We start from the raw sequence: 568,880 nt of genomic DNA, 5'->3' as shown, positions 1-568,880 counted from the left end.
ACTGAATGAAACAATTGAGTGAGCGTGCCTTACTTGGGTTGGGCAGGGGTGATTCTGCTTCTAGACAGCTACAGGAGATGATAAAATCTAAATAAGAGTTGAGGTCCAGTTAAGGAAGCACTGATCCCGCTCTTTCTATCAGGGGTCCACACAACAGGACGCTCAGGGGATCTCTTGGGAGAATGGGATGAAAATATTAGAACTTTTCATTATATTTGTTTTCATCTCATTATTGTAAATGTCTGTTTCACATTAATATAAAGAAGTACATGTATATTGTTTACAGATGAATAAAACACATATTGGGGATACTTGTTGAAATATTTTGATTGATAGAAAGTCAGATAAAAACCGTTTTAAAGCCATTGCTGTAGATCAGAGAGTCTCCATTGTCATCATGCATCCAAACCAGCAAGGAGCCATTTTCCAATAGTTCCGCTTGAACCTGTGCCATTGAAACTCCATAGATTTGGGGCAACAGTCAATTCATAAAACTTATCAGGTGATTGTGATAAAAGCCTCTGGTGAAGAACCATTGCTTTTATATCAAGAGTCCCAAATCTGGCTTCTCATCATAATCACGTGGGACACTTAAAAACAAACCAACGAATAATAACAAAGAAAAAAAATCTTCCCTAAATATTTTGCTGATTTGCTAGGTTTGGGAACCACTGCGATAGAGCCAGAACTCTACTAAATGGGCTTCATTGGTTTTAGTCTCTTTGCCAACAGAGATCATCACCATCTTTATCTCCATCCTTATCTTCCAAGATTTGGGGATGGGAGAACTTCTGAAACAACCCCAAATGAAACACTCAAAAAAAGTAAGACAATACGAATGATAGCACTTCCAGGGACTGCTTACTGCACTACGGGATAGGATCCTGCTGTCACCTGATAACTGTTGGCACTCTCCAAGGCTGTAACCATTCTGTGGAAAGATGTGGTCACTCTCAGACACTATTTCCCAGACGTTTTGAAGAGGTTTGATTGAATAAGATGCAGAGGCATATATATTTTCCTATGATATATGTGCCCAAGTTAAAAATATACCTATAGGAGAAATTTCAAGAACTGTGAGCCTCCAGAGACCTGGGGAGAGTGAGAAGTCAGGCCATGCAACGTCTTGAAGGCCATACATGCTACTGAGTTTGGACTTCATGCTTCCAGAGATGCGTCTCCTCTAAAGGATTTTGTTCAGTTTTATTGAGGATAATTGACAAATAAAAATTGTATATATTTAAGGTGTACAACTTGATGTTTCAATATACATATACACTATGAAATGATCACCACAATCAAGCTAATTAACATCCATCCCCTTACATAGTTACCACTTCTTTTTTCTGTTTTTGTCTCTGCCATTTCTTTACCATACTTCCTGTTAAGCCCACTGTCTGTTCTTCCCTGAAGCTTATGCTTCTGTTTTTGCATATTCCATTCCCACTGTTGCATATTCCATTCCCACTGTTGGTATGCCTTAACTCTAGCCTCCTCCACCATGTAACAGTGTACTTTTTAAAGGCAAGTCAACTCAAACATCACCTTATCCTTGAAGGCTTCTCTCGCTCCCCAAGCAGTGCTCTCTCTTTCATGTGTCACACTTTGTGTAGATATCAACATAACAGCCATCACACTCTATTATTTGCTACTTGTTTCTCTCCTCCGTTGGATTGAGAGCTCTCTGGGGGCAGGGAGTTGGTTTTTGTATATTGACTTCTAAAAATGGCTATGAAGTAAACGAATGAAAAGAAGAATGAGGCAATTACTCTTTATACGTTGAATACCATTACATTTAGGCTGGCACCAATGTTCAAAGGTTGAGGAAAGAACTAAAGGGAAACCGAGGAAAGACATAAAGGGAAACCAAGGATGAGAAAGAAAAACATGTTCAGCAGAATAGAACAGGATAGTTAAGAACCACACTGGCCAAGTCAGGGTGGACTTAAAGGAGAAAGACAGACCATGGTTGGCCAAGTTAAGAGAAGAACTGAGTTCAAAATCACTTCGGAAAGGTTCAAAGGTGGGTCATGGGATCAGGTAAAAAGCAGAATCAGAAAGGCCAGAGTGGGCTTCCCTGGTGGCACAGTGGTTGGGAGTCCGCCTGCCGATGCAGGGGACACGGGTTCGTGCCCCGGTCTGGGAAGATCCCACATGCCGCGGAGCGGCTGGGCCCGTGAGCCATGGCCACTGAGCCTGTGCGTCCGGAGCCTGTGCTCCGCAGCGGGAGAGGCCACAGCAGTGAGAGGCTCGCGTACCGCAAAAAAAAAAAAAAAAAAAAAAAAAAAAAAAAGAAAGGCCAGAGTACTATTCAAAGAACTAGTGCTGGATCCGCTGAGGGTCAGTTAACCAAGTGGGAGGCCACACAGCCAATAACATGGGATGGTGGCATCTGGTCAGGGCAGTGACGGCCCCAGGGAGAACTCTGATGAGTCCCTGCTTCAAGGAAGGTCACTGTAATCCCTTTGCTCCCAATACCTAGAGCTACAGAGGACAGTTCTCTGTCCTCTCTCCATCATGGCTGGATCTCAAAGGCAGTGTCTGCAATTAACATGCCCCCCAAACGAGAACCTTTTACTTTCCCCCCACTGAATACAGCTCTCATTTTAAAATAACTTGACTTTGAATTGGTGTACCTTTCCCGTCTCTTACCACCTTGATATTGTAAATTTCTTCGTTCAACATACAGAACCATCAGGCACTGTTTCGAAAGGAAACCATACCGATCGCCTTCTACACTTGTACTAAGGTGACTCTATACATTACCTTGCTGACTCACCACAACGACCCAGTGAGGCAGGGGTTATTGAATATTATCCCCACTTAAGACAGTAGGATAATGAAGCCTGGAAAGATGAAGATGAAGCACAGGAAGTTCATATGCCAAATTTTTGCATTAAGTAAGTGGTGAGGGTGGGATTCAAATTGACCCAAAGCACCCATCTGAAGCTAAATCCCATCCTCTTTCTACTGTATCATTCTCTCTCCTCTCTGGTCTTTATAGAGGAAATGGCCCAAATAAGATATCAAGATCTTGGTATAGGATGACAGGCCTGATTCAGAAGCCCACTCATCAAGGGCAAGCATCAAGAAATGGAAAAGAAGAAAGAAGAGAACGCCAGTGTGCAAAGCGAAGGCAAGAGAAGGCTGGGGCGCTAGACGGTTCGCACATGCAAACACCCTGCGGACAGGGGTGCTCCGTGGGAAGGATCAACTCCCTAAGTGGTAAGTTTTAACTCTCCTACATGTCACTACTAGTTGAAAAGTCAGGTCGAGCCTTGTATGCCTAACTCTCAACGACCCTAAGATCGTTGAATCAGGGGCGGTGACTTAAGAAAACAAAAACGGTGATAGGTCAGAGCTGGCAGAAGAGAGGAGCTCAAGTCTATGAGACTTCACGTCCAGAGAAAACAAAGGGCTGGAGGGAGAACCAAGGGAAGCCACAGTGGAGCAGAAAGGATAGCCAGCGTGGTTTAGAAGGCAGTTCCGGCACCTGTGACCACAGTACCCACTCCCAGGAGGCAGTATGAAACAGCAGAGATCGGTCACTTCTGCCCAACGGTCAGGAGTTTGCTTACTTTGCTCAGCCATTAGAAGTCAAGGGCTCTCTCACACCCTGGACTGAATTCTCTCTGGCAACTGAGAAATAGACAGTTCTAGCTTAAAGTTTTGACTTTCTGCACTCCCCACCCTTATCCTCTTGCTGAGCTAATGGCATGTGTGAGGGCTGTCCTTATGTACCTGAACTCCTACTTCTGGTTTTCCCCATGGCTTCCCACGCCTTACGTAGCAGCCCAGAGTAGGCTAAAGGCTGCGGGACTATTGAGGGCTTAACTCCTTGGAGTGCTATAGCCAAAGCAGCGCATTCTTTGAATACAGAGCTGCTTCGGGACCCTATTGGAAAGGAAACCATTCTGCCTTAATGACATCCTACGCTAAAGCCCCCTTCCAAGTACTCTTAGGCCTACGCAGCTGGGATCAGCGCAGCAGCCAATGGGCACAGTAATGTGGAAATGGTCTCCCCGAATCGCTGTTTGGGCTTATAGATCATGGCAGTCCTAAGAGCAAAACAGCCAGAAAGCCCGTTAAGAGTCTACTTGACTGGAGTAACGAGTGAGGCTGCGGGCTGATCTAAGTGAAATGAACATACCAGAAATCTCTGTCCCCTACGTGAGGGATTCTTATTCTGTGTGTGTGTGTGTGTGTGTGTGTCTGCAGTGTAGAATATCTTGGCATTCTTTGAAGTCTACAGAGAGGCATAAAGATTGACCCACTCAGGAAAAAAAAAAAAAAGATTGACCCACTCAGCCTTGGACTCAGAGACCAAGAGAACACAAGGTTTCCCTGAAAATATCAGAAAAAAGATATATATATAGGCGTGAGAAAACACACAGGCCTGAGACATAGGCTTAGATACTTACGTACAAACACACACAAGTCCTGGGGAGAATGCAAGAGGAACACACACCTTGGGAGACATGAACTCAGATAATGCATGGAGGAAAGACCTGGACATGCTGTTTTAGAGATGCACGTTCCTAGGCCCTAAGAGACGCCCTCTTAGGGAGTCAGAGGGAGGAAGGAGAAGAGGGAGGGGCCGGCGCAGGGAGAAAGGCGGAGAGGGAGCAGGATACACCCTTCCTCATAAAGGGAGAGACAGGTAGCCGTCAAGGCAGAGAAATTAACATGGAGGCCTGATGATGCCCACGCAAATACAGACGGACACAGAAACTCAGAAGTTCAGAGACACAGACTGGCCAAGAGATGAACATCAACAGGGGAAAGATCGGCATGGGTCCGGCTCAGGTAAAGACCTGAAGAAACACTGGGGAGAAGAAACACCCAGGCAGGTGTGAGAGACCTAGCCGGGCCCAGGAGAGGCCCCGCTCTCCGCTCTCCCAGTCCCACGCCCTCGGGTGGCCCCCGCCGGCCGCTGTCCCGCCAGCCCCGGGCTCCCCTCCCGGCCCGGCCGGCACTTCCCAGCTCTGACGCGGGCGCTCCCTTCACACCAATGAGGCTGCGGCGCGGAGGGGCCCCGGCCCTCCTCCAGGAAGGTGTGTCCCTGGTTTCCTCACCTGAAACTTCCGAAGAGAACCAGATCCCTCCCTCCCGGCCGGGCGGGGCGGCTGGGCGGCCGGGGCCTGCGCTGGGGACTGCCGGCCGGCGCCGGGGACCCGAGGGGACTCGGGCCAGGACAGCATGTGACACTTCCCAGGTGGGTGCCCTCCTCCCCCGCAGCTCCCGTCTCCGGGCGGGCGGCTGTCGAGCCCCGGCGGAGGTCAGGGAGTGGCGGGAAGCGCCGGAATCTAGGCCTTCACCTTGGGGCCAGCCCCGGCTGGGTCCGGGGACGACGCAGGCTCCGGAAAGGGGGGGCTGGGCAGATAGGCAGAGCTCGGGGTGTAGGACCGAGTACCTTGGTCTGGAAGAGGCGGGAAGCTGGACGAAAGGTTCTTGCCTGGAAAAATTTGCTTCCGGCCTGGTCTCCGCCTTGCAAATGGGCACCCTGCCCCTAGGTGTTCCGCGGACCGGTAATGAGAGCTCTTTCTTCTAAGTCTAGGCCCTGGGGAAAGCTAACCCCTATAATAAGGAATAACTGAGATTCCCTTTGTGGACCTACTCCGTCCCTGGAGATGTTTTGTTGTCTCCTGTTTTCTTAACCAGGCCTGGGCCTTCCTTCCCTTATTTTCCTATGAGTTCGCATACAGTGTATGTCTAAGTACATAGCTCTTCCCTGTTAGCCGAGGTGCTTTAACCTGTAAACAACCGCTCCTGCCCTGTCCTCCACCCGGTTTCCCCACGTACGGGGAGTGCTTCCAAAGCTTCGTGTTGATCACAACATTGCATTCAGAACTTGGGGAAGTGGGAAGAGAGCTATTCAGAGTTGGGGTGCTAGAGCACCCTTCTGAGGTCTAGTATTGACCATTATTCATGACCTCCCTCCAGCAAGACTGTCCTAGGCGAGCCCATCCCGGTGGGTGCCCCTGGATTCTCAGATCTCAGCCCCTGCTCTCCTTCCTGGATCTGGGATTCCCAAGACTGAATTGCCCTCCTGTCTCCCAAGGAGTGAGGAGTGAACTCTGGCTGGGACTCTTGACAGACAAGGGAGGGAGAGTGACTTTCTTTTGTAGCTTCTTCCCCATTTGCTCCCGCACTGCAGTCCTGGGTCTTGCATCCTTGGCTACCCCAGAAATCTCAGCTCCTGGCTAAACAGCTCCTAATGTGGCCCTTTGTTCAGACTTCCTGGTTTATCTACACCTGGGCCCCGGCAAAATGGGGGTCATTTGTTAACCAATCTGTGGGCCTGAAACTGGAGCCATGTCCGTTGAGGGGATTCTTGGGGGGCTGGGGAGGGGAAAGGATGTGGGGTGTCAATTCTGAGTGAGACTGTCCAGCAGTGGGAAGGTCTGTCATTGTCTTGGTGGGAAAGAGAGAGAAGTCAGGAGGTGGGGGAAGGAATCCCTCTTATCAAAAGGATACAGTGATTCTAAATATAGTCAAGAGTCTTTATAGATTAGGGGTCCCTAGAGCGTATGGCTGTCCACAACGTGGTCTCTCTGGGGTTGCCTGCGGCTGCACTAAGCGCGGTGTGTGTGGGATAGACAGGAACATGTCATCCATGGTGTCTGGTGTGGTCAGTCACTATGTGGTGTGACAAGAACAGGATCAGTGTTACTCAAGTGTCACTCAAGTGGTGTAAACCCAAACAGATGATTTACAGAATCTGGTGTAGACAGGGGTGAGTCACTCACCATGTCTGTGGAGTAAACAGGAGCTGGTCATGTGTAGTGTCTACAAGGTGGACCAGAACAAGGTGACCGTCAGGGTCTATGTTAAGGACACAGACAGGTCACTCACACTCACACTCACATCTGTGTGGGTGGCACCAGGGCCACAGTTGGGCTTGTGGGGTATATTTCAGCATTGCCACTAGGGATGGTCTGTGTGAACCCATCAGGGCTACAAGGCAGTGGATGATGTGATATTTTCAGACATTAGGGGTAGATAGAGGTGTTTATTACAGCTTTCACTTGGATGATGGGGCTTTCCGAAAATGGGTAGAACACAGGTCTTAGCAGTTAGCGGTCCAGAAAGCTACTCTTATTTTGATGTCTTTGTAGCACTGAGGGCAATAATGTGAAACAGTGAATGGTGGCATCCATCTATGTGGTGATCTTATGTTTGAAATCAAAATGAGAACATTTCTTTCGATTTGGTGGGTATTTTCCTAAAATAGCATATAGGTGATAGAGTGTAAATGCAGAAGTATTGTAACCTCAGGAGTATCTCAGTGATTTGTGGTGTAAGTCAGAATGTTTGAAACTGACACTGCTAGACAATCCAGGAAGCATGGTCCTCAAAAGTACACATGGCACTTGACACTGGATTGAAGAAGAAGCAGTGCAATGGGGGTGGGAGATAAGGAGGAGGGATATCTTGGAAATACGAACTGATGTCTGGTGACTGGAAATGGACAAGAGCTAAGGTACTGGGGGCTCTAAGGGGACTATTGAATTCTGTCACACGCTGTGTCAATGGGGTGACTTGGAGCTTTGTCTTGAAAGAAGTCGCATGTGAACAGGGGCAGCAGATGCAAAAATGACCCTGGTCTGGAGGGAGGCCAGATCACCATGGTGCCATGCTCTGTCTTTGCCTGTGCTCAGGTAAAAATGATTATTCACCCCCAGTGCAGAAGGCGATGAGGAAGTGACTCTTACATAGTGGGAAGTGCAAAACAAATCTCTCTCCTGCTGCCCTTACGTGAGCAAAACCATGTTTTACGGATTTCCTTTAGCTTTGTCACGTTCTAGACTCGTAATGCTTGATTGTCATAGGATTATAGGACGGGACCAAGTGCAGGGACGTGGGGGCTGAGCCGGTGACCACCAGTATTTCCAAAAGGGTAAAGATAATGCTAGAAGTAGTGTCAGTGGGGTTGCAGGAGACAGACACGCATTGTGTCACTAGAGTGGAACTGAAGATGTTCGTGTAGCACATGCTGTCTGTAGATGTAACCTGAATATAGCAGAAATACGCTTGTGTGTTTAGAGGCTGCTCGTTTTGAGGACATGAGAGTGTCTGTGAGTATAGGGCCGGGACAGTACACGTGCCAGGGAGGGGAGGCTACAGGTTTAATCACAAGGTCTCCTTAGGCAGGTGGGAGCCAAGTTTCAGAAAGTGTTTACGGTGAGCAAGTATATTATTTAACATGTGGCTGGGAAAACAGGGTCACGCCACAGCAGCATCGTCTGTAGTGATGATAGTGTTTTGTACTTAGGGCTGGATGTAGGGGCCACATCACACACTGTGTCAATTAACTGGAAAAAGACGTAAAAGCCCTTCTACACATTCCGCTTGTGTTAGGGCCCTTTACCCCATAGAGATGGGTATCTGTGTCTATGTGGTGACCAGGAGCTTGTCACGTACTACAGCTGCAGGGTGGCTAGGGAAGTACCCATGTGGTGATGTCATGCTCTCCTGCGTAGAACCTGCAAGAGTGGTTTATCTTTATTTTATTTATTTATTTGTATTTATTTTGGCTGTGTTGGGTCTTCCGTGCTGCGCACAGGCTTTCTCCAGTTGCGGTGAGCAGGGGCCACCCTTTGCTGCGGTGCACAGGCTTCTCATTGCAGGGGCTACTCTTGTTGTGGAGCACGGGCTCTAGGTGTGTAGGCTTCAGTAGTTGCGGCATGTGGGCTTCAGTAGTTGTGGCACGTGAGCTCAGTAGTTGTGGCTCCTGGGCTGTAGAGGCCAGGCTCAGCAGTTGCTCTGCAGCACATGGGATCCTCCTGGACCAAGGCTCAAACCCATGTCCCCTGTACTGGCAGGCGGACTCCCAACTACTGCACCACCAGGGAAGTCCCTGCAAGGGTGGTTTAGTGTGTGTGTGTATGTATGTATGTTTATGCAAGTGTGTATGCAGGCATTTGGGGCAGTGGGTTTCTGCTTTAAGCCTAGACCAGACAGGAAAGGTGTGAGTCCAGGTGCAGCTGTGAGTTCTATAAGCCCCCAGGGTCTTCTCTGTACTAGTGACCGGCCAGCTTTCTAACAGCTGGACTTCTGGTTGCTTATGGTAGACCGAAGTGAGAAGGCCCTGGTTTGAGTTCACCTGTACATTTGCTTAGGAAACTTGAGCAAGTGTGTAGGTTATCTGAGTTCAGTTTCCTCATCTGTAAATTAGGCGAAGTTTTCTATGTGTCTCTAAAAGTCCTTCCAGCTCAGAAATCCTGTATTTCTCTCCTACACTTTCTCTCTTTCTCTCTCTCCAACAATACTTACAATCCCTGACATTTCTATTACCATCAGTGTTAACAATGCACTTTTAAATTTTTTACGTTGTCGTGTTTAATCTTTATTAGAAGCCCTTGGAAAGTGAGTGTATTATCCCCTTTCTAAAGGTAAGAAAATGAATATTCAAGTAAATTACATGATTTCTACAACGGTGTGAAAATTATCAGGATGCAAGAAAAAGTAGAACTAAAAGTTGGACAACACTCTTTTAACTCTGTTCTTCCTTTCTTCATTTATCCATGCAGTGAATCTTTGTTGAGGGGCAGGTAAGCCCCAGGCAGAGGGAATTGAGCAGTTAAATATGGCAGTGTCTGTGTTCTCGTGAAGTTCGTGGTTTAACCTAGAAAACAGACACTAAATTTGTAACTACAAGTGCAATGAGTTTGAGAAGAAGTAAAGGGTCCTCTGAGCAGGAGAGTAGGATTCCAAGTAGAGAAGCAGCACATGTGAAGGCCTACAGGTGAGAGAGGGAGGTGCGCCGAGGGGACTGAAAACCGACAGGTGTTGACAGGTGATGAGTCTGCTGGAGAGGAAGGCGGAGGCCAGGTTGTGGAGGGCATGTAACCCACAATGGATGTTTGGGTTTCATCCCAACGGCAGCAGGAGGCTACTGAAGAATTGACTTTTAAGGATCACTCAGGTGCTGGCGCGAGAATGCCTTGGAAATAGGGGAAGAGAAGCCGTGTGGAGGCCAGCGGCCAGCTGTGCCCCACGTGCAGTGGCCCGGGTACGAAAGGGCAGCAGGGTGGACCAGGCTGTAGCAGCGGAGACGGAGAGAAGTGGACAGACTTGAGGGATACTCAGGAGGCGGGGTCCATAGGACTTGGTGACTGATTAGATATGGGGAATGCGGGCCAGGAGGGAAATAAGAATTTTATTCTGTGATGGAAAAATATTTATTGAGTGCTTAGTATGGGCCAGGTATTGTGTATTAGCTGTAGACAGTTGAGCAAGACAGATATCGTTCTTGATCTCGTGAAGCTTACCGCCTCTTCTTTGAGATAGATGGTAAATCAAAATACGCACGTAACTATATAATTATAATTGTATAAATGCTACAAAGGAGAAGTAAAGAGAACTCTGGTTGATAAGTGCTACAAAGAGGAGCACAGTAACCCAGGTAGAGGATTGGGGAACACTTAAGGGGTTACATCAGGAAAATGTCTCACAAATAACAAGAAAGAGTACTTCTAATGTCAATTTTGCATCCAGTGTAGTGTCATGCTGGCAAGAACCACCAAAATAAGCATCCCTAGAGTCTTGTTTGGAGTTAACAAGTTAAGGTTGTAGGAGAGATGGGCAGAGTGGTGCTACTGAAGCCCAGCTAGAGGTAGGTGAGATGCGAGGATGTGAAGACTGCAGATGTGAAGAATTCCACTTACACACTGGAAAGACGAGAAAGACATGAACATGCTTAAATTCTGGTGGGATGCTTCCATCAAAGAAGGTGAAGGTATGAAAGAATGAGATGATCCATGGCATCAGGTCCTGAAAAGGCAGGCTAAAGAAGATGGCACTCAGAGAGGAGGGATGCTTTTGCATTGTCAGAGGGGGAAGGTGGACACGGTGAAGTGCGGGTCTCTCTGAATTGCAAGAAACTGAAGCAGTTCCTCTCCGCTGGTTTGTAAATTCTTTGCAAGGTGAGAAAGAGAGGTGGAAGGTCAGTAACGTGGGCAGTGATGAGAAGAGTTCACATGGTTGGTGGAGAGAAGGGGAGAGTAAGATAGTGAGGGGTACACAGTTTGATGGCCCTCATTGAAGTAGGTACCCATTGTATCTGCTCTGGTTCTCATCTAGTAAGTCTAGTTATCATTCCACTTTCCAACAGCTGCCTCTGTAACTGAAAAACAATTTTTTTGTTAATTAGTTACAGGCTCTGCCAGACACTGTGGAAAATAAGATGAGTGAAATCCAGACCCTCTGTAAAGGAGATTACACGACGCTGTAGTACCTCAGATGCTGGCCGTAATGGCCAGACCTGTTTTTTTTTTTTTTTTTTTTGCGGTATGCGGGCCTCTCACTGTTGTGGCCTCTCCCGTTGCGGAGCACAGGCTCCGGACGCGCAGGCTCAGCGGCCATGGCTCAGGGACCCAGCCGCTCCGCGGCATGTGGGATCTTCCCGGACTGGAGCACGAACCCGTGTCCCCTGCATCGGCAGGCGGACTCTCAACCACTGCGCCACCAGGGAAGCCCCAGACCTGTTTTAATCCCCTCTGCAGCTTAGGTGGAGGATCCCCCTCCGGATGCTGCTTCTCTGGACTCTTAGATCTAGGGTGTGTCACTCACAGTGTCTGGGAGTTATATGGAACTGAGTCACTCTTGGTGCCCAGAGAGTAGACGGGGAGACACTGCGACATAATACAATCTAGAGGGTAATGACCACTGGGAATGCTTGGTACCCTTTGACAACGGTCTTGTGCCCTAATGTAATTGTTTATCATCTGTCTCTCCCACGAGGCTGCAGGCTCCACGAGGACACAGTCTTTGTTTGCCTTGTTCACTACTGAGAGGGTCACTTGGTAAATATTTATTAGAGGAATAAATCAGTGACAAGTTTTATACAGGCTATTGCTTATTTTGTGAAGTACTTTTTGTCTCAAAGAATGACAGTAAGTGGCACCACAGAAATCATCACACACTTGTTCTTTATGGTCTGTCCCTCTGATAAATAAAAGCAGAAGAGGGGATGGAAAGTTTGTCTCTTATTCCTCTTTAGGATTCAGCCCTGATGGAAGCTGAGGGGCCCCAACACGGAGCGGCGACCCCCATTCCTGCCAGAGTGGAATTCAGTATTATCCTGGCAGCTCCCATGAGAAGCAGGCAGACCCCTGCCTTGGAAGCTGAAGCTGAAGAGGGCGAGGATCCACCCTATCAGGGGGCAGAGAGACACGGACTCTTGGAGACCCAGCAGAGACGTGTCAGGGATGTGAATGATTGTGCAACTGAGGACATGACCTCTTTTCCCATCGAAGCCTCTGCAGATGTGGAGACCGACCAGGAAAGCCTGATGGCTGAGGCCTGTGAATCTCCAGAGCATCAGGAGGCAGGGCCCCAGTGCCCAGCGGATAGACAGGCGAGGCCGCCAGCTCCGCCAGAGCTCTGGGCCTGCCCCGGCCAGGGTGGATATCTAGACACGGCCTCAATATCCGAACTGGGTAGCAGCGTGGAGGTGGAATTTAAACCAGAGCTCACTTCTTTGATATTGGAAACCGGACAAGCCGAAGGAGAGGAGGAAACTTCCCCAGACGCCTCTGCCCAGACCAGATGTGGGCCTTGCTGTGAAGAGTACCCTGCGGAGACCAACCAGCCACAGGACTCAGAAAGTGGACCTACCAGGCGGGAAAGTCCAGAGAGAGAAGGGGCCGCGTGTCTCCAGAAGGCCGAGGAGCTGGAGAGACGAGGACTTCAGGGGGAGGGAACTCTGCGGGAGGATGTTTGCTCTGATGGGCTTTCCGGGGAGCAGATGGGAGAGCAGGTTAGCGGAACAGAGGAAGAACAGAGACAAAACCAGCGGCGGATTCAAGACGATGTGATGCTTGCAGAACGAGGAGAAAGCAAGGGCCATAGTGGGGAACTGGGAGGTCTGAGTTCTGGTGAGTGGCACTGGAGGTCTCACGGCCACAGGGATCTAGAACAAGGGGAACAGGAGAGCGGGGAGCTGACGGGGCCAGAGGAGAGGAAGGTGGATGCTCAGTACGAGGAGAATGAAAGCTTAGCGGGGAAATCAGTGAAAGTCGCTGGGAAGCAAGAAGATCAGGGTCTACAGGGGAAAGCGATGCCAGTAGAGGGGCAGGAGGAGAAGGCAGGGTCGAGCGAGGACGTGGGCAGTGGGTGTGGGGACACCCTGGGGGCAGGGGGAGAAGAGAGGCACACAGAGGAAGGAGGAGAGCGTGATGTTCTTGCCACACTGGCTCTGGTAGCCCCTGAGGTCTCTTCTCCCCATGACTTGCTTCCAGATGCCTGTTGTCCCACAGCCAGGATCCCCGGGACTCAGACAGAGCCTAGGGCTGAGGAACCGTCCCCTGTAGCTCTGACTCCTGCCCTGGAGCTAGTAGGATGGTCCCAGCAGCTCATTTCTTTACCTCATTCCTTTCCTGCCGCGGAGTCGCCTGACCGAGAAACAGCTCAGTACAACCAGCGAGTGGGCTCTGAGCTGGAGAAGGGGACAGCATCCAGCCGGGGAGAAGAGGGGGTCTCTGTGACCCCTCCAAGGACAGCGGCGTCAGCCCCTCCCAGCCCTCCTGAAGTCTCCCCCGGCATGACTGCCTCATCCTCTGCGGGCCCCCAAGTCGCCTTCTCCAGGAGGGAGCCCTGGGTTGCTGCATGTTCTCCAGAAACGTCCGGAGCCTCTCGACCCACCGACAGCCCATCTCCCTGTGGGGCTTCTGAGAGCTCTGCAGCTGCCCTCCACGGCTTCCCCTCAGCAGGCCAGGCCAGCCCTCAGGGTCCCCCAGGCAACCACACTGGGGTGGCCCAGCACCGGCGGGGCCACTCCTTCCCGGGCTCTCACGGGACAGAACCGACTCCGGACCTGGCGGGAGTATCACTCTCCTTCTCCCACTCAGAGTTGCCCCAGAGACGCCCCAAAGCTGCCATCTATGGCTCTGTGATCCCAAGAAGGGGCAGGAAAGGCGGAAGGGACTGTGCCATCATTCCCGGATCCTCAAGTTCACTACCCGCTCCAGGGCAGGACTCTCAAGAATTGGCCTCAAACCCAGCAAGGCCTGGCAGCCCCCAAAGCAGTCGGCCGTGGGCCTCCACACATCCCTCGGCGTTTGCCCCAGGATCTCCTGCCCATGGCCCTTCCCCACCCACTGTCTCCGTAGATGAGAGGACCCGTGAGCCTCCACCCCCTCCTGCCCCAGAGAAGAGGCGCGTCCGCTCTATGGTGGAGGGAGACGGCCATCGCTCTGTCGTGGTCCCCACGCAGAGACGGTATAGCCATCCTCCCCTGGCCCTAGGTTTAGGGCTGCACGGCCACCCCAAAGGCCCACTGCCCCGAGTTCCTGACCCCCTTGTGGCAAGGCAGCACCGACCCCTGCCCTCTACCCCGGACACCCCCGACCATACTCAGACCTCTTTCTCTCCCAAGAAAAGATACAACAAGCCATTACCCCCAACTCCCGATTTGTCTCAGCCACACCCTTCTCCTGTTTCTTCTTCGAGGAGCTCCAGGATCTACAGGCCTCTCCCCCTGATCCCTGTTGTGAACCCTCCTACTGAACCACCACCGTTACCCCCAAAGTCCAGGGAGAGGAGCAGGCTCACCCAGGGGGGACTCGGAGATTCAGGGGGTCAGGCCAGGACCAGGCCAGTTTGTCAAGAGTGGACCATCTCCCCTCCCCATTCTGCGGGACGTGTCTCCTGGCCTCCGGCCACGGGCAGATCGACAGACTCTTCGCCTCCCGCCAGTAGGAGTAAGAGTGAAGTGCCCCCTGGCATGGCTTTCAGTAACATGACAGCTCTTGTAAGTCCCGCTTTCCTGACCACCCCCTGGACTCTGGAGGTCCAGGGACCCACCTCGGAAGAGCCTGAGGTCCCTGCCAGAAGATCTTTCAGAAGGATCTTCCCCCAGGAAGGAGCCAATGGCCTGAGGAGGTCGGATCTAGGCCGAACAAGGCAGCCAGAGAAGCCCAGCCATCCCCATCTGGAGAAGGCGTCCAGCTGGCCTCACAGACGGGACTCAGGGAGACCAGCGGAGGGCAGCAGTGGACAGGTGGGGGTCCCTAGTGAGGGGTCGAGTAAGCACAAGGACTGGCACCGGCAGGGCCTGCGCAGACCCTCCATCCTACCCGAGGGCCCTTCAGGTGAGTGAGGGGCAAGGACCGCGGTGACATTCGTGTCAGGCCGAGCTCTCTCCAGCCCTTCCTTCCTCACCCGCCTCCTGTCCCCCAGCCTCCTGCTGGCTTCGCTCACCCACCTACACAGCCCCAATGCAGAGGAAAGTCCTTGAGACCCTCTCTGAGCTCACGGCGCTGCCCTTTCTTCTCCTTCCCCTCTGTCTCCATCCATCACCCAACCATGGTGTGCTTTTATTGTGTATCTCTTTTCCCCAAGATTGTTCTGAACCTCCCCCCGCCCCACTCCGCCTCTACTTTCCAGTTACAGAGACCTGCTTGATGTCCTTCCAGTAGAAGAGAAGGCATCTTCTACTTGTCCAGTTCATGTTCTGACACAAGGGGCGGGGACAGACCTGGTACTGTTGTCCTCAGATGCTTTCGACTTCGGCACTGTCCTCTCTCACAGGTTCCCAGTTGAGCCCTTTTACCCACCTACCACCCCCCCACGCCCCACACCGATGCCTGCATCTCCCACTCTAGATCTTATGTTCTTTGGCTCTCTCTGAATGCCCCTTCTGAAGTCCCAGTTACTTTACCCATTTCCATTTTCCGACACAGGAGGTCCAGCCGTGGAAAAATCCCCTAGCCTTTCAGATGCCATTGTTTTTCGGTGAGTCACCCTCTGTCCTAATGGATACGGTTTTACCCTTTTTTCTTAGGATACTGAGATTTTCGTTAGTTGACAAAGGTTCTGGGACCCTGTCTTTTCCAGGGTTAAGGAGGGGAAGAGACAGACCCCAGGTTTCCAGGGTGTAGGGAGACTTTTTATCTATCTGCTTCCGTCAACTCAGTCCAAATCTCCCATCCCTATATAGGCCATGTGGCCCCATGAACTGAACCCCACCCCCGTAAAAAAAAGCTTGACATCCAAAGAAGCTTCAAACTACCCAAAAGTGGGTCAGGCTACAACTTGCCTCTCCAGGGGATTTGGCCCTGACATTCAGTGGTTAGAGGCTGTCTTATCCGTAGTCACCTGGGGCTTCTCCATGTCTGAAGGCCAGCAAGCACCACGGAGCCCTTCTTGACTCCACAGGGAGAAAAAGCCAAAGGAGGTGATGGGAGGCTTTTCAAGACGTTGCTCCAAGCTCATCAATTCCTGTGAGTACCTTGAAACAGAACTGTGGACCCACATGAGTGTTCTGCCCAAGACTGGAGAGGGGTTCCTGGCTATCAGCCGTGGGGCGGGGATATCTGTAGGGAGAGAGAGATGCCAGGAGAGCCAGAAGCTTGGTGGCTTCTGTTTGTGTGCCTCAACTCCGCAGCCCCCTAATTCTCTCCCTCTGCCGTGCTTCTTCACCCCTGCAGCTCAGCTGCTTTACCAGGAGTACAGCGATGTGTTTCTGAACAAGGAGATCCAGAGCCAGCAGCGGCTGGACAGCCTGACAGAGGCACCGGGGCCCGCCTCCCCCCAGCAGCCCCGAAAGGCCTTGGTGTCCTCGGAGTCCTACCTGAAACGCCTCTCCATGGCCTCCAGCGGCTCCCTCTGGCAGGAAATCCCCGTGGTGCGTAACAGCACTGTGCTGCTCTCCATGACCCACGAAGACCAAAAACTCCAGGAGGTACCGAGCAGGGCGAGGTGGGGCAGGGGAAGGGGCTACGGGAGGGGAAGCAAGGCGCTCTCGTCCTTGTCTCCTACTCCCCTTCGCCACCACGAGCGGGCTGTCCCTACCACGTACTCCCCCCACACACGTGCACCCCGTGACAGTGAGTCATCCCCCTTGAATTGCTTTCTGAATGTCACCGCGCTCCCTCCTCTCTACCTCCTCATGCCATTGCTCATTAACTCCTCCCTGTTATTGGTTTGAGCTCGTACAAAGTGACCATGCCCCTGAGTTTGTTGGGAGGAGTGTGGAGTTAATCTAGTTAATCTAGTTAGTCTAGCTTCAGGCTAGACGATAATTTCCTTCTTCAACCAGGGTTTCAGTCTGCACCAAAGTTTTCCTCTTCAACCAAGGAGCATGCAGGGGCTTTTTGTTGGGTCCCTCGAAGAGTGGCCCTTGCAGCTGTCCTGTGATTTTGGTCTTCTAGAGGCTTTTGAATGACCATCAGTCTCTGCTTGGTCCTTACTTCCAACAGCAAGACCATAGGAAAGGCTGTTGGTCTGACGTTAAGTTACTACCATTAATATGTTTTACGTGGAGAGCTTATCTTAATAATCAATCTGAAATATGGGTTAAAACCTTTCTTCCTGGGAAGACAATAGGGCACAATGGAAAGGCATTATGGAGCAATGTTTAAGTATTTATTTTAGGTTCTGGCTTAAATAACCTGGTTGGGAAGCCCACTTTAATATTTGCTAGCTATTTAACTTTGGCCAAATTACTTGATCTTTCTAAGTTTCTGTTTCCTCATTTGTAAAACTGGGTTGCAAAGAGCTACTGGGAGAATCAAAAAAAAAGGTAAGTTCCTGTTCACAGCAGTACTATTTATAATAGCCAAGACATGGAAGCAACCTAACTGTCCATCAACAGATGAATGGCTAAAGAAGATGTGGTATATGTATACAAACAGACTCACCGACATAGAAAACAAATTTATGGTTGCCCGGGGTGGGAGGGAGGATAAATTAGGAGCTCGTGATTAACAGATGCATATTACTATATATAAAATAGATAAACAACAAGGACCTACTGTATAGTACAGGGAACTATATTCAATATCTTGTAATAACCTATAATGGAAAAGAATCTGTAAAAGAATATATATATATATATGTGTGTGTGTATGCGTATATATGTGTATATACCTGTATGTGCATGTATATATATATATGTACAACTAAATCACTGCTGTACACTTGAAATGCTGTAAATCAACTACACTTCAATTAAAAAAAATTTTAAAAAAGATAAGTTCCTAGTACATAGTAATCAATCAAAAAATGTCTACCACTTTATTTTTTTTTACTGAAGTATAATTGATTTACAATACTATATTAGTTTCAGATGTGGAACATAGTGGTTCAATATTTTTGGATTTTTTATTTAAAGTTATTATAAAATAATGGCTATATTTCCTTGTACTGTACAGTGTATCCTGGTTACTTATTTATTTTATACATAGTAGTTTGTACCTCTTAATCCCATACCCCTGTCTTGCCCCTCCCCTCTTCTCTGTCCCCACTGGTGACCCTAGTTTGTTCTTATATCTGCGAGTCTGTTTCTGTTTTGTTATATACATTTGTTTGTTTTATTTTTAGATTCCACATACAAGTGATAACATAGAATATTTGTCTTTCTCTTTCTGACTTATTTCACTAAGCATAATACTCTCTAGGTCCATCCATGTTGTTGAAAATGGCATAATTTCATTATTTTTGTGGCCAAGTAACATTCCAGTGTGTGTATATATATATATATGTATATACCACATCTTCTTTATCCATTCGTCTGTTGATGGATGCTTAGGTTGCTTCAATATCTTGGCTCTTGTAAATAATGCTTCAGTATCTTGGCTCTCGTAAATAATGCTGGTATGAACGTTGGGGTGCATGAGTCTTTTTGAATTAGTGTTTTCATTTTCTTTGATATATACCCAGGGGTGGAATTCCTGAATCATATGGAAGTTCTATTTTTATTTTTTTGAGGAACTGCCATACTGTTTTCCATAGTGGCTACACTAATTTATAATCCCACCAATGGTGTACTAGGGTTCCCTTTTCTTTCTCCACATCCTTGCCAGTATTTGTTATTTGTAGACCTTTGATGATAGCCATTTTGCCAGGTGTGAGGTGATATCTTATTATAGTTTCGATTTCCATATCTCTGATGATTAGCAATGTTGAGCATTTTTTCATGTGCCTGTTTGCTATCTTTATATCTTCTTTGGAAAAATGTCTATTCAGTTCTTCTGTCCATTTTTTAATCAGGTTGTTTGCTTTTTTGATATTGAGTTTTATGAGCTGTTTATATACTTTAGGTATTAAACCATTATCAGTCATATCATTTGCAATAGGTTGTCTTTTTGTCAGTGGTTTCTTTTGCTATGCAAAATCTTTTAAGTTTAATTAAGTCCCATTTTTAAAAGTTTTGCCTTTATTTATTTTGCCTTAGGAGATGGATCAAAAAAAATACTGCTACAGTTTATGTCAAAGAGTGTTCCGCCTATGTTTTCTAGGAGTTTTATGGTTTCTGGTCTTACATTTAGGCCTTTAAGTCATTTTGAGTTGATATTTAATGCAATCCCTATCAAAATACCCATTATATTTTTCATAGAACTAGAACAAATAACCCTAACATTTATACAGAACCACAAAAGACCCCAAATTGCAAAGGAATCTTGAGGAAAAAAAACAAAGCTGGAGGTATCATGCTCCCTATTTCAGACTATACTACGAAGTTACACTAATCAAAATGGTATGGTATTGGCACAAAAACAGACACATAGATCAATGTAACAGAGTAGAGAGCCCAGAAATAAACGCACAAACTTATGGTCCATTAATCTGTGACACAGGAGGAAAGCATATACAATGGAGAAAAGATAGTCTCTTCATAAGTGTGGGAAAACTGGACAGCTACTTGTAAAATAATGAGATTAGAACATTTCCTAACACTGTATACAAAACATTTACTACTTTCATTTCAAATCAGGCTGACCTGGGTTTAAATCCTGGATCACCATTTACTAGCTGTGTAACATTAAGCAAGGTATATAACTTCACTAAATCTCAGTTTACTCATCTAAAAATCAAGGATAATAATGACTACTTTTCAGGGTTGCTGTGTGGTTTAAATGAAACAACACCTATTTAGCTTTTAGCATGGTATCTGGTATATAGTTTGATACACACATTAGTGCCATATCCTCCCTCTTTCAGAAGTGGGAAGGAGTAAAATTTTGGCCGTAAGGACTTATGGATAAACAGTGCTTTTACCAAGCCAAACAGGTATACATTTTTAGGTTTTTTGAAGCTCACACTTGGGGGCCTTGTGCTGACCTCAACTTTTAAAGCATATGGAAGATATTTAGAAAATCACTGGTCTGCCCATATTTATGGACCAAACAGTGGGCAGATGATTTGAACCCTAGCTCTCTTTCACCAACTCCAGAATTCAAGGAAGTCCACCAGGGCTCCTAGGCCAGCCCTGGTCTCACACTTCTGAGAAGAAAAGCCTCTATACTTATACACATATGTTCCTTTCCTGAATTAGCACTTCTGGGAAAAAGTGCTTCACTGACTCCATTTCTTTTGACTGTCATAACATCTTTGTGAGGAGGGCGTCACTATATCTATACAGATAAGAAAACTGAGGTTCAGAGAGGGTACATGAGCCACCCAAAGTGATATACTCAGTGAATGTTAGAGCCGGGACGCCAATGAACCTTCAGTGTCCTGGTTCAGTGTTGTCGTGTGTGAGCGGCCTCCAGCCGTGTCATTAGTTATCCAAGTCACCACCACGGTGTGTGTGTGTGTGTTCTTTCTCTTTCCTGTCCATGCATCTGTCTTGAAGCTGCATACTTGAATGAAGAATAGAGAGCAGGGCTGTGAGTCACTGTGTCTCCTGCTGGAACTTCCCAATAACTGGGCTGTTTCCATTAAACCACAATTGCGCCATCTCCTTCTCAAACATCCTGCTTCCTTCCATTGCTCCTCAAACCTCAAATTACCTTCATCCCCTAAATCTGTTCCTCTTCCAGTGTTCTCTAGTTCAGTAAGGAACTCTGTCACTCACCCAGTTAAACTCAAAAACTGAGGCATTAGCTTTGACTCTTCCTGTTCTTTCAGCCCCTATTTCTAGCAAATAAACAAGCCCTTCCAAATCTCTCTCCTATATAATTATGAAATTGACTTACCTCTCCCCATCCCCATGGCTATTTAGACTTTCGTCTCTCCTCTGGAATTACTGTGACGCTTCCCTAACATGGCTCTCTTGCCCCCCTCTAATCTTTTCTTCATACTGTGCTCAGAAATATCTTTATACAGTAGGAAACAAATTAGATCAAGTTAGTCCCATACATAAAGCCTCTTTTCATTTCCCCACTGTCTTAAGTCTAAGCTATTTTACCTTCTTTACATAATCCTCCAGACCTCCTCTCTGCCTCTCCAGCTTCATCTCCGACCACTACTTTGGTACCCTTGGTTCCAAGGATACTCAGTTTATTTGAGTTTCTTGAAAGCATCTTTTTCTCTTCCACCTTTGAGGGTTTGCACATGTTTTTCCCTCAGCTTCAAAGGTTCTTTCTCTCTCCTCCCTGATATCGGGTTGGACTCTGGTGTTGACTGTGAGCTCTAAAAGGATCCGTCTTGTTAACCGCTCTACCCCTGAAATATTACACAGTGGCTAACATACGCCAGGGATTCAATAAATGTTTTTAATTAGTCTTCCTCCTCCCTAATCTCCAAGGCCAAATTTGAGCTGATTGTGTCAGAGGCCTCCTACCTGCGCAGTCTACATATAGCCGTGGATCATTTCCAACATTCAGAGCAGCTCCGGGCCACCCTTTCCAACCAGCATCATCAATGGCTCTTCTCTCGTTTACAGGATGTGCGTGACGTCAGCACCATGTGAGTTTCCCCTTCTCCCAAATACCACTCACTCAGCCTCACTCTCTTTAGTCTGTAAACCTCTCATTGGCTTTTTCCTTTTTCAGAACCCTCTCATTGCTCCCTCCATGATTCCCAGCGGCTACAGGGATAGAGAGAGCAAAGAGAGGAGAATGTGAGTGGGTGGTTGGGAACAGTAATGGGTAAACGAATGAGAAAGGCTTCCCGGGTTGAGGTTTTGCGTGTGCTGTGGGCATGCAGAGCATTGGAGATGACGTGGGAAACATCTGAAGATCAGAAAACCAGAACAGGATGAAAAGAAGAACAAGAAATGGGATATTAGGACCAGAGAGTTAGATCAGAGGCAAATGAACGGCAGCCTCGGAGAGAACTCTAGTGCATGGCAAGCAACACAGAGCTAAGGACAGTCAATAGAAGTTATTGACTAATGGAGGGAAGAAGTAACAAGCTCAAGCTATAGCAGGGGTCAGCCGACTCCTCACTTGAGACCCACAAGTCTGATGAGACTTGTTTTAATCCTGTACAGGTTCCTTTCAGACCTGGAAGAGAACTTTGAGGGCAACATCTTCACCTTCCAAGTGTGTGATGTGGTTCTGAGCCATGCCCCCAACTTCCGCCGGGTCTACCTGCCTTATGTCACCAACCAGACCTACCAGGAACGCACCTTCCAAAGTCTGCTGTGAGACCTGATCCCCATCCCATCCCCACGTGGGCCCTGCAGTGACCTTGCACCAGACCCCCAATACCCAGCCCAGAGGGCTACCCCGAGAGCACATGTTCTTGTGCCTTCTCTGTGATCTCAAGCCCCACCCCGCTTCCAGATCAGACGCCCTCAGCCATCACATCTGGAGCTCCTGTACATTGGACCCCACCATTCTTTCCCGACCTACAGGCGTTCCACCGAGCCCCCACTCCCCACGCCTTCACTGTGCCCCACAATACTCACCAACCCCCCCTCACCCAAGGCTCCCTGCCCACACAGGACTAGCAACAGCAGTTTCCGAGAGGTCCTGGAGAAGCTGGAGAGTGACCCCATCTGCCAACGCCTTTCCCTCAAGTCCTTTCTCATTCTGCCCTTCCAGCGCATCACCCGTCTGAAGCTGCTGCTCCAGGTAGAGCAGATCCCACCTCAGCCCACCCCCTTAATCCAAAGGACTATCCTTTCTCCTGCCACTCTCCCACCCCCTGTGGACAGTGTGAGCAGTCTCCCGTATCACCACCCCCACTCTCCTTTCTCAGAAATATTTGCTGCTAAACTTTTGTTCCTGAACTTCTCCATTCACCCACCCTCAATCGCCTCTTCCTGTTTGCCCATCCCTTCTTTCCATCTGGCTCCCGCCTACGGTTTGTTCTGTAGAACATTCTGAAGAGAACACAGCCTGGCTCCTCGGAGGAAGCAGAGGCCACGAAGGCACACCACGCCCTGGAGGAGGTAGGCAGCTACCACCGCTACTCGGACCCCGGGATTGCCCTTCACAGAGAGCTCTTCCCCTGCCCCGGCCCGTGACTCCAGAAAGTACAGGCCCCTCAGCTACCTCACTGCACCTGCCAAACCTCCAAGCATTCACACCCCACAGCCTCAAGGACACTCCATGCCAAGGGACTATGCTCTCCTACCACAATCCCCAGATTAAATCTTACTTTCACGCGGCCCAGGAATGTTCTGTCAGGTCTCTACAAAGTATACCACAGTCCTAGAGCTTCAGCGTCTTGCTGTATTGGCTCCCTTCCAGGCTGGTGCAAAGACTAGAGCTAATCACAGCCAGTTTCCAGATTTCTTGCAGGGGACACAAAGCCAAAGCCTCTAACAGGGATCTCTTCCTCTCTCTTCACCCTGCTGAACACGCAGCTGATCCGAGACTGCAATAATAACGTCCAGCGGATGCGACGGACGGAGGAGCTGATCTACCTGAGCCAGAAGATCGAGTTTGAGTGCAGAGTAAGTGAGTCCCTTGGGTCCCCACCCTGCCGGGAAGCAGATCCCACAGGTCACCTTCTATCACAGAACCATCTTGCTCACGGTATCCCAGTCTCTAACCTGATCTCTGCACACCTTCTGTTCTGCCCTGTTTCTGGGTTACCCAAATGCCTACTTCAGTCTCCACGATATATTGTTAAGTGGGAAAGGGGAAATGCAGCCCTCTGTGTGTTATATAGTATCTTACCTTTGGTGGAAAAGTAGGGTAAAAATCTGTATATGCATTTGCTTGTGTATACAGAAAGAAACTCTGGAAAGATACATAAGAAATAAAGGACAGTGGTTACCTGAGGGGGAGAGGGTGCCTTTGGAACTGGGCAGATGAGAGAGAACTTATCAACGTAAGGCTTTATAAAGATACATTTTTGGTACTTGAAGTATTCAATATTTTATTACGTCTCCGTCTAGTCTAACCAAAGCAGTATAAAATTGAATCCAAATATAGAGCCAAAATCTCTCATCCAAATACAAATTTAAAATAGACATTCCACGTTCAGATTTCAACTCAGAACAGATACCATCCTTACCTCCCAAGAAGAGAGGGAAAATCCCTTATCTACGTACTAATCATTGTTCAATACCCTTATCACTACCCAAACTCCAGCTCTAGGCAGAGCCCACCTGCTTCTCTTTATTCTCATCCGCACATCTGATTCCGACTGCTACTCTCCTGTCTCTGGTTATAATTGAAAAAGGACGTCAGAACCACCCTAAACTTTTAACATCTAAGAGACATATCATACTGTTCTCTGCTTTGTTTGTTCACATGCCCCAGTCAGGTGTGCCCATCTCTTCTTCAGTTCCAGCTTCTAGGGCTGAGCTTTCTCATGTAGTCACTCTCATGGGATGGACCGTAGGCACCTTCCATTTGCCTGAGCTGGGGACATGGGAGCCACGCCGCAGTAGACAGTGGTAGTTAGACGGTTCCGAGAGAAACAGAGTTTAAGCGGATGGGTCACGAGCAAGGAGGAAGATGTGAAAGAGGTGATTGTCAGGGGCGGGACTTATGAGGAGGAGGCATGGTGAGGGGGGCAGGCCCGGGAGAAAGCCTCGTGCTTGTCCCGTCTGTGACACCGTCTTCTTTCTCTTCCCTGCTCTGTAGATATTCCCGCTCATTTCACAGTCACGCTGGCTGGTGAAGAGCGGGGAGCTGACGGCCCTGGAGTTCAGTGTCTCCCCAGGGCTGCGGAGGAAGCTGAGCGCACGCCCAGTCCACCTGCACCTCTTCAATGACTGTCTGCTGCTGTCTCGGCCCCGAGAGTCAGTGACTGGAATGGGAGGCCAGAGCACAAGGGGGAAATGGGAGGAGGCAGGAGGGAAGCACTAAAGGGCCAGGGAAGGGTCGTGTGCCTATAGAGGAACGCTTCTCAGTGGCTCACCCCATGGAGGCCAGGTCATGACCCAGAGAGGAGGAAAACGGTCCAAAGCGAAAAAGGGGATCCCACCGAATTATATCCCGAGATCGCCTGGCAGGACCTGGACCATGTTATAGACACAGAGCAAAACGCAGCAAATTAGCTTATCACATTTTCAGATCAGTCTGTTTGTGCTTTCTCTGGGCTGGGCTCGGCCTACTAGCCTAACATCGATACTTAGCCACTTCTTTTGTCCTGAGGGCCTTAGAAACTTTATATTGGCTCTGTTTCTTCATCTCTTTGAAGCGGTAAAGCATCCGTTGCACTGGATATGTGCTTTGCCAAGCCATTGACAACTCTCTCTTGGGAGCAAGTTGACACCATCTTCTGGTTTTTATGAGAATTTGCAGGCCGCAGATGCTAAGGCCAGGGATTTTGAATTGGCAAAAGATATGAGGGTGGAGGAAGCATGGTAACCCTAGAGTCAGGCTGAAAAGCCTTGTATTTTGCAGGGGTAGCCGCTTCCTGGTATTTGACCACGCTCCCTTCTCCTCCGTCCGAGGGGAAAAGTGTGAAATGAAGCTGCATGGACCTCACAAAAACCTCTTCCGACTCTTCCTGCGGGACAACGCACAGGGCTCCCAGGCTGAGTTCCTCTTCCGCACCGAGACTCAGTGAGATGGGGCTGGGCAGGGGATCTGGAGGGAAGGGAGGGAGGACAGCCCAGCAAGGAAGTGGGACCAAGGCAGAAAATGTGTCCAGAAAACAGCCACAGTACCGCTTAGTCCATTCTGGACTGGGGAGCATATCTAGAGCATACTAAACCCAGACTCCTAGAGCTAATAAATGACTTACAGGAGACTGGGTGGGAGAAGGTGTAAAGTCGCCGTCACTACCAAGCCTTAGCGTCTATTATGCTAAGAAGAGCAAAGTCTGTGTAATTGGATTACTGACGTCCACAGTTGAAAGTGTATAAGCCAGACATTCCTCAGTGCCCAAGGCTGGTGGGGCATAGATGTGATAAGACATGAAAAAGGTAAGCACTGGGGTGCCTTCAGCTTTCTTTGCTCCCACCTTCTAACCCAGTCCTCTGCTGAGCAGAAATCCATAGCGTTGAGAATTTTGATTTGCTCATCTTTTTAATATTAATAATAATAACATACATCCACACATATAAACACTGTGAAGAGTATTAAAAATAATACCTATAAAATCTGGTACACAGTATCTACCTTAATGAACAATTGTAGCTATTATTGCTGTTATAAAAGATATAAGAAATCTCTCCTTTAAAAAGTTTGACGAGATACTTAATGGTCTGAACATCCTCATGTTGTAGACACTTTGCATTTTTGTCCCTTAGAAGACACTTCAGGGTAGGATCAATAATACCTGCCCTCAGGCTTCCCTGGTGGCGCAGTGGTTGGGAGTCCGCCTGCCGATGCAGGGGACACGGGTTCGTGCCCCGGTCCGGGAAGATCCCACATGCCGCGGAGCGGCTGGGCCCGTGAGCCATGGCCGCTGAGCCTGCGCGTCCGGAGCCTGTGCTCCGCAACGGGAGAGGCCACAGCAGTGAGAGGCCCACGTACCACAAAAACAAAAAACAAAAAAAAAACCTGCCCTCACTTATGGAACAGAGGGGCTGGTACAGGTGCAAAACGTCACCTAAGTCAAGTAATCAGATACACACTCGTGTTCTTTGTGTAGCACTTTGGGCAGCATCTTCCTGGAACGGTAATAGTGTCAGCTCTCAATTACTCCAGGATGTTTGGAAGCAGAGGTGAAGGTAATACAAAAACCTTCAGATAATTACAAAATTAGGCTTGGATTATATTACATGACCAAAACAATAGTAGGTATATCTCCCTGATCTAATCATGATTACAGAATAATTTTCATCTCTGAGATATTTGATTGAAGGAAGGTAGGCAGAAGAGTGTCAAAAAGGATGCAAAGCGATAGCGGGAATCTCAACCGAGATGAACACTTTGCTTGGTACGCTTCCCAAAATGGAAAATCTACATGTGCATAATTGACAGCTGACTTTATGCCCCTACTTGAAAGATACGAGATGCCATTAAGAAGATAAGCTTGGAAAGAGAGGCGGAAAGATAAAGGATGATAAGACACATGAACATATAGTTCATGATCCTGTCAAATTTCCATCCAAGGGGAGTCCCATTGACTTTTGTCCTGGATATCACTGAACTAGACAACTTTTTGAACTAGACAAGTCCTTCCCACGGTCCCTTCCCTTCCCTGTCATTGGCCCCTGTCCTATACCCCGCCCCCCTCAGAGCTGCAGTTGAAGCAATGACCCTGCTTTGTTTTCTAGAAGTGAAAAGCTTCGCTGGGTCTCAGCCTTGGCCATGCCAAGAGAGGAGTTGGACCTTCTGGAGTGTTACGGTGAGTGAAGGTCTAAGGGGGAGAGAAAAATGGGGGGGTCAGAAGTCTCCTTTAGATGCAGGAGTTTAGGACGCTGGGTAGTAACTCAGGTAGGCTTCTATTTATTACTTTTGTCCAGAATTTCAGAGTGGAGGGCTGGTCACTGGAGCTTAAACACCTGAGATGCATCTGCTTCAAGTTGCTCATCACCATGGCAGTGCCTCCGCCCCAGCACCATACATTCCTTGCCTTGGGCAATAGTTTGCTCTTTTAAAATATCTGTAGATTAGATAGATATTTAGATTTTACTGACTTGAAGTTCTTGGGGAAATAGGGGGAGAGCGTCCATCTGGAGTAGGGGTTGGGGAGGATAGCAACACAGTAGATTTGTCCTGAGCACAACCCCTCCTGTACAGGATGACCTGAGACACTGCCCCTACCCCAGGCTTCCAGGTACTCATGGGCAACCACAGGCACACACATTAGGAAGTGTCTGCATTCATGCTAAGAATGGACTTCTCGGTCTCATGTAAGCCCCACAGTTGTCCTCCAGCAAGGATCCTCTAATTCATATCCGAGAGGAACTGAATTCAAAGGAACACTGAGCCTTTAGTGACTCAAAAGAACAAACAAATACAAGGAACTTTGTAAAAGGAAGTAGGAGAACCAGGCTGTAAATGGAGTTCTGCTCAGTGTTCAATCCATCTGCTGGGCTTCAGTTCCCCAGTAGGTAAGGAAGGCAAGATAATTCTTCCTCCTTTACTGTGATCTTGTGAATGGCATATATGGATGAGCTTTGGAAATACAAGTACAGATAACAATACAGTGTTCTATTTATTTTCTAAGAGAGCCAGTGCAGTGTGGTAGAGCAGAAAGAGCCATAAACCCATGTACGATAGAAGGCTGTGGGTCAGGCGTACTCTGGGGCATCTTATTTGGAGCTTCAAAACTGTGGAAATTTCTCCTCGCTCACGAAGATATAGACATACAAAAAATCCAGAATTTCCTTGATCAACTCAGTCATTTATAGATGAGGAAGGGTGTTCAGTGCCTTGCTTAGATCATACCTCGAACCCCACTGGATAAGTCTCTTCTAGTCCCACATCTTGTACCATGAAGAGAATGAAGAATGAGTCACAGACTCAGAATTTGCAAATTAGTTGGAGAGGCAGAACACAAACATGAAACAGTTAGGTGGTGAAAGATAAACGGTTTGCCATAGACAGTCAGGTTTTTTTGGTTTTGGTTTTGGTTTTTGCGGGTACGCGGGCCTCTCACCGCTGTGGCCTCTCCCGTTGAGGAGCACAGACTCCGGACTCGCAGGCTCAGCAGCCATGGCTCATGGGCCCAGCCGCTCCGCGGCACATGGGATCCTCCCGGACCGGGTCACGAACCCACGTCCCCTGCATCAGCGGGCGGACTCTCAACCACTGTGCCACCAGGGAAGCCTGACAGTCAGTTTCAAAGGAGTTTAGAATCTGTTGAGGACAATCAGGGAAGGTTTCAGTGGGAAGATGGGTCTTTAGCAGAATATCAATTATTTGTAATAATGAGTCACCAAAAGGTGGTCACAACCTATTTCTCCATCTTTGCTGGGGAAATAGAATTTCTGATTCATTTCAAGTCTGGCATTTCTATTTCCTTATCAACCATTTTGTTCCCTGGTAGAATATGAAGACTTTTCCAATTGTCTTTCTTGTGCGTAACTTTCAACAGCCCAAACTTTCTATCTCCCGAGTCCTCCCAAGCTCCCCCTGCAAGTCCTTTCTCATGTTCTAGTCGCCTGCCTTTCCTAACCTTTGTCACACTCTCTCCCAAAGAGTCCCCACAAGTACAGTGCCTTCGAGCCTACAAACCCCGAGAGAATGATGAGTTGGCACTAGAGAAGGCAGACGTGGTGATGGTGACTCAGCAAAGCAGTGATGGTAAGAGGGAGAATCCACGAGGAGCAGGCTGGGCATTGAAGGTGGGACACTATGGGTGGATGTCTTCATTTCCTAAGGCTGCTCTAACAAAGTAGCACAAGTTGGGTGGCTTAAAACAATAGAAATGTATTCTCTCATAGTTCTGGAGACTAGACGTCCAAAATCAAAGTGTTGGCAGGGCCGTGCTCCCTCTGAAGACCCTAGGGGAAGGTCCTTCCTTGCTTCTTCCAGCTTCTGGTGGCCCCAGCTTCCTTGGCTTGTGGCAGCGTCACTCCGAGCTCTCTCTCTTCCTTCTGTGTGTGTGTGTGTATGTGTCCAAATTTCCTTCTTTTCATAAAGATACCAATTATATTGGATTAATGGCACACTCTACTCAAGTATGACCTCATCTTAACTTTACCAGTTACATCTGCAACAACCTTATTCCCAAATAAGACCACATTCTGAGTTACTTGGGCTTAGAACTTCAGCATGTATTTGGGGAGAATACAATGCAACGGGTAAGAGTGGAGAAGGCTCAGGAACAGGCAGCTGTGGACTGTGCCAGACCTACAGCAGCCAGGGTGAGTGCACGGGGCGGCTGGATTTCCCAGACTGCGGCCTCTCCGGTCCTATCAGCCTTACAGTTCAGAAGAATTTCTGGGAAGGAGGTCTGGGGGAAATTACTGTGGGTCTTTTCCAGGTAATTCTTCTTCCCACCCACCCTGTGCCCATAGGCTGGCTGGAGGGCGTGAGACTCTCCGATGGGGAGCAAGGCTGGTTCCCTGTACAGCAAGTGGAGTTCATTTCCAACCCAGAGGTCCGTGCACGGAACCTGAAGGAAGCCCACCGAGTCAAGACTGCCAAACTACAGCTGGTGGAACAGCAGACCTAGCTGTTTTCTGGGAGGAATCCCCTGAGCTGAAGGACAAGATGTTCCTGCACAGGGCTGGCCCCAGAATCTGGCCACAGAGGCCTTCTGTGCACCAGGAACTAGACCTCCTGAAACCCAAGGACGACACCGAGCTGCCAGTCGCTAGTCCCAGGCCTCCATTTTTTGTGCTTTGTGCTTGGTGGGGGGATTTTCAGGGACTTTGCACTGGAGTCTGGGAACCTTTTCTCATAGGAAAAGGGACCAATGGGGCCTAAGCCAACGAACTTTACTTCTACTACCCTGCAGTACTTAAACGTTCTCTGCTTCCAGAGTACCAATTCCAGTGACCAGAGTTTCCATCACGGCCGTGTGTTAAAGAGAATCTGACCTCAGCCCACTGGAGGGAGCTGTTTAAGGGGGATGAACACATCAGTTGGGAGGGTTAACCTGGTGACCTTTTAAGGTATCTTCCAACCCTAGAGATATCCCATAATTGTCAGGGCGAGGTCAGTGCCTGCGTCTCTGGGATCCATCGGTGGCTATGTGAGGGTGATCCTCTCTCACTCTAATAAACTTGGCACTTCTCCGAGTGTTTTCTCCCCAGACCCCGGAACAAGGTTCAGAACGTGGAATCCTATGAGGATTCCAGCCTATTTGATTTAGGTGTCATGAAGGACCACGGTGGTGCCTGGGTTATGGTAGTAGTCGACTCTCTTTGACTCCTCAGAGTTTGGGCGCTTTTTCTGCTTGTTATGGCCTCAGAGGTTGTATAAGGAATTAAAATGAGTTGATGGGTGATGAATACCCCATTCAAACCTTCTTTTTTACTGAACCCACAAGTTAAGGTCTAAGCTAGTTTAGGTGGATTTGGAAATCCTACTCTGACCATTCATGAGTTTATATTTTGACTTGAGTTGTTGTGAAGGTATCATTACCTCTGTTTCATCCTCTTTGTGAGAAGCAGCATGGGGTAGAATCCTAGAATCCTAGACTCTAGGAAAGAGTCTGAGAATCCAAGTCACGAGACCTAAACTCCAGTCACCGCCCGGCCACGATGCAGCTTGTCCACGTCTCAGTTTCCTTCAATGTAAAATTCAAGATCGAACCAATTAGCCTCCAGACTCCCATCCAACTCTATGATGTATGATTCTCTGTCTCCCCTCAGGTTGCCTTTCTCAGTTGAAGAACATCACCCTTTACCTTTTTTTCTCATATTGAGCCCTCATACAGCAGTGGTAGCGTCATCTTTTAAGTGGGCTCACTGTGGTTCTTCCCTGGACATTCCACCACTCTGGTTTATCTTTAGGGGGCCTCGAAAGTAGCATTGCATTGCAGCTTTGTACAAAGGTAAGAATAATATGGTAAACTTTGTCCCATACCCAATTAATGATGATATGACATAGTAGTACCACTTCTGATAAGACATTTTGTTTTTAATCCATTCTCAAATGTAAGTTAGCTTGCTTAATCCTTAGAAAAGTTATCACTATAGTAATTAAGTTTGGGTTAATATTAATTTATCCTAAACAGGCTGACACTGCTAAAAAAAAATCGAAAATAGGGATGACTTCAGAGAAGTTCGATGGAGATTTTTCACTCTTTTCATAAAGCTAGCTTTTCATTATTAATATGTGATATATTAGTATGTATGTATTATAAGTAAACTAACAGATTCTTTCTTAATAGCAATAACAGTAATTAGAATCCAAATTTTTTGTTCACACCAGTATTTGAACACTGGCCATATGGCTCAAACAGAGTCATATCCAACCTTATATTTTCCAGGCGTACTCTCCCTTGTTTTCCCAGAGAGGTAACATATCAACGTCTGAATGATACACATGTAAAAGAATGTTTTTAGTTGAATGACTGCTTCCTTGCTTGAAGTTGCTAAGACTTTCTGAGCACCTTCACAGCTGACTTCTATAAGACCGAAACTGTCTTTAGGAATTTAATATATATTTGTTTAATCAGGTTATTCTCACCTAATCTGGGAAATTAAGAGACAATTGGCTTCAACTTGTCTTTAGATCCTTGGTTTTAAAAACAAACAACAGCTTAGGTATGAGTAATCTTTCCTGAACTGAATTACTAATTTTTTTATACTTTAGGTTTCAGAAAGTTGGGCACAGTTCTACTTATTGTCCCTTCCTTCTTCAGATTTCCAGAATTTAACTCAATTTTTTCTTTAATCCTGCTTGGCATCAGTGTGTTAGAAACTTAGCAATTTCTTATGAGAAATTCTGAAAACAACCATTAACTAATACTTTTGGACAGACTGTATTTGAGGCATATATGAATATACAGTATTTTGTTGGGTTTTTTTGAGCTAAACCAGGTAGGAATAATGTCTTCAGGAGACATAAACCACAGTCCTTTTCATTGGTCCTTTGCTGAATTGTAACAAGCTTGGAGCTTAAAATCCTATAGATATATGCTGAATCACTTCCTTTGGGCCCTTGACCACATTGAATTTCCTTCTGTCACTTTTACCTACTCACAACTTAGAGTGCTACTTTGTAAAGTTTATTTTCACCATCAACTTTTCCCTTAGAGTTAACTGTGATCTTAAGATTTTTGTGCAGTAGTTGCTCTGTCAGTCATTTATAATGACTTTAATAAGATCAGCTTGCATGTTAGTATCCGGAAGGCTCACAGTTGGAGATGTGGTTATTCTCCCTAATTTTGTTTTCTCTTAAACAACTTCTATATCCGCGACACGAGGATTTTGGTCCTAGGATGACTGATTTTTTTTTTTTTTTTTAATTAGCCTTTGGGATAGAAGTTGTTTAAACGTCTTTGAAAATGTAAAGAAATTACGTTCACTGGCTCTCCTTCTTTTACACACATATTTATCCCCCTGAAATAAACCCAATATCCTTTTGGACCCCATGTTGCTCTACCCATAATTGTCTGCGTGCTTTAAGGTATTTAGTGCCCTTATCATAACCTCTTCTCGTTAATGAGGTCAAATTAGAAATGCAATATTTTGGTAGGGTAGCCCTTTATAGACACGACCGTTCCTCACCCACCTACCCCGAGACACATCACTGAGACTTGTGCGTGTTTGTACATGGTTTTCCAAACCTCTGCGTAAATACCTCTTGGTGGTGGTGACTGCCCTATCACTCACACAGTTCAGTTACCTTAGAGCCGCATTTGCTGTTAACATGACTCAGGAGCTGCGAGATTACAGCAGCTCAAAGCCTGTTGTTCAGTGCAATCTTCTAACTCTGCAATCAGGTGTGCCAGGGGGCCAAAGGTTACAAGCAAATGAGCTAAAGGGAAACAGGTACCAGACTTAGTCATGATTCAAATAGACTGAGAACATTCTCTATACTTAATGGCTTTTGACGGATTTCTTCCAACGCACCCGTTTTCAATGACAATTACGGAGTGGAAATTTCACTGTCCTCTTCCTTGGAAGAGGAAGAAGCAAAGCATGCCTTCAGTCTGCAGAATTCTCAGGGAAGGTCCCCTAAGCGAGGCTACGGCACAAAGAAGACTCGGGGAGTACAGGTGAGTGGGAGCTTGTGAAGGAAAGGAGCTGTGTTGGTGTGAGCTGTAAGCTTTTTCCAAGCTGGTGAGGGAGCTCAGAGGGAGTGACTACAGATCCGGGCTGCTTGGTGCATGAGTCACGGCCCGGAGGGCTAGAGCCTGCTGCAGGGAGGGGCCTGAGCCTGGCCCGCAGAATTCCCCAGGAGCACCAATGGGCAGAAAGATATTCTCCTGGCAGTTTACCTGAGCGATTCAGAGAGGCAGTTGTCTGTGAACAATGCAAATGGAAAGCCAGGAGTAGAGCAGGAGCTGCGTCAGTCTGCACTGAGTGAGATGGAGGTTCTGAATCTGCTCACAGGCCACAGGGCTCCAGGGAGAAAGCTCGGACTCTGCTGGGAAAAGTGGCTGAGGGCGACTGACCGTGGGAGACCATGGGAGAGTCCACGAGAGTCACAAATCCAGCAAGAGACTTCAGCCATCACAGAAGCAGTCTCAGGGAGAAAAGGAAAATGCAGAAGGAAAAGAGGGAGGGATCCGTGGGTGAGGCTCATCCAGCCAGTTCTAGAGCGTTTCCTTATTGAGGTCAACCCCGTGGGACTGAGACAGTCATCCACTGTTGGAGTGGAAAGAGCCCTAAAGATCTTTGTGTCTAACCCCTTCACTGTCACAGTGGAGCCTGGTGAGGGGACATGATTTGCAGGCCACTCGCCGGTGAGTTGTAAACTGCAAATCAGAACTGCCTGCCCTTTACCTCTAGGATGTAAGCACGTGATCTGCTGAGTGTGTGCTGCTCACAAAGGGCTGAGGGTGACTTGCCATAAAATGCAAAGATTGAGTAAACAGAACATGTGGAGGCAGATGATTTCTGAAAAAGTGAGAGGAGCTGGTGGTCAGACTTGTGGAATGATTAAGAGGCAGGTTTTAGTGATTGGATTGAGCTTGGCCAGGCAACAGACTGGAAAGAAAGATAAGGAGTGGTTTTTGCAGCCATTCGTCATCCTTACACAGCAGGGCCCTAAGAACTGGAGAGTCTCAGGAGTGCGTGCGTGCGTGCATGTGTGTGTGTGTGTATCTGTGTGTTCAGCTTTATGGGAGGAAAGGACAAGAGGATCTTTAATAGAAGTTGGAATCTATGCAGAGAGACTGGGCTTCCTCCTTGAAATCAAATGATACTGGCATTAACAAATAAAAGGGGGAAAAAAGATGAAAGAGTTTCCAGCTGGAAATCAAAGAAAATGATGTATAAAATATTTTTCAAACATTTGACAGTTGAGTCCTTTGGATTGATTCTGGGGAGACATTTTAGTTCACTGGGTATGAAAATGTACCTGATTTCACTGATCCAAATAACAAAGAGTTATAGTAAGTGGCAGAAAAGTCAAACCAAAATGAATAATGGGCAGGAAGGTAAAATAAAGAAGTGGGCAAATTGGGACACTTGGGAAGATTCAATGCTTGTTGTGGCTCGGAGGGGGGCTCTGAATAACAGATTGCACCCCTGGTGGCTACAGGAATATGGATTGGGACAAGGGTGCCAAGCTGGAGAGAAGGGTGCCCTGGATAGAATTAGACGGAAAGGATGACACAGCAGCAGTGGGGCGAAAGTACGCCAGAAAGGACCGTGGAATCTGTGTGGTTGGAAATTCCACTCTCAGACAATAAAACTGCATGGATGAATGTACCTGAGGCAACTTGACCAGAGTAATGAGACTAAGAAACAACATGTGAAAGCTACACGTGGAGATGCAGAAGCTATAAGGCTGAGGCAGAAGCCAGCTCCGTATTTTATAAATCATTCTCCTAGATGCCTGGGCTCTATAACCTGAGGTCAGTTTGACATTCTCTCCTTCCTACCCAGAGAGTCACATTCTGTTGTTTTCCTCCTAGCATCACTCTTGTTCCCCTACCACCATTTTAGTCTCAACACCTCATTCGGGGACACTGGTATGATGTCCCCACTGGTCTCTGTACTGCCAGTCTTTTCACCTGCATCTTTTAGGAAGAGTGCATTATAACGATCTCAGATTTGACTGTATTCTCTTTACCCCACTCATTAGCTACCAGGTAGTAAGCCTGGACCCACCCTAGCCATCCAGCCTCACCTCCCTCTTCTCACGTGGCCCCTTGTAGACACTTTACTCCCCTCCAGGCCTGTTCCTTTCATGCATTCCGATTCCCTTTCCATCTTTGGGAGATGCAGCTTCCTCTTCCCTTTTACCAGTGTTCTCTTCTCCCTCTTAACGTCTCACAACGATGTCCCTCCTTCTTTTTTAAATCAAACAGTACTGAGTGTTGAAGTTATTTAAGCACAGACTGAGGGTCTCTGGAGGGATTTTATTCTAAATCTAATCTAGATCACACCGATTGTTTTATCACACTGACCCCCCTCCTTCTGACCTTCTTTCTTATCTCCCTCTAAAGCAAAACACTTTGCTTCTTGAAGTTGGCACCTCCTGACATACTTGACATCCTGTCCAAAATTTATTTATTTTGCAACTTCGGGCAAATTTGTAAACCTCTCTTGCACCTCAGATTTCCATCTGTCAAATGAATAATACCTTATAGGGTTGTTGTGAAATGAAATTCCCTATTAAAGAGCTAGATACACAATAAATGCTAAGTAAATGGTTATCACCATCATTAATATTTTGTCTGAGGACCAATTTCTGAGTAAAGTAAGTAAGCTATTTCAGTGCCTCCTCTGGTCTCATAAAACATACACAAAACTGGCTATCACTGATAGCCTCTTACCTATTAGGAATCTTGCAGCTTTTTACGTGATATATTGACATCCAGGAAGCAAGACTCCTCTATCTGCATTTGGTGAAGTGGAAAATAAACTCAAAAGACCTCTCGGTTAAGGCATCCTTGGGAAATCATTGAAACCTCATAAATTCGGATAATGAGACCTCACGTGCACAATTATGTGTCCAACCTCCTCTCCAGGCCTACTGACCCAACTGGACTTTTGGTCTTTCCCCATCCAGCACCTCTTCCAGCTCTCTCCACCTCTGCTCAGCCATTCCTTACCAATCTCAATGCCGCCTTTTCTTTTGCCTCACACTTCTTTCCTTTGTTGGTGTTTCCCTGAGTCCATCCTAAGACCACTTCCTTTGTTCTACATGCTCTCTGTCTGAGCCATCTTGTATGGTCTCTTGACCTCAACTAGCATCTTCTATGCTGAAGAAGCCCAGTAGTAACCTCTGGTCCTAACCTCTCTCACAGACCCTAGCTCCATATTTGTCTCCCTAGACATGTCCACCCAGACGAACACGGGAACTAAAGCCTCAACACACACAAACTAAACGGCCTCCCTTTCCCCATATCTGTTCTGTCCCCGTTATTTCCTTTCTCAATTAACAGCATTTTAAAATTACCGACGTCTTTGTCTACTTCCCTTACTCTTTGATTCCTTTCAGCTAGTTTTTTCTCAGTGATTCTGATTCTTAAATATTTCTCAGATCTGACCCTCTTCATTCTTTACTTTTCTCTAGCCTCTCATCACCTCTCACGTAGACTAACTCAATAGCCTTGTCTGGTCTCCCTGCATCTCCTCTCTAAGCCCTCCAATCTTGTGCTCCATTTGTCTTTCTGAAACCTGAATTTGGGCAAGTCATATGCTTGAGTGAAAAATGCCAGTTCCTCTCTAATCACCCAAAGAATACAGCTCGAGCATCTTAGCGTGGAATATGGGGCCTTTCCCTCTGTTCCTTACTGGCCTCAGTGATGACAGTCCCTCCATTGGCCTCTCTACGTACAAATCCAGCCACTCCGACCTTCTCCCTAATCATCTTTCCAGTCTCAATGGCCTTCCACTCACTATGCCTTTTGCCTGAAATACCCTTTCCTCCCTTCTCTGCTTATCCAAATTCTACTCTCCTTTATGAGTAATGCCCTGGACTCCGAAGCTTTCTTAGCGCCAGTAGACATGGCTGCCGCAACTTTTAGACGTATGTCACACCTTGTTCTCATGGCTGGTCCTGCACACCATCACCCTCCTGCAGTGTAACTGGTCATTTGTGTTGTCTGACTCCCCAGCAAGACTGTGAGTTCCCTGAAGCCTGGAAGGACATTTTATCTTTTTGAGAAAGAAAGTGTTCACCCAGTGCTGTTGCTGCCTGTAAATCCCCACTGAATGATGGAAGGAGTGTCTGCTTTCATTTCTCAGGACTTTGTTACAAAACTCAAATGAGAGGGTATTTTTGAAAGAACATTATAAACTAAACTACAAATATAAGAACCCTAAATAACCCAGACTTTCCCTGGGCCCTAAAATGACACCACTTCTGGGTGAATGAAGGAGATTCTTCACTTCCCGGAAATCAGACTTATTCTTAATCAAGACCATTTAAGACTTGGAGTGGAATCAACAAAAGCCAGATTGTCTTTTGCAGCCTGTTTTTCTGTGTTCTGTCAGCGCAAATGACGTTAAAATATGCATTTCAAAATACATTCTAACGGACTATCTCAGAAATACATAAGTAACTAATTAATAATGTGGCTAACAGGAACAGAAAATATAATAGGACTCCAACAGATTTTAGAGCGTTTTTTTAGACAAGTGTGGAGCCTGAATAATGGCAGGAGGGAGGAAAATACTAAATGAACAGGACTGTTCAGAGCCTGAAATGCAAGAAAGTTGAGTAGAGATGCAGAGCCCAATCCCTGGCTCCTGGACAATCTATTTGAAGTGCGAAGCTATGGTGGATGTAGCTGTCCCCAGCCAAGTGCTCAACTAGGGCTACCGAAGTTAGCAAATTAAAATACAGGGCACCCCCATACTGCAGGAAGCATACTTATACTAAAGACATTATTTGTTGTTTATCTGCAGTTCAGATTTAACCGAACACTCTATATTTTATCTGGCAAACTAAGCAGCAACCCAAGGGACTTTAATATCTTTGAACCTGATCTCAGTGGCTCTAGGGCGTTTGAGAGAAAGAATTATTATGGGCTTTCTTATTGTAAACAACCAGAATACTTTAAGGCCACAGTTAAAGTGGTGGTGGACCGCCATCTAGTGAAAAAATTGTGAGAGTGCAAGCTTAAGTTGGAGGCGTAGAAGGGGTTTTTTCTGGAGTCTGCATGGAAGGATTCTACTCCCGCCAACGGCACACTGTTGCACTGTGGGAGGGTGATCACATCAAGAGGATGGGGACTGTGGGGAGGGGGCGCGGGGGGAGGGTGATGTAGGAGGAGTGCTGAAATGTGCGTGCCCTGTGATTTAAGGAGAGAAGTCGCCTGACCATGGCCCTCCAGCACGCAACGTCTGCTCCCTCACTCCCACCAAATCCAAAACAAAAGCTATAGCTAACTCTAGCCCAAGATCCTTCCAAATGGGGTTGGCTCAGAGGCATGTGGAACTGTGACATTCTGCGGGTGTAATCCCAGGTGATTATTATGAGCAATGGAAGAAGTCATCCAAAAGGTAACACTGTGTCTACAAGCTCAGATTTTAAAAGGGCTGAAAAGATGTACAAGTTAAAAGGAGGCACATCCTGGAATTTCAAGGGTAATATCTCAAGGTGTGGAGCCCAGAAACTCAGTGCTGCAAAACATGCTAAAGACCAATACTAACCGTAAGGCTGGCAATGATAATAATAAAACCAAACTTGGAACAGGAAGAGCAGGGAAAAGATAAATGTACTTCTCAAGGAGCACATTATAACGTCAACATATAATACCGAGAACATATGACTCTTAGTTTAGTCTGTGCTCTCCAGAAAGGACAACATTCTAGAAATTAAAAGCGTTGGGCGAAAAAACACAGGATGGTCTCAAAACCCAAACGGGAGTCTTATAGCTGATTTATATTTAATTATAGATTATATTTAATTCTATATTTCTTCCAGAGCAGAACAGGAGAGGATCTCTAAGATTTAAAAGATTTTCTCTAAGATTTAAAAGAGGCAATTGTCCTAATTTTCAAAGAGATGATTTGTAGAAACTAAAGGAGAATAAATTTAATGTAAAATTCTCATAAATAAACCATTGAAAGATGGTTTGTGAACATTTAGATTAAAATGATCATAAAAGACAGTAGGTGTTCCTTATGAATGAGCCATGCCAAACTAGTCTTATTTATTATGTTGTTAGGTTTCCAAGAACATTAAATTATTAGAGTGCTATAAAGAGAATATGTTTTGATTTTAGTGAGTCATACAGCAAAGATTTTTTTTTTTTTTTTTTTCTCAAAATCCTTTTCCAAAATCCTGTAAACGGCAAAGGATGGCCCTGGATGATAATATAGTGAAGGAGGATTTTAGCTAGTTTAACTCTCTACTCAAAAAAGTGCCCATTAATATTTTCAAGGAGTCACGTCAAAATGTTCTGTACTTGCTTGTATCCTGTTTACTAATTTTGAATGACTTGGTCATAAAATTCATAAAACATACTGAATAAACTTACAGGGAGAAAAAAATTGCAAAACTATGGCTAATCTCCAAAGGAGATTAACTAAGGACTCCAAACCATCTTAACAGTGTCAATAATGGGTTAAAATAAACCAAATGAAACTAAACAAGCAACATAAATGTTTGTACATTTAGATTCAAAATGTCAATTCTACAAATACAAAATGAGAGAGAATGGCTTTAAAACAGCTTCTATTAAAATGACCTAGGGGGTCATAGTTGACAAAAAGTTTGTCTTGGATCAAGAATATGAACTGGCTAAAAAAATAAATAAAGGCCAATTTCTCTCCAGACAACATTAACTGAAGAGAAGTTGGTGATGGAGGTGAACAGTCATACTGCACAGTGCAGTTGACGAGAACTCCAAGTAAGGTTCAGTTCTGGCTCCATTCTTTTGTTTTTTTAATCATATTGGAGTATGGTTGATTTACAATGTTGTGTTAGTTTTAGGTGTACAGCTACGTGATTCAGTTATACATATATCCATTCTTTTTCATATTCATTTCCCATATAGGTTATTACAGAATACTGAGTAGAGTTCCCTGTGCTGTACAGTAGGTCCTTGTTGATTACCTATTTTATATATAGTAATGTGCATACATTAATCCCAAACTCCTACTTTATCACTCCCCCCATCTTTCCCCTTTCATAACCATGTTTGTTTTTAAAGTCTGTGAGTCTGTTTTGTAAATGAGTTCACTTGTATCATTTTTTTTTAGATTCCACCTGTAAGTTATATCATATATTTGTCTTTCTCTGTCTGACTTACTTTCTCTGTCTGACTTACTTCTCTTAGTAATCTCTCGGTCCATCCATGTCACTGCAAATAGCATTATTTCATTCCTTTTTATGGCTGAGTAATATTCCACTGTATATATGTACTACATCTTTATCCATTCCTCTGTTGATGGATGTCTAGGTTGCTTCCATATCTTGGCTATTGTAAATAGTGCTGCAGTGAACGCTGGGGTGCATGTATCTTTTCGCATTATGGTTTTCTCCAGATATACGCCCAGGAGTGGGATTGCTAGAACCTCCATGCTGTTCTCCATAGTGGCTGTATCAATTTGCATTCCCACCAACAGTGCAAGAGGGTTCCCTTTTCTCCACACCCTTTCCAGCATTTATTGTTTGTAGACTTTTTAATGATGGCCATTCTGACTGGTGAAAGGTGATACCTCATTGTAGTTTTGGTTTGCATTTCTCTAATAATTAGTGATGTTGAGCATCTTTTCATGTACTTTTTGGTCACCTGTAAGTCTTCTTTGGAGAAATGTCTATTTAGATCCTCTGCCCTTTTTTTTTTTTAACAACTTTATTGGAGTATAATTGCTTTACAATGGTGTGTTTCTGCTTTATAACAAAGTGAATCAGCTCTACGTACACATATATCCTCATGTCCCCTCCCTCTTGCATCTCCCTCCCACCCTCCCTATCCCACCCCTCTAGGTAGTCACAAAGCACCGAGCTGATCTCCCTGTGCTATGCAGCTGCTTCCCACTATCTATCGGTTTTACATTTGGAAGTGTATATATGTCCATGCCACTCTCTCACTTTGTCTCTGCTTACCCTTGCCCCTCCCCGTGTCCTCAAGTCCATTCTCTAGTAGGTCTGCATCCTTATTCCCATCCTGCCCCTAAGTTCTTCATGACTTTTTTTTTTAGATTTCATATATATGTGTTAGCATACAGTATTTGTTTTTCTGACTTACTTCACTCTGCATGACAGGCTCTAGGTCTATCCATCTCACTACAAATAACTCAATTTTGTTTCTTTTTATGGCTGAGTAATATTCCATTGTATATATGTGCCACATCTTCTTTATCCATTCATCTGTTGATGGACACTTAGGTTGCTTCCATGTCCTGGCTATTGTAAATAGAGCTGCAGTGAACGTTGTGGTACCTGAGTTTTTGAATTATGGTTTTCTCAGGGTATATGCCCAGTAGTGGGATTGCCGAGTCGTATGGTAGCTCTATTTTTAGTTTTTTAAGGAACCTCCATACTGTTCTCCATAGTGGCTGTATCAATTTACATTCCCACTGCCCATTTTCTGATTGGCTTGTTTGTTTTTTTGATATAGAGCTGTATGAGCTGTTTGTATGTTCTAGAGATTAGCCCCTTGTCTGTTGCTTTGTTTGCAAATATTTTCTCCCATTCTGTGTGTTGCCTTTTCGTTTTGTTTACGGTTTCCTTTGCTGTGCAGAAGCTTTTGAGTTTAATTAGGTTCCATTTTATTTTTGTTTTTATTTTCATCACTCTAGGAGGTGGGTTCAAAAAGATATTGCTTTTTATGTCAGTGTTCTGCCTGTTTTCCTCTAAGAGTTTTACAGTATTCGGCCTTACATTTAGGTCTTAAATCCACTTTGAGTTTATTTTTTTTAATTTATTTATTTGGCTGCATTGGGTCTTTGCTGCGGCATGCAGGATCTCTTTTGCACAGCACGAGCTTCTCTCTAGTTGTGGCACGTGGGCTCCAGAGCACAGGGGCTCAGTAGCTGTGGCACTCGGGCCCTCTAGTTGTGTGGCGCACAGGCTCTAGAGCACGTGGGCTTAGTTGCCCCATCGCATGTGGGATCTTAGTTCCCTGACCAGGAATCAAACCCATGTCCCCTGCATTGGAAGTTAGATTCTTAACCACTGGACCACCAGGGAAGTCCCCATTTTGAGTTTATTTTTGTGTATGGTGTTAGGGAGTGTTCAAATTTCATTCTTTTACACGTAGCTGTCCAGTGTTCCCTGTACCACTTATTGAAGAGACTGTCTTTTCTCCATTGTATATTCTTGCCTCCTTTGTCATACGTTAATTGACTATAGGAGCATGAGTTTATCTGAGTTTTCGATCCTGTCCCATTGGCACCACTCTTAAAAGGAACATCCACAAACTCATATTCATTTGAAGAGAGGAATTTAAGGTGGTAAAGAGACTGGGCCACTCGAGGCCAGGGCTCTGAGGAATGACATACGGTCCTCAGATTTTGTGATATTAGGTTTATTCTTTGTAGCACGTGGAAAGCAAAACTCGTATCAGTTAAACAATATTGACTTCCTCCTAGTAGAAGAGTGAACTTGATAATAATTAAAGCTTTCAAACATTCTGTAGGCTCTTGCGTAAAGGAGCTAGCCGTCCCCTCCTTTGCAGCCCCCCCTAGAAAATCAAGACTGAATGATCCTCCATCAGTGGTGGTATAGAGATCATTCCTGCATTTGCCAGGTGGTTGGACTTGTCAGCTTAGGAGTCTATGCTTCTAAGAAGTTTTCACCATTTTCTGTTTGCTTGGTCTATCATTCATTCTCAATGAACTTACTTTGTTTTCAGTATACTATTAGATTGCCTAACACTTTAAATCTAATTGTTGCATATAAGCACAGATCTTAAAGCCCTTCACCCTTACATTCTTGGCTTTAGGTATCTACTGTTTTGCTATGCATACCAGGCATTACTTATCGGAGTGGCAGGAACCTAAATCAGTTAGGATCTGAGGAGAAAATATCCAGCCTCCTTGTAGGGCTTTGAAAACAGCAGTATGCCGTGGTGACTGATGGCAAGAGAGGAGGAACAGCACGGAACTGAACAGTTGTTGTTTTTACCCCTTACATAGAAGAATCTTTGCCCCTTACGTCTGTTTTTAGGCTGCTCATTTCATGGGCGTCATGAGACAAGATGTGAAAACAAAAGAGAGATGTATATTTTAAAAGACCTAGCTACATCACAATATAAGACACTATTTCAGTGTATATGTTGCAATCCCTAAATTAAGGCTACTAGGATCCTTGTGTGGCTGTAGAATACTAGTGCAAAGTTACTAAATACTGTTGGTCTTTAAAACCCCACACAGATACCCGGACATGCGTTTGTGTAGCTAAGACACGTCTCCATTTCTAAATACTTTTCCTTTTCAGTTCTCATGAGCCATGACGCTAGAACTAGTACGATGGATTTAAGTTAATAATTGCTTGTAATACATGTTTAAAAAAAAAATTGTGTATTTTCCAATGATCGTAGCATTGGAGGTCCAGGATGGCACCCGCTGTACACTCGTCAAATGCACAGTGAGGTGGTCCGAGAGGAAGACCAGACCAGCCATGGCCCCTCATTCCCTCCCCCGCCCCCCCCCCACTCCAGAAAAAAAGACCACTGGAAATATTAGTTCACAATTCTAGAGGCTTAACCTAAATAGCCTGGCGCTTCTCTTGGTAATCCTATCCCTGCAGGGGCTCAGCTTTGCTCAAGCTCGGTTCTGGGTTTGGGGCTAGAACATGGTTTAATGGCAGGAGCAAAGACGCAGTCCAAGAGGCCCAATTCCTCCCCCAGCAGGAGACAGGAGGATGCCAGCCTCCACGGGATCCTGCCCCATGGCGGGGACGTCACGTGGGCCGCCCGGGACACAGCTGGTCAGCCGAGTGGAAAGCAGTGACGAGCACGGCGCTCTTCACTGGCGTGAGAGGGGAGACGCGTCATTACAGAGAGAAACCCAAGGGCAGACTAGTTTACTGCTTACAGCGGGCACCGTGGCTCATCTGTGTAGCGAGGCAAGAAAACAAACGGATACAAACTTCGGAGGTGACACAGGCCACCCTCTTTCTTCAGGGCCACCATCCAGAGGTGTGGGGAAAAGGGCAGGGCCAGGCCTCTTCCTTCCCAAATCAGTGTCCAGAAAGATGAGTCCACAAAGGGGGAAATGCCCTACTTCCACCCCCATCCACAGACTCCAGTCTTTCCTAACACTTCACCCGCCGTCTACTCTGGGGCATCCCGACCCTCCCCAGCAGGGGGGCCTCTTCACTCCTCGGCCCCAGCACTAGGGGCCATGGCTGGTCTGGTCTTCCTCTCGGCCCTCCTCGGGGGCTGAGGGCAGCTCCACAGCGGCGGCGGGCAGCTCCTCTTGGGCCTTGCTGAGTAGGGGCTCCGCGCCGGGCCTGGTCCCTTCAGGAAGCCGGGCGAGGCCTGGAGAAGACTGCCTGCTCGAAGCCTGAGCACAAGGGGCTGCAAACAGATCCAGGAAGTAGCCGTCCCCTCCCGGGGGGCCCCCCAGAGCTGGTGGACAGAAGGAACTGGGGAAGGGCAGGTCTGGCAAGCAGGGGTCATTCCAGGGGACTGTACCTGTGGGATCAGAGAGCAAAACAAAGAGTAAGTAGGATGACGGGTACCGACCACGTTCAAAGTGTTCTGTGACACAGTCCCCTCCCTGCTCCACAGAAACACGAGTTAGGACCCTGGAGCGCGTCTCCCCTCAGGACCAGGCAGGCTCCTGTCTCGAGGTCCTATGTCTGGGTAACAGTGACACGAAGTGGACCGTGGGTCAGGCCGAGTGCGTGCCCTCTCGCGCAGGCAGGAGACTGGGAACCAGCATCTTTCTTCCCCTTCTGCTGGAACTGAGTCCTCCTATGATGGTCACTTCCCGGATTTCAGGGTCCAGGTGGCCCATCAGATACGCACATCAGCTCCCACCTATCTCGTGCCAAGTATTCCACGCCTGTGGTTCCTAATCTTCAGCAAGCCCTCTAAGATATGGGAATATGATCCCCGTTTCAGAATCCAGGAACCTCAGGAGAGCCCAGAGCTGAGCTGGACTTCAAACTTTGCGTTTCCTCACTCCAAAGCTCTCTTGCTGAGTCTTACTCTGCTCTGAAACCTCCGAGAAACTGGAGGAAGGAGAGCTTCATAAGGACAATCGGGCTTTCTTTAAGTAACAGTGATTCACTCACCCCATGCCTTCCCTCCAGCTCACGAGGCTCTCTCCCTTCTCACCGTCCTCAGTCACCAAAGGTCCCTTTCTGTTCCAGCCCCGACTCACCCATGTTCCCAGCGGGTGGCTGCAGCAGGATCTGCCCTGATGGAGGGCCCGGGAAGTAGCCCTGGGATGTGCCCCCGCTGGGGCCATAGGACAATGCAGACAGAGAGTCTTCCAGCAGTGGAGGGGTCAGGGAGCTGGGCATGTGGAAGGGGAAGGGGTGCAGGTATGGAAACTGGGGCTGGGGGTGTTGGAAAAGCTGGCTCTGTGGAGCCTGGGAGAACTGGAACGGTCCTGGCTGGCTGCTGGGTTGATATTCCTGGGGTTCCAGCTCCTCCAAGTACGAGCAGGCGGGGGGTGGCGTGACGCTGAGAGAGACAGAGGAGCATTTTTTTTTTTTTTTGTGGTACGCGGGCCTCTCACTGCCGTGGCCTCTCCCGTTGCGGAGCACAGGCTCCAGACGCGCAGGCTCAGCGGCCATGGCTCACGGGCCCAGCCGCTCCGCGGCACGTGGGATCTTCCCGGACCGGGGCACGAACCCGTGTCCCCTGCATCGGCAGGCAGACTCCCAACCACTGCGCCACCAGGGAAGCCCCCAGAGGAGTATTTTGTGCGGCTCGGGGGGCGGCCCCATCCCTACCGCGCAGCGAGGCTCCCATCCCCCATCCCCACGACCCCAGACCTGCCGCCTCCCGTTCTTTCTCCTGCTCTAGCTTCTCATCCTCGTTCCTGCGCTACTGCTGTGATGTCCTAGATCCTTCGCACCCCAATCCACTTACCCTTTTAATCCTCACCACGTTTACTACTCCTTGCCTCTCTCAGTCACCCTCCCCGCTCCCAAGCTCCATCTATCTTTCCTCCTCCCGTACCTCCCCCAGGATAAGTCAGGTACCACCGCCATTAGGTTGCGTACCTTGTCCCCCACGACCCACAAGGGCCATCCTTGCGGCTGCTCTCGTTGCCTGGGGTATCCAGCAGCAAAGACATCAGCTGGGAGGTGTGCACGGGGCCGAGGGGGAAAGGAAGGTTGGCTCTTCGGACAGGTGGGGGGCTGAAGAGTGGTGGGGTCACTTCCACCCTCTGGGCACCCTCACTCTGTTGGGTCGGGGCCAGAGTCTGGTCAGATGTCAGCAGCATGGGGGGCTCTAGGAACAGAGGTCAAAGGGGGGTTGTAAGAGTATGAAAGTGGGGGGCAGCCTTGGCAGCGCTGGGTGTGGTCCAAGTGCACAAAGCCCGGGTCCCCCTGAACGAAACCGTGGGGAGCTCCGGCCACTCCCAGGTCTTTCAAGAAACAGCCCTTTGACTCTGCTGTCTTCTGCGCCGCTGTATTCCCCAGACAACCCTCGGAAGGTGGTCAGCTCACCTGGAAGGGGATCCAGCGGGGACTCCTGAGCAAAGGTCCCAGGCTCCCGGTCCGCGGGCACAGCAGGTGGCGGTCCGGCTGCAGAACTAGAGGGAGACGAGTGAAGACTGTAGCTCGGGCAGTCCCTGGATTCAGACTGGGGCTTCAGTGTAGGGAAAGGGACCCAGATTTCCAAACTGTGCCTCCTACAAGGCACTGGGCAACTTCCCAACCTCATGCAGTCAAAATCCCTCTATTAGCCAACAACTCCCTATGCCCAGCCTTCCAGTCCCTTCTCCCCCTAGAGCCCAGGATCCCAGCTTAGCCCCCAGTTCCTGCCCATGGGGATGGGCCAGGAAGAGGAGGAAGTCTTACCTGCACTGGCTGCTGGTAGGGCTGAGGGCAGGGCCAGCAGTAGCGTCCGTGCTCTCCTTCCCAGTCATTTTCTCCACTTTTCGCCACTTTGCCCGGCGATTCTGGAACCACACCTGTAGGGGAGAGACACCCGAAGAGCTTGAGAAACAGGGTAGAGCCTGAGGCTCAGTCCTGCTGTCCCATGATGTCTCCGTGACTGCAGATCACTGCAGCGCTCAGACTGACAGGGAAAGGTTCATCGAGATGGCCTCTGAGGTACTTTCCTCTTCTCATATTCTAAGGCTGTGGCAGCGCGGAAACAGGCAAGAACACAGCCCCATCTGAGGCCTCACCCCAGCCCCTGTCCGGGAGGTGCTGAGTACTTGTTTGGCTCTCCCAGAGGGCCGGCACGTGGGTTCTCCTCCACCCCGAGACCGAGGGCCAGTGCCCTTACCATGATGCGTTGGGGGGTGACTCCCACCGTCTGGGCAATCTCCCGGCGCTTATCGCTGTCCGGATAGTGGTCTTCTTGGAAGAGCTTTTCTAGCTCCTCCAGCTGGTCTGGAAGAAGAAAACACTGGCTTGAGGATGAACACCAGTGATGCGGAAGCAGAGGAGAAAAACAGTTGCCCTCCAGAGGGGACCGCTGTCCCCAACCCGAGGGCCTCCCCAGAGCCCTCCGACTAAGCTCCCCATTGGGCTGGGGCCTCCTGTCTCTCAGGCTTTGTGGCAGGGAACTGTGTGGTGTTTACTTTCCTGCCCCTTCTACCCTGGGCCCAATTTCATATTCTGATGAGAAAACCCAACCTTTCCCTCTGAGGTCAGAGGTTATGGCCTGCACAGGTCAAGAGAGGACCCGGCCAAGGTGATGTACAAACAAACCACACTCCTCTCTCCTGGGGCTGCTGCATGCTCTGTTGTGCCCAGCTTTCCCAGAGATGAGGCCAGGTCCCCTAGGTTTCCGCTCGCCTTCAGGGACTTACCCGAGCGGTACAGAGTCCGCGTCTTTTTCCGGCCTTGGCAGGTCACATCCGGCGACTTCTGCTGGTCTGTGTTTTGGCTGTTCTGGGCCAACGTGCTAAGGAGGTTGGCCAGATGGCAGGAGCCCCGGCCTGACCCACAAGGCACTGGGTTGTACGTGGCCCGGGCTGGGTTAGCGACACTGGGAGATGCCGTGGAGTCCAGACCCACAGCGTTAGGCTTTTTCTGCTTACCGGCGGCTGGAGAGTAGGGCCTCTTCCCCAGCTTCCCCTCTCTCACCGGAAGAGGATGCCCTTCCCCCTGAGGCTGGGGTCTAGGCGCGCCCAGGGCTCTGTCTTTGCGGAGAGCCCCCGAGCCCTGGCGCTGGCAGGCTCTCCCAGCACCAGCCCCAGCTACTTCTCCAGGGGCCTCTGATGGCTGCTTCTCCCCGGGAGCAGCGCAGGAGAGGGGCACGTCCTCACTTGGGGCTTCCCGAGTGTGGGGGGCTGAACTCTGCAGGGGTTCCTCCTCCTCTAGCCTGGCAGCCGGGGGCTTGTCTCCGCCCTCCTGACCTGTGGAGAGCCAGCACCCGCTGACCTTAGCTCAGGAGAAGGAACAGCCTGGACCAGGAGGGCGTGCTGCTTCCTGGTCTGCAACGGGTGTTCTGTTTGATCTGAAGCTTTAATTTGTCCACTTATCAAATGGGGTAATCATTCCAGGCGTACCTTCCTAACTCTGCTACTGTGAGGGTCAAATTAGATTGTCCCACAGCTTGGAAATGCAAAAGCAAATAGATGCAGCCACGAGGAGCCTGAGCTCGCGTACCTAGACAGTAGGCGTGCAATCCTAATTTGGGGGGAACTTACTCTCTGTGAGTTCCCTGTTTTCTCCCCGAGACCTGGAATGTGAGTTTGAGGGACAGGCATCTATTCAGGGGTTTCTAGGGGGCAAATGTTGGAGTGGACTCTGGGAAGAGAGAGAGGAATCGATGGAGACTGTGCTGTTTCTCAGACTGGATCTCGTTCCTGCGGCAGACACAGGCATCAGTGCTCAGAGCAGGGACGCGGCGGGACTGAGTGGTCTCCAGGAGCCCAGGCAAGAACATCAAAGGAGCTAACAGGAATGTCCACCCTGACCTCTCACAGAACTCACTGTGTCCTCGGCCACCCTCCTCTCCCTCATGCACACCCCCGTCCCCTCCCTGCAAAGCAGAACCTCACTCAGGGGCCTCGGGCCCAGGTGAGCACCCTCCTTTTACAGGTAAGGAAGAGTGACCTGGCTGGCACTCATCCTCCAAGCTTGTCTGTCCTTCTCTGAGCTATGACTGATTCATCAGGAGTTTACCATGTCCCAGGCATTGTGCTAGGCACCTTTCAAAGATTAGTCCAGCATGCATTTAATCCTTGTGAGGAAGGCATATTTATAGCTCATTCTAATATGGAGAAATGTGGATGACAAAGTTGAGTGGTTTGCCCAAGCTCACACAGCGCCGTGCTCTTGACCACTAGACAGAGTCCTTCCTGGGGTCACCAACCCCGCCCCCATTCCCCTCCCAACTTACTCATAACCTCCAGATACCAAACCGTCTCAGCTCAAGGAGCTGCTTTATCATTTCTAACTAAATTGGAACATTTTTAAGACGATGCTCACTACTAAGAGCGAGTTTTTTTTTTTTTTAATGAAAGTTGCATGAGATAGGCTGTCTTAAGGAATGACTTTCTAACAATGTGTAAGAAAGCTGTAGGTCATGGGCTAAGGCGCTTGCGTTGTCAGATTGTTTCCTAGGGTACAAGCTAGTGAAGGGGGTTTGCAGGCCTTTATGGCGGCACGAAGTGCTGAGGCTGGATGGTGAAATGGGGAAGGAGGGACACACCGGTTTTACAGCATTTTAGGGGTGCTCGTAGCCTAGCAAACCCGGTACACAGTAGGTGCTCAATAAATGCGACGTATCCGGGTGATAGGCCCCGGTAAGAAAGGTGATGGGTGTGGGAACCTAGAGCAGAAGAATCACGGCCCTGCTTTTCTTCCCTTCATCCGAACGCCAAGGATGGGGGGCGCGGCGTGGTGGGCTCCCTGGCCCCCCGCCCCGTCCAGCCCCTCTCAACTCCCCTCCAACCCCTACCCTCGGCCTGCCGCTGGGCTCCAGCCCCTCAGGACCCCGCGCACTCACCCCGCGGCTCCGGGCCGCGCTCCGAGCTGAGCTCCATTGCCTGGACTCCAGCACGCGGCCGCCGGACTGCTTTTGCGCGCCGCCTAATGAAGCCTCGCGCTCGGGCAGGTGTGCGGAGCTGCGAGGCCCGGGGGCGTGGGGGGCCCGCGCCCTCACCCCGCCGCCGGCGAGGCCCACTCGGGAGGGCGGTGCCTGGGGCAGCTGCGGGCTGCCGAGGCCCGGGGGCCACGCCGCTTCCCGCCCCCGCCGAGGCCCAAGCCGGGGCAGGTGCGGGCTCTGCTGCGGCCCCTCCCCGGTGGGTGGGGGCTGCACGCGGGGCGTGGGCGAGAGCCCGCCTACTGGGTCGCGGTCCGGAGGCTCGCCCTAGACGGCCAGGGCGTTCGGCTGGGGGAGGGTGGCCGGCTCCCTGGCCCGGACTTGGCAATGGGCTTGGTGGCGCCTTTGGCCTTGGAGACAGAGTCCTTCCTGTGGAAGGCGACTTGGGGAGCCACTTATCAAGGGAGCTCCAAACCCTTAACAAGGGTTCCCTGTCTCCCAGCTGCATCATTGAGGTTTCCCCAAGCCTCAGGATTAATGAGCCCCCAAGACCCCGTGCTGATTGGAAGGTTCGTAGAGCACGGAGCTGTCCTCGAGGATGAAAGCGAGCTGGAAGAACCCAGGCTGCAGGGTGAAGCGGACACCTCTTGAATGGGACGCAGTTGTACGCGCACGGGAGGCCGCAGGTAAGCCGGGAGAAAGCACTAGCTCGTCAAAGTTTTGTGTCATGTTTCCACCCACTTGATATCAGTTTTTCTGGCCGAGAATGAAGGAGCGTCGCATAAGGGAGATCTTCACAGGTGTGATCTTTACGACTCCCAGTTCCTGGAATGTTTCTTGTCTGCTTTATAACATAATTTCAGGATTTAAAATCCTCATGGCCTCTTCCTTCCATCTGCCCTTGAGTGGGAGGCGCTGGCCAGATTGAACCAGGTGCTTGGTGCTGGAGGTTTGGGGGTGGGGGGGGGGTGGTCAGAATAGAAATCAGGTGTTTTGCTTTTAGGATTTAAAAGACTGGACACCACGTGTTTTCCTGCTGTAATCACCTATTGGTAAGTTTCCCTGTGCCTTAAATGCCTTTCAGGGGCTTGGCCTACACACATGAACTTTGAAGATATTACGAGTTCTTTCTGAAATACGAAAATTATAAGCGAGTTAACTCCTTGACAACATGACCAAAATTCCAGGCACCTGGTGTTTCATTCTGACTCCTATAAGACGAATATCCTTTAATAAATGAGGGGTTTAAAAATAGGGCCCAGTTTCAGCTAGAAAGGAAGCATTCTAGGCCATGTGAGCGAGGAATGGGAGGCAGTGAAGTCGCTTCCTTTGTGGAACATTTGGTGGTGACATGGCGGTAAATGGAATGCAATAGTCTGCTTGATTAAACATTTACAGGACACCTACCGTGTGCTGGGCACTGTGAGCGGGTCACTTCCTGCCTGCACAAGCTTACTGGCAGAGAGGGGGTTAGAACGGTGACACAAGTAAATGGACAGTATCCATACAAGGAGGTCGGTGGTGAGATAGAAGGATGCATAGAGGAGCAGGAAGCTCTGCTGGACTCTGATTGGGGGTGGGGCAGGAAAGGCCTTCTTGGAGAGGGTGACACGTGAGCTTTGAGCTGAAGTTTAAGGGAGAGGCATTCTTACCATGTCACAGCCCTGCTTAAACCCTGAAGTGGCCCTTGCCTGCCTGTGTGATAAAAACCAACCTCCCTAACCAGGAGAGGAGGCTTCTGAGATCTGGCTCTTTCCTCTGAAGCCTCAGCTCGCCTGCTTCCCACACCCAAGTATTCCAGTTTTAATGTCTCTTTTGACCTAGTGTTTTTCAAGGAGTGTTGACACCCTGGATCAGAATTTCCTAGGGAATTTGTTTAAGATGTGGCTTGCTGGGCTTCCCTGGTGGCGCGGCGGTTGGGAGTCCGCCTGCCGATGCAGGGGACACGGGTTCGTGCAGAAACAAAGTCAACTAAAACCATCCCCGGGGATGGAAATAGGGCAAGTGGATGGTGGGGGACTTTGTCGGGGAAGGAGATGACCTGTTGTCCTTTACTGAGATGTCTGCTGCAGTGAAAGCGGGTCACAATTAATTTCTGAATAGGTTATCCTATCTCATTAAATTAAGAATAAATCATCCTTCCCTGCCATCACTTATGTTGTATTTCCTCTTGCCGTCTCTTTGCCCTCTGCCTGGGTGAAGGTCAGAAAAGCAAAGACTCAAATCACCCATAGACTGGATACCACCCTTACATAAAACTTTGAAAGATACAGAGTCTGACTGTATAAAAGGGTTTGCTCTGAGACTTAAGGAATTGAAGATGTTGGCATTTTCTAAACACATAAATAATTGAATTTGTTGGGCCTGGGCTCTGACATTAAAGAAATCGAAGCTTTCCTTCTCTTTGTTTCTCTCTTTCTTTCCTCCCTTGATATTCTTGCCTTGTTGCCTCCCTTGATATTCTTGCCTTGTCTTGATATTCTTGCCTTGTTGTTTTGTGTGTGTGTGTGTGTTTTTTTTTTACAAATGATATCGTTTTCTTTATTTACATGAAAATTCGATTTAGTGGCTGCAAGTGAATTTGGTCTAAGAAGGCTTGGGATAGTGTCTTGACGTGTTCGGTTGAAAAGGGATTGTACTTATGATATATGCTGTGGAGAGTGCTATCTTTCAGATAGGGGAGGGGGGCTGCTCTTTATTGGGAGGACAAAAAGGTACTGTTTTAGGGGTACTTGGAAATATTTATTTCTAAGACTTGGTACATGGCATCTTTGTGATCTTAAGGCATGTTCATATACCAACCTTGTTTAGAGGGAAGGATTATTTGGGGGGGGGGCAGTGCGTGGAGGGGAGGAGGTTGTCCTTAGTTTTCAGAGCCAAACTATAAACCACCACTTCCACCCTCTTAGCAAGCGCCATTTATTCCAACATCTTTTTCTTCTCATGGATAGAATGACAACAAAGAGGAACAGGTCTGATGCTACTAAAGGGTATAATTAATCTTTTGTTTTTCCCATTGTATGTAGAGTTAACCAACCGTACAATTATTTTAAGCAAGTGAAATAGATTCTTTGTCCTTCCTCCCTCCCTCTCTATAATGAGAAAAATAACCAGTAGAAGGTGGTTGACTGAGAAAATTTTTCAAAGCAGAGACACAGGGTAATTCATTCTTGTCCTACATGCCACTCCTGGGAGTAGGCAGCAAGAGGTCATTGGAAATCCTGGGACCAGAGGCAAGAATACGGTTGTGAAAAGGCAGAAATCTGAACGGGCCCTGGGTTGGGAGATCACAGTCCCAGTAAACACGGGAGGTAAAGGCCCCAGGAAACAACCAGGAGGCGAAGCTCCATCCAGGGCAGGGGAGGGCAAAGGGAAACCGGAGCTCATCACAGGTTCGGGGACCAGGACGTCCTGAGTCCGAAGGAGGCCCTTGGCCGGATGATCAGATAAACGCCGTGGGCTCACCATGACAGAGAGGAGGGTGCCAGTGACGGGGGAGACACTGGGAGTTGCCGAAGTCTCTGCAGAGCTGCTTCCTTTGGAAACCCCGGGAAAGGCTGGTTGGAGGTGACGGGCATTGAGAACACCTGGCTAGAGCATAAACTGCCCTGGCGGGGAGAAAACAGGTTCTGGCATGAGTGAGCCTGAGCACGTCTAATCCCCGTGCCCCAGACTCGCAAGACTTTATGCATCTGACAAGAATAGTGGCCGTGTCTAAGCAACCTGGTTGCTGCTGCTAGTTTTTAATGAGGCTGTCCTCCTAATAAATCACTATTGCTTGTGTGTTCTGTAATTTACAAGGCACGTTCCCTTGCATTCTAATCCCCTCCTGATGTACCCATGTTTTGGAGACAGACTGTCTTCTTTCTGCTCTGTTCTGATCTTCTCCAGGATTGCAAAGCTGTAATGCTAACTATAGCCTGGCATTCAAGAGCCGCTCCAAACCCAGCCCCGGCCTTCCCTCATTCTGCATCTGTGGCTGCTGTCCTTCCCTTCTCCTCTCACCGCACTCACAGACCTTCGTCTAGTCTCCTCGTGGTGTCCTCTCGTTCCAATCTTGTGGGCCTCTCTCAGAACGGCCCCCGCCTTCTCATGCCTCGGGACCACAGAGCACATCGTTTTATAGGCCTGGAACATCGTCCCTTCCCTTTTATTTCTGTTAAAGTCTTACTCACACTTGAAAGCCCAACCCAAATAATCTCTTGCCTGTGAAGACTATCTTAGCTTTCCACGGCCAGGAGGAACTGCTCCTTCCTTCCTCCCACTGTGCCGTGCTCACCTTGATATTACATCACCTAACACAGGCTGACCTGATGAGAGCTCTGTATGTTCTCCACCGGTGGTGAGCTCTTACATGTGTTAACATACATCTGTTCACGCCAGGCACTTTCTACTTGCTCTACGGATATCAACTCACTGAATGCTCACGACAACCCTCTAAGGTTCTATGGTTAGCCCCATTTTATCGAAGAAGGAGCTGTGACACAGGGAGCTTAAGTGCTTTGCCACAGATCACACAGCTGCTAGGTGGCACACCCAAGATCTGAACCCGGTTGGTCTGGTTCCCGGCCATACTCCTAACCACTAGGCTTTCCCGTTTATGTCATTTATATTTGCATCAAGATCCTCCAGGGGACTGAACGTCACTATGATGACGTAGTGTGAGTGGGTTTCGTGTGTGGTAATTGCAGTCAGTGTTGCTCCTGTTGTGGTCATCCATTTACAGTGCTTGGTGTCAGTCTGTTTATCTCTTGTAAAAATAAAATACATTGTGTGTGTGTGTGTGTGTGTGTGAAAAAAGGTACAAAGTTTCAGTTATACAGGATAAGTTCTGGAGATCTAATGTACAGCCGGTGCCTGGAGCTAACAGTATGTATTGTATATATAAAATTGGCTACAGGGTAGATCTTATATCAAGTGTTCTTATCCCACACACAATAATTATGATAAAGGGGTGCGAGGGAACTTTGGGAGGTGATGGAAATGTTAACGGCCTTGATGATAGTGATGGTTTCATGGTCATGCATTTATCCCCAAACTCATAGAGTTGTATACGTTCCATACATGTGATGTTTCAAATGTCAGTCAGAACTCAACAAAGTAGTTTTAAAAAGTAAAAAAAAAAAAGATCCTCCAGGGCTTGGCATGGTGGTTTGCACGTGGGGATCAATGATTGTTCGTTGACCAGAAGTTGATCACCATTGCCAGGAATTAGAGGGCAGCGTGGGGAGGTGGCTATGGCTATGGCTGTACAAGGGAGCAACAGTGATGGAGCCGTTCTGAGCCTTGACCGTGGGGGTGATCGCGTGAGTCTACACGTAAGATAAAATTGCATAGGACTAAACAGAGTTGACCCTTGAACAACACGGGTTTGAACCGCACAGGTCCACGTATGTGCAGATTTTTAAAAATAGTAAATACCATAGAACCGCATGATCCGTAGTTGGTTGAATCCGCAGAGGTGAAATCTCAGATAGGGAAGAGCCACGGATACAGAGGCCGACTGTAAGTTATACGTGGATTTTCGACTGTGCAGAGGGCTGGTGAAATCTCAGATAGGGAAGAGCCACGGATACAGAGGCCGACTGTAAGTTATACGTGGATTTTCGACTGTGCAGAGGGCTGGTGCCTCGACCTCTGCGTTGTTCAAGGGTCAAGTGTATATACGTGTACACACACGAGTGTGTGTAAAACTGGTGAAATCTGAATAAGGTCTGTGGATTGTGCCGATGTCAGTTTCCTGGTGTGATACAAGATGTTTCCACTGGGGGAAGCAGATACGAGATCGCTCTGTATGATTTCTTAACACTTCATGTGAAACTACAATTATCTCAAAAGTAAAAAACATATGTGTACATAATACACGTACATATATACATAGACGTGTATATATATATATATATATATATATATATATATAAATCCCAGTGTTTTGACCACAAGTTTAGTTTTCCTGGATTCAGTTAAGTGTAATTGACAGAAATAAGATTTCATGTAGAGTAGCACTCTTAACCTTTTGTTGACGGTGATTTTAAAACATTTAGATTTAAATTATATCTATTTCTTTAAGCGGGCTGTTGACAGGGAAGCAGAAGAATTTATGTCTAATTTGTTTTAAAAGTAAAATAACTCTGTCTCTTAATAGGAATGCAAATTTATCAGGAAAATATTGGTAAATGGTAGAAATGATTAGAAAAGAAAACAGTACAATTTTCCATCAAACAGTATCAGTTGTAGACAGTTTGGTACCCTTCCTTACAGTATTTCTGCCATTACCGTGTTTCATATATGTTCTACATGATTGTAATTAATTATATATATATAATTTTGAGCATTCCTCCCTGCAGGACGTACTGTGAAAAGCAGAGTCCTTAATTTTTTTTCCATCTTAGGAACTTATTGCGTGACCATACTGTAATTTAACTGTCCTCCACCAGTTGGCAAAAACTTTTAATTTGAAGGTCTACATTTTTTTTTAATTAAAAAGCAAACTTGAAATAAAGCTTCTAATTCTTTTTTTTTTTTCTTCTTACAGACTTTAAAAAAAAAAAATCTCTTCCAGTTGGTGATTGATCCGACCTGTGGTTTTTTGTAGTCCCAAACCCATGAGGAGCCAGAGAGTTGTTTATTGCACAGAAATAGGCGGCCAGGGTGGCAGGTGTACGATTAAAGTGCTTCATCAAGGAGGGGCCTAAGCTAGATGGGCCAACCGGGCAGGTCTAGTGAGAGTTAGAAGATCCCCAGAACCAGGTGTTTGTCCTCCTTTGCTGGCCTGGGGCTACACCTCTGCCAGTGGCTTGACAGGCTTTTCTGATGTTCAGGTGGAGGGTCGTGGCTCCCAGGAGAAAGTGCTCTGCCAGGAGCCCTCATCGTGCAGGAAGAGAGCTCTGCTTTCTGGCCAGGGTGTGGTCCTGACCGTTCTATTAGTGCTTTTAGGCCATGGACTCATGTCCTTGTGGGCTTTGAAGCCTTTGAGCCTGTGCGTCTCGTACCCTGTGACCCAGGTACCATCCCCCTCCAGGTCCAGTGAATAGTGTGAAAGGTGGGGCCGTGTCGTGGTCAGCAGGCTCCTCTGTGCTTTGGGGCACCAAACTTTAAAGTCCACCCACATTAGAGTGACAGTTCCAGCTCTTTGGAATTGAAGATGAGCTGCCCTTGTCTTGAAATGCCTCCTTTCTCCTGATATCAGTCAAGGGCAAGATCAGTAGTACAGGGAAGAAGCTAGCAGCAACTTCCTTTGCATGCAGGAGGGGATGGTGAAATATAAGCCATGCGTTTAAATGGGGCAGAGAGATGAAATGATAGAAGACTAGATTGATTAACCGAGAAATAATTAGGCTGGTAAAACCTGTCATGCAGCTTGCTGGAAAGACAAAGGAGCAACCGTATGGGCTGCTAGACCCAGTCTTCAGCTTGCAAAAGACTTTTTTTTGGTTTTTTTTTTTTTTGCAGTACGCGGGCCTCTCACTGCTGTGGCCTCTCCCGCTGCGGAGCACAGGCTCAGCGGCCATGGCTCACGGACCCAGCCGCTCCGTGGCACGTGGGATCCTCCCGGACCGGGGCACGAACCCGCGTCCCCTGTATCGGCAGGCAGACTCTCAACCACTGCGCCACCAGGGAAGCCCTGCACAAGGCTTTTGATTGTCTCTGTCTTATAACTGGGGTGCTGTGTGCATTATTAAATTTACCCAAGGAAGTGTGGGCCTTGCCTGGGCCACCTCGATTCGGTCAGGCTGTCACTCAGAGCAGTCCCCAGGAGAGGGAGGAAAAAGCAACAGAGGTGGGGAAAGCCATATTTGGAATTAGAGATGCACCAGGCAATATTAGATCCATGTTCTTTAGTTGGGAGATATAATTTCTGATCTGAACTCTCAGAGATGCTGCTCCAAGGCCCAGTTGGTTTGGGCTCATGAGCAAAGGTAAGCACTGATGGCTTTCAGAGATTTTAAACTTAACCTCATTCTCAAACTGAACTTCTGATTCCCACCCCAAAACTTGTAACACCCCCAGGCCTCCCTCTTTTTGTTTCAGCCACCCAGTTGGAATCATCCTTGATTCTGCACTCTCCCTCACAGCTTACATATAAGGTGCCAGAATATTCCAGCCAGTTCAACCTCCGAAACACATCTCAAATCCTTTAACTTCCCTCGGTCATCACCACTCTGGCCCAAGCCCCTCTCCTCTCCTGCCTGTTCTTTAGTGACCGCTTCCTAAACTTCTCGCCCTGTTTCCACTCCTGTCCCATTATAATCCGTTCTCCACAGGCTGGCTAGGGAGACAGTTTTAAAATGGAAATTGTCATGTGTGTCACCCTGCTGTTAACATGCTTTAATGACTGTCCATTGTACTTAGAGGAAAATGAAAACATCTTACCGTAGCCCTGCATGATCTGGTTCCACCATTTCTGCTTCATCTCAGGTGACTGTTCTTGTCCTTCAAGCATCTTAAACATATTCCGTTCTTCTGCCTCAGGGTCTTTACATATGCTATTCCTGTGCCCGGAACCTCTCTCTCTCGGTGGTTCTTATGGCTAGCTCCTACCCAGCTCTTGGTTTAAGTGTTATTTCTCAAGGAGGAGTCCTCTGGCCACATTTTCTACTTAACACCCGCCTCCTAATATTTTCTCTTTGTTTTTATTACTACTCTTAACACAACAGGTACTTATATTTTCATTTACAGACTGTCTCCTCTACTATATGTTAAGCTCCATGGGTACTGAAACTACAGTGGTTTGTTTCACCAATATATACCTGTGTATACAGATCTGGCAAAGTGGCTGCCTTATACATGTTAACTATTTGGCTGATGAATGAATGAATAGACATATGGATGTTTTAGCTGGAAGGGGGAAGAAAAGGATTATCAGATTCATGGCACAAATTACAGTTTCTGGTAATTCATAACCTGATGTCTAACAGGATTTGATAAGGCTGTTAAGTTGGAATGCTTCCTGAAAGTGTTGACCGTTTTTTTTTTCTTTTAATAAAGGGGTAATATAGTATCACCCCCTGTTTTTGTTTTGTTTGTTTATTTATTTATTAATTATTTTTTGGCTGTGCTGTGTCTTTGTTGCTGTGTGTGGGCTTCTCACTGCGGTGGCTTCTCTTGGTGCAGAGCACGGGCTCTAGGCACACAGGCTTCAGTAGTTGTGGCTCGTGGGCTCTAGAGCACAGGCTCAGTAGTTGTGGCTCACGGGCTTAGTTGCTCCGTGGCATGTGGGATCTTCCCGGACCAGGGCTCGAACCCGTGTCCCCTGCATTGGCAGGCGGATTCTTAACCACTGCGCCACCAGGGAAGTCCCAGTGTTGACCGTTTTGAGAACCGAGGAAGCCAGAAGCCAGGGATAAAATGTAGCATTTTAGTGCTTGCTGTAAAGAACACAGTGAAACTTGGCATGCCTCTTTGGTAAAGTCCATATTCAGCAGAGGCCATGACTTTTCAGAGGAAAAGCGTGACTTTTCAGAGCTGCAGCTTTTTAGGGCTGGTGCAGGCTTCAGAGATGAGCACAAACAACCTTATATTTAGAGCGGGTTTCTTGTAGACAGCATATAGGTGGATCTTGGATTTTTTAATCCAATATGAGTCTCTGCCTTAAATTGTTTAAGTGTTCAGACCACTCACACATAATATATCATGATTATTGATATGGTTGGGTTTCAATCTATCCTCTTGCCACTGTTTTCTATTCATCACCTATGTTCTTGGTTCCTCTTTTCCTCTTTTTATGCCTTATTTTTGAGTAATCGGGTATTTTTATGATTCAGTTTTATCTCATTTGTTGGCTTATGAACAATAACATTGATTTATAATGTTTATTGACTTTTTTAGTGATTGCTTTAGGACTTTTGGGATACATGTCTAATTTATCACAATTTACCTTCAAGTGACATCATACCATTTCACGAAAATATAAGAATCTTAAAACAGTTTATTTCGGTTTTCCTTCCCATTCTTTGTACCCTTCTACATGTTATAAAACCCATGATACACTGTTATTATTTTTGCTTTCAACAATTATTTCTTAAAAAAATATTTAAAATAAAAAAATAGTATTTTATATTTACTTACATATTCACCATTAGTAAGCATTCATTCCTTTGGAAATAAGAGATTTCCATCTGGTATCATTTTCCATGTTAAAGGAATTCCTTTTACATTTCTTGTGGTAAAAATCTGGTAATGGAGTTTTCAGCATTCATATGTCTGAGTAGTCATTATTTTCCTTTTATTTTTGAAAGCTGGATATATAGACTTTTAGGCTGACAGTTTTTCTTCCTTTTGGTGCTTTAAAGATGTGGGTCCACTATCTTTTGTCCTTCATTTTTCCTGAAGAGAAGCCTGCTATCATTCTTAACTTTGTTTCTCTGTACCTGTATCTTTAGCTGATTTTAAGATTTTTCTCTTGATCACTGGTTTTAAGCAGATTGACTATCATGTACCTTAGTGTAGTTATTTTAATGTGTTTTGTGCTTGGGGTTCCTATAGCTTCTTGGATTTGTGTGTTCATAGCTTCCATCAAATTGGGAGATTTTTCGTCCATTATTTCTTCAAATATTTTTTCCATCTCCCCTTTTTTCTCTTCCCTTCTTTGGGGACTCAAATTATACTTAGCCTTTTGAAACTGTCTTATGGTTCATTGATGCTTTATTATGCTGCTTTTCTTTTTTAACAGGCTTTTTCTTCTCTGTGTGTCATTTAGGAGAGTTTCTATTGCTGTGTCTTAAAGTTTTCTAGTCTTCTTCAGTGTCTGTAGTTAATTCCATTCAGTTTATTTGTCATCTAAGACATTGATTTCTTTTCATTTATAGTACTGTAATTTCACTTGGGTCTCATTTATATCCTCCACGTCTTTACTTATCACACACATATTTTTCTTTACCTTCTTGAATATATGGAATATAATTACATCACTATTTGAATGTTCTTGTCTACTATTTTTGGGTCTGTTTCTATCAAGATGCTTTCGTCCTAATTATGAGTCATATTTTCCTGCTTCTTTGCATGTCCTGAAATGTTGTTATTCAATGTCAGACATTCTACCTTGTTGTGTATATGTAGGTGATGTGCATATAGATAGATATATCTATATCTGTATCTCCTATATATACAACAAGGTGTGTATGTATGCATGTATATATGGATATGTGTGTGTGTATATATATACTGTTGAGCCTTGCTCTGTGTTCTGTTACTTGGAAGCACATTAATCCTTTAAAGACTGACTTCTAAGTTGTGTTACCTAGAACCAGAGAAGCCTTCATTCTGGCGCTGTTTCCCTATTCCTGAGGCAACATCCTTCTGGGTACTCTACTCAGTGCATCATGTATTGCAAGGTTCTTCCACTCTGGCTGTAGGAATACAGACCATCCCTGGCACTGTGTGAACTTCAGTGATTATTTTGCCTTTTCATTGGTTCTTTTCCCAACTAGGGTAGTTTCTCCACACACGTGCAGCGACCAGTACTCAGCTGAAGATTTGAGGGGAACCCCCTGAAGTCTCTTCTGCAGTGTTCTCCTCTCAATGCAGCTCTCTTCTCTCTGTGTAGTGCTTCCTTTCCAGCACTCCATCCTGTGAATGCCAGCCACCTTAGTCTCCCTGAATTCTCAGTTCTGTATCCTCAACCCTGCCCTGCAACCTGGAAATTTCCTCCAGACAGTATGCTGGGGTTATTGTAGGGCTCAGCTCATTTGTTTCTCTTTTCTCAGGAATGACTTCTGCATTGGCTGTTGTCCAATGTCTGACAATAACTGTTTCCTAGATTTTGTATACTTTTTACTTGTTTAAGATGGTAGGGTAAATGTGATGGTGTTTGTTACTCCATATTGGCTGGAAGTGCCCACAAACTACTTGATAAATTTCAGTTAGCGCTCCCCTGCCTACAGGATAAAGTTCAAACTCCTTAGTTTAACATTCTCAGTCCTTTATAAGCTGACCTCATGACAACCCCAATCCCCAGCCCACCCACTTTCAGTAAATCAAAACAATTTGCCAAATCTTGGTCGTGTCCAAACTTTTTGATTCTCAGGAACATTGCACAGTGCTCTTCTCTCCACCTAGCAAGACCTTCTTCCCGTGCATCCCCCATCTAGCCAAACTCTACTTGTTCTTTAAGACCCAACTCAATTATGAATTCCTCTGTTAAATGTTTCCATGCCTCAGTGTTTGTTGCTACTGCTGTGTTCCCACAGCACTCAGGCTATACCTCTGTTGTGCACTTAGGACTGTTCTATGGAGATCCTTAGTTAGGCTTCTACACCTGACTGAGGTCTCCTAATCTTCTTAAGGGTAATAACCTCTACGTTTTATTTACATTTTCATCCCTCAGCCTAGCCCAGGACCCATCTTGTAGTAGATCCTTGGCAAATGTTTGCGTAATGAATGAATGTCCTGTCACAGTGTATACTCTTGCTTTCTGCAGGTAGTATTGACTTGCCCACTTGAAGAACTTGGAAATTATAAATAAGAAAACCAGAATAAAACTTGCACTAGAATAGCTGCCATCATCTACCAGGTGTTCCATACTGTGCTTATCAGTGAGGGTGCTGGGCAGGTGCTGTTCCCTTCCAGGATATCATCCCACCATTAAAGCAGTTCATAGCCAAGAGTTTTTTCTCTCTTCTTAACAGATGGTGCAGTTCTGTGGCTGATTTCTGTAAGAAGTAAGTGCAGGAAAAGTTAATCCTTGGGAGTTCTTGGAGTTAATGTAATCATTGTCAAAGCATCAGCTTCAACTCTCAGAGATGATTGGAATCAGGATACTTCTGGGCTGACTGAAGGCCAGGATCTTAGAGACTTCTGACTGAGATAGCCCCTGAATTGCCCTGGACATGTGCAGTCAGGATAATGCATATTGGAGATTCAAGATTCTTGACTGTTCTTGAAAGCTGACAATTTAGAAAACAGCAAGCATTTTGGAAGCCTGTCTCCATAATCAAGATGGGGAAGGGCAATCAAGTGTGTCACCAAATAAAACAAAGTCCACCAGAACGATAAAGGAAAAAAAAAATCCTAAGTTTATTTACTTGCTTGCCAGACAAGAGAAGAAACAGCACTGAAAAAATTCACTAAATAATTACCTTGGGGGGTGGTGGGAGCAGGGATCAAGGAGCTTTATCTGCTAGAATGAGGGCCTCATGGTTGAAATGATTGAAAACTACTTCCTCTCTGAATGGCACAGAATGACTCCATAAGTCTATACATGATTGACTAAAACAAGTCCATTTGTCAGAAAAGTGTCTGTGGCTTGATCCCATGGGGGGCTGCCATACCACATTACTCAAAATTCTAAGTCCTTTATCAGCTTGGTTTGGATAATGATTTGCTGAAAGTTTGTGGTGGTTTAATGATATCACCTGGTTGGAAACAGTTTTGGTGAATCCCAGCTTTCAGTTTTGATCTCTGCTAGGCGTGTGTAGCTGTAAGTGGAAGATTTTCTTTTGTAGGTGTGATAATGTGATTTTTCCCATGAAGAAGTTTGGAAGAACACACCTGATTTAGCTTAGAGAAGGGTACAGCGTGGGCTTTGTATTGGTAGGAGAAGATTAACGATGTTACACACCTAGGACTTCTAACAAATAAACTTCATCAAATGCTGAAGCAAAGACTTTGGAGAAGGGAAGGGTTGGTTTTTCTTAGCTTGATAAATTCACCTACGTCTCAGTCTTTTCATGTAAAGCAGAGGTAACAGTATCAGTCTCATATCAGTTAATGGGAAGATTAAGTGAGATGATGTATGTAAACCAAGTCCCACAGTCGCCTACCTGCTCCTTATGTGATAAGCAGTAAATAGCTGATGGCTTTCTTGCCCTGCAAACTCTCACCCACATGCACCCTCATATATGGAGCCTCAGCTGTCCCTCCATCCACCCTGGACTCCTGGTCTCCTTCTGAGCATGCCCTTCCCATATTTGCCCCCTTCCCCTTTTCCATGTTTATCCCCTTTTATTTCTCCCTTCTCCTTTCAGTACTCAAAATACCATTTGCAGGTCCAAAAGCTGAACTTTATCCATACCCTTCATTAAGTTAGGCATAACTTCAGTACAGAATTCTTCTTTGTTATAAGATTCTAAAGGCTTAGTGTTGGAAATTGAGCTGCTTTGCGGAAGGCAAATAGTCAAATGCAACTACAAAGGGATTTTAGATTTGGGAACGCCGGAGAACCAGCATCTTAGATGCCCAGAACCAGTAGGTATGTCTCCCTTTATCCCTCATCCCAAATACAGAGCCCTATATAGCCTATAGCATAATCCTAATTTTCCTCAAACGGCAAAGACCTTCTGTGACTAGGCTAGAACACCCTGAAATATTTGACAGTCATTGAGTGAGGCTGGGTGATCTGTCATTCTTTGTGATCACAGGAGAAAATGGGCAAGGTGTGGGGATTCTAGGAGACAGAGGAATTAGTGGGATTATAAACTAACAGACGCCCAAGTTCCTATAGAACAAGGTGGAGAACTGGGTACCTTGTTATATCAAAAGAAATTATATGTGTTTGAAAATTTAGGAGACTCCTGGATTACTGGCCCTAAAACCTGAGAGGAGCTCTCAACTTTCTCTACCATCGCCCTACCATATCTAGTTTGAAGCTTTCTCTTTGTTATTGGAAGAATTTTTCTAGAGGGGTGACACAAGTGCATGGTAGGTAGTCACTTAGAATGACCACTGTGTTATTTTGCAGCTTTTTAAGGCAAGTTTGAGACTCTAATGTTGTTTGTAGGTAAAGGGCCATCCATGAAAGATGTGGACAGTGCGAATCTTGAAACCAAATCTGGCCTCTGTACCCCGATACTGAATTAAATCTCGGAGACAGTTTTGGGTGGAATAGAAAAGAATAGCTTTATTGCTTTGCCAGGCAAAGGGGGGCACGGCAGGCCAATGCCCTCAAAACTGTGTGTCCCAACCTGGAGGGGGTCATGGGGAGTTTTCTAGTGATGGTTCAAAGAGGGCGTGATCAGCTCGTGGACATTCTTCTGATCGGCTCCTGGTGAGGTAATTGGGAGTCAGCATCATCAACCTTCCGGTTCCAGCTAGTCTGGGGTCTGTGTGCTTGTGGGCGGCATGCAGTTAACTTCTCCCACCTGGTCGGGTTTCAGTATCTGCAAAACAGCTCAAAGATACTGTTATGTGTATCCCTTGAGGGGAAACCAGGACCCTGCCCTGAGGCTGTACTATTGTTTCTTGACTGTTCCTTGCTTGTTTCCACATCCCCTCCCTTCCCTGATTAGCAACTGTTTGAACCTGCACCTCGGAGCTCAGGGAAGCTCATGCAGGTTGAATGAAGCCTATTTCCTATAATCAAGAAATGGGGGACACAGACACAGAAAGGCTTTTATGCCCAGGGGACCCACAGGGTCCTGCTCTGTTTCAATCTTATCAAAGGGGAAAAAGAAGATTGCAAGGTAGATGTGACAGATTAGGATAGGATCAGTTATGCTGCTGTATTTTAAAAAGGACCCTGAAATTCCAGTGATTGGAAACAACAAGACTTATTTGTTACTCAGATTACATGTCCAGCATTAGTCGGCGGGGCATCTGCTCTATATACTCAGGGACCCAAGTTGACCATTGTATAGACCCATTGTCTGGAAACTACATCCTGTTTCTCAGAACTGCCCGCAGGGGAAGTGAGGGACTTTCAACTGTCATCTTGGAATCGACTCCCATCCCTTCTGCTTATATTTTGTTACCTGGAACCAGTCGTGTGGCCCTGATTAATTGCAAGGGCACTGGGAAATGTGTGAGAAGCTGGAATATGGGGAGAGCATGACTGTCTCTGTCTTAGACTGTTCTTCTCTCACCAAATATCTATGTGCTTCCTTCCTCCCAGTTTCTAGAGACAATCTAAAAGTTCTATTTGATCAATGCCTCTGGCACCAATTCCAGGATCCCTGAGCGCTGTTCACCAGTCACAGCATCAGGTTAGGTCATGGCCCCTCGTGGTCTTGTCAACTGAAAAAAAAAAAGAAAAATTCACAACCTGAAAGTTGAGAATTATGTTTTATTTGGCAGGAATTTTTAGGACTTCAAGCCCAGGAGGCAGCATCTCAAGCAACCCTGAGAGAACTGCTCCAAGGAGGTGAGGGGGGAGCCAGGATATGTAGAAGTTTTGCGACGAAGGGCAGGTAGTCTCAACGACAAAAGATTATTGTTAATGAAAGAAAACCAGATATCCCAAGTTAAGGCATTTAGCGCTTTTCTATGTATGGGAAGATGCAAGAGTCTGGGCTCCCTGAAATCATTCCTTTGATATGTACCTCAGCTATCTGGGGCCCGTATCCTGTGTTTTCATATCCTGAGCTTCCTCAGGGCTCACTGTGGGGAGTGACTGCAGTCTGGTGGCTGCTAGATGACAGGTATTCTTTCCTTCCTGAGTCCCCTCAGGGCTCACCAGCTCACCGTCAGGTGGTGGCTGCGATAGCTGATGACTGTGACATCCTTTTACGGCAGGAAATATTCCATTTCTCAGTCTGGAGATACAAGAGGTAAGAAGACAGGTTACCTGCTGCCCACAGACTAGTACATGAAGGTAGAACACCAACAGGTTAAGTGCAATAAACACTCACCTTCTATAAGGTCATGAATGGGGGTTCCGTATAGTCACTCTTCTTTATGGCCTCCTCCTCTCACCAATAAGAAGGGCCTTTTCTTCCACTTTCTGGACTTTCCCTGGTATCTGAGAGGGGTCTTACATTTCTAAATATAGGCTCTCTCACGACTTAATTAGTCCAGTTCTTCCAGTTTCTCTAGGAACTCCTACCCACCTATTTGTATCGTTAAGTCTCCCCACTACCCCCAACTGATTTCTTCCCTTCTACTTGAATGAATTTCATTTCTCTGTGTATGAAGCACTTCTGTGTACAAAGCAGGATGCTCAGGTTGTAGAGTAACAGATGAAGAAGACTTGATGCTCAGTGGTGCTCATAATCTCATGGAAGTAGGTAGGAGAGAGGTAGTGCAAGATAACTTTTCGAGATACTAATTGGCACAGGCATGCCTTGGAGGTATTGCAGGCTCGATTCCAGACCCTTGCGGTAAAGTGAATATCACAATAAAGCGAGTCGCATGAATTGTTTGGTTTCCCAGTGCATCTAAGAGTTATGTTGGGACTTCCCTGGTGGCGCAGTGGTTAAGAATCTGCCTGCCAGTGCAGGGGACACGGGTTCGATCCCTGGTCTGGGAAGATCCCACATGCCGCAGAGCAACTAAGCCCGCGTGCCCCAACGACTGAGCCCACGTGCCACAATTACTGAAGCCTGCACACTCTAGGGCCAGCGTGCCGCAACTAATGAGCCCGCATGCTGCAACTACTGAAGCCTGCGTGCCTAGAGCCTGTGCTCCGCAACAAGAGAAGCCATTGCGATGAGAAGCCCGCGCACTGCAACGAAGAGTAGCCCCCGCTCGCTCGCCGCAACTAGAGAAACCCCATGCACAGCAATGAAGACCCAATGCAGCCAAAAATTTTAAAAAATGAAAAAAGTAAATTAAAAAAAAATCCGTAGATTCCTGCTAAAAAAAATAAAGTTTTGTTTACACTATACTGTAGTATATTAAGTGTGCAATAGCATTACGTATTTTAAAAATGTACACACCTTAATTTAAAAACTATTGGTTAAAAAAAATGCTAGCCATCATCTGAGCCTTCAGTGAGTCGTAATCTTTTTGCCGGTGGAGGGTCTTGCTCGATGTTCATGGCTGCTGGCTGATCAGGGTGGTGGCTGCTGAAACTTGGGTGGCTGTGGCCATTTCTTAAAGTAAGACAGCCATGAAGTTTGCCACAGCGACTGACTCTTCCTTTTGTGAACGATATCTCTGTAGTGCTGTTCGATAGCATTTTACCCACAGTAGAGCTTCTTGCAGAATTGGAGTCAATCCTCGCAAACCCTTTCTTCAGTAAACTCTGTCCTAATTTCCGTGGTATTGCTTATTCCTCAATCCTTATCTTAAGCAATCCTTTGACCCTTTGCTCTCTGAGCATGCCTTCTCTGTCTCATATCTTTGTATTTCTTTCTTTCCAGTATCCGGAGGAAGTTATCATAGGTTCTGTTTTTGTCCTTTAGTGTTCTCCAAATCTTATAAACTTAGGCAGAAAAGGAATTTATTGAAAAAGATATGAGTAGTTCATAGCTTCAGGGCTGGGGTGAGGCTGCAATGTCATACGTCGAAAAATGACTCAGCAGAAGTCAAGTTCCCACCCGAAGAAGAGTCTGGAATGGGTATCACCATGGGCACCTTGACACTACGGAGGTCAGTGCTGTGAATTATTTATTCAATCTTTCTTGCATCTTTGAGACTCTCCTTTAAGACTCAAAGTCCTCGGTAGAAGCACCTAAATGACGTGGTCTTGATACATCCTCACACTCCAGCCACTGACGGGTAGAGGCGGGAATAGCTGGTTTCTCGGTTCTGATAGTGAGAAGTAGAGCCCTCCTTCCCCCAAAATCCACACAGTAAGCGTTCTTCCAAAAGAGGAAGGTATCTGGACATTGACTATATAAAGAAACTTGCCCTCTGAGTGTTATTATCTGCCTATATTTTATTAGGAAATTCAGATTCATCCTAGATCTGTAACTCTAGCCCTGACCTTTTTTTCCTTTTGAATCCTGTCTTTATGGTTGCATTCAGAGCCTTCCTTTTGGGTGCTCCGTGGTCCTCCGAACTTATAAAGGCTGACCACACCATCTTTCTTCCCTTCCCATACTATGTATTCCTTCAAGAATCACTTGGAAAACCAGTTAAAAATGCAGATTTCCTTGATTCACTTCCCCTCCCCCACACTTCTGATTTTGTGCTTCTGGGCCAAGGAGTCTTCCGGTTTTAGCAGGTGGCCCAGGTGATTTTGCTCCTTGTAATGGCTATTCTCTGAGAAACAGGGTTCTCATCAGTTACAAACTCTGGCCAACTTTTTTCTCTGCCATCTCTCTCAAATCTTTCTTTTCCTCAAAGCGATATGCCTTCGCTATTGTGAACAGTATTTTCAAGGCCATTTTTTACCTTATTGGCTTTGTTATCCATGTGTCTCACCATCGCTGGTGTAGAACTTACCGTAGGCGTCTCTGCGGTGGTCACATCAGGCAGGTAGAGGGAAACTGTCTTCTGTTTTCCACTGCCCCTGGAGATTCGGCTGTACTTCCAGAAGTGGGGTTGTGTGTGGTTGCTCTGGGTGATACAGTAGTAGCTACTCAGCAACCCCACGTGCTTTCACCAAGGCCCACCCGCACAGTCATGCCACGAGTCAGATGAGTTGTCAAGGTGACCTTCTGACTCCTGCTGGGGAGATGTTCTACAAACTGCGTGCTGAACGTGACCTGCAGTGAACATTACTCCCTTGTGTGGGGACATTAGGTCAGGACCTTATGAGTTCCCTGAGATGTCCTGCTTTTCAAACTTCACGTTGTATTCAAAGCTTTGTTTTGTTCCATGATGCTATTCCTAGGAAATAATTGTGAGAATTTTTCTGGTTTTCCCCGCCCTGCCACCAATAGTACAGCTTTACTTCCTCTCTTTCTGGTCAGTAAGGGAAAGAATCCGGTTAGAACCCGGTTAGAATAAGGAGGCTGCCTCCCCCTGCATGGACAGTTTTTTATTAAGAGCATTCAACAATGTTCGTTTATCTTATACTTTATATATTGATGTGGTTTTATGTCTTTTCTCACCTTGACATCTTTTTGGTAGATTTTCATTTAAAAGTTGAAGAGGGAGGTCTCCTTTCCTTGATTCTTTGACCTCTGAGCTGGAGGGTGGTTGTAGTAAATCATTAGAGGCAAGGAGTTGAGGAAGTACCATCTATTCTGGGCGCACGCTACATCGTGCATTTGACCTTAGATTTAGAATAATGCTAAACACCAGGCGAGAAGCATCGTGGTCTCCCTTCCTGACCTGGAGTAAGGAACGAGCATCGTCCTGTGTAGCCGGTGAGAACCCGCACGGCTCACTGCTCCCTTGTTTCTGTACGTTACGAAAACACCACGCCTCCAGAGAGTCCGCCTGCCGATGCAGGGGACGCGGGTTCGTGCCCCGGTCCGGGAGGATCCCACGTGCCGCGGAGCAGCTGGGCCCTTGAGCCACGGCCGCTGAGACTGCGCATCCGGAGCCTGTGCTCCACAACGGGAGAGGCTGCAGCAGTGAGAGGCCCGCGTACCGCAAAAAAAACACAAAAAAACACCACGCCTCCTGATCCAATCGGGAGACTAGTAGTGCAGCCAAGAGCTGAGTGCACAGGCTGAGTAAATACCGAAACTTACCTTGAGTGTTTCCAGTTTACTTCATGACCGTGGCGGGCATACGGATGGAGCGTCACACATTCTGGTGTGTAAGAAATAGCGCACTTCTTATGTTCTCTCAGTCATTCTCTTTTTGATGCTAAACATCTGTCTCTCTAGGCTGCCAAGAAATTCAACCTGTCATTCTACAGGCTCCTCCCGGGTTCTGGGCCTGATACAGTGGGGACCACCTGGCTTTCTGTCGTCCGTCCCTCTAGGTCATCAGTGGGGCATCTCTTGTCCTTGTCTACAACATCCCCTCAGGCCCGAGTGCTCCCCGCGGGGGGGGGGGGGGGTAGGGAATCTCTGGCAGAGTGGGTCAGGGCTCCTGTCTCTGTAGAGGCAGCATGCTGTCCTCTCTGAGGCGTCGCTTCTTGCTCCTCCCATGGTCCACCGCTCAGCCCAGGGACAGCCCTTTCTGTCACAGATGAAGTGCCTTCCTCTTGTCTGCTTCTCCAACACACTCCACTGCCCCCCTCAAACCTTGTTTTTGTTTGTTTGTTTTGTTTTGGCCACACCAGGGCTTTCGGGATCTTAGTTCCCTGACCAGGGATTGAACCTGGGACACGGCAGTGAAAGCGCCGAGTCCTAACCTCTGGATGGCCAGGAAACTCCAGGGAACCTGTTCTTTTTTTTTTTTTAGAAGGACATCAGCTCAGCTTTCATTAATTAATTAATTAATTTATTTTTGGCTGTGTTGGGTCTTCGTTTCTGTGCGAGGGCTTTCTCTAGTTGTGGCGAGCGGGGGCCACTCTTCATCACAGCGCAGGGGCCTCTCACTATCGCGGCCTCTCTTGTTGCGGAGCACAGGCTCCAGACGCGCAGGCTCAGTAGCTGTGGCTCACGGGCCCAGCCGCTCTGCGGCATGTGGGATCTTCCCAGACCAGGGCTCAAACCCGTGTCCCATGCATTGGCAGGCAGATTCTCAACCACTGCACCACCAGGGAAGCCTCAAAACTTGTTCTTAAACTGAACTGTTAGCAACCAAAATTTTACTTTTCCTTTCCTTGAGAACAGGGAGGACAGAGGCTCAGAAAGTGAGGGGAAATTTTGCATCCCATCCTTCTAGTGTAGCAGAAAAATATATAGAGAAGTCTGAGATTAGAAGTCTCCTATAATGGCGCCAGCAATCTGTTAGTTCCTACTATGTATAGCATTCACTACCTTCCTTCTTCTCACGAACTGGCTCTGGCTCTTTCTGAGACGCTCTGCTGAGCGCTGAAGGCGTGTTGTAGTACTTGCCAACATCAGCCAGGGTTCTGTGGTGCAGCCAACCAAAACCCATTCTTGCCATAAGCAAAAAGGGTCTGGAGGCATCAGGAAAGCTCCCCCCTCCCCCTCCCCCAGAAAAGAAAGAAAGAAATGTTGTGGAGTTAGGCAGATAAGTGAGTGGTAAGAATAAATGGTAAGAGGAGATTGAAGAAACAAGGAAGGGCCAAGCACTGGAGAAGGAGAAAGAAAACGCAAATGACTAATGTAGTCTCTGCCCAGGAAGGACTTTACAGCTTGGTGGGGAAGTGGACTGCCCTGCACATAATGTGAGAAAATGACTGAAGTGAGGCAGGGCTTAGTTACAGCCCTGCTTGGAAGCAGCCAGCCTCAGTGTTCCCAGAAGGAAAGCTGGTTTTGAGCGCCGTGTAGCTTTTAAGGGTTAACGCTTTTTTTTTTTTTTAATTTTATTTATTTATTTTTGGCTGTGTTGGGTCTTTGTTGCTGTGTGCAGGCTTTCTCTAGGTGTGGTGAGCAGGGGCTACTCTTGGTTGCGGTGCGCGGGCTTCTCACTGCAGTGGCCTCTCTCGTTGCAGAGCGCGGGCTCCAGGCGCGCGGGCTTCAGTAGTTGTGGCACGTCGGGCTCTAGAGCACAGGCTCTGTAGCTGTGGCGCACGGACTTAGTCGCTCCACCGCATGTGGGATCCTCCCGGACCAGGGCCCGAACCAGCGTCCCCTGCATCGGCAGGCAGACTCCCAACCACTGCACCACCAGGGAAGCCCAAGGGTTAACGCTTTTAAGTGGCAGAGTTGATGATCAGGTCCTTCTGGACGAGGGCCAAGAGAACAGGCTGTCTTGCGCTATGACTAGAGCATCCCCAATGGAGAGGCGGCTGTAAAGTCCTCTTCCTGCAGCCTTGCTTTGTCGGTGGGAAAATGTCATACCTGACTTTGGAAGGAACCGTCAGAAACCATGTCATTTACATTGTTGATATTGAACATCTTGCAGAGAAGGCCATTTCCATGGGGCCCAGCCCAAGTGAACAGACACAAGCATGTCCATATGCCATGCTACTTACTTTTCGTTGATCCAGGGCAGTTATATTGACACACATTTTAGTTACCGGAAACTAAAGGAAATTCTCCAGTAGGTACATTTCAGAATTGAACAGATAGGTAAGATGCACGTGCCATTAGTCAGTGGTACGTTTGGATGCCTGGGAAAGTATTCTGAAATAGTTTGGTGGCCTTAGGGGAATTAAATGAATATAACTACATGAATATATTAACTGTGTCTGTGGCATGTATGTAGAGTCCTGTCTCTCTGCAAATAGGATTACTCGTTAATCAAATAAGCCTCTAGCACCAGAGTCAATGTCTTCTAGGGTTCTTTCCAGCTCTGAGCTTGTGCGAGTGTATACCTAGCTCTGCAGAACAATTTTGAGGCCAGAATTATTAGGGGTCTTGCTGCCAGATGGAGCTAGAGTAGGATCCTAACAAGTCCAGCCCAGGTGGGAAAACTCCTAGAAGCCACCCACTTGTAGAACGGATCGTGAGGAGCGCATTCGACCAGGAAAGAATCCCCATTTCCCTCTATCAGACGACAGCCCTGTAGGCAAAGAACATGTATGTAAAGGTAAAACAGAAAATCAGGCAAGGTCAATTTTAACGATGCCAGGTACCTGATAGCTTTTCCTTAAGTCGACTTCTTCCAGTGTCTAAAAGGACCACACAAGCCAAGGGAGAATAATCCATCTGCCTTTGGGCTCTGGAACCATCAAGGACATAAGAAACATCTTAACATTGTGGAATGATGAATGTAATAATATATTGCATCAAATTTATACCCCTTCCCAAATTTCTTTAGCTTCATTTTCCCAGGTCGCTGGCTGCTTGGTTCATGAGAACCACTGTCCCCTCGCTAACACCACTGTCCACTTCGTTCTCCCCCAAGGTGAAGGCTGAGTTCTATGGGTCTCGTCAAGTCAGGCATGGGCACCAATGCAGCCCTTATCCTGGGAGAGGCCAAGGCAGACTTCAGTGAAGTGCCTGGGATCCAGCTTCCCTGGTAGCTGCCCAGAAAGCCCGGTGACAGATCTAGTGGAAGTGCTAGGGGTAGGGACTGGGCTGTAGGACATAGCTTGTGCAAAAGCCTTGAGACAGCAAAGAGAGTTCAGAGAACTGGAAGGTGGCAGGGTGGCTGGGGCGCGGCGAGCAGACAGGAGAGGAAGGCAGAGGACATATGACACAGGGCCTTGCAGGATGACCTGGGACCTTCGCCTGAGGGCAGCGGTAAGCCATGCGTAGAAGAGTTACACCAGCAGGGTTGCCTTTTAAGGTCACTCTGGCTGCAGTGTAGAGATGTGACTGGAGGAAGACAGAACTTGGGAAAGAGAGACAAGTGAGGAGGTGTTTGGTGGAACAGAGGCTGGCGCTGACAGTGACACCAGGTGGTGGCAGATGACCTGCAGGCAGGTGACCAGAGATCTGCTTCTGGCTGTGCCTCTATAGCTCTGGGTGAGTTAATTTCAGCCTCCTGATGCTTCGTGTTCTCATCTGTGTGCTGGAGTTCCAACTACCTGATCCCTGGTCTTACCCTGAAATGAAATAAGGTCACATGAGCATACTTGCTAAATAATAGATGCTTCAGAAGTGCGATTTGGGTGTGAGGTATGAAGAAGGAGTGACCTCCCATGATTAGCCCAGCTGTCCTGCCAGTTAAGCACGGTCCCTACAACATCCTTCCCAATGGAAGCCCCGGCTTTCCTCATGTTGAGTAACACAGGTGACTTCCCTGGACCTATGGAGGCTCATCTTTAAATATGATCTCCACTGGGTTAAGGATGGAAGCAGAGCTATTGCTGGTAATAGACATGTCAACACCAAATGGCTGGCAGACCACTTGAAACAGCAACGTAGAGATGTGCCACTAGCACGCTGTGCAGGGCATGAATTAAACACAGGCCAGTGAACACTGCCATTAACAGTCCTGGAGTGATGCTGTGTTCCTACAGTAAAAACAGGTGATGGATTTGAAATGCGGTTTGAACGTAAGCATTTGGGTGAGGTTATTTCATAGTTGACTAATGTGGCAAACCGTTTTTAAGGGTGCTAATTAAACATTGCCCAAGGTTATCAATTTGCTACCAGAACTGCAAAAAAAAAAAAAAAAAGGCATGGAAGGGTTTCAGTCCAGCTAATTACTGAATAAAGCATAAGACTTGATGACCGCGTCAGGGGAATTTTTAAAATGGCGATAATTTTATTTGGAGCATGTCTTTTTGTTTAGAGGAGGAGTTATCTATCGAAAGACTAAAATGACATATAGTGTCTTATGTGGCTTATTTTGTTCATCATTAATTACATCTAGTGTCATCAGGGCAAACTCTCTTTTACATACTGGACTGAGGAACCTTGGGGTTCTGTTTCCTAGTCTCTTGATTGTCTGGGATGGCACTGAAGCCTGAAAGCACATGGTTATCATGTCTGTTTCAGTCATCAGAGTCTGATGGTTTCGTTAGAGCATTTAACATGCCATGAGAGTGGCTGGTGCAATTCTTCTTGATGCTTTTCCATTTTCTTTTGAAGGTTATATGAAGTTGTTGTCTCCAGGAAATCTGCAGAATTAGAATGTAAGCTTCAAGGGGACAGGCGCCATGCTTGTCTTCTTCCCTGCTCAATTTCCAGTGCATGGCATGCGGCAGATTCTCAAATAAGCACTTGTTAACCATAGGAATCCACTATGGGCCAGGGGTTGCTCTAGGGGCTTGGGACATATCAGTAAATAAAGCAAAGATCTCTGCCCTTTTGGAGATTGCATTCTAGCGGGAAGAAGAGATAACATAATAAATAAGTAAATTATGTGGCATGCTAGAAAGTGATAAATTCTTTGGAGAAAAATTAAAGCAAAGTAAGGGAATTGAAAGTGCCAGAGTTGGGGTGAGGTGGAGTTGGGTAGTTGGGCCTGTTTCTTTATTAAAAAGCATGCTCCACATAGACCTTGTTGAGCAGATGAGATCTGAGAAATGATTTGAAAATGGCAAGGGCAGCAGCCTAGTGGATTCTGGGGGAGAAGCGTTCCAAACAGAACGGCTAGAGCAAACACCCTAAGGAAGGAGTATGAGTGGGTGTATTTCAGGAATAGCAAGGAGGCTCGTGAAGCTTGAACAGAACGAGCAGCGGGCTTATAAGGTTTTCCTAAGCCACAGAAGGGTTTTGAGTAGAGAAATGCCATGATTAGACATGGCAGCTGTGCTGAGACTAGTTGGGGAGGGGGAGAGAGAAAGTAGAAATAGGGACCATTGCGGGGGTGATTGCAGTGATTCAGAAGAGAGATAATAGTGGCTCGGACCAGGGTAAGAGTGGCAAAGGAGGGTGAGAAGTGGCCAGATTCTAAATGCATTTTGAAAGTAGAGCTAGAAATTGTGAGAGAATGAGGAGACAAAATGACTTAAGGATCTGGGCTTGAACAACTGGAAGGATGGGGTTGCTGTCATTGAGATGGGAAGGTAGTATGTGGAGCAGGCTTTTGAGAGAACAGCACTGGTTCAGTGGTGGATGTGTTGAGTGTGAAAAGTCTTTTAGATATCGGAGTGGGGATGTTGGGTAGACGATTCGATATGTGAGTTTCCGTGCAGATGTTGTCTGAAGTCATAAGTACTAGATGAGATCACTAAGAGTGAGCAGACATGGTGGAAAAGCAAATAGGGAGTAATGTCTTTGATCCTTTGTATTCCTGTGGTGCTTGTCGTAACTTCTCCTTTTTTATTTCTGATTTTATTGATTTGGCCCCTCTCTTTTTTCCCCCTGATGAGTCTGGTTAAAGGTTTATCAACTTTGTTTATATTTTCAAAGAACTGGTTTTTAGTTTTATTGCTTTCTGTTATTTTAAGTCTCTATTTCATTTATTTCTGTTCTGACTTTATTATTTCTTTTCTTCTGCTAACTTTGGGTCTTGTTTGTTCTTCTTCTAGTTCCTTCAAGTGTCAGGTTAGGTTTTTATTTGCTATTTTTCTTGTTTCCTGAGGTAAGCTTGTATCACCAAAAGTTTGCCTCTTAGAACTGCTTTTGCTATAGTCCACAGATTTTGGGTTGTTGTGTTTTTGTTTTCATTTGTCGCCAGGAATTTTTTATTTCCTCTTTGATCTCTTCAGTGACCCAGTGGTTGCTTAGTAGCCTGTTGTTTATCTTCCACTTGTTTGTGGTTTTTGCTATTTTTTTTTTCTTGTAGTTGATTTCTAGTCTGATAGCATTGTGGTCAGAAAACATGCTTGATATGATTTCAGTCTTCTTGAATGTACTGAGACTTGTTTTGTGGCCTAGCATGTGATCTATCCTGGAGAACAGTTTGTGTGCACTTGAAAAGAATGTGCATTCTGCTGCTTTGGGGTGGAATGTCCCATATCTATTGTCCATCTCGTCTAATGTGTCATATAAGGCCAGTGTTTCCTTACTGATTTTCTGGGTGATCTGTCCATTGATGTAGGTGGGGTGTTAATATTGTGTTCCTGTCAATTTCTCCCTTTATAACTGTTAATATTTGCTTTATGTATTTAGGTGCTCGTATATTGGGTGCATATATATTTAAAATTGTTATATCTTCTTGGATTGATCCCTTTATCATTTTCAAAAATCCTTCTTTGTCTCTTGTTACAGTCTTTGGTTTAAAGTCTATTTTGTCTGATATAAGTATTGCTATTCCAGCTTTCTTTTCATGTCTATATTCATGGAATATCTTTTTCCAACCTCTTACTTTCAGTCTCTGTGTGTCTTTAGATCTGAAATGAGTCTCTTGTAGATAGCATATATATGGGTCTTATTTTTGTATCCATTCAGGCCTCTGTGTCTTTTGATTGGAGCATTTAGTTTCCTTAAAGTAATTATTGATAGGTATGTACTTGCCATTTTGTTCATTGTTTTGGTGTTGTTTTTGTGGCTCTGTTTTATTCCTTTTTTCTTCTTTTGCTCTTTTGTGATATGACTGTTTTTAGTATTATGTTTAGATTCCTTTCTCTTTCGTGTGTGTATCTATTATAGATTTTTGGTTTGTGGTTACCATGCTACTTATTTTCTTAAGAAATATAGAAAAAGATAGAAGTAGAGAGAAGAAAAAGTTACCTACAGTTTCATTATTCAAAGCTAACCGTGGTAAAAATTTAAATATTTCTCTTCCAGTATTGTCTAATATTTACATAAATTGTGATCAAAACGTTTATACGCATTGTGTCCTTTTTGCTCTTGACATTACCCTATTACTAAAAGCTTCGCACAAATGTCTTTTTTTTTTTAACTGGATACATAAACATCCATCTTTTACTGCTATGTTAACTGTTGTGTTAATATTTGAAGGTAATGCTCACTAGCATTACAAATGGCTTAGAAAGGGAAGCAAACGTTCCTCTTTTTCCTCTCTTCTTTTTTCCCCATCTCCTTCATCCGAGGGGAATGTCCCATTTTTCCTGTATTTTTTCAGTCTTTCTTTGTCTCCATCCCCATGAATCTTTCCTTTTTTCCTTCTCTCTCTTCCCCATTTCTCTTTCTCCTGTTCCTCTCTCTCTCATCCCATTCATTTCATGATAATGTATGCCTGTGATGGCATCATTGTACTTGTGTCTGCCATGCAGTAGGCACTCAAATTTGTGTTTAAGGACAGCAGTGTGCCAATTTGGAATATCCCATTTAACTGGATTTTCCGCTTTATTGAAAGTTAACTCATTGTTATAATGAAACGGCACAGGGTTAGTCTCCTGCCTGGGACTTTGGAACTCTCGTTGAACCAGGGAAACTCATTTTTTTTTTTTTTGAGTTTGGGAACAGACCTTGTTTTTTTTTTTGTTTTTTTTTTTAAACATCTTTATTGGGGTATAATTGCTTTACAATGGTGTGTTAGTTTCTGCTTTATAACAAAGTGAATCAGCTATACATATACATATGTTCCCATATGTCTTCCCTCTTGCGTCTCCCTCCCTCCCATTCTCCCCATCCCACCCTTCCAGGCTGTCACAAAGCACCGAGCTAATATCCCTGTGCCTTGCGGCTGCTTCCCCCCAGCTATCTACCTTACTACGTTTGTTAGTGTGTATATGTCCATGACTCTCTCTCGCCCTGTCAAAACTCACCCCTCCCCCTCCCCATACCCTCAAGTCCGTTCTCCAGTAGGTCTGCGTCTTTATTCCTATCTTACCCCTAGGTTCTCCATGACATTTTTTCCCCTTAAATTCCATATATATGTGTTAGCATACGGTATTTGTCTTTTTCTTTCTGACTTACTTCACTCTGTATGACAGACTCTAGGTCTATCCATCTCATTACAAATAGCTCAATTTCATTTCTTTTTAAGGCTGAGTAATATTCCATTGTGTATATGTGCCACATCTTCTTTATCCATTCATCCGATGATGGGCGCTTAGGTTGTTTCCATGTCCTGGCTATTGTAAATAGAGCTGCAATGAACATTTTGGTACCTGACTCTTTTTGAATTTTGGTTTTCTCAGGGTATATGCCAGGTAGTGGGATTGCTGGGTCATATGGTAATTCTATTTGTAGTTTTTTAAGGAACCTCCATACTGTTCTCCACAGTGGCTGAACCAATTCACATTCCCACCAGCAGTGCAAGAGTGTCCCCTTTTCTCCACACCCTCTCCAGCATTTATTGTTTCTAGATTTTTTGATGATGGCCATTCTGACTGGTGTGAGATGATATCTCATTGTAGTTTTGATTTGCATTTCTCTAATGATTAATGATGTTGAGCATTCTTTCATGTGTTTGTTGGCATTCTGTATATCTTCTTTGGAGAAATGTCTATTTAGGTCTTCTGCCCATTTTTGGATGGGGTTGTTTGTTTTTTTGTTATTGAGCTGCATGAGCTGCTTGTAAATTTTGGAGATTAATCCTTTGTCAGTTGCTTCATTTGCAAATGTTTTCTCCCATTCTGAGGGTTGTCTTTTGGTCTTGGTTATGGTTTCCTTTGCTGTGCAAAAGCTTTGAAGTTTCATTAGGTCCCATTTGTTTATTTTTGTTTTTATTTCCATTACTCTAGGAGGTGGGTCAGAAAGGATCTTGCTGTGATTTATGTCATAGAGTGTTCTTCCTATGTGTTCTTCTAAGAGTTTGATAGTTTCTGGCCTTACATTTAGGTCTTTAATCCATTTTGAGCTTATTTTTGTGTATGGTGTTAGGGAGTGATCTAATCTCATACTTTTACATGTACCTGTCCAGTTTTCCCAGCACCATTTATTGAAGAGGCTGTCCTTTCTCCACTGTACATTCTTGCCTCCTTTATCAAAGATAAGGTGTCCATATGTGCGTGGGTTTATCTCTGGGCTTTCTATCCTGTTCCACTGATCTATCTTTCTGTTTTTGTGCCAGTACCATACTGTCTTGATTACTGTTGCTTTGTAATATAGTCTGAAGTCAGGGAGCCTTATTCCTCCAGCTCCTTTTTTCGTTCTCAAGATTGCTTTGGCTATTCGAGGTCTTTTGTGTTTCCATACAAATTGCGAAATTTTTTGTTCTAGTTCTGTGAAAAACGCCAGTGGTAGTTTGATAGGGATTGCATTGAATCTGTAGATTGCTTTGGGTAGTAGAGTCATTTTCACAATGTTGATTCTTCCCATCCAAGAACATGGTATATCTCTCCATCTATTTGTATCATCTTTAATTTCTTTCATCAGTGTCTTATAATTTTCTGCATACAGGTCTTTCGTATCCTTAGGTAGGTTTATTCCTAGATATTTTATTCTTTTTGTTGCAATGGTAAATGGGAGTGTTTTCTTGATTTCACTTTCAGATTTTTCATCATTAGTATATAGGAATGCCAGAGATTTCTGTGCATTAACTTTGTATCCTGCTACTTTACCAAATTCATTGATTAGCTCTAGTAGTTTTCTGGTAGCATCTTTAGGATTCTCTATGTATAGTATCATGTCATCTGCAAACAGTGACAGCTTTACTTCTTCTTTTCCGATGTGGATTCCTTTTATTTCCTTTTCTTCTCTGATTGCTGTGGCTAAAACTTCCAAAACTATGTTGAATAAGAGTGGTGAGAGTGGGCAACCTTGTCTTGTTCCTGATCTTAGTGGAAATGCTTTCAGTTTTTCACCATTGAGGATGATGTTTGCTGTGGGCTTGTCATATATGGCTTTTATTATGTTTAGGAAAGTTCCCTCTATGCCTACTTTCTGGAGGGTTTTTATCATAAATGGGTGTTGAATTTTGTCGAAAGCTTTCTCTGCATCTATTGAGATGATCATATGGTTTTTCTCCTTCAATTTGTTAATATGGTTTATCACATTGATAGATTTGCGTATATTGAAGAATCCTTGCATTCCTGGAATAAACCCCACTTGATCATGGTGTATGATCCTTTTAATGTGCTGTTGGATTCTGTTTGCTAGTATTTTGTTGAGGATTTTTGCATCTATGTTCATCAGTGATATTGGCCTGTAGTTTTCTTTCTTTGTGACATCCTTGTCTGGTTTTGGTATCAAGGTGATGGTGGCTTCGTAGAAGGAATTTGGGAGTGTTCCTCCCTCTGCTATATTTTGGAAGAGTTTGAGAAGGATAGGTGTTAGCTCTTCTCTAAACGTTTGATAGAATTCACCTGTGAAGCCATCTGGTCCTGGGCTTTTGTTTGTTGGAAGGTTTTTAATCACAGTTTCAATTTCAGTGCTTGTGATTGGTCTGTTCATATTTTCTATTTCTTCCTGATTCAGTCTTGGCAGGTTGTGCATTTCTAAGAATTTGTCCATTTCTTCCAGATTGTCCATTTTATTGGCATAGAGTTGCTTGTAGTAATCTCTCATGATTTTTTTTATTTCTGCAGTGTCAGTTGTTACTTCTCCTTTTTCATTTCTAATTCTATTGATTTGAGTCTTCTCCCTTTTTTTCTTGATGAGTCTGGCTAGTGGTTTATCTATTTTGTTTATCTTCTCAAAGAACCAGCTTTTAGTTTTATTGATCTTTGCTATTGTTTCCTTCATTTCTTTTTCATTTATTTCTGATCTGATTTTTATGATTTCTTTCCTTCTGCTAGCTTTGGGGTTTTTTTGTTCTTCTTTCTCTAATTGCTTGAGGTGCAAGGTTAGGTTGTTTATTCGAGATGTTTCCTGCTTCTTAAGGTGGGCTTGTATTGCTATAAACTTCCCCCTTAGAACTGCTTTTGCTGCATCCCATAGGTTTTGGGTCGTTGTGTCTCCATTGTCATTTGTTTCTAGGTATTTTTTTATTTCGTCTTTGATTTCTTCAGTGATCACTTCATTATTAAGTAGTGTATTGTTTAGCCTCCATGTGTTTGTATTTTTTAAAGATCTTTTCCTGTAATTGATATCTAGTCTCATGGCGTTGTGGTCGGAAAAGATACTTGATACAATTTCAGTTTTCTTAAATTTACCAAGGCTTGATTTGTGACCCAAGATATGATCTATCCTGGAGAATGTTCCATGAGCACTTGAGAAAAATGTGTATTCTGTTGTTTTTGGATGGAGTGTCCTATAAATATCAATTAAGTCCATCTTGTTTAATGTATCATTTAAAGCTTGTGTTTCCTTATTTATTTTCATTTTGGATGATCTGTCCATGGGTGAAAGTGGGGTGTTAAAGTCCCCTACTATGAATGTGTTACTGTTGATCTCCCCTTTTATGGTTGTTAGTATTTGCCTTATGTATTGAGGTGCTCCTATGTTGGGTGCATAAATATTTACAATTGTTATATCTTCTTCTTGGATCGATCCCTTGATCATTATGTAGTGTCCTTCTTTGTCCCTTTTAATAGTCCTTATTTTAAAGTCTATTTTGTCTGATATGAGAATTGCTACTCCAGCTTTCTTTTGGTTTCCATTTGCATGGAATATCTTTTTCCATCCCCTTACTTTCAGTCTGTATGTGTCTCTAGTTCTGAAGTGGGTCTCTTGTAGACAGCATATATAAGGGTCTTGTTTTTGTATCCATTCAGCCAATCTGTGTCTTTTGGTGGGAGCATTTAGTCCATTTACATTTAAGGTAATTATCGATATGTATGTTCCTATTTCCATTTTATATATTGTTTTGGGTTCGCTACTATAGGTCATTTCCTTCTCTTGTGTTTCGTGTCTAGAGAAGTTCCTTTAGCATTTGTTGTAAAGCTGGTTTGGTGGTGCTGAACTCTCTCAGCTTTTGCTTGTCTGTAAAGGTTTTAATTTCTCCATCAAATCTGAATGAGATCCTTGCTGGGTAGAGTAGTCTTGGTTGCAGGCTATTCTCCTTCAGCACTTTCAGTATGTCCTGCCACTCCCTTCTGGCTTGTAGGGTTTCTGCTGAGAGATCAGCTGTTAACCTTATGGGGATTCCCTTGTGTGTTATTTGTTGTTTTTCCCTTGCTGCTTTTAATATGCTTTCTTTGTATTTAATTTTTGACAGTTTGATTAATATGTGTCTTGGCGTGTTTCTCCTTGTATTTATCCTGTATGGGACCCTCTGTGCTTCCTGGACTTGATTAACTATTTCCTTTCCCATATTAGGGAAGTTTTCAACTATAATCTCTTCAAATATTTTCTCAGTCCCTTTCTTTCTTTCTTCTTCTTCTGGAACCCCTATAATTCGAATGTTGGTGCGTTTCATGTTGTCCCAGAGGTCTCTGAGACTGTCCTCAGTTCTTTTCATTCTTTTTTCTTTATTCTGCTCTGCAGTAGTTATTTCCACTACTTTATCTTCCAGGTCACTTATCCGTTCTTCTGCCTCAGTTATTCTGCTATTGATCCTATCTAGAGTGATTTTAATTTCATTTATTGCATTGTTCATCGTTGCTTGTTTCATCTTTAGTTCTTGTAGGTCCTTGTTAGCTGTTTCTTGCATTTTGTCTATTCTACTTCCAAGATTTCGGATCATCCTTACTATCATTATTCTGAATTCTTTTTCAGGTAGATTGCCTATTTCCTCTTCATTTGTTAGGTCTGGTGGGTTTTTATCTTGCTCCTTCATCTGCTGTGTGTTTTTCTGTCTTCTCATTTTGCTTATCTTACTGTGTTTGGGGTCTCCTTTTTGCAGGCTGCACTTTCGTAGTTCCCGTTGTTTTTGATGTCTGTCTCCAGTGGCTAAGGTTGTTTCAGTGGGTTGTGTAGGCTTCCTGGTGGAGGGGACTAGTGCCTGTGTTGTGCTGGATGAGGCTGGATCTTGTCTCTCTAGTGGGCAGGTTCACGTCTGGTGGTGTGTTTTGGGGTGTCTGTGGCCTTATTATGATTTTAGGCAGCCTCTCTGCTAATGGGTGGGGTTGTGTTCCTGTTTTGCTAGTTGTTTGGCATAGGTTGTCCAGCACTGTGGCTTGCTGGTCGTTGAGTGAAGCTGGGTGCTGGTGTTAAGATGGAGGTCTCTGGGATATTTCCACCGTTTAATATTATGTGGAGCTGGGAGGTCTCTTGTTGACCAGTGTCCTGAAGTTGGCTCTCCTACCTCAGAGGCAGAGCCCTGACTCCTGGCTGGAGCACCAAGAGCCTTTCATCCACACAGCTCAGAATAAAAGGGAGAAAAAGTAGGGAGAATTAGTAGAAGTATGAGTAAAGAAAGAAGGAAAGGAGGAAAGGAAGGAAGGAAGAAAGAAGCAAAGAAGGAAAGAAAGGAGGGAGGGAGGGAGGAAGGAAGGAAGGAGGGAAAGAAGGAAAAAAGACAGAAAGAAAGATGATACAGTAAAAATAAAATAAAGTATAATATAGTTATTGAATTAAAAAATATTTAGAGGGCTTCCCTGGTGGCGCAGTGGTTGGGAGTCCGCCTGCCGATGCAGGGGACACGGGTTCGTGCCCCGGTCTGGGAGGATCCCGCATGCCGCGGAGCGGCTGGGCCCGTGAGCCATGGCCGCTGAGCCTGCGCGTCCGGAGCCTGTCCTCCGCAACGGGAGAGGCCGCAACAGTGAGAGGCCCGCGTAACGCATTAAAAAAAAAAAAAAAAAAAAAAAAAAAAAAAAAAAAAATTTAGAAAAAAAAAAAAAAAAAGGGACGGATAGAACCTTAGGACAAATGTTGGAAGCAAAGCTATACAGAGAAAATCTTACACAGAAGCATACACATACACCTTCACAAAAAGAGGTAAAGGGGAGCAGCATAAATCCTGCTCCCTGAGACCACCTCCTCAATTTGGGGTGATTCGTTGTCTAAAGGAGGGAAGGAAGGAAGGAAAGAAAGAAAGAACGAAGGTAAAGTATAATAAAGTTATTACAATTAAACTTAATTATTAAGAAAAAGAATTAAAAAAAAAAAGTCATGGACGGATAGAGCCCTAGGACAAATGGTGGAAGCAAGAGTATACAGACAGGATCTCACACAGAAGCATACACGTACACATTCACAAAAAGAGGAAAAGGGAAAAAAATCATAGGTCTCGCTCCTAAATTCCACCTCTTCAATTTGGGATCATTCCTTGTCTATTCAGGTATTCCACAGATGCAGGGTATATCAAGTTGATTGTGGAGCTTTAATCCGCTGCTTCTGTGGCTGCTGGGAGAGATTTCCCTTTCTCTTCTTTGTTCTCACAGCTCACAGGAGCTCAGCTTTGGATTTGGCCCTGCCTCTGCGTGTAGGTCGCTGGAGGGCGTCTGTTTTTTCGCTCAGACAGGACGGGGTTAAAGGAGCCGCTGATTCGGGGCCTCCGGCTCACTCAGGCCGGGGGTTGGGGGATGGGGGTAGGAGGGGCACTGCGTGCGGGGCCGGCCTGCGGCGGCAGAGGCAGCGTGACGTTGCGGCAGAGGCCGGCGTGACGTTGCACCAGCCTGAGACCCGCCGTGCGTACTCCCGGGGAAGTTGTCCCTGGATCCCGGGAACCTGGCAGTGGCGGGCTGCACAGGCTCCGCGGAAGAGGGGTGTGGAGAGTGACCTGTGCTCACACACAGGCCCCTTGGTGGCGGCAGCAGCAGCCTTAGCGTCTCCCGCCCGTCTCTGGGGTCCGCGGTTTTAGCCGCGGCTCGCGCCCGTCTCGGGGGCTCGCGCCCTCAGCCGCGGCTCGCGCCCGTCTCGGGGGTTCGCGCTTTTAGCCGCGGCTCGCGCCCGTCTCTGGAGTTCCTTTAAGCAGCGCTCTTAAACCCCTCTCCTCGCGCACCAGGAAACAAAGAGGGAAGAAAAAGTCTCTTGCCTCTTCGGCCGGTGCAGGCTTTTCCCCGAACTCCCTCCCGGCTAGTCGTGGTGCACTAACCCCTTCAGGCTATGTTCAAGCCGCCAACCCTAGTCCTCTCCCTGAGCTCCGTCCAAAACCAAAACCCGAGCCTCAGCTCGCAGCCCCGCCCGCCCCGGCGGGTGAGCAGACAAGCCACTCGGGCTGGTGAGTGCCGGTCGGCACCGATCGTCTGTGCAGGTATCTCCCCGCTTTGCCCTCCACACCCGTCGCTGTGCACCACTCCGCGGTCCCGAAACTCCCCCCTCTGCCTCCCGCAGTCTCCGCCCGCGGAGGGGCTTCCTAGTGTGTGGAAACTTTTCCTCCTTCACAGCTCCCTCCCACTGGTGCAGGTGCCGTCCTTATTCTTTTGTCTCTGTTTTTTCTTTTGCCCTACCCAGTTACGTGGGGAGTTTCTTGCCTTTTGGGAGGTCTGAGGTCTTCTGCCAGCCTTCAGTAGGAGTTCTGTAGGAGTTGTTCCACGTGTGGATGTATTTCTGGTGTATCCGTGGGGAGGAAGGCGATCTCCGCGTCTTACTCTTCCGCCATCTTCCTACAGTCGGGAAACTCATTTTTATCTACATTCTTTCATCTGCATTCTTACAGAGGTCAAACCCTTCACCAGCCATAAATTTCCAACCTAGAAACCTGACTAGCAGATGCAATAGCAGTGAATTTTCAATGAGGCCATAAGAATACATTTGTAGGACTTCCCTATTGGCGCAGTGGTTAAGAATCTGCCTGCCAATGCAGGGAACATGGGTTCGAGCCCTGGTCCGCAAAGATCCCACATGCCACGGAGCAACTAAGCCCATGAGCCACAACTACTAAGCCTGCAGTCTAGAGTCTGCAAGCCACAACTACTGAGCCCACATGCCACAACTACTGAAGCCTGTGTGCCTAGAGCCCATGCTCCACAACAAAAGAAGCCACCGCAATGAGAAGCCCGTGCATCGCAACAAAGAGTAGCCCCTGCTCGCCGCAACTAGAGAAAGCCCACGTGCAGCAATGAAGACCCAATGCAGCCAAAAATAAATTAATTAAAAAAAATACATTTGTAAAAAATACAAAGTTAAAATTGCTTATGATGCTTTTAGCTAAGCAGCATACATGTAGAAAGCAGCATATTCTTGCCCTCAATTTTCATATAGGTATAAAATCTTGGATTCCTGGGGAGTTATTCAACATAGAATCTTGGAAATTAATTTAGAGGCCAGATCCCACAACTGTTAGTCCGGCCTTGCATTGTCCACCAGGGAGCTTGTGGCATCACGAGGGAGTGAGTCCATGCTGTGACTTCTGGAGGGCAGAATTGTTAGGGGATTCCTTTTTACGTTAAGATGAAATGTGCCTCCTTGAAATCTACAGAAGGTCCTGTATGTGGAATGCGTTGAGTAGGCAAGAATACGAGTGGAAACTTAAGTAACTCGGGGCTCCTGTAACTCCTAATTCTTTGTAGTCAATCCATTCATCCTATCTTCTTGAATCTGATTTTTGTGCTGTGGAGCTTCAGCTCCTATAAATTATACATCTACCCAAGAGAGAGGTGAAAAAGTCTTAGGGCAACTTGTGCAAAGCTATTTGTTCCTGAATATAGGAATAAATCACCATAGCATCTATGTGACTAACACCATTTATATATTTATATGGATACACAATTACTAGCAACGTCTAATCTAGAGAAGAAATTATAAAAGTGATTTGCATAGCCATGTCTTATAATTTAGAGTAAAATTTTCTTTTTGTGGAAAACTTACTGTCTTCCTAAAAAATCTCTATCCTGCTTCCATTTGGCCTTGAAAAGAATATATTGACTTCCTCACGATTTAATATGTGACTTTTTCTCATGAAACTCATTGTTGGTGCCACTGGCATACAGATATTCAAACTGACCATGTTGCTCAATTCCTTGCAATGGAATTGAATAAAAACTTGGATTAAAAGGTCAACTTTAAACTATGCATAATAGATTCACTGAGTAAAAGCTATTCCAACAACTTTCTGTACCGTTTCTCCCCATCTCATTATTCATGTAGGTGTCCCTGAATTTAAAGGAGTGCAAATAAAAGAGAAGAATGTGTAGACAGACTGTTGGGGCCTAGAACATTTTTTTCATGAATAGAGAATGAAACATAGATAGAAAAGTATTCTTCTTAAATTAATGAAGTTGATATAGTCAAGAGAGAATTGATGGACAATTAACATTTCTGATAGGACAAAAAGGTAAAACCTCTTTATTATTGTAAAAAATCTCTTATTCTATGGGGTTCATATATTTGGTCCCATGGCCATAGTATTGAAAGCCTATTTTTGAGATGATTATTTTTAATAACCGGTTTTATAATCGATACTAAAATTATTGGGGTTACCCAGCAGGGAGTGTTGGGACAAAGCATGGGGATTTCTAAAAGGGCCAGGTGAGCAGAATGTCTTAATATTACATAGAATGCTTTTTCGTGCATTCTACAAACATTTTCTGAGTTACTACTTGTGTTAATAAGAGGAACATAAAGGCAAGTTTTTTGATAAGATAGGGGTTTTTTGATAAAAAGCTAATTCTTTTGTGGCATTAATAATTTTTTACAAGTTAGTTAACAGTGCTATTTATTTATTTAAACATCATTATTGGAGTATAATTGCTTTACAATGGTGTGTTAGTTTCTGCTTTATGACAAAGTGAATCAGTTATACATCTACATATGTTCCCATATCTCTTCCCTCTTGCGTATCCCTGCCTCCCACCCTCCCGATCCCACCCCTCTAAGTGGTCACAAAGCACCGAGCTGATCTCCCTGTGCTATGCGGCTGCTTCCCACTAGCTATCTATTTTACGTTTGGTAGTATATGTATGTCCATGCCACTCTCTCACTTTGTCCCAGCTTACCCTCCCCCACCGATATCCTCAAGTCCATTCTCTAGTAAGTCTGCGTCTTTATTCCATCTTGTCCCTAGGTTTTTCATGAACTTTTTTCCCCCTAGATTCCATATATATGTGTTAGAATACGGTATTTGTTTTTCTCTTTCTGACTTCCTTCACTCTGTATGACAGACTCTAGGTCCATCACCCTCACTGTAAATAACTCAGTTTCGTTTCTTTTTATGGCTAATATTCCATTGTATATGTGTGCCACATCTTCTTTATCCATTCATCTGTTTATGGACACTTAGGTTGCTTCCATGTCCTGGCTATTGTAAATAGAGCTGCAATGAACATTTTGGTACATGACTCGTTTTGAATTATGGTTTTCTCAGGGTATATGCCCAGTAGTTGGATTGCTGGGTCATATGGAAGTTCTATTTTTAGTTTTTTTAAGGAACCCCCCCTCCATACTGTTCTCCATAGTGGCTGTATCAATTTACATTCCCACAAACAGTGCAAGACGGTTCCCTTTTCTCCACACCCTCTCCAGCATTTATTGTTTGTTGATTTTTTGATGATGGCGATTCTGACTGATGTGAGATGATACCTCATTGTAGTTTGGATTTGCATTTCTGTAATGATTAATGTTGAGCATTCTTTCATGTGTTTGTTGGCAATCTGTATATCTTCTTTGGAGAAATGTCTGTTTACGTCTTCTGCCCAATTTTGGATTGGGTTGTTTGTTTTTTTGATACTAAGCTGCATGAGCTGCTTGTAAATTGCAGCTTTAAAGGAGATTTAATCTCCTGTAAAGGAGATTAATCCTTTGTCAGTCGCTTCATTTGCAAATATTTTCTCCCATTCTAAGGGTTGTCTTTCGGTGTTGTTTATGGTTTCCTTTGCTGTGCAAAAGCTTTTAAGTTTTATTAGGTCCCGTTTGTTTATTTTTGTTTTTATTTCCATTTCTCTAGGAGGTGGGTCAAAAAGGATCTTGCTGTGATTTATGTCATAGAGTGTTCTGCCTATGTTTTCCTCTAAGAGTTTGATAGTGTCTGGCCTTATATTTAGGTTTTTAATCCATTTTGAGTTTATTTTTCTGTATGGTGTCAGGGAGTGTTCTAATTTCATACTTTTACATGTAGCTGTCCAGTTTTCCCAGCACCACTTATTGAAGAGGCTGCCATTTCTCCACTGTATATTCTTGCCTCCTTTATCAAAGATAAGGTGACCATATGTGCGTGGGTTTATCTCTGGGCTTTCTATCCAGTTCCATTGATCTATATTTCTATTTTTGTGCCAGTACCATACTGTCTTGATCACTGTAGCTTTGTAGTATAGTCTGAAGTCAGGGAGCCTGATTCCTCCAGCTCCGTTTTTCTTTCTCAAGATTGCTTTGGCTATTCAGGGTCTTTTGTGTTTCCATACAAATTGTGAAATTTTTGTTCTAGTTCTGTGAAAAATGCCAGTGGTAGTTTGATAGGGACTGCATTGAATCTGTAGATTGCTTTGGGTAGTATAGTCATTTTCACAATGTTGATTCTTCCAATCCAAGAACATGGTATATCGCTCCATCTATTTGTATCATCTTCAGTTTCTTTCATCAGTATCTTGTAATTTTCTGCATACAGGTCTTTTATCTCCTTAGGTAGGTTTATTCCTAGATATTTTATTCTTTTTGTTGCAATGGTAAGTGGGAGTGTTTTCTTAATTTCACTTTCAGATTGTTCATCATTAGTGTATAGGAATGCTAGACATTTCTGTGCATTAATTTTGTATCCTGCTACTTTACTAAATTCATTGATTAGCTCTAGTAGTTTTCTGGTAGCATCTTTAGGATTCCCTATGTATAGTATCATGTCATCTGCAAACAGTGACAGCTTTACTTCTTCTTTTCCAATTTGGATTCCTTTTATTTCTCTTTCTTCTTTGATTGCTGTGGCTAAAACTTCCAAAACTATGTTGAATAATAGTGGTGAGAGTGGGAAACCTTGTCTTGTTCCCCATCTTAGTGGAAATGGTTTCAGTTTTTCACCATTGAGAACGATGTTGGCTGTGGGTTTGTCATATATGGCCTTTATTATGTTAAGGAAAGTTCCCTCTGTGCTTACTTTCTGGAGGGTTATTATCATAAATGGGTGTTGAATTTTGTCAAAAGCTTTCTCTGCATCGATTGGGATGATCATATGGTTTTTCTCCTTCAATTTGTTAATATGGTGTATCACATTGATTGATTTGCGTATATTGAAGAATCCTTGCATTTCTGGGATAAACCCCACTTAATCATGGTGTATGATTCTTTTAATGTGCTGTTGGATTCTGTTTGCTAGTATTTGGTTGAGGATTTTTGCATCTATGTTCATCAGTGATATTGGCCTATAGTTTTCTTTCTTTGTGACATCTTTGTCTGGTTTTGGTGTCAGGGCGATGGTGGCCTCGTAGAATGAGTTTGGGAGTGTTCCTTACCCTGCTATATTTTGGATGAGTTTGAGAAGGATGGGTGTTAGCTCTTCTCTAAATGTTTGATAGAATTAGCCTGTGAAGTCATCTGGTCCTGGGCTTTTGTTTGTTGGAAGATTTTTAATCCCAGTTTCAATTTTAGTGCTTGTGATTGGTCTGTTTATATTTTCTATTTGTTCCTGGTTCAGTCTCAGAAGGTTGTGCATTTTAAGAATTTGTCCATTTTTCTCCAGGTTGTCCATTTTATTGGCATAGAGTTGCTTGTAGTAATCTCTCATGATCCTTTGTATTTCTGCAGTGTCAGTTGTTACTTCTCCTTTTTCATTTCTAATTCTATTGATTTGAGTCTTCTCCCTTTTTTTCCTGATCAGTCTGGCTAATGGTTTATCAATTTTGTTTATCTTCTCAAAGAACCAGCTTTTAGTTTTATTGATCATTGCTATCATTTCCTTCATTTCTTTTTCATTTATTTCTGATCTGATCTTTATGATTTCTTTCCTTCTGCTAACTTCGGGGTTTTTTGGTTCTTTCTCTAATTGCTTTAGGTGTAAGGTTAGGTTGTTCATTTGAGATGTTTCTTGTTTCTAGAGGTAGGATTGTATTGCTATAAACTTCCCTCTTAGAACTGCTTTTGCTGCATCCCAAAGGTTTTGGGTCGTCATGTTTTCATTGTTATTTGTTTCTAGGTATTTTTGGATTTCCTCTTTGATTTATTCAGTGATCTCTTGGTTATTAAGTAGTGTATTGTTTAGCCTCCACATGCTTGTATTTTTTACAGATTTTTTCCTGTAATTGATATCTAGTCTCATAGCGTTGTGGTCGGAAAAGATACTTAATATGATTTCAATTTTCTTAAATTTACCAAGACTTGATTTGTGACCCAAGATATGATCTATCCTGCAGAATGTTCCATGAGCACTTGAGAAGAAAGTGTATTCTGTTTTTTTTGGATGGAATGTCCTATAAATATCAATTAAGTCCATCTTGTTTAATGTATCATTTAAAGCTTGTGTTTCCTTATTTATTTTCATTTTGGATATCTGTCCATTAGTGAAAGTGGGGTATTAAAGTCCCCTACTATGATTGTGTTACTACCGTCGATTTCCCCTTTTATGGCTGTTAGTATTTGCCTTATGTATCAAGGTGCTCCTATGTTGGGTACATAAATATTTACAATTGTTATATCTTCTTCTTGGATCGATTCCTTGATCATTATGTAGTGTCCTTCTTTGTCTCTTGTAATAGTCTTTATTTTAAAGTCTATTTTGTCTGATATGAGAATTGCTACTACAGATTTCTTTTGATTTCCATTTGCATGGAATATCTTTTTCCATCCCCTCACATTCAGTCTGTATGTGTCCCTATGTGTGAAGTGGGTCTCTTGTAGACAGTATATATACGGGTCTTGTTTTTGGACCCATTCAGCCAGTCTATGTCTTTTGGTGGGAGCATTTAATCCATTTACATTTAAGGTAATTATCGACATGTATGTTCCTATTCCCATTTTCTTAATTGTTTAGGGTATGTTATTGTAGGTCTTTTCCTTCTCTTGTGTTTCCTGCCTAGAGAAGTTCCTTTAGCATTTGTTGTAAAGCTGGTTTGGTGGTGCTGAATTCTCTTAGCTTTTGCTTGTCTGTAAAGGTTTTAATTTCTCCATCAAATCTGAATAAGATCTTTGCTGAGTTAGAGTAATCTTGGTTGTAGGTTTTTCTTCTTCATCACTTTAAATATGTTCTGCGACTGCCTTCTGGCTTGCAGAGTTTCTGCTGAAAGATCAGCTGTTAACCTTATGGGGATTCCCTTGTGTGTTATTTGTTGTTTTTCCCTTGCTGCTTTTAATATTTTTTCTTTGTATTTAATTTTTGATAGTTTGATTAATATGTGTCTTGGCATGTTTCTCCTTGGATTTATCTTGTATGGGACTCTCTGTGCTTCCTGGACTTGATTAACTATTTCCTTTCCCATATTAGGGATGTTTTCAACTATAATCTCTTCAAATATTTTCTCAGTCCCTTTCTTTTTCTCTTCTTCTTCTGGGACCCCTATAATTCGAATGTTGGTGCATTTAATGTTGTCCCAGAGGTCTCTGAGACTGTCCTCAGTTCTTTTCATTCTTTTTTCTTTATTCTGCTCTGCAGTAGTTATTTCCACTATTTTATCTTCCAGGTTACTTATCCATTCTTCTGCCTCAGTTATTCTGCTATTGATCCCATCTAGAGTGTTTTTAATTTCATTTATTGTGTTGTTCATCATTGTTTGTTGGCTCTTTAGTTCTTCTAGGTCCTTGTTAAGTGTTTCGTGTATTTTCTCTATTCTGTTTCCAAGATTTTGGATCATCTTTACTATCATTATTCTGAATTCTTTTTCAGGTATACTGCTAATTTCCTCCTCATTTGTTAGGTCTGGTGGGCTTTTACCTTGCTCCTTCATCTGCTGTGTGTTTTTATGTCTTCTCGTTTTGCTTAACTTACTGTGTTTGGAGTCTCCTTTTTGCAGGCTACAGGTTCGTAGTTCCCGTTGTTTTTGGTGTCTGCCCCCAGTGGCTAAGGTTGGTTCAGTGGGTTGTGTAGGCTTCCTGGTGGAGGGGACTAGTTCCTGTGTTCTGGTGGATGAGGCTGGATCTTGTCTTTCTGGTGGGCAGGTCCACATCTGGTGGTGTGTTTTGGGGTGTCTGTGACCTTATATTGATTTTAGGCCACCTCTCTGCTAATGGATGGGGTTGTGTTCCTGTCTTGCTAGTTGTTTGGCATAGGGCGTCCAGCACTGTAGCTTGCTGGTCGTTGAGTGAAGCTGGGTCTTGGCATTGAGATGGAGATCTCTGGGAGATTTTTGCCATTTGATATTACGTGGATCTGGGAGGTCTCTTGTTGACCAGTGTCCTGAAGTTGGCTCTCCCACGTCAGAGGCACAGCCCAGACGCCTGGCTGGAGCACCAAGAGCCTTTCATCCACATGGCTCAGAATAAAAGGGAGAAAAAATAAAAGTAAATAAATAAAATAAAATAAAATAAAGTAAAATAAAGTTATTAAAATAAAAAATAATTATGAAGAAAAAAAATTTATAAATTAAAAAAAAAAAACCAAAACGGACAGACAGAACCCTAGGACAAATTGTAAAAGCAAAGCTATACAGACAAAATCACACAGAGAAGCATACGCATACACACTCACAAAAAGAGAAAAAGGGAAGAAATTTGCATATATCTTTGCTCCAAAAGTCTACCTCCTCAATTTGGGATGATTTGTTGTCTATTCATGTGTTCCACAGATGCAGGTACATCAAGTTGATTGTGGAGCTTTAATCCGCTGCTTCTGAGGCTGCTGGGAGAGATTTCCCTTTCTCTTCTTTGTTCGCACAGCTCCCGGGGTTCAGCTTTGGATTTGGCCCAGCCTCTGCGTGTAGGTCGTCTGAGGGCGTCTGTTCTTCGCTCAGACAGGACGGGGTTAAAGGAGCAGCTGATTCGGGGGCTCCGGCTCACTCAGGCCGGGGGGAGGGAGGGGCACGGATGCGGGGTGAGCCTGCGGCGGCAGAGGCCGGCGTGACGTTGCACCAGCCTGAGGTGCGCCGTGTGTTCTCCCAGGGGAGTTGTTCCTGGATCCTGGGACCCTGGCAGTGGCGGGCTGCACAGGCTTCCGGAAGGGGGGTGTAGATAGTGACCTGTGCTCGCACACAGGCTTCTTGGTGGCGGCAACAGTAGCCTTAGCGTCTCATGCCCGTCTCTGGGGTCCGCGCTGTTAGCCGCGGCTCGCGCCCGTCTCTGGAGCTCCTTTAAGCAGCGCTCTTAATCCCCTCTCCTCGCGCACCAGGAAACAAAGAGGGAAGAAAAAGTCTCTTGCCTCCTCTGCAGGTCCAGACCTTTCCCCAGACTCCCTCCCGGCTAGCCGTGGCGCACTAACCCCCTGCAGGCTGTGTTCACGGCGCCAACCCCAGTCCTCTCCCTGCGATCCGACCGATGCCCGAGCCTCAGCTCGCAGCCCCGCCCGCCCCGGCGGGTGAGCAGACAAGCCTCTCGGGCTGGTGAGTGCCGGTCGGCCCTGATCCTCTGTGCGGGAATCTCTCCACTTTGCCCTCTGCACCCCTGTGGCTGGGCTCTCCTCCGCGGCTCCGAAGCTCCCCCTCCGCCACCCGCAGTCTCCGCCCATGAAGGGGCTTCCTAGTGTGTGCAAACCTTTCCTCCTTCACGGCTCCCTCCCACTGGTGCAGGTCCCGTCCCTATGCTTTTGTCACTGTTTATTCTTTTTTCTTTTGCCCTACCCAGGTACGTGGGGAGTTTCTTGCCTTTTGGGAGGTCTGAGGTCTTTTGCCAGCGTTCAGTAGGTGTTCTGTAGGAGTTGTTCCACGTGTAGATGCATTTCTGATGTATCTGTGGGGAAGAAGGCGATCTCCGCGTCTTACTCTTCTGCCATCTTGAAGCTCCCCAATCAACAGTGCTATTTATTAATAGAGAACGCTGAATCAAAGTCACAAGTAATGAGATTTTGTGTGGGTAATGCTGTTAGAGATAACATACCTTTTTTTTTTTTTATGGTTTTAGACTCTCCAGGCTAATTTCATATCCATGTTAAAGGTTTAATTTGTGGAACAAGTAGATGTAGACACAAGCAAAGGAAATAGCAGAATTGCATGCCATGGTCTCGAAGTATTTGAAAATAACATATATTGTTATCTGTAGTCTATTTCAACAAATGACAGCCAAGGGCATTCCTTGAACCATCGGTGTTAGAAATAGCTGCAGCTACACGATTTCCAACTCTGAAAAATTTCTTTGTTACCTCGTTTTTCCTTTTTTGTCCTGGCAGTTCAGGCCAATTGCAAGTGTTCTTCACATTTATTTTGACCTTGATTCTTTAAAAAAAAAAAAAAAAATTATTTATTTATTTATGGCTGAGTTGGGTCTTTGTTGCTGCATGTGGGCTTTCTCTAGTTGTGGCAAGCGGGGGCTACTCTTCGTTGTGGTGTGCGGGCTTCTCATTGCAGTGGCTTCTCTTGTTGCGGAGCACAGGCTCTAGGCACGCAGGCTTCAGTAGTTGCAACGTGTGGGCTCATTAGTTGTGGCACGCTGGCCCTAGAGTGTGCAGGCTTCAGTAGTTGTGGCACATGGGCTCAGTAGTTGTGGCATGTGGGCTTAGTTGCTTTGCGGCATGTGGAATCTTCCCAGACCAGGTATCGAACCCGTGTCCCCTGCATTGGCAGGCGGATTCTTAACCACTGCCCCACCAGGGAAGTCCCGGATCTTGATTATTTTAACCAGTTTCCCAAACCTTCATCATAATTTGCCCATGGCTCTCATTTTCCCTTCTCTGTCCATATCAAGCAGCTTCAAATTCCTTGATCTTTTGACTTCCTTTGTGTTACTGGCTGTATTTTGTCTTGGATGATGTGTTTAAGCCCAGCTTTGGCACTGTGAACATTATTTCCTTCTTCAGATATGTGAGAGAGCAAGTTTATAACCAGGTCTGCCCAGTCTAGAATTAGGCACTTATCTTTAGGACTGAGGAAACCGTTCAAGAGAAACTTTAGCATCTAATTAAATTTTGGATAGTTAGGGATCAAGGAAGGAAAAGAATGACAGTTTTTAGGGGCTAGGGAAGTCATGCAGTATGTTCCTGGGGCCTGGGTCCAAGTGGGGAGGTTAGTTAAGGCACCACACAAATATTTTTTGCACCCCTGCTGCAGGCAAGGCCCTATTCTAAGACAGAAAATATAGCAGATAACAAGGAACACAAAGTCCAAACGCAAACTCTCAAGGACTTTATATTCCAGCAGAGGATTCATAGTGTTAAGCAACTAAGCACAGAATTAATTATGCCATTCGGGTGGGAGTCTGCTCAGTTCCTGCAGAATTGTATACTCCTAACTTCCCATGTTTATCGTTCAGAAACATAACTGGCTATTAAATATTCACTAGTCTTTAGGGCTTAAAGGTATGTTTAAAAGAAATAAATAATTAAGCTATGATTTATAATCTTAGTCTTATCCATTCCTTTTACAGTGGGTTAAAAACCCTTTTCAGCCTTTGGACGAACACCGGATTATAATGTGAGATTTCTTGGTTCTCAGGGACCAGCTATAGGTCTATTAGGGAAAATTTCTTATTTCTTAGCAATGGATAATCTCAGCTCCTTGCTGATGTTTTTCAAGTTGTTTGCAGAGATGGCCTTAGGTTTTCTTTTTCGTTTGCTATGTACTGTACAAAGCCCTTGCTTTCAGTGGTAAATTAAGTACATAGGGAACAAGTCCTTGAATATGTTTACTTATCCATTACCTGTGACGAAGAATGGTGTCGCCATGACTTGTCTCCCAGGTTGTAACTGTAGCTGTTGTGTGCACAGTGCTGAGATCGCAGATTAGCTCTGAGCCCCCGGGGGCGCCAGGGCAATGCAGAATAACTGATCGTGGCTGCGTGCAGAATTGTTCTGAAATGACACTCAGACCGGGGCTCATCAGAAAAGAAAACTGTGATTGATAAGTGGAATCTGCAGTGGGCAAGGAAGGGCGAACGTGTACTGTATGAGCCAGGAGTTTTCTATTCCATATATATTGACACCCTGGGAATGGCTTGACCTTGTGGCTTCAGTTTTAATCTTCCCCAGGTATGGGGATCATTTATTCTATTTTGAGTAGAATGCTTTAGACACAATTTAAATAATCTAGCTCTCCTCCCCATTCCTAATGAAGTTAAATTGATTTTCTTATTCCCCAATAGGATCACATTCAGCCTGCTGTCATTGGTGGGTTATTCCTCTTAGCCCACATATGAGAATAAAAACTATTATTAAGTGGTGAAGATACAGTGGTAAACTATATCATATTGTCCTAAACTTAGGAAAGACAAGTATGCCTAATGCAGAACCGTTACACACACACACACTCACACACACACACACACACGCACAGTTAAAAAAAAATCCCTTTATGCATTTTACTTTACCCTTTTCTGTATTTTTTTCAATCTAGAATAGACTCCTGGGTGTTTTTCAATTTAGAGTAAAATTATTAGGGTACACTGTGTGTGTGTGTGTGTGTGTGTGTGTGTGTGTAGAATAGATTACAAGACAAATTGTATTTCTTGTGGGTCATGGTCAATATAGTTTGAAAGTCACAGTTCAGACCATACTCCTTTTATAATCCCAGAGCCTTAGGGGAGAGAAGAGTAGTTTCTTGCCGCTTATGGACTGCGCGTATAGCATCAGTCTCAATCACACCAAATCCACGTGCTGCTTTACTTTGGTTGTTCAAGTAAAGCTTTGGAGGCATGAATTTGGGGCAGGAGTAGTAAGCAAGGTCCGCTTAAAATGCTTTCCACACATACGAAACCCTGAGCGGTTACCTTTATGAAGGCCCAGGCTGTCATGGCCCCCTTCTCCATGCTCTGACCGACCCCTGAACTAGTGAAACGGCCCTAGGTCCCATCCCAAGTGAAAACTGCTCTATGTCTGCTTAGCAAAAGTTAAGGAATGAAGATGTATTATTCTGCCTGACCTGTGTCTGGGAGCGTGGTCCACCTCCAGTTCCTCGGACAGCACACGAAACTTACTACATTTCATAGTCACTTGTGACTCCGACCAGGGTTTCCATAGCTGCAGCCATTTCCCAGCTGCCTGAAGAGTGATCACAGCTTATCTTCACTACTCAGTGACTTAGGCAGCCAGATGCCATTTTGGGGTGACCATCACTAGATTCATAAAAGCTATAAATCCGACCCATGAAGAGGAGAGACAGACCACGGTCAGAAGGGCCAAGGAGCACAGGCCACTTTCCCGGCACAGCCCAGCTTCCCGTTTCTCTTCTGGCTGCAAGTGGGAGGTCAGGATCCAGATTGAACATGGGGGCGGCAAGAGGGGCTGCCTGGGGAGGCCCAGAAAGTTCACTGGGGGCCCCTGAGGTCCATCGTCAGACTCCTCATGTTAGTATAAAAGTAAGTGGTTCCTTGTTTAAATGATGTGGTGAGGAAGCACAAAAAGAGGATTCCCTGGTGGCGCAGTGGTTGAGAGTCCGCCTGCCGATGCAGGGGACACGGGTTCATGCCCCGGTCCAGGAAGATCCCACATGCTGCGGAGCGGCTGGGCCCGTGAGCCATGGCCGCTGAGCCTGCGCGTCCGGAGCCTGTGCTCTGCAATGGGAGAGGCCACAACAGTGAGAGGCCCGCGTACCGCAAAAAAGAAAAAAAAAAAGAGGAAAATTGCACTTAGGTAGTTTTAAGGGCTAGAAAGGGGTCAAATACCTAGTTGTTCAGAAGCCTGGCAGGATTGGGAGAGGAGCCCTATACTTGAGGGGAAGGGCTTCCACCAGCCTCCAGTGGGTGGTCTGGGATGAATCTCAGTGCTTTTGTTCCCCCCTCAACTTCAGCAAACTATTCTTCTTGTCAAGTATCTGCTTATTAACACTGGTAAAATTTTCAGGGTACATAGGGCATGACTCTTTTGCAGTAAAATCTTAAAACAGTGGATATATTTTCAGATTCCGTATGTTGTGAATGCATTTTTAGTAATGAACAGGTAACAGCTGAGCCTGAAACTGTAAGTGAACCAGAACTCAGTATCAGGTACTGGGAGGGCCCTTTCCCAGTGTCCTTCCTCTTTCTGGCTTCTTCTGGCGCAGGCAGTGGCTGAGGCAGTGGCTTGGAGGTCTTATGTTATATTTTCCCGTTGGAGGTTCTGAGTTAAATGAGCCAGCTTAGGCGCTAGTGCTTGACTGAGCTTTCTTCTATTTTTTTTAAAATTTATTTTATTTAAATTGAAGTATAGTTTATTTACAATGTTTCAGGTGTACAGCAAAGTGATTCAATTTTATATATATGTATCTATTCTTTTCCATTATAGGTTATTACAAGGTATTGAATCTAGTGCCCTGTGCTCTACAGTAGGTCCTTGTTGTTTACCTATTTTATATGTAGTAGTGCATCTGTTAACCCCAAATTCCCAATTTATCCCTCCCCCACCCCTTCCCCTTTGGTAACATAAGTTTGTCTCTAGCTCCTGCCTTCTTTACAGTTGTCTCTGCTGTGGGTGGGAGGAGACAGTAGGGGGACAGAAGCTCTGGGCTCTGCATCTGTGCTAAGAGGCAGAAGGGCCTAGAACCGGGCCTTCCACTGTAGTACTGACTGTACGATGTGCGACTCTCAGCTGTGCTCTGAGCCCTTCTCTTACTCTTCCCCAGGGTTCTTCCTCCACCAGTTTTCTTCACTTTCTCTACCACGGAAGCGCCTTCCCTCTGTTGGCTCTTTTTTCTCCAGCATGTAACAATCTTTGAAAGCAATCTACCTGTCCTTCCTTTCTAAGCCCGACAAGGTAAACAGGTGCTACCTATAATCCCTATTTTATAGATGGGGCAATGGGTCCAGAGAGATTAAGTGTAAACATGTGGCACATGTGCTCTAGAAAGTTAACTTCCATGGAGGTTAGAGAAAGTGTTGACAACAACACTGGGTTGCCTCCCCAAAATCAGAGGCGTGAAGAACTATACCTATTAATCATCTTTTGAGCAAATTTTTTTTTTTGTACAGAAACACTGATTAGGAAAGACTGGTCATTATAAAATACAGGTGAGAAAATGGATTGTTTTCTTAAAAACTGACCACAGGCACATGGATAACTAAATATTTTTATTTGACATCTGGAATCAATTTCACATATATTTGCATAAATTATGAATAATTATCTCTAATGATTGACTATGCACAACTGCATGCTAGTTCACCTGATCCCACTTTCACTCTCCACTTACAATGCAACCGTCACTGTGTTGTAGCACCAGAAAGAGGAGAGCTGCTGGTCCCTTTCCTTAGGGCAACGCTGGCTTTGCGCTATGTAAAGCTGCTGGGCAGGTTCTACCTGTTTTAAATTTTAATAATCAGGCCAATCATTTTAAAATTTATTATGAAAAGATAATACCAAAAACCATTAAGGCCAGAATAAAATGGTGCAGTTCTAGCATCCCAAGCTAGAAGGAATTCTTTTTTCAGTGAAAGGGAATACATATAATACAGAAAGAGCTAATATTATTAGACAGAAGTAGCCTTTGGTGTCAAGCAATTAGGGATGAACAGGAGGAGGGTTATGTGCTGGACAGCACGGCGCCTCAACAGAGCCTTCTCAGATTCAAACCTAAAAACAGTTTTCTAGGGCTTCCCTGGTGGCGCAGTGGTTGAGTCCGCCTGCCGATGCGGGGGATGCGCGTTCGTGCCCCGGTCCAGGAGGATCCCACATGCCGCGGAGCGGCTGGGCCCGTGAGCCGTGGCCGCTGCGCCTGCGCGTCCGGAGCCTGTGCTCCGCAGCGGGAGAGGCCGCAGCAGTGAGAGGCCCGCGTACCGCAAAAATAAAAACCAACAGTTTTCTAGGATACATGGAATGATTAATAACATAAGAATAGAGTGGAATAATCCACATTAGTTTTCCAACTGAGTGTAATTTACCTTCTTAAGAAATAATGATTTCCCCCCGTCATTGTACAATTGAGATCTGTCATTCATAATGTTACCTGGATGATCTAAACATTAACATATTTAAAACTAGCAGGCTTCTCAGGGACAGGTTTAGATTCCTGCCAACCAAGGTGAACTGTTCTTGTGGAGCATGAAGTTGTTGGCAAATGAGGTCAGAGGCACAGCTGCGGAGGTCAGTCATGGGTGCTTTTGACGGCCATGGTCCAGAGAAGGGGATGGTCTGTTTCCACAGTCACAACACCAGATCCATCGTAGGTATTGGAAGTGCTGACCAGTGTTCCGAAACTCATCCTATGATTTGCTGTAAGAAAATAAGAAAATAAGTTTGGTGAGAGCCAAGCTCCCTCCAGTGGAGAATGGCTTTGTCAAGAGTTACCAAAAAGCAATTAAGCACACACTTTGATAGATGATCTGTAAAATGTGGGATAGGTTAACTTAATACCTGCCCTGCAAACAGATTGTACGTTTTTTTTCTCCTGTGCTTATACAGTTAGGCCCCCACCAGCCATCTGCTTCATACCTAGGAGTGTACATATGTCAGTCCCAATCTCTGGCGGGGAATGGGGAGTTAGTGTTTAATGGGGGCAGTGTTTCAGTTTAGGAGAAAAATTCAGTAGATGGGTGATGGTGAGAGTTGCACAGCAGTACGAATGTACATAGAGCCACTGAACTGTACAGTTAAATACGGTTAAAACAGTATGTTTTTTTTTTTTTTTTGTGGTACGTGGGCCTTTCACCGCTGTGGCCTCTCCCATTGCAGAGCACAGGCTCCGGATGCGCAGGCTCAGCGGCCATGGCTCACGGGCCCAGCCGCTCCGCGGCATGTGGGATTTTCCCGGACCGGGGCATGAACCCGTGTCCCCTGCATCGGCAGGCGGACTCTCAACCACTGCGCCACCAGGGAAGCCCAAAACAGTATGTTTTATATTATGTGACTTTTACCACAATAAAAAATTTTTTTAAAAATATGGGATAGGTGAAATATATGATATGAGATTCTAAACCTGAAAGTTTCTATAGCTTGTTATAACCAGTCTTGCTGGAGTTGGTTATTGGTTATTTACCAGTTTGGGATATATGTCACTCTCAATACTAAATTTCATTAAATTTTTTTTTTTTCTTTACCAGTTGTAAAACCAAAACCCATTTCTGTAATAGGTTACTTCCTTGCCTGGGTGCAATTTTAATTTTTCTTGATGATTCCGAATTACCTTTTTTTTTTTTTTTTTGGCGGTACGTGGGCCTCTCACTGTTGTGGCCTCTCCCGTTGCGGAGCACAGGCTCTGGATGCGCAGGCTCAGCGGCCATGGCTCACGGGCCCAGCCGCTCCGCGGCATGTGGGATCCTCCCGGACCGGGGCACGAACCCGTGTCCCCTGCATCGGCAGGCGGACTCTCAACCACTGCGCCACCAGGGAAGCCTCAGAATTAACATTTTTATATTTGACTAAGCTCTATAAAAATACAGTTTTAGTTTTAATTATAAATGATATGGGGCAGAAAGCTAATTACTTAAAAAAAAAAGCATAGGATTTTGGTCATTTTTTCTCATAGAGAAAAGCCAAAGTGAACAAGGCTTGCTTTCTGTAAAATTAATCAGAACCCGGAGGTCAAAAAGCAGACTTCCAAATGTGTAATCTTGAGCATGCCACTTAAACTCAGCATATAATGAGGGCACAAGATGAGATAATCCTTTAAATTACTTAATTATGAAAATAAAGGCTTTGGAGTTAAGGTATATTATTAGAATTTATATATTTATAAATTACATAATTACATATAAATTACATTTATATATATATATATATATATATATATATTTCCTATCAAGTTCGTTGAAGTTAATGCCTGGGCATCCATTGATAACCTCACTTCCCTTTGCTTATAAAAGAGTAGTTCACGGTATCAACATGACTTGAAACCATGACTGTCCTACAAACATTCCTTGATAATCAGTACCGATTTCTTCGCTAAGAAATTAGAAAGAGAAAAGTAAACAAATGTTATGGAGAGAAATAAACAAATGTCAGAGTCAGAAAAGGCCCCTTTTCCTTCAAACAAAGTTCAACTATGAAGTTACACAGCTTTGGAGTAAATAATTCAATTATAATGGTCACTTCCCGCTAGAGGGAGCCTGTTATCTTTCTGAGGAAATCTTGAAAAGGCAATTTAAAAATTCAGAAGTAGTATTATAGGATAATATAACATCAGTAATTCACACAGGTTACTTATTAAAACTCAAACTATTTCTTTACTAATTACTAACGTGATTAGTAAACTGTCAACACGTTTACTAATGCAAACATGAATTTATAAAGTAAAACTACAGGAATACAAGAGTGAACCTCGTGTGACTGTTGCCCTAACAGGTAACTCAGTGCAAGAAGCTTTCGCCTCTCAGTAATCTGGAGCTTTTCTGAGATGATGTTTCTGAATGATATTTATGATAAGCACATACATTTACAAATCCAGACACTATTACATAGATAGTGAGTCTGTCAAGGAAAGAAGCCTTGCTCTCCTGAAGGGTGACCGTGCCTGGAATCCGGGTGCACCAGATCCCTACTGACATCCATCCCAGGCCCAGGGTTCCCAACAGCCCTCTGAGGAAGGGCTGGGGAACAGTTTACACATTTCATATCATTTATTCAGAAGGGCAATTTAGGGTGCTTCAGCGGACCAGCTGTACAGTGGAAACCCCCCAGTGAAGCACCAGGTGCACACAACCCACCTGAACGTGAAACAACGTGTTTAAGATTCTGGCAGCTAATTAAGTTAAAATCCTGTTTTTTACCTGGGCTCAAAGGACATTGAGTGCAAAATTATTTCTCTAGTTTGTAGTTGCATGTAAATTCCTTTCTGATTTTCTGAAGGTAGACTATGGATTTTGGATTATCCTAGGTAGAAAACTATATTATATATATTGGCTTTTCTAAGACATTGTTGCATCCTAATTAATTCTTAAATGGAAAAAGAAGTGAAATAGCTTTATTAGGGTATGAGAAGGTACAGTTTTTACTTTGCATGAAATATATAAGGCCATTATTATCCAGGCTTATAAATCATGTTTTCTTTGTATTTTGTAACGTTAAAAGAACCAGTTATTAAACATTTCTTAGTTGGCTTTGGGCTGCTGTAACAAAATGCCATAGGCTGGGTTGCTTAAATAGCAGACATTATTGCTCACAGTTCAGGAGCTTGGGAAGTCCTAGATCACGGTGCCAACATGGTTGAGTTCTGGTAAGAACTGTCTTCCTGGCTGGTTTTCAGACAGCTGCCTTCTTGCTGTATCCTCATATGGCGGAGAGATCTCCTGCCTCTTCCTCTTTTTATAAGGGCACTAATCCATCATGAGGGTCCCACCCTCATGATCTAATCCAACCCTAATTATCTCCCAAAGGCCCCACCTCCAAATACCATCACATTGGGGGTTATGGCTTCAATATGTGAATTTGGGGGGACTCAAATACTCAGTCCATAATAATAGTTACAATTAATTAAAGGTTACAGTGAAATTCATTTGATTATCTCCAACTTTATGGAAAGTAGAATAAAAATGATAGAAAAAAAAGATGAATAAACTGAAACACAAAATCATGAAATTCTATTGACTATGTCACTGCAATTATTTTGGAGTATGTTTTCTCCAAAGAATCATGCTTTTGGACAAAATTTTCAAAAGTCTTCCTTAGAAGAAAATCTTTTTTTTAAAGAAAATATTTGGAATTAATACTGAACTCCCCTCTCCCCAGATGTTTGAGGGTCAATCATGAAATAAAATACATGAGACTGACAGAGAGATAACTTCCTGCAGATAGCAATACAACAATTACTTCCTTTTATTATTTTTTCTTCCAGTTTTATTGAGAGATAATTGGCTTATAATAACACTGTATAAACTTAAGGTGTATGGCAAAATGACTTGACATATGTATATATTGTGAAATGATTATCAAAATAAGTTTAGTTAACATCCATCACCTTATATAATTACATCAGTAATTATAAGTAATTTTTCCTTGTGAGAAGTAATTTTTATAATTTTATAAAAATTTTTTATAAATTTATAAATTATAAGCAATTTTTATAATTTTATAAATTATAAGTAATTTTTCCTTGTGAGAACTTTGGTGTCTACTCTTTTACCAACTTTCAAATATACAGTACAGCCTTGGCAATGATACTTGTCATGTTGAACATTACACAGCCAGTACTTAAATTTATCTTAAAACTGGAAGTTGATATCTTTTGACCCCCTTCACCTCATTCTCTCCACCCTCTGCCTCTGGTAACCACAAATCTGATCCTTTTTGCTATAAATTTGAGTTTTTTAGCTACCACATATAAGTGAGATGGTACAGTATGTGTCTTTCTCTGTGTGACATTTCATTTAGCATAATGCCCTCAAGGTCCATTCATATTGTTGCAAATAGCAGGGTTTCCTTTTTATGGCTGAACAGTATTCCACTGTATCTACACCACATCTTTATCTATTCATCTGTCAGTGGAAACTTAGGTTGTTTCCATGTCTTGGCTATTGTAAGTAATGCTGTAATGAACATGAACGTGGGAGTGCAGTTATCTTTTTGACATAGTTATTTTGTTTCCTTTGGATATATACCCAGAAGTGGGATTGCTGGTAATATGGTAGTTTTATGTTTAAGTTCTTTGAGAAACCTCCATACTGTTTTCCATAGTGGCTGTACCAATTTACATTCCCACCAACAGTGCACAAAGGTTCCCTTCTCTCCATATCCTCTCCAGAACTTGTTCTCTTGTCTTTTTGATGACAGCCAACCTAATAGGTATGAGGTCATAACTTATTGCGGTTTTGATTTGATTTCCCTGACTAGTGTTGTTATCTACCCTTTTCATGTACCTATTGGCCATCTGTATGTCTTCTTGGAAAAATGTCTATTCAGATCCTTTGGCCATTTTTAACTTATTTTTTTTTCTTTTGAGTTGTGTGAGTTCTTTATATATTTTGAATATTAACCCCTTCTCAGATATGATTTGCAAATATCTTATCACATTGCTTAGGTTGTCTTTTCATTTTGTTATTGTTTCTTTTCCTGTGCAGAAGCTTTTTAGTTTGGTGTAGTCCTACTTGTTTATTTTTTATTTTGTTGCTCGTGCTTTAGTCTTTTGTGCTTTGGTCTTTTGCCAAGACCCATGTCAAGAAGCTTTATTCCTGTGTTTTCTTCCAGGAGTTTTATGGTTTCAGGTCTTATGTTTAATTTCTTAATCCATTTTGAGTTAATTTTTGGGAGTGATGTAAAATAGGGATCTAGTTTTACTCTTTTACATGTGACTATCCAATTTCCCAGCACCATTTATTAAAAGGACTGTCTTTTCTCCATCGAGTATTCTTGGCTCTCTTTTCATGTTAGCTCACTGTATGTGTTGGTTCTCAATTTCTGGGTTCTCAATTCTGTCGTATTGGTTTATGTTTCTGTTTTTATGCCAGTACTGTAATGCTTTTATTATTATATCTTTATAATATAGTTTGAATTCAGGAAGTGTGATGCCTCCAGCTTTGTTCTTTCTCAGGATTGCTTTGGCTGTTCAGGGTCTTTTGTAGTTTCATATGAATTTTAGGATTTCTCTTTCTTCTGTAAGAAGTGCCATTGGAATCTTGATGGGGATTGCAGTGAATCTATAGGTGGCTTTGGGTGGTATAGATATTTTAACAATATTAATTCTTCCAATCCATGAGCATGGAATATCTTTCCATTTATTTTAATCTTCAATTTCTTTCATCAATGTATTATAGTTTTCAGTGTAGAGATCTTTCATCTCCTTGGTTAAATTTATTCCTAAGTATTTTATTGTTCTCGATGATACTGTAAATGAGATTATTTTTCAGATAACTCATTCTTAGTGTCTAGAAATACTTTTGATTTTTGTATGTTGAATTCTGTATCTTACAACTTTACTGAATTCATTGATCTAACAGTTTTGTTTTTTTTTTTGGTTCAGTGTTTAGGCTTTTCTATACATAAAATCATGTCATCTACAAACAGAGATAATTTTGGGTCTTCCTTTTCAATTTGGAAGGCTTTTCTTTCTTTTTGTTGCCTGCTTTCTCTGGCTTGGACTTCCAGTGCCATGTTGAATAGAAGTGGTGAGAGTGGACATCCTTGTCCTGTTGGAAAAGCCTTCAGTCTTTCACCATTGAGTATGATGTTAGCTGTGGGCTTGATATATATAGCCTTACTTTACTGTATTGAGGTGCATTCCTTTTCTATAGCTAGTTTGTTGAGAGTTTTTATCATGAACAGATGTTAAATTACGTCAAATGCTTTTTCTGCATCTATTGAGATGATCATACAATTTTTATCTTTCATTCTATTAATGTAATATATCACATTTATTGATTTGCATATATTGAACCATCCTTGCATCCCAGGGATGAATCCTACTTGGTCATGGTGTATGATCCTTTTAATGTGCTGCTGAATTAGGTTTGCTGTTTTGTTGAGAATTTTTGCATCTATATTCATCAGGGATATTGGCCTGTGGTTTTCTTTTCTTGTAATGTCCTATTTGACTTTGATATCAGGGTAATACTAGCCTTGTAAAATGAGTTTGGAAGTGTTCTCTCCTCTTCAGTATTTCTGGATATTTTGAGAAGGACTGCTGTTAATTCTTCATTAAATGTTTGGTAAAATTTACCAGTGAAGACATCTAGTCCTGGACTTTTTTTGGGAGATTTTTGATTAACCTACTAGTAATTGGTCTGTTCGGATTTTCTAGTTCTTCCTAATTCAGTCATGATAGGTTCTAGGTTTCTAGTAATTTATCCACTTTTTCTATGTGTTGGTATGTAGTTGGTCACTGAAGACTCTTATGAACCTTTGTATTTCTATATTATCAGTTGTAAAGTCCCCTCTTTCATTTTAAATTTTGTTAATTTGAGATCTCTCTCTTCCCCTTGGTTAGTCTCAATAAAGATTTCTCTGTTTTGTTTACCTTTTCAAAGAGCCAGCCCTTAGTTTTATTCAGTTTTCTCTATTTCTTTCCTGGTCTCTATTTATTTATGGTCTAAACTTTATTTCCTTTTTTGGCCAACTTTGGGCTTAGTTTGTTCTTCATCTTCTAGATACTTGAGGTGTAAAAGTTCGGTTGTTTATTTGAGATCTATTTCTTGAGGTACACATTTATAGATATGAACTTCCCTCTGAGACCTGCTTTTGCTGCATCCCATAAGTTTGTATGTTTTGTTCCCATTTTCATTTGTCTCAAGATACTTTAAAATTTCTCATTTAATTTCATCTTAGATCGATCTACTGGTTGTTCAGGATAGTACTGTTTAATTTCCATGTATTCATGAGTTATCCAGTTTTACTCCTTTTACCAATTTCTAGTTTCATACCATTGTGGTCAGAGGAGATATTAGGTATGATTTTAGTCTTGGTTAATTTGCTAAGACTTGTTTTGTGGCCTAATGCATGATCTATGCTAGAAAATGTTCTGTGTGCATTTGAGAAGAATGTGTATCCTGCTGTTGTCAGACAAAGTATTCTGTATATGTCTGTTACAACTTAGTCAACAGTGTTGTTCAAATCCATTGTTTCCTTATTGATTTTCTGTCTGAATGATCTATTGGTTATTGAATGTGGGGTATTAAAGTCCCCAACTATTTGTTGTTTATTTGTTTATTTCTCCTTATAATTCTGTTAATGTTTGCTTTATATAGTTAGGTGCTCTGATGTTGGGTGGGTGCATAAATATTTACAATTGGTGTATCTTTTTGAAGGATTGACCCCTTTATTGTTATATAGTGAAGTTCTTTCTCTTTCTGTCATTTTTAGCTTAATAAGTGATATGAGTATAGCTACCTTTGTTTTTTCTTCGTTATCATTTGCTTGAAATATCTTTCTCCATCCTTTCAGTCTCAGTCTGTGTCTTTGAAGCTAAAGTGAGTCTCCTGTAGGCAGTATATTGTTTGATATTGTTTTTAAGTCATTCGTCCAATTTTGTATCTTTGATTGGAGAATTTTATCCATTATGCTTAAAGTAATTATTGATGGATAAGGATTTACTATTGCCATTTTCTTACTTGTTTTGCTGACTGTTTTGTAGCTCGGTTGTTCCTTGCTTCTTATTCTGCTGTCTTCTTTTGTGTTGATGACTTTTTTTGTATTGGTATACTTTCACTTGATCCTGATCTTTTCTGTAATAGGTTTTTCCTCTGTGGTTACCATGAGCCTTATATAAACTATCTTATATTTATAATATCCTATTTTAAGCTGACGACAACTTAACTTCAATAGCATCTCTAAAATTACAATTTACTTCTCCCCCATCACGTTACAATTTACATATTTTTTATATTATGTATACAGTAACAGACTATTGAAGTTATGGGTTTTTCTTAATACATTTTAAAACTTTTAAACTAGAGTTGTAAGAGAATTATGCACCACTATTGCCATATTAAATAACTTTGATTATTTACCAATACCAGGAAGTCTTATACCTGTGTTCATCTGATGTTATCATGTAAATTAGCATCACTTTATTCTGCTTGAAGAACTCCCTTTAGCATTTCTTGTAAGGAGGCCTAGTGGTGATAAACTCAATCAGCTTTCATTTGTTCAGGCACTTATTTATCTCCCCTTCATTTCTGAAGGACAGGTTTGCCAGGTATAGTATTATTGTTGACAGATTTTTTTTTTTTTTTGCGGTACGCGGGCCTCTCACTGTTGTGGCCTCTCCCATTGCGGAGCAAAGGCTCTGGACGTGCAGGCTCAGCGGCCATGGCTCACAGGCCTAGCTGCTCCATGGCATGTGGGATCTTCCTGGACCGGGGCATGAACCTGCGTCCCCTGCATCGGCAGGCGGACTCTCAACCACTGCGCCACCAGGGAAGCCAGACAGATTTTTTTCTTTCAATATTTTGAATATATTACCCATTCTCTCCTGGCCTGAAATTCTCTTTCTGTCTTTGACTTTTGGAACTATTTGGTTTAATCTATTTGGGGTCCTTTGGGCTTTGGGCCTCATGGATTTGTATGTCCATTTCTTTTCTCATTTTCAGCCGTTATTTGCTTTATATACACTTTCTGTCCCTTTCTCTTTCTCCTTCTGGGGTACCCATAATGCAGATATTGTTTCTTCTGATGGTGTCCTATAAGTTCCATAGGCTTTCTTCACTCTTTTTCATTCTTTTTTTCCTCTGACTGGATAAATTCAAATACCCTGTCACTGATTCTTTCTCTGTCACTGATTCTTTCTTCTGCATGGTCAATTCTGATTTTGAAGCTCTCTATTGAACTTTACAGTTCAGTCATTGTATTCTTTAGCTCTAGGACTTCTGTTTGGTTTATTTTTGATGGTTTCTATTTTTTTTCTTCATCTCGTTTTGTTCATGCAGTTTTTTCCCCCGAATTTTGTTATCTGTCTGTCTTGTAGTTCACTAAACTTCTTTTAAGAGGATTATTCTGAATTCATTGAAGTTCATAAATTTCTATTTCTTTAGTGTCAATTATTGGCATTTTATTAGTTTCCATTGGTGGTGGTGTTTACCTGATTTTTCCTGATCCTTGATTTCTTACATTGGTATCTGCACATTTGAGTAAACAGTCTCTTCTTCTAGACTTTACAGGTGTGCCTTGGCAGAGACAGTCCTTCACCAGTCAGCTCAGCTTGGGGTTCTGGACATGTGAGCTGACAGACTCCTTGGGCAGGGGGAGCCTGCTATTAGGGTCTTCTTTGTGGGCAAGGCCACTGCCTGAGCTCTGAGGTTGTGGGGTATGTGTTGTGGCTGAAAACAGTTGGATAGGACTGCTGGCTTGGTTCTTTGCCCAAGTGAGGCTGTTGGATGGGGCTCTGTAGTTGCCTGGGTTCTCTGGTCAGGTTTCCTGGATGGTCAGACTCGGTACTATATTTAGCAGTAGTTAGGGCTATGATGTAGCTTCCCTGCTTGACCAGGGCAGCAGAATGGACCCCATGGCCAGCACAGCCCATTGTTTAAGGACCCAGATCAGGCAGGATTGTGTGCCAAATTCTCTGGCCACGCAGAGTTGCTGGTTTTGCAGTGCAAATGGTGAGAACCACTGGTTGTGCTCTCTGCTCAGGTATCACTGTAAGTGGGGCTGTAGGATGGGCTATGCCAGCGGTCCCCAACCTTTTTGGCACTGGGGACCGGTTTTGTGGACGACAATTTTTCCATGGACCGGGGTGGGAGGTGGGGGGATGGTTCAGGCGGTACTGCAAGGGGGAGCGAAGGGGAGCAGCAGATGAAGCTTTACTCCTAGCCTGCTGCTCACCACCTGCTGTGCGGCCCAGCTCCTAATAGGCCACAGACCGATACTGGTCTGTGGCCCAGGGGTTGGGGACCCCTGGGCTACCGTTTCCCATGTGCCTGGTTAGGTTTCCTGGTTGGGCATGCTGAAGGCTGTATTTAACAGTGGGTAGGGCTATGAATTAGTTTCCCTGCCTGGGCGGAGCCACCAGACAGGCTCTGCAGATGGGCAGGGCCACTGGCCAGGCTCTCCATTCAAGTGCTGCTGTAACTGTGGTTGCAGGATGAGCTACACAGATTCCCAGGAGCTCTGGTTAGGTTTCCTGGTCGGTAGGGCTGGAGGCGGTATTCAGCAATGGGTGGGGCTATGAATTAGCTTTCCTGTCCAGATGGAGTGGCAGAACAGGCTCCATGGCTGGCAAGGGCTCACTGTCTGGAGTCCTGAATCAGGCAGATCTGTGCCCTGCCAAGTTCCCTGGTCAGAATGGACCACAATCTTGGCTCTGCAGATGAGCAGAGCTGCTGGTTGGGACTTCTACTTGGGCACCACTGGGAGGAGGAACAGGGCCACAGTCCGAGCACTCGTTGCTATAAATCCCTTCCCCCTTCTCTGTCACAGTCACGTCCCCAAGTCCCCTTAGATGCCCATAAGGCAAGACCTGAGAAGGCATCCTGAGAAATGACCCATGATGCTGGAGGAGCCGGGTGTCCACCTGGACTTTCTTTTCCCCCGGAGGAACTGCAGGCCTGGGGAGCCAGCCTGGGGGAGGAGTGATGTGGTCAGGGTGCAGCTGCTCCTCTTAACTTTTCTAATGTGGTCCTACCTCATTCTCTGTGATACAGGGGGTGCCTTCAGCCTCACCCCTGTATTCTAGGATTTTCACAATGGTGTCTTGTCTATAGATAGTTATTAGCTGGTCTTCTTGTGAAGGGGACTGAGGTTGGGAATGACCTATGTTTCCATCTTGATGATGTCACTCCTTCACAAATTAACTTTTTCATTTCTACTCCAGAGGACTCATCCAAAACTTTGGCTAGCTGAACATTTACTTTCAATTCAACATTTAGAACCTATCTAGATTCAGATTTTTTCCATTTTTATTTGCAGAGAGTACAGCAGAGCTAAACATATTTGTTCTGGGACAACCAGTCACTCGGATCAAGCCCTGTTTTTAACTATAGACAAACATAAAAGTGATAGCCATGTGTAAGACTATAAGCAATCTGTGATGAACATAACCTAAAATTGCTTGCTCTGTTTGAATATAAATGTTGTGTCTTATCTATTTGCTTCAAAGACATGATCATCAGTTGTTTTAAGGACAGTTGTAGTCTAATGATAGAATATTGGCTGGTGAGGATGGGTTAAGTTCCTCTTCCAGTGAAATTTAATGTGAATTACATTAGGGAACACAGAGGCATAGTCTGACTCTGAGCTTTTCATATTTTAGAGAAACAGAACTTAAAAATATGAAGAACATGAAAACTGCTTTTATAATTTTCATCCAGTATTTTCTTTCCCAAAGGAAAGGTTGAGAATTAGGCACTTAATATTCTGTTGTTTTCAGTGATGTCCTATAGCTTTTCTCCAAAGCTGGAAAGACTGAAGACTGCAAAGCAGAGGCTGGCAAATTGGTAGAATTCAAGTATTCAGCTCTTTTCCTGTCAGTTGGAGGGAGGTAGGGCCATTTGTCCTGGCTTCCTACCTTACCTCTGCAAGCTGGTTTAGTGGGCTGTGCTCTTTTGAACTGGTTGACAGAGTGTAAAGGAGTACTTTGGAGGCCTCTGATGCTCTCAAGCATTAGAAAGCAAGAGCAGGAAGCATTTGTTCCCTCTGCACCTGTGTGATTGCTCTGCTCAGGTGTTTTTTTTACAGAGGAGGCATCTTGCTGTCAAAAACTATGAACCCCGTCATGACGAGGTTAATAAGTCAGACCTAGGTTCAAACCTTGGCTTTACCACTCTCTAGCTATATGAACTCAGTTATTTAACCTTCTGACTTCAGTTTCCTCATATGCAAAATGTGGATAATAATGTCTGCTTCACAGAGAAGTTGTATGGATTATATAGTCAAAATTCTAACACACAGTAAGTATTCAAGGAATTTCCATCCCTTTTGCTTTCTTCTGTTATTTTGTCAATAAAGTAGATCAGATTTTCCTCTCCTACCTGAAGAGTCTTTTAAAATGAAAAAAGAGAGATGTCATGATTTGAACAATAAGCAAATGCCTTAATTCAAGTGACTAGTTTATAGCCAGCTGAGAGACAGAATGAGATAAACTTTTCCAGGCTAGGTTATGTGTGATGCTTAAAATCATTTCAGGTGTCATCTGCATACATGTACAAACTCATTTGTCTGACAGATATTTATGAAGGTTATACCCTGTGCTGGCATTAAGGATACAAACGTGAGTGTGTCTGCTTTCAAAGACTTCACATTTTAGTAAAAGGTGAAGACGTATATATAGTCCAATTCAGTGGATAGGATGGAAGCAGGAGGCAGGAGCTAATGAGGATGGAGCGGGAATGGGCTATATATTCTAGTGGAATGGGGAGGAATCCCCCAGAGGCCTGGCTTCCCAAGAATCTGTGGATTGACACTGGTTATCTGATAAAAATAAATTATTTAAAAGGTAATGCAAATGTATCTAAAAATCAACAAAACTGAGAGAGTAAAAGAGAAGGGAGTGAACAAACTTGGTCTGGGAGATGCTACTCAAAGAGGTGGTATTTGGGATGGAGTAATTCTCATTCATTCAAGACATTATCTGAGCACTTACAGTGTTCAAGGCACAGCGGGCTTTTATCTGTAGTTTACAGATGAGGAAAATGAAGCTCAGAGAGGTTAAATCCACAGGCTATGATGATCATAAAAGTTGTTAGACACATGTTACTATGGGAGGTTAAAGCAATACTTTGAAGAGCTCTAAAAAGAGGATTGATGGTAGTCTGTTTCCCTGAAGTATAGAACTGTCAACAGCCTGACAGAGTAGGGTAAGTGGATGACTTAGGGAGACCGATAAAACCACTCTAAGACTTAAAGTAGTACTGTTTCTACCACACAGATACATGTTTAATAAACCTATTATGATGAATCCCAAGGTTCCCTACCATCCTGGAATATAAGGTTAAGTTCTAGGAGTTAATTAGACTTACTGGACATCATTAACTACTTCAACATAATGGAACCACTGTATGCTCTACATCCATCAGTTATTCTCTGAGGATGCTGAGCCTCATTGGAGTAATGGCTATACATTAAGAAAATGTGACTCAGATTTTGTTAGCATTAAAGCAAACCATACTACCTCTAAAATCAGTTCACTGTGACTGGTCTTTACAATTTTAATTTTTTGAACTAGAGATCTTAAAAATGTCTGTATGTATATACGTGAGACAAACTTTCTATTTAAAAATTGCTAATTTACACTTTAAAATAGGAACTCCTGGCAGGATTATTACTATTAAAATTGTATCCTATAAAACAGCATTTAGACTTATAGTGGTTCTTGAAACTTTTAAAAAATTAAATTGCTATATTACATTTTCATTTTCTTAAAGGCAGAAAGTCAAACTATTTCTAGTTTAGAGGTGTAGAGTACGTGCAGCATCTACTCTCTTAGCAAGTTTCAAATATTCAATTCAGTATTATTAACTATAGTCATCATGCTGTATATCACATCCCCATGACTTATTTATTTTATAACTGGAAGTTTGTACCTTGTGATCACCTTTATTCATTTCTTCCACCCTCTCACCCCCCACTTCTGGCAATCACCAGTATGTTCTTTGTATCTACGAGACTGGTTTTTAGTGTATTTTTTACATTCCACATATATATCAGATCATCCTGTGTTTGTCTTTCTCTGTCTGACTTACTTCACTTAGCATAATGCTCTCAGAGTCCGTCCATGTTGCTGCAGATGGCAAGGTTTCCTTCTTTTTTATGGCCAATAATATTCCTGTGTGGGTGTGCGTATTTATAAAATCTCACATTTTCTTTATCCATTCATCCACTGATGGACACTTAAAGATCTTAAAGTTGTTTCCATGTCTTGGCTATTGTAAATAATACTGCAGTGAACATGGGGGCACAGATATCCTTTCAAGTTAGCATTTTCGTTTCCTTTGAATAAATATCCAGAAGGGGGATTTCTGGGTTAGATAGAAGTTCTGTTTTCAATTTTTTGAGGAACCTCCCTACTGTTCACCATGGCTGCACCAATTTACATTCCCACCAACAGTGCACGAGGGTTCCCTTCTCTCTACAGCCTTCACAACACTTGTTATTTTGTCTTTTTGATAATAGCCACGCTAACAGATGTGAGGTGAATATAACTCACTATGGTTTTGATTTGCATTTCCCTGATGATTAGTGAGGTTGAGCACATTTTCATGTACCAGTTGTCCATCTGTATGTGTCTCATATGGAAAAAAAGTCTATTCAGATCATCTGCCCATTAAAAAAAATTTTTTTTTGCTATTGTATGAGTGCTTTATATATTTTGAATATTAATTCCTTATCTGATATATTGGCAAATATTTTCTCCCTTTTAGTACGTTGATTTTCAATTTTGTTGATGGTTTCCTTCGCAGAAGATGGCTTCCTTTCCTGCATAGAGGCTTTTTAGTTCAATGTAGTCCCACTTATTACTTTTTTGCTTTTGTTGCCTTTCCTTTTGGGGTCAAATCAAAACAAATCACTGCAGAGTGGATGGCAAGGAGCTTTTTCTGTATGTTTTCTTCTAGGAGTTTTATGGTTCAGGTCTTACGTTAAAATCTTTAATCCATTTTCAGTTCAGTTTCGTGTATGGTATAAGATAGAGGTCTAGTTTCCTTCTTTTTGCATGTGGACATCTAGTTTTCCCAACACCATTTGTTGAAGAGATTGCCCTTTCTCCATTGTATATTTTTGTCTTTTTTGTTGAAAATTAATTGACCATATATGCATGGGTTTATTTCTGGGCTGTTTGGTTCCACTTGACCTATGTATCTTCTTTTATTTGAAATATAGTTTACAATTGGGAAGCATGATTCCTCCAGCTTTGTTCTTTTTTTCTTAAGCACTTTTATTGGAGTAAAATTGCTTTATATTGCTCTGTTAGTTGCTGCTGTATAACAAAGTGAATCAGCTATACATAAACATATATCCCCATATCCCCTCCCTCTTGTGCCTCCCTCCCACCTTCCCTATCCCACCCCTCTAGGTGGTCACAAAGCACAGAGCTGATCTCCCTGTGCTATGCGGCAGCTTCCCACTAGCTATCTATTTAACATTTGGTAGTGTATAGATGTCCACGCCACTCTCTCACTTCGTCTCAGCTTACCCTTCCCCCTCCCCATGTCCTCAAGTCCATTCTCTACGTCTGCGTCTTTATTCCTGTCCTGCCCCTAGGTTCTTCAGAAACTTTTTTTTTCAGATTCCATATATATGTGTTAGCATATGGTATTTGTTTTTCTCTTTCTAACTTACTTCACTCTGTATGACAGACACTAGGTCCATCCACCTCACCACAAATAACTCAATTTTGTTTCTTTTTATGGCTGAGTAATATTTCATTGTATATATGTGCCACATCTTCTTTATCCATTCATCTGTTAATGGACACTTAGGTTGCTTCTCCGGGCTATTGTAAATAGTGCTGCAATGAATGTTTTGGTGCATGACTCTTTTTGAATTATGGTTTTCTCGGGGTATATGCCCAGTAGTGGGATTGCTGGGTCGTATGGTAGTTCTATTTGTAGTTTTTTAAGGAACCTCCATACTGTTCTCCATAGTGGCTGTATCAATTTACATTCTCACCAACAGAGCAAGAGGGTTCCCTTTTCTCCACACCCTCTCCAGCATTTATTGTTTGTAGATTTTTTGATGATGGCCACTCTGACCACTGTGAGGTGATACCTCATTGTAGTTTTGATTTGCATTTCTCTCATGATTACTGATGTTGAGCATCCTTTCGTGTGTTTGTTGGCAATCTGTATATCTTCTTTGGAGAAATGTCTATTTAGGTCTCCTGCCCATTTCTGGATTGGGTTGTTTGTTTTTTTGATACTAAGCTGCATGAGCTGCTTGTATATTTTGGAGATTAGTCCTTTGTCAGTTGCTTCATTTGCAAATATTTTCTCCCATTCTGAGGACTGTCTTTCCGTCTTCTTTATGGTTTCCTTTGCTGTGCAAAAGCTTTTAAGTTTCATTAGGTCCCATTTGTTTATCTTTGTTTTTATCTCCATTTCTCTAGGAGGTGGGTCAAAAAGGATCTTGCTGTGATTTCACAGAGCATTCTGCCTCTTTTCCTCTAAGGGTTTTATAGTGTCTGGCCTTACATTTAAGTCTTTAATCCATTTTGAGCTTACTTTAGTGTATGCTGTTCGGGAGTGTTCTAATTTCATTCTTTTACATGTAGCTGTCCAGTTTTCCCAGCACCACTTGAAGAGGCTGGCTTTTCTCCATTGTATATTCTTGCCTCCTTTATCAAAGATAAGGTGACCATATGTGCATGGGTTTATCTCTGGGCTTTCTATCCTGTTCCGTTGATCTATCTTTCTGTTTCTGTGCCCGTACCATACTGTCTTGATTACTGTAGCTTCGTAGTATTGTCTGAAGTCCGGGAGCCTGATTCGTCTAGCTCCATTTGTCTTTCTCAAGATTGCTTTGGCTATTTGGGGTCTTTTGTGTTCCCATACAAATTGTGAAATTTTTTTGTTCTAGTTCTGTGAAAAATGCCATTGGTAGTTTGATAGGGATTACATTGAATCTGCTGATTGCTTTCAGTAGTATAGGCATTTTCACAATGTTGATTCTTCCAATCCAAGAACATGGTATATCTCTCCATCTGTCGGTATCATCTTTAATTTCTTTCATCAGTGTCTTATAGTTTTCTGCATACAGGTCTTTTGTCTACTTAGGTAGATTTATTCCTAGGTATTTTATTCTTTTTGTTGCAATGGTAAATGGGAGTGTTTCCTTAATTTCTTTCAGATTTTTCATCATTAGTGTATAGGAATGCAAGAGATTTCTGTGCATTAATTTTGCATCCTGCTACTTTACCAAATTCATTGATTAGCTCTAGTAGTTTTCTGGTGGCATCTTTAGGATTCTGTATGTATAGTATCATGTTATCGGCAAACAGTGACAGCTTTACCTCTTTTCCAATTTGGATTCTTTTTCTTTCTTTTTCGTCTCTGATTGCTGTGGCTAAAACTTCCAAAACTATGTTCAATAATAGTGGTGAGAATGGGAAACCTTGTCTTGTTCCTGATCTTAGTGGAAATGGCTTCAGTTTTTCACCATTGAGAATGATGTTGGCTGTGGGTTTGTCATATATGGCCTTTATTATGTTAAGTACCCTCTATGCCTACTTTCTGGAGAGTTTTTATCATTAATGGTTGTTGAATTTTGTCGAAAGCTTTTTCTGCATCTATTGAGATGATCATATGGTTTTTATTCAATTTGTTACTATGGGGTATCACATTAATGATTTGCATACATTGAAGAATCCTTGCATTCCTGGGATAAACCCCACTTTATCATGGTGTATTATCCTTCTAATGTGCTGCTAGATTCTGTTTGCTAATATTTTGTTGAGGATTTTTGCATCTATGTTCATCAGTGATATTGGCCTGTAGTTTTCTTTCTTTGTGACATCTTTGTCTGGTTTTGGTATCAGGGTGATGGTGGTCTCGTAGAATGTGTTTGGGAGTGTTCCTCCCCCTGCCATGTTTTGAAGAGTTTGAGAAGTATAGGTGTTAGCTCTTCTCTAAATGTTTTATAGATTTTGCCTGTGAAGACATCTGGTCCTGGGCTGTTCTTTGTTGGAAGATTTTAAATCACAGTTTCAATTTCAGTGCTCGTGATTGGTCTGTTTATATTTTGTTTCTTCCTGGTTTAGTCTCAGAAGGTTGTGCATTTTAAGAATTTGTCCATTTTTCTCCAGGTTGTCCATTTTATTGGCATAGAGTTGCTTGTAGTAATCTCTCATGATCCTTTGTATTTCTGCAGTGTCAGTTGTTGCTTCTCCTTTTTCATTTCTAATTCTGTTCATTTGAGTCTTCCCCCATTTTTTCCTGATCAGTCTGGCTAATGGTTTATCAATTTTGTTTATCTTCAAATAACCAGCTTTTAATTTTATTGATCTTTGCTATTGTGTCCTTCATTTCTTTTTATTTCTGATCTGATCATTATGGTTTCTTTCCTCCTGCTAACTGTGTGGTTTTTTGTTCTTCTTTCTCTAATTGCTTTAGGTGTAAGGTTAGGTTGTTTATTTGAGATGTTTCTTATTTCTTGAGGTAGGATTGTATTGCTATAAACTTCCCCCTTAGAACTGCTTTTGCTTCATCCCATAGGTTTTGGGTCATTGTGTTTTCATTGTTGTTTGTTTCTAGGTATTTTTGATTTCTTCTTTGATTTCTTCAGTGGTCTCTTGGTTATTTACTAGTGTGTTGTTTAGCCTCCATGTGTTTGTATTTTTTACAGTTTTTTTTCCTGTAACTGATATCTAGTCTTACAGTGTTGTGGTCAGAAAAGATACTTGATATGATTTCAAGTTTCTAAAATTTACCAAGGCTTGATTTGTGACCTAAGATATGGTCTATCCTGGAGAATGCTCCATGAGCACTTGAGAAGAAGGTGTATTTTGCTTTTTTTGGATGGAATGTCCTATAAATATCAACGAAGTCCATCTTGTTTAATGTGTCATTTAAAGCTTGTGTTTCCTTATTTATTTTCATTTTGGATGATCAATCTGTCCACTGGTGAAAGTGGGGTGGTAAAGTCCCCTACTATGATCGTGTTACTGTCGATTTCCCCTTTATGGCTGTTATCATTTGCCTTTTGTATTAAGGTGCTCCTATGTTGGGAGCATAAATATTTACAATTGTTGTATCTTCTTCTTGGATCGATCCCTTGATCATTATGTAGTGTCCTTCTTTGTCTCTTGTAATAGTCTTTATTTTAAAGTCTATTTTGTCTGATATGAGAATTGCCACTCCAGCTTTCTTCTGATTTACATTTGCATGGAATATCTTTTTCCATCCCCTCACTTTCAGTCTGTATGTGTCTGTAGGTTTGAAATGGGTCTCTTGTAGACAGCATAGACACAGGTCGTGTTTTGGGATCCATTCAGCCAGTCTATGTCTTTTGGTTGGAGCATTTCATCCATTTACATGTAAGGTAATTATCGATATGTATGCTCCTATTACCATTTCCTTAATTGTTTTGTGTTTGTATTTGTAGGTCTTTTCCTTCTCTTGTGTTTCCTGCCTAGAAAAGTTCCTTTAGCATTTGTTGTAAAGCAGGTTTGGTGGTGCTGAATTCTCTTAGCATTTGCCTGTCTGTAAAGGTTTTAATTTCTCCATCGAATTTGAATGAGATCCTTGCTGGGTAGAGTAATCTTGGTTGTAGGTTTTCCCCTTTCATCACTTTAAATATGTCCTGCCACTCCCTTCTGGCTTGCAGAGTTTCTGCTGAAAGATCAGCTGTTAACCTTATGGGGATTCCCTTGTATGTTATTTGTTGCTTTTCCCTTGCTGCTTTTAATATTTTTCTTTGTATTTAATTTTTGATAGTTTGATTAATATGTGTCTTGGCATGTTTCTCCTTGGATTCATCCTGTATGGAACTCTCTGTGCTTCTTGGACTTGGGTGACTATTTTTTTTCCTGTATTAGTGAAGTTTTCAAGTATAATCTCTTCAAGTATTTTCTCAATCCCTTTCTTCTTCTTCTGGGAACCCTGTAATTTGAATGTTGGTGCATTTAATGTTGTCCCAGAGGTCTCTGAGACTGTCCTCAATTCTTTTCATTCTTTTTTCTTTATTCTGCTCTGCAATAGTTATTTCCACTATTTTATCTTCCAGGTCACTTATCCGTTCTTCTGCCTCAGTTATTCTGCTATTGATTCCTTCTAGAGTATGTTTAATTTCACTTATTGTGTTGGTCATCATTGTTTGTTTGCTCTTTAGTTCTTTTAGGTCCTTTTTAAACGTTTCTTGTATCTTCACCATTCTATTTCCAAGATTTTGGATCCTCTTACTATCATTACTATGAATACTTTTTCAGGTAGGCTGCCTATTTCCTCTTCATTTGTTTGGTCTGGTGGGTTTTTACCTTGCTCCTTCATCTGCTGTGTGTTTCTCTGTCTTCTCATTTTGCCTGCCTTACTGTGTTTCACAGGCTGCAGGTTTGTAGTTCCTGTTGTTTTTGGTGTGTGCCCCCAATGGGTAAGGTTGGTTCAGTGGGTTGTGTTGGCTTCCTGGTGGAGGGGACTGGTGCCTGTGTTCTGGTGGGCAGGACTGCGTCCGGTAGTGTGTTTTGGGGTGTCTGTGACCTTATGATTTTAGGTAGCCTCTCTGCTAATGGGTGGGGCTGTGTTCCTGTCCTGCTAGTTGTTTGGCATGGGGTGTCTAGCACTGGAGCTTGCTGGTCATTGAAGTGGAGCTGGGTCTTGGCATTGAGATGGAGATCTCTGGGAGAATTCTTGCTGATTGATATTATGAGGGGCTGGGAGGTCTGTGGTGGAGCAATGTCCTCAACTTGGCTCTCCCACGTCAGAGGCTCATGTCTGACACCCCAGCGGAGCAGCAAGACCCTGTCAGCCACACAGCTCAGAAGAAAAGGGAGAAGAGAAAAAAAGAAAGAAGGAAAAAATAAAGTTATTAAAATAAAAAATTAAAAAATTAAAAATAAAAAGAATAGAGCAACCAAACCAATACACAGATCCACCAATAATAACAAGCACTAAAAAGTATACTAAAAAATATCAGACAGAACCGTAGGACAGATGGTAAAAGTGAACCTATACAGACAAAATCACACAAAGAAGCATACACATACACACTCACAAAAAGAGAAAAAGTTAATAATATATAGAGATATAAAAAAATAAGAGAGCAACCAAAGCAATAAACAAATCTACCAATGATAATAAGCTCTAAATACTAAACTAAGATAAACATAAAACTAGAAACAAATTAGACACAAAGCGAACCCCAAGTCTACAGCTGCTCCCAAAGTCCACTGCCTCAGTTTTGGGATGATTTGTTGTCTGTTTAGGTATTCCACAGATGCAGGTACATCAAGTTGACTGTGGAGATTTAATCCGGTGCTCCTGAGGCTGCTGGGAGAGATTTCCCTTTCTCTTCTTTGTTCTCACAGCTCCCGGGGCTCAGCTGTCGATTTGGACCTGCCTCTGCGTGTAGGTCACCTGAGGGCGATTGTTTTTCACCCAGACAGGACGGGGTTAAAGGAGCAGCTGATTAGGGGGCTCTCAGGCCTGGGGGGAGGGAGGGGTACAGAATGCAGGGCGAGCCTGCCACAGCAGAGGCCAGCGTGATGTTGCAGCAGTCTGAGGCATGCTGTGTGTTTTCCCAGGGAAGTTGTCCCTGGATCATGGGACCCTGGCAGTGGCGGGCTGCACAGGCTCCTGGGAAGAGAGGTGTGGATAGTGACCTGTGCTTGCACACAGGATTCTTGGTGGCTGCAGCAGCACTGTTAGTGTTTCATGCCCATCTCTGGTATCTGCACTGATAGCCACGGCTCACACCCATCTCTGGAGCTCGTTTAGGCAGTGCTCTGAATCCCCTCTCCTTGTGCACCCTGAAACAATGGTCTCTTGCCTCTTTGGCAGTTCCAGACTTTTTCCCAGACTCCTTCCTGGCTAGCTGTGGCGCACTGGCCCCCTTCAGGCTGTGTTCATGCAGCCAGTCCTCTCCCTGGGGTCTGACGTCCAAAGCCAGAGCCTCAGCTCCCAGCCCCCATCTGCCCCAGTGGGTAAGCAAACAAGCCTCTCAGGCTGGTGAGTGCTGGTTGGCTCCTATCTTCTGTGCAAGAATCTCTCTGCTTTGCCCTCTGCACCCCTGTTGCTGTGCTCTCCTCCATGGCTCTGAAGCTTCCCCCTCCGCCACCTGCAGTCTCTGCCCGAGAAGGGGCTTCCTAGTGTGTGGAAACTTTTCCCCTTCACAGCTCCCTCCTAGAGGTGCAGGTCCCATCTCTATTCTTTTGTCTCTGTTTTTCCTTTTTTCTTTTGCACTACCCAGGTACGTGGGGAGTTTTTTGCCTTTTGGGAAGCCTGAGGTCCTCTGCCAGCATTCAGTAGGTGTTCTGTAGGAGTTGTTCCACATATAGATGCATTTCTGATGTATTTGTGGGGAGGAAGGTGATCTCCGCGTCTTATTGCTCTGCCATCTTGAAGGTCCTCCCCCAGCTTTGTTCCTAAGATTGCTTTGGCAATTCAAGGTCTTTTGTGGTTCCATACAAATTTTATGATTGTTTGTTCTATGTTTGTGAAAAATGCCACTGGAATTTTGATAGAAAATTCATTGCATTCCCTGAGTAGTATGAACATTTTAACAATATTCTTCCAATCCATGTGTGTGGAATATCATCTTTTGATTTATTTTAGTCTTCAATTTCTTTTAACAATGTCTTATAGTCTTCAGTGTAGAGATCTTTCACCTCCTTGTTTAAATTTATTTCTAGGTATTTAATGTTTTATGAAACTGTAAATGAGATTTTCTTAATTCCTCTTTCTGATAATTCATTATTAGTACATGGAAGCAGAACAAATTTTTTATATTGATTTTTGTATCCTACAACTTTACTGAATTCATTTATTAGTTCTAACACTTTTTTGGTGAAGTCTTAGGGTTTTCTCCATGTAATAATCATGTCATCTGCAAATAGTAACAGTTTTACTTTTTCCTTTCCAACTTGGATGCCTTTTTTTTTCTTGCTTAATTAATTGTTCTGGCTAGGACTTCCAACACTATGTTGAATAAAAGTGCTGAGAGTGAGCCATTTTATATTAATTTAATCCAATATACCTAAAATATTATCATTTTAACATGTCTTATCGAGATGTTTTACTTTTTCATACTAAGTCTTTGAAATCTGGTATGTATATATACTTGCAGCATATCTTAATTTGGACAAGTCACATTTTAAGTGTTGAAGAGCAATAAGTAGCTAATGGTTACTGTATTGATTACACAGTACAGATTCTAGGTTACTGAGGTGGGAACTATATTTAAGATTCAATTGTCTGTTTCTCCAGAGGAACATTATTTAATTATACAGATACTGATTTTCATTTCACCTGCAGATATGGAGTGATAGAGTCTCATGTTATAAAGGTACTATTACATTTAAAGTAAGCATATCAAATCCATTTGAAATGATTTCCCCTTATTATAGGAATGGATCAAGAAACACTCAGATACTTAACATGTGCTCAGCAGTGAGAGAGACTGAGTCCTCTGCCCTTCAAGTTGAAAGTTTAAAAATATGTAGCAAAACTGTAGAAAAAAATCCTGAAACTGCAAAATTTAAACAAACCTAACATAAAATTACGAATAGGGTATATATTATCAATACATCCTGTAATGAATATAATGACTCCTTCCTGGACATGTAGCAGATAGTCCTTTAATTGTACTCCTTACCCCAAATCGTCACCTCTCCTTCCCACTCCTCTAAATGTCTTGTCTGATCATGTCTCTCTCATGTGAAAGAATTACTCATGGACTCCAGTTGCCTATAACCTCCCTGCCTCCCACCCTAAACATCATGGCCTGACATTAAGGCCCTTCATCATCTAGCTCCTCCCCTATAACCTACTTGCCAGCCACCCCATGCTACTTGCTATTCCCTTAATAAACCTAAATGTAAGACCAGATACTACAAAACTCTTAGAGGAAAACATAGGCAGAACACTCTTGACATAAATCACAGCAATACCTTTTTGGATACACCTCCTAGAGTAATGAAAATAAAAACAAAAATAAACAGTTTTATTTATGGGACCTAATTAAACTTAAAAGCTTTTGCACAGCAAAGGAAACCGTAAACAGGACGAAAAGACAACCCACAGAATGGCAGAAAATATTTGCAAACGAAGTGACTGACAAGGGGTTAATCTCCAAAATACAGAAACAGCTCAATATCAAAACAACCAACCAACCCAATCAAAAAATGGGCAGAAGATCTAAATAGACATTTCTCCAAAGAAGACATACAGATAGCCAAAAAGCACATGAGAAGATGCTCCACATCACTAGAGAAATGCAAATCAAAATTATAATGAGGTATCACCTCACACCAGTCAGAATGGCCATCATCAAAAAGTCTACAAACAATAAATGCTGGAGAGGATGTGGAGAAAAGGGAACCCTCCTACACTGTTACCACTATGGAGAACAGTACAGAGGAGGTTCCTTAAAAAACTAAAAATAGAACTACAATATGATCCAGCAATCCCACTCCTGGGCATATATCTGGAGGTAACCATAATTTGAAAAGATACATGCACCCTAATGATCACAGCAGCACTATTTACAATAGCCAAGACATGGAAGCAACCTAAATGTCCATCGACAGAAGAATGGATAAAAAAGATGTGGTACATAAATACAATGGAGTATTACTCAGCCATAAAAAAGAACAAAATAATGTCATTTGCAGGGACACGGATGGACCTAGAGATCATCATACTAAGTGAAGTAAAACAAAGACAGATATCATATGACATCACTTATACATAGAATCTAAAAAGATGATACAGATGAACTTATCTACAAAACAGAAACAGACTCACAGACTCTGAAAACAAACTTATGGTTACCAAAGGGAAAGGTTGGGGGAGGGATAAATTAGGAGTTTCGGATTAACATATACACACTACTGTATATAAGATAGATAATCAACAAGGACCTACTGTATAGCACAGGGAACTCGCCACAATACTCTGTAGTAACCTATATGGGAAAAGAATCTGAAAAAGAATGGATATATGTATAACTGAATCACTTTGCTGTACCCCTGAAACTAATATTGTAAATCAACTATATCCCAATGTAAAATTATCTGAAGAGACTATTAAAATACTTTTTTCAACTAAAAAAAAAAAAAAAGATCAGGAACTTCCTATCCCCGTGAAAAGTTTTGCTGTCTCCCCTCCTTTTGGAACTTACCCAGTCTTTTCTATGCTTGTTGTGTCCTTCAAGGCTAAAGTCAAATATCATCTTCTAGTTTGTGCATCTCTCTTTGATTCTATATCTCACTATAGGCTGAATTAATAATTCTTTTCCATTTATAAGTGGCTTGATTGCTTCCTTAGAATATACTTTGTATTAAAAGTTGGCCATTTAGACGCCTCTTCTATGGCAGGCAAAGTACAGGGTGAGTCTGAAACACCTTGTTCCAGAAAACAAAAGAGTGCTCAGAAAAATTTAGGGCACTTTGAGATAGAGAAGAATACTGAGAGTGATGCAAATAACACATTCAGTGATAAACAGAATCCCCAAAGGCATGTGGAGAGAGGAAAATCTCTTCTTTACGGAAGACTGCCAACTACTAAAGGAATGAGCAACAGAATAAGAATATCAGCAAGGCACCATTTTGCAGCTTCCAGTGTAATAACTGGTTCAGGCCAGGAACATCAGTGGCTGCTAAAGCCACAGGGTGAAATGTTGGGGAGCAGGGTATTTACAGTCTCCAACTAAAGTCCATGTAGTACTTTTAATTAAAATAATAATATCATCTTAACCAAATGATCGAGCTTAGCGTCACCAGTAAAAGGACAAACTGACATTATGTGCCTTCTGATATGATGAAGGGATGAATACAGCATCATTTATTGTAATAATTTTTGCCAAAAAGGCTTAAGCTGAATATAATCACGGGGAAACTGTCAGACCAATGCAGAATGGGAAGCGCTTGACAAGTCAGCAGGCCTGAGCTATTCAAAAGCGTCAGTGTCAAGGAAGACTGAAAAGAGATTTTCTGGATTAAAAGAGGCTAAGCGGACAACTAAAAACAATGCATGGTTTTTTTAGTAGATTTTAAAAAAGTTATAAAGAGCATTACAGGTAAAACTAAGGAATATGAATACAGACTGCATAACGCTGTTCTATCAGTGTTATTTTCTTGGAATAGATAATAGCACTGTAGTTTTGTAGGAAAAATATCTTTTCTTTTAGGAGGTACAAACTGAAGAACTTCAGGGGTTAAATATCATGTATTCAGCATAGTCTCAACTGGTTCAGAAAGCTAAATACACACACAGAGAAAAGGAAATATAGAAGAATGTTAACAGCTAATAAATCTGGGTGAAAAGAGTATAGATTTTGCTGTATTATTAAAATTTTCTGTAGGTTTGAAATGTTTCAACATTAAAATTCAATATTAAAATTTGGACAAAAATTTAGGAAATAGGCTAAGAACTTGTGGACGGAAAGTGTTTTTGTCTTGTTCACCTTGATTCCCCCCAAACTGAAGTGATGCCGTTATCATGCGTAAAGTAGACAGCTAGTGGGAACATGCTATAAAGCACAGGAAGCTCAGCTCGGTGCTCTGTGACGACCTAGATGGGGGTGGAAGGGAGGTCTAAGTGGGAGGGGATACAGGTATACATAGAGCTGATTCACGTCACTGTACAGCAGAAACTAACACAACACTGTAAAGCAATTATATGCCAAGAAAAAAAAAAGGAAAGCAAGAAATGCTCACTGATTTGAAGCGCATTAAAATAAATCCTAATTGAAAAAAATGCATGCCAAATTTAGGAGAAGTCACCTAGCCAGTGATATCTGCATCACAGCTTCTTGGAAGAGCCTAAGAGAGATGCAGAGGGCTCAGCCTGGTATGTGGGAAAGAGTCCTTCCTTTGTCAACTTATTGAAGCTCACCAAGGGTAACCTCTACTTACACTTATTGATGCAGGGGGACCTGAAAATTAACCCAAATTATGTACCAGAACGTCTCAGTGCCTGGGAAAATGATAAGAGGAGACTTATTCATTGTTATGCAGGCTCTGATAACAAGCCCTCAGCTTTGCTTTCTTTTAGGACATTATCTCTCAAAATCCTGATCTGCCAAAGACTCCTCCCAAGGTGAGCACTCACTGGTCACCTCTCTATCTTGACAACTAATCCTTTCTTGAACTCAGGTGTCTAAGGAAGGGCTCTTATAATTCTGTTTGAAAGTGGCTGCATTTATCTTCATCTCTCACAAGTCACACATTCTCCTTGCCCTTGGATCAGGGCTGGCAGTCATTAGAAGGCTTCTGATGTTCAATTATTCTTCCATCTTCACATTTCCTGTGCTATGACTCAGCCTGCTGTCCAGAAAACAATCAATCAGACCAAGAAAACGCTGCTGCTTGGAGGAATCAAAGCTAATTTGGCCAGTTGGAAAACATCTCCCAGCAATAGCACTCTCAAATGTTCAGGCTTCTCCAAAGCAAACAAAATTTGTTATTATTTTTCTTTGTTAGAAAGAAAATGTGTTATATCATTAGCACTAAATTCTACTCCCAGGCCCCATGTTGCAGTTAAAGAGTCCATCAGAGTTGTTTTTAGGGAAAATCCAAAAAAAACCAAAAACACAAAAAACTTACTGGGTTTATGAAATAAAAAGGGCAGTCCAAATCCATAAAATGTGACCTATTTACATTCATTATTAGTGGCAAAATGAATGATCTGTGTAGAACTGGCCAAAAATTTTCATTGTGAAAAGTCTGTATCAGATTTAAATGTACATGCAAAGAGGGGGATGCTAATCTGTCCAAAGGCTGCTCTGAGTTGATTTACTTTGCTCTGTTTCCTTCACCTCCTGGGGCCCTGCCTTGCCACCTGTGGACACTGGCATGCCCTAAAAACATTCACACAAGTGGGAGAATGATGGCTATATATGGCAGAAACCATCCCAATCTGTTGCTGACTGGCTGTAGAACACTGGGCAAGCCATCTTGTGCCGCTGGCCTCAGTGCCAACCCTGAGAACAGGGTTGAATTTTCCACTATAATATGCTATGGCTTTTGCTGAAAGTTCCTTAGGTGACCTCAGCATCTATGTGCAAAGTGCCAATAATACCTGTCCACAGTTATCTCTAATGCAGCTGTTGTAAAGGTGAATGAGTTAATGTCTGTCTGTGCAGGGCTTTGACTTCTCCATGCAAGTACTGAAAATCTGTTGTATTATTATCATCATTTCATCTGCACGGAGGAAGCTTTAAAGTGGCATTTGCTTCTATCCTTCAAATGTCAACAGAGATTATTATAAGTACATCAAACAAATGGAAATGGCGCAGAAAGTGAAGAAAGAAAATATGTGAGGTAGCAAAGTATAATTACTTAACCTCAATCTCAAACCTGCAGGTGATAGCCACACAATCCATGTTCTTTTAGAATTTACCAGTCAAGCCAGATAACCCCCAACAGACAGACAAATAAAAAAAGCCATACAAACATTATGCTCAGAAAGAGGCATAAACATATTGGGAGAACTGTTACAGGACGCTGCACCTCTTCCTATGTATGACTTGAGAAAGAGGGACGAGATTAGAAGATTGAAATGTGTTGGGTTGGAAAAAGATGGTGGCACCCCCAAAAACTGCTTTGAAGGACGTAACTCACTTGTATAAGATTTGATTAAACCAGTCTATGAGCCAGCCTATTTTATACCTCATGTATAAGCTGATCTGACATCTGTAACAACTAGGATATATGTTGTTATGATTGGTGAAGACGTCTATTAACCTTATCAATAACCATATGGATTTCAACTAGCTACAGTATGTTATGTGTAGGATGTGGATTAAAGCTGTCACCTTGGGTATAGATGGAAGTGGCGAAAGTGTGGAAATCATAAAGGCAAAGACACATTTTGGCTTGTGACATCAGAGAGGGCAAGTTCCGAGGCATCCACGCAAATAAAGCCAGGCGGCTCTAAAAGGGGTTGAAGGCCTGGTAAGTCTGCTTTACAATCCACCGTTACTGCTCTGGGATGCCACGTCAGACAAAAATGCTTTCTGATTTAGTTAAAAGTAAGTTTCTTACAATGTTTTAATGCCAAGCTAATAGTGTATGTTACTTAAGTTTGATAAATATGATAGTCATTAAAAATGAAGACTGCAGCAATATAGAAAAATTTCCTAACAGACATGTAAGAGAAAAAGTCGCATTTCAAACTATATACATTGATCACAACTGGGAAAATACGTGCATGCATGTAAATTAAAATTTTCTTGTTACATTTTTTAAAATAATAAATGGGAAAAAAAAAGAATGGCATGGATTTTCATATAACCCATGTGAAGAAGGAATGCCCCCTTAGAGGGACGAACAGAACCACTGTGGAGAAAGGTTTACAAATTCTGAACACAAGGTGCCCCTATTATGTTACACTGAGGGTATTTTTGAAAACACCTATAATATCACATATATTTACACATACCCTCACTCCGACACCCACACCAGTATGTGAAAAAAAACTATTTCCACCACCTAGGCAGGTTAGAAACATCCCCGCATATACTGATAAATCTCAGGAATGAAGAGTAGCTGCCATTAGAAGTTGCTTCTCTATATGTGGCTGGGGAAGACCTAGTTAAATTAATCCAAGGACTCTGAGTCTTTGAGTTTACAAAAGCTCCTGAAGTTCTGAAAGATATGCCATGTAAATCCCTCCAAGATTCTGGCTCAATCTTTTTTTTTTTTTAATTAATTGGAGTATAATTGCTTTACAATGGTGTGTCAGTTTCTGCTTTATAACAAAGTGAATCAGTTATACATCTACATATGTTCCCATATCTCTTCCCTCTTGCGTCTCCCTCCCTCCCACCCTCCCTATCCCACCCCTCTAGGTGGTCACAAAGCACGGAGCTGATCTCCCTGTGCTATGCGGCTGCTTCCCACTAGCTATCTATTTTACGTTTGGTAGTGCATATATGTCCATGCCTCTCTCTCGCTTTGTCACAGCTTACCCTTCCCCCTCCCCATATCCTCAAGTCCATTCTCTCGTAGGTCTGCGTCTTTATTCCTGTCTTACCCCTAGGTTCTTCATGACATTTTTTTTTTTCTTAAATTCCATATACATGTGTTAGCATACGGTATTTGTCTTTCTCTTTCTGACTTACTTCACTCTGTATGACAGACTCTAGGTCTATCCACCTCATTACAAATAGCTTTAGTCAGACCAACTGCTCCCCTGAGGGGACACCTTGCTGATGAAATACCCACTTCTCTCTCGAAGGCATCTTCCCTGCTGCCCAGGGCCTTGCATGGTAACCTGCTTTCCTCTTTGGCTCTACCACCTGTTCCCCTCTGGATTAGATGTCAACTCCAGTTTCTCCAGACCTCCCCTCCCACCCTGTCCCCTGCTTTTACCTACCAGGGACATCAATACAACTGGACTTCTGACACCTCTCAGCCTGAACCTCTGTGAGACTCTTGAAAATGAAATCCCAGTGGTCACAGTGGCTTTTCACTGCCTTGTTGAAAAATATTTACAAAACAGAAATAGCAGATGAGTGTTTACCATCAAAACAAAGTTCATTCAATTATGGGGCTATTTTTAGAACAGAATTTCATTTAGTGAAAGTCTGACCACTGTCTTTTAGGAAAACAGCATTTAACTCAAATGCTTTATTATTAACAGAAATGATTTGTTATAGCAAAGGTAATAAAACACTGTTTTAAGACTCTGTCCATAAATGTATAAATATATATGCTTGCTCCTAATATATTTCATCATGACCTATTTCCATTTTTAATTTCCCCTCACTGATATACAGTGATAATATTTCATATTAGAAACAGTGGGCATCTTACCATATCACTATTCTAATAAGTCTGAAAATATTAGCCATTCTTAAAAGCAAGCTACTTTAATTCACAATATATTCCCTCCTACTTTAGTTATAATAATCCATTTTTCAATATTCATACCATGGATCCTTTACTGCTGACAGCTTTTACTTTTCTCTTTTCTTGATGAACCTTCTCTGCATTAACTATTTGCATACAGAGTTGCATATTATATTATACCAAGCTCAAATATAAAACTTTCTATTTAGCATTTACTATATTACTGGAGTGGTGGCATGTACTTTCTACCTCACACATTAAATATGCAAATGTCTTTTTCTCCCCATCAGGTATGTGACTTGGTCTAACTTCTTTTATCAAAGAATTTCTAATCTGGAAGGGACCTTATCTATGATCTAGCTCAGTGGTTTGACAAAGATAAAAAATGGAGCTGCTCCTACTTTGACCAGTTAGGATACTAGGCTCAGAGCTCTGTCCATTTGGCTTTACCCCCACTCCCAAACTAAGGTGGCCTTACAGAAACTGCTAGGAGTCAGAGCTTCAGAGAATGTAGTCCGAGAACCACTGGTCTAATATCCAATCCCTTCAAGTCAAGACTGGGAAGCCAATTCAAGATACCTCGTTGACCTAAGGTACGCCCAGCACCAGAATCCAAGTCTACTGACTTCCAGCTTGGTGTGCTTTCTGCTTTCACACAGTCAAACTCTGGGACCAACACATTGATGGGCTCCCCAGGACCATTTTCAGATTGGCTGATAAAGTTAAATGATTTTTGAGCTACATAGTGAATATTTAAGTTGCCTGAAATGTAGCGATGTTACCTAAATGTTTCTAAAGCCCAGTCACAAAAGAGAAAAAAGTGATTCTTGTAGACTGACCAATGTTGTAGGTTTCAGGCCAGCAGCAAAACTGAGTCAGCAGTTTCTCATCCTTTATCTTCAAAGAAGCCACAGAGCAGGGAAGCAGAGCATAAAGGGCTTAACCTAAGAACTTTTTACTGCATTTTCTTATTTAGATGATGCACTAATTCCCTCATAAAACACTGTCTATAGGAGTGTTTCTCTTATTGTCAGTGTTAGCCACTGTTTAATAAAGTAGTACTAACAGTCTAGACAAAGGAGAAAGAACTTGAGCCAACAGGCTTAGCTGCTCGGACATGGTTCAATACTGGGCTTTTTAGTAAAAACATTTTGCTATATCTATAGAAAACGCATTAGATAAAAATTAAAGTGAAATTCAGCGAATCTACATTCACTTTTAATATGGAAAGATTATTTCATGGTATAGAAGAAAGACTTAAATGACAGAGGCTTTATTTGTAATTCTAGAGAAATTGATCTCTATCATTAGAGAACATGAAAAAAAAATCATTTGAAATGAATGGCTATATTTGCAACTTTCAGAATGAAAATTAATGTTTCAAAATATCTGACATCAATTTTACCCAAATCAGATGATTATAACATTTTTATAAAAAAATATTTGGAGGGAGGGATGGAGAATGGCAAATTTTTTGTTATGTTGAAAAAAAAATCATTCCTTAAAAACTGAGCTATACAGTTCTTACAAGCTAAAGTTACATCAAAGCTGCAGGTTCAGAAGTGATACTTATTTGGCATGATATGGGCAGATTTACAGCTTTCTAATCTATTTGGTAAAAACAGTCATTACTAAAATTGAACTTATTTTTAAAAACTGTTAAATCACAAGTATATACATACAGAAGTAGCTTGAGAATGTCTTTTCTGTATTAGCAATTAAGAAGTAAACAATCCCATACGTTCCCCGCAAGCATCTAGGCTGACAGAGTGAAGATCCATGGCTTCCCCCGTTCCTCCGACGACACATGGCATCTAGTCGGTGAGAGGGTTCACGGGGAGGCACCTCTGGTTCTGGCGCTCGTTGTGCCTTGCTGATGAGCAGGGTCTAAGCTACACATTTTGGTCCCATCAGGAGTGGATGAAGCATGCCAAACCACCCTCTTGATGGTTACAACTCTGACTTCTCACTTTTCTACTCTTAATCAGACATTTTTTCAAGAAACAATCTGGGGCAGTTAATATCTCTTTCCATATTCTTCATCTCAGTCATCTGGAAAAAAAATGTATTTGATCTGGGCTCCTTTGGACCTCACTCATGAATGCTCACTACAATGCCTGTGATGTCCTCTGATTACTGGCAGATCCCTTGCTGCAGGGATGATGGACACAGTTGTGATGTCTCTCTTCTCTACACTGAGTAGTAGAGCTTTGCCAGGGAGTGACTACAGATCGGCTTCTCCTTGGGCACTTGCGGCCACCTGATGGATCTGGAATAACATCTGTCTCTGATCTGGCCTTGTGGGGGGTTCACTTCTGAGCAGTGGCCGGGAAGCCTCCTGTGTCAGTTACATTCTACTAGTGCTACAGTGTCCCATTTTCTATGTATTGATGGACATGGCAGTGATTGATGTCTGTTTCCTTTCTTCAGAATCAAAGGGGCATTTCCTACAGTATGCACTGCAGGACTGTGGGTTGGGGCCAAGTCATGGTGGGCCTGAATCTGCTAAAACCTCTCTATTCTGGCCCTTATTCCACAGAAGTCTTATCCTTCCAAATAAGCCCAGAGATACAAACAACCCATCCGAGTCCCCGTTTCCCTGTCAAGGGATGAAGAAACCATCTTGGCAGATTGTTTTTCCTTCTAAACATCTTGGGCCTAGGGATGAGCATCCTCTAGATCTGGGCGTGACTGTCGGCATCTGGACACACATCTGCCTCTGATGGGCACCCTGGTGAACTCCTTCCAGGCGCGCCCTCCTAGGCATTCTGCCTGAGACAGTGATTGATCTCTTCTTGATTCAGGATTTAAATGTGCTTCAACATTCTAAATAAATGCTACTTTGTTGACTACAACTGCTATTTGGTAGTTCTTTTTCTCCCTATGCTGCCCTAATATTTAAAATTTTTAAATCAAAAAGGAATAGATTTTTAAAAATTTTGCCACAAATACCAAGTGCTTTTTTAAACAGTAGTTAGTCCTATATGGAATGTGCAATGCAAGAATGGTGGTGCGTTTTAGCATTAACGTAGCTTATGTAAATGATTTTATACATCATGGGAAAAAGCCTGTAAAATCAAAGTAAAAGTTATCTTTAAAATAAAAGGCTCATATATTAATCATATTGAACTTTAAGTTCATGACCCTCAAACGCGGAGGTTTAATGCACCATGAAGTTAATATACTGGTACAATTATATACTGGTATAATATGATGTCTGCAGGCAAAGACATTAAATTTTTAACAGTGCAATTGACTGCATGTAGTTCAACCTTCAAACATGACGCTTGTGAAAAATTGCAAAAGACATGCTCCTGGTATGTGATATATGTTACTGGTTTCTGAAATGCTAAGATAAAAGGATCTACTACCTGTTTTGATTTAGCCAAAACCCAGTGTGCGAAAGGATTTACACAGCCTCAAAAACAGCTAAGAGGCCATTGTAGGAAATACAAAAATAGCAGACCATCTTCTGGTCTAAGTTTCTCCCATATGGCTAATTCATGACATTTGGAGTTAAAGAGATAATTACAATGGGAAAGAAAAAAAATGCACCTTAAAGGCCTTTTTATAAAAAAAAGTATAGTAAATTTCTATTGGGTTGACTTGCTATTTTAGGATACCTGAAATCTCGGTCTCTTTGTGTACCCATGATTTTTTTTTTTTTTTTTGCGGTATGCGGGCCTCTCACTGCTGTGGCCTCTCCCGTTGCGGAGCAAAGGCTCTGGACACGCAGGCTCAGCGGCCATGGCTCACGGGACCAGCCGCTCTGCGGCATGTGGGATCTTCCCGGACCGGGGCACGAACCCGTGTCCCCTGCATCGGCAGGCGGACTCTCAACCACTGCGCCACCAGGGAAGCCCCGCATGACTTTTTTTTAACATTTTAAAAAAATATGAAGAAGGGCAGTTACTGTAATCTACAAAGACATTCATATGCTTTATAAGACTAATTCTTAGGGGTAGGGTGGGGAGTTGTATGTATAGTTTGAAAAAAATATTCTTAAAATTGCAGTGTATTATTTACTTATTTTTTTAAATTCCTTTGTTTTTTTTTGGCACACAGTGTGGTATGTGGGATCTTAGTTCCCCAACCAGGGATTGAACCCGTGCCTCCTGCAATGGAAGCCTGGAGTCTTAACCACTGGACCACCAGGGAAGTCCCCTTAATCTCTTTTTAAGTGCAAAATTTATTGTGAAAATTCAGACATTAAGGGTGATATTTTAATGTTTATTAAAATGAGTCATGAATTTTAAAAAGGTAAGAAACACCGGAATAAGCAGGCATTCAATAAGAATGTTGAAAGGGGCTACCCCAATCCATGATTTGTTGCGGTAATGGACTTACTGTGTTCTATAGCTGAAGACTCTGACATTATAACACATCCTGACAGGGGTCCTAGCTGGAAAAAAGGGTTCAGTATATGTGCAAATGGAGAGCCTTGGTGCTATGAAAAAAGAACTTTATGAAAATGAGGTGAGGAAAGCTATAATTATGCTTAAGCACTGTTCTCAATTTGTAGAAGATAGTCTGCCTGTTCAACAAACTCCAGTAAAAACAAGGAATCCCTAACTGTTTACATTATACAAAAGTACTAATATTAAAAATATTATTTCTGAAGTTCACTCACTACTCAGAATCATGTAAGCCCGGGGGAGACCAGGTTTGTTTTGCTCTGCATCGTACTGTACACTTAGCAGAGTACTGGGTCTAGAGTGGGCTTCCTATAAATATTTATTGAATGAATAAATGAATATCTGAATAAAACAACCAACACAAAGACTAAGAATGACTTTGGTACCCATGACAATAAGTATCTGACCTGGAACTGGGTGTCTGCTCTACCAACATCCACCCAGGCTGTGGGTCTAGGTGTCAGGTAATTCATCCAGAAAGCCAAGACACAGACCACCCCACACTACACTTTGATATTGATTCTCCCTGAGCTCTCAAATCAAGGATCTTTTACTGACTTCTTTTCCTAGAACTCAGAATTTCCTTACATGGTTATTACAATGGAAGCATACTAACCCCAGATGTTCCAGAACTTATTTAATATTGCTTCCAGGTCACCTGACAGGTGAGTCCAGAAGCACCAGGGGGAAAGAAGAACTTGCGTCAGTGGCCAGAACCCTGTTCCCATTTTTTCCCTTTTCATCCTTTGAGATCATTAGCAACTTCAGATTACCTTTGATCCATAAAATACCACACATCCATGGACAGAACTTTGAGAAATGTTGTGTTTCTGATAATAAGTGTTTTGTTAAGCTTTTCACTTCAGCACAACATTTATGTAGAAGTCATGACTCTTCCTGGCTGGTATCAAGGTGTTTCCTTCATTAGATGCAAAAAACACTTTCTCTATGGCTCAGTGGTTTTACTACTGGAGGGAAACATCCCATTAAATTTTTCCGTCAGGCAGTAAGGAGAAGAGAGATTCATTATGTGAAGAGAGGCAAGGTAAAGGTTTACTATATAATCAGTCAATGGTAATACACCCTTGTTTCTCTAAGCAGGGAAACTGCTCCCTGCGTACCTTATGGGAACAAGGAAATTTCTGTAATAGTAACAATAACCCTAAAAGTATGAGTATTCTGATATAGCATTAATCATGACTTTTATCATGCCTTATGGTTATACAGTTATAAGTTTAAGCTCTCCTTAAGCTCTCTTAAGCCTGAATAGCCAGTATGAATAATGGATATTCACAATAGGTTTATTATGGTTTTATACAGCTCTGTGGAGTAATTCATGGAAGGTTTGGGTTAACATCCTGCATTATTTGAACTCTCTGATTCTAGATTTGAAAGACAAATGTGCAACATGCTTGATGATGGGCAGTTCTTAGATCAATGAAAATGAGGACACTGGACTGGAAATCAAGTCTCGGGTAGCTGAGACAGCCCTCACCCTGCCTGGGATCCCAGTTCCAGTCTTGCTAGGTGATGTCTTAAGTCTGTACGTTCTGAGACATCTGGCCTGCTGCTCCACTTCCACAGCTTGCAAGTGGGGTTACCTTATGCAAGGTGCAAAACAATGAAGCAATTTTTAAAAAAACTTCTCCTTTACAGTGCAGCTTGAATTTCCATTTTAGTTCCTGAAGTGTATTCCTACAAATGTCCTTATGCCCATTCCATCATTGACTATTTCCTGGGTCTCTTCTGTCTCCTGAGTTCTATATTCTCTTAACTGAAGGAATAATAGATTCCAAGCAAAAGGCCATTTTAAGTTTCATAGTGATAAACTGGTGAGAGACTGAATATACAGACAGACAATGGCCAGACCACATGTAAAATAGAATCTCTGACGCACCACCTGCAGAAACCTGCCCAGGAAACCAAACTCTTATATACAATAGCCAGCCCAGGAAGCCAGCCTGCTATAAGGCAGACTTGTAGGAAGTCAGACGGCTATATCTGTTAACAATCCAGGAAGCCAAACAGTAACTTCATAACAATTGACCCTAAGTGGCTGGGACTTGACTAATAACTGACAGATTCCCTAATTTTTGCCCCTGTTTCCTACTTTAAGACCAGCCAAAGAAATCCAAATGTTGGAGGACAGAGGGAATGAAAAATGCCTAGCAAACTGAGAAGGTATCTTGAGACCAAAAAATGAGGCAGGCAGCTCCATATAATTGATGGATCAGTTTACTATAAGGTGACTTACAGGGTGGGATCAGGCAGACGACAATCCAGAAGCACTCAAAGCTGCACCCTCACCACCAAGGGGCCATTGGGACAGTTTTATAGTTAACCTAGGGTATGGCGGTATGATCTTGGAAAGAGGAAGTGCATTTCTAAGTCAAGATTTATGAATGGGTCACTAGTTTTGTGGGCGCCAGGAATAAGTCAGCGAAGGTCTTCATTGTTGGGAGGCTAACAGAGCATAGAGGCCACCTGGACTTAATCATCATTAAACAATATCTATTAACTACAGGGACTTCCCTCATGGTCCAGTGGGTAAGACTCTGCGCTCCCAATGCAGGGGGCCTGGGTTTGATCCCTGGTTGAGGAACTAGATCCTGCATACCGCAATGAAGAAGCCCGCATGCTGCAACTAAAAAAGATCCCGTGTGCCACAACTAAGACCTGGCATAGCCTGAATAAATAAATAAATAAATAAATATTTTTAAAAAAATTGGTAGCAACATATTCAATAAATGTTTAAAAAAACCAATACCTATTAACTACAAAGCCCTTGACAAACAGAGACATGATTTACTGCAAAGTACGGTCTTAGGGAGGGTCCGTGGAAGGACAGGAGGAACTCTCTGGGCCCAAGATGGCAACAGTTACGCTAACAGTCATACACCAAATATCCTCTAACCAATTACATAGGAGGACCCACTGCTAGTTAGCCTGCCTGCAGCCTCTCCAGACCAACAGACTCCAATCAGCGTAACCTCAAGTCTTCCACTTTGCACTATAAAGTTTTCCTACTCCCCGGCCTGTGACTTACAGTCACTCTGTAAGTGACTATAAATAGTCTTTTTTGTTCTCATTTGGTTGGCATTCATTTGTTTCCAGAATGAGACTAAAAATGGACACAGAGAAAGCACTCAGCTTCAACTAGGTCTTCTGCTGAAGCAATCTATCTTTGTTTTCTTGGTCAATTATTTTGAAGTTCTTGATAGCTACTATTCAAAAACTTCCACATATCTAAAACCTCCTACACTTCTTCTTACCTTATACGTATCCACTCTGAGCATATGACTCTACCCCAACTTCTTGGGGAAAACAAGCCCAAGAAAAACTGCCTCAGCATCTTCTCAGCATTCACTCCCAACAGCTATAGTTTGACCCACTCAATTCTCCCTTCCTCTGGTTACGATAGAAAAGGAAACAGCTCTTCTTTCCGATGCTCTGGATCCTACTGTCTCCAGCTTACGCACAGCTTTGACCTACCGATTACTCAGTACTCCCCCCGTTTCTTCAGACTCTTCACATCTCTTTCTGTCTGTCTATGAGCACTGAGATGTATTCAAGGCTCTATCATCTTAAACTCTCTCATCCCCTCCCTGACTCCAAGCCCCTTTCAGCTCTCAATCTGACTCTCTTACCCACGTTAGAGTACAGACATTAGGATTCCTTATCTACTCTTCAATTTCCATTCATTCCACACCCAGCTGCAATGGAGGTTCCACCTCTGTTATTTCACTGAAACTGTACCAAGATCACCAATGACCGTCTTTCCAAAAACCATGTGTATTCTCAGTGCCTAGTATTGTGACTGACATGTGGAAGAAACTCCTCTTTCTTGATTTCTTAACTTTAAAAATAGTTCTGCGTTGTCGCACTGTGAATTGGCTATCGCTTTACCTGAATTAACTTATACAAATCCCCATTACAACCGGGTGAAGTAGGTAGTGTTACTATTATTCCTGCTTTGGAGATTAGGGCTCACAGAGGTTAAATCTCACACACATCTGATTTACCCCAAGATCCATCCTTGCCTCTTCCCTCTGAAATAACAACAGGAATCGACAGGAAAAATACCCTGAAACACCCGGAATCCTGCTCATTTCCTAAATAAGAGCTCAATAGATGTTGAGTATTATTCTTTCTCTAGCACCTAAACCCATGCCATACACATGGAATATACTCCATAAATTCTGACTAACTGAATGTGCCCAGAGAGGTCAGAACAGTCAAGCTTAAATAATTATTTTTGCTGAGAGCTGTGGCCCGTGGGGCCTTTAAAGGCAAGGAAGGCATTCTTCTTGGACCAGGAGGCCTCCAGGGGCCTTTACCTGGTCACACTGATCTTACCAAAGAATAGGAAAAAAAATGTTTTCATTTTTCCTTTCTCTACAATACGCACTTACTCATCTCTAAAAAGGCAAATTTATGAATGGTGTTATTTGGTAATCACAGTCATCTTCCTGAGAAAAGGATTTACCTTTATCTCATTATGGCAAATATTAGTTTGTAGGTGTGAAGTGAAGGGGAGAGGAGTTTTTTTCCCTTTTATGTACATGTATAAATACTGAAATTCATAAGACTTAACTTTGAAAATATGCTACCATAGGAAGATAAAGTGTAATTAGAGTTGAACAAAACCAAAGTGGAAATGAGAGTATCGATTTACTGATTTACCATCTTGCCTTCCCTCCCACTGGAATCAATTTACAGTGGAGAGAAAAGATAAAGACAGCGGGAGGAACAAGGGGGTTGTTAACACAAATTATAAGGAAAGGCACTCCCCTCAAATTTGAGGAACTGAGCCAAGGGAGAAAATTAGAGGGGGAAACTGTATTGATATGTACCGTAACCGTACTCACGTAACTGTCTGAGCTCCTCAAGAATCTCTACTCAAATAAAAGCACTGGTGTCTACTTGCCTTTCTGCCTAACTATTGTTAAATGCTTAGGAAAAGTCCCCAGAAGATAGTTACCAGTTTGCCAAGAGGTCCCAGGAGGAACTGCTTGCCAACTGTGAGATGTTTTTTCCTTAGTTTAAGAGCAAGGAGATATGACAGGATCCATGCTGTTATAGACACTGTGTAACTTTTAATGATGCTGCCCTTACGGAAAGAAAATTATACCAAGAAAAAGAAAAGGAGACAGGAGGAAACAAACAGTTCACTAGCTGCCGACATTAAACAAAGGATGGGTTTCTGGCTCAAAATGCAATACAGGTAAAAAATTGGGAAGAAATGTATAAATTATTTAGAGGAGAGGAGTTAAATGTGGAAGGGAAAGGGGAAAACATCACGAGATAAACTGCCCAAAGCAGGAAACGTGGCTGGATGTGATATCTTTTGGAGCCATACTGAGGTCCTGAGGTTATTCTGAAATTGTCAGGAAAGCTAGCTAGGAGCACTCCTAATGGCTTACATGCTGTATACTAATAGCAAACAAACAAACAAAACCCATCCCAAACAAAAGGATTCTACGTTTTATCATAACAGACTAAATATTACTACTTTATAATCGTAACTCTGAGGATGGACTCACCACTGGAAAATATAAATGGAAGGGTTTCCTTTATTCGAGCAAATACTTTAAAAGATGGGGACATAGAAAAGCTATTTCAGAAACGATATGAGAGATCATAAAATCAAAAAGTGCTAAATTCAGTAACAAAAAGGGGCTTCAAAGCTATATTTGGAGCAAAGGAAAAAAGGAGTTGATCTCTGAGAAGATGATGTAGCATCAATGACTCAGCTTTTCTTGGGCTTTCGTATTCTCCATGAGGGAAGACAGTCTTGTGTGTTGTACAAAGGAAACTGAGCTCAGGGCATGGGATGATGTTAAGGTTCTGTTTGCTGGACTCAGATCGTTGAAAAGGATCGTTCAATCACGCTTGAGCGATGCCTTACTTTTCAGAGACTATCCTTTTACTTTTGCATATTGTCAAGAATGACATGGTGAAATGTGGGCTAAAGGATTATACAGACAGATGAATTGAGAGATGGTAAGTACCTTCCCCAAAGAGGACTGATGAGCGGCTCTCTGGAAAGGCCTTCAATAATGCAAGATTCTGTCCCTGGAACTGTCCCCATCCAAGTTTCTATCATCCTCTTGGAATAAAATCTGTAAGGTTAAACTGATCTGTGGGTGACAGAATACCGGGAGAGAGAAACTAAGGAAAGAAACAAGATTCACAACGATCCTGAAAAGTTAAAGTTATGAACCAAAAGCAATGGGAGAACTATGTATTTTAAAAGGGTAAATTTTACAGTATGCGAATTAAGTCTTACAAAAGCTGTTATGTAAACAAATGAACAAAGGAAAGCAACTGCAGGATATTTTACTAGAAAATGTAAAGCCTCATATTTGAGTTAAAAAATTATACGTTCTGGATGGGAAAAGCTTAATTGCTGATAGTCTTTTGGTTTGAACAGACTATGAGCTCAATTATTAGCCAACAGCATGGTCTACTGGAGTCTTAGCTTCCTGAGCACCAGACTTACCCTTAAATCCTCAGCACCTAACGTAATGTGTGCACAGAGTAGATGCATAGTAAATACTTGTTAAATAAATATGCTGCTTAAAAACAACACAACAACAACAAAAAGAGCCAAAAACCTAATGCAACTTTAAGTTACAAAAGCTTAAATGTGGAGTTTCTTTTCTAATTAAGAAATCTAACATAGAAAAAAGACTGAAATAAACCCCAAAATGTTCACCATGGTTTTCTCAGGATTAGTAGATTATGGGGAAGTTGTGATGATCTTATTTCATATTTTTGTCTATTTTTCTTGTGTTCTGCTTTTGCAGAATGGGAAAAAAACATCCCTGCTGTCCATGCCCCCACCAGGGTTGTCTGAATGACACTGATGATTCTGGTCTGAATGCTTGTGTTGCCCCGAAATCCATAAGTTGAGATCCTAACCCCCAAGGTGTCAGTATTAGGAGGTGAGGTCTTTGGCAAGTGATGAGGTCATGAGGGTGGAGGCCTCATGAATGGGATGAGTGCCCTTATAAAAGAGGCCCCAGAGAGCTCCCTGGCCCCTTCTGCCATGTGAGGACACAGAGAGAAGAAGGAAGTCTATGAACCAGACACAGAATCTGCTGGAACCTTGATTTGGACTTCCCAGCCTCCAGAATTGTGAGAAGTAAATGTTTGTTGTTTATAAGCCATCCAGTCTGTGATATTTTGTTATAGCAGCCCAGACAGACTGACACTGAGTATGCTAAAATACTGATCCTCTTAAAAAATTGTATATCCCACTTTGTATTATTTTCTTATAATTTTATGCATAATAACATGCATATTTTTTCTCCCCCTAAACTGTAGACACCTTGACTGCAGAAATGAGATTTTATTAGCATTGTACAGAGCCTGATGGTAAGAACAGCAAGTTTAACCAACGCTGTATAACTGAACTAGGGCAGAGTATAGAATTTTATCCACACGGCTACTCTTACTTCATCCTACTTTGATATACTGTCTCTAAGAAAAGTACTTGACTCAAAATAAATTGGAAAAACAACGTTTAACCCTATGACTTAAACTTGAGGCCAGAGGCCAGTTCTGGAAGTCTCCTCTTTTTTCTTACTGGTACTGAGGAAAAGACGTTCTCTCAGAGCATTGACTTTTCTTTCCGTGCATGTGCTCGGTTATTTATCTGACGTTACCCTCTTGGTCCTGATGGAGGAATGTCACCTCTGAGTGTAAATCCTCCTGCACAGGAGGATTTCACCTCTCAATCAATTACAAGAGGCACTAAAGCAATAAAACAGAGAAGATAAACAAAGTTCACCTGCTTAGGTGGTGCACTTGTCACAAGACAGTGCAAGAAAACAGCCTTTTAAGGTCATCATTTCTGGACAAATCTAGAAGGGAATTGGCTGTTTATCTTCTACAGTTATGGGGCATTTCTGGGCCAAGACTCCCCAGACAAAGTATATTCCCTGGGGCCTCGGGAATCAGTATCGGTAAGAGATTGTGTTTCTATTTCTGGTCATAAAAGAGACCCAGACGTTAGCAATGGCCATCTGTAGCCTTGAATTACCCTGTTTAAGTTGTAGGCTTATCTGGAAGGGCATTAAAAATAATCACAAAATAATGCAAACCCACAACCAAGCAAACAGTCCTATATCACTTTCCAAGCCACATTTCATCTCTCTTATTTTTCCATTTTTTAAGATCTGCAGCCAGAAGAGCTTTAATGGGAGGTGGAGAGGTGAATTCTATGCGAAGTGAAGCAAGCCTCTATCATCTTGGTATCACTTGGTATCACTCTCAGAAATATTCTAGCTAAATAAGTTTGATAGTGTGTGGCCATGTGCACAAGCTGGTTTAGATTATCTTGACAAGCCTAGTTAGTCTTGGAGATGTGACGGCTACACCTACTGTATCTGTTCCTTAGGTTAAGACTTTTGATGCATGAGTTGCTTAAAAAATTTCACTTTAAGACTCTATAAACTTACGTAGATTATCTTACTACCTATAGCAGAGGCTTTCTTGGGTACAAAACTTGGTACAATTTTGCAGGAATTTTCAGCTAGAGCCGTCTGTCCCTTGACATGGGCGTGGCCATGTGACTCTTCAGGCCAATGATATGTGAACAGAGAGGACAGTGCACCAGGTCGGAACACAGGCCTTGGAAGGCTTTGCAGGTCTCTGCTTGCTGTCTTGAGTGTCTGGCACTGTGCTGAGAAGAATATGCTAGCTCTAAATCCAGAGAGACGTAAGGAGCACGGCCATCCAGGTGCCGCACGAATCCATTTTAAGAGGCAGAGCAGTGACACACCAGGTGTTACGAAACGAGCCGTCTTAGATTAGCCAAATCCTACCTGAACTGCAACTGCATGAGCAAGGTATGTGGCTATAGTTTTAAACCACTGAGTTTTGAGTATGAAACACAGCTCATGGATACAGTGGCAAAAACGGATTCTTAGAACTTGCAAGACTTTTTATTTTAATGTAAATTTTATGTATCATTTTTTTCCCCCCTGTTATACTAGTCATGACACTTACATATAGAACTTAACCCATTGCCTTTCATACTGTTTTTAGTATGTATGTATTTTCCTATACTTTGGAATCAATCTTTCCATCTTCAGGGCATTTTTTACTTTTGTTGGACACCTAAACTCATTTAAATAACGGTCTCTTTCTCTAACGTTTCTTTCAACCTGTTGACTTTGGAGGGCAAAGGAGACATTAATAATAATAATGTCATCCTCATTCTTACTTTTGTTTAATGTTACCCAAACCGGGTTATGACAGTTTAGGGACTAGCTCTAGAACTCGCTGTGCTTTTCTTTTTTCTTGTAATAGAAGTTTATACATCAGAATGCATGAATGAAAAATGCAAAGTTAGAAACGGATCCCACGAAGTGCTCTGGACACTCTGACAGCTGCAATTTATCAACATAAATCACCGCACTTAGCTGCAAAGCCTTTGTCATAGGGAGGTGGGGCACTTCCTAAATTGCCCACTGCCCTATTTAATAATAATCTGAGTTTTCACAATCCATGTATCCCATAATAAAAGATACCTCAATGCATACAGAGATGGAAAAATTCAGACTTTCTGTATATCCCTGGGAGCACCCACATGCTACGCTATTCATCTTTTCCCCCTTCTGTCTAAATGTGGTGAGAGATTATTTGGGCAAGAAAATGTGGGCAGGAGAGGATGCTTAGCAGTAAACACGTGCGCCTGTCCTCTGTCTCATTTTCCTTTTAATCAAAGAAAAAGACATGACAGAATTCACTGTCAGCCTCTTTTTGGTGTCTTCCGACAGCATTAGGTAAGGAGAACCCTTTTATCTCTCGCATCACACTAACAAATTGATTTTAAAGCGCATACACTTAACATGTTTTCCTAAAGGCATTATCATTCAGTAAACAGTATGGCTAAGTGTCTTTAAACTCCTTTAGATACTTTAAGCACTAATTTTTCTCATTTTAAACAAAGTATCAATTTGCCTTTTAGAGATATTTGAGATATGCTACCACACAAATGCAAAGTTTCATGCACATTCATCAAAATCTAGGTTTGTGGATGTAGTTGAATTCTGGTGGACTTTTCAAATAAAGTGGGTGGGCTGACACCTAGTTCCAGATCCACTTAAGTCAAAAGCCCAAGCTCTCTCGCTGTACCATGCTGCCCCTAAAAAAGTACCTGCCCGTGTAACCCACTTCTAGAAAGCCAGTTTGAAGATTGCTATCCATAATGCCAAACTTCTGAGCTGGTTTCTTCCTGGATTGCAAGAATAGAAACTTCTGGTTTAGGGACTGTAACAGAGGCTCATGAAGAATGAAGAATTTACATAGCTACTACTCTTTCTGCCACGACCCAAATAGGCTTGTAGAGACAAGACCAATGATATTTACAGTCAATTTATTTCAGAGTACTTGCAATTTCATGAGCTGTCAATAGATGTCCTGCCGTCCCCAGCTTTAGTAGAGCAGGCCAGCAATAAGGTCACCTGTAGTACAGGAATGATAGCTGCCCAGAGATATCCACCTCCTAATTCCTAGAACCTGTGACTACACATTACCTGGAGATTGAGGTTTTAAGGCTGTGGCTGGAATTAAGTTTTCCAATTAGCTCACTTTAAAATAGGGAGTGCACCCTGGATTATCCAGGTGAGCCCAATGTAATCAGAAGGGCCCCGTAAAAGTGGAAAAGGGAGGTAGAGTTGGAGGTCAGAGTGATGAAATGTGTGGGAGACTTGGTCCAACTCTGCTGGCTTCAAAGATGGAGGAAGGGAGCCCAAAGCTGAGGAATGTGGTGCCTCTAGAAGCTGGAAGGGCCACAGAGTCTCCCCTAGAGCCTCCAGGAGGAAACACTGGTCAGCTAACACCTGGATTCTAGCCCGGTGAGACCCATTTCACTCTTCTGAACTACAGAACTGTACAATGATAAATTTGTGTTGTTTTAAACCACCAAGTTGGTGGCAATTTTGTTACAGCAGCTAAAGGGAACTAATAATTCATCTCATTAGTGAGGCAGGTTACGACCTAAATTATGACTCTCTAAAAGCTGTCTATCTAGATTATGCATAACTGAGAGACAACAAGAATTTAAAATGTAAAATAACATCTTATTTCAGTAAAAATAGCTTTATAAAAGAACAGAAACCAAAGAAAAAATAGATAAACTGGACTTCATCAAAATTAAACACTTTTATGCATCAAAGGGCAGTATCAAGAACATGAAAAGACAACCCCGAGGAAAAGAAAATATCAATATATCATATATATTTCCAAATCATATATCTGATAAGGGTCTAGTATCCAGAATATAGAAAGAATTCTTACAGCTCAACAATAAAAAAGATAAAATAACATAATTGTTAAAAGGGCAAAGAATTTGAATAGGCATTTCTCCAAAGAAGATATACAACTGCCTTATAAGCATATGAAAAGATGCTCACCATCATTAATCATCGGGGAAATGCAAATCAAAACCACCAGATACCATCACAGACATAGAGAACAGACTTGGGGGTTGGCAAGGGAGAGGATGGGGCGGGGGAAGGATGGATTGGGAGTTTGGGATTAGCAGATGCGAACTATTATATATAGAATGGATAAACAACAAGGTCCTACTGTATAGCACAGGGAGTTAGATTCAATATCCTGTGATAAACCGTAATGGAAAAGAATATAAAAAATAACGTATATATATGTATAACTGAATCACATTGCTGTACAGCAGAAATTAACACAACATTGTAAATCAACTATACGTCAATTAAAAAAACCCACGTGATACCAATTCACACTCATTATGATGGCTATTTTTTAAAAAAAGAAAATAACAGATATTGATGAAGATATGGAAAAAATGGAACCCTTATACGTTGCTGACAGGAATGTAAAGTAGTACAGCCAGTGAAGAAGATAGTTTGGCAGTTCCTCAAAAAGTTAAACAGAGAGTTACCACATGACCTAGCAAACTCCACTCCTAGGTATATGTTTTGAGTCAAGAGGACTCAAGGTACATGCTCACGGACTTCCCTGGTGGCGCAGTGGTTAAGAATCCACCTGCCATTGCAGGGGACACAGGTTTGATCCCTGGTCCGGGAAGATCCCACATGCCATGGAGCAACTAAGCCCGTGAGCCACAACTACTGAGCCTGCACTCTAGAGCCCACGAGCCACAACTACTGAGCCCACGTGCCACAACTACTGAAGTCTGCGCTCCTCAACAAGAAAAGCCACCACAGTGAGAAGCCCGCGTACTGCAACAAAGAGTAGCCCCTGCTCGCCACAACTAGAGAAAGCCAGCGCACAGCAATGAAGACCTAACACAGCCAAAAATAAAGATAAATTTTAAAATAATTTTATAAAATTTTAAAAAAGTAATTGAGATTGATCTTAAAAAAAACAAAGATATATGCTCACACAAAAACTTGTACATGGATGTTCATAGCAGCATTATTCATGATATGCAAAAAAGTAAAAACAACCTGAATGTCCATGCACTGATAAATGGATAAACAATACGCGGTATATCCATGTGATAGAATGTTATTTAGCCACAAAAAAGAATAGGGTACTGTTATACACTACCATATGATTGGACCTTTTATGCTAAGTGAAAGAAGCCAGACACAAAAGGCTACATATGGTATGACTCCATGTATACGAAATGTCCAGAACAGGCAAATCTACAGAAACATAAAGTAGATTAGTGGCTGCCACAGAAAAAGAGAGTGAGGAATTGGAACTGATGGCAATCGATACAAAGTTTCTTTTTGGAGTGATGCAAATGTTCTGGAAACAAGTGATAGTAATGGTTGTACAACACAGTGGCTATACTAAAAACCACTGAATTATATACTTTAATGTGGTACATTTTATGTTATATAAATTGTATCTCAATTTAAAAAAAGAAAAAGAATAGAACCCATCCCCCTAACACACATTTAGAGCTTAGTCCTAAATATCTAGGTCATGACCATGACCTCATCACATTACTAAGTTGAAATGATGTCACTTGCTACTTGACTTAATCTTGGTTTTTCTGTGCACTTCAAGACCCCCCAGTGCAGCCCTTGATCTTATTATGAACCCAACTCTAATAAGAATAAAAACACTGTCTCACCATTTTTAATTCCTTCTATCGAAATCTGCCATTCTGAAGCACTTTCTCCGTTTTTGGAAGTCACAGTTTGTGTACTTGAGCTTTCTCTTGTTCTTACATCGTCATCTCATTGACAAGAGGCTCCCTTGATCCTATTCTGCCCCTTATGCTTTATCAATTTCAAATTCCCTCAACAGATTCATCCTTAAGTATCTACACGAGTATCTGTCTACCAGTTTAGAAGTTAGATGCTGTTTCTGGTCCTTTAGCGATTACTTTAGAAATTACAGCATGCTTATCCTAACACAAAGCCTAATATTCCTCAATACTTTTACCCTCATTCCAGACAAAACAAGAATCTCAGGATACTGCAATTCCATTTAACCATCCCAACTTAATATGCGTATATGTTATGGCTGTTGTGTATTTTAATCTTGTATGTTTTACCTTCAATTTTTAAAAACTTTTATTGTGAAGTAATTATAGATGTACAGGAGGTTGTAAAGAAATGTACAGAGAATTTCCATGCACAGATAATTCTATTAGGAATATCTACATAATACCCAATCTATAGTGATAAAAATATAATAGTTTATTTTAATTTTGTCTATATTAAAAGTAATGTAGAGAGGACAGCCCTCTGCTTTGCTGTCAAAAAAAATTTTAAAGGTCAAACAACACAGGTTGTAATAAGCATATAGCATTTTATTACATTGTGCTAGTAAGTCCAAGGGTCTATGGAGAAAAACCTGGCTAATATATTTATCATCTTTTTATGCTTCTTCCAATCAAAGAGGATTCATGTTTCTACTTCATAAAGAGACATAAAACTTTCTCATCAGGTCATTGTCAAGTTATCTTTAAAACGTAAGAGCTATTCTCTACCTCTTAACCAAAGAAAAGTCACATGTGCAGTAGAATACAGAGGAAAAGAACTAGCTGAGCACAAAACCACACGCCTTCTTTCCTTCCCCCAGAAATGCAAAGATCAGAACTCTAAGCGAGAATACAGGAATGCACATTCTGATTTTTTTAGAGATGCAAGGATGTGCAGATAATGAAAAAGACCTCATTTTCTTTCCTGCATATATCAGCATATTTGGGAACGTGTATATAAAAATGTTAGAAATACAAACGGGAGCAGTTTTCAAAATTGAAACTATAATAATAACCCTTGATGGTTTTGACTTACATTTTCTCTGCTGTTCAATGATATTTTCCTAATTACTTGAGAACTAATAGTCTTTTTTTTTTTGACTTGTAAATGTGTTATTGTCATGAACTCAATGACCAACACCATTTTTCCTCCCTGATATGGAGTTATCTCCTTATCACTCAGGATACATGGCAGTCTAAAGGTTTGAGAGTTTTTCACTGCATTTACTGGAAAGTACTGTGCTATTTAGCACTTACTTGCATTTATTGTGCTGTCTTACATATGGCAGGTGCTAAAACAATCATGACTAGTTTCAGATGTGTTGACTTGGTCTCCCAGCATGATTCTAAGTGCCTTGGAGGCAGCATCAGCATCACCTGGGATCCTGTTAGAAAAGCAGAATCCCAGGCCTCACCCCAGACCTAAAGAATGAGAATCTGGGGCTTCCCTGGTGGTGCAGTGGTTAAGAATCCACGTACCAATGCAGGGGACGTGGGTTCGAGCCCTGGTCCGGGAAGATCCCACATGCCGCGGAGCAACTAAGCCCGTGAGCCACAACGACTGAGCCTGCGCTCTAGAGCCCGTGAGCCACAACGACTGAGCCTGCGTGCCACAACTACTGAAGCCCGGGTGCCTAGAGCCCGTGCTCTGCAACAAGAGAAGCCATCCAATGAGAAGCCCGTGCACCGCAATGAAGAGTAGCCCCGGCTCACTGCAACTAGAGAAAAGCCCGCGCACAGTATCAAAGGCCCAACGCAGCCAAAAATAAAAATTTATTTAAAAAAAAATCAGAATCTGCATTTAACAAAACACGTTAAAATGTGAGAAGTACTGATTTAGGTCGTTCTTTTAAAAATTAACCCATCCATTTCACATGCCATTAGTCTCTCTTCCGTCACCATTTCCTTTCCTTCCTTCTTGAAACAACCCAGGGTTCATCATTAAAAACAAAAACGAAAACAAAAATAGAACCACATTTCTCTCCATGCCCTCAGTGACTGATTCCTCTTCTACTGATTAGACTCTTCTAATTGGGTTTCTTTGGTTACCACATTCCTGGAATGAATTCTATGCCCCTGCTCCCTTTACTTTTAATTTTCTTATTTCCTTCTTAAAACTCTGAAACTTGACTTTCACTCCTGTGTAGTTCATACAAAGCACTAAAAAAAATGTGGACGGTTAACTTTAGTAAGCTTAGGTCCACTTTTAAAACATGCATTTTTCCTTTTGCCAACTATAAATTGGCACTTGCCATCTGCCTCTACAAGGATTAAATCGCAAGCTGCTGTGACCACTGACCTTCAACACACCCTAAACGGAGTTCAAGGTGGAGATCAGAAATGAGGCACTCTGTACTCTGGGAAAAACTAGAAGAACAGGCTTTCCGATATTTAGATATTTTCAGGAAAAGATTTTTTGAGCCCAATTCTGGCATCTCCTCATATCTAGAAACGCACTAAAATCCTTCACGGTGACGACTGCTCCTTGTGACTAGTAGCAACTTTCTGCAAAAACGTGTGCTTGATGGCACGTACTCCCCCTTCACCAAAATCACATCTACGCTGACCTCCCCCACTACCTCTTTGGAGCAGTTTCTCAGGGCTATCTGAGGTGCTGTCTCCCGGGCTATAGACGTCATTTTGCCCCACATAAAACTTAACTCACAGCTCTCACGTTGTGCATTTTTTTTCAGTTCACACTATACTGTTGGAAAATGAATGATCTTAGCAGCATTCGGTGCCTGATGACTTTCGTGTGCCCGCTCTCATCCTGCGTCTACTCAAGATCCTCTACAGCCGTGGCCTGTTAGGCACTGGGCCGCACAGCAGGAGGTGAGCGGCGAGCCCCCGTGCCCCCGCCCCCCCCCGCATCCGTAGAAAAACTGTCTTCCATGAAACCAGTCCCTGGTGCCAAAAAGGTTGAGGACCACCGATCTGCAGATCTGCGCTCCTGCTTATTAGCTGAATGGATCGGCCGAATTTACTGAATACCTCCTGCGGCAACGTCCCAACCCTGAACAACAGAAATTTTACATCTCTAGAGAAATAACCCATTAATATACACAAAGAACTCATGAAAATGAAAAAAAATGAGGCCTAGTAATTCAAGTTTATCTATTCTAAGATTTGGTTCCTGAAACTTTCAGTTTCCTGAATCCTTGAATGCAGAGGTTTATCTGTAGTTTTGTGATAGACGTGAAGAAAAAAAACAAAGCTGTCAGTGGAAGCCATGGGATTTGTCACCATCAAGTGTTAAAAAAAGCTGACACTGTTGAAGAACCAACAAAACCAAACCAAATTCTCCTCTTAATCCCAATGACTCTCTTTCCTTTATTCTTCCTTTTTTTATTGTGGTGAAACACTTAACATGAGATCTACCCTCTTAAGAAATTTGTAAGTGCACAACACAGTTTTGTAGAGCATATCTCTACTTACTCATCTTGTATAACTGAAATGCTGTACCCTCTGAACGGCATTTCATTCGACAAGGTTTGAAGGTTGAGATGCTCTGAAATTCACCGGGTACCACAACGCACTCCCCTTCTAGGGATTTCGAGCAACTACTCACTAGTGACTGGATGTTATTCATCAGGTAAGCCTTTGATGGAGAAAAATGAAGAGCATAAAAGAAGAGAACCACAGTGAAACTGGGGGTGTGCTGAAAGGCTAACGTGCTCTCCAGATAGATCACCCACTTCATATAGATACCCGAGCAGCCACACGATCTGTTTACCTGATGCGTACAGAAAGAACTGTCACACTTCACCTTTGGAAATGGACCATTACACCTGGTGACAGATTATGAATTGTGGAGTATGGCCGGCACCTGGCACAAAGAAGAGTTCATAAATCAGACTCAAAACAAAAATACCTGATAAAATCCTTGAGTTCTTTGAGGGATTGAGAAGGATATATAAGGACAGAATCAGTTAAACCCACATGTGTATGTATGTGTGTGTGTGTGTGTTATGTGATGGGGGAGAGAGTACTGATTATCCATAGGCCACTGTTAAGGTTCTACAAAGAAGTATTTTTGTTATCTTTTGGTTGGTCACGGAGTTTTGCTTCATCATGGAATGGGGTGGGAGTTGGGGGTCAAGGTAGAGAGTGGCTGGGAGGAAGTTTTTGGTCTTGAAAAGGAAACTGGCTTGGGCCTTCGATAGGAAGAGAGAAGCGATCAAATCTCTCAACAAAAAAATATAAACAGCTGATTCTCGAGGGTCAGTGTTTATTTTACAAAAGATCTGAAAAACAGGCCCATAACTTTATAGCTCTGGAAAAGAGCTGCAACTTGACAGTTAATACTAAGCAAATTTCTAAGTGGATGAGAATAAGTTAAAAAAAGATTTTACAAGTATGTGAAAATAGCACCCCCAAATGGCAAGTAAAATAAAATGTTGACACACAAATGCCCTTAAAGAAAAATAACCTAAACCACTTAAAAGAAGATGGGCTTAGAATATGTTTGGTGATGCTGAAACAGTGACTTTTAAAATTATTATCTGAGACTCTTCTCCAAAAGCCAGCAGTGTTGATAATCCTCTAGAAAGGCACTAATAATCCACAAAAGGCAGTGTTCTACTGTTATGTCATCCACTTGCAACTCATGCTGCTTTGACGTAGGAGCTTTTTTTTGCGGTACGCGGGCCTCTCACTGTTGTGGCCTCTTCCACTGCGGAGCGCAGGCTCCGGACGCGCAGGCTCAGCAGCCATGGCTCACGGGCCCAGCCGCTCCGCGGCATGTGGGATCTTCCTGGACCGGGGCACGAACCCATGTCCCCTGCATCAGCAGGCGGACTCTCAACCACTGTGCCACCAGGGAAGCCCTAAGATAACTTTAAGAAATATGAAACAATTAGTGATAAATCTGACAAAAAATTTAGTTTTTAAACTAAAAACTAGACGACATTGCTGAGAAAAATTAAATAAGACCTAAAGAAATGGAGAGATACCCTGTGTTCTTAGACCAGAAGATTCAATATTGTTAAAAAGATCTAAGTTAGAGGATTTATACCATCTGATGCTGAGACTTATTATAAAGCTTCAGTAACCTAAACATTGTGGTAGTAGATTAATAGATAGATCAATGGAACAGAATGTAAAGACCAGAAAGAGATCCACACATATGTATAATTAATTTCAACAAAGATTTCAAGGCGATTCACTGGGGAAAGGAAAAAATCTCCTACAACTGGTGTTGGAACCATAGGATAGCCATTTGGAAAAATATAAACATCAAGCCTTAACTCATCATTTACCAAAATTAATTTGAGATGGATCATGGATTTAAATGTAAGAGCAAACACTAAGAAACTTACAGAAGAAAACACAAGAAAATATTTTAGTGACCTTGGGTTAGAAAGATTTCTTAAAGCACAAAAAGCATGAATTATAAAAACTTTAAAAGATCAATAAATTGGATTTCATTAAAACTTTTGCTCTTCAAAAGAGACTTAAGAGGGCTTCCCTGGTGGCACACTGGGAAAAATATTTGCAAAACATATGTCCAAAAAAAGACTTGTATCTAGAATATATAAAGAATTCATATAACTCACGAATATCAAGAGACTCTCTTGGGCACTGAAAGATATTTAGCAGCCTCCCAATCTCTACCCAACGGATGCCAACAGGATCCATATTAATGACAACCAACAATGTCTCAAGACATTGCTAATGATCCCATGGGAAGCAAAACTGCCCCAGATGAGAACCATTGATTTGAGTAACACTTTACCAAAGAAGACACATGATGACAAATAAACCTATATAGTCTATGAATACCAACTAAAAACTACTGAAAACAATTGGAGTGTTTGATAAAGTTACATACTACACAAATATGAACAAGACAGAAAATATGAAAATACAATGAAAGATTTTACACTAACTGCAACAAAAATATTGTAGATATGAGTTTAAGAACAAGTTTACTAAACTTGTATGAAGGAAGCTGTAAAATTTTACTGACGGGGCATGAAAGAAGATGTGAATAAATGCATATGTGTCTGAAGAACAAATCGAAACTATAAAAAATTCCTCTAATTTAAGTTATAAATTCAGTGAAATTGCAATAAAAATAAGATTTTCTTTTAGGAACATGATAAAACAATTCTGAATCACATTGAAAGCATAAACAGAATACCAAGGAAAATATGTGGGGAGAATAATAATATAAACTTAAGCTATACTGGTTACAAACAGTATAGGGATAAGAAAAATGCATAGAAAAACCACAGAAATTGATCATATGTATCTGGATATTGCATGTTTGACAAAGGCAGTGTTTTCAATCAATAAGCACATAATGAACTGATGAATGAACTATAAGCAAACCATCCAGCAATTTGGGGGAGAAAACTAGGTTGATTCCCTACTTACATTATCCCCCTTTTCTCCCCCCTCATGTTAAAGTATATAAATCAGTGACTCTGGGTACCGTACATTCTTGATGTTGTACAACCAGATGGTTGGTAGTTATCCTCAAATAAATGTCAAATGATCCACATCAAAATTTTAAATGTGAACAAAAAAAAAGAAAAAGATAATAAAATAATTGGACAATTTTATAGTTTTGACAGGAGGAAAGTGAAGACATAAAAAACTATTAAATCTGAGTGCCTAAAAATTAAACAGTGTTAGCTGAATTTATACATATCTACGTGTATAAATTTCAAAAACAAAATGCTCATTAGTAAAAGGAAGTCCAAATATTACACTATAAAATTTGCTCTTATTAACAAAAGGAATTTAAAATACAGAGAGTAATAAAACATATTGTTTATAGAAACATATGCAGGCATTCAAAACTACACAAAAGTTTTAGAAGACTATAAAACAAACTTTTGTCACTCAGGAAGATAAACGAGGTCTGAAGTGTTAGTCTGGAAGGCTGGCTTTTCTTTTAACACATTAAATGTTTTATTTCTTTAGTTTAAAAAAAAGGCTTGGAAACAAAAACAAAAAAATGCTAATTCTGGATGGTAGAAATGTAAGAATTATATTTTTCTATATTATGCATTTCAAAAAAATTTTCAAAATAATTCAAAATGTTTTGAAGTGAAATAAATAAGCACTTTTATGTATAATGGCAGAAGACAAACTACAAATAAATGCACTATACATGTAAGTCCAATAGCTCTAATAGAAAAAAATGTGTTCACACAACCTAGATGAACAATCCAACAGAAAAGACGAGTAGACAATTCAAAAAAAAAAACCTTACAATTCCTGTAATTGTAAGAAAAAATGCTCTATTTCCCTAATAATTAAGTAATAATTTCCCTAATAATTAAAATGACAAATTTCCCCATTAGACTGGCAGGAATATTCATTTTGGCAAATGTGTAAATATATACAGCCCGTGATACAACCATCTCACTTCTGGACACTGGGTCCTCTTGACTATTCACACATGTACACGTACAAGGGTTTTGGCTGCAACACTGTAATTTAAAAACCAGATATAATCCTCATATACATAAAATTGCGACTGATTTAATAAGTCATGGCAGCTCTATACAACGTGATGCTACAAACGCATTAACCAAATTATTTGGATCTCTATTTATAAAGTAAGGCAATATATTTAATAATACATAAAATGTGTTTTTAAGTGAAAAAAGCAAATATAGAAGAGTATGCTTATTAACTTTTTTTTGTTAAAAATATACATAGTGAGAGTAAAAAGGCATAAGATTCTAGGAAAATAAATATCAAACTTTTGAAAGCAGTTACCTATGGCAGCTAGATTGTGATGGGACTTCTATTTCTTATGTTTCATAGGTGTGCACTGTTTTATTACTTGGGCAAAACAGTTTTTGCAAAGAATAATGTTTTCTAATGTTGATTGTAAATTTTATTTTTGTAGGAGCTCATAATCAAAGATATGGACTGTAAGTGGCAAGGGGAACCTGAATCAAATTTCTGAAGATTTTATTTAAAAGGGGAAGAAAGTAATAGAGTAGTTGTGCTATATTTTATTCCAGATGCAGATAACTTGTGATAATTACTAATAGTGGAAATAAAAGCAGTGTTGCCTTAAGTTCCAGACTGCCTTCCTAAGTATAAGTAACTGTAAGGAAATTCTTAAAAATTCTATACCTTTCTACCTGAATACAGTATTTGAAATATTTATATATATGCAAAGTAGGTCATATTTCATCCAAGTTGTCATCAATTCATCTAGTCCTTGACATGACATATAATTTTTAATGATGTGCAAAAAATTCTGTAAGTATCTATCCAAAGTTGCTTAAGTATTAATAAGACCAAAAGTTATAATGACACACTAAATATAACCAAAACTGAGGGCAATATTCCCCCCTTTTCTGTCACAAAATAGATAACTTTTGCTCTCAAAAACAATATAGGCAGCAAGAATTTTCTGACATCTTTTGATAAGAAAAGTACCACTGCCAACCTCAACAAATTCCCAAGACAGCGTAGTTACCAGCTCTGAAATAAATCATTTTATCCATGCAAAGGCTTAGTCAGTCTTCGATACATAGTAGAAGGTTTGTCACCTTACTCTCTGTGTCTTGAGAGATTGAAGTATCTGTAATCTCAACTAAAACAGTTGCTAAGTCCAAGATCAGAATCATCCCTGATGTCTGTCATCTCTAGTGGAGTTTCCAAAGTGGTCTTTTGGTCCATTCTACTTACGGTTAATTCAATAAAGGATGAGGGAATTATTCCACTAATTAGGATCTGTTAATTTACTAAGAAATGCACTGTACTTCCCACAAAATATACAAACTGAGTTTATACTGCAGATTTCTTATATGACTGCCTTCCTATGAGGATAAAGACCGTTGTCATAGTTGGTATTTAAGAGGTAACAACTCAAGAAGAGTATGCATTCAACTAAGGACATGGTTCATTTTAGGTGGCCTTTGAAGGAATAATTTAACACCATCTACAATTTTATAATGACGGGAAGAGTGTACTTTGTCCTTTGAGTGGGAGAAAGTCTGCAGAACTGTTAAAAAAAAATTTGGACTCATATACAGGAGACACCTTATTTTGTTCTGCATTTCTATTATACAAACAGTATTTTGGAAAGGCTGGAAAATAAGAAAAGTTACCCATAATCTTATTACTCTAATTAAATATATGTCCTCACTTTGTGTTTATGTATGTATGTGATTATTTTGTTTTGCACAGTTCAGTCATAGCATATGCGTTTTTATATTTAGTCTTTAGATTTATTTTCCAAATGAAAAACTGTTTCTCAATAGCAACTTTCTTCGTCAGGCGAAAAGTAGCCATTTCAAGAGGGATGGGAAAGAAAATTTTTAGAATCTAATCAGGGGGTTATAAATGCAGTTTTCTATTCTTTTGAGGATATTCTGGAATCTCAGCAGAGGGATAGATCTTCTCCATTTCCTTCCCTATTCTGCTCTCATTACGTGACTCTGAGTCTACTCCATGGTGCCATATTCCTGCTGGAATGCTTATAGCCTCAAATATATTTGGTAGGTACTTGCATGTTACTTTTATCATTCATTTCATCTTTACTGTAACTGCGGTGATTTTCCCTTTTACAATTCTAATTTTACTTTTCCTGTGCTTTCTCCTTTTTGTTTTTCATGGTCCACTGTCTAGTGGTTTCTTGCTTTCTATTTTTAAGAACCGGTTTTTTGGACTGCTTAACAATTTTGTGATTTTTAAAAATTTCTCCTTTGATCATTTTCATTTTCTTCATTTGATTTCCTTAGGCATACTCTGTTGTTCCATTTGTAGCTTCTTGAGTTAAAACCAGATTCATTTCTTTTTTAGAATGCAAGTATTAAAAGCTACATATTTTCCTGAGCAAACTTTATTCTAGGATATACAGGGATTTTTTTAATTCTTAAAATGCATTATGAATTCCTTTTGATTCAGGAGTTGCTTAAGAGTAAAATTTTACTTTCCAGAATGTGTTCTTATCAATCTGTGAATTATTATAATTTTCAGTTTTACTGCACTGGGTCAGAATGTGGAATTTTTATTTTATGGTAGAAATTTAATTTTTTTGGTCACTTAACAGTCAATTTTGTATATTTCTAAGGTGATTTGAAAATTGTTCTGTCATATAATTTTATTCATGTGTATATATTTCACATATACACCACATAAATATATATATTTATGTATGCAAATGCTTTCAGGTATTTCACCTCTTTTTGTTTGTTTTCTCGATCTGTCATGGGCTGATTGAGGTTAATTAAAGGCTATAATCACTATTGTGTTTCTGTCAGTTTCTTCTTTCATTTTCCTGTAATTTATGCTTTATGGATTTTGGTGCAATAGTGTTTGGGTATATACTTATAGCCTCATTGTTCCCTTTAATAGTATAAATTCCTCATTCATATCTCTGTTGACATAGTTTACCTTGAATCCAGCTTTGTCTAATAAAAATCTCAATAGCAGCTTTATGCTTGTTAGTACTTTTAACTTTGTTTACATTTAACTTTTCTGGGTCGCTTTGCTTTAAATGGATCTCTTGTAGTTATTTGGCATGTAGATTTTTTTTAAACTCAACCTTTTTTTAAAATTAGTTTTGCTTACTCATATGTTTGGTTTCCGTTCTTATTTTTGGCTTGAAGTTAGAAATCATACAACATACATTCTTATACACAAAAATGTCTGTCCAGCCTCTAGATTGAAAATCCCTGGACAGTCCACATTTATTAACTTCTGAATCCTTTACAAGTCCCAGAGCTGTGTATAAGGATTGGACCTAAAGTATATTTGTTAACTGACTTGAACTGAAATGTCAGAATGAGTGAATCTCCAGTGGTAGAGTTTGGAAAGCAATGGACAATCCAGTGGTGATAACTTTGGGACAGGTGTCTTGCTGGCCTCCCTCAAAGCACAACATCTCCATCGCTACATCCCTCAACAGCATGTACCTGCTATTTCTGTAGCTGGCAGAGACTAATCAGACAGACACACCTTTGGTCAATAAGAAATAAAGCACACAGTCCCTTCCTCTTCAGCCACTTTGCCGTTACTACCAATCAATCTAGAGGCAGTTCCAAGTTGGAATGAGATTTTTAACTGCCCCACTTGCTTCCCCTAGATCAATGTGATAGCTGCAAACAGCAATAAAAGGATAATTCAAACACGTTTAAAATTCAAAGGAACACAGACATCGCTTAGGCCTGGAAAAGAACTGCATCAGAGTAACTGCATTCCTTCCTTTTCTTGTTCCATTTAAGCCTCCTGTTATCTCTGCATCCCTCCCACAGCCATTCTTCGTTTACTTTAAATTTTAAGTTGGTCTTCCTAAACATCCCTGGAGAGACATATTTCTGAAGTCTCTAAAGCAGACTTTGAAAGAATGGGATTGCAGTCGTTGGACTAGGCTCGAGTAGAGACTTGAAAACACTTTTTAGAGTGACCCTAAGGGTCTGTTGGCTCACCTGTTCCACTCACAGTAAAAAGAGCATCGCGAGGGTCCTGAAGGGGATGGAGACGTGGGGGGAAATGCGAGTTCGTTTGTTTTGTAGGAAAATGATTATATTTTTCAAAAGACATGTATGCTTAGAAGCTATTTTATTAAGCAATATATTATGGTTCTAGATACAAGCAGGAAAAACAGCTAGATACAAACCCAAATGCTAAGACGGGGACAGTCTGTGCTGAATGAACACTGACTAGGTAACCAGAATAGAGCTACAAGAATGAAAATTCATGGTCCTTGGTATTCGGGAATATTTTTGCACATTTCAGGAAGAGAGCCCACTGGCCTAAGGAAGGGAAATTCCCCTCCTCTCTGCTTCCTTTGCTATTGAGGAGGACTGACTTTGAAAGGGCATTAACTGTGGTCTCCATGACCACTGGTCACCATCTTAACTACTTTTCAAGATTCTTATGGGTAATTTCTTCACAACAGATTAAATGATATTGTTTTCTGAAACAGATATCAAATCAATCAAGGTTTGCATGCTCTTTTATGAAGTTAATAAGCTAAAACAAAAATTAAAAGAATGGTAGTGGCAGGGGAAAGATGTATCAGGTGTCTGAAAAAAGAGAGATATGCAGAGGTATTCTTCACTCCACGTTTTGAGTGGTTTTACTAGCAACAAGTTGAGAAGAAGACAGAAAATGTCCTTTATTTCTAGAACCTAGTTAGGGTATGAAGTTTGCTCTAATAGCTATGAAACAAAGATTGAAAAGAAATAGAGCAAAATGGAACTCTAGTATGACATACATATATATGGGATGGAAACGAAAGAAATTCAAACCGAGATAAATGAACATTTTTTCTTAGTGTCAAAACAAAATAGCATTTGGTTTCCAATTTATTTGTATACTTTGGGTTTCTATATTCTTTATCATTCTTCCCAAGTTAAATTTCCAAACTTTGCAAAGTAACTGTCAGGTCATTCACTGTAGATGACGGACGGGTGAGGAGAGCCTCGGTACCCGAGAACCCCTGCACCTATATTGAAACTGCTGATCAAGCTACAGTCTCATTTGTCAGAGTTGTCACATTCTGACGGAACTGACATTCTGATTCAAGAGATAAGAGAAACGTACCCCCAGTCTTTTCTTCATACTTCAAGTTAAAGGGGAAAAAAAGCAAATAAGCTTGAAAAAAAGCAAATAAGCTTAAAAAAAAGCATGAGTAGACATCTGACAAAGATTCATGTCTTTGAGTAATAAGTGGGTGATTTAAAATATCCACTCAGATTATTAGGCTGTTTATGTCAATCGGCTCAATGTCCTCCTTCTTCCCTTTACTTGTATAAAACATACTGAAAGCCATGGATCTAATTCAAGTCCGTAGGGCTTTACACCTGGCTTTCATGGCTTGGAGACTCATCAGTTTTATACTTTAGTCCTACCTACGTACATAGTAACCCTGCATGGAATGCCCCACCCTGCCTTAATTACCAATGTTCCTAAACAAACTTCCTTTCATTCTGTGGTGGAAGACCTGGAGCAGAATACAAATCCCAGGGTTACAGATCTGGGCTGCCACCAGTCTGATCAAAAACAGCTGTCTGGTGGTGAGTTATATATGCTGTGTGAATTCCATCAGAGTTTAAATTAGGGGATGGATTTAGGAATAAATGGCTCAAGTGGCATAATGAAAATTGCGACTGGTAGGAAAATGTGCTGAACAAATTTGTAGGTTCAATTGAACAACTACTCAACAGTCTTCCACATTTGGGACCCAAGTCCGTAAATCCTGGGGGTTTTGATGTTAAAACAAAACAAAACAAAAACAGTACCATCTATTCTCCATGTCATTTGCAGTCTGGACAGAAACTGCTTATTATCCCCTGATATCCATTTTTTTCCTTCTTCTAGAATAACAGAACCACTGATTTTTACCTGGGTACATGGCTCCTGAGAATTGAGATAACATTTCTTAGGCTCCCTTGCAGCTAAGTATGTCCATGAGGCAAAGTTCTGGCTAAAAAGATACTTGCTGAGGTTTTATAGCAACGTAAGGGAATTTTCCTTAAAAAGACAGCTGATGCTTTTGTTCCTTGATTTCTATGCAGCTACCTGGAACACTTAACAGGGTAGAGCTCCAGCTGCCCCCTGTGACCAGGAGAATGAAAGCCCCACCCAGGGACAGTGGACTGGCAAGGTGCAGGACGTCAGTGTGTGGGACAACTGTGTGAAATGTAACCAGCAGATCCTGTATTGAGAGTCAAGAGTTAATTTTATACCCCAAATCAACCTAAGATTTCTTTTTATTATCAATGATATTTAAAAATGAAAAGTTTGCAACCCAACTCTTCAACTGCTAGATGATGGTGCATCTTAAAAAGGGTGAGATTTAGAATGAAACTCAGCATTTTTCTGCATCTTATTAATGCCCCCCACCACCATATCCACCTGGGGATACTTGTGTTCTCAGTCAGTCAGAACCTTCCCAAGATTCCCTGGAACCCAATGTAAGATGTCCTGACTAGCCTCATAGCAAGAGGCTGCCTAGTCTCCCACTAGTCCCTTGCATCTCAAAAGAGTAAGCTATGGTTTGTAAAATATATAATGATTTTTTTTCAATAATTCAACAAGTCTGAATGCAGCAGAGGCCTGCCACATTGGTACTTGATGACTTGTAGTCTTTTTACAATATGGCAGCTAGAATATTTCTTGTGAAGTATGTTCCTTTGCTTAAAACCTTCTAATGCAGCTCTTTCTGAACAACTGAAAAAGCAACAACTCTTCTTCGATCCCCAGGAGAAGTGAGATCAGAGGGCAAACTGCTGCTCCTGAACCAGAGAGACCAACAGGTGAATACAGAGAAAGTAAGTAAGCCCAGGCCTGGCTGAGGACAGTGGCTGAACTGCGTGTGGGTCTGAGCTCAGAGGGAAGCAGGAGGGAAGCCTTGTAGGGCTTGGTAGATGAGCGTGTTCTGTTCTCAGAGCAATGGGGAACCATCTAAAGGTTTAAACAGGGAGTGATATATGATTTACACTCAAAAAAGAGTACTGAGACAGAGGTGTAATTGTACCTCCAAAATCCTTCCTGAATATTCCCTCATCTCCAATTTTAATACTCTTGCCCGTTGAGTCTCTCACCTCATTCCATCTACGTATCAGTCTCCCTGCCTTCAGTTCTATGCCTTCAAATACATCCTTTACAAAACTGCCAGACTGAACTACCCAAACTAGCCTGTCACTCTCCTTAAATGTCTGATGGATACCCATCATGTGAGATGAAGTCCAAGCCCATTAACCAGCTTATCAGGGTCCTTTATGGCATGGCCTCGATGGGTTTAATACCCATTCCTCACTATGTTGTGTCTTGCACTTTTTTGTTTTAGTGATAGCAAACTGCCATTAGATCCCTGCACCTCCCCCCTTCCTGTTCCCACCTCCGTGTCTGTATTCCTGGGTGTTGATCTGCCAGAATGTCCTCCTTTTTCAGGCCAACTCATTAAAAAATTTGTTTTTAAAAATCCTTTGTCCCTGTGCTTTTACCAGCACCACCACAATCCAGAATTCACTGGACCGTGTTTCTATTTAATGCCTTTATCTGTTGATGAATTTCCCTGAAGATACTCAGAGAAAGATGGCTAGCAGCCAGGAGGCTTTCAGTAACGTTGGATGGAGATTCTGGATGAAGATAGCTGCGTGAATGAGTGGGATAATGTTGATCAAGAGCTGAGCCAGCAACAGGGCACCATCTTTAGCAGACGGTGAAGCTAACCAGGCCATCATTCATATGCGTTCTCCTTCCCCCCCCACCCCCCCCCCCCCCCCCCCCCCCCCCGTCTGGTAGCAAACTCTTGCCCCTTCTATCATGTGCGCACACTTTGCACTGGACACTCTGCTGGTAGGCCTTGGAAACAGATGAAAAAATCCTGGATCTGTCTCCAGGAGACTTGGAATCTAGTAGAGGAGATGGAGCAGATTTATAAGAGAATAAGCAACTATACAAATGTGTAGAATGAAGTGATAAATGAGATTATGGATAGGAAGAGCTGAAGTCTCGAACTGAAAAGGAAGTCTCACCTCATTTATCTCTAGGAACAGAAGGCTGGAGAAAAATTTTGCATTACTAATAAGCCTTCATTACTTTTCCAAAATATCCTGCAGCACACCTACTAATGCATTATGAAATCCTCATGGATAATCACTCTAATGTCACATCTCAAAATATGTGAACAAAGGGTACTTTTCAAGTTCTTCTGCGCACCTCACTTGTTATGTTACCTCTAAGAGATGACAGATACCTAGTTAGCTACATTTATAGATCTGATGTACCATAAATCTTATTACTTTTTTCAGTAATCTTGCCTAACTGCTGATGAATGTCTAAATCCATTTTTTTATTACTTAAATTATGTTTAAGTGGATTCTAATATCATGGCATGTCTATGTTCAAAGCATTTTAAAGTTTGAGAACATGATTTTTATGGAAATTATTTTAGAAATGTACAACAGTAAAATCCATTCAAATTGGATCTTATACATAAGACAATGGACATTGGAGAGCTATCCTAATAGCTTTGTCATTACCTGTTTCAGTACTTAGTTTTCCAGAAATCTACAAATATCCAATTTATAAGCACTTAAGACAGAAGAGATTGTCTTTCCCTCCCAAATAAGTAATTAAAAAAAAAATCCAAGTTCTAAGAAACACTAATTTAAATATCGTTCATTTCTATAAGCCTAACTAGACAAGTGATGATGTATGACTGATCTCTAGACACCACAGTCACTTGGAAGAGACATGATCTTGTACATACATGACGAACGCAGTATGTAGTAAGATTCTATGTTATGTATTCCAGAAAATATGCAAGAAGAAGTACATACAGGAGAAATCACTGCCCTGCTCTGGGAAGGCCTCACAACTCAGGTTGAGTTGAGCTGAGCCTTAAAAAGTTGGGTAAGAAGAAAAGGTAAAAAAGGGAAAGAAAGAGGGAGGTAAGAAAGAGAGAAAATGAGCATTCCTGGCAGGAGGAAGAATACATAAATATATGGAAAGCTAGAATGAGCTTGCTGGCGACGGAGCAACCGCCTCCTCCTTCGCTTAAAATATCCTGAAACCTAACTATCATATTACTCAGGCTAAAGACAGGCCTGTCGTAGACACCAGTGAAGGCAATTTTTATGCTACCTCATATATAAAAGTACTGAGGAGTGGAGAGTCCAGCCTCCTTTGTAGGTAGGCACTGATCTGAGTGTGGGACTGGGAAAGGGGAGGAGATATTGACCTGAAAATAGCCCTTTTCAGCCTTGACCAAGTTTTCAAGCTACTTGAGGATGCAAAGAGCAGCTAATCATTTTAGCTGAAGAACAAAAGAAATTCAGTTGAATCCATTCAGGATGGCTTGACAGTACATTTTGTGCCCTGCACCCTGCATGCAGACCTCATTCCTCAATTTAGTGGGTTTAGTTAAAATTATAAAATTGCAAGGGCTCAATATCAGTGTAACGCCCACAAAGTTTTTATGGGTCCGTTAACACAGTCCAACAGCCAGGCTGCCAATAGGCGACCTAGGCTTCCTTTGACGAGAGGTACTTTGCTTGCTTCCCCTGGTCTTTATTCCTGGTTACACTGAAGTATGCAATGTAAGCCTCGCTCGAATTTTATCCTTTAGTAACGAAGCCATTTTGCTATCAACTAGGTGTTACATTATTTGAATATTTCTTTTCAAACTAAAATAGTGTAACAGGAGAAGTTTAAGAGCTTAAGGTCCTTAAATTATGTTATGTACAGTAGAAAGTATATAAGCACTTTAATGACATGACAAGAAGCGAGCAGAAGTCACTTCAGTATTTGTCCAGTGAGGTACGATTCTGAGTCAACGCACACACACGCACACGCATGCACACGATTGTGAAAGGAGAGTCATGAGAGATTTTCAAACAGAGGCAGAAAGAAAGGTCATTCACTTCCTGTCACTGACCATCTTCAGTGCTTTTAGTGTTGTTTATGATTCTAAAAAGATGTCCTGGGTAAAGTGAATACGTAGCTGCTTCAAGTCTAATTGCAATCGTGAAAAGAACCTGATGTAGAAACCACAAAGATGAAGCCTGGTACCGAAAACAAACATGAATAAAACCATGAACAGAGTAAAGGAAGGTGACTGGGGAGGGGTGTGGGCAGGAGGGAGATGAATGGAGGTGCAGAGCAGCTTTGCCTAAGTGTGCATCTTGTGTGGCTACAGAAATAAAAAGAGAATATGCTTAGAGCCAAAATCCCAGGAATTTGCAGCCCAAAGGATATGTTTCTTTGCTGATCTGAAGAAATGTGGCATGTGATTGCCCCCATATGCTCTCTGCGTTACAATATTCTACACTCTCCCACCCCTCCTTAAACATGTGATATGGGGGAGAGAGAACGTTTATTGTGCATTTTAAGGAAATAGGAACAGGGGCAGGCAGATATTTTTGACAGTGTTAGAGAATTTGTGGGTGATTATGTTATAATCACCCTCAGTGTTTCTGTGTTAATCTGATTTTGAACTGTTCATGGGTGGTGGCTGCTGTACTCTGTGATTAGATAAATGGATGCAAATAGCAATTGGAACTGGTGAATGATTGATGATAGCGTTCTGCATGTGTCATTCCGCACCCTGGGAAGCAGCCTCTGGCCTCCCAGAAATGTAACTGTAACCAGAGGTGATGATTAGTCTAAAATGTAGGCTCAAGTTTCTTTTCTTGGAGGTTCTGGGGTGGTAGTGGGGGGATATGGCACGTCCTGGGAAGATGGGGCAGTTTTTTCTGGCCTCTGTCTTTCCAAGGTTTCATAATTCTTTGTGTCAGATCATTGCTAATAAGAGGGCCAGAGAAGAGTGTAGGATCCCAGCGTGGGATTCTGGAAAATACAGCAAGTACTGCATTGCTGATTTCTCAGTTAAAAATGCCTGGTACTAGAAAGGTAGACAGCCCTGGGGGAGGATGTGCAGCCTATACCTCTGGATATGTAGCCTTAAGAATCACTGGCTTACATTAGAAAAGAATATTTTAGTGGTACTGCATTTCCTAAAGTTTGGAACAGATTAAATAAATTACCTAATGCTAGTCAAGTAAAATGGTAATTCTTGGCAGCATTCCAAAGGCAGATGTGTGTGTGTGTGTGTGTGTGTGTGTGTGTGTGTGTGTGTGTGTGTGTGTGTTGGGGAGGCCAGAGAGCATGTTTATTGAGTATATTTGACTTCCTGAAGCAAAGACATGAGCGATATCATCTATCTATCCATCTATCTATCTGTCTATCTGTCTTAGGGTGGAAAAAACAGAAGCATAAATAGGAAAAAAAAAAAAGGCTTCTAACATGCAAACTGTACATCATAAGTTTCATAAACAGTACGTGAGACTTTCTCTTTTTCCTTTCTGAATCCAAAGAACTTAATCCTATGTATTTGGCCCATTCTTTTGAACTTTAGTCCTACCCCAAAGATTCTAGCTGAAGTGAGGCTGTCAAGAAGACAAACATGAACTGATGAAAAATCATTTCAAATTTAGAATGCTGAGAAACTGATTTACGAAATGAGGCGTACTGGGGCCTTACTGAACACTTAGCACTGTGTTCTCTGCTGGTTCCTGGTGTTTGGGCAGGAGAAGGAAGGAAATAGGAGTTGGGAGGGTCAGCATGATAGAGCAGAATGGAGCTGGAATCAGAGGACCTGGTTCTACTCACATCTCCCACCTGATCAAATGATATGACCTTGATGAACCCCATATGTCTTGATTTTCTAATGCTTTATGTAACATTTATATGCTACTTTGTGAAATATATGTAAAATTCTCTAAAATTAAGTAACATTCATGTATTCAGGGAATCTTTATTTACATATGTCTAGACCCTTTTGGTCTAAATTTTTGTAAAAGTTAGGAAGTGCTCTAAACCATAAGCTAAATAATAATAAATCAACTAAAATTTTCTCTATTTTCCTTATGACAAAGAATACATCGTATCAGAAACAACTTTATATTAGGAAATAATTGATGGGGGCAATAATAAAAGAGTAACTTTTCATTTGGGGTTCAATTCAATTTCGACCTCTTCTTTATGCCTGAAGTTCTGAAATTTTAGTGTGCTTCCGGATCCTCTAAATTTTTTTTATAAAATAAAGATTTCCAGACCCCAACCTATATGGTCTTTTAAAAGTACCTCAGGATTGGACTTCCCTGGTGGCACACTGGTCAAGAATCTGCCTTCCAGTGCAGGGAATGCGGGTTCGAGCCCTGGTCCGGGAAGATCCCACATGCCGCGGAGCAACTAAGCCCGTGAGCCACAACTACTGAGCCTGCGCTCTAGAGCCTGTGAGCCACAACTACTGAGCCCGTGTGCCACACCAGTGAAGCTTGTGTGCCTAGAGCCTGTGCTCCGCCACAAGAGAAGCCACCACAATGAGAAGCCTGCGCACCGCAACGAAGAGTAGCCCCCTCTCGCCGCAACTAGAGAAAGCCCGCGTGTAGCAACGAAGACCCAACGCAGCCAAAATTAAAATAAATTAATTTAAAAAGAACATGCCATACTTTATTTAAAAAAAAAAAAAAGTACCTCAGGAAATTATGGGAGGGGGGCGAAAAAGAGGGTCTTACGTTTCCTACATTTCTTGAGTTCTACCAAAACTAAAAAATGGTATTTGGGAAAAATGCCTAAATTTTATAGTGCCTCATAGTTCACAGTACTTCACCATCCACTATCTCATTTAAACAGAAAGATAGGAAGAAGGTATTGGCACCCTCTTATTAAAAGCAAGACCCTAAGCTTCCAGGAGAGTAACTGACTTTCCATATTTGTTCCTCTTACTAGCAAAACATAGTGATATTTACTCATCACATACAAATATGTGAGCACCTACTTTTGTGCATGCACTGTTCTAGGTTCTTAGGAAAAAGCAGTAAATAAAATAAAAATGTCTCCCTCCTGGTGATTATGTTCTGGCAGGGAGAGACAGATATAAGCCATAGACGTGATAAATAAGTAAATCATGATCTAATATTAAGTGCAATACAGTCTATTCAAAGTAACCAGAAACTTTAATACTACATCTTACAAAGATTATCAGATGGATTTTTGAAACAAATGAATGGGCTTTCCAATTAATTCAATAAAAACACAACACTCCATTACCTTAGGAGTCTAACTAATAGAGGCTTAAGTACTATAACAGCATTTTGCAAACATACAACTATTTTTTTTTTTAATGTAGCAACAAAGTCTTATTGTGTGTACACAGTGAACTTGAAACACATAACACATCTTACTTCCCCTGTGGCTACATTACTTGAAGCACAATCTCCATTATTCCATATATCCTGTAGATGGCACTGCAGGTCCAACAATGATCCTTTGCTCATCACCTTGCTGTCACTGTCAGGCACAACTAAGTATCACCTTGGGTGCTATGAAAGCCACATTCACTCTAAAAGCAGAACTCACTTTGCAATGGCAGGACACAACTCTAATTTGTAATATCATTAAAACTTTCCTTATAAAGTAATAGGTCCCACAGAGGATGAACTGCTGAAATAATTCCGTTTATGCTGCTGTGTCTTTTTTAGTTTATTGCCAGGTATAATGGCAACAAACTAAAAAAGTCTATTCCTGAAGTGGACAGATGATTCACTGATAAACCGACACATAATAAATCATTCCTGTGACTCAACCCAAATAATGCTTACTTTGGCATTTGAATTTCACTTCCTAACCCAGGAAGTTAAATAATTTTCTGCAGGGAGGTAGAATTAATGTCCGCTGAAGGTAAAGGATGACGGTTAAAGACAGAGACACAGAGAAGCATCATACAGCAGTCAGACCATGCTGTCCAGGAGGGCGAGTCTGTCATCTTGAGCTGAAGCAAGGAACTGCTGCTGTGAGTCAGTTCAAGTATTTAAGAAGTAGAAAGGTCAAGGCTTCTGGTCCTGAAACTCAAGACTTTTATTTTGTTTCATATTGACTGACTGACTGAGTAACCTTTTAGCCAGAGTCACTAATGGCTAAAGTGATAGAACTGTAGAAGGAGGGGCAAAATAGTTGAGACTACGCCGTAGGATCAGACCACTATCTTTTCCTGTGCGCTTGAATTACACTTGGGTTTTCTGGCTCAAGTACTAGGCTAGAGAACAAGTCACAGTTGATCAGATGTCCAGCAAGCATGTTTCATTAGACTGGCCTTTCTTTACAGGCATATCCTAAAACGTGGGAGGATGGCAAGTTCGGCAGTTAATCATCATGGCCGTTCAAGTGTCAAGATACAGCTTCGATGGAGGAGATTGTCTTCAATTAGACTGCTAAAAGGACACAGCTCCCCTCTGGTCCCTAGCCTCTTGGCTGGCTGTGCTCTGTACTAGAGGAGATACCTGGCCGAGCTCTCCTGGTTGCTGACGAGTACTAGGTCACCTGTGCCATCGAAGTTAGGCGATCTCCCTTGCCCTCTGTCTGAGCCAGTTACTTTATGGAGCTGATAGGGCAGACATGAGGTGCTCTCTTTTTATCCCTTCCTTGGAGCTTGTTGCTTCAAGCAGTCACTCACCCTTCCTGTCCATGGGGTCAACTGAACCTTAGTGACAGAAATAAAGAGTGAGGAATAATACAGAGACAGATGTTTCAGGTCCAGAAGCAGTGAGGGTGCTAGAATGATGAGAAAGCACAATGACAATCTGGACACAGAGAGAGAGGATGTAATCTATCAGCCCAGATCCACAATTCCTCACGCGGACCGCAATGATTTTATTTTTCAATTATCTAGGAGTTGAGGTATTGAAAGGAATCCAACAAGGACCCTGGGGCTCTCAGAATCCTGGCGGGGCAACAGCCTGGATCAGAAAACCAACAAATAACCTGTCAAAGCAATGACATTACTCTTCTTCCCTATATCCTAGGCTTTACTGAACAGCTAAGAGGTTTCTTTTAAAGAATTCCCCAATTTTGCTATAAGGCCAGTGTATCATTTGACATAATGATTTCAGTTACTCTAATATCACACGTGACATATTTTAATTGACAAAAATTTTAAAGTACAACTTTTTAGTGATTCCTTGATTCAACACCGATTATTCTGTGCATTCACAGCTAGCAGTTACAGTGCGGGGAGCTGTCCAAGAGAGAATTCTGTCCTTCTGCCCTCCAGCTAAAGAGAGCACTGCAGGCTACTGACCCAAATAAACTTAGACCTCAAACATATCAGCTATTTTTTCCTCCATCCCTGTCTTTCCTTGGCAAATATTTGTCTTCATGCTTTAAAGGATTCTGTTGATCCAAACTGTGACAAAATTCTCAGAAAAAAAAAAAAAAACGTAACTGTAGGATATATAACGTTATGTGGAAAAAACTATAATCTGAATGAGAAAAGGGAAAAAAGTAAAGTAAATCACCGTATAGATTCTAATTTAAAAAGGAACATCCTTAATATGACAGCATAGTGAACTTACTGGAACTAAATATTCATGATTTAAAAAGTCACAACACACCAAAATTGATGGCAGGGGATAAAGGAATGTATGGACATTTTTGGAGGTGGAGTTTTACCACTAAACAAGTTATTTGTTTTTTGAAATGAGAATCAGCTGATGGCACATAATCTACTTTTAGTTGTTTCCAAGAAAACAAATGAACATGTTTAATTACTCTGGATGGATGCATAATTGCCCGCACATGCAATCACAGAGAAGAACTAGTCTACTTGTCTAAATAATAATTCAGTGATAGGCATGTAAATCAATCTTTTCCTTTTCCTTCCTTCCTCTTTCTGTCCTTTTTTTCTCCCTTTCCCTTTCTTTCCTACTCCCTCCCTTTCTTCTTTCTTTCCCCCCACCTCTATGTATGTACACATGTATATGTATGTATGCATGTGTTCTAGGGCTGTGAGTCCCTCCCCAGACACTAATCATTTTGTTCTGTTATGGCTATAAGGAAGGCATTACATATGACAGGCCCTCTAGCTAAAAGCAGTTGTCTGGGCTACTAAAGAAACAGTAGGTGCTCCATATGAGGAATAGGTTTTTAACCACTACTACTAATTATCATAAACAGACGTTCCCTTTCTACAGAATCTTCCCATTTTCAGTCCTGTGTTGTAAATACTATCCAAAATAATGCTTTTCCAAGCTTGAGGTTTTGTTGCTTTTCAAATCACAAGGTGAAAAGCTAGGCATTAGAAAACTTATGTACAATGGACAGGACCACCTAGACTGGTTTTCAATGACCCATTGAGAATTCTTAGGGAATTACTCTGTGTGTGTGTGTGTGTGTGTGTGTGTGTGTGTGTGTGTGTGTGTGTGTGTGTGTGTTTCGTAAAATAATATAAAGAACAATCGTTTAAAGACTCCCAGCAGGGACTCCCAGCATGGCATGCAGAGCTTCCCCATCCAGGGATCAAACCCGCGCCCCTGCAGTGGAAGCGGGGAGTCTTAACCACTGGACCGCCAGGGAAGTCCGAGGCATCCCCTATTTTTAAGCTCCTGAGGTCTCCTGGTCAATGTAGCTATCCCAGACTCCACATCCCCAAGCCCCCTCCATCCCAAGCCCTGACCTCACCCTCTGGACCCTCCTGTCCGGCATCTCTGTGAGCTGTGCCTCCATCTCTGCCCTGAGGTGGGGGGCTCCTTGCTGGACCCCAGACTCCAGCCCCCAGGCATGCACAGCTGTAGGTGGAACACTGTGGCCTCATATGAATCCTACCCCCCAGCTTCTGGTTTGCAGGGATACATTTTATCCTCTCTGGGCCTCAGTTTGCTCATCTGGAAAAGGGGGCTGCTCTTGGTAATGGTACCCATGGCGGTTATTACTCTGGGCTAGCTGCTTTATTCACTTGACCTTGTGTCTGATGCTCACAACTGCACTGCAAAGTAGGGGATGAGAACCTGCAGTGGACCAGGCAGAATTGACTCCAGGCTTCTGCCCTGGGCTCCCCCTGCCTGGAACACCTCCCTGCCCCTAGCCATCTCCCTGAGGAGATGTGATCCTTCTGTGATCCAGGTCTCAGCTCAAATGTCACCTCCTCAGAGGCCTGACCAAAATCTCTCTATAGCAGCCTGTGCATTCAGAGATCCTGGTGCAAGATTATTTTTATTTTAGGTAGCGGGGTAGGAGGTGATATATGAGTGGTCAGCACCTGGGTTCTGGAGTCAGTCATCCAGAGAACACTCCCAGCTCTAATGCTCAAACATTTTGTGATCCCGGGCAGCAAAGTTGCTATCTCTATACCTCAGCTTCCCCACCTGTAAAATGGTACTTGACACTTGGATTACGTGAGACAATTCAAAGAAAGCACTCTAAAGAGTTTCTGACATATAAAGGAGCACTCAGTATTCACTTGGCATTATTACCTATTATTTCTTGTAGAAAAAATAAAGCAGAGCCCACAGTAAAGTTAGAAATATATACACAGTGTTACGAATATATTTTTAGTAACTTAAAAAAAATTGTATGTGGTAAATCACTATATGTGACAGAATTTGTATTATACATAAATAAAAACAGTTGTTTATCTAGCTTTATGGTTTAAGGTTCTAGGCAAAATTTTGGTTGAGCAAAGGGTTCTACAGTTTAAGAAAATATTTAAAATCCTGTGTTAACCTAATTTATCCTTATTGCATAGATTTAAAACACATCATTAGAAACATTTAGGGGCAGTGGAATTTTCTCATCTGAGGCCTCTCTGATTAGTATGTTAATTTGATGGATTCCTACTATAAATAAGGATAAAGATATATGGCTAAGATATTGGCATTCCAGTGGTTTACAAAGCATTCTGCTTGGTACTGTACTTAGGATACTTGGCTAATAGTGACAATGACACTGCTAAGACTGTTTTTGGTCACAGACTTTAACTGAATCAAAACCACTGAGAACATGATAGGACTCTACTAGCACAATGCTAAACCTGACCCTGAATCTTCAGAAACTTCACAAGTTTTGGATGTTCAGGAAAAAACTGATATTCAGTTCTGGTGGAAATATCCCATTTCAGCTGCCCATTAGGATCTCAAAGAAGACAGAGTATAATTTGTTATTGTTATTACATTGGCCAGTCATTGGAAACATGTTAACAATGTACAAATTAGAGCCTCTAACTCTAAAATAATTATCAGCCAATTTCAGAGTTGTTAACATGATTAAAGTTATGAACCTGACACCCTCACAAATCAAATTTTGATTAGATAATACTATCTGCTTACAGGTACATCGTTCAAATTTCTTAAAGGCTTTTTAGTACCAAAACTTTGATAAAAATTTTCAATAATGTACGCAGAGCTAGGGAGAGGGAGTAAATGATTGATGGCTTTTTCCTTACAATGCTTATTAAAGGTCCTGATTTGGTTGGACTCCAACTGTTTGGGCTCAGAATGAGGAATTCTAGTTATGATGATGGCTCATGTGCACTGATTAGAGAAACATCTCACAGAGCTACTAAAAAAGCAAGCTAATCACCAGAAACACGGTAGTGATAGAACAGCATTTCATACTTGAAAGCTCTTGAAGATTCTGCCTTTCAATTTATTATAAGACATATGCTCTTAAAGAAGCATCAATGGACAGTTAGTACCTATACATAAATACATATCCAAATATATTCATTATATATTTGATTTGATTTTTGATTATTTGATTTCTACCTACAAGTATAATCCATCTATCAACAGCAGCGCGTGGTGCGAAACACGGTACAGTGGGTGTGGGGTTGTGGATATGTAATCGTGATGATTTTCTAACGTCTCAAGAACTTCATTTGCAGTACATGTGGCCCTTTAAGCTGCATCGCTTTGTTTTAAACAAATGAATAGTAGGTTACCTGGTTGAGTCAGAACAACAGGGCAGAATAAATTATAGAAACAGACATGTGTCACAATTCACAAGAAGAGACACTTCGAATTTTGTGTTTGTTGTAAAGAACCAAGTGATCCCACAAACTCTGTCACTGAAGAAGAGAATTTCCTCTTTCATAAGCAGACATGAAGTTGAATTTGGAATTTTAAAGGTCAAGGGTACCTATTGAAAAAGATAGTACAGTTGACCCTTGAACAACCTGGGGGTTAATCCACCTATGATTTATAGTCGGTCCTCTGCATCAGTGGTTCTTGCTCATCCTTGGATTCAAGCGACCACAGAGTGTATAGTACTGTGGCATTCACTACTGAAAAACACGTGTATATCAGTGGATCTGGGCAGTTCAAACCTGCGTTGTTCAAGGGTCAATTGTAATATATTTAATATAGGCATCTTCTTTTCTAAAGAGTCACTCAAAAGATCTTATCCCTTTAGAATGAGTGACAAATGCTTCTTTTGAGTGTTTATTCAAATAATTAACATAAGGTTCTAGTTTCATACATGGTTTGGTTTTTTTTTTAAGTTATTTACTGTATCTTTCTGTAATCCAGTCCATACGATTCCATGAATTGTTGTTAAACACAAAAGTGATCATTTTCCTCCTCTGTTTAAATTCTTTCCCACTTATTTACAAAACAGAAATAGAGTCATAGATGTAGAAAACAAATTTATGGTTGCCAAGAGGGAAAGGTGGGGGGGAAGGGATAAATTGGGAGATTGGGATTGACATATACACACTACTGTATATAAAATAGATAACTAATAAGAACCTACTGTATAGCACAGGGAACTCTACTCAATACTCTGTAATGACCTATATGGGAAAAGAATCTAAAAAAGAGAAGATATATATATATATGTGTGTGTGTGTATATGTGTGTATATATATGTATATCTATGTATATGTATATATGTATGTATAGCTGATTCACATTGCTGTGAATGTAACACAACATTGTAAATTAACTATACTCCAATAAAATTTTTTTTTAATAAAATAAAATCTTCCCCTACTGCCTACAGAATAAATCCAGACTTCCTCTCCTAGTACACGATCTGATCCCACCTAAATTTCCAACATCATCTCTCATCTTTCCACCACCTCTATGCGTACTCCAGCTACATAAAATACTTCCTGACCTATCATGACAAAGCCTTGCAAATGCTGTACCATCATCCTGGAATGTACTGTTTTTTTTTTATAGTTGCTCCAAAAGATTTCAAAGATTATTTGCAATTGTAACATATCAGAGCTTCCCAAGAGAACAGATTAGCATACAAATAATGAGCCTTTGGCATCAAAGGAAATATTCAACTACAGGGATATATGCACTTATTCATAAGTTACAAATTATTTAAACCCTGGGTTAAGAAGTATGTGTTTTTCCAAACTTAAAAAATAAACAGTAACAAAGTATCTGACTTTATCCTATTCATAGTCCCAGGGCAAAATAGAAATTACTATAGTAACAGAAACTCACAGAAATACATGGGCATCCTAACAGACTTAGAATAGGTTTAATATTTTTCCATGTTCAAAAAATCAGGTTGATGTATTTCATATCCCTACTCTCCTGGTTTTATGGTTCTCGGCAATTCTTTTGATTATTTTTGTTCTCAGGCAGGGCTGCCAAATCCTTGGCTAAGCTTCATCCATTCCATAGCCGGGTGTCCTCAGTTCGAGCTCCTGCTCTGCTGCCAAGCTCTCCCTCACTGCCTTGGCATCAAAAATGAGCCGCTGCCATACAAGAAAGCTACCCTGACAACCAGCGTGTGCAGGGCACGTAGTAATTTCCTTAAATCCTTCTCCTTTAAAAGATCAGATGGAACACGTCATCGAACATTACAGGCCTTTAGTTGACAGTTTGCTTCCGCTTCTGACATCTCTCCTCCTCTTTCTGGCCCCTTTTCCTTTATTTATTCAGTTATACAACTGTAAAGTTTAAGTATGCAAGGACATAAAATGCTGGGATTTTCGTGTCTGTGGTTCCCAGAATGAAAATTAAAACATCTGGTGAGATCTGGAAATAACTGAGTAATAATGCTGATAAATATACTAAATCTACCCTATAGTCTACAAATGAGCATACTGATTCTTAGAACTTAAATTGCCATGCCACACAGTGTCAGACAAGTTGATAAAATCTTTGCACATATTTTAGCAGAAAGGTAGGCAAGTTTCAAACTTTTAAGAAGTTGCTGCAAAATTATGTCAGCCTCTCCAAAGCTCTTTTCTAACGATTTAATCATAATCACTTCTCATTCCCTCCAGGATCCATCTATCCTTTGATAAACTTGCTATCCACTTTTCCAAATCAATGAAACCGATCTGAACTTTGACTGGAATTTGCTGTTTTATAATCTAAATTACTTTGAAAACAACTTACTAAGGCAAAAGATTCTGGGATCTGTTCTCATCCAAGGTAAAAGGCACAAAACAAGGCATTATTAATACTTCCGAACACACATAACTAAGGAAATCATTCAGCACCATTTCAGGTTATTCCCCCACTTAGGAGGTTCATGCATGTTTAAATGAATTAATTTATTTTCTGCAATTTGCTCTGAGACCTTAAGTGGCCGCATCTGCTGTTGCTTATTTCAGTATTCTGTGCCCTTGTTCTCTGAGCCACCAGCTTACAGCTTGAGTGCTCCAGGTGTATTTATGCTCCCAAAGTATTTTAAATTACCCATTAGGAAATCCAGTTTCCTATTTATAAGACTCAGAAGTGATTCTCCACTGTTAACTTTTTTCTTAAGGATATAGGCCTATATTCACAGTTGAATGTTTGGTACTATATTTATTATTGGCCCTGTGACAGTCAATATTTTAGAAGGTCATTAATATTCGAATCAAAGATAGTCACTTAAGATAGGCCATTCTTGGGTTCTCTTGGGGTTGACATTTGGGGAACCCATAAAATCCATCACCATAATAAAACCACTACTTATTACGCTCTGTGCCAAGCACGGTATATGCTATCTTGCTTAATTCTTTTGATAGTCCTATGATGTGGTTTTCATTTTCTCTATCATTAACTCAGTTTTAGAGATGAGAAAGTGCTGGCTTAGAGAAGTAAATCACAAGGTCACACACCTAGTAAACAGCAGAATTTCTTTCAAGTTTCACACTGATTCACGAATGTCTAAGGCATGGGGTTGTGTTTTAGAGGGTATAGGAATGATTAGGACCCAGTTTCTGCCTCTATTTCTGATCTAGGTAGGGGAAGGAACCTAAGGCAATTATACAGATCTTACAATCCAAGGCTGGAATGCCTTGAAGAGACACTCCCAAATGCTTTGAAGATTCAGAGAAATGAAAGATAGCATCTGGTTGGAGGTATACATCTTCAAAGGGCAACAGTTGCTTTAAAGGAGCCTAGAAAATAAGGAGGGATTCAGAAAATGGAAGCTGTGGATTTCAGAGCATCAATAAATGGCCCATGCTAGGGCACTGGCCTTGAACTATGAGTGACTGACAATAATGAGCCGAAGAATATGAAGGATTTGGTTTTCCTGTGGATTGAGAGCCTACCATCCAGCGCTTGACTCCACAGATTCTGGACACAGCAGAACTGGATCACGGTGATAAACAGGGTTCCTTGAAGACTTCTGTTTTATGGGATCTCTCAAACACCTTAGCTAGACAGACTGTTAAACAGAAAGAAGATCTCCCTTGGCAAATATTACCATTTCTGATTCATCTCAAATACTGTCTCTGGTTCCATCCTAGTGCTGCCTCTTCTACATCCTCTATGCTTTGGTCCAAAACAGTCTGGGACCAGGCAGGGCACTGTACCCACCTCCACCCCAGCCTCCTGCTCTACGTTAGTGGCCGCTGTCCCTAATTCTTTCTAAGGGAATTAACTGTAGCCACTTTCAATGATGCAGATGGAACGCGACGTTCAGAGGCCTAATGAGGCTAATCCTTCTTTCCCGATTTAATTCTGGCATCTACCACGTGACGCCATCCTGTAGAGAGTTTACATTCAGCAACTAGTTGCTCAGTGCTCACTGTGCAGGAACCACTCTAAGTACTCAAGATAAAGCAAAGAACTAGACAGGCAATGTCCTTGCTCTCATGAAGCTTAACTTTTACTGAGGGGAAGAGAGCTAGCAATAATTTAATAAGAGTCGAACAGTAATGACTGCAATGAAGAAGGTAAAACAGGGCAATGTGCTTTGTTGGGAGGAGAGGGCGTGGGTACTATTTCAGATCTGCTTACGAGAAACAGTCTCCATGAAGAAGTAACATCTTAGCTGAGACTCGAATGATACAATGTGGGAGATCCATCGAAAGATAGGAAGACATGAAGAAAAGTATTCTGGGCAGAGAAAAAAACAAGTACAAAGAGCCTAAGGCAGGAACCAAAAGGGCAGCGTGACTACAGCCAGGGAGTGAGGGGAGAGTGGTACCAGTGGCTGGAGAGGCAGGAGGAGGCCAGAGCCTAGAGCAGGACCTCGGCACAGACAGGAATGGGGCTTTTATTTGAAATATGAAGGAAAGTCATTAAAGGGTTCCAAATGCTGGGAGACGCAGTTTTATTTTGGCTTTAAAATGATTGCTCTGGTCACTTTGTGAAGGATGATTTAATGAGGTGATGGAGTAGAAGCCCACTGCAGATTCTAGGAGAGATAAGAAGACGGCCTGCCAAACATGGGCCGGAGACCTAAACAGACACTTCTCCAAAGAAGATATACAGATTGCCAACAAACACGTGAAAGGATGCTCAACATCATTAATCATCAGAGAAATGCAAATCAAAACTACAATGAGGTATCACCTCACACCAGTCAGAAAGTCCATCATCAAAAAATCTACAAACAATAAATGCTGGAGAAGGTGTGGAGAAAAGGGAACCCTCTTGCACTGTTGGTGGGACTGTAAAGTGATACAGCCACTATGGAGAACAGTATGGAGGTTCCTTAAAAAACTAAAAATAGAACTACCATATGACCCAGCAATCCCACTACTGGGCATATACCCTGAGAAAACCATAATTCAAAAAGAGTCATGTACTACAATGTTCATTGCAGCTCTATTTACAATAGCCAGGACATGGAAGCAACCTAAGTGTCCATCGACAGATGAATGGATAAAGAAGATGTGGCACATATATACAATGGAATATTACTCAGACATAAAAAGAAATGAAACTGAGTTATTTGTAGTGAGGTGGATGGACCTAGAGTCTGTCATACAGAGTGAAGTAAGTCAGAAAGAGAAAAACAAATACCATATGCTAACACATATATATGGAATCTAAAAAAAGAAATGGTGATGAAGAACCTAGGGGCAGGACAGGAATAAAGATGCAGACGTAGAGAATGGACTTGAGGACATGGGGAGGGGGAAGGGTAAGCTGGGACGAAGTGAGAGAGTGGCATGGACATATATACACTACCAAATGTAAAAGAGATAACTAGTGGGACGCAGCCACATAGCACAGGGAGATCAGCTCAGTGTTTTGTGTCCACCTAGGGGGGTGGGAATAGGGAGATGCAAGAGGGAGGAGATATGGGGAGATATATATATATATGGGGATATATATATATGTGTGTGTGTGTATATATATATATATATGTACAGCTGATTCACTTTGTTATAAAGCAGAAACTAACATACCATTGTAAAGCAATTATATTCCAATAAAGATGTTAAAGAAAAAGAAGATGGCCTGGACTTGGATCATGAAAGAGTAGACATGGAGAAAGGAAGAAGTCATCTAAGGTTCTTGGTTTGTGCAACTGTGTCTGTGTTGGTTTACTGACATGGGGAAAACAGAAAGAACAGGTGGAGCAAAACCCAAACATTTTGCTGTGGTCATGTTATCTTACATAAGGTTCTTAGACATTCATTCAACAAAGGTTTACTCAACAACACCTCTGTACCAGACACTCTTCTCTGCAGGAGGGACAACTTCTAAACAAAAGACATGAAGTTTCTATGCTCTAGAGCAGCTTATGTTCCCAGAATTCCAGGGCAAGTGAAGAAAATCAGAGAGGTAAGGGGTGGAGCTATACATGAGAGAAGCAATGGCATGTAGATGTATTTAAAGTTATAGGCTGTGATAAGATCATTTAGGGACAGTTTATAGAGAGAAGGAACTCAGGACCAGACCAAGCAAAGGACAAGCATTTTCTTAATAAGAAATGAAGAGGGCAAAATAAATCTATTCACGTCTGGGTAACAATTTGTCATTAATTTGTTTGGCTTTATTGACAGACATAGCAAAGTAACCTCCCCACCACTGCCCACTGAATTCTTAGACTATTTAGGGGCAAGTTCAATAAGGTTATTGATGTACTAGTCTCATTTTCTTCTTCTATTCCTACCTTCTTTATTAAAATTGTATTCATGGGTAAAGTTAAACAGAAAACACAGTTAACTGTAAAGTTTCAACTACAAAACTCTAAATAATTTGTGATTGCCACAACAATGGGCCGTAAATGAGTAACAGTGCTGCATACATCACGAGGCACCCACAGGTGAGGGTGAAGGTACATACAATTTCCATAACCCTGACTCTAATCATCCACAGGTTACTTTTCAGTCCAAGGAAGCGCACTGAACTGCCAGTGAGAGACAGTATTTTAAGAGTGACCTTAAATCTGCTTTAATGAATTTTTAAAAAAATCAACCAAAATTATGAGTACTTATACTTAGTTACAGATTACTTGTGGCATAATTTATAACTGATGGAGACCATGTGGCACTTGAGAATTACTGCCCCAGGCAACTTGCCAGTAATCAGTGGCCCCGATCTACTTTGTCCACTATTTCCCACTAGAATTCTTCTAGGGAAACGTTCAGAATTGAAGACTCCTTTATATTCAACAGTTGGTCCTTGCTGTGGTCTAAAGTTTATTCAAAAGTTATTATTATTTTTTTTAACACACTCACTCCTGTTGATAGGTATTTTACGCTTTCTAAATCCTAACTTTATCCCTGTGCCTTATCCACCGATGCTGTGGCTAACTTACTGATAAAGATTCATGCCACTTATGATCAATGAGAGCCTTCATCCATAAGCGTCTTCACCTTAAAACCTAACTCAACATCTCTCAGTTCTAGTTCCGAAGGTGGAGCTAAGCATAGTCTCTCTAAAGCCTCCCACTGCTGCGGCCCTTCCCCTCTTCAGCCGGCATTTCCCCATTTCTCCCACCTCTCCTGGGTCTCGAGTTTCTTGCCTCCTTTTGACGTTCAACATAAATAGACTTCTTTTTACACCTTGGACATAAGGGTCTCCTTGATAACAAAACTCCATACCTATATTGTTTCTTGTATCACTGATCTTCTTTTTTTTTTTTTTTTTGCGTTACGCGGGCCTCTCACTGTTGTGGCCTCTCCCCTTTTGGCCTCTCCCGTTGCGGAGCACAGGCTCTGGACGCGCAGGCTCAGTGGCCATGGCTCACGGGCCCAGCCGCTCCGCGGCATGTGGGATCTTCCCGGACCGGGGCACGAACCCGTGTCCCCTGCATCGGCAGGCGGACTCTCAACCACTGCGCCACCGGGGAAGCCCTGATCAACTTCTTTTAAAAAGCTTAATAAATCTGCTGCCATTGTGCTCTCAACATGCATTTAACTCTTCTCTAACCACCTTGAAAAACAGAAATCTGGCCCTGCCTGTACTATGCTACTACTTTTCTGCATTTTCAGGAGTGACCAAAATATTTCCTCAGTGAAATCCAACCATTTTGACTCTGTTTTGCATATGATCCTACTCACTGGATAAACTGTATCATCCTTTCCTCTTCCTGCCTTACTCACTCTTCCCTGTCATTGTTTTTCAGGATCCACTATTTCTTACCAACATGTAAATACAACTATTTCCCAAGGCTAAGTAACCACTTCCTTATTCACTTCTCATTGATAACGGTGGAAGAATGTATATAACATGGATATGAAAAAGAAGGACCAATTTGATAAGGAATCCTGTTATTTATCAAGTCATTTGAACACCTAGTGTTAAAACTGTTACTAAATAGGATGGGAAGGAAAACTTAAAGGGCTCATAAACTAGAGAAATTAATAATCTAGCTAATTGGATAAAGATACAAAGTGACTGGAACAAACCCAATTTTTACATTTATATAATACTGTAAGAGTGCCCTCTAGGACACAGTAGAATAAACCAAACTAGGGCTTTCCTGTTTTTCTTCTTTCTGCACAGCAAATATTAGAAGTTTCATGAATTAAGACACAGTAAGAGAACCAATTCCATTTTCTTTTCTTTTTATAATGATACTTGCCCTCACATTATAGTTTTCCACCATCTTCAACATCTATAAGAGGGGAATCTAAAAATGAAATGCTTTAGACCTTGCCTCATATTAAGAGCAGTAAACAAATGGGTCAGAGAAAAGCATCTAGGGGAGCAATGAATTCACTGGACACTCCAAATCCTCAACATGGTGAGATTTCTACATATTCACTCCTGCACTGCCCACTCCCTAGACAGGCACCTCTCTCTCTCTCTCTCTCTCTCTCTCACACACACACACACACACTCATACTAAAATGTTAGTTACCATCTTTGGTAACTAACATTCATATTCTAAATGGCATCACTTTAAACCATATCAACTTTTGGCAGGGTTTACACCCTTAAAATTTTCACCCTTAAAATTGAACTTAGCCCTCATTATTCTAATTGTTTTAAAGGTTTACAATATAGAACTCTTGCTTCGGCATCTTTTACCATAATGCAATTGACTGTGTCCCATTACAGAATTCATGGGGGTAACATGCACTTGCTCATTTTAAAAAGGTTGCTAATTACACAAAAACATGCAAGGCTCTATCCCAGAGGACGAGGAGGAAACACAGATGACAGCACCAAATCCTTGAGGCAAATGCATTCTAATAAAAGGAATAAAAAATCTGCACAGAGAATGACACTAATAGGTAAACATACTGAAGAGAGGTGCACAGCACACTTTAGGAATTCAAAGTTAAGAAAGAAAAATCACACTTAATTAGGAAAGCTTCGTGAAGGATGTGATTTGAAATGGCTCGTGAAGATTTTAGTGGGGGGTAAGGGAGAGGAAGATATTCAAGGGAGAACATATTCTGAGAATACTAGGGGTTGGGGACATGTTTTAAGGGGGAAATGGCATGTATGTTGGATCTCAAGTGCTTTTCACAGGTATTCAGGAGGAGAGAACAAAATAGTCTAATTCTGCTATTGAGAATAAAGAAGAAAGACTTAATGAAAAAGATTGAGATCATTTAGTTCAAAGTCACACATTTTAAAGGAAAGAAAATGAAACCTCATGGCAGGTGAGAGTAGCGCTCATAATTACATCAAAATTGCAGCAGCAGTGGGTCAGGATGAGAGGGAGGCCGGCACCTCTGCCTTCCTTCACTTTGTCCAACAAGCACAAGCCAGATACCCACCGCCCTTGGTAATGTATCCTTCTAGAACGGGGGAGGCTTCTTTATTTAATTTGCCTGTTAGTTAGTAATGTGCCATGCAAGGTATAGGAAATAAAACTTTATCTACTTTATCTGTAGAATATCAGCCTTTGGTGGGATTCAGGTCAACTGAAAACACCTCAGGTTTGAACATGTATTTTTCTTAATTATATGTCAGATTTAAATTGCCCAGAACCTGTTTCTCTCTCCTGGCAGACTTAACACTGATATACTGCAAATAAATAATTTTTTTCGATGGTTAAAGATAAAAATTGGTTATCAATTGTAGCTGGTAAAATCAGAAAGCCTTCTTGCTTTGATAATGTTTTCTAAGCATGTTCTTAAGACACACACACACACACACACACACACACACACACACACACACACGAAAAGCCAGATTTAGGAACAGTTGAGAGACGAGTTGTTAATCTGCAATTAAATGTGGTCTAGAAAACAGATGAGTGAAAAAGGCCGATATGATTTCTCCAAAGTGAAACCTTGCAAATAAATTGAGAGGCGGCCAAAGTATGACATTGGCAATGGGGCAAGCAGGAGATCACAACTACTAATAAATCATTATCAGAAAATGTTGTATTCCTGCAGCCAGAGCATCCATTCTTTCTCAGAGTAAATGAGGAATAATCATCGTCATCTCCCATTTCTAGCCTCACTGTGAACTTCTGAAGAGTGAGAACCTTCAGCAAGAGATGATAGACTGTAACGACGACACAGGACGTCCTCCTTTGCAACGTTCAAAGCCACTTCCATACGGTGGACCACATCGCACGAAATCTATGCGAAGAGGGGCTGCACAGCAACCCCAGACAGAAGTCTCCTGAGTCTGGTCCTCTTGCTGCTTCCCACGGGGACTTTAATTGCCATCACATAGGGAATTAAGGGGGAGAGAGGTGTCTCCTTGAACATTAAGCTCCTGGCATTTATGATCTAGACCCGCTTATTTCTCTGTGGCTTCAGAAGCCACAGTTCCACACTGAAACCTCTGACATCATCTAGCAACCCTCTTGGTATAGATGAAGGATCTGTATGACGTCCTGGGGCCATATAATTCATTCGTTTCACAGTCAGGGCTTGAACCCTACTGTCATCTTTCCTCCACATTATTAACTGAAGTAAATAGCTGTATAAATGTTTTTTGCTACGTTTCAAGGGAAACTCAAGGTACAAATTACACAGAGAGAAGAAGGTAAGTTACATGTCATACAATAATCTCCAGAGAGTTACTTTGTCAAACGGTTTAAAGCATTGAGTTGTTTCCTTTTTTGGCTGTTTTATAATCTCAAAACCAGGAGAAGCCCTCTACCCTCTCTTGCTAGTTCCCAAATACACCTCTTAAGCTTGAGAACTTTCTCTCTATGTAACCTGCACTGTAACAAAAACACATTATGCAAATACTTCTTCTCTACAAGCTTTACTTGGGGTCCACAGACATGTTTCAAAGCGCCTTTATGCAGATGCTTCTAATTTAGTCTGCATTTTGGGCATTTCCCCAGTGTGATCTGCCCTTCTTTTAATTTAAGCCTAGTGTTCTCTAAATATTTTCAGCTTTTTCACAATCTGGCTTCCAAGCAATCTACAGGACACAGGGGCAGCTCACAGCTGAGAAACCTGCCTGCCATCTAAACCTCCTGCAGCCAAACCATCTTGCCCTTTTATCATTGCTCTTTCCTTTTCATCAAAAATCCTGCTTTAACCATTTATCCCCCTTTGTGAATGCTAAGTAAATATTTTTTTTTCCCCTTGAGTCCTTACCACAAATACTTGAGAACCGCGATGAATGACATTTGGTTTATAATCACCCCAGACATCACACATCACGGTGAGCATAAGTTACACTTAATTTACACACTCTTCAAATCTGCATGGGTTCTGATTTGTGGCTCACAGAGTGGAAAGGAATGTCTTAGGTAGGGCTCATATCATGAGTTTAATTGCCAAGGTGTTAATTCTCTGTCTCCTTTGTCTTAGAACCTGCCCAATGTCTGGGAAAATTCTATTTTCATTTAGAAAAAGGATGTTGAGATAGCTTACTTCACCAAGTCGAAAGCTTTTAAAAATAGATAGGTAAATAACCAGTGATGGATCCACTTTCTGTGCATGGAGGACTGAGTTAGGAGACATGAACTTGGACAATTCATTTAACATTCTGGGTCTCAGTTTCCTCATCTGTAAAATGAGGATAATAACACTCTGCATTCATAAAAGAGTTGATGTTATACCTGAATAAGAATGAGTGTAGAGAAAAGATAGGTAGAAGAAAGTATATTCAAAACACACAATATGATTATATGGACCCAGAAGAAAATTATGCCCAGTGAGCTGTTCCCATAGTAAAAGTTTATTCATCTGAACCCCTTGATTCTTTCTCTACAATTCATGTAATGAGCAAAAGTTATTGCTTTCTTGTCTCAATATATTAGCTGGATGGTTGAATGCACAGAGCTCACATCTGAATCAGCACAAAAGTGAAGCCTGGAGGAGGGGAAATAGAAAGGGACTCGAGCTTATACCAAAGTCATTCTCATCAGTCAACCTGCCCACATAAATACTAGGAAATCAACTCATTTCAACAACTTGGGAGGCATGTCTGAGTTATAATAGTGTTCTTGAATGCAGGTCAATGAAAAATTGGTCTGCTCACACATTCCCATTTGTCATATTCCCTACAAATGCATGTTAACTGTTTTCACATTTAAATGCCTAGACTCAACCATAACAAATGTGTGTTGTCAGGTTGTTGGGAGTTTTCTAAAAACAAAACAGGATGATTATGGCAAACAGTAAATTACTGTTGGTTTCTTGTGCTCTAGCAGAATCACAAAAGGGTAAGGACTTAAGAAAAATCATTCATATCTGCTTCAAATCCTATAACATAGAAAACAGAATTGGAGCTGAGTTAACGAAATATACAGTATTTAATACAAATTTGTTGTAGGCTGTATGTCATTAGTCTTGTATGTCTGGAAACTGTAATGTTTGCTAACAGAATAATTTTTGAAAATCCTGCAGAATAACATAGTCTAAAAAAACCAATCTTGTTCCTCTGTATTTTTCTCCCCAGAGAAATAATATCTACTGCTTATCAAGCTCCCCCTTACCCATCTTTGCCTTTTTCATAAAAGTTGGGTCCTCAAGTTCCCCATGATTGTCATTTTGTGCGATTATTCCTCAGTGTTAATATTCAGAACTTATCAAAAGCGGCAGTTCTGTGTTCTAGGACCCCAGACTGATCAAATCTATGTATATAATAAGAAAACCCACACTTGTACCATATTGTAGTGCAAGTATATGTGTGCGGCATTGGTGTTTGTGTGTGTGGAAGGGGCAGGAATAAAAGAGCAGATAAGTAGTCAATCAGTAGTCTGCTGGTGCATGCGTGCTCAGCAAATTAATGATACATATCTGATCGATTGTTAAGGACCCGTAGAGTCCTGAGACTCAAATAATATGGAACTAAGAAAGCAATACAAGAGTCAAATTTTCTGCCTTTTGTTTTTCACCATCTTAATCACACATCAGATTGCTGCCTGTTATTGGTAGAAACTATCAGTTTCTCATTAAAATGCAGCCTCAAAGGCTAAAAAAGAGAAGCAATCAAAAAAGGAGAGAAAGAAGGAATATGTCTAATAAAAGCCCGATTACAAACTCACGGCTGACCAGATGCAAACCTTCTGACTTCCTTCACGGCTCCCAGGGATCAGAATATACACTGGACTAAACTTGACCACAATCCTTGGAGAACAGAAACCAGAGTGAATGGAAATTGTCTCTCTCACCCCTCTTTGTGGACACCAAATAAATCATGCTCACGCAATATTATGTGTCTATTTTGTCTTGAGTCTTTACCACATGTTATCTGAGGCCACGATGAATAACACTGAGATTCGGTTTCTCAAGGACATGTAAACAGTCTTCATACATTACTTTTCAGAGTAACTGTAAAGATTCAGTGATGTAATAACCGTATTCAATATGTATTATTCCAGGAAATTATTGAACTTATTGATTACAGACTTAAATGACAGCCTCAATAATGGCATCCCCAAAATGTCCACATTATAATCCTCAGAACCTGTAAATAAGTTACTTGCATGGCAGGAGGGATTTTTCAGATGTGATTAAATTAAAAAGCATGAGCTAGGATTCTCCTGGATTACCCAGGGTAGTCACAACGTCCTTAAAAGAGGGTGGCTCAGAGTCTGAGTCAGAGAAAGAGAGGTGACAATAGAAGCAGAGGTCAGAGAAAGAGAGATCTGATGATGCTACACTGATGGCCTTGACAATGAAGGAAGGAATGAGTCAAGAAATGTGGGCAGCCTCTGGAGGCTGAAATGGTAAGAAAAGGATTCTCCACCCTAGCCTCCAGGAGGACTGCAGCTCTGTCAATACCTGGATTTTAGTCTCATAAGACCCATTCGGGACTTCAACCTCCAGAACTGTAGATGATGAGCTTGTTTTAGGCCTCTAGTTTGTGGTAATTTGTTATAGCAGCAATTTGGAACTGATACAGCTGAAAACTTGTATCATGAAAATTTTAACAAATATGGTTATATTTTTCAATCTACCTATCAAACATCACACATTTTACACTTACTTACCTATCTTTATATATATTTGCATCTATTATCAAATATCAAAGTTTTCTACACTGCTAGTAGTGAAGGAGCCTAGGAGGAAAAAGCCCTGTGTTGGGATAGAGACATCTGTGTTCCAGGCTAGCGCTGGCCCTACAACACCATGTGATTTGTGGAAGTCACTTTTAGATCTTCATTATTTCATTTGAAAATCACAGGTCAAGACAAACGGTGATGTGCCTTTCAACATTCTGATACTATCAATATAATTATCCTAGATTCTAAGTCAAGGAAATAACATTCATAGAGTCCGGACTATACATCATAGAAATTGTCATTTGCTGGCACTTACTATCAAGGATACATTAAAAAATCAAGATGTGGTATCAACAATAAAGGTTTCTTTTTTAATATATTCCATTAATCAAGAATGTAATGCTCTGTTATTTCCATAACATAGTCGAAAATATAAGAAATCACTAAAAACAGAACTACCATATGATCCAGCAATCCCACTCCTGGGCATATATCTGAAGGAAATCATAATTCGAAAGGATACATGCACCCCAATGTTCATTGCAGCACTATTTACAATAGCCAGGACATGGAAGCAACCTAAATGTCCATTGACGGAGGAATGGATAAAGAAGATGTGGTACATATATATAATGGAATATTACTCAGCCATAAAAAAGAACTAAATAATACCATTTTCAGCGACATGGATGGACCTAGAGATTGTCATACCAAGTGAAGTCACACAAAGACATATAATATGCTATCACTTATACGTGAAATCTAAAAAAATGGTACAAATGAACGTATTTACAAAACAGAAATTGAGTCACAGGTGTAGAAAACAAACTTATGGTTACTGAGGGGGAAGGTGGGGTAGGGATAAATTGGGAGATTGGGACTGACATATACACACTACTATATATAAAATAGATAGCTAATAAGAACCTACTGTATAGCACAGGGAATTCTACTCAATACTCTGTAATGACCTATATGGGAACAGAATCTAAAGAAGAGTGGATATATGTATATGTATAACTGACTCACTTTGCTGTACAGCAGAAACTAATACAACACTATAAATCAACTATACTCCAATTAAAAAAAAAAACACTTAATACAGCCTAGAGCAATGAACTCAGTATGCACTGTTACACTTTAAATCTTACAAAATATTTGAAAATATTCAGGGCCCTACCAATAGAAATGTAAGGCTTCCTTGAGAAACCTTCGTGAAAATATTTATCTGTAATTACCATCCTAATTTATTTAGACATATATAAATAAATGTAATATTCTAGGTACAGATATTACGAAAAATAAATCTTTCACACATTTAAATTTACATAAATTTGTGAGGGAACTTATTATTCCTCAGGTTTGAAAGATCCTTAGAGAAAAGTTATTACTGGAGAAAAATCAATATTGGAATTTATAGCTAGCACTTTCTATTTATAAATAAAAATGACCTATGGAAACATTAATGACTTTTCTGAATTAATAATATAAAGCAGTGAAGATGCAAAGCCATTGATGGCTAATTAAACACAGAAGGGGGAAAGGCTGCTCCTTGTCTTTATCCAAGAGAAGGAGATAATTGCTTTTTAAAGGAACACTTAGAGATTATTCAATAGAATTTCCTGTAAATGAAACTGCTTCCCCAGCAGGCTGGGCTTGTTTAAATGTTCAGTGACCTAAACTTCCTCCTTAGAAGGGCCAGCCAGCCCCTGTTATGTATTCATTAGATACGAGCTGGCCCTACAGGTCTCATTCTCTCCTCCCTCCTGTCTCTAGCAGCAAGCAAACAAATAAAGGAGGGCAAAAGGCACAAGGCGCCACCTATCTTTGGGTCAGAACACACGTCAGGTGTCTCCCGCAACCAGAGTTTCCTCTATGCTATGTCCTCCCCAAATCTGCATCCTGTCTGCTAGACCTACTTCACTGGTGTTTCACTCTTGCTGCCTTGGTTGACTTCCCTGGAGGGTCCCTCCTGAATGCCTGGACTTTAAGAGCAGATGTCAGTACCACCCTGATTAGAAAACCAGTCAAAGACATCACAAGAAAAAAACTCTGCAAAACAATATATCTTAGGAACGTGGACGCAAAAATCCTCAAAAATATACTAGGGGCTTCCCTGGTGGTGCAGTGGTTGAGAGTCCGTCTGCCGATGCAGGGGACACAAGTTCATGCCCTGATCCAGGAGGATCCTGCATGCCGCGGAGCGGCTGGGCCCATGAGCCACGGCCGCTGAGCCTGCGCTTCCGGAGCCCGTGCTCCACGGAGGGAGAGGCTGCAGCAGTGAGAGGCACGCGTACCGCAAAAAAAAAAAAAAAAAAAAAAAAAAAACTAAGAAACTGAATCCAGCAACATAGAGAAAGAATTATACATCATGACCAAGTGGAACTTATCCGAGGGATTTAAGTTTGATTTAATATCGGAAATTCAATTAATGTAATATATTATTATATCAACAGGATTTTTTTTAAAAAATCACATGATCATCTCAATAGACCAAAAAAAAAAAAAAAGCAAAGTCCAAAACCCTTCCATGGTAAAACCACTCAACAAACTAGGAATAGAATAGAATTTCCTCAATCTGATCAAGGACATCTGTGAAAAACCAACAGCTAACATCATAGTTCATGGAAAAAACACTGGATGCTTTCTTTCTGTGATCAAGAACAGAACAATTTTATAATACGTGAATTATATTTCAATAACACTGCTTTAAAAATGTCATTTCCTTCCAGCTTAGTTTACTAGTACTGGAATCAACTTTTGCCTTCTAGAAGAGCGTATTGGTCTGATTTCTTTTGCTTAAAAGGTTCAGTCATGGCCATGATCCTTTATAGATACAGAGTGCACAGTTCAAGTACAGCCCTTTGTGAGACCTTTTCCGGGATACAAATATGGAAGTGACATCATTAGACCTCTGTCCCAGAGCTCCCTCTGACCTACTGCATACAACCGGAAGTGGTATTTTGCAATAACACTTTACAGTTTTTTTTTTTAAAGATTGCAACAGCTTGTGATCCTTTAAATACCATAGGTGATTACAATTTTTTTTTTAATTTTTAAAGGGTAAAATAATGACTCAAACAAATATAAAATGAACACATCAAAGATTTCAATTAAGTCATTAATTAATTAGAAAACTATTCTGATGGAAAACACTGGTTCAAAGGAGACTACAAAGGACAGACCTATTTAGACAACAAGGAGTGCTGAAATGGATTTGCTAATGGATGGAAAATTGGCCATTTATATAGGGTGATAATCCATGGAGTTTTCACAGAACAAAAGTTCAACTGACTTATATGAACAGGAATCATATACAGTATGATCTACCCTTTATCAGTTAACTTCTAATTCCACAACATTGCAAAATAATCAAAGACGATGAAAAGCTAGGTATCCTATAGAATCATATAACCTTTCAAGGGCCTCTAGGCCAGGCCAAACAATCCACTGAAAGACACACAGGTATCTTTTTGCCCATTTCAGAGGCTTCTGCAATTTTTCACAACAGGTTTAAGAGTGGTATGTCTGTGCATATAGTTTGATTCGTAAATTTCTATTCTATTTGATCTACCATATTTTATCAGTTTTAACATATATTTTCCCCACATCTCTGCAATTATAATTAGTAGCATTTATTTCTCAGTGTACACAAAATAATAATGCATCTTACAACTGATGACATCTTGGCTACGATGGAATACACTCATTTCACCAAACTGTGAACTTGAGAAAATGGTCCTGGGGAGGGAAACTTTAGCTAACATCTTCCTTGGGGCAAAAAAAAAATTAATTTTTTAAAAGCCATCCTTATTATCATCAACTTTGATCCTTGAAGCATGTGTTTTATGTAAAAATTGTAACAATCTCTTCAACTCAAAGAGGGTCACTGATTATCAAAAGAATGAAGACACAAAAGATATTGTCCTCGAATCAAAGAGGAAATGTTGACATCACAGTTTCAGAATGCTTTTTTTCAAGGGCTGGACTAGAAAAGCAATAACTAAAATAATAATAAAGACATTTAGAAACATGAAACATCTCACACATTCGTGGCGTGAGCTCACAAAGGTTATACCCTAAGTGTGTATAGCTATTGTTGAACCATGACAACTGACTAGAATCACCTTGTGAGGCATAATGGAGTGAGAATTAAGAGTTTCTCAGTGAAACTGCATTAATAACAACTGTAGTAGTAGTTGTTGTTGTTGTTTAATAGATGCTTGAACTGTTCCCTTGTTAGGCTGGCACTTAAAAATCCTCACAGTGGTGGATGCACCTACAGTCTGTCATACAGTGACTTACAGTGAAGTAAGTCAGAAAGAGAAAAACAAATACCATATGCTAACACATATATATGGAATCTGAAAAAACAAAAAAAAAATGGTTATGAAGAACCTAGGGGCAGGACGGGAATAAAGACGCACACCTACTAGAGAATGGACTTGAGGACACGGGGAGGGGGAAGGGTAAGCTGGGACGAAGTGAGAGAGTGGCATGGACTTATATATACTACCAAATGTAAAATAGATAGCTAGTGGGAAGCAGCTGCATAGCACAGGGAGATCAGCTTGGTGCTTTGTGACAACCTAGAGGGGTGGGATAGGAAGGGAGGGAGGGAGATGCAAGAGGGAGGGGTATGGGAATATATGTATATGTATAGCTGATTCACTTTGTTATACAGCAGAAACTAACACACTATTGTAAAGCAACTACACTCCAATAAAGATGTATAAATAAATAGATAGGAAAAAAAAAACTCACAGAGAACTCCTACAGAAAATCTTGGTACCTGTATACACTATTACAAAGCATTTCAATAGAGATGAAAAATCTTTTCAAACTGTTTTCTCAGAATTTTTTTTCTTTCAGAACTCTTTCACTTGGGCTAGATTTGAGTCTCTTTCAGTCAATGCTACAAAATTATTTCACTCTGTCATTTATATCTATACTTCTTTAAAAAAACACAAAAAAAGGAAAAATGAAGAACAATGAATGCATAATTTCAAACTCAATTTGAGTGTTATAAAGCAGAGGCCTGGGCAAATGGAGGGCAACACCATTTAATATTTTTCTTAGGCAAAAGTGTAGAGAAGTTAAAAGTTCTGTCCCTCAGGATTTTTATTTTTCTTCCAAATTACTTTTAATTTCCTACCATTATTGTCCTCTTTCCTATCTCCTTTGCTTTCTTTCCCGTCTACAGTTAACTTCCTCTTGTATTTTTCTCTTTATCCCAAATTCATTTTAGTGATTTTTTTAAAACATCAACTTATTTTATATGGAAGGTCTTTCATTTACTAGTTAGAAACAGGAAAAATAGCATTGAAGACCTGAATTCAAATTTTGAGTGTATCAATCCCTTAATGATATGAATTTGGGCAAATCACTAACTAGGCCTTTGAACTACCATGCCCTTGTCTGAAAAATGGGGATATCTGAAAAATTTTCAGAATCAATGAACACCAATTATCAGAGCTAAGGAAAACCAACTAGAACAAGAGAGAAGTTACACTTAAACATACTGTAGTAAATCTGTAGAACATCAAAGAAAAACATAAGGTCTAAAGAGTTGATAGAGTTAAAGACAGATGATAAACAAATATGAATTAGTCTGATTGTGGATTCATCGACAGCAACAACAGAAATCCAGAAGAGTATGGCTGGAAGAAAGTTAAAAGAGTTTTTATTATATATGTGGCTAAAGTGTTCATCAAGATGGCAGACAGAAAAGGCATTTTTTTGAAAGAAGAGCAGACTCCTACTCATTCTTTCTTTCCTCACTGACAGGACCTCGGTTTTATTTGGGGTGACTATGTCCTTAGATTAAAAAATTTCATGTCCCAGACTTCTTTGCTGCTAGGGTGGTATTTGATAGTTCTAGCCACTGAGGCAAAAGATTAGATGCAGGAAGGATTTCTGGAAATGTTGGGAATCCCTGATGCCTTGTTTTCCTGCAATATGTGCTGTGCCCTACTTCCTCTCTTCTGTTTTTTCCCACCTGATGCCGAACGGGGAACATAGTGGCTGGAGTTGCAACAGAGACATCTTATGTTCTGAGGCAAAGGCTGAGGAAACCATAGAAACCTTGCCCTGTAACTACTTAACTCTATACTTTGTTACATGAAGGGGGAAAGGGGGGCAGTTTTTAAAGCTACTATTTCAGTTACTCATAACTGAACACAATCCTATTTGTTACAGATGAAGAAGAAAGAAAACTTGATTACTAACAAAAATGTGGCTCTATAGAAAACCCAAGTCACTTTTTTAGAAACAATGAAAGTATTCAGAAATATATTAATATAATATACTGAAGTCACTTGTATGTGTATATAGCACCAATGAACTCAGAAAATATCATTTTTATTTATTTTTTGGCCGCACCACGCAGAATGTTATTAGTTCCCCGACCAGGGATTGAACCCATGCCCCCTGAATTGGAAGCACAGAGTCTTAACCACTGGACCAGCAGGGAAGTCCTGTAATTTTTAAAGGTGTAGTTACAATGGCAGCACAAAATACAAGGTTTCTACAGACAACTCTTATGTAAGAAGTACAGAATCTTTTAGACAAATTTTTTTAATTATCAAAAGCAATTAAAAAGTTCTAATTAAATGGAGAGATACAATATGTTTATGGATGGGAAGACTCAGTTTCATGCAGGAATTCTCTTCCCCAATTGTTCTGGTCTCCCCAAAATAATCTGTAAATTAAATGTAATCCCAATAAAAATTACGATTAAATTGTATGTGTGACACTTGTCACGCTAATGCTAAAGTTTACAAAGAAGAGAAAAAAGCCAGGAATAGCCATGAAAATTTCGAAGAACAAGGTTGGTAGACTCAACACATTTCAATATTTATTATAAAGCTATGTTAATTAAGGCAGTATGGTATCAGTACAGGAAGAAGAATGTAAGTCAAAGGAAGAGACTAGAGATCAAAGAAACATACCCATGAATATGAAAACTTATGGTATATCACAAATCACTGGAAAAAGGATGATAAATGATGCTAGGGCAGTTGGTTATCAGTAAGGAAAAAAAAATTAGATCCCTAACTCATATCATACACAAAAATCAATTTCAGGTGAAAGGAGAAATCTAAAAAAAAATCCCCCTCAAAACTAAACTGTGAGAACATCTTTACAACCACAGGGGATAGAAAGACGATTTACGACACAGAAATTACAAATCTGAAAGAAAAAGACTGATAAATTTGACTACCTTTAACTTAATAACCTCTCTGTGTACAAAAATGGCATAAACAAATGGCAAAGGCAATGTATAGCCAGGAGGAAGATCATTAGTGTCTGAAGAGCTTCTAAGAATTAGTAAGAAAGAAACAAACAGTCCAAGGGCTAAAAGGGCAGAAGAAAGTAGCAATTCACAGAAGAGGAAACCCACATGGCTAATAACTACAAAAAGATGCTTTCCCTCACCAGCAATCAGAGACCACAATGAAATATCATTGACACTCAGCAGACTGGCAAAAATGATTAAATCTGACAATACCGAGAACAGGGTAAGGACGTGAAGCGTGGGAACGCCTGTGTACTCCTGAGCCGAGTGTACACTGGCATTTCCACTCTCAGAGCTATATGGCAGGTCTAGTAAAGATGAGCATGCCATTGCCTATGATGCAGCTCTTTTAGTCCCATGTGTACACAGCCTAGGGAAACTCTAGTGCCAGACACACACCACAGACTGTTCACAGTATACTGCTATGAATTAAAGTATTATAATAGAGGTAGTTTCAACAAAATTAGTAAAGATACACTTCTGGATGGTGGTACCGCCACAGGCACTTGTTTTAAACACAGACCATGATGGGAGATACCACAAATTGAAACAGGTGAATCAGACTACTTTCTGATTCATATCAGAAAGTGGCATCATATTTTAGTGTGGGTACAGACAGGGAGAATACCAGCCTCCAGACCACCTGAGGAAGATTTTGATTCATTTCCTTATGAGGAATTGCTTATTCTCCTTGACCCAGGATGTGAGCAACTCCTAAGTTACTACTATATCTCCTTTCTCCTCCTCTGGGTCCAGCCCTGTCCAGCCACTTTGTAGGAGTGACAGACAAACTGACATCGAGCTCTGCTTTCATAATGACACTGAGTAAAGCAGGACCCTCTCTGTGAAAAAGATCTATCCACGTCTCTCCAAGCCAACATGGTGTCATTTCACAGTTATTTTTATGGCTTTTTAATGAGGCAATATTACCTATCAGAAGACCCCATTCATTAGCACTTTTACCACATACCACTGATGAAACACTTGCGTCTCAACTCTGTTGCTTTTCATACCCTGTGAAGTTCCTATTTCTTATTTTCACAGAGTTGTAGAGAAAAAAGTATCTACTTCAAAAGTTGAAGCAATCTGTAAATATATAGGTAAGTAATAGTGTAGAGCATTTCGGCAGGACTGAAACATTATCACAGACAAGAAGATTAAAAGCTCCATCATGCCCAAGGCCCCTTCCTGGACTAAATGTTATTATTCAGATACTGTATGATATCACTTATATGTAGAATTAAAAAATACAACCAACTAGTCAATATAACAAAAAAGAAGCAGATTCGCAGATATAGAGAGCAAACTAGTGGTTATGGGTGGAGGGTGGGCAATATAGGGGGAGGGGAGTGGGAGGTGCAAACTACTGGGTGTACGATCGGGATGTACTACACAACATGGGGAATATAGCTAGTGTTTTGTAATAACTGTAAATGGATATAACCTTTAAAAATTGTATAAAACATTTTTATAAGTTTCAATTAGAAAAAAAAAAAGAATTAGGATGTGCATTTTGGTGTGGAAGGCAGGGGTTCTGAGGATGTTCTAACGAGCACAGAAGAATCTCTTGTATCCTCCAACTCTTGCCTGTTCTGTAAGATAAAGGAAGCTATACGGTCAACCCTCCTGTTCACTTTGCACAGTGCCCAGCGTGTCTTGGCGTTGGCCCTGGAAAGTGAGGTCACTACCAGATCCGGAAGGAAACTCAACATTGTCTAGACTGGGTCCTTGGAAAGACTGGGAGCTCCAGACAGTAAAACAACCGTTTTAGGCTGGAAATGTTTTCAAATAAAGCTTCTGATGGGAGCTCATGTCAGTTTCAGCTAACCGCTTCAAAGCCTGTCACACAGATTTCTATGCACTGGAGGAGATCTGTTCTCACCGTCCTTTCAAATTCTGATGAGATTGCCAGACATTTGCTTCAAAATATCTCTAGTTCTTTTCCTAATTGTTTCAGCAATGGCTCATAGAAAGGCCTTTTAAAATATCTTTTAATCTTCAATGTATTTATTTCTTGAAATATTTCCTTGTAGGAACCTCAAAGTTTTACATGTTATAGAGGAATGACATGGTTCCATATTTTACTTTTTACAACCTTAGAGGTATTGGTCAATCATGAAATAATCCCTTTGACATTAGTCAAAGCCCTCTGATTAAATTACTGTTATTCTTAGAGACTAGGGATGATTCATTTCATAATGCCTGATGGTTTCTTTTGGAATTTATTTCATGAACAGATCCACCTCATTTTTTGTTCTTTTCAAACCAGACAGTTTTAGTATGACTAGTACCGAAGTACAGTACTGAATACAGTTCATAAGTACTGAAGAACACTTTAACATTTAGTAAGAACAGTTAATCTTATAAAATCTCAGGTGTTTGATTATAAAATAACTCTATTTTAGTAAGAATAGCTACTTCTCTGGAAAAGTAAAGTAGGTTTCAGGCGTATGGAATCGCGAAGAAGGGTGGGCAAAGAGTGCTTAAATACGACACTGGAAGTATGATCCATAAAAGAAAAAATTAGACTTCATCAAATTTAAATTAGATTAACTTAATACACTTAGTTAATTAAATTTCAGAAAATAAAAAGATATGCCAAAGACTCTGAGAAAATATTTTCAAATCATATATCTGATATAGGACTTTTATCCAGAATACATAAGGGAATCTTACAACTCAACGTAAAAAAAAGAGATAACCCAATTAAAATATATGCAAAAGATCTAAATAGACATTACTCCAAAGAAAATATACGAGTGGCCCATAAGCACATGAAAATACATTCAACATCATTAGTCATCAGGAAAAAGCAGGTAAAAACCACAATGAGATAACACTTCATACTCACTAGGATGGGAATAATAATACTAACAACAACAAGTGTTGGTGAAGATATGGAGAAACCGGAACCTTCACACATCACTGGTAGGAATATAAAATTGGTACAGCTGCTTTGGAAAATAGTCTGACAGTTCCTTGAAAGGTTAAACATAGAGTTCCCATATGACCTAGCAATTCCACTTCTAATTATTTATCAAGAGAAATTTTTAAAAAAAGAAAGAAAGAAAACCTCCCTTTGTGCAAGGGTTTTACTTACTGATGTTCCACTTTAGGCCTGTTGTCGTAACCTGATTGCATGGCTGTCCAACAGGAATGAGGCCACACCAATCACCTTCCATTCCGGTATCGACATGCAATTTGTGCTTTCCCTGAGGTAGAGAAGGAAGGCTCATTAAGATGGGGAAGGGAAAGGAAGGCCCATTAATGCTCACTGAAGACCTGGCCATACGCACCAGGTACCATCCTAGGAACTTCACATGGTTTATCACACTTAATCCTAACAACATACTTATGTAGTACGTACTGAATTATCCTAGGAACTTTCACCTGACTTAATCCTAGCAACAGTTTTACAAGGTAGTTTATTGTTAATTATTACCTTTATATATCAGAAAATTGAAGTTTGCAGAGATTAAATGTGTCCAGGACCACACAGGTAGCAAGGGGCAGAATCAGAATTCCTACCTATACCTGCCACTTCCAAGATTCCACGTGCTAAAGATATAGCACTAAGTGATACAGAATTCTAGGCTCTTAATCAAACACTTGCTTGAGTGTAAATACAACATTGCTTCCTCAGTAAAATCTCTGCTTTTTATCTGAGAACTGGGCTTCTAACGTTGAGAATTCAGTGTAAACCCTACTAATGGTTAGCCTCTTTCCTATACCCACAGCTGCTCTAGGAGATGCTCAGTGGGGCGTACCTCTACCAGGAAATAGAGTATCTGCCCTGAGAAATGAGTATGCTTCTTCTATTCTGATTATGAAAACTGATATAATCTGTTTTCAATTTTTCAGTTTATAAGAAGGTTAAAGTTAAATGTAATGCTCAATCAAGGCCACAAGCTTTGCTTTTAAATAAAATACTTGGAAATGCCTCTCCTACAAAGTAATGCTTTTCCATTCCTACCCTATTCATTATCCTCAGGGTATACAGTCTTTGTAGAAAGATACCTCAAGTTCTTACGGGAAAATGTCAAGACATGCATGCATTCAATAATAGAGTAAAAAAGGTATTTTTCATAATTCAAATAACTCTGAAGGAATAAGCTCCAAAAGATATTCTTCATTTTAATAAAATATTGCTTTAAAGTGTATTTAATATATGACATATTACCAAACTAAGGTATCTAGGTCTCCTTGTACAGTCATTTTACTTTTATTGCAACTATGCCTTTTGTGCTGTATATTGTAAGTTTCTGAGAACTTATTCTACTGTATCCAGGTCTCAACATGCAAGCAGGATTTGTCTTTTGTCAAAAGACATTTACTGCCTGTACAATTCATATACATATATTTCCATCTGAACATTCAATCAGAGGGCACAAATTCAATTAGAAGGGCTTAAATACATTCAAACACAAGGAAGTTTTTTTTTTTTTTTCGTTGCGGAGCACAGGCTCCGGACGCGCAGGCTCAGCGGCCATGGCTCATGGGCCCAGCCACTCCGCGGCATGTGGGATCTTCCTGGACCGGGGCATGAACCCGTGTCCCCTGCATCTGCAGGCGGACTCTCAACCACTGTGCCACCAGGGAAGCCCACAAGGAAGATTTTTAAAGAAAATTTAAAATACATTTGAACTTGGTGTCCATCATTGGAAGAAAGGTAGGCAACACTTGTAGATATACACCAAGCAATGGATTAGATGCACACAGAGAAATGTGGATGGATAGAAAACATAGTACACATAGTAGGAAACAGAATCGTGATAAATGACAGAACCTATCTATGTAAATTAAAATAAATGCAAACACAATAAGGCACTTTTTCTACTAACAAAATTAAAAATGTATATTCATATATACACACACACTAACATGTTTGCGTAATGGGAAATGATATAGGGACAAAAGGGAAGCAATGGATCAATCAACCAATGAGGATTCTTGCCTGGACCAGAGATGGTAATGTGCTATGAACTAATGGGTACTACTGACCCAACACTGAAATCTCATAAAAATAAAATAACAAATACATACTTTAGATATGAAGTGATACAAGATTTAGAAATTCTTAAGACTCTTCTGAAGGAAAAAAAGAGAAAATATTCTAATAATTCAGTAATTATTAGTAATTACTAATTACTAAAAACAGTAATTCAAGAAAGGAATAATTGGGAGACAGCCATGGGAAAAACTCAGGAGCGAAATAAAAACATCTCATTCTTGAATAATGATCTTTGGTGTTTTTCTTTTAGTGTAATTTAGAGCAAAGGCATATAAACCATATTATAATTACAGAAATTTTCTACATATTTCAGTGTAAAAGTAATGCTATAATTGTCAGAAGGCACAAGTAAGGAAAAGAGTAGAAGAAAGTGCAGTGGTCTTTATTTTCTCATCATTTTACATCATATGGGAATCAGGAAATAGAGCCTAAAGTTGCAGATTTTTTTTTAAGGGGGATTTAAAAATTGCTCCTGTCCTGAGTTATTGGTAATGTGGGTAACATGCCTAAGCGCCAGCAGCGGGACTGAGGAATGGGATCTGAAACAGCTCTGTTCTTCATCCTGCCCTATACTCATTCAGGAACTTCCAAGCCAGTGTTACAGACAAGTTATTCACCCAACTGTATACAATGATGCTTGTGTGGGAACCGAAGGATGAACAAGCGCCAACTCACGACGGGAGGGCAAAGAGGCTCGCAGGCCAAGGGCGCACCGCAGAAGCCACAAGGAGGATCACTTGAGGCATCGGGGTGGGGTGGGGGATGGGTGGAGCACGGGAGATTTTTAGGGCAGGAGAGCTGTTCTATGTGACACCGTGATGGTGAATACGTGACATGATGCATCTGTCAAAACCACAGATGTACCACACACCAGGAGTGAACTCTAATGTAAATTAGGGACTTTCCTTAATAATGTGTCAATATTGGTTCACTGTTCGTAACAAAGGTACCACACTAATGCAAGATAATAGGGGAAACTGCTAGCAGGAGAGGGGGTATATGGGAACCCTCCATGTCATCTGCTAAATTTTCAGTAAATGTAAAACTGCTCTAAGCATAAAGAGTATTGTTATTTTTTAAAAGTCTCTCAATGACCTTTCACTTTCTCATCCCTTCAGTGGGACTAACAGCAATGTGCTGGTGCGTTTAACACCTAGGCCAGCAGATGAGCGGCGCCACACATGGGGAAACGTGCAGCCAGTTCTGAGCAGCCTTTACAACCTTGTTCTGCTTTTTTTTTTTTTTTTTTTGCGGTACGCGGGCCTCTCACTGTTGTGGCCTCCCCCGTTGCGGAGCACAGGCTCCAGACGCGCAGGCTCAGCGGCCATGGCTCATGGGCCCAGCTGCTCCGCGGCATGTAGGATCTTCCCGGACCGGGGCACGAACCCGCGTCCCCTGCATCGGCAGGTGGACTCTCAAGCACTGTGCCACCAGGGAAGCCCCTTGTTCTGCTTTTTTTCCCCCTAATAAAATAAGGTTTTTTAATTTTAAGATACGAGCCACCTTTATTTCTTTCTTTAGAATCTTTTCCCTAAGTTGATTAACATTGATAGCTTGCCACATGAGTTTTGGGTTTTATTTCTCCCTACTACCTTCCGTTATAGAAATAATTCTTTCTGAAGATACAGATGCTAAATACAATACAAATTATCATCCAGAGATGCCAAACGTAACACTTTAACAACTTTGGAAAGCAGTAACAAAGCCTCTTTTCTCATCAAAGGAGTTCATGAGAGAGGGTATTGCAGAAATTCTGATTTCCTTAGAACAGCTTTGGCTTCAGCAGTGAAGGGATAGGAATGATGGTGATTTTTCACAGTGGCGGATCCCAGCCAGATGAGGGCTGTACCGCCAGGGTCCCCATCAGAAAGCACAGCGTATCAGAGGAGTTGCAGGTGACCCGTAGTCTTCTGGGCTCTGGGACCAAGAAGGGCAGGGATGCACTCCTGGACCAGATGGCTCCACCTCTGTCTCTGGAAATGGTGTTCTCTGACAATGAGACCTGTGACTTCTTCATTTCTCATCAAAGGGGACTCGTGTCCTTGGGTTGTCTTATTTTCAATCTGTTAGGGTTAATTCCTATCTTCTAATTGAAGACTTTCCTCCCTCTGTTTGTGGCCTGCTTAATGGTTTGGTAGTGGTCAGCTGAACACATTACCATGTTTGGTGCTCTGGCTAACTACAGTAAAGAATGATAAAGGAAATAAGGAATGATTTCTCAACTCGTGCATATTAACTCCCTAGGAAGATTCTTCAACTTGTATCATATAATGCCAAGGCAACAGCACAAACACATGTTAAGCTTTATGATCCCGGGGTGGGAGGGTGCTGTTAAAAACCCCACTGGGGGGCTTCCCTGGTGGCGCAGCGGTTGAGAGTCCGCCTGCCAATGTGGGGAACATGGGTTCGTGCCCCGGTCCGGGAAGATACCACGTGCCGCAGAGCGGCTGGGCCCATGAGCCACGGCCGCTGAGCCTGCACGTCCGGAGCCTGTGCTCTGCAACGGGAGAGGCCACAACAGTGAGAGGCCCGCGTACCGCAAAAAAAAAAAAACCCAAAAAACAAAAAAAACCCACTGGTTTAAATGACACAATGGTAAGCTTTCTCTTCTAGCCTTGCTATGTATTCATTGCCTTCCTCATTATTTTAAGATTTAACAGACTTTGAAAATTTCATTCTGGGACCTAGAAAGTCCCAGATAGGTATTTGCCTACAATCAAACAATGAACAGTTTTTCCTCTCATTCCAAAAAGGTGTTTAGCCACAAGTGAATGGTCTTTGTGTTTATAAATATACAAAATTTAGCTTTGTATGGTTAACAGAGAGCAATACTATGCTTTTCTCCTGTATCCTCAAGTCTATGTGACATGTTTACAGTGGACAACAAAAGGAATTTTTGTTCATCCCTCAGATTTCTCAATTCATAATATACACTAGCCTATATGGGATTTGACACAGGCAGGCATGCAGCCTGACAGTAAAGAACTTCCCTAAAGATTTATGCCATTACTGGAGACCACAGGCACGTGAACTAATCACTGACTTCCATCTACTCTCATGAATCACTGCACAGCTTCCTATTCTGTCACCTGTTCTGATCTAAGATGACTCTTCGAAGTCAAAGTCAGTTCTATATAGTAGAGATGGAACAAAAATAAATCATAGACAGTTTGGTTTTCCAATCATGGTTATTTTTAACATATTAACAACCTCAATAAGGGATGAAATTGTAATTCAGTAAAGGCAACAAAGATGGCGCTTGGCACCTATGCTGGAAGTCATACTTATGAGCATGTAAAGGACAGGCAGCATCACAGTCACTGTCCCTAGGCTGTAATGCCAAGCTAGAGCAAAACATACACAAGTGGACACCTAATGAAGGGCTAAGAAATCACTGTCCCTTTGATTGTATTTTACCTCCTCTTTGAAAATGACAAGGACATGACCGAGAGAAATGATAAAGTTCACCCTAGATTTTGCTTCTGCAAAAATTCCAAGCATTGAGGCATCTGAATCCTGTTTACATCTCTAAATCTTTAAATCCAATAACGATGCTAAGTTTTAGGCTACGTTATCTTAGTGTGGCGCTCACAAAATACAGAGAAATTTCACAAGATCATTCACAAAGCAACTGAACACAGGAAGACCACAAATGTCCTTTCTACTTAGTGCAAAAGCTTCAAGGAGCAGATACCGATACTCGTTTATAAAGCGGATAACCATTCATCAAATTGCTGTTAATGCTACACTTAAACCCCATGGCTAATTGCAGCTAAAATTTCTGGCAAACGGTTAGACCCAGTATGAATGGAATACTGCTGTACACTGATTAAATACAAGGCTAACCTATGCTACCTAATCTTTTGTTAGTTTGTCCAGGTACTTTAAAAAGTCATCAGCTAACACCACGGGAATTTAAATAGCCCCCTGGAAAGAACAGTGGAAGAAGTCAACGGAAGGATCTAGCTTATATTTACTAGGAGAAGAGGTTACCTCTCCCACACAAAGATAGACTTTTGTGCTGGTACATTTCATACTGCGACTACCCACATGACTGAAAGTAGTAACAAGAGAAATGGTCTTTTCAGTGAATTTATAGTTGTAAAATCTCAGAGCTAGAGGACGCGTATATTGACTTTTATTCTGTTCCACAAACATAGAATTCAAAACTCAAGCGTGTTGGTTTAATATATATTTCTTTATCATTGATTGATTGATTGCATTTCCTTTTGAAAAAGCATTACTTCCTTATCTATAGAGAGCTTTTAGAGTTTCCAATCATGTCAGAACCACATTTTCCAAAGTGTATCCCACAGAACACTACTCGCGGGGTCTGGTTAAGATTAGAACAATAGCTTCTTGGAGTCCCCTCTTGGAAGTCACAACACACACCAGCATCCTAGGTGTTCTAGGTAGTCTTTTTTTTTTTTAATTTACTTATTGATTTTGGGTTGCACTGGGTCTTCGCTGCTGCGTGCAGGCTTTCTCTAGTTGCATCGAGCGGGGGCTACTCTTCGTTGTGATGTGCAGTCTTTTCATCGCGGTGGCTTCTCTTGTTGCAGAACACGGGCTCTAGACACACAGGCTCAGTAGTTGTGGCTCGCGGGCTCTAAAGCGCAGGCTCAGTAGTTGTGGCGCATGGTCTTAGTTGCTCTGCGGCATGTGGGATCTTCCCGGACCAGGGAATCGAACTCATGTCCTCTACATTGGCAGGCGGATTCTTAACCAGTGAGCCACCAAGGAAGTCCCTCTAGGTAGTCTTGAAGCAAAAAACTCTGTTTACCTGAGCGAGTGTTTCCCAAACTTACTTAACTACAGGTCCTCCTCCTGCCCCTTAAAATAACACCTCACAATTACCTGTGGAATTTGCATTTCATGAAATCCACCTAGGAAAATACTGATTTGGAATAGAGATTCTGCACACAGCACCTGAAACTATGATTTTTGGTTGCATATTTCCACAGCCAGAACATTTCAGTGATATGTTTTGAAATTAATAACCTCCATCTTATTTTTGTTTTGGAAATTATTTAGTCACCTGAGGCTGAAATCATGTGTATATTGACAAAAGGTAGGCTTATTTTTTTGATTAAACGGTTAATGACAATACTGGGTGCATGTATATCCAAAAGAAAACCTTCTGAATGCCTGTTAAGCTAGTTTATTTAAAAGTCAAAGATATTTAAGAAATACCCACTATTATTAGAGACAGTAAAATAGTATGATTGGCTAATTTCCTCCTTAACTCCCAACACTAAACTATTTCAAATTAAAACAGATGCAATCGATGTTTATCCTTTCTACCCTAGCACCTCGGTATTGATGATTTTCTTACAATGTATCCTATCCTGTCTCTAAGCCTTCCTTTTATTCCAGTCAGAGAAAATCATCTGGTGAGTGCCCTCACACTAAATTGTCAGAAACCTACTCTTTGCTCCTCCAAAACATATGGACATTTTAAACGATGCCTTCTAAAGACAATACTTATCCCAGAAGCAAGCATTTCTAACAGTGGAGACAGGACAGGTTACACGAAAGATAGATTTTGAGTCAAAGAGTGATCACAGAGTTTTCAAATAACTTCAGATAAATGTTACTCTACTTAATGTATGGTGTGATCAGGAGGCCCACAATCCCTGTCTATTCTTAGGCTATTTCTCCATCCTTAACCAAGAGCAGCTTCAAAGCAAAGGTCAAACTACCTTCTTTTCAAAGCTCCCTCTGTTATTCCAGTTAACATAGATCACACTGGCTTCTAACAGCTACAGTCTTTATTTATACCACAAAATAGAGCATTTTGTTACTGTCCTGTACCTCTCAAATGGGTGCATGTTATATCCTTAAAAAGAATAAAATTTCTTTGAAGGCAAAACCCTGGCCTTTCACTTGTCGGATTTATAGCACAGGGGGAAGAACGTACTAAGTGTCTAACAAATATCTGACTAATGGTTTAGAACAAAAGGAAAAAGTATCAATAAAAAGGTGTCAATATGCTTAGAAAAATCTTTGTCAAAATTAAAGTAGATGAGAGAGGGCCCAGTTGAACTGAAAGGTCTCCATATAGACACCAAGACAGAATTCTCTGTGTGGATAAGGTCTGCTTAATTGGACACTACGATAAACCACACACAACCAACAATTATGAATACCCCGTCAACAGTATTCAAAATATACTTCAAGGTGTATACAGAGTACACATTTTATGTTTATATGTAAAATGGGCATGACAGTACTACCTCACTGGGTTATTCTGAGGACTAAATGAGAACATGTATAAGGTGCCACGAACAGGGCTTCAAACATTCCTATTATAAACGTTGATTTACTTACCCCTCTCCCTCTATCAAGTCCTCCAAGTTTAACTTGAACACAAGTTTTCTTTCCACTCTTCTCTGCTTTTTATTTTATAAAACCCTAGTCACTTTGGCCCAGTAATTTTTAAAGAAAAAAAAAGTGATTAGACCTCATAAGACTAATATGAAATATAGCGGGAAAGGAGAAAGAGAAAAAAATTTATGTAAACATTTTTATGTTTAACTTTCATAAGACATTAAGATATTTTAAAGACAAGAATCATATCTCCATTTGCTATACAGAAGCTCTAGCTTTCAGTAAACTACTTTTTAAAAATGCTTCCCTATTCTGAAATAGTCCTTCTTTATAGGAGCACACCTCCCCAACTCTGTTCACCAATTTTAGAAAACTCCAAAGAACTCCTTCTAAGGTCTCATATCTGCTCACCATATCCAAAATATAATGCTTCAAGTTAATTTCTGGAATTCTCGATTTGAACTGAGCCTAGTACTAAGGTGACCCAAGATTCTCTTTCTTCAATGCAAGCAAATAGTTTAAATAAAATTCAGTTCAGACTCTAAAGCCACTGAACTTGTTTCTCAAATGTTCTCATAGTTGGTAAAGAGTTGATGGGAATGTCGGCACTGCAAGATGTATTTCAACTTTCCTCCTTGTATCCTTAGCTACTTCGACTCTCCTTCTATAAAAGAGCTTTATGCAGGGTCTCCTACGACAGACAGACAGCTTCCCACAATTACTCCAAGTATTGTACATTCTCCTCCACTGGACCCCTCCCTTTTGTCAGATTCATCACCCCTCCCCGCCCCCATACTTCTTTCTGCTATAGCAGAGGCTGCAAGTCATTAAGACTGGTAGGGGAGTGAAGGGTAATTGTCAGGTGGTCTGACAGTGGATAGATGTACTGGGCGATCCTATTCATTATCCTATTCAAATACACTCCAGGAAGCATGTCTGCTTGCTGAGATGCAGTATGGCTGATGTTCAGCATGTTTAACTGAGCTATGTGTCTACTTCTGTTTTGTTTTGTTTTCCACTTATGCTCATAATGCTCATGGGATGTTGTTAGTGCTCCTGAAGACGGGGAAAGAAAAAGACAACTCTGCATGCATTTAATTATTTCAAACCCCAGCTCAACTATCAAACTTTATATTCTGGAAGAAATAATTGAAAAAGTTCCAGTTAAAGAAAAAGAGAGAGAAGTAAGGTAACAATTTTTGAGTATCTGCTCTGACCTAATATTCTTCTGGGCACCATAATTCCCATAACAACCTGGAGTGGTAAAGTTACTACTGAAATAGAGACTGTGGACTCAGTACAGTCATTAAGTTGCTCAAGACCACTCAACTAGTAACTAGCAGACGTGGGATCTAAACCCAAGCATGCTGTGATTTTAACATCTACTTCATTTTACTATATCATCATGTTTTTCCAGGCTTCTATCTTCAAAGGCCACTCAGACCATTTCATTCCTTTGCTTTTCTTCCCATTCTTGCTTTCTGTTCCCTATACTCAATCAGCAAGTTAAGCGTTGGCATGATCTTGTCCAAAGTTTATCCTAAATAATAAATACTTGTGCAGTAAGTGAATTAAGTGAATGAACAACTATGTTCCTTGACCTCAGCTACCTCTCTTCAACGTTTCTCAGTCTACTTACATGTCCTCATTCCTTTAATTGTCCTCTGCTAATGACTGTCTATAAGGAGGGTGCTGACTAGGATGTGTGCGACACTCATTCCTGTTTTCAAAACACACTTTTTTTTTTTTTCCAAAAACACACTTATTGGGTCTTCAAGAAGTTCACAAAGAATGGTTAAAGCAAAATCAATGAGTGGGCTAAGATAAAAAAAATTAACACAGAAAAGTTTTTTTTTTTTTTTTTAAAGATTTGAGTATTTTTAGTCAGGAACAGATAGGACAGTTTTGCTTCTCCCCCAGATCCTATAAAATATGAATTAGAAGCAGTATCACCTCTTTGATGAAAGCACTTCTTCTCCAAAGCCCTCCATGAACACACAGCCCAGGCTACTTGCATACCCTCAAGGAGAGAAACTACAGCTCATCACTTTTTGTATCTATAAAACACTGTACCATCTTGGACACACAGTTGGAATACAACAAATATTTATCGAAAGGGGGGTACTGAGCTTAGCTGTTTCATGTAACTACTTTCAAACTCCAATTCATGTGCCAACTACCACCTTGCTAACCCAGTTCTTTGTTCCTCTTTACGTTAAAACTCCTAGAAAGGGTTGTCTAAATTCACTGTTCCAATTCTCTTACATTCATTCCAATTAAGCCTTTGCTTAATTAACCTCTTTTCCAAATCAGCTTTCACCAAGACAACCCATGACCTCCAAACTGCTAAACCAAGTGGTCAATTATTAGTTCCCATCTGGCTTGACCTATCAGTAGAATTTGCAGTGGGTTATTACACCTCCTTGATATACTGTCTTTGCTTTGCTTCCAGAACACCACAATCTCCTGGTTTTCCTCTTCACCCACAATTTCCTTTGCTGGCTCCCCCTCTTCACTCCAAATCCTAAACCTGAACTGCCTCAGGGCTCAGTCCCTTGGTCTCGGCTAGATCCTCCTCTCTAATCGACCCATATTTATGTCCTTTGTGAGCTCAGTCATGTAGATATTGGCAAATCCAAATTTGTATCTCTAGTCTAGACTTCCCTCTCTAACTCCGGTCCTGAACATACAACTGCCTATTTGATACATCCTCATCTTTTATCTCAAACCCACCCCATACACAGCTTTTGATCTGAGTGGATATCTACTACATCCTTCCAGCTACTCAGGTGGAAAGTTTTTTTTTTTTTTTCTTTTTTCATACCCCCGAGGAAATCCCATTTACTCTATCTTCTAAATATATCCAGATCCCTATCACTTCTCACAATTTCTTTCACTACTAACTTATCCAAGTCACCATGACAAGATCTCCCCTTGTCTCACCAGAGTCAACTCAGCTGCCAAAGAGACTATCATACCGTGAAGTAGGTCAGAAGGAGAAAAACAAATATCGTATATTAACGCATATATGTGGGATCTGGAAAAATGGTACAGGTGAACCGGTTTGCAAGGCAGAAATAGAGACACAGACGTAGAGAACAAATGTATGGACACCAGGGGGAGAAAGGGTGGGGGATGAATTGGGAGATTGGGATTGACATATAGACACTAACTAATATGAGCCTGTGCGTCCGGAGCCTGTGCTCCGCAATGGGAGAGGCCACAACAGTGAGAGGCTTGTGTACAGCAAAAAAAAAAAAAAAAAAAAAAGGTGGAAGAGACTGTCATACAGTGAAGTAGGTCAGAAAGAGAAAAACAAATATCGTATATTAACGCATATATGTGGGATCTGGAAAAATAGTACAGACGAACCGGTTTGCAAGGCAGAAATAGAGACACAGACGTAGAGAACAAATGTACGGACACCAGGGGGAGAAGAGGGGGGATGAATTGGGAGATTGGGATTGACATATAGACACTAACTAATATGCATAAATAGATAACTAATGAGAACCTGCTGTATAAGCACAGGGAACTCTGCTTCACTTCCCTGTACAGCAGAAATTAACATAACATTGTAAAACAACCTAAAATACCCAAATTAAAAAAAAAAAAAAGTTAAGTCAGACCTACCCGTCTCCATACTGACTGTACCCTCTCAAGAGAAATACTCCTAGCTTTCTGAAAGCTTTCCATTTCCCCCTTCTGGCCCCTGGGGACTCTGGCTAGGCTTTAGATTCTGTCCATGGAGTGAGTCTGAGGGAAATGCTGTCATTATTAACGCATCCTTGTTCTGAGTCAGCCTGTTCTACGTACAGCGTTGTGGTTAAAGGCACAAGGGCTAAAGAAAGACTTCTGGATTTGAATCTTTTCACCATGTTTGTGTTTCGTTTTCCTCATCTATCAAACCAGAATGAAAGGGCTGTTGTGAGGATTAAATGACTTGATATGTGAGGTACTTAGAGTAGTGCCTGCCACAGAATAAATGCTCTAAACATTCCCTACTATTATTCTTATCATACAAAAGGACTTCAATGGGCAACAAAACAATGCCTTACTTTTTTTTTTTTTTGCAAGCTTTTCTTTATTCTCTGAACTTCAAACTGGCTTATTTTCATGCAATGCATTACTTTTAATTTTAGACAATTTACCTGTCTCTCATTTTTCATGTCAAGAACATTAGGATAATTTTGTCTTCTGAAAGCAATCTGAAAAGTACCCCATAATATGCTATGTATTGGCACTATGTTGAAATAAATACACCTTTCAAGTTATACAGATCACAGTCTTAATGGCCACAGTAATCTTATATTGGTACCTCTTACATATGAAGTTAAGAGTCTTTAACATCAGAAAAGTAAAAGTACTGATTTTGGGAGGGGCAGTTTTTGATGTCTTGAGGTAAAATTATGGTAAGACTTCTGAGAGAATACCATGCTTTAATGCAGCTTAGCTTTACAGCTCTGTGCTGTAAAGGAGACTATTATCATGGAGCCACAATTAAGCAACTAGATGTGATGCACTGGGTTTGGAGTAACAACTGATACGACAGCAGTCTATGTTTGTCACAAATCAAGTGTGTTGCAGGACGATCATGGTCACGTTCACCTCACCACTGAACCACCTAGTCTTTTACCCTCTCATCTTCCTACAAGTATATGTGCTCATGTGAGTCTAATGCTCTTTTGCCGTATTTCTCTGTGGTGGTCAGACTCCGAGATGGCACCCAATGAACGTTGCCTCCTGGAATTTAGGTCCTCGCCTAGTGACTCCCCACGCTGAATAGGACTAACCTATGTGTGCCAGTCAGCCCTTATGGAGAGGAATGGAGCTGCTCCCTGCCCCCCACCAGGGCCGCCGTCACCATTACCACCACCCATGAGCCACCTGGGAACCATATGACGGATGCTGGGACAACTGAACTTCATGACACCCCAAGCTTGAAGCATCCAGAAAAGTCCAAATTCTGGATCTGCAGAGAAATTCTGAGACATAATAAATGTTTATTGTTGTTTTATGACACCAAGTTTTGTGGTGACTTGTTACACAGCCATAGGTGACTACCATCTCCGTCTCTTTCTAGATGCCTTTGTCTGCATTGCTGTACCTTTCTATCCCCACTGCTTTTCTTCCTCATTTCTTGTGCCCTTTCTGCTTCTTTAAGTGTCCCTAAAAGAGACAACAGGTGTATGTTTGTGTGTGCATACATATATATGTACTATATATATATATATATATATGTATGTATATATTCACTTTTGTTCAAAAGAATACATGGAACCCTCTTAAAAAGTGGAAGTATGAAAAAGTTTTTCTTTGTTTCTAAAGGAAAACAACCAGCTTTTCTTTGCCCCCTTCTCTGTGGGTTATCTGGACCAATTTTTCCCTCATCTCTATTCTTTCCTGAATTGTCAGCTTGGAAAGGTAAGGGTGAAGTTAGAGGAAAAAGATTCTACGACAATCAATAAATTGCATCTTAATGGAATTAAGATACATAACAAAGTCATGAAAACACAGCATCTTATGCTTAACCACGCTACACGTATCTAAATTCTGTATGTAATTATATACTGTATGTAGTTTATTTTAAAAGACTATATTAAGCAAGAATGAGCCATATTTCATGATGATTTTGGCATAAGGGGAGGGAAACCGTTAAAAATATTGTGCATTAACTACCTCAATTCCTATCCAAAAGTCGCTTATTTAATTTCATGTAAATAAATGATAAAATGTGACCAAACAGTTATTTTTAACTTGGATACTATAAAGTTTCCAAAACTGGATCCTCTAATTCTAGACATATTTCAGGAGCAACAACCAAGAGCTGCTACCTGTGTTCTCTCCCTTATATCTTCTCCTCTTCTAATTTTTTTTATACAATAAAAAATTTCGGTTTAGTTCTGCTGGTACCAATTTATGGTATCCTAGAAACTCCACAATGATGGAAAAGAGCAGGTACTCACAGCAAAGCAGAATTGCCAACATATTTATGGTCCTGTCATTTGACAGGGAAGGTCAAAGCTTCTGAGAATTTATTCATAACCCTGTACCAGCTTTCAATTCTTTGAAAATTGCTCCTTGATACCCAGCTTCCCTGAAATCGCAGAGTGGCAGCCAATCTCTTAAGGCATAAATCAGATCCTAAATAACTGATAGCACTTTTTTTCCTCTAGACTCGGACAAGAAAAGCACTGCATTTTCATTGTAGAACGTGGACACTTAGGAAAAACAGTGCACCAAGGATGTGTTTAAGGTTTAATTTCTGAAGTCATCTGTAAGAAAACAGTCTTTGTTTGGTATTATAAAAAATAAAGGTCCTGCTCTTGAATGTCACTGTCATTTTTATATCCTCTCCTCTTTCATTCTCCAAATCCAAATTCAATACTATCATGGACTTAGTGACTGTCTATCATGATTAATCCTGTCATGACTTTGTCATTCTGTACTTAAAATGTGCAAAATGTGTGATTTGGGCATACTATAGTAGAGGCCAATGACAAGTGAAATAAGTGTGTGTGTATATATATATATATATATATATGTATATGTGTGTGTGGGTATATATATATACCCACACACACACACACATACACACACATGCAACTAGCTACTTAGAAAAATGAGTAAAATTAAAGGGAGATATATAACAACAAAAACAGGCAGGACAAAATATTTTGAATTTTTTTCTATAGGATGTCAGTAATTTTTTGTTGCAGGGAACCTTAGGAACCAGGCTGTGGGAGGCCTTTATTCTACTAATTAGTAACATTATTTTTAAAATATTTGGCATTTAACATCTCAGTCATGGTAGTTGTCCATTTCTTCTATGATATATTGATATACCTGGTGAAGGGTCCAAAAAAAAAAAGAAAAACACCATACCATGTGAAAAATAGTTGAAAACTCAGGATCTTCAATCAGCAGGCATGGTTTTCAATCAAAGAGTTATCTCTACGTATCAATGAAAATAATTGTTGCCTTTCCATTTAGTAGTTTATGTTAATAAAAATTAATATGATCCAATTAAGGGCCATTCAGATGACTGTCTTCTTTACTTATTTATTTTTTTGCGGTACGTGGGCCTCTCACTGTTGCGGCCTCTCCTGTTGCGGAGCACAGGCTCTGGACGCGCAGGCTCAGCGGCCATGGCTCACGGGCCCAGCCGCTCCGCGGCATGTGGGATCTTCCTGGACCGGGGCACGAACCCGTGTCCCCTGCATCGGCAGGCGGAATCTCAACCACTGCGCCACCAGAGAAGCCCCAGATGACTGTTTTGTAAGAGAAGACTGGCATTCAATCCCAGTCGCTCTATTTTAGCTTGTACTTAGCATTGTGTTGGCAACAACAGTGCTAAGGGAGTTGGCAACTCACAGAGATTCTACTGTGGTGAGAATCAGCAGGGACTCTGGGGTCTGACTACCTGGAATCGATAGCTGTCCTGCCACTTACTGGCCCTGTGACTTTGGACAATTTTATTAATCTCTCTACATCTCAATTTCCTCATTTGCAAAACTGAGGTAATGATATTATCTGACATCAGAGAGTTGTCGCCAAGGTGAAATTAAGTAGTACACATAAAATGCTCAGATCTGAGTGCATGGCACATAGCTTTTAATAAATCTTACCTATTCCATTCTCATTACTTTATCATGGCGAATGAAAAAATGACCGAGGTAGGTTTAATGTGTGAATTTTGCATTTGTGTGACGAAAGGGGTTCTGCTGTTCATCTTTAATTATTCTCTGATTTTTTCAGATAAGCTAATGGAGAAAACAAAAGACAGAAGACAGGTGACAACAACCACACAGTGCTCTTCTATGAAATACATTCATCTAACTTCTACACTACCCCTGTCCAGCCCAATCCCCATGCTAAGGCCAGTCTACACAACAGTCTTATGTCACTTTCCCCATATCTCAAGGCTGCTGTGAAAACACAAACCAAATAAGTGGGTAGAGAGCCTACTGCATGAAAGAAAAGCCCATAAAACCCAATCATTACATGTCTTAAAAAATGCCATAATTTTACTGCCTTCTTTTACATCCTAGCACTGCTATAAATTCACAGCGATGCTCTGTTTGGACAGATTATCCTAGCAGCAGTCAAAATCTGAACCCTTATCTTCTGACTCTAATTTGAACACCGAATCTGGTATGAGAAGCTACTGGAAAAATGTCATTTTATGGCAATTTTTAATTCTCAATGAATTTTTAAATATTACTAACATAAGTAACACTTTTATACCTGCTACTTCTTAGATACTGAAGAATAAATATTTTTTTAAAAACTTCCCAGGGCTTCCCTGGTGGCACAGTGGTTGAGAGTCCGCCTGCCGATGCGGGGGGACACGGGTTCGTGCCCCGGTCCGGGAAGATCCCACATGCCGCGGAGCGGCTGGGCCCGTGAGCCATGGCCGCTGAGCCTGCACGTCCGGAGCCTGTGCTCCGCAACGGGAGAGGCCACAACAGTGAGAGGCCCGCGTACCGCAAAAAACAAAAGAACAAAAAAACCCAAAACTTCCCAGTCCTTTCTCTCCTAACCTACTTATATACTCAAATAGAATAAATTTTTAATAATCAGGATAATTCTGCTATATGAGAAGCCCGCATGATATCACAGAAGGCAGTGTAGAGTGCACAAAATTAAGGTAAATACAATACTTATGACCTCAGAGAAATCTCATTCTGCAGGCCCACTTGAATATGATGAAGGTCTCCTCACCTGCCCTTGGTGATTAGATGCATTAAGAAAGCACACCATGTCTGATACATTGTCTGGTGTTTCTCACGGAATAGGAAACTTTTAGATTAGTCCAGTTTTAAAATAAGGGGTGATGTAAAAGCTAACAACACTACAAAGTTAGTAGTGATGGGTGAAAAATGTGAAAGAACTATGGCAAAACAGAACGTAAAGCTCTGGACATCTGGGTGCTCAGAGTTCTAGCAGTGCCGGGACAAACTGCTAAAATTGATACATGTCAAGATTTAACATTTCTGGGCTTCCCAGGTGGCGCACCGGTTAAGAATCCACCTGCCTATGCAGGGGTTCAGGGATTCGAACCCTGGTCCGGGAAGATCACACATGCCATGGAGCAACTAAGCCCGTGTGCCACAACTACTGAGCCGGTGCTCTAGAGCCCTCGAGCCACAACTACTGAGCACGTGCCACAACTACTGAAGCCACTGCAATGAAAAGCCCGCTCGCCGAAACTAAAGAAAGCCTGCGCACAGCAACGAAGACCCAACACAGCCATAAATAAACAAGTAAACAAACAAATAAATAAATAAAATTTAAAAGAAATTAAAAAAAAAGATTTACCACTTCAGGGCTAAAGTCGAGGTTATGGTAAGTCTTCTAAGCACTTAAAACTTAAATGAATATGGAGTGGATAGTGAGATTTTTTTTTCCCCTCTAAAATGTAAGCCTGATGAATGATGCTTGAAAGTACCACCAGTCATTTTTATGAGTGCCCAGCATGGCGATATAGGAACATTTTTTTCTGTACTTAAAGAAAGATTTTCTTTGTTTTGTCTTCATAAGGATGGTCACATCCCTTGTTGGAAGAAATATCACCTCTATAAACTTAAATAGCTAAGATACTATCCTTTCTTCCTAAATTATAAAAGCCAACTATGAATATATTTTAAGATATAAAAACATGGATCTGATCCTTCTCAAACTCATCTAAAATATAGCAGAGGGAGGAACACTCCCAAACTCATTCTACGAGGCCACCATCACCCTGATACCAAAGCCAGACAAAGATGCCACAAAGAAAGAAAACTACAGGCCAATATCGCTGATGAACATAGATGCAAAAACCCTCAACAAAATACTACCAAACAGAATCCAACAGCACATTAAAATGATCATACACCATGATCAAGTGGGGTTTATCCCACGAATGCAAGGATTCTTCAATATATGCAATCAATCAATGTGATACACCATATTAACAAATTGAAGGAGAAAAACCATATGATCATCTCAATAGATGCAGTAAAAGCTTTTGACAAAATTCAACACCGATTTATAATAAGAACCCTCCAGAAAGTAGGCATAGAGGGAACTTACCTCAATATAATAAAGGCCATATATGACAAACACACAGCCAACATCATCCTCAATGTTGAAAAACTGAAACCATTTCCACTAAGATCAGGAACAAGATAAGGTTTCCCACTCTCACCACTATTATTCAACATTGTTTTGGAAGTTTTAGCCACAGCAATCAGAGAAGAAAAAGAAATAAAAGGAATCCAAATCGGGAAAGAATAAGTAAAGCTGACACTGTTTGCAGATGACATGATAATATACAAGGAGAATCCTAAAGATGCTACCAGAAAACTACTAGAGATAATCAATGAATTTGGTAAAGTAGCAGGATACAAAATTAATGCACAGAAATCTCTTGCATTCCTATACACTAATGATGAAAAATCTGAAAGTGAAATTAAGGAAACACTCTCATTAACCATTGCAACAAAAAGAATAAAATACCGAGGAATAAACCTACCTTAGGAGACAAAAGACCTGTATGCAGAAAACTATAAGACACTGATGAAAGAAATTAAAGATGATACAAACAGATGGAGAGATAGACCATGTTCCTGCATTGGCAGAATCAACATTATGAAAATGCCTATATTACCCAAAGCAATCTACAGATTCAATGCAATCCCTATCAAACTACCAATGGCATTTTTCGCAGAACTGGAACAAAAAATTTCACAATTTGTATGGAAACACAAGAGACCCCGAATAGCCAAAGCAATCTTGAGAATGGAAAATGGAGCTGGAGGAATCAGGCTCCCTGACTTCAGACTATACTACAAAGCTACAGTAATCAAGAGAATATGGTACTGGCACAAAAAACAGAAATATAGATCAATGGAACAGGATAGAAAGCCCAGAGATAAACCCACACACCTATGGTCACCTTATTTTTGATAAAGGAAGCAAGAATATACAATGGAGAAAAGACAGCCCCTTCAATAAGTGGTGCTGGGAAAACTGGACAGTTACATGTAAAAGAATGAAATTAGAACAATTCCTAACACCATACAGAAAAATAAACTCAAAATGGATTAAAGACCAAAATGTAAGGCCAGACACTATAAAACTCTCAGAGGAAAACACAGGAAGAACACTCTGATATAAATCACAGCAAGATCGTTTTTGACCCACCTCCTAGAGAAATGGAAATAAAAACAAAAATAAACAAATGGGATCTAATGAAACTTAAACGCTTTTGCACAGCAAAGGAAACCATAAACAAGATGGAAAGACAACCCTCAGAATGGGAGAAAATATTTGCAAACGAAGCAACTGACAAAGGATTAATCTCCAAAATATACAAGCAGCTCATGCAGCTTACTATCAAAAAAACAAACACCCCTATCCAAAAATGGGCAGAAGACCTAAGTAGACATTTCTCCAAAGAAGATATACAGATTGGCAACAAACACATGAAAGGATGCTCAACATCACTAATCATCAGAGAAATGCAAACCAAAACTACAATGAGGTATCACCTCACACCAGTCAGAAGGACCATCATCAAAAAATCTACAAACAATACATGCTGGAGAGGGTGTGGAGAAAAGTGAACCCTATTGCACTGTTGGTGGGAATATAAATTGATACTGCCACTATGGAGAACAGTATGAAGGTTCCTTAAAAAACTAAAAATAGAACTACCATACGACCCAGCAATCCCACTACTGGGCATATACCCTGAGAAAACCATAATTCAGAAAGATTCATGGGGCTTCCCTGGTGGCGCAGTGGTTGAGAGTCCGCCTGCCGACGCAGGGGACACAGGTCCGTGCCCCAGTCTGGGAAGATCCCACATGCCGCAGAGCGGCTGGGCCTGTGAGCCATGACCGCTGAGCCTGCGCGTCCGGAGCCTGTGCTCTGCAACGGGATAGGCCACAACAGTGAGAGTCCCGCGTACCACAAAAAAAAGAGTCATGAACCACAATGTTCACTGCAGCACTATTTACAACAGCCAGGACATGGAAGCAACCTAAATGTCCATCGACAGATGAATGGATAAAGAAGATGTGGCACATATATACAATGGAATATTACTCAGGCATAAAAAGAAATGAAATTGAGTTATTTGTAGTGAGGTGGATGGACCTAGAGTCTGTCATACAGAGTGAAGTAAGTCAGAAAGAGAAAAACAAATACCGTATGCTAACACATATATATGGAATCTTAAAAAAACAGAAAAAATGGTTCTGAAGAACCTGGGTGCAGGACAGGAATAAAGACACAGACATAGAGAATGGATTTGAGGAGAATGCGAGGGGGAAGGGTAAGTTGGTACGAAGTGAGAGAGTAGCTTGACATATATACACTACCAGATGTAAAATATGTAGCTAGTGGGACGCAGCTGCATTGCATGAGGATATCTGCTTGGTGCTCTGTGACCACCTAGAGCTGCTTGGTGCTCTGTGACCACCTAGAGAGGTGGTATAGGGAGAGTGGGAGGGAGACACAAGAGGGAGGGGATATGGGGATATGTGTATATAGCTGATTCACAGTTATACAGCAGAAACTAACACAACATTGTAAAGCAATTATACTCCAATAAAGATGTTAAAAAAATAAAAGATTCACATATGCGCACCCATGGGTATTTCCTTCTTAAGGAAGATGGTCCTGAAACTATAATATTCAATACTTGATAACTGAATCCCATGAACATATAGATTTACATCAAAACTATCTATTTTCACATTCAATTTAAACATGAGTCACCTTGAGTTATTTTTTAGAATCTAAATGTGAAATGGGGAAATATTATCATTTATAAGGTGTATAGTAAACGTTCTATGAAATATGTTCAGAGTCCTTGAAACAAGCTAGAACTGCACATTTCCTTGGGTAACCATGACTCTGCAAAGATTCAGTGTGTTGGATAAGAAAAAAATGAAATTATGATCAAAGTTACATATGTAGCCAAAAAAACCCCACTATGATACAATTTAAAGTACCTTCAATTCCAATTTCTTAAATAAAAATTTTCTTAGTAACTTTAAACAACAAAGCTCTAAGTTTTAAAATGTAAATGAAAAAAGAAAAGAATATCTTCAAGGAACAATAAAAACAATTTAGAATATTAACAAAATCTCATGTTTATTCCAGACTCAAATATCCAACTGCCTATTCAAGATTCCTACTTGAAGGTTCAATGAGCATCTCTAACTTAAGGCAACCAAGGTGAACTCCTATTCCTACCCCTAGTTTTCAGTCTATCCTATTCCTCTCCCTGTTTTCAGCATGTCAGTAATTGGTACCACTATCGACCAAGCCAAAAACTAAACTGATTATTCTATTCAATAAAGGACATCATGAACAAAGCTAGTAGACACATGATGTAATGAGAAAAGATGTATTGTAATGTTCAAAGCTGACAGGGGATTTATCTTTAAAATATAAAAGGAATACTTGCAAATCAGCAATAAAAATTTGACAGTATCCCCAACAGAAAAATGAGTAAAGCAAGCAAGTATATGAAGAGATGCTCAGACTTGTTAGTAATTATAGAAATACAAATGAACACGATGAGATATCACTTGATTCCTATATACTTTATACCCAGATTTGGATAATGTGAAATATTGGTGGGGATATGGGGATGATTTTTAAAGCACACACACACACACAACTTCCCCACACACTGCTGGTTTGATAAAACTGTTCTAGAGAGCAATCAGGCAATAGTTAAATAGGATAAACAAATATCCTATGATCTTGTAATTCTTTTCCAAGCTCTCTCTCTCTATATATACATGTCAAAGAAAAGCTCACACAGTTCTGTAAGGGAATATATGTGAGGCTGTGCATTGCAAAATTATTTGTGGTGATGTAGTTTTGTAGGGGTGCAGGGAGATGCAGGGTTTAGAAGCAGTTTGGTGTCCAGCACTCAGAGTGGATTGGCAAATATACGAGATATACAACACTTCGTGCTATGCAAAGGAAAAGAATCGATGTATACACAGCAACACAGATAGATCTTAAAAACATAATGCTGAGTAAAAAAGGTAAGAAAAAAGGTGGAGGAAGCTTAAAAGCACATTGCTAAGCAAAACAAGCCAGTCTAAAAAGATTACATATTGTGTGATTCCAATTATATGCCACCCAGGAAGAGGGAAAACTATAGAGACAGTACAAAGATGACTGGTTCCTGGGGTCCAGGGGAAGGTGGGGAGTGTGATGAATAGGTGAAGCTCAGGGGATTGTTAGGGTGGCAAAGGTGTACTGTACTGTACTGCATGCATGGTATTGTAAAGGTGGGTACATGACAGTATGGGTTTGTCAAGACCTGTAGAACTTCACAACACTAAGAATGAACTTTATCATACACAAATTGAAAAAATCATTTAGGAGGATCGGGGATTCTGGGACAAAATGCAGAATGTGACAACAGAACCTAACTATATTACCAACGTATGGAATAGCCTCAATAGAGGGAGTAGGAAAAGGGTGCTGACCTTAAGTACTCTGGAAATGAATAGAGTCTGTAAAACTAAAGGCAAAAGGAGCTACATAGAAGTACTGGCCTCTAGCCGATAAAGTTGTTTCCTACAGGGGTACAAGTTATTAACTCTAACACTGCTATTCATGTATAATGGAATTAAATAATTAACTAAATGGATGGTAGATGGTGAGATCCAGGTCTGTCACTGCTGAAGTGAGGGGTTACAAACAAGCAGGAGAAATAAGCTAAAACGATCCATGTGATGATGGATTATAGTTGGAAATATCAGTAAGAACTCATGTTTAAACTTAATATATATGCAGACAGTTACATACAGAAGTATGTATAAATATGGGTATATATACACAGGTTAAAATACACATCTATACTTCTTTGCTTAGAGGGTCTAAAAAATGACACCCCGGTAGCAGTAAGCACACCTAGCATCCAGATCTTGGTTTCTAAAGCCATTCTGCAAAAAAAAGAGAAACAGAACTCTGTAGAAAAATAGATGATTCTAAGACTAGGGCAGGAAATATACAAGATGAGCTTGGAATGCCTTCTAGTAGAAAGAAAGGAAGCATGTGTGTGCAGACGTCTATGCACTCACACACTCTTAGGGGCTCTGTCAAAGGAGCACAGGAACCAAGTGAAGGAGTTTCCAATGGCCAACACTGAAACAATCTGAACAACCAAATAAAGCAGAATTAGAATACAAATCAAAGTATAAAATAAATATTCATGAGCCCAATCTGATAAAAAAATTACCGAATAAATTTTTAAATGGGGAAAAAGAGAGAAATCTCCCACAAAGAATTCCAAATAAATTGTGTAACTACTCCACCCTAATGGAGGGACAGTCTAACTCCCCACTCCTTCCTGTGGGCTGCACACTGTGACTTCCTTCAGAGTACAGATGGAAGGGGGCGTACATGAACCTTAGGGTAGGAAAAAACAGACACACAATATTTTAGCCAGGTGATCAAGGTTAACAAAAACAGTCATAAATCACGTTAACAGTAGGCATCCTTGGTATAATGTGATAAAAATGGCACTTTAACCCTGTGCTCTTCCTCTCTAAAACACATAATCTGGTCTATTCATGAGAAAAACATCAGACAAATTCCAGCAGAGAGCCATGCTGCAATATGTCTGACTAAGATTCCTCAAAACTGTCAAGGTCAACAGAAACAAGGAAAGTCGGAGAAAAAACAAGAAAACCTCAAAGAAAAGCATGAGGAAATACAACATCTAAATATAACATGGGATCCAAGAACAGAAAAAGGATATTGGGTTAAAAAGTAATGACATATGAATAGACTATAGACTTTAGTTAACAATAATGAATCAATTTTTGGTTCATTAATTGTAACAAATGTACATTATTAGTAGGTTAATAATGGGAGAACCGTGTTCAGTGGACGGGGGTATATATCGGAACTTTCTGTACTATTTGTTCAATCTAATCTGTAAGTCTAAAACTTCTAAGATATAAGCCTATTTAAAAAAATAAGTTATATAAAGAATAAGAAAAAGGTAAAAACAGTATCATTTATGTATGCAAAGCATAAGTGCATACATACACCCTTCCTAAAATAATAATAAAGAAAAAGAGAAAAGTATATGCAACTCATATTATAGACAATATGTAAAGAGCTTTTAACAATATAGAAAGAAAAAAAAAAGGCCAACAACTTTATAGAAAATATGGGCAGTCCAGAGAAAAGAAATGTGAAGAGGTTTTAAAGATATAAAAATATGCTCAATCTCATTTTTAATAAGAGAAATGCAAATTTAAACTACTCTGGGATATTACTTCTCATCTATTCAGATGAGTAGGCTGAGGGGAAATAGGTACTCTTACAATTGCATTTTACACTCTTATGGGGGAGCATTTAGAAGAAACTTTGACCCAGTAATCACACTTCCAGGGATCTATCCAAAAGATACACTGGCAACATACAAAGAGATACATGCAAAAGATTATTCAATCACATCACTGTAGTACTGGCTTAAAGAAAACGAAAACATCAATGGAGTATATAAGAAAGGCTAGAAATAGATCCACATGTACATGGATAACTATTTTTGACAAAGCTGCAAAGGCAATACAGTGGGGCAAGAATAGCCTTTATGACAAATGGTGCTGAAACAACTGGATATCCATATGCAAATAAATGAACGCCAATCCATACCCCACATGGTGTACAAAAATTAAAGCAAAATGGATCACAGATCTAAATGTAAAACCTATAACTATCAATATAAAGCTTCTAAGAGGAAACATAAAAGGAAATCTTTGTAACCTTAGGTTAGATAAAATTTCTTAGATAAAACACCACAAGCATGATCCATAACAGAAGAGATGAATAGACGAGGCTTCATCAAAATTTTAAAGCTCTGCTCATCAAAAGATATTGTTTCCCTGTAGTACTGAGTTTGAATGGAAAGCATAAGTATGAACTCATGTTATCTTAAAAAAAAATCCTAGCTTTGTCTATTGAATCAACTTAGTAGCTACAAGCACTCCCCTTAGTGGTCTCTATATTATGGTCTCTGTATTAGCTTATAGTCTCTATATTATTTCTTACTAAAGAGCCCACTGTAGAAATTCTAAGACTCAGCCAGGAAGTGTACAAGATGAATCCAGGAACATGCTACAGAAACAGAAAGCACGTTATCAAAGACTACTGGATTTATGTCAAGCAGATTCAGGAGCCAAACTGAATATGCTCCCACTGTCCAAAGACAGGACACTTTGAGTAGCAATAAAGATAATAACTATAATGGACTGATTATACCTATCAAATATGATTATAATCATGAACTTAAGGAAAAATACTGATTAATATTGAAGAATGCTAGGGAAGCAACTCGTTATTCTGAAAAATAGTAAATAAAAGAAAAAAGAATTAAGTGTGTATCCTGCCTTCCTTTAAAAACTGTTCTACAAGATAACCTAGTAGCTGATCTGAGGGAAGCTGCTCTTTAAGGAGGTGTTCCAGGCAATAAATAAAGTAGCAATTGTAGAATAGTTTAGTATTACCATTGAGCAACCACTATGGAGGTGAATGATGATTATCAATGGCTAGAACATTATAATAAAGAGACAACCAAATGTTATGATGCAATGTCACCTATTTCAGAAGCATCCCCCCAATTTTTTAATTGTTCTGATCACAGCTCTAGAATTAACTACAAATTACAAAAACACAAAGGAAAAGAGAAAGTATTTAATGATAACTTGCCATGCCATGAACCCAGACTGTGGAAAATTCCATGGAACAAATGACAGTTTCCTCAACAAAAATGTTGAGGGGTGAGGGGTAGAATAACAGGAAGAAGGAGAAGAAAAAGAAAAATAGAGAAGGAGACTTACTGATGAAAAGAGACAACAAAAATATTAACCAATTGCAATGCACGGACCTTGTTTGGATCCCTAATCATGTAACAAACCGTAAAAAAAACTTAAAATAACAGAGCGTATGTAAAAATTGTATTTTATCATATTAAGTAATTATTTTTAACTTTAGTCACTTTAGGTATGGTTTTTAGGAATTGCTTTCTTTTAGAGACACATATAAAATATTTTTTAATGGTCATAAAACAATACACATTTTTGTAAAGCACAAACAAAAAGGTAAATTATAATATATTTGGATGGTTTCCTATATGATGAATAGGGAGTCGCAGGCGAAAATGGGATTTGAACCAACAAACCCAAATCAACAATGAAACAAACTGACCAACGAAGATAATGTGCCAGGAATAAGGAGTATGATGAACTCCACCCTTTCCACTTGATTCCCAAAGGAAAGAAACCAAACAAAAGCAAAACAAAATAAAACAAGAAGCAACTCATATACAAGGCCTTATATGTTTTAATTTGCGTGAATATCCTGTGCCGTATCATTCCCAAGTTACAGATGAAGAAACTGGGACTCAAGAGCGTCCCCAGGAGCCAGGCTGTACAAACTAGAGTCAAGACCCAAACCTCCCAGTCAGAACCAGAAGGCCCTCGACAACACCTAAATCTGCACTGAATAACTGACACTTTTCAGACCTAATAAGCCATAGGATTATAGACATCACCTTGCTTCTTCATACATTCAGTTAACTATTCTATGATGAACTATGATATATGTTCTCCTTCTAGTTCCCTTTTTAATGGTTCTGAATGTCTTCCTTTCTTTGAGTATAACTCCTCTCCAAAAGAGCCTGGTTATAATAAACTTCTATTTTGGATATAAATGCAATTTTTCAGGAAAAGAAAGCATCACAGATAAAAGGAATAGAGGATGAGATTTGTAGCATTAATTTACTTTTTTAATGTTGCACATCAACATTTTTATGCTAAGTAGTAAGTTAGAATTTGGTTCGTAAAATTGTTTTAAATGAAGTATGTGTTCAGGAGAAGGTGATTTTAGAGAATTATGTACTATTTGGCTTTGGAAATGAAATTCTTTACTGCAGCCTACTGGATGATACACGTATTAAGTGTTGCTGCTAATAATCTTGTATCCATATTTAATGCTATTCACAATCGTGTAATGAATGTGGCTGCAAGGGCAGAAATCTTTCTATCTAAGAGGTAAGTTCAATGAACAGAACATAAGATCTGCATACTGACCTGTATCTACGGCCAATAAGCCTAGGCTTCGAGCATTGAAAAAGGCCTCACTTTGTCTTTCTCAGGGAGCGTTATAATGCAGTTAACTAGGAGTACAGAGCAGTACATGTGCAGCCAGAGTGCCTGGGTACATCCCATCTCTGCATCCTACTGGCTGCAAGCAACACCTTGAGCTTCATCTGAGAAATAGGGAGAAAAATAATTTCTTCATCCTGGCACATGTTGAGATTCAGTATTAGCCACTATCATAATTTTCACCATTACTGAAGAACTTGGCTACCCCTCATTTGATAATTTCTGTTAATAACTCAATGTGAAAGTCCTATCTAATAGTACAGCCAGGCCCTGTCCATACTAACTGGTAAGATAACAAGGTATACCAGTATTTGTCTGACCAGGCTTTCTACTGTTCTCCCAAATAAACAGCTCGGCTTCTTTACTGCACAGCTTTGCTCATGTACCTCCGTTCTCTGTCTTCTAACCTCTTCAACTTTTAGTGACCCTTACTCATCTGTCTACTTTTGAGACCCAGCTTAGACATGACCTTTTTCTTCCCACACCTGTCTGTGGTACATTACGTGCTGCTTCTCTACGCTTCCATAATAGTCTGTATGTATTTGTAATATTGCACTTCTTTTATCTTATTGAAATAATGATCTAAATAGATTTAGCAAAGCTTTTCTGAGAATAACTTATTCATCTTCAATCTAGCAATATACCTGATACAAATAAGTTCTTGTTAATATGTTGGTTGAATGAATACATGAAGAAAACTGTCCAAGTCCCTTTATCTTTCTTAATGCTTGCTCTGTTCCTGGAAATATTTTATATGTGAAATATGCTCAGAAAAAAATATTAAGCTCTATTCATAGCTTTTCAATTACTATTATCAAAATTTCAAAGAGTGCCCATTTCTTAATAGGCTAGCTTCACCCAGGAGAGAAAATAAATCCTTTCCCACTATCCCTTGAGCAGCATTTTTGAACATTAAACTTGAGTGATAAAATAAGACCAATGTTCCATATTCTGTGCCTTTTACCTTGAGGGCTTCTGGTAGGAGTGAAACTGGCTTCCTATCATCAGACAATTGGAAAGGCCAATGTGTATGCAATTAATCAATTCTGAGGCTCCTCTATCAACACGACTTTTTCCAAAAAAGAAAGACTCTGGTTCATTATCATTACTATCTCAGCTATAATAGAATATTCTTCTTCCTTGATAAAGGAAACTGATAATGTCCATTCACTTCTTTCTATTTAAAAACTTATCTACACTCTACAAAGGTAGCAGTGAACCCTGATTCTCTGTTAGAGAAGAATTATGTGGTCTGTACATGTTACGCTTGCTTAATGAGTGTACCTCTTAAAATTGCTTCTTCTACACTGGATGACATCACACTAAGCTCATGAATCATGTAATGGGAAAGAGAATTACGGAAGGGAGAGACCTAAAGGGTCGTTAGACATGGATTTGGAACGTGGCTTTATCGTTAAATGGAAGAGTAACTCTTGACAAGTTGCTGCATATTTTTAAGACCCAGTTTGTTCGTCCTTAAAATTGGGTCCTACTGTCTCCACCTCCTAAGGTGTTACGAGAGCTAAGCAGTTCTCTCATCAGAAAGTGCACAGAATCACCTGAGGAACATTTTCAAAACACACCGTAAGCCACAACTCAAAGAACTACCTTGTCAGAATTTCCAACATGTCCTTTCAAAAAGCTACACATGGATAAATTATGGTACACTGAGATACATACACACAATTAGTGTTCTAAACAGCCATAATAAAAGAAGATGATCTCTATTACTGACTACAGAGCAGTCTCCAAAATATATTACTTTATTTTTTTTCTCTTCCAGAATCTGGAAGATTCTGAAAGAGGGTGGTGGTGGTGAAGAGGATAGAAATGAAAGCAAGACCTCTCCTGACAATAACTTTTTATGAAGCTTTGCTTTTGAACAATGTAATTACTTTAAAATATTTTAATATAGTAATTAAAAAATAAAGTCTTGTAACTACAAATAAACTGTGACAAATGAACCTAAGAGTTAAATCTGTAGCATAACCACAGAAAGAACAAAATTTATCATTTCAAGTGACAAATTTTAGACACAATACTCCGACTGGGCTATAAATTTAAAGACAGATGGAAAGACCTGCAAAGAAATTTAAAATTTCCTTTAGTAGTTCACCATCAGTGGTAATTTAAATATTATAATTTTGAAACCAGTTACCATACACTATAGTCTAAAACAAGTATGTTATTTCAAACCAGGAATTTTGAGGGAGGGCAAAAGAAATAAAAAATAGAAAATAAAAATAGGTTAACTATAGAAAAACGGAATTCAAAATATCAATACAAACTTGTAATTTATGCATACACACAACTTTTTGCTTGTTTCGAAGTTCTGTTCATTGAAAAATGTCTAGAAGCAACGCCACCATAGTAGCAGTAAGCGTATCTATTATCTCGATCTCAGTTTCTAAATATCATTCCCCATGCTGAAGTATTTCAGATGTGATGAGACATCCGCAATTTAATTTCAAAGGGTCACCTTCCCCCCAAATACATCTGTTCACAGAGGGAGCATACATGATCAAATGCTTTAAAAAATTAGAAATGGGTGGAATGTGTTGCTCATTATACTATTCTTTCAAATTCTCTGGATATATGACAATTTTCTTAATGAGAAAGTTGACTGGGGAGAAAAACATGCTATGCAGATGATTTCAGTGCCGGCTCCTAAATGCACCACCCTCAGGGCATGGAAGATAACTGAAACTGGTTACTTCTCCTTCGTGCTTTTGGAGCCTCCATAAGGTGCAACGCCATTCAGAGAGGGAAGCGGGGATTCTAACAGACAGCAGCTACAAAGCAAAGGGTACAGGACTAGGTTTCAGAAAATCCCTAGACTGTTCATGGATTTTCCACACACTCACAACATTGTTCTATGCATAGTTTCCTCATCTGAAAAACAGGAACAATGTACCTGTCTGCAGGCTTAACAGGGCTGCTGAGAATCAAGTGAGACAATGATGAACGTATTTCACAAACTCTCAAAGCGCTGTATCACTCCAAAAATATTTCTGGTAATTTTCCAGGCTTTCCGGTAAAAAAGTTTTTTTGTTTTTTTTTGTTTTTTTACAACTCATGCATGGCTCTCAAGAGACTTCAATGGTAGATTAATACTCAGTATGTCTTCGACATTTAGAACATCCTATCTACTTGACATCTATCAGCAGTGTCTCAGTCCACTTCAGAAGACAACAGGAAACTGGGGCATCGTTAGCGTTCTATTCTCTGTCAAAGTTTAACTCTCTCTTTCGCTCTCTCTCTCCGTCTATTGATCATCTTGGTTATACTCTGCTGTGCTAACTTGGTCCCTGACTCTGATGTATTTTTATAAATGTTACTGTTAAACTATTTCATACCCATCTAAGTCAAATATCCTAATTCTGATCATGACAAAGTTATGAAGGACTAAGGGTAGCTTTTAAAAGACAGCTATATAGGATAGTGGTTCTCGGGAAAAAAATCCTCCCTCTCAGTGAGATTGGGCTTGGAAGAGGTAAGATTCTTGGGGTGGGGGGAGGTGTATGCACATGTATATTACATGTGTTGTATATCTGTGTGTGTATGTATGAGGGTGAGGTACCTCCCGCCATCCCTTGGAAGAGCTTCAAAATATCCAGCGTGAATGTATAGTTTGAAGAAGTACCCTCGAACCCCAGTCCTCCTAGCTTAACTTTATTTGGAAAAGTATTCTACTTTTTCTTCACTTTCAGTTTTGATTGCATTGGAACAAATAAGATCAAAATGCTCCCCAATTCAGGGAGAAAAAGAAATCTTAATCGGATGAGAAGTCATACAACCCAGCTGGGGCTGTATGAAGCTCTTTATATAGAGGCTTTCACCGGCGCCAATCTTCTTCCCAGAAGCTCATTTCATTTCCCTGCTGGTAATGCTCAAATCACTTCACAGTTCACCGATACCGCACTGGCAACGCTTTGTTTTCAATCAAAGGAAGATGCTGAAGCAGTGCTCAATTGAACGAAGTATACGTGACACAGTGTACTTGTGCCCTTGCCACAGAGGACTGTGGGGGGCGATAAAGGGAAAGATGACACTCAGCATCCCATATTCCATGACTTTACCCAGAATTGGATTATGAAAAATAACGATGACAGGGCTGTGACAAACGCTGATGCCATCGCTTCTATTGTTTCACCTGCTCACAGCATTCTTTTGGATTGCATCAAGACTCCTAACCCGATTCTCTGTCACTCGTGGTTGAAAACGAAAAGGCCAACGTCCAAATAAGTTTTTAAACAGTTTCCATTGAGACCGAATTTGATATTTCCTCCCTTGCTGCTTTGGAATCACGGAGGGGTCACCATAGGTTTTTGCTGATGGGCACCTTTCTATAGATCTCCCTGAGTGAAAGACTTCTTTAAGGTCGAAGAACTTACATGTTTGCATGGGTGAGTGGCGGGTACCGGGGTTATCATTTCCGGCCTTTACCCTTGAAGCTTCATTGTAACCAGGCTGCTTTAAAACCTACCACCCTGCCACCATCCTCCTCATGTATCTGCTCAAGAGAACTAGCACACCAGCAGCCACTAACAGAAGCTATCGCTCCTCCCCACGTGAGCTTCCAACAAACTAGGAAAAAAGCACGTGCTAAGTAGGAAAGAAGTAGATGACGTCAGAGCCCCTGACTCCCAACCTGGGATGCCCAGGCACCCTGTATTCTACAAGGGGAGGCACCAATGAACACTCTTGATAATGGGAACAGTACATTGAGATCATCTAAAACTTCCTATTTATCTGGATTTGGCTCCCACTGGATGAACTACCACTGGATGAAGTATGATCGTTATTATTTCACCTTTGATTAAAAATAGGCGACTTATGTTTTTAAGGTTTAGAAAATGAGAAAAGTTATACCCTAACGAATTTTCTTTTATGGATAAACTGCTTGAGGCCCATAGGAGAAAAAGGATTTTAAAAAATGATGAAAATAATCCAGATGAGGGAAGTTCAGAGAGGTTTATTTGGAAATTCTGGAGACAGAGAATTTGAGTAGGGCTTTAAAAGAAGAGGGTGACTTCAACAAAAAAATATTTTTGGCAGAGAAAGGAGTGATTGTGGTCAGCTTGGAAAACAGGAGATAGGTCAGTTTCCCTAGGTCATGTAACACTGAAAAGATGACAGACCAGAAAGAGGCAGATGAAAAGCTCTGACTCAAAGCTTCGTGCTGATGCCCAGACCCAGGGTGCCCACGGAAAGGAGAGAAGGGCCTGTCAGGACTGTAGAGCTGGGGGTGGTCCTTCTGCTTGTTTTCGAAGACAATATGGATTTAAAACACATTGCAACATATTTCACCAGTATTTAGTGATATAATTAGTGTCCATAAATGTGTCATCCATCTTAAAAAGGTGCAGCATGGCAGCTACACTTCTGGTCATCCTGGAAAAGAAATAAAGGCATAGTCCCAAACATTCCTCTTCTGGTTTCGTTTTTAACTTGGAAAATGGTCTCACCAAAATAATTTTGTAAGCCGTCATTAGTCCCCAGGTTAGTCCAAAAAAGAAAAAAAATTCAACTGCTTATGAGGGAACAATGAAAAAGGGCAAACAATAATAAAGAGAAATATATATCTACCTCCCTTCCCATTTAATACTCAACTCAAAATAATCTGGTTCCTACCTATATTTTACCATGAAAACTGTACCTTATCAAGCCTTCCTAGCTTCCAAACTCATGATATCATTTTTTTAAAATTCTTGATACCCTTGTTGATCACTCCCTTGCCTCTTGAAACTCTAAACCACCTTCGTTTCAGCGTCACTCTCTTTTTAGTTCTATTTCTTCTCCTTTAAGGTATTCCCTCGAGTTCTACCATCTGCCGTGGCTCTTTACACTCTACACCGTCCTTCCAGGGTGATGAGTCCAGTCCCAAGTTTCTAATTACCATGTATATGATGAATCTCAAGGTACACCGCCAGGTTAGGCAGAATATTTAACCCTTTTAGGCAATTCTACTCAGTTCCCAAAACAGACCAATCTCTTTATGTCCCAAATTCAGCTGATTATCTTCCCATTTTGTTCTGTTCTTCTCACATTCTTTATTTCAAAGAAAGACAACACCCAGTTGCCTAATGCCGAATCCTAGGCATTGCACTGATTCCTCCCTCTGTGTTCCTGCAAAGACTTTTGAACGCACATCCCAACGAACTGTATCATCTCTAAAGAGATCTAAAGGGGACCCTGGGGCGCTTACAAAATGACAGTTGTAGAGCTCTGGAATTTTGTGGTAGTACTGCAGATTAAAATTTAACATCTGACTACTAAGAAAGGCAAATACACTGTTCTACAACAGGATAGGGTTTTGTTTTATATTTTTTAAATGCCATGTAGTGGAGGAGGAGGAGAAGCACCCGGAAGGGGACAGAAGAGGAGAGAAGGGGCATAGAAACATTCTCCTAGAAAGCTGGGCAAGGTCTGGAGCGAGGGAAGGAAGAGGGTGCTTAGGGCAGATGTGTGTCTGTGTGCAGTCCTCGTCGAGAAGAATCTGCTGCCCTGGCATACAGAGCAGACAAGCCAAAGAAAAAGAGTAAGCAAAGCAAGGAGCCACTTCGAAGAGTGTTTAGGTTAGACATTGGGTGGCAGGACTTTCCCAGAGAAGGAAGCTTCGGTGGGTGTACGACACAGGAAGGAAGGAAGGGGGGAGAGCAATTTGCCCTGTGGAAGAGGAAAGAGAGATTGAGAAGGCTCTGAGTGGCAGGCCATTTACAGACATGAAATGCCTAGCGGTCCTCTTTTAGGCATCGCTGCATGAAATCTACTTCATTTTCAGCATAAATTTTCTTTCAAGGAAATGCTGCGCATAACCTTGGGAAAATCACTTTACCTTTAAGTGTCTGCAATTGCTCATCTATAAAACGATCTCTCAGACTTTACACTATTTACACCAATATTGAATGGTTGTATGCTACTTATAATTTACAAAAAAGATTCTAAGATGCCAAGCAACAACAAAAATTGAGAAGATACAGAGGGAGAATGAAATAATAATCCAAAGAAAGGAATTATATAATTGGATAATAAATAGTGAGAAGATTATCAGTGATGCCTATAGAGTCCCCTCACTCTAAATCACTCTGAGAATCACTTCTCCGGTGTTATCACTGATGAGATGGTGCTGCATGTGTGGACAGACAGATCCAAACCCCTGGTTCTCTGCAGAAACCATCATGTGCACCAAATTTACATCACGAATATTCAGCTTCTTTCTATCAGACTATTAACATCTTTCTATCATATTCATTACCAGCATTTCAAATGTATAATGGAGAAAATGTCAGGACTTTATACAGTAAATAATTGATCTAGTGAGAGGAAAAAAACAAGCAGTAGCAAACATGGCTAAGATCATGAGGAAGAAATATTTACAATGTATGCAGAAGTTCGTTCAACTGAGATAAAAAGCGACAGCATCGCTCTGTAACACCATTCTCTTATACATCAGACGCTATAATCCTGAACAGGAATCACTGAACGAGGTTTGGGATAACACAAAAGACATGGCTTATTAACTCTCGGACAGCTCATTTTTTGGTCATAAATCCTATTAACTTGTATTACCAACTGCCATAAAACTTGGAGATAAAAGATAATTTATGCTCAGTGTACAGAAGCTAATGTTTCTGGACTCCTGAGAAGCACAGGACCAGAAAATGAGAAAGTATGTATGTGAAATCTGGAGCCATTCACACCCTGCATAGTAAATGCGACAAACACGCTCTGAGCACCTGGCTGTCTTCATGGGGAAGACAGCCTAACCCGTCATTGACATCAGTGGGGTTTCATGGCTAAAATGTCTCTCACCATTTTCATAAAATCTCCTGCTCATAAAAGGGCATGATGTCTTATTAAGAACACATTTTTGTGGGGTAAAAGAGGGATGATGACTCTTCGGGGAGGGGCTGTTAGGCATTCTATTTTTAATTTGCTATTTTAAAATGGCAGTTTGAACATCCCTTCAAAGTAAACGCTACCTACTGAGGTTTTCACTCATAATGACATCTGACCCGCAGCAAGTGAAATATGCCAAAATACAATCGAAAAGACATTATCTTCTAAAAAGTCAACCAGCTAAAAACTTCCAGTCTTCCAAATTTATATAGACCTGGAAGTACACTATTGCCTTTTTTTTTTTTAAACATCTTTATTGGAGTATAATTGCTTTACAGTGTCATGTTAGTTTCTGCTGTATAACAAACCGAATCAGCTATTTGTAATTAACAAAAATGAGTCATAGGAAGTGGACTGAAAAGAGAATTAGATGAAAGATTTTAGTCTGCAACAATCTACACAACTTTAACTGAATGGCTCTCGACATACAGGCCTGTCCCAAATGACTAACGTACCCTTAATGAATGAAGGATGATGGTTTATTTACACAACACGGTCTCGCGAGAGTCTCGTATGTAGAGAAAGAAACACAGAACATTACAGAAACATTAAGATGAGTTGAGGGTTGGGAGGCTTTTTTTAGAAAAAATCAAGAGAAGCACATTTTAGTTCCATGGTCTAGTGCTATCCCAGCCACTTCACCGTCATAGAGCAAATACAAGCACTAAAACATTTATCAGCCGAACACACAGGTCCCATAAGACATCTCACACCTCCTGCTATTATCTTCAACTTCACACAACCTAGAATTATAGAACCAATTCTAGAAGACGCTGTCCTCAAAAGTAATACTCATAATAATTAACATTTATATTGAATTCTACCACTTTTGATATATTTTAGCAAAGTTTGATGGCAATCTCATTTAATCTGTTTAAATAACAAAGATTCTTGTTGTAGGTAGATTTTTTTATAGTTGAGGAAAATGCAGAGTGTTATTTTTGTTTAATTTCAGGGTAAAGCCACAAGGTAGGATATACCCTTAAGGTGCATCCAAGATCAATCTTATTTGAAAAGAATACTGTAGAGAATTTATATGCGTGCGTGTGTGTGTGTGTGTGTGTGTGTATATACATATGCATACACTATGGATAATGACCAGCCTGTAGACTGTGACTTGTTTTAAGAGTTTGTCATTTCCATCTCAGCCCATTAATCCCATGAAGAAGGAAAGGTAGTGCAGTGGAAAGACTGCTGAGTCAAAATACTGCTGTGTGATTCTTATGATCTGTCCTGCTTGCCTCCCAGGACTGTTATGAAGCTCAAATGATATGTTTCTTGTACAAGTCCCCCAATTACCTCCTTTCTCAAGAATAGCTATTTGATGACTTTCAATTAAGAAGTACATTTAAAACATTCTGAAAGCATTCTTTATCTGTCACTGAAGCAAACCAGATTGATTTCCTTAGCCTAGCACCAAAATATTTGAAAATGGTTTCAATTTACGTTTATGGTATGTCCATCCTGATTGTGACTACAATACGCCCTATTAACAAGCACAGTATCCTGTAGACATCTGTCCTGAATATGCACACTACCTAATACAGATGCGTACTTTACCACATATGCCACAGAGATGAATGAAAATACATCTTACAGAGTCATTTCAGCTCCAACGTTGCGTGTTCCATTTCTAGGATATAGGCCGCTCTGTGCAATAAGCAGCTTTTAATTGATCACATTTCGTAAGTGTATAATTAGAACTGCTTAAAAATATGGTACAGTGTGTAAGACTGATTCGTATCTTAAGCCTCAAACATACTCCTTTTGGCTTTTGCAGTTGCTCTGGGTGCTAACTACTCTCTCACTAAAAGTGACTGAGAAGCAGAGACCTGGGATGTGACCCCTGGGAAAGACGAGCAGAGCCAACCCTACTGAGTCCCCAGAGGAAAGTCTGTGCTAAACATTCTTACTCCTCTCATGCAGTGGAGAGGGTATGGTCTTGTGTGAACTTTCTGCCTCACACACTATGTAACACTTAACTTGATAGGGTAAGGTAATTTTCTAGTTGTTTCAATAAGACAAAATCAAAATGACCAGAGAGAGATTCTAGAGGACATGGTGTATGCAGGCACACTTACCATGATTACTATGTTTGGGGAACTGGGGATTCTACTTCAACGATTAAAGTCTGACATATCATAAATGAAAAAAAAAAAAAAGATGATTATGGTACAGAACATAATCTCTGTCTTTGACAGAGACAATGGTCTGTGCTCAGTCATCTTTCCCGCCCACAGCCTTCCTCTCTTCGACCACCTCATACTGAGCTGGGGCAGTGTAACTGTGTTCCCACCAAAGGTGACACAAGCCACAGCCAGGCCTGGCCTTTAAAAACATGCAGTGCCACTTTTTACAGTAATCTTTTTTCCCCTGCTGACTCAACATGTTCCCAATTGGCTTGGATATAAAATGGAGGATACTGCCCAAACCACACCAGATTTTCCATGAATGAGAAAAAAAATTAAGCTTAATCTCAGTTAAGCCTCTGAGATTTGGGGGTTAATTATCACTGCAACATACACAGGGTAGATTAGTACCCTGGCCAACCGACAACAATAAAAGAAAAAAAAAGCTAGAAAAAAATTAAAGGGAATCTTTCAAAATGCATCTAATATCTTTTTCTTTTTTTCAAAGAATATTCAAAAGCCAAAAACTAAGTTTTGATTGAAAAAGAACACCAATCTACCTTTCACCTTACAGGCATCTGATTTTTACCAAATCAGATGAATGTGAGTTTCAGCTGCTTAGGCCTCCAAGTGTGGAAGGTCATCAGGAGAGCAAGCCTGAGCACCATAGGAGTGTAGAAGGAGACTGCACCACTTCAGCGGAGATTCTCAGAGAAAAGACGAATACAAAGGATACTCCCACGTGAATGCTAGGAAAACTGTCCAGCCAAACCTTGGTTGAGAAGAGGAACAAGTCTTCCTTGGGCATCTGTAATCGGAAGTCAAACTCCCAGCAGAATTAGCTTCAAAATACATAGCACCGAGATGGTCCAAAAAAGTCCCAAACAAGAGGTCCTAAGTTATTAGTGCCTATAAGTAACTGGGTTGGACGTCCACTCTAAATACTCCTTGGACTCACTTTTATTTCCTTCTATAAGTAATTCCCGCAGGTAAAGTTCCCAGAAATATGAGGTCATAGCTAAAAATCACAAAATATGGAATGAATCAAGGTTACAAAATAGAAAAGCAAAAGAGAACATAAAAGATAGATGACCTATAAAGACTGCAGATATCAGAATTTTTCTAGACTATAAAGGAAGTAGGACAATTATGTTTTAAGAGTTTTTAAAATGTGAGTAAAGGGAAAGCTTGTAAGAGAGATGAATCATGGCAGGAATAGCCTTTGCTACTGAAAGGATGAGTTTAGTAGCAAAATAGAACAGCTGAAGCAGAAGAGTGAAGTGGATTGCAGAGGCGATGAGGAACTTCAGAATGCAGCCCAGAGAGATTAAGACAGAAAGTACAAGAGACAAGTTCTGAGATATATATGATACAATTAGAGGATCACATATATGCTTAATTGGAGTTGCAGAAGAAGGGAGAAAGAAAATGGGGGATGAGACAATATTTGAAAACATAATGGTTGAGAGTTTTCCAAACTGAGGACAGACAGCAATCTATAGATGGAGGAATTCCAAGAAATCCCAAGCTGAATACATTTTAGGAAGTCTACAATTATTCAAAGAAGATGTGGTTTTTGCTATCAGTTAATCTTCCAATTTTATTTTGCAAAAATCATTGTACCCCGTCTAGTTATCTCTTAGCCAGAGTATTTACATAGAGACAAGTTGCAGCTGACTATTTTAGCATTCACAGCATCATAAAACCATTATACAACAATAAAGCTCGACGCTTCACAACGGCAGAGAGCTTCACGCTTCAGAACCTATTGGGAAAGTACAGGTATTTAATAAACATCTAATGAGAAATCTAAGAAGCATATCTGTGCATGTCAGACTGCTAACTGAAATCTTCTAATGACTTCCCATAGCTTATGGCAAACAAGTTCACACTGTAGTATGTAGAGTTCAAGGTTCTTCAGAGGTAGGATCCAAAGTAGTCTTCTGAGTCTGACCTTTCAATATTTTCCATATGGCTGCTCAGAATTACCTGTAGATGCCATAACATGCCCTTCAGCTCTATCTTTCTTTAGTGGCTCCTTCTAACTGGAATGACTTTCCCATCATCTTCAACAGCAGACATCCACTCATCCTTCGAGATTCTGCTGAAATGCAAGCTCAACACAATCTATGTTCCATGAAAGGAAGGGTTTTTTTTTTTTTTTTTGTCGCTGTTGCTTGCTGCTGTATCCCTAGAAAAGTACCTGACATATAGCAGGTACTCAAGAAATATTTGTTGGGAATTCCCTGGTGGTCCAGTAGTTAGGACTCCAGGCTTTCACTGCCGAGGGCCGGGGTTCAATCCCTGCTCAGGGAACTAGGATCCCACAAGCCGTACAGCAGCCAAAAAAAAAAAAAAAAAATTTGTTGAATTAATTAAGTAAATAAAATGTGAGTGCCTCTGTGAAGCATTTCCTTACACACCCATGACCAGATTATATAATCTTTCATCATCTTTGTGTACTAACCTTTTGACCTCGCTTTATGTCTGTGTTTTATAAATGTCTTCTTCACTAGACATATACTAGAGAGTAAAGAACACGTTACTATTTCTGTTTAATCTTCAATTGCCCAGCAGTGCAACAGGTAGGTAGCAGGCACTCCGTAACTCTTTGTTGACCAAATAAATGGACACTATGGAGTCTGAAAACCGAATTCTTCAGCTTCGTTTTCGCACCTCACAGGAAGTATTCCAGAAAGCAACAGAGCCACGCAATGCAAAGAGCCAGAAAAAAATGCACAACTGGTAAGCACGCATGCCATATTAACCAAACAACAGTTTTCAGGTGATGACAAGCTACAGATGATGGACAGCAGATGGACTGAAAGCAAAGCTGTAAGTAGCACATTACAGTGACAGGCAAAAAAGAAAAAAAACAAAAAACTGTCCACTGTCTTCAAAAAATGTTGCCAAACATGGGCTTCCCTGGTGGCACAGTGGTTGAGAGTCCGCCTGCCGATGCAGGGGACACGGGTTCGTGCCCCGGTCCAGGAGGATCCCACATGCCGCGGAGCGGCTGGGCCCGTGAGCCATGGCCGCTGCGCCTGGGCGTCTGGAGCCTGTGCTCCGCAACGGGAGAGACCACAACAGTGAGAGGCCCACGTACCGCAAAAAGAAAAAGAAAATGTTGCCAAACAATCATTTTTCAAACCGAAATACACTCATCAACCTCATAAAACATGTTTATATAATAAGAATTCTGTTCTAAGCACTACACTGATAGAAAATTTCCTTGATGTTTATCATTGGAAATGAATGACATCATCATGAGAGTGAAATTAACAACCAAGCAACTTATGAACAGTAAAAGCTCAAGACTAAGTGCTTAACAAAATCAAATACAGTTTCCAATTATAACAACAACACTGAAAATATACAAGAATTCCATTTGTAAGGTTTGCCAAGCTTTGTGCTTTCTCTGCTGAGATTTATCTCAAGTGGCACTCACATTCAGCTGCTCAAAATGCAAAAATGCTAAATTTAATTCTTAGTGTCAATTTAATTTAAAAACTTTTGTTTTTGTTTTGTTTTGTTTTTCTGAGTACAACGAGGCTTCTCCTCCACCTGTTTCCCATTTAGCCACAAGTAATCAAACACCTCAACTTCACTCACAGTTCAAATACATAAATGGGGCACATGTTTTCTCCTTGTGTACGAAAATGTTACAGGTTTTGTGGAAGCAAAGCGCTGACACTGTATTTAATGCTCACTTACCGGTTGGAGCAGGTAGATGAGAGATTCCTCTTGGATTATTATAATTGGCAAAGGAGTGATTCGAGTTGCTTGGAACAAAGTGCTCACTGACGCCATAATCTGGTCAAAACGTCCAGCAAGTCCTCCCAGGGTTACAATCATATCTACCTAAGAAAGCAAAGGAAAACCAGCAGTCACATATTTAAGGACTTTTAAAAAATAAATAAATAAAATAATTAAATAACATCAGACGCTTCCACAGGGCTTTCAGTACCCTATTTTATTAGATAAGCCATGAAGAAACGGCAGACAGCATTTGTGTTGTTCAGATGAAGGAACTCAGTCACAAGATTGGTGAGTGGCAGTCAGGTTTCAACAGGTTTTCCCATCTGCCTATTCACCTGCAAAACGAGCCAACTCGTCCTTGAAAACTCTGTTCCATGTCCCTTCCATGTGGAAGTCTTCCTGATTTCACAATTGGTGCCCCTCCCATCCACTCCTCACGGCATCCCTGTGGGCACTCTGATCACCCAACAGTGAGTGAGCCCCCACTAGAACCTAGGTATCTTAAGGACCTATACTGGCTTTTCACCAAACCTAGTAAGTTGCCTAAACTCTCTGTACCTCATTTTTATGTTTACATGTAAAAACTGGATAATAATTACCAATTGAGAGGGTTGTTGGGGGGATTAAATGAGGTAACTAATTGGGTCAATAAGTGCAAAGCATTTAAAACATGTTCACAACACAGTGATTGTTTAAAAAGTGTTAGCTACTCATCTATTGTATTATTTTCAGTATATTACATTTATATTACTATTTTTATTATTGTTACATGTCATTTGGTATGTTCTTTCTTTTCATTTAACACCTTAAGCAAAGCATTTCCTATGACTACAGTATAGTTTATTTAAATGTTCCCCTGTTGTTGAAAATACATTTCCATGATATTTGTATATAAAATTACTGTGATGCTTTCCTAACATATGAGACAATGGTTAAAGAATGGCTGCAGGGCAGTGGAAGGGGGCAGAGTAACAGTCTCCTGCATAAGGCAGTTGGCCGAAGGTCTTAAGGAGAATGAAAAAGAGGCACTGCCTGGTCTCTTTCCTTCTGCTGGTCAGCCTGATCTTGTGATGCATCAGCAGAGTCAAAGCTGGTATACTGATCATGAAAAAGGAAAGACAGAAGAGCTTAATTAAATTATTATAAGAAAACCTTACATACAATAAAAACTGACAGTTATAATCACTCTACCTGGAATAAAATAGAAATTATTTACAGATAGGAAGCATTTGGCTTTTAGTTTTAGTTTAGTTTTTTTTTTTTTTTTTTGCGGTACATGGCCCTCTCACTGTTGTGGCCTCTCCCACCGCGGAGCACAGGCTCCGGACGCGCAGGCTCAGCGGCCATGGCTCACGGGCCCAGCCGCTCCGCGGCATGTGGGACCTTCCTGGACCGGGGCACGAACCCGTGTCCCCTGCATCGGCAGGCGGACTCTCAACCACTGCGCCACTAGGGAAGCCCCTGGCTTTTAGTTTTAAAACAGTACATTTTAAAAGCTCAGATAACATTTAGTCTGAAGAAGGCATGATTTTAGAAGAGTAACATATCACTCAAGCACCGGTATAACCTGTTCAGTCTCTAGAGGAACAGTAAGTGGCTTAAGCTCCATAAAGCCAAAGGCTGTGCTTCTCTGGTCCACAGGCTGTGGCCCTGGTCCTCTGCATAGTGCCTAACATGTACAAGACCTCAAATGTTTGATGAATGAATAAGTGAAGACACTGCAAGAAAGAACTAGTCAGCCTAAGGAAGAAAGAGATTAATTGCCATACTACAGGAATATATAAATCAGAATGGGATTCCATAAAAACATAAAAAAGTAAACTACACAGAAAAATTAAGATATTTGGAATGAGTTTCCTATTTTTGACCTTTTCAGAGTATAGGAAGTTTTATTTTGAATAAGATGCTTCAGGTCAAAGCTAGAATACTTTAAGACAAGTAAACCACACATCTAGAGGATCTAAAATTTTCTTTGGCGATCTTTCTAGAACTCCGAGCATTAGATTTGAGGCAGAGAAAGGCCATGCACTCTGGGAAGCATGTATTACTCCTAATACACAGGTGAGGACTGGGACATCTTAGTCTTCAGAGGAAACTTACAAACCTTTGTTTGGGGTTATCAAGTCCGGTAATCGCTCCTGGTTGTGTTTAGAAAACCTTATTAGTAAAGCCACTCCAGACTGGAGGGGAAAAGGCCCAGAAATTATATAGGACCTCAGAAGAACTAAAGAGAATTTGCTTTAAACTGAAGAGAAAGACACTAAAAGAAGTTATATATGAAATATAAAGTAGAGAAAGTTCTAAGGCTCTGGTAAAAAGCACATGGCACAGTCCTATCTACATAATCCTAAATTCATATCAGAACCAAGGCCTGGTGATAAAATAGTTGATTCACTATGCAGATTCTGGAATCCTTTTTGTAGGTGTTCAATTTTTCATTACTATACTCCAAGCCTTGAGGGATCCCATAGCCTTTAAGGCTGAAACTTAATCCACATCTTCCACACCAGGATATCATGATGAATCAGCAATATCTGTAAACCAGTCATTGAATTTTTCAGAATAAAGAAGCAGCGAGATTACTTCTCATCACTACTCATTTTCCCTACAGAAAGTGTTTATATCCAGACTGATTAAAAACATTAGAGGATCAGTGCAAGCTGCAGGGGGGGCAGGAGCCAGCCCAGGGCTATTTCTGTAGTTCTTTAGCTCTGGTTAGAAGTAGGACATCTGGGGCTTCCCTGGTGGCGCAGTGGTTGGGAGTCTGCTTGGGAGTCCCCCTGCCGATGCAGGGGACACGGGTTCGTGCCCCGGTCCGGGAAGATCCCACATGCCATGGAGCGGCTGGGCCCGTGAGCCATGGCCGCTGAGCCTGCGCGTCCAGAGCCTGTCCGCAATGGGAGAGGCCACAACACAGTGAGAGGCCCGCATACCACAAAGAAAAAAAAAAAAAGTAGTAGGACATCTGATATTCACAGAGATAGGAGAAACAAGACAGACACCAACCCTGTATATTTACATAGGCTTTGCAAGCCTAGATTTGTGCCTTTAGGACAGCAACGCCCCTGGGAAAGAATGTTCAATCGAAAGCAGGCTATTTACAGAGTGCCAGGATACCTTTCCTACCTGGATGCAAAGCCCTGTGCATTTACTTCTTACGTTACACCGCGTATTGTACATTTTTTAAAACATGGTATTTTCTGGATGCCTCAGCAACCCCACGAACAGGCTGTAAGCGCCTGGCCAAGTTCCCCTTTGTGCCCTCCTCTGACTGACCTAGTGACATTCAAACACACCAGCGACAGCTTCTCAAGCTTTTGCTTGTGTCCACACCAGACCCCCCAAAAGGCACTTGCTCACGGGTCCTTGTTCTCTCTGCTGGCTCCCCACCTGCCTGGTTAAGCTCACACCCTGTGCCCTCCTCCCACGAGGCCCCTGCATGGCCCACTGCACGCCTTCCTCTCTAGGATCTGTGAGCATTACAGCCCTTTAATTCCACACGCCTCTCCTTGGTGCCAACTCCGCATCTGCATGTGTCTGCACCAGGTTGATCAACAAAACCCACCAATTACTCCTTACAGCACACCCAGTTACACTGTTACAACTGCTGATGTACTTGTATATCTCTCCATCTAGAGGAGGCCTATGAATCACAGATGCCAGCCGCAGCGTGTGCGACAAGGCAGACAGCAAGCATTTACGGAGCTTCCCCAAAGCATAGAAAATCAGGGAAAATTGAATAAATAACCAGAGAGGCAAGAAGCTGATTATCAGGCTGAGTTAATGTCATCTAAATCCTACAAAACAGTACTTCCCTACTTGGCAAGGATTCTAACAGTTAGTAGCTTTTGAAAAGAATAACTTATTTCACATGTGTTACCCCGGGTAGTATTTATCGATCATTTACCATGTGTTAGCTACTATTCTGAACACTTAGGATAGATCAGTAAACAAGACAAAAACTCCTGCCTTTATGGAATTGATATTCAAATGGAGGACAATATATGTATAACTGAATCACTTTGCTGTACACCTGAAACTACATTGTTAATCAACTATACTCCAATATAAAATAAAAATTAAATTAATTTAAAAAACAGATGGAGGACAACACGCAATTAATAAAAACAGAAAATAAGTATATTAGTTGGGATGTGAAAAGATGGCGAGTCCTACAGGGGAATAAGAGAGTAGGAAAAGAGATGAAAAATGCTAGGCTGGGGGGCTTCCCTGGTGGCGCAGTGGTTGAGAGTCCGCCTGCCGATGCAGGGGACACGGGTTTGTGCCCCGGTTTGGGAAGATCCCACATGCCGCGGAGCGGCTGGGCCCGTGAGCCATGGCCGCTGAGCCTGCGCGTCTGGAGCCTGTGCTCCGCAGCGGGAGAGGCCACAACATTGAGAGGCCCGCGTAACGCAAAAAAAAAAAAAAAAAAAAAAAAATGCTAGGCTGGGAAGAGCTTCCACTTCAAACAAGATAGCCAGGGCAGGCTCCATCAGAAAGATAAGAGAGGAGCAGCAAAGACCTGAAGGAGATGAGGGAGCCAGTCAGGTACAGACACCTGGAGCCAGACCCATCAGAAAACAGACTGTAGTAAGGCCCTGAAGCAGTGACGTGGTCCCAGGCATTTTCAAAGCATGTCAGGAGGCTAGTCATGAGAACTGAATGAGAAATTAGTAGGAGGAATCATTAAAATCTAAATGCTAGATCAGTATAGAGCCTTGGTAATACATTGTAAAGTCCTGACTTTTATTAGCATTAAGTGGAAAGCCATTTTGAGCAGAGGGGTGACACGATGTACGTATTTTTAAAAGTCACCATGTGGGGTGTCTGGAGAACAAACTGTGTGGAGGCAAAGAAGAAAACCAGGAGATCGTTAAGAGATCAGCACAGGAATACAGACGAGAGACAACTTTGCTAGCCCCATCACTTCATCAAAAACTATCACCAGTGACATCCTATTGCAAAACCCAATGGTCAGTTCTCAGTTCTGACATTATTCGATCCATCAGCAACATCTGACAAGTTTATTCTTACCTCCTCCTGGATGAAGTCTCTTCCAGGAAGATGGGCTTCCAGCAAACCATACTGCCTTGATCTCACTGGCTGTGTCTTCTCAGGAACAACTTAACATCTTTGGAGTGGTCCAGAGCAAGGTCCTTAATTCTATTCTGTCATTACATCCCCTCCCTTGGTGTTCTCAGGCAGCCTTGTAGCTTTAAATACCATCAATGTCAGCACTTCCTCACTGTGTATCTTCAGTCCAGACCTCTCTCCTCAATTCCAGCCTCATATATTCAATTGCTTACTTGACATCTGCATTTGGAATCCAATAGAGATCTCCAAGGTTCCATGATCTTTCCCTCAGTCACGGTCTCCCACTGTCTTCCCCACGTCGGGTGCTCCAGCCAAAACTCCCAGAGTCGCTCTTGACTCCTCTCTCACGCCCCTTATTTATCCTCTCAGGAGATTCTACTGGTTCTAAGTTCAGTACATATCCAAAATTTCTCCCTTCCTCAGTACCTACAACCTCATCACAACCATGGCCACTAAAATCCATCAGAGGATGTGAGCCAACGTTCTGTCTCATGGGAAACACTGCAATAGCCTCCAACAGATCTCTGCTTCTGCCCTTATTTCTCCACAGTCTAGTCTCAATACAGTATCAAAAACAATCCTGTTAAAATGTAAATCAGATTATGACACTCTTCTGTTCAAAATCCTCCAATGGTTTTCTAATGATTTTTCTCAATAAGACAGCAAAGCCTGCAATATTGGATATCCAGGTGTCTCTCTGGTCTCACCTATTTCCTTTCTCTTCCTCCTCTCGGCTCCAATCGTAATTCCTTCCTCTTTTCTGTCTCTTGAAGACACAAGAGTCCTTCCTACTTCAAGGACTTTGCGTTTGCTGTTCTTTCTTGCCCCGGTCCGGGAAGATCCCACATGCCGCGGAGCAGCTGGGCCCGTGAGCCATGGCCGCTGAGCCTGTGCGTCTGGAGCCTGTGCTCCGCAACGGGAGAGGCCACAGCAGTGAGAGGCCTGCGTACCGCAAAAAAAAAAAATAAAAAATTTCCCCTCTTCCATGCCAACAGATCATATCCCCATTCTCTGATTTAAATTTTCTCCTTAGTACCTCTCATTATCTAACCCCATGCTAAATAGTTTCTTTCTTTAGCTTGTCTTATTATGTGTCACTCTAATTAGACTAAAATTAAATGATGGCAGAGATTTTTCTGTCTCTAGTGTTTAGAATGCAGCATGGCACATTATTATGTACCTGTTGGTGCCTCAAATATTTGTTGAAAAAATGGAGAAATAAAAACAAGGGTTGAAGGATAGTAAAAGAGCATGGTCAATGGATCAGAGTACTGGTGGAGTTGAAGAATTGCTGAAGTCGGGGGCAAGTGGGTGAGTCAAATGGATAAAACAGAGATTATGGAGGGTTTACAAATCTTGGTATAGACAAGGTCTAGGTATATTCATACAATTAACTGAGGTAAAGAGGCAAACAATAGAACTAGAGGGGATAAGTTTAAGGAAGCAAGAGATCAGTGTACTGGAAGGTTCATTCAAGTGTGTATGGAATTTACCATGAATTAAAACAGTATTGTTGAAAAAAATTATTGGTGACCTAGATGTTAACTTCATCAAGACAAGCAGGAAAATGACCAGGATTATAACAAATGAAGACTACAGCAATTAGCAATAAGGATGACAGAATCTGATGACATGAGATTCAGAGCTTGAGTTTTTAGGGGAAAAGAAGAAACGAAGAATCAAATAGAACAGCAGTGTTCAATGGGAATACAACAGGAGACACAGATCCAATTTAAAATTTTCTAGTGGCTACATTTATAAAAGTAAAACGAGGTAAAATTTTTAAAATGTATATTGTTTAATGTACTATATCTAAAATATCATTTTAACATGTAACCTGTATCAAAAATATTGAGGTGTGGGGAAAACTAGATAATTATAGAAGATAATTCTATAGAATTCTATAATTCTATAGATTATTATAATTATAGAAGAATAGATCTGAGCCCCTATCTCATACCACCCACAAAAATTAATTTGGAATGGATTAAAGACTTAAACATAAAACCTGAAACCATAAAAGTCTTAGAAAAAAACATAGGGAAAAAGGTCCTTGACGTTGGTCTTAGCAACAATTTTTTAGATATGACACCAAAAACACAAGTAAAAAACGCAAAAATAAATAAGTGGGACTGCACAGATCTAAAAACCTTCTGCAAAGCAAAAGAAACAATTAAAATGAAAAGGCAACCTATGGAATGGGAGAAAATATCGGCAACCATCTCTCTGATAAGAAGTTAATATCCAAAATATAAAAGGAACTCATACAGTAGCAAAAAAACAAACAATCCAATTAAAAAATGGGCAGAGGATGTGAATAGACATTTTTTCAGAGAAGACATACAAATGGCCAACAGGTACATGCAAAGATGTTCAGCATCACTAACCATTAGAGAAATGTAAATCAAAACCACAATGAGATATCACCTCATGCTAGTTAGAATGGCCATTATCAAAAAGACAAGATCCTACTGTATAGCACAGGGAACTATATTCAATGTCCTGTGACAAACTGTAACAGAAAAAAATATAAAAAAGAATGTATATATGTATAACTGAGTCACTTGGTTATACAGTAGATATGACCACAGCATTGTAAATCAACTACACTTCAATAAAATAAAATTTTTAAAAAACACAAGAGATAACAGGTGTTGATAAGGATATAGAGAAAAGGGAACCCTTGTACACTGTTGCTGAGAATGGAAATTGGTGCAGCCACTATGAAAATAGTATGGAGGTCCCTCAAAATAGTAAAAATACAACTTCTATATGACCCAGCAATCAAACTCTCTTCTGTTTCTTCTGGGTATATACATACCCAGAAGAAACAGTGTGTACACGCACACGCACACGCGCACACACACACAAGAAGTCACGATCATCTTCCCATGTTCACGAACATCCTCCCATGTTCATTGCAGCGTTATTCACAATAGCCAAGATATGGAAACAACCACACAACCAGTGTCTGTCAACAGATGAATGGGTAAAGAAGATTAAAAAATATGTGAGATATATTCATATATATGTATATGCATATATATGTAACATACTCACACACATAAATATACATACACACAGTGGAATAGTCTTCAGACATGGGAAAGAAGGAAATCCTGCCATTTGTGACAACATGGATGGACCTGGAGGATGTGAGATGCTAAGTGAGATAAGTCCGACAGAGAAAGACAAACACTGTATGATCTCCCTTACGTGTGAAATTTTAAAAAGCTGAACGCAAAGAGAGGATAATGTCAGTTGTCAGCAGTTGTGGGTTGGGGAAAGTAAGGTGATACTGATTAAAGGGTACAAACTTCCAGTTGAAAGATGAGGAAGTTCCAAAGATCTAACGGACAGCATGGTGACTATACTTAACAATACTGTACTGTATATTTGAAAGTTGCTAAGAGTAGATCTTAAATGTTCTCATCACCACAACAACAAACAAAGGTAATCATGTGAGGTGATGGACTTGTTAACTAACTTTATTATTGTAATCATTCTGCAATATATATGTGTATTAAATCAAGTTGTACACCTTAAACTTACACAGTGTTCTACACCAATTTTCTCATTAAAGCTGGAAAAAATATTGAGATATTTAATATTTATTCCCACTTGGTCTTCAAAATCCTCAATGTACTTTACAGTAATGGCACATCTCAATCTAGGGTAGCTATACTTCAAGGGCTCAGGTGGCTAGTGGCTAGAGTTTTGGACCACACAGGTCTAGAAATGGCGAATAGTAGTGAAGACACCCACCCCTAATTCTGGGGACCATTCTAGAAAAAGCAGCAGGAGAAATGACAGAACAAAACAACAGCACTACTATGACTGCAGAGAATTGCTGTCCTTAGAAAAAAGCCCAGTTTCTGTTGGAATTAGATGTAAAGACATTGTGAATACAGGGGATTTTTCACAAGGACGGACCACGAGTTTCAGAGGGCACTGAGATACAGAGTATACATATTCTAGGGCAAGTCTATTTATTTTAGAACACATCTACCATTCTCTAAAGAATATAAGCTACTCTCAGAGACTAACACATTTTCTATCGGTTGTGATCCATCAAAGATTCAGTGTTTGTAACTCTAAAAAGCGCTGTTACAATCCTGTTAGCTCTGCAGATAAAATATTTTAAATAATATATTTGTGCACACATAACACAAAAACATACCTATTACGCCATATTCTGTAATATAAAAATGTTAAAAATCAATTTCTAATTGATTTTTATACATGTCCTACATTCAAGTCAGGGTATTTTACATGGACCCTTTTTGTTAGCAAGGGGAAGTGGTGGAACAGAGACTACTTTTGGCTCTTCATCTGCAATCATGTGTAGCAAAAAAGAACCCTGAAACCCTGGATTAATACATTAAAGACCTGACTATAGTACAGTATATTCCCTTAAGAGCCATGGAACCACATACATGACTTCCTTGTGACTTAGGTGGCTCATGTATAAAGGTAAGGGATGGACTAAATTCCCTAACCTATTTTTCAAGATCCCTTTCACTTCTAACAGTCCATGTGAGGTTCTCTGGTTTCCACTCTAACAGGTTAAATAATAATTGTGTCTGTTTTGTTTAGAGGATAAATGAAAAAGCTGGCTTTGCGTTATTTGCCTTAATAGAATCATGACAAGACTGGCTGAAGGATATATAACACCAAAAGGAGAAGCAATTTCATTTTTCTGTTATAGCAGTAAAAACCTTTTGATAAACAAATGACATGTTTTTCTCCGTTTGTCCTCAAGAAGACTTAGATACAGCATGCACAAAGTCTACAGCTGGGACAGTGGCTGTCAGAATATTTTAATTGCATTGACTTTCCATAAACTGAATTCTGGAGATGCATAAATGGCCAATTTCTTTGTGGCTCTCCCTGATAGGGTGACCATACAATTTAATGTACAAGCTGAGACACTCTTGAAAGTAAAAAGGGGACATTATAAATAATGACACCAAGAATACATGCATAAATACATGCATAAATACATGCATAAATCAAGACACACGTTTACCCTAATCTTTGAGAATTACAAGTAACATTAACAGAGCCAAATTAACAAAATTAAACCCTAGGGTCTCAAAAAATTTAGACATTATTCTTAAGCTTCCCTTAACCTTCAAAGATCTTTACTGTACAACAGTTAAGCTTAAACAGAAGGTGAAATTCTCTGGTCCAGTTGTTTGATGCTCTAATTTAAAGATGGAAGACCTGGGCTTCCCTGGTGGCGCAGTGGTTGAGAGTCCACCTGCCGATGCAGGGGACATGGGTTCGTGCCCCGGTCTGGAAGATCCCACATGCCGCAGAGCAGCTGGGCCCGTGAGCCATGGCCGCTGAGCCTGCGCCTCCAGAGCCTGTGCTCCGCAATGGGAGAGGCCACAACAGTGAGAGGCCCGCGTACCGCAAAAAAAAAAAAAAAAAAAAAGGAAGACCCAATGCAGGCTATGAAGGAAATCATGGGATCAAGATAGAGGAAAAACAATAAACTGACAACAACCCAGCAATATCAAAATATGTTTTAATAAGCCTATAAAATAATTTCAGTGATTGATGTGAAGTACAATGAAGCACCAGAGAGATTAAAGACCTCAGGTTTTATGGTATCAGAATATACTGTACTGACAAACACAGAATATACGTGGCTGGATCTAGGCAGCCCGTGGAAACAATACTACAGGGATCCCATTTAAATTTCAACAAGGCCTAATGAGTCACAGTTTAATGCAAACCTGTTTGGGTGAGAAAGAAATAATGCCTCTTGCAATGGCAAGATAATGAGGCTCCCGATTTTTCTCAAATAATTTGTTCTCTATCTTCCCTGCTGCAGCCGTAATTCAGGCATCATCCTTCTCACCTGGATAACTCCACTGGCCTCCTGCCTGGCCTTCTATAACCAGGTAGTTTTCTACCTGATTATGAGAGAAAGCTCTCTACATCTCAAATCTGATCATGCCAATGTTCTGTTTCAGTACTGGCTTTCCAGAACCTACAAGATAAATAAAGTCCAATCTCCTCCTATACTGACTCCTAAGTTACATCTGCCACTCCCACCCCATTTATGTTCTAGAAATACTTTACTTCTCAGAACACATCACAAGATTTCAAACCTCAGTGTCTGAACTATCCCCTTCCCCCACCCTCCCTTGTAAAGTATTTCCAAAGATGCCTACCTCCACCTCCGAAGAAAAAAAAAAAAACAAACTTGTTTGGACAGAGCATTTTCATCCAACTTTGTCAAACTGCAAATACGTTATTAAGAAATGTCATAAACACGTTTACCACAAAACTTGTTTTTCAACGTGTTATTGAGAGAAAAGCTTAAAAAGTAAAAAAGCAGAGGAAGGGGCATATTTATACCTGAAAAGTGAGCAATGTATACAAGCTTGTTTGCATTTGACAGAAAACTGTGAAGGTGATGAAAAGGATCTATGCTCAGACTCCTGACTGAAACCATAATCCCCCAGTAAAAGCTGTAGCATAAAAGCTCAGGCAGCTCACACCCTCACTGCCCATTAGGAGCTTATAATGTCCCTGTACCTCTCTGGAGAGCTCAGCTTGTACAGACTGCAAGAAACTCTTGCTGCCAGAGGTCCTTGACACACTGGCAGCAAGTCAGCAGCAGAGGAGGCCAGGAGAGACAGGCCCAAAAGGTAGGCCCCTCCCTACTAGTGCATTCTGTTAGCTTGTTAAGGGAAACAAATGTAAACAGTGCAAGTGTTCATGTGTGATTAGGACTTTCGGTATTGCCTACCCTTTGACATCCCAAACCTGATTTACCTTTGACCTTGAATACTCAGAACAAAACACTCCCCTGATTCTGGTTAGTTCTTTATCTTCCAGTTGCAGCTGAGTTACCACCTGCACAAAGAGGGTTCAGACTGGAGAAGGTCCACTTCCGAGTGGCTTCTCACCTGTCCTATCCTGCTTACAAGGGCATTCACTTCCAAGGCCATGAATTCTAAGAGTCAGATACCCTGTCTCATTCAGTTTGCACCTTTCAACCTATTGATACAATATGTAGCAGAGTGGCTGGTAAATATGTAACAGACATTTGTTAGCTGAATGGGAACGGTTTCCATGCTTTAACTCTGGCAAACAAGACCCATCATCACCAGGCACACAGTTTAAGTCTATTTTCTAAGGTCCTTAAAAGATGACTAAAGAGTGATCCTTCAAGGGACTTCCCTGGTGGCGCAGTGGATGAGACTCCGTAATCCCAACGCAGGGGACCTGGGTTTGATCCCTGGTCGGGGAACTAGATCGCAAATGCATGCTGCAACTAAGAGTTCACATGCCACGACTGAGGAGCCCTGGAGCCACACTAAGGAGCCCACCTGCCGCAACTAAAACCTGGTGCAACCAAATAAATAAATAAATATTATTTTAAAAAAAGAGTTATCCTTCAAGAAGCCTGTAATTGGTTTTTTTTTTACTATCATTAGAATTTCCATCCTTCAATTCAGCTTGCACACACCATTACACTAATTTCCTAAATTATATGACTTTTCATTCAAAATTCTCTAACTTAACATCACCTGTAAATCGAAATTCAAATTCTTTACCTAGAGATTAAAGATCCTTCCTATGTGACCCCAACAATCTTTCTAGCACTGATGACTGCTGTGCCCAGTTCTACTCCTTAGAAATCTTACCGCACACAGTGAGTTTTTCTTTGCTTTTTCATATTGCTGTCTGGAATCCCCGAAAACACTTTAATTTCAGCTGCCCTGGTCATGACAGAGTACAGGACAATGACTGAGTTCATTCCCAGAATGATGAAATGCTTTTTTGATTTACCCCAGGCTTTGCATTTTTTAGTTAAATATTTCAAGCCTGGTTGTAACAGCAGTGTTGTCTTTCCTCACAGGTCTGTCCTGAGTACTAATATTTCCTTGATTAACTGGCCTATTGGTTCTGAAACCATATCAATGAGACCCCTGGATATGGGACATTTTTTCCATATAAACAAAAAGCAGAATGTGATATATATATATATATGGAAATGTGTTATTTTTCCTTCCATGTAAATACACAAAGTGATGGCAAGAGCAAATTTGCATGTATTTACATTTCTCTATATCAGAAAGTGAGTGCCAAGGAGAGTTGAATAGAATAAAACACATACTTGTGTATTTTTAACATGATTTTATTCTATTATCTCTGCTGAAAATTAAATTCTTTGAAGAGTCAGGAATATATTTAAGAGTAAGTAAAAGTTACATAAAATCATGGCCTGTATAAATAGCATGGGTATTATAGATCTACTGGAGGTAATTATGGTCTCCAAACCTCTCATACCACTGGGGGTCTTAAGAAATGGAAAGATGTATTATTTGTGGTTTAGAAATCCCCAAATACCTAGCACAGCATCGTCAACACAGCTGGTATTTAGTGCAAAATTAAAACTCAAAGTATGACCTATATCACATTCAGAAACCATTAGCTATTTGGAGGTAGAGTGTGAAAGGATATTACAGTTTGTGTAAATGTCGTCCATTCGAAGCTCAATGATTGCTTGGTAGATGAATGAAAAAAATTCAAATCTGCATTCCTGATCATCCTATTCAAAAAGCACCAGATATTTTTCACTCTGGCTAAAATTTCTATAACATACATGATGCCCTTCTAAAGTTGAATATTTGGAAGAGCACTAAGCACTCATTCCTCCCATTCTGTGAAAAATGGCTTATGAGGTACCAGAACCTGAAACCCACATCCTCTTTCATCCCTCATGCATCCTCTTTCATTCCCACCACTGAGCAAGTTGAAAATAGACAATTTTCAAAACCTCTGCCAACTGACTGACTTTTGGTAAGAGATGCTTTGTTCCCAGAATATGAGTACTTCTGTACTTGTGATCATTTTTTAATAGCTATTACCCTATCTTGCATCATCATGATTTGTTTTCTCCAAACGATATTTCTTGCTTTTGCTTCAGCCATAAAATAAGTCATAGCTGCATATTCTTGTCTAAAATGATAAATGAAACTCTTGGCTTCCATGTCTGGATGGATTGGATTTGGCTATTTGTAGTACTTCGGGCGCATTATTTTCCCAAAGTTTAGTGGTATAAAACTCTCTTCAGTTTTTATTGACCAGTTTATAACAGGTGGCTATCAGGCTTACTGTAGTGCAATTCTTAGATTTTGCAATCTGGTGCAATAATAAATAGTTTATGTTAATTATCCCCTTTCCAACTTCTGGAAGAATAGACATTTTGATTGCAAATTTCACACTTGTTCATTAACACTATGGTTTCTGAGTATGCACTGGACCGTTTTTTTGGTTTTTTTGTTGTTTTTTTTTTTGCGGTACGCGGGCCTCTCACTGTTGCGGCCTCTCCTGTTGTGGAGCACAGGCTCCGGATGCGCAGGCGCAGCGGCCATGGCTCACGGGCCCAGCCACTCCGCGGCACGTGGGATCCTCCCGGACCGGGGCACGAACCCGTGTACCCTGCATCGGCAGGCGGACTCTCAACCACTGCGCCACCAGGGAAGCCCCTAAACAATCCGGTTTTTAAGAAGTTGAATCTATCCTGAAAAGGCAAGTCACAGCATCTATGATAGTCTGAATTATTCCCTGGTTACTCATTTATCTGTTTCCTCTATTAGACTGGAGTCTATTTGAGGCCATGCATTTGGTCACCAAATCCTAGCATAATGTCTTAACAGACACATACGTAAAAGTTTGTTAAGCTGATCGGAAGATGATCCCCAGTAGCTTCCACAGTATACCTAAGGCGAGAAAGTCTGCCTTTGGAACACTGAAGTGAACTTATGACTTTCCTTGGGTAACACATCCCTCAGTGAGCATAAGGCACACAAGGTCCCCGTAGCATGGGGGAAGCCGGAGCACATCTCTCCTCTTCTCTCTCCATCCAGGCACGAGGCACACAATGGTCAGCGGGGCTGTGCAATTCGCCCTGCTGAGGGATCACTGAACATATAGATCCCATTCTCACTGGTTCCCTGTGAGAACCAGGGGAAAAGGGGACATTGAAGACCTCCCCTAGGAAACGCAGCAACATGGGAGGAGCCCTCTGTTTAATTCAAGTGTCTGATATTAAAAGAAATCTTGTAAAATTAGAATATGTCCAAAAGAAACAATGCTAGAATGTTAACTAGACTTATTGTGGTGATGATTTCACAATTTAGACAAATACTGATTATGCTGTACACCTGAAAGTAATATAATGTACGTCAATTATACCTCAATTAAAAAAAACTGTTTTCACTTAAAAAAAAGGAAATGATGAGTCCATGAAACTGGGCTATAAACTTTAATTAGTCTGATTCCTAAAAACATTATCTAATTCAAATACCATATTGGTCCATGAAATTTATTATAAAAGCAAAAGATCACTATACATATTTTATAATAGATCTTATTTATATTTATAATTTTTATAAAATAAATATATTAAGGTATATGCTTTATAAAATAAATATCATATACAACTATATTACATATATTTTATAAAATTAAATAGAATATATAAATATATTGGGCTTCCCCGGTGGTGCAGTGGTTAAGAATCCACCTGCTAATGCAGGGGACACGGGTTCAAGCCCTGGTCCGGGAAGATCCCACATGCCACGGAGCAACTAAGCCCGTGCGCCGCAACTACTGAGCCTGCGCTCTAGAGCCCGTGAACCACAACTACTGAGCTAGAGCCTGTGCTCTGCAACAAGAGTAGCCACCGCAGTGAGAAGCCGGCACACTGCAATGAAGAGTAGCCCCCACTCACCGCAATTAGAGAAAGCCCATGCGCAGAAACAAAGACCCAACACAGCCATAAATAAATAAATAAATAAAAATTTATAAAAAAGAATATCTAAATATATTTTATAAAATATATCTATAAAATACAGTATTTTATATTTTATTTAAAACTTGTATTTATTTTCTGTAAATATATAAATATATTATGCAAAGGAAATTATATAAATGTTATGAGATCACAAGAGCTAAGGTGCACAAAAATATATGACTATTAATACCACCACTGCTACTATTATATTTTTATGAAGGACTTTATGTGTGGCAGGCACTGCAGTAAATGCTTTGCCTCATAACTCGCTGGTACGTGTAGATTATTATTCTGACTTTCCAGATGAGAAAGATGAGTCTTGAAGAAGTTAAAGAGCTTTCTGTAGTCATGCAGCTGAGAGAATGGCAGCGTAAGCCGAGCATCTGAGCACCTAACCTCTAACTACAATGTGTTGGAGACTAATTCTTTTCATAATAGGCATATTCATTCCTACAACTGGTACAGACAGCAAGCAATGTAAGGAATGTGGACACATGACACACGTGTCGTGGGAGAATTAGTAGGAGATGCTAAGAAGATTCTTTCACAGAGGATACATGCCAGCTAAGGTTTGCCAGGATATCCTTTGGAATCTGCCTTGATGTTATTGGAAATACATTTATTCATTGAACAGGTATTTATTGAATAAGTAACTGGGAGAAAAGAAAAGACTTAAAGCAGATGTCCATTTAAGATAGAGGATATAAATTTTAGTAAGGGAATGGAGTGAAGGGGGCAAACAGAAGGTTAGTAAAATAACCCGGGTAAGAAATGATAAAGGTCTGAACTAAGATAGTACCAGTAAGATCGGAAAGAACAAGTGGGCACAGGAGATACTTGTAGAATTAAAGCAACTGTGACCAGCCATTGAGGGATGGTACAGGGATAGTAAAATATAAGGTTACTCTCAGGTTTCTGCCAGGTGGATGGATGGTAGTGCCATTGAATGAGACAGAAAAGAAAGAAAATGAGATTTTGTGAGAAAGATGATGAATTTTGGTTTACACTGCAATGAAGTTCCTCTGGCCTTCCAGTTAGTGGTTAGAAATAGGGCTTTGGAGTTCAGGATTAGAGATATAAGATATAGAGTTAATGGCACAGAATGATAACTGAAGCCCGGGGAAACAAGGTAAAAGTAAAAGGCAGGTATGACAGAATATCAATATAAGAAGAGCCAGGGAGAAAATGGAGGTAGGGATGGAGACCACAGGACTGTGACAGGTCAGGAGGGAATGCAGGAATAAACAGGGCTACTTCTTCTAGACCCAGCCCTGGTAAAATCAGATCCTTGACTGAGTCCGACCATACTCTGATCTCTAGGGAAGCTGTGAAAGTTGAGAGGATCTGGCCTGTCATGTAGTTTAAACACCATCAAATTTCTAGTGAAGATTTTCAAGCAGGCATAGTTTTCATGTACAATAGTTGCCGAAACATGCAGCAGAGTCTTACAGTTTGAAACTTTTTGAGGAAACATTTTAAAATTGAGAGAGTCCACAAAAAGTTATTGATTGTAGTACTTGCTTCTTATTCTATATTACCATAAGTCATGGCACACAAAGATGACACCATTCCACTGTTAGAGCATATTTGCAACACTGAACATACTTTTTCAAATAAATGTTTTACTTTGAAATAACTTGAGATTTAGTAAAAAGTCGTGAAGATACTTCAGGGAGTACACACTTCACCCAGCTCCCAGTGATGTTAACATCTTATATAAACATGGCACATTTGTCACAACTAAGATTGACACTGGGGCACAGCTATTAATGAAACCCTGGACTTTATTCACATTTCACCCCACTGCATTTCGTTTTCATGTCTCTCTCATCTCCTCTGCTCTGTGACCGTTTCTCAAGTCTTTCCTTGTCTTTCATGACCTTGAAAATAGCAATCAGGTATTTTGTAGAATGATCTTCAATTTGGGTTTCTCTGATTTTTTTCAAAGATTAAACTGAGATTGCGGGTTTTAGGGAAGTACACCGCAAGTGCCCTTCTCACCCTATACCTAGAGAGAGGGGCGTGTACTACTAACATCACTGATGATGTTAATTATGATTCCTTGATTAAGGTGGTATCTGCTAGGTTTCTCTAATGTAAAGATAGTATTTATTCCTTTCCAGAGCACACGTGTACACACACGACAGATTTATTACGTTTTGCTTTAGATAAGACTGGAATCTTGCCAAAGATACCAGCTCATCAGAGCGGACTTTATTGAAGACATCAGAGTACCTTGGAAAATACTTCTCACAGTACTGTCATAGTTCTTCCAGCAACCCTAGGGATATCTTATTATATTGATAAAGTAATTAGTCCAATCAGATACAGTCAGTCTTAAATTTGATGGCAGCAACAGATATTTAGTATGAACATAAAAAAGTCATTAGTCCATTACAAACCAATCATGTCCAATACTGATAATCAGTAGATATCAATAGTCTAAAGCTCTCCAAGATCAGCAGGTAGGTCTGACCCAGACACCTTTCAAATTACTACTTCTCCCCTGGGTGCCTTTAAGAATGGAGTCTCTATCTCCCCACTTGGTCCTTTTGGTCTCCTGAAAGTAAGCCCCACTGGCTGTTGAAGCCAAAAATCCTGAGGGCTCATCTTCTGGGCACAGGATCCCCGGGATAGAGAGCCCGATGTGGGGCTCAGACCCCTTGCTCCTTGGGGAGAACCTCTGTAGTTGTAATTATTCTCCCATTTGTGGGTCGCCCACCTGGGGGTAAGAGTCTTGACTATACCATGACTCCGCCCCTCCTACCCATCTTGTTATGGTTCCTTCTTTATGGCTTTATTGTATAAGATCTTTTCTGGTAGGTTTCAATCTATTTCTCTGATAGTTGTTCTGTAAATAGCTGTAATTTTGGTGTGCCCCTGAGAGGAGGTGAACTCAAGGTCTTTCTACTCTGTCCTCTTGGGTTCATTGAGCAGTCCTATAGTCTTTATGTGATATTTAATTTGTAGTCATTAATATTTGTCTGTGTGTGTAAAACTTACACATTTGCTCTTATTTATATAATACTCAGCATCCTGCAGCATTTGATTAAAAAACTGTTTACAAAAAAATAACACAGTATAAATGGGCTAAAATATATTGAGGTTTTAGCAAATAAAACTAGTATGAGTTTAAATCTATACAATATACAGTTTGAAATTAACATCAACTTTTCTGCCCAAATTTTGCCCAACATAAAGTCTGTTTAAAACATCAGAAACTGAAGTAACTGATTCTATTGCCATATAATTCTAGGAAATACCCTAATCTGTATCTTAGGAGACCTGTTATTCTTAGGGCCTTATGATCTAGATTTCTTCCTGCTTCATCCTAAACAATGTACATCTTACATTTTTTGAAACTTGGAGCAATAGCTTTTAATGTTTTCCACCGAATTCCAGGGTTTAGATCGCAAACGTGTATTACAGCATCAGAATATATATGTGCTCTTTGAAGACTCAGTCCTAGCGGATGGCATCCTGATAAATTTGTTATTCATGACTCAATCACAGATAAACAATGTGGCAACATAAAGCAAAGCACTAAAAAGTCTCATGTATCAGAACCTTTTCGCAGAGGAATTAAAAGTAGAGGAGGAACAGGTTTAAAACAGATAAATAATAAATAAGGTAATTTAGGGAAATCTTTTCTTTTATAATTAACCTCATGTTCTAGACAGTTAACTCCTTTAGGATAATGACAGACCCTAATCCAAATTCTATAAAGTTCTAATATGTTACACAGTATGGTTCCTTAACATATTAAATATTACTTTAATTCAATTCATTTATACTAGAGTTAATATTTTAAAGTATATGCTAAAAAGATAAGATCTTACTTAAAAATATAGACACTTTGAATACAAATTCATATTTATAATTTAATAAGTGGAAAACAAGAAATGTATGATAATTTTGTAAGATTTATTAGGTGGAGAAGTATAAAGGATTTTCGGACACAGTTTATGTGTATTTCAGGAAGAAATTTGTAAAAGCCCTCATGATGATCTCACTTGAGGGTAGGAGAATGTGTGGAGGGGAATCTTTTATGATTTTCCTTTCCAATCTTTCCAATCTTGCTTTTCTCCTGCTATTATGTTAAACCAAAGACAATGTTGTGCTCCCAGGTTAAACATAAAGTCAGGTGGAAGCTCACAGATAGTCCTCAGATTTAACATAACCATCTTTTTCAGTCTGAACAAGAGCTAATTTGGATGGTTTTGTTAGTAATGAATTCAGTTGACCTAACCATGCTTCTGCAAACACCAAGTAACCACACTGTTCTCTGTCATAAAGCTCTTCAAACCATCTGCTGTTGGTTCACTGAAGTGTTAGCCATCTTCCCTGTGGACTGCCATACTTGGCCACCATCTTCTCCCCTTTGCCATCTAACTTCTATTTGTTTCTCATGTCTCAGCCTTCTCTAAAAAAACCTCTCCCCTAACTGCATCATCTCCTGCTCTCCTGTGAGTTCCCCGAGCATCTCTTATACGCACAGTGCTACCGTACAATCGTGAACAAGACAGACCTGATCCCAGCCTAATGGGCTACACAGTCAAGCTGGGAAGAAAGGCCTTAAGCAAACAATTAGATATACACAATTAACACCAATTATTAGCAGTGTTCAGAGTATCGTAAAGGAGAAAAGAGGGAGGCATAGAAATGTAGAGCCGCAGAGCCTAATCCAGAGCTACGGTGGAGGAAAGACCGCCTTGAGGACGTCAGGCATACTCTGCCATCATGGCCTTGGCAAAGACAAGGAAAAATACAAAAAAAAAAAAGTCAAAATATATTCACAACATTCTAGAGAGAGGGGGCAACATATATACAAAAAACACCTTAAGGCAAAGGAGAGGAGGGAATCTGGCATATTTTGGGAACAAGGAGAAAGGGGGCTCAAGATGAGGCTGGAGAATGCACTGGACCCAAAACATGCCAACCATGGAGGTGCCCAGCTCCCATTCTCTCCACGAAGACCTCGCTACTGGGCTGAGAGGAGGGCAGCTGGCTATCCCGGCCCAGCGGCAACCCCTTCATGACACAGCACAGCCTGCCACCAGGGCCATGCACATCCCTGGCAGCCTCCAGCCTATGAGTAAGCACGGTGGCAGCAGGAGTGTGCGGCCCTTTCTGCCCAGTGCAGGAGTCCTCTAACAGGTCCTCTCGCTCCAGGCCTCCACTGGCTCGGCCAAGACTTTGTCCAATTTGTTTCACAGATTATATACACCTGATTATCCTCTTCCCCCAGTTTGACGCTCTCTCTGGATTTTGGCCTTGTTGAGTTTGAGATACGATGGTTTGTTTTGAGAGTCAATGACTGAATACTGTATTAGAGATACTATCAATTTGACACAACAAATGACACTCACAGAATTTCATTCCCAGCTTTCAATACACTCAGTGGAAGTACTAGGAAAATTGAAACAGTTGTGAAGATTTACAATTTTTTTCTAAGAAACGCAACATCAGCTATGTCGGGATGAAGCAGATAACTCTCAATAGGTTGTCTTCTGTTTCCTTAAACAAATATATTATTGCCACAATTGATTGTTGGAAGTAGCACATTAGGTACAGCTCAAGCTACAACGGAGATGAGAAATGTTCGTTCAATTACGTTTATTGAGTTTGCAGAGTGAGCTACTTGTCAATTATAATAGTTAACAAGGCTTTCCTTCAAAGGGAGAAAAGGATCTACTGCCTCAACTTAATAAATATACATTAGAATAAATCTTTCATAACTTCTGCGAAGGAGTAAGTTTTTATTCGGGGTGCATCTCCACTGCCTATGCCATCCCGCCACACATGTATTAGGCATGTAGTTGGACTGTATGAGACATGTGGATCGACCCCCCACTCCCTGCTCCAGTCCAAGACAATCAGGTTATTCTCATCATCCTTCGCCAAAACCAAGTGGTGGTTAATGGAGAGATTTCAGGACTTAGGTCTCATGACGGTGGGAAGTGATGACCCTGCCCCTCAATCCCTCTAGATGTAACGATGTAAAAACAATTGCTATAAGCAGCCATCGCAGACAGTCAGGGAAACCAGACTGAAGAGAAAGCTTACACAGCAGAGCCAAGACAATGGAAGAAGCAGACATGAGATCTGACTGCTCTGTGTCTGAAGTCGGCCCTACCCCGTTCGATTACTGAGGAAAGGCTGAAACACGTCTCCTGTTACTTGTACTGTGAAAACCATCCTAATGTAAAAGGTGTTTTCCTAGTTTTCTTAGTTTAAAAATGACACATTGGATCACGCATCTCAGCTTACCTTCCTGCCCTTCCCAGGAAAATAATGGTCAATTGTCATTCACTGCTTCGGGTTTAATTTCATGGATCTTCATGGAATACAGACTTTAAAAAGTTTGCATATCATTTCAACAAGTATCAAAAAAAAATTGTCTAATATAAAAACATACAAATTTGTGCATTAGCTAATTGATGTGATTATACACTTGGGTGCTAGGTGAAAATCACTACTGAACACCTTAAAGAGTCCACATGTACAAAGCAGCAGACTCTTTTCTCATTTAAAAAAATAGTAATATTTTATTTGTTTACATAAGAGTTTGCAATGTTGGCCAAATCTAGGCCATATTTCCTTGTTTGTCTTGCCTACATAATATATAAACACACAAACACAAACACACACAGCTCTTCAGAGCAGCAACCAACCTGAGATAGAAAGCAGCTACTCCCTTTAGGCTGAGAATGAGCTGCCAGTTTTGTTTGCTTTGTACAAGGTCCACTTCACCCGTGTGGGGACCTCATCACAGTAAGGTTCTGGAATCTGTGACCTCTGATTCAAGTGCACACGTTAATGTTTTGACAACTAAGTGCATATTTATTCATATACTGGAAAAACGTGACAAGGGAATCCAGATAAGCAGCACAAAAGCAAATAATGATTTCAGATAAGTAAAAACAGGATTGTTCACATCCTTGGTATAAGACTCTTCACCAAATAGGCGCCTATCTTACCTGTAGGTCTTTTTCTTCTATCTTATTTTGGAGCACTTCAAGGCACTTGGTAAAGTCAGTATGGCACTGATCAGGAGTTGAAATAATTTCACATCCCTGTGTTAAATAAGATAAAAGGTAGGAATAAGTAATGATGTCAGCCTTGGAACAAGATCAAGAGCTATAAAAGTAAAGTATCAGACGTATCCTGTCATGCTTGTATTATACCTTGATCATCAGAATCATTCTCATTATCTTTATTATTTCACATAACAGGATATCTCAGCAATGATGTTAGACTATCACAATAACGATCTGATTACGACAAGCACTTTACCCAAAAAAGTACAGATTATGCTACATTAATGGTCCTTAAAAATCACTGCTGTGATGACATTCAAGATTAGCATAAGGACTCAGGTACAAGTATTATAAAATATATTCACAGTGAAATTACCTGAAATTAAACTATTTCTAAAAAACTTTGAGTTTCTTCGAGCAGACTTCCTAAGTTTACCCACACGACAGAAAAACTAATACTGACCTAATGATAAACTACATTTTAAGTAAAATCAAGTTAGATGTCCTATAAAATTCCTTTACAGCACCCTTTTTTCCTCATGTAAAAAGAAGCAGGAAGAGAGATGCCTGTGTAAATATGTCTCTTGGATTACCTTTTGGACAAAATGAAGTGAATTTGTAAGTTCTCTGCCTTTTCTACAACAGATAACTAGTGAAAAACACTGAAAAATATTTATAAATAGAGTGCCACAAAAGTGCCAGCTTGTTGGCACTAGTGAACTGAGGTGGTGCAAGAAACGATATTTTTGAAATGACACCTTTCTCTCCAATGTCTTACAGAAGCAAAGGTATGAAAAACCAGAGCATGAGGGGACTTCCGACTTCTTAATTCAGGAATAAAACAATGCAAGGTCTCTGACAAACAGCTGAGGAAGTGAAAGTTAAATATAATCTAGTATATAAAGTTGTCATTCAAAGAGTTTTCAAGGATGAGAAAGCAAATTAACCAAATTAACTAACGGAGCAAATGAACCAAAGTGGAACAAATTGCACGCGCACGCACGCACACACACAGGCAAAAATTCACGTCTGGCAAATCCTTGCCTATGGCTTTGGGACCACAGGATCTTCGGCAAGAGAAGACTCACTGTTCCTTGAGTACAGGGAAACTGACCACTGCGTTTCAGTTGCTAAGACAATACCAGCACATACCAAGCAGTCTACAGAAGTTTGATGGATAGATAAATGATGGGTGGATTAAAACCATTTCTCTCCTCATGGGACTAATGCTACGTTTCTCTGAAATATTAATGTGGATAAATCAGACTATGAGTCTAACTCAGAAAAGCAACAATGACATTATTTTTTCAGGCATTATGCTACCTGCTGCCATTAGGAAACTATGTAACACTTATTTTAAAGTATGATTAATACAGATTCTTAAAATGGTGACAAATATTAGTGCTTCATATGCAATTATATAAACTAAAATTCAACAATACATTAATGTTAACAAAGTGAACATCCAATCAGGTAAAGTGAAATACAAATGTACCACTGAGGCTTAACAAATACAGCAGTATAAAGTACTACATAAATAATTCACAGTATTTTTTTAATGAGTCGTTATTTCTCAATAGAAAGAAAAACGACAAGGAAAAAAACTGATATCAGGAACTTAGTAAAATTTAGCAATAAACAGTTTTCAGAACATGTCCTGGAATGGTAATAGTTCAAATTAATTTCCAATAGTGCCGGCATCTATAGCTATAACAAACACAAAAATATATTCTCATAATATATATCTTAATCTCAGTAAAATCACAAGTCATCTAAAGAGCAAAGGTTTATGTTCAGTGTGGTATATTTTAAAAAGAAAAAACGTTCAAGTAAGGGTTACGGTAAATACTCAGATTAACCAAATAACTTTATTATTAGCTCAGTTAACCAAATAATTTTATTATTAGTTAAATTATTAAGTCTACCTTACAAATATTACAATATTTTATTAATGACCAAATAACTATTATTACATCTACCTTATGACTATTAAAATATTAATCAAAATATTAGCTTTAAGCTGTAAGCTCCATGAAGGTACCCACTATGTCCCTTTGCTCATTATTGCATCTGCAGACAAGAGCCCAACACAGGACACAGCAAGTAGTAAGCATTCAATAATGAATAAAGTCATTTATAAAAGCCTGAGATAAATTACCACTCTAGACCCGGCATCAGCAAAGTTTTTCTGTAAAGGGCCAGATAGTAATTCTTTTAGGCTTTGCAGGCCAAAGGGCCTCTATCCCAACTACTCAGCTCTCCCTTTGTATCATGGAAACATCTACAGACAAAAAAAAATGAGTAGGAATGGCTGTGTTCCACAAAAACTGAAATGTGAATTTCACGTAATTTTCACGTTATGAAATATTATTATTCTTTTGATTTTTTTCCCAACCATTTAATACGGTAAAAACCATTCTTAGGTTGCCAGCTATACAAAAGCAGACAGCGGACGAGATTTGGCCTGTGGGCTGTAGTTTATCAACCAATCCCCGTTCCAAGCCCACAAATAGTTTTTGTGATTTTAACCACCAAACTCTGTACATGTTTGAGGAATTTAATATGAGGGAAAAGTCACCGGCCTTTAAAAAAATCTCTGCGAACTCCCTTTTCCTTATCTGTAACGGACCTAGCAGGCAAACTAACAGTGCCGTTGAGATGCCCTGTATAATGCCCAGAAAGCACCGGGCACAGAGACGAACACAAAGCAAATTCTCACCTTGGCACTTCCGAACAATCTCTAGAAACGTCGATGCTACAGTCACACCACCTCGCGTCAAAGGTCACTAGAGTAAGCGAAATATTGCTAATATTCCCCATAGAACCTTGTGTGGAGGCTTATAAAACTATTTTTGAATTCACTGACAACTTGTAAGAAATTATTACAAGACAATGAGTGTCATTAATGAACCTAATTTCAAAAGATCAATGCAAAAGCCGTTAGACTGTCATTCTCAATTAATTTTACTGTTTGCCAATAATTCAACTAAAATAGATTAATGAGTTTTTATATTTAACACACGTAAAACCTATCAGGTTATATTATGCTGACTCCTTTAAAACTCCTTAATTAGAAAGGAAACAAATCCTTTGGAAAAAAAATTATAACAACATATCAACTGTTATTTCATGCACTCTATCCAGAGAGAGACTTGGCCTCCTAAAAACAAGAGGCAAGTCCAGTGAAAGCATTCCCAAACTTGCTATTAGCTTATTCATTTTAGGATAAGTCATTTAGTGCCTATCCATCTAGCCAGGACAAGAAAGGACTTATGAAAATTATCCTGCAAAAAGTTTTTGGGGCTCTGAGACTTCTACTGTAACTTTATGGACTGTGTTTATAAGGTTAAAAGTTTAGAAGTGTTATTTCCTTGTAGGTACCACGCACACCAACTCTGAACATTTACTTGGAGTGACTTGCATATAGCTTCTCACCTAACAGAATTAAATATGTCTGTAGCTACAAAATCTAAAATGCTTTTCAACAAACAGATTATTTTCCTAACAACATATAACTTAATTCTCTGAAAAATCAGATAACCTCAAAACTTATCTTAAAATTAGAATCTTAACATTGTGATCTGTTGATAATTAACTATCTTCCTCACTAAATCAATAACGATAATAAAAAGTAACATTTGAGTACACATCTTGTTATATGAGATATGAGTCACTTTATATGAATTATGTTCTTGAATCTCTAAGACAATCTTATAAGGTTAATGTAATTATCACATTTTAAGATGTGTAAACTGAAGTTTAGAGAGATTAAATAACCTGCCCAAAGTCACACAGCTGATTTAGGACATAGTATGTCATCTGAAGCCCATACTCGTAACCTACCAATGCTTTGTACTCAACCCTGCTTAATTAAACTTTGGGTATTTTGCAAGGTTTAAGCAGAAAAACACCTTTATAATTTATACTGAACCTTTATTTAGTTGCTTTTCTCCCATTTTAAATCCCTGAAAATCCTTTAGCTTTTAGACAGACATGACCCCTGCCTGACTCCATGCTGATTCCGTTGTAGCCCAAGGCTTGGGACCCTCAGAACACCCACAGACATCTGAAGTGCGCAGTGAGTGCTTAGCTATCCTTCTCGTCCCTTTTTTCTGCTTTCCCAACTCATTATACTGTCACTATATTTATCATTTATATTCATGACATAATTCACTTTTTTGGGCTATTAAACATATCATTCTGATCAACATCTCTGTATACAAGTGTTTATTTCTGGTTATTTTCTTAGAATTGAATTCTTAAAATGAAATTACTGGGGAAATTATAAGAACATTTTTTTATAACCCTTGGTAGATGTTGCCAGAGTTTCCTGCCTTTCCAGGCAGGCTGTAAATATGAATATTCCTACTGGTGTATGAGGGTGAAAAAAAATTTCTTCTTTTAAAATATAAGTAACAGTAGGAAAGATAATTCATCATGAATTTCTTACTGTGAATTAACTTACTTGCCGTACTTCCTTCTTAATCACAAACAGATTAATTTCATTAAGGAAAAGATGACTTTCACTGGAGAGGAAGGGAAAAGAAAGTTAAGACAATTTTGGAGTGTGAAGCAGGGCTGAGACTGGAAGTGGTCCACCCAACTGAGGACTAAGGAGCTAAAGGACAGTATGAAAGAAAGGGACACTTCTGGGAGGGGAAACAGGTGTCAATCAAGGGTAAAGAAAAGGAGGCAAGAAGATGTCAAAGACCACCTTTCAAGTTGGCTCTGAAAAGATGAAGTACAATTTATTATCCCATCACATTAGAAAACTGATACTTTTTTTAAAAATAAGCAATGATAATAAGAGCTTTATGGGGTATTAAAATTCTAGCTCCCACACACTTTATTTTCCCCTATCCATTGCCGAAGTAGCCTTTCTTCCTGTATGTTAGCATACATTTAAAAATATTTAGGGAGATATACTCAAGAGTCTTAAAAAAATTGAATACATTACACTTTTAATAATGAGGTTCCATAATCTTTTATTAAACTGAATTGACCAGAACGCTGTAATAAGAAACTGGCTGCCAGATTAAGAGCACAGCAGGGATAAAGCAAAATGACTTATACTCTGAATAAGCAAAGATAGAGATCTAAAATTAGCCCAAACTTGTTCTCAAATTTGCTAAGAAGGGGAATAGTTGCATAAAGCCGATTGAAATCTAAATGATCTACGTTCCTTGACACAGGTATGAAAATTGTCTTTTTACTCTGTAGAGATGTTATCACAAAGTAACCATTTCCCACTTTCCTCTTTATTGTATAAAGCATACTATGGTAGATTACTACTTCAGTTTTATTTACCAGACTTCTAAAAACATTTCTACTTTTCAAACTAAAAAGTTTTCTTTAAATTATCAAATGACAGCTGACGAGTAACAATTTCTTCAGCAAGAATGTCACGTGATTAAACTCTTAAAAATTCTAAGTAACAAGTTGCCTAATATAATCCAGTGTTCTCTTTCTGTTTTTCTAGACAGTGTATAAAAGAAGAGAACAAAAGTAATTTACCTTGTAGCAATTCTCCATTCAATCCCAAACATAAAGAGACATTCTAATCTGCTATAACCTTCACTGCCCTGGGTGTTGTAAAATAACCTTTCCTTTCAACACGGCATTGAACGAAAACTTTAAGCATTTGAAACAAGAAAGCCACCACATCTATTAACAGAAGTCAAAAGTTATTTTAAAACAGCACAGGGTCTCAAAATGATGGCTTCCTTCCTAAAAGCAGAGCCAGAGTTCCCAGTGGAACAGGGTGTCCAAAAGACTTAACATAGCAGGCTCAAGAATGCTTTTATAAAGCCTGCTTGCATGGTTGGCCTTTGGACTAACACCTGGAGGACCTGAACAGTAAACAGTTCCCTATACTGATAAACAACTTTCCCCAATGGTGGCTCACTGTGCCTAAATTATTTGTACAAACCATGTGGTTTATGCTAAGCACCTGCTTTCTTTTTGCCCCCAGTAAAATTTTGGGCACTGGCTCTTGAATGAGCTTCCCTGGTGACAACACATCACACTTGTTACAATTTGATTAAGCACACACATCCTACTGACTCCACTGGGAAAGGACTCTTGCAACTGGTGACTCATTTCCTCCAGAATATTCCCCCAAGTGCCTTTTCCCTTTGCTGATTCCGCTTCCTATACTCACAGCCGTGATTTATTACAGCGAGAGGCTGACTATATGACGAGTCCCGTGAGTCCTCTAGTGAATTACAGAACGTGGAGGTGGTCTTGGGAACCCTCAAAACAAAGAGCTACAGAGATTCTTCCTCTACTAGGATGCTTGTATAGGCTTCTATTTTACAATAATCCTATAAGTATCTGGACGCAGAGATCTGGTCTTGTCCAGGTGCCATTCCTTCACACCCACTATAAGTATGCCAAGGACGGACTCGGCCTCCATCAGCGCTCTCTGCCAACTCTCCCCAGAAAAGCAAGGATGTGGTGGGGCAGGAGTGGGAGTGCTGAAGGTAACCGTGGTGGAGGTTATTGTTCAATTACCCAGAACTAAGCAGAACCTGAAAAGGAAAATTGAATGCTCACAAAGAAAAAGGAGGCCACAGGATTTCCCCGGCATTGAAACTGATCCTCACTTTGTTTTGAGAAAACTCCCTCCTTTCAACTAGAGGATTACGGCATAACGGCTAGAAAAGAGCGCAGATTCTGGGGCCAGAATGCCTGTTTGGAGGCTACTTAAACCATTTCCTAGTTGTGTAAGCTCGGGCAAGTTACTCAACCTCTTTGTGCTTCCATACTCATCTGTAAAATGTAGGTGACAGTTCCAACCTAATAAAATTTGATGCAAGGATGAAATGAATTTATAAATGAAAGCACATATAAAAGTGTCTGTCATATTGTGAGCACGTTAAAGTCATTGTCAGCCATTGCTCTTTTCAAGGTTATATTGATTATTTCTCTCATCAACTTTTAAGAGTAGAGAAAACCTGAAATAGTACAACAAACTTATAAGCATCCAAATACATTTTAGCCTGTTGGAAACCAATATACTACTTTAACTGTTAGTGGGTAAAGGGTAGTTTTTCAATGGTGAAACTCACTTGAGAAGTGTAACACTAAGGTAAACAAAATTAAAATTTTGGCAGACTTACTTAGAATGATACTGTGCATGGTGAATTTCCAAGAGGGACATAGAGAATGTCAAATTTCACAAACTCGTTTGATCACAGAAATCTTTTTTATAGCAAGTTATCATGTGGCACTTGGTGTAAATCTTTTTTATACCAAGTATCTAAAAGAAGGATTAGACACCTGAGTCATATAAACTTTCATGAGAACCTACTAATTCCTAGGGATCCCAGAAGGAATGACCAAGACTTCAGGTTGCAGGAGATCACATATTACATATTAATAGGGATAAGGAGGAAAATTAAGATAAAATTCTTTCGATCAAGCTCCGCAAGGAAAGAACAAAGGAAGGAATACCCAACAGCTACAGGTGGGGAACCGTGGGGGAAGATTGATGAGTAGGGGGTTCCCATGCACACTATTTGAGAATCAGTGTCTTTGTCTTTAAATTGGAATTAAAACACAAGCACTTCCTGCTTAACATCAGTAGTCTATTTAAGAAAAATCAGACATCCTATTCAAATGTCAACCAAAAGCCTGTTTCCCATTATTTTGACTGGGAAAAAATATATTCAAACCCAAATACTCAGTCTCCTAAAATGCAACTGAAACACATTTACAGAAGCAACAGACATTATGATGAGATGTAAAATGATGAGAAATTTTCTGCTATTAGATATAACATTTATGGCATCTTATATTTAACAAAAGGAGCACAGGTTTAAAAAGTTTAGACAGGGCTTCCCCGGTGGTGCGGTGGTTAAGAATCTGCCTGCCAATTCAGGAGACACGGGTTCGAGCCCTGGTCCGGGAAGATCCCACATGCCATGGAGCAACAAAGCCCGCGTGCCACAGCTACTGAAGCCCACAAACCTAGAGCCCGTGCTCCACAACAAGAGAAGCTACCACAATGAGAAGCCCGTGCACCGCAATGAGGAGTAGCCCCTGCTCTCTGCAACTAGAGAAAACCCATGTGCGACAACGAAGACCCAACACAGCCAAAAATAAATAAAATAAATTAAAAAAATAATAAAATAAATTTTAAAAAAAGTTTAGACAGACTACCCTTGCCCAGTGACTGAGTCTGCAGAAATGCGGGTATGGTCATGCCACTGTTAGATGACAATAGGAAAATATCATCAAGAAACACTGATTTAATAAAAGATATTCTTTAATAATTCACGTTATTTCCGAAAAATAAAAAAAATCTTACCTTTCCCAATTCTGAAAAAGATACAATGAAAGAACAAGGAGACGATAGTCTGCCTGGATCTCCGTCTCCACTCCTGCAGTTTACAGTACTGTAGAATTACCAGCTGGCCTAGAATAATCTTGTTATGTCTCTAATAGAAAAGTAGTGGCCTAGCACCAACTCAACATTACTGCAAGTCTCACTCATCATTTATACTGGGGATTACTGTATCTCTTCAACCAAGTCTTATCTTTGTAACTGCAGGGCTAACAGGGTCTTGGGCCCACACCATATTCCAATACTCTTGCCCATCGTTAGGATACTATACCGTGTTCTTCCAGGATCTGGAAGAATTAACAGAGAAGATAATATCAGAACTAAGATCTAGAGGTCTATTCCTGACTTATGACGAGGGTAGTTTTCACCACCCTGTCGAGAACATGGCCTTGTGTTGATGGCAACAGTTTTCGGAATGCCAAAAGACTCACTTTTGTCATACCACAAAGACGACGTTCTTATACTTACAGCCTACCCCTGCCCTTGCTATCTTTCTGTTACCAAATCACCTTGGTTCTTCAATGTTCTATCTTGGCTCAATTCCATGTTCTATAAATAGATTTTATATAATGTAATAATTTACCAGTTTGTTTGGTCATTCTTGGTCTGGCCCAGCTATTGCAGTTCTACTCTTGCCACCCCAGAAATGCGGGTGAAAGGGAGTGACGTGATGGAAATGTGAAGGGACAGTGTTTGGTTCTCACACTGACCATTATCACACTGCTGGTGATACTGGCATTCATTCCCAAGGATGCTAAATACCTTGTGCAAAAAACTGTCCTGTCCAATAGACCAAAGATGTAATCTGTTGAAGAGCAGTAGCAGTAACTGAGTCCCAGTTTTAATAAAAAATTTTTATGGAAAACATGAACATTGATACGAGAGCTGTCTCTAGCTAGTTCTACCATTTTCCTTAAGTCATTTAAGCTTTATGAGCTTCAGTTTCCACATCATAAAATTGGGCTTAATAACACTGTTTAATTTTTATAATATTTTAAATCATTTTACATTTTTATCAGTATATTTTACAACATATTGCTATCTTATATCCTACACAATCACATTTATGGAAAAACCTGTTTTTCGGTGACTTTCTAAGGCATTAATTAAAAACTGCAACTAATTCCTTAACCTCCTAAACATAAGGAAGCATGCTTTAAAACCCCCTTCCTATGTCCAGTAAAAACCCCAAAGACTATATGCAACAGTAAAAGAATATCAGAAGTTACATGAGATATTACAGTTTCTTCAAAGGTCTCAGGAAACTGAAACACATGTGGGCATGACTGACAGAATAACTAAAAAGACTGAAATAGGTGATTTTAACCATGAATCAAAGAAGCACTGACTGACTCAGAAAGTGAAAAATATAAAGGACAATAAAATATCAAGGAGAAAATCTGTAAGAGACATTCGTCATCTGAGTTAATATTAGTGAACCAGGCAGAGACGAACTAAGACAAATGGGCAAAAGAGGAAACACAAAGATGTCACAGCTATCTGAAAAGGAGGCTTTTTATGGAATAAATTAAGAATGGCATACCACCAATAAAACGGACAACCAGGAAGAAATGGACAAATTCTTAGAAAAGTACAACCTTCCAAGACTGAACCAGGAAGAAACAGAAAATATAAACAGATCAATCACAAACACTGAAATTGAGACTGGGATTAAAAATCTTCCAACAAACAAAAGCCCAGGACCAGATGGCGTCACAGGCGAATTCTATCAAACATTTAGAGAAGAGCTAACACTTATCCTTCTCAAACTCTTCCAAAATATAGCAGAGGGAGGAACACTCCCAAACTCATTCAATGAGGCCACCATCACCCTGATACCAAAACACAAGGATGTCACAAAGAAAGAAAACTACAGGCCAATATCACTGAGACACACATATGCAAAAATCCTCAACAAAATATTAGCAAGCGGAATCCAACAGCACATTAAAAGGATCACACACCATGATCAAGTGGGGTTTATTCCAGGAATGCAAGGATTCTTCAATATACGCAAATCTATCAATGTGATAAACCATATTAACAAACTGAAGGAGAAAAACCATATGATCATCTCAATAGATGCAGTAAAAGCTTTTGACAAAACTCAACACCCATTTATGATAAAAACCCTCCAGAAAGTAGGCATAGAGGGAACTTAACTCAACATAATAAAGGCCATATATGACAAACCCACAGCCAACATCATTCTCAATGGTGAAAAACTGAAACCATTCCAACTAAGATCAGGAGCAAGACAAGGCTGCCCACTCTCACCACTATTATTCAACATAGTTTTGGAAGTTTTAGCCACAGCAATCAGAGAAGAAAAAGACAAAAAAGGAATCCAAACTGGAAAAGAAGAAGTAAAGCTGTCATTGTTTGCAGTTGACATGATATTATACATACAGAATCCTAAAGATGCTACCAGAAAACTGCTAGAGCTAATCAATGAATTTGCTAAAGTTGCAGGATACAAAATTAATGCACAAAAATCTCTTGCATTCCTATATACTAATAATGAAAAATATGAAAGAGAAATTAAGGAAACACTCCCATTTACCATTGCAACAAAAACAATAAAATACCTAGGGATAAACCTACCTAAGGAGACAAAAGATCTGTATGCAGAAAACTGTAAGACACTGATGAAAGAAATTAAAGATGATACAAACAGATGGAGAGATATACCATGTTCTTGAATTGGAAGAATCAACATTGTGAAAATGACTATACCATCCAAAGCAATCTAGAGATTCAATGCAATCCCTATCAAACTACCAGTGGCATTTTCCACACAGCTAGAACAAAAAATTTCAGTGTCTGTATAGAAACACAAAAGACCCTGAATAGCCAAAGGAATCTTGAGAAAGAAAAAGAGAGCTGGAGGAATCAGGCTCCCGGACTTCAGACTGTACTACAAAGCTACAGTAATCAAGACAGTATGGTACTGGCACAAAAACAGAAAGATAGATCAATGGAACAGGATAGAAAGCCCAGAGATAAACCCATGCACATATGGTCACCTTATTTTTGATAAAGGAGGCAGAACATACAATGCAGAAAAGCCAGCCTCTTCAATAAGTGGTGATGGGAAAACTGGACAGATACATGTAAAAGAATGAAATGAGAACACTCCCTAACACCATACACAAAAGTAAACTCAACATGGATTAAAGACCTTAATGTAAGGCCAGACACTATAAAACTCTTAGAGGAAAGCACAGGCAGAATACTCTATGACATAAATCACAGCAAGATCCTTTTTGACCCACCTCCTAGAGAAATGGAAATAAAAACAAAAATAAACAAATGGGACCTAAGAAACTTAAAAGCTTTTGCACAGCAAAGGAAACCATAAACAAGACGAAAACACAACCCTCAGGATGGGAGAAAATATTTGCAAACGATTAATCTCCAAAAGGTTAAAAGGAGATTAATGCCCAAAAGGACAAAGGATTAATCTCCGAAGTTTACAAGCAGCTCATGCAGCTCAATATTAAAAGACCAAATACCCCAATCCAAAAGTGGGCCAAAGACCTAAATAGACATTTCTCCAAAGAAGATAGACAAATTGCCAACAAACATGTGAAAGGATGCTCAACATCACTAATCATTAGAGAAATGCAAATCAAAACTACAATGAGGTATCACCTCACACTCGTCAGAATGGCCATCATCAAAAAATCTACAAACAGTAAATGCTGGAGAGGGGGTGGAGAAAAGGGAACCCTCTTGCACTGTTGGTGGGAATGTAAAGTGATACAACCACTATGGAGAACAGTATGGAGGTTCCTTAAAAAACTAAAAATAGAACTACCATACGACCCAGCAATCCTACTTCTGGGCATATACCCTGAGAAAACCATAATTCAAAGAGTCATGTACCACAATGTTCATTGCAGCTCTATTTACAATAGCCAGGACATGGAAGCAACCTAAGTGTCCATCGACATATGAATGGATAAAGAAGATGTGGCACATATATAACAGTAGAATATTACTCAGCCATAAAAAGAAACGAAATTGAGTTATTTGTAATGAGTTGGATGGACCTAGAGTCTGTCATACAGAGTGAAGTCAGAAAAAGAAAAACAAATATCATATGCTAACACATATATATGGAATCTAAAAAAAAAAAAAAGTTCTGAAGAACCTAGGGGCAGGACAGGAATATAGACACAGACATAGAGAATGGACTTGAGGACACGGGGAGGGGGAGGGGTAAGCTGGGATGAAGTGAGAGAGTGGCAGGGACATATATACACTACCAAATGTAAAACAGCTAGTGGGAAGCAGCCACATAGCACAGGCAGATCAGCTCAGCACTTTGTGACCACCTAGAGGGGTGGGATAGGGAGGGTGGGAGCAAGATGCAAGAGGGAGGATATATGGGGATATATGTATATGTATAGCTGATTCACTTTGTTATAAAGCAGAAATTAACATTCCATTATAAAGCAATTATACTCCAATAAAGATGTTAAAAAATTAAAAATGTATACTTCTTATAAGTTAAGAAGAATAAATAACATTGAAAATATTAAATATTTTAAAAATTAAGTCAGTGTATGAAAGTCATAAAATAAACTATTGTTAAAAAAAGAATGGCATGCCATATGCATCAAGGAAGTGGATCACAAGTAGTTGGACTATAACTACATATAATCATTGTTTATTGTATCTATATGTTTAATATTAAAACAGGTTACATGGAGCTATCAGCATGGAAAAATACATTGATAGTTACAAGTCACACTGTCCTTCAACTGAAATTTCAAATTATGTCTTTGGCATGAATCCAATGGTACATCATTGCTCTCTAAAATATGCAGTTTTGGGGCTTCCCTAGTGGCACAGTGGTTGAGAGTCTGCCTGCCTTTGCAGGGGACACGGGTTTGTGCCCTGGTCCGGCTGGGCCCGTAAGCCATGGCCGCTGAGCCTGCGCATCTGGAGCCTGTGTTCCGCAACGGGAGAGGCCACAAGAGTGAGAGGCCCGCGTACCGCAAAAATAAATAAATAAATAAAATAAAAATAAAATATGCAGTTTTCAAGCTGCTGCACGTTAACTAACAGGAAGTATAAATTGTATATCTTGGTTCATATCCTGTGGACCATATGGAATTAAGTGTTAGACCAGAGCTTGTCCCCCTTCTTGTCCAAAACCCAAAGGAATAAATAACTAAGGGCTGTAGACATAAAGACTAGTGATTAGGTGGTTGGTACGTAACCTAACTTGAAGCAGGTTATGTACACAGAGACCTAATCCAAGAAAAATCGCTAATGGCTATGTTTTCTTCTTTCCTCTTACATATTACTAGTTAAAGACCAAGAACGCATTATGATGATATTAAAACATCTTTCTCATTGCCTAACAATCCAGTTTCATCAGTATCAGGTCAGATAGCTTGGTAGTCAGCTGCCACGTGGTTACCAATGATCCCTGCCTCCTGATATTGACACCCTTGTGTAGTCTGATCCCACACTGTACCAGGGTTGGTCTTTGTGACTAATCACAACTGGCAGAAGAGATAATAAGGTGATATATCACTGATGAAATTAGGTTATAAAAAAGACCACTATTGGGCTTCCCTGGTGGCGCAGTGGTTGAGAGTCCGCCTGCCGATGCAGGGGACACGGGTTCGTGCCCCAGTCCGGGAAGATCCCACATGCCGCGGAGCGGCTGGGCCCGTGAGCCATGGCCACTGAGCCTGCGCGTCCAGAGCCTGTGCTCCGCAACGGGAGAGGCCACAACAGTGAGAGGCCCGCGTACCACACACACAAAAAAAGGACCACTATTTCTGTCTTGGGCTGGCTCTCTTGCATACATGTTTTCTTTTCCCTCCCTCTTTCCCCGGAAAGCAGCCTGCCATGCTGTGAGCAGCCCAATGGCCAGGAACTGATGTCTCCAACCAAGAGCCAGTAAGAAGTAACAGCCAGTAAAACCAACGAAGAACCACAGGAATAATCTTGGAAGAAATTTCTGTAGCCCCAGGGGTGCCTTGACATGATGGAAAAACCAGGCTACATTATAACCTCATGAGAAACCTTGAGCCACTACTGCCCTATTAAAGTGACTCTCGTATTTCTTACCCGGAGTCCCTGTGCAAGAGAAGAACTGTTTGCTGTTTTAAGCTGCTAAATTTTAGGGCAATCTGTTACACAGTAATAACTAACGAATACAGATGGCAAGAACCAGGGTATATTCTGTTTAAAAGCTGACAAACCAACTACTTGATATTTCAGCATTTTCAGAAATTAAGCAGGCAAACCAAGTAAAAGTCACGTATAGACCTGGATTTCTCCTATAATAAGAGTAAGAGGTACCTTGAGTAGTGCTGGAAGAAGCCAAATTCAAAAGGGTTAAGCAGTGAGTGACAGTAAGAAAGTGAAATAAATTCAAATTTGTCCAGACCCCTCCCCATCTTGTCTCGTCCTAGAAACACATAAGTCAATGATGTATCTATCGGGGGAAAAAAGTTGTATGAACCAATGTTGGCTACGAATCGACTTTATGATTTTAACAAAACTTTAGCATTTTAAATTTCTTCCTTATTTTACTTTCTTCAATAGAGCCTCAGTTTCAGCTTCATTGATGATCCAAACCAGGTAGGAAAAAAAGTGTATTTTCCACTTTCAGTGGAAATAACCTCCTTTCATTTGTAACAGAGCAGCTTAAAGATTGCTTAAGGTGGAGATAATGGCTTATATGAATTGTGTGTAATGCTGCATTAACTTGTTGTCATTACCATCATTATTAAAACTGCAGCCAAACATTCGCCATGTGCTCTACAGGGCACATTAGCTTATACAAGACATCACTGATGCCCTCTAAGAACAGATCCAAAGAGTTCAAAAGCAGTGAGTTCTCATAGATGCATGAAAAAAAAAAACCAACCTAGATTGTACTACATCAACTTAGAAGCACGCAATGTAGGAATTAGAAGATTCGGTTCATCTTATTTTTCAAACAAAACCTTAACAAATAGAAGTTAGCTTTGGAGGTTCAAATCAAGAGTGAAGCAGGAAATATAAGGGAAATTCATCTAAAGGTATTAACTCAAAATTTTCCTTCACCCCCGAGCCATTCAGAAACAAAAAAAGCTGGCTTCCCATTCTTTCCTGCTATTTCCTCATCCTGTCAGATTGACACTTGCAGTCTTGGCAAGCTGGCAGCATTCAAGAGAGGGAGAGAACAGTCACATCTGGCCAGATCTTCAACTGGTTTCTGGGTCTGCTTGCCCCCGCCTCTCCTGCTGTTTCTTCTGCTCCCGAAAATATGATTAATGTCTATGAATTTGCAAAACTCTGCATTGTAAGCAAGGCTGAGGGCTTTCCATCCCAAGGATGTTGAGGTATGGAGTTAATGAGAAGTGAGACTGCGGGGAATGAATAGAAACATGCCGTTGTTAAAGTAATTGAGCGTGAATATCAAACACTGACTTGGGAGCAGTCTTCATTTGCTGATGGAAAGGCTGATCAGCTAGTGGGTAGACGGGGTGTGCACAGATCTGCATTCACTGCTGGCCCCAGAATTTCCATCACAACAGCCTACACTTTATATAACCTTGGTACCTTGTTTCCTCACCTAGATTCATGCTTCCCTTTTTTCTCTTTCTTTTCTTTTTCCTTTTCCCTTCTTTCCTTCTATCCTCCCCTGCCTCCCCCTCCTTCCTTCCTACAAAAGTTTTCCTCTTTCTTCTTTATGAATTTATCTCATCCATCCCAGAGCCCTATAAAGAATTTAAAGTTTCTTTCAATAACTGCCGTTTCTTTAAAAAATGCACAATTTACTAATGCCAGTTCAGAATAACACAGATGATGGTGTTGTGGCTAGAAGAACTGCTGAGGCTATAATTATCATGTTAAACACCCTGCATTGTCCTCTAAAGCCAGTGAAAACTTGAGTTATTAATTAGTATAAGACACTCCTCTGTGTCCTTTATCATTCGCAATTAGATCATTTGTATGTTCTTAAGTGGCAAGGATCTTTGGAAGATGTGCACAATAGTGACAAAATGAACACCTTCATAAGCTGTACATTATTATTAATTTCAAGTTGTAATGAATAGTGTTATTCAGAACAGAGTAGTTCTGTTCTGAATAACACTATTATTTTAGTAATAGTTTCAAGAAAACTAATATTAAAAAAATAACTGGTTCTAAAATTCTAGGCACTCACAATTAGGGATTTTTATAAAAATTCATTTACAAAGATGTTTTTAATTTACAATAAAATGGACAACATTTAAATGTACATCAATTGGGAATTGGTTAAGTAAAATACAATACATTCATTAAATGAAATTTAAAATGTGTGAAAAATACATAATTAATGAGGATATAGGCAATACAGTATATTTTTAATGAGGCATAAAAACTATAAACTCATGTAAAATATACATGCTTAAAAGACTAAGCATTAATGTTTAACTGATGGTCATAGAAATTCTAATATTGTGTTCCCACTTGTCATTTTCTAAATTTCCATTTGAGTGTGTATGAAAATTGCTAGGAAAAAACTTCTTAAGTAACAAAGTAACCAAACAATGAGTTTCTCAATCCCTACACATACACCCAGAAAACCAGGGAAAAAACATAGGAAAAGCAATCATATGAGAAAGACCTTAAATATAGAAGTGTTAATGGTTTACCTTAATAGCGTAGTAGTCTCTAACTTCAGGCCTAATAGAATCAAAGTCTCCACTGATGAATTCAGGCAGAAAGCTGAAAGAAAGAGTTCCAAGTAAGTCAATTATTTAAGGCTACTTAGTTGCTAACCTTTAAAACTATGATTATTAAGGACCAGAGAGAGAGAGCTAATGTACTCAAAAGGAAAAAGAAATAGAGCCTATTTTCAGAGTGAATGGGATGTTACATCTTATATGCTTAGTTTCCATACAGTATGATTGAGGGCAACTCCACATATCCAACTAATGCGTCAACTTAGTCTATCAGTCAATATTTATCTTGCTTAAAAAAACATATAAAGGGGCTTCCCTGGTGTCACAGTGGTTAAGAATCCGCCTGCCAATGCAGGGGATGTGGGTTCGAGCCCTGGTCGGGGAAGATCCCACATGCCGTGGAGCAACTAAGCCCATGCACGACAACTACTGAGCCCGCGCTCTAGAGCCCGCGAGCCACAACTACTGAGCCCGCGCTCCATAACAAGAGAAGCCACCGCAATGAGAAGTCCGTGCTCCGCAAAGAAGAGTGGCCCCGCTCGCCGCAGCTAGAGAGAGCCCGCGCTCAGCAATGAAGACCCAATGCAGCCAAAGATAAAAAAATAAATAAATTTATTTTAAAAATATATATGTAAAGATAAAAGAAGATTATTGGTTTAAAAAAAGCTCTCAGTTCAAAACCCTAACACAAAGACTCATAGTCTCTGCATAGTCCCTTCTACAAATATATACGAACTTTGACAGTATTTTACCCTGATACCAGTTCAAAACTTCCAGTAGATTTGAACTGAACAAATGATGATGAGGATTAGGCATTCTTTGTAGAGCAGGAGTTAGTTCAAAACCATTTTCTAAGTATACGACGGACAGGGCTTCCCTGGTGGCGCAGTGGTTGAGAGTCCACCTGCCGATGCAGGGGACATGGGTTCATGCCCCGGTCCGGGAGGATCCAACATGCTGCGGAGCGGCTGGGCCCGTGAGCCGTGGCCGCTGAGCCTGTGCGTCCGGAGCCTGTGCTCCGCAACGGGAGAGGCCACAGCAGTGAGAGGCCCGCGTACCGCAAAAACAAAAACAAAAATATTCTACTGACGTATTTCTAGAAATAGGAATCTTCTAGATAGGTCTGCAATACCACAAAGGTCACGGTTACTAAATAAAGAGAGAGAATTCCCCCAAATGGATGTTTCTAATTATATCACTGTTACCTTATGTCTCTTCCCTACCATTTATATTTTTTCAGAACTCATTTTGGAAAACCTACCTTACTGTATCTACATAAGCCATCCTTTACTATTTTTTACGTAAAACACTGACATGACCTGGTAGAATTTCTTCCCACTTAAAACACCTAACTGTGGAGAAATAAAACTTCCCTGGACTTCTCAGTACTCTGGCCAAACACTCTTGCTTTCTGAGCTTCCGAAGTACCTATGATATAAAGAAGAGAATAGTTGCTTTCATGTCTTCCAGAAATATTCTGCTCTCCATAAACCATAAAAATTAGATCTAGCTTTTTAACCTAACTGTCCTGATTCAGAATCATAATATAACTTCTATATGTCTTCTCAAGATGGCCAAATTGTTACATAATGAACCAGGTTCCTAGTTAAAGGGAGACTGAATATTACTGCTGGGCATTATATGTCAAAAGAGATAAAGCCCCAGCACTTCCCTGGTGGCGCAGTGGTTGAGAGTCCGCCTGCCAATGCAGGGGATGCGGGTCCGTGCCCCGGTCCAGGAAGATCCCACATGCCGCGGAGCGGCTGGGCCCGTGAGCCATGGCCGCTGAGCCTGCGCGTCCGGAGCCTGTGCTCCGCTACGGGAGAGGCCGCAACAGTGAGAGGCCCTCCTACAGCAAATAAAAAAAAAAAAAAAAAAAAAAAAGATAAAGCCCCAGAACCTAGAGACATCTCTAGATCATAAAAGCTAAGACACACGGAGCTATGTGGCTCCTGGAGAGATTTTACTGTTATAAATTGTTAAATCGGTTGGGGTTAAGATTCAGGCCCATAAAATTTCTACCAGAGACTCTTTCAAGAGGGGAGAAGCACAGCTGCCACCTCCCACTTAATAAGTTAAGGGAAAATATCATTATTTCCTTGTCTTTCACATATGGAGTGTGCAGCTATTAGCACAGGACCACTGACCTATCATTGCGTGAGCCAAGGGATAAAAACTAGAGCACAGGAATTGATGCAATATCAAAATATAGCTGGAAGTGGCGCAAAAGGCAAGGAAGGCCTTCATATCCAAGAGGAGGTTGATAGGATTCCATGAAAGTTAAATATTTAATACTTGTTTCGTCTAACTTTTATTAGAGGTAATAAGAACTCTGACTCAGAGCTTCTTGTGTACACATTCAGGATAAAATTAATAAGGAAGAGTATTTAAAAACCCATTACTAACCTTATTCTTTTGTACAATGTTTTTAAGTTCTTAACCCAATTGGAAATAGGACTTCTTAGGTCGACTCAGTTAACTAGTCTATGTTGGACCAACTCTTCTTTGATCTATACATCTTCTTAGGACTAAATGGTTATGAGAAAATTCTACCACAGAGTTCTGTACCATATAAACTGCACAGTTTTGTCTTTTCATTAAACAATGATAATTACTTATTAAAATTTTCAATCAATTGATTTCAGAAACATTCACTGAACATCAGCCATGTGCAAAAAACAACAGTTCTCTCAGAATAAGGCAAAACTGGGAAGTAAAATAGGTTTCTAAATCACCTTGCCTGGTTTCAACATCTTCCTACAAACTTTTCTCCTCAAAACGTCCCTACCGTAGTATCTATGAATTTCAAAATTTCATTTTATACCTATTTTGGTAACTCCCTTATATCTTAATTAGGACTAAAGATAGACTATTAGTTCATATCTTTTTTTCTTCCTGTTGCAAAAATTAATTCATTTTCAAAGTTTCTTTCAAATGCCTCCACCTACCACCATTCAACCATACACAAGTTAAAACGCATATGGATCACAGAATATTCATGCTTCTTATGGTCTGAATGTTTATGTCCCCACAAAATTCATATTCGTATGTTGAAACCCAACGCCTAAATTAGGAGGTGATCAGGTCAAGAGGGTGGAGCCCTCATGAATAGATGAGTGCCCTTATAAGAGAAACCCCAGGAAGCTCTCCCCTCTCCCATCACATGAGGACACAGCAAGAAGACAGCCACCTATCTGTCTAGGGAAGAGACCTCACCATACAGTGAATCTGCTGGCACTCTGACCTAGAACTTTCCAGCCCCCAGAACTGGGAGAAGTAAGTGTTTGTTGTTTATAAACCATCCAGTCTATGGTATTCTGTTATAGCAACTTAAAGGGATTGAGACGTTGCTGGCAAGGATAAAAGGAATCATTCCTCCCATACCTCCATTATCCTTTTAAAGGAATTGAAATCTAAGAAGTCAAGTGAGTTTTGTGTGTCAAGTGAGTTTGGCCAGTACTTCACCATGTAAAGCAGTCATTTTAACTTAGGACTCTGGTTCTGTCAGTCCAAATCACGTGGCTTCCTAATAAGACCTACTCTATGTTCCTCCACAAACTTTAGCGCCTCAAATATCAAGAATCAATTTGGCAGTTTCCAAATACTACATTTTCTGACAATAAATAAAATGAAAAATAAAAGCTGATAAATGTAGTCAGCTGAACATCTATCCCCTAGGATATATCATCTTAAAGAGCATTAGATATTTTTCTTACTCTGCAATTAATGAAGGAAAGCAATCACGTAAATTCACTTATATATTCATGCAAAATATTAACAGGAAAACAAAATTATATAAATAAAAGATAACCAACTTCAGTAAGTTTTTAATATAATTTTCTCCAGTATAACACAGATGCTTTTAAAATGAATGAGGATGCTTATTTCTAAAAAGACTCATAGCAAAAATATACCTGGTATACACACTGAGATAACTAAAATAATTATAACATTTCCTGATATAATACACTAGTTTTTGAATCTTCCCGAAATGTGCTTTTGGACGTTGCAATTAAAAGCCCACCTAACATTTTCTGAGGCACCTGTTGCCAAGGCGCCTGGGCATTCTGAAGAGGTACTTGTTGGGGATGACACTTCACAGATGTAGAGCAACTATATTATGATATAAAAGACAGTGTACACAGGAGATAATTTTCAAAACTATTTGGAGACTGACTGCACATAGCAACTGATGAAGAGTAAATGGATTTGTGTCACCAGTGATCACATTTCTGTCTACTGTTGATGTACATCACACCAGTGGACCTCTTCTTAGTATCCTCAGTCTACCAGCACCGACTCGTTAGTATTAAAAGGTGTTACAAACTCTACAAAAATGGCATAGACTCTTGATATTTATATTTTAAATATTACTGCACTTGCTACTCACTAATGACAACATAAGAGATCAAAAAGAGTTGAGATTAATTCATGAGCTAAAGATCCATCACATGTAATAACTGAGAGAAAGGTTGACACATACAGAAGATATACTTAACCACGGTGTGTTACAACACAACTACTGTTTTTCATAAGACATTTTCTGACCACAGAGCCTTCTTTGCTCCCAAAGAAGATACAACCACTGCCTTCCAACTTCCATAGCAGTGAATCTCTTACTTTCCATTTCATTTTAAGCAATTTTATAAATGTCTTTTAGCTTCTTCTAGACTAAGTTCTTGGAGCAGGAGATCTCTGATTGATCTTGGTATTCCCCAAAGCACCAAGTACACAGATGGTGACAATAATGTAATAAAGTGAAAAGGCAGAGAAGGAGAAGCAGGAGGGATGAGGGGATGAAAGGAAGAGAAGTGGGAGTAGGAGGGAAAAGGAGAAAAAGGAAGAGGGGCGGGGGAAGGAAGAGAGGACAAAAAGAGGAAGCAGAGTGAGGGGAGGGGAGGGAAAGAGTGGAGAGGAGGAAGTAGAAAAAAATGGTAAAAAGGGAGGAAAAAGGCCAGGAGAGGGAAGGAAGGGGAAGAAGGAAGTGGGAAAGAACAAGGAAAGAAACCTTCAATATGAACTTCTTACTACGCCTGCTCCCTAATTCTTAGTTTGTCCAAATTATTTCACTTCTCTGAGCCTCATTTCGTCTTATGTAAAATGAGGATATAATGTGGAGTGGTTGTGAGGATTAAGAGTTAACATATGTAAAGGACTTAGAAAATGCCCCACACGAAGCAAGCAGGACTGAAGCCATTCAGTTAACATAAAAGTTATTACTAGAGAAGCTAAGTAACTTGTCCGAGGTTAGAAGGCTAATAAGAGCTAGAACCAAATCTCACGCCCAGGCGGCACCATCTTTATTCTCTAACAGCTCTCTACAGCCTCCCAGATACATGCATTTATGAAATGGAGGAAGAGTTTCTTGTGGAGAAAGTTCTCTACATAACTGCATTATTCCCCTCCTGATTTTATTCATCAGTGTTAATTTGGTCAACCCGTATGTATTAGAAAAGTACCACTGAGGCAGAAGGAAAGAAGGATTTGTGCTCATTGCTAAATAAAGGATAGGATCTTGATTAAAGGAATATGTTAGGAGGAGAAATTTTGAGAACATTGTTGAGAAAGATTATGGCTCCAGATACAAGAAAAAAGTAATGGTATCCAGTGTGAAGAAACAGGAATTGCTCATTCAAAGGTCTGAGCTAATTAATATTCTCTGCAAAACTGCATAACTTAATTAATAGGCAGGAAAAAATCAAGGGTGATCTAAAATACAATAAGTAAAAATGGTACCACTTTTGACTGTGTTTATAGATACAATCAGATTATTTTACTAAGTCCCGAATACAATAAAGGTTTCAAAGGTATTTAAATACAGACGGTCCCTGACTTACAACGGTTCGATTTTTTGACTTTAAGTGGTGTGAAAGCAATAAGCATTTAGGAGAAATCACACCTCAAATTTTGAATTTTAATGTCTTCCTAAGCTAGTGATATGACATACTCTCTTGGCGATGCTGGGCAGCCACAGGATCACAAGGGTAAACAACTGACACACAATAATTCTCTTTTTCATTTTCAGTGCAGTACTCAATAAATAAATTACATGAGACATTCCACACTTTATCATAAAACAGACTTTGGGTCAGGTGATTTTGCCCACCTGTAGGCTGTTAAGCGTTCTCTGAGTTGAAGGATTCCCTTGCCTGGCATAGGAACGTTTTCTTGCTACACTTCCATTAGAATATGCAACTTCACTTCTCACAAAATCTTGGCCCTTATTTGAAACCTGCCCTACTTGTATATCCAACCAGAGCTGCATGGTAATCAAGCAGCAGTGTGAGTACCAAGTTACTCCATACCATAAGCTATCAATCCCTAGGTATGCTCTGCTTATGCTTCTAGGTTTATGATTTATTTTAATGAATAGAGAAGTGGTAAAGAGAGGCACAATTATGAAATCATATGAGTCTTCGTGAAAGCATATTTCATTCTAGGCAGGAAACAAACAAACAAATGAATAATTCAGCTCTGTAACCGAGCACTCTGACTCAAAATAAACAATGCAAATTTTATGGATCAGTAAAAAGTTACAATACATAGACAGCTACTACTGCCCATGCTATGAGAATCCCCTCTCAACTGTAACAACTTGGAAAATCAGACAAAATATGTTAAACAATGGTATTCAGACAGTGGAAAGCAGGCAGCTCAGGACAGCTGCTGTGAAAAAAAGGGAAACAAATAAGATGAGCCCCTGTGATTCCTCAGCTTTCTTTCTGAAGGCAATTTCTATCTCAGAGCACAATGAGGGAAAACTCAGAGACCTGCGGCCTCCCTAACGTGAGGAGACCAAGATTAATTTTAAGGCAAGGTGAAGAGCTTGAAAATGCAGAAGATGGAACCATACAGAGAAAGAGAGGCCTAGAAAGCCTCACTCCTGGTGAGGATGCTATGAAGACTGTTGAAATGATAATAAAGGATTTAGAATTTACATAAACTTAGTTGATAAAGCAGTGGCAGGGTTTGAGAGGATTGACTCCAATTTTGCAAGACGTTCTACTGTGGGTAAAATGCTATTGAACAGCACTGCATGCTACAGAGAAGTCATTCATGAAAGGAAGAGTCCACCGATGTGGCAAACTTCATGGCTGTCTTATTTTAAGGAATGGTCACAGCCATGCGAACGTTCAGCAGCCATCACCCTCCTCGGTCAGCAGCCGTCACCACTGAGGCAAGACCCCCCAACAGCAAAAAGATTATGAGCCACTGAAGGCTTAGATGATGGCTAGCATTTTTTAGCAAAACAAATTTTTTTATTTAAGATATATACATTGTATTTTAAGACATAAGCTATTGTGCACTTAAAAGACTACCGTATAGTGTAAACGAATTTTTATATGCACTGGGAAACTTAAGAAATCCATGTGGCTTGCTTTATTACAACATTTGCTTTATTGCAGTGGTCTGGAACCAAACTCACAGTATCTCTGAGGTATGCCTGTATTTATAGAACACTCCAGCCAACAACAGCAGGTATGTACATTCTTTTTCAACTGCACGTGGAATATTCTTCAAAACAGACCACATTCTAGGCCAGGGGTCAACAAATTTTTTTCTTAAGGACCCAGACAGTCAGTATTTTAGCTTCTATGGATGATAATGTCTCTGTCTCAGTTACTTAACTCTGTCATGATAGCAAGAAAGCAGCTGTAGAAAGTAGGAAAACAACGGGCACTGCTGTGTTCCAATAAAACTTTACTTCTAGGCAGCTGACCTGCAAGCTACAGTTTGCCAACTCCTGCTATGGGCCAAAAATAAGACTTAATAGATGTAATGGGACTGACATCATACAAGGTATGTTCCATGACACACAATATTCTTTCTTTTCTCACTTGCTCAAAATCATCAACTCTAAATCAGTACTTCCTGAAATGAAGTATGATCACTAAGAGAATACGCTATTTGAGACTTTAAAATCTCCATTTATATACAGAATGAAATTGTTATTAATTAAAAATCAATCATATGTCATTAAAGTAGCTTGCGGATTTCAATTTTTCGAAATATATTTTATCCTACTTATAATTCACACCAGCTTAATTGCCCCACTAAATTATATAATTATGTATTATATTTAACATTTATTTATATATAGATAATGCAAATATAACGAATTTAATATTATAATATTTTAGAGTTCAGGTGTACCTCAAATTTTGAAAAATACACATTTTAGAAAATAATTTTCTCATTGACAAATGTATCATTTCAACTGTGAATCAAGACCCAAAGTGTTACAGTGAACATTACCCTTTAAAGTAATAATTTAACAGCAATTTTATAAATCACATATTTAATCACAAAGCTTAATATTTAGTATAACATTTGGTAAGACGCTACTACAACTGTGCCAAGCATGTATCAGATGCTACTTCAGAAATCATTTTACTGCCTCCCAATGCTGGCAGCTTAATGTCACACATGCAGGTGGTGAAATGTGTTGTCGGTGGCTTTCATGACACATGGGAATGGATTTTCTCTACACAGAAGGATAAACTGGGTCCTCCCTTGTGGCTTTGCTAGATTTTCAAAGCTCAGATAACACTACATAACCAACCAGTAGTTTTGGGAGTGAGACTATTTCCATTCCAGAGAACCAGTTTACATGTTTAATTAATGACCTGTCTAGTTGGCACCAAAGAAGGACGAGATATAAAGAAGAAAAAATAATAATAAATTCAACAGCAAAATCTAAGGTAAAAAGATTTCAGAAGAGAAGTAGTTTTAAAATTTAATATCAACTCTATGCCCGAAATGTACTGTTTCCTTTGCTCCACAAAGAGTTGAAGATGAAAACACTAAGAAATGAGAACGACAGGAGTAAAATTTATACAATATTTACACTAAAAATATGGAGACCAGAGTCTGCACATACTGAATCACATAATACACATCAAAGACAAACAAGTCATTAAAAAATTTTTATATATTGCATATAACCTAGCAAGTTTCCTCTGAGGCGAATGCTGTGTCAAGACCTAAAGAGGTTTTGTGAAAAGACAGTTTTTCTACTGTATCATATTCATACAGTGGGTTTCCAGAAAACAAAATTTATAATATAAACTACACTCAAGCACATAGCGGCTTGTCATTTTATTCACTTTCATCATTCCTGCAAGATGCTATTCTTAAAAGACTCATTATCAAGTTCTAGGATGGAAATGAGGTTTTTGGATAAGAGATAGAGAGACTGGGTCACGATTTATACAATGCTAACTGCTGCCCAACAATGTACATGGCGAGTACAATGATTTAGTGTGAAACTCTAACAAGGCACCACATTTGAGGAACATCTATTCCTGAGACTGACTAGTCATTAAGGCATCTATAAAATGGCTCAATCCATCTTTTGAAACTTCTCTCTCAACATTCTCCATAAACAGGAAACAATTTTAATTTTGAAAGACTAAAATCAATATTTAAGTCTCAGAAATTTGATTTCGTCTTCATACCACTGGTTAAGACAAAATAATAAGAACTAGAGTTTTAGACAGTTGGAGTTTAAGATTACAGAATATTTCAGTGCCCAAGTTCAGCTGAAAGTTGTAAATGCAGAGAGAGTGCTGAGGAGAGGTCAGAGGTAAAATGATATACTCGTGAATCTTCCATACACGGGATACTTAATTTATCAAAGATTTATTAAATATATACAATGTGTGTCACGCTGCAGATACCAAAGTTACAGATCCAAACAGTTCAAAGTCTAAGCATGGATATTATAGAAGAGGATCACTGACTCCGTCAAGCACAGAATGCAACAGAAAAACACAAACTTGCCAGACTAGAGGAAGGGAAGCCAAGGCTTGATAACAGGTGGTCCTGCATGAAAAGTTTAAATGAGTGAGATCATGACAAGAGGATGAGAGAGAAACATAATGCCCTCATTCGGGCAATGAAAAGAAAAAAAGTCGGAAGAGGTGAAAGAAAAGTTAGGAAACGAAGGAAAAGTATGTGTATATACTCCACAAGGTCACTTCCTCATTTCTTAGATGACAGGTGATTCGTCTTTCAGTCACCTGCATTCACATGTGGCTGGCGATGTTACCATCTTTAAAACACGGGAGAATGACTTAGTGCCTCTTTTAGCTTCAGAACAGGGCTTTGCACACTAAATGCAATAAAGGTTGTACAATTAAATATTTCCTCTGGCTCTTAGTATTAGGTCACTTTCCCCTCCTGCCCTTTTCTGTAATTACTTATTTTCCAAAAGTGGTGAGGAGAGGAAAGGAATGAGAGAGGTTATTTGAAGAGAAAGTAAGCTATGGGATTATTTTCCTAGAAGGCAGTAGTGGTAGGGGTGCAGGGTAGTGCCAGAAAATGCTATGTATATTGAGGGGAATCATGCTAAGCTTGATAGAATGCAGAGTGGAAGGCTTCATCTTGTCTTATTTACAAACATGAAAGAGCCTCAAAGCATGTATACGGGTTAATGCCAATTCTTCACCTTAATATAAAAGGCTAGCTCACTGAGAGTGACTTACTTTGTGTAATTTATTTGCTTTATGCTTCTCTCTGTGATTCAGTGGAGACATAATACACAGAATTCAATAAATACAGCTAGTGATAAATGCCATTAGGGTCACTAATAGGTTGTCTGCTCCTCCCACATTTTCCAAAGCCAAGCATAATAAGCTGCCTAGCTAACCATTCTGCTAGTATAGTGTTTTTAATTCTTATTCTTCCTTTTTCCCCACAGCTTCCCCCATAATAGGAATTAAACCTTATTTAAGGAAATGACAAAAGAATTTAAGGCATATGCTGACCTGCTAAAGTAAATACTGCGTTTCCTATCCTTGCAAATTTCTGTTTTTACCTTGCTGCTTCTATCCATTATGCATGAATGTGTGAACCATTACCCTAAAAGACAGGGACTAGAGCTCAGGAAGTACTCTACAGCACTTAGTAATAATTTCTGTCTTATAGGAATTGGAAAGAATTGATAAGCTGATGATAATGGCTTAGGTATAGGTCACCTTGAAATCGTAAAATCATTAGAAGATGAGTATTAACAACTGTAAAAAGCATATTATGGAAAACATTTAGAAGAAATATAAAAGACAAAGGGTGACCATCCGTGTTCAAATAAAGTTGACACCAACAGTTGATTCAAATAGAAATAAAATCAAATAGGAAAAATCAAAGATATGATACAAAGAGAAAGAATTTGTGTTAATGTGTGTGTATATATAATTTATCATCGTTATATAGGTATGTAGGTGTATATATAGCTTTTACATTTTCAACCTTCAAAGCTTCCATATTGCTAAATCTAATGATCAATACTCCCATGTTACTTTATCCATCAGAAGCACATAACAGAACTGATTGCTCTCTATTCCTTGATCCCCTTTCTTCATTTGATTTAAGAACTATGGTTTCGGGCTTCCCTGGTGGCGCAGTGGTTGAGAGTCCGCCTGCCGATGCAGGGGACACCGGTTCGTGTCCCGGTCCGGGAGGATCCCACATGCCGCAGAGCGGCTGGGCCCGTGAGCCATGGCCGCTGAGCCTGCGCGTCCGGAGCCTGTGCTCCGCAACGGGAGAAGCCACAACAATGAGAGGCCTGCGTACCGCAAAAAAAACAAAACAAAACGAAACAAAAACTATGGTTTCCTGGGCTTCCCTGTAAGTCACTGGTTACTCCTGCTCTGTCTACATGATAGTTCTTACACTTCACTTGGATTTAACACTGCAGTGCCCACAGCTCAGTCCCTGGACCTCTTTCCTCTTCTGTCTGCACTTACTACTAGGTTATCTTACCAAGTCGTTTGGCCTTAAATGCCCTCTGTATACTGATGGCTCTGAAGCTTATATGTTCCCTCAACTCCAGACTCAGGTATTGAACATTCTACTCAACATTAGATGTATAACAAACACCTCAAACTCCACACATGTTATCACTGAATCTCTGCTCCTTTCCCCACCAACGCTGTCCCCCTTACAGTCTTCCAAATCTCATTAAACCAAAAATCAATCTTCTCTAGTTGTTCAGGCCAAAATCCTTAGACTCATCCCTGATTCTTCTTTTTTCCTCTTCATAACTGGTTTGTCAGCAAGTTCTATAGACTCTTCTTGCAGAAGGTATTCTGAATCTTACTCTTTCTTACCATCTTCCAAGCTAGAATGCTGATAAGACAGCGGAGACCAATCCCCTGCTCAATACTGCCCAACGGCTTCCCATCTCACCGAGAGTACATCATTAGTATTACCTACAGAGTCCCTACAAGAGCTACCCTCCGTTAACTTTCTAACCACTCTCCCCCTAATAAGCTTCCCCCTCATACCTGTGGCAGACGGTTTGCAAAATTATCCATAATTATTTCTCCCCTCCATCAATACTCCTTTTTAAGGTGACTTTCCAGATCCTCCCATCAAGAGGTGCTAACACAAGCCTATTTCTCTCCCACTCGAATTTGTGTTAACCTGGTGACTTACTGTGATTGACAAAATACAGTGGAAATGATGATGGCTTGGCAGTTATGAATCAAGGCCTCCAATGGAGTTGCAGCCTTCCCTTTGCTCTCCCGGAACCCTCCCCTGTCGCCATGAGAAGAATTGTGGGCAAGCCTGAGGCTGAAGGATGGAGGGTAAGACAGCAGAGTCAGGTGACCCAGGTTATAGGCAGCCAACCTTCAAACACGTGAGCAAGTCCTATCTCCAAGCTAACGTCATGGGCAGAAGTGCCTACCCAACCCGCATGACTGACACGAGCGAGCCCAGATCTGCCTAGCTGTCCCTAGGATTGGAAACAACAATAAATCATTGTTGTTTAAAGCCACTAAATTTTGTGGTGGTTTGTTATTAAATGACACCATTCTCAGGTGTCAGACTGTCCACACAGGCATTCCCTCACTCCCTCTGCCTACCCTGCCCTTCCTGTGGATTCCAAGTGGCCCACCGCTTCCCCTCCTACAGGTCTTAACTCAGAAGTCACATTCTCAGTGAGGCCTCTTCCCTTTAGTTTCTACCACCCTACCACAAAATATGCTACCCCTTCTCCTGCTTTTGTTCTCCGTATCGCTATTAATATACTTTATATTCTCATTATTGATCTGACTTCTTGTCTGACTCCATGAAACGTCAAGGAAATCAGGCATTCCATTCCCTGCTGCATCCCCAATTCCTACAATAATGTCTTCCATATGGAATGACTGTATAATACAAAACATGCTAAAGTCACAATTGAACATAATTTCCTGCATCACACAGCAATAAATTAACAAAGCTGGCAAGAGTGGAGAGAAATGTATATGATCTTACATTGCTGATAAAAGCACAGATAAGCACAAATCTTCTGGAAAGCAAACTATCAACTTGAATTTAAGTTTTTTAATTCATAAGTTTTGACCTCATATCTAAATTCCCAGGAATCTATTTTAAGAGCCAGGAACTTAGGTAAGTTTTGTAGGTAAAACTTTGTACAAGTTTTACTCATCAGAGTTATAAAAAATTATGAACAATAAAACATTCCTGATATATGGAGAATGGTTGATAAATAAGAACATAACAAAATTTATACTGAATGATATGATAATGTGTTCACAATACAATGTTGATAAAACAGGTATGGTATAAAATATATGCATAAAAATTCCTATTTTACTACATATGCACACATATATACACTCAAAAAGAGAAACAAGCTTAAAAAAATAAGAAATTGAAAAAAGTGTGTAAAAATATAAACAGTAAGAATCCAGGTGATTTCAGGTAATTTTTATTTTTCACTTTGTATCGTCCTGTATTCTCCAAGTTCACTGTAATGAACCTGAATTACTTCTGTAAGTGGGAGGGTGGATTGGGGTAGGGGAGAATGTGCCTTTAAAAAAAAAAAAAAGGAATATATAAAGGTAAAAACCAAAAGCAAATACTAAATAATTCAGATTTGATTCACTTAAACTAATTTATTTTTGTATTGTTATTATTTGTAATTATGACTACTTTAAAAAGCACCTGAATACAGTTTTGTTTAAAATTGAACAACTAAGGACAGTTTGGTTCAGACTTCTGCTGTATGGTTTGGCTAAAATCTCTGGTTTTGGTAACTTCTGCTATCTGTATCCTAACATGATTCCATCCTACTAAAAGCATGAGAAGGCATCAGTGCAGTGCAAGACCATCACTGCTTTCTCCCAGTGTATCAGAAGTATACTTCAGAGAACAACTGCCACACAGAGGAAAGTCACTATGAACACCCTGTTACTGGTTAATAGGGCCCATAAGGCTACACAATTATGTGAAAATGTCCTTCCCACTGACTGATGTAATGCTAAGATGACAGAAACTATAGTTGTTTTTCTTGTTCCTAACACATGGAAATGCTCTCCAGTTACTAATAATCTACCAATTTACAGCCTAGCAGGAAAAAAATTAAATACACACTAGAGGCCGCTAGTGATAAATAAGTGAATTTTGCATGAAGGAAAAAACTTGATGATAGTTGTACAAAGAAGACTGCACTCTAAGCTTCTCGGCTTCAGCTGCCTTTTTAAAATACTATGCTTCAAATCAGAAAACATTTTTTTCCTGTATATAAATTTGTCAATATTTTTTAATAAAGGAATACATCTGAAAAAATGTCATCTAAAAAAGACAAACCAAGGAAATTATGTAATAAAACCAAAACAAAACACTATATTATTGTATTTTTAAAGCAAAACTGTGCTCTCACATAATGAAACCTTTTTACATATTACAAATCAAAAAAATTGTATTCTCTTAAACTCAATTGTCACAAAGACCCAGATCAGGTAAAGAAATACCTATGTTGTGCAATGCAGTTTGTCTTAGTAATAGTTCACTAAGAGAAACTTGTTTTTAAACGTAAAACGTATCTTTAAAAAATTACCCCCCCCCAGAAAAATCATTAATCCTAAGAGTGGGATTTAAAAGAGTTTACTTAGAAAAAAATATATGATAAGATGAAGTCAGGGAAAATACACAGAATCCTCTGATTACAAGTTTTTATAAAATTAAGGAAGTGTACATGGTACACTTTTTTTAAAACTTGGGAGGAACATTATTAAATTTCTCTGAATGCATGAAAGGTATTTTCATATGCATGACAGGACAGGTAACCATTTAATTCACTGTCATTAAGACCAGGAAGAATAAAAAAAAAATCTCATAACTAGGGGTATTTTACATGACACTAAATATTAAGGTTGGGAGGTGCACTGGAATGAAAAGTATGAAGGAGATTGATAAAGACCACTAGACTGTCCTAGGGCATGATGGCAGCCAAAGAAAGATGCTGTGGATGGGCATCCGTAGGAAGTGTTTGGTTTCGTTTATCTGTGTTTGCATTTGGCCCTTCCTACCCCTGTTTACAGAAACTGACATGTTGTGAGTCTTGATGCTAGGCACAGCCCACTCCAGAAACAGATAGGACTCCCACCCCCTTGAGAAACAAGGGCAGGGGCAGAGAGTCCCTTAACCACGTCCACTCGGTCAGTCAATCATGTGCTCTTACGCAAGAAACGAGAGACTGTTGACAATTCATCTGCAGCACGCAGTGCCGGGCTCACAGAGGCTGACTGCAAGCCTCTTCTGGTTCTTAGAACACAAACATAGCTGTAGATCTGGTTTCCAGCTTCCTGCCTACTTCCCAAACCCAACCCCCTCAAGCTTCTCACTTATTCTGTCAATTACAATACGTTTGCAGAATTTTTTTGTTGTTGTGTAAATTGGTCAGAGTTTTTTTCTGTTCCTTACAACCAAGAACCCAGGAACACAAAAAATTTAAATAGAAAGAAATGAAATTGAGTTATTTGTAGTGAGGTGGATAGACCTAGAGTCTGTCATACAGAGTGAAGTAAGTCAGAAAGAGAAAAAGGAATACCGTGTGCTAACACATATATATGGAATCTAAAAAAAAAAAAAAAATGGTCATGAAGGACCAAGGGGCAAGACGGGAATAAAGATGCAGACCTACTAGAGAATGGACTTGAGGATATGGGGCGGGGGAAGGGTAAGTTGTGACAAAGTGAGAGAGTGGCATGGACATATATACACTACCAAACATCAAATAAATAGCTAGTGGGAAGCAGCCGCATAGCACAGGGAGATCAGCTCTGGTGCTTTGTGACCACCTAGAGGGGTGCGATAGGGAGGGTGGGAGGGAGACGCAAGAGGGAAGAGATATGGGGATATACGTATATATATAGTTGATTCACTTTGTTATACAGCAGAAACTAACACACCATTGAAAAGCAATTATATTCCAATAAAGATGTTAAAAAAAAAAAGGAAGCTCCTAACAACATTAACAGAAGAGCTGTTAGTGTCATTCTCTAATTCTCCTCTTGAAAAAAAATTTAAGAAATTTAAGAAATTTAAAATTTACTGGGTCAGAAATATGCTTTCATACTTAATCTATGATAGAAAAATACATCAAATTTTTATGGAAGATCATGCCTAATCATGTTCTTTTTAATCTATGCTTTTCTTTTTTTTCTTTTCAATTTTATGTATGTATGTATGTATTTATTTAGGCTGCATTGGGTCTTCGTTGCTGCACACGGGCTTTCTCTAGTTGTGGCGAGTGGGGCTACTTTTCCTTGATGTGCACGGGTGTCTCATTGAGGCGGCTTCCCTTGTTGCAGAGCATGGGCTCTAGGCACGCTGGCTTCAGTAGTTGTGGTGCGTAGGCTCAGGAGCTGTGGCTTACAGGCTGTAGAGTGCGGGCTCAGTAGTTGTGGCGCACGGGCTTAGTTGCTCAGCAGCGTGTGGGATCTTCCTGGACCAGGGCTTGAACCTGTGTCCCCTTCATTGGCAGGCGGATTCTTAACCACTGCACCACCAGGGAAGTCCCCTAATCATGCTTTAATAACCATTAAGCACAGAGTGAACTAGTTACTGGGGGTGAGAAAGAGAAAAAGCCAATAAGCCTCCACTGGGGTTACAGGCTGGTGGGACACGCAAACAGGTGATTTCAGCGTGTTGTGATAAATGCTATGACAAGTTAAGGGAAGCACTGGATAAAAGACCATCCAGGAAGGACGAACAGAGTAAAAGAGACTTGGAATAACTGAACCTAACCTGGTAAAGTAAGAAATCTAGTCAACAAATAACCTTAGTTCATTCAGGATTTATCATTTACTGACTTACCTGTAGGAAAAGTATTATTATTTTCAGAGAAAACTATCTAAAAGGAGGAATCCTTCTCAATTAAAAATGTTTATTTGTCATCTATTATTTGTCAAACCTCATCCTGGGTACTAGTGTTATTTCCAAAGATGAATAAAACGAGAACAAGGAACTCTGTACAATGAAGTAGAAACACTCATAGAAATTTTCAACATAATGCGGAGTGACAGTAAAGGGCTGTTTAGAGAATCTGTGCCTGACTTAGATATGGAAATTGCTAGTTACCAGGAAACAAGACATGAGCCAAGTTTTTAAAGATAAGGATTGCAACACTTAGAAGGAAGCAAAAGAAAGATTTTTGTAAATGAATTTTTAAAAGAAGGGTTTTTTTTTTATAGTTTTCATAAATGAATCAGATATAGTGTTCTATTAAAAAGTATCTTCATTTGGGCTTCCCTGGTGGCACAGTAGTTAAGAATCCGCCTGCCAATGCAGGGGGCACGGGTTCGAGCCCTGGTCCGGGAAGATCTCACATGCCACGGAGCAACTAAGCCCGGGCGCCACAACTACTGAGCCTGCACTCTGGAGCCTGTGCTCCACAACAAGAGAAGCCACCAGAATGAGAAGCCCATGCACCGCAACAAAGAGTAGCCCCTGCTCTCCACAACAAGAGAAAGCCCACACACAGCAACGGAGACCCAATGCAGCCAAAAATAAATAAATAAATAAATTAAAACAAACAAAAAAAGTAACTTCATTTGATGTTAAAACTAATTCCTTGACATTTAAAAAAATTCTTGTTGAATATAGTTGACTTACAATGTTATGTTAGCTTCAGGTGCATGGCAAAGTGATTCAGCTATATATATATATATATTTTTTTTTTTTTAAATTATTTTCCATTATAGGTTATCAAGACATATTGAGTATGGTTCCCTATGCTATACAGTAGGTCCTTATTGGTTATCTATCTTATATATAGTAGTGTGTATATTTTAATCCCAAACTCCTAATTTATCCCTCCCCCTCCTTTCCCCTGTGGTAACCATAAGTTTGTTTTCCATGTCTGTGAGTCTGTTTCTGTTTTGTAAATAAGTTCATTTGTATCATTTTTTAGATTCCATGTATAAGCAATATCATAAGATATTTGTCTTTGTCTGACTTACTTCACTTAGTATGATATGATGGTCTCTAGGTCCATCCATGTTGCTGCAAATGGCATTATTTCATTCTTTTTTATGGGCCAGTAATATTCCATTGTATATGCAGACCACATTTTCTTTACCCATTCATTTGTCAATGGACACTTAAGTTGCTTCCATGTCTTAGATTATTATAAATAGTGCTGCCATGAACACTGGGGTACATGTTGACATTTCAATGGGCATTCCAATGGTGTCTTAAACAATATGCTGAGTAGGAGACCAATATGGCACAAATATTTTAAATAATCACTGACAAAGAGTGTTAATGCTTAAACAACCTCCTCCTTCATGGCTCCTCTAGCCCTAAGTTGCACCCCTACAGGTATTCAGCAGAAATGGATGGACCCTGATATCCAAGGTCAAAAATAAAGAGCTCACTGGTCTAAACCCCGTGGTGAGAGACAACACCTTCTTTCCCATAGTCCAAGCAGAAGCACTGCTCCAAAAAGTAATAAATGCAATTCTAGATCACAGAGTTTAGAGAGTAAGTCAACGTTTTTAATAATCATGATTTTTCATTCTAGCTCCTTTCAGCCTGTGCATTTACAGATTAATGTCCTCTTGCTCATTATTTAGGTTCCCTTCCTTTCTCTAGGTCTCTTCTACTTCCTAAGGCAAATAATACCCAAGAGTTAAACAACTATGATATAATATGTATGTGTGTGTATATACATATATATATATATAAGTACACATACATACACACAGTGATTTTTTTCTTATGGTGGTAAAATATTTTCTTGTTGTATTTTAGATGCCCTTTCTCAGATTCTTTAGCATATTCTTGAACCCTCTGGCTACAGAGGCAAAACTGAAGTTTTCAAGGAATACAACTCCCAGATCTAAAACATAGGTTTGCAAGTGATAGCTCAGTGCTCATGTTGGTGTAACTGCCATTTGGATGTTTTCCCACAAAGTTCATTGACTAGCCTTGCTAGTTGAACTCCAGCTGTCACTTTTCTGTCCCCTAACAATAGGAAGGCCACAGCTGGCTTAGGTACAGCCTCATCATCAACTCAAATTTCATGTCCTATAATGATGTGTCAACAAATCATATATGCCATCTAGTTGTTGAAGTTATTCTGCTTACCCTTGGTCCAATCGCACAAAACCAAAATTTTAATAATGAAAAATCATGCAGGAAGTATCTAGGTGTGCTAGGTGTGTGTGTGTAAGCACGCATGTATGTAAATGCATATGAAAAATTGGACAGGGACCATTCCATAATTTTTCTTAAAAATTATATATATATATGCACATGCAATTATATATGTGGTATATGATTATATATTTTATATATATATAATGTGTAGTATATAGTACATACATGAGGTATATATGTGATTATATATTATAAATATACAACATATATGTGGTATTATATGATTACTCTCAATTATTATTTAACTCAGCAATCTAATAATATATTGAAAATAAGCAAAAAAATGTGATGAAATACATGAGCTCTTCAATGGTATTAACAAGTGCTAAAAAAATTCAGTTTTTAAAAAAATAAAATTAATAGAGCCATGTATTACTCAAAACTTTCGACAGATGATCAAGGTTTCTCTGAAAAATCATCTGAAGGTAATTTATTTCTGAAGACTCACCCCCAGTGCAAGAAAGGAAAAGCGATTTGTCAGAAACATACTTTATGAAATAGAATAGCCATAAAGAACAATGCCCCTGATTAAATTTAGTTGAAAACTGACTTCCTGCAGCTGCTCAAAATGATCTCACTCTGAACATTTATTTTGACTTCATGCATGATCTGACAAACATAGCATCTTTACATACATCCTTTCCCCCTCTTCCAATACCCTGAAATGATTCAGGAGCCATGCATGGATAACTTTGGGATCTCTGATTTATAGCATTTGATAACCAACAGACTAAAATATATTACTAAACTAATCCAATCAATATTTCAACATAAATATGTCCTCACAGTTTGTTGTGGTAGGGTTCTTTAATACCAAGACTCCTATTATAAATTTTCTTTTAAATGTGCTAATCATTTTTACCTTCCATCATTTTGATTCAAAGACTCAATAATGTTGACATGTTCACAGAGCTTAGTAATTTGACTGTATAAATACTTTTTAATAAAAACTTGCCAAAGCAAATGACTAAATATTGCTTACAGCTAGGCTTATAAGAATCAAGCAAAACCAAAGATCTTTGGTTTTTCTTAAGCAAAGTACATGTTTCCTCTTCATGCATGTTAAAGCATACTGAAAGTACATTTTCAACTATGTCATGAAATGATTGAAAATAAATCCCAATCACTGAGAAAACTATAGTCACAGGTAGACTGAAATCAATTGTCACATATATTGGAGGTTATTAAGATCACAATGTATGTTCAGATACTTGATACCAACTTACTCCACAACAGTTTTATATTTATATATCTTATTCCATAAAAGCCTATGATACTGAGCAAGCTTTTGCAGAATTTTCACTACAATAGAGAAAACAGAAGCCTTATAGATGACTGTCTACTACTACTTACGTAACCTCTGGGGTTGAAGTGACAACTTTGCAATTTTTGTTTGGTTCTAGCTAAAAGAACTAACATTCCTCCCAAAGAATGTGAAGAAATGATAACAAATTCCAACTGAAAAGGTAATTCTTAAGAATCAAGTCAATCAACTGCATTATATGAATAAACAAAATCGCGGTATACCCGTATAATAGAACCCTACCCAACAGTGAAAAGTTACACAACAACATGATCAATCTCAAGAGCACTGGGTAGGGCTTCCCTGGTGGCGCAGTGGTTGAGGCGCAGTGACACGGGTTCGAGCCGTGGTCTGGGAAGATCCCACATGCCGCGGAGCAACTAGCCCTGTGAGCCACAATTACTGAGCCTGCGCGTCTGGAGCCTGTGTTCTGCAACAAGAGAGGCCGTGATAGTGAGAGGCCCATGCACCGCGATGAGGAGTGGCCCCCGCTTGCCACAACTAGGGAAAGCCCTCGCACAGAAACAAAGAGCCAACACAGCCATACATAAATAAATAAATAAAATTTTTTAAAAAGGGCAAAATTCCTTTCAAAAAAAAAAGCATTGGATAGGTTAAAAAGTCAGACAAAAGAAAACAAACCCTGTAATTCCATTTATCTGATATTCTAGAAGGCTGCAGGAGTCAGACTATAAGGGATCAACTGCCAAGGAACAGGAAGGAAAGTTGGGGGATGACGGACAAGTTTTCATCTTGCCTGCCTTGGTAAATACAACTGTTAACCACTTCAAAACTAATTCAACTGTCTAAAATGAATTTTGTTGTGTGAAAATTATTCCTGAACAAAGCTGATTAAAAACAGAAAAGCAACAGAGAAGCCAGACACTACATTCCATGATTCCAAACACAATATGATAAGCTCTTACAAGTTTTCTAAGTAGTTATACAATTACTGCATACAGAATATTAACTATGAAAGAACTTATAGCTATTGTTTAAAACTACCTCATACGCTTCTGCAACTGTTCTATAATTCATCACACACTGTAGCTTTGAAGGGCCACCCTCTATCCTCTTGGCTTATCCAAGTCTAGTATGAACCAGCCCAAAAAGTGATAACATTTCATAATCAAGAGTTCTCTGAATAGAGGGAAGACAGCATAAGCAAGAAGAACTACAATCCTGCAGACTGTGAACGAAAACCACATTCACAGAAAGATAGACCAGATGAAAAGGCAGAGGGCTATGTACCACATGAAGGAAGAAGATAAAACCCCAGAAAAGAAACAAAATAAAGTGGAGATAGACAACCTTCCAGAAAAAGAATTCAGAATAATGATACTGAAGATGATCTAGGACCTTGGAAAAACGATGGAGGCAAAGATCGAGAAGATGCAAGAAATCTTTAACAAAGACGTAGAAGAATTAAAGAACAAACAAACAGAGATGACTACAATAACTGAAATGAAAACTATACTACAAGGAATCAATAGCAGAATAACTGAGGCAGAAGAACAGATAAGTGACCTGCAAGACAGAATGGTGGAATTCACTGCTGTGGAATAGAATAAAGAAAAAAGAATGAAAAGAAATGAAGACAGCCTAAGAGACCTCTGGGAAAACATTAAAGGCAACAACAGTTGCATTATAGGGGTCCCAGAAAGGAGAAGAGAGAGAGAAAGGACCAGAGAAAATATTTGAAGAGATTACAGTCAAAAACTTCCCTAACATGGGAAAGGAAATAGCCACCCAAGTCCCGGAAGCACAGAGAGTCCCATACATGATAAACCCAAGAAGAAACACGCCGAGACACATAGTAATCAAATTGACAAAAATTAAAGACAAAGAAAAATTATTGAAAGCAGCAAGGGAAAAATGACAAATAATATACAAGGGAACTCCCATAAGGTTAACAGCTGATTTCTCAGCAGAAACTCTACAAGCCAGAAGGGAGTGGCATGATATATATAAAGTGATGAAAGGAAAGAACCTACAACCAAGAGTACTCTACCTGGCAAGGATCTCATTCAGATTCGATGGAGAAATCAAAAGCTTTACAGACAAGCAAAAGTTAAGAGAATTCAGCACCAACAAACCACCTCTACAACAAATGCTAAAGGAACTTCTCAAAGTGGGAAACACAAGAGAAGAAAAGGACCTACAAAAACAAACCCAAAACAATTAAGAAAATGGTCATAGGAACATACATATTGATAATTACCTTAAATGTAAATAGCTTAAATGCTCCAACAAAAAGACAGAGACTGGCTGAATGGATCCAAAAACAAGACCCATATATATGCTGTCTACAATAGAACCACATCAGATCTAGGGACAAGTACAGACTGAAACTGAGGGGATGGAAAAAGACATTCCATGCAAATGGAAATCCAAAGAAAGCTGGAGTAGGAATACTCATATCAGATAAAATAGACTTTAAAGAATGTTACAAGAGACAAGGAAGGACACTACATAATGATCAAGGGATCAATCCAAGAAGAAGATATAACAATTATAAATATATATGCACCAGACATAGGAGCACCTCAATACATAAAGCAACTGCTAACAGCTATAACAGAGGAAATCTACAGTAACACAATAATAGTGGGGGCCTTTAAAACCTCACTTACACCAATGGACAGATCATCCAAAATGAAAATAAATAAGGAAACACAAGCTTTAAATGGCACAATAGACCAGATAGATTTAATTCATATTTACAGGACATTCGATCCAAAAACAGCAGATTATACTTTCTTCTCAAGTGCACACAGAACATTCTACAGGATAGATCACATCTGGGTCACAAATCATGCCTCAGTAAATTTAAGAAAATTGAAATCATATCAAGAATCTTTTCTGACCAAAACGCTATGAGATTAGAAATCAATTACAGGGAAAAAAACGTAAAAAACACAAACACATGGAGGCTAAACAATACATTACTAAATAACAAGAGATCACTGAAGATATCAAAGAGGAAATCAAAAAATACCTAGAGACAAATGACAATGAAAACATGATGATCCAAAACCTATGGGATGCAGCAAAAGCAGTTCTAAGAGGGAAGTATATTGCTATACAAACCTACCTCAAGAAACAAGAGAAATTGCAAATAAACAATCTAACCTTATACCTAAAGGAACTAGAGAAAGAAGAACAAACAAAACCCAAAATTAGCATAAGGAAAGAAATCATAAAGATCAGAGCAGAAATAAATGAAATAGAAACAAAGAAAACAATAGCAAAGATCAATAAAACTAAAAGCTGGTTCTTTGAGAAGATAAACAAAATTGATAAACCAATAGCCAGACTCAACAAGAAAAAGAGGGAGATGACTCAAACCAATAAAATTAGAAATGAAAAAGGAGAAGTTACAACAGACACTGCAGAAATACAAAGCATCCTAAGAGACTACTACAAGCAACTATGCCAATAAAATGGACAACCTGGAAGAAATGGACAAATTCTTAGAAAGGTATAACCTTCCAAGACCGAACCAGGAAGAAATAGAAAATATGAACAGACCAATCTCAAGTAATGAAATTGAAACTGCGATTAAAAAGTTTCCAACAAACAAAAGTCCAGGACCAGATGTCTTCACAGGCGAATTCTATCAAACATTTAGAGAAGAGCTAACACCCATCCTTCTCAAACTCTTCCAAAAACTTGCAGAGGAAGGAATACTCCCAAACTCATTCTATGAGGCCACCATCACCCTGATACCAAAACCAGACAAAGATACTACAAAAATCGAAAATTACAGACCAATATCACCGATGAATAGAGATGCAAAAATCCTCAACAAAATACTAGCAAACAGAATCTAACAACACATTAAAAGGATCATACACCATAATCAAGTGGGATTTATCCCAGGGGTGCAAGGATTCTTCAATATACGCAAATCAATCGATGTGATACACCATGCTAACAAATTGAAGAATAAAAACCATATGATCATCTCAATAGATGCAGAAAAAGCTTCTAAAAAAATTCAACACCCATTTATGATAAAAACTCTCCAGAAAGTGGGCACAGAGGGAACCTACCTCAACATAATAAAGCCCATATATGACAAACCCACAGCAAACATCATTCTCAATGGTGAAAAACTGAAAGCATTTCCTCTAAGATCAGGAAGAAGACAAGGATGTCCACTCTCAACACTTTTATTCAAGATAGTTTTGGAAGTCCTAGCCATAGCAATCAGAGAAGAAAAAGAAATAAAAGGAATACAAATTGGAAAAGAAGAAGTAAAACTGTCACAGTTAGCAGATGACATGATACTATACATAGAGAATCCTAAAGATGCCACCGGAAAACTACTAGAGCTAATCAATGAATTTGGTAAAGTTGCAGGATACAAAATTAATGCACAGAAATCTCTTGCATTCCTATACACTAATGATGAAAAATCTGAAAGTGAAATTAAGGAAACACTCCCATTTACCATTGCAACAAAAAGAATACAATACCTAGGAATAACCCTACCTAGGGAGACAAAAGACCTGTATGCAGAAAGCTATAAGACACTGATGAAAGAAATTAAAGATGATACCAACAGATGGAGAGATATACCATGTTCTTGGATTGGAAGAATTAACACTGTGAAAATGACTATACTGCCCAAAGCAATCTACAGATTCAATGCAATCCTTATCAAATTAACAGTGGCCTTTTTTACGGAACTACAACAAAAAATCTTAAAATCTGTATGGAAACACAAAAGACCCCAAATAGCCAAAGCAGTCTTGAGGGAAAAAAACGGAGCTGGAGGAATCAGACTCCCTGACTTCAGACTATACTATAAAGCTACAGTAATCAAGACAATATGGTACTGGCACAAAAACAAACATAGAGCAATGGAACAAGATAGAAAACCCAGAGATAAACCCATGCACCTATTGTCAACTAATCTATGACAAAGGAGGCAAGGATATACAATGGAGAAAAGACAGTCTCTTCAATAAGTGGTGCTGGGAAAACTGGACAGATACATGTAAAAGAATCAAATTAGAACACTCCCAAACACCATACACAAAAATAAACTCAAAATGGATTAGAGACCTAAATGTAAGACCGGACACTATAAAACTCTTAGAGGAAAACATAGGAAGAACACTCTTTGACATAAATCACAGTAAGATCTTTTTTGATCCACCTCCTAGCATAATGGAAATAAAAACAAAAATAAACAAATGGGACCTAATGAAACTTAAAAGCTTCTGCACAGCAAAGTAAACTACAAACAAGAAGAAAAGACAACCCTCAGAATGGAAGAAAATATTTGCAAACAAATCAACGGACAATGGATTAATCTCCAAAATATACAAACAGCTCATGCAGCTCAATACTAAAGAAACACACAACTCAATCCAAAAATGGGCAGAAGACCTAAATAGACATTTCTCCAAAGAAGACATACAGATGGCCAAGAAGCACATGAAAAGCTGCTCAACATCACAAATTATTAGAGAAATGCAAATCAAAACTACAATGAGGTATCACCTCACACCAGTTAGAATGGGCATCATCAGAAAATCTACAAACAACAAATGCTGGAGAGGGTGTGGACAAAAGGGAACCCTCTTGCACTGTTGGTAGGAATGTAAATAGATACAGCCACTATGGAGAACAGTATGGAGGTTCCTTAAAAAACTAAAAATAAAATTACCATATGATCCAGCAATCCCACTACTGGGCATATACCCAGAGAAAACCATAATTCAAAAACACACATGCACCTCAATGTTCACTGCAGCACTATGTACAATAGCCAGGTGATGGAAGCAACCTAAGTGCCCATCGACAGACAAATGGATAAAGAAGTTGTGGTAAATATATATAATGGAATATTAGCCATAAAAAGGAACGAAATTGGGTCAGTTGTTGAGACATGGATGGATCTAGAGACTGTCATACAGAGTGAAGTAAGTCAGAAAGAGAAAAACAAATATCGTATATTAATGCAGGTATGTGGAACCTAGAAAAATGGTACAGATGAACCAGTTTGCAGGGCTGAAGTTGAGACACAGATGTGGAGAACAAATGTATGGACACCAATGGGGGAAAGCCACAGTTGGGGGGGGGGATGGTGGTGTGATGAATTGGGCAATTGGGATTGACATGTATACACTGCTGTGTATAAAACTGATGACTAATAAGAACCTGCTGTATAAAAAAAAAAGTAAAATAAAATTCAAAAACAACAACAACAAAAAAGAGTTCTCTGAATAATCCAGAAGATAGATCTCTCTCTAAAATGTCACTTTTCAATACACTACAGCCCAATGAGGTGAAATTACTTGCAAAACATCTCACAGTAGTGAAGTCACAGAATTGGATTCCGAATGCTGACCTAACTAATAAATCCATGCACACTCTCACTACAGAATTCCCATTCTAGACACCATGGCTACCTGCCTGCAAAAAACGGGACTGAGAACACCAATTGTTAAAGTTACTCATATGTAGACAGACAAGTCATTGATTCCTTCATGGGTGTATCAGATAACTTGCTTCCAGATGCCTGGTTTAATTATATTGATAAAGGCTTTAGAAGCTAATTTGTAAGAAGAGCTAGGCTCCCACTTGATTCAGTTATTTAAATTATACTTTGAAAGTGGTTGAGCTGGGGCACAGTTAGCTTTAGAGGCAGAGTTACAATCATCCTTTATTCCCACTCGGTCACTCTGAAAAGTGGTACTAAAACCGGGTTCCCCTAAAACCCAGTTTCTCTGCTCAGTTTATGATTAACCTCTCTATCCAAAACTTGATTCCCTTTCTTGTCCCACCCCTGTTCCCCTCATGATTGAGGAGTATCAAAGAAAAGTGGGGACTGAAATTGAGCAGGACCCTGCAGGGCCCTCCCAGGTACTAAAGCCCCTCCATGTCCCCCATTTCTTGTTTGTAGACTACTTGGCTGTAGTCTCCGAGGTTTTCCCTGAGTTCCAAAGTGGTAACTAATTAGCGAAGTGAGGGAATGCAGAAACTAAGGAAAAGCAGTCAAGAAACAATAGTGTAGCTATAAAACAGAGTCCTCGTTCCTCCTCAAGGCATACCCATAACAACCTGACGCAAATCTTTGAGTTGTTCTACAGGAAATAAGACTTCTGCCAACCCAGGTGGAGGACGGTGACTACTTGCTGACCACAAGCAATGGACCCCAGGTTGGTTGGAACCAGAAGGTTGATGATTAAGATTCCTGAAACATCATCCTATTACCTCACCACCAATCAATCAGAAGAAAGGCATGCCTGTGTAGCCCTCATCCCAAGGGTCGACTCTAAAAACCCTTCCCTGAAAGCCATCGGGGAGTTCAAGTCTTTTTAGCATGAGCTATCCATTCTCCTTGCTTGGCACCCTCAATAAACGCTGTACTTTTGTTCACCACAGCCCCATGCCAGCAGTTTGGCTTTGCTGCATGGCGGGCAAGTGGACCCAAGTTTGGTTTGGTAACAGTACTAATCTGTGATGAGAAAGTTGCAAGAATATATAAGCTAGAAAGTCTGAAATCTTAACTGTGACAAGATTAATGGAGAGGCATAAGAAATCAAGAATGAACCTTGTTCTTCTATTTAAGCACCCAGGTCATCCTCATCCTACCCCTTATTAATGCATGCTTAACTGAATGGTCATTTGTATGAATTCAGGGAATTTTTGTTGGGTGCTAATCTTTTAAATGAAAGAGAAGACCAACTCCTAACTAACTAAGCTCAACTAGAACATTGTTTATATAAAAAATAATCTTTAGGACTTCCCAGTCAGGATGCTATATTCATCAATTACTGTGAGAAAACTAATCTAAAAACAACAGTCCCCCCATTTCAAATTCCTACACACTAATGACACCAAAATTCATATCCCTTTCTCAGACTACTATGCTGCGAGTTTCAGATTCTCAAAGTCCCACAGAATCACAATTTAAAAAGAAAACCTCTCACATTTAGCATCAAAATGCCAATAAATTCAAAGGTAAGGACCTTAGTTTCATGATAAAAGAGTCATTTAAGAAGAAATTAGAATACAATGTACAAACGTAAAATAGATAGCTAGTGGGAAGCAGCCGCATAGTACAGGGAGATCAGCTCCGTGCTTTGTGACTACCTAGAGGGGTGGGATAGGGAGGGTGGGAGGGAGATGCAAGAGGGAAGGGATATGGGGATATATGTGCACATAGAGCTGATTCACTTTGTTATACAGCAGAAACTAACACAACAATGTAAAGCAATTATACTTCAATAAATATGTTAAAAAAATTTTTAAAATAAAATGTTACATAAAAAAAGAATACGGTGTAATGTAAGACATTCTGGAAATAAGTGGGACATATTACTATTCATGATTTGAGACAAAAAATGGATAATCTTTTTAGATACAAGACATTTATGGTTTATACATGCTAATAATATTAAAATATATTTATATATATCCCTGAAGTTTCTTCTCTAGCATCAAGATACTTCTAGTACCTGATACTGTATCTTAGAAACCCCTGGCTGTAAAAAAAAAAAAAAAAAGCTTCGTCTTTGTGACATTTCTGCCAAGGTATCAAAGAAAAATCATTAATTCAATAAATTCTTGGATGCTCATTAGTGTACTGGATATTATAAGGCACATAAAGATTAATTATGATCACTGCCTTCCAGGAGTTCACCACCTAATGAGAGAGATAAGATACATCTACACATAGCTAAATCACAAGGTAAAATGAGAAGGTAAATAATTACAAAGTATTATGCAAAGTTAAAGGACAATAGATCACTAGAAATTTACAACCTAGTAAAAGATATACGTCGTTACAGCTCTAAATCAAGGTAAAATGTGAATATAACATTGTAAATTTAAAAGTATTACAAGATATAAGAGACGTCCAAGTCCCATCGGGCTGGAAGGAGAGGGTGCCCTCATGGGACAGACAGCATTTTATAGAGCACAGCTGCATGGAGAGTTTTATTACAAAAAACAAAACAAAAAAACACTAACATATGCTACTAAAACCATCTGAATATCAGTACAGCAAAGGATCTAGAAGCTCTGACCAATCAGAATGGACTGCCAGACAATCAGAATGGATTATGGGTGGTACCAATGTGATCAAGCTGAAGATCAGCCTGAGAAAGGGCCCTGGGCACAGGCAATGAGGAGAAAGCACTTGGGAGAAGACAAGGCACGGCTGACAACATCAGCAAAAGCCACACCCTGATTCTCACCGTAATGAGTTTAGATTTTATCCAGGAGACAAGAGAAACACTCCACCTCTCCCTAGTAACCTCTCTCTCACACAGACACACACACACACACACACACACACACACACACACACAAACACACACCACACTCTGGGGCCCTAACTAACCTTTTCCACTCCATTAGGATCCTCAGAATATTTTCTAACACCCCCATTCTAGTTTAATGGTCCACACCCATGCTTTCCTTTGTCATAGAACCTATCACACAGAACTAGAGCTTCAGCATTATGCGTTTTATAATCTACCACACCGAATGCTAATTTCCTCTTTACTTCTATTATACTGTAAGTTTCCTGGGGGCAGGAACTATATTTTGCTTAGTTATATATTCACAGTAACCATCAAAATATCTAACTGTAAAAGGTATTCGATGAATGCTTGAATGAATGAATGAATCACAAGTTAAATGCTACATTCTTATTTTTGCCATTGGGTTATTCTAGAGAGACTGTATCTCATTCCAAACCTTTCTCTTTTTTTTTTTTTTACTCAGTTTACCTTAACTAGAGTCTAACAGAACAGGGTTTAAAAATGCTTACCTACCTTAAAAGGCATTATTTTCTTAAATGATCAGTATAAATTATTTCTCCCATATTGTCAGATTACTTATGTTGTGTGATCGGTTTTGTGACTGTTTCTGTACAATTCTTATTCTCTTCTACTTGATTCCATTACTTTCTTCATCTCTTAACCATAATTAGTGTGACTATATTCTCCCGTAAGAACCTCCAGCAATGTTTCTTAATCTTTTTTTCAGATTCAGAGAGCTATGGAGTCTTTTTTTTTTTTTTTTTTTTGCAGTACGCGGGCCTCTCACTGCTGTGGCCTCTCCCGTTGCGGAGCACAGGCTCCGGACACGCAGGCTCAGCGGCCATGGCTCACGGGCCCAGCCGCTCCGCGGCATGTGGGATCCTCCCGGACCGGGGCACGAACCCGTGTCCCCTGCATCGGCAGGCGGACTCCCAACCACTGCGCCACCAGGGAAGCCCAGCTATGGAGTCTTTATCCCAAAAAATGTCCATCCACTCCAAATTCAATATATTATGATTCTATTTTATGAAGCCCCAAAGTAGCATTAATTAGGTCAGAGAGTAGTTTCCTGTGAGGGGGGCTGGGAGGAGGAGAAGGCTCCGGCAACGCTGCGATGATACTCTACTTATTGATCTCAGTACTGTTCACACTGCTGTGCTCCGCTTTGCGAAAATTCATTGAGCTGTATCGTTATCACTTGTGCACTTCTCTGTATGTTTGTTTTTTAATATTCATTATAGTGGAAAACATTGGTAATTACTGTCAGAGTCGACAACTTTCCGGACCCTGGTTAAAAACTGACTAGAGCAACAACTGTCCTTCTCTTACAGTATCTGTTAAAGATGCAGAAAAAGGACTAACTCGGGGCGAGGGAGGAGAGCAACGGTGGTTAGGGGCAGGGCGGGGAGTGCATAACCCTCCCCATCATCACTTTTATTTACCTAGTACACGCGAATAACAATCGCGCAATATTCTTTGCTGTGGACAGTTTACACTTTTCTGATCTAATACAGTGTCAATAAAATCATCGCTAGAAAAACAAAACAAACCTCCAATGCCTATCAATGCTGAGCAAGAAAAAAATCTGCTCCATAAAATCTTCTTAGCAAATCCTACCCTGCTTCTCTTCTATTTTTTCACCCTCATCTCTGTATCCTGTGATTATTCTGATCATGGGGCCAAGCTTCTCCATCCTGGTTCTGACCAACGGTGGGTTTTACCTACTTGGGAGAAGACAGGAGGCAGATGTTGCGAGCCCACCAATGGACTTTTTCATCACAGACCACTACCAGAATATAAACATGAGACTTGAGTCAGTATCAGGCTGGAGCTGTAGAATTGGGGGTATTAGCCCACACATCTGACACCCAAACTTACTACCCCACATTTCTAAAAACAGACATCTGGAGTTAGGAAAACAGTCAGTTAAGAGTACAGGAGTACAGTACAAAGAGTCTTCATTAACTGTCTTCCTCTTTAATCTCAAGTCCACAACCACAGCTAGGATCCAAATATCACTGGCAGTGCCCATTCTATGTCTCCTTGACTGGGTCTTCACCCTGCCTCAGTTTGAGGTACAGACTGAACACACACCCAAATCAGAATCTATCAGCTCTCAGAGCAGAGGTAATCTAGTTACTGAAAATACACAGGTCATCAAAGTCACTCAAAACCTCATGGTGAGAGAGAACAGAGTAACTGTAATCAAACACTTATTAACAAATATTTTCTGAGTATCTAATTTTCTAGGCACAAGGGACTTTACATTCATTGAGCTTACATTCACTTGAGCAAGAAAAATTAGTCATATTTTCTGAACTCCAAATGGCAGAACTCAATGCAACTCTTTGCTACTTAGGAAAAAATAACATAATTTTTTTTTTTTTTTTTTTTTTTTGGCTGCACTGGGTCTTTGTTGCTACGCACAGGCTTTCTCTAGTTGCAGCAAGCAGGGGCTACTCTTCATTTCAGTGTGCAGGCTTCTCATTGCGGTGGCTTCTCTTGTTGCAGAGCATGGGATCTAGGGTGCTTGGGCTTCAGGAGTTGCAGCACACAACCTCAGTAGTTGTGGCACACGGGTTTAGCTGCTCCATGACATGTGGGATCTTCCTGGACCAGGGATTGAACCCATGTCCCCTACATTGGCAGGCAGATTCTTAACCACTGTACCACAAAAGAAGTCCCAATAACAGATAATTTTATTTTTTTCTTTTTGTTTCTCCCGACTCACTAGCATATACTCAGATCACCATGAACTGTTTTCACAACAAATAGACAAACATTTGTGAAAGATGTAGAAGACTGAATGCATTCCGTACATGATCAGACGTAAGGTCACCACTGAATTTTGCTTCAGCGCTATCCCTTGGCAAACCCTGCTCCTCTGTTACTGTCTACATCAGCCTTCCTTCTTTCCATTCCTAATGTGTAAAGATCTCACTTTCTCTTCAACTGGAGATGATTCTCTACATATTCATGTTTTATTGCATAATTATAAGGTATTACATTGTAGATTAGCACACTGAATAAATAAAAAAATAAGAACAAGCGAAGCAGTGGTCCACAACCCTAACTTGGCTTTTCAAAACTCATGAATATTTTTTCCATTTCCATTGTAAAGCCTTTCTGTTAAAAATACAGTTAATAGGAACAATGTTTAGTTACCTGTGTCCAATTAGTTTAACTGGGTAGGGTTTGGATTTAATGAGATTTATTCCAAGACTTTAATTCCCACATGAAGCAGTTAGCTTCACTCATCTCCCTACTAGGGACTCTATCTTCACCCCAGCCAGCCACGTCCCTAAGCATCAGACTATGCATCACGGCAAACAATGTTATTACAACTCAAAAATCAACAACAAACACACTTTCTTATTAAACATCTTCATATATGGACAAATGGATGCTAGATAAATCATATAAATCTTCTTGGAAGATTTCTGTAACATTACTCATAAATGTGTTAAGAAATATAAGAAATGATTATTTCGAAATTTGGGCAAAAGTAATGGCACCCATTCCCAAATCTGGCAATGTACACTACTTTCAAATGCGAGTAAACATGTTGGATGTTATATTTCTTACTAGTGGCCAGCCCAATCCAATAAAATTAATCAGTACAGAAATCTATTTTTTCATAGGCATTCTAGATGGTTCTTATGATCAAGGAAGAGTTGGGAAGTACTGTGTTAATACCCTTTCACAGCTCTGGTTCATATAATTATGTTCATGAGCTACACCCATCACAAAGAGAAAAAGCACTCAGTACCAGATTGCTGGCCACTAAGCAGCCTATAGGCATGAAACAAACAGCCCCCAATTCATATCTTGCCCACATGGCCATTATGCTCCTCTCTGAAGCAACTGGCCCAGACACTTCTATACACATACTTGAGTATTTTTTCACCCACTGTCCATGTCAAGTCTTCAAGAATACAGTCAGAGGAATCCATAAAGTTTAAAAATAAAGACGCACAGGGGCTTCCCTGGTGGCACAGTGGTTGAGAGTCCGCCTGCCGATGCAGGGGACACGGGTTTGTGCCCCGGTCCGGGAGGATCCCACATGCCGCGGAGCGGCTGGGCCCGTGAGCCACGGTCGCTGCGCCTGCGCGTCCGGAGCCTGTGCTCCGCAGCGGGAGAGGCCGCAGCAGTGAGAGGCCCGCGTACCGCAAAAAAGAATTTAAATAAAATAAAATAAAATAAAGACGCACAAAATGTTAAGAATTTAAATTGTCTTCCTAGCTGTCACTGTGGCTATATTCTTTGATAATGCATCCAGACATGCCCAATCTCATGCCTTCCTCCTATGGGCAACCAGCTGCTTTCAAAATAACAGCTCCAATATTAAAAACGTGAAGTAAAAATTTTGATGCCATAAAGATGTATTTTACATCATTTCAAAATACATGTATTTAAACTCACAGCTACAGTATGCTGCATCAAATATTTTTATTTTTTGCAGCAAGGAGGTGATTTCTCAAACTATAAACATTTCAGTACATTTAATAACACATGTGGTAGAAGTAGAACTAAATTTCATAGCTAGTCTACTTATACCTAGACTATAAATTCTTGTGTTTGCCAAGAGGATGAACTATACACATGCTGGCAATGAGCTAGATTTAAACTGTGCTTTCATCAAACGTATTCTCACATCTAAAAATAGCTCACCATGCAAAGATCAGGAAAACCAGAGAGCACAGATAACAAATCATTAAGAAATAAATTATTTATCTCTTTAAAATATATGTATGCATAACTCAGAAGTAAGTTAAATTATACTGAGTTTTACTCGATGCTAATATAAAAATCTTGAACCTTCTACAGCAGTATATATCTTTTATATAAGATCAGTTTGTATTCCTTTAAACTGTTTGAATAAAAACTCAAATTACCATTATTTTAGTCAATGTTCAAAGTCCTCACAAATATCGATATCTGATAATGCTACTTCATGAGACTTTGAAATAGTAGAATTTTTTTTAATTTTCAATAAGAGTAAGATTGGCCTATTTCTACTTGCAGATACCATTCAAAGCAAAGAAATAATACAACATGGTTAAGCAGCTCTCTCCCTGAGGTGGTTTTTCTGTAAAAAGAATTTGAAGGAAAACGAACAGTCACCATTTACTAAGAGAAAAAAACAAGCTCAAGAGCAGAACTGATATAACAGACACTGGCTGAAAGAAAGCATACCTTTCCCTCTCTCCTTCCGTGACGTCATATAAGCGGTTGGCACCTCCATCAGCACAGGCTCTTAAAAGAGCTTCAAAAAGAAAAAAAACAAAGAATATTTCAATATAGGAAGCTTAGAGCAGTATCTTTCAAAGGCTGAACGTTAAAAGGCACTCAGACACACACACATACACACACACACTCACGCTCCCCTCCTTGGATCATTTCACATTCAGCCAGTGACACTGCTGGTACTGAAAACGATCCTACACATCACACACACACAAGCGAGACAGAATCACCTAAGACAAAGCATATTTCCTTTTTCCATCTTTTCCAATTCCCCTTATTAAATAAAGGAGAAGACTGTATATGATGTCTTCAGTAACTTTTAAAGCTTGTTTTTCCTTCTTTATAACAGAAGGTAGGCCTCGGGCTCAAAAACAGGTAACAGGACATAGCTTATAACTTTGCTCCCTTATTTATTTTATTTATTTATTTATTTATTTTTGGCTGCCTTGGGTCTTCATTGCTGCCCGTGGGTTTTCTCTAGTTGCACTGCACGGGCTTCTTATTGTGGTGGCTTCTCTTGTTGTGGAGCATGGGCTCTAGGTGCACGGGCTTCAGTAGTTGCAGCACGCGGACCCAGTAGTTGTGGCTTGTGGGCTCTAGAGTGCAGGGTCACTAGTTGCGGCACACTGGCTTAGTTGCTCTGCGGCACGTGGGATCTTCCCGGACCAGGGATCGAACCCGTGTCCCCTGCATTGGCAGGCAGATTCTTAACCACTGCACCACCAGGCAAGTCCCTTCCTCCCTTATTTTATTAATTTTTATAGAAATTTTCTATTTATGGCAGGTATTAAGGGTTTCCATATTTTACTGTGATATGGAAGATTTCTTTTAAAAATAAATCATAGGGCTTCTCTGGTGGCGCAGTGGTTGAGAGTCCGCCTGCCGATGCAGGGGACACGGGTTCGTGGCCCGGTCTAGGAAGATCCCACATGCCGCGGAGCGGCTGGGCCCGTGAGCCATGGCCACTGAGCCTGCACGTCCGGAGCCTGTGCTCCACAACGGGAGAGGCCACAACAGTGAGAGGCCCGCGTACCACACAAAAAAAATAAAAATAAATAAATAATAAACATAACATCATAAGTTTATTTTAAAGTATGAAGTAACTAATAATCTAGATATATATGACTGTAAAAATTGAGAAGGTGGTACAAAATTGACTGAAACTTGGGAAGCACTAAGATAATCAGATAAGGCAAAAGGGCCCCAGCTGCCTCTCTAACTGGGCCTTTTTATCTCTTGGCTTACCGTGCTTTTCCCCTAGTATCACCCTAGGATTTGATGCTGCTGGTCAATCATTCCTTGAAATTTTCTTAGTCCATTGTCTACTATTTTTGCCGTTGTTACTTCTCTAATTTCTAATTTTCCTAGAAATGGTCAGTATCTTAGCATCAATTCATCCCGTTATTTAAAAAAATATATCCTTTACCTAATAGTTTCAAATCAAACTTTTTTTTTAATCCTGGGCAATATAAGAGTGAATGCTGAGATGTCTAAGATTCTAATTCCTCACGCTGAACAGACCAAAAACTTGCCTCTGTCCCCACATAGCTGTTAAAACCAATCATTAGGTCATAAAAATCAGCAAAGACCTTGGACACCAGCAGTTTCAGAAGAAATAAACTATAATCGGCCCTCCATACCCAAAGGTTTCAAATTTGGTCCCCTGCTCAATCTGTGGAAGGAGGCTGAATTCCTGTATTGCACCGTTTTATATTAGTGACTTGAGCATCTGCGGATTTTGGTATCTCAGGGGTTCCTGGAACCAATCTCCCACAGACACCGAGAGACAACTGTATTTTTTTGAGCTACTTCCTCATTTTATTGCACTTATGAAATCACCTTCCCTTTTTGCAAATTTAGCTACACATTTAAAAGAGTGTTTATAAAATCTACCTCCAAATTTCTAGGTGTTTTATAACAGGTGGAATATTGGAAAAGATAGTTAATTGACCGTACTGGCATGAGTAAAGGTCCCAAAGAATTTTCCACTAATCAATGATATACGGGAAATAGTTTTCTGTCCTATATTATATCAGAAATAAAACAGGCCAAGTGGGGAAAAAAAAAAGAAATCCCTTTTTTGCTTCAGCTTCTTCAACTGTAAATGGTAATAGTATCACCTTTGACAGAGGTATTAAGCAATTAATGACTTAATAATTATAATAGTGCTCATCACAATACTGGAACATAGTAAGCATTCAACAGACTAAAGCATTCATTAGTCCTCCTTCTCCATTCCTGTTAGAATGAAAATAAAGTCTAAAAAGCATTGTTTTTCTAGAAAAGAAAAGCCTAAGGTCCTTAAAAAGTGCAAAACAAAAATAAGAGTTTTTACAAGATATCTAAGAGGGAAATCTCATTTTACCCATTACTGACAACACGTATTTCCCTTTAAGGAAAGGGACCCAAATTCAAATTATACCACAAACATAACCTGCAGAAGATCACAAAATATTCTGCATATTTCCTAAATACCAAAAACTAAAAGTTCAAAAACATCAAAAGCTAAATGGAGAGATAATCTCACATACAAAAGATGCTGCAGAACAAATGAATAGGGAGATGGAAAAGACTGATAAATAGAAACAGATCGGGGCTTCCCTGGTGGCGCAGTGGTTGAGAGTCCGCCTGCTGATGCAGGGGACATGGGTTCACGCCCCGGTCCGGGAAGATCCCACATGCCGCGGAGCGGCTGGGCCCGTGAGCCATGGCCGCTGGGCCTGCGTGTCCGGAGCCTGTGCTCCGCAACTGGAGAGGCCACGGCAGTGAGAGGCCCGTGTACCGCAAAAAAAAAAAAAAAAAGAAACAGATGGTAAACTGTAATCACCCTCAGAGTATATAAAACATTTCTCTGTAAACAAAATTAACAAGTCTGTTGTATCTTTTTATGTAAGATCTTTTTATGTAAAATTGATTCACTGAAGTAAAATGAAAATCTAGAAGTAGTGGCAAAGGATTATCATAGAATGACTTGTCATGTTTTCGCACTATATTATTTTACAAATATCAGTTGAATTCAACATTTATACCTATCACGTGGCAGGCCCTAAACAGAATAGAAAGATGAATAACAGAAAGAACTAGTTCTCCAGACTCACACTATTGTGGAAAAAGGAGAAAGAGAAGCACATATATACATTGCACTGTAGACAATGATGAGGGCTATGACAGGAGCAATGAAACATGATGGGAGGACTGGGACAGGAGACATTAATTTCAGTGGACAAATCTCTAATACTGTGTATTATTAACTCTAGTTCAGCTAAAATCAGTGTTACTTTGATAATCCAAAATTGTTTTCTCCTGCCTGTCATTTCTCACACCCAGACTTAAACTGGTATTTTTAGAGCAGTTTAATAAAAGAGAAATACCTAAGTCTTAGGAAGTAAATTTGTCCACATCTATTCCTGTTTTAAATGGCTAAAAGAGTTAAAATAACCATGATGAAATCTGTGGACCACTCTTTTATTACCTAGAAGCTGGGATTGTGGTGCCACCAATCTGAAAGAAAACACAAGCTCCAGTCTGTCCCTAAAACTATTTTGTTTTGTTGTCAATAAAGCTTAACAAAAAAGATATACTCTACCACTTTTAAATCTTATTAATGAAATATTTTCCATGTACTTAAATAAAATTGCATTTGGAAAACAAAATTTCAAGCATGTATTACATAATGTTGGCATGAATTCATTGGTAGCAGTTTGAAAGCTGAGTAAACAAATGACTATTAATGAAAGTGACCCGCTAAAAAAATCAGTAGTAGAGGACACTCTCAAATAAGATATTTTTGATAAATCACGAATCAGCCTCAAAAATATGCTCACTCCATCATCATTTAAATTGTCCCACGCTTTAATGAAAAGAAGTTACTGCATGAGTTATCTTTAATGTAAAAATGTCATTGGCTCATACAGCAAAATTTTTGCAGATTTATCAAATACTACAGTTTCAATGGTTGAATAGTTATGTACTATGCATCAGGCTGATAAACAGCTGAAGACTAAAATACATTAAAATGTCTACATCAACTTTATATATTGGTACTACCAATAAGCATACTAAATACATCTGAAACTAATTTTTTTTTAACCTGGCATAAGTTACTGTTACTGACAAATAATGAAGAGCTCCACTCACAATCAGAGGTTAATTGGTTAGTTCATTAATTTCTGTTGAATAAAGCTGGACAGAAATGATTTGACTTTCTGAAAAGTAGACTATGATATTGGTTCCAAGTATTAAGATGTAAGAAAAAATAAAGTAAAATCAAAGAAACATTTTTCAGTGTCAGTCAACTGAAAGAACACTAGACATAAAGGATTTTGATTCCAATCTGGATCAGCCACTTATTAGTACTATGACTGATCTAATCCCAAGTGTGCTGATTCCAATGCAAAACAGAGTATTATATATATTTTACCAAGCTCACAAAATTTTTCAGGAACTGGAGAGAGACAACAAAGATAAAACCAGAAGGAAGTAGCATGGGGAAACATATTCTCTTACATGCAGTTGATAAAATTAAAATTTTGAGAGACAGTTTGGCAGATTTATAAAAATTTCAATGTGTATGTCCTTTGATCCAGAAATGCTATGTAGCCTCTATAAAACTTGCCCAAATTCACAAGGGCGTATGTACAAGGATAGTCACTGTGATGTCATATGTAATCCTGAAAAAGCTGTTAGCAAACTTGAATGGTCATCACTTAAATATTGGTAAAATATATCAAGGCCCTTGTAAGGAACCATTAAAAAAAAAAGTAGCTCTTATATGTATTTATATGTTATCTCTTATAAGATATGTTATTTAAAACTTTAGGTCAAATCTTCCTTGCAACAGCAACTCAGAGAATATATAGAAATATGCCTAATTCAATAAAACTAAGAATTGTACCAAGGTTACTATGTCAAGAATGCTTATCCAAGTAATCAGTGATCAGCATTAATAAGATGCACCCACACTGGAGAAAGGACACTAGACCTGAGGAAGCTCATAAAAACAGCAAGGCACAACAGCTCAAGAGACCCAAGAATCAATGTCTTCCTGGTCAGAAGCATACCAAACAAGGAGTGACCAGAATGTTTGAAAGTCACTCCTGGGAAGTAACTAGACGTTCACTATTTTTGTTAACAATCATTATTTATTACCTGTCTTGAAACTCTTCCTTAAAGCTAAGTAAACTTAGCGTTGCGTAAAGCCTATCATGTCTCCTTAGTTTGCTAATCCAAGACCACTTCTGTGCTGCACACAATGAACTCTTTAACCTTGATTATTCATGAGGAACAGGCATGGGATCATGGAAGATACTTTTTCACTCTTACATTAAACACTGTGCTGCTAAAAATATTTTTACAAGAAATATGAATTATATTGTAATTATAATTTTAAAACCAGTAATGATAACTAAAAAGGAAAATACACATAAGGTAACAAGAATAATTTCAGATCCAATCCCATTATTAGGAGAAGAAATCAAATATTTTGACAGACTTGGTCAGGATTGAGTTGAAGGTGCCTACATTAATCTGGAGGAAAGCAAAGATCCAGAATCTTATGTAGAAGACGTCTTACAGAATTCCTGGACCGCTAAACACCTCCAGTTAGCCGGATCCTGTTTACTCCTAACACAGGTCCTTCTTCCCTAGTACTCCAAAGATATAATCAGTCTTTGTGTACCTGAAATCAATCTAGTCTATCGCTATTACTGGTTTAAGCCAGGATTCTTTCCCTGCTTTAGAAACAACAGTAAACCACATAATTCCCAACTTCTATTCTTCTACCCATATGAGCTAGTGTGGCTGGAAAAAAAAAAGCGGGGGGCGGGGTACCTTCTGGACTAGCCTCAGAAATAGTCTACCAACAAGTACACGGCACATTCTTTATTAAGAAGTGCTAATCACTTATTAAACATGTGAGGGCAGACACAACTACTCGGATATCAGAAAATTCACTATCAGGCATTACAGAGGTTAAGTGGTTTGTCTTTTGTTTTATTTTTATCGCAGTAAGAACACGTAACATGAGATCTACCCTGTTAAAATTTAAGTGAATAATACAGTATCATTAACTACAGGCACAACATTGCACAGCAGATCTCTAGAACTTAATCATCTTGCGTAACTGAAACTTGACTTCTGTTCAACAGTAACTCCCCATCTGCCCCTGCCCCGAGCCCATGGCCACCACCGTTCTATCCTCTGCTTCCCTGAGTTTAACTGTTTTAAATTTCACATATAAGGGGAATCATGAAGTAATCTGTTTTTCTGGGACTGGCTTCATTCATATTGTATAATGTCCTTCAGTTTCTCCCATGTTGTTGCATATTGCTAGATCTCCTTCCTTTTTAAGGCTGAATAATATTCCATTATCTGTATATTCCATTATCTGTGTATTCCCTGCTTCCATTCATCCATCAATGGACATTTAGGTTATTTCCAGATCTTGGTTATCTTGAACAGTGCTGCAGTGAACAGGAACTGCAGCTCTATCTTTAAGCATCTAACTTCAATTCTTTTGAATAAACAGCCAGAAGTGGGATTGCTGGCTCATATGGTAACTCTATTTTAACTTTTTATTCTCTTTCTCATAGCGGCTGCACTGTTTTGCATTCCTACCAACAGCAAAGTAAGGTTTGAGTTTCTCCACCTCCTCACGAATACCTGCTGTCTTTTTTTTTTTTTTTTTTTTTTTTTGATAATAGCCAAACTAAGAGGTTTGAAGAGGTATCTCATTATGGCTTTGATTCGCATTTCCCTAATGATTAGTAACGTTGAGCATCTTTTCATATACCTGTTGGCCATTTGCAGGTCTTCTTTGAAGAAATGTCTATTCAGTTCCTTATCCAATTTTTAATTGGGTTATTTGATTTATTTTTCTGGATACTGAGTTGTTGGAGATACTTACATTTTGGGAAATTAATCCCCTATTATATATAAGGCTTGCAAATATTTTCTCCCATTCTGTAGATTGCCTTTTCACTCCTGCTCGTTTCCTCTGCTGTCCAGAAGCTTTTTAGTTTGATATGGCCCTATTTATCTAAATTTGCTTTGTTTGTTTTTTGACATCAGGTCTACGCAATCATTGCCAAGACCAGTGTCCAGAAGCTTTTCCCCTATGTTTCCTTCTAGGAGTTTTACACTTTCAGGTCTTACATTTAAGTCTTTAATCCACTTTTCAGTGAAGATAAGTGTTTTTAACCAATTTTCATCACTAGGGACAATGCTAATATAAAGCCGTACTTCATATTTTATACTTACAGCAGCCAAGAAGGTCTAAATCAATTAATTCTTCCAGAAATATCCCCTGCTTATAAACATTGACCTGTAAGTATTCTCTGCCATGTTAAAACTTCAACCATATCATGAAGCCTAATAAGAAATATATTTTATATAAGGACTCATAGAAGGTTTCCTTTAATGAACTATTATCCTTAAACACATTTAGGTGTTCACTTTTAGTATTTCTTAAATTCTTCATAAAAAACAGAATGTCTGTTTAGGATATTTCTGTGATTTAAAAGAGAAGTTACAGGATCTTCCTTGGAGACCTTCACGCGTGGGGAGTGTTAAATATACTGGTCAACGATAAAAACAAGGGAAAAATACATCTAAGATACTATTAACTATATATACAGTAATAAAGATATTGATTTTTACATTTATACAATTTTAAGCACAAGAAATGGTTACAGTGGTACTCCTGCCGAAGAGGACAGGGTTAGGACAAAGCTTTATTTTTTGCATAACTAATTTTCCTCAAGGGAACACCGCTCTTGCACTCGCAGCCCATAAGTGGCGTTAAATCTACACCCAAATTCAGATTTGGCACATGGCTCAGTTCATGCTGTTACACCTCCTGCCTGGGGGCACTGATTCAGAGACAGAGATGTGATCCAATCAAAGGTAATGAAACCTAGGGAGACTTTCCCAGGTTCCCTTTTCTGCTGTCCTGCCACCTGAGAGACTGTAAGCTTGGATCTATGATGGGCTATCATAACAGCCCAGAGCATGGAGCCAATACAGGAAGGTAAAACTAGGAGACAAGAGTACTGTTTGAGTCCCCATAGTCCTAGCAATAGCCTTTTTAATTATTGGGTTGGCCAAAAAGTTTGTTCGGGTTTTTCCATAAGATGTTATGAAAACCCGAACGGACTTTTTAGCCAACCCTATACATGTGCTAACAAGTGCCCTTCTTTGGCTCAGGCCAGTTTGAGTTGGGTTCTCTGTCATTTGAAACTGAAGGAGCCTTAACTAATCCAAATATTAATTTCTACTTCAAAGACACAGAATCTTCCTCTTGGTTGGAGAATACTACCTTATTATGTCTCAAGTCTATACTGCATCAAGGCCTTAAAAGGAGGTATATATTTTTGTAGGTAGTTGGCTTATTATGTGTATACACTCTCACCTGCAAAGCCTTGATTATGATCCAAATTAGTCAGTCCGTGGACATGGTTAACAGACGGATTAGCATGCTTTCTCTATGGGGATGTTATTTCATGGGGAAAAACTTTCATTCAAAGCCTTTCGTGGAAATATGTGCTCTCTGAAAGAGAGAGCAACAATTTACTTTGCTCACAGGAGTACCAAGATGCATAATTAATTGCTGTTTGGATAACTCTTTCAGAGTTTTAGACGAAAGGTTTAATTTACAGTATACTTATGTGCAATTATTAAGAGAGCTCACATTATTTGTAACATCCCACAAACCGTGAGTGGAATACTCTTTAAATTTTAGTTAAGTCAGTAACACAGAATTATCCTTATTTCAAATAAAAAGCAAATGGTATTTATATTGAGCATCTACATGCACAGTGCTGTGCTAGCCCCAATGGGCTAGTTCACGCCATGTAACGAAAAATTTTTATTACCTTTAGGTATATGCTGCTGTGTAAATTCTATTACCCTTCTCTCTACCACCTTCCACCTCCTCCTCTCCTAGTTATGTGCTATGGAGATAAAGTGTGACATTTAGTCATCTTTGATGCTCTTTATGAAGTCTACAATCAGGTACCACCTTAACACTTAGTGACACTAAATACCTCATTACTAAGAAATCTTAAAAACAACCAAACATCAAACTGCCTGTCTATCCTAAAATGGCATGGGGAAAATTTTCTTAAAGATGAGTAATGCTCATCACGTGTAAAAACTGCCAAGAGGGAAGCAGCGCAGAAAAACAGGGTCTTGTAACTTAAGCTATAGCACATGCAAGTTTGTCCTAATGTGAGTTGTTAGGAATAATTAGGGCTGAGTGCATTCTCAATCATTAAATTTCTACTAAAGACTGGCCATTCTTTAGGGACAGGATGGCAAATATGCCTACTCAATCCACAGGGAATAAGGAAACATATAACAGACCTTTGTTGGTGTTGGTTATAAATACAGGGTTGCTCAACCTTGCTACTATTCACAATCTGGGCCTTTGCTGTAAGGGGTCGTCCAGTACATTGTAGGATGTTCAGCAGTGTCCTTGGCCTTACCCACTAGATGCCAGTCATACCTGAGATGTGACAACCAAAAGTATCCACAGACAATGGCAAATATCCCCTACTCAGCAAAAATCACTCCCAATGCCCAAACAGGAGGACCACTTACACCTCAGCAGGCTGCCCAGAGTCCCACCATATCCAGCTGTAAGGCAGACTGCTCATCGCTGTTCTCAAAAATTCCAACTTAAAAGCAAGACTATCACCCAGAAACTACATTCCACCTAGCTACCAATGTCAGGTGAATTAACAAAGCAACTTATGTCCCAGCTAAATTGCCTTCCATAGACCACTACCTAACAGCATACACAAAAATAAACTCCAAATGGATTAAAGACCTAAATGTAAGACCAGACACTATAAAACATAGAGGAAAACATAGGAAAAACACTCTTTGACATAAACCACAGCAAGATCTTTTTTGACCCACCTCCTAGAGTAATGAAAATTAAAACAAAAATAAACAAATGGGACCTAATTAAACTTCAAAGCTTTTGCAAAGCAAAGGAAATCAAAACAAGACGAAAAGACAACCCTCAGTATGGGAGAAAATATTTGCAAACAAATCAACGGACAAAGGATTAATCTCCAAAATATACAAACAGCTCATGTAGCTCAATATAAAAAAAAACAAACAACCCAATCAAAAAATGGGCGGAAGACCTAAATAGACATTTCACCAAAGGGGACATACAGATGGCCAAGAGGTGCGTGAAAAGATGCTCAACATCACTAATCATTACAGAAATGCAAATCAAAACTGAAATGAGGTATCACCTCACACCGGTCAGAATGGCCATCATCAAAAAATCTACAAACAATAAATGCTGGAGAGGGTCTGGACAAAAGGGAACCCTCCTGCACTGTTGGTGGGAATGTAAATTGATACAGCCACTATGGAAAACAGTATGGAGGTTCCTTAAAAAACTAAAAACAGAACTACCATATGACCCAGCAATCCCACTACTGGGCATATACCCGGAGAAAACCATAATTCAAGAAGAGTCATGTACCACAATGTTCATGGAAGCTCTATTTACAATAGCCAGGACATGGAAGCAACCTAAGTGTCCATCGACAGATGAATGGATAAAGAAGATGTGTCTTCTTATATACATATATACAACGGAATATTACTCAGCCTTAGAAGGAACAAAATTGAGTTATTTGTAGTGAGGTGGATGGACCTAGAGTCTGTTGTACAGAGTGAAGTAAGTCAGAAAGAGAAAAACAAATACCGTATGCTAACACATATATATGGAATCTAAAAAAAATGGTACTGATGAACCTAGTGGTAGGGCAGGAATAAAGATGCAGGCACAGAGAATGGACTTGAGGACACGGAGGTCGGGGGGAAGGGCACGCTGGGGCAAAGTGAGAGGAGCATTGACATAGGTACACTACCAAATGTAAAATAGATAGCTTGTGGGAAGCAGCTGCAGAGCACAGGGACATCAGCTCGGTGCTTTGTGACCACCTAGAGGGGTGGGATAGGGAGGGTGGGAGGGAGACACAAGAGGGAGGAGATATGGGGACATATGTATGCATATGGCTGCTTCACTCTGTTGTACAACAGAACCTAACACAGCATTGTGAAGCAATTATACTCCAATAAATGTGTATAAATAAATAAATAAATTGCCTTCCAATCTATCCCAGATGCAAACCTACCATCTTATCCTCTTAGACTTTTTGAATTCTCAATAAGATCTCTCCTACCATCTGTACATGTATTAATACCTATGATATTCCACATAATCTTCCAGCATGATCCCACACCCTCTCTATTTGTGCCTCCTATGCGTTTTGAGACCCTATAACTAAATTATTGCCACTAGTGACAACAATCAAAGTCAGGTCTTTCCGACTGTGTGCTGATAGCTCCATCATCTCCCAGGACAGATGAGAAAACAGCATTAAAGATACCACCATAGACAGGGAACATGAAAAATGACAACTTCTATTATTAGCTCAATTCATTTCATAATGTAAAAACACTGGTAAAGTGGCAGTGACAAAATGAGATGTGGCAGATGTCTATGAATGAGCAAAAATAATTAAATGCCCAGAACTATCAAGAAGAGCTGGAATAGAAGAAAAGAGCAATGACGGTGGCTGGTTCGCTTGGCAAAAGTAAGAGCTTTTAAACAAAACTCACTTTGTTGGTGCAAATGTGTTACGTAATGGAAGAAGGCAGAAGCCATGGAACCAACTGACCTCCTCTGCCTGCTCATTCAGCACCAGAATTCCTTCACCTCTCCTTTTTTTATTTTTTATTTTTTTGCAGTCCGCGGGCCTCTCCCGTTGTGGAGCACAGGCTCCGGACGCGCTGGCTCAGCGGCCATGGCTCACGGGCCCAGCCGCTCCGCGGCATGTGGGATCTTCCCGGACTGGGGCACGAACCCGTGTCCCCTGCATCGGCAGGTGGACTCTCAACCACTGCGCCACCAGGGAAGCCCTCCTATTTTTTTTTTTTTTTTATGGATCAGTGGTATCAGATCTCAGAACTTATAGGCAAGACATATTTCAATAGAGAGATTTATTTTTGCATCTATCAATAGTGAAAATGTGTTAAAATCAGATATTTGTTACACAAGTGATACATTTATCTTATTTTGTAGAGATAGAAGAAAAAAAAAACCTAATCGGCTCATATCTGTACCTTTCCAAGTACCTTTGACAAAATATTTTAACGCAATTTACTGAGAGTTTCTAGCAAACAAACCTATTCTTTTAAACAATAATCATTAAATCTAAGTAGTAATGATAGGATAATTTCAGCAATTGGGGCTTAATACAGAAAAACTAGAAACAGAAAAAATTACATATTTTTACTACCAACTAATGTAAGAATTTCACATATTATAATTGTATAATTAATTACACTCCTTTTTTAACTTAGCAGAGTCAAGCTAATTCTTCTTCCTGGTTAGGAAAAAAAATAGTTTTGGGGGGGGACTGTTTGACAGCTATTAGTAAGAATAAGGGGAGAGGAATTAGAGATAATATTTCTAGAAATAGATGAAAAGAAGAATAATCACTGGATTCCTGTTAAAGGCAAGAGATAATTACCCAACAATTCATACTAGGGCTAGAGTTATAACCAGGTGGAACAAAGCACACTTAAAGAGCTTCAAGGGGATGAATAAATGCCTTACTACCACATTTCTTAGTTTGTAAGTTTTATCTGGGGACATTCTTAGAGGTGAATTAACCTTACTCTTTAAAACATGACTTACCAGGGCATGAAAAAGCTTTTTTTTTTTAAATAATTAAAAGAAAGCCAGTTGCTTTGCAGTTTAGTTAGATAAGGGAATAGTTTTAAGAGATAAAACCGAGAGGCAGTCAAGAACCATATTAAGCAGGCCATGGTACAGAACCGAGCTCAAGTATAAAATGAAGCCATGACGGGTTTTAAGTTTCAGAGTGTTCTACTCTGACCTCTGTGTTAAAAAACTTCCTTCCTTTTACATTGAGAACAGATTAGAGGGAGACAAGAGTGTAATTAATGACATTAGTTAGGAGACCTGCAGTGACCAGGGGAGAAGGTGGCTTAGACTAGAGTTGCAGCACCTAAGGCAGAGAAACTTGGATGAACTTCAACATATACTGGGAGTTGAAAATGACTGGATCGGCTGAGAGACTTGGATGTGGAGGATGGTGCAAAAGGAATCAGAGATGACCCTCAGTTTCCTGTCTTGAGCAACTGACAAACAAAGGTACTGTTTACAACTGTTTACTATTCCCTCTACTGTAGTTTTGTCCAATGCTTGGCCACATTCCATAAAATATTTCTTGCTATTCTTGGCCCTCTATCATCCTTCACATTTTACTGTCCCATTTATATCATAACCCTATGGGGTTATTCTCCTTACAATGAGACACGTAAAGATTCAATAGCTCTTCTCTCACTTTTCTCCACATTGGATTTGCCTCAAGGGGTCTCTGTATAGTGGAAATATTTTATAATAATGGTAGTGAAAAATTAAAGGCATTATCAAAAAAGTTTAATGAAAACTTAAAACACAAAATACAGTTTATAGGATAGATGTGATGTTAGTAAGTGTTGTTCAGAGCAGTTTTATCGTTTGGGCTTGAGTTTGGGTTTCCTTGTTTGTTTGTTTGTTTTGGTTATTCCTAAATCAAAGGAAACATGAAACCAAAATATTAGAAAGGACCTGGGGTAACTCTGAATATGTGAACTAACTTCTGGCAAAGAAACCCAGATTTGAAAGTTCAGATGCAATTGCTATGGCAAATACCAAAAGAAAAACCTGAAACAGGTCATTTTTTTCCTGTTTTTGTTTTCCCCCAGAAACTTGTAAGAAAATTACAAGAAATGTTATTTTCAGGAAATTTTTAAAAGGAAAACAGAGGCTATAGAGATGACAAATAAGCACAAGAAAAAGTATTAAACATCATTAGTTATCAGAGAAACTCAAAACCACAAGATAACACTACATCCTTATCAAAATGGCTGAAATAAAATATGGTGATTTTATATCAAATACTGGCAAGGAAGCAGACAAATGGGATCATTTACACACTGCTATTGGTGCTTTACTACCACATAATTAACCTTACAACAACTCAAAGGCTTGCATTTTATTTCCTATTTACAGACAAGGAAATGAGCTCAAAGTCACATAGTTATTTGCCCCAAGTTACATAAATTTTCTTGTGGGCTTCAGAGTGTGAACCTTAATTTAGAAAATAAGATTTTTCACTTGTGTGTTATGGAGTTAGAACTAGAATTTTTGTAACAGTGAAGTCAGAATTAGAACCTGGATTCACTTGGTAACAGAGTGCACATTATTTTTGTTATACCAGAAATCCTCCACTGTGCATATGAGTTGACCCAATAAAGCAAAGTGACGTATAAACAATGAAACAACATGAGCTTAAAGTGTAAAAACCTCAAACATCAACTTCCTCAGGAACAATAATGCACACACTTTTCCAACGCAGTAAAATACCCGGTAAGAGCCACAGAGATGTTCACGTCTAGTGACCCATTCACAGAACTATCTTCATGTCTTACTAAAAGAAAATGAAAATGAAGAACAGGGTTAAAGAGATCCTAAGAGATCTTTTAAATATCAAAGTCAGTTGTATTGATCTTAGCATACTGGAGGAAACACAGTTTGCCTTCTGTATCCATCAGGCTCCCATCAGGAGATACCATGCAGTAATTCAAACAGAGAAAGTAATATGTGAAAGTAATTTGAATGTGAGAAAATTAATAACAGGGGTTGGAGTAACAGCGGGTGGAGGTGGTGAGGTAAAGAATAGAGCAAGACCAGATCTAGGAAGCAGACAACACTGGAAAGGCCTCGACGGTGGGAAATTCTCCTTCTGAAGTGTGGAGGAGGGGACACCATTCACAGGGAGGTGCTGGCCTTGGGATTCCCTATGAAGCCACCTGCAAGGCTCTGGGAAGATGCTGGAATCAGGAAGAGAAGCCCCTTCATCCAGAAATGTATCTCCCATGCCCTCTGTTGACACAGCTTAACATCACACTCACTACAAAGGAGAAATGCTTAAAAGGCTCAGCTTCATTATCACAGAGCAGATGGTGAAGCACGGATTTGGAGCTGAGAGTCAGTAAATTAATAACTTAATATAAAAAACATCGATTGTTCTTTCTCCCTATGACAGTGAATGTTTATTTATTCAATTGGACATTTCCCAGTTGCTTCCGTAATCTGAAAAGTCTAAAGCAGTCATTTCCTCCTTCCCCTTAAGTATTACTCACAATCTCCTAGTTACCCCCAAGCCTCAAGCCACAAACAGGAATTCCGTAAGTGATTGTTGACCTGAATGGAAATACACCACAGCTGACACATCTCTGAAAGGCTTAGGCTAGTCTAGATTTTAAAAATACTTTTTTATCTTAACTCACAAGGGTACAAAAGGTCCAGTGGGGCACTGAGTTTATTAGGTATTTCCCTGTAGGGATCTGGATTAAAATTCTAGCCTGAAATGTAGAACAAAGTTATAAAATGCTTTTTTGTACTTGTATACATCAAAAGGGTATTTCTCCACCTGTGCATCCTTTTTTCAGCAAAGGATTGAAATAATTCATATTAAGTGTGTAGCAATAAAGAAAAATATCCCTGGCATATTTAATCCTAAATTTTTACTTTCAAAAAAACTGAATATAGAACCAGAGATCCCTTGAATGCATAAGAAAGAAATTGAGAACAATTTAAAATACATCAAAGAACAAAGAATAAGATAACACCTCTGTGACCTACATCTAGAATTGCCAATTGTTATAATTCAGCACTTTGTATTACCAAAAAGAAAAAAAAAAAAAAAAACTATAGAAGTTTATATTCCCTAGATTTCTCTCTGAAGACCCAACCTGTACCCAGGCCCCTTACTAGTGGTGCACACAATTCTGGACATAGGATTTATCTTTAGAGTTTTGGGGGTTTGGGGTTTTTTTTTAACTTATATAGCATGCATATGCAACAATGACAAATATAAAACATTGTGTATATTGTGTGATATGTTATTTTTAATTTTGAAACAATAGGCGTTCAGAAACTTGCTTTTCTCACTCAACATTATTATATTTCTGACCGCTTTCCTTTTGGAAATACAAATCTAGTTCACTGGATTCATTTAATTCCTGTACAGCGTTAATGAATGTGTCAAAAGTATTTGTTTGATCTCCTATGATTAGACAGGTAGGTGGTTTGCATGATTTTAATTTTTTAAAACGTCACAAGTATCATGTAGATGCCTCCTTGCACACATATGAAACATTTCTCAGTCGTATATACCTAAATGGATAAGCGCTGGGTCACAGAATATGGACATTAGTGATTCACTACATTGTAACGAACTGCTAGCCACACTGTATCAATTTATACAACTGATACAACATATCAACTTACTGTTTAAGCAGCAAACTGAAGCTGCACACAGGACTTGATTACAAATTTGATTACAGTACTGTGGTAGGAGCAGCTTAGCCTACGAGTAGAACTGAAAGGTGCTGTCAAGTGCTCTGGATCACGGAATAGCAGCTGCAAAGTACACCATGGATGGAGACTGGCCACTGTCTTATTTTCCTCTCCCACTGTCTCCTGCAAGAAATCCCTGGCAACTTATCTCTTCAAAGCCCACGCCCAGCTGTCCTACCATAGACTGGAATGCAGGATCCTTCCTGACTCTGGGTCCTCTTTTTAGTCAATGTGCCTTAGTTCTCTTGACAGGAGGCACTGATGTTATTAGGGCTCCGACATTAATCTACACAATAACCCTCCAGTATGTTTTATTCACTCATTCATTCATTCATTTATTCATTCGTAAGAACAGACTGAATGAGCACCAAAGGTAGCCAGAAATACAGCAAAAATCACACACGGTTCCAACTCTCAAGGACACCACAGTCTAGAACTACACTATACAATATGGCAGCAACTAGCCACCTGTGGAACTGAACATCTGAAATGCAGCTGGTCTCAACTGAGATGTGCTGTCAGTATAAGAAACACTGAATTTTGAAGACTTCGTACAAAAAGAATATAAAATTTATCATTAACAATTTTTACATTGGTTATATGTTGAAATGATAATACTCTCAATACACTGGGTTAAGTAAGACAGTATTATGATGAACTTTTCCTGTTTCTTTTTACTTCTTTAATGTGCCTACAAGAAGATTTAAATTTACACTTGTGGCTCCCATTAATTTATGTTTTCTAGCATTGGGCAATAAGGCATGAGAGGTAAATACAGTAATACAGTGAAATGATTCCTAAGTTGGGGTAAATGCAAAGCTCTATGGGAGCAGGCAGAGAGGACAAGGCCAATTCCACTTGGGGCACAAAAGAGAGCAAACCACAGGAAATGAGAGCACAAATAATAAAAAATATATTAATGTTTTATTACTATTTACAAAGTACGAGTCCTCTATGTGGAAAAAGGGGAAGGGAATGAAATCATTTCAGACAGAAGCCCAGAGGTGAGAGAGCAGAAAAAACTACCTAGATGAGCTGAAACTAGACTAGGTTACTCACATTACCCCCTTATAATTCTAGACAAAATCAGACTTTTTGATCTAAAATAAAAACAATAATCAACTTTTTGGATTATTTCTTCCCAAAGGAAGCAATTTTAGACAACTGAAACAAAACTTCTAACATACAGAAAAAAAATTTTTTTAACCAATTATTTACCCCATGATGCCTACTACCTGTTTTTATACTATCAGAAGAATCACCAAATCTCAAGGATAAGCAGTTGTGTAACTAACATCCATGATAAGGGAATATGGCACCGAGAACAAAATCTACCTTACCTCCTGCGTATATGAACCTGTTATCCCCAAAGGAAGGAGCTGAAGAGTATTTTACAACCTTGGGGGTTTTGTTTTGTTTTGCACAATTGCTTTTGCACAGGTCTTGACTCAAATCTACATGAGAAAAATAAGATTTTCATACTACAGCAATTAAAAAAATTTTTTTAAATTTATTTATTTTATGTTTGGCTGCGTTGGGTCTTCGTTGCTGCACAGGCTTTCTCTAGTTGCGGCGAGCGGGGTCTACTCTTCATTGGGGTGCAAGGGTGTCTCACTGCAGTGGCTTCTCTTGTTGCAGAGCATGGGCTCTAGGCCTGTGGGCTTCAGTAGTTGCAGCTCGCGGGCTCTAGAGCGCAGGCTCAGTAGTTGTGGCGCATGGGCTTAGTTGCTCTGCGGCATGTGGGATCTTCCCGGACCAGGGCTCGACCCCACGTCCCCTGCATTGGCAGGCAGATTCTTAACCACTGTGCCGCCAGGGAAGCCCTACAGCAATTTTTAAAATATATAGTAGTATAGCTTTCCTTTATTCTGGAGCCTATAGGTGACTTTTAATTATTTTTAATTATGCAATGAAAGGGATGCAAAATTAGAATTTTGATCAACTACCTGGTGAACGATACAGTAAGTTATACCAAGACAAGAATTCCTTTTATTAATTCTACCCTATCTCAAACACCAAGGATCACTGAAAAACACTTTTATTCATGAGTGAAAATAAGAACAAGAAAAAAAGTCAATGGAAATACAAGAGCAAAAAGAAAAACAGTGAGATTCGCTGTTGGATGACAGTTTGTAACAGGACCTAAGAAAGAATTAATGTCAACAGCTGGAAACTGCATTTGGCTCATGTTAAAGAAATGTTGCTGCTGCAGTTAGCAAACAGGATGAATCAAGAGCAGCTTGCAAGCATGAAGGATAAAAATAAATATTTCATTATGCAAAATGTGTTTCATTGTTGTATTTGTAAATTTGAAACAATTATAAGCACTGCATGGCAGTGCGTGCTGTTATTTTTTCATCCATTGGCAGGTAGTCTTTTGTTTTGTTTCCTTTTCTTGGGCTGCAGTGCATTCAAAAATAACTGTTGGTACTTGATGACAGAAACTAAAATAACTATCCCCTTTGCCCATCAAAGTACAGAACCATGAACTTTTCTTCTCCCCTATGTCTTTGATCCTTGGAACGTGAAAAGCAACACTAAGAAGAATTCAATAATAAAAGGAAACCAGTGCTTCCGGATGGGACGACAGGCAAATAAAAGTTACCCCCATTCTTTTTAAAAGATGTATTCAAGCTTGTTTTAATAATTCATAAGATATTGAACTTCATAAATGCACAAAGAAGTACAATATAGCCAGGAGGAATTAACTGAGATGGAAATATTGATCCCTATAATATTTTTAATAAATACAATACCACGATGTGCCCTCAAAACAAACAATCCTCACAGCACAGTGATGCCCCGCTTGTTCACAGCTAACCCATCTGGGAAACCCAACCACAGACAGTGAAACCCAGTCGGCAAGGAAAACAACTAACAATCAGAAGCAAAATCACTGAGCAACGAAAGGACAAATGGAAAGAGTCAAGCAGCCGAATCCTAAATATTACTCTGAAGAAGGCTCTTGTCAGCTAGAACAGCTTTACTGGAAGATTTAAAGAAAAAACTATGACCTTGTTTTAAGACAGCAGAGTGGAGAAGTCTCTGTCCTTTCCCCTCCCCAAATAACAGTAGAATAAAAGAAATTTAAACTCCATCTCAGATAAGACTAGACAAAATCTATCACCCAATCCCAATGTGTGCAAAAGCTGCCAAAGGCAATGAAACTCAAGTAGGGGTCTAGGAAGGTGCTGAGAGGAGGTCTGTAGCCAAAGGTTCAGATACAAAGTCAGCGAAGGAAACACTCTGTTGCTGAGACAAAGTAGAGAAGGTAGACAAGACTGAATTGTGAACAGTCTCCTAGCCTCTACTGTACTGGCAGCAACACATAAAGGTTAAACACTCTCAACTATACAACCCTGTATGTGAACAAGAAAAAATTCCTGCTACCCCTGCTCTCCCAGCCCCCACATAAACCAGTTTCAAATCAGGGGTTGGGAACTGAGGGGAGGGCTAGATTCATTCAAAGATTAATGAAAAGGAACTAGCACAGGACCTAGAATAGACCAAGAAGTTACAGGAGACAGAGGGAAAGAGAGGAAGGGAGGAAGGAAGAAGAGAGGGATAGGAAGTAACTGGAAAGACAGATGAGGAAAAGTCACCAGAAAAATGTTGCCACCAAGCAAACGAAAATCATAACGGGAAACATCACTATAACTCAAAGAACTTAAGGAAAAAGTTAAAACATTCAAAGAAGTGATACAGAGCTCTAGAAGACATGACAAAATCACAGAACAAGATAAAGTACGAGACTGAAGAGAACATCAAAAATTAAATCTAAGTAGGAAGTTGTCTGAAGCAGAATGAACAGGTAAGACAAGATGGAGACATGAGCAAAAAGCAACAGAAATTAACAAAGCATTAGAGCAGACTGAAAGAAAGAGAGAAACGGAAGGGGCTTTTTTGTTTTTTTAATTTCACATGTGTAACTGCTTTCCCAAGCAGAATAAAGGACAAATTAAAGACAAATTTTCCAAACTAGAGGAAGATGCAAACCTGTAGACTGAGAGGGTACATACATGCCGGGGAAAAACAATATAGGATGGTAATACTGAGTCAAGTCTAATGAAAATCTCTGGCACTTAAAGATAAAAGCTCAGAAGTATTCTTTTGGGGTAAAGGGGTGGGAATCAAGCTAGCCTCAGACTTCTCTACAGAAACATTCAATATACTTGATCCCTACAAGGTCCCTAGTAAATAGAAGTACATCCAGTCAAACTGCTGCTTAAGTTTAAAGGAAACAACTACCTTTCTTTAAAAAAAAAATTTTAATTTTACTGGAGTACAGTTGATTTTCAATGTTGTGTTAGTTTCAGGTGTACAGCAAAGTGATTCAGTTATACATATATTCATTCTTTTTGAGATTCTTTTCTCATATAGGTTATCAGAGAACATTGGATAGAGTTCCCTGTGCTATACAGTAGGTCCTTGTTATCTGTCATATATAGTAGTATGTGCATGTTCATCCCAAGCTCCTGAACAAATATCCATCTTTAAACATTTTAAGACCCATGAAATTTCATTGTCATAGAGCTTTTTGAAAAAAATACTCTAGGAGGGACTTCCCTGGTGGCGCAGTGGTTAAGAGTCCACCTGCCAATGCAGGGGAAAGGGGTTCAAGCCCTGGTCCAGGAAGATTCCACGTGCTGGGGAGCAACTAAGCCCGTGCACCACAACTACTGAGCCTGTGCTCCAGAGTCCGCAAGCCACAACTACGGAGCCCACGTGCCACTACTGAAGCCCGTGTGCCTAGAGCCCGTGCTCCACAACAAGAGAAGCCAGCACACCGCAACGAAGAGTAGCCCCCGCTCACCTTAACTAGAGAAAGCCCACGTGCAGCAATGAAGACCCAATGCAGCCAAAAAATAACTAACTAAATAAATAAATACTCTGGGAAAAACCTCAGGTTACAGAAAATACACAGAAACACTATGACCAGCTTCATGTCACCTCAAAGCCTTTGCTGATCCTTCTGCCTGAAACACCCCAGCCACTCCCCACTGGGCCACCTCCCTGCCTGCTTCTCTTCCACCTCACACACCAAGGTGCTTCTTTCCTGCCACCACGCCTTAGCTAATGCATCAGATTTTCCTTAAAATCTTGTCTGATACCATATATCATATTGCTTCCCTTCTCCATCTCTAATAAATTACCCAACTGTCTGGTGTAAACAATACACCTGAAACAAAGTAACTTTAAAAGATTGAAAACGGGCAAAGGCATATTTTGTAAGTGAAAAGAAAAAGAAATCAGGGGTGGTTATGTATCAATAGCGGAAGAATCTATTCCCCTTTCTCAATCCAAGAAAATAAAGGGCATGGAAAAATAAATAATTACTAAGGTACAAATAAGAAAAGTATAGCAAACACTGTAATCAGAAAATAGATCTTTTCCACTGTCCATAGAAAAATCACAATAACTATATATCCAAGCCACAAAGAAAATGCCATGAAAATTCCAAATAGGAAAAATAGGACACATGACACTCTATGATCATAATCCAATAAAAATATTAATTAATTATAAAATAGAAAAAACAAAAACCTAAGAGCTGGAAAATTTTCAGTCCTTAAATCAAACGGAGGGATGATGGGGCAGGGCACACTTAGAGTAAAATGAACTGATTATTGGAAAAAAACAAACAAACCTTTATAACCTAATAATGAATCTAAAAAGGATCACAAGATGTGGTGATGAACAAATGAGTATAATGTCCATTTCTAGTTAAGAACTACTAAATCAGACCTAAAATCATTTTTAGCAGCAAACGCTCAAGGTTCACAAAACTGACTTTGCTCTAGGCAACACAGTTAAGATATTGCAGAACTGGGATTCAAATCCCATGGCATCTGGTGCCATATCCAGTATGCTTTGTCGCCCTATGTATTATATACCCTTCATATGGTCAATTAAATTTACTAAGCTCAAATACATAATATAGTTCAATTAGACCCAAGATACCATTAACAGAAAGAAACAGCAATGTTATAAACACCACCAGGAAAGAAACAAAACAAAAACGAAAAAACCTCTACTAATTGAACTATGACACAATGCTTTATTTTCACTAAGAATCTGTTTTACTTATTTAAAAAGGTCTTTTAAACTAGATTTTAACATAATCACTCATATGCCTAAATTAAAAGGAAAAGTAAAACAAACTGGATGTGACTTTGCAAAAAAAACACAGAATTGTTCCATGAATTCTTCCAAGAATAAATACCTTCTTCACAAATACAAGGAATTTTTTATATAGTACAATGCCTAAGTGACTACATTGTAAGCAAGTGCCTTCCAACTTCAAACATTCCGAATAAAGTCACTACTCCTTACCCAACAGCTCATCTCCTGATTTACCGACCTGTTGTGCCGCAAGCAGCATGAGATTGAACTGGATAACATACCTGTTTTTCTTTTACCTAGTTCTCTATACAGCTTTCCTTACTTTTCATTTCCTCTCCTTTCCCTTCCTCTTACAAATGACTCGTTTTCTGGTGGAAGAAAATCTAAAGCTTTTTTGCTCGTTCAGAAAGTCTGCTACTTTAAAAAGTATTTTTAAAGAAGTTTAATTAATCTCAGAATCTTCTCCTTTCCTGCTTCCTGGAAAAGTAGGAGATGGAGGGTGAGGAATACCACTAAGTACTGAGAACCCTCAAGGAATGCTGGTCCATCCTTCAGTGGAACAGGCATGGTGACCATGACAATGGTGATAAGAGGATGCTAACTGCCTCTCCCTCTTGGTTCTGCTTTAATAAGCTAAAGGTCTATCGACTGGCTCAATGATTAGAAGCAAATAAACAGGGAGAAGGAAAACAGTCCTCAAAAAAGACAAAGGGGAAAAAAAAAAGACAAAGGAATGTGTATTATAATAAAACCCAAATGGTCAGTTAAAACAGTCCAGGTATACGTCATATTCAAGAGCTTTAATGAGCAGATACATGTGAAGTACACACTATGTGTCCAATATTGTTTTGAAAACACCCTGTCCCTGGAAGATATCTATCCAATTTAAAAACACAAATCCATAAGAAAACTGGAATAATAAGAGAAAAAAGTACAACCAAAGAGCCATTTCATAGGACCAACTAGTCACACATGTAAATTTTTGAAATGGGAAAGATCAATATAGGCCTGGAGTCATCAAGAGGGACTTGACACAAGAGCAACTAAATAAGCTGACCTTTGATGGAAAGGCAGATTATAGATCAAAGGAGAGAGAGGACAGATTTATAAGCTGAGTAAAGAATGTACATCAAAGCAGAATGGCAAGGATGAGCACGGCCCAGCACACATGAAGGGTATTCAGGAGAGCAGCCTAAAAGGTTTATGTCTGTAAATTTTAAAAAGGTGAGTTTATGACAGGATCATCTTACAGAAGAAAGTACACATCAGAAAAAAGAATTTAAGTGGGAAGGAATAAACACTATAGATACTACAAAGGAATATGGTTAAAGTTAGGAGGGGCAGTCCGAAAGATGAACTGCGATGGAAAAGAAAATGCAATCAGAGAAAATAGCCTAAGAGACGTGTAATGATCAGTGAAGTTAGATGGCAGTAGTGGACACACAGTTAAAAGTGAATTGAAAAGACATTTAAAGAATGACAAACATCAATAGAGTGTGAAGACATAACAGGAAGGGGAGAAGGAAGAAGAGGAAGCATCAAAGATGATTCAATGTTTCTGTCTAGGAAAAGCAGAATGAAAGACTGGTGGCACATTTGATCACAACATCTAACACATAAAAATTCCATCTGTTCACATCTCTCCTGGGCATCTGGCTTAATTCATGCATGCCAGATGAGGCCCTCCAGCATTTTTCAACAGAAGGAGCCTAAGTATACTATACTAACATTAAGTACAACCACATAAAACAGACTACAAATAATTTTTTTTAATAATTTCCTTTCTTATGGATGAAAACGACATGAGATCTGGCATTTGCTTTACAATAATCAGGCAGGGAAGAGTATAGATGAAGCAACACTGGCTGTGAATTAATAACTGTTGAAGATGGATGATGTGTACATGGGGGCTCATTAAACTATTCTATGCACTTAAAAACAAAGCCTCATCACTTATCTATTCACATGAACCTAATCATTCACTGAGAGCTCCCTTCTAAAGGAAATAATCATAAAATCTGACCATGTAATTTGTAAATAATTTTGAATAAAAGGCAAGTCTAACACATTATAGCCATCACTAAACATAACTGCAAATAATATATATTAAAAAAAAACAAAAACCCCACCTCGTCTACACTGCCCTTCTACACAGAACTGTACTTCAGTTGAAGTCAGGTTAAAAAACAGAAAGTTACTCAAATGCTAAGTTTTTAATATTCATAGATTAATATCAGTAAGAGTCATGCACAGTATGAACTAGCATCCGTGCCGTTCACACTAAGTTCATACTGTGCTCACACTAAGACAGTGAACTAGTGTTACGTTAAAGCACCAGACGCACTGTATAGTACTTTGGGTCAAATACATTTAAGAAAGCTTACACGTTGGGTAACTATAGCTATACCTCTAAATATTAATTGATATAAACATTTTATCTTTTGTCATTGCACCTAATAAAAATATAACATGTAACTGAGTCCATGAGTACTAAGTATTAATTCTCAATCTTAAGCTGTAGTTCAGATTCAGCCAATTGTTCTTAATAAAGTGTAAATGGTTAATTGAGACCTTGAGATAATTGGAAACGCAACAGATCCCTAATGCATCTGCTTTCATAGAATTGTTTGGGGATGCATAATAGGTATGTTTAAGCTCTTAGAGATGTAGCCCCTGCTGAAAACAAACATTATAAGATCCAAAGATTCTAAAGCCTGAAAAATGTTGTATCACATTAAAAAGAACAATATAACTACACCAACATTTACAGGTTCACTTTTTTCCCTAGTAAGCTTTTTTAAATACCTTACAACAGGTTTTATGGACTCAGAGTATTGAAGGTGAACATTTTCCACAAAAAAATTAAACCATTAGGTTCTATCATACTTTTTAATCATTAACTTTTCATGACACGAGGAAATTAATCAATGACTTATTAAAATGTTTTATTTGCAGAAGGGTTTGAATCCCAGCTCTATCACTATAAATCAGGGTTTGAATCCCAGCTCTATCACTAGTGTGTGATCTTGAGTGTGACTTGCTATGTGACTTTGAGCAAATCTTTCAATCTCTTTGTGTCTCAATTTCCTCACCTGTTAAATGGGGATAATAAGACCATCTGCTTCCCAGGGTAAGAGTTAAACGAATCAATCTATGAAAACACCGCAAGAGAGCGCCTGGCATTTAAACACTAAAAAAAAAAAAAGGTTAGTTGCTACCACTGCCTCCATCATCATCATGAAACATTTTTTTAATAAATTTATTTATTTACTTTTTGGCTGCAGTGGGTCTTCATTGCTGTGCACGGGCTTTCTCTAGCTGCAGTGAGCAGGGGCTATTCTTTGTTGTGGTGCGCAGGCATCTCATTGCGGTGGCTTCTCTTGTTGCAGAGCACGGGCTCTAGGCGCGCGGGCTCAGTAGTAGTGGCACAGAAGCTTAGTTGCTCCATGGCATGTGGGATCTTCCCGGACCAGGGCTCGAACCTGTGTCCCCTGCATTGGCAGGCGGATTCTTAACCACTGTGCCACCAGGGAAGTCCCCATCATGAAACATTTAAATTGCTACTGCCTTCATACACACAAAAGCAAATGTGGGTTCTTCCCAATTATTTTCTTGGTAAGTAATGGCAAGTCTGGAATTTTGGCTATACAATCCTTCTTGGCCTTACTCAGTGAAAGCAGTCAGGCAGCAAAGCTAAAATGGGTTCTAAAAAGAGTAACACCTGTCAACTACAAACTGCCATTGCATGGGCACTTGCCATCTGCCTCTACAAGGATTAGATCAGGTGCCACTGCAGCTGACCTTCAACACCCCCTGAAAGGAGTTCAGGCTGGAGATCAAGAATGAGGCACGCTATGCTCAGGGAAAAACAGGCAAAACAGGTCTTCAGATAAGTCAGATATTTTCAGAAGCTGGTTTTACAAGCCCAATTCCTGCATCTCCTCATATCTAGAGAAGCACTGAATTCCTTCATGGTGACGTCTGCTCCTCATGACTAGCGGTAGCCCTCACGAGACCTTCTGCAAAAAATATGTGCTTGATTGCATGTACTCCCCCTTCACCAAAATCATATATACTGACCTTCCCCCACACCCCTCTGGAGCAGTTTCTCAGAGCTATCTGAAATGCTGTCTCCTGGGTTAGAGTCCTTATTTTGCTCCAAATAAAACAACTTGCAACTCTCACGTGGTGCAATTTTTTTTTAAGTCAGCACATCTCAGATTTAGTGTTTCTGATCATGAAAGTAGGTAACTGTGTACACATAAAGTTGCTCTGAAAATTTCCAAAAATCCCATTTAACAACCTACATATCCACTGATGGGTGACTGAAAAAGGACAATGTGGTGTATATACACAATGGGATATGGCTCAGCCATAAAAAAAAGAACAAAATCTTGCCATTTGTGACAACAAGGATGGACCTCAAGGGCATAATACTAAGTGAAATAAGCCAGAGAAAGACAAATACACTATGATCTCACTTATTATGTGGAATCTAAAACACAAACAAAAAGCTAAGCTCATGAATACAGAGAAAGGATTGGTTGGGCAGGAATTGGGTGACACGAGTCAAAAGGTACAAATTTCCACTAATAAAGTAAGTCACGGGATGCAATGTAAAGCATGGTGACTAGAGTTAATAATACTGCATTACATCAAGTATCTCTTCTGACCACAATGCTATGAGACTAGATATCAATTATAGGAAAAAATCTGTAAAAAATACAAACACATGAAGGCTAAACAATACACTACTTAATAACCAAGAGATCACTGAAGAAATCAAAGAGGAAATCAAAAAATACCTAGAAACAAATGACAATAAAAACACGACAATCCAAAACCTACGGGATACACCAAAAGCAGTTCTAAGAGGGAAGTTTATAGCAATACAATCCTACCTTAAGAAACGAGAAACATCTCAAATAAACAACCTAAACTTACACCTAAAGCAATTAGAGAAAGAACAAAAAATCCCCAAAGTTAGCAGAAGAAAAGAAATCATAAAGATCAGATCAGAAATAAATGAAAAAGAAATGAAGGAAACAATAGCAAAGATCAATAAAACAAAAAGCTGGTTCTTTGAGAAGATAAACAAAATTGATAAACCATTGGCCAGACTCATCAAGAAAAAAGGGAGAAGACTCAAATCAATAGAATTAGAAATGAAAAAGAAGTAACAACTGACACTGCAGAAATACAAAGGATGATGAGATATTACTACGATCAACTCTATGCCAATAAAATGAACAACCTGGAAGAAATAGACAAATTCTTAGAAAAGCACAACCGAACCAGGAAAAACTAGAAGATATGAACAGACCAATCACAAGCACTGAAATTCAAACTGTGATAAAAATCTTCCAACAAACAAAAGCCCAGGACCAGATGGCTTCAAGGGCAAATTCTATCAATCATTTAGAGAAGAGCTAACACCCATCCTTCTCAAACTCTTCCAAAATATAGCAGAGCGATGAACACTCCCAAACTCATTCTACGAGGCAACCATCACCCTGATACCAAAACCAGACAAAGATGTCACAGAGAAAGAAAACTACAGGCCAATATCACTGATGAACATAGAAGCAAAAATCCTCAACCAAATACTAGCAAACAGAATACAACAGCACATTAAAAGGAACATACACCATGATCAAGTGGGGTTTATCACAGGAATGCAAGGATTCTTCAATATACACAAATCTATCAGTGTGATACAGCATATTAACAAACTGAAGAATAAAAACCACATGATCCTCTCAATAGATGCAGAAAAAACTTTCGACAAAATTCAACATCCATTTATGATAAAAACCCTCCAGAAAGTAGGCATAGAGGGAACTTTTCTCAACATACTAAAGGCCATATTTGACAAACCTGCAGCCAACGTCATCCTCAATGGTGAAAAACTGAAACCATTTCCACTAAGATCAGGAACAAGACAAGGTTGCCCACTCTAACCACTATTATTCAACACAGTTTTGGAAGTTTTAGCCACAGCAATCAGAGAAGAAAGAGAAATAAAAGGAATCCAAATTGGAAAAGAAGAAGTAAACCTGTCACTGTTTGCAGATGACATGATACTATTCATAGAGAAGCCTAAAGATGCTACCAGAAAACTACTAGAGCTAATCAATGAATTTGCTAAAGTTGCAGGATACAAAATTAATGCACAGAAATCTCTTGCATTCCTATACACTAATGATGAAAAATCTGAAAGAGAAATTAAGGAAACACTCCCATTCACCACTGCAACAAAAAGAACAAAATACTGAGGAATAAACCTACCTTAGGAGACAAAAGACCTGTATGCAGAAAACTATAAGACACTGATGAAAGAAATTAAAGATGATACAAACAGATGGAGAGATAGACCATGTTCCTGGATTGGAAGAATCAACATTATGAAAATCCCTATACTACCCAAAGCAATCTACAAATTCAATGCAATCCCTATCAAATCTACCACTGGCATTTTTCACAGAACTAGAACAAAAAAATTCACAATTCGTATGGCAACACAAAAGACCCCGAATAGCCAAAGCAATCTTGAGAAAGAAAAATGGAGCTGGAGGAATCAGGCTCCCAGACTTCAAACTACACTACAAAGCTACAGTAATGAAGACAGTATGGTACTGGCACAAAAACAGAAATATAGATCAGTGGAACAGGATAGAAATCCCAGAGATAAACCCACGCACATATGGTCACCTTATCTTTGATAAAGGAGGCAAGAATATACAATGGAGAAAAGACAGCCTCTTCAATAAGTGGTGCTGGGAAAACTGGACAGCTACATGTAAAAGAATGAAATGAGAACACTCCCTAACACCATACACAAAAATAAACTCAACATGGATTAAAGACCTAAAAGTAAGGCCAGACACTATCAAACTCTTACTGGAAAACACAGGCAGAGCACTCTATGACATAAATCACAGCAAGATCCTTTTTGACCCACCTCCTAGAGAAATGGAAATAAAACCAAAAATAAACAAATGGGACCTAATGAAACTTAAAAGCTTTTGCACAGCAAAGGAAGCCATAAACAAGACAAAAAGACAACCCTCAGAATGGGAGAAAATATTTGCAAATGAATAAACTGTCAAAGGATTAATCTCCAAAATTTATAAGCAGCTCATGCAGCTCAATATCAAGAAAACAAACAACCCAATCCAAAAATGGGCAGAAGACCTAAATAGACATTTCTCCAAAGAAGATATACAGATTGCCAAAAACACATGAAAGAATGCTCAACATCATTAATCATTAGAGAAATGCAAATCAAAACTGCAATGAGGTATCATCTCACACCAGGCAGAATGGCCATCATCAAAAAATCTACAAACAGTATATGCTGGAGAGGGGGTGGAGAAAAGGGAACCCTCTTGCACTGTTAGTGGGAATGTAAATTGATACAGCCACTATGGAGAACAGTATGGAGGTTCCTTATAAAACTAAAAATAGAACTGCTATGTGACCCAGCAATCCCACTACTGGGCATATACCCTGAGAAAACCATAATTCAAGAAGAGTCATGTACCACAATGTTCATAGCAGCTCTATTTACAATAGCCAGGACATGGAAGCAACCTAAGTGTCCATCGACAGATGAATGGATGAAGAAGATGTGGCACATATATACAATGAAATATTACTCAGTCATAAAAAGAAACGAAATTGAGTTATTTGTAGTAAGGTGGATGGACCTAGAGTCTGTCATACAGAGTGAAGTAAATCAAAAAGTGAAAAAACAAATAACGTATGCTAACACATATATATGGAATCTAAAAAAAAAAACAAAAATGGTCAGGAAGAACCTAGGGGCAAGATGGAAATAAAGACGCAGACCTACTAGAGAATGGACTTGAGGACACGAGGAGGGGGAAGGGTAAGCTGGGACGAAGTGAGAGAGTGGCACTGACATATATACACTACCAAATATAAAATAGACAGCTAGTGGGAAGCAGCCACATTGCACAGGGAGGTCAGCTTGGTGCTTTGTGTCCTCCTAGAGGGGTGGGATAGGGAGGGGTGGAAGGGAGATGCAAGAGGGAGGAGTTATTAGGATATATTGTATATGTATAGCTGATTCACTTTGTTATAAAGCAGAAACTAACACACCATTATAAAGCAATTATACTCCAATAAAGATGGTAAAAAATTAATAATACTGCATTACATATTTTAAGTATGCTAAGACAGTGGACCTTGAAACGTTCTCATCACAAGAAAAAAAAATTCTGTAACAATGTATGGCAACAAATGTTAACTGGACTTTCCTGGTGATTCGTTTTTGCAATATATACAAATGTGAATCATTATGTTACACACCTGAAAAAAATATGTTGTATGTAATTATACTTCAATTTAAAAATCCTATTTAAGCTTTTGTGAGTAAATAACTCTCAAAGAATACTTTTCTTGTAACTTTAAAGAAAAAATTGCATATCCTCATCACTCACTATCCTCCAGCCACAAACAGCCTTCCTTGTATTTCTCAAACACACCAATCTTATTCCCTCCTCAGGGGCCTTTACACCTGCTGTTCCCTCAGCCAGAAATACTTTTTCCACCAGAGTGTTACATGATTAGATTGCACTCAAATGTGATTTCTTCAAAGAGGTACTTTCTGACCCACCTCACCTTTTTATTTGCTTTGATTTGACCACTATCAGATATTTTCCTTCAGTTCTTTTGTTTACTTCTGCATAATTTGTCTTTGTCACACCACCCCAACAAACTGTAGGCTACATGACAGCAGAAATCATGTCTCATCTGCCAGGTGTATCCCCAGAATAGAAAAGGATAATTGGTTGGTACACATCAGACATTGAGCTAAATATTTTTTAAATGAATATTTAAACTTCAAACTTTTTGAAGTTTATTGCCTAAGTTTTTCAAGGCACATGTGTTATGGGATGGTCTACATACTAAATGATTAGGGCTGCTTATCTATTCGTGGAGCTATTATTACTTAAAAATATCTTGAGATTCAAGTTTATCAGAATGCCCAATTTTGTCCTTAAAGAGATTAGGATCTATCACCTTTCAATATCTGTAGACTACATTTAGAGCCAGAAGCTATTATTAAACCTTCTTTTTCAAAAAAAAATTTTTTTTTTATGGATTAGTTTAGCACATGTAACAGAAAAAAGAAAAGCAGTGCAAAGGGTAAAATACAGACAAGCAGAAGCTGGACAGCAGCTCTTTTAAGCAGTGCTTCTTTTAGAGACCAAAAAAAAAAAAAAATACTACTTCCCACTTATACTGTAGAACAGAGCAACAGAGGACTGGTTAATTATGATACTCAATAAAACAATTTTCAAGAGTATGTTGTGAAATGAAAAAATAATCGCAAAATATTTTTAAAGGGAACCCAACTATATCTGCAGCATAAACACTATTTTAGTAAAATATAATCTCACACATACACACACACACACACACACACAACACACACACACACACACACACACGATTAACAAGAAATACTCCAAGGAGTTATCAGGGGATATTTTTGGATGATATAATTACAGACATTATTAGTACATTATCCTTTCCTCTAGGTGCCCCTTTTTCTTTTTTTCTATTTTGTCCAAATCCTTAAATTGCATCTGCAATCTTGATAGAAATATTAGGGCTGATAAGGTGAGCTGCCTTTTGGTTTTTTCATTTGCGGTTTTTGGTGGGGGGTTTTTTGGTTTTGTTCTTAAAGAAAAACAAATGGGAGTAATGAATCCAGTTAAAGAAATAACCTAATTATAATCCTTAAACAGAACAAGGAGGATAAGCCATGGTAAACATCATTACTTGGATCACAGATATACTACATTCATGAGACTCCGAAGATGCTAGACGAGTAAAACTCTACACTGTTCTTAAGAATAACAGTTCTAACAACGGCTTCCATTTACCAAGTATTTACAACCTTCCAGGTTTAGACATTATCTCATTTATCCTCACAGTAATCCAATAAGGTAGTTTTTATTTCTATTTATAAAATAAGAAAATATAGGGACTCAGTTTGTAGACAACTTGGGAGAAACACACACACGCGCACACACACACACACACACACGCACACACACATTCACTCATTAATTATCAGTGAGGATGTTATGTTATTCTCTAAATGCCTGAAAGATCTCATAAAAACTGTCACTATCATTCAACTTCTTTTTTAACCTTTTTTTGCTGCTTCTTAATTATATTTTTTTCAATCATAAACTCAAATTTATACCAAGCTACACACCAGTGCTGTGTCTAGAAATCCCACTTAGAGTAAGGCAATGGTAACTAAATATTCTTTATTGTAACCCTTAAAAGGAATGTAATAAAATTTCGTGGTTCCAGAATAAAATTTTTGTTCAAATGATTAAAAATCATACATTAAAAACATTCACTGTTAACAATGCAGATCCACGAACCAGTTGTCCAAACTACCCATAGACTGTACCCTTAGTCTTGAAGCAAACCAAAGCCTTTTTCATTCTGTCCTATCTTGGCCAAAAGACAAGCCCCACTGGCATGCCATTCCAACTGCCAACTGCTTTATTCCAGCGGTCAAAGGACAAATGGTCAGAACCATAATTGTATCTACAAAACAGTTACTCAATAAGCTTTAACTGAAGAACACTGGTTCAAACCTCACACAACTGAAAATCCAAATTATGTTATGCTAAAGTTTATAGAACACTTCATCTTGAACCTTTTTTTTCTTATTTCCTCTATCTTCTTACACAGGCAATATAAGAAAACTGCTTAGCAAATACCAAAATGGTAAGCATAATGGAATTTTGTTTATTTATTTTGGATTGATTTCATTTCCAATGGATATATATTAAAAATTACCTTCCTGTCCACATAGTGGTGTTGCCTACAGTGATATCAGTTCATGAATTAAACAAAATAAGGCAGCCATGGATTTATTCCATCCAAACTAGCTAAAATACATATTAAAATGTCCTTTATAATCCAAAAGTAGTTATCGACTTACCCACCATGAGTAGAAAAAAATAAGCCTAAGGAATAGCAAAGGAGGGATTAGCAAAATCCCCATTATTTATTTATCTACATTGTAACAGATCAACCTATCAACCTATGTATTTGCATTCTAATCCTCAAAACATGCATTTGAGATGAAGTTGGACAGAGCTGCAACCAACAAACACCCTAGCAGGAGCAAGCCTTTCCCACTGCCAGGGTCTGAATTAGGCTAGAGGTATTTCTATTTTAACTCGAGCTCTTCATTAAAAAACATTAACACAAACTCTTCATATCATCCGTCAGTGTCTCCCAGTTGTTGGGTCGAACTGTTCGTTATAGTGAAACGGAAGGATAAAATTAACAACCCTTTCCCCAATCCTATTCATCAAGCTTGAATAATAAAATGTCATTATTGAATCACCATTATTTTGAACCAAATGCGATACAGCCATAAAACACAACATGTTAAGAGTAAAAATGCACATCTTTTTCCCCTAAAACTTAAGGATGACCATTAAACTCCACTTTCCTCTGAGAATTGTGATTTAAATGGTAACCAAAAATGCATGAAAATAAATTGTCTGTCCTGTCTGTCTCTTCCTCCTCTTCATGCTTGCTGTATTTATGGTGGTCCTAACTCTTGCAACCAGTAAAGAGAGGTAGTGAATATTGTGTGAAGGCAGCAAAAGGCAACATTAACTTAAGAAAGGCAGGCCTTATCAGAGAGTAACAAAGTTACTAGCAGATCTGGGTTTCCTGAGAAAATAACACAGTAAATCCATTGCAAGGCTTCAGACAAGAATCTGCCTGTGCTGAGTACTGAATTTAACTAATTGTATTTTTAAATAGATGAGTGAGCAAATCAACATGTGGGAAATTCATTTTGAATGTCATACAAGATGTCCAAAATCTTTATGTTTAATCTAAGCGTCTATTTAGAAGGAGTGATTTTAGAGGCAAGGATGATCAAGCTGACTTTTTAAAGGAAGCATATAATCAAACAAATTTAGTTTAAAAAATAAGCAAACAGAAAAATTAAATTATTGCTTCTGCATACATTATATTATCCACATATTCTAAAATCATATATCATGAATCACTCAATCTCCTTAGAAAATTATTTCTCTGCGTAAATATTTTCTTTCTAATATTTCCTCCAAAAATAAAGTTATATCTAAAGTGATGCCTATGATGTGTGGTTGACAATTATATAAAATATCAACAAAATATCAAAATATTTGAAAATTTTGCCTAAATTAGAAGTCTTTTATGTGCTTCATTATTTCCTATGGGAACAATAGTGTCCACTTTTCAATTAGGATGTGTTCATCCCCACACAAAAATCAATCACCTTTCTATATACCGACAATGAACATGTCAGTATTAAACCAAAATTTAAACACAAAGCATAACTTACAGTCCACTTCAAGGAAATCAAAACACTTACGTATAAACTGAAAAAATACATGTAAAGGATCCTGTATGGTAAAAATGCTGATGAAAGAAAATCGTAGAAGACAGAAATAAAAAGGCAATTTCTTAGTACTCGCTAGTTTCTAGTGTTAGACCAAATTCTGCATAAACAGTATATAAATATTACTATTAAAACTCGCATCTAGGGCTTCCCTGGTGGCGCAGTGGTTGAGAGTCTGCCTGCTGATGCAGGGGACACGGGTTTGTGCTGTGGTCCGGGAAGATCCCACATTGCCGCGGAGCGGCTGGGCCTGTGAGCCATGGCCGCTGAGCCTGCGCATCCGGAGCCTGTGCTCCGCAATGGGAGAGGGCACAACAGTGAGAGGCCCGCGTACCGCCAAAAAAAAGAAAAAAAAAAAAAAAAACTCACATCTAACAGGACTATTTACTCTCCTGGGCAGTCATCAGTAGTGGCTTGAAAGCCTGGTGTCCCAAATGTCCTGGCTGTGAACTGGAGTGTTCAGCATTTCTCATTTCTGGGATTGCCTACAACTTCAATTTTCCTTATTCCAAATGATACTTCTCCTCAGTCAAATAAGTTGGTCAAAATCAAATGTAAACCATGTGACCAACCAGTAAGCAATCCTTGAAGTTCAACTATTGTCTTGAAAGCAAATTTCAGATATCTAACAATTTTATGTTTTTCTACCCTTATTAGCCATACATCAAAAACTAGATCTAAAAACTGGTGGATCTAAACATTCTATTCTGATAAAATGATATTTCTTCCCCAACAACAAAGGTAACATTCTTAAAACCTAAGTAGTAAAAGAATCTTAAGTTACAGAACTCAAAAGCTAATGAAAAAAACAGGATTGGTTACAAAGAAACAAAAATCTCAACAGCCTTTATGGGTGACATGATTTCTATGTTTTACCATAAAGCCAGGACACTAAACACAGATAACGAAATTACATTTCACAAATAGTTAATGGGTCAGGCCAATCCCAACTTGAACTACCTTAAGCAAAACAGGGAGATTTAGTTGCAAAAACCATTACTAGTTTCGTGGCTTCTGCTGCAGGTCCTGTCTCCTGAAATCCCAAGTCAGAACATAAAGCTGGAAGGAAAACTGAAATCTCTGCCATCTTTCCTAACTGGGGACAAAGGCAGTGAGGCAGTTGGCCTGACTAGCTCCAGTTTGAAAATACACTACAAAACTACTGACCAACCAAGTCATGGGTCCATCCTTGATCCAATCACAGTGGCCAACGGACTGTTCATCTGGATGCAGCTTGCTGCAGCCCAATGGCTGGGGTATTGAAATGGAGTTGGACACTGTGGGGCTCCCTGAGCACAAAAGCCTTTTCTGTGTCCCTTATTTCTTGATTACAGAAAATAGGCTTCATTCAGCCCCCATGACCTTCCCTGTGTTCCAATGGGCAGGTTCAAGCAGTTGCTAATTAGGGAAGGGAGGGGATGTGGAGACAAGGGAGGAACAGTCAAGAAACAATAGTGCGGCCTTGGGGCAGGGTCCTGGTTCCCCCCTCCAGGGCTAAACAGAACAATATCTTTGAGCTGTTTTGCAGATACTGAAACCCCCTCCAGGTGGGAGGAGTTAACTGTGTGATGCCCACAAGTAGACTAGTTTGGAACCAGGTTGATGATGCTGGACTCCCAATTACCTCACCACCAACCGATCAGAGAATGTCCACGAGCTGACCACGCCCTCTTTGAACGATCACTAGAAAACTCCTCACGACCCCCTCTAGATCAGGACACACAGTTTTGAGGGCATTAGGCTGCTGTGGCCCCCTTTGCCTGGCAAAGCAATAAAGCTCTTCTACTGCACCCAAAACTCAAGATTAAAATCAGTATTGGGGTACGGAAACCAGATTGGCTTCAGTATGAAGACTGGCAGCTTCCCCTAGAACTAAATGGTTAGAGTGAGGAGATTCCTCAAAAGATGTGAGGTCTCACCTGCCAAAAAAAAAGAGAGAGAGAGAGAGAGAGAGAGAGAGAACTGTAGCAAAAAAGGAGTGCTGAGCCTACAAAAGAACAGCTCTTCACATCATTCAGTAAAAACAAGCTCACTTTTCAATATTTTAACATTCTGCTATTAGGGTATGTTTAAAAATCAGTGAAATCAATACCTGGCCCAGTAACAATCGTGACACTGTCTACGGGTGCACAAACTTGGTTTGTTACCCCTAGTGACATATCCACACCACAAGAGAGTCCTCTGACTCTCAATCAATAAGCCATTTGAAAACCATGTGAGGAAGAAAAAGGAATCCAGATAGTTCACAGAATACTTTTTGTTGACACATTCTGGTAAGATCAAGAAAACACTAGCATTAAAACTTGCATTTCTGATGACAGCAGCTTAAAAGAAACCTGGGAGACATTAGTGTGTCACTCTTTTAAAAAATGCTTCATCAGCAGTGTTCCTAATGGCACAGAAGACAGTTTGTCAAAAAAACGTGAACATCAACGACTCTTCTGCAAAGTGATTCAGAAGAAAAAGAAAATAAATGTTAAGTTCTACAAAATAACTGTAACCATTTTTTCACTTATAGTTCCCTTTACAGATGTGGTTTCAGTTATACCCACAAATTCCCTGATGCTCCAAAAGATAAAATCTAATTGCCCTTCCCTCCGAAAGTAGGCTTGATCTAGTGACTCACTTCTAAGGACCATTATATAAGTAATAGTACGTGACTTCTGAAACTACGTCATAAAATCATGACAGAATCTCCTCACCTGCTCTCATGGATCACCCACTCTGGGGACAGGTAACTGCCACGCTGTTAAGACACTCAAGCATCTCCATGAAGCATGAAGGATTCTACTACAGCAATGTGAGTGGGTCATCTTGAAGTGGGTTCTCCAGCCCCAGAAAAGCCTTCAGATGACTGGACAGTATCTTCAGGGCAATCGTAAGAGATCCTAAGCCAGAACTACCTAGGCTAAATTATTCTTGAATTCCTGACCCAGAGAAGCCATGAGGTAGAAATGTTTGTGCAATAAATAGTATAATAAGCATGTCTTTCTTTCCTAGTGATACATAAAATAATAATGCATCTTACAATCGATGGAGTCTTAGAGTCAATAAAATGTGGCAATTAATTTTCATTTATAATCTATTGCTTAGTTGATTCTTTTGCTCCATTGCACTTAACAAAGAAACCCATACTCCTTCTCACTTCTGTACTTCCTTTCTCGCTACCGTACTGTTTAGAACACATCCTCTGCTTCCTCCTGGAAGCCTCTGTGACGCCCTCAGCCAAATAACATACCTTAGCTCATATAGTGTTCCATTATCTCCAGAACCTAATTTATATCACACACAGGTATTATCATTACCTATTTCTTCATTGAATTAATAATTGAATAATTTCTATACTAACCATATTTGAATGCATTATTTTTTTCTAATAAATTGGAGATACAGAGTTGCAATATAAAAGGATTTTACTCATCATAAGGGGGAAAAAATACTTGAGAAAAGCTTTTTTATAGTTGTCAAATAGGTATTTTTCAATCCATCACTGCCGTTCTGCGCACAACTTCTAGCCCAAGGAGATGTCTATGTTCAATTCCTTTGCACACATATCAGCTCTCCTTTTCATATTGTTCTCAACTTCTTAAGTTTTTATTTTTGAATACATGTATAACAATTTATATAAATGTCTCAAAACTTACACATAGAAATCTGTTCATATCATAAATGCGTTTATTTACGCTACTTTTATACTTTCATTTTTTGCTTGCTGTCTCCTTCTCTTTTCTCTATGCTCATAAATATCACTGGATACCCTTCCCCTAACCACTCTCCAAGAAACATACTAGGACTATGCTTCTCCATGTTTATATACAGACATCAAGTTTCACACGTACACACTCAAATATGCATATATGGACTTTTTTTTTACTTTGATTTATAAAAATAGGATAATATAATTGGAACTTTTCTGCATCTTGTTTTTCTTCTCCCTCAATAATACCTCATTGAATTTCCAAGGCAATGAGCAAAGCTCTAATTCTTTTTTTCAAGTGGCATAATATTCTATGACACAGGTATACCATAATATATACTATTCAACTATGGATAGGCACTTACTTTGTTTTCCAGTTTTCCGCCTCTATTAGGAATGCTGCAATAAATGTCCATAAATATGTGTCACCATGTATATATACATATACATATTTTTCACATATGTAGTTCATATTTCTATGGGATAGTCACAGTAGTTGGAATTGCAGAATTGAAGAGACACGTATTTTTTTATGCTAATAGAAGTTGCCAGATTACTTTCCAAGAAAAAGATAAAATAGTTCCATCTCTGCTAACAATATCCATTTCCTATGTCTCCAACAGCAGTAGCTGTTACTCTAATAGGTATAAAATGGTATCTCATGATGTTAACATTCTTTTCCCAACTACCATCAATTTGGGCATCTTTTCATATGCTGAGGTTTATTTGAATTAGTTCTTCTCTAAAGTGCCTATTTTTATTCTCAGTAAATTTTTTGGGGGGTTAATTTGGCTCTTTTATCGATACATAAGACTTCTTATAGATAAAGCCTTTTATCTATCATGTGTTTATACTTATTATTCCTAATCTGTTGTTTTTTCCAAATCCGTTGTTTTTCTTTTAACACTTTAATATTTTCTGCTACAGAAAATTTACTGATTTTTATATAATCAGACATGCCTACTTTTTAAACCTCTGGGTTTCCAATCCTAGCTGAAATGGACTTTCCTTAATTCTACATTAACATATATTGTAATTGATTGTCTTTAAAGATTTTTATTTTTTACATTTAAGTCGTTTATTACATTTGGAAACATTTCCACACACAATTTAAGAGTCCAATATTATTACACAGTCATTTATGAATACGAAAAACATTTTACGCATCTTTAATCAGCAGAGTTGGAAAGGGTGGTTAAATTTAAGTTGATTCAAGTTTCCTTATTAAATCATTTTTGGAATAAGGTAAAAAAATACAAATATATATTATGTACAAATCCATCATATTTATAAATTCCTAACTAATTCACTTTAGCAAACATATTGGCTCAACTTAAAAATATGGCTAAATCAAGGGAGCATGTTTTCATGAACTAGAAGTCACAAGGCCCAAGCAAGATTAATTTCACTGAAATAAAATAATCAAAAATAAATTAATTCAATTCAATATGCATACATGGAACACCTATAATGCAAAAGGAATTTTTATGTTAAATTCAAAGAGTTTTAGCAGATAATGCCCACCTGTGGTACATAGCATTCCTCATGTTACTGTTACCATTATATAAAGGAGAGACAATGCAATTCTTTGACTCAGAACAGATATTAGAAACAGAGTTTTCGGAGGTCACTATAACCTGAGAATGTTCTAACACTGAGATGTAGCAGATAAGCCCAAGGTATTAAGTTGCTTCTAATATTCTCTATATTACTATATTTTTCAGCACATAATTTTTCATTCTATTTCTACCTTTGTTCATAAGGTGGAATACTTAATCCCCGTGCATTACCTATTCCAACATTGTAAAACATTCTAAACAGCAGCCTGTTTTTCGGCTTCTATGGATTCTCTGCTCTTCCAGAAGTTTCCCCAAAGTGTGGTGCCAGCCAAAGCCTGGTATAAATGTTCTCTAACAATACAAGAGGCAAGAGAAGGGCACTAACCGGGCCAGCATTCATCAGGACTCCTCAGTTTGACAGACAACAGCTGCTCCCTTCCACATCAGCTCATAAAATAAAGAATTCTATGTGCTAGCTGTTTTCTTTTTTCTTTTTTGAAACATCACTTTTGATCTCCTTGCAGTTTATTATCAGAGATGGCGTTGTGGCCTGCAGCAGTTTTCAGTGAACTCCTGGTGCGTGTGTGCATCCACGCCGATCTCCAGCTCAAAGTCCCTTTTCTGAATTCCGATGGCACGCACAGCCACCACCGCATGATACACCACGTGCACGAAGGTGGTTACTTCTTGTGTGGGGTCTCATCTCAATACAGGATAAAACGTCCTCAAGGGCAGGGCCTTCCCCGTATGCCTCTCAGATCCCCTTCGGGCACTGTACACAATACTGGTAAATCTCAGATGCTAGGTAAATCCTCACTGATTGACAACACACACTACACCAGATTGTAAAGCCCTTCCAGGAAAGGGTCTTGTCCGTCCTCTCTGTAATCCCAGCCATCTGCCAGATCCCCATTTCACTTATTAGTTTGATAAGAATGTTTGAACCATCACTAATTCCCAACATGGGACAAGAGGCTTAAGGACTTTATGGGGACAGAATCCTGAGGAGATTTCCCTTTCAGAAATGTTTTGTTTGCTTGCTTTAAATCAAGAAAATTAATAATATCCTCAGAAAGCAGTTTCCTTCATTAAGACTTTAATGCTAATAACGAATGCTTGTCACACTCTTCCACCTAAAGCTTACCTAGTAAAAATATTTCAGACAAGAGTGTTCTAATTAAAACAAATTAAAGTCACTCTTTGGGAATTAAAATAAGTACTCAGAACAGTGAAGTACAGCAAAAAATGATAACTGACATTTGTGTCTCACTTCTTAAGTATATCGTTTCATAAAGAAGTCAGCTTTATTTTTTTTCTGTTCAAAATATTTTGTTTTGTGTAGCATTAACAAAGTTTCTGAACTTTCTGAGGTACATGTGCAGAGAAAATCGTAGCTACAAGTGTTAAAGAAAACCAAGATCAAAAAGTTGGATGGTAGGGCTTCCCTGGTGGCGCAGTGGTTGAGAGTTCGCCTGGCGATGCAGGGGACGTGGGTTCGTGCCCCGGTCCGGGAAGATCCCACATGCCGCGGAGCGGCTGGGCCCGTGAGCCATGGCCGCTGGGCCTGCGCGTCCGGAGCCTGTGCTCCACCGCGGGAGAGGCCACAACAGTGAGAGGCCAGCGTACCGCAAAAAAAAAAAAAAAAAAAAGTTGGATGGTAAAAACAATCTTTCACTCAAACATCCAGCCCATTATGCAGAAAGAGGAGAGACATGGTCACAAAAGGAAACCAAATATAATACTAAAATGCTATGTTCTCGCTAATAAAAGAGAGATGCGATATGAAAAGAGCAGAGTGAGAGATCACGCAGAGCTAAAATTTACATCTACCAAGGCCATTAGCTCAGGAGCTAATAAATGTGCTACAAAAACATGATGTTTTAAGACCTAAAGCACTAATTCTCAAACCAGACCAGAGGCATCTTGTTAAAAACTGTTAGAAAGGGCAAATTCTTGAGCCCTGCTCCAGACCTACTGAATCCAAAAATGCTAAGGGTGAGGTCCTCCGGGTCTTCTGGCACAGGCTCAATTTGAGAACCACTGGCCTAAACTACATGAATATATGTAAAATTAAGGACAGAGTATCAGACAAATTTTGGTATTCATGAAAGCTCATAAGAAAAGTAAACATACTAATCAAGACAAATATTAAAATTTATTAGGATAATAAAGATTAGAAGACACTAAATGTACCTTAATGTCTATTTTTTTTTTTTTGCTGTACGCGGGCCTCTCACTGTTGTGGCCTCTCCCGTTGCGGAGCACAGGCTCCGGACGCACAGGCTCAGCAGCCATGGCTCACGGGCCCAGCCGCTCTGTGGTATGTGGGATCTTCCCGGACCAGGGCACAAACCCGTGTCCCGTGTCGGCAGGCGGACTCTCAACCACCATGCCACCAGGGAAGCCCAATGTCTATTATTTTTGTAACAGCTTACAGAGATATAATTTCCATACCATAAAATTAACACATTTAAAGAATTCAATGGTTTTAGAATATTCAGAGAATTGTTCAGCCATCACCACAATCAATTTTAGAATATTTTCATCACTCTAAAAAAAAACCCCGTATCTTTAGTAATTCTCCCCTAACTCCCCATCCCTCATCCACTAATATATTCTGTTTCTGTAGATTTACCTGTTCCAGACATCTGATATGAATGGAACCATATAAACTATGCGATCTTCTGTGTCTTGATTCTCTCATTTAGACAAATGTTTTTAAGGTTCATCCATGTTGTAGAATGTTTCCGTATTTTATTCCTTTTTATGACCTGAACAAGTTTCTATTGTATGGACATACTGCACTTTGCTTATCCATTCATCTGTTAATGAACTTCAGGGACCATTTCTACCTTTTGGCTATTACGTGTAACGGTGCTATGAACATTCATGCACAAGTTTTTGTGTGGACATTATGTTTTCATTTCTCTTGGGAATATACGTACGAGTGGAACTGTTGGGTCAAATGGTAAACTCCATATTTAACCATTTAATGAAGCGACCAACTGTCTTCTAAAGTCACTGCACCATCTTACATTTCCCACCAACAGCATATGAGAGCTCTGATTTCTCCACATCCTCGTTAACACTTCACCTTTCTGATTCCAGCCATCTTGGTGAGTATAAAGTGGTACCTCACTTGTTTTGATTTGCATTTCCCTAATGGTTAATGATGTAAAGCATCTTTTCATGTACATGTTGGCCATTTGTCTACCTTCATTGGAAAAGTGTCTACTCAGATCCTTTGCACATGTTTTAATTGGGTCATATATCTTCTTATTGAGTTGTAAGAGTTCTTTATATATTCCATATACAAGTCTCTCATCAGATATATGATTGGCAAATACCTCCTCCCATTCTGTGGATTGTCTTTTCAGTTTCTTGGTAAGGTCCTTTAAAACAAATGTTTTACTATTTTTGTTAAGTATCTCCTGAAAATACCAGCTTTGAACTCACTCTTTAACGCTAAGTGTAATTTTTACTAAGATGCTGGATATTAACATATGGAAAACATGATTTATACTGTGGAAGTTTTACTAGATTAGGAAAGATACTGTTCATGCTACACAGACATGACATACTACTGCCACCTGGAAAGCAACATATATGAACTGTCCAAATAGTATTTGGAATAAGCTGTTTAAACGTAAAAAGCAACAGTTCTGTGACAACTTTACCAACACAAATAATATTAACTTAACCACTTTCACTGCATGGAAGGTAACCAGAAATACAAAGTATTACAAAATGAAGACTTCATGTGCTTTCTACTTTTTAAATTCTTTGAAATACCGTGTACTCTCCAAGGATAATTTTCCTTGGCATAGAATCATGTTATCAAGGACTCAGAAGGCAACATAATAATGTTCTGTGGATATCCTGGAAGTCTAAAACCTAAAAACTGAGTAGGTTTATGTGCCTACCAAAAAATGGGGAGGTCAGGTGAAACAGCTAGCTGACATCAGACTAATTTTCCTCAAATGGGAAACGTAGGGCATGAAGTAACGGTAAACAAATTGGCACAGACTGGCAGGCTGATAGAAAGGAAGGCAAGCAGACAGGCAGAGGGGCGAGTAACATAGATTCTATTCAACACAGTGCAAGGTGCCAACTAAGCACTGACAAGAGAGGTAGAAGCCAAAGACGATCCACTGTTGAATGTTAACAGCTCAAACAATTCTATTAAATGTAGTCCCCCATGAAAAACGTCCATGCTGCTTAATTAAAATCATCTACAGCTGTTCTGCAAGCAGTTATAAAGCAAATTTGGGGAGTGGATGGGGAGAAGGTAACACATAGCTAAAAAGTCCTGCTTTATACACTGACTATAGGTAGGGAAGGAGGTGGAAGCAGAAAAAAACTGAAGGAAGAAACAGTTTCCATCTCTGACATGAAAGTGTCCACTTAAAACCTGATTCTTGATTAATGTATATACACTACTATGTATAAACTAAATAACCAACAAGGACCTACTGTATGGCACAGGGAAATCTACACAATATTTTGTAATAACCTATAATGGAAAAGAATCTGAAAAATATAGATATATAGTATGTATAACTGAATCACTTTGCTGTACACCTGAAACTAACAAAACTGTTTAAATCAACTATACTTAAATTTAAAAATTAATTCATTTAAAAACGAAAACCCAATTCTTTCTTATGATTGCTGTCCCTGCTATGCTAATGGATTTAAATCTCATGAAAGGTCCTCTCGCTTTATTTGCTGCTATATAATGCTTCTCTCCCAAACCTCAAAGGAACAGTGGTTCATTCAGCCTTATAAAATCTGTTCAGGAAAGATGCCATTTCCCTAAGAAAATAAAAGGAGAAATAAAGGAATTTCTGACATTGGAAAATGTTGTCTAACCCATCCAGATGTAGGATTTTTCGCTTTTGTTGTTGTTTTGGCATACTGAGAAATATTTGTATTTTCCCTTCACAATACTGGTTATCTACAGACTTATTTTCTAAATATTCATGGGTAAAAATATATTTTCCAATTCTTTAACTTCCTTCAGTAGTATTAAGTTATTAGGTTTGTTTAAGAAAGTTTCCAATAGTTTAAAAAATTAAAAGTACCATCATCATCTATTATATCATCCAAGGTGCCAAAGTAAGATCTTAATCATTCCAAATAACAAGGGTAGTAAATAAAAATGGATAAGAATCATGCAAATTTGAAGCAGATCAGAATTTCATAAGTTAATGAAAAACAAAAACACACCTCTACCATATTATAAGAAGATGAAATTAAGTGGTAAATATCTATTAGCTTGTTTTGGAGAAATGTTTCCTCTCACTTTTATTTATGATACCAAAGCTGAAAATATGCTATTTGGAAAGGTCAAATGAACTAAAGATAAGGACAGCACCCAATTAATCAATCAAGTATAATAACCTCCTAGTTTTATGAACCAAACATCAATCAGATGTCATCTTAAGGCTCCCTTGATACACACAAGAAAGAAAATAGAGTACAGGTAATAACAAAAAGTTCAGAAATAATATTCTTCTATATATATTTCTAACCTCACTCAATTTTACAATTTTTTCATTCCATGATTGTAAATAACTTGTTATTTATCTCTAATTTTTCCTCGTTTATTTTGTTGACATATTTACTAACAGTTTGCCTTAAAATAAGTTTCAGAACTATGATGGTATCATCCATAAAACTGAAAGAAAAAGTTCAATTAACTACTAACAATTTTTACTAGAAGTAAAAGACACCACTTAAATTTACTGAAGTGACACTATCCATGTAACACAATAAATTGTCTTTTAATTTTGATTCCAAACTGAATATAAAAGGCAGGTGAAATTAATATCATCAGTTCAGTGTTGAAAAATAAGAAAGACACCACCAACAATAGTATGATGACATAAAATTGTTAAAAAGGGAAACAAAATGCTCACTGGTAGGCAAAAGTAAATTCTACATTGATTCTAAAGTTGAAATGCAATAGAAATATCCACTTCCAGTTTGTTCCAACAAGTGCTTAACAAGGATTAAAAAATCATCATATAAAATAATTAGTGAATGTTCCTGACATAATGAGCACCATACAGTAAATACAACTGAAACCCACTTCAATGGCAAAAGATCTCCAAGTACCAAGGTCAGCACTCAAAATAAGAAGTCTCATTAGTCTCACAGTGCAGAGGTAGAATAAATATAAGAGGATGGATGGAATCTTTACCAAGTTGTTTTCGTACTGATTGGAAGTTTGACATTTATGGTTTGTAACTTCTAAAAGTAAGGCTAGCAGAAAAATTGTCCAGTTTGCTGAGATATACAGTTAATCAAAACTCACTATACCTACAAGTGTTTTGTTTGTTTCTTTAAACAAGGCATAAGGGACTGCATTGCTCAATCTTCCTTCCAGAAACTTGAATGCCAATTGTGTGTGATAAAGAATAAAACTTAAAAGTTCATATCTCACCCTCAATTTTTGGTTAAACTGAATGAACGAAAGAGATGTGAAAGGCCTCAGGATTCTACTTAGCTACAACAGTTCATGGTTGCATGCTTATGGAAAGTTAACAGATGTCACAGACAGGATATAAAAATCAGTTCCTACGAGTAAAACCTCCAAACCATTTCTACACCACATTTAACTAAAAATATGTAGAGTAATGCATACACAGCTTTTAATGTTGTTAAGTATGGAAATATTACTTTCTCTTTACAAAAGAAAAAAAAAGTTTACATTTGCTTTCTATTTATCTTTCTCCTGTGGAGAGGACTGCTGCTTCTTTAAAACCCAGAAAGAGATCTATCTCGATCTGTGTTTATACTGTGAGAAGAACAATAATTCACCTCTCCAAGAAAATATTAAGAGTTTATTAAAGCACGCTTACAATTCCATTATCATTAGAAAAAAAATACCCGTGTTAGACTAATTTCTAACATTAACGTATTTTTTGCTTTGTTACGTAAGAAGTTATAAAAAGGCACAAATGGAACGGAAGTTATTATTGAGGCCTCTGCTAAAAATGTCCCATAAAATCTAGAAACACTGTTTCTATTTGCAACACTATGTGACGATACCCCGATCTCATTTGCAACAATGAGAGACGGTATTTTATTCAGCCAGAAAGAGTTTTGGAAGATAGTCCTTAGAAGCCTACTGAATGTTCTGAATTGAAATATATTTTCTCAAGGACATCTTTGATTCAGTAATAATTGAGATTAAAAAAATGAAAAAGTAAAGAAAAAGCAAACTAATAGTTCTGCCTACATAATCAAAGCAAAAGAGAATCTGGTGAACTTAAGCATATGGACATGGATAAGCCATATGCAATTAAGTCTACTGTGTTAAATAAATGTATAGTGGCTTAGGGTGGCATATTTATATTTCTCAAGATCCCTAAACTTGCTTTCTATGTACATTTACATCTGTACTCCTACAAATTTCGGCTTATATTTATCTTTTTTCCCTCTAAGATGAAAAACCCAGCCTACTTCCAGCCAGTACAAAGATAATGCCCCTTCTGTTATTCCTGCGATGTTCTATATGCTATTGAATATAAAGGATGCACAATGCTGTGAATGATTAAACTGCCAGGGAAACCCCAGAAAAAGGACTGCAATTATAAAATGCATCACTATAAACAAGATGTATAAAATAATCATAAAGCAAAAGGACTGCAATTATAAAATGCATCACTATAAACAAGATGTATAAAATAATCATAAAGCAAAAGGACTGCAATTATAAAATGCATCACTATAAACAAGATGTATAAAATAATCATAAAGCAAAAGGACTGCAATTATAAAATGCATCACTATAAACAAGATGTATAAAATAATCATAAAGCAAAAGGACTGCAATTATAAAATGCATCACTATAAACAAGATGTATAAATAATCATAAAGCAAAAGGACTGCAATTATAAAATGCATCACTATAAACAAGATGTATAAATAATCATAAAGCAAAGGACTGGCTTGGATTTGTAACTAGTGATAAGTTCTACATTGAATAAATATTTGTCTAGTGAATGATACAGTCTGGTAATGATAAGTACATTCTAAACATAGCATTACCAATCTATTTTTAACATAACCAGAACTTGCTGACAATTGAAAAAATGCACTGCACATTATCTATCCTCTACCATCTCCTCTTTTGAACGCCCAAAAACATCCCAAGACATATCATGTTACTGAGAAAGTCAAAATATCAGTGTTCTTAAAGGTAGTAATGGAACACAGGAGGGGAGGTTCCATTTTTTTGGCACTTTGATCTTCAAAATAAAATTACAGAACAATTTTACCTTAAGGGCAGAATTATAATTTCAAAAACAAATATTCTGGAAGATTATATTATTTTCCATTAACTTCTATTACTTTGGAATGTGTTTCACACATGACCACTCACATATAGGAAAGATAAATTCCAACTACAGGATGAAAGAATTTTAAATAAAATATCTCATAATGCTAAATTCTTACAGTCATTCACTTGTGACTTACTGGGGAGGAAATAACAACCATCATTGGTATTTTTCCCCTTTTCACTATTTAAGTTGGGAAGGAAGGAAGGAAGGGAGGGATGGAGGGAGGCTGGTAACTTCTAAAAGATATTTGGTTTTGTGAGTCTATCTTGTCTGATTTCACTAACCCACTTCACTCCCCACCCTTGGATAGTCTGGTGAATATTTTTTCCAATAAAGTTAATTCAATGAGTCCACTCACTTCATAAAAACCACCGAAGTGTTTACACACACACACACACACACACACACACACACACACACACACACATATATATATATTTGTATTAACATGACAGATGTTGAGGGGGAAAAAAGGTAAGGTATTTTTCTGATGTAGATGTTCAAAAGAAACGAACATATCTTATTCTAAAGAACTGTACGTCCGTTGCCAAGTTAGAAACACAAAAGTGTAAAAACAAACAAAATAGTATGCACAAAAACAACCTTTCTTGAAAACACATTTAAATCTTGTTTCAAAGCTACTGCCCCCTCATCTAAAAGAGCCTCCAATCCCTAGGTGATCTACCTAGTAGGGGACAGATAGTTTCATTGAGAATCAGTGGTGGGATTTGTTATTTACTGGTAAGTGAACAAGTCTAGTGCCAAGAGCAGGCCAGGGTGCTGCAACCAGGACACATCCTATGAGGGAAGAGGGAAGATTTCCATTTAAGATTGCCCGTTATGTGAAATGACCTATAGAACATCCGGAATGAAGTTGAGAATGGTCCCAAAGCAATGCAGTGCATCTCTCTAATTGATGTTTTATAAGAAAAGCAAATTCTTCTCATCTTTATAATGGGCAATAAATCAGTGCCCAAGATAATCATGGACAATTGAGTTACTGAAATCTGTGCTTTAATCTATTTGGTCATACCTTTCCTGTATGTGTTTAAGGTGTCCAAAACTGATTTCTCAAATTCTGATTATGCTCATCAAGTTAATATCTAACATGTAGGGTGTTTCCACTGTTTCTCTGAAGTCAGTGAAACAAAGGGGACCCCAAGGGACCAAGGGAGGTTCAATGCTACTACCAACAATTGATTAGAGCTACAACATACTAAGGTAAGAGCAAGACTGCCTAGAGAATACCTGGCACCAGACTTGTAAAGAAGAAGGACCTTTGAGGTCAATCATCTTTTAAAGAGAAGAGAGTTGAACAATTCTCAGAAGGCTTGCCAAGAAGCCTTATATATAATTGTATCAGTGTGCTAGGACTTTCAAAGCATATACCACAGTCAGGGTGACTTAACAAAAATTTATTTTCCCACAGTTATGTAGACTAGAAGTCCAAGAGCAAGGTATCAGCAGGGTTGGTTTCTCCTGAGCCCTCTCCTTGGCTTACAGATGGTGCCCTTCTCACTGTGTCCTCATGTGACCCGTTTCTCTGTGAGCTCCAGCCCTGGTAACTCTTCCTTTTCTTATAAGGACACTAGTCCTATTGACCCTACCCAAAGACCTCATTTAACTTTAATTACCTCTTTAAAGATATTATCTCCAAATACTGTCACATTAGGGGTTGGAGCTGCAACATATGATGGAAGGGTGGGGACAGTTCAGTCCATAATGATAATACATTTTAGTTTGCCAAGGATATTATGATGTATACAGTGAGACTGGATACATCCAACACTAGATTGTAAGCACAATAATAACAGGGCTTGTGCCTTTCTCACTGATATTATGGGCCTTGTACATTGCTTGACATTGACAATGTGAAAAAATATGGATTAAAAAAGAAAATCATGGAATCTTTTTACCTCTCAGTAAACATATTAGAAAGTGCTACGCTGTGAAACTTGATATTTTATAATGACTTTTCTTTTTTAAATATCAAGTACAACAGTTCATACAAAGTACCATGAAATTAGGATGCATAGCAGGATATTTTGTAAAATGCATTTCAAATATAAAGTACTTGAAGTTGTGGATCAATTCCCTAAATGCCCTATGATATTGTAGTTATTGAAACAAAACACCACCAACACAATGGTCTAAGAGTGAATCCTAAGAAAGAAAGTAACACTGAGGTCCTTAATATCTGACAACATTTATATTATAATACCCAGAATGATGAAAGATTTAATTCAGTAAAAATGGGCCATCATCTTGGGAATGAGAGTAGTAGATTATGTCTCTAGCCTCGCATCAGACAAAATGTGCTTTGTTCTGTGCCACTAATACATTAACTGTCACCTATTTAAATAACTTTGGTAGTCCCCAAATGTTTTCGTATGAATGGGATAGATCTTTTTCTGCCAGCCTTATTTACAGGGACTACAGCTTGTACATAACTGTTTTGCTTAATGGACCTGAACCAAGTATGCAAATTGCTCATCAGATCTTTGGCTCAGTGTTCACTTAAATGTGCTCAAGCATAAGTTCTGCGAAACACTAAGAACAGAAAATGACATAAATAGTGTCAATTTGGTAGTTCAGTAAACTGTGATAAGCCTCAAGGTTACAGGATTCTTAAGTCTAATGACTCATCTACTCATCACTAGAACAGGTGCCTCCCAGATCATCCTAACTAAAATTTGGATACCCTAGAGCCTAGCATTTTCCCACTTAAAAGTATCAGCTGGATCTTTGCTTGGATGCATTTAAATGACAAAAATGCACATGATATTCTACCTATCCAGGTAGTCATAACCAGCAAATCCTTAAAAGCTAAATTCATGATAACTATTTAGATAACAAGGAAGCCTTATTAGAAGGTATCACCATTTCACTTTCATAAAGATTCTGCCATTATATGTATCTAACAGCTCACACTGTTCAGTTCTATTGAATACGTTCAAAATTAGAATATTTCCTCCCCCTACAGTTCCTTTCCTACTAGCTTAAACAAGTGTTTTGCCCTATGGTTTCCCCCTATGGTATTCCTTTCAGTTTGTTCCAAACATTGCCAGTAAACTCTAGACACAGAAAGAATGTAGATCAGAGTTTTCTCTCAGCCAAACGTCTGTCTCCCAGTGAAGTAGTGAAGAGGATATCCACACACCCTTACTCTTTTCTGCTCTCCAATGGCAACTTCTTTCGAAAGACTCCAAGCAGCTATTACTGTGAAACTAAAGGCTCAGAGAGGCTCAGCTTCCCCAAAGATTAGCACTACAAAAAATTTCAAGTTATTTTTAATCGATAATTGTACACAAATATTAAGCAGTGGAAATGTCTTTAACTCATCTATATTCAATTAAAATAGCATGATCTCAAAAATAAATAAACTTTCAGATGCAGCTTGCCTTCAAACAACCTATTACAAAGGAGAAGTCACTAAGCAAGGTGGGACAAGAAATTAACATACACAGGGACACTAATATTTATCTAACACGTAACAGTCTTTAGAGATCAAACGTTAAAGCAGGGTGGGGTAAAATAAATGTTTGCAGATTCTTAAGGGTAAAATACACTACACAGCGTGGGGGAAATGGAGGTAAGTCACACCATGTTTCTCTGATTTGCTTCTCAAAGCCTGCTCTCTCAGAAGTCCTTCAACCAGCTGAATAAGCTCTATATAACAAAAATGGAGAAAAGCCATCATGGAGAGCTTTTAAGTCTCCATAACAAATTTCTGGGAAGCACTGTTGAACATGACAACATCTGCATTTCAGGGAAGGCCACCTAAGACCCGAAATACTTTGATTGGGAGAATGACAGGACACCTTCTAAAGAGCTGAACACCATCAACTTTAAGAAAGGCAAAGTGCTGAATTCCCTTCTGGACAGTTAACCCAAAGGTGATGCTTTACTTTTATCTAGGTTTGTGTAGTATTCCACTATCAGCTTCGTGCAGAGATAGAATTCTTCGGGTTTGTGTTTTTGTTGTTGTTTCTTTTCTTTTTTTTTTTTCACTTTTACTTTATTTCAGTAAGGATACCTCACTACAAAGGTACTACTCAGCCTCCCTAGCAAGGATAACTATTAATAATGTGCTTACACTCTTCTAACTAACCACACGTCAGGCTCACTTCATTGGGCTTAACGTCAGCAAGTGTGTGTGTGTAAATTAAACATGGAGCAAATGTAAGTAAATAAATGGATGAGTTAATATATATATATATATATAAACATAAGTAGCCATACTGACTGAAGCCATTTTCTAGTTACATTAAAAACCGACATACCAGTTAGGACACAGATTCTAAATAGCAGGAAAAAAACAGAGTAAAACACGCAGTCCAAATGTCTACACTAACTTGCCATAAAGGATACAGGGTCGTGTGGCCTGGCAATCACTAGTTTCGGGTCATTTTCCTGTGCAGTCATAGCATTTCATCTGTTACCCTAATAGATGGTTAAAAATACATATAAAAATCATTTCATGGGCCAATAATGAAAAAGAAAAAATTGCAAAGCATAAAACAAATAATGAAGGGAATACTAAATAGTTAATGGGGACTGACACTTTTTCATTATAAAAAGTGATGTTTTAAATTTTACAATGCACACATATTCTATAATTAAAGATTAAAATCCATGGAAAAACTGAAGCATTTATATTCTCAAAAAATAAGGTTAACCTACTGTTCTTACAAAGAAATTATTTTAAAGAAAGGAGCCATTATAAGCATTACAGTAAAAATATATGATAAATCTCTTTAGAAACTAATATCAGAAGATAAGGGTGTTGCTTAATTGCATAATTTTATATCCTTCTCTATAATAAAAGATATACCTTACCATAATACCTTAATGGACAAAGGGGATATATTCCAATGACACATTTGTTAGCACTTCAACTGTCAAAGACATAAAACCAAAGAGGCAAAAAAGGAATACAGTCTTGCACATGAGCTATGAGGAAAGAAGATGAGATTAATGAAAATAGCAGTTCTGATTGTTATACTAGGAAATACAAAATAAGCATCTGGGAGTCTTAGAGCAGAGGGAAAAAGATGATTGAGAGAGCTCCAATTTAGCTGAAGTTGAAAAGGGACCCAACCTAGGCTGAAAACCAAGAGGAATCTGGGGAGGGGGGAGGGAAAGCGTGCACCTGCACCCATCTGTTGCCTGCTAGCTGGTTCAAACCAGGGCAAGAGGATTTCCAGTATCTAGAAAACACCAAAGACAGACACTGACCTTCAGCAATTGCTAGGATGGACCTACAATAGCTGCCCCCAGGCTAGTGTCACAGGAACTAGGAGGAAAACACCATCAGCTAAACACTCTCTATCCTTCTTCAAGAAGCTTATTCTCTTTTTTCTTTTTTTTTCTTTTTTTTTGCGGTATGCGGGCCTCTCACCGTTGTGGCCTCTCCCGTTGCGGAGCACAGGCTCCGGACGCGCAGGCTCGGCGGCCGTGGCTCATGGGCCCAGCCACTCCACGGCATGTGGGGATCTCCCAGACCGGGCACAAACCCGTGTCCCCTGCATCGGCAGTGCGGACCCTCAACCACCGTGCCACCAGGGAAGCCCAAGAAGCTTATTCTCAAGGAGCGATCAGGTGATATAAGTAAAAGAAACAAAGTACAAATACTAGGGAGAAAATCTCTACCTGGGCACGCTAAGGAAGGCTTTGTGCATAAGAGGTGGCATTTGAGTTGGACATTTAAGGATGAGTTGAAGTTTGTAAGATGAATAAGTAAAAATCAATTTCAGGCACAAAAAAAGGCAGCAGTTCTATTATATCCATCACTAAATACATAGGATGGGGTAGTAATGGAAGATGAGGCCATAGATAAAAACTATATTAGAAACACACTCTTAAAAAACAAAAAAAGATAGACTAGGACTAGCCCTTTTCGAGTCAGCTTTAGGAATAACCCTATGATGATTTTGAAAATTTCAAGGTGATTATCAAAAAGTATGTTTCCCTTGAAATTCTTCTAACAGAGATAATGGATACAAATACATACAATAGGAATAAAATAGCTACTGATACCAAGTTTATTAAAGCTACTAACCAATTCAACCAATCTACACATAAAAAGGACCAGTATCCAATTTCTCTTATTTCAATGAGAATAAACAAAAATGGGACACCAGAAGTGAGGTAAGAAAGTCCCACAGAATAGAGAAATGGTATAGTAGAAGAGCAAAGGAAGAGCAAAACTTAATATAAATTTCTTAACTTTGGTTTGACCTTAAACTTCAAATAATCAGGGGAGAAGAGGCGTACAGAGTCCTGGGGCGCATAATTTATGAAGGAAAGGGTCAGTACAACAAAGTGCTTTATAGCAGATTTCCACTTCACCTTAAAACAAATCTGATGGCAATACTAATCACTAGCACAGTATCAGTATAATTAGGAGAAGTAAGTCACGATTTTGTTAACAAATGCTTTACTCAGCTAAGGTGTTTTTGTTTAAAGACAGAAAAGCATACAGACTGAGCAAAGTAGATGGAATTAAATCAAATGCTACAATAATTTCACAGCTGTTGAGAAGCAGGGATAGATCAAGTTCCATCTGAGGCCTTGTGGCTCTTGATGAAGATGCCGCCTTCAAGAACAGGTTGCACCTGTGTCTCTCCCACCCCCCCACTCCCCCCACCCCCCACCCCCCCCCCAACCCCGCCGCCGCCAGCTCTCCATTCCAGCCACAACCCAGAGCCCACAATTCTGTCTCCAGCTTCAAGCCCAATGTCTGGCACAGAAGGGCCACAACAGGTATCAGTCACAAACAGAACAGAAGGGGAAACAATGATATTATCAAATCAAAGAGCTTGCTTATATTTCAATTCATGAAATGCCACACGTACCTCCCCTTTAAACTGTAAGACCTACCAGATTCGTCAAATATTTCATGACTTAAGCTTCATCCAAAATGAACAGAGTATGTTGCCCATACCTTGATATGGTCTTAAGATTGGTTACCAGGGAAATAAAAGAAAGAAATCAAGCGGAAGGAAAGTAATTCCTTATTAGGGGAAAAAGGTGTGAGACCATAGATAAACACCTGACACTGACATAATCTGATAATCAAGAGAGGCCACAACAGTGAGAGGACCCCGTACTGCAAAAAAAAAAAAAAGACACAGGCTTGCTGAATGGATACAAAAACAGGACCCATACATATGCTGTCTACAAGAGACCCACTTCAGACACATACAGACTGAAAGTGAGGGGATAGAAAAAGATATTCCATACAAATGGAAATCAAAAGAAAAGCTGGAGAAGCAATACTCATATCAGATAAAATAGACATTAAAATAAAGAATGTTACAAGAGACAAGGAAGGACACTACATAATGATCAAGGAATCAACCCAAGAAGAAGATATAACAATTATAAATATATATGCACCCGACACAGGAGCACCTCAATAATAAGGCAACTGCTAAGAGCTATAAAAGAGGAAATCAACAGTAACACAACGATAGTGGGGGCTTTAAAACCTCACTTACACCAATGGACAGATCATCCAAACAGAAAATTAATAAGGACACACAAGCTTTAAATGACACAATAGACCAGACAGATTTAATTGATATTTATAGGACATTCCATCTAAAAACAGCAGATTACACTTTACTCTCAAGTGCGCACAGAACATTCTCCAGGATAGATCACATCATGGGTCACAAATCAAGCCTCAGTAAATTTAAGAAAACTGAAATCATAATCAAGCATCTTTTCTGACAACGCTAAGAGATTAGAAATGAATTACAGGGAAAAAAACATAAAAAACACCAACACATGGAGGCTAAACATTACGTTACGAAATAACCAAGAGATCACTGAAGAAATCAAAGAGGAAATCAAAAAATACCTAGAGACAAATGACAGTGAAAACATGACGATCCAAAACCTATGGGATGGGGCTCCCTGGTGGTGCAGTGGTTGAGTCCGCCTGCCGATGCAGGGGACACGGGTTCGTGCCCCGGTCCGGGAAGATCCCACATGCCGCGGAGTGGCTGGGCCCGTGAGCCATGGCCACTGAGCCTGCACGTCCGGAGCCTGTGCTCCACAACGGGAGAGGCCACAACAGTGAGAGGCCCGCGTACCGCAAAACAAAGAAACAAAAAAACAAAAACAAAACCTATGGGATGCAGCAAAAGCAGTTCTAAGAGGGAAGGTTATAGCTATACAAGCCTACCTCAAAGAAACAAGAAAACATCTCAAATAAACAATCTAACCTTACACCTAAAGGAACTAGAGAAAGAAGAACAAACAAAACCCAAAGTTAGCAGAAGGAAAGAAATCATAAAGATCAGAGCAGAAATAAATGAAATAGAAACAAAGAAAACAATAGCAAAGATCAATAAACTAAAAGCTGGTTCCTTGAGAAGATAAACAAAATTGATAAACCATTAGCCAGACTCATCAAGAAAAAGAGGGACAGGACTCAAATCAATAAAATTAGAAATGAAAAAGGAGAAGTTACAACAGACACCGTAGAAATACAAAGCATCCTAAAAGAATACTAACAAGCAACTCTATGCCAATAAAATGGACAACCTGGAAGAAATGGACAAATTCTTAGAAAGGTATAAACTTCCAAGACTGAACCAGGAAGAAACAGAAAATATGAACAGACCAATCACAAGTAATGAAATTGAAACTGTGGTTAAAAGTCTTCCAACAAACAAAAGTCCAGGACCACATGGCTTCACGGGTGAATTCTATCAAACACTTAGAGAACAGTTAACATCCATTCTTCTCAAACTCCTCCAAAAATTGCAGAGGAAGGAACACTCCCAAACTCATTCTATGAGGCCACCATCACCCTGATACCAAAAACCAGACAAAGATACTACAAAAAAAGAAAATTACAGACCAATATCACTGATGAATAGAGATGCAAAAATCCTCAACAAAATACTAGCAAACAGAATCCAACAACACATTAACAGGATCATACACCATGATCAAGTGGGATTTATCCCAGTGATTCAAGGATTCTTCAATATACACAAATCAATCAATGTGATACCCCGTAGTAACAAACTGAAGAATAAAAACCATATGATCATCTCAATAGAGGCAGAAAAAGCTTTTGACAAATTCAACACAGATTTATGATAAAAACTCTCCAGAAAGTGGGCATAGAGGGAACCTGCCTCAACATAATAAAGGCCATATATGACAACCCACAGCAAACATCATTCTCATAGGTGAAAAAACAGAAAGCATTTCCTCTAAGATCAGGAACAAGACAAGGATGTCCACTCTCACCACTATTATTCAACATAGTTTTGGAAGTTTTAGCCACAGCAATAAGAGAAGAAAAAGAAATAAAAGGAATACAAATTGGAAAAGAAGTAAAACTGTCACTGTTTGCAGATGACATGATACTATACATAGAGAATCCTAAGATGCCACCAGAAAACTACTAGAGCTAATCAATGAATTTGGTAAAGTTGCAGGATGCAAAATTAATGCCACAGAATATCTTACACTAAGGATGAAAAATCTGAAAGAGCAATTAAGGAAACACTCCCATTTACTATTGCAAAAAAAAGAATACAATACCTAGGAATAAACCTACCTAGGGAGACAAAAGACCTGTATGTAGAAAACTATAAGACACTAACGAAAGAAATTAAAGATGATACCAACAGAGGGAGAGATATACCATGTTCTTGGATTGGAAGAATCAATATTGTGAAAATGACTATACTACCCAAAGCAATCTACAGACTCAATGCAATCCTTATCAAATTACCAATGGCATCTTTTACGGAACTAGAACAAAACATTTCACAATTTGTATGGAAACACAAAAGACCCCGAATAGCCATAGCAGTCTTGAGGAAAAGAAATAGAGCTGGAAGAATCAGGATCCCTGACTTCAGACTATATTACAAAGCTACAGTAATCAAGATAATATGGTACTGGCAGAAAAACAGAAATATAGATCAATGGAATAAGATAAAAAGCCCAGAGATAAACCCTCGCACCTATGATCAACAACAAAGGAGGCGAGGATATACAATGGAGAAAAGACAGTCTCTTCAATAAGTGGTGATGGGAAAACTGGACAGCTACATGTAAAAGAATGAAATGAGAACACTCCCTAACATCATACACAAAAATAAACTCAAAATGGATTCGAAACCTAAATGTAAGACCAGACACTATACAACTCTTAGAGGAAAACATAAGAAGAATACTCTTTGACATAAATCACGGCAAGATCTTTTTTGATCCACCTCCTAGAGTAATGGAAATAAAAACAAAAATAAACAAATGGGGACCTAATGAAACTTAAAAGCTTTTGCACAGTAAAGGAAACCATAAACAAGACGAAAAGACAACCCTCAGAATGGGAGAAAATATTTGCACACGAATCATCTGACAAAGGATTAATCTCCAAAATATATAAACAGCTCTTGCAGCTCAATATTAAAAAAACAAAGAACCTAATCCAAAAATTGACAGAAGGCCTAAAGAGACATTTCTCCAAAGAAGACATACAGATGGCCAAAAAGCACATGAAAGCTGCTCAACATCACAAATTATTAGAGAAATGCAAATCAGAACTACAATGAGGTAACACCTCACACCAGTTAGAATGGGCATCGTCAGAAAATCTACAAACAACAAATGCTGGAGAGGGTGTGGAGAAAAGGGAACCCTCTTACACTGTTGGTGGGAATTAAATTGATACAGCCACTATGGAGAACAGTATGGAGGTTCCTTAGAAAACTAAAAATAGAATTACCATATGACACAGCCCTCCCACTACTGGGCATATACCCAGAGAAAACCATAATTCAAAAAGACACATGCACCCCAATGTTCACTGCAGCATTATTTACAATAGCCAGGACATGGAAGCAACCTAAATGCCCATCAACAGGTGAATGGATAAAGATGTGGTACATATAAACAATGGAATATTACTCAGCCATAAAAAGGAATGAAATTGGGTCATTTGTAGAGACATGGATGCATCTAGAGACTGTCATACAGAGTGAAGTAAGTCAGAAAGAGAAAAACAAATATCGTATATTAACACATATATGTGGAACCTAGAAAAATGGTACAGATGAACCGGTTTGTGGGGCAGAAGTTGAGTACGCAGATGTAGAGAACAAAAGTATGGACACCAAGAGGGGAAAGCAGAGGGTGTGAGGGTGGTGGTGTGATGTACTGGGAGATTGGGATTGACACATATACACTGATGTGTATAAAATGGATGACTAATAAGAACCTGCTGTATAAAAAAATAAAATTAAATTTAAAAAATTAATTAATTGATTAAAAAAGACAACCAATTTCAGAAATGCAGTTTTGGAGGTTTGGGTTAAGATTCCTTATGATGGATATTCCATGCTGTATTTTATCACACCCTTTCTGCTGGATATTTAGGTTATTTCCAGTTTTCTCCCATCATTAATAATGTTGAGTTTCTTGCTTGTAAACCTTTGGTTATGTCTTTGGTTGCTTCCCCCCACCCTCCACTCAGGATGAATTCCTAGAAGTGGAATTACACAATTTAAAGAAATACGCTTTCTTTTATGACTCACTGCATATTGCTAAAAAGGGTGTACACTTCAGTCTTTTATAGACAGTTCATGACTGTGCCCTTTCCTCCCGCCCCACAAAAAAAAGAGGTTAAGAAATCTGAGGCCAATAGTCACAAAGGCCAATAATCTCTGATTGCTACAGAAAGTTAGTGAGATACTAACTATATTTCTGTCGTTTTATCTATACTCACTAACTGTACTTCTGTTGTTTTATCCATCTACCTACCTACCAAATGCTTACTTTATGTCCCCAGATTAAACCCAGAGTACAAAACGCTAGACATGTAGGGCTATTATTCCAAGGCTTGTGACCAAGAAAATCATTAAAACTTCACGATGCACTAAAGGGAAAACACAACTCAAAACTTTTATAATCTTAATCTCCCTTGACTCCCTCCTTTAGTCATTTTAAGTAGACTTTATAACATGCCACTTAAACATTGCAGGAAGAAATTAAAACCTTCAGAGTAGTCTTTCCCCTGAAACGAATCTCAGGAAATACCCCTCAACAGAAGCCCTTGGCCTATAGGTTAAAGGTAAAATATAGATTTTATATAAAAGACTTACATTGTGTAGCAGCCTTCAAATTTTTCTGTGTTTTAGTCTAGCAGTCCAGCTTCCACCCCTTAATTTCTGCTCTTGCCAAATCTTCACATCCACAGAAATTACAGAAAATGTTGTACATATGAGCTCAACAGCAACAGCATGGCAGCCCCCAGCCATGACTTACTTGCTGAAATGAAATCCCAAACCACAATGCTGACTTCCCTCCCAAACCACGAGCTGCTTTTTTCTGGGGCTCTCTCTGTTGTGAAAAGCAACAACTCAAGCTCAGAGTTTCCCTGTTTCATTGCCTTTACTTGGAAGAGCAGCAACACAAACATAAACCCACAGCCTCTGTTATGAGACTCACAAAAAACCTATTCCTTAGTCTTTGTTAACAGTTCTGATTTTTAAAATGGTTCATGGCTCCAAAATGCCAAGAATTATCCTAGAGGCATATATGAAAGAATTTAACATTTCAATAACCTAAAGAAAAGTTATTTTGGAAATGAGAATTATCTAAACATTTCAGTACACAGAACACTTTAGATACCTTTACTTCTCTTCATGTATATTGATACATACTAACCAAGTGTTCATATTTTTATGCAAATCAAATGATTAGCGGGTGAATGTCAGGCCTGAGACTTTTTCAGATCAAATTCACTGCAGAAAAACTAATGAGATGAAGAACTTCAATCAGCTCAAAAATCTACATCATTTCACACTACGTGCAAAATAGGACCATTAACTCCCCAAAATATAAGCCTTAAGATGTGGTTTTCATTATCCAAGGTTTCCAACAGTTCCTATCAATGAATATTTGTCTATTTCTAATGTTTGCAATAAAACACAGTTTGCTCACACACTCTCCTAAAATGATCATAAAACCTGATGTAATAAGTTCAGGTAGAAAAGATGTGCCTAAGCAGTTTGCTCTGGTATTTAACAGCAATATCAACCATATTAAATTCTTTTATTCCTTGTAATTACTAAGCAATTATGCACCAGACACAGCAACTAGGCAATAGAGATAAAGTGACAAAAAGACCTTTTGGACTATGGTACCCAAAATAACTACCTAATTACAAGTAAATGAGTAGTAAGTGCTATGAAAGATAATACTTAAGTAATTGCCTGTGAGGGCAATGTTAGTACAACTATAAGGTCAAAGTTTACATTACCTAACTTAAAGATGGCTAAGTTTAGAACACCAAGAGTTTTCATCGTGATCCTACTGGATAAGAAAAATTCTTTTCACAAAATCATGTATAACGATTTATTCCCTCTAGTATCACAAGTACCTTTGTCCAGATGTGAGCTTATTAACATAATACATTTGCACTCTAAGACACACAACCTTAATGATGAGAATAACTAAAGAATTCTGGGCTGATGAGACAGTATCAGGAATATGCTTCAGTATATCACAAACCAAGTTCTTCTGCCTATCATTTGACCCAAAACTTACATTGATAACACAGCAGAAGGATCCCTTTGAAAAAACATCTCAAGATTTCATTAAAGAAGAGCAGAGGTTTAAAACAGCAAATGCTATTTAACATCACTTTTTTGAGTTCATTTCATAAAAATCAAAGAATAATATAAAAGAGTTAATAAAACCTATTTTTTTTTGGTTTTTTTTTTTTTTTGCGGTACGTGGGCCTCTCACTGTTGGGGTCTCTCCCGTTGTGGAGCACAGGCTCTGGACGCGCAGGCTCAGCGGCCATGGCTCACGGGCCCAGCCGCTCCGCGGCATGTGGGATCTTCCCGGACCGGGACACAAACCCATGTCCCCTGCATCGGCAGGCAGACTCTCAACCACTGCGCCACCAGGGAAGCCCAATAGAACCTACTTTTGACGTGAAACCTCACAGGAGTTTAATTTTGTGAAACTATTCCATTTTTAACTATATTTTTCAGAATCCCTAGAGATTCTAATATATTGGCAACATGTCTTCTGTTTTAATGTTGCAAATCCAGTCACCCTGCAGATACCTAATTAACGAATGCCAGAATGAGGGAGGCTTGTGGATGCTTTTTGCTGTCACTGGTGCCAAAAATATTTACACTTGAACAAATACTTGTTGAGTACTCAGGATAAACATACGTAGTTATGATCTGCAATAGAGTGATGCTATATTGTAATTCCACGCTGTGGAAACCACATGTATACACAGGTTAACGGAGAAGCAAAAAATGGATTCTTCTGATAATTCAATAATTAAATCACCTTATTTTAAATTCCACCCTTTTTTGGTATTCCAGCTGGGTTCTGGGATATTTAACAGTCACATTAGTCCCAAGTAGAGTAAGAAAGCAAAGAAATATAAATGCTAATTAAGGTTACCTTTGCACCAAAGATGACGAAAACATTTGTCCAAAGGCTGATTCAGAATCACAAGGCAGTATTTCAAATTCCCTATGGGGAAAAAAAGCAAAATAAACAAGTGAACCAAGTCTTTCATTCCCCTCATATGAGTCTGGAATCATACTCTCTGAGACCAGATTTGCAGTCTACACAGAGCTAAATTTTAATCACAGCTAATTTCTTACACCTGAATTTTAAAAGATACCATAGGTTATTTGGATCTACTTTATTCAATATGTCCATCACATTACTATATTGCTGAGGAATTTATCATAAAAATAGCTCATCATAAAGACAATTGGGTACGCTTCTTTTTGTACAGGGCGTGCAGCAAAAATGCCCTTGATATGAATCCTTATCCTTTTGATATATGTAACACTTTGATTCAAGTACCCTTCTACCTGGCTGGTCTGCTATCATCTTGACGTTGTTTGCCAAGTAGCGTGGGTCTAATGGGTGTGTACTTTCACATGCATTTTCATCCTCATTCATATTCTCTCCTTCACTTTCATTCTCTCCCTCCACCCCGAGTTATCTTGAACTCTCCAATGTAAAACTTTGTTTCCACAAAATCCTACTAGTTCTTTTCATGACTCTTTTATTCCAAGTTTTTAGATGACACTCAAAAGACTAAGATGGAAAAAAAGTTACCTCTCCAACAATCATTCAAGTCTTTTATAATGTACTGTAAATAGTGCAAAGCAGAATGCAATCAGGCTGTTGAAAATCTGTCATTCAGCTCAGTCCAAGTACTCCATTTCATTTATGGAAAGAAATGTTTGTTTGGTGATAAGAAAAATTAACTTTTTTTTAAAGCAATCTCAGTGTTAGAAATGGAACAAGATAAGGAAATGAAAAGGGGGTGGCATCACCCACAACAAACGTTATTAAGTGCCGATTATATACCAGGCACTAGGAGTGCAAAGAAGAATAGATTACAGGGTATCTGCGAGATAAGACATTTATAATAAAGACGATTTATTCCACAATACAGTACAAAACAAGGATATGAGGAATGCCGGGGTAACAGATAAATGAATGTGGCAGAAGTTCAAAGCCTAGAAAGTCAGTAAGGTCTGGTGTCATCCTAGAAATCTTTGTGATATGCAGATTTTTGAACTTGATCTTAAAAAGAAGTAGCTGGACAGAATAAAGCAAAGGGCATTCCAGACAAGGAAAACAACACACAGGAAGCTGCTATCCTTTGCCAGTAGGACTGTTACCATGGAAAGTTTAGGAAGCAACACCCTAATGACGTGCACCTAAGACATGAATACTAACATCCCAGATTTTAGACATGCTGTTTAGGATGACGGAGGAATTTCAATTGAGGCACCACGAAGTATTTAGAGTGATAGAGAAATGAGTAGTAAAGGCAATTTATGTATATCGGGGGATCATCCATACAGAGGTGATAGCTAAAGGTCAAAGCACAGACACAAGCTGAGATACTACAAAGAAAGAGCAGAGAGAGAAAAGAAATAACAAACACAAAATTGTCATGTTTTGCACACTGTTACAGAACAGAAGGACGTCAACAAAAGAAACACAGAAGAAAAAGCCAGAAAGGTAAAAGAACTAAGCAGGTAATTCCAAGAATGTGCCGTCGATAACACAGCATGCCGAGGAGACTTCAGAGAGACTAGACAATGAGAAAAGGCCAACGAGGTGGGAAAATCTCAAAGAAAAGTCTAAAAATTCACAGAGGCAGCCTCAAGATAGTAAAGAGAACAAGGAGTTAGAAAACTGAGAGATGCCTCTTCTTAAAAAATAAAAACTGAACTGTGAGAAATGGGGGAAAAAGGCAGCAAAGCCCAGAGAAGGTATTTTAAATACAGAAAATATTATATTCGAATTAGGGGGGGGACCCTGAAGATGGCGGAAGAGTAAGAGGCGGAGATCGCCTTCCTCCCCACGGATACACCAGAAATACATCCACACGTGGAACAACTCCTACAGAACTCCTACTGAAGGCTGGCAGAAGACCTCAGACCTCCCAAAAGGCAAGAAACTCCCCACGTAACTGGGTAGGGCAAAAGAAAAAACAGAGACAAAAGAATAAGGACGGCACCTGCACCAGTGGGAGGGAGCTTGTGAAGGAGGAAAAGTTTCCACACACTAGGAAGCCCCTCCGCGGGCGGAGACTGCGGGAGGCAGAGGGGGGAGTTTCGGGACCGCGGGAGTGGTGCACAGCGACGGGTGCGGAGGGCAAAGCGGGGAGATACCTGCACAGACGATCGGTGCCGACCAGCACTCACCAAGCCCGAGGAGGCTTGTCTGCTCACCCACCGGGGCGGGCGGGGCTGCGAGCTGAGGCTCGGGTTTTGGTTTTGGACGGAGCTCAGGGAGAGGACTAGGGGTTGGCGGCTTGAACATAGCCTGAAGGGGTTAGTGCACCACGACTAGCTGGGAGGGAGTTCGGGGAAAAGCCTGCACCGGCCGAAGAGGCAAGAGACTTTTTCTTCCTTCTTTGTTTCCTGGTGCGCGAGGAGAGGGGTTAAGAGCGCTGCTTAAAGGAACTCCAGAGACGGGCGCGAGCCGCGGCTAAAAGCGCGAACCCCCGAGACGGGCGCGAGCCGCGGCTGAGGGCGCGAGCCCCCGAGACGGGCGCGAGCCGCGGCTAAAACCGCGGACCCCAGAGACGGGCGGGAGACGCTAAGGCTGCTGCTGCCGCCACCAAGGGGCCTGTGTGTGAGCACAGGTCACTCTCCACACCCCTCTTCCGCGGAGCCTGTGCAGCCCGCCACTGCCAGGTTCCCGGGATCCAGGGACAACTTCCCCGGGAGTACGCACGGCGGGGTCTCAGGCTGTGCAAACGTCACGCCGGCCTCTGCCGCAACGTCACGCTGCCTCTGCCGCCGCAGGCCGGCCCCGCACGCAGTGCCCCACCATACCCCCAACCCCCAACCCCCGGCCTGAGTGAGCCGGAGGCCCCGAATCAGCGGCTCCTTTTAACCCGTCCTGTCTGAGCGAAAAAAAAGACGCCCTCCAGCGACCAACACGCAGAGGCAGGGCCAAATCCAAAGCTGAGCTCCTGTGAGCTGTGAGAACAAAGAAGAGAAAGGGAAATCTCTCCCAGCAGCCACAGAAGCAGCGGATTAAAGCTCCACAATCAACTTGATATACCCCTGCATCTGTGGAATACCTGAATAGACAAGGAATGATCCCAAATTGAAGAGGTGGAATTTAGGAGCGAGACCTATGATTTTTTTCCCTTTTCCTCTTTTTGTGAATGTGTACGTGTATGCTTCTGTGTGAGATCCTGTCTGTATACTCTTGCTTCCACCATTTGTCCTAGGGCTCTATCCGTCCATGACTTTTTTTTTTAATTCTTTTCTTAATAATTAAGTTTAATTGTAATAACTTTATTATACTTTACCTTCGTTCTTTCTTTCTTTCCTTCCTTCCTTCCCTCCTTTAGACAACGAATCACCCCAAATTGAGGAGGTGGTCTCAGGGAGCAGGATTTATGCTGCTCCCCTTTACCTCTTTTTGTGAAGGTGTATGTGTATGCTTCTGTGTAAGATTTTCTCTGTATAGCTTTGCTTCCAACATTTGTCCTAAGGTTCTATCCGTCCCTTTTTTTTTTTTTTTCTAAATATTTTTTAATTCAATAACTATATTATACTTTATTTTATTTTTACTGTATCATCTTTCTTTCTGTCTTTTTTCCTTCTTTCCCTCCTTCCTTCCTTCCTCCCTCCCTCCCTCCTTTCTTTCCTTCTTTGCTTCTTTCTTCCTTCCTTCCTTTCCTCCTTTCCTTCTTTCTTTACTCATACTTCTACTAATTCTCCCTACTTTTCTCCCTTTTATTCTGAGCTGTGTGGATGAAAGGCTCTTGGTGCTCCAGCCAGGAGTCAGGGCTCTGCCTCTGAGGTAGGAGAGCCAACTTCAGGACACTGGTCAACAAGAGACCTCCCAGCTCCACATAATATTAAACGGTGGAAATATCCCAGAGACCTCCATCTTAACACCAGCACCCAGCTTCACTCAACGACCAGCAAGCCACAGTGCTGGACAACCTATGCCAAACAACTAGCAAAACAGGAACACAACCCCACCCATTAGCAGAGAGGCTGCCTAAAATTCATAATAAGGCCACAGACACCCCAAAACACACCACCAGTACGTGAACCTGCCCACTAGAGAGACAAGATCCAGCCTCATCCAGCACAACACAGGCACTAGTCCCCTCCACCAGGAAGCCTACACAACCCACTGAAACAACCTTAGCCACTGGAGACAGACATCAAAAACAACGGGAACTACGAAAGTGCAGCCTGCAAAAAGGAGACCCCAAACACAGTAAGATAAGCAAAATGAGAAGACAGAAAAACACACAGCAGATGAAGGAGCAAGATAAAAACCCACCAGACCTAACAAATGAAGAGGAAATAGGCAATCTACCTGAAAAAGAATTCAGAATAATGATAGTAAGGATGATCCGAAATCTTGGAAGTAGAATGGACAAAATGCAAGAAACAGCTAACAAGGACCTACAAGAACTAAAGATGAAACAAGCAACGATGAACAATGCAATAAATGAAATTAAAATCACTCTAGATAGGATCAATAGCAGAATAACTGAGGCAGAAGAACGGATAAGTGACCTGGAAGATAAAGTAGTGGAAATAACTACTGCAGAGCAGAATAAAGAAAAAAGAATGAAAAGAACTGAGGACAGTCTCAGAGACCTCTGGGACAACATGAAACGCACCAACATTCGAATTATAGGGGTTCCAGAAGAAGAAGAAAGAAAGAAAGGGACTGAGAAAATATTTGAAGAGATTATAGTTGAAAACTTCCCTAATATGGGAAAGGAAATAGTTAATCAAGTCCAGGAAGCACAGAGGGTCCCATACAGGATAAATTACAAGGAGAAACACGCCAAGACACATATTAATCAAACTGTCAAAAATTAAATACAAAGAAAGCATATTAAAAGCAGCAAGGGAAAAACAACAAATAACACACAAGGGAATCCCCATAAGGTTAACAGCTGATCTCTCAGCAGAAACCCTACAAGCCAGAAGGGAGTGCAGGACATACTGAAAGTGCTGAAGGAGAATAGCCTGCAACCAAGACTACTCTACCCAGCAAGGATCTCATTCAGATTTGATGGAGAAATTAAAACCTTTACAGACAAGCAAAAGCTGAGAGAGTTCAGCACCACCAAACCAGCTTTACAACAAATGCTAAAGGAACTTCTCTAGACACGAAACACAAGAGAAGGAAATGACCTATGTAGCGAACCCAAAACAATATATAAAATGGAAATAGGAACATACATATCGATAATTACCTTAAATGTAAATGGACTAAATGCTCCCACCAAAAGACACAGATTGGCTGAATGGATACAAAAACAAGACCCTTATATATGCTGTCTACAAGAGACCCACTTCAGAACTAGAGACACATACAGACTGAAAGTAGGGGATGGAAAAAAGATATTCCATGCAAATGGGAAACCAAAAGAAAGCTGGAGTAGCAATTCTCATATCAGACAAAATAGACTTTAAATAAGGACTATTAAAAGGGACAAAGAAGGACACTACATAATGATCAAGGGATCGATCCAAGAAGAAGATATAACAATTGTAAATATTTATGCACCCAACATAGGAGCACCTCAATACATAAGGCAAATACTAACAACCATAAAAGGGGAGATCAACAGTAACACATTCATAGTAGGGGACTTTAACACCCCACTTTCACCCATGGACAGATCATCCAAAATGAAAATAAATAAGGAAACACAAGCTTTAAATGATACATTAAACAAGATGGACTTAATTGATATTTATAGGACACTCCATCCAAAAAACAACAGAATACACATTTTCTCAAGTGCTCATGGAACATTCTCCAGGATAGATCATATCTTGGGTCACAAATCAAGCCTTGGTAAATTTAAGAAAACTGAAAATTGTATCAAGTATCTTTTCCGACCACAACGCCATGAGACTAGATATCAATTACAGGAAAAGATCTTTAAAAAATACAAACACATGGAGGCTAAACAATACACTACTTAATAATGAAGTGATCACTGAAGAAATCAAAGAGGAAATAAAAAAAATACCTAGAAACAAATGACAATGGAGACACAACGACCCAAAACCTATGGGATGCAGCAAAAGCAGTTCTAAGGGGGAAGTTTATAGCAATACAAGCCCACCTTAAGAAGCAGGAAACATCTCGAATAAAACAACCTAACCTTGCACCTCAAGCAATTAGAGAAAGAAGAACAAAAAAAACCCCAAAGCTAGCAGAAGGAAAGAAATCATAAAATCAGATCAGAAATAAATGAAAAAGAAATGAAGGAAACAATAGCAAAGATCAATAAAAACTAAAAGCTGGTTCTTTGAGAAGATAAACAAAATAGATAAACCACTAGCCAGACTCATCAAGAAAAAAAGGGAGAAGACTCAAATCAATAGAATTAGAAATGAAAAAGGAGGAAGTAACAACTGACACTGCAGAAATAAAAAAAAATCATGAGAGATTACTACAAGCAACTCTATGCCAATAAAATGGACAATCTGGAAGAAATGGACAAATTCTTAGAAATGCACAACCTGCCAAGACTGAATCAGGAAGAAATAGAAAATATGACAGACCAATCACAAGCACTGAAATTGAAACTGTGATTAAAAACCTTCCAACAAACAAAAGCCCAGGACCAGATGGCTTCACAGGTGAATTCTATCAAACGTTTAGAGAAGAGCTAACACCTATCCTTCTCAAACTCTTCCAAAATATAGCAGAGGGAGGAACACTCCCAAATTCCTTCTACGAAGCCACCATCACCTTGATACCAAAACCAGACAAGGATGTCACAAACGAAAGAAAACTACAGGCCAATATCACTGATGAACATAGATGCAAAAATCCTCACAAAATACTAGCAAACAGAATCCAACAGCACATTAAAAGGAGTCATACACCATGATCAAGTGGGGTTTATTCCAGGAATGCAAGGATTCTTCAATATACGCAAATCTATCAATGTGATAACCGATATTAACAAATTGAAGGAGAAAAACCATATGATCATCTCAATAGATGCAGAGAAAGCTATTCGACAAAATTCACACCCATTTATAATAAAAACCCTCCAGAAAGTAGGCATAGAGGGAACTTTCCTAAACATAATAAAAGCCATATATGACAAGCCCACAGCAAACATCATCCTCAATGGTGAAAAACTGAAAGCATTTCCACTAAGATCAGGAACAAGACAAGGTTGCCCACTCTCACCACTCTTATTCAACATAGTTTTGAAGTTTAGCCACAGCAATCAGAGAAGAAAAGGAAATAAAAGGAATCCAAATCAGAAAAGAAGAAGTAAAGCTGTCACTGTTTGCAGATGAACATGATACTATACATAGAGAATCCTAAAGATGCTACCAGAAAAACTACTAGAGCTAATCAATGAATTTGGTAAAGTAGCAGGATACAAAATTAATGCACAGAAATCTCTGGCATTCCTATATACTAATGATGAAAAATCTGAAAGTGAAATCAAGAAAACACTCCCATTTACCATTGCAACAAAAAAGAATAAATATCTAGGAATAAACCTACCTAAGGATACGAAGACCTGTATGCAGAAAATTATAAGACACTGATGAAAGAAATTAAAAGATGATACAAATAGATGGAGAGATATACCATGTTCTTGGATGGGAAGAATCAACATTGTGAAATGACTCTACTACCCAAAGCAATCTACAGATTCAATGCAATCCCTATCAAACTACCACTGGCATTTTTCACAGAACTAGAACAAAAAATTTCGCAATTTGTATGGAAACACAAAAGACCCCGAATAGCCAAAGCAATCTTGAGAACGAAAAAAGGAGCTGGAGGAATAGGCTCCCTGACTTCAGACTATATTACAAAGCAACAGTAATCAAGACAGTATGGTACTGGCACAAAAACAGAAAGATAGATCAGTGGAACAGGATAGAAAGCCCAGAGATAAACCCACGCACATATGGACACCTTATCTTTGATAAAGGAGGCAGGAATGTACAGTGGAGAAAGGACAAGCCTCTTCAATAAATGGTGCTGGGAAACTGGACAGGTACATGTAAAAGTATGAGATTAGATCACTCCCTAACACCATACACAAAAATAAGCTCAAAATGGATTAAAGACCTAATGTAAGGCCAGAAACTATCAAACTCTTAGAAGAAAACATAGGAAGAACACTCTATGACATAAATCACAGCAAGATCCTTTCTGACCCACCTCCTAGAGTAATGGAAATAAAAACAAAAATAAACAATGGGACCTAATGAAACTTCAAAGCTTTTGCACAGCAAAGGAAACCATAACCAAGACCAAAAGACAACCCTCAGAATGGGAGAAAACATTTGCAAATGAAGCAAACTGACAAAGGATTAATCTCCAAAATTTACAAGCAGCTCATGCAGCTCAATAACAAAAAAACAAACAACCCCATCCAAAAATGGGCAGAAGACCTAAATAGACATTTCTCCAAAGAAGATATACAGAATGCCAACAAACACATGAAAGAATGCTCAACATCATTAATCATTAGAGAAATGCAAATCAAAACTACAATGAGATATCATCTCACACCAGTCAGAATGGCCATCATCAAAAAATCTAGAAACAATAAATGCTGGAGAGGGTGTGGAGAAAAGGGGACACTCTTGCACTGCTGGTGGGAATGTGAATTGGTTCAGCCACTGTGGAGAACAGTATGGAGGTTCCTTAAAAAACTACAAATAGAATTACCATATGACCCAGCAATCCCACTACTTGGCATATACCCTGAGAAAACCAAAATTCAAAAGAGTCATGTACCAAAATGTTCATTGCAGCTCTATTTACAATAGCCAGGACATGGAAACAACCTAAGCGCCCATCATCAGATGAATGGATAAAGAATGTGGCACATATACACAATGGAATATTACTCAGCCTTAAAAAGAAATGAAATTGAGCTATTTGTAATGAGATGGATAGACCTAGAGTCTGTCATACAGAGTGAAGTAAGTCAGAAAGAAAAAGACAAATACCGTATGCTAACACATATATATGGAATTTAAGGGGAAAAAATGTCATGAAGAACCTAGGGGTAAGATAGGAATAAAGACGCAGACCTACTGGAGAACGGACTTGAGGGTATGGGGAGGGGGAGGGGTGAGTTTTGACAGGGCGAGAGAGAGTCATGGACATATACACACTAACAAACGTAGTAAGGTAGATAGCTGGGGGGAAGCAGCCGCAAGGCACAGGGATATTAGCTCGGTGCTTTGTGACAGCCTGGAAGGGTGGGATGGGGAGAGTGGGAGGGAGGGAGATGCAAGAGGGAAGACATATGGGAACATATGTATATGTATAGCTGATTCACTATGTTATAAAGCAGAAACTAACACACCATTGTAAAGCAATTATACCCCAATAAAGATGTTTAAAAAAAAAAAAAAAAAGAAAACACACAGAAGAGCTTTATATGTTACTTCTAAGGGGGATCCATAAAGTGGAGGGGGTCTTTCCTTCTGCTTTTCTTCCTCCATCCTGCCATCTGGAGCAAGACTGATGAATGCATGAAAGTCTAGCAGTCACTTGGGATCCCAGGAACAAGGGCAACAGCCTGAAAGAGCCTGGGTCCCTGATGATTCCATGAAGCCTCCATCCCAGCACTTCAATTCCTGGCTCCAGATTTCTTTTATATGAGAAAAAACTAAACTCTTATTTTATTTAAGCCAATAGTATTTGGGGTTTCACTATTCTGTAGAGAGAAACTGAGTTTTAATTAACACAATGACCATGGTCCAGGCTGGGTTATGGTGAAGATGATCTAGAGAGGAACTGGAGAAGACAAAGAGCAATCAAGCATCAAAACACAGGAAGACTTTAACTCATTCATTCATTCAACAGGGATAAGAGATTCACAGCCTGGCACACGTAAGTGCTCAATATAATGTTAAAGGAAAGGAGCTAATAATTTGGATAAACCAATGGTCCTTTAATCTTTGGCAAGATCTGCAGTGCTAGAGGAGGCATCTGACAGTATTGTATGTGTATGTAAGTGAACGAGCAAACTACTCTCTGTCACTGATTCTTTGATATGTGAACTCAGTATTTTTGTGGCTCAAAGAACAATCTGATGAAGGGGTAAAGCATTATTATCCAACTTACTGCTCCTCTAAACTCATACTTTCATTAAGGTATTATCTGTGAAAGCACATTTGCAAAGAATGAAGCCATTTGAAAATTTATAGTACATTTATGATTTACTAATGATGCTATCAATAATCAATTTCTGTACATAACATTTATGTTAATCCATTTCTATACATAGAGATATTTAGGTACTAGGATCTGATATTCTTTCCTTTTTTAATCTAGACTACTCTGAAATTATAACTAGGTGAAGTCAGTTTGGCACTCATTTTACATTCAAAACCCTCATGATTACTAATCCTTAGTAGGCTGGGCTTTAGAGAATTCTAATAAGCCCACTTATTTGGCTGTGTGGTTGGTGATATCTGAGTAACTGATTTAACAACTCTGAGCCCACCAAGTATGGAAGATTCTGGGAGATCTAACACATAGCTGAGTATGGTGCCTGACACAAAGTAAATAAATACTCAACAAACACAGTTTTTTGACCCTGGCAAGGACTTTCTTATCTTTCACAACTTAGAGAAAATATTTTACTTTCTTTTTTCCAACCTCTCTCCCTTCCCCCCCATTAATCATTCTCACCTAAAAACCATAATATTTAATTGCTTCTGCTAATAATTGTTATATGCTTCTTACTCAACAACAGCGGATACACTTTAGGCATGTAGAAAAAATAATTTACTCATCCCTTTTCTCTTCAAAATTTAACCTAGGTCCTGGCACAAAGAAGTCATGAAATAACTGTTTCTAACATAAACTTTAAAAACCACTCACTGTGCTGTTTCCTGTATCACTAAAACAGGTACCCTACAACTAACCATACACACTTGTACACAAACCTAACCGTCATAATTTTACAGCGTTCCAAATTTCTTCCCAATTAACCTTTTATCAATTTATTTTTTAAATTTTTATTGAAGTATAGTTGATTTACAATGTTGTGTTAGTTTCAGGTGTACAGCAAAGTGCTTCAGATTATGTATCTATCTATCTATATTTCTTTCTGAGATTCTTTTCCATTATAGGTTTTAACAAGTTATAGAATATAGTTCCCTGCTGTATAGTAGGTCCTTATTGGTTACCTGTTGTATACATAGTAGTGTGTGTATGTTCCCAAATTCTTAATTTATCCCTCTCCCACCCAGCTTTCCCCTTTGGTAGCCACTGTTTGTTTTCTATGTCTGTGAGTCTATTTCTTCCCAATTAATCTGTAAGACTTTGTGTCTTACAAAATTGCTTCTAATGTCACCATACCCTGTATGAACAGAAACACAATCTTGGAACTTTTTTTTTTTTACTGTAAAGAACAAACCAGGGCAGGCTCAATATTCGTGCCCCTCACTTAATGGAGTATATGGTCCAGTTCTAAACCAGCTACAAACTGAATTCTATTTCGATGGCATTATAAAAGTACAGACTGGAGACCATGAAGGGAAAAAGGGTGAATATCATTATTTCTAACCTCATCATCAAAAGAAGTCACATCTAAAGAACTCAAGGCCCAGTGAGATAGTTAAGATTTAAACAGTTCATTGTTGCCAGAAGTTGAGGTGAGGCTAGACTTAGACCTCTCATTATTGAGTCCACTGCCCATCCCACTACACATTAGCTCAAAGGAGGAGAGTTGGTGCCACGCCCATAGTCTTCTACGACTTCAATATTAATACAAGACAATCAAAAAGCTGCCAAAGTACAGCATGTAAAAAGCTGGCAGAAGCCTGGAGAATAACCAAACCATTACCAGGGTTTTATCTCCACCTAGCACATGACGAATCCTGAGGTACTCGCTGAATCAAGTCAAACGCAACTAATCTTCATGCTCTTACAACTAACCTCTGTACCGAGCAATCACATGAGATTCTGAAGCAAAAGAACTCATTTCTCAATATGCATCCAATGTTAGTTTTAGCTCCAAATCCTTTTGCAGGGCAACTTGCAGTGTTTCTCATAAAATGGCTTGTAATTCAAAGTTTTTCAAACATGATGAGAATTTATTCAAAACTTTTATGAACATGCATGACGAATCAACTCTCTACTCACAATTCTCTTACTTTATTTGTAGGTTATGTCTAATGTTATGAAAGCAGATTAGGTAATCTGATGGGTGCCCAGATCCTCTGAACAATCAGTCCTCCATCTTCCAGCCATCTGGCATTTGATGACTTCCCTGCTCATTAACGATTTTGGTAGATACACACATCTACCAAAAGGCAAATGAAGGAAAGGAAACCAAATGGAAACCAATTTTACATTTTGTTCCTCAATGGAGTTCTTAAATCGTTTTAGAAGGTATAACATGACCGCATTTCACCGATTTAAGAATGAACATTTTTGTCATTTTAGCATTTCTAAAATGCAGTTTAGGATGCATTCAAAATGTATTTTAGAATCAGTGGTATCTTCGCACTGTGTCAGAGTTTGTCATTTCCCCCCCCCTTTTTAATGGCATCTTTAAAATGGTGCATCTTACAATTCATGGTTGCAAATTAAAACCTGTATTTTAAGCTAACCCTTCCTATTATTTTACACCAACATCATGAATATTTGTGAGTTGTATGAAGTTTATAAATAAATCAGTTGAAGTTTATGGAATTAAGATGCCAGGATACAAGACACTAGGGTATTAACAGAGAATGATCATACAGTTCTCTGCTTTTCTAACAGAAACGAATGTTTATATTTAAAAGCCATTATTTCCCTGTGATGCCATGAAAGAGTTGATGATATTAAGATGGCTCTTCATGTTTGTGGCCAATGAGGAAAATAAGTCCCCAAACAGTGCAAAGAACAACAGATTAAACAAACCAAACCCGATGTGCTAAAACAGTGAAATCCCACAGGAGGGGAAACAAAAATCCCCCAGGGGGACTGGGGTGTCACAGAAGATGCACTCCAGCTGTCATGAAGGTGAGTATGAATGCCCTGGGCAGAAGAGGTAGGGCGTTCCAGGCAGAGAAAATACCAAATGCCAAAAGGGGTCAAACACACAAAAAGTAGCCAACGCTGTGAATGGGGAAAAGAGGTGTTAAACAAGGAGGTCATGAGACTGGGATGGCTCTAATGCCTTCTTAGCCTGTGTAAGCAAATGCAAACCTAAGCCAGAGTCAACTATAAATATACCATCACCCGAGAAAATGAAATTTAAGAACAGCCAATCACTAACTACTAATCAGGGGCTGCCTGATGCAAATAAATGTCTGCTCAAATAAACTCTTGCCAATTTTCATGTGCCTCCGTTTATCTTTTAACAGGGATAATGGCAGGAGAAAAACCTAGAGAGAGAGAAGTGGCAGCCCCAAAGTAAAATAAAGTTTAGGCCATTTTAAGTTATAATGATCACCATTTTCCCTTCCCCGATAATTTCAGCTGGAGATTCTGAAGACTCAAATAATTGTTGTTGGGTGTTTTTTTAATGATACGGCTATTATTGGCGTTATTGCTTGGAGCGATGTCAAGGGGTTCCAGATAGCTGTAAGACTGTGAATGTCTTCTACAGACTTGACACACTGAAGTTAAAATGAAATAGTTCTTAACATTATTTTTGTTAATCAACTCATGATCCTAAAATTACAGACCTCTCTAACAAGCTAAAAGGAACTTGTGAATAAGATTATGAATGAAATCTAAAGAAGACAGATACAATCTGCTCCCAAGTACAAAAGCCAAAGAATTTATCCATTAGCATCTGAATAGTAAGTGCCGGCACAGCAAGCTGTCATCTGAAACTCTCGGCAGTTCCTTCCTTTGAGCCCTGGTGAAGCAGGAGCCATTGTAGGGATGTGTGAGGAGGTAATTAGAACTCTCCTTTCCCCAAGTACTGTCAGCCCAAAGAGAATAATAAGGTGCCATGATTATTTTATCATACGGCAAGCTCTACTGTTAAACTGTGTTATACAGTAACTTCTTATACAATGAGGTAACAGTTGCCGAATGCTTATTATGTACCAAGTACTTAGATCCTCCCCCACTAGGAAAAAAGCTCAAAGAGGACACTCAGTTTTGTCTTATTCACTGTTGGTGCCTGGCACAGAGCAGATGCTCCATACATGGTCACTGAATACAAGGATAAAAAAACACACAAGTTACAAATCAAAGTATCGTATATGCACTATTTCATTTAACCCCTATGCAGGGGAATATAGTCTGCCATCCCAACATAGGTCTCTTTGGCATACGAATTATTTTAAGCTGGTCATTTTCTCAGGAACAGCACACAGGGAAAAACCTCTGAAAACCAAGTAGTTCTTAACCCTTCAGAAGAAACATTGACATTTATAAGGAAAAATCTCCATTTGTAAGGGTGTCTTCCTGGAGGCACCAGGAAGAGGAAAAACTCCAACTGACGGAAATGGAGATGGCAATGACCTAAATCTACAATAACAACATTCCCTGTGTTTACTGTGCTTTTCCTAATAACCTCTCATAACCTACTCTCCACTCTCAACAATTTTTCTTTTGTCTTTAGTTGAGGATGGTATTTGAGATGAGAGTTTCAGCCATTTTCGTGAGTTTTCCTAGATCTCTCCCGTGTACACGTTATTAAACTTGTTTTTCTTCTCTATTAAACTTTTGTTAATCTGTCTCATGTCAATTTAATTCTTAGACCAGCCAGAAGAACCTAGAAGGATAGAGGGAAATTTCTTCCTCCCAGACAGCTACAAATTATGGCCAAAAAATCCTATATTACTTTTTCCATTTTGCTAAAGGGAAAACTAAGGCTTGAGAAGCAAAGAGACTGACTAAATGGCAGAACAAAGCCAGACTCTCACACCCAAGCCTCTGGGCTTAACCTCTAGGCTGCCCCTTCCATACCTTTGTAGATTTCCTGCCTTGTACTATACTTCTTGCAAAACCCAAGAAGTTTGAGATCAGGAGTTTGATTTAGAAAAAACTCAGAAAAGGCTAAGTGGGAGACTCTCAGTAACCTATCAACAGCCACGGAGTTTCCAGCAGAATCACAGGCTGCCTCATGAACCTTCGAAGCAGAAAACAGATGGGACAATTAAAGGAATCTCAAGGAAAAAGGGCAATTTTGGTGGAGACTTCGGCATTTAAAAGTCCTGTTGTCTCAGGGTCTTAAATTTTCCTGATTACCAATATAAGCAAAGCTTCTTCTTTATGTTTGTACTTTTCCTTCTATCAACCTTTTAAAATTGTTTCCCAAATTATATAAAATGAGTATACTATTTTGATTTTTTAAGTAATACTTCATCTAATCTAAGCCAGACTTTATCATAATGACCCGAAGAATGATACACCTAGGTCATGAATGGCCACCTGGCTGACAGTGATTGTGAGTGTTATCCCAATTTAAGAGAGGTTATATAATGTGACAGAAAAGTAAGTCTCTAAAAACCCATGGAAAAAGAGAGAAAAGCTAGAGGGCGTGCAAGAGGGAAAGCTTCTCAAGAACAGAGGGTCTTAAGCTTCTTTCAAAGAGCCTTAGACAAGATGGAGCGCAAAGTACCAGCTCAATAAATATCAACCAAAAATACACAGAATAACTATCAGTTTGCTTCGAAAATTCTGTGTATGTAGATGGCTTCCTTTTTTTAAAAAAAGTAATCTAAAATAGTATCTAAAACAAAATTTTCAACAAAAAGAGGTGTTTTAAACCATTTAAAAAAAATAAAGTACTGGGACTTCCCTGGTGGTGCAAGTGGTTAAGAAGCCACCTGCCAGTGCAGGGGACACGAGTTCAAGCCCTGGTCCGGGAAGATCCCACATGCCGCGGAGCAACTAAGCCTGTGCACCACAACTACCGAGCCTGCGCTCTACAGCCCGCGAGCCACAACTACTGAAGTCTGCGTGCCACAACTACTGAAGGTCGCAAGCTCTAGAGCCCGTGCTCTGCAACAGGAGAAGCCACCGCAATGAGAAGTCCGTGTACCTCAGCGAGGAGTGGCCCCCCGCTCGCTGCAACTGGAGAAAGCCTGCACGCAGCAGCAAAGACCCAACGCAGCCAAAAATTAAATAAATAAATATTAAATTACTTTAAAAAAATAAAGTACCAAATAAACTGGAAAAATGGGTCATTCCTAAACCCCTGGGTATAATATTTCATGAGAGACTGCATATTTAAATTTTTTTAATAAAGAAAATGCAAAGAATGCATGGGAAATACAAGTTACTTCACACATAGATATGACTTAGTGCATAGGGGCCCAACAAATGCAGAAAGATTTCCATGAAGACAAAAAATAATTTTACTTTCAGACTACTTGAGTAGACACTCACCGTAGGTAACAGTAGTTACTATGGTTACCGTGGATTTTCATATTATAGTTAATTTATATACTATTCTATACTACTACATGGCCAATTAATCTCAAGGCACATTGTATCTGAAATCAGCAATGAACAGAATACATCAGCTAATATAAAGCTCAAGATCAACCTTGATTTTCTTCAAATACAAAAGAACTACTATGTATGTTTATATATGTTATATACATGTTTATATATGTGTGTGTATATATATACATACACACATATACATATATGTATGTATATATACACACATATGTGTATATATATATGTTGCTTTGAACCAAAACAGACCTACAAGAACTTGAAGTTATCCAAACAAGCAAGAAAATAAAAACGGTCTCCAGATGCAAATGCACACCACCTGAGACAAAGATTCTCTCGTTGACCAAACTCTACGCAGGCTATCCTGAACTCTTTTTCAACTACGGCTAACTCTTTGTCTATCTCGGCATTGTCCAATTTTAGCATAAGTCCTGCTAAGTACCCTTCGTCCGCCCACTGCCACCTGCCCTGCGCAATACCTGATGGGGTTCCTCTTCCTCCACCATCCCCCTGGTAATGTCTGGTCACCCTGGCCTGCCTTCTGCAAGAATCCCGTCAGGTTGGCTTGGCCAGAATCCCCCCCTCATCCCCTGATGTTTCCTCTTAAGAATTCTCCATCCACTGACCCTGCTCCTTGGCCGTAAATTCCCACTTGCCCATTGAGTTCAATCTCTCTCCCACTGCAGGACCCCACTGAAGTTGTCCTACACCTACTACCACGATCCCTCCCCCCTTGAATCAAGCCTTCCTTACTGTGCTTTAACAAGTGTTACTGAATGATTATTTTTAATACCTGGACTTTTTTTTTCTTTAACACCTATTAGTTAAGAGGGAGAAAGTGAAAATAAAACACTTTTATAGTGGGCATGGTTATACATGCAAGGACTTCCTCCTTTTTCTGTACAATTTTTATAGAGAGAGAGGCAAAAAGAGTAGTAAACAATGAATCAAGCACGAGAAAACACAAGTTTGTGGTCAGAAATTTTAATGAGGTAATTATGACTGAAAAATTGAAGAATAGCTATAAAAGATCTTGATAAAGCTACATATAACAGAAGCTCAAATAAGTCTGAAAAATTGGGGGTAATATCTATGGCAGAGAGAGTAAGATGCAGTAATTAGGCTTAATGGCAAAACAGACATATTGATTATGGAACAGAAAGAAAAACTGTGTGTAGGCTCATCCCCAGGTTAAATATATTATTTCTTCTGGGGCAGACCAGGGAAAGAAAGGCAGACCAGGGAGAGATGGAGGGAAACATAGGAGTTGATAAATCTGTATATTAGGAACCATGAAGCAACATAAAAGAAATCACAGACCTAATCTTTATCTCTGACTACCAAATGGGAAAGTCTCACTGAGACAAAAGAACTGAGTCTAACCCCAAAATGTAATAGAGTGACCTATTACAACCCTCCTACACTTTCTCATTAATTCTCCTTTGTAGAGCAAGGTGAAGTAGCCACAGATAAAATATTGGACTTGGGTTCCATTTCTGCCATAATTAATGAACCTGGGCTCCATAAAGTCTGGAAGACACCTTTATCTGCAGCTCTCAACAAATAATAAACGCCTTTCATGTATCTGTAAGCTTCCTAAAAATCAGTTTCTGGGCCTCAGTTTTCTCATCTACCTATTTATACAACACGTCTTTTACTGTGCTTGGCATTTTTATGAGCTTGGTACAAAGGCACCTGAGATAGAAACCTTGTACCTGACTTCAGACATCTCAAAGTCTAGCAGGAGACAGATGATCAACATAAGGTTGTGTGAGAGAAATAAGTAAAATAAAAAGGTAAGAACAAACCTAATAAGACTGGCATGTGTGGCCTCAGGGCCAAATCTATCCTAAAATTAAAATTTTTCACCAAAATTAGTCTTAAAGAGTTAAATAACATCCATCCATTTCTCAACGTATCACTACCACCAACTGTCTTGAATTTAAAATTATATCTCAATAAAATTATAAAATTGATTCATTTAAATTTAAAAACTATTTATTTGAAAGAAGTAGAGAAGAGAGTAATTCTTACACCCTTGAGCCCCACTCAGGGCTCAGATTTAATAGGGACCATCTCAAAAAAACTCCACCCCTGGCAATAAAAATTCACCTGTCTGCTACAATGTATCCATTTCCAGTCATGAGGCCTGCCTTTGAGAAGATGTCCTTTAAGGAAGAATCTGTATGGATAAAATACCCCATATAACCACAAAGGAAATCTACACCAGCCTAAACCAACCCAGGAAGTCTTTCTTTACTAAATGTATCTTTTTAAAAGTTCAAAGATACTTAAGGATAAGAATATTAAAGAAAAAAAATCAATGAATTACAGAACAACCAACTCAAGCTGATACGCAGGGATGAAAATGAGAGCTTCTCTAATAGATACACCCTCAGAGATTTGAGGATATTATGAGGATAACCAAAGCAAGGAAGGGAGGGAGGAAAAAAGTAATGAGGAAAGAGAGAGGAGACAGACAAGTTAAACAAATTCAATACAACCAATAAACAACAAAATAGTCTTTGAAAATGTCATTATAGATGTAAAAGATTTATTAAGGAAACCTCCTAAAGTAAAAGGCAAAATGACAAAGAAGTAGGAAATACGACCAAAGAAGACATACAGATGGCCAAGAGGCACACGAAAAGCTGCTCAACATCACTAATTATTAGAAAAATGCAAATCAAAACTACAAGGAGGTATCACCTCACACTAGAGGTTAGAATGGGCGTCATCAGAAAATCTACAGACAACAAATGCTGGAGAGGGTGTGGAGAAAAGGGAACCCTCTGGCACTGTTGTGGGAATGTAAGTTGATACAGCCACTATGGAGAACAGTATGGAGGTTCCTTAAAAAACTAAAAACAGAACTACCATATGACCCAGCAATCCCACTACTGGGCATATACTCAGAGAAAACCATAATTCAAAAAGACACATGCACCCCAATGTTCACTGCAGCACTATTTACAATAGCCAGGTCATGGAAGCAACATAAATGCCCATCAACAGATGAATGGATAAAGAAGATGTGGTACATATATACAATGGAATATTACTCAGCCATAGAAAGGAATGAAATTGGGTCATTTGTAGAGATGTGGATGGATCTAGAGACTGTCACACAGAGTGAACTAAGTCAGAAACAGAAAAACAAATATCATATATTAACGCATATATGTGGAATCTAGAAAAATGGTACAGATGAACCGGTTTGCAAGGCAGAAACAGAAACGTAGAGGTAGAGAACAAACGTATGGACACCAAGGGGGGAAGAAGGGGTGGGATGAATTGGGAAATTGGATTGACATATATACACTGATATGTATAAAATAGATAACTAATAAAAAAAAAAGAAGTAGGAATACGAGAGAAAAGAGGCATAAGGAAATATATTAACAATTAATGTAATAAAATTAAGAGAAAATACAACTCAAGATTTCTCCTCTTTGGGGAAGGTATTATTTTAAAAAATAAACTCCTTAAGCAGAAATGAAGATGTAGTTTTTTTTTTTTCCTGAGAATCTGGTAACACGTTTCTAATATCTTTTTTGAAAGCAAATATATACTCAATTATCTAAGTTATTTTGTTCACAGTCAGCCAACTGTGAGGCTTGATTTGCTTTTACATTCCACTCACCTCTTTGTCCAAAATTCATTAAGCAGTTGGCATTTGATATTGAACACCTATAGTGCTCATTATTATTTTTGGTAAAGATATTAGAACCAAGAGAATTTAATTTTGTTCTTTGAAGACAGATTTACAATGTGAATCCATAAAATATCTGTAAACTCAAGAATCTAGGGCCAGTTTCTTTCACTAGTTCTTATAAAAAGATCGTTTTCTTTTGTTTGTTAAGTAAACATTTTGTTTGCTGTGCGTTTTGTGGGACCAGACTTGCAAAAATCTGGAATTTTTAAGAGCATGATATTTAAACATATCCTATAAATATATACTCAAGATCTTCCAAGAACAATGTAAGGTTTGAAATGTAGTCAATTTCTTAGCATGATTATACCGAATTCTATGACAAGTTCCAATCTCTATAATAATGGTGTGTGTGTTTTCCTTTCCTTTGGACATGAACAATCAACAATAGATCTAAGAGTTGCAAAGGCTCTTGGAAGTAACCTAGAACTGTTTCCAATTCATCAAAATCCTAAGGACTTTTTCCAATTTTATTTTTTGGGTAGGTAGTTAATGCACTAGGAATTAATATTAAAAGATACAATAGGATATACAGTGAAACAGTCATTCTTTCCAGTCCCCTACCAACCAGTTCCCCTCTCTGGGGTGAATAATTTTACTCATTTCTTAGAACTCCTTTTGAATATTAAAAATGTATATTTTTACTATCTTTTCACTGGGAGTAGTCATATAACAAAAAAATGCCAAGCACTGAGACATTTAAATGACTTTATCTCAAGGGCATGCATGTACAACCATTCAGTTTACAGGCAACATTTGGTATTCAAGTGGATTTGTCACCTCTTGCAATAATTGTGGCATGCCCCAGAATCACTAGCACAATGCAAAATTTCTAGAAGATGATCACACTTTGGCTTGAAGAAAATATAAAGATCTCACTAAATATGGTAGTTGTTTTAATTAGTAGAGGGGGAATAAAATACTTTACACTAAGAACAACTACCCAGCTCTAACTTCCATTCACAGTGTCTACATGGTTGTGGCCTCCAGAGGTTACCGAGTCACTGATTTTTAAGGAACATTGTGGATGGTGTTCCTTAAAAAATGCTATATACAGTATACAAAATGGACAAACAAATTGAGGAAGTGAAGTAAGGTACTCTTTACAAATACATACACTTATTACTCTCTTCCTCTTCATGAATAATTCAGATGAGCCAGATCCTGGCAAGTGTGTACATGTGAGTATCTTTTCGGGGGCAAAGGGTGTTGCGGCATCAGAGCCAAAGGTGAAGAGGGCCACCCACCATGGGATGTCAGAGCTCAAGTGAGACGGCGGGGGATAATGGAGCAGTTGTGAGGATTAAATAACATGCAATACTCAGCACGTGTCTCTCTGAGTATGAGGATCCATGGCTGGAGGGAGTCTTACCTGTTTTATTTGTTGCTGTAGCCTCAGGGCCTAGAAGGTGACTGCCATATAATAAACGTTCAATCCTATTTGCAAATGAATAAATATAAAGCCTCTACTGAATATTGTAGAATTGCACTGAGAGATGTTGAAAGGAGTTAGCGAAGACCAAGTAGGCACAGTGAGTGAAAAAGAAGCCAGAAGACAGGGCTCCTGAAAGCCAAAGGGGAGGGAAATTTGAATGCGTATCAGTCAGACAAGCTCAGGAAACTGGCTTTTTCAGGATCACTTTGAAGTAACAACCCCGATACATAAAAAGTTAAAGAATAACATCAGTCAATCAAAACTCTGGCAAATCTGAGAAGACATAAAATAGACACGATCATATTGACAATAAAACAGGATGGAGAGAACGACTCCAAACCACAAGCACAGTAGAAAGTGACCGGCATCCATGCCACTTACTGCTGGAGACAGTTCTCCAGAAGGGTCTTGCATTTCTGTCCATCTTGTGAGGGAAGCACTGACTGCCTTTGTTCTGGATGATCTTTTCAAGGATCCTTGTACAGTCAAGAGACTTGAAAGAATGTCTGTCTCCCTCTGAAGCTAAGACCTTGCAGGGGGCTCTTCCGTATACTGCTGTCGCTTCTACATCTGAACATAAAGTAGGAATTTTGTGCAAAATGCTTGTACTTCCCTGTCCCACAAGTGCCAGAGGTGATTCATCCAGATGAGAAAAAGCAGCAGGTAAAGAAGTGCTAATCAAACATGTAAACTGCTCTCTGTCTATTCTCCCTGCCGTGGTCCAGCTGAAACAACAGAGTCCCAGGAGAAGGCTAATCACAGCCTTCCGTAAAGGACTCAAAGGCAGCCAGGGCAGGAAGAGAAGCAAGATCTCAACAACCAACAGCCACATGTGGCCAGTGGAAAAGGCAAACCGGAGCTGGAGGCGAGAGTGGTCACCGCAGCCTGAATCCAGGTGTTGCTCCCGATGCTTCCAGCCACTGAAACTCTAACTGAGCTCTCCACGGACTGAGACCAACACCTTCTTTTCTATTCCACAGGCCCCTGTGCCCCAGACCAACTCACACCCATATGCAAGGCTGCCAAGCACACCCTGGGGAACCTCAACTCCTCAGGCTATTTGCCACAGGGGAGCCAGGGGGCAGTGGTTAGGATTTACTCTGACATCCAAAGTTTTCACTATAGAAGAGATCCCGTTAGTGACCAAGTCAGAAGCCTCACTCTCCCAGTCCTGACTGTGGTGTTATCATACCTCTGCCTGCAAAGGCGGCCTGTAAACCCTCACAATATCTGAGAGCCTTCACCAGTTAAATTTCTTGGCATTACGTAGGCAGATTCACGCTCAGTCCCTCTGACAGTCAAGGAAATCTTCGGTCCCCTACCACCAAAAGGGGGCCCAATACCTTATTGGACTCTGCATTCTGAAAACAGTAGGTGCCACACTTGAGCATTCTATGTGGTACTTAATATCAGCTAATCTACAAACCAGTATCCTTTGAGCCCAAACAAAAAGGCTCTGTTGAAAATCATCCAGCAAGCTGTGGCATGCTCTCAACCCTAATAACCTCTGTGACTGATGATTTTATCAATTAGAGCATCAAGCAAAGGGCGGCAGCCTCCAACCAGAGACCTACCCTGGGGTTTCAGACTCATCACCTCTGTGCCATGGTCACCCACTGCCTCCCTTCTAAAATGCAGCTTTCAGCTTGCCACTGGGGTCTTGCTGAAACTAAGTGCCTGACCTTGTGACTCTCTGGCCTGATATTTCCACTGAGGGATGGATCAACTCGGATCCAATGACTATCAAGGTAGGAAGGGCCCAGTACCCTCCTATAAGAATAGAAATTGAACATTCAAGGACCAGCTAGAAACTGTACATCTCAGCTCTTCATGAAAAGTGGCAGCTATTCCTCCAGGGTAAACTTTACCCCCCATTCTGCCACCTGAAGCAAAGGCACTGCTCACGCAGCTCTCGGCTAAGCTAAATCCCCATATGCACCGAACTGCTGCAGCTGTTCCGTCTCAGCACCAACTACGCAGAAGCTGAAATGGACATGTGTCTCTGTTCAGTAGGCAAAACTCAAGCCACCCTCTGGCCAATATGGCCTTGATGAACCTTACTATATTTTTATTGACCCTGGGACTATTACTAGTGAGTGGTCTAGCTCAGGTTGGCCTCATCCTGCTGCCTTGGAGTATGACTGGTAATGCCCTTGGTTAAATTTTGTATGAGGTAAATTGAACAGATCTGGTCAGAGTGTCTGTCGTTCTGATTAACCCGAGTGTCCAACGGAGTGAGGTATTCTTGTGCAAATTCATCAAGAACAGATATTGCCAAAAGGTCATTCTCTGTGGGCCTCTCATAATTCTATATGTCCTGCGAGGGATGTATCGACTATTTTTGCTCCACACTGTCTTCTCAAGACAGTTTGGAAGACAGAGACAGTGCTTCCTCTAGAGCATAGTACAGATTTCCTTACTGCCCGGCAAAATAAAGATAATATCTCCTTCCATAGCATTTACTTCCCATTATAAAAAAATTGGATATTCATAAGCTCTGGGTTCCTCCCTGTATTAAAACCCACAGCATAAAAGCTGTCATCTGACCCTCTTCCCATCATCCACTAGGCAATGAGGTCCAGGAAACTGGCACTCTGGCTACTGCTGTGAGTAATAAGTTGTCCTTCATCTCTGACCCAAAGTCTCAGGTTTTTACCAGTATACACCAAACTGTGGCTGCTGACTTGTTAGCTTGCAAGTGCGGTAAAGTCTAAGGTTGCTCACAGTTTTTGATATTTACGGCATCAAAAGAAGTTAATTACTGGGACTTCCCTGGTGGCACGCAGTGGATAAGACTCGGAGCTCCCAATGCAAGGGCCCCGGGTTCGATCCCTGGTCAGAGAACTAGATCCCACATGTGTGCCGCAACTAAGGAGACTGCCTGCTGCAACTAAGGAGCCAGTGAGCCACAACTAAGACCCAGGGCAACCAAATAAATAAATAAAGCAATAAATATTTTAAAGAAAGAAAAAGTAAATTACCATGGCTGTAGGCACAAGAATCAGTTGCATATAACCATTTATAAAACTTCTAAAGTTAAGAAAGTGTTAATAAACTTAAGAATGTATCCTACCCTCCTCTGCTCAGCCCTTCCCCCACAAGCATCATCAATACTTGTAGCTGCTCAATTTTATTACCTATATCATGCCATTTGAACTTTACAAATTTCCAATATTTTTCTTTTAGCTATGTAATGAATGAGAGTAAAATCATACAGGGCTGAAGAACACTAGAAAATAGACTACGAAAGACTAATTTCAAAAAATTCTAGGAAGGGGCTTCCCTGGTGGCACAGTGGTTGAGAGTCCGCCTGCCGATGCAGGGGACGCAGGTTCTTTTCCCGGTCCGGGAAGATCCCACATGCCGCGGAGCGGCTGGGTTCGAGAGCCATGGCCGCTGAGCCTGCGCATCCGGAGCCTGTGCTCCGCAACGGGAGAGGCCACAACAGTGAAAGGCTCGCGTACCGCAAAAAAAAAAAAAAAAAAATTCTAGGAATAAAAGCACTGATTGGCATCTAAAGTATTGTCTCTTGGGAATTTGTAGTTAAACAACTACAAACTGAATGTTTCTAAGAACTTACAACTCTAGTTTATGCTATAAATAACATATCAGCAGAGGATAAATATTATAGAAGTCACATTTCTGAAATGTTTAAGAATACCATGGTTTATAGAAACAGTAAATATGTCAGAAGAATACACATTCAGGCTTATGGGTAGAAAACATACATCTATGCCAACAAGACTCCTGAAAATGATAGCTGATTTTTTTCCTTCCATAAGACAATATTAACTATCCCATAAAGCACAAGACACTTCTGTTCACATCATAAACTACCAAGTCAAAATACGTGCATATGAGTGTAGCCATGGAATATGTCTCAGTAAATGCCAGTTATCTTCATCATAAATTTCTAACAGTTCATTATAAACAAAACCCAGGAACAAGAAACAAAATTATATTACTTTAAAGACAGGTCATAGTTCGTGATCGATAACTTCTGTACACAGCTGACATAGGTGGCTCTTGGATAGTAATAATTTTTTTTTTAGATTTTTTTCTTCCAGTTTTACTGAGATATAATTGACACAGTACTGTATACACTTAAGGTATACAGCATACTGATCTGACATATATACGTCATGAAATGCTTACCACAAGTTTACTAAACATTCCTCATCTCATACAGACACAAAATTAAAGAAATAGAAAAAAATGTTCTTCCTTGTGATGAGAACTCTTAGGATTTACTCTCAACAACTTTCATATGTAACATACAGCTGTTAATTATATTTATCATGTTTTACATTACATCCCTAGTACTTATTTATCTTATAACTGGAAATTTGTTGCTTTTGACTACCTTCATTTTTTTAGAGCAGTTTTAGGTTTACAGAAAAAATGTAGTACCAAGAGTTTCCATATATGCCCTCTTCTTGACCCCTTTACAATTTCCCCTATTACTGATGTCTTGCATTAGTATAGTTCATTTGTTTTAACCGATGAACCAATATTGATTCATTATTAATAATGAAAGTCTATAATTTATGTTAGGCTTCACCCTTTGTTTTATAGTTCTATGGGCTTTGATAAATGTATAATGTCTTGTACCACCTTTACCTTGTCATACAGAATAGTTTCATTGTCCTGAAAGTGTCCACCTATTCATCCCGCTCCCCATTACCCTGAATTCTTGGCAACCACTGATCTTTTTATTGTCTCCATAGTTTCACCTTTTCCAGAATTCCATGTAGTTGGAATCATACAGGATGTGGCCTTTTCAGATTGGCTTCTTTCACTTAGCAGTATGCACTCAAATTTCCTCCATGTTTTTTGTAGCTTGCAAGTTTATTTCTTTTCATTGCTGAATAATATTCCATTGTTTGCATGTACCACACTTTATCCATTCACCTATTGAAGGGCAACTTGGTTGCTTCCTAGTTTTGACAATTTTGCTTTCTTTTTTTTTTTTTCTTTTTGCGGTACGCGGGCCTCTCACTGTTGTGGCCTCTCCCGTTGCGGAGCACAGGCTCCGGACGCGCAGGCTCAGCGGCCGTGGCTCACGGGCCCAGCAGCTCCGTGGCATGTGGGATCCTCCCGGACCGGGGCACGAACCCGCGTCCCCTGCATCAGCAGGCGGACTCTCAACCACTGCGCCACCAGGGAAGCCCTAATTATTAACTTTATACTCTGAGTCAAATATACATGTTCGAAATTTTAAGATCAGGACAAAAAGAATACACACAGGGTATACAGCTTCTCAAAGAGTAAAGAGGAAGGCAGTGAAGTAAGAATTACAATAAAATACCTAAAGGAGAAAGAATAGGTTTTTAAAAAAGAAAGTCACCCTTGATACCAAAAGTATGATACATAACAGGAAAAATTGGTAAATTGGACCTTGTCAAAATTAAGAGCTTTTGCTCTGCAAACGACCCTGTGCTAAGAGAAGAAGACAAGCTACAATGAGGAGAAATATTTGAAACCCATATACCTCACAAAGGACTTGTATCTAAAATACAGAAAGAACTCTCAAAATTGAACAATACAAAAATCATCCAATTAGAAAATGGGCAAAAAACATGAACGGACATTTCATCAGAGGCTACACGGCCAGCAAATAAGCACATGCATTCACCATCAGCTACTGGGGATGCAAATTAAAATCACCGTGAGTTATCATCACACACTTATCAGAAGATCTAGAATTTAAAAAGTGACAATACCAAACGTCTGGGAGGGTGCAGAGAAAATAGATCACTCCCACATTGCTGGTGAGTCCAGACACCCAGAAAGAGCGTGGCAGTTTCTTTTAAAAAACTAAACATGCAACTACCATATAATCCAGCAACTGCACTCCTGGGCACTTATCTTAGAGAAATGAAGCCTTACGTTCACACAAAAGCCAGTACACGGAAGTTTACAGCAGCTTTAATTGCAAACAAAAACTGGAAAGAACCCAAATGTCCTTCACGGGAGAAATGGCTAAACAAAAAATGGGACATTTCTACCACGCAACAGTATTCTGCAGTGAAAAGGAATGAACTATCAGTACCTTCAGCAACCTGAATGGACCTCAGAGGAATTACGCTGAGTGAAAAAAGACAATCTCAAAAGGTTTCACACTGGATGGTTCCGTTTATATAAAATTATTGAAATAAAATTATAGAGAACAAACGAGTAGATGCCAGGAATTAGGGGTGGAGTGGGAGGGAGAGGAGTAGGTGAGGCTATGAAGGGGTGGTGTGAGGGGGCCTGTGGTGATGGAACAGGCTGCAGCTTGAATCTGGTGGTGGTTAAACAAGCGTACACATGGGATAAACTGTACAAACACGCTCGCACACATGCGCACGCACGCACACACGAGTGCATGTAAAACTGGTGAAATATGAATAAGCTCCATGAAGAGTACTGTCAATTTCCTAGTTTTGCTATTTTTTTAACATGTACTATATTAATGCAGACTCTACCATTAGGGCGAAATGGGTGAGGGGTACATGGGACCTCCCTGAATACTTCCTTGCAACTTCCTGTAAATCTCTACTTATGCCAAAATTAAAAATTATAAAATCACACATCTACACAAAAACTTTCATACTTAAAAAAAAAAAAAAACAACTACAGGGGCTTCCCTAGTGGCGCAGTGGTTGAGAATCTGCCTGCTAATGCAGGGGACACGGGTTCGAGCCCTGCTCTGGGAGGATCCCACATGCTGCGGAGCAACTAGGCCCGTGAGCCACAACTACTGAGCCTGCGCGTCTGGAGCCTGTGCTCTGCAACAAAAGAGGCCGCGATAGTGAGAGGCCCGCGCACTGCGATGAAGAGTGGCCTCCGCTTGCCACAACTAGAGAAAGCCCTCGCACAGAAACGAAGACCCAACACAGCAAAAATAAATTAATTAATTAATAAACTCCTACCCCCAACATCTTCTAAAAAAAAAACTACAAATTTAATCAGTAATCACAGTCAAGAAACAAAATGAAATTTCTAGTTCAAAGATTGTCACACTGGATATAAAATTAAAACCCAGCTAAACTATATGCTGCTTACAAGAGAGATATTAAAATATTAAGGATTTCGGACAAGAGAGTCTGAAAGTATAAAATTAGAAAAATATATTAACAAGGAAAATATTAACCAAAAGATGGCTAATGCTATCAGACCTTACAACTAGTTTGTTAACATTACTCATTTCAGGATATCCTTTGTCAACTTGGCACCATCCCTGAAAAAAAATAGTATTAGAGAAATACATGCCAATACTGGTGACATTTCTGTAACCCTTACAATGTCTACCAGGGTTTGGGACCAACAGTAAGTACTCAAATACTATTAACTGATCAACCGAATGGCAAGTACTTCTGGAACTTCCAAATAATCTGAACGTCCAGGCAATGGCTGTGGTGGGTCTGCTTGCTAAAATACTCATCACCAGGCCTCCACCAGAGCTCAAAGTGCACAAGGTTTAAGTTTGACACTAGCATGTCCTTTATCCTCAAAAAAGTACAAATAGAGAGAAAATACTCTCTTCTCATTTAAACAAGAGAATATATTTGACACTCAATAAAAAAAAAGAAAACTTCACATAGAAATCAAAATTCTTACCTAAAACTTGATACTGCCTAAGAGTTAATTTTTTCTAGTTAGCTAGGTCTATCCAAGAAGCAGTTACATGTTATAACACTGCTATTCTACTCCAGTTTAACTTTGACTCAATATTCCTAGTAATCATTAAATCAGATATTTTATTTTATTCATTTATTATTCATTTCCATGAAGTATTAAAATGCTACCCCCTAAAATTCTTAACATTTTTCATATTAAAATGATGAGACAGTATTCAAGATACCACTTTAAAGCAAATTTTACAGATTATATTCACTTTGCAAGTATACATTATCTTGATTCAAGTACTCACCAATTTTCTTATAGCAATAAAATTCACTTACAAATAAATACAAAACAAAATTTTAGATTCTTGTCAAGAATGGAATTATAGTCTTTAAAAGGCAGTTGTAAAAAGGATGGCTAAATATTATTTTAAGAAGAATAGTGTCCAAGAAATTCTATGTAACCAACATGACATGTATATAAATACTGGTTTCAGAAAAGCTCAGAAATTGAAGCCTGCTTGGTGGTAAATGGAATTCCCTGAGTTGGCTACATCTTCCCTCAGAAAATAAAATTCCTAAATTGATTAAATGTTCTGTAATTTGAGAAAATGTAATTATGTGATAACTACTGTGAAATTGATCAACTGGTTAAACTCTGGTAAAGCACGGAGAGTCATTCTATTACCAGTTCCGTGTAGGTACGAAGTCTCTTCTCCAATCCTACCTGTCCACTGAAAATTCATAGCATCATTTAATACCATAGAATGAGAAGCTAAATTTGAGTGTTCTGGTATCATGGATTTAAAAAGGGGGAGGATAGACTAAATTAGTCTAAAATTTTATACCATCTCTACTCCACACCTGAAAAGAAGAAACCTTGCGTTTGTTTCCTTCCTAGCTTCCCAGTACAGGGCTCTGCATTCAGCATACAATCAATAAATGCTTCTTAACTAAAATAGCTAAGAACCAGGCCCTATGTCCCATGGCTCCACTGCTTTCATAAAAGATTTCCACTAGCTCCCACGTCATGGCCCCGTGGTTCACTGAAACTCAATTACAACCAAATATTTTTACCAAAAAAAAAAAAAGTCTCATTTTAACAAGTAGATCTCTCCTACTCTCAGTAAAACAGAGCATTTTATGCACCCTGTAGTTTTAATCTTCTGGTACTTCTGAATATGTCATATTTCCTCAGAATACCTATAAATTCTGTGAGTTTTTAAAAACTAATAAATCAGTTTAGAAGAGGTTTCCAGTTTAAGGTAAATATATAGAGATTGTAAGCTTTTCTTTGCCTCATCTCAAAAGCAAGAGACATTTCACAAGGTATTTTAATCACGATGCAGAGAATCACATTCATGCTTCAATTCTACTTTGTTCAGCCAGTTCTTGGTGTTTAGCTCAACGGATTGCACACCCAGGAAGAAGCATCCAAGTCTCTGTCACGTGACCCTCTCAAGCACAGCTAGGAAGAGGCTAGCAGTCAACTCAGAATCAGAAGAAAAGTGCTGGTTACTATCACAGCAGGCTGGGTGTGGGCGAGCCTTATCACACAGAAAAAACTCAACTTCAATTTGAGTTTTGCATTTCTACATATTGCAGATAAACAGAAGGGACCTACAGGAATAAATCGGACCCAAAGGAGTCTACCTAATTCTACCTGGGAAATTTTTAAAAGCTCATTCTGCTGCAATAGGTAGAAGGCAGGTGTGGATAATCGTTATTAATAACTGGCATTAGCTGAGCCCTTACTGTTCTAAGTGTTTTGTTTAAAACACACATGATGCTATGGGTTAGTGCTCTTTCCATTCCCTGTTTTTAAGATGAAAAACTCAGAAAGTTAGTTCCATTGGCCAAAATCACAGAACTCGCGGTGTCCCCAGAGTTCCCCACTCCCCAGCAAAGCACTATATAAATTCTGTACATTTCTGGACTGAATACTTGGGAGGATACTGACTGAAAGATCGTTTTTCCAGTTTTTATAACAGCAAAGCTACAGAGCTCGGGGACATTTTAAATATATTTGAATTATACATGAAGATTAAATTATTTGGAGGCTGACGGAAGTAACCAACATCAAACCAAATAAAACAAAAAAAAATTAAAAAGTCACTCATGTGCTTCTCAGGGACAGAGAGACAGCCAAATGCTAATTAAGTGGGACACAGGTCCACACAAGGTCTACATTCTCCCACCCTCTTTTAGACTACTCCACTTCTCTGCCCTCAAACCTCCTTCCCCGTTCTCAGCCTCGCCTTGTAACTTTACACCCTACTTCAGTGGTTAACGCTGAGTCAGGCAGAAAACTTCCACAAATTCACAACAATACATCCACTCACTTCTAGCATCTCTAGACATGTGCACCACTCTTCTTTGTACATAAATCACTGTTTATGCTCCTAAGACCTAACCCCCTCCTCCTGTGCCCTAGATCCCATCCCCTCTTGTACTAGATTCCATCACTCAACCCCATCATTTCTGTTTCTTCCCTCTTCTCTCCTACATAATTATTTCCCTTTCTGCTGGAACATTCGTTATCAGCATACATAATGCTATTAACTCTCCATGCTTTAAAACACACACACACACACACACACACACACACACACACACACCAATTCTTCCTCAGCCTACCTCCCCGATTCTCTGTTCTATGTTAGAGAAATGTCAGAGAAATGTCAAAAGAAGAAAAAAAAAAACCAAACACCTTGAGAACTCTATTCTCCTTTTTTTCTCAATCCCTAACATCCCACACTTTAAACCCACCACAATCCCACCCAATGAAAATGCTCACATCACAGTCAGCAATGACTCTGCTTTGCTAAATCTATGGTCCATTTTCAGTCCTCAGCCCCATAACCTGTGAGCAGGAATTCATTCAGTTGATCACTCCTTCCTCCCAGGAAACACTTCATCCAAAACATGACCTTCCCAGAGTTTTCCTCCTGCCTCACTGCGAGCCCTTCACATTCTCTTTTGCTGGTTCGTCCTCTTCTACCCAGTCTCCTGAAGTCAGAGTAGCCCCAGGCTCAGCCCTTGGTCTGCTTGCCCCCTCTATCTGCATACACTCCTTTGATGACCTCATCCAGTCTCATACTTTTATTACCCGCTGCAGATTTCGAATGTGTGTCTCCAGCCCTAAACTCTCGTAACTCCAAAGCTGTATATCCATAGTTATATATAATGAACTTCTCAAAGTTAACAGGTACTGAAGTCCTGATCTTCTCACCAAAAGTGCTGCTTAATGGCAACTCCAGCTTTCCAGTTGCTCAGGCATAAAACCTGAGTCACCTCTGACCTCTCTTCCTTTCCCACCCCCAATCAATCCATCAGCAAATCTATTTAACGTTGCTCTCAAAAAACACCCAGGATCCTACCACATCTCCCCACCTACACTGTTTCTACCCACTGTAACCTTTCACCCTAGACTATTGCGACATCCTCCTCAGTTGTTCCTCTGCCTTTACCTCCTAAATCCATTAGGGACAAAGCAGATCTGGTTTATGATTAAATCAGATCGTGTCAATCTTCTGCTCAAATCCCATTTCACTCAGAGAAAAGCCAAAATCAACCCAGCCCCCGTACCCATCACTTCAACGATCACACCTCCTTCCCCATTCTGCTCCAGCCGCCCCTTGCTCTGCTGTTCCTTGAAAAGGGCAGGCGTAACTCCCACCACCGGCATTCATCACTGGCTACTGCTCTGCCTATACATGAACATCTTCATGACTTACCCCTCACCTCCTTCAAGTTGCTCATTGACCTAACATAACCACCTCTGTACGAGGGGATTTAATCTGCCCTCGCCCTCAGCTTCCGGGAGATAACCTCTAAACCCTTGGATTATAGAGCCTGAGAAGAGGGTCTCTGTTTGCCTGGGGACCTTGCTGATTTAGGGTAGGGGCTTTGGGTCAGCTTGACCTCTGGAGGGGCAAGAGGCTGACATCAGCCACATGGTCAGTCAACCACGCCTACGTGAAGAGTCCCAACTCTGGACACCAAGATGTGGGTGAGCTCCCCTGGTTGGCAATACTCAATGCTACTGCCACACGAGGCTGCCGAGAACATCACACAAAGATGCTGAGTGCTGTCTACAAGTCCACAAGGAGAGAACAACTGGGCCCTCTGCATTTGGAACTTTCCTGGCGCTGCCCTATGCGCCACTTCACTGGCTGCTTTCTTTTCATCCGTATCCTTTCCCTGTAATAAACCGTACCCAGGAGCATTACAACTTCCATGAGTTCTATCTGTCCTTGTAGCAGATTACTGAAGCAGCGGGCAGTCTTGAGGACCCCTGAACTCACAACTGGTGTGAGACACGAGGGCAGCCTTGCGGACTGCGCTCCCTCCCGACTCTGCTCCACCCCCGCCTCCCCTGCCACTCACACTGCCAGCCCTTCTAACCCCTCTCTGTTTCCCATCACATTTACCACCTTCAAATGTATTACTATATATCTGTATTGTAACTGTTTCTTTTCCTCCAGCTAAACAGAGATTCCACAAGTACCAACTGTAGGGCCAAGGTCTGGTATAGAGTAGGCATTCAGTACTCAACTGTTGAGTGAACCCTAGCGACTCCGGTCAGGCAATTTGTTTAAACCAAAGCCAAGGACACAATTTTAGGCTGGCTGCTTATAAACAGCTTGGTTATTAATCTTAAAACACACACACACACACACACACACACACACACACACACACACACGGTGGCCAGAAAGAAAAACTTTCATTATACGTTTGTTCCCACCATTCGTTCCTTATCGGGAACAAGCTGATTGCCCCCTTTAATGTAAGCTCAACATTGTCGGTCAGGGTTCTCTCTCCACTAGTTGAAGGAAGTTTCACTACAAAGTTATACAGCACCTGTCCTCCCAACATGAAAAATATGTATTAATGATTGCTGTATCCCAGATACTAGCCGTTTAATTGGCATGCCATTTTATGTCTCGATGCCAACTGCTACATACTTGAACTAGAGCAGCTGCCACTGCATTACGACAGTAGTACTACGGTTATTCTACGTCAGATGCCCAATTTGACCATACACTTCTGAAAGCAGGGACTATGTCTTAACCTAAATTATCTGGTACACAGCATAGCACCTGGCCCATTGTCAGTGTTCAAAACTAGTTGTTGAATCTCGTATCTACCTGTGACTGAAGTGGATGGTGAAGGCTGATACTGGCAGAGACTCTGTATACTATAGTCCATGTTATAATGTCTCATCTTCATCTTACTATCTCTTCAAAATAGCCCTTATTCCTCTGTTGTTGAAATAAAGTAAACAGGGAGGCTTACAGGTAGAAAAAGACAGGACAAAAGGACAGTCAGATAAAAATTTTCTATAAAGGTCAAACAGACCTTCAAATAATAGCTCCATCTTTCAAAAACATTCAAGCTAGGACTCAAAGTCTGAATATCTTACAACTGTTTTTGAGTGTACTTCGTTGTTCTGTTTACGGTTGCAACCGTACGCCAGCGTGACTCATAACCTTGATGAGGGCACCAATTCTGCTTTGGGGCAGACAGCCATACTGCCATCCCATCCTTCTTCAAATACTCCAGTACCTAACTCTATTAGAGCAATTTTCATGCTGATTTGTTGTTTTACTTCTCTCTCCTGGATCAGGAAGACCTAGATGCCTGCTCATTATTGTAACCCTCCAGATTAGCACAGTACCTGGCACAAATTAAGAGCTGTTTTTTTTTTTTTTAAGTGCTTGTTCAAACTGAACACTACATGGAGCATGGGAAGAAGCAGAAACAGGTACAGAGAATTTTATCAACATTCCAGTATCCCTAGAAAAAAAATCATTATCATTTTGTTTTAAGTCTACACTAAGATTCCTACACTAAGATTTCTTTTAAGGCTCCACTAAGACTTTTACCAAGTACCTTCAGAAAATTAAATAATTTTTAATATTTTGGTAAATATATTAGCTAGTGTAAAATACTAAAAAGTCTCTGAGGGGTCTAATCTTCAATGAATGCTGTCATAGGTAAGGTCTCCAGAGTCAACATACTCTAAAAGAAACAGCCAGGTGACTCAGGTGCTGACTACACGGTGCATTCAAAATGTGAAAACAGATCAGGCTAAATACTATTCTGGTTACTATACATCAGTAAAAAGGTTTTTTTAATAGTAAGTGGATACAAATTCAAAATTAATTAAAGAACACTTAAAAGAAATGTAAGAGGTCTTAAAAAGATAGGCAAACCTTCCCTAGTTCTGAGCAAACATCACTAGGTTGAGCAGGCCATAATGGGTACCTAGAGTAACTGATACACTTTAGAACAGGAGCAGTTTGTTCTTGCTGATAAATTAGATGGCTACTTTGAATTACATTTCATGCTGTTTTCAGAAACAGCTCATTTCCTGCTGCCAGTACTAAAGCTACCTGCAACTATGTAGCCTTAACTTCATCACTTTTTATCTTCCAAGAATGGTATCAAATTACATGCTCACAGTTAGCTTTGGACACATCCACAAATATCCTCCCTCTTTAAAATATGCCTGGCTGGAATAGTTGGCTCTCCATACCTGTGGGATTTGCATTTGTGGATTCCACCAACCGCAGACTGAAAATATTTGGGAAAAAAATTCCAGAAAGTTCCAAAAAACACACTTGAATTTGCCACGCACCAACGACTCTTTATATTGAATTTCAACTACTTACAGAAAATTCACATTGTATTAAGTATTATAAGTAATGTAGAGATGATTTGAAGTATACAGGTGGATGCGTATAGGTTATATGCGAACACTACATCATTGTATATAAGGGACTTGAGCATCCACTGATTTGGGTATCCGTGAGAAGTCAGTCCTGTAACCATTCTCTCACAGATAGAGGAATAAATGTGTTACTTTCACAACATTTATTATAAAAATACTAAACAATACCGAGTGTTAAAAAAAAGTTATTCTCAAAAAAGTTATTCTCCCTTAATTGCAAGTTTTCTTAAATGTATTTTTCGATTTCCACATTTTTACAGGTCATCATATGTGTCTAAGTAAAGGAGGGAAAAACACGTAGCAATACCAATCTTTTTGATTGTGTGCTTGGGAGGAAAAATTTTTCCTCTACCCTTATAGCTTCTTTTGGCTGGTTTAGTAATTAAGTTGATGTAAGACAGATTAACTGGAGAAAAACAAATTTAATTACATATGTATGGGATCCCATAAGAGTATGAGATCCAAGGGCAAGTAGGGAAGCTGAGGCTTTAATATGCCATCCTGAGCTAAGGAATGGGATAGGGGCCCGGGGCTTCAAAGGGCAGGAGGGCAATTCATAGGACAGTAAGAACAGATGTTTGGTAATTAGATGTTTGCCCTGCTATACAGATAGTTCATTCAGATACAGTTATTTCTGGTAACAGCTCTCTCTGAGCCAGAATCCCCATCTAAATTCTTTTACGTAGTTAAGGGAGAGGTAAAGTTCTTTTCTCGAGTCTTCTGGGTCTTGACTGCCTTCAGCTCAAAATAATCTACATGCCCAAGTGTCATATTTTGGGGTCATGTACTCTGCTCCCCTTCAATTGCAAAATTCAATTTACATTTTTACCTCCAACCTGTACCAATCAGCGTTACGCAAGTTTTAACATAACTTAATGCAACATAAAATCTCAATTATCTCTAATAAAATTTTAGGGAAAAAACTTTAAAAGTTCATTTTTCAATAATAAAATGAAATGATTTCAAATTTTTTTAAAAGAATAAGATTATTCCATTTTAACTTAATATAAAGCAAATATTTCCAAAGTTACCCCCAAAACATACATCTGTATACACTAAACGTCAGTAATCACAATTTATTATCATAAAATTCAAGAAATGGATAACTACACAGATTCTATTTCCTCAACAAGTAGAGTGAGTTCATGCTTCTGGATTTGTTTGTTAATAAACAACCAATTACATTTATGCAAGGTTCTTTTTAAAGTGACATCTTATAGTAATGAAAACTCTGATTATAAAAGAGAAACGGTAAGCTAGGATTTACTCTTGTGATTATGACATGCTATTAAAATAATTTATCCTCCTGCAATTTGTTTCATTTCTGTGTGCCTTAGTTAACTGTGTAACTAAACTTAAATGGATTCCACCCAAATATATGTAAATATCACTGGAGATCCAAATAAAAATATTTTCATAGCAAATTATACTCATTCCTCTGTATGTACCCTGCAGTAGCAAAGGATCTGTACTTACTCTTGCCTGTATATTATCATCAAGTTTCACATTATAAAAAAGACTTTACTTTGAATCCTGAAGTTACTGAAAAACTCCTGCCCTACATGCGACTTCTATGAAGCCTTTTCCTTTAATGACATTATCTCTGCATACAATTTCAGAGACTGTGATGGCATTTTTTCAGTATTGTATTTCAAAGATGTTGGCACTTTTCATATTCTCTTACTGTTCTTTGAGGCTTATTCAAAAGCTCAGTCATAAATGCCCAGATAGCCTTCTGTATCTGTAATTACATTAAATAGAAAGCCCACTACTTTTTTTTCACTAAAAAATACTTTCTTCAACATGTTAGCTACTTCCTGCTATTCAGTCAGAGCAGAAGCCTAACCGAATTCAAGTCTGAACTCCTTAGTTAACACCCATTCTCTACAATATACTTTACCATATTTCTCATCCCCATTGTGCACTCATGAGAGGAAACAAAACTGATTTCTTCACCACCCACAATCAAGCTCTCCAGAATCCCCAACAGCTACCTGTGGCCACAGACAATGCAGTGCACTCTGAAAAGGCAGGCCAGGACCACATGCTCCTGGGGTGAAAGGGAACTTCATCTAATCCAACCACCAATTCAGTACAACACAATTTCTCCCAAGAAGAGGCCATGAAAACAATGCTTGAACAGCTCATGAAGAATCAGGAGAACTGTAGAAGTGGAGAGCACCAACAGGGAAGTACTCCTCCTGCAAGGATAAAAATCTGCATGGCAAAATCTAAAGAAAAGAAAGGTCAAATCTAAATTTAGAGGACCATTTCAACCTGAAACTAATGTTATACCCTCCAGAGCCTACCCAAAGATTACAGTTCAGAGTTAACCAGAATAGAACTGTAGCCATCTGATCACTATTAAGCCAAACCAAAGCTTCCTTTATAGCACTCCTATCTCAAGATTAGTTTTTCTCTTTAGAGCAAAGAAATCTTATACTCAAGGGTTAACCACAGCTTTAACAAGTTAGCCTTAAACAGAGGAAAGTTTAGGGAAAAAAGGAAAAGGGAATTTGAAGCTTACAGCTTTAGAAGATATGCCATTCCACATTTCTTCTGGAGAGCAGAAAACCGCCAGAGACAGAAAACCATGACACCTTTAATTCTGGAGTAACTCAGCTTATTCAGTCACCCCTTAGAAAATTTACATGGGAACTTTCAATAAAAATACAATAAACTTTAAAACCTTGGCATGTGAAAACTATCGGATCAACTGCCTAGATTTCAAGCCTGCATAAAGACTGAATACACCTGAAATTACACGTCTAGGATACTAATAGTTACAGCCCACAATGATTATTTGCATCATTCTACCACTAGTTTGACACTGTTGCCATTAAAAATGGAGAAGAATTACTCTTCAACTATCAATGAATTTTAGCCTGCTATCACTATGTGGGATTCTCACATTATGGGAAAGAAGAACAGCTCTTCATGAAATTAGTTCTTATCTTAAAAGCTTAAGTTAAGATCCTGAACAAAGATAAAAGAAATTAAAGTAATTTTCAAAGAAAAACCTGTCAATATATTCCAAGCATCCTGAAGAACACTCAGATTTCAGTTTCACAATATAATGAGCTTTCACAATTGAAAGTTACAACTGCTCATGCATAATGACTATGTGAAGGGAATAAAACTAAAATATTGTAATGCACCCTATGACTTACTGGGCAAGTAGAACTTTAAAGCAAAAAACATAATAAAAAATTTTAAAAAAGAGGTCCAAAGAAGAAAAATGAGTTGGAACACAACACAGGCAACGTTGACTAATCAAGAGGATTTAGGGCCCACATATGTACAAACCACCACTTCCAATGCTGTACTTCCCAGCTGAGGGTTGTTTCCTCCAGTGCCATCAAACCTGCTTCCACTGCCACTTCTGGAGTCCTGATTTCATCCTTCCTGCCAGAATTTCAGAAGCTAGGAACAATGTCCCATTACCAGAAGTACTATAATTCTACTTCACTATGCATTAAATGGGCTTTTATGGGCTAGTCTAAGAACTTAACCAACATTGTAATTTCATTTCCGTAAGAAAATATATTCTGAGTTTAAAAGTACAAAAAAAAAATACTTTGGGTACAGCTGTCTATACAAAGTTATTGTTTATTAGAGCCAATCAACACAATAATATATTTCTTTTGCAAAGTTAAATCTGACACTCTCCTAGGATCTTTCACTATTAACTTTAGTTTTTTTTAATTAAACCAAGCCAAGTATCTTATTCTCAACTAGCACAAAAGGGCAAAAACTGATTAAAAATTCACAATAACTACATCCAATAACTTACAAAATGCTCAGGATCCACCGCCCTCACTCTTATGTAATTTTACGGCAGAATAAACCATTTAGCATAAAACTACCATGGAAGCCTGTATTGATTGTTTTGCAGTAATTAGTTTTGGATTAGGTTTCTATGTTTTCAAATACTAAGTTTTGTCAAAAATAGAGTCAACATATTGCAATAAGTCATTTATTAACAGAACTGTATATAAAAAGAAACCTGTCTATCCATAAAAGACTCTGTGATGAGGTAGGGCTAAAGTAGAGCAGATGGTTGTTTAGACAAAGGGACGATTTATAGCATAAGAGACTTTGAGAACCTGTAATATGTATTTATTTTCAGTCCACTTCAAAAATCTATTTTGAGGACTCCTTTACTTCCCTTTATTTCCCAAACTCCTTTGAAGATCAAGAGCAGACTGGAAGGGCTTCCCTGGTGGCTCAGTGGTTAAGAATCCACATGCCAATGTAGGAGACATGGGTTCGAGCCCTGGTCCAGGAAGATACCACATGCCGCGGAGCAACTAAGCCTATGTGCCACAACTACTGAGCCTATGCTCTAGGGCCCGAGAGCCACAACTGCTGAAGCCCATGCTCCTAGAACCCGTGCTCCGCAACAAGAAAAGCCACCGCAATGAGAAGCCCACGCACTGCATCGAAGAGTAGCCCCTGCTCGCCGCAACTAAAAAAAGCCTGCAAGCAACAATGAAGACCCAATGCAGCCAAAACTAAAATAAATAAATTTTTTTTTTCTAATAAGCAGACTGGAAGGCGGTTTTAAAGAAAAAAGAGGGGGAAAGTTTAACCAAAAAAAAAAATTCAAGGCTCAGATCACAAAAAGAGGAAGGAGAAAAGGACAGAATAATCTATAATAAGTCATTTTGTAAACCACTGGGACCTAATCAAACTTATAAGCTTTTGCACAGCCAAGGAAACCATAAACAAAAAGATAATCTACGGACTGGGAGAAAATATTTACAAACATTGCGATCGACAAGGGCTTATTTTCTAAAACATACAGACAACTCATACAACTCAATAATGACAACAACAAAAGCCCAATCACGTGAAAGGATGCTCAACATCACTAATGATTAGAGAAATGCAAATCAAAACTACAGTGAGGTATTCCACTCACACCGGTCAGAATGGCTATCATCAAAAAATCTACAAACGATAAATGCTGGAGACGGTACAGAGAAAAGGGAACCCTCTTGCACTGTTGCTGGGAATGTAAATTGATACAGCCACTATGGAGAACAGTATGGAGGTTCCTTAAAAATCTAAACATAGAATTACCATACAACCCAACAATCCCACTACTGGGCATATACCCAGAGAAAACCATAATTCAAAAAGAGTCATGTACCACAATGTTCACTGCAGCTCTATTTACAATAGCCAGGACATGGAAGCAACCTAAGTGTCCATGGACAGATGAATGGGTAAAGAACATGTGGCACGTATATACAATGGAATATTACTCAGCCATAAAAGGAAATGAAACTGAGTTATTTGTAGTAAGGTGGATGGACCTAGAGTCTGTCATACAGAGTAAAGTAAGTCAAAAGAAAAACAAATACCGTATGCTAACACATATATATGGAATCTAAAAAAAAATAAAATAAAAGGTTTTGATGAACTTAGGGGCAGGACAGGAATAAAGACGCAGATGTAGAGAATGGACTTGAGGACATGGGGAGGGGGTACGGTAAGCTGGGACCAAGTGAGAGAGTGGCATGGACATATATACACTACCAAATGTAAAACAGATAGCTAGTGGGAAGTAGCCGCATAGCACAGGGAGATCAGCTCGGTGCTTTGTGACCACCTAGAGGGCTAGGATGGGAGGGTGGGAGGGAGACGCAAGAGGGAGGAGATATGGGGATATATATGTATACGTATAGCTGATTCATTTTGTTGTACAGCAGAAACTAACACTACATTGTAAAGCAATTATACTCCAAAAAAGATGTTAAAAAAAAAAAGACCTTACATATTGGACTCTGAGCTTGGTTAAGTGACTGATTGCTTGGTTAAGTGACTGACTGATGCAGACACAAAGAGATAAAAGGGAGTAAGTACAGTTGACGCAGCTCACACATGGCCCAAATGGTATGGTACAAGCGAGCAGAAAATTCCTCACAGAACTCAACCATCTTTAAAGTGTCCTCGTCTCACCTGAGTAGTTCTTCTGTGTCTGTCAATAGCTGCCATCAGCAACTCCAGCTCTCATCAGAGGCCATAAAAATGATTAGATTTCTTAACAAGAAGATTGACTAAACATAAGCCATTTACACTTCAAAAAACAGTTGAAGGGCAAAAGTGTAATGTCAGACTTTATCTCAAGTATTGTTTCTACCTGGGAAGCGGAAACAATAACTCGTCTCCTAACAGTCATAGAAAGGGTGAATTTATGATGGATTTCAAGTATACCATACTACAGTATGCATAATCCTTTCAGTTTTCTCATATCACAGAACAATTCAAACTTCAGCTGAACCATTAGTTTCTATGAATGGCATTAGCATGAAGCAGCACATGTGAAGGGGTCCCTTAACATTAGATCTTTTTCTTTTTGGTGGGGGGAGGCTGCATTGGGTCTCTGCTGCTGCATGCGGGCTTTCTCTAGTTGCGGCGAGCAGGTGCTACTCTTCGTTGCAGTGCGCGGGTTTCTCAGTGCAGTGGCTTCTCGTTGTGGAGCACGGGCTGTAGGCGTGCCGGCTTCAGTAGTTGCAGCGTGTGGGCTCAGCAGCTGTGGCTCGCGGGCTCTAGAGCGCAGGCTCAGTAGTTGTGGTGCACGGGCTTAGTTGCTCCGCGGCATGTGGGATCTTCCCAGACCAGGGCTTGAACCCATGTCCCCTGCATTGGCAGGCGGATTCTTAACCACTGCGCCACCAGGGAAGTCCCAAGATTTTTTTTTTTTTAATTAACAAGAATTACTGCAGGCACATGGCAACATATCCACTTAAACAGGCAACACTAATTCAGATAGGTGAGTTGATAATAGGCAATAGAGAACTTTGAAAAACCAACTGTTCCTATGATAATAGTAATTTGAATCAAGAAAGAGACAGCAGAAATTAAAGAGGTAAACTATTGTATAGTTTTGAACAAAAACTGTATAAAGTTTCCACCAGGCTTCAAGACTTACCTGGTTTTGAAAACTATAAAAGCCATTGGCACTAGACGCCTATAAATTCCCATCAGCATCTCATTTCTCCCCAGGCTTGCTCTATTCCTGATATTCCTACGTCAATGTTCCTAGCCTTTCAAGTCTATCACAAACATATCAGCTTCTTTTACCCACCATTCCTTGCATACCTCATCAATCCCAAACGCATCCTATCCTACTTGCAAATTTCAGAATTAAAATTTTTATAAAATTTATAAATTAAAAAATTTTGAAGTTGGGGGCAAAACATTTTCAGAATTGACTGCAACACTGCTTCAGATAAAAAGTCACTTCTATAGTTAAAAGGTAATATTTAGCACATGGAGATCAAGCATAAAGAAATTAAAATGCATAAAATTATTTAATTGTTGCCTAAATGTAAAGTTTTTGACCATTGTATCTATTTCATCTTATACAAATACAAATCTGGATGGCCCTGGAGGTTCATTCGCCTCCCTCCCTTCCCCCATTTCTGGATCTTTTCAAAGAGCAAGCTCAGCAGGTCAGAGTTAATCAAAGAACAGGCTCAGATGAGCTGCCAAGGAGCCAAGGATCCCACTTGCACCAACCAGAAATTCCTACTGTGAGAGAGTCACCTAGAGGTTCCAGCAAAGATGTGGGACATTATGGGGTGAAGTTCCTCTCCTGGAGCGACCTCCAAGACACGTCCCAGGCCAGAGGTGCCAGCCTAAGCACCTCTCTGCAGGATGGGAGCCTGGGGAATCTCATGTGCTCTATTTCTCTGCTTGTACATTTGCCCCCAGTAAACACTAGGTAACCACTACACTGTGCGTTGTGTAGTCTGGGGCATGTGTGTCCCGCCCACTTTGTCCCTTTTCCTGCCAGGCTCTATGCTGTTTTCCAGATGCATTTTTACTTTTAAAGCTCACAGCCTGTGATACATCATTTACACATCAGGAAACTGAGTTCAAAGAAATTTTAAATTATCTACTTATTCACCTTTTAAATTAATGACGAGATAAGAACATAACTGGTGCTAGAGTGTAATTTTCCAAAGTTTAAAAATATGACTTTCGGGGCTTCCCTGGTGGCGCAGTGGTTGAGAGTCCGCCTGCCGATGCAGGGGACATGGGTTCACGCCCCGGTCCGGGAAGATCCCATATGCTGCGGAGCGGCTGGGCCCGTGAGCCATGGCCGCTGAGCCTGCGCGTCCGGAGCCTGTGCTCCGCAACAGGAGAGGCCACAGCAGTGAGAGGCCCGCGTACCGCAAAAAAAAAAAAAAAAAAAAAAAATGACTTTCATATAATGAACAATGCCAAAGGTATTATTCAACTCATTAACTAACGGCGGTAACAGTTCAATTTTGAATAGACACAAGATTACTAAAATGAATTTGCTAATAGATGCAAAAATGGTGACTCCATTATAAGAAGGATTCGAGAAATAAGCACCAAAGCACTCAGGGTGCCTCAGTGAACTAACAGAAACAATGAACAAACATTACTTAGGTCTTTGGACTTAACTGCTTAACAAAAAGGAACCATTAGGCATTTCCTTTCGCCTAGTGGCACCGTGAAAAAATTACTGATACATTAAGAGTGCCATAAACAGAAAGAAAATTTAGAAATCTCTGCTACAGGGCAATAAAATATCAGGGGCTCTCTCTTTTTCGGTGTTTAAATCAACTGTAACTCTACTGGGTAAAAACTATGCATTATGATGGATAAGAATCATTCACACAACCATCAGTCACAACTTCTACCCCGACGGAGTTGCCGAACAGCTCAGACAAAAGAAAATGAGTAAAAAGTATACACCCCAAATATAGTCACTGGAGGGTCCACAGAGACAAGCCCAGTACTCCACTGAAAAGACACCAGGTAATCTCTTTTGCTCATTTTCAAGTCTTGAACAAGTTTTCCCAACTCAGATTACAGAAGGTAGTAACAGAAGTAAAGCAAAAATCATAGGAGATGGGAGGGGAGCAAGGGCAGCTACAATCCAGGAGTATTTTCATCAAGAATTGCAGAGTATGCATTGCCAGCAAGGACGTACTACAAGGGACAGTCTGTTATGTGGCTATTGGACACATAATGGTACAACCTTTCTGGAAAGCCATTTGGTAACATGTACTAGAAACTGTAGGGACTCAGATCTTGGATTCCGTAATTCCACTCTCAGAAATTTTCCTTCAACATATAATGTGGACCACGATATAATCTATCTCACAGCATTAATTACAAAAGTGAAACATGTGGAATAACTTAAGTAGATTTCCCAGCTTAAATATTCTTTCCAGAAACCCTGTAAGTCTCAAATCCTTTCTTTGCAATCCACTTAACACACAGGATTTCCTCTATGATGTCTCTTATCACACTGCACTCTAACTTCCGATTTTCACATCTATTTGCTCTATTAGGCTATAATCTCCATAAAGGCCTGGATCACGTATTTCAGTTGCATGGATTTAGCATGATGCCACATGTATAGTAGGCACTAAAAGGTTGGCTCAATGAAATTATTATACAGCCTGAAATACGTATATGTTTCCTCTGTGGAGATGAAAAAATAATTACAAGTATTAGCAACATCAAGACAAAATTATGTCAGAGAAAAGCCTCAGGTTATATCCCAACTACATTGATAGACCATCAGAATCATTTGCATATATTTTGAAAAGCACAAACTGCCAACAGAGGGGACATGCACCACAGTGCATCTCTGATCTCTGATGCAGAGAAAGAGATCGCAGCGTCACACCAAGGGGAGCCAATCTCTGCCACTGTGTATATGTCCTGAATGCATGATCACACGAGGCATTTCCACAGACAACAATAAAGCGCTGAAGAAAACCACCGTATGCTATTAGCTTAAAGCAAGTTTGAATAACGATAAATATTATCCTTAAATGTGATGGAGATTGTTTTAATTATGTTAAAAAGGAATCTGGTATGTTTCTCAGGTCAGTGCTTCTCAAACTTTAAGGAGCATAAGACTCACGTAGGGGTCTTGTTAAAATGCAGATTCTTATTGTGTCAGTCCAAAGTGGGGCCTGAGATTTGGCATTTCTTACAAGTCCCAGGTAATACCAATAGTGCTAGGATAGGGACTTCAATCTAAGTAGCAAGGTCTCATACAAGGAAATTCATAAATGTAAAGAAGGGTATGAAAAGCTCCATTCTCCTGGGGGTTTTTTGGGAATCCTAAAGCGCTATTCTCTCCTCTGATGATTTATCAAAACCCTTCTGATCAGGATTCTCAATATCCTGCAAATGCTACAGTTTAAAATAATGGAAAACACAGAAATGGAAGAGAGGTCATCCCTCCAGATCCCAGGGAAATTAAAAAGATATTAAAAGAATAAAATGAACAACTCTATGCCCATAAATTTTTGATAATCTAGATGAAATGGACGTATTCCTTGAAAGTCTGCCAACACTCACACAAGAAGAAATAAATGATCTGAAGAGGTCTACATCTATTAAAGAAATTGAATCAATAATAACCTTGCAAAACAGAAAACATGAGACCCAGATGGGTTCACTGGTGAATTCTACGAAATATTTAAGGAGAAAATCATACAAATTCTATACAATCTCTTTCATAGGATAGAAGCAGAAGGAATACTTTCCTAACTCATTCTATGAGGCCCCATTACCCTAATGCTAAAGACATTAGCAAAGATATTACAAAGATATTACAATAAAACTACAGATCTCTCGTGATCATACACGCAAAAATCCTCAAGAATATATTAGCAAATTGAATCCAAAAAATGTATGGAGAGAATTATATACCACAACCAAGTGGGATTTATTTCAGGCATGCAAGACTGATTCAAAAATCAATTAATGTAATCCATCACATCAGCAGACTAAAAATGAAAAACAACATGATCATTTCACTACATACAGAAAAAACATCTGGAAAATCCAACGCCCATTCATGATAAAACCTCTCAGTAAACTAGGGATAGAGGGGAATGTTCCCAACTTAATAAAGACTATCTCCAAAATACCTACAGCAAACATCACACTTAATGGTGAGAAACTCAAAGCTTTCCCAGTGTGGTATCAGAAATAACAGACAAATATATCAAAGGAAAATAATAAAGAGCCCAGAAATAGACCCTCATAAATACAACTGATCTTTATCAAAGGAATAAAGGCAATACAATGGAGCAAAGACAGTCTCTTCAACAAATGGTTCTGGAACAACTGGACATACACATACAAAAATATGAATGTAGACACAGACCTTACAGCCTTCACAGAAATCAAATGAAAATGGATCAAAGACCCAAATGTAAAATACAAAACTTCAAAATTACTAAGACATAAGAAGTAAACCTAGATGACTATGCATATGGTGATGCCTTCTTAGGTACAACAACTAAAAGCACAATCCATGAAAGAAAAAAGTAATAAACTGGTCTTCCTTAACATTAAAAACTTCTACTCTTGGGCTTCCCTGGTGGCACAGTGGTTGAGAGTCCGCCTGCCCATGCAGGGTACACGGGTTCGTGCCCCGGTCCGGGAAGATCCCACATGCCGCGGAGCGGCTGGGCCCGTGAGCCATGGCCGCTGAGCCTGCGCGTCCAGAGCCTGTGCTCCGCAACAGGAGAGGCCACAACAGTGAGAGGCCCGCGTACCGCAAAAAAAAAAAAAAAAAAAAAAAAAAAACTTCTGCTCTGCAAAGGACAATGTCAAGAGAATGAGAAGACAAGCCACAGCCTGGTAGTAAATATTTTCAAAAGATAGATCTGATAAAGGACTTTTCTTCAAAATATACAAAGAAACATTTAAAACTCAACAATAAGAAAACTCAATTAAAAAATGAGCCAAAGACCTTAACAAAGGCCTCACCAAAACAAGTTATACATGTGCCAAATAAGCACATGAAAACAAGCTCCACATCGATCATCATCAGGGAAACACATGTTAAAACAATACCACAGACACAACTACACACCTATGAGAATGGCCAAAACCTAGAACACTGACAACACCAAATGCTGGTGAGGAAATGGAGCAACAGGAACTCTCATTCATTGCTGGTGGGACAGTAAAACGTACAGCCCCTTCGGAAGATAGCTGGGTGGTTTCTTACAGAACTAAACTTTATCTTACCCTGTGATTCAGCAATCACATTCCTCGGTTTTTACCCAAAGGTGTTGAAAACTTATGTCCTCACAAAAACTGCACATGGATGTTTATCACAACTTTATTCATAACTGTTAAAACTCAGAAGCAACCAAGAAGTCTTTCAGTAGGTGAATGGGTAAACTGTGGTACATCCAGATCATGGAATATTATTCAGTACTAAGGAGAAATGAGCTATCAAGCCATGAGAAGACATGGAGGAACCTTAAATGCATATTAATAGGTAAAAGAAGCCAATATGAAAAAACTACATACTGTACGATTCTAACTATATGACATTCTGGAAAAGGCAAAATTATGGAAAAAAATTAAAAAATCAATGTGGGGGGGATAAATATGCAGAGCACAAAGGATTTTAGGGCAGTGAAAATGCTGTTATGATTCTATAAGGATATATTTCATTATACATTTGTCCAAACCCATCGAATGTGCAACACCAAGAGTGAACCCTACAGTAAACTACGGACTTTGGTGATTTTGATCTATCACTGTCGGTTCATCATCTGTAATAAATGTACCACTCTGGTGGAGGATGTTGACAATGGGGGAGGCTATCTATGCATGTGTAGGGGGTCTATGAGAACTCTATACATGAGAACTCTGTACATACTCTCTATACATGAGAGTTCTATGAGAACTCTCAATTTTGTTGTAAACCTGAAACTACCCTAAAAAAAATAAAGTCTTTTTTTTTAAAAAATGGAAAAGAGGCTCTCAGTAAGTGTTCTTGAGAAGGACATCTCATTTTTCAGGAGCAGGTTACTGATGCCTATACTGGATAGTGGAACTGAGAAATAAGAAATGTAAGGAAAATTGCTGCTATGTCTTCCACTGCCTAGAACGGTTCCTGGTACACGGCAATCACTCCAATAACTATTGAATACATGACTACAATATTTAGCCTGGAAAAAGAGAAAAAAGGAAGAAAAATCTGGTTAAGGTCTGTCAGTATTTGAAGGCAATTAAGTAGAAAGTAAGTCAAAGTCTTCTGTATGATTTCAGTTGAAAAATAAGAGAACTAAAGGTCAATTTCAGCTTAAGTACACATTTTAAACAATCAGTTGACCAACAACAGTATGTAATTTCTCAAAAAGTCAGAACTACCCGAACATGTTCAAGCAAAAAAGTCGGAGAGCCATCTCAGAGGGGCGCTACCAAAGACACACTTGCCCCAGAACACTAAGGATTTCTAAAGTCGTCTCTCCACACAGGATTCAGTACTCACAGCACTTTTACTCACATTAAGAATAAACTGCAAGAGTAGTTTTCCTACTTTGAAACAGAAAAATAAAGTTGCCTCAACGTAAACAGCGGCAACTGGGCCAGAAGCCCAATTTATACAATTTACACATGGCCTAAGAGTAAATCAAAAGCTTAAATTCTGTAAAGTCATAAAAACAAAAGAAACTATTCCACAGTGATAAATGAACACCTTCAAAGACAATGGTGTGATAAAGATACAGAAATACCCTCAGAATGAAATCCATTTGTTTGAGCATCTGTTTTCCACCTACAAAGAATAACTCTTTCTGATGGATTTAACCAAGAAAAAAAGAGAATACAATTCATTTAAAGGAGAAGTTAATGCACAAACACACCTCATTTCCCTAGAGAACCTCCAAAGACATCTGGTGTTAATGTATCAAAAAACACAGAAGATTTTTTTCCTTTTTGGTGTGACCAAGCCATGACATTTTAGCACTGCGAATATTACAGCTGCCCCCACAGCTCCTCACTTGATATTTTCAATTGTTTTGTCTAAAAGAACAGTATTATTTCTGATAATGCTACAAAGGACCAATTTACAAGACTTTTTTTAAAATTAAGATTATTTTTTAAATCACTTTAGAAGCTTTTGTTTCGGAAAGCATGTAGCTATTAAAACGCTAATATGGAAAAGGTGTGCTCGGGGGATGCTGCAGACACTTAATACCACCAAAACAAAGGAAACTGATTCTCTAGATCATGTGGAAAAAGATGGCTTATAAAGTTAATGAGATATTACTTAAGGCAAAAGAAACAATTTGGCCATTAAGAATGAGGATGAACCAAACATTTTTGTCATCAAATATAATGAAACAAATTAAAAGAACAACAAAAATTAAGGCAAGTATGAAAATCAAGTAAAATACATGGAAAAGTTAAACTACAAACACACAAAGTGTAGATATGACAGCAAAGTCTTAGTAAGTGAGAAATAAACTGAAGAGAATAAAAAGAAAGGAGTCCAACAATTATGAGTTATACACCAGGAAAAGCATTAAGAGTCAAAGCAGACACTTTCCCCTTAACACGCAAGAGACTTGAAGACTACCTGGGCTAGATTTCTAATTGGGCAGATGAGTGAAGAGGATTAACCCTTGAAACTGGAAAATCCACTAGTTTGCCTCTTCGATTTCTTAGCTATCCCTGGAGAGCAAAGACATCACAATCCTTAAGCAGAAGCTTTAGCCTGAGGGCTATGTGCCATCCACAAAGGGATGAAAATTTCTTTAGAAACAAACAAACCAACCTGCCAGTTTTCCAAGTTTCAAAGCAGGCATAGCACTTTAATTTAAACAACAAAAAAGCCATGTTGATACTACGAAAAACAGTCAGAAAACCCAGGTTGTACTCCTAGCTCCAATACCTGTCTCCAAAGGCTTTCTGTGGGAAAGAAACATTTTATTCCCTGTGTATCAAGTTTATCCCAAAAGTATGAGTCTGTGAGCTCACCCTTGCTGATACGAATAAAAACAAAATATTTGACAAATTATCAAACTAAAGTATCTCTAATGAAAATTTAGCATCTGATTTGAGACATGCTAGAAGTGTAAACTAAACATGGAGTTTGAAGATGTAGTACAAAAAAATGTCAACTGCTACGGCATTAACAATCGTTTATTTCTCATTACATGTTGAAATTATATCATTTTAGACATTAAAGTTCACCTGTTTTACCTTTTTAAAGAGGCTACTAGAAAATTTTAAAGTACATATGAAATTTAGATACTCAGAAGTGTTGAATGAATAGAGAAAATCTGTATAGAAGTACAAAACAGATAGAGAAAATCTGTATAGAAGTACAAAACAGATAGAGAAAATCTGTATAGAAGTACAAAACAGACAGAGAAAATCTGTATAGAAGTACAAAACAGACAGAGAAAATCTGTATAGAAGTACAAAACAGACAGAGAAAATCTGTATAGAAGTACAAAACAGACAGAGAAAATCTGTATAGAAGTACAAAACAGACAGAGAAAATCTGTATAGAAGTACAAAACAGACAGAGAAAATCTGTATAGAAGTACAAAACAGACAGAGAAAATCTGTATAGAAGTACAAAACAGATAGAGAAAATCTGTATAGAAGTACAAAACAGACAGGGAAAATCTGTATAGAAGTACAAAACAGATAGAGAAAATCTGTATAGAAGTACAAAACAGATAGATAGAGAAAATCTGTATAGAAGTACAAAACAGATAGAGAAAATCTGTATAGAAGTACAAAACAGATAGAGAAAATCTGTATAGAAGTACAAAACAGATAGAGAAAATCTGTACAGAAGTACAAAACAGATAGAGAAAATCTGTACAGAAGTACAAAACAGATAGAGAAAATCTGTACAGAAGTACAAAACAGATAGAGAAAATCTGTACAGAAGTACAAAACAGATAGAGAAAATCTGTACAGAAGTACAAAACAGATAGAGAAAATCTGTACAGAAGTACAAAACAGATAGAGAAAATCTGTATAGAAGTACAAAACAGCAACTAAGAGACTGACATTGACTTTTTAATTCATCCACCAGCTATATTCAAATGGAGTGATATTAAAACCTCCCTTTACTTGGTAATCATGAGAATTCTGAAATGTGGACCGAGTCAATTTTTTTTAAAGTTGAAAAGTTTACAGCTGAAAAAGTAAACTGACGTACACTATTTCTTTGGGGCTGAATTGTGTCCCGCATAAATTCCTGTGCTGAAGTCCTAACCTCCTGCACCTCAGAAAGTGACTGTATTTGGAGATAGGGCCTTTAAAGGGGTAATTAAGGTAAAATGAAGTCCTATGAGTGGGGACTAATCCAATAGGACTGGTACCCTTATAAAAATAGATTAGAACACAGATGACCCACAGACCAAGGGGCAACATGTGAGGACACAGAGAGAAGGCAGCCATCTGCAATCCAAGGAGAGGCCTCAGGAGAAACCAACCCTGCCAACACCTTATGGACTTCCAGCCCGAGAACTGTGAGAAGATAAACCTGTTTAATCCAGCCAATCAATGGCACTTTGTTACGGCAGCCCCAGTAAACTAATACACTGTTCCAAACAGTTCAAATTTTTCTAATAACTGATGCGGTTTTGCTTTTCACACTTAAATTACAAACTCAGTGCTTCAGTCACACTAGCCATACTTCAAATGCTCAACAGCCACAGATATTAGATAGCCCAGATCTAAAGAAGAGAACAAACCAGAATGTCTAACAAGAACGCTTAATTAGTTGGGATATGTGACCAAGAAGCATCTTGCTACTATACATTGAAGAATTTTTCATCTGTAATTTAAAAATAAAGGCAAATGCAAATAACTCAGATCTACCCTTATGTCATTCTTATAAGGATTTGCTAAATAGAGATTACAGAAGGGAGTTAACAGTTTAGGACTATGTTTGGTACCAACGAATGTCATCACCAAGGGTTCTTGAGAGATCTGTTGCTGCAAAATGCACAGAACTACTGATGCAGGTGGCCAGTACACATTTATATCACAAAGGAGCCAAAACTCTAGATACAGATTACCCAGGGATTCCCAAATTAGCTTCTAGTAAAGTGGGGAACGCTAATATCCATCTTCAGGTTTTATACTCCTTTTACAAACTTAGGCATTTTCCATGGAAATTAAGTTCCAGAAATACAAGAGACGGTAGGAATACTATACTAGTATATGAATACTAGTATAGGAATGAATCTGAGATATTCCCAGATTCATTTCCACTTAACCATGAGGCATCAAAAAACTATGACCACTATAAAGAATTTCGTGCATCTAGAAATAATAAATTCAACAAGCGTGGAAGAAAAATACAGAATCCAGGAAAAAATAGTTTTGGTAGCCCTAAGTGAACACATTACTAAATAAATAGCTATCTCCTTTGAGAATTAGAAAAATGAATGCATTTCAAAATGTAATAATCAATATAATAAAGATCTAACACAAAATATTTTACATATGCATAGACTCTACTTAAACTTGCTTTTTATACTTTATACTAGCTTAAATTTGACCAAGGAGTTCACGTTTGTATATATTCCTACTTTCCATAAAGAAACTAAGGCTCTAAGAAATTGAGTGTCATGCCCAAGGTCACATAACTAGCGAAGAGGATGCCTAAAACTCAAACCCGGACTTCTAGGTCCAGAACTTTTCTATAGGTTTTACCCTGTTGAAGCATTAAAACTATGCCCAGCACACAGTGTCATGTAAATCTTAGTTGTTACAAAAATGTGTCATATAAGAATGCTGACTTGATCAAGTGTGTGTTCATAATACCTAAAATGGTAATTTGATTTATAATAAACCTCAATAATGGTAATTCAGTTTGGAAGAAATAACTCCCAAGAGCATTATGGTCACAGGAATCCTTTCAAAATTTAAATGTATATAATCTTTTTGCAAAGAAATGGAGAGTGATAGATAAAAGGCCTTCTAGCACAAATTTATGACGAAATTATGTGGGGAAAATAAAATGGAACTTTTCAGTTACAGTTTATTATATATACTTCTAAGTGAATGATGATTCATACCAAACTGCTGTATTTTTCTATTCCGTCATATCAACTTAAGAGGGATATAAACACTTTATTTAAGATGCCAATACTTGGGGCTTCCCTGGTGGTGCAGTGGTTAAGAATCCGCCTGCCAATGCAGGGGACACGGGTTCGAGCCCTGGTCTGGGAAGATCCCACATGCCGCGGAGCAACTAAGCCCGTGGGCCAACTACTGAGCCTGTGCTCTTGAGCCCGCAAGCCACAACTACTGAAGCCCACACGCCTAGAGTCCGTGCTCCGCAACAAGAGGAGCCACCACAACGAGAAGCCTGCACACTGTAACGAAGAGTAACCCCCGCGTGCAGCAACGAAGACCCAACGCAGCCAAAAATAAAAATAAATAGATGTCAATACTCAATGTTAAGGGGGATTTTAAAATGTGAGGGACAACTGTGCTGGATTTAAAAAGACTGAACCAAATGCACAGGTAGTCCTAGTTTGGAACAAGCACCTGGAAAAGTTGTTTTGAAAATGAGAAACTTTAAATATGGTTGGGTATTACACACTGATATTTGACATGGAAAAGTAGAGTTATGAACAGAATAAAGCAACTCACAGTACGTTCTCATTTTGGTTTAAAAATACCTAACTGTATTTATACACAGAAAGTATCTGGAGGGATATAAATATGAATATACACACACTAAATGTTCACAAACATGGAGATAACAGTGGTAATCTCTGAGAGGCTGAAATACAGCATTTTTATTTCATTTTTGTTTGTCCATATCTCCTTTTTATAATGCGTATGTACTATGTTGTGAAAGTTTACAAAAATGTTTAAATATCAGTATTTTTAGTAAGCCAGAAATTAAAACCTCTGTAATTATTTGCTCTATGTCATAGGTTTGTGAAATGAGCACATGTAAAATAATGATTCTAAGGATGGTTTTACTCTTCACTTTTATTTTAGCTATGAAGTATTTAAAATACTTTACTTTCAAACATATGGAGTTCTAAATATAAAGCTTGATAAAAACTGAAATGATCAGACACTAAAGCAAAAACAAAATCCAGATTTTTAAGAATATTTTGAAAATGCACCTATACTTACAGAGTTTACAATAGCAATAGTATGTGCTTACCAGTTAAACATTACTCTTCATCAATTTAAAAAAACCTTTAGATAAAACGTTAAGAAGTCAATGAGCAAAATAACTAAAATGTCTGCATTCTTACTATGTATCAGTGTTAAAACGCTTTACAGATACTCTTTAATCTTCATAACTCTCCTTGGAAAGTGTCATTCTATTTTATTGATGAGAAAATCAAGACAAAGAACTATGTATCCAGAAAACATAAGGAAACTCCTACTTGGTAATCATTTTGCAATATATACATGTATCAAAGCAAAAGTAATACAACATTATATATCAATTATATCTCAATTAAGAAAAAGAAACTCCTACAAATTAAATTCTTTAAAAACATCACAGACAACCCAATAGAAAAATGTCAAGAATAACCATCATCAAAAAGTCTATAAATAATAAATGCTGGAGAGGGTGTGGAGAAAAGGGAACCCTCCTACACTGTTAATGAGAATGTATACTGGTGCAGCCACAATGGAGAACAGTATGGAAGTTCCTTAAAAAACTAAAAATAGAGCTACCATATGATCCAGCAATCCCACTCCTGGGCACACATCTGGAAAAGATGAAAACTCTAATTCAAAAAGATACATGCACCCCAGTGTTCACAGCAGCACTATTTATAATAGCCAAGACACGTTAGAAACCTAATGTCCACTGATAGATGAATGGATAAAAAAGATGCAGCATATATAAACAACGGAATATTACTCAGCCATAAAAAAAATGGAATAATGCCATTTGCAACAACATGGATGGACCTAGAGATTATCATACTAAGTGAAGTCAGACAAAGACAAATATCATATGATATCACTTATGCAGAATCTAAAAAAATGATACAAAGGAACTTACTTAAGAAACAGATCCACAGACACAGAAAACAAATTTATGGTTCCCAAAGGGGAAATAGAGGGAAGGGATAAATTAGGGATTTGGGATTAATAGATACACACTACTATACATAAAATAGATAAACACCAAGGACCTATTGTATAGCACAGGGAACTATATTCAATACCTTGTAATAACCTATAATGGAAAAGAATCTGAAAAAGAATATATAGATATAGCTACAGATATATGTATAACTGAATCACTCTGTATGCCTGAAACATTAAAAATCAACTATACTTAAAAAAAAGAAAAAGAAAAATGGCAAGAGACAAACATTTCCCAAAGATGTACAAACAACCAATAAACAAGTGACAAGGTCAGCATTCTGCCATAAGGGAAATGCAAATTAAAACCACAGATTCCTCTATACATTCACCGGAATGGCTAAAATTTTAGAATAACAATTCTAAGGATTGAAAATGAACATTCAAGGTGATAAACGTAGCATGAGCTAAGGCGAAAGTATTGAAGCTCCAATAAATGTTCACATAAGTAAACAGTGGGGAGTTCAGCTTGGCTTGGACACAGAGAGGTGATAAAAAAAGTATTCCGGAATAGTGGTTAAGAGTCAGATCACGGGCTTCCCTGGTGGCGCAGTGATTGAGAGTCCGCCTGCCGATGCAGGGGACACGAGTTCGTGCCCCAGTCCGGGAAGATCCCACATACCGTGGAACAGCTGGGTCCGTGAGCCATGGCCGCTGAGCCTGCGTGTCCAGAGCCTGTGCTCCGCAACGGGAGAGGCCACAACAGTGAGAGGCCCGCGTACCGCAAGAAACAACAACAACAAGAAAAATATATATATATATTTCCCTGAGCTAATGATCATTCCAGAGATGTGCATTTTGGTCCACCTAGCAATTAGTTAATCTGAAGAGAATCAGTTTGTCAGGATGCCTGCTATACTAAATCTGGGTACACATTATAGGTACATCATGCCTAAAAATTAAATTCACAGAAGTTATCAATACAAAAACTGCCTCTCTGCTATAAAGTATTAAGTGTCTGTCTGATGACGGGAATCCCTCCAAATGTAAAGTTAACCTCGAATACTTACCGAACTACTATAAGAGGCCAGGCATTGCAAGGGTCCCTCATCATACACTTTTCTGTGTTTAAACATCTCTCATTTATCTAGAGTCGAAGTAAACTTCTAGGGAGCCCATGCTTCTAGGCCAGTGTTTGAGAAGAGATGGGAATCTGTACAAACTGTTACCCTTAGGAACAGGAGGAAACTAGGAGAACCACTAAATCCCAAAGATCTCCTCCAAGGAGCTCGGGATTCTACCTGGTAGATCTGTGCTTCATAGAGGATATCACAGTTCTTTACAGTTCCCCCACATGCCCTGTCCCAGTGAGGAGCTTACACATGTCTGACTTGACGAGTCTAGGCCTCCTTCCTAAGCCTTTGATAAAACACAGAGGGAGCAGAACTGCCTGTGTTTCCTACTATTTCCTACTTTTCTATTGCTCCAGACCCTTGCTATCTCAGCACTGACCCAGAGATCCAACCATGTTAGCCTTACTGCTGAATCTAAGAGCTTACTGCTCTTGAAGCCAAGTGCTTTACATGTTTTACAACTCATTTATACTCACAGTAACCCTACCAAAGATTCCTATTTTATAGATGTAGAAACTGAAATACAACCAGCAAAGCTCAGATTTAAACCCTGAGACCCTGTTGCCTCACTCCAACCTTTACTATGCAGCACTATCTATATGACATATCTCATTAAACATAGAGAACACTAGAAATCCCCCTTTCTAACGAAACCTAAAGCACTTAGATTTAGTAACAAATCTTAACGTCAACAGGCCACCTGAATCCAATGCTCTCTCTTGGAAATGCTATTAGTGCCGCCACTGCTGGATAACAGAACTATGAAATTTCATTTGCAAAACATTTATGTTTGCCAGTGCTTTTCTTAACTTAGGAGAAGCCGTTTAGTTATGATTAAACACCCAACCTCTTAACCAAGTCAATGTAAACATATCTGGGTTCAGATTCTAGCTCCATTACTACCTGTTTCCTTTACTTGTAAAATAAGATATGAAGTATATATAAACAACTTAGCACAGCAGATGACTGGAGAGGAAGGAGTCAGTGTTCCCTACTGTTATGATCCTTTGATTGTTTTACCATAAATACTCCCAGGATGTGGGAAAGCTGACAAGTTCAAATCAAATTCAATATCCCGCCCCCTCCCAAAAATACTCGTGAATTCATGGGTTTAGAGAAAACTTTAAACATGAAAAAGCTATGCATTCTATTTAAATTGATGAACTGATAAACTAGAAGTTCTACACAACAGAAACACAATAAAAACTGGTAAATAAAAAATGTTTATCACGCAATTAGCACACAAGTCAGTTAGACAATGACTGCGACTAACAATTAGCTTCAAAGAACTCATTCTTCCACCTATTTCCATGTGAATTACAATGCCTTTACACTTAGAAATAATAAAAATTCTTGAGTATTACATCTTTAAAGCATTTTTTATTGGGTAACCTCAGGCATTTTCCATAGATTACAAACGGTCACCATGGGCAGGCAATAATAAAGGTAATAAGGACTGACCTTTACCCCTTTGGCGTCTAATGTCCTACTGTTAAAGATTAGTTCAGGCTGTTAAGGGCCTAAGAGCTCACATTACAAGTAGGGCTTAGTCTTCTCCAGGTGAAGGGCATGAAATACATCACCTTTTAGCCCTCACAACAACTCTACACCGCAAGGACTAAAAACTATCCTCGTTTTTTTCAGATAAGGAAACTGAGGCACAAGAGAGGTTGAGTAATATGCCTAACTGGAGGACATCTGAGGCAGACTGGAAACCATTCTGGGTCTGGAGTCCAGCCCTCTTAACCTCATCAAGGCTCTGGGGGTGAGCACATCAATATCACTGTAAAACGTGTTAAGAAATACGGTACCAGTGGGAAGCAGGGGTTCCAACGGGGTAATAGCATGCTCCATAACGGATTACTGGTGTCTGCATTAAAAACATAAAAACGCCACATTAGAACTTCTAGCTAATTAAACAGCGCGCGAAATCCTCAGTACATTTGGTCTCCGGGGCGGAGCACCGAGCGAGCCGCGCTCCTGGCGTGCGGGCCCGGGCACGGCAGGCAGGGCGCGCGGCGGCGGGGACGCGGGGGACTCGAGCCCGAGGGGTTCCAGGGCGCCAGGGGCAAAGCATGCGGGCGCCACGCGTGCCTCGACAGGGCCGCCCCATCCAGCGTCTCCCCGCGCCGCCGTCACCATCCGGGGACCGGGGGAGCCAAGAAAGCCAGAGCGGCGAGGGGCGGCCACCTCCTCCCCGCCCCGGCCTGTAGCCCGCACGCCGGGAACGAAGGCGGCGCGCTGGGCTGCTGTCGCACTTACATAATGGCGGGTGGAGCCACCAGCGAGCGGAGCGCAGACTGCGGGAACGAGGGCGATCGACCGCTCGGCGCTCGGCTGAGAAACCTCGGCGACGCGTGCTCCCCGCTCGCAGATTTAAGTGAACGGCGCTTGAGGCGGCCCCGCCTCCTTCCGGGAGCCGGAGGCGCGTGCAAGCAGCTTGCCCCGCCTGAACCGCGTGTCCACGCAGGTGACGGCGCCGTACTATCTGCTCACCCGGCCGCTGCATTCTTCCCGCGCCGCACTCTCTTCTAGGCTAGCTCGTACCCGAAGCCATCGCTGGTGTTTCTGCCGAGCGCTCGTCACTGAACTTTGGCACGGAGGCCGCTATTTGCTCCAAACCAAGCATTAATTTCCCCGTTACCCTTCGTCAGCTTGGCGTCAGAGCCAAGCAAACGTCCCAAGTTATCCAGAGCCCGTTTTCTCGGTCCTCATTCTTTTTGATCTCTCGCTTGAAGCTTGTGTACTTAAGGAGCACGCCTTCGTTAAAGTCTTCACTTGGTTGCAACAATCACAGAATGTTTTCGTTGGCAGGAACTTTAAGCTGCTTACTTGCATCTCCGCTCGCTCCAACACTCCCAACTTTAAGAGTTCATTCTGTGGCCACGCAGCCTTTTCCAAGACTGTGCAAACCAGATCAATAGACTTAGACTCCCTAGGCTTTACCTTTTCCAGGCTAAACTCTTGTTCTTTCAAGGTTCTTATAGGACATGATTTTTAGACTCCACCATCGTGGTTCCCATCCTCTGTATTTAATGTTGCTCAGAAACTGTGATTCTGACAGCTGTTGAGAACCGTGCAACTGTCAGCACGTGACAACTCGTGCAAACCCCTGCGCTAAGAGACGTGACCAACTCTATCACGGTTTCTATTAGGCGGATCCCTAGGACACACAACCATTAAAATGCCTAGCTGAGAAACTTCTAGCCAACAGCTGATGGCAGGCCCCCGACCTCCCAAAGGGCTTGAAATTGTGAATATGTTTCTTAAGACTCAGAAGCATCTCTCTCAAAGACCCGAGAGCCATTCCCTGCAGAGGCAGTCTTCAGGAAGGGTAGGGCCTCTGGCTCCCAGTCTCTGTGGGAGGATAGACTCCTCACTTCCGCAGCTGACAGTTAGCAAACGAAGCTGGTCTAGTCGCTTCTATACTGACCGACGCTTTGCAATTTTCACTTCTCTAACTCTATTGAGCTCCCACTCTTGCCCGTCTCTCATCCTCCCTTTAAAACGTTCCAGTCGCCTCTCCAAATAGGAATAGAACTCAGCTCTTTCTCGACTGTCAGTAGTTACTAAACAAAACCTATTTTCAACGCTTCAACTAATACCCGTCTGTGTTTATCTTGGACACTGGACACAATGTTCCAGGAGTGATGCAACCATAGAAAAGTACAACATTGCTCATGCTCATTAACTTTTTCAGCTGCCAGATCAAATAGAACTTGCAGGTGTTTTTCACATTCACCACTATTAAGCCAAGGCTACACCTATCTCACAGTCAATTTTAGACCAAACTGCTAGGGACTTTACAGTTATCATTGTAAAATTAAATATTATGACTTTGCCATCACAGTTACATGGGTGGGCCATTTCAACTATGTTACTTACTAGCTGTGAGACATTGGAACTCTACCTCAGTTTCCTCAGATATAAAATGGGAACAATGTTGCCTACGTTGGAACGGTTCTGTAAGGATCAAATGACTTGGTATGGATAAACACTTGGGCAGGTGCCTAGCACTTACAGGTTTGCAACAAACGTTTGTCCCTCTCCATCAATATGAGACGTATTCCACTTACACCTTATGACATCCTTGTTTATATTTGTAACACACATCCTTGCAAAGTTTTCATATGTAATCTTGCTCAAGTTTCTCCCAAAGTCATTACTGAAGAAAACTGAAATATTAACCACAATAAATGTCAAAAGTCCACGTTTCAAGATGCCACTAGTGAAACTAAAAGACAACAGACTGGAGGTGGAGGGAGACTGTGCCCATGTAATAGCCAAGTGGTTGCTATATCTATATCAGTAAAAAGCAAACAGACCAGTAAATGGATGACCAAGGATGCTACAGAGTCCAAGCTCATACTGCTTGCCCCACTGACAGACCAATAAATTGAGAGACAATTTGTTGGGGCAAGGAATAGCTACTTAATTCAGAAAGTCAGCAGACAGAGAAGATGGTGGACTAGTGTCCCAAAGAACGACTTGTCTGGGTTTGGATGCTAGTTTCTTTTACAGGACAAAGAGGGGGAAGTGAGGAGGTGAAGTAAAAAAAAAGTGATACATTATTGTAAATGTTCCCTGGTTCCAGCCAGACTCTGGAGGGGATGTGTTAATTTCTTCTTTCCTGCAGCCATTCATAGGTGGGCCTAGTCATGATGTTTCATATGAGCCAAAGGAAAGTATTTTAGCTTAAGGCTCAGCATGGGAGGCAGGGTTCCGAGAGAAGGGCCATTATGTATACTTTAAGGCATAGGCAACATCCCTTTAGTGATTAACTTGTAGCAAAAGCAATAGAATACAAAGGTTAAAGTAAAAGAAACAGATCCAATATGGAGTCAGATTTGTTCTTCTTTATTACAAGGATATATACCGGCAAATTACAAAAGGTATTCAAATGGCAAACAATGTGAAAAACACAGCCTCAATAGCATTCGGAGAGCAAATTTGAACAATGAGATAAATTTACTTGCCAGATTGCAAATAGTATTTTAAATAATCAGACACATTTACACTGGTTGAGTAATTATTATGTTCCAGTCACTATGCTGAGGTCTTTGTATTTTATTTAATTACCCTAAAATGTAGGCTCCAAGAGAACTAGGACCAAATTTTAATTGTTCACTTTTCAATCCTCACACTCGGGCACAGTTGCTGGCAAAGAGTAAGCAATCAGTGAGTATTTACTGAATGTTCATAATGAAATTGTTTGCAATAGCAATAAATATTAGCAGTAGCCTAGACTGCTTCTTCTCCAGTTCTTCTCACAGCTGACTCACCCAACCAGCCTCAGCACAAAACTGACTTCCTTCCCCTGGTTACTCTTTATTTCATCTAGGCTTGTTTGTTTGTTTTCCTGCAGAGCTATACTCACAATCTGTAGTTATTTAACTTACTTGTTTACTTGTTTATGGTTTTTCTCCCCCTGCTAGCGTGAGAGCTTCAAAAGAGCAGGAACCATATCTGTTTTGTTCATTGCTGTTTCTCCAGGCAAACAAGATACCTCACCCATAATAGAGATTCAATAAATGTTTGTTAAATGGATTAATACGTGGCGGGAAAAAATGAAAAATTATAGTGCATCATATCAGCAGTTATTAAAAAGAATAAGCTAAATCAATATGCCCTCATGTGGGAAAATGTCTATGACAGGGTAAATTTTATAAATGCAAGTGGTAGGAAAAATCCTACTTATATTATTTAAATGTATTTGGATAACCATACAAAGAGAATTGTTAGAAATGACCTCTGAGATAAAGGGATGGATTACATAGGAGGCAGCAGACTCAGGGAAATATCACTTTCTAGTTTATATATGTTTGTATTTTATTACTTAACATTTTTGCAATATGCATAGTAAAGAAATTTAAGGTTGTGAAAATGTATATTAAAAGGAAATTAATGGTCATTATTGTTAATCCCTGTCATATTTTGGGATTCCAGGGAAAGGAACATATATACATACATGGTATAATTTTCAGAGGAGAAATTCCATAGCTTCCACCAAATTTTCAATGGATCCTATGATCCCCAAAAGTTTCATGGGATAGGACGGAACCTCTAGTAATAGGTTATGCATTTTTCTCTACGATACATAGATGGCTCTCCCATCTCCCTCCCCAACTGTCTTCCATTCTGCCCCCATTTTCTTGAACTGGTGGAGTTCAAAATATATGTTGTTTTAAAGATTTTATAATAAAAAATTTCTGGAGTGAAATAAGTTTTGAAAACACTGCACACTGTTACCAACCTCCTTTGAGATTTATAGCACATTATACATCTTTAAACATCTCACGTTTGTCTCCAAACCCAGAATGTCTCAAAACTATTGGAGCGTGGGACACTGTTTGCTTGGTATATCTTTTAAAATCTTGCAGAAGAGTATTCCTCCAAACAACTGTTGGGGGAAAGCTACGAGAGGCTATGAGCACAGGTGCTAACACCTCTTTCCTTCAACACCTGTTCTCCCTACTGCTGCCACTAAGTGGTCTTGGAATTTCTGGTCTTCAATCAGCTTCTATCACCTCATGTACTTCAGCAATTTTTGTTCAGAAAATCAAATCATCCTCTCAACTTCAGAATGTGTGTTTATGCCGATCTCACTTTAACAGTTCAAACAGTATTAAGCTGCCTTTAGAATATTTCCACTTAAATGTCTCACCATTATATCTGATTCAAGTGGCTAAAACTGAAATCATTCATTTATTCCTCCTCCCAGAGTCTCCATTTCTTTCCTTAGCATCATTATTCTTCTGCAGTCCTTGATAAGTAACTTTAAGTTGCCTTTTCTTTCATTCCATAAACTCAGTAAGGTGCCAACTTTTGTTCTACTGATCGCTTATCCCAGCCTGCTGAGGTCAATACGAATCAAGATTCAATCATCCTTGTCATTTCCTCTCAACTATCAATCAAAGTTTTCATTATTTTAAAGCCTATCTAAAGGATCATCTTCTCTGAAAAGTCTTCCCTGAGATTCACTCAAGCCTCTCACAATTAATCTTACTTTGCTCTGTAAGCTCATTACATTCTTTTGTGCTTCTTTTATAACCCTTTATTTTATAGCCCTTTTATAGCCACGTGGTCTGATAAAGTAGAGTTCATTTTATTTATTTATTTATGTTTGCAGTACGCGGGCCTCCCACTGTTGCGGCCTCTCCCGCTGCGGAGCACAGGCCCTGGACGCGCAGGCTCAGCGGCCATGGCTCACGGGCCCAGCCGCTCCGCGGCATGTGGGATCTTCCCGGACCGGGGCACGAACCCGTATCCCCTGCATCGGCAGGCGGACTCTCAACCACTGCGCCACCAGGGAAGCCCCAGAGTTCATTTTAAATGTATGCCACCTCATGCTCCCAGAAGGCTACTTGTGCTCCTTCACCTATACATTTCAAGCATTAGAAAGAAAGGAGGAAGAATGAAGAAGATACACCACCTACCGTATAAAAAGGTGTGAAAGACAAAATGCATTTTATTCAGGCTACTGCAACAGGGATCACACGCTAGATCCCCTAAGATCCAAGTGCCTCCACTATGTGGTTTTGCTTTAGATGTCTATAGGGAGGTATAGACGAGTCTCAGGTGGGGTGATTTGCAGTTGGGGTCATTTTGCAATCAGGGTCATTCCTCAATCAGCTGAACATGAAATTATGTGTGTGTTTAGCTACTTTCAAGCAGACAAACATTTCTAATATCAGCTAATCATTCATGAGATAAAGAATGCTGAGCTGGATACACCTGGAACTAATGTCAGTTATATCTCACTTGAGAAAAAAAAGAAAAAGAGAGGGTGGGGAATTTCTCAGCCAGTACTGTTTTCCCGGAGCAGAGGCTCAGATCAAGTTCCATATTTTAAAGGCTTCCCAAAAGTCTCACACAATGCTTTTGTCTAAAAGTAATTGTCTGGTGGCACTTAATCACGTGGCTCTACCTCGCTTTAAGAGAGGCTGGGAAGTGTAATCACTTAGATGAGATGCAGTAGGACCAGATAAGAATGGGTGTTATTACTAAACAGGTAAGGGAAAACAGATGTTCAGAGAGGACTAGCCAACTAGCTTGTCCCTCACTAGGCTCTGTATTATCTGCTGCCTGCTGCCCTTCTCCACCCTAGCATCTTTCTAATCTAGTCCTCACAAGGTAGCCAAAGCTCCCTTTTTAAATTGTAAAATTGGTTATGTCCCTGCTTGCTCAAAACTCATCAGCTGTTTTAAGAATATAACCCAAACCAAAAAGGTCCTGAATAATCTGGACTTTTCCTATCTCCAGCTTTATCTTATTCTTCTCCTCACATGCTTGTTTCCGTTGTGTTTTTAAACAGAAGAAGTCTTTCTACTTTCTTTTTCCCTCTCCTAGAATGTTCTTCCCTGGCCCCGCCAAGTTCTTTACATAATTGGCTCATTCCCAGCTCACATTTTACCTCTTCCAAGAAGCCTACCTTGATTTTCCTTTGTAAAATTACCTCCCCTAGTTACTCTCTATCTTATACACTGTTTCTCTTCTTTAGAACACTTAATCTTGTTAACTTATGTACTGACCTTTTCCATTATGAGGCAGGGACTTGGCCTGATCTGTTCACTGCGGTATTCTGAGTGTCAAACACCCTGCATAGCACATAGCAAGCATTCATTGTGTATACATACACTATATATAAAAATTATGTTAAAAACTAGCCCTGTTTTAAGACATAAATAATAAGACATACATGTTTTTGATTGAGAAGACACATTATCACTAAAAATAAAATAAAAATAAATAAAATTAAGAATCCCCAAATAAATCTAATAAATTTAGATTTTCAAAGTATCAACAAGATTTTTATGGAATTTTATAAACTGATTTATAAGTATGCCACGAGAAGAATAACATTTTTTGGGAAAAAAAAAAGGTCAATAAGGACAGACTTTCCTAGTAGGTTTAGAAAAATATATATCACCATAATAATGTAAAAAAGGTATCACTAGCATAGAAACAGTTTGATAGAACAAAACAGAGTTCAGAAACAAATTCATATGCGGGAATTGAGTTTATGTGTGATATTTTTAATTAGAGGAAAAAATACAGTGGTATATTTAATAACTATTCTGATGCAATTATCTATTCATGGAAATGATGAAAATCAATTGCTACTTCAAGCCATATAAAGATAAATGTCTAATGTATTAAAAAGCAAAATAATAAACAACAAGGACTTACTGTATACCACAGGGAACTGTATTCAATATCTTGTAATAACCTATAATGGGAAAGAATCTGAGAAAGAATATATATTCTTTATATAACATATTATATATGTGTACATATATGTGCATATATGTATATATACACAATTTATGTCGTTCTGTCTATATTTTTTGTAACTACTGCCACCTGTGCTTTGTTGAAAACCACCTGACCCCCATCCCACTCCCACCTGGTAAATATGAGACTCATTGAGGACATCAATCCAATTCATAATTTTTGGTCACTTTTAGTATTAAAATATGCTTCTTTTAGTATTAGAATATGTTTATTTTAATATGAAAATTAAATATTATGGTAAAAACTAAATACTGAAATAGGCTCAGTTATTAAGATTCAGAGCTTTTCATTATAAAACTTAGGTCTCGGGCTTCCCTGGTGGCGCAGTGGTTGAGAGTCCGCCTGCCAATGCAGGGGACACAGGTTCGTGCCCAGGTCCGGGAAGATCCTACATGCCGCGGAGCGGCTGGGCTCGTGAGCCATGGCCGCTGAGCCTGCGCGTCCAGAGCCTGTGCTCTGCAACGGGAGAGGCCACAACGGTGAGAGGCCCGCGTACCGCAAAAAAAACCCAAAAAAACTTAGGTCTCATGTTTGATTCAAAACTTTTATCCTCTCCCACCTCTAGACTTGTGGGGCTAGCAATTCTGAGTGGAGAAGAAAGCATCCTGCTGTTTCACACCCCCTGATGCTTCTTTGGGATTAATGCTCAACTTTGGAGCGCGAAGAGGTAAAGGGTCAACAGTCTGCCGAAATGACATTACTGTCCCCTCTCTGTTGGTTATCTTTTGTTTGATTGCAGTCATCAGCGTGAACTGAACGTGACATCATCTCACCGCATTGGTGAAAGAATCACAATGCATCATGCATGGAAGGATAAAGGAATCAATTCAAAACATCTATGTGCTTAGGCTGGTACCACACATTGCAGAGACCTGGGCAAGCCTGCAGTCCCTAATTTCAGCTACTTGCAATCTGGAGCCTGTCTGCAGGCAGAGGATCCATTTTTTTAAACCTCCCAGCTACTAGTCACTCAAGAGTTTGGTCATTACCTCCTCAACTCTAGGCCACACCAAATTGTCATATACTTTGGTTTGGGTTTCTCAGAAGCAAAATCTAAATCAGGGATTTAAGCGCAAGTAGTTTATTTGGAGGTGCAGAACCCCTTGTAGAGTGGAGTTATTGAGTTGGCCAAAAAGTTCGTTCAGTTAGTGAATCCGTTGTTCGGTAAAGTTCTTTGTGAAAATGAAAAATGTGTCTTTTATTTGTACTTAAAACCGAACGAACTTTTTGGCCAAGCCAAATATTAAAGACGGCAATAAAGGAAGGGTGCATAAGCCAGGTACCACTATAGGAGACTGGAGCTGAATCCCATGGGAAATGTGTGTGTGTGTGTGTGTGTGTGTGTGTGTGTGTGTGTGTGTGTGTGTATTTCAGGAGTTTCCTACTTGAGGGATATTTATACATCAACTGTTAAACATCAGTTGTTTGTTGTTAATATATAGGAATACAATTTATTTTTTACTTTAGCCTTGTATCCTGTGATCTTTTTAAATTCAGTTATTAGTCATTTAACATGTTTTTGTAGATTTAGAACCTACAGATGAAGTTGTCTGCAAATCGATTGATCATATTTTCGGCAATAAAGACAGATTTATTTCTTCCTTTCTAATCTTCATGCCTTTTATTTATTCATTTTTATTTTTGCCTTATTGCCTTGGTTAGGAACTCCAGTATAATTTTGAAAGGAAAAACTGAGATCAGGCCCTTTGGGAACTATGCCTTGTTCCCAAACCTAGGCATAGAGTACCCAATCTTTCACCATTAACTATGAGGTTAGCTGTAGGGTTTTTTGAAATGTGCTTTTATCAGACTGAGAAATTTCCTTCCTATTCCTTAGTTTGCTAAGATTTTCTCTGTAAGTGTGTGTAAATTTTGTGAAATGTCTTTTTTTACACCTATTATAAGAAGATTATATGGTTTTCCTACTTAATTTGGTTACTATGGTAATCATATTGATTGATTTTCAAATGTTAAACCAATCTTACTTAACTTCTGGAATTAAATACTACTTTGTCATGATGGATTATCCACTTTATATATTGCTAGGTTTGACGTACATTTTATTAAATATTTTGCATCTATGTTCATGAGGAAATATTAGTATTAAGCATGCCTTTCTTGTAAAGGAATTCCTTTCACAGTTTTTGTTTCACTGTAATTCTAGCCTCATAAATTGAGTTGAGAAAAGTTCCTTCTTCTTGCATTTTCTAAAAGTTTATGTAAGAGTGGTTTTATTTCTTCCTTAACTATTTGCTATAACTCACTAGTGAGGCCACTTGAGCATGGAGTTTTTTAGAGAGGAATATTTTAAATGGCATATTCAATTCCTTTAAGAAATACAGGATTATTCATGTTTTATATTTATTCTTATACCAGTTTGGGTAATTTCTGTTTTTCTAGAAATGTTTCCATTTCATCCATACCATCACATTTATTAATATAATAATATTAATATTCCTTTACTATCCTCTCAAAATCTGAAGGCTCCAAGGTGATAATCTTTGTCTTTTTCTGATATTGGCAATTTAGTTTTCTCTCTTTTCTTACTTATTGCTTAGCTAGAGTTTTATCCATTTTATTAATCTTCTGAAAAGATGTTTTGATTGTATCAATTCACGCCATTGTTTTCTTTTTATATTTTATAAATTTGCATTTTTATTTTTCTTCTTTCTTTCCTTCTACTTATTTTGGATTTAATTGCTCTTCCTTTTTACCTCCTTAAATAGGAGGCTTAGGTTAGTGGTTTTATATTCTTCTCCTCAACTATAAGCATTTAAATCCATACATTCCCCTTTAAGCATTCTTTAAGTGCACCCCCAAATTCCCAGATGTTGGGTTTTATTATCATTCAGTTCAAAATATTTTCTAATTTTCTTTGATCCATGTGCTATTTAGAAGTGTGATGTTTAATGTCTAAATATTGGGAGATTTTCCAGATATATTTTTGCTATTGATTTTTCATTTAGTTCTTCTAATGTCTGAGAATATACATTGCAAATTTATACATTTGCTAAGACTGTTTTTGGGATTTAACATGTGATTTATCCTGGAGAATGTTCCATGTGTATTTGAGAAGAATGTGTGTTCTGCTGCTGTTAGATGGAATATTCCTTACATGTCTGTTAATCCATTTAGTCTAAATTATAGTTCAAGTCCAATGTTTCCTTAATGATTTTCTGTCTGGATGATCTCTCCATTATTGAAAGTGAGGTATTGAAGTCCCCTATTATTATTGTATTGATGTCTATTTCTCCCTTCAGATCTGTTAGTATTTGCTTAATATATTTAGGTGCTCTGATGTTGGGAGCATATATATTTACAGTGTTCCATCTTCTTGATAAATTGTTCCTTTTGTCATTATATAATGATTTTCTTTGTCTCTTATTACCATGTTTGGTTTAAAGTCTGTTTTGTCTGATATAAGTATAGCTACCCTGCTCTTTTTGGCTTCCACATGTATCGAATGTCTTTTTCTATCTCTTTACTTTGAGCCTATGCGTGTCCTTACAGTTAAAGTGAATCTCTTATAGGCAGCAGGTAGTTGGTTCTTGTTTATTTTTTTAAAAATCCATCCAGTCACTGTGTATCTTTAATTGACGTATTCAATCCATTTACATTATAGTAAGTGTTGATAGGTAAGGACTTACTAATACCATTGTTTTCTGGCTCCTTTGTTCCTTTTCTTCCTCTCTTGCTGCCTTCCTTTTTTTTTTTTTTGTCGTACGTGAGCCTCTCACTGTTGTGGCCTCTCCCGTTGTGGAGCACAGGCTCCGGACACGCAGGCTCAGCGGCCATGGCTCACGGGCCCAGCCGCTCCGCGGCACGTGGGATCTTCCCGGACCGGGGCACGAACCCGCATCCCCTGAATCAGCAGGCAGACTCCCAACCACTGCACCACCAGGGAACCCTGCCTTCCTTTTTGAATTGATGATTTTCCATAGTGGTATGCCTTGATTCCCTTCTCTTTATTTTTTGTGTATATACTGTAGGTTTTTGTTTTGTGGGTACCATGAGGCTTACACAAAACATCTCATGAATGGAACAGTCTATTTTACACAGATCACTTCAATCACTTACAAAACCTCTAAACTTTTACTCCTCACCACCTCATTTTATGTTTTTGATGTCACAATTTACCTCTTTTTATACTGTGTATTCATGAGCAAATTATTATAGCTATAGTTATTTTTAATACTCTTGTCTTTTTAACCATGATTCGAGAGTTAAGTGGGTAATACTCCCCCACATTACAGTATTAGAGTATTCTGACGTTGAGTATACACTTACCTGTACCAGCGTGTTTTATGTTTTCATATGTTTTCCTGTTACTGATTAGCATCTTTTCATTTCATCTTGAAGAACTCCCTTCAACCTTTCTTATAAGGCAGACCTAGTGGTGACCTCAGCTTTTGTTGATTGTAAGAAGTCTTTATGTTGCCTTCATTTCTGAAGGACATATTTTCTGAGCAAAGTATTCTTAGGTGGCAGTTTTTGTCTTTTAGAAGTTTGAGCACATCACCTCACTCTCTCCTGGTCTGTAAGGTCTCTGTTGAAAAATCCCCTTATAGATGTGCGGCGGTTTCCTTGCAAGTTACCCTCTTTTAAGATTCTTAAAAGATCTTCTTTTAAGATTCTCTCTTTGACTTTGTGCTTTGAGTTTTTTATAATGTGTCTTGGAGATGAATTTTTAAAGTTGATTTTGTTAACCTATGAGCTTCATGAATTTGTATATGCAAATCTCTCTGCAGATTTGGAAAGGTTTCATTTCATTCTTTTTTTTAAATTTTTTAAAAAATTATTTATTTATTTTGGCTGCACTGGGTCTTCATTGCTGCACTCGGGCTTGCTCTAGTTGCAACGAGCTGGGGCTACTCTTTGTTGTGGTGTGCGGGCTTCTCATTGCAGTGGCTTCTCTTGTTGCGGAACACAGGCTCTAGGCGTGAGCTTCAGTAGCTGTGGCACGCGGGCTCAGTAGTTGTGGCTCACAGGCTCTAGAGCATAGGCTCAGTAGTCATGGCAGACAGGTTTAGTTGCTCTGCGGCATGTGAGATCTTCCCGGACCAGGGCTCGAACCTGTGTCTCCTGCGTTGGCAGGCAGATTCTTAACCACTGTGCCACCAGGGAAGTCCCTCATTTCGTTCTTTAAGTAAGCTTTCTGACCTCTTTTCTCTCTTCTCCTCCTGGAACTACAATTATTCACAAATTGGTTCTTTGTATAGTATCCCATAGATCATGTAACCTTTCATCACTCTTTTTCATTCTTTTTCTTTGTTTTCCTCTGACTGGATAATTTCAAAGTTCCTGTCTTCTATCTCCCAGATTCTTTGTTCTGCTTGTTTTATTCTGATGTTGGTGCTCTCTGTTGCAGTTTTCATTTCATTCATTGTATTCTTTAGATCCAGGATTTCTGTTTGGTGCATTTTTATGATTTCTATCTCTTTGTTTAATTTCTCATTTTTTTTCATATATCACGTTCTTTATTTCACTGAGTTGCCTTTGTGTGTTTTCTTGTCACTCAGTGAGTCCCCTTAAAATAGCTATTTTGAATTCTTTATTGAATCATTTGAAGATTCCCTTGTCTTTGGGTTTGTTTACTAGAAGATTATTGTGATCCTTTTGTGGTGTCATGTTACTTTGATACTTCATGTTCCTTGAAGTTGTCTATTGTCGTCTTCACATTTGAAATAGCAGTCACCTCCTCCAGTCTTTGCTAATGGCCTTCAGGAGAGAGATACCTTCCATCATCCCTACTAGAGACTCTGAGGTTATCTCAGACTTTCTATGGGTACCCCAGCTCCACACTTCTTGTGACAGAATTTTAAAGCTGTATGACCTCTCTGGATCTTGCAAAACACCAGGTGTGTGCTGACAGCCTCTTTCGTTTTCCAAAAATAATCATGCTAAAGCTCAAGTTTGTGGTCTCTCCCCAGCCTGCAGATTTGGATCTGTGTGTGCTCACTAGTCATCTACCAACACTTGCTGTCTCTGCCACTGTCTGGAGCACGTACAGGGAGCTGGCCACAGGCTTGGCAGGTGTGTGGGTTAGATGCATGGAGTGCTGTGGATGCCTGTGGGCCAGTTGGGAGGATCTCCATGTTAGGTGTTCCCAGTGGCTTGTGGGTGGGCTTGTGGATGGAGTCTATGGGCGTTAGTAGGATCTGCATCCTTTTAATGCCCTCTCAGTTCTATATTCAGCTCTCCCAGTCTCTTCCTGCCCCTCAGTCGTATAGCTCATGATTCTGTACTCTGGGTGGGGCAAGAGAGAAATGAATCCCTTTGGCAGCATCCTGCACAGTTGGGGAAGCCATGTGCTCACTCACTCACTTTTTCCCCTGTAGGATAAATCACAGCTGAGAAGACCTCTCTTGGCCTTAAACTGTGCCACCTTGGGGAGGGATAATGTGGGTAAGATCAAGCTGTTCCTTTTACCTACTCCAGTGAATCCAAATTTATGTTTCTTTTGCTCCAGTGGTGTGCTGGAACTTCTCCTCTGGAAACCTGTACTGCTACAAAGGGTCTCTCATCCATGGGTGATTGTGTAAGACAATGTTTTCCAGAGGCTCTCAGAGAGTCGCTGAGGGAGGCTAGCATTGGTACACAGGTAGTCACAGAATCCACAGCCAGGACTGAGGTCTGTTTGCCTATCATCCAGCACAGAGGTGGGAAAGATTCCTCACGGGTCCCTTAGCATATGGTGCTAGGTCCCACAGCTCCCTCATAGGCACTTTTGCCCATGGATAGATGCCATCTTTTTGTTGTTGTTGGGGGGGCACAAATAGAAAAAGTGTCTTATGCCACCATGATGCTGATGTCACTGAATTTTTCATTTTAAATATTGTAATCTTAAATACTAGAAATTCCATTTATTATTTTTAAAAATATCTACTTTCTTTTAAATCCATGAGCATAATTATAATAGCTATTTTAGAATCCTTACCTGCTAATTCCATCATGCCTGTCATTTTGGGATCTCTTTATTGCCTTTTTCTTTCTTCCTAGTATGGAACAAGTCTTTCTGCTTCTTTGCATGTCTAGCAATTTTTGGTTGGATGCTAGACATTATTTTTTTATGTGGTTGAGTGTTTGAATTTTGTTTTATTTCTTTAAAAATCTTAAAGTTTTGTCAGCCAGTTAATTAAGGATCTGTTTTACACTTTTGAGGTTTGTCTTCAGCCTTTGTTAGGACAGGTCTACAGTAGCCTTTACTCTAGGACTATTTAGTCATAGTTCTAAGGCATGACTCTTCTGAGGTCTCCAGTGAGGGTCCTGTGTATTTAGTGGCTTTCTCCTCTCTGGCTGGAAGGAACTCCAATATCTCCCAATCCTGTGTGAACTCTGGGAATTGTTAGCTTACTGTATTCTGGATGTTGTCCTTTGGCTGGTCTTGTAGACACATGGCCAGAATTGAATTCAGTCAAAGACTTGAAGGGATCTCTATGCAGGTTTCTGGAGCTCTTTTTCTGCATGGTTCCCTGGTACTCTTCCCTGAAAATCCCTGTGTCGTTGGCCTCCTCAAATTTTTATCTGTCTTTTCATCTCAGTTAGACAGTTGGTTTTACTTATTTTTCCCTATCTAAACTGTAATCTGGAAATTGCTTTCAGATAGAAAGCTGAGATGATACTAGGGCTCACCTTTTTGTTTCTCTTCTCTTAGGCAACACAGTTCTGCTCTGTCTGCTTCATATTTTATGCAGTTTTTTAGTTGTTTATGCAAGAAGGCAGGTCCTGTGCCAGATTCTTCTATATGGGAGTAAGATCTTTTCATTAAGTTGGAGATTGAATCTTTTTTATTTTTTTTCTTTTCAGCTGTATTGGATCTTCGTTGCTGCATGTGGGCTTTCTCTAGTTGCAGTGAGTGGAGGCTACTCTTTGTTCTGGTGTGCAGGCTTCTCATTGCGGTGGTTTCTCTTGTTGCAGAGCACAGGCTCTAGGCGCACGGGTTTCAGTAGTTGTAGCTCACGGGCTCTAGAGTGCAGCCTCAGTAGTTGTGGCACACAGGCTTAGTTACTCCACGGCATGTGGGATCCTCTGGACCAGGGCTCAAACCCGTGTCCCCTGCATTGGCAGGCAGATTCTTAACCACTGTACCACCAGGGAAGTCCCTGAAGATTGCATCTAAAATCCCCAAAAGTTTGTTGGAAGCTCTGTGTTTGTGATGAGGAGTTTTGACTGCTGGACCACATAATAGAATGGATGATTGATTGCATTACCATTCCCCATAACAGTCATTATTTCTAAAACCTTTCTTTTGGGCATCTCACTTTGAAATTCAATTATTCCTGAGTTCAGATCTTTTTTCAGTTAAATAGCTCCAGAAGATAAACTTTTTATTTTCTGTTAGGGTGATCCAGCAACCCTCTATTTAATTTTATTTTTTCCTGTTACTTAACTTTATTCTGAAGGTATTTTTCACTTAATTTTTTGATATTTTCAGAATCAGTTTTTCCAGTTATTTAAAAATTTGCCTGATCTTTTAGTTGTACTGTTTTATATTACTATGACGTCTATTCTTACTTTTACTTCTTTAATCATTTAACATCTATTTTATAGTTCTTTTCAGATTGTTAACTCATCTGCAGTTTTTAGGTCTTAAACCTCCTGTTGGTTGTATCTATGGACACTTTCACACTGTTATTTGTTTCCTTATGTGGAAACAAAATTTTTGATTATATGTAAGCAACAGTTTTGTATTTGCTTATGACAACATCCTTTGGATTTCAACATTCCTGAATTAGATTTTACTTTAAATTTCAGTTTACATTGTTGTACCAATGAGTAGCAGAAACATAATTCTCATTAGTTCATTCACAGCAGATTTTTAAATTTCCTTTCCATCCAAGACACTGAATACAGTACAAGGAAGCTTCCTTGTGGTTTTCCTGGCTGAGTTTATGAATAAAGTGGCATTATGCAAAATTTTGTTTCTGGCAGTCCCAGCACATGAATCCCAAACTTTTTGTCTTTTGCCCCAAATATTCTTTGGTGTTCTAGCCTCCCACTGTAAGATCTATATGAGGCTCTGAATCCCTATTAGCAACAACTGAGTCAGTGCACATGCAGGTATGTATGTGTGTGTATACACACATATATACACAGAAATGCATAATACATACAAAAAACAAAGACATATATATATTTAAATATACTCAGCATTTCAATATCTTTATAATGAGAGGATGTATCTTCTATATCAGTTATCTGACATATAGCTGGAATGTGCCTGAAATTCCCTTGGAATGTTGGGATTTCCATGTGTATACATGTGTACTGTTGTATGAGCAGGGGAGAGGACTAAGGAAGGGACAGTTTTGTTTTGAATTACAGAGAAAACTTAACACACCTCGTGATGAAACCACATTCCTTCTCTGCTTCAGAACTACTCTTCCCACAACCTCTTCCTCACGCCCTCTCATACACATCAAGTCCCTTCCATCGTACCTTCTAAAAATTTCTCCAGGTTGTCCACTTGCTCCTCCTTATTTCAGGCTCCATCACATTTCACTTAGGCAACATCCCCTGAAAAAAATCTGCATTCAGTCTTCTCCCTACTTTCTTCACACAGATGGCATAGTGATCGCTCTTAAACACAAATCTGATCATGTCATTCTTCTGCCTAAAATGACCAAATGGTTTCCAAATATTCTTGGGACAAAGGCCAAAATCCTTAACATGACCCAGAGCATTCTGCTCATGCCCCGTTCTCCAGCCTCATGTAGCACATTTCTTTAGCACACTGACCTTCCAGGTCCTTGAGTGCACCAAGTTCCCCTCCAAATAGGATCCTTTGCATACACTATTGATACTTGCTCTGCTTGTAATATTATTCTAGAAAATTATACTTAAGTACTTATTCTTGTAATTTTTAATTAAATGTTTGTATCTCCTTATAGACTATAAGTTCCGTGAAGACAGAAACCAGTCTCATTCCAGCTCTTAAGAAGGTACTTGGGACATAGAATATGCCCCAAAACTATTTGTTGAAGGAAGAAAGGAAAGAAGAACAGAAAGAAAGAAATACCATATTACGAACCTTAATTGGAATGAACATTTGATGAAGTGAAATTGATCCAACTATAAACAACTGCAAGTAATTGACCTTCACTATCATTTCATTTTTGGTAAGAGAGGAAAATAAATGAACTTATTTTCTCAGTAGAGAAAGGAGAAATTTAGAAAGAGGAGATTGGAAGCAGAGGTCAAAATTTATGGACTTTACTACACTTCTTGTTTTAACTCATTTACTTAACATGGAGTGAACAAAAGAGTTCTAACCTAAAACTCTGAGATAATTTCCTCCTACCACTACAGATACAGTCAACTCTGCTTAGTACAATTTATCATGTTTTTGGAAACTTGTTTTAATAATGGTGACTGAAAGTAGCAACTTTGGGCGTAATGTATAATACAATGAAAAATTACTGCCTGTTCTTTTTATGTCAACTTCGTGCTGTTTTTCTTTCCAAAGTAGAGCTTTTCCTTGGTTTTTTGCTTTTCGATTAATAAAAACACTGTAAATATCCTGGCCGACTTGTAGAAATTATTGATACTTACAGTAGAGGGCAGTAGAGGAGCACATCTCAGGATGAAAACACTGAGCTGCATCCAAAGTCCCTTAGTTAGGGCTCCCCTTGGAATGATGTGTGGCTAGGTCATTTAAAGGAAGACTCAAGCAATTTAGGTAGATACAAGTTGAGAAGATATGTAGTAACTATGAAGTCACTGAGTATATAAAAATGTGGAAAACCCACACAATTTTAAACATGTTGATTTTGAAAAGATAAATTTTATATTTTATTATCATAAACAGGCATTCACATACTATTATTGATAACAGTAGACCCTAGCCTTTCTTATTTTGTTTTGTTAATGATCCACCCTTATTTTTATTGAAAAAGCAAAAGTGATGAGTTTTGGGGCTTCCCTGGTGGCACAGTGGTTGGGAATCTGCCTGCCGATGCAGGGGACATGGGTTCGAGCCCTGGTCTGGGAAGATCCCACATGCCACGGAGCAACTAAGCCGTGAGCCACAACTACTGAGCCTGCGCATCTGGAGCCTGTGCTCCGCAGCAAGAGAGGCCACGACAGTGAGAGGCCCACGCACCAAGATGAAGAGTGGCCCCCGCTCGCCACAACTGGAGAAAGCCCTCGCACAGAAACGAAGACCCAACACAGCCAAAAATAAATAAATAAATTTATTTTTTAAAAAAGTGATAAGTTTTAACAGGTTGGGTTTGTGTTCATTACATAGACAAAGGGAGTTTAAGTATGAGCTATAAACATTTTTTATCCTTGTAAAGATCACACCTAGGAATTTATTTTTACATTATGTGGTCTAATGTTATTCTTATTTGGTTGAGTGAACTGGAAAGCTTACTGAACTTAGAGAAATAAATTCTGCAGTACTGTATACCTTGCATTATGAGCCACCAAAAGTGAATCACAGAGGGAAAGCCCATGCCAAACAATTCCAAAGATACTTCTATTGACTGTGAAGCAGTTCAGTGCAGTGTTTAGCTAGGATGAGGCCATCAAGTTAGAGTAAGTAGCTTCAGTGGAATTTATATAAAGCTCTAAAATCTGTAAACCTTGAAAGAATGGAGCTATCTTTTTTTTTTAAGACTTGCTGTCACAGGAGTAGGTAGAAGTTGAAAGAAAGCAAGTAGGATGGCTTGGCTTATACACTTAGGTGTTCCTATAGGTCAATCTCACAGTTACTGTTAAAAGGTACCTATTTAATTAGAGGGAAGTTTAATCAAGAGTGGTGCTGTCCATGGTACCTTGAAGACTTTGATAGTTCCCAGTACACAGGCAGAAAATGAAAGAATTACATACTGGGTTACTGATGCCATTAGGTCAGAGAAGCTCCCACAAAAAATTATGCTGGAAAAAAGAGAATTTATTTTCTCTTCTATACACAAAAATTAACTTTCTTTTTTGTCTTCTTTTTTTTACTCACACATAAGCTTTCTACATTTTCACCCTTATAGAAGCATAGCCAGGGCGAACAGGGAAGATTCCTTTAATAAAACACTTACACCTGAAACTAACACAACACTGTCAATAAAAATAATAAATAAATAGAACAGAAACCTCACCCCAAAACAAACAAACAAAAACACTTTGTCTTTAAGTATGTCCAAGGAATGACTGAATTTTTAAACTGGCTTTAGTAAGTCCACTAGACATTTTTTTTCATATGCTGCATATACATGCATTTGTCTCTGTTTTGCAAAGCTGTTTCCTTCTTTGGTCCATGGCCTTTTATTATAAGCAAGTTATTTCAACTTGAGTTACAAGGACTTCTTTTAGAGTGGTATTATGTGAATGATTTTTTTTTCATTTTTGAATTTTATTTTATTAATTTTTTTATACAGCAGGTTCTTATTAGTCATCAACTTTTTACACATCATTGTATACATGTCAATCGCAATGGCCCAATTCAGCACACCACCATCCCCACCCTCTGCAGCTTTCCCCCCTTGCTGTCCATACGCTTGTTCTCTACATCTGTGTCTCTGTTTCTGCGTGCAAACTGGTTCATCTATACCATTTTTCTAGGTTCCACATACATGTATTAATATACAATATTTGTTTTTCTCTTTCTGACTTACATCACTCTGTATGACAGTCTCTAGATCCATCCACATCTCAACAAATGACTCAGTTTAGTTCCTTTTTATGGCTGAGTAATATTCCATTGCATATATGTACCACATCTTCTTTTTTTTTTGGCAGTATGTGGGCCTCTCGCTGCTGTGGCCTCTCCTGTAGTGGAACACAGGCTCCGGATGCGCAGGCTCAGCAGCCATGGCTCACGGGCCCAGCCGCTCCACAGCATGCAGGATCCTCCCGGACCAGGGCAAGAACCCCACGTCCCCTGCATTGGCAGGTGGACTCTCAACCACTGCTCCACGAGGGAAACCCCCACATCTTCTTTATCCATTCGTCTGTTGATGGGCATTTAGGTTGCTCCCATATCCTGGCTATTGTAAATAGTGCTGCAATGAACATTGGGGTGCATGTGTCTTTTTGAATTATGGTTTTCTCTGGTGTATGCCCAGTAGTGGGATTGCTGGATCATATGGTAATTCTATTTTTAGTTTTTTAAGGAACCTCCATACTGTTCTCCATAGTGTCTGTATCAATTTACATTCCCACCAACAGTGCAAGAGGGTTCCCTTTTCTCCACACCCTCTCCAGCATTTATTGTTTGTAGATTTTCTGATGATGCCCATTCTAACTGGTGTGAGGTGATACCTCATTGTAGTTTTGACTTGCATTTCTCTAATAATTAGTGATGTTGAGCAGCTTTTCATGTGCTTCTTGGCCATCTGTATGTCTTCTTTGCAGAAATGTCTATTTCGGTCTTCTGTCATTTTTGGATTGGGTTGTTTGTTTCTTTAATATTGAGCTGCATGAGCTGTTTATATATTTTGGAGATTAATCCTTTGTCCATTGATTCATTTGCAAATATTTTCTCCCATTCTGAGGGTTGTCTTTTCATCTTGTTTATGGTTTCCTTTGCTGTGCAAAAGCTTTTAAGTTTCATTAGGTTCCATTTGTTTATTTTTGTTCTTATTTCCGTTACTCTAGGAGGTGGATCAAAAAAGTTTTTGCTGTGATTTATGTCAAAGAGTGTTCTTCCTATGTTTTCCTCTAAGAGTTGTATAGTGTCCGGTCTTACATTTAGGTCTCTAATCCATTTTGAGTTTATTTTTGTTTTGGGTGTTAGGGAGTGTTCTAATTTCATTCTTTCACATGTAGCTGTCCAGTTTTCCCAGCACCACTTATTGAAGAGACTGTCTTTTCTCCATTGTATATCCTTGCCTCCTTTGTCATAGATTAGTTGACCATAGGTGCGTGGGTTTATCTCTGGGCTTTCTATCTTGTTCTATTGATCTATGTTCCTGTTCTTGTGCCAGTACCATATTGTCTTGATTACTGTAGCTTTGTAGTATAGTCTGAAGTCAGGGAGTCTGATTCCTCCAGCTCCGTTTTTTTCCCTCAAGACTGCTTTGGCTATTTGTATGTTCATTTTGGAACATAATCATCTAGTTTACAAATGGTTTTGACAATGGTAACAACCATAAAATAATAGTTATAATGACAATAATTACTTCTATTGATAATAACAGAATTACATACTTCGTAGAGTTTAAGACTTCACATATTGACCCTTCCAACCTTGGGAGCATCTAAAATTGATGGAGGGTTATAGTCTTTGTTAGCCAAATTCCATTGCCTGTGAATTCAGTTTGGTTATAGTCTTTTTTTTTTTTTTTTTACTGTATTGAGAATTATTGTGCACACAGAAAATCATACAGACAAATGTGTGACAAATGCTTAAATATGTCTAAATAAAACTAAAAATAGATTTTCAATAAGTATAAAACAAGAATTCTAAGGGATAAGAAAGTATTATGTTATAGTTAAAGTAGTATTTTGTTTTCCTTAGTGATACACAAAATAATGGTGTATGTTACAATCAGTGGTGTCTTAGGTTTGATAAAATATCACATTTTTATATCCATTTTATGAGTGGAGAACCTGAGGCCAAGAAAGTCTAAGAAAATTCCCAGGAAATACAGTAGAATATAGTTGCTTATCTACCACAGTCCCCCACATATTCTGAATAGAAAGGCTAAAAGTCACTATTTTACTCCTTCATTCTTACCTTCTTTTCCAATGAAAACTTCATTAACAATTGTTCACATGCTTATAACTACTAGTAAAAAAAAAAAGTTACGTTTTCAAAAATACATTTTAAATAAAGAACCCAGAATGCCTATTTCGAGCATAGGAAGCAACTAATACTATGATGTTGTCACGTCACAGAAAATGAATTCTTAAAAACCACAAGAATTAAAAAGCTTAATTTGATTAATCATTAAATTAACACATAGAATAAATCTATTTGGATATAGAAAGTTCACAGAGTGAAATTGCTTTAAACCTGTAACAAAGTTTAAATCTTAAACCTGTCCAAAACTTGATTGCCTGAACAACATCCTTAAGTACCCTATATTTTTTTAAGAAAGCATAGATATAAAAGAGATAAATGGAATATTTTATTACCAACATTGTATCCTCTTGTGTCAACAATTTCATGTCTCTTGGCTCTCCAAATAGAGTCTCAGAGTGTGGGATGAAACTTGGAAGTTGATACACTTAGAAGGCCAATTGGCACAGTGAAACAAGCACGAGGCATATTTTGTAGGATCATCTGACAGTTTTAATGTCCAAATAAGTGTCAGGCTTTGGATCCAGTTCAAATTCACACTTAGCCTTTACCTCTAGCAACCGAGTTCCAGATGCAGTTCTCATTTATCATATCCCCACAAAGAAGGAGCTTTCAGGTGCTGTGGGTAAGAATCATTATGTAAGCTGAGATTCTGTGTGATTCTGCAGAGTGCAAACAGAGATGGAATTCAGTTTGCATACTGGCATTTGAAAGAGAGAGGTATATTACTCTGTGACCTTGAGGATAACTTCCTGTTGGAGAGGTAGAGGCTATTTCATGTTAGGTTCTGGAGTTAAAGGCATTATTTCCTTCAAGGTGCAGAGCTATTTGCAAATAATGCGTGACTGTGCATTGCAAAGTAATGTGAATAGCTCTGTGTATTTTACCCCCCCGGTGGCTTACTTGGGATAAATGGAGAGGGAAGTTGTTTCTCAGAGTGATAAAAAGCACCAAAATATTCTTTTCTTTACATTATGCCAATTAGATATTCACTCATTTTAACAAACATCTCATTGGAATAACAATGTCATTTGCTTTAATCACGGAGGAACACAGCTGAAATCATTCCCAGTGGAAAGGGGTTTTAATTTAAAGGAAAATTGAAGAAAATAGAGGAAAGGCCACAAAAGTGGGAGGGAAAGTATTTGCAAATATACTTTTGATCTCTTGGATGGCAACAATATAATGTTATTCATATTAGAGTTTCTCATGCTCATTGAAATTCTAGTAAAATGCCTTGGAAATTTCTTGTACATAAAATGGGCTATTTAATCAAGAAAACCAAGTTTAAAATGCATTTTTGTCATTTACAATATTATTTACTCCTTGAATTTAGACTGATTTATGTTTCTACAAGAGGTAGAATGAGTAGAAATTACAGAAAGCTGCTCATAAGTAAGAACTTTTTAAAATCTTGGACCCTCCAATAATGAAGCATTCGGTTCTCTGCAACAATATTTTCCAGCAGAGGCTGAGCAGCTAGTTGTCAGAGATGGGGTAGAAAGGCTCGATGTTGAAATGGTTTAATCTCTAAGTTTCCAGTATTTTCCTGTTATTTTATAAAACAAACAAAAAATAATAGGGCTTCCCTGGTGGCGCAGTGGTTGAGAGTCCACCTGCCGATGCAGGGGACACGGGTTCGTGCCTCGGTCCGGGACGATCCCACATGCCACGGAGCGGCTGGGCCCATGAGCCATGGCCGCTGAGCCTGCGCGTCTGGAGCCTGTGCTCCGCAACGGGACAGGCCACGGCAGTGAGAGGCCCGTGTACTGCCAAAAAAAAAAAAAAAAAAAAAAATATATATATATATATATATAATAATAATAAATCTTCTGAACACTATTTCATTTTATTCAGTAATAAAATGCATTTAAAACATGTGTTTAGGGACTTCCCTGGTGGTCCAGTGGGTAAGACTTAGCACTCCCAATGCAGGGGGCCTGGGTTTGATCCCTGGTCAGGTAACTACATCCTGCATGCATGCCGCAACTAAGGCAACTGAGGATCCTGCGTGTCGCAACTAAGACCGGCACAGCCAAAATAAGTAAATAAATAAATAAATAGAAATCCTAAAAAAAAAAAGTATTAAAAAACACATGCATTTATTCTTTCTGTATAAACAAATCTTTGGATGTGTTGGTCATACAAAATCACTTATCTAATATTGTCTTAGTTTCGTTAGAAACAGAGTTTTTTGTAACTTAAGTTTTAATGTATACACTTCATGGATTTTAAAATTATTCTGTTTAGAATAACTTTCTGGGCTGAGGTTTATATAGGTCAGCCTTAGAGAGAGATGTGCTTCACTAACCTAAAAGGATGAAGGAATATCAATGCTCAGAGGATATAGAAACCAATTGTTGCTTAAGTTTTCATTTTCAAACCAGATATAAATAGCCTCACTTGAGTGAAAGGGCACATACTAACTCAGTAGCAGATGAAGACTTTAGCGCATTGCAACTGCTTTATTGGTCTCGTTATTTAGGTTTAGTTGTAGGCTGACATATGACAGAGTTCTCATTTAAATCTTAGAAATAAAGAGCTTCAGAAGCAACCTTATTAAGGTTAATAGAATGAACTTACAACATCTGTGGTTGGAGAAAAGGTAACGAGGTACTCAGTAATTTGCTCACTAAATATCTTGTCATCTCTGGGTCTGCTGTTGAAGCTCTACCAATGGATGATTCCATTGTCTGTAATGAGCATGATTTAAAAATTTTAAGGTACTCAAATATATCATTCTATCATTACTTAAGTAGCAGTTTGAAGGCCCCTTAAGTAAACATATTATTAAACATGTTTTATTAAACATATTACATAGATGGATGAGGTTATGGAAGTTATGTTTAAGCTCAGTTATCAATCACCAAATTTATCTAAAATGCATACAAAAATTTGGAATTCATTTGGCATGTTTTCTCTCTTTTCAGGTGCAAATAGATTTGCAAGTTTCAATACGGTCTGTTTGCCATATTAGTTTGAGTCAAGTTAAGGCACATGGCTGAAAAGAAATCTTGACATAAAATGTAAACTTAATCACTACTCTCCAGAAGGAAGAAATGGAGTATTTAATCATATCATTATTTTAACAACAGTATGAGCAAATAAACATATCCAGGTCCAAGGTGAAGTTCTATAGCTGGAAACATTTAAATAAATCACTTAAATATTTTGATTGTTACTCTCTATATTGCAAAGCGGCTAGCTGTTTGTTTTTGACATTTTACAGATTCAAACCTTAATACATTCAGACTGCTCATTCACCCAGCTCACTAACTAGTGAGGTTTATTAGTTTCACTGCAAGCATTCTGTCCAGGCAAGTTGGCACTGTACTGCCAGTAATAGTACCCTGGGAAGATGAAGACTGGTGGATATTGCAGAACCAGGTTCAATCTCAAAACATTATTATTTCTTAATAACGCAAGGTGAATCCATCACACTTGTGTTTCTGACCTTCAGAGGAATATTTGCTTTGTTTCTAATTAGTGGAGCAAAGAGAAAATAGGAGAGTACAAAAACTAAGATTGTCATTAAATATTATAAAGAAGGTAGGAAGAAAAAAGGAAGTAAATGTAATGGTGACTAACTCAGAAAAGGCACAGACTATTTCTAGGAAGAGGCGTTAAAAGAGAAACTGTTACAAAAGTTAGTGGAAGGGAAACATTACTTTTCTTAATACCAAGAATCAAGTACTTATAGAGATGTGAATAGGGCATTTGTTACATTGTTATCTTCATTGTTAGGCTTTGAGCTACAAGTTCAGAAAATCTTTTATGTTATTAGGAATGAATTTGTAATCTAGTAGAATGTTCCACTGACATCAAAACAAAAATGTATTGCTTTAGAAGATTTAATTTTAACGTTTCAAGAGCACAGTTATTTTGCCGTGAATTTCCATGTAGGGAGTATTGTTTACTCTGCCATTATGTAAAATTAACAGAAGAACAATACCAAGTTTGGTTATTCTCAATGGAAGTTAATCCTGTAGACTGTTTTCATCCATATGCATTTGAGAAAACATTGAAGAAAATGTTTCCTCCATATACTTCTATCTCTGTCTACATGTTTTCCCTTGTTACGGTATTTGCATCCACTATCCTTAGTGAGCCAAGATTTTTCTGAGCAGTTTCCTCTAACCTTGCCAGTCGACAAATATTTGCTGGGATATCTATAATGTGGAAGGTCCTGGGTTTTTGGTGTTATAGGTGACATTTAAAAAAGTATAGCATATAGTTTTCTTTCATTGAGAACATTACTTTTATGCATATGAAACGATAATAGTATAAGTAGAGTATGCATGGAGAGATCAGGATAGGTTGGGTGCAGAACAGTCATGGGAAACACCTATGGAAGATACATAAGAAATTGGCAACTGGTTGCCTCTAGGGAGAGAAACTGGGAATTTGAAGTAGGAAAGAGATTGGTACTTTTCACTATATACCCTTTTATGTGGCATTATTTACTTGTGTTCATATAACTTTTTAAATTAAATACGTTTTCTGAAGCTAGATTGTGAGGAAACTTGAACCCTAAACTAAGTTTTTTTTTTTAATTTAATTTATTTAGTTTTTAATTTTTGGCTCTGTTGGGTCTTCGTTTCTGTGCGAGGGCTTTCTCTAGTTGCAGCAAGTGGGGGCCACTCTTCATCGCGGTGCGCGGGCCTCTCACTAACGCGACCTCTTTTGTTGCAGAGCACAGGCTCCAGATGCGCAGGCTCAGTAGTTGTGGCACACGGGCCCAGCTGCTCCGTGGCATGTGGGATCTTCCCAGACCAGGGCCTGAACCCGTGTCCCCTGCATTGGCAGGCAGACTCTCAACCACTGCACCACCAGGGAAGCCCTAAACTAAGGGGTTTTTATTGTTCTCTGCAAGCCTTGGGACACAAAGATTTTTTTTTAATTAATTTTTATTTGAGTATAGTTGCTTTACAACACAGAGATGATTTTTGATGTGTTTAATACTATAAAAAACAATTGTCCTGCAATTTTGGAAAGACTGGAGCAATGAAGGATTAGATGAAAATGCATAACATATAAGACATTTTATAGTATAATTTTCTTAACTTTTCAGATAACTGATATGGTACACAAAGTTTTAAAGAAACAGCATTATTGGGATATAATTCACCCATTTATGGTGTACAGTTTCAATTATTTTTCATGTAGTCAGATATATATACAGCTATCACTATAGTCAATTTTACAACATTGCAGCACCTCAAAAAGAAACCCTATACTCTTTTAACTATCACCCTTCTTTCCCACCATAACCCCCAACTCCAAGCAATCACTGAGCCCTAAGCAACTATTCTTTCTATCACTATAGATTTCCCTATTCTGGAATTACATATGAACGGAATCATATAGTATGCAAACTTCTGTGACTAGCTTATTTCACTTACCATAATGTCTTCAAGGATCATTGGTGTTGTAGCATGTAGCATTATGTCTTTCGTTTTTATGGTCAAATAATATTTTGTTAAATGAACAATACTACATTATGTTTATCCATTTGTCAGTTGATGAATGTTTGTGTTGCTCCCACTTTTTGGCTGTTAGGAATAGTGCTGCTATAATAATCCATGTACAGGTCTTTATGGACATATGTTTTCATTTCTCTTGGCTATATACCTAGGAGTGGAAATGCTGCATCATATTGTAAGTCTATGTGTGATTGTTTGAGGAATTGTCAAATTGTTTTCCAAAGCAGCTGAGCCATTTACATTCCCACCAGCAGTATATGAGCGTTCTCATTTCTGCACATCCTCACCATCACTCGATATTGTCTGTCTTTTTAGTTCCCTGATGACTAAAGGTGCTGGGCATCTTTTCATGTGCTTGTTTGCCACTTGTATGTTTTTCTTGGAGAAATGCCTATTCAGCATCTTTTCCCATTCTAAAAATTGGCTTGTTTGTCTTTTTGTTGTTGAGTTGTAAGGTCTTTTCGTATTATGAATATGATTCCCTTATGACACACAATTTTTTCTCCCATTCTGCATGACATTACTTTCTTCATGGTATCCTTTGAAACACAAAAGTCTTCAGTTTTGAAGACTTTCAAATTATCTGTTTTTATCTATTGTTGCTCATTTTTTCATGTCATATTTAAAAATCCTTTGCCAAATCTGAGATCATGAATATTTACCCCATGTTTTCTTCTTATACTTTTTATACAATTAGCACTTACATTTAGGTCTTTGATCCATTTTTAATTAATTTTTTTGTGTATTGGTGAGATAAGTATCCAATTTCTTTCTTTCCTTTCTTTCTTTCTTTCTCTTCTCTTTTTTTTCTTTTCACACGATTAGCCATTTGTCCCATCATCATTTGCTTAAACAGCTATTTTTTTCTCATTAAATAGTCTGTGCACCCTTGCTGAAAATTAGTTGACCATTGACATATGATTATATTTCTGGACATTAGTCCATATGTCCTTCCTTGGTCTGGTATCATACTGTCTTGATTACTGTTGTTTTGTAGTAAGTTTTGAAATCGGGAAATGTGAGTTTTCCTACTTTCCTATTCTTTATTAAGATTGTTTTGGTGATCTGTGTCCCTTGTAATTTCACGTGTATAGAATCAGTTTGATAATTTCTAGAAAAAAGCTAGCAGAGTTTCTAATATGGATGGCATTGAATCTGTAGATCAGTTTGGGGAATATTGGGGAATATTTATATAAATAAATATTTATTTATATCTTCTTTAATTTCAATAATATTTTATAGTTTTCAGAGTATAAGTTTAGCACCTCTTTTGTTAAATTTATTACTAAGTATTTTATTCTTTTTGATGCTATTGTAAGTAAAATTGCTTTCTTAATTTCATTTTTGGATTGTTCTTTGCAAGTGTATAGTAACACAATTAAGTTTTTAATATTGATCTTGTATCCTGCAACCTTGCTGAACTCATTTATTAGTTCTAATAATTTACAGCATACTCTTAACATAAAAAAACAAAAGCAAAAAGTATTTATCTGATTGAAGATGCTGTGTATGGAGAAGAGACGGTGACAGCCACCATAGCTGTGCCAAACTATGCTTCTGGTTTGTATCTTCCTCTTACCTCTCTAGAGCCGGCATCCTCACCCTCAGTTCCCTAAGATGTAAGCAACCTACCCAAACACTTACATGTTAATTCAGCTCATAGCAGTCACTTAATCCTTCTGTATCTGGGTTGAGGACATTTGGTTTCTAAATCAAAATATGAAAGGAAAGAAAGGGAAAGAAATTCTGAATATAAACCCTACATTTCAGACATTTATATACTCTTTGCTTTTCTGTCTCTTACAAGTGCTCTTACTGAAGCTTGTTTTGCTTTCTAACATACACTTGCTTTCCAGAGAGAAAAATGCTGGCTAATTTTAGTTAGCTTACTACTTACTATTCACTTTGTAATATTTGATTGGTCATTATTCCTTAGTAAGAAGATAGAGGATGAAAAATTAGATCATTTCTAAGGTTGTTTGTACATTAGCTTCTCAGCATCATTTTTATTCTCCCAGCTTTCTTCATGTGCAAATATCTGTCAATGGGATATGTAGGTAATCATGACTCTTCCAGGTATTTACTTTTATTTTATTTATTTATTTTTTTAATTTTAAGTTTTTATTTTTGGCTGCATTGTGTCTTTGTTGTTGCACATGGGCTTTCTCTAGTTGCGGTGAGCGAGGGCTACTCTTCGTTGTGGCGTATGGGCTTCCCATTGTGGTGGCTTCTCTTGCTGCGTCACATGGGCTCTATGTGCGGGGGCTCCAGTAGTTGTGGTGCATGGCCTCAGAAGTTGTGGCTCGTGGGCTGTAGAGCGCAGGCTCAGTAGTTGTGACGCATGGGCTGCGTTGCTCCATGGCATGTGAGATCTTCCCGGACTAGGGATCGAACCCACGTCCCCTGCATTGGCAGGCAGATTCTTAACCACTGCACCACCAGGGAAGTCCCACATATTTATTTTTAGTTTCAAATTCTGCTTTTCTCATTTGATTCTCTGGAAGCACATTTTTTTTTTCATACTGCAATACTGTGGCTTGCCAAAAATAGTTTTAGGTTCAATATCTTGTTTTTGTATTTGGTTGTAATTACTTTGAAAAGTGTTTATTGGTTCTCCCCTCTCCCCTAGTTAAATCTTAGGAATTAACTCTAATCCTTTAAAAATATTCATCAAATTTGTAAGCAGATATGTAATTCTATTTGCAGTATTTAGAGTCTTTATCCTTGATAGATAAGCCTGAATTGTCTTCCGGAACCTCAAAATTTACTAACTTGCTGATACATTCAAAAGAATTAAATTACTCTTCAGTAACCCAAACTACCATCTCTATTCTCATTTTTAAAAAAATGTCTAGGAGGAGCTGGGATAGAATGGAAAAAGTTCTGAGTTTGGAAACAGCCATCAGAAACTATAGAAGGAAAATACTTGAGGGACTTCCCTGGTGGTCCAGTGGGTAAGACTCCACGCTCCCAGTGCAGCGGCCCGGGTTCGATCCCTGGTCGGGGAACTAGATCCCACATGCATGCTGCAACTAAGAAGCCCGCGTGCCGCAACTAAAGATCCCGCGTGCCTCAATAAAGATCCTGCATGCCGCGACTAAGACCCGGTGCAGCCAAAATAAATTTTAAAAAATAAAAAGAAAATACTTGAAATAGAAATTGTGAAAAAAAAAAACGTGTCTTTAAAAAAAAGGACAGAATCAAACTATGTAAAGCCTATTACAGGAGTAATGTCAGTTGTCATCATTTCCTCCCTCCTCTCTCCTCAGATATTTAGGAAATGAAAATTGGAGAGTGGTAGGTGTCTGACATAGAGATGTTTTTGTTTATTTCACTGTTGAACTCTTATGAAAATGAAAAAAAAGCCCATCCTGAGTCCTGCATGATCTGTGACTGTGCAGAGTGAAATGGTAATCAGGTTTATTTAGTTGCTACCTAAGCAGAGAGAGACTAGTCATGAACAAACGTGAATCTCTAGAAACATAAAATATTACAACAATCTGAAGATATTAATGATTGGCATTCCCCCAGTATTCCAGCTTAAAGCTTTGGGGAAAAGTGAGTTTTCTGTGTGTTTAAGAGAAGGAAATAGGCAGGTGGGACAGATCCTCTTCCTTCCTTCCTTCCTCCCTGCCTTCCCTCCTTCCTTCCTTCCCTCCTTCCTTCCTTCCTTCCCTCCTTCCTCCCTTCCTTCCTTCCTTCCTCCCTGCATTCCTTCCTTCCTTCCATCCTTCCTTCCTCCCTCCTTCCTTCCTTCTTTCCTTCCTTCCTTTCTTCCTTCCTCCCTTTCCTCCTTCCTTCCTTCCTTCCTTCCTTCCTTCCTTCCTTCCTTCCTTCCTCTCTCTCTCCCTCCCTCCCTTGCTCCTTCCCTCTCTCTCTCTTTGTTTCTTTCTTTCTTTTCCTCTTGTGTCTCTATCAAAGCAGAATCCGAGACTGCTTGCTCTTTTTACCTGCAGTGTCAGCGCAATCGGCAGCAGCCTGAATAGCTTGGGGCAGGACGTGTAAGCACATGGCAGCCCCTTCTGTGCATCAGCTAATTCCATGCTCTAGCTATAGCCTTGGGAACCTGAGAAATCCCAAACAGATGTTTTTTCTAAAGGTAAGGGAGAACGTGAAAACTGATCCTCCTAAAAAAAGGGATAAAAATAAAAAGTACATCTGTGTATTTAAATCCAGCACGAGGAAGGTAATGCTGAAGATTTCATTAGCAAATTTAAACACCTCGGTGCAGGCTCCTGATAATTTGATTTTTCAACTACTTTATGCAAATTTACCCTCTAGTTATATTTTTTTAGTTTTCTTGCCTCCTGTCCAAAATCAAGTACCATAAACTAAAGTTAATACATATGTACATATATTATATATATATATGATCAAATATTATTAATAAGACAAGTTAACATACTGTTCAATTTTCAGTTGAGCATTCAACCAAGCTTTATGACCGCTTCCTATGTGCCAACTTGGGAAAACTGGGAGGATGCTGCTGTATCAGTCGAAAGGGTACAGGGCTTCCCTGGTGGCACAGTGGTTAAGAATCCGCCTGCCAATGCAGGGAACACGGGTTCGAGTCCTGGTCTGGGAAGATACCACATGCCGCGGAGCAACTAAGCCCAAGAGCCACAACAACTGAGCCCGCATGCCACAACTACTGAAGCTCGTGTGCCTAGAGCCCGTGTTCTGCAGCAAAGAGGAGCCACTGCAATGAGAAGCCCGCGCCCCACAACGAAGAGTAGCCCCCGCTTGCCGCAACTAGAGAAAGCCCACGTGCAGCAACAAAGACCCAATGCAGCCAAAAATAAAATTTAAAAATTAAAAAAAAATTAGAAAGGGTACAGGACATCCGAGGTGAGCATCTTTGGATTGAAATTGTGGCTTCACATCTGCTATTCATGTGACCCTAGAAAGAAATCTCTTTCACAGATAAAAAGAACCTGCCATAAATACCTGCTCCCCAGTCAAGTCTTACGAAGGACTTTGATGTTGGGGCGTCCTCCCGGGCCCTGAGTAGGATGAACGCTTGTGTGTGCACAGGCAATGGTGGAATTCACTGAGGATGCCTTTTAAGGATCAAACGATATGGTCCCCAAATCCCTGCTTCCAAAGAGAGAGAAATTTTTGTGAGAAACGAAAGACTGCTCTTATTCAGTGTATTAGTTTGCTATGGCTGCCATCATAAAATACCACAGACTGTGTAGCTTAAATGATAGAAATTAATTTTGTCACCGATCTGGAAGCTGGAAGTCCAAAATCATGGTGCCAGCAGGCTTGGTTTCTAGTGAAGCCTCTCTTCTTGGCTTGCAGGTAGGCTTGTACTCGTGAGACCTCACATGGCCTTTTCCCTGTAAGCACGCGGCTCCTGGTGTCTCTTTGTCTTCTTATAAGGATACCAATCATATTGAATTAAAGCCTCACCCTTATGACCTCCTTCAACTTTAATTACCTCCTTAAAGACCCTATCTCCACAGTCACATTGCAGGTGACGACTCCTACATAGGAATTTTTATGGGGACACAATTCAGTCTATAAAGCTGAGGACAGTCATTTATCCTTCTATAGCCTATGCGATGAACCGTAACCTGGCAATCACTATTTATCCAAAGCGTTTCTTCACCAATCTCACTCTCTCTCTCTCACACACACACACACACACACACACACACACACACACACTCATACCCACAGTCCACAGACACACAAACATCCCTGCATATCTCACAGGTGCACAGACCACTTTGACTTAGTACTTTGTCTCCATTTCTGAATTTGATACTAGAGTTTCTGACAATCACAAGGCGTGGCGAGTGATTGATTATTTTTCCAGGACAAAGTTTTTTCTCATTGTACAAATCTGGGTGGATGACGATGATCACTTCATTATCTTGTTTAATAATAATATTCTTCTTCTTTATTGAGTACCAAGGATTGTGCTTACTTTATGAATTTCCCCATCTTACAGATGAGGAGATAAGCTTTAAGGGATAGTGAGTTTCCTAAGGCCTCATAGCTGGTAAATTCCCTGCTGTCTGACTCAAAGCCAGAGCTCTTAACCTCTATACAGCAGAAATTTATCACATCAACAAGACTCAGAGAGCCCTGGAAAATCTCCTCTATCTTTATCTTGCAACTGGATTTTGTCTGTTCAATCCTAGTCAGAGCTAGAGTTTCAGTCTATCCCTGAGTGGGTGGGACACTAGGTTGAATCTCATGCCTACATAGCGTTAAAATATTTTAGGCTGTTTATTTCTATCATGTTTACAGCTGCTCATTTGTAAGCTCTCTCCTCCCTATCTGTCACCGCTCTGCCCTGCAAGTACTATGAAGATGAATAAAACACAGTTCCTGGGAGAAACTCACAATGTAATTGGGAAGTAGATATATCCAATTATTTAAAATACGTCATGATGAACAGAGTACTTTATACAGTCAGTTCACACGGTTGTGGCAGAATAGAAAAAAATAGATAGAAATACCTGGAGTGGCCATGAAATAGTTTATTCTGGAAGAGCTTTGAGGCATAAATGGATGGTAAGTAAAAGTTTGCCATGCAAGGCAGAAGGTGTTCCAGGTTGGAGCACAGCATGTCTCTATGTTATGGTATTTGTTTAACCTTGGTTGTTGTTCTGTGACATTTTAAAAAAGAACTAATACACCTTGGCCCCGTCCCTTCTACATCCTCACTGCCCCAGCTGGTCCTGGTGTTTGCTGTCCTGCAGATGTGTCCTCCAGGTGAAAAGAAAGTGCCAGGCATTTGATAACTCAACAGTCTGGCAAACTCAGGGTTATGTAAATTGGACATACAGTGATAACAACCCACCAAATACTTTTACTTTACTGCAAATAGATTTGAACCGATAAACATCAGAAATTAAAGTGTCAGTTGTATAACTGAATCAACAATGTGATTTTAAGTCAAATCAGAATGCCTCTTGCCACTCCCATTCCTTGGGGTGGGGGGAAGTGGAAAACAAAATATTCACCCACCCAGCATGAAAAGCCTCTCTCTCATTTATTCCCTACTCACATCCCATCAGTTTGAGATTTATCAGACGTGGGCTTATTTTACAAATGAGGAATTTTATTCCTACATCACTTCTAGCACAGCAAATAATTCTATTTTCGAGGTCACAGGCTTCATCCTTCCTGACAGCCTGGGGTACAAGTCCCTTAGCTGCTCTTAACCCAGGTCAATAGATCTCTCTCTCCATCTATTTTTCTCAGTCTTTTCTCTAGTCTTAAAGTACAAGACATCAATCTTTTGATAACGATATCTTTCCTCTCTGTGCCCTGGTCTCTTTCCCACTCCTGCTCTCATAAAAACTTCCCACGATTATCTTCAATTTGCTGGCTTCCTGTTGAAAAACACAGCCACTGGGGCTGAGAAGAAAGCAGCAGGGAATTAGATAACTAGGTGACTTCTTAACTATCTTTCCTCGCACTCCTCTCCTCCTCAAGATAAACATGCCTCTCTGGCCGCTTCTGTGGCTGATTCCTTCTGCAAGCATCTAGGATGGGCCGGCCAGGGAGCTGGACAACTTGGATCTGAGGGCGAATTGGAAAATGGGAGGAGCAGAGGGGCCGAGGGAAAGGCCTGGGCGAGATGAACAGTGGAAAATGAGCATCCGGGGTATTTTCAAGAAAATTCATAGGGAAAACTGGCAGAGGGAAAAAGATCTACTGAAAAATCCATCTATAGCTTACGGTTAATGAAATATCTGTCAAGAAATCAACTGGTGGTTTTAGTTCAGTAATAATCTAAATAGAGAATATATGGGTTAACCTTTGGACAGTCATTCTTAGGATCAAAGAAAGGAACTGAAGAATAACGTCAGCTGACTGCAGTGTTCCTATGAGAAGAAGGAGAAAAGCAGGGGAAGAAAGCTATCATTTCCCTCTGGTGATAACAGACGGAGTGCTTGGAGCAGTGGTTCCCTAATCTGGCTGATCAACAGAATCATCGAGAAGCTTTTAAAAAATACATTATGTGGCCTTCCGTGGACCTATTTAATCTGAATCTCTAGATGTGAGACCCAGGAATATATATATACGTATGTATGTATAAAATTGTCATCTCAATCACTTGAGATACTTTTCAAGTGATTCAGACAACCAGTAATTTGGGGAAATCACATTCTCCTGTAATATGTTCAATAAGCCAGAGACTTATTGGACCTGTGTACGGAGCTGCAGTGCATAATGGGTCAGGTGGTTAAGGAAATAACAGAGGAGCAGGCTCATTAAAGCTCAGCCTTTGGGGCCACATCTGCTGGGTGGAATGTACCCTTCCCTCTATTCACGGCTGGCCTCGGGCTCTGCCTAGAGAATAGTTACGGCTGATCAGTGTTTTACCAGAATGTTCCATTAGGCTGACCATCCTTTACAGATAAATCCTGGGACATGGATGATGCATAAGAGAAGCCGTATGGTTTATTATCATGGTGAACAGTTTGTCAACATGCATTTTCACACTCAGGGGAAGCGGAAGCGTACAGTATGAATTGAGAGTTAGGGCTCGGAAGTCAGACTCTTGAGGGTGATCCCTGGTTCCACCCCTTGCTGCCCTGTGACCTTAGGCACATTCCTTAAAGTCCATAGACCTCAGGTTCTTCAGATGCAAAATGAGGATTATAATACTCTCTACTTCATAAATTGGCGTGAGGATTCAATGAGAAAATGCATGTAAAGAGCTTAGAATATTGCCCAAGGTTAGGTTATGTGCTCAATAAGGAAATACATATTTCCTGAAGAATTCTCTAATCCATTCCTTAATGTACAGTAGCAAATTGAAGAACCAGAGGGATTATATGGCATGAGATCACATACGTGGTGAGTGGCAGATTTGGGTTTTACATCTGAATCTGACTGCTTTTTTGTTTGTTTGTTTGTTTTTGTGGTACGCGGGCCTCTCACTGCTGTGGCCTCTCCCGTTGCGGAGCACAGGCTCCGGACGCACAGGCTCAGCGGCCATGGCTCACGGGCCCAGCCACTCCGCGGCATGTAGGATCCTCCCGGACCGGGGCACGTACCCGCGCCCCCCGCATCGGCAGGCGGACTCCCAACCACTGCGCCACCAGAGAAGACCCAGACTAACTGCTTTTAAGCCTGTGCTCTTCCTGCCGCTCAACAGTGAGCCTGAGCCACAGGAGATAAATTATACGAAGTCACAGGTGTTCAAAACATGGAAGTCTGAAGGCCCTGAAGAAGACAACAGTGGCACCTGATAGAACTGAAAAGGTTGGATTACAAAATAACTGCAATTACCTCTCCCTTCCTGAACAATCCAGAAATTGAAGGAGATGAAGACACGAGGGAACATTATAACTAAAATAGAAAATACTGAGAGAGCTACCAGTTCTTAGTAGAATATACGCTGTGACCAGGAACTTGGAAAATTTTCAGAATATTGAGAAAGACAAATAGTGGAAGAACAGATGAAGAATCAATTTGAAAGTCCAGGGGAATAACTGGTTATACAAGAGTGGAAAAATAATCACAAGATTCTACTTTGCTCTGTAGTAAATAATGTGCAGCTTGCGGGATCTTAGTTCCCAGACCAGGGATCGAACCCACGTCTCCCTGCAGTGGAAGTGTGGAGTCGTAACCTTGGGCTGCCAGAGAATTCCCATAACCATGGTTTATTGATATAACCTAGAGAGTGATATTCCTATGTTAGGTGGATTGGAGGAGGGAGATGCAAGTAATGTAAATGAAGTACATCCTCATCTATCATAGCAGAAAGATCAATGGATAATGCATAAAATGGAAAAAATAAGAGATACTAACATAAGCATATTATGCAGAATAGGGAGGTAACTACAAGAAGAAAAAACTAAAGGGTCAAAAATGCTTACCTCTTGAGAAAGAAGTTAGAGGATTAGAAAGTTGGGGGCAAGGATTTGCTTTTCATTAAAAACCTTTGAGGAGTCTTTGTTTTCTAAATCACATCTTTGTATTTTAAAAATAATAATTAAAATATAGTTCCCATTAAAAATAGAGTTTCTGGTCTTCCAAGTGTTGACTGAAAGAAAAATGCACAACGTAAGAGTTCCGAATTTAAGTTTTTTAAGGTACCTCAATGAGGACTATAGTCCAGGAAATAACCTCTCAGCTCTGAGGGAACTGCTCCAAAGAGGTAGGGGGAGAAACCAGTACGTATATGTATATATATATGTATGTGTGTATATAGATCTATATCCTCTATGATTTTTGGCTAGGGAATATGTACAGTCAGGCATACATTTGTGGTAAAAGATCTCTGCTAGTCACAAAAAAACAGATATCTCAAGTTAATGGTTTTAGTGCTTTTTTTAATGTATGGGAAGATGCAAGAATCTGGGTTCATTAAACTTCTTCCTTAGATATACATCTACCTATAGGGCCTGTTTTTCCAAAGCACAGAGCATTCTTTTATCTGTTATCTGATCCCCTCACCCCACTCCACTGCCAACTTGTTCCTTGGCTATAAATAGTCACTTGTCCATGCTATATTCGGATTAGAACCCATCTCTATACTGAGGTCTCTTTTCCCCTACTGCAATAGGTCCTGAATAAAATCTTTTTTATTGTTTTTACTACTGTCCAGCTCTGGTTTTCTTCAACAGTGATCAAACCGCTGGCATCTATGGGTGGCCATATTATTAGCAGATTGTTGCAGAAACTACTGAGTAATATCACCTTTGAGGACTATATGCTCATTTTGATTAGACAGCTCTGTCCACTCCCCCTGTCCCTGACACTCCTCTATCCTCAACCCCATTCTGCCACTCCCTTCCGTTCTCACATCTCTCCAGCTCACTGAAGCAGATATTTGGAAATCAGAATTCCAGATGAGCAACATAGCAGGCTTCTTAAAGTAATGAAAGCCAGATTGGCTGAAGTTAATAAAACAGGAATATGATGATGGTGATATATATATATATATATATATATATACACACACACACACACACACACACACACACACACATATGAAGAGTGAGACAGACTATGTTCTTATGGATAAGCTGCCACTTGACTGATTTTAAACATTTAAAATATTCTGTTTTCAATAAAATTTTTTTTCTTTTTTTTGTGGTACGTGGGCCTCTCACTGCTGTGGCCTCTCCCGTTGTGGAGCACAGGCTCCGGACGCACAGGCCCAGCGGCCATGGCTCATGGGCCCAGCCGCTTCGCGGCATGTGGGATCCTCCTGGACTGGGGCACGAACCCGTATCCCCTGCATCGGCAGGCGGACTCTCAACCACTGTGCCACCAGGGAAGCCCTCAATAAAAATTTTTGATAACCCAGTTTGGAGCAAGTCCAGTCAAACATATACAGTGTGAATAGAGGAAATCCAAGAAGCTGCTTGGGCAAATCTCCCTCTAACAACTAAACTAGATCGATTCTATACAAGTTTCACTAGGAAGATTGACTTTTGAAAGTATATTCTCTCCTACTCCTATTTCTATTAATTCATCTTTTGGTTCTACTTTTTTGGGGGTTATTTCCTCTTTTCAACTCCCAGCTTTTCAGTGATTAAAAAATTTTTTTCCTACTCTATTTATAATTTTCAAGATCTTTTCTTGATTTTTAAATGGTCTTCATTTATTTCTCTAGCAATCTGTTCTTGTTTAATGAATGCAATTATCTTCTATCTTTCTGAAATTACTAAATACAATTTTACTTAAGTTTTTCTAGTTTCTTTTTCTCTACCTAATATTCCTATTAGGTAATTTATTTCTCTGTTTATTTTCGTCACAGTCCTTTATGCTAAAGTCCTTAACATGCCTGGTGATCCATGGTCCATGCATATTTTTTTAAACTTTTTTTAATTAAAAAAAGGTTTTTTAGGCTGTGTTGCGTCTTTATTGCTGCGCGCGGGCTTTCTCTAGTTGCCGCGAGCGGGGGCTACTCTTTGTTGTGGTGCGCGGGCTTCTCATTGCAGTGACTTCTCTTGTTGTGGAGCATGGGCTCTAGGCATGTGAGCTTCAGTAGTTGCAGCACGCGGGCTCAGTAGTTGTGGCACATGGGCTCAGTTGCTCTGCGGCATGTGGGATATTCCCGGACCAGGGATTGAACCTGTGTGCCCTGCATTGGCAGGCGGATTCTTAACCACTGTGCCACCAGGGAAGTCCAGTCCATGCATATATTAGATACAGTTATTAAAAAGCCAGTCCACAGGCAGAAGGCCTCACTCTAGGACAATTGATTGGGGAAATTGTTCATTTGGTTAAGGGATATTCAAGGGTCACTATTTGTAGGTCATTTCTTTTGACCTGGTCATTTTCAACAGAAAGGAATCCCCTTACTCCTAGCGAGGGGTTAGGAAGGGGGTCTCCCGCCCATTAAGCTTACTTTCACTCTGTCCCCTCATTTAAGTGCAACTGTCAGCTACGCCTGGGGTCCCAAGTTCAGGGACATGCTGACTTAATCACTCAGGGCCAGTTGTCTGGTTGTATACATTGGGGAGGGCACAGTGGGTCTAATTGCTCCTTATCCAGACTCTCAACCGATCCTACTGCTTTCACTTCCACTTTGAATCCTACCCCTCAATTCAGGTGTGCTGGGACCCTCCAATTTCTGCTTTTGGGTTTCCCATACCTGGTTTGCTGGTGCTTTAATTTTCATTCTCCTCCACTCTGCTAATTCAGTATCTGCTTATACCCTTATTATTTTTTTTTCCCCAGAATTTTATTGCTACCTTCTATCTACTGTTGTCTCCTTTTCTTTTTCTTTTTTTTTTTAAGGGTGGGGGAGGTCCAAACCTTTTTAAAAAAATAATCCTTCACAGTTATTTTCGTGGAGTTTTCATGATAGGGCAGAAATAAACACATATTGTGCCTGCCATGTTTATTTCAAGTGCCATTATTCACTTTTATCTTTGGGCAGTAGGCTACTGGTGGTATCAAGTGAAATTATAAATTTCATCAGTGTTTTTTGAAGTTATTAATGCCATTACAAAAGAACAGGTCATATTGAATCTATTTTTTCAAGCAAGTTTCTAGATGACTCAGGGTAAAATTGGAGATCTATAAATTTATTTATCAGAGTCACTAAGTATTGAAAGCTAAATCCAATTCCATGTAGCACTGGAAAGAACATTAGATTAGAAGCTGTTAGTTCTCAATTCAAGATATATCTTTGCCTTCTTGGGCCAAATACTTCTTCCCTCGGCTTTAGTATCAATAAAATGTTGGCAATTAGATTACATGGCTTCTAAGATTCCTTCTGGACTAAACATCTGTTTTCCTATTAGGTAATTTAAAACCCCTACTTGGATTCACCACTCTCTCAAATACCGTTACCCGGTGTGAAATGCATATTACTGGTGGTCAAGGAAATAATTTTTAATGGTAGAAGAATTACCATTTTTTATTCATTACTATTTTTATGTAATTATGAACATATTTTCACAGTTGTATCCAAGAAAATTGTAATTAGTAAAACAAAACGGAACTTTTCTTTGTAGATAAATTTACTTAGACTTGAAACTATGAGTTGATTGAAAGAAAATCATGAAGGAAATAATGGAACATCGCATGTAGACATGATAAACGCTTAGAAGACAGCATGCAAGCGAGTGCATTTTGTGAAACATGACCCTTTCCTGACATGTCCTTTCATGACTGTCTTTGCCCACACGTGTGTGCTCCATTTAGCAAAAGTTTTGCTTGTCCGGCTCCAAGGTTGCTTGCCTACTGAATGCATTCAAGGTAAAAGAGTTTCATGTTCTGAAACAGAATAGTTAGTTGTAACTGGTCTGTTCACACAGACCAGGGACTGTGTCTCATTCCTCTTTGTATCTCCAGGACATTGAAGTGCTTGCCTTATGATAAATGCTCAATCGATATTTGTTGAAAGAATGAACCAAACCAGTGTATTGCTAAATATATGGGCAAGTGTTTCCTGTAAATTGATTTCTTTTCAGCATGTATCACTAACTCCATGTCAATGGACTCTGTCTTGACCTTTTCAGTTCCAGAATCCAATGCCCACAAGAACCCAGAGAAGGAAGAACAGGCTTAATAGGAGAGATTAAAAATAGACAAAAGCTGTTGGAAGCTTTTGAGACTAGTCATGGATTCCCGTAAATCTGAGGAAGGAAACTTTTCAAACATCACTGAATTCTGAGATTCGAAGGCACTGGGACACTGGGATCAATGGCTCTTTAATAGAAATAGACATTATCTTCCATTAGAGCAATTTATATTTTGTGGACTTGCTATAAAATCTAAAGTCTAGAGTAGTTTGAATTTATGAAGCATTTCTTCGCCCATCATTTAATTTTATTTTCACAACAATGCTTTGATGTTGATTTAACAGAAGGGGAAAGTGAGGTGAGAAAAGTTAGCTAAATGATTTTCCAAACATCACCCAGCTAGGAGCTGGCTAGACCAGGTGTCAACAAACTATGATGGGGGTTAGGGGGACGGGAGGGCAACTCTGACCCATGGTTTGTTTTACAGTTTTACTGTAACACAGACTCACCCCTATGAAAGATTAACTCTATTTACACATGAAGAAGAAACAGAGGCAAAGAAATGATTATTACTTGACAAGGTCATACAGCTAGAAAGTGGTGACGTCAGAAGGATTCAATCCAGGCAAACTGACCCCACAGCCTTTTTGCCTTTACTGCTGTGCTAGTACTGTTTTTTGTGTCCAAATCCTGGCTCTAGCTCTGTGACCTTGGGGAATTTACTCCCTCAATCTCTTGTAAATTAATACTTGTCAGATGATTAAAACAGAGCTTGGCATGTTATAAACACTCAGTAAAATTGTTGTTTTTATTAACATTCATCCAAAGTCTTTCATTATCCTGTTTCTTTCCAATAGTAAAAATCACTCAGAACTATGGGCTAGATGTTCTATATATGTTGTCTTATTTAAATTTGGTAGAAACCAGTGACTAATTTCATTTTAGAAGAAAAGAATGGAGGTTCTGAAGGGTTAAGTGACTTGCTCTGGTATGATTCCTGGTCTCTGGTTTTTATGTCCACCTTTTCTGCACTATTCCTTCTAATCTCATCATTTCCCCTTCATGAACTCAGTGCTTGAAAAAAAACAATAAATGAATGGGTCATCTCTTGTCCCTTCTTCCAACCAAGCAACCAAGCAACCAACCACCATCAACAAGAGGCAAGTGAATTCACTCTAATCAAATGCATCTAGTGGTCATCTGCCTTGTTTCCTTTAAGTAAGCTATCTCTGAAATCTGAAATATACTGTTCCTGCAATTCACTTTATTACCCTTTGAAGCCAGATTCAAATAGCACTGAATCCTTAAAGACTTCCCTCATCACTAAAGACAGAAATGGTTTGTTCTCTTCAGAATCCAATAGCATTTGTGTTTGTATCCATGCTCATGGAGTTTATACGATATATACTGACTTGGAGTATTATTTTCATACATGCCTTCAAGTATCCTCAGGAATTGGTTAACTTTAAACCCTTTTGTAGAGGAAGGTGAGATATACAGAAATAATAAATAAAAAAGGAAGCCTTCTAATGGAATATACGGAAAGGTTTCTTTTAGAAAATATCCAGATTATTATTTTGAAGGCACTTATGAAAATACTCCCTCTGTACAGTGCCTTGTATCATTAAATGGTAGGCACTCAATAAATATTTACTCTCTAGATCTCAAGTTCTTTTTATAATGCTAATTTCATATTTCCATTAGCTCAGTACAATGAATTTAAAAGCACAAAGATAAATAACGTAGACAAAATAGATAATTTATTCTAACACCTTATCTCTATGTTCCTCATTTGAAAGTGTCTACTTCTAATTCATTTTACATCCTGTGTTAGTAGCTTCAATATATTTTAAGTTATTGTGAAAAATAAAAATGACTTTTGGAAGACTTCAGCCCACCTTTGCAATACCCATAAAATGAGTGATCTATCATTCAGAATGAGTCCTTTTAAAAAACCACAGTGTGGTATTCTGTTTATTTGTGTTCACATCCTATCAGCAATCGTTATACATCTCAACTTAGTTTTGCAACCTCTGCTTTATTTTTAATTTGATTTGCTTACTATCATTCTTAATTGGAAATGGAGAGTGTCATAACAGTAAAATAGGACCTACTTAAGGTAATATTACAGAAGTAAGAGGGGCAGTTTGGCAGATAGGTTGAATTAGTAAAAAGCTGCATTACAGGAAATTGTTTTAAAAAAAGAAAGCATTTTTTCCCAAGCACATTGGCAACTAACTGCTAACAGAGTATTTTTCAAGTAGAGGCTTCAATGACATGGTTTAATTAAAATTTTGTATTTGTATGATAATAATTTAATCTAAAAGTTATTTAAAAATTTAAGGTTATTCTTGGTAAACTTAAATTTGTCTAAAACATAAACTTGCCATATAGATTATTTCTCTTTGATAGATAAATGTGATCTGACTCATGGTAAATTACCATAGACTCTGAGTTTGTAGTTGGTTTATTAACGTATAGTCTGTATCAGATGAATTTAATCAACACAGTAAGTCACATCATCTAATCTAATTAGTTGTATTATGGTTATAGAGGCTTAATCTTAAGACAGAATTTGATAACTCTTGTAAGAAGCACAGAATTGTTCCCTACCTTCTCCGCACCCCCCTCATTCATCCTAGAGATTTCATAGTTATCTTAAAAGTAGAAAGATTTAAATGAGCAGATAATCTGCATGTCAGTTTCACTCACTCCTTCCTGTAGGAAATTTAGTTGGTCTCAGGCCTCACTGTGTCTAAGAACACTGCATAGGATTGTATTTTTAAAAATGAATACTATACTTTATGAGCAATATAAGTGACTTTCAAGGCAGTTTTAACTAAATGTAATTCTCACCTTATGTACTGTCTTTCGAACTTAACCTTCCCTGTGTTCCCTCATCATTAGCCTCGCCCAATGTCTTTCATGATTGGGTTTCAACCTACCTTTCAGTCCCATGGAAAGTTGTCCTCCCTCTTACTGATGGAGTCTCAGATCTCCCTATGTGAACATGCCACACTTCAGAATTCTTTCATGCTTTTACACACAGAATTGAAATGTCCTTGTCTGATTAATGAGCTTGTATTTTGAGACTCAGCTTAAACCTTACCTCCTCTGGGAATTCTTCTTGGGCCTGCCCGTTACCAATTATTTGTATATACTTAGAGAATAGTGTTGATCAAGTTGTATATTGATTATATGCTTTTTCTATCTCCTACAATACATTATCGATTGGTAGCAACTTGCATATAATAAGCACAATGTTTATTGATAAATTATAGAAATTAGGAAATTATATGCTTACCGTAATAACTGACTCTTTTGGTACCATACACAATCCTTTATATTTTACTTGTTTCAAGTGATCCCCAGAAGAATTGGGGAAAAAAAGTTTACATGTCCAAATAAATCTCTGATTGTTAAAATATACAATTTTAAAAGGCTGTGAAATGTCTGAAAAAGCTAAATGGAAAATGATTAACATACCTTGGGTAGTTCATACTTAAACATCAAACCTCAATACATAAAGGACGGCTGCAGAATTTCATGATGCGGAAGCAATAGCGTTCCTCCCTGATACCTAGGATAATCAAATGTCCCAGGTTGCTCAGGACAGTATCTGTTTACACCTGATAGCACTTCCTTTCTACTCAAAAGCGTCCGGGTTTGGGTGATAAATTATGTGGTCACTCTACATATAATCTATCACAACGGCTTTAAGACTATAGTGGGGAAAGCAAAAATCCTATAGAGAAAAATCACGGTAAGAAAACTAACAAACCCTTCGGAAGCAATCCCTACAGATATCCATTACATTACAGACCTTAATGTACTTTAACACAAAAGGAATCCACAAGTGATTAGGTCATAAATTCAATCTAAAATGTCAATTTTAGGGGATTTAGAAATTCCTTGACATTATCTTATTTTTATGAATTGGACCTACTTCTGCTAAGAGATGAGGTTAGTGTGTTTCTTAGGGATTAAAATTCTACCCTGATCTTCATCTTCCTAGTTTCTGGCATTTATACTACATTTGTATAGCACTTTACAGTATACAGAGCATGTTGTATACATTTTACATTTATATTAATATAAACTTTACATTTAAGTGCTGTTATGATTGTTTTTAGCTATTAGCTAGTTTGGGCTAAATGCAGAGTAAAGTTTTAGAACTCTTCTAACACTATGCTGTCTTTCTCAACAGATAATAGTGTATGCCTCATTACTAAGTATTGTAATATCTATTTCTAACTTCTTTTGCTTCTATTCCCATCAGAGTGTGTTATAATAGACAGCATTTGCATAACTGAAGAAAAGTTTCTATCTGTATATAAGGCAGTGAATTCTAGGCTGAAGAAAAGTACGAACAATAATAATGCTGAGTGAAGTAAGCCAGACAGAGAAAGACAAATATCATATGATATTGCTTATGTGTGGAATCTAAAAAAAATATGATACAAATCAACTTATTTACAAAACAGAAATAGACTCACAGACATACAACAAAAATGTATGGTTACCAAAGGTTAAAGGGGGGAGGGAGGGATAAATTAGGAGTTTGGGGTTAGCCAATACACACTATAAATATAAAACAGATAACCAACAAGGACCTACTATATAGCACAGGGAACTATACTCAATATCTTGTAATAACCTATAATGGAAGAGAATGTAAAAAAAGAATATGTATATCTGAATAACTTTGCTGTACACCTGAAACTAACACAACAATGTAAATCAACTATATTTCGATAAAAATTAAAATAAAAACAAAAAAAATAATGCTGAAATTACCTTAGATGAAAAGTCAGTGATATTAAGACGGTTTATCACAGTATAACCTTACCCAAGGGACCACAAAGGAGAAAAGTGCTGGACAAAGTAAACCAAAAAAGTCCAATTGTTTTTCATTTTAGCATTTAATTTGAATTTGAATTTTAAATGTGGCATAATATTATTGTTATTTTGAACATATTTAAATGTTTTTATTATAAAATTATCATTTCCCTTAATTATGGGATTGTATGGTTTTTAAAAGTTGGCTCAATTTAAAAGTATGATTTTACTATATCAGGGACAATTATTTTTAAACCCTAGGGGACTTTCCGCCTGGTTTATCTATTTTGAAATTATGATAATATTGTACATGCTCAGAAAAATGGCCGTGACTGGATTACCATCAGCTTATTGTTAACAATAGAAAGCTTTCAAAACAGAGAGCAAAGCTTTTCACTTTCATTTTTTTTAAAAAAGGTTTAAAATGATAACAACACATTCATTTATAGCAGCCTTAAGTAGTAAATTAATAATTTTAGATGCTTTCATTAAAGTACATTTTGGTAGGGAAGGGACTGAAGCAAAAATGCTAGAGTCCAGAGGGAAGATCCAGCCATTGAAACAAAGGAGACAGAAAATGTCATCAAAGATGACACTTGTTATTGCAAATTTGGCCACAGTTGCCTTTGGCCACTTGAATACAGGGTGGTGTTGAATCACAGATATTGAGAGGAGAGGTGTGAGTTCTGGTGGGGTCTGATTCTTACATTCTGGGGTGAGCAACAGGGGTGACGGCCAGGGATGAGAGCGAGTTTCTTATGCTCTGCGCAGCCCCCTTAGTGATCTTGCTCTGCTTACCTCCCCAGACTCTTCTCTTGTTATCTCTGGCTTCTGAAATGTTGGAAGTTTCCTGAACACATTATGCTTTTTCTCTTCTCTGTAATTTTTCCCACTTTCTCTCTGGAATGCCTCCTCTTTCCAATCATACTACCTATTAAATATTTTTTCCCCTTTTCTATTGATATTGGTGCTTTGTCTCCTGTGCCAATAGGAATTCACTGCTCCCTAGGTGGGTGGCATGACTATGATCTCAGATCATCCTTTAACTGCTGTTATTGGGAGGTTTGTCCTCTCTTTCTTTGTTTTCTCCTTCATTTTGCTGGAGTACATCTTCAAGCATCTTTCAAAGAATGGCTATGTGAGAAGTATTTTAAGTTCCTTGTATATCTAAATTTATCTATATTCTGCCAGCATACTGATTGATACTTTAGCCAAATATACACTCTATTCTTGTTTGATAATATTTTTTCCCTTAGAATTTTAAAGACGTTTCCCATATTGCCTTGTATAAAATCAGTTTTGCGTATTTGTAACAGGTTTGCTTTACTTTAGAATACTTGAAATAAAAAGGATATATTTCTTCATTTTTCCTTCAATGGCTATATTTTTCACATGGAGAATGTTTGTTTCATTTTAAAGCAGTAGTCCTCACTCAGGTTTTACAATCCCTAAGTCACAGATTTGGTTATTCCCATGGACCATGGAACTCCAAATCCCTGCTATAGCTGTTCTTTTTGTTTATGTCACCTGGAGGTTATTTATTTTGTTTGTTTTTGAGATTGGCTCTAACAAACCACTTTAAATATTTTCACTTGCACTTATTCGTATTTGGACTTGGGGTGGAAGGAAGTGTTGTCCATGAATTGGCTTCTTTTGTCGTTTTGATTAGAATCTTCTTCATTTTTCTAAATCAAATAGACATAATAATTAGAACTCTTCTCCCCAGGTTTGGGGACAAATTGTAGCAGACTCTCTCAGTGTCCTGCACGTATCCCTGGGCTCACCCCCAAATACAGCCACAGATAGTTTCATCTTTCTGTACCTCTTTATCTGAGAGCATTCTCTGGCTACATGCAACCTGGATGCCCAGTGGAAGTTAATGCTCAGGAATGACCCTCAAGTAAAGAGGGAGAACAGTTGATGGATAAACAGCCAGATTCCTTGCCCTGTGTTGCAATCTGCACAGTCGCTCAGAGGGTTCTGGCAAGATGGGGCCCTGTTGCCCACAGCAGTAACGTGCTCTTTGCCATACTTTTCATTGTTTCTCCAACTTTACTGTCTCACTTTCCAGTTCTTCACTTTGCTTCCTGGAATCACTACCAAAATAAACCGCCTTTTACCAAAATCCTAATTTTGGATGTATGTAAAGACATAGGTCCAACAATATTAGTTTTGGGGACATGCAATCTCTTCTCAGCTTCTAGAGAAGCTGCAGGCATTTAGAGATATCCTCAAACAAGGTTTCTTAGTCCACGTTCACAGCTCTGCTGGACCTTCAGATGCCACTGTTTGGCGTTGGTCCTCCACTGTATGGGGCTTCATCTGAAATGAGCCTTTCTTGTTCTGTTTCCCACTTAGGTAGTGTTACCGAGTCCCAGCTTGTTCTGCTAGCAGCACAACAGGTCAATCCATCGGGAGACGAGGTGTTGAGGCAAGGAAGAGCGACTTTATTCAGAAAGCCGGTGGGCCGAGAAGATGGCGGACTAGTGTCCCCAGAAACCATCTTATTGGGGTGTGGATGCCAGTTTCTTTTATAGAACAGAGAGAGGGAGGAGGTGAGGAAGTAAAGTAAAAAGGCCATAAGTCTTGCAAAATATCTCCTGGCTTGGCCAGCATAGGGGAGGGGATGTGTTAATTTCTTCTTTTCTGCAGGCATTCACAGGTGGGCAGGGTCAGATTGTCTCGCTGTGAGCTGAACAAAGGCACTTCAGTTTAACATTCAGGCAGAGGGGCAGGGTTCTCTGAGGTAGGTCATTACGTATGGTTATAATCACAAAAGCAATGAAAAGCAAAGTTTAAAGTAAAAGCAGCAGATCCAACATGGAGTCAGATTTTGCTGTTCCCTACTACAGTAGTATAACTTTATCATTGGCATAAGAGGCTCAGTCAGCAGCCTTACTTCTTCCATGTTAAGCTCATCTGCAGGAGACCCTGCTTGGACTCCCAAGGCTCCAGGCCTCAGTGCCCATCTCTGACCTCCCAGCGTGAAGTTCACTCCTCGTACAGGGATCTAATGAGGCTGCTTGAGTCCAGTATCCATCTCTGTACAAGAGTCTGGAGAACGTTTTGGCCAGTCATATTCACCCCTGTGGTAACTGGGGTTTATAATCCTTAGCATCATCAGATAGGGGAGAGGCAGTTAGAGAAAGGAAAAGAGAGGTTTTATACCAGAATAAAGAAGAAATGGAGAACAGGAAGAAACAAAGGATGCCTGTTAGATTTCAGCTCTTGGATTCCTGCAATATTGTAATTTATAAGAAATATATATTTGGTCACTCAGATGTGACCAAAAGATATTTCTCAGATATATTTAGTCTTTATCCACTCTTCCTGGCTCACAGGTCCCCAAATCCTTGGAATTTCCTGAGTGATCAGATCACCTTTTGTTATACTATTCAGTCTCTTGCCCTCAGTTCCTGAAATCATTTCAGAGCCATAAAAGTGAAATGGGCATCTTGTTGGTCATAACAAGACCCTTTCTACTACAACTTTTATGTTAATGATGTGACTTTTGGATCCTACTCCATGGTGGGGCCTGGTTGCCAGGAGAACCGAGCATGAATGGAGGGTTGGAACTTTCAGTCCCACCGCTTGACTTCTGAGGAGGGGTGAGGGGTTGAGGTTGAATTGATCCCCAGTGGTCAATGATCTAATTGATCATGCCTATATAATGGAGTCTCCATGAAAACCCAAAGGACAGGGTTCAGAGGGCTTCCAGGTTGGTGAACGTGGGGATTTGCCAGAAGAGCTGCGCACTTAGAGAGGGCAGGGAAGCTCTGCACCCTTTCCCTAAACCTTGCCCTGTGCATCTCTTCCAACTGAATGTTCCTGAGTTATGTCCTTTTATAGTAAACCTGTAATCTATCAAGTAAAAATGTTTCTCTGAGTTCTGTGAACCACTCTAGAAAATTAATCTAACCTGAGGAGGGGGTCATTGGAACCTCCAATCTATAGCCGGTCAGTCTGAAGCATGGATGACAACCTGGACCTATGACTGGCATCTGAAGTCGGGGAGGGGGACAGTCTTGTGAGACTGAGACCGTAAGCTGTGGAATCTGATGCTCTCTCTGGGTAGATAGTGTCAGAAGTGAGTTGAATTGTAGGACACCCAACTGTTGTCTGAGAATTACTTAATGGTGTGGGAACTACTCCCCACACATGCATGCACACACTGGAATTGGGTGCAGAATCCTTTAATTCCCAACATACATAATACATACACTTATATTCACAATTTCAAACATGCTCCATAAGCATGTATATATACTCCATATAAGGCAACTATCATATATATACTCAGAAATGCATTCACCCTCTCCTAAAAGTCTCATCTTGTTCCAAGTCCTGGAGTTCTGGGTGATACATTCTTCTTGGGTACCTGCAGATATATTTCCTAATCATGTAGCAGCTTATGCCTAAATTATACACTTAGCCACCCTAACACAACCTGGAAACAGGATGGAGGGAAAAAAGAATGACTGCCAAATATATATATATATACCTTTTGGAAATAAGAGAAGGGAAAACGGCATACATGGTCACTGTGCCCTGCATTTGTGGTCTCTGTTCCTCGGTTAGGCACCGTCGTCTCTCCAAGCTCTGCTCCATGGGAGGGTCTCCGATGGCATCCTCTTGTGCGGCTCATCTGAGAGCAGCTTTGGGGAGCATCTCCCCGTCGGGTAGCTGACAACATTTCTAAGGGATCTGCCTGAATTACTGGGCTTGTTAGGTTATCACTCCCACTTCTGAGTCACAGAAGTACCCCCAGGGAGAACTACAACATTGCATTTTAAGGTTTTTTTGATATAACAGATACTTTAAAAACCAAACTGAGCTCAAAGAACTATACGAGTGCTATGGATTGTCAAATATTCTTCTGTTTTTTTCAGTATACTGAGTGATTTCACAGTATGCTTACCAAGATGCTGGGGCTTGCCAGTTAAAGCCCACACTGAAATGTTATGAAAAAGAACAGTTTATTGTTATCATAGATACTGTACATAACGTAGCAATTTGCTTCTTGAAAGCTAATTACAAAAGTTGTTTGAAATAAGCAAACCCTTATTCAGCAGCTCAGGGATGAGAACAGCTGTATAAATACCGCCCCAGCAATGGCAAGAGAGTAGGAAAAAAACAGGTTACTTAAAACTTCAAACAAAGAGTAAAAAAAAAAAAAAAAAAGAAAATGAATTCCCTTAGCTCTTTATAGTGACTATAATGAACATTCAAGGACGTAATGTTCCAGGTTTTTGGCATAATTTTGAAAGACACGTTTGACATGACAATGGATTGTATTAGAATTATAAAGTTCTGAGTATCTATTTTATTAACTGCATCTAAACTTCCTGAATCTCTTCCATTCTCACCATACACTCATGTAGCATGTTGAATCATGTTAATTTTCTCTAGATAAAGGATGCAAAAGAAATACCAACACAACAGATGGCATTTGAAGGCCAACAATCTCACTTAATGGAATAAATTGGCACCTATAATATCATCTTAGTAAACCTGTTCTTTTTTGTATGCATCAGGAAGTAATTTGTTTTAAAGTCAAATTCCTTTACTCCAGGGACCTGATTGTGCATACCCTAGAAAAGCCAGTTTCTTAACTGAGTGATCAGCTCTATTCCCAGAATATAATTTAGTCACTTTACCTTACCATGAGATAAGGCCCAGCGGCATTGCCCCGAAAAGGAAAAGTAAGAATTTCACAAGTTAGTGGAGACCTGACAATCCAGAACATGTGCCTTTAAGGATTAAATATAGCAACAGCACGACCATTTCATCAGGGCAAGCTCTTTAATCCACCAGATTACTAGTCAGAGATTTCAAACATAGAGTAAGAATCACTTGATTTATAGCCTCTTTTGACCAACATTAAAGCCAGTTCCTACACTTAACAATAAATGCCCCTATTGTTCAAGAAAATTTATTTTTTCCAAAAGAGAAAGTTATTTAGGCAACAGAAAAATAAGGTTATTTGTTGAGTTAAAAGAGCCCATTGGAGTTATAAATATATATGCACACTGCATAGATAATCTCAACCGAGCTTCACTTGAAACTTCTCAACAGTCTCTCTACACTCATAATAAATCCTGGCCAAACCTAATTAAATTGGAGTTCAGGATCACTAGTATTTTATCTTTTACAGAACTTTTAACAGCCTCTTCATTATTCACTAGAGTGGGTGGAATACACATATAAATAGCAGAGAATAATGCAATATTTATTATCATCTTTCTGGTAGACTATTTTATAGAGTTAGCAGCTTTTGAAATCTCAAAATTAGAGTTGTTTTCAGTATTTAGAACCATACTGAGCAGACAGGATATCATGAGTATTTATTGATGAATTAATTAAACAAATATTTTGAAGCATTTGAGCATACATTTTATTTTTTATTTTTTTTTGCAGTACGCGGGCCTCTCACTGTTGTAACCTCTCCCGTTGCGGAGCACAGGCTCCGGACACGCAGGCTCAGTGGCCAAAAGAAACATATTACCTTGAGTCTGGTGACACGATTCCATTCTTGATACAGCTGGGCTTGACACTAAAGGCTTTGGGCCTTGGACTCCTCCAGTGTAGAAGGTGGCACTCAAATATTGCCATGGAATAATTTCCAAGTATCCTTCCAGAAGCAAAATTCAGTTGTTCTATGTGAACATAATGTTTGAAAGTCAAATTACAGGATGGGTTTTAAGGAATGTTAAAATTTATTTTCATATTTTTCTCATTAGGACTATGATGAATTGAATTTCTTCCTCCGTTTCTGCTACAGAAATGATGTGTGGATCTTTGTATCAGTTGAGGCTTTTGATTGGAAGCCACAAACCCAACTTAACTCAGCATAAGCAAAAAATGCAAAAAAAACCCCAACTCAAAACACCAAAAACAAACAAATACACTCAAAGGACCCCCAAAATGTTAGCTTTTGGAAATAAAAAAAGAGTAGAAACCAAATTTCCAAACAGGCAGGAGCAATTTTCCTAAAGGATCTCAGGAACTTTGAGAACAGAGACCTGAAGGCAAGCAGAATTCTATCATCTCTGCTTCTTTCTGCCTGTTGGCTTCATTCTCACTTTGCAGACAACCTTTCTCCAGTTGGTGAGACACATGGAAATCAATAGCTCCAAAGAGTCAACTTTCAAGTCTTCAGTTCCAAATGGAGACTTATTTTGACTCTCTGGATGTCAAAATCCAAAATCTCAGAGAAAAGACTCATTGGCCAAGCTTGAGTCAAGTGTACAATTAACTGTGATCAAGGATGTCTCACATAGAATTAGAACAAGTCAGCTCATTCGTTACCAGGGTAGTTGGGTGGGGTTAATGAACCGACAATACAAGAGGAGTATGCTAGGAAGCAATATCATAGTGGTCCACTGTGATTTCTGAACCTTACTTATTCCAGAATCAATTAAGACATGTCTGTAAAAACATATTTTAAAGACAATGCAATTTTATTAAAGGCTATCATCAAACTGTGAGCTCCTGAAAGCCTGGAGAGAATGCCTAACATAGTGCTTTGCACAGAGTAGATGCTCAATAAATGCCTCGAATTAAGTTGCTTTAAGTAGCCATCTGAATAAGATGCTGTGTAAAACTGATTAGACAGACATGATTCTGAACTCTTGGACCTTATTACTATAAAAGGGACAAGATTAGTAAAAAAAAAAAAGTGAATAAAACCAAGAGAAAAATATCGCATAGTGGAAAAAAAAATCTTAGATTCATAGAAAGAGGACTTGTTTTAATATGTGTACCATAGACTTTCTCTTTGGTTATTCTTTGGCAAATGTCTCAATTGTTCTTAGCCTCACATTTATCATTTTTGAAATTAAAAAAATTATCTATGTCTCTAGGTTTGTGAAAACTCAAGGGAGAGCTCTTTGTAAGTGGGAAGCAGCTACACAGATTAGCAGGGTATTCATATGAGTGTGGCATAGGGAATGAATGGCAACACCTTGACGCAATCCTTCTCATCAGAAGGTTCCTCTTTAAGAGCTATTTTCAGAAGCTTAGAAAATAGCCGTTAAAACTAATGTTTGTGTTCTTTTTAAACGATTCAAATAGGCTACTAGTTCAGAGCAGTTAAAAACAAATCTCAAACAAAAGAAAACGAAATAGTTCTTTTCCAGAATAAATAGGACCATTCAGCTCAAAGGATAATGGCAACCCCATACTAACTGAGAAAGTATTTTCTTTCTTATTATGGGATTAAACTATTGTCTTAGTCTGCTTGAATGATTACAACAAAATACCGCAGACCATGTGGCTTAAATAATAGAAATTTAATTTCTTAAAGCTCTGGATGCTGGGAAGTCCAAGATCAAGGTATAGGTTGATTTGTTTCTGGTGAGAGCTCCCTTCCTGGCTGGCAGATGGCCACCTTTTTGCTGTATCCTTACACAGTACAGAGAGTGAACTCTGTGGTGTCTCTTCCTACAAGGACATTAATCCCTTGAGATTAGGGCTCCATTCTTAAGACTTTGTATAACCTTAACCTTTGTGTAAGTTCCTTACTTCAAATACAGTCATACTGGAGGTTAGCCTTCAACATATTAATTTTGGGGGGACATAATTCACTTTACAGCGATGGGGGTCACTGTCCACCTGGCTGAAGCCTTCTCAGAAGCCCTCAAACCTGTTGATCTACATTTGGGCATGGTATTGGGTGAAGGGAAGAATGATTTGTAAGAAGAGATTTCTTTCTATAGGAAGAGGTAGTGGTTTCCCCCAAGGGAAAAGCACTGGAAATTCAAGCATAAAGATTTAAGGAGCCACTTGGTAAATGAGACATAATCCTGAGGATGGTGGGAGGTGGGCATTTTGAACCAGAAGATTAGGGTTTACATTTTTATTTACTTTTACTTCAGAGTTGCAAGGAGAAGTCCAGTTTAGCTAGAACTTTAACCTTTTTCTTCCTACTGTAATTCTCTTTTGAGAGTGTCTTAACTCTTTAGTAGAGCAATTCATATATATACTTAAAGTTGATATTCCATCACTACACAGTGTTATGGCCATACTAATCATTAAAATATTGAAACTCTTCCTTACGTATCATGCTGCCCTGAGATCCCCTAAATGTTCCTTTGCCTACCATCCCAGCCATTCTAGACTCATCCCTAGGACCCCTGGCTTCCTCAGTATCCAACAAGTAAGCGGTTAACTGCTGACATATCATGGGAGCCTCCAGAACGCTAGGGTAACAATAAAGTCCCTCATGTCTTTCTTATAGATTCATGCTCCTGCAGTGCCAGTCATTAAATATTTTGAATATCACTCTATCTTGCACATATAAATACCAATGTACTAATCTTGGGGATTCTGAAGGAACAGAAAGGCAAGAGGGAAGAAAGCTTATTTCACCCTCATCTCTTTTCGAGGTCCACTGGTGATAGACACCACCTTAACCAGTAGGCTGCTACTGAAAGGTCATGGCCACATCTACTTCAGAGGATCTGTTACAATAAAAGTGGGAGCTAAAAGATGGAGAAAGCTAAAAAGCACTTGAGAGAGGACAGATGCGAGAAAGATAACTTTCTGTTTACCCCTTAAATTAGAGAGTACAGTGAAGTACACTCCTGGGTTATATTAGACAATGCTGGATGGAGACACAGAGTTTGCTCTTATGTTTCAACAATGCATTGAACGGTGGAATAAATGCATTATGGTTTCCAAAGGCTCTATTTTCCAGTGTTCAAAATTTTAGCATAGTAGACCAAGGTTCAGGTTCAGGTAGCCTCCAACCAAGGGAAATACTATGGAGAAGCTACTCAAGAGTCCTCAGGTGAAATTAGAGTGAGTAGAACCACTTTCTTAAACATATATTAATCTAAGTAGTTAATTAAGGCCTGATGGATATAAATAATCTGCCCAGAACACTGTGGTGACCACAAGCTACTGTACTGCTTTGAATCACTAAAAATTACTCACTGTTTTAATTACAGTTTTTACTATTTTCTCCTTATCTGGATGAAGTGTATGTATCTAAAAATCAAATAATAGTATATCTGGAAGGAAACTAGAGCTCACTCATTCAAACTCCCTTATTTTAGAGATGGAGAAACCAAGGTCAAAGCGCTTTAAGAGCCACATTTTCCAAACCTAGATCCAGTGCTGTTTCTACAAGTGCACCTTTGTCAAGAGCACCATATTGTTATTTCTGTGATTGTTTGGGTTAAAAAGTAATAGACAAATAGACAGCTAGTGGGAAGAAGCTGCATAGCACAGGGAGATCAGCTCGGTGCTTTGTGACCACCTAGAGGGGTGGGATAGGGAGGGTGGGAGGGAGACACAAGAGGAAGAGGATATGGGGATATATATGTATACGTATAGCTGATTCACTTTGTTATATAGCAGAAACTAACACACCATTGTAAAGGAATTATACTCCAATAAATGTTTTAAAAAAAGTAATAGACTTATAGATGGCCAAAAAGCACGTGAAAAGATGCTCAACATCACTAATTATTACAGAAATGCAAATCAAAACTACAATGACGTATCACTTCACACTGGTCAGAATGGCCATCATCAAAAAATCTACAAATGATAGATGCTGGAGAGGGTGTGGAGAAAAGGGAATCCTCCTGCACTGTTGGTGGGAATGTAAATTGATACAGACACTGTGGAGAACAGTATGGAGGTTCCTTAAATAGCTAAAAATAGAATTACCATATGACCCAGCAATCCCACTCCTGGGCATAAACCCAGAGAAAACCATAATTCAAAAAATACATGCACCCCAATGTTCACAGCAGCACTATTTACAATAGCCAGGAGAAGGAAGCGACCAAAACATCCATCAATTGAGGAATTGATAAAGAAGATGTGGTACATAATACAATGGAATATTACTCAGCCATAAAGAAGAATAAAATAATGCTATTTACCGCAACATGGATGGACCTAGAGATTATCATACTGAGTGAAGTAAGTCAGACCGATACAGACAAATACCATATGACATCACTTATATATGGAGTATAAAAAAATGGTGCAAATGAACTTAGTTACAGAACAGAAATAGAGTCACAGATGTACAAAACAAACTTATGGTTACCAGGGGGTGAGGGGAAAAGAGATAAATTGGGAGATTGGGATTGACATATACACACATATATATATTTTATATATAAAATAGAAAACTAATAAAGACCTCATGTATAACATAGGGAACTCTGCTCAATACGCTATAATGGCCTATACAGGAAAAGAATCTAGAAAGGAGTGGATATATTAGGTTGGTCAAAAAGTTCATTTGGTTAACGAATACGTTGTTCAATTAAGTTCTTGGTGAAAATGAAAAATGTCTTTTATTTGTACTTAAAACCGAACGAACTTTCTGGCCAACCCAATGTGTCTACGCATAACTGATTCACTTTGCTGTACGCCTGAAACTAACACAACATTATAAATCAACTATACTCTAATAAAATTTTTTTTTAAGTTATAGACTATATGAGTAGTGCCATTACATTGTACGAGGTCAATGCTTCACACTGGTACGTGAAGGCTGATTTATAGTAGACTTATTTAAATACCTTTGGACATCCCTTATGTGTTGGGTTCTGCGATATGCAGCATGCACACGCACCCTGGTAAGTCATGTCAGTTATATACTTAGAGTATGAACCATGTGAAGAAGGTGGCAGGGTAAAGATGGTGTCTTATCGGGACGAAAAACGACATGCCTCAGTTTAATAGTGCATTCTCCCCCAACTGAGTGAGGTGGACCTGTACAACTCTTTGCCCTGCCTAACTCTGTCTGGTAGAGAGCATGAAACTCTTGCTCTCAGAATTGTGGTTGTCCATTCTTGCCTTAGGATTCTCTTCTCCCAAGGGTTCTTTATCTATTTGCATGATTTCCCAGGGAACTGGGAATGCATTGCTGAAGAAAACAGACGAGTTTCCTGACTTCGAGCGGTTTACATAAATGTTACAAGGGAAAGAGGCATTAAACAGGTAATTAAACAAACTATTATCTAATTACTGCTGTAATTATGCTTTAAGTATAGAAAGAAATAAAGATTTTACTCTCCTCAAAGTTATACTAGGTCTAGAAATTGAATAAGTCTTAATCGAACTTCCAAAGGAAGAGTAATAATACTGTTCATTTATCAATGTCAGATACTGCATGTAAATTATCTTGAATCCTCATGACGATTCTGAAAAATAAATATTTCCCACTTTACAGGTAAGTAAGCAGAGGTTCAAAGAGTCTAACTAACTTGTTCTTAATGCTTTACAGTTAATTATGCTAGTGTTGGGATTTGAACATAGGCATCTCCAACAGCTACACATGGGCTTTCCATGATCACACTGCTTCTGTCGACTATGACACGCAGTCGTAGGAAAGTTGGGAATTTACTCTCTTACCCTTAAACATAAGGATTCTTTTAGTTTTGAGTTTCAAGGTTAGGTTATCCTAAAACTCAGTAAATATCTACCAATTAATTGACTTCTAAGCTAGAAAAATGCTCCCTTCTTTCCACTTTTGATGCCCATACATCTTGCTAGGCTGAGTACCATACTGGTGGGAGTGATTATGGAAAAAACTGACAATTCCTTTTGTTCATTTATTAATATTAAAGCATTTTCATGCCTCATCAGAAGCCAGTATTTCACATACTATAGATATATATTTATTTATTTTATTTTTTAATTTTTTTCGGTACGTGGGCCTCTCACTGTCGTGGCCTCTCCCGTTGCGGAGCAGGCTCCAGACGCGCAGGCTCAGCGGCCATGGCTCATGGGCCCAGCCGCTCCACGGCATGTGGGATCCTCCCGGACCGGGGAACAAACCCGTGTCCCCTGCATCGGCAGGCAGACTCTCAACCACTGCGCCACCAGGGAAGCCCGTATATTTTTAAAATAACAATTCTTTCACTGAACTGAATTGTTTTTCTCCTCTTCAAGCACACCCACCTCCATAACAGAAATCCAGTTTTTAGCTATTGTTTCTGAATGAGTCTCAGTTGGTCCTAGCATTTCTAATTGCAAGTGAAATTTAAACCCACTTATTGTTACATAAACCACCTACCACTCAACCATATAGCAAATAAGGTGTAATTTTGTAATTAATAATATAATCACACTTCTTAAACTATGATCATGAAGCAATACGGAGAAGCTATTCTTCCCAAAGTAAAGGAAATAAATTCAAAGCCAAAAGACTGGATATTAACAGAGGGCTTATAGCAGCGAATTCTCTTTCTTTTTTTTATTGTGGTAAAATATACATAACATAAAATTTACCACTTTAGCCATTTTCAAGTATATAGTCAATGGCATTAAGTAATTCACAATCTTATGCAACTACCACCACCATCATATCCAGAACTTTTTCATAACCCCAAACTGACTTTGTACCTATTAAAAAATGACCACCTATTCCTCCCTCCTAAGCCCCTGGCAACTACCATTCTACTTTCTGTCTCTATGAATTTCACTACTTTAGGTATCTCATGTATGTTGACTCATGAAATATTTGTCCTTTTATATCTGGCATAAAAAAGTAAAAGAATTCATTACTACTTTTTATGTGTATTACATGTTTAAATGATAAAATTTTGGCTACAATGGATTAGATAAAATTTATTATTAAAATTAATTTTACCTGTTTGTTTTCTTTTACTTTTTTAATGTAGTTCCCAGAAAAGTTAAAACTGTGTATGACTCAAATCATGGTTTTTTTTGTTTTTTTTTGTTCTTTTTGGGGTACACGGGCCTCTCCCTGTTGTAGCCTCTCCCGTTGCAGAGCACAGGCTCCGGAGGTGCAGGCTCAGCAGCCACGGCTCACGGGCCCAGCTGCTCCGCGGCATGTGGGATCTTCCCGGACCGGGGCACAAACCCGTGTCCCCTGAATCGGCAGGTGGACTCTCAACCACTGCGCCACCAGGGAAGCCCTCAAATCATGTTTTTATTGGACCGTGCTGATGCAGAATCAGTTCTTAGGAAAATTGCCCTCAGGTTTGCTTTACTGATTTATCCATTCTATTCAACTAACAGGAGATGAGCCTATCCAAAGGAATAACTCTCCAATTGTGAAACATCCAGCAAGGCAAGGATGATTGATATTTCAGATGTTCTCTTCAAGTCTTACAATAGAAGAGACTGCATCTGAATCCTCTTACCTTGAATCTCGAGGTTGTCATGATAATACTCCTTCTTTTAAAATGAACAGCAATTATAGGGAGTCATAAGCTTTCCTCTCTCACATTTTTCTCCTCTATTGGCATTACCTCTCTTCATTAGGAACTTTATGTTCACAGGGACTCACTTTATTTGTTAGAAAATGTTTCCTAAGTTCCTAGTAGGGATTTGTTTAAAAGGTCTCAAGGTAGAAAGCACACTGCATGTGCACTAGCTGACTCTACTGTTTTGGTTGATTAGCCTCTCAGAAAAATACTACCCAGTCCTTAAAAGAGCAAAAGGAAACATTTTGCCCATGTATTCAAATCAACACCACTGTGAGAGTCAGGAGTCCTGCAGTCTCTCCTCAGCCCACACAATGCTCTTTCTGCCTCTAGAACAGAAGTTCCAAGGGTAAACAAGGTCAGGTCTTGAAGCTAAAGCAGTGAAAGAAATTCTAAGTCATAATTATTTAAGTAGGTGGAATATTACATCTACTTTTTCCTATTTCAGCTATTTTAATACATAATCTTATTACACTTAGGTGTTATGGTTCTGCCTCACAAGACACTTTATCTGAATATGTGCTTCTTTTCAGCTTCTTAGGTTCATCCCCGAAGAACCCTTTCTGTTACCAGTGACCACGTCATTTTCTTAACCTGAAAGGTAAACTATTTAAAAAAAGGTTTTGTAGATGTTTTAGGCACTTTTAATTTAAATATGATGTTTTCTTCACAGACATATGCAGATTTCAGAATCATTGTCCAGAATATAAGATACTCAAGTGCTTACATTTGAAACTTCCCACTTACAATGGTCTGAGTGGTGAGATTTCCCTTGTGGACAAATGGAGGGAATATAGATCTAGATCACTGATTCTACTTAAGGAAAATTCTATTTTGAAAAAGTCAGTGCAAGGTGGGGAAATGAAGTGAGGTTAATGGCAGGGGTGGCAAGGAGGAATGTGAGTGGGAAACAGAAATGGAGGTGTAATAGGGAACAGGGAGGTGGGGAGTTGTGAAAGGTAAGGTAAGAGATAAGAGGGAAAGAGGAGAAGTTGAGGAAGAGCCAGAATTTGGAGAAAAGGAAAGAAAAAAGAAAGAGGAATTGAAAATTCAAAGGAGGGACAGAAGAAACAATCAGAGAAAGATATAGGAAAAAGGAAAAGGGAGGGATTGGAGAAGAGATTACAGAAGAATCAGGCTTCTTATGCTTTATGCCTGTTTTCTGAAGCACAGGATTTTACATGAAAAAAAGACTCACAAAGGTGAAATAAAAACAATATCATATATTCATTTATTATGTCAATGTTGTTGCCAAAATAATGTACAGGCTTTTCCACTTATCAAATGGTTAATGTTTGTTGTTTTTTTTTCAGATATGTGCAATAGTTATAAATTGCTTCACATTACTTAGAGTGTAAATGATGTCATTTTGAGGCTTCTATTCTGGCATAGGAAGACCCTGAATTCATCTTCTCCCAGAGAGACATCAAATCTATGCCTACATAAAGAGCAATTCCTCCTGAAGAAGAACTGAGGGCTGATTAAAGAGCTTCTGCACAACAAATGATAAAGAGACCACACAGAGATGAGTAGGAGAGATGGAGACATGGTACTGACAATAACCCCATCCCCAGCACAGTGACCTGCAGTAGGGAGGGGTCCATGCATAGACTTGTGTGCTCTGGGACCAGAGAAAATACAGCATTTTAAAGGACACCTAGACTACACATGAACAAAATCTATTTACTAACCCTACAGCATCTGCCAAATGGGCAGGGAATGGCTGGAACTTTGTTCAGGGATGGAGGTGCCAGACAGCACCTCTTTTGGGTTTCCCCCTCCACCCTGATAGTGTGGGCAGGAACACAGTCCATGCACTCTAACCAGCCTGCCAAGGCTTCTCCAGAACCCAGGCTCCTGGACCACACCAGCTATAGCCATCCCCCCAAGGCAGCCTCACTGCATCATGCACTGGGATCCCCAGCCCATGTCCACGCCAACTCCAGCAGGCCTGCCAAAGCTGCCCAGGATATGCGGTCTATGTGGGGGATGCTCCTACATAAGCTATGACATCAAGGCTCAGAGAGGTAGCTGTTGTACTTAATTCATAGAAACAAACACAGAAAGTCAAATAACATGATGAGACAGAGGAATATGTTCCACATAAAAGAACAAGATAAAACCCCAGAAAAAACCCCAATAAAATAGAGAAAAGTAATTTACCTGATAAAGGGTTCAAAGTAATAGTTATAAAGATACTTAACAAATGTGGGAGAAGAATGGAGGAACACATGAGAACTTCAACAAAGAGTTAGAAAATATAAGAAAGAATCAATTGGAGCTGAAGAATACATTAACTGAAATGAAAAATACACTAGAAGAAATCAACAGCAGATTAGATAATACAGAAAAACAGACCAGCGATTTGGAAGACAGAAGAGTGGAAATCATTCAAGCAGAACAGCAAAAAAGTAAAGAGAATTAAAAAAAATGAGGATAGTTTAAGAGACCTCTGGGAAACATTTAGCATACTAGCATTTGCATTAGAGGGATACCAGAAGGAGAAGAAAGACAGAAACAAGAACATTTTCAAATAAACAATATAACTTTACACCTAAAGCAATAGAAAAAAGAAGCAACAAAGCCCAAAGTTAGTGGAAGGAAGGAAATAATAAAGATCAGAGCAGAAGTAAATGAAATAGAGACTAAAAAAACAATGGAGGGTTTCCCTGGTGGTGCAGTGGTTGGGGGTCTGCCTGCTGATGCAGCGGACGTGGGCTCGTGCCCCGGTCTGGGAGGGTCCCGCATGCCATGCAGTGGGTGGGCCCGTGAGCCGTGGTCACTGGGCCTGCGCGTCCAGAGCCTGTGCTCTGTGATGGAAGGGGCCGCAGTGGTAAGAGGCCCTCGTACCACACACACACACACAGAAAAAAATCAATGGAAAAGATCAGTGAAACTAAGCTGGTTTTTTGAAAAGATAAAATTGATAAACTTTACCCAGACTCATCAAAAAAAAGAGTGAGGGTCTAAACAAAATCAGAAATGAAAGAGAAGGTACAATGAATATCACAGAAATACCAAGAATAAGAGACCACTATGAATAATTAAATGCTAACCAATTGAATCACCTAGAAGTAATGGATGAATTCCTAGAAGCACACAATCTTCTAAGACTGAATCAGAAAGAAATAGAAAATCTGAACAGAATGCTTACTAGTAATAAAATTGAATCAGTAATAAAAAAAAACTTCCAACAAACAAAAGTCCAGTACCAGATGGTCTCACAGATGAATTCAACACATTTAAAGAAGAGTTAGTGCCTATCCTTCTCACAATATTCTCAAATTTGAGGAGGAAGGAAATCTTCCAAACACATTCTGAGGCCAGCATTACCTGATACCAAAAGCAGACAAAGACACTATAAAAAAAAGAAAATTACCAGTCAGTAACCCTGATGACCATAGATGCAAAAACCCTCAGCAAAATATTAGCAAACTAAATTCAATAATATATTAATAGGATCATACATCATGATTTAAGTGGGACATATTCCAGGTATGAAAAATGGTTCAATATCCAAAAATCAATCATTGTGATATATCACATTAAGAAAATGAGGAATAAAAATCATACAATCATCACAATAGATGCAGAAGAAGTTTGGAAAATTTAGCATCCAATTATGATAAGAAGTCTCATAGAGGGAACATACCTCAACATAATAAAGACCGTATATGACAAACCCATAGCTAACATCATAATCAACAATGAAAAGCTAAATGCTTTTCCTCTATCAGAAACAAGATAAGAATGCCCACTTGCCACTTTTATACAACATCGTTTTGGAAGTCCTAGGTATAGCAGTGAGTCAAGAAAAAGAAATAAAAAGAATCCAAAGTAGAAAGGAAAAAGTAAAACTGTCATTATTTACAGATGATATGATACTATAATATATAGAGAAAATTCTCAAGACTCCACCAAAAAATTATTAAAACTAATATATTAATTCAGTAAAGTTGCAGGACACAAAATTAATACACAGAAATCTCGACTTTCTACACACTAAAAAAAAATTACCAGAAAGAGAAATTAAGAAAATAATCCCATTTATAATTGCATCAAAAAGAGTAAAATACTTAGGAATAAATTTAACCAAAAAGGTGAAGGACCTGTACTATGAACACTATAAGACACTGATGAAAGAAACTGAAGATAACACAAATAAGTGTAAATATATACCATGCTCATGGATTGGAAGAATTAATATTGTTAAAATGATCACATTCCCCAAGGCAATCTACAGATCAATGCAATCCCTATTTATATACCTTCACCATTTTCACAGAACTAGAACAAATAATCTTAAAATTTGTACAGAACCACAAAAGACCTCAAATAGCCAAAGCAATATTGAGGAAGAAGAACAAAGTTCTGATTTCAAATTATACCACAAACCTACAGTAGTCAAAACAGTATGGTACTTGAACAAAACCAGACATATAGATCAATGGAATAAAATAAACAGCTCAGAAACAACCTCACACCTATATGGTCAATTAATCTACAATACAGGAGGCAAGAATATACAACAAGGAAATGACAGTCTCTTCAGTAAATGACGTGAAAACCAGAAGGCTACATGCAAAAGAAAGGAACTGACCATTGCCTTACACCATATACAAAATAAACTCAGAATGGATTAAAGAATTAAATGTGAGACGTGAAACCATAAAACTCCTGGAAAAAAACATAGGAAGAACACTTATTTTTTTTTGTGGTACGTGGGCCTCTCACTGTTGTGACCTCTCCCGTTGTGGAGCACAGGCTCTGATGTGCAAGCTCAGCGGCCATGGCTCACGGATCCGAGCTGCTCCGCGGCATGTGGGAACTTCCCTGACCGGGGCACGAACCCGCGTCCCCTGCATCGGCAGGCGGACTCTCAACCACTGCGCCACCAGGGAAGCCCCCAGAACACTCTTTGACACCAGTCTTAGAAATATATATATATATTACTAAAGAAAAGAAACAGTGGGTCTATATCAAACTTAAAAGCTTTTGCAAGTAAAGGAATCTGTTAACAAAATGAAAAGGCAACCTACTGAATTGGAGAAGATATTTGAAAACAATATATCTGATAAGGGAGTAATATTCAAAATATACAAAAAACTCATACAACTCAGTATCAAAAAACCAAACAACACAGTTAAAAAATGGGCAACGGACCTGATTAGACATTTTTCCAAAGAAGATGTACAGATGGCCAACAGGTACCTGAAAAGATGCTCATCACTAATCATCAGGGAAATGCACATCAAAACCACAATGAGATATCCCCTCATACATTTAAAATGGCTATCATCAAAAAGACAAGAACTAACTAGTGTTGGTGAGGATATGGGGAAAAGGAAACCGTCATGCACTGTTGATGAGAATGTAAATTGGTATAACCTCTATGCAAAACAGTATGGAGGTTCCTCAAAATATTAAAAATAGAACTACCATATGTTCCAGCAATTCCATCTCTGGGTATTTATCTGCAGAAAATGAAAACACTAATTTGAAAAGATATATGCACCCCAATGTTCATTATAATGTTTTTTTTTTTTTTTTTTTTTTTTTTTTTTTTTTTTTTTTATGCGTTACGCGGGCCTCTCACTGTTGTGGCCTCTCCCGTTGCGGAGGACAGGCTCCGGACGCGCAGGCTCAGCGGCCATGGCTCACGGGCCCAGCCGCTCCGCGGCATGTGGGATCCTCCCAGACCGGGGCACGAACCCGTGTTCCCTGCATCGGCAGGCGGACTCTCAACCACTGCGCCACCAGGGAAGCCCCATTATAATGTTTTTTAAGAATAGTCAAGATGTGGAAGCAACCTAAATCATTGATAAATGTGTGAATAAAGAAAATGTGCCATATATATATATATATATATATATATATATATATATATATATGGACTTAGAGGGTATCATGCTAAGTGAACTAAGTCAGGCAGAATAAGGCAAATACCATATGATTTCACTTAGATGTGGGGTCTAAAAAGCAAAACAAACGCACAAACATAAAACAGAAACAGACTCATTGCTACAGAAAACAAACTGGTGGTTGCCAGAGGGAAGAGGGGTGGTGGATGCGTGAAGTAGGTGAAGGAGATTTAGAGGTACAAACTTCCAGTCATGAAATAAATAAATCATGGAGATTTACAGCATAGGGAATATATTCAATAATATTGTAATAGCTTTGTATGGTGACAGATGGCAACTAGACTTATCGTGGTGATCATTTCTCAACGTATAAAAGTACTGAATTACTATGTTGTAAACCTGAAACTAATATAATATTGTAAGTTAATTATACTTCAATTAAAATATGCCCCTCTTCTTTTTTCTTTAATTACAAAAAGTGCAAGCTGCTCCCCTCTTGTCCTCGAAAAGAAAAAATATTTTGGCAAGAAATCCAACATGAGTTACTGTTTTAGTTGTGATCTTTTACCTTCTCTGGAATTTTTCAAGGATTCACAGGTCTTTAAAGAGCTCCATCACTTTTCTGACTTCCAAGTAGGGAAGAGCTTTGGTCTTCTGGGCTGTGACTACCACCACTGCTGAGGTTGCTTTCAGTCCTTCTGTGAACTGGGAGTGAGCTGGTCACCCACCATCCCTCTGTGACTGCTGTTTGGTGCCATTGCCAAGCTCCATACCCAGAAGATAAGCAGATTTTGTCTGCTAAGTATAGGCCTAGGGGCCTGCCAGAAGGCTCCCTAAGCAGCTCCCATCAATAAGTGGCACTTCACCACCACCCTGAAATCCTCCCATCTCCATTTGAGGAGGCTCAAGGCTCTACCCACAGTTTCTATAATCTTTCTCCTTCAGATTCCAGGCATCCATCTAAGGACCAGCTGCCTCTATCTTTTCATCTTTTTTTCTTTCAATAAAATAAAACAAACCTTAACTTTTTATCATACACATTTCTCCATCAATAGAACTTGATGAGTAATCAGCTCGTGTTTGATTTCTTAAGAAGCCAGACTTCAGACACAAGTAACACAAAAGAGATTGCTTATCTTTCTCACTGGTCAAGAGGGCTTTGTACTTAAAAACAAAATGCCTTGTAAATCTCCTAAGAGGGATAAAATAAACTTTCCTACATTCCAGATGAATCTAAAGTGGTGAAAATACAAAACAAGATAATTATTTAACAGGTTGCCTTTTAATAATATTTTTTGCTAACTGTATAAAATGTTTTATATAAGTCCTATTACTTAATGCTAAAAATCCTGCAAAAGTATTACATAAAATTTTTTTTTTGGATGAAAGAACTGAGGTTCAGAGCAATTAAATAACTCATTGAAGATTACACCAATAGTAAGTAATAGAGTCTGGATTCAAGCTCAGATCTGACCTCGGAGCCTATATCAGTTATACAATGCCATGCATTAAGAAGTAATTAAGCCAGGTAAAATCCAGGTAAACTCCACTCATTTAGAAACCTAGTCTTCCAAAGAACCATTTTTAAACAATAGGGAATTATAGGCATATAAATTAGAGGTCTAGTTAAACTTTGATATAAACTTAGAAAAGATCAAATCCATTTCTTTTTATACCAAATAGAAATGTCTGAGAAATTGTTTTATAAATAAGCTTTGACTCTCTTTGTAGGTAAAATAAGAGATAAAACCACAAATGGTCAAAAAAAGGGCCACAGGTTATGTGAAATGAACATCTAGAATAATAAAAAAAATGGTGCAACAACAAACACCTGGAAAAAATAAGTAGAATCTGAAACCAACAAAAAGAAATAAGGAAAAAAATAGATTTCATATAATTAGGTCCATTGAAATATATTTGAATGTTTGATGTAGCTTAGTAGAGAGGCTAATAGACATGTCTATCAGAATATGATCTTTAATAATAGTAAAATTATTATTATTTAAAAAAATTTTTAGTAAAATTATTTCTGTTTACTGTAAGGAAAACTACATTATACTTTTGTTTCTTGGACTCCCAGAAGCTTCACTGGAAGCTCTTTACAGTGTGGTCTGACAAAAAAATTGTGATAGAATGAAACTCTTAATCCACTGCCATAAATTCAACATCTCACTGTCACAAACATTCCCAGCAAATAAAGTTTCCCTGCAACCCACTTCCCAACTTCCTGTACACTCACCATTCTTGAAAATCCCTGAATTAAGTACCTGTCCTGTGTGGCACTTAGAACAGGTGTAGATTTATGATTTATTTTTGTGATTATTTGATTGATAACTTCTTTATCACTTTATGGTAAGTCCCAAGGCAGCAAGCATTTTATCTGGTTTTATTCACAATTGGAGCTCCAACACCTTCCATGGCTAGAGTCTGGCTATAGGAGATGCTCAGTAAAAGTGTTTGTATTGAATAACTAAGTTGTCTCATAATCCTGAGAGGCTAGTAGCGTGGGACCTTAGGGAATTAACACAAGTAACTTTGGATGAAAGAGTAGAAAATGAAGATGGGATGGAGGTAAAGGGGCATATTTGATAACTACCATTTTGCAACTGAAACCAGTTAATGAAAGGAATTTCCAAAATTCTTACGTTGAAATATAAGGATGTGTAGACATGTGGATTACATAAATAGTCTTTAAATTTAAGCTTATGTGTCTCATAGAAATAAAATTTGTTTTTCATCTGCCTTGCCCTTGACTTTTTCTTTGGCTTTGAGCTTTTGCTATGATTGGTCAGATCTGCTTTTATCCCAAGAGGCAGTTGAGAGACAGTGACGTATAATCTAAATATAGTTCTGGTACCTCTAGGTGACTACAACACCCACTAGGATGGCCAAAACAAAAATGTTAAATAATAACAAGTACTGACGAAGATGTGGAGAAAACCTTCATTCAATGATGGCAGAAATGTAAAATGGCGCAGCTATTTTGAAAGTTTGGCAGTTCCTCAAATGATTATCTGATTGTCATTATCATATGACACAGCTATTCCATTCCTAGGTATAGAGCCAAGAGAAATAAAAACATATGTCCACACTAACATGTATATATAAATGTCTATCATAGCATTGCTCATAATAGGCAGAAGGTTGGAGCAGCCCAAATGACCATCAATGGATTAATGAATAAACAAAATATGATATATCCATACAATGTAATATTATTCAGCCATGAAAAGGAAAGAAGTCCTGACACATGCTACAGCTTGGATAAACCTTGAAGACATTATGCTAAGTGAAGGAAGTCAGACACAAAAGTCCTCATGTTCTATGATTCCATTTGTATGAAAGTACAGACAGGAAAATCTACAGAGACAGCAAGTAGATTAGTTGTTGCTTAGGGTTGGGGAGAGAGAAGGTTGGAAGGGGTGATAGCTGAAGGGTATAGGTTTCTTTCTTTTTTTTTTTAAGATTTTTTTTTTGATGTGGACCAATTTTTTAAAGCCTTTATTGAATTTGTTACAACATTGCTTCTGTTTTGTGTTTTGGTTTTTTTGGCCCTGAGGCATGTGGGGTCTTAGTTCCCTGACCGGGGATCAAACCTGCACCCCCTGCATTGGAAAGCAAAACCTTAACCACTGACCGTCAGGGAAGTCCCATAGGTTTCTTTTTGAGGTGATGAAAATGTTCTAAAATAAACTGTGTGAGGGTTGCACGTAGCTGTGAATATACTAAAAGTCATTGAATTGTACACTTTAAATGAGTCCAGTATGTGGATTATATCTCAGTAAAGCTGTTTAAATAAAACAGCTGGGTGCTGTATCCTCTCACTGCTGCTCAGTTTTGATGTGGTACCAATACATGATATGGTAAGACAGGCCAATGTCAAGATCATGGGCTTGAAGTCAATTAACTGGCATCCCTGAAGTTCTCTGAGCCTCAGTTCTCCCTTTGTAAATTTATCAAACAGTAATAGCATCTTCTCTGCAGAGTTTCTGGGAAGGTTCTGGATAGTGTATATTAATTACTGGTCAATACTAGGTGTACAACACTATAAAGTATAAGTTCTTTTCCTTCTAAATAGAAGAAAAATAAATATTTACCCAAAGAGTTTACAGCTCAATAAAAAAGTCTCCTATCCAAGGAAAACATTTAAACATCTCAAAGACACGTTCATTCTGTCGCCAGCCCTATCTTGGCAAAGCAAATGTATGCTGTGTCAAAACAAAATTCAATATTTGCGTGATCTGTTTCACAAAACCTAAGCCTGAACCAGAGTTTTCACTTGGCATGAGGATCTTTGTCCCGGGCATGGTTTCCTGTGTAAAGACTGCTGTGCTTCTACTTGTACAGATTTGTTCTCTTCGGCACTGCTCATAGCAGTGAAAAATTAGAAATGTCCTAATTGTCCAAAAATAGGGGAAAGGCTAAGTTAATTATCCTCTGTATCATGATTATGCAGTTACATTGTATCTATTTTTCTAGGATTTTATAAAAAGATAGAAAAATGAACAAGATAAAGTTAAGGGAAACATAGAACAATAATACACATAAACACACATTTAACAAATACTACTATACTACAGCCTTCTAAAAATATATATATATTAATAGATAAAAAAGGAAGTTTGGGAAAGAACATAAAATCAAATAGCTCTGATTTTATTATGTTGATGAGACCTTGGTTGCGTCTTATTTTAAATAATTTACATTGTTTTAAATTTGGTTTAATAACATACGGAAACTGTAGTAGGTTAAAAACACCTACTGCTGCTTGTCCTGTATTTTATGGACTCTATTAAGAGAGATAAAACAAAAGTTAATTACAAAGGAAGGTGGAGAGTATTGACGAAACTCCTAGCTCTTAGGAGAGGAGCTTTCTTAAGGGTAATAGGTTATACATGACAACATTCTGAAAGGACGATTTTAAGGTTGATGAATGATGCCTGCAAGTCTGCTAATTAGCTGTGTCCCCATGAGCAAGCTATTTAACCTCTAAGGATCTCAATTCCCTCATCTATAAAATAAGAGATTAAATAAAAGAGAGACAGAGAGATGCATTTTTGACCTAGAGATGTGGAAGTTGGTGGCTTGAGGAGAAAGCTGCCATCTTAAATACACCAGGGAAATGCGTGTCTTATAGAACAACGTGATCTGCATTGCGTACTGAGGAAATGAAGCTCAGAGTTCTGTGACCAGGGCTACACCCAGAGATGAGGGGACAGTTACTGCTATTTTGTTCACTCCTTAAGGACGGCTGCTTCTTGTTCTCTATACTGGGGATAGCATTAAGAGAGATGAAAAAAAGTTAACTGTAAAGGAAACAGTAAAACCCCCAAAAGACATCATGAAGAAATAACTTTGTGACATAATATTGCACATAATATTTCTTGAAACAAAAAGTACTTATTGGGCTTCCCTGGTGGCACAGTGGTTGAGAGTCCACCTGCTGATGCAGGGGACATGGGCTCGTGCCCCAGTCCGGGAGGATCCCACATGCCGCGGAGCGGCTGGGCCCGTTAGCCATGGCCGCTGAGCCTGCACGTCCGGAGCCTGTGCTCCGTAACGGGAGAGGCCACAACAGTGAGAGGCCCACGTACTGCAAAAAAAAAAAAAAAAAAAAAAAAAAAAACAAAATAAAACAAAACAAAAAAGCACTTATTAAGTACATTTACCTAAATATGATGCTGTATTAAGGAGAATTAGGCAGATCCTCTTTCCTCTGGTAAACTACAATTTAACGAATTTAAGGCATCACTGAGGCACATGGATTTAAAAGGCAGGCAGACAAATGAACCGACAACAAAAAGGCACATACATGTAAAATTAACACGCAGATATTTAAGCATAGGAGAAAACACAAAGGATTCAGGAGCAGGGATCTTGTATATAACCAGGTAGGCAGCCATGGTTTCTGTGAGGGACATTGAAAGGCTACATTTCTGTAATCCCCTGATGATATTTTTTAAGATATTAAGAAGCTCTGTTAAAAAATATGTATATTATATAAGATATATACAATATATATATTTTATTTTTTGCTCTGTAAACCATATTAAATTGTTATTGGTCACTAACATACTTAACTCCATATAATCTATCAAATTGGCTAGCTTGTCAAAGCATAGAATTAAATTCTCTATTTATAGGATAGTGGAACTTAACAGTTAGAGATATTGATAAGTGATGACAGATATAGTCCTCTCTTAGGGCAAAATAAGGGAGAAACATTCCATGTGAGATACATAGGCTTTAGCCTTATCAAGACACCATGAAAGCACAGGAACAATTTCTTTGCACATCATCAGGGATGTTTTGACATCTCCTGAACCTAGGTGTGAAAGTGGCCACATAAAATTGGCATCACTTCTAAGATGAGATGCCAAGTACCTACTGTTGTGGACTGGAAAGAAAATGTAGTCGTCCAATCACTATTAACTCTGGGCTCAGACAAAACAACTGGGAATGAGAAAGAGTCACTCTGTATTCTGTCTCAGAGTTAATTAGGAGGAAGGAAGAGGACAGATTTTAATTTATATGTTTTTACTGCTGGTCTTCCATCAACAGGAGTCTTCCTATGGACAGAACCACCGTGTGTAAATTCCAGCGCCTCAGAACTAAGCTCGTAGGGGCTTATTGGCTCTTGCATCAGCCCATCAAAACTGTATGCGTGCTTGGCTTCAGATTCAGAAGAAGAGATGTGAAGTCTGTATTCCACCCACCTCCCATGTGGCACGGAGACGCCCCATCACAAGCCCCTCCCTTCCCAGTGTGCCTCACCGTGTTCTCCACTGTCCCCCTCAGCCATGTTCTCTTGTTCTTTACTTGTTCTCAACCCAGAGGCTGATGACCCTGTTAGCACTTAACTTTTGGGGTCTGCATGCCACCGTTAGCCTTCCTGCCCTTCCTTAGAAGGATTTCTTAGGATGCTTGTCCTTACTCATCCTCAGGGGTTTATTTCATCTCTATTTTCCTATTTAAAATGGCTTTGCCAGTACCTACGGTATCTAATTCAATCCTGACACTAGGGGCAGTAAGGAAGCCTGTGTCCCTTCTAATGTTGGAGAATCCTCTACTGGGTTTCCTAGAACAGATACTCTATGTTTTAACAACCCTTAACAAAGTACTGTAAAATTTTTGGTAAATCATGGGATAACCACATGCTTAGGTAATACTCCAGTCACAGAAACTCTGACTTTATAAAACACAGGCAAGACTTGGTATTTAAGAGAAACCCTGTGAATCTTGATGATAGATTCTAACATCTTTTCTCATGCTGAGGGAAAAGGCTATTCTTCACAGTTAATGCATAATTGTAGTCAAAGAGTGATGAAAAAACAGCTATTTTGATTGAATTTTTAATGTCATTGCTTAAAAACACCATCAGCAGGAGGGGAGACAGACAAGACATAATGTTGGAAAAGAAGTGACAGCTCTTTAAATTAAATTTAAAGAAAACTATGAAAGAAGAAAAATATGATTTAAATAAATGATTACTCATACTTGGCAATCAGTGGTTTTATAAAACCTTTAAAATTTTAAAATGAAAAATCTTGCTTTTTTCTCCATCTCCTTATAACAATTTCACAATAATCTAGAAGTTTTCTGCTTTGCCAAAATATGCCATATAGAAGTACCTTAATGCAGAGGATGTGGGAACCACGGACATGAAAGAAGGAAGGGGACCAAGGTTCATTGCCAAACTGTCCTGCAGTTACCTCCAGGGTGTATGTATAAAGGACGCATGTTTGTCAATGCCTCTGACATGATTTGCCCAGGAAATTATTAACATTTGTCTCCCCAGAGGGTTAAATTCCTTGAGATCAGAGACCATGTCATAGTCATCTTTATATCTTACACATTCCCAATACCTCATTCCAAATCTTCCCCAAGCCCAGCACCTAGCACAGGGCTGGCATATGCTAAGTACACAATAAGTGTTTGGTGTAACTGAAGTGACATGAAATAGAATATTTCTTGGATGCTTCTCCAGAACCTAGCCTTTTTTGCTCCTTTCCTAAAAATACCCCACATTTTTCAGCTGGGTGAGTTAAGTGAGATAGAACTCACTGTCCGCTCCTAAGTTAGAATCTAACTGGTTTGAACCAATCAACACATCCCATCTCCTTGGCCCCCATGATTGGTTAAGACATTTGTCTCAAGTCTGGCCAAAAAGGTCCAACAAGACTCAAAGCCAGAACTTTTGTTCAAACTCTCCAAGCAGCAGACTTTCTTGGACTTGAAACCTGGAATTGTTTAGTTCTGTGAGATGCGGGAGCTACTTTGGGATCTCAAGAGGAAAGATGAACAAAAATGGAGCCTGTATTGAGGAAGCAGAGCAAAACGACTGAGAGAAAGAAACTGGGTCCAGTTCACATTTTTTAAGCCACTGAGATTTACCTGAAGCCCAATGACTTAATTATCTTGGTCTTTTCAGAGAAATAAGGCAAAGAATTATCTTTGTGATTTAAGCCTGTGTGTGTGTGTGTGTGTGTGTGTGTGTGTGTGTGTGTGAATTTTCAATCAAAATCAGTCTGTCTGTGCTACAGATCCTCTAGAAAGAAAGAGCGGTTTCTTTAGAGGCCACCATCTCTGTGGCTGGCAGATGTCCTCACTCACAACTCTCCTGGTTCCTCATTGTGCCTGGGATGGGCAGGTCCAACAGAGGGAACTCTTCTAAGACCTCCACTGTTCTCTAGATCCTGGGATTGGATTCCTCCCAGAGTGTCTTGTGTTGGACCACATTTCATCCATTCTCAGAAGGATTCCCTCCTCCATGATGGAATGATAACCTCTCCCCTCATCTCGCTGGATCCTTTCTAATATAGGGGTCCCAAGCAGTTTGCTTTTTCTGGCTAAATGCTTAAAAATCTATTCGTGCATGATTACTGAACATTCATCAGTTTCTCAGTTATTGACTTACCAGAAGTCCATCTGTATAAACATATAAAATTGTTTGAGCAATTGGAGAACTTAAGAAAATGCACTGAGTTTATTTTACATTAGCAAATGTCAGTAACTTAAAAACTCAGTTTTAGAGACAATTCTATGACTGCTTCCTACCACTCTCCAGGATAACACGTGTCTGAGTAATGCTGTTTATGGAGGAAATAATTATGTTTTAGGTAAGCCTTGTTAAAGCTATCATAACCCTGCTTTGTACTTATATATCAGTTGATTACTAACAATGAAAAAACGGAATGGAGGATTCAGTCAATATTCTAAGAGTTACATGAACAAATCCAGTGATATATGTCAAGTACTCAGTTGATCTCTTAACAAATAATGAAGTTCTTTTCCTACTCCTACTCCTATAAATAGTTTTACTCTGTTTGCTTAGATAGGCACATTTGTTTCAATCAGTTGAGACAGAAACATTAATTTATTTGAACAAATGTCTTAACCAAACTGGAAAGCACACCATGCCAGCCTGTAATGTTATTTCAATTCACTGGTTACATATTAGGGTTCCCTAATGATCTATTCCTTTTTAGGGGTGTGAGTGTGAGACAGAGATGTCTCAACATACAGTGTTCATTCTAGTGGTGGTCCAAGCCCTCCAAGAGTTCAGCGTAAGCTGAAGAACTGAAAAAAAAAGATTTCTTAGAAGGGACGAATAGTCAAGAAGCTTTAGGTGATCTCTTAGGTGAATGTATTCCTTCCCTTCAAGAAAGTATGTGAACGAGAAGGGAGAATTAGACTTAGACATGAAGTTGGCAGTGTCTAAGCCAGTCCCTAACTTAGATATAAGCTTTAAAGATTAGCTTTACATCAGCTAGCCAGTTTCTATGCCTTTGTTCTCTGTCTGTCTGGAATCCAAGTCATCCACCCTCTGTGGAGGCGAGCTTTCCTTCTTGTGGTTCACACGCACCCAGCACTCTTTAAACTGCTTTCTTCTTCTTTTTTCTTTCTCATTTTCACCAGTTCTGATATCTCTCTCTTCTCACATGTTGAGCACATACGTGTCAAGGAACAGAACACTGTTCAAGACAGACATACTGGCTCTCTCATGGACCTTGTGATGGAGAGGGTATATGTAACCAGATGAGGAAACAAGCACTGCAATTCGTAAGATTTGCGTGGGAGCCAGAGAGGATGGCGTTCTAGCCTTCATTGTGAGGGTTGGGAGTCACACTTCAGGGACAGAAATCTTTAAACCTGCGATCTGGAGAATGAGAAGGTCTTAAAGACAAAGTACAGGAGAAGAGTGTGTCACCTCAGTATTACTGGAGGCGTGACATGAGGGTCTAGGACAGCAATAAAGATGGCTGGGGGTGGGTCAACAACGACCAGATAATCCAGCATCTTGTGAAAACAATATGTTGGACGTTTTCTAAGAACAATGGAAAAACTTTGAAAGGTTTAAATAGGGAAATTTCAAGACTAAATTTGTATTTTAGTGATATCATTCAGTCCCGAGTACCGAGAGTGGATCAGAGTAGACCAGTTAGGGGGCTGAGGCATCATTACACATGACAAACAGCAAGAAAGGTGAAGTTCAGTTTGGGCTTGATAAGTACGAACGGGCTCTGGGCCCTTCAAATGTAGATTACTGGCAAACAGATAAATAGGTAGCTCACTGGGGGCTGAAGATGCAAGTTTGATAGCCTTCCCATAGAAGTCATAAAGTGGGTGAAAGCTCTCTAACAAGGCATGCAGAGCAGGAAGTAAAGAGGATCTTGTATCCAAGTCTGAAGAATACCAGCATTTGAGGGGCAGGCGGAGGAAGAGAAGCCAGCAAATGACAAAACCACGTTTCACGTGTCGTTTCCTCTCTCGTTCACCTGGTGAGCTTCCTGGGCCTCCGCCGATGCTTCCTCCTCTGTGGAGCCTTGACTCCCTTAGACAGAATTAATCCTTCCTTATCCTATTTGCTCCTCATAGGCTATTGTGGTACTTACCACATTGCATTTTTTTTTTTTTTTTTTTGCACTACACGAGACTCTCACTGCTGTGGCCTCTCCCGTTGTGGACCACAGGCTCCGGTCGCGCAGGCTCAGTGGCCCTGGCTCATGGGCCCAGCCGCTCCGCAGCATGTGGGATCTTCCCAGACCGGGGCACGAACCCGTGTCCCCTGCATCGGCAGGCGGACTCTCAACCACTGCGCCACCAGGGAAGCCCACCACATTGCATTTTAATGTAGTTATTTGTTTACTTATCTTTCTTCCCTTTTAGATGATAAATTCCTCCAGGATAGGAACGTTCCCCTAATTTTCTTGGTATTCTCACCAGTCTGACAGTATCAAGCGAAGAGTTCTCTTTGCTGAGTGAATGAAACTGAATGCATCTATTCTTATTTATAAGATCATATTTATACTCTTTGCTGGTATAAATATGAAGAAAGATACTTGAAGTAAAAAACCACTTCTCTCTTAGCTCCAGTTTTCCAAGGATCTAACATAAGCTATACATATTGTGAATGCTGATAAAGTGTTTATTGATTAATTAACATTGATCAGAGATCCTAGGATCTCATTTAACATTCAGAAAGTGGACCTGGATGGGAGGGATGCCAGATTCATATTCACTCAAGGGTAAGATACAGGGCAGCCAAAAGAAATGAGGTGGTGTTTGGTTCAATGTCCCTGAAAGGAAAATCTCTAGTAGGTTGGTTCCTTGTGACCCTGAAATATTGTTCACTAACAAATTAAATCTTTTATTTCAATAAATCCAAGGATGATTCTTTTAGACCAGGGTAAGAAACATTAAAAAAACTTTTTCTTCTCTAAAGCAGTGACTCATTGAAACTAAATTAATTTTGTGTTGCAAACAAGTAAAAGTAGCAATTTAGTTGATGTTTAAGAGGGAAAGACAGGGCTTCCCTGGTGGTGCAGTGGTTGAGAGTTCGCCTGCCGATGCAGGGTATGCAGGTTTGTGCCCCGGTCCGGGAAGATCCCACATGCCGCGGAGCAGCTGGGCCCGTGAGCCATGGCCGCTGAGCCTGCGCGTCCGGAGCCTGTGCTCCGCAACGGGAGAGGCCACAACAGTGAGAGGCCCGCGTACCACAAAAAAAAAAAAGAGAGAGAGAAAGACAAGTGTATATATACTATATGGTCAGTTGAAATACCATACTATGGACAGTTAAAGAAGTGATAGAGAAGGTTGAAAGAAAAGAGGTAAAAATAAGGAAAGTAGGTGGAAAGGGAAGAAGGAAAATTGAAAAGGGAGAGGAGACAGAAGGAAAAGGAGAAAGAGATAAAAGAGAAGAAGCCATAAGATTTTAATAATAATTACAAATATAACTTGTACTCTTCCTTTGGAAGAATTTCCACCTTGATCTTTTGTTTCTCATGATAGAGTATGAGTGCTTGTTCTTGTTTTACAGGGAAAAAAATTCATATAGTCGGTGGCAAAATTGGAGTTGGAATCCTTGTCTCTTTATTTCTAATCCTCTCCGCTTATACGACGTTTAGTGGATGTAAATTACACTTGTTCTGCGGTTCACTAGGTTTGAACATCTCTGAGTAAGTTGTCACCTGTTATTTCTGCTCTTTGAAATTCTGATTACGGTACATCTGATTGTGCAGAGCCACTTTTTCTTATAAAAGAAAACAGCTTGTGTTTTTATTTCCAAACTTTCAAGTTTATTTTTGAAATAAATGTTTACTTCCCCCTGGGCTTCTGAATCTTTTGCAGGTGTGTGAAGGAATGATTCTGGCTTTAGAAAATTGCTTTGGAACATTAGAGATAGTTCTCAACTTACTAGCTATCACCTGTAGTCCCTCTGGCATAGAAAACTGTCGGCTTGCTTTATTTTATCCTCTCAGTGATCAGAATTTTTCTATTACAGAAAATTTCAAGTTTAAATTTATAATTAGTGTCTATTTCCTTTGAAATGAAAGTTTTTTTCCCTCTGTTTATTTAAAAACTCTAAGCCAGAGGTCATATTCAAACTATTTAATAAGAGGGGTGGAATAGATAACACCCATCAGAATAAATGCCTTCCCTGCCTGTACATAGAGGGTAAAAATATCAGCTCTGTTCTAATTCCTATTGGGAATAATTCAAACAAGAGAACTTCAAATCCTATGTATTTTCCATTAATAAAATCCTTTAGGAATAAACAATATTAACCACTGTATTAACTACTCTCACGACTTCATCTGTCTTCTTCTGCCAAGCAGACTTAAGAGAAGGGAAAGAATGAGGTAGAGGAGTAGAGAAACACGGAGGAGAGGTAGGGAAAAATGAGCATTTGTGTTCTGTTGCTTTCTAATCTCTGTTTTAGCATTTCCAGAAGCCAGAATTTAGGCTGACCTCGAATTCTGTCAGAGTTGTGGAAGCCCTTATGAGAAATTTCCCCCTTCATGAAAACTAAATTTTTGAATATAAAATATATGCAGAAAAGTATACAGATCATAACCAGACAGCCCATTTCTTCACAAAATAAATGCACCTGTTTGACCACTACCCAGATCAACGCAGACTATTACTCAGAGCCCCATGAATTGCTTCCTTCCCCTTCACTGTCTCCATTTTCCTTGCCAAAGGTAAGTGTTATCCCGACTTCTAACACCATAGATTAGTTTCACTTATTTAAAATTTTTATTGCAATGGAATCATAGAGTATGTATTCCTTTTTGTCTGGCTTCTTTTGCTTCAAACTGTGTGTGGAATCATCTGTGTTGTTGCATATCCTGGAGTTTTCTTCATTTTTATTGCTGTGTTGAATTCTATTGTATGGATATACCGTAATAGATAATTATCTATTCTGTTGGTAGGCATTCAGGTGGTTTTCAGGTTTGAACTCCTAATAATAATGCTAAATAAGTGATGTGAGAGGGGTGTTTGCTAACACTATGGTGGCGATCATTTGCAATGTTTAAGTGTATCAAATGAACACGTTGTGCACCTCAAACCCACACAGTGTTACATGTCAATTATATCTCCATAAAGCTGGGAGAAAATGAAATTATAACTATGTGAAATGATAGAAGTGTTAGCTAAGGCTACAGTGGTGATCATATTGTAATATATAAATGTATCAAATCAATACATTTTACCCCCTCAACTTACTGAATGTTACATATCAATTATGTCTCAATTAGTAAGAAAGAAAGAAAGAAAGAAAGAAAGAAAAGAAAGAAAGAAAAGAAGTTAGTTGAGGGGAAAAAGAATAATGCTGCCATGAACATTCTTCAACATGTCTTTGCTATACATGTGCACACATTTCTGTTGGGTGCATAATTGTGGGAAAATAAAACATTCCTGGATTTTTCAGTGTTCATGTAAAAAGTCCTAGCCATGGAAACAAATACGCTACAAAGTTAGAAAAAACTTTTGTTTTCACTTCTCTTAGAAATATATTCACATACCATAAAGATTAAAGCTATAGCCATTTGGTTCCCTAATGAAGGAGCAAATTGCTCTGATCCAAACGGGTAATGAAACTTCTCTTATCTCCCCCAAAGCCAAAGGGATAGGCACTTGGGTTAGTATCATACTCAGAGACTGGGGCCTTATCTATCTCGGTATTTACATTTCAAGGGTCAATGAGGCCTCACAACACTAGGTCTCACAACAGTAAAGTTTATGTGGCTAATGGTCTCCTGGAGAGATTTTATTTATTTACCAAGTGTCAGGAAGACACACTGTCAGAAGGGGAGAGAGAATCATTTCTTTCTCTTCCCTGGCCTATGGAGAATCCTGCCATTCAGGTATGGAAAATTTCCATTGGCTCTCATTGCGTGGTCCCAGGAGTGAAAACCTGGGGCAAAAGGCGAATTATGGTGGGCAATATACTTTTTATTTACTAAGAAGTAATAAATAAGAAATCTGTTTCTGATCTGGATGACTTCAAGTGTGCGTTTAGGATAAAATTAGTAAACATGAACATTGAAAACCCCCAGAATAACTAGGAGTAAAGTTGTTGGGTCTTGGAGTCTGTGTATATTTAACCTCAGTAGACATTCCCAGGCCATTTTCCAAAGTGACCGTGCCGTTCCTTTTGTATTTTAAAGATACAGTTTCATTGCCTTTGGCTTTCATGGTGTACACTGAGAAATATCTTAAATCCTATCTCTGTTCCATTGAATATAAGGATTTTTTTCTCTGCTCATTTAAAAAATATTCTTTGTCTTTATTTTAATAAAATGTACTCAGATTGTTTATTATTTTGTTGTTGTTATTCCTGCTTTGGGTTCATTGTACATTTTGAATCTGTGGATTTATATCTTGAGTTGGAAATTTTTGAGAAAAGTTCTAGATGCATAGCCTAACTACTGTTCTATTCTATTCTCCCTCTTTCCTCTCCTTCTGGTACTCCAGTTATAGTTTCATCATGTCTTTCATGTACCTTATGCCTTTTTTCTGCATTTTAAATCTTTTTGCCTTTTTACTTCATTTTGAATCTTTTTTCCTGACATATCTTCTAGTTCATTAAATCATTGTTAGCTGTTGCTAATCTGTTTGTAAGATCATCCATTGAATTCTATTTGCAGGGTTTTTTTGGCTGTAGAATTTCAATGTGATTTTTATTTCATACTTTTCTATCCTTTGTCATTTTTCTCTATCTTATTAAATATATTGGATATATCATCAGCATTTAAAAATCTCTTTGTGTTTTTGTTTCCTTTTTGTGAAATTGTGGAGATAATTTATGGTTCTTGGCCCTATCTTTCTCTAGTAAAGACTTCCTTTTGTTTCTGACAAGCAGTTAGGCTAAAGGTGGATTGTGTTAATCAGAAAGTGAACCAAGTCAAAGCTGGCCTTCAGTCCTTGAGGCTGGTCTATATCCAGTACACTCTTTCTCCCTAAGCTTTAATTCTTTGTCCTGACAACCGAGAGCTGGGGGTGTTTACCAGGGCCTCTCTCCTATGACTAGCCACTGCCCCCAAGATCTATAAAACTGCTGAAAGCTCAGCTCAGCCTTTTAGCTTCTCAGCCTCTGCTTCATTCTTTTCTTCTGAGTCTCTCAGCCACTAAATTGATTTGACACATCTCATGGGAAACAGTCAAGTACATGTTTACCTCTCTGAACTTCCTTTCTCTCCATAATCTTAGCCCCATGTGCCCCATTATTTATTACAATGAACTGGCTGACACAATTGTGAGGCTTGGAGGTCTCTACAAAACTGTCTCCACATTGAATGCTGGAGCCTGAAGACCACAGATAGGCCATCAGCAAGACTGTGATCAGGCTGGAAACCCAGAAGCATGAGTTGGAACCCTACAATGGCAGACTGAAACTTGTGTCTGTTCTTGTTGCCTCTGACCTTGATGATAAGGGCATATTGCTCAAGCCAGAGCCCTCATCACAGAGCTTTACATACACACCTAGCCTAGTAATCAAGGAAGATCCAAAGTGAAGAGAGAGCAACCACAGGCCCAGGTGCTACTTTATGCCAATGAAGTAGATCAGCATATTAGCAGTAATGAGATGAGTGTAGAGGTCCAAGAATGTAGAACTATTTTACAGTTTTTCTTCCCTTCTGCTGCCTGGGTTCTCTGAATGCAGGGAAGGCCTATTCTCTTTAAATGGCTTCTACCAAATTAAGTCAGGACCAGTCAGAATATCGTCCTTTTTGATTAACTGAAAATTTAGTGATTTGGGACTTTGATGACATATGCAAAATCTCATTACAGCAGCACCAGGACTAGTGTTTGACTGAATAACTAGGAGAAGAATAACTACTACTTATTCCTATGGCTGCTCCCTCCCTTTCATCTTCAAACTCTCATTTGTAGCCTATCTAACTGGAAACACACTAGCAAGGGAGTTCTGGGGAATTCAGCCCAGCCAAGTTGACACCTCACAAAGCCATCAAAATGTGTACTATAACGAACTTTACATCTCATGTACACTCCTATAGATACACCCATGCACCTCCTCCTTACACCTCCATGTCTCTGATCTTACAGTTTTTCTCCTTCTAGGCCCTTAACCAGACAGCCAAGTTACTCACCATTGCTCACCAACATGTTCTAACCTTCAGTTACTTCTCTAACCTTCAGTGACTTCTCTCTCCACAAAGTGAGTGAACTGTCCAAAATACTGCCCATTGGGAAGATTCACTTTCACTGATGTCTTTCAGGGCCAACCCTGTTTGCTTTTACATGCCAAATGAACAATCTGTAAAGCAAGCTCAGTATTTTTTTTTCTCCTCCATCAGGTGGTTCTAAGGGATCACACATAAGGCCTAGGTGTCAGCTGAGGGAAAGGAGCTAGTGCCCTAGTGGTGGATGACATCAAGATCCTACCTGTGCTGTCTGGTTCTGCTTAAACCCAATACCAACTTAACTACATATATCTTGCAATGGATTCCTGTTGGACACTCCTAACTTTGGTGGGTCTGACAGAACTCAGCTCATGTTGGGACATTTTGGTTTTATGGTACCTTGATGTCCCATGGTCACCTTCTCTGTTTCTTTCTTTTTCTTTTAATTTTTAGTTTTTGGCTGCATTGGATCTTCATTGCTGCACACAGGCTTTCTCTAGTTGTGGCGAGTGGGGGCTACTCTTCGTTGTGCGTTCAGGCTTCTCATTGCCGTGGTTTCCCTTGTTGCAGAGCACAGGCTCTAGGCATGCAGGCTCAGTAGTTGTGGCACATGGGCCCTAGAGTGCATGGGCTTCAGTAGTTGCGGCGCGTGGGCTCAGTAGTTGTGGCTCGTGGGCTTAGTTGCTCCATAGCAGGTGGGATCTTCCTGGACCAGGGATTGAACATGTATCCCCTGCATTGGCAGGCAGATCCTTAACCACTCTGCCACCAGGGAAGTCCATCTGCTCTGTTTCTATGAACATGTTTTCTTTACAGAGTTTCTTCACTACAAGTGGCATGACCTTCCTTGCTTGGGAGTCCAAGGGATCTACATCGAGATATGGAATTAGGATGTCTGAGTTGATGCACCTGAAAACCTTGAATTCCCCGAACCCTCTTGTCTTGAAAAAGAGGTTCAGAGTCCTGTTTCAGCTCAACCATTTCAGGCAGCAGATTTGTGGAGTTTGAGAATTCATTCTCTTTAGAGCCTGCTGCTCTTATAACTAAGCCCTGAACCTACTCTTCAACTTTTTCTGCCCTCTAGCTGCAGAAGAGTTTTAAAATGTTGATAAGGATGTCCTCTACCTTTTACACCTTTCCTTAAACTGGCAATTAATCACCCCCAGCCCTTCACTGTCTTTCTCCAAAATATTAAAAAAAACCCTCAACAGCCATTGTAGCATCCTTAAAATTTCCCTGTATTTCTCAATGTTTGATACATTGTTACCACTAGTGCATTTTTCCCCCCTACTATCTCATTCCAGTTTATTATCAGTGAAAGTTTTAACAATTGCATTGCCACCCCATACCTAGAGCTTTGAAGTAAACTGTGAGGTATAGATTTGCACAGAGCAAATTAATTGGTGAGTTCTCTAAAGATCAAACCTAGTGGGGGAGTAAAGGAAATATGACTGAGCAGAGGGAGGAGTTGAAATACAATGCAGTTGCAATCAAGACCTCAGCCAAACTTACAAGGTGTTCTGCTGTGAGTAAGGCTCTTTAGAATTGAGTTGTATTGGGATAAGAATGCTGGGTCTCAGAGATAAACCCACGCACATATGGTCACCTTATCTTTGATAAAGGAGGCAAGAATATACAGTGGAGAAAAGACAACCTCTTCAATAAGTGGTGCTGGGAAAACTGGACAGATACATGTAAAAGAATGAAATGAGAACACTCCCTAACACCATACACAAAAATAAACTCACAATGGATTAAAGACCTAAATGTAAGGCCAGACACTATCAAACTCTTAGAGGAAAACATAGGCAGAACACTCTATGACATAAATCACAGCAAGATCCTTTTTGACCCACCTCCTAGAGAAATGGAAGTAAAAACAAACAAATGGGACCTAATGAAACTTAAAACTTTTGCACAGCAAAGGAAACCATAAACAAGACGAAAAGACAACCCTCAGAATGGGAGAAAATATTTGCAAATGAAGCAACTGACAAAGGATTAATCTCCAAAATTTACAAGCAGCTCATGCAGCTCAATATCAAAAAAACAAACAACCCAATCCAAAAATGGGCAGAAGATCTAAATAGACATTTCTCCAGAGAAGATATACAGATTTCCAACAAACACATGAAAGAATGCTCAACATCATTAATCATTAGAGAAATGCAAATCAAAACTACAATGTGATATCATCTCACACCTGTCACAATAGCCATCATTAAAATATCTACAAACAATAAATGCTGGAGAGGGTGTGGAGAAAAGGGAACCCTCTTGCACTGTTGGTGGGAACGTAAATTGATACAGCCACTATGGAGAACAGTACGGAGGTTCCTTATAAAACTAAAAATAGAACTGCCATATGACCCAGCGATCCCACTACTGGGCATATACCCTGAGAAAACCATAATTCAAAAAGAGTCATGTACCACAATGTTCATTGCAGCACTATTTACAATAGCCAGGACATGGAAGCAACCTAAGTGTCCATCCACAGATGAATGGATAAAGAAGATGTGGCACATATATACAATGGAATATTACTCAGCCTTAAAAAGAAATGAAATTGAGTTATTTGTAGTGAGGTGGATGGACCTAGAGTCTGCAATACAGAGTGAAGTAAGTCAGAAAGAGAAAAACAAATACCGTATGCTAACACATATATATGGAATCTTAAAAAAAAAAAAAAAGGTCATGAAGAACCTAGGGGCAAGATGGGAATAAAGATGCAGACTTACTAGAGAATGGACTTGAGGACACGAGGAGGGGGAAGGGTAAGCTGGGACAAAGTGAGAGAGTGGTAGTGTATATATGGACATATAAACACTACCAAATGTAAAATCGATAGCTAGTGGGAAGCAGTTGCATAGCACAGGGAGATCAACTCGGTGCATTGTGACCAGTTAAAGGGGTGGGATAGGGAGCGTGGGAGGGAGGGAGATGCAAGAGGGAAGAGATATAAGGATATATGTATATGTATAACTGATTCACTTTGTTATAAAGCAGAAACTAACAAAAAAAAATTAACTTTCCAAAAAAAAAGAATGCTGGGTCTTTTCACTCCCTCATCATGTTAGTCATTGGATGGTGCACCCCGCCCCCCCCAACCCCGGAAGGGACATGACCTGAGATGAGGTGGCTCTCTTTAGCTGGTGACAAGTCCCTGAAAAGGACTCAGCTGAAAGCTGAATGCTGCTAAAACTCTAAGCAGCTTGGATAGTGAGTATTTCAGTGCCAGAGTGGGGCCTATAGGAAGTGTACCATGATATCCACTATAGTAGTTTTCTGAAGCATGCAAACAGATTTTTAAAATATCTTTTCAATATTAGTTATTCTTAGTGGGATGGTTGGTCTGAAGTAAGCTAATCTGCCAATGCCTAATGTGAAACTCTACTTCCTACCACTTCATTTTGCTTCAACTATATACTTTAAGTCCTTTTTTATTTCACTTGCAAGACATTAATGGATTTAATACAATAATAAAACCACCAATCCAAGAAAAAAATTATTTTCATATTTTCTTCTCTTTCTGTGTGCTTTCCTACTGTTGACCTGCCAGAACCACCTTTGTTTGATCTCTGTCTCTAACTCTGAACCCTTTCATTTCTAGGGTACAATCTTGATTTTCTTTTCCCTTCATCTGCTACTTCCCATTTCAGTCATTCAAATTATTTCCCCACTTTCTTTGGGAATTCGAGTTATTTCTCCATTTTTTGTTTGCAGATTGTTGTGGAAATTTGTCTACTTACTCTTATTCCTTTTGGATTTCTTAAGCAAGGTGACTGCTTATAAAAATTATAACAAAAGAGGCCAAAATACCTTTGTAAATTTCTTAACAAACATTCAGTAGCCTTCAATGTAGTGCTTGGACTAGAAAACTTACAGTTCCAGTAGGGATGGACAACTTGACACAGACTTACAGTTTAAGTTAGGATTTCTACCTACGCCCACTTATATCTAATAAGTTATAATTATTATGTTACCCTATGTTGCAGCCTTAAATTTCACTTATGTTATTGATGGTTAATAAAGTAAATAATAGAGTCTGAATTATGAATAGAAATACCTTAACAACTTACTTTAAGAAATAAATGAAGTATGTGGGGCTCTCTACTTGGAGAGTGCCAGCATTTAATATATAGAAACCACATCAACCAGTTATTTGTGGTACAGGTGATGTTACAGTCATTGAGAAATCAGAATTTTCATCTCACTTCTCTTGGAAAGAACTAGCTAAGACATGGATAGATAAGCAGAAGTATGGAGAGGGGGATTAATGTTCATCCTTTCAAACTCCTAATATTTGCTTAGGTTTGTATCCTCATAGCTCCTCAGCTCACTATCCTCTCACTAGTTCCTTCCTTGAAACTGAGAAAAAGAAGCATTTATGGCCCTTGAGTTTGAGGGTTATATTGCTAAGACTATGAGACCAAAAAAAAAAAAAAAGAGAGAGATAAAACAAAAAAACTCCAGAGACTAAACCCAAAGAACTTTGTGATAGCAACAAAGTTTAAAAAATATCTCACAAAGTTTATATATTTATCTTCCCTCATGCTAATATGTTAATTAAAATTCCCATTAGAATTCTTGCCTCTGTGTTTATGCCTAAGGCTGTAGAATGTATATTTGTTGGGTACAACCCTAGCATCCATTTTCCTTTTTTTCTTAATGATTCTGCATTTCCCCTCCGTGTAGTTTGAGCAGGACTGACCCCTAGCCCCAAGCTCTCAAATACAGATGGATCCCTGATTGCCTTAATTTAATCAGCCCATCTTAATACTAGGCAGTAGTGATTGGCTTAGAGATGAAACTGAGACTCAGTTAAGGCTAATGAGATAGGAGAAGGAGGCTTTTTTTTTTTTTAACATCTTTTGGGAAGGAAACTTCCTCATCATTCCATGAGAGCAACCAAAAAAAAAAAAAAAAAAGAAAAAAGAAAAGACAAATACTCTTTCGTGTGTGGTCTTAAAATAGGAAATATTACTGGCAACCATCTTGCTGCCATTAGGAGAACCACAAGGGTACTTTTGTTAGGATGAAGCCAACATTGTATGCAGAAGGAAGTTGGATTTCTGTGACTTTGCTGAGCTGTGGCATCAAGAGGTGTCAGAATTAGAGGTGGCCAAGAAGGCAGAGTACATAGACCCTGAACTCACTATCTCTCACAGACACACAAAAATCAGAACTACTTACAAAGCAACTATCTATGAGAATGACCTGAAGGCTAGCAGAAAAGATTTTCCACAACTAAAGACAAAAAGAAGGAACCACAGTGAGACAGGTTGGAGGGGTGGAGATACGGTAGAGTCAGGGCCCATAGTTCCAGGTCAGAGATCCACAAATGGAAGAAATATCACAATCATAGATGTCCTCCCCAGGGAGTGAGGAGTCCAAGCCCCACATTGAGCATGCCAGCCTGGAGTTTCTGCATTGGAGAGACAAGCCCTAAGAACGCCTAGCTTTGAAAACTAGCAGGGCTTGAGTATGGGAGAGCTGGAGAGATATAGGAAAGAAGGACTCCACTCCTAAAGGGCACTTGCAAAATCTCATATTCTCTGAGTCCTATGCAGAGGCAGTTGTTTGAAAGGAGCCGGTGTCAGACCCACATGTTGATCTTGGAGAGCCTTCTGGAAAGGTAGGAGGCAACTGGGACTCCTTCTGAGAATGGAGATGTTGGTAGTAGCCAGTTTAGGGAGCTTGTTCTACCACATTGACACCAGTGTTGGCAAGTGCCATTTTGGAATCCTCCTTCTAGCCTATTAGTGCTGGGGGCTTACCTGCCAAGCAATGGATTGGTGCCAGCCCTGAGATCCAGGTCCCTGGCCATGCAGACATCTCTGTAGGGGACAGGACCTGCCCTCCAGTAGGCTGGCAACAGTCTCAAGACCCTACCCACTCCTGCCAGGTTTCATAGCCAGCCATGCCTGGACCATCAGTGGGCCAGCAGCCACTGCACAAGGCAGGGTCTGGCACCAACTGGGCTGGGACCAGCCCTGCCTGTTAGCACACACACACACAGTGGTCAGCCTCACTACAACAGAAGGGCCCATGCAGCCAAAAGAGGGTCACTCCTAGAGCATATAGCTCTGGTGACCAGAAGGGAGAGTGATGCTGGATCCCATAGGACATCTCCTACATAAGGCCACTTTTCTAAGATCAGGAAACATAACTGACAGACGCAATAGATAGAAATCTACACAGAGAACTAGGCAAAATGAGAAGACAGAGGAATATATTCCAAAGGAAGGAACAAGGCAAAAGTTCAAAAAAGGAACTAAAAAAAGTGGAAATAAGCAATCTAACCAATAATGTTTTAAGTTAATGATCATAAAGATGCTCACTGAACTTGGGAGAAGACTGGATGAACACAGGGAGAATTTCAACAAAGAGTTAGAAATGTTAATAAAAGAGCCCAACAAAGTTGAAGAATCCATTAACTGTAATTAAAAATATACTAGAAGGAATAAACAGTAGATTAGATCATACAAAGGAATAGATCAGTGTTGTGGCTACTGTATCACCCAAGCTGAATAGCAAAAAAAAGAATTTAAAAAAGAGGATAATTTAAGCTCCAGGACACATCAAGCATACTAATCCCTCTATTTTGAGTGTCCCTGAAGGAGAAGAAAGGAAGGGGCAGAAAACTTATGTGAAAAAATAATAACTGAAAACAGACATCCAGGTCCAAAAAGTACATAGTGTCCCAAACAAGATCAACCCAAAGAGGTTCACACGAAATTAAAATGGCAAAAATTAAAAATAAAGAGAGATTCTTAAAAGCAGTAAAAGAAAGGCAATTAGTTATGTATAAGGGAATGCCTATAAGACTATGAGCTGACTTTATAGCAGAAAGTTTGAAGGCCAGAAGGGTTTATACTCAAAGTAATAAAAGGAAAACACATATAACCAAGAATACTCTGCACAGCAAGGAGAAATAAAGAGTTTTACAGACAGCTAAAGCTAAGAGTCCAACACCACTTTACAAGAAATGCTAAAGGAACGTCTTTAAATGGAAAAGAGAAGGCCACAACTAGAAATATGAAAATTATGTAAGAAAATAATCTCATTGGCAAAGGTAAATATATGGTGAAGTTAGTAGATCAACTAACTTAGAAATATAGTAGGAAGGTTTAAAAGACAAAAAGAGTTAAATCATCTATATCCACAATAAGTAGTTAAGGACTCAACAAAACAAAAAGATGCAAAATATGACATCAAAGACACTAAACATGGTGATGAGTAGTAAAAATATAGGGCTATTAGAATGTATTCTAACTTAAGAGATTATCAACTGAAACTAATCACACACACATACACACACATACACACACACACACATATACATCTATATCTATATATACATCTATATCTATATCTAAATATGTTGTTATATATGAACCTCATGGTAACCACAAACCAAAAACCTATAATAGATACCCATGCAAAAAAGAGAAAGGAATCCAAAATTAACACTAAAGATAGTCATCAAACCACAAGGTAAGAGAGTAAAAAAGTAAAAAGGAACAAAAAAGAACTAAAAAACAACTAGAAACATTAACAAAATGGCAATAATTATATACTTATCAATAATCATTTAAAATGTAAATGGACTAAATACTCCAATCAAAATACACAAAGTGGCTAAATGAATAAAAAACAAGACCTATCTATATGTGTCCTATAAGAGACTCATTTTGGATCTAAAGACACACACAGACTGAGAGTGAGGGGATGAAAAAAGGTATTCTGTGAAAAAGGAAATGAAAAGAAAGCTGGGATAGCAATACTTATATCAGACAAAATAGACTTTAAAACAAATACTGTAACAAGAGACAAAGGACATTACATAACGATAGCGAGATCAATCCAACAAGAAGATATAACAATTGTAAGTATATAGGCACTCAATATAGGAGTACTTAAATACGTAAAGCAAATATTAACAAACAAAAAGGGAGAAATTGACAGTAATAAAATAATAGTAGGGAACTTTAACACCTCACTTACACCAATGGATAGATCATCCAGACAGAAAATTAGTAAAGAAACAGTGGTCTTAAAGGACACACTAAATCTGATGTACCTAATAGAGATATACAGAATATTCCATCCCCAAACTACAGATAGAACATTCTTCAGGATATATCACATGTTAGGCCACAAAACAAAAGTCAATAAATTTAAGAAGATTTCAATCATATCAAACATCTTTTCCAATGACAATGATATGACTAGACATCAACTACATTAAAAAGAAAACTAAAAATAACAAAACATGTGGATTCTAAACAACATGTTTCCAAACAACAAATGGGTCAACGAAGAAATCATAGAGGAAATAAAATACCTGGAGACAAGCAAAAATGGAAACACAACAACCCCAAATCTATGGAACAGAGTACAAGCAATTCTCAAGGGAAGTTTATAGCAATATAAGCCTACCTCAGGAAACAAGAAAAATCTTAAATAGACAATCTAACTTTACAAGTTACTACCAGCACCACAGAAACACAAAGACTCATAAGAGATTACTGGGAACAATTATATGCCAATAAAATAGATAACCTTGAAGAAATGGATAAATTCCTAGAAGCATACAATTTCCCAAGAATGAATCAGAAATAAATAGAAAACATCCACAGACCAATTACCAGCAATGAAATTGAATCAGTAATCAAAAAAACCTCAACAAAAGTCCAGGACCAAATTGTAAGGAAGAGTTATCACTTATGCTTCTCAAACTATTCCAAACAACTGAAGAGGAGGGAATGATTTTGAACTCATCCTATAAGACCAGTATCACCCTGGTACAAAAATTAGACAAAGACACCACAAAAAAGAAAATTATAGGCCAGTATCATTGATGAACATAGATGAAAATTTCTCAACAAAATATTAGCAAACCAATTTCAACAATACATTAAAAGGATCACTCACTTTGATCAAGTGGGATTTATCTCAGAGACGGAAGGATGGTTCAATATCCATAAATCCATCACCATGATACACCACATTAACAAAATGAAAGATAAAATGCATATATCTTCTCAATAGATGCAGAAAAAGTATTTGACAGAAATTCAACATCCATTCATGATAAAAATTCAACAGAGTGGGTATAGAGGAAACACACCTTAACATAATGAAGGCTATATGGCAAACCTATAGCCAATTATACTCAACAATAAAAAAATGAGAACATTTCATCTAAGAGCAGGACCAAGACAAGGATACCCACTCTCACCATTTATATTCAACATAGAATTGGAAGTCCTAACCACAGCAATCAGACAAGAAAAAGAAATAAAAGCCATCCAAATTAGAAAGAAGTAAAACTGTCACTATTTGCAGATGACATTTTACTATATAAGAAAACCGTAAAGTCTCCACCAAAAAACTGTTAAAAGTAATACACAAATTCAGTAAATTTGAAGGATACAAAATCAACATACAAAAGTAAATTGTGTTTCTATACACTAACAAAAAACTATCAGAAAGGGAAATTAAGAAAATAATCTCATTTACCATTGTATCAAAAAGAATAAAATTCCTAGGAATAAATCTAACCAAAGACGTAAAAGAATTGCTCTCTGAAAACTATAATACACTGGTGAAAGAAATTGAAGATGATACAAACAGTTATACTGTGCTCATGTACTGGGAGAACTAATATTGTAAAAATTACCATACAACCTCAGGCAATCTACAGATTCAATGCAGTCACTCTCAAAACACCAATGAAATTTTTCACAGAACGAGAACAAATAGTTTTAAAATTTGTATGGAAACACAAAAGACTCTGAATAACCAAAGCAATCTTGAGAAAGAAGAATAAAGCTGGAGGTATCATGCTTCTTGGTTTCAAATGATACCACAACACTACAGTAATTAAGACAGTATGGTACCGGCAGAAAAACAGACACATAGATCAATGGTATAGAAAAGAGGGCCCTGGAATAAACCTATGCTATATGATCAATTAATCTATGACAAAGTGGGAAGAATATACAATGGGGAAAATATAATCTCTTCAATAAATGGTGTTGGGAAACTGAACAGTTACATGCAAAAGAATCAAACTGGTCCACTTTCTCACATCACATACAAAAATAAGTTCAAAATGGATTAAAGATTTAAATGTATGACCTGAAACCACAAAACTCTTAAAAGAAGACATAGGCAGTACACTTTTTGACATAGGTCTTAGCAATATTTTTTGGATCTTTCTCCTCACGCAAGGACAATAAAAGGAAAAAACAAACAAATGGGATTACATCAAACAAGAAAGCTTTTGCACAGAGAAGGAAACTATCAACAGAATGAACGGTAACCTACTGAGTGAGAGAGGATACTTCTAAATGATATGGTTGATAAAGGGTAAATACCTAAAATATACAAAGAGCTCACAGAACTGAACATCAAAAAAATAATCAACTTGACTGTAAAATGGGCAGAGTATCTGAATAGACATTTTTCCAAAGAAGATATACAGATGGCCTAAAGACACATGAAAAGATGCTCAAAATCACTAATCATTAGGAAAATGCAAATCAAAACCACAATATCATCTCATACCTGTCATAATGGCTATCAGCAAAAAGACAACAAATAACAAATATTGGCAAGGATGTGTAGACGACAGAACTTTCATGCACTGTTGGTGGGATTGTACATTGGTGCAGCCACTATGGAAAACAGTATGGAGTTTCCTCGAAAGATTAAAAGTAGAACCGCCATATGATCCAGCAATTTTACTTCTAGATGCTTACCTGAATAAAACAGAAGCATTAATTTGAAAAAATGTATGCACACTAATGTTTATTGCAGCATTATTTATAAAAGCCAAGATATGGAAGCAATCTAAGGGCCCACTGGTAGATGAGTAAATAAAGGAAATGTTTTATATATATATATATATATATATATATATATATATACATAACAGAATATTACTCAGCCATTAAAAAAATGAAATCTTGCCATTTGTGACAACATGAATGGACCTAGAGGGTATTATGCTAAGTGAACTAAATTAGACAGTGAAAGAAAAGTACCATATCATCTCACTTACATGTGAAATCTAAAGACAAAACAAACAAAACAAAATGAAAGGAGACTCATAGATACAGAGAACAAATGGGTGGTTTCCAGAAGGGAGGAGGTGGTAAGGGGTGAGGCAAACTAGGTACCGGGGATTAAGAGTTAAAAACCTCCAGTCATAAAATAAATAATCCACAGGCATGTAAAATACAGTATAAGGAATATGATCAATAATATCATAACAACTTTGTATGGGGACAGATGGCTACTAGATTTACCATGGTGATCATTTCATAATGCATGTAAATGTCAAATTACTATGTAGTACATCTGAAACTAACATAATATTGTACTTCAACTATATTTTAAAAAAAAGAGGTACCTGGCATATCAGTGCACTTCTGAGTTTCATTAAACAACACATTTTGTATTTTTTAAAATAAATAAATAAATTTATTTATTTATTTATAGCTGTGTTGGGTCTTTGTTGCTGCATGTGGGCTTTCTCTAGTTGTGGTGAGAGGGGGTTACTCTTTGTTGTGGTGCGTGTGCTTCTTATTGCGGTGGCTTATCTCATTGCAGAGCATGGGCTCTAGGCACGTGGGCTTCAGTAGTTGTGGTGTACAGGCTCACTAGTTGTGGCACATGGGCTTAGTTGCTCTGCAGCATGTGGGATCTTCCTGGACCAGGGCTTGAACCCGTGTCCCCTGCATTGGCAGGCAGATTCTTAACCATTGTGCCACCAGGGGAACCCAGCACATTCTGTTTTAATTAATATAGTGGTATTGAATTTTATGCTGCTTGCAACCAAAAGTAGTCTCACTAAAATTGGTGGATCCCATCAATCTCCCAGTAAAAGTTGTCAGTGCCTTGCCTAAATCTCTTCATCTACCTGCATCATTGTTGGATTCTTAAGAATGTAATTCTTTGCATAAGGGCCTTCTTTAATCACAGGATCACGTTTAGTGACCTAGTAGTCTCATTTTAAAATGTACATAGACACAGGCATAAATAATTCAATAATATGATTTAACTCAATATAGACAAATATTATAATTTGAATTTGTAATCAAAATAAGAATTACTCATCATATATTTTACATTCTTTTTTTATTCTAACTCTTTGAAATCCAGAGTATATTTTTAATTTATAGCATATCTCAGTTTGGAGTAGCCACCTTTCAAGTCTTCAATAGCTGCCTCTGGCTAGTGGTTACCGTATTGGATACTGTGGCCCTAGAGCATAAAAGTAATTTCGTTTTGCCATTTTTGAAAAAAATGCAGAGAAAATTCACAGGTTATACTTTAACTGTTCTCCATAGGCAAGGCTCTAACCTCTTCTCAAATCTCTCTGTGAGACCAAGATTTTGGTTTTTTTTACTTACCGTTTCGACTATAGTGAACATAACATTTGTTACTGTGATCTTTTCATTTCGCATTATATACTAAGTAACCTTATATGAGACTATGCTTTTCACCATCATTATTTTAAATAATTGATATATAAACATTTTTATGAATCAATATCTGTTGTTCTATTCTTCCTAGGAAGCCTGTAACACTACAGGAGGATATTAGTTTTCAACAAAGTTAAATTTAAAATTAGAATTTTCCTTGCTAATTTAGTAATGTAAAGTGATATCTCTGTATATCTTTTATTATTATTTAGGATAAGATCATTTATGTTTTTTTAAATTTTATTGAAGTATATTTGATTTACAATGTTGTGTTTACTTTCTGCTGTACAGCAAAGTGACTTAGTTATACATATATATATATATTATTTTTCATGTTCTTTTCCATTATGGTTTATCATAGGTATTTCATGTTTTCTTAATAGCTTTTACAATCTACTTTTTTTTTTTCAGCGGATAGAGAAGGCATTCGGCTTTTAAAAAATCATTTGGAATTGTATTTAAACAACTGACAGGAATCTTGTTTATGTTTGAATATATACTTTTTGTATTTGTAAACATTCTTTAGAGAAAGAGGAAGCTGATTTATATATTTTTCATTAAATCACTAAGTATAAAAGGAAAGGTTTTATAAACTTAGAAAACAATCCATGAAATTAGGCATGTTTTTCAGAGTTTGTCATTTATACTACAGAAATCAAAAAAATATATCAATATTATCTAGGTTTCCAAATAGCAATCTGGATCAAGACAGGGTTTATTAAATCGGTTCTCCATTCAAGAAAGTGAAAATCCATTTGATGGCTTCATCTATACAAACAAAATTATATCAAAATAAGTGAAAATCAGATAACTTCCTTAAAATTTAATATGGTGTGGAAAAAATGTTTCAGAATTCTCTACTTGCTGTGATCTCCAATAATATTAGACATAGTGACATAAATAAAAAAGGTAGGTGATGTAAGAACCAATTTTCACATGCATGAATAAATCAAAACTTCTGAAATTCTTCTCCAATCCTTCCTCAAAGAAGTTAGCCAGAACATTATGATAACATTACAATTTAGCTTCATAGTATTACAGACTAACTATCAAAAATTTCGTAGCTCTTTCCTCTCTCTTCTCTCTCTGCCATGTTTCTCTAGTTGTGTTAACTGTGAAATAGGCTGACCCAACAAGAAAACTAGAAAAGTGGGAGGTGCTCAGTCTTAAAAAAATCCCCACTTTTAATAACAACACATTTTCAATACACAGTAAATATAAATGTCCCAATTTACATGTTATTATTTGATTTGATGATTCAATTTTTATTTGTTTTATGATAGCTTTTTGTATTATTTTCATTAACTCACATGTATTAAAAATAACATTTTGGAATGCTAGTAGTGTGTGATCTGGCTAGCCTAATTCTAAGAATAAAGTCCCAGAATGGCACTGTTTGGCATTTCCCCATGAAAATGACAGTTGCTAAAGATTGAAACTTCAACATTATGTAGGGATTTTGACAATGTCATATTTTCTTAATATTCCATTTTTTGCAGAATAGAAAGGTAAGTATATTTGACTTGCTTAGGCAAAAACTTTGATAAGCATATTATGGGAAATGACCTATGTTTCAGCTTTGTTGCTTGTCCAGCAAACTGACCAGTGACATACTTGCATTTTTTGTTTTTGTTGTCAGACCCTTTAATCAACCCACAGTTAAGCTCTTTGGTTTTTACTTCTGAAATGATTTCCTTGTTTTCAGTGGTTCTTGTCATCACTGTCACCATAAAACTTCAACATCTTGTCTCTTTCTTTAAATCATATATAGTGGCAGCTCCCAAGCTATATTCTTTGGTAAGATGCTTTATAGTCACCATTAACTCCACTTTCTGCACTGCTGATAATTACAAAATTTACAAGATAAAAACCCAATTCAGTACTGGTGAATATTCCTGGGAGGAGCATTGAGACACCATTGCCCACTCATGCATTTCAGGTGCAGTTTTGCTACCAAACGAGTTTTGGCACAAAATTTGCAAAAAGTCTTGGGTTTTAGTGGTTTTCAGAATTATGTATCTGTGTATGGAGACTGTTATATCTGATACTTATATTCTTATTCCGAAGAGAGACCCAAAAGTGAGTCATCTTTATTCAGAAGAAATAATAAAAATAGCGGCTTGGGAAAACCTTTGTTCATCAATAATATTCAAATTTTTGTTCCCTTTAGCTTCATTCAATATACATTTCTCTAGGCTGTAGGTCTATCTCATAAGCAAATGTACAATCCCAGCCCTCAGTTAGCTCAGGCCCTAGTGTGGGAGGAGATAACAAAAAAGGAAATAAGAAGTATACAGATATGAAGGAAAGAGAATAGACATCCAGTTCTGACCATGAGGTAGTAATGAATATCGGATTTACTCTGCTACTGTAAACAACAATAACACTGCACAAAATACGCCAAGCAACTGTTTTCAAGAATTTGACAACAGATGTTCAGGGTGTGGTTCTTGAGAGAAAGCAAGCACAAAAAGTGAGCTTTCTCCTCTGGTCTACTTCCCAAACTGTGACGTAGGGAAGTGAAACCCAAGCACAGCGCAGTGGCCTTGCTTGACTGATGAATCTGATGGAAGGCTGGGCTGGGGTTTGTGGGCAGGTACAGGAGGGGAGCTGAAGAGCATCTCGCTCTTCCTGTCGGTGGCAAGGAAGGCTGCAATATGAGCTGATAGACATCTTTTCTCCCCAGTTAGATCTTTAGACTATGTGCCACTCATAATACTTAGGACGTGTCCTTCACACAAGCCCTTGGTAAATATCTTAAGTTCTTTGGGATGTTTTAGCATCTTCCCATGGCTGGCCTCTAAATAAATCAGGAATTCGCATGTTTAAGAAATGCCCAATTAAATTTCCTATGATCTCTGACTTCATCCCAAGTACATCTTGTCTGCATTTCTGGAGAAAAAGGGAGGTTTCAACTTAAAATTACTGCTAGCATAATAATTTGAGAAATGAAAAAAAAAAATCTCATGACATCAAAACTAATTTTTGAAGGTTTCTATTGAAACGTGCAATTCCAATAAAAGCTTTAAAAAAGTAAATTAAACTCAAAACTATACAATACCAAAATAATGAAAAATCATTTTTATCTCCATTATTACTTTTTGGCACTGCCATCTTTCTCACGATCTCATTCATCCATGTGCTATTTTATAGAAATTCAAAAGACTGTCTCTCAGAGAGCGAATTATACCTCTCAGAAATCAATTACATTTCAGGAAAACACTAATACTACACATATTTTTATTAGGAAATAAAACCACAGGATATGGATAGTAATAAAACTGGAATTATTTTACTGGCAAAGTCCAAAAAGTAACCAATAATTTCAAAATCAAATGGAGAAACATATCCAAGGTCTGCTACTGAACAGCGTTAGCTGTAATATTTCCCCCAAGTTCACGTTAATTTCCTCTCTACACTTCTGATATATTGCACACATTTGAAACACCACGTGTCATTTGCTTATTCCCCGGTTCAGGAACGCTGGGAAAAATTCTCACATTATGCTTGAGTTGGTGTCTTAATTCTACTCCCCCTTAATTGATTAACGAGGGAGGAGTGAAGGAAACAATGTTAGAGAGAATTTCATTAGGTGTAAATTGCAAGACATTTGTTTGAATGAACATAATATCTCAGCTCTATTTTGATGGGCCTTGGAGGAATGCTTTAACTATTACTGTAAGTACCAGACCAAGCACTGATCAATTTAACGGTGACATTCGAGCATGGCCTTGTATGTGGTTTTTGTTTCAAAATGTTCTCGGGGAAAACTTCACTGCCTGATAATAGGGAGCAAAAGAATTATTTCCAGTTTATGTGTTACCAACAAATATTTCTGAAGGGAGTCATTTAAGGTAAAACAACAGTAAGTCTCTTTCTAAAGCATAGGCCATTCTAATTTACCTCTTCTATAAAAAGAAAACCTAGACGTTTCAAAGCTGTCTCTGACCAGCAAAGTGAACAGTGATCTGACCAGATCCACCAAGTGACTTGTGACTTGTGATAGTATTTGCAATGACCCAAGATTTCCTCAATTATTTTTCAGCACCACAAACTTATGTCACTTGTTAAACAAACATTGATTTTTTTAAGCTTTAAGATATCAGAAAGAACAGTAGAGGATAAAGAATAATATACAATTACGTATTTTTTTTCCATGCAACATTGACAAATGTCAACATTTTACCTCAAATCTCTTTTCGTATTTTGTTTTCTTAAATGAAACATTATAGATTTAGCTACACTACCCACACTTCTGACCTTGCATTCCCTACCAAACAAACAAAACACATACACACACATTTTGTATATTTTGTATGTGTGTATTATACACGTTTCATATTTGCTTTTTATAATCTGCCCTTATGTTAAGCTCAAACCATGTACATATATATATACTATATAAATAGATAGATCTAGTTTATTCTTTTTAATTAGTACAAATATTTCATCATAAGGGTACTGTAATTTGTTCATTCTTGCTTTTATGTCCAATTAGATTAGTTTCCCCTCTTTATGTTTGCTATTAAAAATATGTCGCAGCAAACTCCCTTGAATATGTCTCCTTGTGCACATATGTATTTTTGTGGAGGTTGGGGAGGAAGAAGTTAAATATCCAGAAATTAAATAGCAGGGGTTCCAGGTTATGAGTATTTTCAATGTTATTACATCCTGCTTAACTCTCATCTGAAGGGGCTGTACTTATTTTTATTCCCACCTGCAGTGTATGAGAATTTCTTTCCTTCATAGCTTCCCCAGCACTTTACACTGTAAGACTTATTTATATTTGACTTGATGGAGGGAAAATGGAGTTCTTTAATTATTGTTGAGGTTGAACAAACTCTTTGTATATTTACTTTCTATTAGTATTTCCTCTTCTGCCAATTGTCTTTTTTAAATTTTTCTCAGTTTTACCTTTAGATTAATGTTTTTTTTTTTTTTTTTTTTTTGTGGTTCGCGGGCCTCTCACTGCTGTGGCCTCTCCCGCCGCGGAGCACAGGCTCCGGATGCGCAGGCTCAGTGGCCATGGCTCACGGGCCCAGCCGCTCCACGGCATGTGGGATCTTCCTGGACCGGGGCACAAACCCGTGTCCCTTGCCTCGGCAGACAGACTCTCAACCACTGCGCCACCAGGGAAGCCCAGATTAATGTATTTTTTGTTATTGATATCCAAGAGTTCCTATATATTCTAGATAATTTTTTTCAAGTATTTCCTTGATCTTAAATACTGTTTACAGTTTCTTTAGCCCCAAAGAAGTTTTGAGTTGTGATGTAGTCAAACTCATCTATCTTTGCTTTATGTCTTTTGATTATTGTGTCTTAATAATGTCTTCTCTACTCTGAGGTGTGATCGCCCTCTCTTTGTTTTCATTTCTAAAGAGTATCTTGAGTTTGCATGCATTTTTATTTTTTCCCATGTGAGTTTTAGAAGAAACTTTTGATTGGAATTAAGTTGAATTTATAGGTTAATTGGAAGAGGATAAATTTAATATCTTCTGGTAAACATGGTATACACCTTCATGTATTCATAATTAATTTACATAATTTAGTAAATTTATATAATTTTCTCCACCAAGGTATTATTCATAGAACCTCTGCTTAGGTCAGAGCTTCCTGCTCATCCCCAGTAGCAGCTCACAGCCAGGCCACAGGGAGACTTGTGTGTATGCACAGCACGTAGGATTTGGCTAAGAAGAAAATGGAATCCTTCTAGAGATGTCCAGGACTCATCCTCTCCTGCTCCCTGCCGACAAAGTCCAGTTCCCTCAAAGGCCAACCTCCAATCAGTTTCCTCAGCCCAACACCACTGCATTCTCTTTGGGTTTCATTTCTCTATGTCATAGTTTAGAAAGCAGAGCTCACTCTGTTTTTTCTTTCTCTCAAGAGCCACATCCTGCACATCTGTTGTTCAATTCTTGGAAACAGTTGCTCTGTCCAGTGTTTGTTGACTGTCATAGTTTCTCAGAATGATAGGGCCAGACCCACATGCATTACCACTTCAATGTTCATCAATATTTGTATATTGCTTATTTCCTTTCTTCTTATCTTCTTGTATTGACTACTATTTCCTGAAGGAAAGAAACTGGATGCCAGAATGACCTCATGGAAAAGAGTCCAACCCCCTCCCCAACCCTAGACCAGCTGGAATGATATATGAAAGATAAATAAGCTTCTATCTTATTTAGGTCATTATATTTGGAGCCTCTTATTTTAGAAGCTTAACCTTCTCCTTAAATTTGTGTCCCAAATCACAGAACAGTTAATTTAGGCTAGGGTGTAAGTTTATTCATTTTAATGGAGAAACAGAAGTGCCAGGCAGACCAAAATTCTCATGTTAAAGATCAGCACATTACCAAAGAGAAACTCACATTTTGCACTGTAGTAATAAACTTTTGGTTCTCTTGATTATAAACATGACAGCACAAATAATTAAAGAATTAAAGAATATTGAAGCTTGAAAGGATATGAAAGATGGAGAGAGAAAGTGGAGGTCCAGATAATTTAAGTAATCTCTCTAGAGTCACATTATTAATGAGAAAAAGATCTGTGGCTAGAATTGAGTAGTGCTATTTCTTTAATTAAAGAAAATCTTTTCTACTAATTTCCATTGTAATAATTACAGGATGTTAAATTTGCTATATCTTTAGTGAAAGATTTCTTTCTTTAAGATGCAAACTGCTTCATTCTTCAAGTGTATTATGGTTTGAAACTTTGCCAAGATAGGACATCTGGATTTTTGCTGAATGATGGTGATATATTTAGTTAGGTCAATTTAATTAATAGAATGCTATAGAAGACAGAGTCTAAGATCTCCAAATGGCAATTTGAAAATTAATTCCTAATAAGAATCACTTGTTTTGAAGAGAATGTTATATTGTACCATATGTCATTTATAAATACAGATAGTGATGAATTGAAGTTCAATATTTTGAGTGATGGCAATTTCATTGGAAAAATGGAAAATTCTTTCTTTCATAGCAGGAATGGGAATGGATCATGCTTAGTGAAAATTATGTGAGCATACAAAAGTTATCACTAAAATATAATTACAATTAGTATACTTTCAAAATTGAAGTGGATATAGTCATGTAAATTATTAAAATTTTTCTCTTTAATTTAGTTATTTGGGCCTTATTACTACAAAAATGTATTTTAAACTTTTTCTATCAAAGTATAGTTAATTTACAATGTGCTAGTTTCAGGTGTACAGCAAAGTGATTCAGTTTTTTATATATATATATATATATATATATATATATATATATACATTTTCAGATTCTTTTCTATTATAGGTTATTACAAGGTATTGAATATAGCTCTCTGTGCTATACACTAGGTCGTTGTTTATCTGTTTTATATATAGTAGTGTGTATATGTTAATCCCAAACTCCTTATTTATTTATTTGTTTATTAATTCTCATTATCACTAATGAGAATTTTATTGGCCTGAAATACTATAATTATGGACATGTAAAATCTTTAAATATTGGATTTGCTCAAGATGACAGAGTAGAAGGATGTGTGCTCACTCCCTCTTGCGAAAGCATTGGAATCACAACTAACTGCTGAACAGTCATTGACAGGAAGACACTAAAACTCACCAAAAAATACCCCACAGCCAAAGGCAAAGGAGAAGCTGCAATGAGATGGTAGGAGGGGTGCAATCACAATAAAATCAAATCCCATAACTACTGGGTGGGTGACTCACAAACTGGAGAACAATTATACCACAGAAGTCCACCCACTGCAGTGAAGGTTCTGAGCCCCACATCATGCTTCTCAACCTGGGGGTCTGGCAAAAAGAGAAGGAATTCCCAGAGAATCAGAATTTGAAGGATAGCAAGATTTGATTGCAGGACTTCAACAGGACTGGAGGAAACAAAGACTCCACTCTTGGAGGACACACACAAAGTAGTGTGTGCATCAGGACCCAGGGAGAAGGAGCAGTGACCCTATAGGAGACTGAACCAGACCTACCAGCTAGTGTTAGAGGGTCTCCTGCAGAGGTGGGGGTGGCTGTGGCTCACTGCGGGGACAAAGACACTGGCAGCAGAAACTCTGGGAAGTACTCCTTGGCATGAACATTCCTGGAGTCCACCATTAGCCCCACCAAAGAGCCTGTAGCCTCCAATGCTGAGCCACCTCTGGCCAAACAACCAACAGAGGGACCTCAGCTCCACTCATCAGCAGACAAGCAGATTAAAGTTTTACTGACCTCTGCCCACCAAAGCAACACCTAGCTCGACCCACTACCACTGCATCCTATCAGGAAGATTGCACAAGCCTCTTACATAGCCTCATCCACCAGAGGGCAGATAGCAGAATCAAGAACTACAGTCCTGCAGCCTGTGGAATGAAAACCACATTCACAGAAAGATAGACAAAATGAAAAGGCAGAGGACTATGTACCAGATGAAAGAACAAGACAAAACCCCAGAAAATCAACTAAATGAAGTGGAGATAGGCAACCTTCCAGAAAAAGAATTCAGAATAATGATAGTGAAGATGATCCAGGACCTCGGAAAAAGAATGGAGGCAAAGATCGAGAAGATGCAAGAAAGGTTTAACAAAGACCTAGAAGAATTAAACAACAAACACCTAGAAGAATTAAAGAACAAACAACCAGAGATGAACAATACAATAACTGAAATAAAAATACACTAGAAGGAATCAATAGCAGAATAACTGAGGCAGAAGAACAGATAAGTGACCTGGAAGACAGAATGATGGAATTCACTGCTGTGGAACAGTATAAAGAAAAAAGAATGAAAAGAAATGAAGACAGCCTAAGAGACCTCTGGGACAACATTAAACACAGCAAGATTCTCATTATAGGGGTCCCAGAAGGAGAAGAGAGAGAGAAAGGACCCAAGAAAATATTTGGAGATTATAATCGAAAACCTCCCTAACATAGGAAAGGAAATAGCCACCCAAGTCCAAGAAGCACAGAGAGTCCCAGGCAGGATAAACCCAAGGAGAAACATGCTGAGACACATAGTAATCAAATTGACAAAAATTAAAGGCAAAGAAAAATTATTAAAAGTGACAAGGGAAAAACGACAAATAACATACAAAGGAACTCCCGTAAAGTTAACAGCTGATTTCTCAACAGAAACTCTACAAGCCAGAAGGGAGTTACATGATATATATAAAGTGATGAAAGGGAAGAACCTACAACCAAGATTACTCTACCCAGCAAGGAACTCATTCAGATTTGATGGAAAAATCAAAAGCTTTACAGATAATCAAAAGCTAAGAGAATTCAGCACCACCAAACCAGCTATACAACAAATGCTAAAGGAACTTCTCTAAGTGGAAAACACAAGAGAAGAAAAGGACCTACAAAAACAAACCCAAAACAATTAAAAAAATGGTCATAGGAACATATATATCGATAATTACCTTAAACGTGAATGGATTAAATGCTCCAACCAAAAGACATAGGCTTGCTGAATGGATACAAAAACAAGACGCATATCTATGCTGTCTACAGGAGACCCACTTCAGACCTAGGAACACATACAGACTGAAAGTGAGGGGATGGAAAAAGATATTCCATGCAAATGGAAATCAAAAGAAAGCTGGAGTAGCAATACTCATATTAGATAAACTAGACTTTAAAATAAAGAATGTTACAAGAGACAAGGAAGGACACTACATAATGATCAAGGGATCATTCCAAGAAGAAGATATAACAATTATAAACATATATGCACCTGACATAGGAGCACCTCAATACATAAGCAGATGCTGACAGCAATAAAAGAAGAAATTGACAGTAACACAGTAATAGTGGGGGACTTTAACACCTCACTTACATCAGTGGACAGATCATCCAAACAGAAAATTAATAAGGAAACACAAGCTTTGTATGACAATAGACCAGATAGATTTAATTGATATTTATAGTACATTCCATCCAAAAACAGCAGATTACACTCTCTTCTCAACTGCACACGGAATATTCTCCAGGATAGATCACATCTTGGGTCACAAATCAAGCCTCGGAAAATGTAAGAAAATTGAAATCATATCAAGCATTTTTTCTGACCACAATGCTATGAGATTAGAAATCAATTACAGGGGAAAAAAGTAAAAAACACAGGCACATGTAGGCTAAACGATACATTACTAAATAACCAAGAGATCACTGAAGAAATCAAGAGGAAATCAAAAAATACCAGAGGCAAAAGACAACAAGATCTATGGGATGCAGCAAAAGCAGTTCTAAGAGGGAAGTTTATAGCAATACAATCCTACCTCAAGAAACAAGAAAAATCTCAAATAAGCAATCTAACCTTACACCTAAAGCAACAAGAGAAAAGAGAAAAAAGAACAAACAAAACCCAAAGTTAGTAGAAGGAAAGAACTCATAAAGATCAGAGGAGAAATAAATGAAATAGAAACGAAGAAAACAATAGTGAACATCAATAAAACTAAAATCTGGTTCTTAGAGAAGATAAACAAAATTGATAAACCTTTAGCCAGACTCATCAAGAAAAAGAGGGAGTTCTATTTTTAGGTATTAAGGAACCTCCATACTGTTTTCCATAGTGGCTGTATCAATTTACATTCCCACCAACAGTGTAGGAAGGTTCCCTTTACTCTACACCCACTCCAGCATTTATGGTTTGTAGTTTTTTTGATGATGGCCATTCTGACTGGTGTGAGGTGATATCTCATTGTAGTTTTGATTTGCATTTTTCTAGTGAATAATGATGTTGAGCATTCTTTCATGTGTTTGTTGACAATCTGTACATCTTCTTTGGAGAAATGTCTATTTAGGTCTTCTGCCCATTTTTGGATTGGGTTGTTTGTTCTTTTGATATTGAGCTGCATAAGCTGCTTGTAAATTTTGGAGATTAATCCTTTGTCAGTTGCTTCATTTGCAAACATTTTCTCCCATTCAGAGGGTTGTCTTTTTGTGGTAGGATAGGGAGGGTGGGAGGGAGAGAGACACAAGAGGGATGGGATATGGGGATATATGTATAAGTATACCTGATACACTTTCTTAAAAAGCAGAAACTAACACACGATTGTAAAGCAATTATACTCCAATAAAGATGTTAAACAAAAAAAAAGAGGGAGAGCACTCAAATCCATAAAAGAAAAATGAGAAAGAAGTTACAATGGACACTGCAGAAATACTAAGCATCATAAGAGACTACTACAAGCAACTCTATGCCAATAAAATGGACAACCTGGAAGAAATGGACAAATTCTTAGAAAGGTATAACCTTCCAAGACTGAACCAGGAAGAAACAGAAAAAATGAACAGACCAATCATAAGTAATGAAATTGAAACTGTGATTCAAAATCTTCCAACAAATTCCAGGACCAGATGGCTTCACAGGTGAATTCTATCAAACATTTAGAGAAGAGTTAACATCCATCCTTCTCAACTCTTCCAAGAAATTGCAAAGGAAGGAACCCTGCCAAACTCATTCTACAAGGCCACCATCACCCTGATGCCAAAACCAGACCAAGATACTACCAAAAAAGAAAATTACAGACCAATATCACTGATGAATATAGATGCAAAAATCCTCAACAAAATACCAGCAAACAGAATCCAACAACACATTAAAAGTATCATAAACCATTATCAAGTGGGATTAACCCAGGGACACAAGAATTCTTCAATATACAGAAATCAATCAGTGTGATACACCATATTAACAAATGGAAGAATAAAAACCATAGGATCATCTCAATAGACACAGGAAAAGCTTTTGACAAAATTCAACACCTATTTATGATAAAAATTCTCCAGGAAATGGGCACAGAGGGAACCTACCTGAACATAATAAAGGTCATATATGACAAACCCACAGCCAACATCATTCTCAATGGTGAAAAATGGAAAGCATTTCCTCTAAGCTCAGGAAGAAGACAAGCATCTCCACTCTTGCTGTTATTACTCAACATAGTTCTGGAAGTCCTAGCCACAGCAATCAGAGAAGAAAAAGAAATAAAAGGAATACAAATCGGAAAAGAAGAAGTAAAACTGTCACTGTCTGCAGATGACATGATACTACATATAGACAGTCCTAAAGATGCCACCAGAAAACTACTAGAGCTAATCAATGAATTTTGTAAAGTTGCAGGATACAAAATTAATGCACAGAAATCTCTTACATTCGTATGCACTAACAATGAAAGATCAGAAAGAGAAATTAAGGAAAAAATCCCATTCACCATTGCAACAAAAAAATAAAATACCTAGGGATAAACCTAACTAAGGAGGTAAAAGACCTGTACTCAGAAAACTATAAGACACTGATGAAAGAAATCAAAGGTGACACAAACAGATGGAGAGATATACCATGTTCTTGGATTGGAAGAATTAATATTGTGAAAATGGCTATAATACCCAAAGCAATCTACAAGTTCATTGAAATCCCTATCAAATCACCAATGGCATTTTTTACAGAACTAGAACAAAAGAAGTCTTAAAATTTGTATGGAGACACAAAAGACCCTGAATAGCTAAAGCAATCTTGAGGGAAAAAAGCAGAGCTGGAGGAATCAGACTCCCTGACTTCAGAGTATACTACAAAGCTACAGTAATCAAGACAATATGGTACTGGCACAAAAACAGAAATATAGATCAATGGAACAGGATAGAAAGACCAGAGATAACCCATGTACCTATGGTCAACTAATTTATGACAAAGGAGGCAAGGATATACAATAGAGAAAAGACAGTCTCTTCAATAAGTGGTGATGGGAAAACTGGACAGCTACATATAAGAGTAGGAAATTAGAACACTCCCTAACACCATACACAAAAATAAACTCAAAGTGGATTAAAGACCTAAATGTAATGCCAGATACTATAAAACTCTTAGAGGAAAACATAGGAAGAACACTCTTTGACATAAATCACAGCAAGATCTTTTTTGACCCACCTCCTAGAGTAATGGAAATAAAAACAAAAATAAACAAGTGGGATCTAATGAAACTTAAAAGCTTTTGCACAGTGATGGAAACTATAAAGAAGAAGAAAAGACAGCCCTCAGAATGGGAGAAAATATTTGCAAATGAATCAAAGGACAAAGGATTAAACTCCAAAATATATAAAAAGCTCATGCAGCTCAATATTAAAAAAAACAAACAACCCAGTCAAAAAATTGGTAGAAGACCTAAATAGACATTTCTCCAAAGAAGACATACAGATGGCTAAGAAGCACATGAAAAGCTGCTCTGCATCACTAATTATTAGAGAAATGCAAATCAAAACTACAATGAGGTATCACCTCACACCAGTTAGAATGGGCATCATCAGAAAAACTACAAACAACAAATGCTGGAGTGGGTGTGGACAAAAGGGAACCCTCTTGCACTGTTAGTGGGAATGTAAATTGATACAGCCAATATGGAGAACAGTATGGCAGTTCCTTAAAAAACTAAAAATAGAATTACTATATGATCCAGCAATCCCACTACTGGGCATATACCCAGAGAAAACCATAATTCAAAACGACACATGCACCCCAATGTTCATTGCAGCACTATTAAAATAACCAGGTCATGGAAGCTACCTAAATGCCCATCGACAGATGAATGGATAAAGAAGACATGGTACATATATACAATGGAATATTACTCAGCCATAAAAAGGAACTAAATTGAGTCATTTGTAGAGACGTGGATGGACCTAGAGACTGTCATACAGAGAGAGGTAAGTCAGAAAGAGAAAAACAAATATCACATATTAACGCATATATGTGGAATCTAGGAAAATGGTACAGATGAACCAGTTTGCAAGGCAGAAATAGAGACACAGATGTAGAGAGCAAACATATGGACACCAAGGGTGGAAAGTGGGGGTGTAGTGGTGGTGGTGGTATGAATTGGGGGAGTGGGATTGACATATATACACTAATATGTATAAAATAGATAACCAATAAGAACCTGCTGTATAAAAAAAATAATTAAATTAAAAAAGAATCTTTAAATCTTAAAGCCTGTTAACATAATCATGTATGTCTATGTACAAAACATACATAAATTTCATTTTATTTAAAACATGAAAGAGGGTATTTCAAATCACACTAAACATAATAAATGTAGAACTTGCTTTGTTAAAAATCTATAGTGTACATCAAGTAAAGGCTAAACTTCCAATACCAACTATATATGAAATGAAATTTAACATTTACAATAATCAGTTTCCTTATAGTGCTATTTTAAAGAATATTTTTAAGAATAATAAAACCTTCTAAATGTAAAATGTCCTTATCGAACTGAGAAAAAAAAGCCTAAATTTTATACTGAGAATAAAAAACGTTAAAGCTTTTTTTCCTATGTTACTCCATGTCCTGTTATCAGAACGCATACTAGTGACCCAACATAGATAAAAAAACATCCAGTATGGCTCACTGATATTAATCTTGCCATCATCTATCATTTGGTCCTGCTTTCTGCCTTTAGGTCTGAGCTAGATGACAATAGATTCCAAGCTCCAAATTTGGACATTTATCAGCATATTTGAAATGGAAATTATCTAAGAATACACAGAACAGGTTTTGGGGGAAACCACTGCTTTCCTGAAGGGTTTTTTCACTATATGAAATGTATTACGAATTTACCTATAAATTAGTCCAGGTCTATAAATTTCAGCTATTAATTGGAGGAGGGAACCAATTAGATTTGAGCTTCTAAAGTTTAAATTATGTCTGGACCTTGAAATTTGAAAGCTCTCAAGCTGTCTGAGAAGCTCAGCTTTCCAGCACATCTCCTCCCCTAAGTGAGCCAGACATTCTGATTTATTGTATCTGGGTGGGGCTTCGGGATTGGCAGTTTTTAAAAACTCCTCAGTGATTCCATCATGAAGTCAATATTGAGAATCACTTAATTAGATGGAGGCAAATCTTAGCAGGTGAGTTTCCCAAGTCAGCCGGGTTCTTAAGGTAGGTTTCCCTTTATTTTTTGGTCAATATTTTCTGTAGGTTTAACATTATTATTATATTTCCCTGTTTACTGAGCTCTTTTTATGTCATCTTTGTTAACATTATCATGTTTAATCTTCACAAAAATATTACTTCATAAAGGTAGAAACTAAGGTTTAGGAGATTAAATAATTTGGTCAAGGTAACTTCGTCAGTGGTAGTCATAATAGTGAAGCATTAAGTCTTCTGATTTCAACGTCTATATTACTGATCACTACTTTTAATTCTGCCATGATTAATATTAAAAGCAGACTGAAAAGAGAAGAGAATTAGATTGTTTTCCCCCTCATCTGTGTGGCAGAATGACGTCGAACCAAAAATAGGATGTATTCACAGGTAGCTCAGCTGTATATACTTAAAAGCATTTGTAAGCAAGGCGAATTAGTAAAGTCTGCATTTTAAGTTGAATATAGAAAGAACTACTTTCGCTTTATGTACTTAGAATTTTTGTCCTGTCCATTGATCTCTTAATACCTGTTGTTAAGAACTTTTTGCATTGCTCTGAAGAAAGCGGTTCTGAAAATGCTGGAGTAGCTTATTAAAGGAATGTCTTAGAGACAGAAACAGCCAAAGCTTGAAGGCAACTTAGAGGTGAGCTAAGGTCAAGTTCTTCGCCTTGCAGAGAAAGATCACGAAGCCCCTGGGGCTAAGGCCATTGCCCAGGTTAAAGTGGGATAGGGAGGGTGGGAGGGGGGGAGACGCAAGAGGGAAGAGATACGGGAACATATGTATATGTATAACTGATTCACTTTGTTATAAAGCAGAAACTAACACACCATTGTAAAGCAATTATACTCCAATAAAGATGTAAAAAAAAAGACTCTGGAGTGGCTGAACTGAGACGCGAACGCTTCTCAGGCTTCTTTTCACTACAACCACAGCTGTCTTGGTGCAACAGAAGAGAGGAAGAGCCCTGAGCCTGATGTGACAGCCACGGACAAAAGTCCCAAGTCCTGCGATCATAGCGCTGAAGGCATAGGAGCTGCTGTGCTGGAGCAGTGAGAAAGTTGGGCTGGATTCTAAGCCATAAACTTATTCTATTTGTTGGGAGAGGGTAACAATCCTCCGAATGAGTGCCTTACAAGGACTCTCTTTTTCCAGGGTGATATTTTGTAAGGATGTACAGTAAGTGCAAAACGAGGTGCCTAGAATAGTCAAATTCAGAGTTAGAAAGTACGTTGGTAGATGCCAGGGACTGGGGGGTAGGGGGTGGGGAGAGGGGATGGGGAGTTAGTGTTTAAGGGGGACAGTTTCAGTTGGGAAGGTGACAAATTAGGGAGATGGGTGATGGTGAGAGTTGTACAACAATCTGTATGTACTAGCGCCACTGAACTGTACAGTTAAACATGGTTAAAATAGTATGTTTTATATTATGTGACTTTTACCACAATAAAAAAAACATTAAAAAAATTACACCATTGGTTCCTGTCTTTTAATGGAGCATTCCTAATACTTTTTCCTAAATCTTCCAGGATTTTGAAGGTTTCTTTTAATTTTCATCAAGTTTTCGATTAACAAACAAACAAAAACCTGGGATAGTTTAATGCTTTACCTAATAATCTAACCGTACGGCCTGGTTTTCAAGATTTTCCAAAGTTTGGGTCAAGCTCAACTTTCCAGCTATATGTTCCACTATTTCTCTACATAAACTCTATGGTCAAGCCAAAAACATCACCTTTTGATTTTTTTGATCATTCTGTCTTTATATATTCCCTCTTATATTAATTTTCTCAGATTGTACCCACTAGCTAGAATGCCTACTCCCCTGACCCATGGTCCCTACCCATTAAAATCTTAATTCATTTTTTAAGGCCCAGATCAAGAAACATTTCCTGCACAGAGTCTCTGCTCCCCTTAGCCAGCAGGTACTGCCCTGAAATAAAAATTTAATCGGAATTTTGGATGGGATTGTCTGCCCTACCTCACCTCCAAATGGCTGTGGTGTAGGATGTCAGCCTAATGTTTGCAAAGAGGGCATGAGAACCTGATGTATACCCTAATTGCGACCCTAAGCAGAGTTGATTTCCTGTTATGACAGATACGTTAAATCAGTATTACACCAGCATGGGTGGATTTTCACTGAGAAAGAATTTCCTAGGGCTAACTATAATTAAATCACGTAATCACTTTTCTACATAGCAGGGATAAGCCATTTGAAACAATTTCCATTTTATTTTTATTTTAATGAAACCATTTAAGCTGAAAACAATTTCTGCATAAACGTTACAACAAAGATTAAATTCATCCATTAGTCTGATATTAGAGATTAAAATTTCCACTACTGTCAGTTTTCTTTTGTGTCTACGATTTTCTTTGTACAAATGATAACCAATCTTCTTGGGCGAAATTTTGCAGATCTATTTTTTAAAGACATTTAAAATATTTCCAGTACTTTAGAGTCATTAGTAAATATTAAATACATAATATGACTCGTCAGTTTTACTTTGCTGTGCTTATTCCTATCAGAAAGATTCAGTATAAACTGGATACAAGATAAAAAGCTATTATTTAATCCTTGACATAAAGAACAAAGAGAATTAGTAGGTCAAAGGTGTAGAATATGGGGCACTATTGTGACTAAATTTTGGTGTTGAAGTATTCTGCTTTGCCTTCATTTGAAACCATAAAATTCCTAGGAGAAAACATAGGGGAGAAGCTCCTTGACACTGATTTTGGCAATGATGTTCTGAATTTGACACCAAAAGCAAAGGCAACAAAAGTAAAAATAAACAAGTGGGACTACATCAAACTAAAATATCTTCTGCACAGCATAGGACACCATTAATGAAAAGAAAAGGCAACCAATGGGATGGGAGAAAATATTTGCAAATCACATATCTGATAAGAAATTAATATCCAAAATATATAAAGGACCTGTACAATTCAATAGCAAAAAACCCAATCTGATGAAAAAATGGGCAGAGGAACTAAGTGGACATTTTTCCAAAGAAGACATGTAAATGGCTGATAGGTACAAGAAAAGGTGCTCAACATCACTAACGATCAGGGAAATGCAAATCAAAACCACAATGAGATATTACCTCACATCTATTAGAATGGCTATTATCAAAATGACAAGAAATAACAAGCATTGGCAAAGGATGTGGAGAAAAGGGAACCCTTGTGCACTACTGGTAACGATGTAAATTAGTACAGGCACTATGGAAAACAGTATGGAGGTTTCTCAAAAAATTAGAACTAGAACTACCACATGATCCAGCAATTCCACTTATGGGTATTTATCAGAAGGAAACAAAATCACTATCTCAAAAAGATATCTGCACCCCCATGTTCATAGCAGCATTATTTACAATAGCCAAGATATGGAAAGAATACTGTCTATCCATAGAGAACAGACTTGTGCTTGCCAAGGGGGATGGGGGTGGGAGAGGGTTGGATTCGGAGTTTGGACTACCAGAATGCAAACTACTATGTATAGAATGGATAAACAACAAGGTCCTATTGTATAGCACAGGGAGCTATATTCAACATCCTGTAATAAACCATAGTGGAAAAGAATAAAAAATTTAAATGTCTATCGATGGGTGAATGGATAAAGAAAATGTGATATACATATATATATAATATTATATATATATGTGATTATATACATATAGTGGAATATCATTCAGCTGTAAAAAGGATGGAAATCCTGCCATTTGCATTAACATGGATGAAATAAGTCAAACAGAGAAAGACAAATACTATATGACTTCACTTATATGTGAACTCTAAAAAGACTGAACTCATGGGCTTCCCTGGTGGTGCAGTGGTTGAGAATCCACCTGCCAATGCAGGGGACATGGGTTCAAACCCTGGTCAGGGAAGATCCCACATGCCACGGAGCAACTAAGCCTGTTAAGTCACAACTACTGAACCCACGTGCCACAACTACTGAAGCCCATGTGCTTAGAGCCTGTGTTCTGCAACAAGAGAAGCCACTGCACTGAGTACCCTGAGCATCGCAACAAAGAGTAGCCCCCACTGACTGCAACTAGAGAAAGCCCGCGCGCAGAAACAGAGACCCAACACAGCCAAAAATAAATAAATAAATAAAAATAAATTAAACCCCTGAACTCATAGATAAAGAGAACAGATTGGTGGTTGCCAGAGGCAGCGGGTGGGGAAGTGGGGGGGAAGATGGGCAAAATGGGTGAAGGGAGTCAAAAGGTACAAACTTTAGTTATAAAATAAACAAGTCATGGGATGTTACGTACAGCATGGCGACCATGGTTAATAATAATGTACTGTATATTTGAAAGTTGCTAAAAGAGTAGATCTTAAAAGTTCGCATCACAATGTAAGAAACCTCTAGCTATTTGTCGTATTAGATATTAAATAAAATTTTTTGGTTATCATTTAACAATATATACACATATATCAAATCATTGTATACCTAAATCTAATACAATATCATATGTTAATTGTTTCCTATATCTATGTTCATCAACATATATACACAATAAATCCAGAATCACAATAAATCCTGACTACAATGAAGATGTGACACAGTGCAGGGGAGGGTTGAAGATTTTACTCTGAGTGGATCACAAACCAAAGGTCTTGTTGGCATAAAGTAAATTATTTCTCTCCACTAAGCCTAGGTTCCTCCACCTGTATAAATCTCTAAACTTCCTCAAGTAAACCTTTAAATTAATTCATCTTATTCTGTACAGAAAAAAGATTATTTATGCTTCTTCAGTTACTATGACCTACTCATCAGAACTGGTCCTAGTAATTAAAAATTTGGTGAGAAAGTTCACAAAGGAAAATAAGTTGAATTTCCCCCCATCCTCTCTTCAGACACAGACTGGGGGCATGAAGTGAATTCAAGGGGAGAAAATTTGTGAGTAGATAGAGTTCAGCCTTTTGTGAAAGGGATTTTTAGTGTTATCACTCATCAAACTTTATTAGGCTTCTGATAAATTTCTAATTAAAGAAAGCATGAATCCTCATAAGACAAGGGGAAAAGGTGATTCATAAGTAAGGTACAGAATGTCTTGTCTCTGGAGTTTCCAATCTGTCAAAACAAATCAAGACACTCTCTGGTAATTTTAATCTAGTTTTTCACAATTTATTCTTTTTTAGGTATGAGAAATCTCAAAAGTTCTTCTTGAGTTTTTATTCTATTGTCTCAGATCCTTTTGGGAAAAGAAATATGCTTCAGATCATTTAGTGAAGAGATGACTAGTGTTAATTTCATTTCAGTCCCTATAAATAAAATTTTATATTTTTCACTAGAGATAGATTTATTACTTTCAGATTTTTGCTCTTGTATAGCATAATAAATGATCCCATATTTCTCAGATAAAACAGTAAGGAATATATCACTTTGATACAGTGTAATTCTATAGGAAAAGAAATTCTTTATCAAATACTAAACATAAATTTATTTAATCAAATACAGTTGGAAGGCATGTGAGGAGGAATTTAAGGGAAGTTAAGGGATGATTGATGATGAAAGAATAATAAGACCAAGTTCGTGTCAATGACCAATTAATGGAAATGCTAGTTCATCAGGTGACAGGTGTCTCCATTTTACATAATTAAGTTTATTTCTCAAACCAGAGATTCATAAATAAACTCTGGGTTTGTTTTGTGTTTTCCCTCTATCATATAAATTATATTTATGGTTAATCTATTCATAGAACTACCAATCTTGAGGTGATCTTAAAAATAATTTAGCTAATTCCTCATTTTTTATATGAGGAAACTGAGGAAAAGTCAATAGACAGTATCACAGTGTCCTTGGTTACTCTTCCACTTTCTTTAAATTTGCCTAATTCAAATGATACCATATTTTCTCACATAAATTTGCTTATACCTCTCCCTGCTTTTAAGAAAATGTTTATACCATATGAAGCAGGTTGAGACTAGGAAGAAATACCTGCCTGTAAACCACTGCACTTTTCCATGAAGGTTTTGTGAAGCTGGTAATATAGCCTTTGAGGCAGGATGAGAAAGATACTATTCTCATTATTGGTTGGATCCTTTCTCCTTGAATAAGATTGTAAAAACCTAAGTGTCCGTCGACAGATGAATGGATAAAGAAGATGTAGCACATATATACAATGGAATATTACTCAGCCATAAAAAGAAATGAAATTGAGTTATTTGTAGTGAGGTGGATGGACCTGTCATACAGAGTGAAGTAAGTCAGAAAGAGAAAAACAAATACCATAGGCTAACACATATATATGGAATCTAAAAAAATAAAAGGTGCTGAAGAACCTAGGGGCAGGACAGGAATAAAGACGCAGATGTAGAGAAAGGACTTGAGGACACGGGGAGGGGGAAGGGTAAGCTGGGACAAAGTGAGAGAGTGGCATGGACATATATACACTACCAAATGTAAAATAGATAGCTAGTGGGAAGCAGCCGCATAGCACAGGGAGATCAGCTCGGTGCTTTGTGACCACCTAGAGGGGTGGGATAGGGAGGGTGGGAGGGAGGGAGATGCAAGAGGGAAGAGATATGGGGATATATGTATGTGTATAACTGATTCACTTTGTTATACAGCAGAAACTAACACACCATTGTAAAGCAATTATACTACAACAAAGACGTTAAAAAAAAAAAACTGGAAGGTGGTCAGGTGATTCCCGTTCCAGTCTTTTTTATCTCTGTCTTTTGCAACACATATTTGAAATGATACTTTACATTTATTGTTTAACCAAAGAAGCAACAGAGAGTGTTGTGATATAGGCCAACAATATGGCACCAAATGTGGCACGTCATTGAAGGACGCGTTTCCTTTTACAAAGTTCTTTGAAAGGAGATTTAGCAGGTAGAGATAATAGTTAAAATGGGGGCTGTCCACTCAGTCAGGGGGTGGCAGTGCCACTCAGTGGAGAGAGGCCTGGTCTAGAAGTCCAGCCTGAGATCCAATTCTAAATCTGTCACTAGCTATGTGATGCTGGGTTAGCCAGTTCAACTTCCTGAGACTAATTTTCTTAGTCAGATAAATGAGAAACTGGATGTGATTCATAGTTAGTTGACTAGTTTAAAAGACTTCCAGGCCAATGGATTTAAGTTGTGAGTATGAAATGGCTAGGTATAAGACAATGGGGAGTTATATGGCCTGAGGAAGATGCATGCAGAACCTAGATATATTCGAATTGGAATTTATTGAAAACACTTTGCCAAGTATTGGTGAGGATGTGGAACATCTGGAGTTCATATATTGCTGGTGAATATATAAATTAATTCAATCATTTTGGAAAACTGTTTAGTAGTTGTAAGACTATTTTTAAACTATTTATAACTTGTGACTTAGCAATTAAATTCCTGGGTAGACACACATTAGAATGAGTGCTTATGTCCACCCAAAGACATGTACAAGACTATTGATAGCAGCTGTATTCATACATATAAAAGATGGTATACTGTATGATTCCAGCTATGAAAAATGTAAAAGCAATCAAAACTAATCTGTGGGGATAGAGGTGAGGACAGTGATCACTTTGGGTGCTTTCGGTTGTTTAAAAGGGCTATAAGAAAACTGTGGAAAATTTCAGTATCTTGACTGGGACGTGGTTTACAGAGGTACATACATATACAACCATTCACTTAAGATTTGGGTGCTTTACTGTATTGTATCTCGGTTATACTATGATTTGAAAAACAGAAAAAAGGAAATAGTAACAAAAAAAGAAAAAAAAAAGAAAGAAGGAAAGGAGAAAGAAACATTTTGTTGGAAGAATATAAAACCATCTACAGGTGGACTTCCGTCCAGAGATTGCCACTTTGCTGTTTCTGGGTTGTGTGAGCTTTAGAATCCCCTTCAGCTATAAGTGTCAATGATTGTTTGAATAAGAGAAAAAATTCAGGTGATAATTTGGGAACGACAAAGTAAAGTTAACACCAACTTTTATGGCCCAGTATTATGATTGTCAACGGACTCATTAACAAGAAAATGATACTAACTATAAACATTCTAAATTGCTGTGTCCAGTCCCCACTTTCCTTACCTGAAAGCTATGGTTGCCTTGTGCATCCTAACATTGGCTGTAAGTTAGACACCTCATTCTTACTTCCTACATCTGCAGAGACCAATGCTTAAAGAGGGTACGCTTGAAATGGATTTTACAATTCAAATTCGGTTGCACAAAATCTTACCACTCTGAGCAAAAATAAAAAGCTTCCCCCTGCCGTTATAATCAGCACAATACCCTGAGTTCACGGATTAGCTCTGTGTGGCCATTGTAACCAGAGTGATTCGGGTTAAACTCTGATTCAAACATCGAAGGCATTTCAGAGCAGGTGAAATCAGCAGCTGCTTCACGTATATTCTGCAGGAGGGAAGGAGTTGTCACCCACGTTCAGTAGAACATCATCTTCTTCCCATAGATTCAAACAGAGACAGAAATCCACAAAGTCATGCTTTATACTTTTTTTTTTTTTTTTGCGGTACGCGGGCCTCTCACTGCCGTGGCCTCTCCCGTTGCGTAGCAACAGGCTCCGGACACGCAGGCTCAGCGGCCGTGGCTCACGGGCCTAGCCGCTCCGCTGCATGTGGGATCTTCCTGGACCGGGGCACGAACCCGTGTCCGCTGCATCGGCAGGCAGACTCTCAACCACTGCGCCACCAGGGAAGCCCCATGCTTTATAAGAAATTATAGGATTGAGTCATTAGACCTTGGTATGACTATGCTTTCTTTTAGATAAATATGGCCTCTAAATTAAAACTCTGAATAAAGGAAGTAACATTTATTGAGTTTATAAGATATATCCAGGATTTTAACTTCTACCCCTCATTTAATTAAAAAACATCATTCCCATTTTATACATGATTAAAGTGAGCCTTGGCGAATATAAACACCCAGCTGTTGGTGGAACGCAGGATTCACCCTGGGGTGTCTGTCTTCCTTCCACTGCATCTCTCCACAGGTTCCTTTAAGGGAAGGGACACTGTAGTTTTCTGTTTTTAGAGTTTCTGACAGCTGTAGGTAAATGCTAAAGCACTGACATAAATACTAGGCCACAAATTCAGTTATGCAAGAGACATATTTTTCTTTCAATTCCTCTAAATAGAAGTTACTTTCTTTTTGACCTCATTCTTCTATTTGGTAGAAATTTGTCCTCAATTTAAGATGTCCTCACTTCCAGGTTACACCCTCCCCCTCCCCCTGTTCCCATCCCCTCATGCCTGAGGCTGCCTGTAAGTCTTGGGAGGTTGATGAGTGTGATAATTGGTTATCACCTGCTCAGTCTGGCTTCTGTCCCATCTCATTGGACCACGTAGGTTGTAGCTATGTCATCCAGAGTTCAGGACATTCTCAGGTCTGGCTCAATGTCTGATAATTTCTTGATCCTCTCTAGGACTTGGGAAAATTTGCTCGGTTTTCTACTGTAGATAGATCAAGGGAGATCAAGCCTGGAGGCCGTCTCTGGCCATGCTGCCATTTTCCCTCTAATAATCTTTAACATTATAGGGTGCATATGTGTGTTTGCCCGATGGCTGCTGTTCAGAATAGGAAGATGACTTTGGATTTTGCTTTTTCCAAGCCCTCTTCTCTTGAATATTTAAATGTATCTGGGTGTTCTGCCACTTTTCCCTCCTTACCTTCAGTACAGAAAATTTATAACCCGAAGAAAGGTGGGTGGATAAAGGTAAAGGGAAGGGGAATATTTCTGTCAAAAAACACATTCTTTCAAATCATTTTCATGTTCTATGGAGAGTTCCATTGGCTCTCTTAAACTGGTTTACCCATAAAAACTCTCCTAGAGGCAATGAATGCTCAGTTACAGAAGACACTAGGCGTGCAGGGGTCCGGGGTGGGGGGGAGGCGGTCTCGAATACACTGTGAAATGTTAGGTATATTATCCCTCTATGCTAAGCATATAATCAACACTCAGTACATACTTATTTAGTTGAGATAAATGAAATACAAAAGAGATCACATATTTGCCAGGCTAGAGTTTTTCAAAGCTGGATGAGCAACAAAATCATCTGGAAAACTTAAAAAAATTCAGATTTCTAGGCCTCACACCTGGAGTTTTAAACTTAAACTTTGAGGAGGGATTGAGAAAGTCTTTAAAAAAATACTCTTCTTCAGGTGGTTGGACAAGTATGAGACCTACCGGTTTAGCAATCTGATTACTCAATTTTATCTGGTATTACCCTGTGAAGTACAGAGCAGGGTCCTAAGAGAATGGGACATTAATAGACACATTTTGGTAGTAGAAGAAAGAATCTGAACTTAGTAGAACATCCATGGAAATATATAATATAAAACTTCTTCTATGAACATATTTCATTTGAGCAAAGGAACGGATTCAGCCTACAAGTAGCCCTATTACTTCACAGACTCATTGCTTCCTGGTTTTTAATCCTTTCCTCACATCAAAATTGGATATATTCACTTTAGTAATAAGACTAATTTATATAAATTTGTTAATTCCCAAGTCATTTGAATTTTAGCATTTTGGGGGTCTAATATTGAAGTGAAAGGTTTGTGTCTTAGTAAAAGATTTTCATGAGCTGGAGAGGTAGTCTGAGAGATATTTTTAGGGCTGGAATGGCCTTCTCAGTTAAAAAATATACTGTACCTGAAACTTGCTTTAAAATTCAATGTACTTCAGTAATTTTGGTTTATATATGGTGGGTGGTGGAGGAGGATGATAGAGGAGATGGGATAGAAAAAGCCTAGAATAATCCCACTTGCTTCTTTCCCTTCATGCTAGTTAATTTTAATTTCTATCATTCATTTCTTTAACAAACTACTATTGCTAGATATTGTTGCTAGTATTTAGAATCAAGAAGGTCAGTACGCTATTGTCTTGACATGGGAGAACTCATAGTCTAGTGAAGGAGAAAGATACATAATCATTAATTTCAATAAAACCTCGTGGTACGATACAGATCTGAATGAAGTGTTGTACCATCACGTAAGACATAGAGGCCTGTTTAGGAAAAATAAGGAATGTTTTCTAGAGATGATGCATCTGAATGCGGTCTTGAAGAATAAATGAGTTTCTGGGGCAGAGAAGAGATATAAAGAAGGAAGGGCATTCCATGAAGAAGAAACTGTGTGCAAAGGCAAGGGTTACGAAAGTAAATGGTGTGTGTTTAGGAAAGTGTTGTTAATTCAATGTGGCTGGGCCATGGGGCGCATGGGAGGATATGAGGCCAAAAATGTAGGTTGGTGCAAATTTAGGAAGGCCCTAATATTCCACTTCAATGACGTTAACTTCATTCACGGACGTGAAGGGAGACAAATGTTTTTAAGCAAAGGAATGACATAAGAAGGTTTATATTTTAGAAAAAAATGGACTCAAAGTGTATAAGGGATGGTTTAGAGGGAGAAGGTGGTGGGGCAATAAGACAAGTTAGTACAGGAGCCAGAATCTGATGCTTAAAATAAAACAATTACAGAGCGGGTGGGAGGAAAGAGAACACTTGGAAAGAAAGTAAAGAATTGGAATTGACAGAACTTGGTTTGAAAATGTTTCCTCTTAAACTGGGTTCTCTCAGGAGTGGACCCTGAGATGAACACTTGGGTGGATAATATTTAGATAATGTAGGTCGGGCTGCAAGAAGTGACAGGTGGAGGCGATGCAGCCAGTGAGCAGTGCACAGCCACCATGGGTGACCACAGCCTAACCTGGGGAAAATCTGGGAATCTGAGGAAAACGCTTTCCTCAGACTGACTGCACTTGTGGAGTGAAAGCCTGGGGTATTTTTCTTTAAGTGGAAAATGGAGAGGTAAGGCTCTTACTGGTATTGGTTTGGAGAGTAAATAGGATGCATGGAAGAGATAAAATCTGTTAAAGCTATTGTTGAGGACAGAGTGAAAGCAGTAGCTTGAGCAAGATGTAAGACCAAAAAATTAAAAAAAAAATTATCTTGGAGCTTTCTGGCCAAAGAGAATAATCAGTTGAGAAGGAACTACTGAAGATGAGAGAAAGGCTTGCCATACATGATAGAAAAAGTTCCCAGAAATGTTGGGAGTACATGGGATCAGAACAAGTTTTGGCAGTTGGCAGTAGATCTAAGAGGAGAGGATGGCTCTTTCTTCCTCTGAGGTGAAATGGAGAGAAGTGAAGATGGAAGGGGTGTAAATACCCCTTGAGGAGGGGAGAAGGTCATTTTAGGGAGCTCATGTCTGACACTTTCATTTTCTGTGCAGCAAAGAAAAGAATATGGATGAATCTAAGAGACTTGTCTTCCTCACAGACATTAAGATCTGAGAGGCCTGAAAACTTATCTGTTCATCACTGTGTCTCTAGCATCCGGTGGTGTGTTGGAATATAGGAGATTATCAAAACATAGGTTTTAAGTTGAATGAATGAATGAAAAATGGAACATGCCGTAACAGCGGGAAAAGAGTCAGAATTACCTGGGTTCACATCCCACCTCGCTGTATCACATTGCATTGATAAGTGTTCATTCGCAGGAGTCTTATGAGGATTACACGAATGAGTGAATGAATGAATGAATAATATTCGATGCACATGAAAATAAAATCAAAAGCAATTATACACATTCTTTTTATCCTGCTTATTATCATAAATCTCAACTAGTACAAATATCTTGATCTTAGGATATAAACTTATCTCTTTATTTTGTCCCATTGCAAAGGAAGGGGAATATTAAACCTTGGCTTTTTAGTAGATTATTCTTAAATGTTATAATTTTTCTCCAATGAAGCAAGAGAACATTATTGGAACACAAAGAATTTTCCATCCTAAGGTAAAATATGCATGCACATGTTTTCTCATCTGATTCAAATTAAATACAACCTACACAATTTGAAAGGTAGGTTATTCAATGTTGTTGGATTTTAAAACTTTCCTAAATGTTACCCAGTGCCAAGAGGGACGGCTAATATCACAGAAAACAGAATTTAATATACAGCAGGTTTCTGAGAAGTTAGAGAGGGGACAGAAATTGATAGAGTGAGGTTTAATCAAGATAAATGGAAAGCATTTCACTAGGGAAAGTTCAAATGTGAAGGGAAAAAAAAAAGTGAAAGCCAGAAAACTGCAGGTTTAGAGTCATTAATGTGAAAAAAAGTGCTAAAGTGATAGTTGTCAATAAATTTTATGTGAGTTTACAATAAGATGGTATTGCAAAAAAGGGTATCCTATGAGAAATTATTAACTGATATATATGAATGACCTGGGGAATAAAAATCCTTTTTTTTTTGTATGGATGAACACATATGTAAAATACATGTTCAGTTATCCTATGGCCCTTCATTTTTGTTCCTTGTAATGGCTCTAAGGTTAAAAAAAAAAATAACCCACATAACTGGAGGATCATAAGGCTTGTCACATCACGCTAGATCATCGCTTTCTCAGACTTCATCTTTCTGTACCTTTGCTGCTTTGATTCCCTCTGCCTGGACCTGCCTTCCTCCATTGTGTGGTTATACACATTCAATCCGTTCATCTAGGCCAAACTCAAATGTAATCTCACATCAGTGAAGACTTGATTTCTGCTGCTGAACCCAATATGCCATGCTGCCCTGTCTGATCTTCCTTCCCTGAGAATCAGGACACAGGGGTGGGAAAGTACTAGACTGGGAGAGAAAGGAGAGGGGTCTACGGGTTTGACCTGCATGAGACTGGGTCTAGAAATGGAGATTTCATATGAGTATGGATGTGATTACGAAGTAGTGAGTACACTCTCTGAGAGATGTTTTGGAGGATGCATAGATGGTTCCGGGAATGAATGACCTCAACAGACCTCCTTGAAGGCATATTACCAAACCTTTCTGCCAGTTATCAATGTATTTATTGTCTGTCACCTCAAACGCTTGAAAAAGTGGGCCAGAAAGTAAGACTAGATAAGCAAAATTCATTTGCTTAGTGGCTCCTACTTGGAGCACGGATTTAATCAGTGACCTCAGGTGATGGGGTGTACTCTTGCCAGGGGACACAAGAATACCAGGAGTATTGTTCCTTCTCATATATTGCATGATATGGAAAGCTGCCAGCACGGAGTGGCACATGTAACAGGAAAGGGCTCCATAGAAGGTTAGGCTTCCCTGGCACTTGGTCACATGGTCCAACAGACCCTATGATACTATGGGTGTTAGCGGTGGGAAAAGGTTCAGTGTGGATTTCATGGCAAGCCCCCGTGAGAAAAATCATAACACAGGCCCCTGGGATTTGAAGCAAGACCGTGCCAACTGCAGCAAAGAATTCTAAGTCATGTTAGAAACAGTTCCTGGTGAGTCACTGGGCCCTGGGAGAGACTGAACCTTTGATCTTGAGGCAAAGTGACTCTGTATCTGAAATGAATTGCCTGTTGTGAGCTGGGTTATATGGGATCAGCAGAGTCAAAAAGTCAGACAAGCCCAGCAACATTCACAAGAAGGCACAGGTACATCTTGAATAGAGTCCTTGAAAGACCAGAGGACGTGGCATCCCAGACAGCCGCCGCAGAAACACCAGCAGCTGTCTCCTGGCTCACTCCTGTGGTTCATTGTGTGGCAGGTCTAGTACGACTGGATGAAGAAAGAGGAAAAAGCCCAAGTTTGGTTTATGAGTGAGCCAGCATGGTATGTGTGTGAAAGCAGAAAACAGATGGCAGCTACATTATAGCCATACTCAAAGGTGGCTTTGAAAATAACAGAGAGGGAAAGTCTTCCCTATGGGCAGAGCTGGGAGCAGTTCACTCCGCTTTTTATGGAATGAGAAGTGGACCAAGCTGAGAATATATACAAATTGCTAAGAAGTGCCCAATTCCCTGGCCAGCTTGTCATGGACCTAGAAAGGAAAGGAATAGAAGATCAGAGACAAGGAGTCCTGGTGTAGGAGCATGAGGCTGGACGTGGGAGTGGGCACAACGTGTAAAGAGTTTTCAATCACACTTTGATGTTACCAGAAAGCACTCAGTGTGAAAGAGTCACAGAAAACCAAGTAGACAAAATGACTTGGCCAGGCAATGTTATCCAGCCTTTGCCATCAGCCGTCCTGGATCCGGACTAGTTGGCACATTACTGGCAAGGTCTCTGTGGCGAAGATGGATGCTGTGCTTGGACCCAACAGAAGGGACTCCATTTGTTTTGGTCTATCTAGATACTGATGCTTCTGAATGTCCAAACTGCTATCAACAAAAACCAACCCTGAGCACTATTCTTTGACGAATCTATTTTGGTAGCAAGGAAATTACGTCCTGGAAGGAATAGGAGTTTATCCATAGAGATAGATACCTATTCTTTGTATGAATTTATCCATTTAAGCTCCACCGTTATCCAGGAGCATATTGAATGCTTGATCCACAGGTTTGGAATCCTACTCAACAGCTGTCTAACCAGGGGATCCACTTGGAGCAAAGGAATTGTGAGAGTGGGACCATGACCATTGGATTTACTGTCTGTATCATATACGAAAATGCCCAGAATTAACTGGCCTACTGCTCTGACAGAACTTCTAGGAATGGCCTTCAAAAGGCATATCTAAATCACCAGCTTGGAGAAAATTCTCTGAAAGAATAGTGTCATCCTCAAGATGCATCCATTATATGCATTAAATCAGAGACCCATATATATAGTGCTCTGTCAACATGGGAAGGATACATGGCCCAGGAGCCAAGGCTGGTAGCAGGAGAGGCTCCTCTTGTCACTTCCAGTGATACACTGGGGGCCTTGCACTTTTCATTTCTGTAATTCTGGGCTCTGCAGTGTTAGCATTCCTGGTCCGAAGTAGATGTACTCTTGCCAGGAGACACAGAAAGAGTCCCATTTAACTGGAACACTTTGGACTTCCCACGTTCAGGGCCCAGTAGGTAAGAAGAGAGTCACAATCCTGGCAGGGAAAATTGATCCTGATGAGCAGAAGGAGGGAGGGATGCTTTTAGACAGACAATGGTGGCAGGAAGGAATGCATAGCACTCAGGTGATCTCAGGGCATGTCTTGGTATCTTTTGCCTTGGTATAACTCTGAACGGATACATCAGCAACTCTGAACAGAGAAGCATATGAAAAGCAAGGTTCAAACCCCTTAGGAATGAAAGTTTGGCTCACACCAACAAGTAGGTCACCAAGACCTGCCAACATGATAGCCGAGGTAAGGGACATGTGGGGATTCTCAAATTTGTCCTCCATATTGCCATCCTCAGTTTCATTTTTGCTCTTTATTAATCACATTGCTATAATTTAATTTTGCTGTTAGATTTTAAATACCATACATTTCTTTTTTGATGGTTTCTAATAGTTGTTTTGTTTTTTTAATAGATCTTTATTGGAGTATAATTGCTTCACAATACTGTGTTAGTTTCTGTTGTACAACAAAGCAAATCAGCCATATGCACACACATGTCCCCATATCGCCTCCCTCTTGCCTCTCCCTCCCACTCTCCCTATCCCACCCCTCTAGATGGTCACAAAGCACCGAGCTGATCTCCCTGTGCTATGATGCTGCTTCCCACCAGCCAACTATTTTACATTCGGTAGTGTATATATGTCGATGTTACTCTCACTTCGCCCCAGCTTCCCCCTCCCACCACATGTCCTCAAGTCCATTCTCTATGTCTTCCTCTTCATTCCTGCCCTGCAATTAGGTTCATAAGTACGATTTTTTTTTTTTAGATTCCATATATATGCATTAGCATACAGTATTTGTTCTTCTCTTTCTGACTTACTTCACTCTGTACTGCAGACTCTAGGTCCATCCACCTCACTACAAACAACTCAGTTTCATTCCTTGTAATGGCTGAGTAATATTCCATTGTATATATGTGCCACATCTTCTTTATCCAATCATCTGTCGATGGACAATTAGGTTGGTTCCATGTCCTGGCTATTGTAAACAGCGCTGCAGTGAACACTGGTACATGTCTCTTTTTGAATTATGGTTTTCTCAGGGTATATGCCCAGTAGCAGGATTGCTGGGTCATATGGTAGCTCTATTTTTAGTTATTTTTCTTTTCTTTTTTTTTGCAGTACGCAGGCCTCTCACCGTTGTGGCCTCTCCCGTCTCTGAGCACAGGCTCCAGACACGCAGGCCCAGTGGCCATGGCTCACGGGCCCAGCCGCTCCGCGGCATGTGGGATCCTCCTGGACCGGGGCACGAACCCGCATCCCCTGCATTGGCAGGCGGACTCCCAACCACTGCGCCACCAGGGAAGCCCTATTTTTAGTTTTTTAAGGAACCTCCATACTGTTCTCCATAGTGGTTGTATCAATTTACATTTCCACCAACAGTGCAGGAGGGTCCCCTTTTCACCACACACTTTCCAGAATTTATTGTTTATAGATTTTTGTGATAATGGCCATTCTAACTGGTGTGAGGTGATACCTCATTGTAGTTTTGATTTGCGTTTCTCTAATAATTAGTGATGTTGAGCAGCTTTCCATGTGCCTCTTGGCCATCTGTATATCTTCCTTGGTGAAATGTCTATTTAGGTCTTCTGCCCATTTTTAAACTGGATTGTTTGTTTTTTTGATATTGAGCTCCATGAGTTGTTTGTATATTTTGGAGATTAATCCTTTGTCAGTTGCTTCCTTTGCAAATATTTTCTCCCATTCTGAGGGCTGTTTTTTTGCCTTGTTTATGGTTTCCTTTGTTGTGCAAAAGCTTTTAAGTTTAATTAATCCCATTTATTTATTTTTGTTTTTATTTCCATTACTCTAGGAGGTGGGTCAAAAAAGATCTTGCTGTGGTTTATGTCAAAGAGTGTTTTTCCTATGCTTTCCTCTAGGAGTTTTATATTGTCTGGTCTTACATTTAAGTCTTTAAGCCATTTGGAGTTTATTTTTGTGCATGGTGTTAAGGAGTGCTCTAATTTCATTCTTTTACATGTAGCTGTCAGTTTTCCCAGCACTACTTATTGAAGAAGCTGTCTTTTCCCCATTGTATGTTCTTGCCTCATTTCTCAAAAATTAGGTGCCCATATGTGTGTGGGTTTATCTCTGGGCATTCTATCCTGTATCACTGATCTATATTTCTGTTTTTGTGCCAGTACCATACTGCCTTGATTACTGTAGGTTTGTGATATAGTTTGAAGTTGGAGAACCTGATTCCTCCAACTCTGTTTTTCTTTCTCAAGATTGCTTTGGCTATTAAGGGTCTTTTGTGAAAAATGCCATTGGTAGCTTGATAGGGATTGCATTGAATCTGTAAGCTGCTTTGGGTAGTGTAGTCATTTTCACAACATTGATTCTTCCAATCCAAGAACATGGTATATTTCTCCATCTGTTTATGCCACCTTTGATTACTTTCATCAGTGCCTTATAGTTTTCTGAGAACAAATCTTTTGCCTCCTTAGGCAGGTTTATTCCTATGTATTTTATTCTTTTTGTTACAATGGTAAATGAAATGTTGCCTTCAT

The 568,880-nt window shown here is 39.6% G+C and overlaps 3 protein-coding genes across 6 annotated transcripts; 1 reads left to right on the top strand and 2 right to left on the bottom strand.

Annotated features, from left to right (window-relative positions):
• The first annotated feature begins 4,725 nt into the window (after positions 1–4,725).
• ARHGEF5 (Rho guanine nucleotide exchange factor 5) lies at positions 4,726–33,019 on the top strand. 3 transcript variants are annotated; one of them, XM_032643782.1, is made up of 16 exons: positions 4,726–4,806; positions 12,005–12,881; positions 13,245–15,095; positions 15,687–15,738; positions 16,162–16,226; positions 16,434–16,687; positions 21,476–21,636; positions 22,163–22,315; positions 22,619–22,748; positions 22,994–23,068; positions 23,486–23,575; positions 24,717–24,874; positions 25,482–25,643; positions 27,305–27,375; positions 29,175–29,279; positions 29,996–33,019. In XM_032643782.1, exons 1-16 carry the CDS (start codon positions 4,765–4,767, stop codon positions 30,151–30,153), a joined length of 4,404 nt encoding a protein of 1,467 aa, XP_032499673.1. In that variant the 5' UTR covers positions 4,726–4,764; the 3' UTR covers positions 30,154–33,019. The 3 variants fall into 3 exon arrangements, with proteins under 3 accessions (XP_032499673.1, XP_032499671.1, XP_032499672.1); XM_032643780.1 differs by having other exon boundaries at positions 12,005–15,095; XM_032643781.1 differs by lacking the exon at positions 4,726–4,806 and adding an exon at positions 5,095–5,215 and having other exon boundaries at positions 12,005–15,095.
• Positions 33,020–44,845: 11,826 nt separating this feature from the next.
• NOBOX (NOBOX oogenesis homeobox) lies at positions 44,846–54,777 on the bottom strand. The gene is made up of 9 exons (XM_032643789.1): positions 54,646–54,777; positions 50,557–50,967; positions 48,458–49,031; positions 47,910–48,035; positions 47,496–47,691; positions 47,142–47,227; positions 46,692–46,923; positions 45,842–46,146; positions 44,846–45,147 (listed from the first exon to the last, which is right to left on the bottom strand). Exons 1-9 carry the CDS (start codon positions 54,775–54,777, stop codon positions 44,846–44,848), a joined length of 2,364 nt encoding a protein of 787 aa, XP_032499680.1.
• A 46,345-nt stretch (positions 54,778–101,122) lies between these two features.
• On the bottom strand, positions 101,123–440,184 carry TPK1 (thiamin pyrophosphokinase 1). Of its 2 annotated transcripts, XM_032644015.1 has the most exons (9): positions 440,099–440,184; positions 439,648–439,706; positions 380,839–380,910; positions 317,669–317,738; positions 282,395–282,467; positions 265,334–265,429; positions 242,390–242,536; positions 201,205–201,316; positions 101,123–102,282 (listed from the first exon to the last, which is right to left on the bottom strand). In XM_032644015.1, the coding sequence occupies exons 2-9, from the start codon at positions 439,688–439,690 to the stop codon at positions 102,155–102,157; spliced, it is 741 nt and encodes a 246-aa protein (XP_032499906.1). In that variant the 5' UTR covers positions 439,691–439,706; positions 440,099–440,184; the 3' UTR covers positions 101,123–102,154. The 2 variants fall into 2 exon arrangements, with proteins under 2 accessions (XP_032499906.1, XP_032499907.1); XM_032644016.1 differs by lacking the exon at positions 380,839–380,910.
• Positions 440,185–568,880: the final 128,696 nt, after the last annotated feature.

Source organism: Phocoena sinus, chromosome 9 (assembly GCF_008692025.1).
Source record: "Phocoena sinus isolate mPhoSin1 chromosome 9, mPhoSin1.pri, whole genome shotgun sequence".
NCBI lineage: Eukaryota > Metazoa > Chordata > Mammalia > Artiodactyla > Phocoenidae > Phocoena > Phocoena sinus.
The sequence above is the reverse complement of the archived record's forward strand: the minus strand, read 5'-3'. Positions and strand labels throughout refer to the sequence as shown.

Bases quoted from the DNA above. Each gene is read 5' to 3' on its own strand.
- ARHGEF5 (XM_032643780.1), top strand. From the start codon at position 4,765: ATGAACATCAACAGGGGAAAGATCGGCATGGGTCCGGCTCAG. The intron at 16,227-16,433 runs GTGAGTACCTTG...TCACCCCTGCAG, and splicing joins CTCCAAGCTCATCAATTCCT to CTCAGCTGCTTTACCAGGAG. The intron at 21,637-22,162 runs GTGAGTTTCCCC...AATCCTGTACAG, and splicing joins GTGCGTGACGTCAGCACCAT to GTTCCTTTCAGACCTGGAAG.
- NOBOX (XM_032643789.1), bottom strand. From the start codon at position 54,777: ATGTTCCAGGCCTATAAAACGATGTGCTCTGTGGTCCCGAGGCATGAG. The intron at 47,692-47,909 runs GTCTCGGGGTGG...AGTGATCTGCAG, and splicing joins GGTAAGGGCACTGGCCCTCG to TCACGGAGACATCATGGGAC. The intron at 45,148-45,841 runs GTGAGTCGGGGC...CTGATCCCACAG, and splicing joins GCCACCCGCTGGGAACATGG to GTACAGTCCCCTGGAATGAC.
- TPK1 (XM_032644015.1), bottom strand. From the start codon at position 439,690: ATGGAGCATGCTATTACCCCGTTGGAACCCCTGCTTCCCACTG. The intron at 380,911-439,647 runs GTACCGTATTTC...TTTTCCCCATAG, and splicing joins GGAACCCCTGCTTCCCACTG to GGAATTTGAAATACTGCCTT. The intron at 102,283-201,204 runs GTAAGTAAAACC...ATTTTCTTACAG, and splicing joins AGGCCTAAAGTGGAACATCA to CAAATCATAGGATGAGTTTC.